This window comes from Ambystoma mexicanum, chromosome 9 (genome assembly GCF_040938575.1).
Source record: "Ambystoma mexicanum isolate Mex_15411 chromosome 9, UKY_AmexF1_1, whole genome shotgun sequence".
In the NCBI taxonomy this organism is placed as follows: Eukaryota; Metazoa; Chordata; class Amphibia; order Caudata; family Ambystomatidae; genus Ambystoma; species Ambystoma mexicanum.
This window is the reverse complement of record NC_090931.1, coordinates 1,494,030,467-1,494,607,182: the sequence shown is the minus strand read 5'-3', so window position 1 is coordinate 1,494,607,182 and position 576,716 is coordinate 1,494,030,467. Positions and strand designations below refer to the sequence as shown.

Here is a 576,716-nt window from a genome sequence, read left to right as displayed (position 1 = left end):
GGTTTTCCTATATGTAATTTAGTGTAATGGGTTATTTATAACGCGCTTAATTCCAAGAGGTTTCTAAGCGCGTCCCCGGAGGATCGCACCTGTGTTGCTCAGCGTCGTCTTGCTTCCAAGATGAGCACGTTGCCCCAGAGCTATCCTCCCGAGACAATACATGCCAACTGTTTCCAAGACCCATCTGCCTGCCTTTGTCAAGATGTCTTTGCTCAGTATTTCTTCAAAATATTTTACAAACGAAGCGCTCTATTTTGTCCCTAGTTTTTCCAACAATTTTAGAAATTCTTCACTTTTGCAGTCCAAGAGCCGTAGAACATTATTGGTGTACATTTTTCTGTCTGCTTTTCCTCCCTCATGACCTGAAAACCAGAATTCAACGTCACATACGGGATAATAGTCTGTTACTATAGTAATGGAACTCTGGTTAATTTGAGTCATATGCTTTGCTACAAAAGAAACACGTATTTCACTAGCAATTGTTGTGCGTTTATCATGAATCAGTACAAAGGCTGGGATTGCAGGATTTTCCTCAAACAATGAACATTGACATATTAGTGGAGAGAGGTAAAAATCACCTAATTGAAATGTTGTGTCTTATGAAATTAAGATTGTTGAGTTCATCTTCATCAGTTCCTCAAAAATATTGATAATGTCTGGAAGAGCCAAAGTAACAATAAGTTTGGGAACCAGAGCGTAATGGCATACAAACCCTTCCAGTGCATAGTGAAGCTCGTAGATGTTATAGAAATCATCATGACTGATACTACATTTCTGTTTCCCATACTTAAGTTTATTTTTTATTTGCTCTGCAGTTTACGGCACTGTAACTCTCATGTGGGTAGGGGAAGCATGGAATTCTTTTATTTTTATGCTAAATTGAAGTTGGACCTAAATCTTTATTTTCAGCAATTTATATCAGCACAGGTGGCATTGTGCTGACATGAGCTCTTAAGGGGTATTCTCTCGTATTTCCATGAGGTATGCATGGCTCAGGTGTTTTGTCTTCACCTAGATATAATGGACAATCCCTTTTTCAACACTTCCATCATGAACCTTAGCCATATCTGTAAAATTGTACTTCCTCTCTACCAATGAATCTTTGGAAGTATGTCTTCCACTCCAGGGGACTGGCCCTCGGCAGAGCAGGCCTTCCTTTTTTAATCCATTTGTATAGGTCACATCTCCAACCATCTTGTCTATGCTTTTCTCCTTCATAACTGTATAGGAACACCTGCCCACTTTCTGGATTAGATGCTGGAAGTATGGACATATTGCCTTTTACATGATGCCTTAAAATGTTGAATACTTCTTGTCGTGAAAGCGGCATTTGTTCATATAAACTATACTGCACAGTCTGGAGAAAAAAAGTTAAAATATCAATTAAATTCACAATGAACACTGTTTCCATCACACCCTACGATCATTACAAATATGCAGGCAGTGGGTTTGTTGCTCAAGAATGGGGACAGTGATAAGGGATGATGTTGGGACATAGTATTATAATCAGTATGGGTATCAGAAACCTGGATCCTTGCTTGACTTGAATAATGCAGTGCAGGACAGCTCATGACTCTGCTGAATGGAACAGCGTGGCAACGAAACTAAGCCCAAAAATATCAGTCCTTCCAGAAGGAAAGAAATGGAAGGATGTGTGCTCTCTGGGCCAAGCCCAGGGTGTATCAAGGTAAGTTGGGGGTTGCTGCAAAGGTAATACTCTGTTGAAAATGCAGGATGCTTGTAGCAGTGGTATCTTCCAACTTAGAACAACAACAACTTCACAGGGTTTAGCTAGCATCAAACCTTTAACTATTTTCGGGGAAACAAGGAATCACATTAGTGTTCTTTAGGATTCCTCTGCAGCTATGCTTGTCTCCTTCTGGATAATATTCTTCATAAGGGTAGCCCGGTCGCCCCATTTCTTTCCCCTCTACACTGTGAGATTGGCATGGTGCGAAGAGGTAGACACAGACACAAGGATTCTGTTTCAAAACCTTTATTTAAGACCAGGGGTTGGGATAAACACCATACTTGCCCTATTCTATATGGGAGTAGTCTCAACCATAAAAGAAAAAGAATAACAGTCCAAAGTCTGTCCGTCAAATCAATAGAAGGTCTGTGTCTAACCTACTCTTGCCCTCACTTTCTGGAAAGACACTGTGTAGGGGTTTGGACAACATAAAAAGGGTGTAGCAAAATAATATCAGGATAGCCCTGCAGTTGTTCTGCAGTTTTCTTCTCAGTGTTCATTGAACGATAATGGAGCTATGCCACAGCTCCCTTCCCAAGCTTGAACTACTCCAGATCACTAAAGTTCCATAGATTCAAACAATTCTCAAAACTTCCTTTCAGGTTTCTCCAGGCTTTCCTGTTCCGCAGATTCAACAGCCCTCTTGATTTTACGGTTCACACTTTTAACTCCTTTCAGCTGCTTTTTGCCTTGAGTCACAATTTCACAAAGTTAGCTTTAAAGGTTTAACACAAGAATATCTCACTCTTGATTCAACAGGGGTTCCCTTCACCAAAAATTCCACAACTTATCACAGTTTGTCAATTCTTCGTATCAGAGACTTTCGAAAGCGCACAATTCACTTTGCTCTATGCGTGACCACTCCGACACCTTGGCTTTCATGGGATCGTGCCCCCGGCACTATCCAACATTTCCTCACAGTTCATCATCATGGTCTTCCCCCAGGCGCTCTTCAATACTTCATCATAGTTCATTCAGGGTTTCAGCTCGCTCTTCCTGTCTCGTGCAGCTCCCCTCTCATGCTTTGCTTTAATGCAAAAATTCAAGCTACGCGTAGCTCCCCTGTACTTTCGGAGAGTTACTTATAATTCTAACAGAGTCTTTCGACAACTTCATTACTTTGTTTCCTTCATATTCCTTTCATGATCACATATTACAGTTCACAACGGACAATTGAAGTTTTCTCTTCAGCGTGTCTTTCATCCTACGCTTGTCCTTCTCTTGCTACGAATTATCTCTTGCACTTCGCATCTTTCACCAACCGGGTTCCCTTCAGACTTTGAACTCAGCAGTTGTGATCAGCGTAGCTGTTGTGGTTTCTTCGTGTCGAGGTCAGGGATACTCGCTCGCCCCTCCGAAACTCTGAAACTCCTGGGCGGCCACTCTGGCCCAGGATAATGAGTACCTTTCAAGGACTCTTTCTTTAGAGATCAGCTTTCTATGCCACCGCCTTCTGGCTATTGGAGACACAGGTCCCTTGCCACGCTTTCTCTGGCCCTCTTAAGCCATGGCCTCTCAGTGTCTCAGTGCTCCATTCTCCGGCAGACTCTTTCGGGGTGCTCAGGCTTTCTCAGTTGCCTGCTAGCTCAGTCTCTGACTCTGGTTACTTTTCCGGCTCCAACTCGCTCTCCGACTCTTGTGGTTACTCCTTTCATACACCTGAGGAATATTAACAGGCTTCTGGTGGCTACAATGCTCATTCAGTGCCTGACCTTGCCTGACCTTGTTAACGGAACATTCATGAAAATAGTAGAGTCCCTCTGAATGTAGCTGCTCTGTCTTGATGGTATCGTGATGGTTTAAACAAGGAGAGTTCAGGGAAGAATGGGATCTGGCTGACAATATGTCATGTATGCTAATGGAATATCAGGTAGATGGGTGTTCGGGAAGGGGGGATACCATGTCTCGCTCTTGGATAATCCCTCCCCAATACCAAAGGTACCACTACCCAGGTGATCCTCCCTCGCTAGTCAGCCCCCAGGGTCTGGATCCAAAAGCGATGGCCCTCCCCATGCCACCTGTTTAGAGGATCCCTCAGGGGTCGGAAGGGAAAAACCCTAAGGTTTTTCACAAAAAAAAATAACCAAATAGTGACCAGGAAGTGGTTTGACACTATTTCTGTCTTGGCTTTGGCAATGTGTGTTTATATCATCTGATCATCTTCATTTCACAACACATGGAGAGCAAGTCTGATAGGGTCTTACTTTGTTTCTGGCTTGGCTTTGGCAATGTGTGTTTATATCACCTGTTGATCTGTATTTCACAACACATAAACAGAAATTCTTACAACTCTTGAGGTTCACAATATTCCCCTCTCGCCTTGAGCAATGTTTGTTGTATTGGTATTGCTGGGTGTTAGGGAGAATTCTCTCTTTAGGCTAAATTTCCTAACCTAGTGAGTCCCCCAGCAGCTTTGCTGTATTTCTGGAGTTGTTTTTTTCCTCCTGCCAAGAGTGAGACTCTTTTTCTCTCACTCGTGGACATGATTTATGGTATTCCTTTAACTGGTAATGTGTTTTATGGGCTATGGGGTCCTTTACTCCATAGGGTCTCATGTGTTTTTCCTATGTGTGTTACACAGCACCCTCCGTGCAGTAACACAGGGGTGTCATAGTGACACCCCACCATAGACTCCATACCCTGGGACTGACTACTGTCTCCCAAGGCATGTAAGGTCACCATTGGCTTTACTAGTCCCAAATTATTAACAGAAACCAGTACAAACCATCATATTGTGGACGTACTGGTCGGGGCAATTCGATTGCCCCGGGGTCTGTTAGTCGAGCGGGCACGTCTCCATCCCCCCTGATCGAGTTTTGGCTGGTGGCAGTGGAAACTACTTTTTATATTCGACCGCAAATATTTTCCTATGGGATTTTCCCATTGTTCGAGGCTACCAACTTTAATTATTTAATTCTCATAGCCTCGAACAGACCGCCAGTTTATTTAATTAATATTAATTCGCCGGTTGGTATTTTTTGCCAAGACTCGATTCTAAAATGGCGTTTGTGTTCTCTTCTGTGACTCCAACCCAAGTCGAGCCCTTTGTTCCACTTTTTGGCGGGCTTCTCCACAGAAGCCTCCAAAAGTGGTGCCACTCTGTCTGGGTACCACAGGGGGTGTGGGAGGGGGTTTAGGCACCCTGGACTGAGTTACCTTGGTAACTCAAGTCGCACTCTTGTGTGATTGGCCCAAGTGGTGAGCCGGCCGGCTCACCACTTAGCATGTTTGAGTGACAGCTAGGCTGAGTGAATGGGGGTTTTCTGCATAAAAGCAGGGCTTTGGGGACTGGAACTTCAGAAGTCGCCACAGGACCTGAGAATCCTACGAGGGAGAAGCTGAGCCGAACTACCACGACGACACCACTGGTGGAGCCCTGCAGAACCGACTCACCACTTCCCGACGACAGAGAAGATCTCCTGGCTGGAGAGGCTTCTTCCCCTGACTGGTGGGCACAACCAGTTTACCTTCCTTTCTTCGCACCCCAGCCTGGTTTGTGGTCGAACTGCCCGTGCCAAGCACCCCGGCGGCCGGATAGCCACTCACCACTGAACAGCGAATCACCGGACCGCTCCTTGTACCTGAGAAACTCTGTGGCTGGTTTCTTCCCTGGCAGTGCAACGGACTCCTGTCTTCCTCCACGACGAGATCCACTCTTCCCCCGGACGAAGCACCAACTTGCATCCACTGCCAGGAACAACAGCCCCCGCTGGAGTGTTCTCACCACTTTAAGGTACCGTGTCCGCCAGGCCTCCCTTTCTAAAGATTGCTACAAGGTAATAATAACCCCTTGTTACGGAGAATTCTCTGTTTAGGCTGAATTTCCTAACCTAGTGAGTCCCCCAGCAACTTTGCTGGATTTCTGGAGTTGGCTTTTTTCATCCTGCCAAGAGTGAGACTCTTTTCTCCCACTCTTGGACATGATTTGTGGTAAATTTCTTTGAATGTCAATGTGTTCGATGGGCTATGGGGTCTTTTACTCCATAGGGCCTCATGTGTTTTGCTATGTGTGTTACCCAGCACCCTCTGTGCCATAACACTGGGGTGTCCTAGGTGACCCCCACCATAGACTCCATACCCTGGGACTGACTACTGTCTCCCAGGGCATGTAAAGTCACCATTGGCTTTACTAGACCTAAATTTACTAACAGAACCCGTACAAACCATCCTATTGTGGACGTACTGGTAGGGGTAATTCGATTACCCCTGGGTCTGTTGTTCGAGGGGGCACTGTCCCGTCCCCCCTCGTCAAGTTTTGGCTGGTGGCAGTGGAAACTACTTTTTATATTCGACCCCGAATATATTCCTATGGGATTCCTCCCATTGTTGGAGGCTAATACCTTTTCACGTTAGTCTCTAACACACCGCCGGTTTATTTATCTTAAATAAATCCACCGGTTGGTATTTTCTGCCAGAACTCGGTTTTTAAAATGGCGTATGTGTTCGCCTCTGTAACTCCGAACCAAAGGTTGAGCCCTTTGTTCCACTTTTGGCGGGCTTCTGCACAGAAGCCCTCCAAAGTGGTGCCATTCTGTCTGGGTACCACAGGGTGTGTGGGAGGGGGTTTAGGCACCCTGGACTGAGTTGCCTTGCCAACTCAAGTCGCACTCTGGTGTGATTGGCCCAAGTGGTGAGCCACCCCGCTCACCACTTAGCGTGGTTTGATCGACAGCTGGGCTGAATGAATGGGGGTTTTCTGCATAAAAGCAGGGCTTTTGGGACTGGATCTTCAGAAGTCGCCACAGGACTTAAGAATCCGACGAGGGTAAAGCTGAGCCAACCGGCAACGACGACACCTCCGGTGGAGCCCTGCTGAACCGACTCACCACTTCCCAATGACAGAGGAGATCTCCCTGCTGAACAGTATTCTTCCCCTGACTGGTGGGAACAACCAGTGCCTTTGCTTTTTCTTCGCTTCCAGGGCGTAGTGGTCGAATTGCCCGTGCTGAGCACCCCGGCAACCGGATAGCCACTAGCCCGTACTGCGACCAAAAGGTGGTGCCTTGTGACGAGCACTCCGCGGCTGGTCTCTTCCCTGGTGGTGCAACGATCTTCAACTTTCCTTCGACGACGAGAGCATCTCATCTCTTGGCAAAGCCCCGACTTGCACCCACCACCAGGAACAACTGCCCCCGCCGGAGCTGTCTCTTCACTTACAAGGTACTGTGTCCGCCTGGCTTCCCTTGTGACGGTTAGCGTGAGGTGTCTTAAATCCTTACCTTTCCATTGGGTCGCCTCCAGACCTTCTTAACTTTTTGTTCTAAACTGGTCCAAACTTTCTGTGACAATTTGCTACAAAGACTCGAAGTGCGTTTCCACTGTGATACTTTTTGGGACATATCGCCTTGCTTCTCTCCGAGTGGGCCTGGCCTCTGAACTTTGTGGTCTACAGTAGACCCTGCCTTACTTGCCTTGCATTTGCTTAGTAAAAGTGTTGGTACCGAGTTGGTTTCATACCCGGCCTTTTCTCTCCCGTTCTAACGAATATTAGAGTGCCATCTAGGTTAAAGCATTCACCTCTGTCTGCAAATAAGTGGTGCCGTTGAACCTAGACTTGTCGAAATATTGTTAGGGGATTGATATACTTATAGTAATTGTAATTGAAGTTGTTTGCCGTATTAGTGCCAGTGTGTTCTTCATAGATGTGTTCTTAAAATAAATAATTATATATCTTTGCACCAAAGCTCTGTTCCGTGTCTGCTTGTTCTACTGTGTAAATTGCCCTATCTTGTATACTCCACATACTGGCTTACTTTTCCTGAGGGAAGTCTGACTGCTCAGCCACAGCTACCAAGTGAATCTGTGTGGTACAGACTGCTACCAAGTGGGTTTACTGCCAAACACCTGTAGTCCTAAATCTTTTGCAGTGGTCCCACAGGGAACTGCACAGGTTTCTGCCTAACACTGGTGTACAGCGGTGGGATTTGTATCGAGTATACAGTTTAGAGTGCTTTTCAACACTTTAGGATAACTAACCACAAAGCTTAGCACTAACAAGCAACTTTCAAAAACATGTCTACTGTGGAAGTTTACAGCCAAGAGTCCTTGTCATGCGAAAATACTGAGAGTTTCATAGCTCTCTGTAGACAAAAGAATCTTTCTGTAAGAGGCAAGAAAGTAGAACTGATAGCGAGGTTGCTGGAAAACCAAAGTCTGGGTACTGGTTCAGAGGAACCAACTTCTCCAGCAAATGTAGAAAACAGTGATGGTATTGATCTGAATCAAAGTCTTGATAATGAGTCAGAAGAGGAAAGTGAACCTAATGAAGTTAGCCACTCTGAGCCTCTGTCTGCCTTACCTACTGTACCTATGGGGCCCATACCAGGTCCCACATGTAACCCTGCTTATTTTGAACTTGAAAAAATGAAGCTCGAATTAGAGTACAAACGTTTTTTAGCCCAATCTGAAAGAAACCAAGAGCTAGAGTTACGAAGAATGAATGCCCAAGCTGAGCAGAAACAAGCTGAGTTAAGACTCAGAGAAATAGAACTTAATCATGAGTTGGAAATGAAAAAGTTGTCTGTAGAAAATGCTTCTCTCTCCTCTGGTTCTTCTAGGAGTTCCAGTCCCAAAAGACCCCGGATGCCTAAAGAATTAGTGGGTATGTATGAACCAAGATTGGATGTGTTGGATTGGTTGAAAATGTTTGAGTATAATCTGTTTGAGTATAATCATGGGCTCCAGGACATCACAGGGAATGAGTTATTTCCCTGGTTGTTCTCTAGGCTTCCCCCTGTTGCAACTGATGTGGTAATGGAGTTGGGGGAGGTGGATAAGAAGGATTATGAATGTGTGAAGCTAGCTTTGATAGCTAGATTTGGGAAGACCCCTTCCCAGTACCTTAAGAGGTTTAGGACCCTCAAAAAGCATGATGGTACCCCTTGTGCTACCTGGGTGAATGAAAGTTTGAAAAACGTAGAGGGATGGATTAAGGGTTACAGAGTTAATACTTATGAAGGAATGAATAATCTTGTAATGTTGGAGTCAATTTACAATTTATGTACCGTGTGACCTTGGACACATTTCGTTTGGATCCTTTGAAAGTGGGTCTGGCCTCTTGAACTCTAACTTCACGGTTTTACTTTGCCTTCCTCTCTTGTTATGTTCTGATAAAAGTGTTGGGATCTGTTTCAACTTGTTCTCTGCTCTTCTCTCCCGTTTTAAAAACAAACTATTAGAGTGCCATCTACGTTAAGCGCTCACCGCTGTCTGAAAATAAGTGGGGCTTTACTTAAGACTTGTCTAATATTCTTTTAAGGGAGTGTATATCTTTTAGTGACCGTGTTTTTGAATTGCTTACTATTAGTGCTTGTGTGTTTTTCTAGATGTGGTTTTAAATAAATAATTATATCTCTTTTACACCAAGCCCTGGTCAGCGTTTACTTGTCCTACTGTGTTCTCTTGACCTATTGTGAATACTCTGTATACTGCCTAACTCTTCTTGAGGGAAGTCTGAGTGCTCAGCCACAGCTACCAAGTGAATCTGCGTGGTACAGACTGCTACCAAGTGGGTTTACTGCCAAACACCTGTAGTCCTAAATCTTTTGCAGTGGTCCCAGAGGGAACTGCACAGGTTTCTGCCTAACACTGGGTTTTTTAATACTCTTGGCTTGGTATTGCTTGTACCCTTTTGTTTGGACTAAAAGCTTCCCCACAGGGTTTTTAGGCCTTTCACCAACTCACATGCTTGCTTGCACAGTCTCTTTGGTTTAATAAATAAAACATTTGTTGGTTTTGTACAGTTTGGTATTCAGGATTGTTATCACTGATTCTCTCACTCACACGCAAGTGAAACTGCCTGCCCTGAACAAGCAGATAGCGCCGGAGTGCTCCGGAGTCACTTGCAACCTGGAAACTCACCGGGTAAATTGCTCGCTCCTGCTACACTTGGTGTTCACAGGTCTCTGTCATTGTGGCTTCTCATGGTCAGGCGAACAGCCTCCTTTGGTTCACGTCCGCTCGCACCACTCGAAATTGGAGATTCCTCCACTCTGGAGTGGTTCAAGTGCAACCCAGGCACCTGAAGCCTTTAATGAGCGTACACTTCCCTTGCTACTTACACTTCCCGCTGCGCAACATCTGCAACATAAATAACTCGAGGCAAAGGCCATCTCAGGACCCAACACTGCTCTTGGCTGCACAGTGGTCCTGGTGTCTTCTTCCACACCAGCTTCACTTTCCTCTGCATACACAGCCTGCACTGCTTTCCCCTCTCCTGCTACTCCTGCTGTTCATGATCTCCCTCTTCCTGCACCTGAGGGGGCTTTGTAAGCCTCTCATTCTCCCTCAGGTGTAGGTCATTCACACTAATTAGCTGCCCACTCCCACAGCAGTATTCCTCTTCATCCCTCTTCCTCACCCCAGTACTGAGGGAATTATGGGACTTGAAGTCCCTGTCAACCAAGTTAGTTTTCCTAACTTCTTCTACCTTACAATAAGCCATTAAAATATTGGGATTTTTTGGGGGAAATTAAACAAGGGGGCTTCCCTTTCCTTCTGGCTGGTGGAATTCTCCAGCAGAACACCATCCCCAGGGTCGGGATCAGAAAGCGTTTGCCTTCCCCTGGCTACACGAGATGGGTCCCAGGCCAAGATTCTAGGGGGGAATCACTTCTGATTCATCACACTATATGCACATCCATCTTTGCTGCTAATGTAAAAATTATTCCCAGGTTCTTCTTGTCTCCTACAAGGAATCACTCCCCACCCTCGGTTATATCATGCACTCTGCCACATCACACTGCTACACCATCCTTTTCTCTTCTCTGCATTTTCACTGCCACAATCTATCCAGGACCCATCAGTTTATGCCCTTCGCCCCCTGACCCCTCTTCATTCTTTCGTCTCTCAGTGCAAAGGCTTGAAAATCCCTGATCTCACTATCCTCCTTTCCCTCCCACCCCTCAGTACCTCCTCTCCACTATCCCGCATTTTCATCCCCCATTTTACTCAGATTCCTTCCACACTTCCCATCCTCTGGTCTGCCAACCCTTCCTGTGCTCCTGCAGACCCCTTCGTACCCCAGACTGTTAAAGGACTGACATTGCTAAACTACACCTCCCTATCCCCTTTTTTTATCCTGTTCCTTTTATTCGATGGTGACTGTCATACCCCTCTTAAACTCCCATATGGCTCAGCCCAACAACCCAAAACCATACCAACCACTGAGACAATCTTGGTATACTCTCCTGCCAAGTGCTATCACACATAGGCATTATCTTGAGGTTGGTATTTGACTGAGTATCATCTCTTTTATCCCTTTGAAATCTTTGGGGTGACTTCCCTGCTTTACCACATTTTCATTGTTCTGTGTAATGCTCTTTCACTGCTTTGTACTCTCCAGGATGTATTTGCACGGTTTATCAAATCTGTATCATGTATAATGCCACTGGTATCCCATTGTGTTCTTAGGAATATGTTTGCGTGATTTACAAAGTTTGTATCAAATATAGTACCACTTGCATCCCTGTGTGCTCTTTGGGATATGCCTGCATGGGTTTTCAGATGTTACAGCTCCCTTAATGCCCTCGCCACCTGCCCAATGCTTTCCATACCTTTAGGAAGCGCCTGGGGAGTCTCCGGTCTTGTCACATGCATTTGGGATTCGCTTTCCTGTGGTTCCACAGCTCTGGATTTTTACTTGCGTCTCCGGCTGCCTGTGTCTTTGTTCTCTGTCTGCTTTTGGTGGTTTGACTTCCTTTCGTCCTGCCACTGGGAGGTCCGCCTTGCTTGGACCTCTCTCCTTGCTACACGCCTCTGTATCTCAGCTCTCAGCTTTTGGGACCTTGCTCCTCCAGGGCGGATTCCCTGGACCATTGAGTCCTTCTTCCCTTTTTATGATTGGGATTGCTTCTTGACAGCTGTACAGCGTGTGTTGGTTCCGCGGTGGGCTTTTGCCTCCCTGTCCTCTCAGTGATCCTTTGCATTAAGATATGGTGAGTATCCCACTTCCTCATCTCATTCTTGTCAATTATACCTGCCACTGCACTACAACAAACAAAAGTACGGGGGACCAGAAAGTTCTGAATAGAAGATAAGGAAAGTGGGGACTGAGTGGGGCAAAGGGAAGGAGAGGACAGAAGACAAGGAGGGGAATACAGCGGTCTCCCAAGTGGCTCATCACTGGTCCCATGAGAGGTTTCCCTCCCCATGCAATCCACCCGCTGAGTACCATCTCCAGGGGGACTATCGAGTAGCGGCCTCACCTCCCTGGCCCATGGTAAATACCTTGGGATTTGTCACAACATGCGTAGACGAACTCTGCACTGTTACCACTGTTGTAGTATTTGATAGAAGAGGTGAAATGTTTCACTTCTTGTGCATTATGTTAAGTGGGTACTTCAGTAATGACACCGGGAGGCCAGGCAGGGGTAAGTATCTTCTTGACTTAGATACATGTTTCCAGGACAATAGGTAGCAGGAAAGTACAAAAGGATCTTCAAGTACAGAAAGACATAGGAGACATCCACTGGCGCCCCCCCAGCCCAGCAGCCCACTTCCAACTGCCTCCCAAGCAACACCCACACACAAACACTCTCTCAACATTCCACAGGCAGGCATTCCACAGCATCCTGGGTCACAGCACAAGAACAGAGGAGAAAGAAAGACATAGCATATCTCCCTCCTTAAAGCCACCAAAAGTAAGGGAACGGAACAGAGATACAAAAGAACAATTCCAAAAAACCAACATCTCCAAGTGACCCATGGTAGGTCCCATATTCAGTCACTGTAAAACATGCTCAGAACACAGAAACCTGCCACTCAAACCATCCCCTCGCCGACCTAAAATGCTAGAAAAACATCACAACACAAAAAAACATCACCATCCACACTGTTGACCAAACAGCAGGAACTCACACAGGACCCCAGCCCCACACCACTCGGAACGACTGCCGACTACCCACGTCAACCAAACAAAACCACTTTATCACCTAACCAAACCAACACTGAGGCTGCTTGGCAGACAAGGAATACTACACCGCCACAAATAGATGGCACAAGAAAATGCACCACCAGTGCCCCCACAAGAGGCACCCCAACCACAAGAACAACACATGGATTGAGAGTACCACATCCAAGGTGTGGGAGCGACACCCCCACTAAGCGTACTGGGGTCCTCCCAATATACAATGGCAAAGCACACTTGAACAAATGGCAAAAATAAATGTGAGTGCGGGGTCCTCCCCCACAGAAACAAACTAATGAGGTGAACGACACTCAACAACATATCTCCAACCACAACCATGAACCCAAATGGCAAGGGCACTGAACACCTCCCCAAAGTGCTGGGTGTCCAACACCCCTGAGGCAGTAAGCAGTTAGGCTGGGCCAAGGCAGCTGGCACTACCCTTCCACCCAAAACACAAATATAACTGTATAACCCCACCAGGTGGTTTGCTAGGCTCAGTGAGCACAATGCACACCACACACACAAGTAACCGCCCCCGTAAATCCATGCCCTCCTCTCAAGTCCATATTCTGACAGACCTGTGGAGGCAAAACTTAAATCAACATGCGAGAACAAACACAATTTCAACTTTCTTCAACTAACAGAGGCCATGTCATTACCACCAGAGAATTCCCAGATCCACCACAATCCACAAAGTACCAATGGACAACTTACATCCAAACAAGCCTCACATAACACTGTTGATCAATATACACAGCTCCCTGGTAAATGACTTAAAATCTTGATCTAGCTTGTGGAAAACCGCCATATATTGACTTCGTGGATCACCCAGGGCAGCCCCACAACCATGGCAAAAACACCAGAGCCTTCCCAGCGAACAGCCATTCCTGCTTCCCAGCGATGCAGTCCGGACACAGCAAAGTTGCATACACACCATACCTGGAGCAGCTGTCAAGTTGGTATCTGAGACCCAGACCCCAAAACCGCTGGAACCAACCTCCATCACTGCCAACTTGACTGGTTCAGGTACCAGCTGTTCACTGAGCTGACTGTGCCCACACGGCTCTACAGACACAGCGCCCAGCTGTTCACTATGCTGACAGTGCACATACAGCTCTCCTGAAACAACTACAAGCTCCGACTCAGATAGCATTCCATGCTGGGCACCCGCACTACATGTTACCTACTGTTTTCTTTTCAGTGGCAGTACCATCAGGACACACCTCCTCCTCTGAGATTCTCTTCAAACCCTTAGAGGCGTGCACCGGCAAACCGTTGTACAGTGCGTTACGCTGTCCGTGCCCCTCAATGGCACAACAACTGACGTCCTCAGCCATTGCCCATGTCACAACATCCTCTCTGATTGGCCGCTGCATCCTCAATGCCATCATTCGAGCCCCGGCCTACAAGCTGCACAGTGCTCGGCCATTACCAACTGTCACAGCTGAGGGCTCTGCAGCGAGGGCCTGCAGCTTGTGTCTAATGATTAGGTGGGACCCCCTCCTAGCCGTGCCGGTACGTATGGTCCTGTCCCCTCCTGTGGGGTAGTTGGTTCCTGCTGTGGGAAGGGGTTCCCCTTTATGCCTTGTTGGGGGTCGTGGTTGGTTGCCCTTCGGTGACTGTCGTTTCCCCAGATGTCCGGCCAAGTCTGCTCCGGGGTAGGAGGCCTCCTCTCAATTGGCCTCAGGCCATGGTTGCTGCTGGGGGTGGGGGGTGCTCCCTGTTCAGCGGCAGTATTCCCAGCCAGTGGCAGGTGGTGGAGGGCTCGCCCTGCTGGGGAGAATGAGGCTTCTGGTTCCTCCCGGTGAACTTAGGGAGTGGGCCCAGTACTCAGAGGCTGGGAGCCTCACGGTATCATCCTCTCCCCCTACCTTGCCAAGCTGCAGGGCCTCCTGGTGTATTTCGTGTCCGAAGGCAGGTAGAGGGTCCGCCCTGCTTCCCGGGAATATTGTAAGCTTCTGGATCCTCCCTCTGGTCCTGGGCGTCTGGCCAGGGTACTCTGGGACCAGGAGCCCCGTGGCGTCTTCCTCTCCCCCCTCCTCACCAAGCTTCCAGGCCTTCCTCCCAGGGGCACTCAGTCCCGTCTGGTGGTAATACAGTGTACTTTGTTAGGGGGATGGAGGGCCCCCAGACCTGGCTCTCCCTCCAGCTCATATCGCTCCCTGTGCGCGCTTTGGGCAACCGTGCACCTTCCATAGGGTAAATATGGAAGGAATAAGTATACATGACTGAAGAGGCACTCAGTCAGGAAAAGGATAATCATAACATGTCATCATAAATAGCAGTGGCAGGTTGCATAGGATAAATATATAAGAAGGTCAGACAAGGTAGTAATTACACGTAGTTAGCAAAATAGGAAGTCAAGCAGGAATCGTATGTGTGAGATCTGAAAGTTACATCTAGGACATCTATGTGGTAAGGTAGTGGATCTAGTGGTCTAATGTCTTAAGCCAATTGATGTAATTAGATCTAAAGTTACGGTATGATTGATCTGCTCGAAGTGGGGGTGGCAAGGAATTCCAAAGCTGGTCCGCTTTGACTGGACAACTGCAGCCCCCAACCTTTGAGAGTTTGAACCTAGGGATAGTAAGGCAATTAGAGTTGATGAGTCTTGAGGGTCTAGTTACTAGTAGAAGTCCTTCTATGGAATCTCTCGGATAGATAGCTGGGTGCAGCATTATTCAGTAATTTGTGAAGGAGCGAGGCAGTTTTCAGCTGTATTTTGTCATTGGTAGATAGCCAGTTATTTTGTCGCCTTGAAAGGGGCCCCTAGGGGTCCCTAACATCTATGGAAACAAGGCGAGTCTGATTCCTAACACATGTACTTTTATGATCGCACCAAGCAGCCGCGAGTCTTGAATTGTCCGACTTGCACAATTCTCACGCTTCTCTCCTTTACACCTCTAGTTCCATCTCCGTCCATGAGCTGTACCAGAGGTTGACATAAACACCAAAAAAGAACTGCGGATCACCTTGTCTTTCGAGGCCGCAAGTTGTATCGCCTTACTCCTGGTATCGTGTGATCCGTGAACAGTGCCAGTGCACTTCCAGATTCAGCCTCAAAGTCAGCCTGTGGCGCTACTGCAGGTGCTGGTGTGCGCTGCGCCAATGATGCAGATCCGTCCTTTGGCGTGCTGGCAAGTGCTGGTGGGTGCCAAAGGGGTACACGATTTGTTTCTGTGGGAATTTGCAAGGCAGATTTCGTGTCGGCCAGCAGTGATGTCGATTCTGCTGGGCAAGGTTGGGGCACTCTTTGCCCTTCCGCCTCTTTGGCAATCGCCTCAGGCCTTGTTTCAAGTTTCACTTCTCATTTTGGCAGATTTGGTGGCTGCTTACTGGCAATAGTTTCTTCCGTTTCTGGGACCGCTGTCTCTTTCCGGTCATCTGGGTCAGGCAAGTCTTTCAGTGAAGTTGGAATCTTCTTGGCATGGGTGGCATGGATCCACGACTTCCATCCACCCGTATTGCCGTCTGCGTTGCCAAGAGTACTTGATAGGGCCCGCGCCACCTGGGTGCTAACGATGACTTTCTATCAAAATTCTTTAGCAGCACCCAGTCTCCTGGCTCCAGCGCGTGCCTCGGACCGGTGTATCTCACTGGTAATGCCTCCTGCACCTGCTGATGAATCAAACGCAATTTCTGCATTAAAAGGCCACAATAAGTACTAAGCACAGGATGTTCTACCTCACTAAGTCGTTTTGGCTGTGGTGCGCACCATACATTTGCCAGCCTCCCCATTACGATCTCTTATGGGGAGAGCCCAGTTTTAGCCTGTACAGACATATGCATGCATAATAGTGCTATTGGGAATGCATTCACCCAACTCAACTTGCTTCCTGTACAAATCTTGCTAGTCTTTGATTTAAGAATCCCGTTGTGCCTCTCCACAAGACCGGCAGAACTTGGATGCCTTGAACTATGGAACGTCTTATCAATCTGAAGACCAGCACATATCTGTAACACCACTGCGCCCACAAAATGTGGTCCATTATCGGACCATAGGACACGGGGCAAGCCAAATCTGGAAAAGTATTCCTTAAGCATTACTTTTGCCGTGCTCAATGCTGTGCAGTCCTTCAAGGGATATGCCTCCACCCACTTACTGAATGCACAGATCACCACTAAGACATATTTTAAGTTTTGGCATCTCTCCATCTCTATGAAAACAAAATGGATCACCTCAAATGGAATAGAGGGCGGGCCAAAACTGCCTATTGGAGTCACTGTTCCCTTTCCTACATTGTGTTGCAAACACGTGATACAGTTCTGCACCAACCTCTCAGCATTCTTTTTTATGTTTACATTCTGCCATACTGTAGAAAGGTGCTGTATTATCTTTTTCGCACAGGTGTGAGTAGGGCTGTGGGCACTGTAACCATTGCAGTCACATACAAATTTGGCAACATCCAGTTTCTAGTTCCCTTGTCCACCCAACAACCTTCCAGATCTAACTCAGCAGAGTCCTCTGCCCATCCTTGTATTTCATCGGCCGTAGCTTCGGCCTGCATTTCTTTGACAGTGGCAACTCCATTTTCTATCATACAAGGTACATCCTCAGTCTGGACCGTCATCATTTTGGTATTTAAATCAGTGGCAGTTTGTTTCGCAATTCTGTCTGCAAACGCGTTTCCCTCTCCTACTTTGTATGTTACCTTTTTGTGTGCCTCGCATTTCACTATTGCTAGGCGCTTTGGAAGCGTGAGTGCAGACAACAATCGTACAATCAAAGGGCCATGTTGAATTCTGGCGCCATGTGATGTCAAAAACCCTCTCTCTCAGCCCAGAGTCGACCAAAGTTATGAACCACCCCAAAAGCATACTGGCTATCAGTATATATATTCACATTCAAATTTTCAGAAATCTCGCAGGCTCTGGTTAATGCTATTATCTCTGCGGCTTGTGCCGAATTGTAGGGAATTCTTTTGCTCTCTACAACGCTCTCTAGGGTAGTGATAGCATATGCAGCAGTTGTTGTGCCATCTGGTAATTTAAAACATGAGCCGTCACAAAATAACTCTCCATCTGGCTCTTTCTGTGGGGTATCACTTAAATCAACTCTCCCCTTGGTTTCTTCCTCAGTGACCATTAAGCAATCATGGGAGGGGGTGATTCATCCTCCCCAATTTCTTTTATGGGTAGTGCCATTAATTCTGCAGGATTCAAAGCGCTACACCTCATAATTTGGATATGGGGCGCGAACAAGATAATCTCATATCTTGTCAATCTAGCAGAGGTGAGGTGTTGCGTCTGTGTCCTATTTAATAGAAGGTCTATGGCATGTGGCACCATCAGAATGAAAGTGTGCCCCAATACCATCCCTTCCGTTTGTTTCACTGACGCAGCAGCCGCCGCGACAGATCGCAAACATCGTGGTAGTGCGCGCGCTACAGGCTCCAGCGCAGAAGAAAAATAGCCGCATGGCCTATTTCTTCCACCTTGTTCCTGTGTCAAAACCGCCAATGCACATCCTTCACTTTCACACACAAGCAGTCTAAAAACCTTCTCATAATTCGGCGTATCCAAAACTGGAGCCGAGCATAATGCAGTTTTCAATTCATCAAATGCTTTCTGACATTCCTCATCCCACTGTAACGGCATAACCGCATCTTTTTAGTCAAATTCACCATCGGTTTTACAATTAACGCAAAATTACCAATCCATTGTCGGAAATATGAAGCCATGCCTATTATGGCTCTGACTCCTTTTTGTGTCTTTGGAATAGACATACAAGAAATACTTTCTATGCGTTCTGGCGTTAGCCTTGTCCCTTCTTTCGAAAGTAGGTAGCCTAAATAGGCCACCTCCTTTCGATTATATTGAAATTTCTTCAAACTAGGTTTATTGCCATGTGCCGCTAGGTGTGACAGTAGTAATACAGTGCTTTCTTTACAAATCTCCTCTGTGTCTGCAGCTAGCAGTAGATTGTCTATGTATTGCAAGAGTAAACAACCCACTGGTAATTCTAGCATGTCTAGCTGCTCTTTTAATGCTCTACTGTAAATACTTGGACTTTCCGTGTAACCTTGCGGAATCAGCGTAAATGTAAATGATCGTCCTCCTAATGTGAACGCAAACAAATATCTGCTGTCCTTGTCCACTGGAATGCTGAAGAACACGTTTTTCAAATCCACTACACTAAAATATTCTGCTGAAACAGGTATCATTGTCAATATTGTAGTGACATCTGGCACTAGAGGAAATTGTGGATCTACTACCTTGTTTAATGCACGCAAATCAATTATAAAACAGTATGGTACTTCATTGCCTCCTTTTTTATAATCTGGAAGAATCGGGCTGTTGCATGTACTGCCCGTAATTTCCTCGATTACCCCTAGTTCCACCAAATCTGTAACAATACTCTTCAATCCTTTCTCACCTTCAGCCGAAATTCTGTATTGGGGAATTCGCGGTAGGGTAACACCTTCTTTCAAAATGATCCTTACTGGCTCTATCTTTAAGCATCCTACATCATTGTCATGCATTGCCCATATACAGGTTGGCACTTTACTTAGTTCTCCTGGTAAAGTTTCGTACATGAATTCTGACACAGGGGCATCGTGTGGCCAAATCGTTAGGAACACTCGGTCTGCCGTGCAATGTATAACGGAACCTAATTTTTTCAACAAATTTAATCCCAACAAGTTCTCCCCACAATTTTCTGTTAAAAGGAAAGGACAATGTTCAATAAATGGTCCTATTGTAACTGGGACTGGTTTGGACACTGGGTTTATGACGGGTGTACCTGCGAATCTTAGGGAAACATTCTTTTGTCCTGATTGTGGTATATTGAACACTTCTGCACTCCTGTATCTACAAGAAAGCGGCGTTCCTCATTCCCGACTCTCATTTCTACATAGGGTCCTCTCTGATTCATGGGAATAGACACTGGTTCCGACTCCCGTCCTGGGCTGTCCTATTGGGGAAATAACACATCGTCCGATGTGTAATCATTGCTATTACTGTAATACGTGTTTGGCTGTGTATCGAAAACGTTCCCACTCTTTCCTCTATTTCCCCCACTCTGGTTTCCATACTGTTGGTTTGGCTGTCCCTGACTGGTTTGGGGCTTTTTGGTTTTGGCCTTGGTTTTGATTACCTCTGTTATTGTGATGCTGTTGCATACTATTCCTATTTGGTCCATTCGCTCCTTGGTGTCCTCTATGCTGTCTCCTCTGACCAGACCCATTTCTATTCTGCAGATGCGGACATTGCGCTCGCCAATGTCCTTCCTCCTTACAATACGCACACTGATTTGGTCCCACTGTACCCCCATGCATATTCAAATTACTCCTTCCTTGTGCATTCCCTCTCCCTCTATTGTGTCCTACTACTTGCTGCAGTAGCACCTGTGTTCTCAATAGACATTCTTTCAAGTCTGCCCCCATCTGTTTTAGCAACAATAATTCGTCCACCATCTCCTCCTGCCCCGGTGATGGTAACTGCTGTCGTTTAGTATGTGACCCCTTTTTCCCCTTCCGATGTCCCCCGATATCCCTACTCCTGTACCCAGGTGTAGTAAACATTTCGGCATAATCATTATCTAATTCATCTTTAAGTTCAAAAAGTCCATATACATGTTCTCTCACTTCTTCATCCCTCTCCCTACAGTGTGCTAATGCATTCAAATCTAACAATCGCTGCGGTGGTAATTTCCCAATTAACTGTTTCCATTTCTCCACCAAATATTCACCCATGCATTCCAGCACTACCTGTCTTTCATTGCTTCTTCGGAAGTCATACATCGAAGCCAATGCTGCCGTCCCATCATTCCCGTCTATATACATCTCTGCCTGTTGCTGCAATTCCACCTTCCTTTCTTTGCTGATCGCACTGCGAGTTACCCTTGTGCATCCCCGTTGGTCAGTCCCGCCTCTTGCCCCCGTGGTTTCAACTTCAACCCCGGGAGGAACGGACTGTACCGAGTCGGTGTCTGAGGCGGGAGGTGCGGATGGGACAATGGGAACAGGGAGTGCCTGTTGTGGGCCTGGTTGGCTAATAGGAAGTGCTACGTGCGCGGTCTGTGGCTGTGGGAGGGCTTGAGCTACTGGAGGGAGAGCTTGGGCTACGGGCGGGGTTTGGGCAATAGCTACTGACGTGTCTGGCCTCACTTCTGATCTTGGGCCTTGTTTTGTATGAGTCAATATGTTTTCTATCAATTCATCTGCTATGTGTAATTCTCGTTGTGGATATATTTTTTCTATATTCAACTGGTCACCCCTCTTCTTTCTCTTCCGCTACTTCACCTTTCGATTTATGCCTGCGCGCATGCTTCGCTCTGCTTTTAAATCAGAGCATTGCTTCCCTTCTCCAGTCTTTAAAAGTCTCAAATGCTGCAGGACGCGCTTTCTTTCTTATCAACACCCTTTCCAAGTTATCTATTCTCGCTATCTCAAAACTACCATTAATCAGCCACTGATGGTCTTGTTGCTTTCTGGTTTGCCTATGCCAAGTCTCACAGAATATTATCGCACCCACTCCATACTTCACATACATCTCATACGCTGGCGTTCCCCCAGGTGGTACAGTTTGGCCATCTTCCAAAGATTGTCTACCACAGCGGAAAAAACCTGCTAAGGTGGATAATACCCAAGGCATGTTTCAACCTTCCCCCTGGTTAATCAACCTTACCTAGGGCGTTTGATTTTGCAAAGTCAACTCTCAACCAATATCAGGATTACTTTGAATCGGGGAATGACTCACCTGATAGATCAAGTCGTCTGTATACTGACACACCAAATGACGTTGTGTCTGCGTTTCTTGGCTTCCGCCTCGTTTCGGGACCCTCGCCTCCTTGTTCTCTAGCCAGGCACGTCGATCAGGGATCAGATGTGTGCAGATCTGCAAAGGAGTCTCTCATCACTTCTACAGGGCGCCCCGAACACCTCTTGATCCTGGCTCGATCGTCCCGTCCTCGCTGTTCTCCGCCTTACTCAATTACAACGTTATGCGATGGAACAAGTGGGGGAGGGTCCCTATTCAGGTGCCATCTTGAAAGGGGCCCCTAGGGGTCCCTAATGTCTATGGAAACAAGGCGAGTCACCACACACAATAGATACGCCAGACACAAGGTCGTATTCCCAAAGCTAGGGTTTATTGCAAAGCAAAAGTCTCAGTTGGCCAACTCAGTCTCACGCCCCGCGACGTGTATCTCTAGACCTCGAGGGACGCCAGAGAGTGAATTACGTACATCAGTTATATATATATACAAAATGCATATCAAACAATCAGCTATGACATGTTTAACACCCTCCTTTATTGGGTTTCTTTGAACTTGGTGTGATGATGGACATCCTCGACAACTATGACACCTTCAAACATCTATTTTAGTAACAATTTGCAATTTGTGAGTGCGGAGGCAACTTTCAGTTGTTGAATAGAACACAACGCTTCTGTTCTTGGAAACAAGCTACATACGGGAGGAGAGTTGCATTCCAGACCTTGCTATCTATGAGGTGCTATTTGTGTCCTGGGAGCCGACACGCTCTAACAGGGCTCAGCAAAGGGGGGCCGTAAGAAAAGCATAATTCAAGCCTTTAGCTGTATTATTCTAACATATTCTACCATATTACGAGACTGGCTGGCAGCTGCGAAATGATTAAATGCCCTGCAGCTCTGCTTCAAGGCTACATTTGGGAGGGAGCCAGGCATTCTTCCTGGCGCTGCCTACGTTGTGTTTCAACAAACTCTTGTTATCCTCACGGCCCTGCAGCCTTATCCTTTTTACATGCAGACAACAATGTTTTACAGTCGAGCAGTGTAAGCAGAAAATATACTGCGAAGCAATAGGAACAGAAAGCAATGAGCAATGGTTAGAAAACAAAATGGCGATTCTTGTTACATCAAAATGGCCGTTCATTGTAGACTAGAAAACCTATATTCTGTCATCGTGCATGAGACGGTTGGCCCAGGGCCACCAAAATACGTTTGCGGTCACAAAGTAGAGGTATCCATTTTTCTAGACTGACAGCCTGTTCTCAGAGATATGTTCTTGTCTGGCTATGCCCAGTGCCGCTCTAAGGGCATTGTTTTGGAGGGTTTGTATTCTCCTGATGATATGTTTGTCAGAGCCGATGTAGAGGGCGTTACAATATTCCAGCCTGGACAGGATGAGGGCTCTGCCAGGATAATGCAACTATTGTTGGAGAGAAATGGTTTGCCAGTTCTGATAGGTTTACAGTATAAGGGGTGGCAGAGGTCATGGAGTTAACTTGTTTAGTAAAGGTGAGAGTGAAGTCGAGGAAAAAGCCTAGAGTTTTTACCTCGTTGGCAACTTTGATGAGGTTGCCATCAATTATGAATGCTGTGTATTCATGGCCTAGTTTTTTTAGGTTGGTGGGGGTATCCAGGATGATGAGCTCTGTTTTGTCATCATTCAGGCATAGACCATGAGTAGCCATCCATACCTGGATGATGAGGTAAACTCTATTTACCAAGGCCCAATCCTTGCCGTAATCCCCAGAAAGTGGGAGGAGAATCTGAGTATCATCTGCATAGTTAGTGTAGGTGATACCAAGATGATTAAGATTATCGAAAAGGGGCTTAGTGAATATGTTGTACAGGATGGGGGAGATGCAAGAACCATGGGGCACTCCACAGGTAATAGGAATAGGGTCAGCCGCTGCAAAAGAAGAGAAGACTCTCATGGTCCTATTGCTTAAGAATGACTCAATCCAAGCTATGGCCTCATTGGAGAAGTATGCGGCTGAGTCTAGATGGCTACATAAGACCTTATGGTCCACAAAGTCAAATGCCGCAGAGAGGTCGAGGAGGAGAAGGAGGGCAGATGTCCCCTTGTCTCTTAACTCATCAACTTGTGCCTTAAGGTCAATGAGGGCAGTTTCTGTTACATGTTGGGGCCAGAAGCCTGATTGGCGAGCACCTAGAAGGTGATGTAATTCCCAATATTTCTGTATTTGTAAATACGCGACCTTATCTAAAATGTTTGAAAGAAAGGGAACTGTCGTGATAGGCCGGTAATTAGTTGGTATAGATGGGTCAAGGGTTTGTTTTTTTCACAGTGGGAGCACCCACTATTCTTTGAGGTAGTTAGGTATGGTGCCCAATGTAAATGAGGCGTTGATGAGCTTGGATATGAATGGAGCTAGATCCCTCGCTGCATCGTTGATAAGCTAGGCTGGGCAGAGGTCACCCTGAAAATTAGAAGGTTTGAGTGATAATATGACTTTTTCCACCTCAAGAATCGAGGTTTTAGCAAAATTAAAGCAAGTGGATGGAGCGTCAGGAGTCAAAGGGATATTGTTAGGGGCAGTTAAGGTAGTTAAGAAGGCTTTTTTTGGGCTATTTTATTTTGTAAGGTAGTTACTTTATTGGTGAGCACATGCTGGATGTCTGCGCACCAGATTTTGTCTTTAGTGCAAGTGTCTGGCGTAGGGGTAGGTGTCTCTAATTCTTTTAAAATCGTAAATAGTTCCTTCATGCTGGAGTTGGCTTGTGAGATACGGTTATTGTAAGATTCTCGTTTGGCCAGGCAAATTTCTTTTTTGTAAAGGGAGGAGATCTTGGTAAGTTTGATTCTATTTTCCTCTGAGGGAAGTAATCTCCAAGAGGCTTCAAAGCTGCTTTTTTTTTGTTCGTAAGTCTTTTAGGTGAGGTGTAAACCACTTGTTCAGGTGAGCTTTGGGCTTACTTCGTCTCAGTTTGAGTGGCGCAATCGTATCTAGGGTAGTAGACATAATCTTGTTGTACTCATTGACAAGCCTATCAGGATCGGTGTTGTCTGGTAGAGAGTTGAGGGTGGGTAAAATGAGAGGCATAAGTCTATCTGCTGTAATGTTCTTTTTGTTCCTGGTTAAGGTAGGTGGCGCAGAAGGGGTGAGTATGGGGAGGAGTTTGGTGGTGATAAGGATAAATGCCAGAAGGGAGTGGTTGGTCCATATTTGAGGGGAGTTGGAGGTGATATTGGCAGTGCAATTGTGGTCTGCCACCCAATCAAGGATTCTCCCTTTATTGTGTGTGGGAGTGTTGGTTCTTTGGGAGAAGCCTACTTCAGATAGGATATTGGCAATTGTGGTGGCATGTTTATCTAGAGGGTTGTTAAAACCCAGGTTAAGGTCACCTAATAGGAGTACTTGTGACATATTTTTAAGGATGTTTGAGAGAATGGTGGAAATATCCTCCTCAAAGGTCCCAATGGGGCCAGGGGGTATTGATTTCAAGTAGAAGGTGAAAAGGATAAGCCTTTGTTAAGTACCGATTTTTCATGCAAGGTTAAGGTATATGTAGATAAATTCATGACCAAGTTATTGTTCTGCCCTGCCTCTGCTGTTTCTGATAACATGATCCTGTCACTTACTTTCGCCCATGTGCATGCTTTCTATGTTTCAGTTGCCCTCCTCTCCTGCCTCTTGGTGTAATTAAGGTATCTTCTAGCACTGGTTCTTGGAAACTTACTTGTTTCATATTTGATTGTCGAGTGCACCTTTGATATCTCTTTATTTGTTCTAAAAAAGATGACTTGGTAGGTCTTGCTACAGTAGTTGTTACCTCTAGCGATGATGTGGATGGTACAGTATTATTGATGTCGTTATCACTGTATACTTCTGAGGTGGCTGGAGATGCAGCGGGACTACTCTCCCTAGAGATTTGCCTAGGATTATCATCATATTTTGGTTGAAACATGAAAACGCTATCATCTCTGTAATCTTTAGCATCATGCGAGAATATTCTAGTTTTACAAAGTTTATCTTCATCTTTATGTTGTTTCAAAATAGAATATGTACGGGGGGGGAGATGGAGCAAAAACATGGAGTGGCTGTCAAGCAGGTAGTGCCAGGCAGCAAGAGTAGACACGAGAGGCAGAGAAGTGATGCTGGTAGAGTGAGGGACTTGATTTATGATGTAACGAGCTTGCATCTGTAACAGGGGTTAGTATCCAAATATAAAGAAGATGAAGCGGAGAAGTACACATCAATAACTTCTCTGTCACTAATATTTTTGAACAGTTTTAATTTTACACACAAATTGGATAGTTGTCAGACACTATTTTACTCTCTTGCGAAGGAGGAAACACATTATTACTCTTCTAAAAACTGGGAGTAAACTATTCTCATAGCAAAATCCTACCTGGAGCACTGCCTGTCAGTAAGAATGGGTGAGAGAGTGGATGAAAGGAGTCCTCAGTCCTGCCTCTAACAATGGCTGAGAGAGAGCGGACACCATGGATCTTCAGTCCTGCCTGTAAGAATGCCCAAGAGAGTGGACACCAGGGAACCTCAGTCCTGCCTGTAAGAATGCCCAAGAGAGTGGACACCAGGGAACCTCAGTCCTGCCTGTAAGAATGCCCAAGAGAGTGGACACCAGGGAACCTCAGTCCTGCCTGTAAGAATGGCTGAGAATGTGGATAACAGGGAACTTCAGTCCACCTGTAAGAATGGAAGAGAGAGTGGACAACAGGAATCCTTAGTACTGCCTGTAAGAATGGCTGAGAGAGTGGACACCAGAATCCTTAGTCCTGCTTCTGAGAATGGCTGAGAAAGTGGACACCAGGAATCCTCAGTCCAGCCACTGAGAATGGTAGAGAGACTGGACATCAGGCAGGAATCCTCAGTTCTGCCTGTAAGAATGGCTGAGAGACTGGCCACCAGGAATCCTTACTCCTGCTTCTGAGAATGGCCAAGAGAGTGGACACCAGTAATTCTTAGTCCTAAAGCTAAGATTAGCTGTGAGACTCGACACCAGAATCCTTAATCCTGCCTCCGAGAATGGCTGAGAGGGTGGGCACTAGGAAAACTATCTTTCCCCAACCAATACATGATTTCCCTACCTAACACACTAAGGGGGTCATTCATAGAATTCGGCGCACAAGTGGCGCACGTGGCTGGCGCACAGAGTGTGCGTGCGGCAGTCTGCTCCAGCCGCGTGCACCAAAACCCATTTAGGCGCACAGCGTATTCATGGATAAATACTTCCATAAGCAGCCGTGGCGCAGAGTGCCGCAGCGACCCTGCATCAGCACCAGTTACGCCCCCAAACCCGCCCCATGCGCCAAAAACATTGCACAAATCGAGTACATGGCGCAAAGGCCAGTGGACCAGCTTACAGCCCCCCAACCATGAAAATGCGTGTAAAACTCCCCGCGCACGCCCCAGAATACACGTACCCCGTTCGCGCCAGGTCCATCGCATGTAAAACTCCCTGCGCACCCCTCGGAATACACGTATCCCACTCGCGCCAGCGAAAATGCGTGTAAAGCTCCTCACGCACCCCTCAGAATACATGTACCCTGCTCGCGCCAGGCCTATCGCGTGTAAAACTCCCCGCGCACGTCTCAGAATACACGTACCCTGCTCGCGCTGGGTAAATTGCGTGGAAAAAGTCCCCCTTGTGGTGTGGGCTGCCTCTGGGGCATGCCCAGGGTGGATGGGCTGCCTGCGGGGCATGGGGAGGGTGAATGGGCTGCCTGCGGGGCATGGGGAGGATGGATGGGCTGCCTGCGCGTATTGCAGGGGTGTGCGTGGAGTTTAACACGCAATAGGCCTGGTGCGAGCAGAGTACGTGTATTTTGGGGTTACACAGGGAGTTTCACACGCGATAGGCCTGGCACGAGCGCGGTATGTGTATTTCGGAGGTACGCGGGTAGTTTCACACGCGATAGGCCTTGGTCGAGCGGGGTACGTGTATTTCTGGGGTACGCAGGGAGTTTCACATGCGATAGGCCTGGTGCGTGCGGGGTACCTGTATTTCGGGGGTACACAGGGAGTTTCACACGCGATAGGCCTGGCACGAGCGGGGTATGTGTATTTCGGGGGTACGCGGGTAGTTTCACACGAGATAGGCCTTGGTCGAGCGGGGTACGTGTATTTCTGGGGTACGCGGGGAGTTTCACACACGATAGGCCTTGGGCGAGCGTGGTACGTGTATTTCGGGGGTGCGCTGGAAGTTTTACACACAATTTGGCATTGTGGCCCCTCCTGGGTGTGCCCCTTCCCCCCTTCCCATGCTCTGCAGGCAGCCCACACCACAGGGGACTACCCTACACCCCTGACCATGCCCTGTAGGCAGCCCACATGGCACCATGCACCTGTGAGCCCGACTCATGTCCCCCACCCACCCATCCACCCACCATTGATGGGCACCTGCCTGCAGGCCCCGACTCATGTCCCCCGAACCAACCACCCACCATTGACGGGCACCTGCCAGCAGGCCCCGACTCATGTCCCCCACCCACCCACCATTGACGGGCACCTGCCAGCAGGCCCCGACTCATGTCCCCCACCCACCCACCATTGACGGGCACCTGCCAGCAGGCCCGACTCATGTCCCCTCACCCGACACGTCATCACACGCCAGAACCATGGCCCTTATGGCTACCCAAATCCCACCCCATGCCACCCCAGTCCAAACACCCAACCAAGCATTCCATCCACTCCACATCGAATTCCCAATGTCATGATAGAAAATAAATAACCAGCATGCCCATGAATACATGTCCCTCAGACCCACACAATGGCGACACATGACTGTGAAAAACCACATTGTGACATGCACAAAACAAATGAGAGAAGACCACACAAGTAAAGTATAGAAAAAAAGTGTATTGAAGAACAAACCAAATCAATAAAACAAACGCACACAACAACAAAAAAATAATTCCAAGTCCGGAAGTTCAAAAAAGAAAAAGAAATTAATGCTATAACCAATAAAATCCAAAGTAAAATGGCTCCAATGGGTCCGTCCATCAAACAAAAATCAGAGTTTAAAAAAGCAAAGTATTCCACCATGGGTCCAAGAAAATGAAATCCAGGTCCAAAACTATTTACAAATGAGCATCCAAGGGTCCATGAGCCCAACAATCCAAAGGAAACCTAACCTAAATCCTACCTAATGAATAACTATATACAAAAAGGCGGGGCATAGTCCATGCGCCCCAAAGGAAAAAAAATAGAAAGGAAACTTACACCTAGAGAACTATTTACAAAGGCGGCGGGCAAGTCCAACGGCTCACTTGTTGATTTCCCGGGCCAGGGCATCATCGAACTCCTCTTCAACGTCCTGGAGGCGGGCCTCTTCCCTGGCCCCGAGGTCTCGCAGGGATAAAGCCATGTCCACCTCCAACTCCCTGTAAATTGCCTCTAGGTACTCAGCCCGCCTCAACGACCCTGCGCATGGAGTTCTCCACCCTTACCATAGTGAGCCATGCCTCTTCCGCCCGCCGCTGCTCCGCATCTATTTGCCGGCCCAACCGCTGCCACACGGAAGTCACTCCCAATCCAGGGTCCTCCTGCCCTCTGGCCGATGCCTGCCCCTGTGATGTTGATGTCCCCGAGCCATCATTGCTCCCACCTTGAGCCTGCTCCTGCCGTGCATGTGCCCTGCCTGTCGATGCATGCATGTCCTCCTCCTGCTGGGGTCCAGTTGTTGGGGTGGCCACCCCTGCTGGAACTCCGACTTCCGACTGTGGCAGGGATGGATGTGTCCTCCACCAGCCTGGCCGCTGGGTCAGGGGCAGCTCCACAGGGTGGCTAGGTGATACATAGCCAGGAAGATGGCACAGAGGATGACTGGCGCATAGGGGGTTCAGTTGAGGAGGGGGTCGGTAGAAGGTCCAGCACACGGAGGAACCCAGCACTGGTGACCCATCCTAGTAGGTCAACACGGTCAATGAGGCATCCGAAAAAACATGCATTGTCCACACGGGAACCCTGCACGTCTTCCCAAATGCCACGTTGATGCAACGCCACCACAGCCAGGACAGGCTCAACATGGTCCCAGATTGCCACGTCCACAGGGAGAGGAAGGCCAGTTGTTGTTCGCGCATCCCCTCCCTGAAAACGGGTCTGGACGAAGGCATCCCTGCTGGTGCTGGATGATGCATTCACAGGATCGGGGACAGGATTACACACAGGCACCTCCGCGGCTGCCTGTGCTGCCTCCTGTCCCTGGACTGCACCACTACCAACAGTGCAATCCCCCCCTCCAGGCCCTGTGCGTGGTCCTTCCATGGCCTCCTCCTCAACCAAACCCCCCAACAACCTGGATGACTCTGTGCCCTCTTCCTCCATAGGCCCCTGTGGGGTCTCAGCTGCCCACCTCTGACCTCCGCCTCTTGGACTTACCCTTGGCAGCTGTGGCCGCGGGCGCGGAACCAGACTCCTCACTCCCCGAAGAGATGACATCATGGGAGGGGAGCTGGGTCTTGAGTCTCTGGCTGGCGGTGGGATCCCTGCCACTGTGCTCCACAGCACCGTCTACGCCCTCTTCATCAGTTGACGCTGCAGACAGGGAGAGACAGAACACAGGCATCAGGGCACTGTACAATGGTCTGATACACATATGACAGTTGCACATGAGTGGCAGTCTCAAACTTCACAGATGGCATCACACTCTGCAGCACTCATATCATTTGAACCCACACACATGCGCAAATTAACAGGAATGATGCAACAAGCAGCACCATCCATACACATACAATAGCATGAGCATCCAAAGGTCAGCCTGGCGTCACATGCAACACGGGGAGTGCCGAACACATGCACACACGGCACCAGACATACATGCATCAGTACATCTCCATCACCTGTCACAGTGAAATCATCGGCAACTATGTCACATCTGCCAATCAGCCTCCTACATGTCGGTGTCACATGCATCCATGGTGTATCACAGTGGCACACATGTTAATATACACACGCACATGTACACCGTGCACGTACATGAAGGTGGAACCAGCATCCATGTGTAACACCCCAACCATGCCATAGTACATACACAGAAATGTAAACATGTGTGCACCCACACATGCATTTGGCCATCATGCATTTGAACACATACACCATTGATGTGACTCACACATGACTGGACTCACATGCGGCAGGCTCATGTCCCTGTACATATACATCCATGCATGGCCCTTTCAAGACATATGTCCAACCTGCACACTCCGGGCACACCCCAACATGCACTGCCTCCAATCAGTACGCATGGACACTTACTGGTCGACTCTGGAAGAGTCGGCATCTGAAGGACCTGTAGGTGGAGCGCTGGGTGTATGCATTCCAGGGACCTCATCTGGATGTTGGTAAGGCGGACCCGGCACCCCTCTGCATGCTTTGCCTTCAAGAGGCACCGGGCCTTGCTGAGGGTCCTGGACCTGAAGTCCTCCCAGCGCTTCCGGACATGTGCCATGTCGCGGGCTGCCACCCCCTCCACGTAGATGGCAGCCATGATGTCCTTCCATATCGTCTTCTGTCCTTCATTGTCGGCGCATGAACTTCCAAAGAGGGCATCATAATTCACCAGGTCTTGCTCCACCAGGATACCAACTTCTGCGGCACTGAAGCTGGTAGCCCTCTACCTCTCTGGCTGGGGGTTGCCAGTGGTCTCCGATGGTGTTTCCCCCGACATGGCAACCCCCGAGGCAGGTGTGGGTGGGCAGCTGGTCCTGGTGCTGGGCTGTGGAGCGATGGAACTTCAGTCGGGAGTCTTCTGTTCCAGCAGGGGTGGTCACAGCAACTGGACCCCTGCAGATGGCTGACGTGCAGACACCAAATAGCAGGGCACATGGCCAGCAGGTAGGCAGGCAGCAGCAGATGGCAGGTGGGAGCGGGCTCAGGGCTCTGGGCGTCAGGAAAATGGCCTTCTGGGCAGGAGCGTGGTCTTCCGTGTGGTGTCACGTGGCCAGCTTGATACGGAGTGAATTGGCACGTGAGAAAATAGCACGTCAGTGTGTAATTCGAGGAAAGGCCAATAGCTCGTAAGCGTGTCTGTGACGTGACATGTGCGGCGTTCCCCTGGCACGGGTTGAAGGTCCCACGTGGGTTTCCATCGCTCTGTACGTGCTTTTCGTGGAAAGCGGTACGTGTGTTTTCCAGGTGTTGGGGTTCACATGCGATTACTTCACAGCAGGTGGGTGTTGGCTACGTGTTCTTCTTCTACACGCAAGGCAGACGGTGAGTCGCACATGCTATTTTTCCCACTGCAGGTGTCCCTGTTTGTCGCGTACCCCTTTTCTAACGGGCATACTAGCCTGCGTGTTGATCACGTACGTATTTTTTGGGCTCCTGGCTGCCACAGCGTACTGCATTTGTTTTTTTACACTTACGTGGGCAACAGGGGTCGCTTATCTCTTTTTCATGCTTTTATGGGATGCCTGTGCGTTGTGTGACATGTCATTTCTCGTAGGGGGCCACAGAATGGGACATTCATCGTAGCTGTATATATGTGTTTTTTGTTTGCGCACACTTTTGTAATGAGCAGGGATGCTACCACCTGCCTTTGTGTGGCAGACGTGTTTAGGCCTGTGCGTGTCTTTGGCCGTGCGTGGGTTTCCCCTATTCGATTCCATGAATACGTGTGGTTTGCGTGCGTGTGGGCGTTCTGTGTACTTCCCAGCAGTGCATCCCCAGTTACGCCCTTATTTTCACACGTTGTTCCCCATTCCGCGCATTACGCCCCGTGTTCTGCCCCCTTTTTGGTGTGTGCGCTAACGTTGTGTGCTTTCGCTGTGTGCCTCACGCACAGCGTTCTGGATGTTGCAATGAGGTGTGCGCCACGCACGGATTTTGCGCACTTCCCGGGGGAAACATGCACAGGCCCTTCCATGAATCGCACGCGTGCGCTTGCTTTTCACGCTTGCGCCGGCTTGCCCCACGATTTTCGGCGCACATTTGTTCCATGAATCAGCCCCTAAGTCTAAAGGAATGTGACCTAATGTCCAAATGTATCTGTGCCTCACACTAATAAATACACAACAAAACATACAGGAAATATCTGGAAATGTGAGCTTCACATGTACATTCCGAAACACAAAAAACAAGGATTCTTGTGATCAGGATTCGATCCCCTGCCCCTGGATCAATATAGGATGTTGCAAACCAAAGGCCAATTTCAGAAAAAGTTTCTTTAATTAGCCAAGTAAAACGCACAGTTCCAAAATGTCATTATCTTGGCTAAATTTGCTAATTCAGTTCCAACATGGATTTGTTAACTCAAAGACAATTTATCATAGTTTCACAATGTTTGCTAGGTAAAACAAAAAGGATTCTCTCCTCATATGTCAAAACCAAAAGTCAATGTAAATAGTCTCCACTCTGAAGGCAAATCACTTTTTATCATATCTGATGTCTTCTTCAAGAACAACTTTGTGTTGTCAGGATGGGTTATATAACAGTTCATCAAGACACATTACTTCCTTTCAACCACAACCTTCTATCACTTTACAGTACTTTAAATCCCAGTCTTCCTGGTCCACTTTCTTGCCACGACTAACCTCTAGTAGTCCCTTCCTGGTGTAGTCGCCTGCCAGGATAAAAACTCATAACACTACTATTTTTTCTCTGTGTTGAGGCTTGTTTCGATCTTTCCACACTTAAATTCTCAATGGGCAAAGAGAAATCAACAACTGTTTCTTGAATCAATCTCTTGATGTTCAACACAATTGGAGCACAACTTCTTTCACATGTATATTGTACAAAGGGACAATGTTTCTCATATGGGTCTGTTTGCCTTAGCCAATGCAGGTTATACTTCTCTCCTCCTTGATCCTTTCTATAAAGAGGACCTTGATCCTGCAATTTCAGATTTCTTTTTATGTCGCCATGTTGTACTGCATTGTCGTGCTCTTGGTACAAATTTGAATTTAGGTGTGCTTCAGATCTGTGCACCCCCCATTTTATACTGCATTGTTGTGCTCTTCGAACAATTTGAATTTAGGTGTGCTTCACATCTGTGCATCACCCATTGTGTACTGCACTGGTGTGCTCTTGCAACAGTTTGAATTTAGGTGTGCTTCACATCTGTGCATCCTCCTGCCTCCCTCGGCTGCTAGGTTACTTGGTGAGTTCACTCAAGCATTGTGAAACCTCTCCATCTGTCCCTTTTTCTTCCACCCCTCTGGCACTCTCCATCTTCCCCATCTATTCTAGCTGTTATTCTACCACCTATCTCTTTTCTCTCACGACGTCTGGAAGAAAAGAGTTAAAAACAGATCTCTTGGCCTCAAATCCCCGCCTACCTATTTCTGACACCTATGTCAGTTCTTCCAGATAGACTATCACTGATATCCTCTTAAGTGTTTTACATTTTGTTGCTCACCCCTTTGGCACAGATTGCAAAGATCTTCCACCACATTCGCTTTGTTCCTAATGCGCTGTACGTTTTGAGTATTGAATAAATTCAAGCAGAACCTCAGAAAATTCACCCTCCATTTTGAATGTGGAAATTTCCCCAAATAGGGCCATACATAACCAAGGGTTTTGCCATTTACAGGGAAGTTCTTATGAAAGGTCATCCCAACAAATGAGGTTGTTGTTAGGATCAAATTATTCAATACCATTTTTTTTTAATCTTTTATGTTTGCAGGAGAGGTTAGAAAGTAAGGTGAGGAGGGAAATGAGGGAATAGACACCAAGCACTAATATGGGGGGCAGGTAGACCGGGAAAGATATTGTGCGTGTGTTACTTCTAAGGTAGTAGACAGTGTTTCTCATGCTCCTTGATTGCAGCTTCAAATGCACGTCAAAATTGCTTCCCCTTGCTGAGTGGTGGGTTGCCGTATATACAGAGGATTGTTGTTTTACAAATACATGGATCAACAGCCTCTTTTGTTGCTTGCAAGTTAGCTGGTGGGATTTTGTTTACCACAGAAGTAGGCTGTGTCGTTACAGTATTGGTTGAGGAAGATGAGGAGAAGCAAGACAGCCTACGACTTGCTGAGAAAGGAAAACCTTTCTGAGAGCATTGCAATGGTTGGATTGGGTGTGGCGGCACATGGAGGTGGTCCCGCAGGAGTACTGTCCAGGTAGTCCACAACTGAGTACAAAGTTGCACTCAGTGATTTTACTTTGGTAGGTTTAGCCTTTGGTACAATCCCAACAGTGGAAAAGAATTGCCACACTCATGATCCTCTCTGGGTGCTAGAGGTAGGCACTTCCTCTACCTCATCTTCTTGGTCCTCGTCATTGTCTTTGTAAGTACTGTCCTTTATTTGTTGTGTAGGTCCTCCAGCTGGTGGAGGTCGTGGTGGCTATTGGGGAGGAGGGATGGCAATAGCTGGTGCCATTTTTAAGAGAAATAGCAGTTTTGCTAATATTCTTCCAAGTATGTGCTTTGTAGTAGATTGTTAATGGATAATGAGTAGGTATAGGAGCTGTTCAAGGGTTCATTTTGAGCTTGAAAGGTCCTAGATTAGTCAAAAAATGCAGTTCCAAACAGTCCTCAAAGCAGGGACCCGATTGAGAAGTGTGGACACCTTCGCAGACACATCAACAGGTCTGTGATGACATCAGACGTTTGTGGACGTTGATGGATGCAAACACAGTGGAAAAAGTTGCAAAAACAGTGTAAAACATTGCAAAAAGTGTATATAAGTTTTAAAAATGATGCTAGAAGGTGGGAAATGGCTGAGCCTTATGGTGAAACATTGTAAATTGGACAGTAGTGTTGCTATATTGGGGTAAGTATGATATTAGTAAGTTGTAGGAAAATAGCATACACTGGTAAAAGCCCATGAAATTCAGTGAAGAAACTTTGTTAAAGGGGCGTTATGGTTAAGTTGCACTGATAAAAAGCCTATGAAATTCAATGAAAAAACGTTGTTAAAGAGACGTTATGTTTAAGTTGCACTAATAAAAACCTATGAAATTCAATGAAAAAACTTTGTTAAAGGGACATTATAGTTACTTTGCACTAATAACAACCCATCCATATTATGGCTACAAGTAAAACCAAAAAAAAACAGAAATGTGCTAGTTATGATAAGCTAAGCAATTGTAACTTGCACCACCACCGTGCACTGCTAAGGCTAACATCAAACATCACAAAGAATCTCCATAGTAGCAATATGTGTACAGTAATTGTAGGTAATGTAGTGGGAGTACAAAGTGCTTGTAATATTGAGAATGATGTAATTGAACTGTATATGGTACTTATGATTGTAGTACAATTGAGGATAGTGCTCACAGAATATGTAGTTGATTATAACTGCTGTGGTCACTTAGTGTTGTAGCATTATGAAGCAGCAATCTCTGTGGAAAAAACAATACAATCGGTTAAGCATGATAGTTCAAAAGGTGTAGTAGTATACAGTTTTAAATATACATTTTTTTTAGACCCTCATAAACAGTACCTTTTAAGTTCTAAGTTTGGTACAACATTAGCGTATGACACACTGCTGTTGTTTTGACATTACATTAATCATTGAATCATTGGGGGAAAAAATATGTACTGGATAAAAAAAAAACTAGTTGCAGTCAAGTGAGTGTAAGGGTGATAGTATGTGTGATTGAAGTATGTTGTAATTCAGGGAATGCTTGAAATAGTTAGATACCTGTTGGCGTATTCTAATTACATTAGAGGTTAGAAGATGTTTTATCATATAAGAATTAAGATGGCGTATTTGAAGTGCTTTGCAATGAAGGGTGTTTTTCAAGTAGTTAGAAACCTGTTGGTGTATTCTAAGTAGATTGACTTTCAAAAGTGCTATTGTAGTATTGTGAATGTAGCTAACTGTTAATTGTGCTATCGTTTAGTGACTAAATTTGGGTTGAAGGAAGATTAATTAGGCATTTGTTAAAATTTGCAGGTAACCTATGTTGTGGAGTAACTGAGGTATTGTTACATTTAAACCAACCACTTCTTTTTTTGACATATGCAGTATAGTGCCCTGAAGTGGTTGCGGCACCAGCATGGTATATAATACCTACTGTTGTGAAGGTTTTCTTTCCTAGAGATGTGTGAGCCTGTAAACTTACAGTTATTTTTGGTACCATCTGCATTGTGCCTTAGAAGCATTTGTATGACATAGTGGCCATGTGAATTTGTTTGTATAGTATAGTGGAACAATTGTCTGAATTACAAAAAGGGCATAATATGCCATGATTTGCATTCTGCAGAAGCTGGTGAAATGGAATGGATTCAAATGTGTGTATGTATACATATACAAATAGTTCATTAGGGATGTTGTTTTTTGAAACATGGTTAAAGAGAGTGCAATGTTTCCACTTGTATGAAATTTGGAAGATATCATTTATAGGTATGTTTTTGGTTCCCAGTACTTGCAGTAAGTACATTAGGAATTCTTGTGGATATTCCTGTGTTTATGGTAAATTGTACCATTCCTGCACAGTAGTCCAATTCTTGTCTTATATCTGAGATACTGTAAGTGTGTCAGGATTAGTTGTGGCATTTCTGTTAAGGATGACCATTTACAAACACAACTGGTCCGAGATGTTTAAGTAAATGTTGAGAACTATTGATGGCAAATGAAAGAGAAGATTAACTGTCATATTAGCATAACAATTTACTCCAGTTAGATTTCTAAATTTTAAATCGACCAGAGAGTTATGTTTGTGGCTCATTTGATGTGCCTGCAGATGTTTTTGGAGAAGAGAGGTTTGTGTGTTTTGTTGTGATGGATGTGCAGTGCATTTTGTACTAGACAGTTGTGTGGTTGTATTGTTTGATACAGGGGTTGGTCATTGTCTTTTTAGTGTATTGTTGCGAAATCTGCTATAGCTTCTGTTTCAATTGTAAAAGGTTTCTTTTTTTTTAGGTACAGGGTACATATCTAGATGGGGATGTATAGTGCCCATATCCTGTTGTATTCCAGGATGCAAGGAATGTCAGCATTGACTTTGTTTGCATCAAAGTTAACTAGGAATAGACCATTGAGTGTACAGAGATGTGAATGTCCTAGGTAACTCATTCCTTCTTTGAAGACTGTGCTGCCAATGTCAATCAATGCTTGATCTAGGGTTAGACCTTGTAATTTGTGAATAATGACAGCATATGCAAAAGACAGAGAAAATTGATCTCTGCATACGTACATGTCTTTGAAAAGAAGGAAACGTCTGACTATGCGGCCAATTTTTTAATTTCTGCAAGTTTGTCAAAGGGGATATATACAAACTGAATGTTGTTGTCATGCTGATATGTTTGGAAGCCAACAACTGTACCAATTGCTCTATTGACTAAGCCTTGTTCTACATCATGGTTGCATTTCAGAATTGCTCTGCAGTTCAGACACAAAGTCAATATTTTCTCCAATCCAGCTATGTTGGAGATACATTTTTCTAAGCTAGTTAGTCGTGTTTTTGCTTGTTGACACATAGGAAGTGTCATGCCATGCACTTCTCATTGAATTGTGTACAGCATTAAGGACATACATTTTAGATTTGGTTGAGTTAATTGTTCCATAACATCAGGAGCAGATGTGTTTCACCCATAGCTCATGGATTAGTCTAATATTTAAGATGGATTTTGCATCTTTAGTAAGCAGCCCAGTTCTAGTGCTTTTTAAAATGTTAGACTATGTGAGGTCCGGAGACTGGTGCATGTTTTGAGTTAGTTCTCTGAAGTGAAAATGTTGCCAGAGATTTACAATTCCAATGCTGCTGCGAGTTTCGTGGCATTCTTTGTGTCCTAATGCTGTGATAATAGGTTGCCCTTTCACTGGTGTTAACTGTAGGTGGTCTCCGAAAACAATAACATGTTTTCCTCCAAACAGTTCTTTGTAGTTGGTTTTTAGGACCTGTTGCATTCTTAGATGAATTAAAGCCAACATGCGGTTGGACACCATGCTTACTTCATCTATCAGGAGCACTTTCATTTGTTTTAGAATTCTGTGTACCTCAGTAGCAGCTTCAGCTGACAATTTGTAGTATTCTAATTTGTTTGGGTGTTCTAAGGGGAGTAGCAGTATTTGGTGTAAAAGTACACTACCTATGTGGTAGTCAGCTAAACCTGTGGGGGCTATTACTACGGCCAAAAGGTTATTTGTTAGGTTTTGTAGAAACTGTGTTTGAACACCACCCCATCCGTGCCCCCTTGTGACTGTCTTTTTTTAATATAATGGTTTTGTAGCTGATTATTTTAATTAAGAATGTTTTGCCCAAACCAGTTACACCACTTACATAAAGGAGCTGTCATGATCTCTGCTTCCAAAAGGTCAGGGTTTTCCCAACTCCCTTGGAAGCAGATCCATAACCCAGGTTCCGAGTGCCAACCAGTCCCAATTGGGACCTTTTGGACCCAGTCCTGGCGCCAGTGGCACCAGGCTCATAAATATGCCCAGTCCCAGCGCTGGAAGCGCCGGGCTCATAATGCTTGGGTGGACTTACCTGCAGCAGACCATGCTGCTTACTTGCCTGCCCGTTGAGCCTCTAATCCTCTTCTGTTTGGAACTACTTTTCCTGTTGGGTGGGGCTGGAGCCACTCCCTAGATTTAGAACACTGGAACTCTTCTGGAAGGCAGGAACTCTTTTCTTACCAGGAACTCTTTTCTTACTTAGGCGTGGCTGTGGAAGGAGAGACCTAAGCACTACAGGAGGCTATTTAAACCACACCCGGTGGATGAATCTTGCTTTGCGTTATTCTGCACCCTCTGCAGCAGGACGCTCATCGTGTCTTCTGCATCCAGTCCTGGGCCTAAGGAAAAAGGCTTACCATCCTGAATCCAGTCTTCAGCAACACCTATAAAGACAAGAAAGAACAGGTTAGCATTCCGGCATCTGAAAGGCAAAGGCTTACCTACTCTTCGTGCGCTCCGGAGGTCTTCATACTGCATTCCGGCATCTGAAAGACAAAAGCTTACCAACTCTTTGCACGCTCCGGAGGCCTTCGGCGCTGCATCCGCATCTGAAAGACAAAACAAGGTGCGTTTAAAGACATTGGGGAACTTTAATACTCACGTGCCATTACTCCTTTCCACATCTAATCCAGTGGGTATTCCGGCACCCTGCAGCCGCTCCGAACTCGTACCTGCAAAATAAAAAGACAGTTAGAGCGCATCGTGAAACAGGCAACAAGCGCTTACTCACGTGCTTCCAGGCGCTTCTATTCATCACACGGGCTCCATCTTCAACTCACTTCAGCCCGTCATCCGCCATCGCCGGAACCCTGCAAAACAAGAGACATCATTACTAAAGACTTTAAAAAGACATTTGAATGACTCGAAACTTACCGTTCGTGCAGTAAACGACGGACAGCAGTCCTCTGAAGTCAAGAGGCCTGTGCTACCTATCCAGTGAAGAAACTGGCTACAGCACCCTGCCCCGAGGCAGATGGAGAGCTCGGCATTCACTTACCTAAGGTGAGAGCGTTAACCTTTGGGGGTCTACAGGAGAGGAGCAGAGGAAAGAGATAGGGACACCCCAATAACCCCAGTTCATTAACCCCATATTTTCTATCTGCAGACATATTACTCTACACGTCAGGCATACAGTGCACAGAGGTCCAGCCCAAAGAGCCAACCGGGTGCTACACATCACCTTTGAAGATACGGTAGTCGCCCAGTCAAGACCGGCGCCTCTGCGAGAATCAGGTGAGCGTTACAGAACGCAAAGCCTACCGCAAAACTCTCGCCCAGGCGCTATGGAAACCTCGGATAATGACCCCCTAGCCCGGTTACTTGGGGAACTAAGGGCAGAAGTGCATGCAACTCGTCAGGAAACGAATGCCCTAAGAAGGGAACTAATTATTTCCAAGGAGAGAACAGACAATCTTGCTAGACAAGTGCTACAGTCACAAGCCGGACAGACCCCGTTACCCGCATCAGGGGCAAATCTTCCTTCAAAATCCTCTATGAATCCAGTGCAGATCAACCTACCTGGGAATGTACCTCTGGCCCCGCCCGAGCGATTTTCTGGTGACCCAAAGAGGTTTGCAGTATTTATCAATCAGTGCCGGTTGCACTTCTTATGCCGGCCAGCAGCCTTTCCAACTGATCAAGCTAAAGTAGCTTTTGTACTTTCGTACCTTAGTGGCAATGCGGCAGACTGGTCGATCCCTCTAGTTCATCAAGATGATCCGGTTCTCCATGATTTTCAAGCCTTTCAGCTTAGTATGGAAAAACTGTTTGCAAGACATTCACAGGGGCAGGCCTTGGACAATGAGCTTCTTTCGTTGCGACAGGGTAATCAAGACCTTTTGGCTTATATTGCATCTTTCAATAGACTAATAGTGGAAACTCAATGGCCTGAGGACAAAAGGATTACGCTGTTTTATAGAGGTCTACGTGGAGAGCTCAAAGACATTTTAGCCCAAGTAGTGAATCCCCCACAAGACTGTTCGGATTACATAGACTTGGTCGTTCAAATAGATCACAGGCTGCAGAACAGGAAGGCCGATCGTTCCAAGTTTGATGCTCGAGTATTTTCCAAACCGCCAACTCCTTCCAAAGGAGTAGACTCCGGGGAACCCATGCAAATAGGGGGTCTGAAAGGTCCTCTAACACAACGGGAGCGGGAAAGGAGGAAACAGTTGCAATTATGCCTATATTGCGGAAACTCAGGGCACTTTCTTCGAGACTGTCCGGTGAAACCTGCCAAGAAGGCAGTAGGAGCTGCAGTTACCAAAGTTACAAACTCTGAGCAGGGAAACGACCTCGCCCGACAAGAATAGAGGTCCTCTTGCCGAGCGTAAAAACCAGTTCCGTGACCTCGCATTTCGTGATACCTATGGTCCTCATTAGCCCTGATAATCCGGATCGATTACATGCAATTGAAGCTTACGTCGACAGCGGTGCCATCGGCAATTATGTGGATCATGAAATGGTTTTGAGGATGAATCTAACTCTTTGTCCCAAGGCTGTAAAGGACGTCATTACTACGGTGGATGGTACGGAGATAGCCTTCGGGCCAGTAACGCATACCACTCAAGAAGTGACGCTAGTAAGTCAAGATGGACACCATGAGAAGATCGTTTTCGATGTGATCAAGGCCCCTCAGTTTCAGATTATTCTAGGAATACCTTGGTTAGAGAAACACAATCCTCTGATCGATTGGCGAGCAAGAACGGTCCAGTTTCCAGAATGTGTCTCTACTTGTCACCCTCCACCTGGTGTTGCACTGGCCGCAATTTCTTCAGAGACTCCCCAGTTACCTCCCGAATACCTAGAATACCAAGATGTTTTCCGGAAGGATCAGGCTAACTCTCTACCTCCTCATAGGTCTTATGACTGCCAGATAGACCTGATACCTGGATCTACTCCTCCTTGTAGTAGAATTTATGCCCTCACCGAGCCTGAGAACCTTCACCTTCGACAATACCTGGATCAATACCTGGCAAATGGGTTTATTCGTCCTTCCAAGTCCCCTGCTTCTTCAGCTTTGTTCTTCATTCCAAAAAAGGAAGGAGACCTTAGAACTTGTATCGATTATCGCTCCCTGAACCAGATCACCGTTAAGAATAGATATCCGTTACCTTTGATCCCTGAACTCCTGGACCAAGTCAGAAAAGCATGCATATATACAAAGCTGGATCTTAGAGGAGCTTACCACTTGGTACGAGTAAAAGAGGGCGATGAATGGAAGACGGCCTTCCGCACCAAGTATGGGCTATTTGAATATCAGGTCATGCCCTTCGGACTTTGCAATGCCCCGGCCGCCTTTCAATATTTTATGAACGATGTCCTCAGAGAGCTCATAGATGTATGTGTTGTTGTTTACATTGACGACATCCTCGTTTATTCTTCATCGGAATCTGAACATCGGAAACACGTGAAAATGGTCCTCGAAAAATTGCGTCAACACAAATTTTTCGCTAAGTTGGAAAAATGTGTTTTCAACGTGACTGAAGTTGAATTCTTGGGATTCATATTATCACCTGGCGGAGTGCGTATGGATTCAAAGAAGGTCGATGCAGTTCTCAAATGGCCATCACCATCCTCCGTAAAAGGTGTGCAAAGCATGTTAGGCTTCGCTAACTTTTACCGCAGGTTTATCCCCGAGTTCTCTCGAATAGTCCAGCCCATCACTGCCTTGTTAAAGAAAAACAAACGTTTTGAATGGTCTACCGAGGCGGAACAAGCTTTCCAGGATTTGAAGACTAAATTTATCTCTGCACCAATCTTAAAACACCCTCGCCCCGAACTCCCCTACATCGTGGAAACTGATGCTTCAAGCCTTGCCATGGGGGCAGTTCTATCACCAATCAGTTGCATCCCGTGGCATTTTGGTCCCGCAAATTCTCGCCTCCTGAAGTCAATTACACGATTACTGACAAGGAACTTCTGGCTATCAAGTCTGCTTTTAAAGCTTGGCGGCATTATCTGCTGGGGGCCCGACACACCGTTACTGTGATTACGGATCACCGAAACCTGCAATATTTGAAAACCGCAAAAGCCCAATCCTCTAGACAACTCCGTTGGGCATTATTCTTTGCCGAGTTTGACTTCATAATTACCTATCGACCTGGTACAAAGAACGGTAAAGCCGATGCCCTTTCTCGGATGGGAGTGGAAGAACACTTGATCAACCCTAAACCTGTACCAATCATTCCCGAACAAAGAATTCTGGGTGTAATCGCCACAGAATCCATAGAGGAAGTTAAGGATAAAGCCAGGCAACTTGTAACTCCAGCAGATATACAGAATTGGCATCTGCAGGGAAAGGACTTTGCAGTAAAGGACAACTTATTGTATTTCCAAGAACGATTATACCTACCCAGCACAGATTTACAGAAAAAAGTAATCTCTTGTTATCACGACTCTTTAATGGAAGGTCATCCCGGTATAGCCAAGACCTCAGAAAAGATCAAGCGCTACTTCTGGTGGCCGTCTTGGAAAAAAGATATCAGAGACTTTATAATGTCCTGTGGAGTATGCCTACAATAACTCTGTCCATTCGGGAACTGGGAAAACCCCGTTTTTTCTTTTGTACGGCAGTCACCCTCGAACCTCGGAGTTGGATCCCCTCCAAGATCTTGAAACACCAGCAGTAGACTACCTTCATTCTACAATCACCCAAGCCTTTAAGGAAGCTGTTTCTCACCTTCAAAGGGCTAAAGAACAATACAAGAAAGGAGCAGATCAACATCGGAAGGAAGCCCCTCACTATCAAGTAGGGGATCAAGTCTGGTTATCCACCAAATATCTATCTCTAAAAGGGCCACGCACATTCAACCCAAGATACCTTGGTCCCTATTCCATCACTACCATAGTAAACCCAGTAGCGGTCAAGTTGGACTTGCCCCCGCACATGAAGATACATCCGGTCTTCCACGTCTCTCTATTAAAACCCGTGCAACCTCAAACCCGACTTACCAAATCTCCAAAACCTATCCTAGTGGATGGAGAACTCGAGTTTGAAGTCAAAAGCATTCTGGACTCCAAGATCTCCAAATCTAAACTATTCTACCTAATTGACTGGAAAGGCTACGGCCCCCAAGAGAGATCCTGGGAACCTGCTGAATATGTCCACGCTCCTCGCCTAATCAAAAGATTTCACCGAACATTTCCTGACGAGCCAAAACCCCCGGAGAAGCCCGGTTTGGGAGGGGCCTTGAGGGGGGGTACTGTCATGATCTCTGCTTCCAAAAGGTCAGGGTTTTCCCAACTCCCTTGGAAGCAGATCCATAATCCAGGTTCCGAGTGCCAACCAGTCCCAATTGGGACCTTTTGGACCCAGTCCTGGCGCCAGTGGCACCAGGCTCATAAATATGCCCAGTCCCAGCGCTGGAAGCACCGGGCTCATAATGCTTGGGTGGACTTACCTGCAGCAGACCATGCTGCTTACTTGCCTGCCAGTTGAGCCTCTGATCCTCTTCTGTTTGGAACTACTTTTCCTGTTGGGTGGGGCTGGAGCCACTCCCTAGATTTAGAACACTGGAACTCTTCTGGAAGGCAGGAACTCTTTTCTTACCAGGAACTCTTTTCTTACTTAGGCGTGGCTGTGGAAGGAGACACCTAAGCACTACAGGAGGCTATTTAAACCACACCCGGTGGATGAATCTTGCTTTGCGTTATTCTGCACCCTCTGCAGCAGGACGCTCATCGTGTCTTCTGCATCCAGTCCTGGGCCTAAGGAAAAAGGCTTACCATCCTGAATCCAGTCTTCAGCAACACCTATAAAGACAAGAAAGAACAGGTTAGCATTCCGGCATCTGAAAGGCAAAGGCTTACCTACTCTTCGTGCGCTCCGGAGGTCTTCATACTGCATTCCGGCATCTGAAAGACAAAAGCTTACCAACTCTTTGCACGCTCCGGAGGCCTTCGGCGCTGCATCCGCATCTGAAAGACAAAACAAGGTGCGTTTAAAGACATTGAGGAACTTTAATACTCACGTGCCATTACTCCTTTCCACATCTAATCCAGTGGGTATTCCGGCACCCTGCAGCCGCTCCGAACTCGTACCTGCAAAATAAAAAGACAGTTAGAGCGCATCGTGAAACAGGCAACAAGCGCTTACTCACGTGCTTCCAGGCGCTTCTATTCATCACACGGGCTCCATCTTCAAGTCACTTCAGCCCGTCATCCGCCATCGCCGGAACCCTGCAAAACAAGAGACATCATTACTAAAGACTTTAAAAAGACATTTGAATGACTCGAAACTTACCGTTCGTGCAGTAAACGACGGACAGCAGTCCTCTGAAGTCAAGAGGCCTGTGCTACCTATCCAGTGAAGAAACTGGCTACAGCACCCTGCCCCGAGGCAGATGGAGAGCTCGGCATTCACTTACCTAAGGTGAGAGCGTTAACCTTTGGGGGTCTACAGGAGAGGAGAAGAGGAAAGAGATAGGGACACCCCAATAACCCAAGTTCATTAACCCCATATTTTCTATCTGCAGACATATTACTCTACACGTCAGGCATACAGTGCACAGAGGTCCAGCCCAAAGAGCCAACCGGGTGCTACACATCACCTTTGAAGATACGGTAGTCGCCCAGTCAAGACCGGCGCCTCTGCGAGAATCAGGTGAGCGTTACAGGAGCAGAGGTTTATAATGGTTGCAGCTACAGAGTTTAGTTTCATGTTTAAAACCATGTTCAATTTCTTGAGTGACTTCTAGATGAATGGTGAGTCGTTCATCATTTAGCTGAGATTCTAGAACTGACAAGTCTTCCTAAGATTGTTTATATTGATACATGGTATTTTCTACCTCAGTCATGGCTATTTCTGCTTCATTTCGAATTGGTGGTTCTCCAAGTGGGTCTTGGCTTCCTGTAATGGAAGGTTGACTGCCCTCAGGAGTGTCTTTGTCTAGTTGAGCTTCAATTTCTTCCTCTTGTTGGCGTTCATTGTCCAACATTTGTTTGTATTGTTTGAAATTGTCATTTGGTATACTCCTTTAATTTGCTTTGAATGCATCTGCAAATGAGTCATATTCATCTAATCATTCTTTTTCTTTTCTCCAAGGTTTAAAAAGTTGGAGTAGAGCAATTTAATACAGTTCTCTATGTTGTGGAAATTTAATTGATAACTTTAAATGATTAATTTGATTGGGTTTGGTTGAAACTGAATATTTTCCAGTTGTCTCATTTGGTGTGACATTGTTTTTGTAGGTGTAGTTTTGGGCAATGTCATACAGACAAATGTTTTCCAAAGCAATACTACTTTGTGGGTAGTATGTGTCAAGACAATTCTTTTGAAAATGCCCTGGCTGTTGGGATCATTTGTGGCTATGTTTTCTATCTCTTGGTAGGATTTTAGTACTCTTTTTCAGGATGAAGCTGGTCCAAGGTACAGCCAGACTATGTGCTCAGATTTGCATATAAGGCTGTACCTGTTAAACTGTCTGCAGCTTCATAGGACCCACATTCTCTATGGGAGAGTATTTTTATCTCAAAGCTGTACAATTTCTGTGATAGTGTTTTGTCAGATGATATGTCATCCAGAGGTCTGCTCTGTTTTCTCAGCTTTGGTGAGATAGGTTGTGACATATGTTGCAACTGCAGTGGAATTGTCTGCAATGTATTGTATGTCTATGTTTGCATTCCACAAGAGGGCAATGATTGCACTGTAATCATTGATGTACTTGGATGATTCGTCCCTTGTAATGTTGTATGTATTTTTAGGGGATTTGCCTTTTACACTGTGTTAACAGAAGACATCCAGCTAATTACTTGTCCCATTTTGCAAACTGGTCTCGGGAAGTCACAGCGACATTTGGTATAGTATTTCCCTTTGTTTTATATCTACGTCAGCAGTATTTGCCACAATTATGTTTTTGGAAGTGTAACACTTGTGTATGTAAGTCACTATCTGTGGTTTCTGAAGGGATGTCACAGGTAATATATTTTACAATAAACTGTAAAACAGTGGCAACAATATCATGGCCATATTTTGGAGCATCATTTATCCACAAAAGCATGTGGATGACTGGTGCTCTTCTGGTTTATATTATTTTCACCAAAGGAAGTGTTTCACTTCTCTGAGCGGAGGGGTAGTTTTATTGCAGATAAAATGCAGCATGGCAATGAAGCGATGGTGAAAGTACCTGGATACATTTACAGGGTCAAGAGAACAGAGTTATCCTGGTGTTTCTATGTCTATTCCTTCTTTATTTTGGTTTGCAGTGTGTAAGAAGTTGTGCAAGTCATCCCATGTGTACTCTGCACAACTTAAAGTAACAAACCATGTGAGTGGGCCTAGGTTCCTTAGCATACAGCGTGCATCAGTGTGACGTTGGGAACAGTATTCTTTTGTACCACGCAAAGAGATTTGTGATACTGGACTGCAAAACTTCATCTTTGTCTGTTATTTTTTTAAGCAGTTGGGTAGCGGATTGTCAGAATACTCCTTCCAAAACTTGACCCCGTCGTGAAGAAGAAGAATTCTTCCCACTAATGTAACCTTCTGAATCTAAGATAAACATGCAGAAGGATCAATTAATTGAAAGACTGGATACCCCGAGACACAGTGGCTGCAAAGGAAACATGTAAGGTTAGTGTTAAACAGTACCAATACGTATTCCAAGAAGAAAACAAAGTAACCCCACTAACCTGTGCTAAGGTAGCAGAAAACTTCAATGGGTTCTAAGGTTCAATACTAACACAGCAATAATTATTAGGGTCTGCAAGGAAATACACAAAAAATCAGTAAGGGAATAGTGTAAAAAGAGGTAAGAAGGATCAAAGAAAATGAGTCTTACCAACAGGGTTCCTTGAATCTTGAAATGTCCAAAAACGAGGCAAATGTCGTGGTAAACAAAGAAGTTCCAAAACAGACTATTCCCGTAGGCACGCGGATGCCTAATGAGTCCAAAACCTATCCCGACGAAACGAGGACGCCTGAAGCACACACAAAAGAAAGTCACTAGTCCGTGTGTGTAGCAGCAGCACAATGGACGGGATGTTGCAGGACAAAAGTCACTAGGTGAAGAAATCCAAGAAAACGTTCTGAATCGTGGAGCCAAAAAGGTAACAAATCCGTGCGTAAGGCAGAAGCAAGGTCAGAAGAGCAATCCGGATCGTGGTCTTGACGGGCAGCAAACAAAGCCAGGGTTTAAGCGAATGCGAGGTCTACAAGGCAGTCCGAGTCTTGCAATCCGATGAGCTAAAAAACAAAGCCAGGCGTAAGCAGAGGCAAGGTCTGTAATGCAGTCCGTGTCGTAGGATTAAGGCAAACACAGAATGTTGACAAAAACAAAAGCAAATCGTAGCCACTGAATTGAAAACCAAGATATTCAGGCAAAATGAACAGGAGCCAAGGAAAACAGAACTTGGGCACTCCAAAAGGCAAGGGTGAGAAGCAAAAAGCAAAGAAAGCACGTAACTTCAGATACGAGCAAATCAGTGTAATCAGAAGCAACGAAATGTCAGTAGGGGCGGGACTAAGAAGGATTAATCACGTGAGCCTGCCGTCAATGTTCTGGACGCCGGCTCCTTCCTCTTAGCAATGGTGTTCCAAGCTTCCATGGCAACCTCAAGTTACCAGGAAAACAGACCCGCCGAAATTTCCGAGTCTGCTGACCATGTTTACGTGCAGGTAGCACATATTTGGAAACCTGTTTATAACGTGACTTTAAAAGTGATTTGTTTAGGGCAGGAACAGGTCTGAATGTACGGGCAGAATGTTCTGAGTGCCTAATCATGGCAGTACCCTCCCTCAAAGATGGCCCCCCTTCCTAGAGGCCCAGAAATCGGCAATCAACCGGGATGCGTGTATATTATCAACCGCTTCCCATGTCCGATCCTCCGGACCATAACCTTTCCAGTCCACAAAATACATACGCACCCCTCTGGACACCTTGATATTGAGAATTTTATTAACCACATACTCATCCTCACCCTGGACTTGAATAGAAGGTGGTTGCAAAGGCATCCTAGTGTCAGGATGAAAAGATTTGAGCAGTGATATGTGAAAAACAGGATGCAACCTCCATTTCACCGGAAGCCGCAAACGCACTACCACTGGATTAATTAGGGCAGTAATCACATAAGGACCAACAAATCTAGGCAATAACGCCTTCCGTCCAGGAATGTGCATATTTTTTGTAGATAGCTAGACCCTCACGCCCACAGCGTAATCAGGAGAAGGAGAACGACGGACGTCTGCATAATGTTTAGCGCGTTCCTGTGCCCGTTCCAAATGTATCCTAACCCCTTTCTGGATGGACACTAAATGTGTGACACAGGAAGCAGCAGCCGGGCTCTTTGCTGGTAATGCAGGAGATAACGGCAAAGACCTGGGATGGCGCCCATATAGGGCAAAAAACGGGGAGAACCTAGTGGAAGAATGAAGAGAATTGTTGTATGCGAATTCCGCCATACAAAGGACAGAAAGCCAATTTTCTTGATACTGAAGAGTCAGATATCTAAGGTATTGTAGAATTTAAATGTTCAGTCTGCCCATCAGTCTGAGGATGATAGGAACTAGAGTACCTAGCGTCAATACAAATGAGGATGTGAGAGATCTCCAGAAACGGGAGGTGAATTGTGAACCTCTATCTGAAATGATAACTGAAGGGAGCCCAAAAAAGCAGAACACATTTTTGGAGAACATGTCGGCCAGCATAGGAGCAGAGGGCAAGCCTTGACATGGCACAAACGAAGCCATTTTGGTCAGATAATCAATGACGACCCATATTGTATCATAACCAGAAACCGCAGGTAACTCCACTACAAAATCCATGGATATCATATCCCAAGGGCAATCAGGGATCGGCATAGCTTGCTGTAACCCAACGGGTTTAGTGAGATTATTTTTGCATTGGGCACAAACAAAGCAAGCCACGACATAGTCAGTAATATCCTTTTGCACAGATAGCCACCAACACCAACAATGTAAGAGATCCATGGTTTTCTTTATGCCAGGATTAGCTGCTATCCTGGAGTCGTGGCACCATTGTATGGCTTTGTATCGTTAGACGTTATCTGGGATATATAATAACCCATGAGCATACGGTAGAGAATGTACGACCTACAACTTGAGGCATTCAACTTCTGTTGGATTATGTACTACCCAATCTTGTATAGTGGCACGTAAAGTAGGCTGCAGAGTACAACTACAAAGCACTTGATGAGGTAACAAAAGAGGACCCCCATTGTCTTTGGGGGAAGATGCCTTATGAATTTGGGATAAAGCATCAGCTTTGGTGTGAAGGGATCCAGGTCTGTAAGTGATGACAAAATTAAACATTGAGAAAAACTTGTGCCACCTTGCATGACGTTCAGTGGTACATTTCACTGATTGTAATGCTAACAAATTTCTGTGGGTGGTGAATACCTGGACCGGAAGAGCAGTACCCAGAAAATGATGTTGCCAGGTCTTAAAAGGAGCCTGTACCACTAAAAGCTCCTTTTCTGTGATCGTAGAGTTCTTCTCATAAGAGGATAGCTTTATGGAATGGTAAGCGACAGGGTACAAAGTGCTACCTTCCGGGCATTCTTGTGACAAAATGGCTCCCAGAGCAATGTTAGAGGCATCGGCTTCAACAACAAAAGGAAGAGAATGGTTGGGATGTTGAAGAATGGGAGCTGTGATAAAAGTGGTCTTGAGGGTGCTAAATGCTTGACTGGCCTCCTCGTCCCACCGAAAGAGTTTTTTGCTACTCGTGAGGGTAGTAAGAGGTGCAACCACAGTGGAGAAGTCCTTAATGAACCTTCTATAAAAGATCGCAAAGCCCAGAAATAATTGGAGGGATTTCAAAGAGGTAGGCATGGGCCATTCCAGAACTTCCTTAACCTTGGATTTACTCATTTGGACTCCTCTGTTCGTAATCTCATAACCAAGGAATTCCACTTCGCTGGTATGAAAAACACATTTTTCCAAATTGGCAAAGAGATTGTTATTTCGTAACCTTTGTAGCACCTTGGCAACATGGATCACATGTGACTCATAGGAAGGGGAATAAACCAAAATGTCATCTAAATAAACTACTAGGAACTGTTCCATCATGTCATGAAAAATGTAGTTTATGAAATATTGAAAAGTTGCAGATGCATTACATAACCCGAATGGCATTACCAGGTATTCAAATAAACCATACTTGGTTTTGAATGCGGTTTTCCATTCGTCACCAATACGTATTCGAAACAGATTATATGCTCCCCTAAGGTCCAATTTGGTAAATATGACTGAACTGGTCCAATAGGACTGAAATAAGGGGTATAGGATATTGGTTCTGAATAGTGACGGCATTGAGAGCCCTATAATCAATACAGGGACGAAGATCCCCCTCCTTTCTAGGAACAAAAAATAATGGAGAGGCTGCAGGAGAACGTGGTGAGTGAATGAACCCAGATTCTACAGCCTTGTCAATGTATTCCTTAAGAATAACATCTTCCTTTTGTGTAAGGGAGAATACCCTTCCAGAGGGAATTTTAGCTCCCGGACCAGATCTATAAGGCAATCGTAAGGACGATGAGGGGGTAAGATCTCCCCTCCACCCTTATCAGAGACATCATAATAAGCAAGGTATTCCTTGGGTAGAACTCCAGTGACCACTGCCCAATGGTAAAGGCCTAATCCAATAATGGACGACAAGGGTTTTTAATCAGAATGTCCGTACTCCAACAATTCCTTTCACAGTACTCAGACAAGAATTCAATACTGCCAGTGTGCCAATCGATGATTGGATTATGCACTCTGAGCCAAGGGATTCCAAGTATGAGTTTGAATTGAGGAGCTGAAATGATATCAAAAGACATTCTCTCACTGTGACCATGTGGGGTTTCCATGAGTAATTCTGCTATCTGTTCAGTCACCAAACCTGATAACAGGGTAGTACCATCTACAGCATTGACAACCACCAGTTATTTTTTCTCAATTATGGACAAAGCCAATTCCTTAGCATATAGGGCATCAATGTAATTCCCAGTAGCCCCAGAATCCAATACCGCCTTAGCGGAAGTGGAACTACCTGATGGCTCAATAAATGCAACATTAATAGTGAAAGGTATCACAATATGTGAGTCCATTGTGGTAGTATAGCCCGGCAAGTGGACTTCTCTTATTGCCGAGCTTTCCAGTTTCCCTGTCTCTTGGTAGGTTTCTTCGGGCATAATTTTAATCAATGTTCAGAGGAACTGCAATAAAAACACAAATTATTCTTCTTTCTGTGTTCTCTTTCTTCTGTAGACAGAGGACCCCGTGTAGCGGCTCCTATCTGCATTGGTTCAGGTGTACCCAAAGCTGGGCCTGGGACTACTGGCGTGGCAGGAAAAACTCCTCTTTTTCCGCCCTTCCCGGCAGCTTTCCGAGCGTCTATTTATAGTACTAAATCCAATAGTTCTGGAAATGTAACCGGAACAACAGGGACCATAAAAAGGGTTTCCTTCAAAGAATCAGATAATCCTTTATAGAATATTGAGGCCTTTTTGTCATCTGGCCACTCGGTTTCAGCGACCAATTGACTAAATATGGCCAAATAAGCCAGAAGTGTTAGGGCACCTTGTTGTATACTTAACTATTCCAGCTCCATAGACTGGGTCTTGTAATGGGTGTCAAACACCATACTCATGGCCTCTATTAAGGCATCACAATCGAACAATAGAGGACTACCACCTTCCAGGAGAGGGTTGGCCCAAGCTGCTGCAGTGCCTCCGAGGTGGGACAACAAGAAGGCCGCCTTAGTAGTAGAATCCGGAAAGGAACCTAGTCGGCACAAAAAGTGTAGACGACATTGATTCAAAAAAGTCCTAAAATGTTTAGGATCCCCGTGAAATCTCTCTGGAGGGGCTAACGGAAACTGAGATGCAACATAAATGGGTCCAGCCTCTGCTTGGGAAGGTTCAGGAGCTGATTCCGCAGAAGCTGAAGGCATCGGAGCAGGTTATACTGCTGTCTGTAAGGCCAATATTTGTTGTTGAATGGCAGCATGAGCTGTAGCCATATCAGAATGAAGATCTGCCACTAACTGAAGTACGCTAGCCAATGTCTCATTGGGATCCATTGTGTAAGGCTTCTGATTTTGTCAGAATACTCCTTCCAAAACTTGACCCCGTCGTGAAGTAGAAGAATTCTTCCACTAATGTAACCTTCTGAATGTAAAATAAACATGCAGAAGGATCAATTAATTGAAAGAGTGGATACCCCCGAGAGGTGTCCAGACATTTGGTCGACCTAAAACTGGTCGAATGACATTTGGTCGACGCAATTTGGTCTAAAACCAAATGGTCACATTTTTTTTTTTAATTATATATTTATTTTTCGGGTTTTCGTTTTTTACAAAAATGTTTTTTTTAAAAAAAGGGGGGTTGGGGGGACCCCCCCAAAAAAAAAAAAAAAAGGGGTGAAAATAAAAAATAAAAAATTCGACCATTTGGTTTTCGACCAAATTGGTTCGACCATTTGTCTGGTTGACCAATTTTTTTCGACCAAATGTCTGGTAACCCCCCCGAGACACAGTGGCTGCAAAGGAAACACGTAAGGTTAGTATTAAACAGTACCAATATGTATTCCAAGAAGAAAATAAAAGTAACCCCACTAACCTGTGCTAAGGTAGCAGAAACCTTCAATGGGTTCTAAGGTTCAATACTAGCATAACAGTAGTTAATAGGGTCTGCAAGCAAATAGAGAAAAAATCAGTAAGGGAATAGTGTAAAAAGAGGTAAGAAGGATCAAAGAAAATGAGTCTTACCAACAGGGTTCCTTGAGTCTTGAAATGTCCAAAAAAGCGGCAAAGTTCGTGGTAAACAAAGAAGTTCCAAAACAGACTACTCCCATAGCACGCGGATGCCTAATGAATCCAAAACCTATCCCGACAAAACGAGGACGCCTGAAGCACACACAAAAGGAATTCACTGGTCCATGTGTGAAGCAGAAGCACAATGGACGGGATATTGCAGGACAAAAGTCACTGGGCGAAGAAATCCAAGAAAACATTCCGAGTCGTGGAGCCAAAAAGGTAACAGATCCATGGGTAAGGCAGAAGCAAGCTCAGAAGAGCAATCCGGATCATGGTCTTGGAGGGCAGCAAACAAAGCCAGGGTTTAAGCGAATGCGAGGTCTAGAAGGCAGTCTGAGTCTTGGAATCCGATGAGCCAAAAAACAAAGCAAGGGGTAAGCAGAGGCAAGGTCTGTAATGCAGTCTGGGTCGTAGGATTAGGCAATCAAAGAATGTTGACAAAAACAAAAGCAAAGCGTAGCCACTGAATTGAAAACCAAGGTATTCAGAAGAAATGAACAGGAGCCAAGGAAAACAGAACTAGGGCACTCCAAAAGGCAAGGTCGAGAAGCAAAAAGCAAGGAAGACACGTAACATCAGATACGAGGAAATCAGCATAATCAGAAGCAACAAAATGTCAGTAGGGGTGGGACTAAGAAGGGTTAGTCACGTGAACCTGCGGTTGACGTTCTGGATGCCGGCTCCTTCCTCTTAGCAACGGTGTTCCAAGCTTCCATGGCAACCTCCAGTTACCAGGAAAACAGACCTGCCGAACTTTCTGAGTCTGCTGATCATGTTTAGTGCAGGTAGCACATATTTGGAAACTCGTTTATAACATGACTTTAAAAATGATTTGTTTAGAGCAGGAACAGGTCTGAATGTACGGCCAGAATGTCCTGAGTGCCTAACCATGACACGGATATGTTTAAAAAAGTTAGAGCCTGTTTTTAATGTGTGTGCAACTCCGTATCATAGAGTTGCTAGTTCACTTTCAAAGAGGAGGTAGAACATGTATTCAACATTTTGTCTGAATCTGGGGTCTTCAGAACACATTTGTAAAGAGCAATATTCTGATGCACTAATTTGTGTGGACCTTTCATCATTTCTTCCTCCTTTTCCTGTAGGAAAGAGTAGAGGAAAATAATGTGCTTCAATACTTTTTCCCAATAGGGTCATTGGGGATCCTTTGGCTTAATGCATTTGCTATGTTTCTAATGCATCATTAATTGTGTCTTTGGAGTGCAGTGGATGAATGGTATACTGGTCTAAAATGTTGGCCTCTGGAACATGATCTATACATTCAAATTAGCCATTTTCTGTTGACTCTTGAATAATGTGGATGGTTTCTCTTACGTTTTCTCTATGTTTATATCTTTGTAGTATTCATTGTTTTCTTTTAGTTATTGTAGGGCTTGTCTAACTTTGTGTAAGTCGACTAGTTGTTGTTGCCTTTTGTTGGCACACCATTAACTAGTACAATCAAAGACTGATCTATTGGCCGTTGCCGTCCTAGAGTTTGAACATTTTCCTTTAGATCCAAATATACTACTTTGCCACAGATGCCCTTTAGTAGCTCGGATGGAGGTCATTTGGCTGATTTTGGTTGAAGGCGTATTATAGTTTGAAATGGGTGCACTGTTTGTATATAATGCTCTCGTGCAAGTTAAGCAGTTGCCGAGCTTTTGGAAGTTTCTAAGACTTCTAAGTTGGAAGTTTCGAAGGCTTCTAAGTTATTAGTGATAGCACGTGATGGAATTTGGTTACTGTAAAGCTTTGCATTGCAGTATGTGCACATTCTTGAGGGGTTAGTTATTTTGTATTTGACTTCTGCTGATATATAGCTAATTGAAACCCTTGGGATTCTTCATTGTCTTATATTTTGTAGGCTAGATCTACTATTTGTGTGCTTTTTTTATAACACGTTCTGCGGCAACAGATGCATATTTGTTCTAGTATTTCAGCAGATGTGTTTTGAAACTTAGCCATTTCTTTCTGTATGTCTATTTTAGGACATTAGTGTTCATGAGGTTTCCAGTAACATTTGGATGTGGTGGAAAGTGCTTTTGCAAGCAGTTACTAAAATGCAGTGCTAATGAATGTCCTTGCGGAACAGTGCAGCTGTGCACTGGACAGGGGTCTATGGTTTGTAAAGTTTTCACTTTACTTTTGTCTTTTAATTTCACATAGTGATTGAGGAATTGTTGTAAAGATTTAAAGGACTGTTGGTGTACATTACACATTGAGCTGAATGTCCATTTGTACACTGGATGGTTTGTTTGGGCGAAAGGAGCATTTGGTTGAAAGTGTGTTGAGGACTTTTTATCCATAAGGGTTTCCCTTGCCATAAAACTTTGTTCCAACATTTCATACCCTCAACCACTATTGTCTATGACAATTGTTTGTTTTTTGTTGTTCTTGTTTATAAACTTCTTCATTGAAGTATAGTTCTGTGCTAGTTGTGTGAATCCATTCACCATCACAGAAGTTTAAAAAGGTCTCTATATTGACGTTGCGCATGTAAGAAATACTTGCCATGCATTGATTCGTTTAGTTAGTGGTTTCAATCTGTTTAAAATCAATATACACCATTTTCTCTTGAGTTGAAAAACACTGTCAATTAGAGCTTGCAGAATTACTGTGCTGCGGTAGTTTTTCAGGGAGGTTCGTGACTTTTCAGATGTTTTTATAAGGTTGTGAAGTACTCTATGGGGGAAAAATGTTTGTAACATCATTTCTTTGGATTGCTTTACTGTGACCACGTTAACACTAGTTGATAGAGAATTGGGTTCATTAATAGGTCTGGTTTTTTTGTACATGATTTTTTACTTTTTGTTTTTGCAAGAGGGGCATTACTTTGTTTAGGTGTGGCTAGTAGTTTTGTTTAGTGAGTTTACTAACTCTTTTGTTTGAATGTTTTCTATAAATTGCTTTAGAGGTAGATATGATATGATAGGTTATTTATAATGTGCTTAATACCCAGAGGTTTTTAAGCGTGGACCCGGGAATCAAACCTGTGCTGCTCCGTGTCGTTCTGCTTCCAAGGCAAGCACGTTGCCACTGAGCTATCCTCCCATGCTCTAAGACTTCGAGTGTACATCTGAAGCGTTGAAGTGAGATGACAGGGTTGGGTGTTGAGGTTTTCGATGTGATTGGTAGATGAATGTGTGCCTTTTTTAAAGGAGCCAATGAGGGAGTGTTGGGAACATGAAAGTAGAAAGGGTAGGACGGCTGCCCCAGTGCTACGGGGGTCTGCTGATACCATGGTAGTCCGTGGACAGCACATGCCAAATCTGGGTCTTTTGAGGATGCCTTGCATGGAAAGGGGACTGTGGGCATCAGTCAATTGGGTTTGCTGGGTGTGGTGTATAGGAAGATACACCACATGGGGCTCAAATGGGAATGGGGAATAATGGGTACCGGCACCTGGCGATGGGTAATTACTGGTCCGCCTACCCCGGTAATTGCTCATTGCCGGGTGCCGGTAATATTACGAGTTTGGCAGATGGCATGGCTACCACCAAACTCGTAATGAGGCCCATTGTGATTGACCATTGTTGAGGGGACAGTTTGGGGTTTGTGAGTATTTATTTTATTTATTTAGTGCATTTAGGGTGCATTTCATTAAGCATCCTTTCACACTACCTTTAACATACATACAAAATAGAGAAATACACATAAAATGCGATATTACAATATATGTATATAAAACAATTCTTTCAATCTAAAATGAGATACATAATTTCATATATCAACAATTTGCATTAAAATCCAATTGAACATATCACTTAAAAATTGGGTACAGTAAATGTATCTTTGACCAAACATGGAATGCTGCTGCAATAGTCACATAGGACTCTGCACGAAACATTATACTCCAAAACTGATCAGAGCCATAATTAACAAATTTGACATATCCCCTTTCATATAGTTCGAAATGAGAAGGACAATTGGTCAGAACATGAAATGTGGTTACAATTTCAATCCCATACAGGCGACATTTGCGCTCCTCTCTCTCAATTCTCCTCCAAGTTCCTATGTTAGAGAAAACCGGTAGCAAATCAAATCGCACCTGTAGGATAAAACGTACCAGAGCTGGGATACAGAGCGCAATCAAGTATCTACTCAGAGCATCACCAAATAGCCCCTGATGCATATAGACTGCATATTTGTGTAGCTCTGACAACCTGCCCAGAGATGACATCCGATCCCACAGTCTCGATTTACGCCCCAAGTTCGCCAGGAATAAGGGAACATCCTGGGCCCCATGACAAAAACCAGGGATTCTAAATCTCTAAAACATCTACTACTCATTAGACGATTACTATGTGCCTGGGTGTTGCATAAAAGAGAGTCAGTACCTTTCCAATTGTATCTTATGTCCACCCACAATTTACAAGCAGCAATTTACCATAGAGACATAAGTGATTGAAGCCCTAGCTGAAGCCTCAAGGCCTCCACAGGTACTACACTGGGTAGGTTCAGCAAAGAGCAAAGGATTTTTGCCTCTAATTTTGGTAGCCAATGAGCCGCCTTATGGTGGAAAACATCCACACCCCATAAACAACATACATCCTCTCAATTGATTTACCTCCATTTTGAGAAATTACCTTTCCTTTCTTAACACCAGCCTTTTGCACCAAGACCTGGTCAAAACATTTTCCTCCAAAAGGGCAAAAGAAGACGTTGTTTGTATAAAAATATAAAAGCAGAAACCCCCAAAAAACGGTTCTTTTAAGAGCCACCCTTTACTTAACGCAAAACAATTACAATGATTCAAATTGTCCCATGCCCAAAATGTGTGGATGTCCACAGACTTTGCAGGGTGCACAGGGGCCAGAAACTTCTTTTCACACTTCTATTTTTTAACTGTGAAATGTGGCTCCTAAAGTAACCCTTTTTTGTATTTTTTCAATTTTGTATTTTGTTGGCGTTCTTTCTCAGGAGAGGCAAGGTAGGGGAGGGAAGGGGCACTAACCACAGGGGCGAAGGGGCAGGTGAAGATAGGGAGATGTTAAGCGGGCCTTAATCAGGTAGGTGGCAGTGTTTCTCATGCTCCTTGACTGCAGCCTTGAAAGCACTCTGAAACTCTGAAACTGCTTCCCCCTACAGATTGGTGCTTCACAGTAAATGCATAGCACTGTGACCCTCAAAAGGTAAGGGTCAAAAGTATTCTGTATGGCCTATGAAGCTTCCGATGTATCCTCTGCACCAAAGGAGTATCCTTTGTGGTGACAGGAGCAGATGAAGATGATGAGGTGGAGGAAGTCAACCTGCTCTTACCTGAGAAAAGTATCGCCTTCCTCATAGCACTCCGGTGCGCCGATTTGGTGTGGCGTCTCATGGAAGTAGTCCTGTTGGAATACAACCCATGTTTCCAGTGACTTAGTACAACTGTGCACACAGTGCATCAAACCTTGCTTGCATGAGCCTTTGAGGCATTTCCAACGGTCGTGAAAAATTGCCACACCCAGGACTCACTCTGAGTACTGGTGATAGGAACTTCCTCTTTCCTCTTGATCCTCCTCTGTATCACCTCTGTAAAGTGGCAGGTGCATTCTTTAACCCAAATGGCACTACCCTGAAATGGTAAAGGCCTTCTGGAGTTGAGAATGCTGTCTTCTCCGTGGCATGCTCTGCTAGGGCTATTTGCCAATACCATGCAGTAAGGTCAAATGTGCTGAGGTACTTGGAGGCACCCAAGGTATCCACCAGATCATTGGTTCTAGGCAAGGGGTGTGCATCTGTCTTGGTGACAGCATTCAGAGACCGTAATCCACACAGAACCTCAACTCAGAGGAACCTGCTTTTGGAACTAGAACCACAGGACAGGACCAAGGACTACTGGAGGGTTCAATCAACCCAAGAGCTAACATCTTGTTAACCTCTGCCTTGGTGTAAGATCTCACCTTATCTGACATTCTGTATCCCCTGCGTTTGGAAGGTAAACTATCTTTTGTGTCAATATCATGTTTGCACCAAGGTGTCAAACCAGGAGCTAGAGAAAGCAAGGGGGAGAATTGCCTCAACAAACTTTTCACATCATCTTGCTGACCAGAAGTCAGGTGAGGATCCACTTTGACACACTCAATGAAGCTGTCTGAAGGAATGCCCTGGAACAGATCAGGAAGGGGTTCTGACTCTTCCTCCCCTACATCTGAAGACAAAAGCAGTGCAGCTATTTCAACGCTAGGGATGAAAGCCTTCAGCTTATTCACATGTAACACATGTGGAGCCTTTACAGCCCTTCCAAGGTCCACTAAATAGTTAACCTCACCCAGTGGCTCCACTACTGAGAAAGGGCCTTACCATTTATCCTGTATAGCTCTAGGCCTTGTAGGGTTAATGGTTAGGACTTGCTGGCCTGGTGTAAAGTTGACAAGGGAAGCTTTCTGGTCATAGCAGTGTTTCACCAGAGCTTGCCCAGCCTTCAACTTCTCATTAGCCTGAGCCATCAGGAGGACCATCCTCCTCCTTAAGCTTAGCACATAGTCCCCTACATTGGTATTGATAGGGGGCATAGGCATCTCCCACCCCTTCTTTACTATAGCCAAGGGTCCCCTAACAGGGTATCCAAAAAGAAGCTCAATGGGGCTGAAGCCAACGCCCTCTTGATGTATCTCTCTGTAGGCAACAATAAGAATGGTAGAAGGAGATCCCATTTTCTCCTCTGGGGCTCTTCCAGAGCATGAATCATGCTTTTGAGGGTTCTAAGCCATTGGTTTGGGGTGACATGCTGAGGAAAACATGTAAGTAACCCCACACTCCTTCCACATGGCTTGCATGTCCCTGGACATGAAGTTGCTGCCCCTATCAGACACAACCTCTTTAGGGAAGCCAATCCTAGTTAATATGCCAAGCAAAGCTTTTGCAACTGACTTGGCAGTTACAGTCTTTAATGGGATGGCGTCAGGATACCTGGTGGCATGGTCGACCGGCACCAGGATAAACCTATTGCCTGAGGATGTTTTAGGGTCAAGGGGAGCAACAATGTCAATCCCTACCCTTTCAAATGGAACCCCCACAACTGGGAGTGGTACCAATGGAGCTTGGATTGTTCTGCCACTTTTTCCAGATAACTGGCAGGTGGCACAAATCCTGAAGTGACTTTCTACCTGGGCCCCCATCTTGGGCCAGTAGAAGTGTATGGCTAACATTTTTTTGGTTCCCTTGATGCCAATGTGACCGGCAAGGGGGGGCTTCATGCATCAGCTGCAAGAGGTAGGGTCTTACATGAAGGGGAACCACCAACTCTGTGGGCTCACTGCAGAGGAGCCCACCTTCCCAATAAATCATGTGCTTCCCAGGAGGTTCACCCTCAAGCTGGGAGCAGGCCTATCTCCTTAGGCCTTCCAAAGATGGGCACTCACATTGGCCCTCACTAAACTCAACCCTATCAGGACCACCTTCAACCAATAAACCTCTTCCTCGTCCGGTTCAGGTGTTTGGCCAACTAGCTCCACCTCAGTGGCAGGTGAGTTAGTGGGAATGTTTTCTTTCCCTCTCTTGTCTTCCTTGACTACTTTATCTTTGGGTTTCCCCTTTGGCTTGGGCTTTGCCTTGGTCTTGGCTAAGGCAGCCGTTGGTTGTGACATTGCGCACGGTCTCTCTCCTGTGTCACCCACAAGACCTAAGTCTCTGAGATCATTCCCCAGCAGGACCTTTCCTGGGACTTGCCTCTGTATGCCCGCTGGAATTCTGACCATTGTACCATTGATAGTAAGATTTACAGGCATTACTGGAAACTTGAGGGCGGGACCATCAGTTTTGGAGAGGCTGATGAGACATCAAAACTAGCCATGATGACAAACCAACTGTCCTTCCGGATTTGGCTTTTGCTCAGAGGAATGATCCATTATTAAATGATAAAGGAGGCCCCTTCATCTTTTTAAAACGGGGACTGTTATATCGAAGGGAATCCTCGGGGGAAGGAACATGTAAAACCCAGTTGTAATACCCAAAACCCATCGTAAAATAGTCCTGGAAATTGCCCACTTAACAGGGGGACATCTAGGACAGGTTAAAACCCAGTCCATATCAGTGAAAAGTTTTATTTTATTGGCCAGGAATATATGCCAACATTAATAACTTTGTGCAGATATGTGAAATATATCAAAAGACCAACACAAATATTTGTTCACCTGCCCCTTTAAATCCAGTACCTTTAATAGAGGTCCCATTCTCCCAAATTGGGATGGACTTCATTGGACCCCTCGAAACCTCTAAACTGGGCAATAGATTTGTCTTAGTGATTGTTGACTATGCTACCAGGTATCCTGAGGCCTTCCCCATGAGAAATAGTACGACCCAGCAAACATTAAAATATCTGCTACCATTTCTTTCTCAGGTCGGGTTCCCAAAAGAAATTCTAACAGATCAAGGAACAAATTTTATGAGTAAGCTCATGGGTGAAGTTAAAGAGTTACTTCATATCACTACGTTAAGAACCTCAGTTTATCATCCTCAAACTAATGGATTGGTAGAATGATTTAATAAGAACCTGAAAACCATTCTAAGAAAACTAGTTGATAAATGCAGGAAAGATTGGGATTGCATGAGTCAATGGGCCATATTTGCTGTGAGAAAAACCCCTCAAGCATCTACCGGATTTTCACCCTTTGAGATATTGTATGGCAGAGAGCCAAGGGATATCTTGGACATGTGCAGGGAAACATGGGAAGAGAGGGAGGCTGCTCCAATACCACTGTCTCAAACTGCAAATCGGTGACGAGAACACATTAACATAGTCAGGTCTGTAGTTCATACCCACATGAGGAAAGCTCAATACCCACAGAAGCTTTTAAATGATAAAAAAAGTTAATTTAAGAACGTTTTCAGTGGGTCAAAAAGTTCAGGTTCTCTTTGCAATTTAGGAGAATCAATTAATCATGAATTGGCGCAGGCCTTATGAGGTGTTGGAACAGGTGGGAACATGCAACTACAAAGTAGCCCAACCTGACAGATGCCAAAAGACTCATATCTACCACGTCAACCTTCTAAAGGGGCGGAAAGAAAATCCAGAGTCCTCCAGCACTCCTATATGTTACGCTCACCTGGTCTCTGCACAGGCGTTGAGGCATGGTTGCAGCCCTCACTGAACTTGAATCATCCCCTTCAGACCTCTCCCCTAGTAGAAAAGCTGTGAGCGGTGGTACGTGGTGATACTGCTCCTGCGTGGAGATAAGAGTGTGTGAGAGTGCCAATCTGTGATTGTTGTACCTCTGGAACCCTTCACCCCAAAGTACGGTTTCTGTGAGCATACACCAGCCCATAAAGCTCACCTGTGAATTATGGAAGATAAGCTCTCCGTCCTGCTACTTCTGGCAGGGGTGTGTCGAATGGGATCTATTTCCTTCACTGATCCCTGATAAGGATTAGTCTAGTCTAGCTGCAACATGCTTCTCCTTATGATTGGTAAGTCTTTCTTGAGTTCTTGTGATGCTGTTCATTCTCTTTAATGTCTGTATATTTTGCTCCTATTTATGCCCGCAATAATGTCTCTCTTCTGTTTCCTTCCATTAGATGGAAATGCGGCCTCAATGCAGCTGTGAAACGTGAGACGCGGCCGGATGGAAGATGGATGCAACTGCAATGCTCCACAGCAGGTAAGTGATGGTTTAAGGGAAAGCGCGAAGTATGGCGAAGCGCAACCTTAAACTGACTGTTTTTTCGATGTCTAACCTTGTCTTCTGTTTTTCCTTGCAGGCGCTGCTGTCGACGTTGGCGAGTGTCATGCTGCCGTGTCTAGATGAAGATTTCTGCCTTCCGGAAAGTGTAAAGATGAATACTTGGTTCCACGAAGAGATGTACAGGTAAAAACAGTTTCCCCCAGTTGGTAAGTATGCTGGCAGGAAGCAGAATGTCCAGGAAGCAGGATCTTCAAAGGTAAGTCTGACCCCAGGCGACGGTGAGCGTTACGCTGCTTGCAAGTGCAGAATAACACGAAACATCTGTCTTGAGGATAGGGGCAGCTTATATAGCTGAGATCGTGGGCACACCCATTAGGGCCGGCTTACCAGCCACACCCTGCCACTCCTAGAGAGTGAGCATGTGCAAAGGCAAACCATTAGCAGCCACACCCAAGAATACACTTGGGGCTGCTTCATGGATGGAATGTTCAAGGTTAATGCATCCTGCTTAATGGATGGAATGTTCAAGGTTAATGCATCTGAAGTGCTATGTCCATAATAAAAGTCTTTTGGTGTTAAATGGATGTTCTTGTTTACTTTTGTTCATGAGCCTGGCGTAAAAGGCGCCAGGAGAGTGTCCACCCAGGTCTCCTGTGCATGCGACACCTGCATGCCTGTGCCCCTGATTTCATGACCATGACACTATATTGTCTTGTTTGGCACCCCAAGCAAGTGATGATGTAGAACTAATATCCCAATGATAAGAAGGAAAGTTTGAATGATCGTGTTTCTGCATTTCCTGATGTATTTTACGAGACACCAGGGAGGGTACACAGAACTTACCACGCTATACGAACACCACCAGGGAAAGTAGTTCACTTAAAATCCTATAGACTCTGTAAGGAAGGCATGGTATCAAACAGTAAGACAGACACAAGTGATCACAGTTCAAGGGTGTTTATTGAACTTCAATTGGGTTTGAAAAATGCCTATCTAATCCTAAATCTAAAGATGGAAGCAAGCTACGACCATCAAATAATAATAACTCAGCTCTAGTTGAGTCTGTCAAAATAAAAGGGCTTATACTAATAAACCTATTGGCAATCCTTACTTCTAAATACAGATTGTGTGTGAAACAATGTTATGCAAAAGAAAAGTGTTCAAGAAATGATATGTCAGAATATTCAAGCCGTTGGCTTCCCTTCCCCACGTTTTCAGCACGGGACAAAGCGGCACACTCAAGCTCAGCACAGTCTGTGGCTTCTCTAGCACGAGGATGCACTTCAAAACTTCAACATCCGGGCCGTCTGTGCCAAAGTGCCATTCAAAGTCTCTTATTTCAAAGGGCCTGATGCAACACGACAAACATCAAAGTTCCTTCCTTTTTAGGATTTCACATTTACAAATTCTCTGGTGATTTTCTGTTCCTCCCGGGTCCCACTCTGCTGGGCTCAGACCCACTTTAACACAAAACCTTTTCCGGTGATTTTCGCTTTACCCCGGGTCCACCTCTGCCTGCTCAGACCCACTTAAACACAAAGCTTTCAATTGATCTCCGTCTGCCGGGCTCGGACCAACTTTGTCTACTTTGACAAGCTTTCTATACTTCAAAAATCGAAGACTTTCGACTGTGCGCAGGAGTTTGTTCAAACCGTCGTAGTATCACTTCGATTTACAATTACTCAGTCTCTTCTTGATATAACCTCTTTCTCACTTTCACTTTTTCCACTTCTCAGCTGAATACCTTACGCATACCTTCGATTGAGCATCTGCGCAATGCCGGACCACTCTGTCAAAGGTATTGTATCTTGCTTTGAAAGTTCAATCACTCATCAGCAGTTCAACTTTACTTGCATCTTTTATCACACATGTTTTAACAATGTTACTGGTCTTCTATTGGTCTCCCCCAACTCACCGGCTGTGTTGATTCCACTGATGCTGCTTTGTTCTTGGAGCCAAGCTCTGTACCACAGCGGTTCATGCTTCTCCCCGCTTTGATAATTGATGCAGGAGGGCTCCGGGTATCTCCCACACACAATGCAGGATTCTTCAGCCTAGTTTCCTGATCTTACACTTTCTATTCTCGAGGTTTCCAGAAAGTAAGGGATCCTTATTGCAAAAGTCAAGGGAACTTACCTCCTTGCAATCCCCTTCAGTTTTGCTGTTTTTCTTCTCCTGTTCAGCTGCTGTTTCCTTGTGTGCTTTGCCTCGCTCAGAGTGTGCTCTCGTGCACTGCCTTTTATTCGTCTGGGGAAGCTTAATGGAAGTCAGGTGATGGTCAACATCTGCCTGACCTCACCTGACAATTGTATTGGGACACGTCATGTATACGGCTCAGGTGTTAGTCTGTTTTCTCTCATAGCGGGCTGTCCATGAGAAAGTGTTTGTGTTGTAAAAGGGGAAACAGGGGTAGAGTTCCTAAATATCCTACCTGGTAGTATGGGGTAAAGGTATTGTAGGGAAGGGGATACCGAGTCTCACCACCCGGTTTCCCATTCCCACTCCCCGAAGACCCCTCACCCAGGTGATCCTCACACACTGGCCACCCCCCAGGAACTGGATCCAAAAGTGAAGGCCATGTCCCTGGGGACTAGTGGCTGAGACGCATTCTGGTTTCTCACAATTCCCAGAGACATAGTAAAAGATCATTATTCACAAAGTGGAAAGTATGCTCAGGGCAAACGTTATCGAGCCTTCTTCAAGTCCTTGGTCATCTCCCATTGTACTGGTGACCAGACCAAGATTTTGGATAGATTTTAGGCAAGTTAACGCTATCTCAGCCCTTGATGCATGTCCCATGCCTCGTATACACGAGATGACAGACAAATTGGGGAATGCCGTTTCCTTGTCAACATTAGACTTAACTAAGGGATACTGGCAGGTTCCCTTACATGACCCAGACAAATAAAAATCAGCCTTTTCAACACTGATAGGACTTTTCCAATTCAAGGTCTTGCCCTTTGGTTTACAGGGTGCACCAGTGACTTTCCAAAGACTAATTGATGGGATTTTACAGCCCTATTCTGATTTCTGTGTGGTGTACATTGATGATATTATTATTTATATCCAAACATGGGAAGACCATCTTTATCATCTGTACACCATTATGAGAGCCCTACAAAAAGCTGTGCTGAGAGCCAATGCTAGAAAATGTAAGCTAGCTCAATCAGCTGTAAAATATCTAGGCTTTTTAAATTCACCAACATCCAAGATCAAGCAAGACCTAACGGCTTTTTTGGGTCTAATTGGGTACTATCGCATATTTGTCGCTAATTTCTCTGAAAAAACATCCCGACTGACTGACAAGCTAAAAAACACTGAACATCAAAAGATTTGTTGGACTGATGAGGATGAAGTCTGTTATAATAGTTTAAAACAAGCTATATGTCAAAATCCCATATTGAAATTGGCAGACGTCTGAAAAGAATGTATACTTCAGACTGACGCCTCTCTGACTCGACTGGGGCTGTATTGTCACAAATACACAACAGCTTAGAACATCCTATATTATTTGCCAGTCGCAAGTTATTTCCCAGAGAGAAGAACTATTCAGTGTTAAAATTAGAAGCATTAGCCATCAAACGGGCCATCCTTTACCTCAAATATTACCTCATGGGAAGAAAAATCATCCTAGTTACTGACCATTCTCCCCTTGTCTGGATAGGTCAACGACAGGAATCCAATGCACGTGATATGCAATGGTTTCTGGACTTATAACCATAATGTTTCACAGTAGAATATTGGAAAGGTAAAGATCAGAGCATTGTGGATTTCCTTTCATGGTTCCCCTGTGAAACAGATTCGTCCACATTGCATAGGGGAAGGGTATGTGAAAAACCAGAGGATGTTTCACAACCCAGTCCCCGGGGATCCCGTACTCAGGTGGCCAGGGAAAGGCCATCACTTCGGGATCCCAGCCCTGGGAGTGGACAAGCGAGGGAGGATCACCTGGGTAGGGAGTCCTCGAGGGATGGGGAGAAGCACCGAATGGTGAGACATGGTATTCCCCTTTTTCCACAACCCATCTAACCGCTAATCCTGCTTATTCTATGGAAAACTACTGCTCCCACAATTCCTCCCCACTTTACATTGACAACACAACTACAATGGTGTTGCAAGATGAAGATTGTGCGTTTTTAGAATTGTTTAAGGAGAGCTCAAAGTGGTCAAGCAGAGGTCTACATAAAATCCTTGCTGTTTTGAAAGTCTTCGACAGTGAAAAGACACCTAAGACAAAACGTGGGGAAGGGATCCTCCACAAGGTGATAGACAGGTAAGAGCCTGGCAGAGGGACGCCTGTGCAGAACTGTGTGATAAAGTGAAAACGTGAAGAAACAGGCTCAAGCCCAGCAGAGGGAAGCCTGTGCAGAACTGTGAGAAATTGTGAAAGTGGAGAGGCAGGCTCGAGCCTGGTGGAGATAAGCCTGTGTTGAACTGTGCGAAAGTAAAGGTCAAAAGTGGAACTGTAAACCTGACTGCAGACTTACATGGAGATCGTACCAATGTTGAGAATGCATGGTCAGAATTTCGTGCTACACATGTCACGTGAAAAGGATGTGTGCAAAACATTGCCGAATTTCATGTCAATTTAGTCAGTTGCTGTTGGAGTCTGTTATGCCTGGGTCTTGGATTATGCTGTGCACACTTGCCTTATGTCATAAGTATATTAGCAGTTCTTTGGTAATGTTTAAATTTGTTTTCAATCCCCGGACGGTGACATGTGCAGGGGGAGGGAGGCAGGGTAAAGAAAGTGGGTTTTGTTGACGTTATTGGTTGATTATCTGATTCCAAGAGACTTTACACGCTCCATATGAAAATGTTATTTGCTGTGAAGAATCTTTTTCTTTCGACTCAGTGATGGAATTTGAATGTAATTGACTGTTGAACTTTTACAAAACCAATAAAATTGAAATTAAAAAAAAAAAAAGTGGAACTGTGTATTAATGACAAGGCGGACAAAGCCTAGGAAGTGATTGAACTACCAGAAGATGGAAGCCCAAGCCTGAACTGTTGAACTGTACCAGTAAGTCAAAGTGTGCAAGACTGATAGAACTGTGCCATCCACCTATACTTTTAAATAAACTCTCTAGACCTGTGGTGCTGAACATGGGGAAGGGAGTTGATATTTATGCCATTCTTTTGAGACACTGTTTTTCTTTTGTATTCCGTTATCACATTTGTCATTTTGAGAAGGAGGGCATGGTTATTTTTTTTTTAGTATAGGCCTTTTTATTTTGACCAGACTGACTTGGACTTGTTTGTTATTTGTTTAATGGTCATGACTATTCCCATTTTAGAGTTAGGGCCAGTTAGGAATTCTACCAACCCAACCAAAATACCAAATAAAGGTTTTCAAAACATGTATCCATTGTGTCTGTGTCTACTACTTGATACCATGCCTTCCTTACACGTGTTGCAATACTAATTTGCAAAGCCACCAAAATACAGAGTGCATCGGGAGTAATCCCCTCATCACAGTGGTGACATCAAGAGTGATAAAATACAACAGTGCCTCTGGAGTAAACTCCTTTGTCACAGTGGAGTACTTAATACTCAAGTACCGCTTTCCCGCTGCTTTTCCGCTGCTACGCTGTTGGATTCTCTCGTGGACCCGCACTCATCAAAAGAAAGGTGAATTTTATGGCTTCGCCCACCCAGCGTTTGGCACGGATCCAGTGACTCATACTGACGCTGACCCTTTCTTTTATTTCTGCACACTTTCAAGTACTTTCAGCGTTCTTTCAGCGGTTGTTATTGCATTCTTAGTGATTGACCCTGCCACTAGTAAACCCGCCCTCGTTTTGCAGGGATTGGCTCTTGTTCTCAGCCTATGGTAGCCTGTTAGCTACATATTGCTCACGCACAGCGCGCGCACACTGGCAAGTACCGGCTCAAGTACCGCTTGCCCACGTTAGCTGCGGTCTGCGATTGCGGTTTGTTTGGTGTATTTATTTCACTGTCTACTGCTCATTGTTTATGACTTGCTTGTTTACACTTGACATTAACTGCTTTTTCGATTTTGAGTTTCTGGTTTATTTTTCCATTATTTTTCATTTTCATTATTAATTACGTTTGTCACTTGTCACTTGTCTAATATGCAAAATGTGTTGCTGCTTTTTTAACGGTATTGTCCAAATTTTACTATTGTAAGTATTGTTTCTCTCTGTGTTAATTGTTCAATGGTGTTTCACACCTACAAACTTACCACAAGCATGCCTAATAATGCTTGTGTTCTCCTCAACCTCACTGCCTGTGGCCAAGCGCAGTTCAATCTCCAAGATTCTTTTCAGCCATCGCGCTGACTCCCTTTTTAGCACCTCGCAACATTGCCCCAATAATGCTTGCTAAATTTCCCTTCCCGCCAGTACTCAATGAAGCATCTCAAATGCCGAACTCGAATCACCCTTCAATCTCACATACCCCTAAGGCCAACGCCCTTTCTTCCACCGCTAGCAAATCTCCTGCTGCTTATCAATCTCCGCAGGCTCACATGAATACTCATCCATTGTCTGACATTACAATGCTCAATTCAGTTAACCCCCACCCCTTGCTCCCACACAAAGGTTCTGTTCTTTCACCAATCAAATTTCCCTCCCTGCACCCTGATGTCTCAGATATCTCCATCCATGCCTCTTCAAGTCCTGTATCCATTTCTTCAAAGTCCGAAGAAACTCACAAAGAAATTCCTGATGAGATTTTCATCCACTCCTCAGCCATTTGCTCATCCTTGCTTATTGATTAATTTGCCATGCCTACTCCCAGAGCTCCACAAACACCATCTTCTGCTGCTTTGCCCCACCAACTTGCATTTATTCAAGCTGCCCTTACCTCCATTAACCTTGCAATCTCAACTATGAGTAAACTCTATCACACCATAGATCACAAACTTTCGAACCAATCTGCCTTGTTTGGAGATCTTGCCAAATGGCTACATGCTCATGGTTCTTCACCCACTACCAATTCCCCCTCTATCCACTCACAAACACGGTCTACCAATCAACCTGCTGCTATTGTCGAGCATGTGCAAGCACCCAATCAACCATCTTTGGATTGCTTCATTGTTCCCTTGACGAGTCATCTTCCTTCCATCCCAGGCATAATCAGACCTATTGCTGCTCCCCTCCAGCCATCAGTACCAACTCAACAGGACGCCACTGATGACCCCGCTCTCTTACTACCAATTCATCCTGCTGTTGCTCCTGAGTCTCCCTCCTTTGCCCCGTCTTTACCCGCTCTTCACTTTCCCATTTCTGTGCCTACACCTGCTCCCCTCTTGCCATCTGAACCAGTTCTCATCCCCACGTCTGCATCAATTCCAGATATCCCTTCTCAAATGCCCACTCTGTCTCTTTTCTCCAAACAACCTGCTTCAGATTACTCCTCTGCAGACACCACAGGACCAAATGTGATCCCCATTGTCAAGCCTTCAACCCGAAGGACTCGTCCGGCAATCAAGAAAACCAAAAACCCGACTGCCATAAAACATTCAAAACACACCCTCACAGCCTTCTTCAAAGCTCTAGGTCAGTCTTCCACATCTGCTGTGCCCTCCATCATTCCTTCTGTGGCTCCTCAACTGCAACCCTCTCCTACTCCCATTATTATGGAGCCTCCTGTCTCTACCTCAACATCAGTTTCTTCGCTCTTGGTCACCCATCCTGTGCCTCTTTCCCCACTTAGCCAGCTGGTTCAATCCATGGAACATCATGAGCCACCACAGCAGTCAGTTGCTATGACACTATTGCCACAATCACAAACCAGCCCATCACAGATACCCCCATTCCACCAATTGCTCCCACTTCTCACCCTACCATAGATGCTTGTTTTGATTACAAAGCAAGTATTGATGCTTACTTAGCCTCACGCTTCTGCTATCTGCAGATGCTGACAGATCTCTCACTTTCATCATCTTCCAGGATGCATGATTCAGCTCCTGTCATGCAAACACAAATGAAAAGCGTGCAAATTGCTCCTCCGATCAAAAAGCATGTCACTTTTTGGTCTTCTCCTGTTTCAACCTTTCCCCAGCCACCCACTTCTGCCGCTTCTGCACTATCTGACTTAGAAGCCGGTGTTGATGCTTACCTAGCTTCGCGATTAGGCTCAACGCAGAGGTGTCTTATGGATTCTGTGCTATCCACACCACGCTCGGCAGTGCTACAATGCAAGATGAAGAACATTCCTTACGTTCTTGTCTTAGAATGATCCCAGTGGCTACGTCCTCAAAATGGTCTACCCCAAGTTCGACCCCTAAGACCTTCTCTAAATCATCATCATCATCACGTTCTCTCTCCCACTCTTTTATTCTCAAATGTCGAGATGGTAACTTTCCCAAATATGATCTAAATCGTTCATGTGTCTTGAACATATTTGGAGACATCGAGGACCTGAAGGATATTACCACCCACGATATAGATCAGATAGAATTTGTCTCTGATACTTGCTCTTCTGTGGTCAGACTTCGCATTCCTTCGGCTGTAGTTTGGAACTCAATCTGGCGTTCCAAAATGCAACTGTTCAAATTGGGTTTTCTCCTAGCTCTAGATCCAGAATCTTCCTCACATTTGACATCAACCTCAAAGCCCAAAGTCAACATCTATCAAGGCTTGGGGAACAACTTTCCCAGCTGTCCGACGACTTCCTTGACCTGCTCATCGTAACCACCAACTGACTTATCTTCAGCATCTTTGAACCTTGCAAGTTGGAATACTCGGGGCCATGCTCACTTACACACCTCTATGTCTACTCTTTCTCTTAACCATCATATCATAGCCCTACAGGATACTTGGTTGCTAACTCCTCCTGTATGGGATGGATTTGATCTCACTCTGCTTCCGGCTTTAACCAGTAAGGGCAGACCCTCTTCTGGCCTGCTAATCGCAGTCAAGTCACAAATGGGCCTTTCTGTTTTACCACAGGCATCAGTGCAAGCCCACATCCAATTGGTGAAGATTATCCATCGTGTCTTCACCATTGCACTAGTCAATATTTACCGTAATCCCCTTGGACAAACTGATGAATCTTTTTATGATGGCCTGACCTCCATCCTTGACATGGTTTTACAAACCCCACATATCTCGCACACAATTGTCCTGGGAGACATTAATCTTGATTGCTGGAACCAAGCCCGATCCAATCAATCTACTTCTATGTGGTCCTCGTTCATGATGCAACGCAACTCCCACATGGTAAACGGTGCTGTTCCAGGCGACCTCCCTCCTCAAAGCACCTGGCATCGTGGATCTAGCTCAAGCATTATTGATTACATTTACGTGAATGTTAAACTGTTTCAACATATAGACAGCCTCACCATCACCAACCAAATTCATAGTGACCATAACTTACTTTCTTTAAAGATTCAGTGGTCTATCTTTGTGGAAGAAACACACTATCTTTCCACTGAACTACTCGTCAATTCGGCTGGATCTCGAGTACGCTGGAATCTTTCATCCCTGTTATCATTTGGCAATAGTGTTGAATATTATGCTCAGTTGAACCACCCTATACATTATTCTGATCTATTGCGTCCTTTTGCTAATACCCTGAGCACTTCGAGAAGGCTGACTGGTCGACACAAACATGATTTCGATCCGGAAATTCAGACTGCCAAAGCTGACTATGGGAGAGCACGAAGAGCTATTTTACGATCAAATTCCACTGCCCTCAGGTCCAACCTGTCCATGCTCAAATGTAGACACAAGAATTAGATTAGAAGTAGAAAAGCTCTCCTGTACCAACAGGACAGCGAAACAATGTTCAGGGCTATGAGGAACAAAAACTCAAGCTTTATGTGGCAGTTACTTCATGCCCAGACATCTAATTCACAAGGATCTCTGCAGATCAATGGGGTCTCAGACTCAGCTTTGCTGACTCACTTCTCGTCTCTTTACACTGACTCAGAATTCTCCAATAACAATTTTCAACTTCTCACTTCTGGCCCATGGAAAGTTGCATTCACAGTCTCTGATATCCAAGAGCAAATTATGAGAGCCAGTTCTTCTCGGGCCACTGGCCCAGACGGCCTGTCTAATATGATCTTCAAGACCTATCCGCTTGAATGGGCAAATATTCTATACAACATCTTCCTTAATATTCTAAAACATAAATCAATCCCTCCCTCCTGGAAGACTTCACTAATCATTCCGATCAGTCGCAGTTTACCATCCAATTATTGCCCCATAGCACTTCTGGATGCCCCGGGCAAACTTTTCTGTAAATTTATTTTACGAGACTTCAATTCATGGACTAAAAATGTTCATCTGCGTGACCTCCAGCAATCAGGCTTTGTTGCTGGCTTAGGCACTTCCATCAACTTAATCTGCTTAAATGCACTCAAAGCACAGTGCCATGCCACAAAACAGCAAATCTTTTTTTGCTTTTGTGGATCTTCACACTGCGTTTGATTCTGTCAGCAGACCCCTCTTATTCGCTAAATTACTCCATGAAAATTGCCCGCCCACACTCTATGATATAATTTCATCTCTACACACCAACACCTCAATACAAATCCGCCTTTCATTAGATGGACGCTTGTCCTCAAGCATCCCCACAGCTGTCTCTTAGCCTCGGCTGTTTTCAATTACTTTAACCAAGACGTGAAACTTGCCTTCGAAAACATCATTCACCCAAATTCAATAATCACCAAATCAAAGCATTAATGCACGCTGATGATCTGGTTCTCATTTCCAAAACCCATTCCGGCTTACAGAATCTTCTAAATGCATTTCATGATTACATTCATTGTAATGAATTAAAGAGTAAACACCAACAAAACTCAAATTGTATCATTCTGTCCATGAAACCACAAGCCTCTATCACACCTTTGGCACATTAATCAGATCCCTTTATCTGTGGTTTCTTAATATACTTATCTTGGGATGATCTTCGAGGGCAAGTCTCACGCTTCTAGCCATATCTCACACATAGGTGCTTTAGCTGCTACAGCTGCAAACTTGTTTCAAAACGAACGTACGTGTGTTCGCATTGCTAACTCCTCATCTGCACAGCACTGCGAGTCAGGAGACTCTTGCTGTACTACGCCCGTGCCCCGGAGGGGGCGTAGACTGCTGCCGGTCACGTGGTCATCACGTGACTCTAAACCACCTCAAAAGCCAGACACAGTCACCCTCGCGGCGTTAAGCCCGGTGGTGACAAGGCCGCTTGCTGTGCTGTTTTGCTGCTGTTTGGCTCCGGAAGGCTTGCTCCAGGAACCAGTGAGCGGAAGTCACTGAACTCAGCTCACCGACATTTCTACTCCACAACAGGATCCACAAGTAAGTGCTCTATTGTACTAATCTGCAACCAACCGAGAGCATAGGCACAGGAACATCCAGACAAAATTTCAGTGTTTGGTAGTACGAACACACTAATAATATCAGCACACACAACTCTAATTTCCAAAAACTTACGTGTAGAGAAATGGCATTTCAGGTTGTGAGACTACAAGGATGACGACAAAACAAGGTCCACAGACAAGGACAAAAACTATACAACAGCGACGACAAACAAATCCTTGGTCGCTAGCAAAGGCAGGCGCAGAAATCCAAAAAGCCATCACTCATGTAGTCGGGGAAACGGCTGTAGACCTCGAAATAGACTCCATGGTGAGTGGCAGTGACAACATAGGACGTGGTGAGCAACTCCCCTTACCCTTACCTTTTCAAATAGACTCTGCTCCGTCGAATGATGAGAGAAATATTGAAGCCACTCCACCAAATGGCCACTTACAACAGAGCGAAATGCATGTAAAAGACAGAGACACGAATCAGCAAAAAACGCTTGAAACAATTCCACATTTGGAGAGTGTCACTGACTTACTTACATCAAAAGATTTACCTAAGGAAAGCGGGAATAAATTTAAGGCACCATTGTCCTTGTCCGACCTAGTGCCGTTCCCGCACGACATCAGCGAGGCTGATAAAACTCACAGTGCTGAATGCATAGAAGATTTTGTCACCCCCTTTGAAATTCCTGACGTAGACTTATTAGAAATATTACACCCTGAGTCAATAACGGAGATCTCTCAAAACACACAAACAATGAACACAAAGCAAATAACTCAACCATTTGAGACTCAATCTCAAAACTCTAAGGAGCACAATAATCAAATGGAATGTGGAAAAATCTCTAACAATGCTAATAGTAAACTAGTGTCAAATGTCAACACCATCTCCACACAAGATAAAACTAATCTGAAAAGTGCCCTGATAAATGGATCTGAACAGGGATTCGAAATGTTAACCGAAGCAACAGTGGACGCTATCTCACAACTTGCTGTACGCCTAGGGAAAACAAACTCTCAAAGGTCGACCCCTCTGGGATCAAAAAACATAACAAACAAGGAACCTTCTAAATCAAATGGAACATCTAACAAAACTCATCAATCCCTAAACACCAATGAAAATAGCGACAAACAAGGAAACAAAGCAAGCACCCCAAGATGGCACGCAAGGACACCTGTCCTGGAAAAGTCGAAACAACGACAACCCATGGAATTGAACACTCTCTTGACCCACACGAATGTAGATTCATTTAATCTACAAACAACGCCGAGGAGGGACTCTTGCAAGGCAGCCACGAAATCAAGCCTTTCATCAGCGGCTGCCATGCAAATACATAACAATGTACTAGCAGTATCATCTCTAGCTATGATCCCCTTCGTAAAACTATATGAATCCCTAAATGAAACCATTAAAAACCAAGGCGCAATGCTAACTATCCTAATGGAAAAAATAGAAAAATTGTCTGGTTTTACATCTTTTATCCAGAGCAAAATGGAGAAAGAGGCAGACGTATCTGCTAATTTGCAAATGCGCCTTGGCGATCTAGCAGCAAGATATCACTGTGACAATGACAACTTGTCTACAGGACTGCTAGAAGCGGTGAAATGGATGAGACACGAACGACATCAGTCTACTTCAGTAACTCCACTAGAAGCACAAGGAAAGTTTCAGGAAACAAGAGTCAAAAACGATAAGTCACAACTAAATGTACGTGCACCTAGTTGCGACCAACCGACCTTAGAGTCATTACAGAACAGGTCAAATAGCCGGCAAAAGAAAAAACAACAAGAGTTGATGACAGAAACACTTCCAGATCTCTCTCAGATCTCTCTTGGTGAAGTCGCCAAACAATCAGCCTTCAAAATCTTCACTGGCGTACATGATGAAACAACAAAAGCCTCAAAAAATCAATCCAAAGATAACACAACAAATGATGTCCCCAAGATCCCACTCTTTTCCGCAAGCACCCTAGTTAGAAACAAGTGGAAAAGATCTGCAAACACAAAAAAATTTATAAGGAATATGCCATTACCAACTCGAACAGCAATATTCGCACGAGCGGAGAAGGAAATTCGAAAACTAACAACATCAGAAAATCAAGCCATCGCCAAAAACGCCGAAAAGAGGAGCCCATGTAGGAAACGTATGCGGGGAGATACTTCAGGAACAAGCACAGCACAAATCATCTCAACCTCGTCAATAGAGCTTTGTAACCTGTCAACATATTCACACAATAGCGATAGAAATGATGACGGAGCCGTGTTTGAAAACGCATGGCAAGACGAGGATCAACAAAAACAAAATTTCCCAAAAAGTGTTCCAATTCGAAGAACCAATGAAAATAATACCAAGCCTCAAATGATGGGAAAATCAAATTTAGAGAAAGAAGGAATATCAGCACAAGCTGTAAACAAATTAAATCCAAAACTAACAATAAACCAAAGGAAACAAATTGTGCATTATAAATCAAAAACACAACAGTATCAGAAAAAGACAAATGGCAACCAAATCATGAAGCTTCGACTTCAAAACATTCATACAGACGAACACGAGATGAATTTAAATCGGACAAATGTGCTGAAACTATTCCAATGCATACCCTCCTTACGGACCATACATACGGATGACATTAAAATAGTGGAATATGCTTCTGAAAACTCCACCGATCAGGTGCTACTGCATATTATTTCAAATGCAGTGCGATCCACAATTCTACATGCCTCAGACGAACTTCTGGCATTTGGCTTTGACTTGATGGTAGAACCTCCAGAAAGCACTGAGCAGGAAAGAAGCCAAAATGACGAGCAGGACACCCTAACAATGGAATCCAAAATCAACGCGCTACGTCATTCATTAGCCAATATTCAAACAAAGCAAGGATTACAAAGACAGCCAAATTAGCAATGATTGAAAAGACAAGAGGGACAAGGAAACCTCTTATCGTGGAATACACGAGGCTTTACACATTTGTTTGAAGAATTTCCTGTCTCGTCCGAAAAAACAATATTCATTTGCTTGCAGGAAACTTGGCTACGTAATAAACCATCAAAAGATGGTTTTAGCATATTCCTTAATCCTGCTGGAAAAAACAGAACTGGTCGTCCCTTCTCGGGACTTTTGACGATGATTCGAATTAACGAAAGATGGACACCAGTACAATCCCATAATCCAAATCCCTTTGTCCAAGGTACACTAATAAAATACCATCTGCCAACCAAAGAGCAATGTGAATACATGTTAATAATTAACTGCTACTGGAATCCAGCTAAAATTGCAACTGACAAATTCATAAAGTCAGTGCTGGAGCTCATAGATAACGTTATCCTAAACCACAGGAAAGTATGGATCATCTGCTGTGGAGACTTGAATTGTGCATGGTTTAAATGGGATCAAACATCAGAAACTAATCTAAGAATTCCAAAAAACCAATTATGTAAAAGAGCAAATGCTTGGCAAAATATGATGTCAAATCGAGATTTGGGTATGATTAATGGAAACATCAAAGGAGACATTCCGGCAAAATGCACTTGGAGAGGTATCTTCAAAGGTGCAGCCAAAACCCTAGATTATATCTGGACGTCGGCAGAGATGTACGGAAAACTAATTGACATAGAAGTGATCACAACAAGAAAGAGTGATCACGAGATGATACGTCTAAATTGGCACGTTTTTTGGAATATGAGCGAGCCAAAAATAGCCCAGTTAACTGTAAACTCGACTGGCAACAGACTGAGAATAACTGGCCCGCAGATACGACAAGTTACTGAAACATTTTGTAGAAAAGAGGACCAAGGTACATGTGAATATGCTCCATTATTATCAAACCTTGTAAAAAACCAGCTAAGCACGACTAGCAAAACACATAAACATAATTTCAGTAAAGTGATCCAAGAAGCTAAAAAAGTACTAAGAAGTGATGTGAGGAAACTGAAAAAAAATCACAAAACGGGTGATGCTCGAGTAAGCATAAAAGCTCGGCGCAAACAATATAAGAATTGGGTTAGATCACAGAAAGCAATTATTGACCAAGATCGTGCGGAAAATATAATGAAACTTATGTTAAAGAAAAACTCCAGAGACATATGGTCAATATTAAATGCTGGATCCCTGAAATTCCAACCAACAATTGTAAACGGTCTAGCAGGAAGCATTTGGGTTGACCATTTTACAAAGGTATACAAAAGATCTTATTGGGAACCAGCAATAGAACTCAACACAAGAACGGAGGACTGGGACTTAAAAATAGACGCACATGAAATTGCATATGCAATATCCAAATTAAAAAATTCCCGGGCGCCAGGTCCGGACCTGATCACAAACATAATGTTAAAACAAAACGTTGTGGAATGGTCAGTCTTTATCGAAATTCTCTTTACTCGACTCGCTACAACCAAACAAATACCCAAGTCTTGGTTAAAACCCATAGTGGTGCCAATCCATAAAAAGGGCGACCGGGACAATCCAAATAACTATCGTCCAATCGCTCTCTTAGACACCATAGGCAAGGTCTGTGGATCATTCTTGAGAAAGAAACTTGCAAAATGGGCAAATGATGAAATGATTGTAGACCCAAGACAAACGGAATTCACTGCTGGCGTCAGAGTGGACGTAAATCTTTGCATCTTAAGCATATTAAAAATGGAAACCATCAAAGCAGGTCAACGGATGTTTCTGGCTTTTATCGATATGAAACAGGCCTTCGACGGAATAAATCGTAGAAGGCTATGGCAAAAACTTATCTCATGGGGATGTCCGTCCAACCTACTTGAACCAATTATAGCACTCCATACTAATACATCAATACGTGTGCGATTAAGCAATAATGGAGAAATGTCAGAAATTATCGAAACTGAGAAGGGGGTAAAACAAGGGTGTCCTCTGGCATCAGAACTATTTAAATTGTTTATAGCAGACCTACCAACTCATTTGAGAGACGTCAACTCATTTCCTCCAAAACTGAATAATACACCAATTTCCTGCATAACATATGCAGATGATGTAGTACTACTGGATCGTACACAAGTCGGACTGCAACGATTGTTAAGCAAATTGTACAACTATCTGACAATGAATGATCTCGAAATAAACACGGCCAAAACCAAGATTCTAGAAATTGGCTCTAAAGGTAACAGAAAAGATCGAGACTTTTCATGGTCCATAAACGGTGAAAAAATAGAAAAAGTAACTTCCATAAAATATCTAGGAATACGCTTCAATAACTCCATCAGTGAAGGACCATGGATTGAAGATCTAAAAAACCGCATGAAAAGGCTGGCGCTGCAAGGAGCAAAACTAGAGAGAGAATATGGTAAATTCTCGTTAGCTCCTGTTATATTGTTCTATACACAAAAAGTAGTACCAACAATAACCTTCGGAACGGAAGCTGGGTGGAACATCTCAGAAACTACATGGCACCTGCTGGAAAGCATATTTTGGCGTAGAGTGTTGAATCTACCCAAAAATGTCCATGCTGCCGCAGTAAGGCACGAATTATCACTGAATTCGTTACACTCGAATGTTATATGGAAATCGCTTACAACATGGAGGAAAATGAATCTGAACCCCCCAATTCCAGCATATGAGATCTTCAAAATGGAAACCGGAACTCAGATAAATCAAATAAATCAAACAAATCTGATAACTAAATGGAACTCCAAACTAATGGAAATCTTAACCGCAGCTGATATTAAAGATACAGAACTGTTGAACACACCTCGAATTGCAAAAAAAAAGTTTGAACGATGGTCCTGGATAATTAACAAAGAAATGCGAGATTCACTCAAATCAATGGCAAGTTTAGGGCCAATCGAAAATAAACTAAACATGCCAGCTCGATTCCTGACACGATGCCCTTCAAAGCATCATCGTATGCAGTTTCTAAGATTGAAACTAAACATATTAAGAACAAAAGAAACACTAAAGAGACAAAAAAACACAAAAATAAAGGACAGTTCCTGTAGATTCTGTAAAGATGGGATTGAAACCACCAAACACCTCATAACAGAGTGCACAGGAACAATCTCTCAGCGCAAAATACATCTGGAAAAGTTCACTCCGTTGAGGAATGATATTGACAGATGGTGGAAAAATTTGTTATCAGGCGAAAATATACAGCTAGTCTGTGCTGTAATAAATTACATGGACATGCTATTGCCAAATCAGGAATTCCGGGACACAGACCAGAGAGTCGCCAAACCATAATCATAACCAAAGGCAAACAGCACTCACAAGGAATAATGATGAAGCGTGGAAGAATGTAACAAAAGCCTTATCATAAAACATGTATTAGGCTGTAGTTTTACAAAAAAAAAAAAAAATAGGTAGCAAATTGAAAACTGCCATCTCGCAGGCCTCTCTTATAATGTTTAAATATGGCAAATTTTCTATTACTCCTGCTTTGCAATTTTGGAACATGAAAGTTACCCCGAACCTAATTTATGGCTTGGAAACCCTCAATGAAGATTTATCATTGATTTTTGCACTTTGGGAGGCTAAATTTTGGAGAAATGTGCTACACTTACCACAATGCATTCCTTGCTCATGGATCAGGTTTGAGTTAGATCTTGTTTCATTGCAGGCACTTCATAATTGGCGAATCTGTGCACTTTTTAGGAAATGCTTACTCTCCACCCCTCACATTTCAATCTTGAAACTGCTATCTGATTATATGTTTTCTGTAACACATGTCATGGCTAACAAAAGCTTATCAGATTTTGGCAAATGCAGTAGTCTCAATCGAAACCTTAATAACGAACCCAGACAGAGCCAAATTCAAAATGTATCAATCTGATTGGCTTCTGAATAAAGATCTCTGCTTACAATACAAAGATGGATATGGTTTAAGATTCCCTCATTTGCACATCAGCACCATATCTGCTGTTATCGCCTACCCCGAAATACCGTTCAGGTATTTTAGGCTTGAGTTTTAATTTATGGCTCACAAGAGACATACAAGCCAGACGCAAGCTCCTACTTACCTCAAGCAATATTTTCCGATATTTTATGGTGCCTGACACTCATGAAACACTCATTCACTTGATCACTGAATGTGTACCGCTTTCCCGCTGCTTTCTCGCTGCTACGCTGTTGGATTCTCTCGTGGACCCGCACTCATCAAAAGAAAGCGCACTTTCAGTACTTTCAGCGTTCTTTCAGCAGTTGGTATTGCATTCTTAGTAATTGACACTGCCACTAGTAAACCCGCCCTCGTTTTGCAGGGATTGGCTCTTGTTCTCAGCCTATGGTAGCCTGTTAGCTACATATTGCTTGTGGCCATCACTATTGGATCCAATTCCTTGGGGTGTACTAGTGTGGGAGGATCACCTGGGCAATGGGTCTTCAGGCAGTGAAAGTGCGACACCAAGGATTGAGACGCTTTATCCCCTTCCCTATACCACCTTTTCCCATCCTACCCTGTAGAATATTTAGAAGCTCTAACCCCTCTTGTCCGGCATGAACACTTTCATGCACTGTAACAGACAACAGACTGACACCAGATCCATTTACCTGACATGTCCCAATACATAGGTCAGGCAGAGTCAGGCAATAGACAATAATCATGCACACCTGACAGCCCTTTCTCTTCCCCACAGGGATAAAAGGCAGAGCACGAAAGCACACTTTGACCAAGGCCGAATGCACAAGGAGACCGCTCTGGCAGTACAAAGGGCAAAGAAACGTGGTGAGAAGGAAAACAAAGGGGCAATTGCCTTGCCCTTTTCAACTCAGACCTGGAAAGCCTCCAGAAGGGAAATCCTAAGACTGGGAGTTACAGCTGGCGCGCAGAGCAACAGAGGTCAATGGTACACAGGGGCCTCCCGCTTTGATAACGCAGGCGGCGAGGCAAGCTGGCTACCGTGGTACTATCCTTCACTCCAGAGAACAAAGAACCAAACGGGTTCAGCACAGTCGATTAGTCGGAGGAAGCTGATATCAAACCTAACTGTGTTAAACCCAAGATTGCGGGAAGCAACATTTTTGAACGCAAGAAGAAAGAACCTGTGTGTATGTTTGAACTTTAAAGAAAGCCCAGTTGAAGTCGAGGTGCAGAGGGGTCTGGCGCCATGTGGGCACACATTCGAAAGGCTCTGACTGGGACCTGTTTTGTTTGAAGACTACAGCAACCAGAAGGCCCTAGGAAAGGGTGGCATGTGGCGTCAGAGTGGTGCTATAAGGGTCACTTCAAAACCCTTATACAATCGAAAGTCTCTGACCTGTTGCCAGAGGAAAGCTAGGGGAAGGGAACCCTGCTTTCTATTACGATTGTGAAATGTGTTAATTAACAAGTGTGAACACGACATAGGGATGCCGAAAGAAAGCTAAAAAAAATGAAACCCTGCTTTCTGATAAAAACAGAATAATACATGAACTGTGTTGAAAAAAGGCTGTAGTGAACTCGACGGAGGGAGGCCAATTTTTGTAAGGAGGATCCAAGCCTGGCAGAGGGAGATCCCAGGGGCAAAGAGCAATCATCCAAATAACTTTTGTTTGTTTGTCATCGTGAAGCACCACAGGCCTTCTGAGGAAAGAGACTTTTTCAGGAAAGAGACTTGGCCTAAGAAGGTTTTTGATATCGTTGAACTGAACTGTGAACCTCGTGCTGGCAAGGCCATAAGTGTGCTCTGCTCGAGAGTCCCTCCTTGTCCCGTGCTTCAAACGTGAGGAAGGGAGACCCAGCCTTACCATCCTGACTTTCATTTTGTGAACACTTCTTTCTTCTCTGGTGAACATTATCCCACACTCTTTTTGTAATTTAGTAGTAAGGATTGGCAATAGTTTCTTTTAGTATAGGCCCTATTTTATTTGACAAAATGCCACTAGGAATGCCTAATTATTATTTGATGTTGTATCTTGCGCCATTCTTAGATTTAGGTTTAGACTAGGTGTTTATCTCACCCATTATAAAGTTCAATAAACCCCCTTGAACTGTGATCACTTGTGTCTGTCTTTACTGTTGCCACCATGAGTTCCTTACACAACATTTACGTAAAGGACAAAAGATTATAGACACCGGTCTTTTGAGAACAACCGAGGTATTAGGGTTAGCGTGGGCCGGCACTGTGTGGGTGCTCATTCGGAAGACTCTAACGAATACCTTGCTTCTGAACAAGGAGGATATGTTGAACTGAGAAAACAAGAACCAAGAGCCCAAGAGGAGGCCAGCGAGAGAAGTCAAAGTGGTCATAAAAGGGTTGAGTCAAAACCCCTTGTACAGTCGAACGTCTTTGACACGTGGCGAATTGAAAACTAAATGAACTGCATTGTGGTGACAAGCATGAACCCGAATGAGGGATGTCCACAGTGGGTTGTTGGTCTCAGCCCGATTGAGGGAGACTGACATTGTGAAAGGGATCAGAGCCCAGCTAAGAGGGATCCTCGAGTGAGGAGGAATCTCCCTACGTGAAGGAACAGAAGGAACTTTTGTTTGTTGTTTGTGATGTACCAGGCCCTCTGAAGCAAGAGACCTTGCATAAAGAGACTCCACTAAGACTGTCACAGCTTGCTCCCATCTTAGATTTAGGTTTAGATTAGGCGTTTATCTTACCCATTTTTACACTTTAATAAACACCCTTGAACTGTGATCACTTGTGTCTGTCTTGCTTTGATACCATGCCTTCCTTACAGCAGAGGACAACATTTTTGGTTTTGATACATACTGGCGATGAGCACCCGAGTTGTTATTTGTTTTGGAAGGCACAACCCTGTAGAAAAAGGGAAATAGAGGCTCTTCTTTTGTTGAAAATAAAAGTCTATAGCCAAAAAGCTATCCCCTTGTTAGCCTCCTTAGTCCACCATGCCAAATATGGTGTCAGGAATGGAATTTTTGATCATCTGATATAAGCTGGGGGGACCCCGAAGAAAAGAAATCGTATGGTCAGACCCTGTGACAAACTACCCCCTATATGTTCACTTGGCACCACTCCAAGTCTGAAGAAAACTTTTAGTAGGACCCCTCCACAATAGAAGCATCTAGTGAGCTCGATAGTGGTGACATCTTTGTAGAGGCATTCCCCATAGAGTCTGGTAAAACCCAACCCATAGTATCCACCATGAATCTCATAGAGACCATGTTGGAAAGCTTGGTGAAACACCAGATACAAGCAGACCAAAGGTTTCATGAATAGATGGAAAGAATAAGATCCAGTCAACATAGACCCATGCCCCCGCATGGCATTCTGTAGTCCTATCGGGAGAAAGAAGACCTGGGAACTTATTTTATTTACCTAAAAAGATTAGGCTGACAGTTTGGTTGGTGCGAAGAAATAAAGACCTGCCCCCCCTCCTACTAAGAGGTGAACTACAAACCTCATTCCAAACCCTAAATCCATTGGGTACCACTTCTTTCGATGAGATAAAACCAGGATTCTTGAAGAGAGTAGGAAAAACTGCAAACTTCTATAAGTAGAGGTTCCTGGGAAATCTGTTTGTGCCCTAATGAAACCCCATTGGAATTGGGGGTCTGGGTACAAAACACCTTGTCCCAATGGCTAGGAAGGAAAATGCTGCCGGAGGTAATGGAGGCTCTGGCTCTCAAATAATTCACTAATGGTCTTCCCCCATGTTTGCAAAAAGCTGCCTTACAGCAAAGTAAACCAATCCTTAACACAGCCAAAAGAAGCTACACAGGCTTGCGCCGAAGCATCCAACAGTTAAGAGTCTTACACAGAGGGGAGGAGAACCAGAAATAATTAAAACCCAATCCCAGAAACACCCTGCTGGAAAAACGCCTTAAATTTAATAAAGCGGGTTTTAAGGAAGGCGGGCAAAAGGGAAGAGATAAAACCTCTGTCTCCTAAGGAGAATGTTATAATAAAAACCAAAGGAGTTAAGATGACTCCCATCCTATCCCGTTTCTACTGTGGGGAAAAGGGCCACCTAGCAAGTCATTGGGATCATTACAAGTGTGATGGTCCAGAAACAAGGGTGCCGGTAAGCTCACTGGCACCCTTGTTTCTGGACCACCGCACTACGTGTCTGCCTGCCGGGGCCAATGTGCCCGACAGGTCTGACCCTGGTGGGCGCAGCGGCCCTGGTAGGCAGGGTCATCATGGAAGCAAAGGCACCATTAGCAACGGTGTCAGTGCTTCTGTCTCCCCACTCCCATAGAGTCCTAGGGGACTCTACTCCGCACTAATCGGGCTTTCCAGTGGGGACCACTGGCAGAGTCAGCATTCCAAAGGATTAAGAAGGCCTTCATGTCTGCACCCATATTACGTCATCCTGATGATTCAGCCCCATTTGTCATCGAAGCTGATGCCTCTGATGGAGCCATTGGAGCTGTACTGCTACGGACTGATGTGCAGACCTCTGTGGAACACCCCATTGGTTTCTACTCTTGGAAATTAACATCTAGCGAGGTCAACTATTCTGTGATCGAAAAGGAACTAAAAGCCATTAAGGAAGATTTTGAATGTTGGAGACCTCAAAAACAGGGAGCCTTACACACCATAACTGTCCATACCGATCACTGCAACCTGCAACACTTGCAATCCTTGCCATGCCGGAACAGCCGCCAGGCCAGATGGGCATTCTTTTTCTCCCAGTATGATTTCCTTCTCACCCATATTCCTGGTTCTTCCAACGTACGTGCTGATGCCCTGTCCAGATCTTTGCATTCCAATGCTGATCACAAAGACTAACTCGCAACCATACTCCAGCAAAAACAACTCATAAGTACCATTCAGTCCTGTTTTGAACTTGTTCGATTTGCCACTACTACAGATCCTGCAGTCATCTATCTCTCAACCCAAAAAGACTTCCATACCAAGATCTTCTATCACAACCGGTTATACGTACCCACCCATGAGCTCCGTAAACAGATCCTGTTTGGGTTCCATGATACTCCCCAGGCTGGGCATAGACGTCAGAAGACCACCCTGAAACCGGTTTCCCAAATCTTTTGGTGGCACGGAATATACAAACAGGTGGCGTCTTACGTAAAATCATGTCCCATATGTGCACAGTCCAAAAAATCTCATCAGAGGGATATCGGCCTTTTGCAACCCACTGAACAACCACTCAGACCTTGGCATACCATTGCTGTCGACTTCATCGTGGAGCTTCTGATATCCGAAGGCTACACCTGCATAATGGTGGTGGTAAACTGCTTTTCTAACATGGCTCACTTCATACCCTTAAAGGGCCTGCCTACCGCTGTACAAATGGCCAATGTATTCCACCAAGAAATCTACTTCCTACACAGTCTACCCACTAAGATCACTTTGGACTGTGGTTCCCAGTTTATTGCTCATTTTTGGTCACAGCTCTGTAACCATTTAAAGATACAAAGGGGACTCAGTTCTGGCTATCGTCCCCAAACCATTGGCCAGACCGAAAGGACCAACCTCTGGCGTCTTGCCATCTTCTCGCTCCCCGGTCTAGTCGGAACTGTGTGACCTCACTGCCTTCACATTCAGGGAGCATTTGAGCCCTTGGTGTGGGGGAACCGGTCCTCAACCTCATCCTGGTTCACATCTACCTGGATTGGAAGGGGACTGGGTCTCCTGCCTGCACTGACCCCGATCCATTCTGGAAACCCTGCGAGTCAGTGGGCCTCATTAGGAGTTTGGGAGGTAACCATGGCGCTATTAGCGTCATGGCTGCCTCCAAATCCTTACCGACTCCGCCCTGGTGAATGGAGCTATTACCGCCCCATTCCAAGGTTGGCGGGGGGGTAGTTCTCCATTCACCAGGGCCCTTCCCCATTCACATTTGAGCCCCCATAGGGGGGAAATTTGCAGTACCGTTATTAGCACCAAAGTCCCTTTGCGGGTCCTGTCCTTAATGCCTGGTAAAACCAGGCGTTAAGGGAGGACCCGCAAAGGGAACTTGTAATAGGGCGGTAAGGGATTATCGGTACCGGTAATCCCTTACCGCCCACTTCGTAATGAGGCCCAGTGCCTCCAAGAAGAAAAAGAAGGGAATCACACAGTCAGGAACCGCTAAGCAACACCCTAGTGATATGGTCCTTGACAGGTGTAACGTAAATGACATGCACAAAAGTCTAACACATGAATTTTGTGCATTACATTTATGTAATACCTTTTGAAAAATTAGCGCCATAGTATTTAAGGAGAGAAAGCAAACAACGATACCCAATGAGAGCTGACCAACGACAGACCTGTAAAAGGTCCCTTAAATGACCCATATACAGTATATGGCTTTAAAACAATGTCCGTGTACGTCATGCTGTTCACAATATAAAAGGAGACTCACGTGATGTGTGCCACTGAGGGCACGAGCGGACGCTAATACCAAAACATACCTGCTTCCAGTGTCTTTGTTGACCCCCTGTATTATTGCACAGTGAAAGGTGGCGGGGGCTGTGAACCACGACCCCCATGTTTATGCAACATTGGCAATGAGGGGGAAGACTTCTGTCACCTGCTAAAGTACTGACTGAGACCGAAGAACCCTGCTATGCACACCCCGACGGAGTGGGGTGACACCCACATAATGTGCCCAAAGCTAAGCGATCCACCCTTTGTATTCAGCAGGTCCTGCTGTGCACAGGATCTTCAAGACATTGAACCCCGCGACAACTCATATCAAGCTGTGAAAGTGGGGCGGAGTAACTAATTCAGTCGAATGGTTAATGTGGACTATGAATGTTTTCTCTTGCGAGATGCCAAGCAGAAAATAGAAGAGATGTTGGATGTGTTTTATGCGCACTTGAGATAACTTGCCTTCACTTGTGTTCCTCAGGAAGAAGAGGATGAAATACGTGCGCAAGTAATTCAAGGCTGCTTCTCAATAACATTACGCAAACAAATCTTACCTGAACCAGGCATCAGTCTAATACGAATTCTTGAGATTGGCAGATTCCATGAATTGGCGGAGGTGTGAGCATCCTTATTGCAGCTATACCCTGCCTCATACTGAGGAGTGCCCAGGGGAAAGAACACACAAAGCGGGCAGAGCTCAGCTGCCAACACCTCCCTCACGAGGGAAGGGTAAACAATGACAGCCTTTCCCAAGAAGGAAGCAAAAGGTGGAACCGCTGCAATCATCATTACAAGAAGGTGACACGAAATGTATGGATGAAGATGGCACTTTTTTCATCCAAGACAGGAGTACTCCTGTTTAGATTAATACTGGTGTATCTGTCAATGATATGGCGGTCTCACATTACAAAAAACAGTGAGAGTCATCTTCATTATCTTGCTCTGTCCTTCACTGAGTGTCAAGGGTGTGGGCTCTTGATTTACTTCACTCTCTGTACTGTTGTGCTGTTGCTTTTCTTCTGCTCCGTCTGCGATGTCATGGCTTCATCCGGGATAGGATCTTTCTTCTGGATAAATCCCATTCTAATTCCATTGGTTCTGCTACGTAATAGAATCATGTCTCCTATGGCAATCTCCAAAACTGCATTTTACCACCAGTTCCCTGAGATTCCCAGAAATTCGTCTGTCACCTCTCCCACAGCGTCCCTCCTAGTGGTGCTGGGTTATGACTGACTAGGGCGGTTATCAAGCACTCTACTTGCCACTGGTTCATGATCCACTCCCAAGGGCTCTAAGTACACCTTAAATTACCCCATTGGATCACTGGAAAGCCTGGACTGGGCTTCTTGCTCTGCATGGAATTGAAGTCTTCTGCTTCCGCCTCTGCCTCATTCTCCCTGACCTGCCGGGCAAGAGACACACAGGGATGGAGAGATCCCTGGTCAAAATGAAATAACTTTCTTAAGCATTGGCTGAGCAAGCAAACTGATTACACAATGTCTAATTGTGCATTTGGTAATCCCTACACAGACATGCCTAGGGCACAAAATAAAGTAACGTAGATAATGTTTATGATGATTTAAAAATGTTAAGTAAATACTTGAAGCTGTTAATCAACTGCCTATTAGCAAACCCTATGCAAGGAAGCATTAATAAGACCATATGATTTTAGAATTTAATAAACATTTTGTAACTGTTCAATACTGTTAAATAGTAAATATAGCCCGGGTCGCCTCCGTAGTTATGCCCATCCAGCCCGGTACCTGGAAAAACACACAGACACACGTCTGGTCACTACAGAGTCTCGGCCGCAACTGCCGGGCACGGCTCACTTTATTACAATGCACATGCACGTCCTCGTTACGGGTCGCGCATGCATACATCACTGCGTAACATCCCTCCTTTTTCATAATAAACAAACAGTTAACCAAACAGAGAAATGTTAACGTGACACACACAGTAATAATCATCAAACAACTGGGACCAATGTGGGCATTTATCATCCCTTCTGGCCCTTAGAAACTTGGGTCAAGAATGAAGTCCTTGAAGCGGGTCTGGTATCATCGAGCCTCCCGGCGGAGATATCATCCGTCCTCTCTGCTCACCTCACAGGGAGGCTCATGGGGAGGCTCTACCGGCATTGGGTCCCTGGGGTCTTCTTCTAGCCCAGGTGCCGCACTGGAGGCATAGGTGGACACACCACCCTCACAAGGTTCGTCAGAGTTGTCCCGGACGTCGACCTTCTTGAAAAAGCCTCCTTGAAAAAGCAAGAGTTTCTCGTAACTGTTCCTCTTCGGTCAGACGCCATCACCATCGAGACTTTGACATGAGTCACCCCCATGGGGGTGAGCTCGTAGTTGAGGGTCAGCTTCCCTTCCGGCTGCCAGTTGCATACAAGGACGGTGTCCCCTACCTTGATGTTCGCCGGCCTCAGATTCCTCTGGATGTTTTCACGTTCATTGGGCACTCTCCTTACTTCTTGGGTCTCTTGGTGTTCGATGACCCCAGTGGCCCGTCCTCCAAGTTCTGGTATGAGGCCATGGGGGCACCGGTTAAACAGGGCTTCCACTGGAGCCACTCCTGTAGACTGGTGAGGTGTGGATCGATACTCGCAGAGGAATTGGTATAGATTCCTTTGCAATTCCCCCCCTTGTCCCTGAGTGATCCAGAACACCTTATTGACGGTCCACATGAAATGTTCCACCTCTCCGTTGGCACGCGGCCACCCTGGGGTAACCTTCCAGTGTGTGACACCACATTTGTCCACGAAAGCTGCAAACTCGCTGCCCTCGAATGGGGGACCATTGTCCGAGCACATCTCTGTCGGAAACCCATGGGTGGCAAATATTTTCTCCAGCGCCTGGATAGTGTGCTCGCTGGATGTGGACTCGACCAGTTCCACCTCTGGGTTACGGGATCACAGATCCATGAGGACTAGGAAGTACATGCCCCTGCCGGTGGACCCAAATTCTGCATGCATGGTACCCCATGGCTGGTCGCTCATGTCCATCGACTTGATGCAGGGTTCTTTGGATACTGGGGCAGCTGCTTGACACCAGACACACCGTTGTATGTGTTCATCGACCCTCCTTTCCAGATCTGGGAACCAGACCTTACTTCTCAGGAACGCTTTGGTCTTGGCCGTACCCTGGTGGCCGCTGTTAGTGAGTTTCAATACTCGGTCCACCAGCACCCCCGGAACCACAATCTACCTTCCCCTCAATAACAGCCCTTCATCGGTTGCAGATAGTTTGTGACGCACCCTCCACAGCGCCTGCAGGTCTTGCTGCAGAGCAGTTCCTTTCTGGGGCAGGTCCGCAAGGACCACTTGCCAGTCCCCACTGCCCATGGCGGTCTGAAACAGCCGGAAACACTTGTCGGCTCCCGAGGCTTCGGCCCCCTCCTCCAGTGTCAAGGCAATAGGCATGGCTGCCTCAACCACTTGCCGAATGACCCTGGCACAGTCCTCTCCTGACTGTCCAGTCTGTGCGCCACCACTCCTTGGATGGCGGGACAGGTAGTCCGCTGGGTTGTTCATGCCTGGCTTGTACTGCAGCTTTACCCTGTACTCCATGAGGGTAAGCATCCACCTCTCAATCCTCGGGGGCGGTTTGGAGGATTCCCCTGTCATGATGAGAATCAGGGGCTTGTGGTCCGTGACAACTGAGACGGGTTTTCCTAGGATGTATAACCGAAAATGTTTGCAGCCCCACAAAACGGCCAGCGCTTCCCTCTCAATCTGAAAATACCATTGCTCGGTATCTGTAAGGGCTTTGCTGGCGTAGGCTATGGGCCGCATCTGCCCTTGAGGGTCCGGCTGGAGCAGCACTACCCGAAGTCCCACCAGGCTGGCATCCACGAACAGCTCTGATACCTTCTCGGGGTCAAAGAACGCCATTGTTTCCTCACCGGTGAGCACCGCCTTGATGGTGTCGAACGCATTCTGCTCCTCCGCTGACCATGTCCAGGCAGCGTCCTTCTTGATGAGGGCCCTTAGTGGTTCTGAGAGGGAGGCAAACTTATTGATAAACCTTCCGCATTAGTTCACCATCCCCAGGAAGCTGCGCACCTCAGAGGGAGTGTCTGTGACCCTGGCCTCCGGAATGTCCTTAACCTTTTGTGGGTCTGGTGATATCCCATCAACGTGAAAAATGAACCCAAAGAACTCAATGTTCTTCTTCAAGAACTCACATTTCTCCCGATGTAAGGTTAGTCTCAGGTCACAAACCCTCTCCAGCGCCTTCTCCAGTCTGGCCAGGTGTGCCCTCTCCATGGAGGCGTATACTAAGATGTCATTGCTCAGGTTGGTCACCCTTTCCAGTCCAGCAAGTGCACCCCTGATCACATTTTGAAACACCTCTGCGGCCGAGGATATTCCAAAACTCAGCCTCTTGTATTGATATAGGCCTTTGTGGGTGGTGAAGGTGGTGATATAACGGGAGTCTGGATGTAGCTCAAGCTGGCGGTAACCTGAGCGCATGTCTAGTTTTGAGAATGCCTTGGCACCCTGCAACTCACCCACCACATCATCCAGCATTGGCGTCAGGTGTCGTTCCCTCTTGATGGCCAGGTTGGGCAGCCTCATGTCCACGCAAATGCGTGATGCCCCCGGCGGTTTGGGTTTTGTCGCCACAACTATGGGAGACACCCACGGAGTAGGGCCCTCCACCCTCTCAATGATGTCTAGGTCTATGAGATTCTGAAGCTCTTGCTCCACCTGCGCCCTTCGATGAAAAGAAATGTGTCAGTGTTTCAGCGCTGTTGGCCTCACCGGTTCATCGATATGTAGGCGTATCGGTTCCCCATTTAGATTGCCTATGCCTTCAAAAAGTCCTGCAAACCTCTCAGTGAGGCCATGTATGTCCGATTGGTATACTGATAGCGCAAAGTGCACCATATCCAGGGCCTCTGACGCTGCGCAACTCAGCAGAGAGTGTGGGCTTACGTCAGTCACAAAGAATTTGGGCTTGTTGAATCGGTTGGCGTGCTTGACAGACATTGTAAAAATCAGTCAGGGAAGTGGATGGTCTCCCCCAAACGAGTATATGTTGGCCTTGGTCTCGGCCAATGCTGGTGGTCCAGGCAGTGCCTCATAGTGTCGCGAGTCCATCCCGCACACTGCCGCACCCGTGTCTATGAGGACCGAGGTGGGAGTCTCACAGATGTCGACCACACACGTGAGCTGTCGATGCTTCTTCGAGATGGCATCAATGTTCAAGATGAAGAAGACCTCTTTCTCCGCCTCCTCCTCAGCGATGTCCACCTCTTTGAGATCCTGTTACACGGTGGCCACGCTCTTCTGTTTGCGCGGGCCACCACTGTTTGATCTGCTTTGGCCTCTCGAGACAGCCACTGCGTTTGCCACCCGGCACATTTGGGCGAAATGGCCAGTGGTGCTGCAATGCCCACACACCCTTGCCTTTGCAGGGCAGTCGCTGGAATGTGGGAGATCATACCCACACTTCTGACACTGTTGTGGCACGTCAACTTTCTGCAGTGGCTCAACTTTCTTTTGAGTCCATCTTGGGCGCTGGGGCCCAGAGTTCGCAGTACACCCGATGGCGTAGGCCTCTTCACTCCTCCCGGGCTTAACTGCTGCATCCATTCTAGAGGCATGACTGTCAGCCAGTTCATACGCTCTATCCATGTCCAGGATTTGCATCAGAGTGAGCCCTGGTTCACGGAGCACTTGGCGTCGTAGTTCGCCTGAACTGCAACCCTGAATGAGCTGATTTCTAACCATCCCCTCTTCAGACTCATCCTCACCCTGCTTCTCCCCACACATCACAAATCGGTCGAAATCCTGGTTGGCCAGGGGGATAAAATATTCTTTAAGGGCATCTTTGACAGCCTGGAACGTGCCACCCAGAGCGTTCAGTGATTCATACATCTGATGGTCTTCGGAACTGGCAGCATACAGTAGGGTTACTACCTTTGCATCATCCTCCGTCTCTCCAGTGGCCCTGAAGTACATCTCCAACATTTTGACCCACAGGAGCCACTTTGGGCCCAGTTTCGATGGAGGGCGCCAGCATGCCCCGTTGTCTGGGAACAGGCCTGACGGGGTTGCGGCCCGAGAACTGGTGGAGCTGCCCCTCCTTGAGCATCATCATTGTCAGCCATGGCTGCGGACCGCACAGGCACCTCTCACGTATCCAGAGTCCGCAAGTCAGCACCAGCAGGCAGGAGAAGAAGATCGTCCCAATGTAGTTGTCCACACAGGCCCAGTGCGAGGCGTGCTCACCCTTTGACAGGATGCTCCAGGGCGATGCTGCAATAAAAATGACCTACGGAGAGGTCAATGAATGGTTGCAGGCTTCCAGGCAAATCACGCACAGAGGTGGGCAAGGATGAGAGCACTGTCCATACCTAGACCTTGCAACAGAAAGACAGTAGAAGTACAGTCTTCCACATGCCTGTCCAGGCACCAAACTTCCAGAAATGTCTACCCAACAGCAGGATTGCCCACCAAATACAGGCCTTCCCCTGAAGATGGCTATCAAAAATGGAATACGGTCTTCCAACCACTTCTCCAGGTGGCAAATATCAAGAATATCCAAAAACATGCAAAACTGTACACAGAAACCCAGCCATTAGCACAAAATAGCTGTGATGGTCAAAAAATGTACTGTGACTGCGCACAAGCACCCCGTGAGGGGCCGCTACCGTTTAGGCATACAAAATGGCAGCCACACGTGCACCTCACGGGTGACGCATCTAGTGGGCGCTGGGAAGAGAAAATGCTCTGAAATCGAATGTTCAATCTCGATATTATCTCCCCACTCAGCAGCGTCCTCGTCGCCAGTGTTAAATAGTAACCTCCGTAGTTATGCCCGCCCAGCCCGGAATCTGGAACAACACACGGACACAGGTCTGGTCACTACGGAGTCCCGGCCGTAACTGCCGGACACAGGCTCTCTTTATTCCAATGCGCATGCGCGTCCTCGTTACGGGTCGCGCATGCGTACATCACTCCATAACAAATACATGCTAATGAATAAACAGTCAATGAACATTTTATGGGCAGCTTACTCATGCTTAAAGAATAAATTTACACTTGCAGGAGGGAACTGCTTGGGAACTGTTATTGAAACATTCCAACTGCCCGAGGAGTTCTTGGTAAGAGTTTAGCAGCATGTCTCTTTGTCCAGGAGAGAGAGATTGAGAGAAAGACACAAAGAGAAAGAGAGAAAGAGGAAGGGAGAGAAAGAGAGAGAGAGGAGTGAGAGATGGCAGAGAGAGCGATAAAGGGAGAATAAGAGCGAGATCGATTGGGTTATTCTAAGTCTGTTCGCAGATGCCATTTAAAGAGGTTCCATGTGATAAAATCGCAGCAAAAATTGCTGTGGTAACAAAATATCGCAGCAAAAATGCTGTGGTTTTTGCGTCGCAATCCATGTAAAACATGCGGGGGACTTCCCCGCAACCCCCGGACCCATTATACCATTTAAGGGGAATGGGGGACACCCCTGCAACCCCCGCTCCCCTTAAATGGTATAACGGGGCACAGTTTGACCGGGTCAAACTACGGCATTTTTGCCGCGATTTTTTTTACCGCGACATTTTTGCCGCGATTTAATTACTTGATACCTTTAAAGAGCAGACACGTGTGCCCAGGTGGATGAGCTGACTAACAGCCGGCATGCAAAAGCGGCATTTAACTGATATCTGGCCCCGCATCTGGCCAATGAGATTACTCTCACTCTTTCTCAGAGTGGTTCCTGAGATGCCACAGGACCGTGGGGTGCTCTAGACCGCAGCCTCAGTGCAGTCCTAGGACCCTCCACATCACCCAGTCTCCTAGGACGTTCCTCTCCTCCTTATTGGGTTTGCTCTGAATACTGCAAGAGGTCACTGCAGAATAATCCATTCAGGATCTCTAGGGGAGATCCACCCAAGATCTCTGCAGAAAACCCCATCCAGGATCACTAGAGAGAAATCCACTCAAGATCACTGGAGAGGAGGCCATCCCAGATCACTGGAGAGAAATGGCTGGGCAAGAGCCAGATGGGGTGAGGTGCTTCCTGGGTTATTTATTTGGGGACAGGAGTCATTGCTGCCAACTGAACCCAGGTGTGCTGCTCGTATAATTGTATTTATAAAACAGAAAGCTGAGTGCTTCTGTCAACAACACTGTACATAAGTTAAAAATGTGGTGAGTGGACCAATGGCCTAACAGGACTTTACAAGGGCAGTGAATAGTGAGCAGGAAGTGATGGAGGTGGCAGACGTGGAAAATACAAGTAGAGAACCTGGGCAAAGGACATTGTAGATTGCCAGTGCAAGATATATATTATGTGTATTTATAATCCCCTGTAAAGGAAGGTGACGTTGGGTATTAATAGGGAGGGATGATGGTACTGAAGCAGACCTACAAGTCTCCTGCAACTCAGGCGAATCTCCAGAAACAAAACGCTGTATCCCAGCCTCTGCTATTGCCTTTAATAATGGCTTGAATAATGCCAATAAATGCACTGTCTGGAAACCACTCCCTCTGTCCTTCTGCAGGGCAGCACCAAGGAGATGGGCGGGGTGTTGTGCTGAGCACCGCACATGCCACGTTTCTCTGCTGGCTGTGACACTGATATTTGTCGCTCCAGGAGCCCTTTTGTGCCTTGTACTCGTCCAGGGGTGTACACAAGTAGGTTTAATGTTCCCTGCAGAACCCACATCTAAGCATTAATTGTCCAGTAGCTTTGTAACGCATTCACTGTTTGTGCATTCTCTATCTTCTTAAGTATATAATTCTCTGAGGATTTGTGTGCATGTACAGACCCCAAAATGCACAGACATCAATAGCCTGAGACCTAGCCTATCCTTTTCAAAAATTCTGTGGGTCTCCCAATAATAGTGAGGCACTCTTCATATGGTAGAAGAAACATGAGGAGAATGATAGCTACCCCTACAGATGCCACAGCCAGCTATCATCAAAGCCAATTCTGAAGCTGTCTGAATGAGAGTATATGGCTCAGGGCTACAAACACCTAAATGTATGGGTGAGCGTCCTGAAAAATTAAATGCGCACCAAGACCATTGTGTGTTATGTGCCTAGCGTTTCAAGCATACAACCCTTATATCACACAGATACTTGCCAAAGATAAAGCTCTGTAGTCATTCATATGTTCTCAAAATGCTCTTTATTTTTATTTAAAGCAACGAGGAGCCCTCATTAGTGCGATTTGTCCCATTAACCATTCTAAGATGAGTATTTACAGTACAATGGGAGTATACAGGACCGTGCATCTTACAGTGACATTCTCATATCAGAAAATATTTTGTGTTTGTTTCGGTTTGCAGCAAAACTTGCAAAATATATATACATAATTCATTGCAATCCATTCAAAGCATATATATTTACGATTGATTTAGAATGGGAAATCATCTATATATTATTAAAATACATCAAATAGCTATCATTATTAAGAACCATCAGAATATATGATATGATATAGCATTTATAACACGCCTATACACAAGTGTTTCAAGGCGCAACGAGGCAAGGGAGGGGGAACAGAGGGAAGACAAAGACAACGATCTAACAAGGCCAGGTGACATTGAGATCGCGCAAGTGCAGGGGAGAGGGTAAGTGTGGGGGGGGGGAGAGTGGGCAGTGCAATACATATGATCAACAGTAAAGAATAAATAAAATAAATAAAACAGTAGGTACAAGTGCGGCCAGCTAGTGGCATGTGCAGTTCTAAGTGCAGACATCAAGTGTCAAGAGCTGGTGGGAACTGTAGGGATACAGAAACAGCCCCCAAGTGCAGGGGTTGCCCGGGAGGCAGTGCAGGTGTGCAGCTGTCGGGGGAGGGGACCTGGGCCCGAGATCAGAGGGTAGCCAGATGATCAGTGCAGTTTCAGTCAGGAGTTCAGCAGGGGAGAGGAGGAGAGAAAGCAGAAGCAAAGAGGAAGGTCGTGAGGTGCTTCTGGGATCAGAGATGGTTCTCCTCAAGTTTCAGGGAGGCTGTACCAGAGGGAGGCCCCAGCCGAAGAAAGAGATCTACTGCCAACTCGTTGCTTGGAGAAGTGACTGACCCTGAAGGAGTTGGAGGCGGATGATCGAAGAGCTTGAGAAGGAAGATATTTAGAAAGAGAGAGTTCAAGGTATCGAGGCCCCAGGCCCCAAAAGGCCTTGTGGACAATGCAGAGGGTTTTGAACTTAATCTTTGCCGCCACAGGGACCCAGTGCAGAGATTTCAGTCCTGGAGAGATTCGATCCCTGGGCTTGAGGCGGTGTTCCTAATGGGAGAAAAGGGGAGTAGATACAGTATAGGTGGTGTAAATGGACACAGTGCCCTTTGTCAGGGGGTTGAACAATTGGAATGGGGTAGGAACAATGGGAGGGACGATGTAGGGCTGTTTATGTAATGCCCAACTCAGCAGTAGTGAGAGACTGATGAGGAGAAGGGGGAAGATCTGAAGGCGCATTGAAGTTCAGTAGCTAGCGCATGGTCCAGTCAGGTTGTGACTAGCAGAGCAATGCTGGTGCCCGGCCACAGCCTTAAGAATTGAATAGCAAGCAGGTACTGAGTAAAGATGAAATAGCAAGCTCATAGCAACCAGCAGTGGATTTCTATCATGGTGACAAAAAATGTAAACCAGTCACTAGCAACTAAAATATACCATAAACAGGCCAGTTGTGACCTGATACGTTAGTATGGTAGGACAGTAGTAATTAGGTAATGAAATAATAGGATGATAGCCTGATTGGTTTATGGGTCAATGGTGATGAAACTTTGTAATATGTCAGAAAGAGAAGGGTGTTCAAGGATTGTTGCAGTGGTTGTGCAATTTACAGTACATGTGGAGGTATGAGGAGAGTGAGTAAGGCGAATAGGCTAACAAGTGAGACCATTTGCCAAATGCCCTTCGCCTGGATCTGCCTACATGGTAGATGCCCTTATGGTGAGTTGAGGAAAGGCCCATGTCAGAGGGTAAAGCCGGGACCCAACGAGGCCTTTCCAACTCTGCCATTGTATCTTCTGTATCACGCAGTGCCAGTGGCTGTTGGTGGGCATGCAAGAGGAGTGGGCACTGATATAGTTGAATATTTTCAGAGCATGTGTTTCTAGGTACTGGCTAGTCAGGGGGTTAGTTCCAAACCAAGTCTGCCTTCCTAGTACTGTCCTGATGGCTTTAGTGGCATGCTTTAACCTTTGATGACCATTGTTTTTGCTGAGTACATTCCTGTTTCTGTGTCCATATGAAGCACAATTGTGATATCACAAATATTGTAACCCTACAACGGCATAATCTGGAACTGGCTGTCTCTTGAATATTTATTTTAAAAGGTATAGAGTTTTCTGCCCAGGCACTGTCAGCACTTAGAGCTGATCGATGTGAAGCTCGAGGCGGTGGACTAGCCATCATTGCCAAACGTAATCTCTCTATGAGAATATCACCCTCGCCTAATTTCAAATCATGTGAAGTTATGTCAATTAAAATACCCACAGCCAACTCGCAAACATTGAATATCCACCTTATATACAGAGCCCCTGGCCCTATCAATACCTCCATTGAAGACCTTTCCACGATTCTATCAGAAAGCTTAAAGGACACCTCCCAAACCTTATTGTTAGGAGAGCTCAACATAGGCTTTAACGACTCTAACGACCAACACGCCACTGCAACATCCAACATCCTGACAGAACTCGGTTTCACCCAGAGAGTGAACCAACCAAATCATAATAAAGCGAGAACTCTCGATTGGGTTGCAGATCACATTTGTAATGTCTCCATCACCTCCATCTCACCCCAAATCTGGACGGACCATTACCTGATATCTTTTACACTAGCAACTAAAAGACCCACCCCACAGCCACCTTTTGCCCCTCCCACACTTACTAGAAATAAGAAAAATATTACAGCATACAAACTACTACCTTGCATCTTGCCTACCCTCAATTCCTTACCCGACAACATGGATCCTAGCCTCCTAGTTGAAGAATACAAAAAAGTTATGAACAAAAATCTTGATACTATCGCCCCTCAAAAACTCAGAAATAGTAAACCTAAAAGCCACCTGAACAACTGGTTTACTCCTCATTTTAAAAAACCTAAGACTAGACAAATTGAAATGCGAAACTGCCTGGAAACTTCATCCCACCACGGAAAACAAATTGAAGCTAATTAATATTTCATGCCAATACAAGAAGGACATCCTCTAGGCTGAACAAGAAACTTTTTTTTTGTTGAAATTTCTATATTGGCATTTTCTAACAAAACAAATCGTAAGACCGGGCATCGGTCGTATTGTAAGAACTGCACCCCTCTCATCCCTTTTCCCTCCTTTTTCCCCCTTCCCCCTGCCCGTTGTGATGAAAGGAGTCATTATGTCATTGGTATTCATCGGTGTGGTGGCGCTGTTAAAGTTTTATCGCTGGTGGCTGAATCTTGCGTTAGATCTGATTGATGTGCATCGACATCGTCGGTCGTTGAAAGCAAATATGCGACGTACGGTCCCCATATGCCCGGAGGGCGTGCGTGTAATGGCATAGTCCTGATGAAATCTGTTTCTACATCTTGACAGAATGTTACGTCTTTCAGCCAGTGCTGCAGGGTTGGAGGGGGGCCTCTGCCCCATGTGTAGGCGATTCTTCTTCGCGCTAGGACCAGCAATAGATTTGCTAGTCTTTGAACTGTGCTCAGTAGTGATTGGGTTAGGCTTAGCAATACTGCCTTTGGTTCGAAGACGAGATCCGTTCCTTTTATTGCTGAGGTTTTTTCGAGCACTGCTCTCCAGAAGGTGGCCACTGGAGGACGGGACCATGCCAGGTGAAGGAAGTCTGCTTTGGGCACTCCACATCTACAACATTCCGCCGAAATAGAGTCCCTTTGAGAGTGAAGTTTTGCCGGTGTGTGGTATGTTTGATGGAGGTAGTTGAAATGAATCAGCTTGAACCTGGCATTGATCGCCACTCTGTGTGTGAGTTTTAGGGTATAGGCCCATTCCTCGTCTGGGATTGTGCTGCCTAGTGTTTTTTCCCATCTCTTTTTGGCGCTCGTACAGGGTGGATTCATCTCGTGGAATAGACCCTTGTAGATGCTTGTTACGAGGTGCCCGTCTCCTTGGGCTTGGATTGCGTAATGGAGCAGTGGCCAGATTGGCGGTTGTTGTGGGAAGTCTGGAAAAGCCTCCTGAAGCGAGTGACGCAGTCTGTGATATATGAACGTGTCTAGGGCATTATTGGTTCCTCTTTCTCGGGCTTGTTGCATTGTTAGGAAGGTCCCTGCTGGAAAGAGGTCGTCCATGGAGTGTAAATGTAGCTTTTCTGCCCAAAGTAGGAAGACTTTTTCAGTCGTGATGGTTATTCCGGGAATGTGTTTGATCGGCAAAAGTGGAGAATATCTGGACACGACGTCATCTTCTTTGGCAATTTTCTTCCAGACTGAATATGTGGTGGCAACTGGGTTCATTACTGATTGGGTGATTGGGAAGCGCCCAAAGATAATGGATCGAAGGAGGTGTGGTGTTGCCAGTGCTCTTTCTATCTCAACGTGTGGTCTTACGAATTGCGTTGCGTACCAGTGGCTGAGGTATTGCGCTTGGGCCATCCAGTAGTAGCGTTCTAGGTCTGGGAGGGCTAGTTCACCCTGCCGTGTTGGTAGGGTTAACGTGGCGTACGCGACCCTTGCCACTTTACCGGCCCATATGAGGTCGAGGACCATACTCTTCATGCGTTGGAGAAGTTTTTGCGTGAGGAGCAAGGGAATGTTTGAGAAGAGGTATAGTAGTTTTGGTAAGACAATCATCTTAACTATCGAGACCCTGCCCCAGAGGTTGAGTGATAGAGATTTCCACCTCTCGATCTTGGTTTGGATGGTGGCCATGGCGGTTTCGTAATTGTTGTGAATGATTTCTTCTTTCAAGCGGGACATGTAGATGCCGAGGTATCTCACGTGCGTGTGTTGCCACTGGAAGCCAAAGTCGTCGGTAAATTCAGTAGTGGCGTGGGTAAGCGGGAAGATTACGGATTTGTTGTTATTAATTTTCAGCCCCGAGAAGCGTCCAAACTGTATTACTGCCCTTATTACCGGGTTTAGGTTCTCATCTGCGTTCTGTAGGAACAAGGCTATGTCATCTGCGTAGAGTGAGATGATCATCTTGTGTGGGCCAAAGGGGAGACCTCTGTGGAGGTGGTGCATGCGAATGTACGAGGCCAGGGGTTCCATTATCAGAGCGAACAGAAGTGCAGAGAGTGGACAGCCTTGTCTTGTTCCTCTTCGCAGGTGAATATCAGCAGAGCAGTGACCGCCTAGCAGGATGTTGGAGATGGGGTTTTTGTAGAGTAGAGAAATCATGTGCAGAAACCGTTTGCCCAGACCCACCCTCTCCAGGACTGTGAACATAAAGGGCCATTCAACCGAGTCGAAAGCCTTCTCGGCATCTAGCAGCACTGCCACTGCCTGACTGTCTGGTTCTAGGGCTTCCATTGCTCTGAACATCCTTCTTATACCATATGATGTGTTCCTCCCAGGGACGAAACCCGCCTGATCAGCCAACACCATGGCGGGCATGAGAGGCAGTAGCCTTTTAGTTAGGATTTTGTTGTCCAGGTTTATTAATGAAATTGGCCTGTATGAGCCACATTCCGTTGGATCTTTGCCGTTCTTGTGTAAAAGGATTATGTTGGCTCGATATAATGTTGGTGGTAGCTGGTCCCTAGTAAGGGCCTCGTCGTAGACCTGGAGGAGCAGTGGGGCGAGGATGTTTGCAAAGTGTTTATAGAACTCGCCGGATAGGCCATCTGGTCCAGGTGCTTTGGAGTTAGGTAGTTCCTTGATGGCCTCGAGGATCTCCTCAACGGTGATGGGGGCATTCAGTGGTTCTCTGAACTCAGGGGTGACCCAATATAGTTTGATTTCATCTAGGTATCGTGTCAGCTCAGCTGGGTCAGCGGAGTAGCTCGAGTTGTACAAGTATTGGTAGAATTTGCGGAAGCTTTCGACGATGTCGACTGTCGAGTGGACAGTATTGCCTGTGGGATCTCTCACTGAGTCGATCGCTGTGGGACGTCTATCAGTGGCTATAAGCCTCGCGAGAAGGGCCCCGGGCTGTTGACCTTCGCCATATTGCCGGATCGTGTGGTGTCTGTCTAGGAATTTTATTTCCCTTTCGGCTGTGCTTCGGAACACCTCCAACTCTTTCTTGATAGCCGCTAGTGCTTGTGGAGAGTTGTCCGTTCGGAGGGCTCCCCCAAGGTCTTTGAGCCTTGATTCGCTAGTATTCAACTCTCTCCGCAGTAGTTTTAAAATTCCACATTCTTTCGTCATGCTGACCCCTCTGGTAAAACATTTAAAGTTTCCCACCGAGTCTCGGCTGAGTGTACTGAGCCAAGGTTAGAGTCAAGAAAGAGTTGTAGTTTGTTTCTGAGTTCTTCTGCAAAGACTGTGTTTTGCAGTGCTCGTGGCTTGAATCTCCAATGAGGACGTGGTTTAGTTGCTTGTGTGTTATTGCAAACTAGGGACACCATGGAATGATCCGACAGGGATCTTGGCAGAATGTGGCATTCATCCCATTGTAAGCGGCTGTGGCTGGATACGAGGAGATAGTCTATTCTCGAGCTGGTCTTGTGGACCCAGGAGTGAAAGGTAAAGTCGTGGGTGCTTGGATTCTTGTGCCTCCAGATATCGACCAGGTCGTAGGCTCTGCAGATTTCAGAAATCTGTAAAGACGCCTTGGATGGATTCGACGTTGTGTTGTGAGATTTGTCTTTGACCGGGTTCAGCGTCGTGTTGAGGTCACCACCCCAGATGATCGTGGATTGCTTGATCGTGCTCAGCTGCTCCATCACCCATTCGAAGTTGTTAGGACCATTAGTGTTGGGGCCGTATGAGTTCACTAGGGTGACGTCTTCCCCGTCTATCGTTCACTGTATCAGGAGCAATCTGCCTTCTGTGTCCTTTTTTTGGGCGATAAGTCTGAAATTGATCACTTTATTGATAATTATGGCTACTCCTCTAGCATAAGAGGAGAAGGAGGTGAAGTAGCAGTGGCATCCCAATTCCTTTGCCCAGGGATGCTCAGAGTTCAGGCGTAGGTGCGTTTCCTGGATGAGGGCAATGTCGATTTTGCGCCGGCGCAGGTATTGGGTCATTTTCCTAACCTTCGCTGGCTGGTTCCCACCTTTAATATTCCATGTGGCTACCGTGAAGGCGCTGTGTCTTTAACTCTTTGTGCATGCAATTCTTGGCGTTTGGGCGGTGAATGGCGGGGGGGTTGGAGCTTGTCGTGATGAGTTTGTTCGCAACGTGTTCCTCTCCTAAGTGGAGCACGTGGGGTGTCCGGGGTGCCATAAAACTTGTTAACTCCCAACTTGTGCGTGTATCCCTCCCAATTTCCGCAAGCAACCCCCAACTGGCTCGGCGTGGTTCCCACCCCGTTAATGTGTAACTTGTAAACTTGAACATTGCTGTGCTAGGGGCGCTTGGATCCTCCCGAGTCGCACAGCCTTGAGGGTATCGTACCCTCTATTTCGTGTTCCGGCAGCCTTGATGATCGCAGTGAGCTGTAGGCTATTGTGTCTTTTTATCTATGGTGGATTCCTCTGGGCTCTTTCTCTTTGTGCTCGTGCTTGGTTGTTCTCCGGTGGCCGACAGCCCGCCCGATCGAGGTACACATTTGCCTCTTCGGGGGATTTGGAAAAACTGGGCTCTGCCCTGGTGTTGTATCCTCAGACGGGCCGGGAACAGCATCGAGTAGGGGATTTGGTTTGTGCAGAGTCTCTGTTTGACGTTTGTGAAGGACTTCCTTTGTGCATGGACAGCTGGAGAAAAATCGGGATAGAAGTGGAAAGTGTCGCCGTCGTACTGTAGCTCGCCCTTCTCCCTGGCTAACCGGAGTATCGCGTCTCTGTCTTTGTAATTGAGTAATTTTGCAATTATTGGTCACGATGGTGCTCCGGGGGCAGGTCTTGATGTCGGTATTCTATGGGCTCTTTCGATGACGAATAGGGGTGAGAGAGCGTCGGGACCAAAAAGTGTTTTACACATTTCTTCGATGTGGTCTTCCATCTTGCCTTGTAGTTGTTTCTCTCTTGCCCCTACTATCCGAATATTATTTCTTCTGGAGCGCCTTTCGAGGTCTTCGTTTTTTGCGTTGGTTATCTTGATTTGGGCTTCAAGGGATGACACTCTAGTGTTTAGGGATGATACCCCGTCGTCCAGATTAGAGATCCGTTGCTCTGCCTCTTCCAGGCGCTCATTGTGAGTGTCCAGACGATGCTGAATTTGATCAACTTTGGATGAAAGGTAATCTAGCTTGCTGTCTAAGTTATTGATTCGGGATTTCAGTTCTAAAAGGAGTGCTCCGATGTCGAGTGGTTGGGGTTCAGTGTTGTCTTGATGCGGCGTGGGAGGCGAGGATTCTGGTTCACTGTTGTGCCTCAGAGGTTTTGCAGAAGTGCCTGCGTCAAAGTTCAGTTTACGCTGCTGTTTGTCGGTTTTCCCCATTGCGAGTGCGGATGGGTGGTGTCGCTGGTCACCTAATAATGGAATTTGGGTGACAGCCCAGGCGGGGTGCCCGACCACCTAGTGTCTGTAATGCCCATGAGGATTCTCGTGACTCTGTGGGCACTTCGCCTGATGTTATTATCTGTTGACGGCGTTCTACAGGGCTAGGCTTTTAGCCCGCCATGCGTGCTTTGGGGCCAGTGGGGTATATGCGACCTGCTAGGCGCGAATGTCGTGCACCACGCCTGTGGAGTCCCAGTTGGAATGCACTGCAGTGCTATGGCCAGCGCAGGCTGACCACGGTGGTCACGCTGAATTGTAGGTGTTGGGGCCCTTTGCTGAGTGGTGGTGGATTGTTAGGTGGGAGCAGCCCTAAGGGGCACAGTCATTCAGCCCTGGGGGGGGGGGGGCAGTGAGTATGGGCCTGTGTCAAGCGCTGCAAGGCTGAAGCTCTTCTCACTGAGCGCGCACTCTCCAAGCCGCCCCGCCGGCACGCCCCGTACCTGCTGGGCTCCAGCCCTCCATCCGCTCCTCCGTGGGTGTTCTTCGGACGCAGCCTCCCGGGTGGTGAACGGCTATGGGGCCACAGGGCTCCGTCGGAGCGTGGCCCGGCCGCTGCACCCTCCCTTCGCCCGGCGCCACGCGCACCCAGCCGGGCCCGCAGTAAGCAACCGCAGGACAGCCGCCGGGTCGTCTCGAGTCTCGGCCCGAGTCCCCGGAGTTGGCAGCACCTCCCGTGGAGGGGGCTCGCGCGGCCGGGCCAAGGCGTCTGCCTCCCGCGGAGACCAGCTGGCTGCTGCTGTTGCCGGGGAGGGGGCGGGAGCGAGGTCGGGGTTGATTTCAATCGTCTTCGGGAGGGGGTAGGGCTGCCCGCTTCTTCGCCTTCTCCACATGCTCAGCTGAGCCGCTCCGGGGACAGCCGTTGGTTGCTGGTGGGCCCTCGAGGATCTTCAGTTGCCTGGGGACGCTGTAGTGCCCAGGTGGTGTCCAGGCGGCCAGGGGCTTCGGATCTGATTTCTGCTCGGCTGCTTTTCCTCACTGCGATCTAGTGGGAGCGTTAGTGTGCGTTTTAAGCAGTTGTACTGCCGGAATGTGCAGGATTGATAAGGATTTTGAGAGGCCGTGCGGGAGCTCACAGAGAAGCGGCCATCTTGTTCGGGTCTCTAGCGCCCTCTGCGGCTAAACAAGAAACTTACAACAACAGAATTACGCAAGGGAATTCTAGTATGAAGGAGCTCTTCACTGTTTTAAAAGAATTAGAAACTCCTATCATATCCAAAGACAACTGTGTCAAAGACAAAACATGGAGCGCTGATATCCAGCATGCGCTAGCCAACAAAGATTCTAACCTTCAAAATAAAATAGCACTGAAGAAAGCGTCACTAACTTCTACGATACCATCTAATAAAACGGCACCACCTAAAATAAAAAATGCGACCCAATTTCCCTTCTCCAAAGTCTCTATTATAGAGGTCGAGAAAGTTATATTGGGTCTCAAACCATCCAACTGTAAGGGTGACCAATGCCCAGCACAACTTATCAAGGACGCTGCTAGGGATCTAGCACCCTTCATTACCAAGCTTATCAATGCCTCCTTTACATCCGGCACGATACCTAGCAACCTTAAGGAATCATGGGTACTCCGACTCCTTAAGAAGCAAATGTTAGACCCCTCCATTCCGACTAACTTATAGGCCCATCACCACTGTGCCATTCCTGTTGAAAATCTTAGACAAGGTGGCATAGATCCAAATCCAGAACTTCCTAGAACTTAACCAACTATTAGGCTCGCGTCAATCTGGTTTCCGGCCATTACATGGCACTGAAACAGCACTCATCGATCTTAAAGCCCAAATAGACAAATTAAGAGACAATGATAAACTTGCATTACTCCTCCTCCTTGACCTGTCGGCGGCTTTTGACTTAGTGGATCATAATGTCTTATGTAGCCACTTGGACTCAGCTGCCTATTTCTCTAGCAATGTAATAGCATGGATACAATCATCCCTCAGCGACCGAACCATGAGGGTTTTCTCGCCATCTGCAGCTGTAGACCCCATCGATAACACTTACGGGGTGCCCCAGGGTTCTTGTGTCTCTCCAACCCTGTATAATATTTTCACCGAGCCCCTGTTTGATGATTTGGACCATCTGGGTATCACCTACACTAATTATGCAGACGATACCCAGATCCTCTTACCACTTACTGGGGACTATAGCATGGATTTAGCATTGGTGAATAGAATTTACAGTATTGTTCAGGCATGGATGGCCACGCATGGCCTCTGTCTGAACGATGACAAAACAGAGCTTCTCATCCTGGGATCCGCACCCCTTCTCACTAGACTTGGCATGGAATACTCATCTTTCATCATCGATGGGAATCTTATTAAGGTTGCCAAAGAAGTAAAAACTTTAGGTTTTTACTTAGATTCCACCCTAACATTCACCTAACAGATAAACACTCTAGCCTCCTCTACAGCATATACATGCAAATGAATTAGAGCCGGTAAACAATTCCTATCATCCAACAGCTGTATGATCTTAACCAGAGCCCTCATTATATCCAAACTAGATTACTGTAACTCACTATACATTGGAGCTATCAAATACATGATTAACAAAATACAGATACTCCAAAATAATGCCCTTAGAGCCGCACTCAGTATCTCTAGGAAAGAACATATTTCTGATACTAGAAGGAAGTACAAGTGGCTATCCACTCATGAGGAAATGAGACTAAAAACAGCATCCCTCATCCACAAATGCCTAAACAATAAAACACCACGACACCTAATAGAAAGATTTTCTAGAAAATCATCTACCAGACCCACTTTAAACTATCCACCATTGGGGGCACCAGTTTCCCAGTCAAAGCAGCTCAACTATAGAACTCACTACCTACCACACTTAGAATGGACCAAACCTTTACTAAATTTAGGCAAAATCTGATTACATCGCTCCTAGAGAATGAGGTTAAATAAACCTGCAGAACTTGACCATACCTGTAAATAACTGTACATCTTCCTATACATAGATTGTCTGTATTTCTTTACCACTGTTTACTGTATGTACATATAATGAATAACTGCTAGATTAGATGCTTTTCTGATATTTTTGTAACCAATGTAACCTGTGTACCAAGCTGTATGACTTCTTACTGCCTGCGCCCTGATACCTTCGGGTCTGGCGAGCATAATAAATATTAAACAAACAAACAAAGCCCTCAGTAGCATGCAGGCTCTAAACTACCCACTGTCCCCCTGCCGCACACCGTCAATACTCAGTACTCCACATTCAATACATTATACCTGGTTACCATGCATTGCCACCGTTCAATAACAAACAACTAGCCACACTGCCCAGGCACCACCACTTCTCACACCTCTGCAGTCTAAACAACTCTCTAGGCACTACAACACAACAGTGGTGAACTGTGCCTACGGGATGTAGCTTGAAGATGTGTTAGGTCTGCTGGACCGGTACAAAACCCACTCCCAAGGAGACAGGTGTCTAAAAGGAACACCCATGCCGCTACACATAGATGACATGTTCACTTTGAGGTCCAAAGACAACATAAAGTCAGTGCCAATTAGTCTCTGCAGGGATCTGGGGCCCTGGCCAAAACCACACATTCATCTGCGTACAATAAAACCGGGACTCCCTTACCCTCAAATATCAGAACATCTGCATTCAAGCTCTGGAGTTCGAGTGCCAACCATTGATATATATATATATATATATATATATATATATGTTAAAAAGAATACCCTTGCCTCCAGTACTCCTCGCGTAACCAAAAATGAAGAGGTGGTGTTACCTAAATCATCAGTAAAGATGAGATAAACCAGTGGTGCAATTTTTAAATTTGCCTGTTATTATAATGCCCAACCAATTGATTGATGTAATTCTTAGAAATTATAGATCAAAACCTAAAGCAGTTGTGCTATATGGTAGTGGTGTTTTGGGTTTGGCAACAGGAAATAACCTCAAGGAACAGTGACCCCATTTTGCAGAAGCCTTTTAGGTCTCCCTGAGTCTGCTCCTAATTATGCTGCACACAGGGAATTGAAATTGCCATTCATTGAAGATGCCTTGGTTTGTAATTATCCAGAAGCACTACTGTCACATCTCTCCAGCCCTAAAATCTCTTCACTGGCTCCCGGTTGCTGGGAGAATCAAGTTCAAGACCCTCTGCATCATCCACAAGGCTTTCTGGGGCCTGCGACCCTCCTACATCCAACTCTCTCTGTCTAAATACCTCCCTGCTAGAGCCCTTCAATCTTCTAGCTCCAACTCTTTGCAGGTCAGACGCTTTTCCAAGCAGAGAGTGGGGGGTAGATCTCTCTCTTCCGCAGGTGCCTCCCTCTGGAAATACCTCTTTGCCCCGCTCAGAGATCTCCTTAGGTTCCTGAAGATTCTCAAGACCTTCCTTTTCTCTTCCTCCTTCCTTCTCCCCCCCTAATGTCCCCATCTGCCTCTTTTTGACTGACTGCCTGGCTCCTTCTGATTCATACAGAGCACCAGGCCCTCCTCAACCAGTCTACCCCAGCACTTGGTCTCCCCTGACCCCTTCCACTACCTGCACTTGTCCTACCGTGCTCCCCCCCACCAGCCCCTGCACTAGCCTGGCTGGGCCTGCACCCCTAATGAGCCCATCCAGCCCCTTCCCTTGCACTTAGCAGGTGGACCTTCTTTCCCCTGCATTCTCTGCATTCCTCTGGCACTTATCCACCTGGCTTCCCCGTGTGCTTGCCTAGCCCAGGGACCCTCTTGCCCCCTCTTCCCCTTCCCCCCAAGCATTTGCGCTCTTGCCACTCTGACCTGCATTTCCTTTCCCTTAGCATTAGCGCATTCCACTCTGACTGGTACTTCCCCTCCTCCCCACTCCTCTGCACTTCTTCTTACTGCACTTGCACGATCCAAATGTCACAAGGCCTAGCAGGACCTGTTTTATCCTCCCTGTCCCCCCACCCCTCTTTTGTCGTATTGCGCCTTGAAACAGCAATTGCTGTAAAGGCACATTATAAATGCCCAATAAATATAATAAATTAAATAAATATCAAAAGCAATGTTTGAACCAGGCCTGGGCTCTAGCAAAAATGAGTAGTATCTCCAACAATCTTGTGTCTCCTTGTGGGAAAGGTACAATGATGGCCCTGAAAAGTGTATTACTTAATCTACATTCAACCAATAGACTACAACTACATACACATGACAAAACATACCAGCAGACATATTGAAATGTTAAATGTCTTGTCTGCCGTGGTCCCTTATTTAACATTTTCCCCATAAGTAAATCAAGGTATTTTAATAACCAGAGCATGTTTTAATGGTCTAAATTACAATACAACTTACGGAATCTGGCGTTCAAGTAGTATTGAGGAGAGGCGTTGCCCATTTTGCCATCCCTAGCCGCGTGCTCTCCCTCACATCGTAGGTCCCTGCATCCTGTTCCGTTTCCCTCTCCTGCATTTCCCTTCCTTCCTTTCGCATCTCAGCCCTTCCATCGTCGATCTATTTTGTACTATTCTGACACTGTCCCGTGCTTCACTGTTTTTCTGGCATTACTTTGCATTGCCTACATTCTTCTTTAAGGTTCCTGTTGTGTTTTGTGCCTTGTTGACTGTATCGACTTTGTGTTTGCTCCCTGCAGTTCTTGATATTGTGTTGCTATCCACGGTTTATGGCATCACATTGCAATTGCCTGCATTCTTCACTTCTAGGTTCCCTGCTGACCTCTGTGTTATCCTGTTGGTCATGTATTGCATCTGCATTGTTTACTTCCAGCTTCCCTGTTGTGCTTTGTGCTTTGCCTTGCGTCTGTACTACATTTGCATTCTCTACTTCAAGGTTCCCTGTTGTGCTCTTTTCTTTGCTGATGGTTCTGTACTGCATCTGATTTGTAGGTCTGTTGTCCTTGTTCTTTGTTGTCCCCCCTCCCTTTCGTGTCCCTCCCTGTGCCTCCCCCTGTCTGCCACCCCCCACATGACCTCCCCTCCCCTGCCTGGGCTCCCTTCTCCCTACCCCCCTCTTTTCTCCCCGCACACCCCATGTCTCACCTCTCTTTTCTAACTGCTTTTCTATCAACTATCCTATCCCTCTCACTAAGACTGGCAGGAAGAAGCTCAAAAGGGACATTCTCGTCTCCAACCCAGGCCTCCCTTTCACTGTTACCTATACCAGTCCTTCCTCCAGACAGACCCTTACCGATAAACTCTTTGTCGTTCCCTCTCCAGGTCTATGGACCTCCCATATAGTCTCTGTTCTCTCTACTTTTTCCTCTTCTCCCATTAATGTTGGCACCTGGTGGGAGGTCCTCCTGGCCCCCTTCCACTCCTCTAAGACAATCATTAATGTCTACTTAAATCGTTCTGTTTTGGTCCAGGGCCCTCAGGCCAATCTCATCCTCTTTGATAGACGCTTCCCACGCCTAGTCAACTTCCTTTCCTCTCTTGCTATCCCTTCTTACCCCTCTCTGGCTCCTCTGCTGCCTCCTTTCTCTGCCACATCTTCGGCACCCCATTCTGGTTCTCTGGCCACCCCTCTGGCACTCTCTTCTCCCTCTCTGACTACTCTGCCTTCTCTTCCTTCCTCTTCTGCCCATCCTCGGGCCCCTCCAATACTTATGCAGGATGTACCCCACCCCGGAAGTCCTTCAAATGTGGCAACCTGTTCCATATCGCTACGCTCAACTCTCGTTCAGCTGTCAAACACTCCTCTTGCATCTGCCATCTCCTGGAAGAGCTTGATTTGAATGTACACGGTTTCACCGAGACTTGGTTCACGGCCAGCTCTGTCACAAGTTTCGACACTCTCCTTCCCGATGGCTACAAGATCCTCTCCAAACCCAGAACCAACCGTCCCGGTGGGGGTGTAGCCTTGATTTTCCCAGAATGGATCCCTGCTTCTGTCATTGCAATGCAGCACTACTCCTCCTTTGAATGCCTGATCTGCAGGACCTTTATCGCTCCTGGCCTCTCACTGTGGCCACTACAGGCTGCCTGGCCAGGTCACCTTCTTCCTCTCTGAGTGGGCTGACCTCTCCTCCTCGCTCCTTGCCTCTACCTCTCAACTTCTCCTCCTCGGAGACTTGAAAATCCACCTGGATGCTACCAGCCCTTCTTCAGGGCACTTTCGCAACCTCTGCGGTTCTGTCTCTCTATCTGTTCTTCCCTCTGGCCCGACTCACTCTGCAGGGCACACCCTGGATGTTCCGATCTCCTCAGACCTCCCCTTCTGTAACCCTATTTCTCTCTCTTGGAGTGATCACTTTCTCCTTTCTTCCCACCTCTCTCTTTTCCCTGCAGGTCAAGCTGGCACCAGCACTGCCACCTATTTTCTCGGTCATCTGACCCATGAAACGTGTGTCAGTTGAGGCTTTTGACGCTACTTTCTCTTCTCCTCCTGCACCTTTGGTCGACTTACACCCTGACACAGCCCTCTCTAACCTTCATATCTCTATCTCCAACACTCTGAATGTCCTTGCCCCTGTAATGAGGATCTGCTGGAAGCCCAAATCCAAGTGCAACTTTTGGTACGATTCCGACCTTGCTGCCCTTAAACGCAAGTATAGTGCGGCGGAGAGGAAGTGGAGGGCATCGGGCGTACCCACTGACAAACTGGCCTGCCGCCTGCTCCAAAGGCAGTACAGACTCTCTGTCCTCTCTAAGAAGAGAGCCTACATCCAAGCCTGCATCTCTGCAACATGTAACAACTCAGTCAAACTTTTCGAAATCTGCAAGGAGCTGGCCAATCCTGCTGCAGTCTCTACCTCTCCTGTTCCTTCCCAGGCCCTCTGCACAGCCTCGGCCTCTCATTTCACTACTAAAACTCAGGACATCCTATCCAACCTCTCTTCCTCCTCCAGTACCACTCCTGGCCCGTCTGAGACTGTCTCTCCTTCTCCTTTCTCCTCCTTTCCCCTGTTCACCCCTGACAATGTTTCTAGACAAGTCTGATCTGTGAAAGTCTCTTCAAAGCAGGTTCTCCCCTGCTCATCCAGAAGCATCAAGGACCACATCCAAACCCTTGCTCCAGTCTTTGTTGAATCCTGCAATCACTCCTTTGCCACTGGAACTTTCCCTCCCCCCCTTAAGCACACTCTTGTGCACCCCCTTCTATAGAAGCCCTTGGCCGATCCTTCCTCTCCGGCTAACTATCGCCCGATCTCCATCACTCCTTTCCTGGGCAAACTCTTGGAAAAGCTGGCCATCTCCCAGCTTAATCTACATACAGAATCTGTTGGTTGCCTCCATGACCACCGGTCTGATTTCAGCACTGCTAGAAGCACTGAAACTGCTCTCCTAAACACCTGTGAAGACTTGCTCTCCAATCTTGACTCTAATCTCCCTTCTGTCCTCCTCCTCGATCTAGCCTCTGCTTTTGACACGGTCAACCATGCCATCATGCTCAATCGCCTCAGCGACAACCTTGGTATTACTTATCAGGCCCTGGCCTGGTGGACCTCCTTTCTCACCGACCAACCCACTGAGGTCCAACTGGGGTCTTTCCATTCTTCTATCTCTCTCACTCCACTTGTGGTGTTCCCCAGGAGTCTAAACTCTCCCTCTGGCTCTGCAACCACTACCTGGCACCTCTTTCCCACCTCATTGCTACTTTCTGCGCCAATTTTTAATGTTATGCGGATGACATTCTGCTCTCTTTCAGGCTCCCCTCAGCCACCTTTGCTTCTTCTCTCATACCATACTGTCTGGCCGCAATTCAGGAATGATGTATGTTACTCACCGACTTGCCTTAAGATGGAGAGGTGCGGTAAGCTGATTCTCTGGAGTGTCAGCCTGGTCAATGGAGCCTGGGTTTTCCTAAACCCAGGCCTCCTCAACTTGAGGGAGCTCTTTTCTATGATACGTCCCTCTGCTGTGTATACTTCAACAGACAGAGCAGTAAATCAAATAAAAGAGCGAAGCACACACACCGCTATGGCTCCAGGCTGAAAGGAAAAAGAGAGACAGGTCAATTGATGGTAAGGTTCATTTTTGGGATTCCTGAGTCCCCTCTCAGATGTAGCTGTAATTGATGATTTGATGCACACTGGTTTTTTATAGACAGAGAAAATGACACTAGATTATTCTAATCTATGCTGCTAGGGTAGTTGAACTATCTAAGACAAGAAGAACTAAAGGCTTACCAGTTCAATTAGTGGGAGAATTTAAGGCTTGACAAGTGGAGAATGAAGGGGAGTAGTCAATGAACCAAAACGAAGAGGAGAGAATAATAAAAAAGGGAAGTTAGTAGGGCAATTTAACCCGGGCAGCACGAGGGACGCACTAGAGCCGGGATGGTGCATGGTTCAGCAGAGCATCTCTTGGTGCACAAGGATCGAGAACGGAGATCAAAACAACTGAGGATCCGTATTGATGTATGTAGTAGTTCAAGCAGGTGTTTGTAAGATCCAGAACAGGAGGTGCAACGAAAACAGATCCACCAGCAGAATTAAGCAGGAGACTATGCAGTGGTAGAAGGAAGGTAGTCCTTCACCTAAATGCAGAGTTTAACATTGTTAACGGTGCATGCTGTGTTGTAACTAGTGTTGGAAAAAAGCTCTGGTAAAGTGGTTGTCCACACTATAGTATTCTTGACTGTTCTCCCCCGACAAGAGGATGCCGGTGATCTGAACAGATGATCGGATTTGCAACACAGTAAACAATTTGGTACCTTGGAAGAGACGGCAATGGCCGTTAAGGCAGGCGGAGGTTGGCAACAGGCGATAAGAACAGGTACCGTGGTAGAGGCTGGGGAGTCCGTTAAGGCAGGCAGAAGTCTGCAACAGGCGTTTAAAACAGGTACGATGGAAGAGACTGCAGAGTCTGATAAAACAGGTGGAAGTTGGCAACAGGCGATCAGAACAGGTACCGTGGAAGAGGCTGAGGAGTCTGTTAAGTTAAGCAGAGGTCGGCAACAGCAGATCAAAGTAGTACCAAAATGACATGCAGTGGGAGTCAGGAGAGAGTAGACAGGATCACATGCAGACACAGAATAACACGGGTGAATAGCTACAAACAGAAGCAGCGTTTCCTGGTTTGGTGCAGCTTTTACAACTTCCCTGAAGGTGGAGTCTGCGACGGCCACCAGCCGCCGTGATCACATGACTTGCTTTCCATGCAGGAGCCATGGCAACAGGTCTGTTTGCACGGAAGGACGCCGTGGCTGATCTCCACGGCAATTCCCAGAGCTTAAAGAAAGGGGCAGCCACGTGGTGAATGCCATGAAAATACTATGAGGTAACATGGGGTTTGGGAGTCCAACCTCGAGAGTGGGGACCCTGAACCGTAACAGTGTGCCCTCAATGAACTCTGCCTTAAGGCCAGTAAGAATGAGATCCTCCTCATTAAAACACCCACCTACTCCCTCCTTTCCTCTCTCTCGCTGGCCGCCCACTCTTGGCCCTCGTCCTGCTCCTTTCCGTGAGGCTAATAACCTTGGTGTCATCTTTGTCTCCACCCTGTCCTTCTCTCCTCACATCTCTGACATCTCTAAGAAGTCAAACTATCAGCTGCACCTCCTCAGAGGTATTCTTCCTTTTCTCACTTTCCCCCAGAAGCTCACTGTCTCCAGAACTCTGGTCCTTTCTAGGCTGGACTATTGCAACAGCCTCTTTCTAAATCTTCCTGCCTCTACTCTTTGACCTTTTACAACTTATCCAGAACAGGACTACAAGACTTGTCCTTGACCCTCAAGCCTAGGGACCGTATCACTCCAGCTCTGAAATCTCTTCACTGGCTTCCTGTGGCAGCAAGGATCAAGTTCAAGACCCTCTGCATCATCCACAAAGCTTTCTGGGGCCTGGGACTGCTCTACCTCCAACTTTCTCTTCCAAAACATCTTCCTTCTCAAGCTCTCCGCTCATCCACCTCCAACTCTCTGAGGGTCAGACGCTTCTCCAAGCAGAGAGTTTGGGGTAGATCTATCTCCTCGGCTGCGCCCTCCCTCTCATACAGCCTCCCTGCCTCTCTCAACTGCACTTCCCCCTTCCCCTGGAACTTTGCCCCTTCCCTCTTCCCTGCACTTGCATGATCTGAATGACACAAGGCCTAGTAAGATTGTTATTTTGTCATCCCTTTGTTTTCCACTCCTTGTCCTGCGCGCCTAGAAACTCTTGTGTACAGGCGTATTATAAATGCCACATATATCATATCTCCCTGGATACTGTATGTCATTTTCTGTTATGTCCTGTTTATTTAACACCTAGGAAACGTTACATAGTCCCAATTTTAAAGTGTGAAGGATTTCTCATATGTTGCCTGGTCCTCATCTTCCTTTTATGGGCCAACACTGAGAAAACAGCAGGGCCTCACAACATTTTTTCAATGTACATCTAACCTCAGGAATAAAATGCTGAAATGCCTGTTTTAAAGTTTATTTATCTGCCTATTTTGATTTAAATTCTGCAGATCTATTGATGTGGTTTATTTAATGATGTGTAACGTCAAATCAAATAGTGACTAGTGATTTAATGTATTGTTTGATATTGTATAATGATGATTTAATTGCTGTCTAAGATTATAATGGAGAGTCTTGTTGTTTGTATTTTTATGGGATATAATGTATTGTTTGAAATTGTATAATGATGATTTAATTTCTGTGTAAGATTATAATTGGGAGTCGTGTTGTATGTACTTTTATGGGATATACTTCCCGAAATAAACTTTGTTGTTGTTGAACATAGACAACACTGTTCAACCAATGGCCCTTAAAGGCAGGTGATTGCCATTCCCCATCAGGGACAAAGTGGGGAAAAAAGTAAAGAAACTGGTTGAGGCAGTCATAATTGAGAAGGTGACTGGCCCAGCGTGTTTGGTGTCCCCATTTGTAATTGCGGCAAGTCAAACACGCTGGATCGGTGCAGATCTGTGGGGGCATGCTTTTTCCTAATAAGGTAGTTGAACGCGAGTGATGTTTGACCCCCAACGTTTGATGATGATGTTGCAGGCGTCCAAGGGGCCTCAATTAGATCCCAATGCAGGATATTATATACTGGTTTTGTACTCGTAGTCTCTATACATAAAAACTGTTGGTGCCCATAAGGTGAGGCCTATGGGGGAATGGCGCCATACAAGAATATAATAGATAGATAGATAGATAGATAGATAGATAGATAGATAGATAGATAGATAGATAGATTAGATAGATAAGGTTACGTTTTGGGATATCATCCATTGTAGAAGATTGGTGGTCAGTTTTTCTCCAAGGAGATCAAATTTCACTAATATTGGCTTTATTATATATTAGCATTCTTGGAGGAACATTCTCGATATTGGATAAAGAGTAATCTATTAACCACCTCACTTATTGCTCTTTTTTACTATTTAAAATCTGTTTCCTTATTGTTACTGTTTGTATATACAACATTTGACTGGGGGGGCTTGTGACCCCCTCTGAAGCTGTAAAGTCATATATTTTCTTTTATTGGAATTATGTTTTATTGCTATATTGCTTTTAATGTACATTTTATGGTTGAGTGTATATATTGGTTTGATAAAATAGCTGTATGGTTTGAAAATGTTAAACCAAATGCAAATACAAAAATAAGAAATTAAAAAGATATCCACTGCACAGGTTTTCCAACACACCATTCAAAGTGTGTTGGCTGATCTTCCAGGTGTACTGAATATCAGTGACAATATTTTGCTTTATGCGTCTACAGAAGCTGCGCACAATACTACACAAACACGGTTTGACTCTCAATAGGGACAAACGTGAGTTCCTAAAAGTCAGATTGGAATTTGTGTATACGTATTCCAAGCTGAAGACCTGTCTACAGACCCATACTTAGTAGATGACATTCATGCTGGACCAGCCTCGCAAAATCCATCTGAGGTGAGGAGCTTCTTGGGATGGTTACATAATGCGGGAGAATAACAAAGAACCTAGCGACTCTGTCTGAGCCTTTACAGAAACTTATGAAAGAGGACTTAGCTTGGGAATGGACTACATTTGAAGAAAGTACTTTAATTTACAGACACTGTGGCATTTTGTGACCCGTTTTGACACTCAGAACGTTTTTTTTTTTGATGCAAGCCCGTTTGGGTTACGAGCGGCACTCACACAAAGAAATAACCAGGGGCAGGTTGTACCGATTGCTTATGCGAGCAGGGTGTTGGCAGAAATGGCTCAACAATGCTCCAAGATAGACCGAGAAGCAGTTTCAGTGTTGTGATTATGGATCATAGACCATTAATCCCAGTTACGTCAGGGCTGGTGCTACATCCACCAGCTAGAATAGAAAGATGACTCTGGCAAATGCAAGAGTATACATGCAAGCCCGGATGTGAAAACCCTGGCGGTCTATTATCACCAAGAATGGTGGTATTTGCATCATGTGTGTCTAATGTCCAATGCCGCTGTACCCACATTCATGACACTCCAACTACTGAGAGAAGCATTGGTCACTGGTGAATGTTTCCAGCTGGCCTTTGAAACCATACACATGGGAAAGCTGAAGGAGATAACAGAATGCCTCGACAACCTCAACAAAGGGAGTTTTACAAGGACTGTGCAGGATCCGACATGAACTATCAATATCGCAAGAAGGGCTGCTACTGGATGTAAGAACCATTGTTCCCACTGGATATACAACATCCCTGGATCTGATTCCAAGCCTAGAGAACATGTTCGCCACACGTGGCCTAATTAAAGTGACAACAGATCTCCATTTCAAGGGAGTGAGCTTCATACATTTCTGTTGGGAATTGAACACTGTCACATCATGCTTCATGTGCACATTAAAACAAAGTATTTATAATAGCACAGCCTCAAGGTGAGGGCTTTTAGACTGCATTTTACCCTTTGCTGAGGGCATACAGCGCCACACTACTTATCTCTTTTTGAGCCGCTGTCACTTAGGCTCTCATGTGACACTGTATAAAGAGTGTAATTCCTTCCCATCCTACAAGATCATGTCCCACCATAGATAACAAGCAAGTGGCTGGAAAGCATCAGACAGTAAACATCAAGGAAAGTACCTTCAGGAGACTGACGCTCACAGACATCCAGGAAGGAGGTTTTTGTTCTTATCAAAAAACAGAAACCTATAGGGAAACTGTTTTCTGACCTTGACCTAATTGGTGTTGCTTTATAATTACTTTCCTTTTTAGAGTTTTCCTCTTTTCTGATTGGTTCTTTGTCGCATGAGTGTAGGTCACTACGGAGACACTGAGTTCCTCTACTCCGTTTGTAAACTATAGGAGAAGTTGCAACTGTGCCTGCACTTAATTGCGCCAAGATAGATTGTTGGTGTATTTCCTTTGACTATGAATAACACTTCCAAATTCCGTTGTATTTGATAATTTTTTTTTATTTTGTTTGGTATTTTCAGCCCCTCTTGGATGACACGTGTTTCGGCGTCTAACCTGCGCCTTTTTCAAATCCGGGCTAATTTAATTCATCAAGAAAAAGGAAAAAATGAAAAAAATAAAAACACAATATTCAGGAACTCATAAGTGAAAACCATGTCAATTTTGAAAGAAAAAATCTGACCTTATTAGTGTTTTAAACCTCATGCCCTACATTATACAAAAAACACATTACACCTCGTGCATTCTAAAGAACCAGACTTGTAAAAAATATATATGTGCCATTGTGTCGGAACAATGATATGTATGATATGATATGGTATTTATAACACGCCTATACACAAGTGTTTCAAGGCGCGACGAGGCAAGGGAGGGGGAACAAGGGAAAACAGACAGCGATCTTACTAGGCCAGGTATCATTCAGAACGCGCAAGTGCATGGGAAGGGGAAAAGGGAAAAGTGCGAATGGTAAAGGAGAGGGGAAAAGTGCAGTACATGGGATCGTAGAATAAATAATAAAAACGGCCAGCAGGTGGCAAGTGCAAGGTAAGTGCAGAGATAGGTGCTGGTAGGACGACTGCAGGGATACAGAACACAGTCCACAAGTGCAGGGGTTGCCAGGGAGGCAGTGCAGATGGGCATCTGGCGGGGCCACGGCCTGGGATGGAAATGGTGCCCAGGTGACCAGTGCAGTTACTGTCAAGAACTCAGCAACGGAGCGGGGGAGAGAAAGCAGAAGCAAAGAGGAAGGTCTTGAGGTACTTCCGGAACCGGAGATGGTTCTCTTCAAGTTTCAGGGGGGCAGGAAGGCTGTTCCAGAGGGAGGCTCCTGCCGAGGAGAGAGATCTACCACCAACTCGTTGCTTGGAGAAGCGACTTACCCCGAGGGAGTTAGAGGCGGATGAGCGAAGCGCTCGAGAGGGAAGATAGTTAGGAAGAGAGAGTTGAAGGTATTGCGGCCCCAGGCCCCAGAAGGCCTTGTGGACAATGCAGAGGGTTTTGAACTTAATCCTCGCAGCCACTGGGAGCCAGTGCAGAGATTTCAGTCCTGGAGAGATATGATCCCTGGGCTTGAGGCCAAGGATAAGTCTTGCAGTTCTGTTCTGGATAAGTTGCAGAGGGCGGAGAGTAGAGGCAGGCAGATTTAGATAGAGACTGTTACAATAGTCCAGCCTATTGAGAACCAGGGCTCTGGAGACAGTGAGCTTCTGGGGGAAAGAGAGGAAAGGAAGAATACCTTTCAGGAGGTGCAGCTTGTAGTGTGACTTCTTAGAGACGTCAGAGATGTGAGGAGAGAAGGAGAGTGTGGAGTCGAAAATGACCCCAAGGTTTTTGGCTTTGCAGGTGGGAGTAGGAAGAGTGCCAAGAGAGGCTGGCCAGAGAGATGCAGGGAAGGAGGGGGTAGGTGTGCCGATGAGTAGAATCTCAGTCTGTCTGGCATTAAGGCAGAGGTCATTGGCGGCACACCAATCCTGGATGGCAGACAGACAGTCAGAGATGAGGGAAGGAGAGGAGGAGGCAGAGGGCAGCCTGAAAATTAGCTGGGTATCATCCGCATAGCACTGAAAGTTAGAGCAGAGAGAGGCGATGCGGTGGGCAAGGAGTGCCAGGTATTAGTTGAACAGCCAGGGAGAGAGGTTAGACCCCTGGGGACACCACAGGTAGAGAAAAAGATAGGACCCAAGTTGGACCTGGAAGGGTCGGTCGGAGAGGAAAGAAGTCAGCCATGCCAGAGCCTGACCAGTGATACCCAGGTTATCACGGAGACGGTTGAGCAGGATGGCATGGTTGACAGTGTCAAAGGCAGAAGAGAGATCAAGTAAGATGAGAACGCAAGGGGTGTTGGAATCAAGGTTGGGGAGCAGGTCTTCACGGATGTTCAGGAGAGCGGTTTCCGTGCTTCTGGCAGCTCTGAAGCCAGACTGATGGTCATGAAGACAGCCAACAGATTCAGTGTGGAGATTAAGCTGGGAGATGGCAAGATTCTCCAGGAGCTTACCAAGGAAGGGAGTGATGGAGATAGGGCGATAGTTAACCGGGCAGGAGGGGTGGGCAGAGGGTTTCTTAAGAAGAGGGTGCACAAGGGAGTACTTCAGGGGGGATGGGAAGACTCCAGTGGCGAAGGAGTGATTGCAGAAATCAGCCAAGGCAGGAGCCAGGGAGTGGATGTGGTCCTTGATAGTTTTGGAGGAACAGGGGTGAACCTGTTTCGACGAGACTTTCATAGATCGGACTTGTCTAGAAACCTCATCAGCAGAGAAATGGGGAAAGGAAGAGAAGATAGGAGGGGGGTTTGCTGCAGAAGGGCCAGTGGAAGAGCAAGAAATGAAAGGAGGGGGGCGATAGGAGGAGAGTGAGGACAGAATGTCCTGAGTTTTAGAAATGAAGTGAGAAGCCAGTGCCGTGCAGAGGGCCTGGGAAGGGACAGGAGAGGTAGAGAGTGCGGCCGGATTGGCAAGTTCCTTGCAGATTTTAATGAGTTCATCCGAGTTGTTGGATGCCGCAGAGATGCGGGCTTAGATATGGGCTCTCTTCTTGGTTAGGACAGAGAGCCGGTATTGCCTTTGGAGCAGGTGGCAGGCCAGTTTGTCAGAGGGTGTACATGAAGCGAGCCATTTCCTCTCGGCCACCCTGCACTTGCGTTTTAGGGTGGCGAGGTCTGAGTCGTACCAGGAGTTGCACTTGGCCTTGGGCTTCAGGCAGATTCTCAGGACAGGGGCAAGGATATCAAGGGTATCAGATATAGCAGAGTGGAGCGTACAGAGGGCTGTGTCAGGGTGAGAGCCAGTCAAAGGTGGAGGAGGGGGAGAGAAAGTGGCGGCGAAAGCCTCAATTGACACACACTTCATGGGTCGGATGACCGAGAAGGTGGGTGGCAGTGATGGAAGTGGCTTGGCCTGAGGGGTAGGGAGGGCGAGGTGGGAGGCGAGGAGAAAGTGATCACTCCAGGAGAGAGGAGTGGAGAGAGGGACAGAGAGGGGAAGGTCCGATGAAACCAGAACATCCAGAGTGTTCCCTGCAGAGTGAGTTGGGCCAGAGGGGAGAATGGTGAGTGAGAGAGAGTCGCAAAGGTCACGAAAAAGTACCGAGGGAGGACAGGAGGCATCCAGGTGGATGTTGAAATCTCCAAGAAGGAGGAGATGAGTGGTTGAGGCCAGGAGTGAGGAGGAGAGGTACGCCCACTCAGAGAGGAAGGAGGAGAATTGAGCAGGTGGCCGATAGATAGTCGCCACAGTAAGGGAATGGCTGGGGGAGAGAGAGAGCCTGCAGACGAGGCATTCAAAAGAGGAGTAGGACTGCATAGGAATGACAGAGGTGGGAATCCACTATGGGAAGATCAGGGCTACACCTCCTCCAGAACGTTGGACTTGGGTGCAGAGAGGATCTTGTAGCCGTCTGTAGGAGCGTGTCAAAGCAGGTGGCAGAGCTGGCAGTGAACCATGTCTCGGTCAGACCAAGGACATCGAGGTCGAGTTCCTCCAGGAGCCGGCAGATATCAGAGGAATGTTTGACAGCAGAGCGAGAGCTAAGAGTGGCAATATGGAGGAGATTGTCAGCCTTGAAGGACTTCCGGGGAGGGGTACAGGTCAGAGTTACGCCTTTCGGAGGTGTAGAAGGAGGCCGAGATGGAGCAGAGAGGGAAGGAGAAGGCAAGGTAGCGGAGGAGGAGATAGAGTGGGGGGCGAGGTTGCCGAGGAAACAGGAGAGGGGACTGCAGGAGAGGAAAGGAAATTGATGAGACGCGGGAAGCATCTATCAAAGAGGTGAAGGTGAGCCTGAGGGCCTTGGACCAAGACTGTCCCATTTCAGTAAACATTAATGATGACCTTGGAGGAACGGAAGGAGGCCGGAAGGGCGTCCCAACGGGTGCCACCATTAATGGGAGAGGAGGTGAAAAGAGAGAGCACAGAGACCATATGAAGGGTCCATAGGTCTGGCGAAGGAACGACAAAGAGGATATCGGTGAGAGTTCCTTAGCGGAGGCACTGGTGTAGGTGTCAGCGATAGGGAGGCCTAGGTTGGAGACCAGGATGTGCTTTTTAAACTTCTTCCTACCAGATTTCGTGAGGAGGGCAGGATAGTCAATAGAGAAGCAATTAGAGAAGATAGGGGAGACACAGAGCACCATGGAGTAGGTGGGAGAGGAGAGAGGTAAAGGTACTAGAGCAGGACTCTAGAGTAGACAGACGTGACAGTGAGAGGCACGCAGGTTGCGCAATAGGACAAGATGTCGACAATCAGGATTAAGGAGCTTACGTAATGCCCATTAAAGAACAGGAGAGAAAACACAGCAAGATTTGAGCATCCTGAATAGAGGGAGGAAGGCCTAGGTTTCACAAAGCTATTTTAAATACAGAACAGTGCATATTATAACATGAGAAAAGCACAGTTAGATTTGAGAATACTGAATAGGTGGAGGGAGGGGAGGTTAGGAAACTCCTACTAATTATATCTCATCTGATTCAATGTTCTGTTTACAGGTATCACTACTTTTACTTAGTGTGATTTGCTTCTTTATTTCTGCCAGGGGATTACATATATGTCATCTCTTACCCTTTAATGTATTCTTGCGGTTCAGACAATGAAAAATGTTCTTGTTGTATACAAAGCACTTTTATTCTTGGGCTCAATCCCACCTGTTCAAACAAGCATGTGCGAAAGTACAAAATAGTTATTTTAATTTTAATTGTGCAGCATGTAGCGTGCATGTAGCGTGCATACTACTATAATACATGACAGCAGTTACTTGTTTTGTTAAACCAGGTGCTGCCCTGGGTGCTGGCATGACAATTTGCGATTACATAAAAACGGTAATGAAATGCTGAATGCGTTGTTTTTGGGACACAGTCCCATCGGTTGCAAAGCGCATTTTTGTTTACTGATAAGAGGTTATTTTCAGCATGATCTAAAGCGTGCGGGTCTCTTGAAAGGTGGGCTTCCCTCCCACTATCAGGGCTTACCTGAACATTCTGATGCTCGCACTATAAGCGTCGGGTTTCTTCTCACTCGAGGTTTACTGAGTGTTGCTAAAACCCCTGGGTACCTAAGTCCTTCTTCACTTTCCGTTCTTTTGGAACGTGGCGGCCATATTTTGGGATGGCTTGCAATGTTCCTCTGTATGTTGGGTTACAATTGCCCCTTACCAGCCCCAAAGATGGTTCACCAGTTGGTTTTAGTTGATTGAAAGACTTTATTATTGGCTATTATTCCCAAATCAATTTAGATGTGGGTAAATGTTTACCACAATGGATAGTTGCCAAAACCACGTATTGTTACAATAATGTGTAATTAGCCAAATGTTTTGAAAATCGAGTGCAATGCCTAAAATGTAAGTGATTGTCACTGTTTATACCAAGGTGTGAAGGATTATGGTTAGGGTAGTCATTTTACCTTTTATTTCTATTTCAATATCCTCGCCTGATTTCATCCTAGTTCTAAATAGACTAGAGGCCACTTAGAAAATAGGTTCAAACATGATGTTTTATAGTTAGTGTAGTTTGAACACCTTATTGCTCTACCTATGTAAGTATGAGTGGTCCATATCCCCGAATTACCAAGGTGTAATGCATAGGGAAACTTGGTTTACCTTTTGCGCCAATACCTTGGATAGTGTAAGGAACTCATGGTGGCAACAGTAAAGACAGACACAATTGATCACAGTTCAAGGGTGTTTATTAAACTGTATAGGTAGGTTGGAAAAACACCTAATCTAAACCTAATTCTAAGATGGGAGCAAGCTACGACCATCAAATAATAATACGGCAGTCCTACTGGCATCTGGTCAAACAAAAGGGGCTATGCTAAAAAAAACAATTGCCAATCCTTACAAATAAATACAAAAAGAGTGTGGGATTGTGGTCACAAGAAAGAAAGAAGTGTACACAAATGATAAGTCAGGATGTTATAGCCAGGAGTTTCCCTTCCCCACGTTTTGAGTACGGGACAAGGCGGGACTCCTGAGTGTGGCACAATCTTGAGCTTTCCCAGCAACAGCACAAGACTACAGTTCTGTTCTCAAGTATCAGGATCTACGGTGTTTAAGTCCCTTTTATACAAAAAGTCTCTTTCCTCTGAGGTTCTGATGGGTTAAAAATACCAAAAACAGTTAATTCTGTATTCACGGTGGGTGATGACATTTCATCCCTGGATCGCCCTCTTCTGGGCTCAGATCCCTCTTGAATAGCAGCCTCCCTCGGTCAGGTTCACTACAGCTTTTATTCACAGGATTTCTCTTTCTGCATTCATAAATCTTAATGTCTTTTTAAACAATCCACTGTGGATATCCCTCCGTCATGTTCACTCTTGTCAACACAATGTTCATTGGGGCATCATGCTTCTCCCCGCTCGGTTAGCATCCCTCCGTCGGGTTCATGCTTGCCAAACACACAGTTCCTTCTCCTTTCTCACTATGTTGGATTTGTCTCCCTTAGCTTTCCAATTACATGCCGGTCAAAGAATTTCAACTGTACAGAGGGTTTTACTAGACCCCTGTATGACCACTTTGATCTTTTCCTTCCGGCTCTCCTAAGGCCTTCTGGTATCAGTAGTTTCAACAATAGGGGAATCACTCACAGTCTATCGAGTGAGCACCCAGGTTGTGCCAGACCTCTCTGCAGATGGTTTTCCCCTTAATTTGCCATTTGCAACTTTCATTCACCACAGTTCGGTTTCTTATCGGTCCTCCCTTTGACTCACTGGCTGTGATGAACTGCTTGACTTTTCTTCTCTCTGGTGTCAAGGACGGTACCACAGTTGTAAGCGTCTCTCCCTTCCCTGATTGTCAGTCTAGGAGGGCTCTGAGTACAGTTGACATCTGCTGGAACACACGCTGACTATTGTTCATGGTCTTATGATTCCTTTAATGGAGGGTTTGTGGGTCGGGGTCGAAAAGGGCAAGGTCGGTTCCCTCCTTGTCGCCCCTTCGGTTCTTTACGCTTTTCTCCTCCTCTTGAACAGCCGCCCTGGGATAGCTGTCTTGTCGTGCGATCTCCCTTGCTCGTAGTGTGCTCTCATGCTCCACCTTCTATCACTGTGGGGAAGGGAAAGGGCCGTTGGGTGTGTGTGGTTCTGGTCAGTTGCCTGACTTTGCCTGACCCTTGCTGGGACATGTCAGGTAAACAGCTTGAGTGTTAGTCCATTGTCTTTCGTGGAGTAAGAATGTGTTTGTGTCAGAAATGTGGGTGTGGGGGGGTAGAGTATCTGAGTATCCTACATGGTAGGATGGGGAAAAGGTGTTATAAGAAAGGGGATACCGCGTCTCATCTGTCAGTGTCCACCTCCACTCCCGAGGACCCCCATCCAGGTGAAGGTGATCCTCCCTCACTGGTCCATCCCCAGGAACTGGATCCAATAGCGATGGCTGTGTCGTGGCCACCTGGATGACAGATCCCTAGGGACTAACTAGCTAGGGAGACACCTTCAGGTTTCTCACATACCCTTCCGCCATGCGATGTAGCCACATTTGTTTCACAGGGCAACAGGGAAAGAAAATCTACATTTCCCTGGTCTTTTCCTTTTCAGTGTTCCACAGTGAAACAATAGGGTTGTGGGTCTAGAAACCATTGCATGACCCTAGGGTTGGATTCTTTGCGTTGGCTGATCAAAACGAGGGGTGAGTGGTCTGCAACGAGTGTGAGCTTTTGTCCTAAAAGGTAATACCTAAAATGGATAATGGCCCACTTGATGCCAGCGCCTCTAGTTCCAAAACATAGTAATTATTTTCATGTGGGAACAACTTGCAGCTGGAAAACAAGATGGGGTGTTCTAAACCAATGCAAACCTCTGATAGGATGGCTCTAATCTTGTAAGGGAGGCATCTGTCTGTAAGACAAGCTCCTTAGAGAAGTTGACTACCTTTAGGATTGGGTTATGACACAGCGTTTGCTTTAAGGTGTTATAACATATGAAGTTTCTCGGGTTCGGCATTCTTAAATGTATCTGTAGGCCGGGCTGTTCTATCTGAAAAGTTAGGGATAAATCTTCGGTAGTACCCTATTAACCCGAGAAAATCTCTAAGATCTATTTTAGTTTTGGGAGTTGGTGTATCTAAGACAGCTTTTACCTTCTCATGTTGTGGTTTTACATTTTGGTTCCCTGCAAAAAAGCCAAGATATTTTATGGTTGATTGGGCCAATCTGCATTTAGCTGGATTAGCAGTAAAACCAGTGTTTCTGAGGACTTTAATGGTGGTATAAAGATGGAAGAGCTGGTCCTCACAAGTCTTACTATAAATGACGATATCATCAATTTAAGCTCCACAGAAATCAGAGGAGGGTTGAAGGATTTTATCCATGAGGCGTTGGAAAGTGGCCGGCGTACCGTGTAGATTGAAAGGTAAAATTTAAAATTGCAATAATCCTAACAGCATTGAAAATATAGTCTTTTCTATATCTGGTCCACAGACGGGAACTTGCCAGTATCCATTTGTTAAATCTAGTGTAGATAGAAAGGTAGCTGCTCCGAGTTTATCAATTAGGTTGTCAATGCGCGGCATGGGATAGGCATCGGAGTCTGATATGGCGTTAACTTGACGGAATTCAATACAGAATCTCCAGGAACGGTCAGGTTTAGTAACCAGCACGATAGGAGAGGACCATGGGCTTGAAGATGGCTCAATAATGTTGGCTTTCAACATTTTGTCAACTTCCTTGATCACTACCTGCTTACGAGCTTCTGGGAGTGGATATGGTTTTAAGTGTACCACTTTACCCTTGGGTGTTCTGATGTAGTAGTAGGTATTCTTTACTCTCCCTGGTTTTTCCGATAAAACAACAGGAAATTAAATTACTACATCCTTTAAATCATAGATAACTTGCTAGGAATTAAATCGAAGTTATCTATGTCTTTGGGAACCAGACAGGCTATTACTTTGGCATGGGTGGCTGACGGTTCTCTTTCCACTCTTTCAAGAGATTTACGTGATATAATTGGATTTTCTGTTTCCTATCCGGTTGGGCTTCTCTATACATACAGGTTCCCATCCTTTCTACTATTTCATAAGGTTCGTGCCATTTGGAGACCAGTTTGTTCTCTGAGGTTTGTAAGTGTCATGATCTCTGCTTCCAAAAGGTCAGGGTTTTCCCAACTCCCTTGGAAGCAGATCCATAACCCAGGTTCCGAGTGCCAACCAGTCCCAATTGGGACCTTTTGGACCCAGTCCTGGCGCCAGTGGCACCAGGCTCATAAATATGCCCAGTCCCAGCGCTGGAAGCGCCGGGCTCATAATGCTTGGGTGGACTTACCTGCAGCAGACCATGCTGCTTACTTGCCTGCCAGTTGAGTCTCTGATCCTCTTCTGTTTGGAACTACTTTTCCTGTTGGGTGGGGCAGGAGCCACTCCCTAGATTCAGAACACTGGAACTCTTCTGGAAAGCAGGAACTCTTTTCTTAGGCGTGGCTGTGGAAGGAGACACCTAAGCACTACAGGAGGCTATTTAAACCACACCCGATGGATAATTCTTGCTTTGCGTTATTCTGCATCCTCAGCAGCAGAACGCTCATCGTGTCTTCTGCATCTGATCCTGGGCCTAAGGAAAAAGGCTTACCATTCTGAATCCAGTCTTCAGCAACACCTATAAAGACAAGAAAGAACAGGTTAGCATTACGGTCTTCAGTGACAGCTCTTCACTTACCTGGTCCATCGGCTGTCACCAACGCCTCGCGCTGCATTCCGGCATCTGAAAGACAAAGGCTTACCTACTCTTCGTGCGCTCCGGAGGTCTTCACACTGCATTCCGGCATCTGAAAGACAAAAGCTTACCAACTCTTCGCACGCTCCGGAGGCCTTCGGCGCTGCATCCCGCATCTGAAAGACAAAACAAGGTGCGTTTAAAGACATTGGGGAACTTTAATACTCACGTGCCATTACTCCTTTCCACATCTAACCCAGTGGGTATTCCGGCACCCTGCAGCCGCCCCGAACTTGTACCTGCAAAATAAAAAGACAGTTAGAGCGCATCGTGAAGCAGGCAACAAGCGCTTACTTACGTGCTTCCAGGCGCTTCTATTCATCACACGGGCTCCATCTTCAACTCACTTCAGCCCGCCATCCGCCATCGCCGGAACCCTGCAAAACAAGAGACATCATTACTAAAGACTTTAAAGACATTAGAATGACTTGAAACTTACCGTTCGTGCAGTAAACGACGGACAGCAGTCCTCTGAAGTCAAGAGGCCTGCTCCCCTTATCCAGTAAAGAAACTGGTTACAGCACCCTGCCTCGAGGCAGATGGAGAGCACGGCGTTCACTTACCTAAGACATCTTACCCTTCGAGCCAGACATACAGTGCACAGAGGTCCAGCCCAAAGAGCCAGCCGTGTGTTACACATCACCTTTGAAGATACGGTATACACCCAGTCAAGACCAGCGCCTCTACGGGAATCAGGTGAGCGTTACAGAACGCAAAGCCTACCACAAAACTCCCGTCCAGGCGCTATGGAAACCTCGGATACCGACCAGCTAGCCCAGTTACTTGGGGAACTAAGGGCAGAAGTGCATGCAGCCCGTCAGGAAACAAACGCTCTAAGAAGGGAACTGATTATTTCCAAGGAGCGAACAGATGATCTCGCTAGACAATTGCTACAGTCACAAGCCGGACAGACCCCGTTACCCGCATCTGGGGGAAATCTTCCTTCTACATCCTCTATGAATCCAGTGCAGATCAACCTATCTGGGAATGTACCTCTGGCTCCGCCCGAACGATTTTCTGGTGACCCAAAGAGGTTTGCAGTATTTATCAATCAGTGCCGGTTGCATTTCTTATGCCGGCCAGCAGCCTTTCCAACTGATCAAGCTAAAGTAGCTTTCGTGCTTTCGTACCTTAGTGGCAATGCGGCAGACTGGTCGATCCCTCTAGTAAATCAAGATGATCCGGTCCTCCATGATTTTCAAGCTTTTCAGCTCAGTATGGAAAAACTGTTCGCAAGACATTCACAGGGGCAGGCCTTGGACAATGAGCTTCTTTCTTTGCGACAAGGTAATCAAGACCTTTTGGCTTATATTGCGTCTTTCAACAGACTGATAGTGGAATCTCACTGGCCTGAGGACAAAAGGATTACGCTGTTTTATAGAGGTCTACGCGGAGAGCTCAAAGATGTGTTAGCCCAAGTAGTGAATTCCCCACAAGATTGTTCGGACTATATAGACTTAGTCGTTCAAATAGATCACAGACTGCAGAACAGGAAGGCCGATCGTTCCAAGTTTGATGCTCGAGTATTTTCCAAACCGCCAACTCCTTCCAAAGGAGAAGACTCCGGGGAACCCATGCAAAAAGGGGGTCTGAAAGGTCCTCTAACACAAAAGGAGCGGGAAAGGAGAAAACAGTTGCAATTATGCCTCTATTGCGGAAACTCAGGGCACTTTCTTCGAGACTGTCCGGTGAAACCTGCCAAGAAGGCAGTAGGAGCTGCAGTTACCAAAGTTACAAACTCTGAGCAGGGAAACGACCTCGCCCGACAAGAATAGAGGTCCTCTTGCAGAGCGTGAAAACCAGTTCCGTGACCTCGCATTTCGTGATACCTATGGTCCTCATTAGCCCTGATAATCCGGATCGATTACATGCAATTGAAGCTTACGTCGACAGCGGTGCCATCGGCAATTATGTGGATCATGAAATGGTTTTGAGGATGAATCTAACTCTTTGTCCCAAGGCTGTAAAGGACGTCATTACTACGGTGGATGGTACGGAGATAGCCTCCGGGCCAGTAACGCATACCACTCAAGAAGTGACGCTAGTAAGTCAAGATGGACACCATGAGAAGATCGTGTTCGATGTGATCAAGGCCCCTCAGTTTCAGATTATTCTAGGAATACCTTGGTTAGAGAAACACAATCCTCTGATCGATTGGCGAGCAAGAACGGTCCAGTTTCCAGAATGTGTCTCTACTTGTCACCCTCCACCTGGTGTTGCACTAGCAGCAATTTCTTCAGAGACTCCCCAGTTACCTCCCGAATACCTAGAATACCAAGATGTTTTCCGGAAGGATCAGGCTAACTCTCTACCTCCTCATAGGTCTTATGACTGCCAGATCGACCTGATACCTGGATCTACTCCTCTTTGTAGTAGAATTTATGCCCTCACCGAGCCTGAGAACCTTCACCTTCGACAATACCTGGATCAATACCTGGCAAATGGGTTTATTCGTCCTTCCAAGTCCCCTGCTTCTTCAGCTTTGTTCTTCGTTCCAAAAAAGGAAGGAGACCTTAGAACTTGTATAGATTATCGCTCCCTGAACCAGATCACCGTTAAGAATAGATATCCGTTACCTTTGATCCCTGAACTCCTGGACCAAGTCAGAAAAGCATGCATATATACAAAGCTGGATCTTAGAGGAGCTTACCACTTGGTACGAGTAAAAGAGGGCGATGAATGGAAGACGGCCTTCCGCACCAAGTATGGGCTATTTGAATATCAGGTCATGCCCTTCGGACTTTGTAATGCCCCGGCCGCCTTTCAATATTTTATGAACGATGTCCTCAGAGAGCTCATAGATGTGTGTGTTGTTGTTTACATTGACGACATCCTCGTTTATTCTTCATCGGAATCTGAACATGGGAAACACGTGAAAATGGTCCTCGAAAGATTGCGTCAACACAAACTTTTCGCTAAGTTGGAAAAATGTGTTTTCAACGTGACTGAAGTTGAATTCTTGGGATTCATATTATCACCTGGCGAAGTGCGTATGGATTCAAAGAAGGTCGATGCAGTTCTCAAATGGCCATCACCATCCTCCGTAAAAGGTGTGCAAAGCATGTTAGGCTTCGCTAACTTTTACCGCAGGTTTATCCCCGAATTCTCTCGAATAGTCCAGCCCATCACTGCCTTGTTAAAGAAAAACAAACGTTTTGAATGGTCTACCGAGACGGAACAAGCTTTCCAGGATTTGAAGACTAAATTTATCTCTGCACCAATCTTAAAACACCCTCGCCCCGAACTCCCCTACATCGTGGAAACTGATGCTTCAAGCCTTGCCGTGGGGGCAGTTCTTTCACAAAAGGACCCGGTAACCAATCAGTTGCATCCCGTGGCATTTTGGTCCCGCAAATTCTCGCCTCCTGAAATCATTTACACGATTACTGACAAGGAACTTCTGGCTATCAAGTCTGCCTTTAAGGCTTGGCGGCATTATCTGCTGGGGGCCCGACACACCGTTACTGTGATTACGGATCACCGAAACCTGCAATATTTGAAAACCGCAAAAGCCCAATCCTCTAGACAACTCCGTTGGGCATTATTCTTTGCCGAGTTTGACTTCATAATTACCTATCGACCTGGTACAAAAAACGGTAAAGCTGATGCCCTTTCTCGGATGGGAGTGGAAGAACACTTGATCAACCCTAAACCTGTACCAATCATTCCCGAACAAAGAATTCTGGGTGTAATCGCCACAGAATCCATAGAGGAAGTTAAGAATAAAGCCAGGCAACTTGTAACTCCAGCAGACATACAGAATTGGCATCTGCAGGGAAAGGACTTTGCAGTAAAGGACAACTTATTGTATTTCCAAGAACGATTATACCTACCCAGCACAGATTTACAGAAAAAAGTAATCTCTTGTTATCACGATTCTTTAATGGAAGGACATCCCGGTATAGCCAAGACCTCAGAAAAGATCAAGCGCTACTTCTGGTGGCCGTCTTGGAAAAAAGATATCAGAGACTTTATAATGTCCTGTGGAGTATGCGCCCAAAACAAGAGTCAAAAGGAAAGACCAGCAGGCCTCTTACGCCCTATTGACATCCCACCTCGCCCTTGGCATACGCTTTCTATGGACTTCATCACCGATCTACCTCCATGCTCCGGATACAATACGATTCTAGTAATCGTGGACTTATTCTCCAAGATGGCACATTTCATTCCGCTCAAAGGCTTGCCAACAGCAGCAACTCTCGTCCGACTGCACGGTTTTCCTTCAGTTCTAATTTCGGATCGAGGTAGTCAATTTATTTCTCATTTTTGGCGAAGTTGCTGTCGGTCGGCTCAAATTGATGTGAGACTATCGACCAGTCACCACCCTCAGACCGACGGACAAACCGAGAGGACCAATCAAACTCTGGAACAGTATTTACGCTGCATGCTGCAACAAACTGAAAAAACTTGGAAAGACATCCTTTGGATAGCCGAATATGCCTACAATAACTCTGTCCATTCGGGAACTGGGAAAACCCCGTTTTTTCTTTTGTACGGCAGTCACCCTCGAACCTCGGAGTTGGATCCCCTCCAAGATCTTGAAACACCAGCAGTAGACTACCTGCATTCTACAATCACCCAAGCCTTTAAGGAAGCTGTTTCTCACCTTCAAAGGGCTAAAGAACAATACAAGAAAGGAGCAGATCAACATCGGAAGGAAGCCCCTCAATATCAAGTAGGGGAACAAGTCTGGTTATCCACCAAATATCTACCTCTAAAAGGGCCACGCACATTCAACCCAAGATACCTTGGTCCCTATTCCATCACTACCATAGTAAACCCAGTAGCGGTCAAGTTGGACTTGCCCCCGCACATGAAGATACATCCGGTCTTCCACGTCTCTCTATTAAAACCCGTGCAACCTCAAACCCGACTAACCAAATCTCCAAAACCTATCCTAGTTGATGGAGAACTCGAGTTTGAAGTCAAAAGCATTCTGGACTCCAAGATCTCCAAATCTAAACTATTCTACCTAATTGACTGGAAAGGCTACGGCCCCAAAGAGAGATCCTGGGAACCTGCTGAATATGTCCACGCTCCTCGCCTAATCAAAAGATTTCACCGAACATTTCCTGACAAGCCAAAACCCCCGGAGAAGCCCGGTTTGGGAGGGGCCTTGAGGGGGGTACTGTCATGATCTCTGCTTCCAAAAGGTCAGGGTTTTCCCAACTCCCTTGGAAGCAGATCCATAACCCAGGTTCCGAGTGCCAACCAGTCCCAATTGGGACCTTTTGGACCCAGTCCTGGCGCCAGTGGCACCAGGCTCATAAATATGCCCAGTCCCAGCGCTGGAAGCGCCGGGCTCATAATGCTTGGGTGGACTTAGCTGCAGCAGACCATGCTGCTTACTTGCCTGCCAGTTGAGTCTCTGATCCTCTTCTGTTTGGAACTACTTTTCCTCTTGGGTGGGGCAGGAGCCACTCCCTAGATTCAGAACACTGGAACTCTTCTGGAAAGCAGGAACTCTTTTCTTAGGCGTGGCTGTGGAAGGAGACACCTAAGCACTACAGGAGGCTATTTAAACCACACCCGATGGATAATTCTTGCTTTGCGTTATTCTGCATCCTAAGCAGCAGAACGCTCATCGTGTCTTCTGCATCTGATCCTGGGCCTAAGGAAAAAGGCTTACCATTCTGAATCCAGTCTTCAGCAACACCTATAAAGACAAGAAAGAACAGGTTAGCATTACGGTCTTCAGTGACAGCTCTTCACTTACCTGGTCCATCGGCTGTCACCAACGCCTCGCGCTGCATTCCGGCATCTGAAAGACAAAGGCTTACCTACTCTTCGTGCGCTCCGGAGGTCTTCACACTGCATTCCGGCATCTGAAAGACAAAAGCTTACCAACTCTTCGCACGCTCCGGAGGCCTTTGGCGCTGCATCCCGCATCTGAAAGACAAAACAAGGTGCGTTTAAAGACATTGGGGAACTTTAATACTCACGTGCCATTACTCCTTTCCACATCTAACCCAGTGGGTATTCCGGCACCCTGCAGCCGCCCCGAACTTGTACCTGCAAAATAAAAAGACAGTTAGAGCGCATCGTGAAGCAGGCAACAAGCGCTTACTTACGTGCTTCCAGGCGCTTCTATTCATCACACGGGCTCCATCTTCAACTCACTTCAGCCCGCCATCCGCCATCGCCGGAACCCTGCAAAACAAGAGACATCATTACTAAAGACTTTAAAGACATTAGAATTACTTGAAACTTACCGTTCGTGCAGTAAACGACGGACAGCAGTCCTCTGAAGTCAAGAGGCCTGCTCCCCTTATCCAGTGAAGAAACTGGTTACAGCACCCTGCCTCGAGGCAGATGGAGAGCACGGCGTTCACTTACCTAAGACATCTTACCCTTCGAGCCAGACATACAGTGCACAGAGGTCCAGCCCAAAGAGCCAGCCGTGTGTTACACATCACCTTTGAAGATACGGTATACGCCCAGTCAAGACCGGCGCCTCTACGGGAATCAGGTGAGCGTTACAGTAAGATGACTAGTGCTTTCTTTCTGTCCTACAGAGAATGATCTTAAACTCACTTAGTTATCTTAAGTGGCCTTTTGTCGGCTTTGAGTCTTTGCCATGTGAGTGCAAACTAAGTCTCTGACCAACTTCATATGTTCTCGCATTCAGGTGGCAGCTTGCGAGATGGGAAGAGGGGCCTCCTCTCTTTCTTCCCAGGTTTCCCAGAGCATGTCGAGTAGATCCCTCGGTTCTTTTCCATAGAGCAATTCAAAGGGAGAGAAACCTATGGAGGCTTGGGGGGTTTTCGGTAGAAGATGTTTAAGGATCTGCTGGGTGGTATTATTTCGCATTGGGGAGGCCTCTTGGTATCGGGTTGCATAATCCATGATCACAAGGACTTATTTATTGCACAATCCGGAGGTTTCTAGTGGTCCAAATATGTCCATACCTGTTCTGGAAAAGGGGACTTCTATAATCGGCAACGGATTCAGAGGTGCAGGTGATGGAATGTGCCTGCTGGTCTTTTGACACATTTGCCACATTTTGATGAAAGGTTTTACATTGGCACAGATGACTGGCCAGTAAAACTTTCCACTAATGTGTGCCTGGATTTTAGAGTGTCCTAAATGTCCTGGTATGGTGGGAATGTGCAATTTCCATTACAACCTTTCAATGGCTTTTGGGTATTACGAATGGTATTTTTACCATACCCTCTGGGGAGGTTTCTTTTGGATAAAGCAGTCCTTGTTTTATAAAGAAAAAAGGACTCCCTTTCTCTAAATTTGTCTTCAGGTATTGCTTGTAAAAATGCTTCAGCGAAAACTGGATCATTTTGCTAGGCGAAGGCCCAGTCTGGAAAGATGCTGTGTTCCAAACCCCTACTTTCTTTGACATCAACGGGTTCATCGGCTTCCTCGAAGCCTAAGTTACCCGTTTCTGCCTTATCTGGTTGACTTATTTTAAACTGTGGAAATAGAGCTCTTTCTAAAATCTCCTGAGCAATTTGATCTCCCTTACATACCTCAAAGGGATCTCAACATGGTTTTGTAAGAGAACCTTCACATCTCCCCTAAAGTCGGGATCAATAACGTCAGCTAAGATGTCTATCCCGAACTTCAACGCTAGGCCAGATTTTGGGGCTAGCTAAATGTAACACCCTGGAGGGGTTTTCAAAACCAACAGGGTAATTCATAGAATTTCGCAGAAAAGTGTCGCAAGCGGCTGGCGCAGAGTGTCCGCGTGCGATTGTCTGCGCCAGGCACGTGCGCTAAAACCGATTTCCGCGCACAGCGTATTCATGGATTCCATGCTCTCAAACCAGCCGTGGCGCAGAGAATCGCAGCGACCCTGCAGCAGCGCCAGTAACGCCCCCAAGAACGCCCTCGCGCAAGGAAAAGCCATCAACATCGCTAAATCATTGCAAAGGGCTGCGCTAACCCTGGACCAGTTTACAGGGCTGCCAAACAAGGAACGCAAAGCGGGCAACCTTCATATCAGGAGTACGCGGGAAGTTTTACACGCGATTAGCCAGGGTACGTGTATTACAGGGGTACGCGGGAAGTTCAACACGCGATAGTCCAGGGAACGTGTATTACAGGGGTACGCGGGAAGTTCAACACGCGATTGTCCAGGGAACGTGTATTACAGGGGTACGCGGGAAGTCTTACATGCGATTAGCCAGGGCACGTGTAATACAGGGGTACGCGGGAATTATCACACGCGATTTGGCAGGGTACGTGAATTACAGGGGTGCGTGGGAATTAACACACACCATTTTGCTGGGTACGTGTATTACAGGGGTGAGTGGGAATTATCACACGCGATTAGGCTGGGTGGGTCCTCACAGGTGTTCCCTGTACACCCTCCACGGCCCCTGCAGGCAGCCCACAAAACAGGGGACTACCCTGCACACCTGCTCATGTCCCCCTGCACCACCACCCCCCAGCAGTGCAGGGGCATCCTCCACTAGGCCCCCACCCATGTCTCCCACCACCCCCACCCCCCAGCAGTGCAGGGGCACCCACCACCAGGCCCCCACCCATGTCTCCTACCACCCCCACCCCCCAGCAGTGCAGGGGCAGCCTCCACCAGGCCCCCACCCATGTCACCCACCACCCCCACCCCCCAGCAGTGCAGGGGCATCCTCCACCAGGCCCACACTCATGTCCCCTATCACCCCCACCCCCCCGCCACCAGGGGCACCCTCCACCAGGCCCCCACTCATGTCTCCCAGCGTGCTACGTGTATTTCAGGGGTGCGCGGGAAGTTCCACTCGCGAATAGCCTGGGCGCGTGTATTTCAGGGGTGCGCGGGAAGTTCCACACGCGAATAGCCTGGGCGCATGCATTTCAGGGGTGCGTGGGAAGTTTTACACGCGATTTCAGCAGGGTACGTGTATTTCAGGGGTGCGCGGGAATTCTCACATGCGATTAGGCTGGGTGGGTCCTCACAGGTGTTCCCTGTACACCCTCCACGGCCTCTGCAGGCAGCCCACAAAACAGGGGACTACCCTGCACACCTGCTCATGTCCCCCTGCACCCCCACCCCCCAGCAGTGCAGGGGCATCCTCCACCAGGCCCCCACCCATGTCTCCCACCACCCCCACCCCCCAGCAGTGCAGGGGCACCCACCACCAGGCCCCCACCCATGTCTCCTACCACCCCCACCCCCCAGCAGTGCAGGGGCAGCCTCCACCATGCCCCCACCCATGTCTCCCACCACCCCCACCCCCAAGCACTGTGGGGCACCTGCCAGCAGGCCTCCACCCATGTCACCCACCACCCCCACCCCCCAGCAGTGCAGGGGCAGCCTCCACCAGGCCCCCACTCATGTCTCCCACCACCCCCACCCCCCAGCCACCAGGGGCACCCTCCATCAGGCCCCCACTCATGTCCGACTCATGTCTCCCACCACCCCCACCCCCCAGCAGTGCAGGGGCATCCTCCACCAGGCCCACACTCATGTCCCCTATCACCCCCACCCCCCCGCCACCAGGGGCACCCTCCACCAGGCCCCCACTCATGTCTCCCAGCGTGCTACGTGTATTTCAGGGGTGCGCGGGAAGTTCCACTCGCGAATAGCCTGGGCGCGTGTATTTCAGGGGTGCGCGGGAAGTTCCACACGCGAATAGCCTGGGCGCATGCATTTCAGGGGTGCGCGGGAAGTTTTACACGCGATTTCAGCAGGGTACGTGTATTTCAGGGGTGCGCGGGAATTCTCACACGCGATTAGGCTGGGTGGGTCCTCACAGGTGTTCCCTGTACACCCTCCACGGCCCCTGCAGGCAGCCCACAAAACAGGGGACTACCCTGCACACCTGCTCATGTCCCCCTGCACCCCCACCCCCCAGCAGTGCAGGGGCATCCTCCACCAGGCCCCCACCCATGTCTCCCACCACCCCCACCCCCCAGCAGTGCAGGGGCACCCACCACCAGGCCCCCACCCATGTCTCCTACCACCCCCACCCCCCAGCAGTGCAGGGGCAGCCTCCACCAGGCCCCCACCCATGTCACCCACCACCCCCACCCCCCAGCAGTGCAGGGGCAGCAGGCAGTCAGGCAGCAGCAGGTGGGAGCGTGCTCGGGGCTCTGGGGGGCAGTAGTTCGGCCTTCCGGGCAGGAGCGTGGTATTCCGTGTGCGTACGCGTGGCCAGCTTGGTATGGAGTGATTTTGCACGTGAAAATCCTGCACGTCAGCGTGAAAACTGAGGAAAGGCCCTCAGCGCGTAAGCGCGTCTGTGACGTGACCCGCACAGGTGTATCCCACACAGCACGTGATGACAGAGCACACGTGGAAAGACTGCACGTCAGAGTGTAATCGCGTGTGATTGGTGGAAATGGCCCTACACACAGAAGTGACAAAGCATGTAATTGGTGGAAATGGCCCTACACGCAGAAGTGACAAAGCGTGTAATTGGTGGAAATGGCCCTACACGCAGAAGTGACAAAGCATGTAATTGGTGGAAATGGCCCTAGCGCGTACACGCCGCGTAAGTGACGCTGGACGTGTGGGCCTGTATAAAAGGTACGTGTAGAACACGTTTTCCTTGTACGTGCTTTTCGTGGAGAGCGAGTGGGTGAATTCTGTACTTCTTGTCATTTCACACGCGATTTACTTCACAGCGTTTCAAGTTCGTATTCCCTGTTACCTCTGACAGCTTTTTCTCTTTTTTCTCTTTTACTGGTTTACCTGGGCCTGTTCCCTCAAACAGTGTTCCCTTCTACTGTTGTCCTGTCTCCTCAGACAGCGTACAAATCTTCTTTTGGCGGGGGTGTTGCCAACCAAACGTGCTCCTTTTACACGCTCGTTTACGAGGCAGACGGTGAGTCACGCACGTATCTAACATCTGTGCTTGCCCCGTGTGTAGCCTACCCCTTCAGAGGTCATTCTAGGCTGCGTGTGACACGCATACGTTCATTCTTGTGTTACTGGGTGCCACAGCGTAGTGCAGGTTTTTCTTTCTGCACACGTGGTCTAGGAGGGGTTGCGTGCACGTCATCTCCCTTTTTTGGGCCTCCTGTGCGTTGCGTGACCCGTCATCTTTCCCCAGGGGTTACATTCAGCCTTGCTAGAGCACTAGGGTACAATTACCATCTGGTACCCAACCCCTTTGACCCCCAATTGCCCAGGACAATAGTCTACATCCACTCCCATACGCACATTAACATCAGTGCCATGGCTGGGAGGCGAGGATTCCGTAAGGGTGGCAAAGGTGGAAGAGCCACAAGTGGTGGCCGTGGTGGATCCGGTAGGGGACGTGGTCGTAACTTGCAGGGTGAGCCTGTCCCCCCATGTGTGGAGGACCAGTCACGGGCACCCATAATCCTCCCCCCTTCCCCCCCTCCCCCCCTCCCGTTGAGGCTGATGTGGCTGACACCATCCATGCTCAGCCCTTGTTGGACCAGCCCATTGTGGCACCAGACCTGGCTGACTCCATGGCTGACTTCCAGGTCAGCAGGGCTACGACACGTGCGCTGGTGCACGTTGATGCCATCATGCCACGTGCATCTGGGGCAGCAAGGTCATCTGCTGCACCAAGGAGGCAGGGCGGAGAGGCTGCAGGGGCAGCTGCGGCTCCATCCACCCCAGCCCTCACACACCCAGCCAGGACAGTGTCGGTCCTAGTCCATGCTGCTGACATTCCCCCTGACACCATCACACTAGAGCCAATGCATGCACCAACTCCCATGCTGAGTGTGCAATCCCACACTCCTGATACAGAGTCCACCAGGGCTCCTGCCGCTAGTGTCCAGAGCGGCGCAGGACACTCAGGATCACCACCACCTTCCAAGCGGAAGAGGAAGAGTGCTCGTCCGGCACAGGCTGATGCCCCAGACACGGCTACACAGTCCGGCCCGTCCAGGAAGCCCAGCTTCACGGATGACGAACTGAATGCACTTGTCGAGTATGTGTCCGGACATGACAACGAGATGGTCATTGTTGCAGGATCCAAGACCACACCTGCACAACGCCAGGCACACTGGCAGACCGTTGCGGACATCGTAAGTGCCCTTGGAATCGTGAGGCGCACAGCCAATGATTGCTATAAGCGCTGGAATGACCTAAAGCGCAGGGCAAAGAGTAAGCTGGCCTCAAGTCATGCCGCAACTCTAGTGACTGGAGGTGGGTATCCAGAAGTAGACATGGAACTCACTCCACATGAGTCAGTCGCTGGGACCTACGTCACGGAGGAACAGATCCAAGGCGTGGGAGATCTGGCTGATTACGAGGCATTGTCCGGTGAGTGCACATGCATGTGTGTGTCATCCATGTGCATGGTGTGTGTGTGAGGGCTTCTGTTTGTGTGCCAGGTAAGAGTGTGTGCGCCTGAGTCGTATGGGTCAGCCATGTGCTTCATGCAATACTTCCTGCGCAGCTGCATTTGGCCATAGCAGTATCCCTTCTGCCAACAGTAGACATCTAGCCCAACTGCACGCCAGTTGCCCTTGAAGTGTCACCTTGCCACAAGATAGTTGCTTATTATTCACTGTTCATTCAGTCAGATTGTTTGCATTCCCCCACTTTTACTAGCCATGTCGCTGTCCACTAGTCACATGTCTGACATGGCTATGGTGAAGTGGAGTGACTTTGTTACCTGGATATCATTTGTACACACATGTCCCTGTGCAATTGGACCATTTCAGACTGGCAGCTCCAGGTGAAAAATCTGACCTGTTCGAATTAGAAAAGCAATTACATGCGGGAACTGGACTGAATGAATAGGTGCTGCCCTCCTCTCCATCTTCACTCAATAGCAATGGTACATGCCATCTGTGTGATGGCATGTGTGTTTCACCTGGCAATCACAGGCCAATGTCTGATGCCACTGCCAGGTAGCATGCAGAAAATGTGTTCATTTTCCATCTTGGTGTCATCAGTGTGTGCCATTTGCCTGCACTTCATACGCAGTGAGGGTGCATGCATGGGAGGGTTTTAGTCATGTGGGACATGTGTCAATCAAGTACTGGTTCTCTTGCTTCTCAGCCCTCATTGTGTGCCATGGTGCTAATGCCTGTTTCCATTTCTTTGTTTTCATGTCTTTGCAGGGGAAGACGCACCTGATACTGCTGGGGTTGTGGAGATGGTGCAGACCCAGGAGGGGTCCGAGGGCCGACCAACCACCAGTGAGGGACGTGGTGTGGTGGTGGGGGAGAACCCACAAGTGCTGCAGGTCGTGCTCTCAAGGGGTGTCTCTGGCTGCACCTCCCCCGAGCTGTACTCAGGTGTTGATTCGGATGAGACATACGTGCCGTCGCAGGTGAGTGTTCCAGGGAGGGATTCTGTTCTGTCTCACCCACCTGCACCAGGGTCAGAACCCTCCATGGGGATGTCAGTGTTGGCAGCTACGTCTTTGGTGGTTACGGATGCAGGGTCACACTCCGCGACATCTGATCCTGTTCCTGGGCCAGCAGATCAGAGGGGGAATGCAGTCCTGCAGCCTCAGGCAGTGCCGGCACAGCAAGGCGCAGTTCGCCTTGCCCCAGACAGGTGTGGTGCCCGCCGACGTGGTGGCCGTACGCCACCTGGCAATACCGCATGGGAGCAATCCATTTACGGTATGGCAACCCAACAGGCTGCATCATCCGAGATGATGGCTCAGGCCATGGATAGGGTGGCCACTTCCATTGTCCCCCCAGAAAGGCTGATGGAGCGACTAGAGCAGGCAACCGACTCCATCTGCCAGTCACACAGGGAGGACATGTTGGGGTCCAACAGGGACAGGCGGGCGGCACTGGCGACTCTGCAGGAGGCCATCTCCATTGAGTCCCAGGGCCACAGGGAAGCCCTGAGGCAGGAGCTCCTTCACCTCAGGACCACTTTTGTTGAGCTTGAGGCTTCAACACACCAAAGGACAGAACAGCAGCTGGAGCGTCTCACCCGTACGCTCTCAGCTGAGATGCAGGCAACGAGGGCGGAGGTCCGGGCATCCCGTGAGTTGTTGCATGGGGACCTCCGCACACTCATCCTCCAGAACCAGACCTACCACACCCGCATGCTTGCAGCCATGGAGGAGCAGACTAGGGCCTTGCGTGGGCTGCCTCCCATAGTGCAACCACCTCCGGATGCAGCTGCACAGGGTGATAATAGCGACAGCAGTGATACTCCCACAACAGGGTAGCCGTGTGGGCCATGAGCCCATGGAGGTGTTTTATTTTCCCAGGATCCACGCAGGTGGGTTCTGGTGTGCATCCTGTCCTCGGACCTCCTGGGTGGGCTCCCCAACCCCCCCGGGCCCATCAATGGCCATTTTTGATTGTTTCTTATTTTTATTTTTAATGTTATTTATTTTATTCCCTATTTTTTTGGGACGATTTGTTGGCTTCTGTGGTTCCTGTGGGCATACGCTGCATTGTGGCTGGGCACATGCAGGCTTGTAATGTATTTGGTTCAGATGCTTGGGTTTGAGTCACACACACCCCTCCTGCTTCCCGTTTCCATGGGCTTGCAAAGGGTGTGCCCAAGTGACAGTGAATTACACAGTGACGTTGGACTCCCATGAGCTGTGTGGGCAGTCTGTAGTCAATACTGTGTATACATTCCTAGTGCATATTGCTGTTGTGTTGTACACTGCATGTTGCATTGATGTGTAACTCATCTTCTGTGTCTACCTCCCAATTTGCAGGTCCCTTCCTCATGTCTACACAAGGACCTCTAGTCTGGAGATGGGGTCCATGTTGGCAGCAGTGCACCTACAACTCTACATGGCGCCAACACTGCACAGTTGGTGGTGGTGGGAGTGCAGGCATTTCCAGGTGGTGAGACTACTAATATGTAAAATTTGTGATGTCATGTTAATGGTAGTACGTGCTCAAGTATGTTGTTGGTCCGGCATTGCTGTGAGCATTTGGGTGTTGCAGGTTTCTAATAGGGACACTGTACATAGTGACACTAGTGTCATGTTGTGGGGATTACTTTGTTTACCTGCAAATAGCATGACATGGCACGGTGTGTCGTGTGGCGGTGCTGGGGTTGGGTTGGCTGACATGGCACTGTCCTCTTGTTGCATTTTGCAAGTGGGTATTCTTTTTAGCTGCTTGAATGTGTAACTCCACAAAACTGCATTGGTGGTGTCTGTGTGGGTAGGGATGCACACATTGTGACACTTCCAGGTGAACAATCTCAGGCTGATATGGTATTCACGGTTCATTCTCCAGACATTCAGGATCAGTGTCAGGTTGAGTCATCATTGATTGTCAGATGGAATGTGCCAGGGCAGTGTGCACTCCACAGGGGTGTGATTTCTATGTGAAGTAATTAGCCACTAGCTGTGTACGGGCTGCCTCCCCACGTGCCCTTTCCCCTCCCATGCGCAGCGGCTGTGCATGTGGTTGGGGATGTGGGGCCACCACCATGTCCACGGCCAGGCCCCGGCGTGTTGCAACGTTGTGCAGGACACATGCTGCCACTATGATCCTGCACACTACTGGGGGAGCGTATAACAGCTGCCCGCCAGAACGGTCAAGGGAGCGAAAGCGTGACTTTAGCACTCCGAATGTGCGCTCCACTATGCCCCGGGTTGTAATGTGGGCTGTGTTATATCTTACCTCGGGTGGCGTGGTGGGGTTCCAAATTGGCGTCATCATGTGGGGGCTGAGAGGATAGGCACTGTCCCCTGTGGAGGTGGTGATTGGTATCATTGGTGGGGTTGTGACCTTGCTCAGTATCCAACATGCATGCATGTGCAGTGGCATACATACTCACCAAGCAGCCATGTATCGCCATGCCCCCCAGCATCTAGGTCCCAGCATAGGGTGGACATTCGGTAAATGAAGCTGTCGTGGGTGGAGCCGGGATAGTTGGCATATACTGAGGTGATGATTCCCTTGGCATTACATACTACCTGCACGTTGATGGAATGCCAGTGCTTGCGGTTCCTATAGATGTGCTCAGATGCCCTGGGGGGACGTAGAGCCACATGGGTGCAGTCGATGGCACCTAGCACTTTGGGGAATCGTGCCACACCGTAAAAATCCAGGGCGGCAGCATGCCTTTCTGCAGGTGTTCTGGGCAGGTATATGTGCCTGCGGACTGATGGGCGTGCAGTGATGATGTTCAAGACCTGGTGTAGGCAGCGTGACTGGGTGGCCTGTGACACCCCACCCACTATGGCACTTGTCCGCTGAAATGATCCAGTGGCTAAGAAGTGCAGTACATTGAGGACCTTCTCCAGGGGGCTGAGTGCTTGGGAGCACAGGGTGGGTGATGTGAGGTCATCCTCCCACTCACTCACCAGGTCCAGTATTATGTGTGGTGGAAACCTGTACCTTCCATACACCTGGTCATCAGGCATCCCGAAAAGGCTGGTTCTGGGTGTGAATATTCTGGCCCTGACTATCCTCCTCCTCCTCCTTTGGTAGCCCACTGCCACTGCTGCTAGGAACGGTATGTTCATCCTGGCGTCTGGCTTGTTATTGTTTAAGTGCGCAAATTCATGCTTTGCGCGTGTTCTAGGCGAGCGTGTGACCCGCGCACCCCTGGAATCCAGTTCCCAGTCCAATAGCGTGTAGAAATTCACACGCACAACGGGATACAGGTGCGCTGACGTACTTGCGTGTGTAAGTGCCCGCGCACCCCTGAAATACACGTACATAGGCCAATCGCGTGTACGCGCACTTTTGTCCAATTACACGCGATGACACTCTGTCGTGCAGTATTTACACGTGTGCTCCGTCATCACGTGCTGGGTGGGGAACACCTGTGCGGGTCACGTCACATACGCGCTTACGCGCTGAGGGACTCTGGACCAATGGAATCGCGTATGCGTGCTTACGCGCTTACGCGCTAAGGGCCTTTCCTCGGATTTCACTCTGACGTGCCGAATTTTCACGTGCCAAATCACTCCGTATCAAGCTGGCCACGCGAAAACACACGGAAGACCACGCTCCTGCCCAGAAGGCCGAGTTACTGCCCCCCGTGCCCCGAGCAGCCTCCCACGTGCCATCTGCTGCTGCCTGCCTGCCTGCCTGCTGCCACTGTGCCCTGCCATTTGGTGCCTGCACATCAGCCATCTGCAGGGGTCCAGTTGCTGTGTCCACCCCTGCTGGAACTGAAGACTCCCGACTGGGATTACATCGCTCCACAGCCCAGCCCCAGGACCCAGTTGCCCACCCACACCTGCCTCTGGGGTTGCCATGTCGGGCACTTCCACATCTGGCACCAGTGGCAACCCCAGGCCAGAGGGGCAGAGGGGCACCAGCTTCACTGCCACCGAAGTTGGTGTCCTGGTGGAGCATGTCCTGGGGCAGTATGATGCCCTCTTTGGATCGTCCCGCGCCAGCAAGGATGGACGGGAGAGGATCTGGGCCGACTGTGTGGTTGCCATCAACGCGGAGGGGGTGGCAACCCGCAACGTCCAGAAGATCAGGAAGCGCTGGGAGGACTTGAGGTCCAGGACCCTTGTGAAGGCCCGGCGCCTCGTGGAGGGGGGCCGGGGCCGCATGAGTTCCATCCAGATGAGGGTCCTGGAATGCGTACGCCCAGCGCTCCATGCCCAGATCCTTGAGAGGGAGGCCCGTCTGGAGTTGAGCGGTAAGTGTCCAAGCATTACTGTGTGACACAGGGCATGTTGCTGTGTGCTGGGTCTATGATACTTGCCTGTATGTGTGCCATAGGCCATGTATGCATGTATGTGTGCATGGACATCATGGTAATGCATGTGCAACCAGTGATGTGTGACCCACATGGTTGTTGCATGTGTTCAAATGCCGCATGGGGACCCCTATGCAGATTTTGAACATGAGAGCATGCCAGTCTCTTTACCGGGACATGGGTGGGGGTGAGGGATGGGTGCCGATGCCAGGTACATATGTGGTAGCCATGTCTGTGTGGCTGACCTGCGTGTCTGTGACTTGTGCATGCCATGGATGCATGACACATGTGTGTGACAATGCACAGATTCAGTGAAGCAGCCAAATTGCCCTTGTATCCGCTGTGTTTGTTGTGTTTGGGGCCAGACGGATGTGACTGAGGTGAAGTGTGTGCATGTGAAATGCATGAGCCATGATGCATGTGAGTTCCATATCATTGAATGTTTCAAGAGTCCATTGGACATGCATGGAAATGTCCATGGCATGCAGCATGCCTGTTACTGTGTGTGTTTTGCCTGGACTGACCCATGTGTTGTGGAGGGACATGATGGAAGTGTACTTTGACAGTGGTGGTCATCTGCTATTGCTTCCTGTCTAGGGGACCATTGTACAGTACCCTGATGCTTGTGTTCTTTGTCTCCCTCTACGCAGCGGCTAGTGAAGAAGAGGGCGGCGACGGCGCTGTGGAGCAAGGCGGCGGGGATGCCCCCACGGCTGCAGCGGAAGGGGTGGGTGAGCCCCCACAGGGGCCTGCTACGGTGGGAGACGGTGAGGAGCCATCCAGGTTGGTGGTTTGCACAGAGGAGGAGGAGGCCGCCACTGGGGCACACATGGGGCCTGGTGGGGGCATCCCTGCTGGTGCAAGTGGTGCAGTCCAGGGCCAGGGGCAGGAGGCAGCACAGGTCACCGTGGAGGGGCCTGTGCATGTCGCTGTCCCTGACCCTGTGAGTGCACCACCATGCACCAGCAGGGATGCCCCGTCCCAGGCCCGTCCGCAGGTAGAGGGGATGTCCATGTCACCTGACTCCCCTCCACCTGCGGACGTGGGAACCCCTGGCCGTGCGGAGAAGGTCCTGATTGGGGTCGCGATGCGCACGGCTGTGATTCGTGATGCCGTGCGTGCTTCCCGGGAGGAGCACGCACGTCATCACGAAGTGCACCGTGCCGACGTGGCCCAATTGGGATCAGCCATGTTCGGGGGTTTCCTGCATGTGTTGGCCAATGTGGCGGCCCTCTCCTCCTCTGTGCAGGCTATACACCAGTCGTTCTCCTTGCCGTCTTCCAGCCCAGATGCCACCAGGGCCCCCTGTGGACCTGCCCCGACCAATGCAGCCAGCTCGGTGGGGATCCCATCCCTGCCACAGTTGGGAGTCGGAGGTCCAGCAGGGGTGGACAACACAACAACTGGACCCCAGCAGATGGAAGATGTGACAGCATCATCAGGCAGGGCACGTGCACGACGGCGTCAGTGGTTTCCATCAGCCTGGATGCCGTCGTGCTGGCAGAGGCAGTGGCATCGGAGGCAGCAGCGGGCTCGACGTGGGAGGCATCATGGCTCGGGGCCATCAAGATCAGAGGGGCAGGCATCGGCCGGAGGGCAGGGCAACCCTGGGATGGTGGTGTCTTCCGTGTGGGAGCATTTGGTCCAGCGGATAGGTGCGGAGCGGCAGCGGGCGGAAGAGGAGCGGCTCGCCATGGTCAGGGCGGAGTTCTCCATGCGTCGGGTGTTGAGGCGGGCTGAGTGCCTCGAGGAAGCTCGCAGGGAGTTTGAGCTGGACATGGGGTTATCCCTGCGAGACCTCGGGGCCAGGACAGAGTCCCGCCTCCAGGACATCGACATGGAGTTCGATGATGCCCTGGCCAGCAACATCACCGAGTGAGCCGCAGGACTTGCCCGCTGCCTTTGTATATAGTTATTTAGTTAGTTAGTGTTAGGTTTCCTTTATTCATTTTTATTTATTTGGACCGCTCGGACAATGGCCACTTTTTTGTATATATTTTTTCATTAGGTAGTAGTAGGTTTCATTTATGGTGTTGGGCTCATGGACCCTTGAATTTTCGTGTATATAGTTTGCTTTTTGAATGGACATTTCTTTTATTTATTATTGTGTTCACCATGAGGAAATGGTTTTTCATTATTTTCCTTCCACATGATTTTGCTTTGGACTACATTTGTTTTTGGATTCCTAAATTTTTATATTTTTTTACATTTGTTCTCGGACATGGACCTTTTATTTTGTTATCCCCATTGTTGTGTGTTTGATTTGTTTACTTATTTCACATCTTTAATACAATCTTTTTTTACTTTCACTTGTGGTATTTTCTCATTGGTTTCATACATGTCATGACATGGGTTTTGACATTCACTTGCACCCATTGTGTATGTGTGTGTGACGGACATGTGTTCATTTACATACTTGCCATTGGGGTTGTATCATGTAATTGCATTCACTATGTGGGTGGATGCAATCCTTGCCTGGGTGTTTGTGCTGGGTATGCTGCCCATTACTGCCATGATTGGTTATCGTCAGGACCTGGGGGCAGGGGGACATATGTGGGTGCCTGGTGGAGGGTGCCCCTGGATGCTGGGGGGTGGGGGTGGTGGGAGACATGGGTGGGGGCCTGGTGGAGGGTGCCCCTGGTGACTGGGGGGGTGGGGGTGGTGGGAGACATGAGTGGGGGCCTGGTGGAGGGTGCCCATGGTGGCGGGGGGGTGGGGGTGGTGGGAGACATGAGTGGGGGCCTGGTGGAGGCTGCACCTGGTTACTGGGGGGGTGGGGGTGGTGGGAGACATGAGTGGGGGCCTGGTGGAGGCTGCCCCTGGTGACTGGGGGGGTGGGGGTGGTGGGAGACATGAGTGGGGGCCTGGTGGAGGGTGCCCCTGGTGGCGGGGGGGTGGGGGTGGTGGGAGACATGAGTGGGGGCCTGGTGGAGGCTGCCCCTGGTTACTGGGGGGGGTGGGGGTGGTGGGAGACATGAGTGGGGGCCTGGTGGAGGCTGCCCCTGGTGACTGGGGGGTGGGGGTGGTGGGAGACATGAGTGGGGGCCTGGTGGAGGCTGCCCCTGGATGGTGGGGGGTGGGGGTGGTGGGAGACATGAGCAGGTGTGCAGGGTAGTCCCCTGTTTTGTGGGCTGCCTGCAGGGGCCGTGGAGGGTGTACAGGGAACACCTGTGAGGACCCACCCAGCCTAATCGCGTGTGTAACTTCCCACGCACCCCTGTAATACACGTACCAAGCCAAATCGCGTGTGATAATTCCCGCGCACCCCTGAAATACACGCGCCCAGGCTATTCGCGTGTGGAACTTCCCGCGCACCCCTGAAATACACGCGCCCAGGCTATTCGCTTGTGGAAATTCCTGCGCACCCCTGAAATACACATACCCTGCTGTAATCGCGTGTGGGACTTCCTGCGCACCCCTGAAATACACGCGCCCAGGCTATTCGCGTGTGGATATTCCCGCGCACCCCTGAAATACACGTACCCTGCTGTAATCGCGTGTGGGACTTCCCGCGCACCCCTGAAATACACGCGCCCAGGCTATTCGCGTGTGGAACTTCCCGCGCACCCCTGAAATACACGTACCCTGCTGTAATCGCGTGTGGGACTTCCCGCGCACCCCTGAAATACACGTACCCTGCTGTAATCGCGTGTGGGACTTCCCGCGCACCCCTGAAATACACGCGCCCAGGCTATTCACGTGTGGAACTTCCCGCGCACCCCTGAAATACACGTACCCTGCTGTAATCGCGTGTGGGACTTCCCGCGCACCCCTGAAATACACGCGCCCAGGCTATTCGCGTGTGGAACTTCCCGCGCACCCCTGAAATACACGCGCCCAGGCTATTCGCGTGTGGTACTTCCTGCGCACCCCTGAAATACACGTACCCTGCTGTAATCGCGTGTGGGACTTCCCGCGCACCCCTGAAATACACGTACCCTGCTGTAATCGCGTGTGGGACTTCCCGCGCACCCCTGAAATACACGTACCCTGATGGAATCGCGTGTGGAACTTCCCGCGCACCCCTGAAATACACCTACCCTGATGGAATCGCGTGTGGAACTTCCCGCGCACCCCGGTATACACGCACACGTATTTTTTGTCAGCGTGTCCGTGTTTGTGGGTACCCCTTTGCACGTCATTTGTCCAGGAGGGCCACAGTATAGGACATTCATCATGGCAGTATATGGGTGCTATTTGTTGGCGCTCCTTTTGGCGCACATTTCTTACAGCCGCAGAGACGCTACCGCCTGCTTTCTTGTGGCGGTCGTGTTTGTGCCTGTGCGCTGGTTTGAGGGTGCGCTTTTTTGCCCTATTCTATTCCATGAATACGTGTTGTAGGCGAGCGTGTGGGCGTTCCGCGCACTTGTGCCCTGTACTTCCCCCGTGACGCCCACGTTTTTGCAAGATGTTCCCCATTCCGAGTGTTACGCCCATGTTCCGCCTACTTTTGTTGCGTGCGCCGGGCTATGTGCGAATTTCGCTGTGGCCTGTGCGATTTTCGCTGTGACCTGGCGCACGCTGTTAGATGGCCTGTGCGCCAACGTGCGCGGCGCACTTTTTATCGCACATCCGCTGGTTTTCTCGCGCACGGACTTCCATGAATCGACGTGCGCTGCTTTTCGTGCGATTTTCGCACTTTCACTGCGATTTTCGCTATTCTACTGTGATTCGCACGTTTTTGCCCACTTGCGCCGCGCTAATTATTCCATGAATCGGCCTGCAAGTCTATAGGAATCATTCCTCTCTTCCCAGGGGGAATGGTAGCTTCCCTACTACTACAGATGTCAAACCCTATTGACTCCTTGGTGGTGATGGAAGGGCTAGAGGCTCTCTGACTAAGTTTCTGAAATTGTAGGGTTCCCCAATTAGTTTCAATTGAGTCACATCCCACTTCTAACACCATATGTAAGGAACTCATGGTGGCAACAGTTAAGACAGATACAAGTGATCACAGTTCAAGTGTGTTTATTGAACAATAAATGCAGGGTGGAAAGACGCCTAAACTAAACCAAAATCTAAGATGGGAGCAAGTGTCGACCATTCAAAGAGAAATAAGGCAGTCCTTGTGGTGTCGTGTCAACATAAAAGGGCCTGTGCTAAGAAAAAACCTATTGCTAATTCCTTACAACTAATTACACAAAGGGTGTGGGATAAGGGTTCAATAAAGAAAGAAGTGTTCACAAATAATAAGTCAGAATGTGATTGCCTCGAGTTTTCCCTTCCCCACGTTTTTAGCACGGGACAAGGTGGGACTTTGGAGCATGAATCGACAGTTCCGTTCCAGCTATCATCTTCTTTGATAGTAAAGTCTCTTTGGATTAGAAAGTCTCTTGCCTTCCACAACAAACAAACACAAAGTTCTGCTTCACATATTCTTTGGGTGACGGGTTTTACCCGTGGGTCCCCCTTTTCTGGGCGCTAACCCCTCAATAATTGTATTCAACAAATTTATAAGCAAGTTCCCTTGTCAGTGATAGCTTTCCACCCCTGGATCTCCCTCGAACGGGCTCGGATCCCAAATGACAAGGGGGACACTTTCCTTCCTCTTGCCTCAAAATACTTCTTGCTTTTGCCAATCTTAATGTTCTTTTAAAGTGTTCTTGTAATCAACTTTTGGGGGGTGACTTTTCACCCCTGGATCTCCCTCCTTCGGGGTCGGACCCCTTTAAAAACACTGGGCCTCATTACAAGTTTGAAGGTAGCCATGCCCTTAATGAGGGCATGGCTACCCCCAAACTCGAGTCCAGCTCTGTGTCCCGCGATAGGGGATTTACCGTGCCATTCCGACCTCGACTGGCCCTGTAATACCTCTTTCGCGGAACTGGAGCTGGTACGTCCCCATTTAAGCCCCCATAGGGCTCAATGGGAATGGGGAGGATGGTAGCAGCTGACCGTTCATAACGGTACCGTTGCTACCATCCTGTTGTGCTCGCGAGTGCACCCCTGAGCAGAACTCGTAATGTGGCAGTACAGTGATAACGGCGCCGGCATCACTGTACTGCCACTGTTATTAGGGCCACTGTTTCTTGGGACTTTTTGACTTTACCCTTCTCTGGGATCCCTCTTCCCGGTTCACTCTTGCCTACTTCACATTCACATTTGCTTTCAATGTTTGTGGGCTTGACTTCCCTTATTTTCTCTACAGTTCTTAGGTCAAGGGCTTTCGACTGCACAGGGATTTTGCTTGACCTCCAGTATGACCACTTTGACCTGTCTTGGCGGCTCTCCTACGGCCTTCTGGTATCTGTAGTTTCACTCAGATGGGGATCGACCAGAGTTTCTCGGAGCAGCACCCATGTGGTGCCGGTCCCCTTCTGCAGCTGGTCTCCCCTTTACAAGTTTACAGTTCTTTGAGCTTCTCTCACTTTGCCACTTTGCCACTTTCATTCATCACAGCCTGGTTCTTATCAGTTTCCCCTTTGACTCACCAGCTGTGATGAGCTGCTTGGCTTTCCTCTTAACTGCAGTCAACGCCTGTACCACGGAAGCAGGAGTCTCCCTTATCAGCGTCGATACACTCTGTGTACCGTTGACATGTCTTGCAGGACACTTGGGCTATTGTCGTCAGTCTTATGATTCCTTCTGCGGAGGGTTCTCAGGGTTTTGTCGATAAGGGCAAGGTTGTGTCTCTCCTCGTCGGCCTTTCGATATTTGCTGCATTGCTCCTCCTCTTGAGCTGCCGGGTCTGGATAGCTGTCTCGTTGTGCAGTCTGACTTGCTCGTCCTGTGCTCTTGTGCTCCATCATTTATCCATGCCGGGAAGGGAAAGGGCTGTCAGTCCTCTGTAAGTCTGGTCTGTTGTCTGACTTTGCCTGACCCTGGTATTGGGACACGCCAGGTAAACGGCCCTGCCTCATATCTTCTTTCAAAGCCCCTAAGTGATGCTGTTACAAGGTTTAACTTACTTTCAATGCCAAGATAATTAAATTGAACAAGTGCCTATTGCTGTTTTTCTAGTTTGCCAATTAACATGTATCCTTACTGTTCTCTTTGTAAACCCCATCATTTTAGAAATTGAAAAATGTACTTCCAAATGATTTTAGTCTGAGAATTACACCATATCTTTAACACGTCTCTGGATATCGCTCTACATATGATCAAAAAGAATGACCTTGTCGCCATGGGCAACCAATGGATATATCTGGAACCGATTTTCTGTGGAAAGATTTCCTGCCTTTCTATTTCCCTTCCCAAATCAGCCGTGTACCGATTTAACAATAAAGGTGCTGGTATGAAGCCATCTTAAGGTCATGCTCGACCTCTGTACAGTCTCATTCTCACCTTTGTATTCTCACAAACTTGAAAATGCTGGTGTCTATATTCCAATTTCTCAATTTATTCAAAAATGCGCCCCTTTATACATGATCAAATGCTAAGGAATAATTTAAACACACTACATAAAGAGGCATATTTCATGGTCTTAAAGCAGATCTCGCATACATTTTTTATATAAATAGAAAGTGCTGCATGAAAACCTGTTTGCAAGGGTGACAGGATATTAACTTTATCCAGCCAATCTTTATTCTATTTAATAGGGCTATGGAGAAGATTTTACCAGCAAATTGTGGCCTCCGAAATATTTTTATTTTGTATAAGGTTTTACACAATAAGGCATTTGCTGAAGAGTCAGTATGATACATTTAGTTCAGGGTTCTATATTAAGATTCAATGAGCAGGAGCTAAAATCAGCTCCTGGGCGTCGGACATCACCCAGTAGCAGGAGCTACCGCTGCAAAGCCAGGGGTGAGTACCCAGTGCACCACAAATCTCACTGCCACATGAGCTGCACACTTTAACCATTCTGTAGGATTCATTATGTATAAATGTGGACTAGATGTGCCCCAATTCTTCTTTATAAGCATTCTCAAATACTGAAAGGTAATGTCATATATGCAAGTTTGTAAGACACCAACTGGTCAGGGGAGCCATAGGTAGCTACTGGTAGCTGTTGGTTTTCAGCTAACCAGGCTCTCCTACGCTAAGAGCAGGAGCTCAATCGCTCCCGGCACCCCTCGATTTCGAACCCTGTTAGTTGGTTACATTAACAATTGACTTTCTAACTGAGCATCCTCCATTAGCAAAGATGGCTTTACAGCACCATTAGAAACATGCACAGTTTTGCTTGACCTGCCCACGTGATATAGACCACCACCTCTCATGGATCTTTAACGTACACGTAATAAGTCTTGATAATATCCCTAGTGCCGACGTAACCCCTATTCAAGTTCTCGAGTGGTTAATCATGTGAAGAAATGGGTTGGGCTTTTGCGCATACCTGTGCCTCGGAAAGAGGCTTACATCGCACCTGCACTGCTTCATGGGCTCTTATGTGCATGCCACTGTGACGGGGATGAGAACCACACACACACCCGCACTCACCTACACACCTTCCAGTCTCCCTCCGTCCATGGTAATGAGGTCAGGGGGTTCTCAACTGATGTTCATACCGTGCCACTGCCCTTCAAAACTGTATCACCCACCCATCATCCCTTCAGTCCCTTGCCACCCGCACAGATCAGCGGTGGCCTCAGAGCAGCACCACAGGAAGATGCTGTCATATTATTCCTTCCAAATACACCCAACACACAGGAGCCTGCTCCCTGCTTCCACCCACACAGACCAAGGGTTCCAGCAGAGCAGCACCACGGGAAGATGCTGTAATATTATACCTTCCAAATACTCCCAACACACAGGAGCCTGCTCCCTGCTTCCACCCACGCAGATCAGGGGTGCCAGCAGAGCATCACCACGGGAAGATGCTGTAATATCTTTCTAAATACTCCCAACACACAGGGGCCTGCTCCCTGCAGCCACCCACACATACCAGGGGTACCAGCAGAGCAGCACCACAGGACGATGCTGTAATATGATTCCTTCCAAATAAACCCAACACACAGGAGCCTGCTTCCATCCACACAGACCAAGGGGTACCAGCAGAGCAGCACCACAGGAAGATGCTGTCATATTATTCCTTCCAAATACTCCCAACACACAGAGGCCTCTTCCCTGCTTTCACCCACACAGATCAGCGGTGGCCTCAGAGCAGCACCACAGGAAGATGCTGTAATATTATTCCTTCCAAATATTCCCAACACAAAGGAGCCTGCTCCCTGCTTCCACCCACACAGACCAGGATAACCAGCAGAGCAGCACCACAGGAAGATGCTGTCATATTATTCCTTCCAAATACACCCAACACACAGGAGCCTGTTCCCTGCGTCCTCCCACACAGATCAGGGGTAACAGCAGAGCAGCACCGCAAGAAGGAAGCTGTAATATTATTCCCTCCAAATACTCCCAACACACAGGGGCCTCCTCCCTGCTTCCACCCACACAGATCAGGGTAACAGCAGAGCAGCAACACGGGAGGATGCTGTAATATTGTTCCTTTCAAATCCAAAGACAAACATGAATGTAAAAATATATCTTTTAGCTTCCATGAGTTACGAGGTACAATCAAGAAACAATTACAATACATTGGGCCTCATTCCGAGGTTCGCGTTAAATCACTGACTTTACCGGCATGGCGGAAATACCGTATCCGCGTTGGTAGCAGGGCGTAAATAGCACCATATTCCGACCTTGCGGGTACGAGCTTTCCGCCATGCCGGTAAACCCCCTAGCGCCATACCGGTAATGTGCGCGTCAAACCCCTTACCGACAACAACCGAGATGTAACTAACACCATCGCCCTCCACGTAGTGCGTAAATAGCGGTGCCCGTAAATTACGGGCACTGGTAAAAACCGCAAACGGAAATTACGTCATCGAACAGGAACGGGAAGCATCATGGCGGCCATCTTTAAAATCACAATCCATTGCAATCCTCCCCATACAGGACTCGTGGGCATATTGTGATAGGCAAAATAGACTCCAGAGACCAGCATCATGCCAAAAGCATTAAAAAAGGGTGCTGCGCGCATCAGGAAGGAGAAATTCTCCCAGGATGAGCTCCAGGTACTTGTCGATACTCTGCATGAACATGCAGAGATTGTTTTCAGCAGCGACATGCGCAGGCCCACCATCCTCAGGAAGAAGGAGATATGGGAGCTGGTCTCGCAGAGGGTGAGCGCTGTCGGAAACACCCCCCGCAGCACGACGCATTGCCGCAAACGCTGGGATGACCTCCGTCTGAGGGTGCGGGCCATCCTCACAGCAAACCGCAATCTGGCCCTAGAGACAGGAGGAGGCCCAGGCTCACCCATAAAAATGATGCCCTGGCAGGAAACATGTGCAGAGATGATGGGCACAGAAGCCATCAAAGGCGTTGGCGATATGGATTGCGGTGATCCTTCATCAGCTGACGCAGGTGAGTGCCATGAGTGTAAACAGTACATGCATCCCTAATGCAAGTCCTCGCCAAGGGCAGGTCAAGCAGTCACATCATGTATGGGTAAACCCCCCCCCCAATGATGCCGTAACAACTGGGACCCAGGATGATGTCAGGTGCAAGGCTGACACCCATATTGGGCATGCCACACAAAAAGCTGGTCAATGTCAGTCACCACAGTACTCCGCCAACATGAGTGACCCTGCCGACAGTATGCACTTCCCATCCAAGCAAAGCTCACAGTCCCACTCAGCACCCAAATGTCACCAAAACGCTGCTATCCAATCGTAATACCATTGTCTGGAAGTAATTCTGACCCCCAGATCATTGCTCATGCTGTCTCTCTCTTGCCCCCCACAGGCACCGGTCATGAAAGTGAGGACCAGGAAGGCCCCCGGGCAAGTACCTCCCGGGGCACAGGCAGGGGACAGCACACACCTGCAAGCAGGAAGAAGGCACATGCCACACCACCTGCCCCAGCAACCCCCATGGAGGGTACACAACCCACATCCACGGCCCTGGACATGCCTGCAGTTCTGCGGGACGCATGCCCCACGTTGCACCATGAGGAATCGAGTGCGTCAGGGGAGAATGCTGCCATGTGCATCCTCGATGTGCCAGGCAGCACATCACCAAACACCATCGACAACGTGGAGGAGCCCAATGTCTATGTACAGAGCCCAGACACTCCCTCGTACAGCCAGGTTGCCCATAGCGACCCTGGGTCGAGTGACGGGCCAGGGCTCACAGGCGAAGCGGATACACCTGTCTGTCATGTGCCCACTTCCCCTGCAGGAAGTCCTGTAAGTCCTGCAGGCACGACAACACGGAGCCTGCCAACCACATCGCCCACATCGGCTGCAGAAACAGTGCGCTGCCAGCACCTCACGGGCATGATAGAGTAGTTCCTCCGAGACAACCGGGAATCAGGGTCGGTGCTACATAATGACCTTCAGGCCCTGGGCGAGGTCATCAGTACGAGCACAAACCGCATCTGTGAGATGCTTGGCAGGATTGCTGATGCCCTGGAGGCAGCACCCCCCAGACCACAGCCCCATCAGGAGGAGCCACCCTCCCAGAGCTCCTCCACGCAGACCAGCCCGGTCCATAGGTCACTGCGCACGATGCGCCGGAATGGAAGGGATGCCCCAGGCTCTGGCAGTGCCCATTGACCGTGCAGCCACACACATGTGGCCAATGCTGCACTGATGGGAACATTGTGGGGTTGTTGTGGGGGGAGGGTGGGGGGTTGAGGGTGTGTGTGGGAGTTGGGGGGGAGGGGGAGGAGGTTGAGGGTGTGTGTGGGAGTTGGGGGGGAGGGGGTTGAGGGTGTGTGTGGGAGTTGGGGGGGAGGGTGAGGGGGTTGAGGGTGAAGGATCTGTTGTACACGTTTGGACATCATCATGCAATACACAGTTTGGTCTATACTACAATACAGAGTGGACATTCATTATTGTGCATGTGTCTTTTAATGTCTCACAGTGCATGTAGTACATGTATCCCCACACCCACTGCCCAATGCCCTGTCATCCTCACCCCCTTAGCTGACTTGTGATTCAGAAATATTGCTCGATCAATGCGTGTCGCACGGTACGTCCCTCCCGTGCATCGGCACCATGTTGCTGTTCTGCCATTCCTTCCTCCACCTCCTCCTCCTCCTCCTCATCTGGTGGTAGCAGTCCCACGTCAGGGGGCAGTGGCACGTTCCGACGGATGCACATGTTGTGCAGCATTACACATTTCATGGTGATCTTGGACACCTTCTCATGGCTGTAGATGAGGGCCCCACCTGACCGGCTGAGGCAACGGAATCGTGCCTTCAGAAGGCCGAAAGCCTTCTCTATGACCACCCGTGTACGGGTATGAGATCTATTATAGTCCTCCTCGTGCCTGTTTTGGGGGTTGCGGACCGGGGTCATGAGCCACGGTTTCAAAGGGTAGCCAGCATCACCTGCATGAGAGTGGAATGAAGGTAAGTGTTGGTACATTCATGGTGGAGAACTGTGCTAGTCTTACATTGCAGCAGGTGATGACTGGCCATGCACACATGTCCCTGGATGCAATCAACCCATTACTGGTCCGGCCATGTGTGCTGGCCAATGGAATGATGGAGGGGGTAGCTTCTCCCTGATGGGTCATGGTGCGCACTCATGTCTTGTTGCATGTGCATCGTTTATGCATGCAGCAGTGTTGGACTGCATTAATTGATGACTTGCATGAGACCTGCTGTAAGGGTGTGTTGGTAGTAGTTGGTAGCATAGCCTTCATTCAGCACTGATCCCTATCATGGTGATTGGCAGCTATCCTATGGAGGTGCCAAACCAGTCACACGCAGTAGGATCCCTGTCAGACTAACCTCTATGCACTCCCATGGATGACTGTCCTTTGTGTTGAGATGCAGGAGTCAGCGACATGGTGCTATTGCACTGCATGGTGCACGATGGCCTTACGGTGTGTAAGGTCCACCAATGTGTGGTGCATGTGTCGTGGTCTTAGGCCAGGGTAACTGTTTGTCAGGTATCATTAGGTGTTGGCTCGTATTCACAACTGTGTGGTTAGGTTGTAATGTGGCGTGCCACTTGTCATGGGGCACAGTGTTCTGTGAGGTGCACAACGTACAATAGCGTTGTCATTCCCTCCCGGGTGGAGTATGCATCCCCCCCCTTTCCCTCCCGGGTGGAGTATGCATCCCCCCCCTTTCCCTCCCGGTGGAGTATGCATCCCCCCCCCTTTCCCTCCCGGGTGGAGTATGCATCCCCCCCTTTCCCCCTTTCCCTCCCGGGTGGAGTATGCATCCCCCCCCCTTTCCCTCCCGGGTGGAGTATGCATCCCCCCCTTTCCCTCCCGGGTGGAGTATGCATCCCCCCCCTTTCCCTCCTGGGTGGAGTATGCATCCCCCCCCTTTCCCTCCCGGGTGGAGTATGCATCCCCCCCCTTTCGCAATGGGGTATGCTGGCAACGTACTCAGAGACCCAATGCACTGCCATGGCCCATTATGGTTACTCACCAAGCAGCCAGGTACGTTGTCCGGCATGTCGGCCCATGTAGCGTTGTAGTGTTGAGTTCCGCAGGACCAAGGAGTCATGAGTTGATCCGGGGTACCGGGCATTACATTGTGTGATGGCTTTACTGGCATTGCACACCATCTGGACATTGATGGAGTGGTATTGCTTGCGGTTGCGATACGGCACCTCCATGGCATGGGGAACCACCAATTCTACATGGGTGCAGTCGAGGGCACCTATGCAATTTGGCATGCCTGCAAGTGCATGTAAGGCAGCTTTGGTATCATATATCTCCTGTGGAGTCCGGGGGAGGCATATGTAGTCCCTTCTGTGCTTGAGGAGGGCATCCAGCACTTGGTTGAGTATCCGGGAAAATATTGGCTGTGAAATGCCATGCATGTGCCCCACTGTATGCTGGTAGGTGCCTGTGGCAAGGAAGTGGAGCACGGACACTACCTTTAGTAGAGGGGGGATGGCAGTGCTGATTTCTATGAGGCTCACTATGTCGGTATGTATCAGGGCTACTATGGTGGTTATGGTGTCCCAGTCAAGCCGGTACAGGGTGTGGATCTGCTCTGGTGTGAGGTTGAGGGGGGTGGCTCTGATGCGGGATATTGGGGGCTGCCGGCGTGGTAATGGTGGCTGCACTGGTAGGGCATGCTGGCCCTGTCTCACCCTCCTTCTCCTCCTGTGTATCCTCTGTGGTGGTTGCTGTAGTTGCTGTTGTTGCTGTTGTCGTAGTTGCTGCCTTGCAAGCAGGGCCTCCAGCTCCAGGAATGCTGCTACAATTGGTATCATCTTGGTGTGGGTGGGGGTGTGGTGTGTGGGTGTGCTCCTTTTGTGCTGTGCCAGACTCTATTGCCTCCACCTGTGCTGATTGGGTGCACCTGTTCCTCTTCCAAACACTGATCAGGGTTGTTAACACCTTCCCCGCGATGCCGGTATTAACGCCATGGCGGTAAGGTACTTTGCGCCCATGTGGAGGTCGTTATTTCCGTGTTCGCTTTGCTTGGAATCGGAGATGGTTTACGCCTTCCCGTTATTTACGGGATGGTGTGTCGGGCGCGCGACACTGGTCCGCTATTTACGCAATCGTAGTTTACGTTGGCGTAAATAACGGTGTGGCAGGTCAGAATAGACCGTAACGGTAAAGGAAGTCGTTATTCCTTTACTGGCCTCGTTTTTCCCTTAACGCCGGACTCGGAATGACCCCCATTATCTTTTCTAATGTTGAAATATGTGTTCTTGTCTGCAGAAAAAGAATCCTTCTGGAATGGGAATTCTCATTTCACTCCCAATTTTACAAAAAATTACTAATCTACACCAACTTCTGAATCTTTTCTGGTGCCCTCATTAAAGCTATTCTCCATGTGTTGGTATGTTTGTCTGCAGCCGTGTTGGATAAATCTCTTTGCATTGGATTACCAATAATACCCACTTCACAGCAGTATGTTGTTTGCCCAGGTCAGAGTTCATCTACACTTCTCTGATAGAATATGTGGATATGCAGTGAGTTCAAAGCATCTTCTCATAATTAATTCAGTATTTTGTCATTTCCTTTTTGTTCCTTATGCGTTGCTGTCTGTTCCATTTGCTCTTCTCTGGCCTTGGGAACTCATGTTATAAATCAAAGACCACTGTCCGAAACATGCATTGGTCTTAGTTGTCTTTGTTCTAGTGTGTAGCTGCTGGAGCAGGATTTGGTGAATCATACTAATTGTAACATGTTCTAGTTATATATAATGTATAACATTATATACTCTAAGATTCAAACATCAGAGCGAGCCTCTGAGTACTAGGCTGAAGAGAAATTCTCAAGAATTAAATGTTACTGTACTCTTATTAAACATGACTGGCTAGTGCGTTTTCTATATTGCGATCCTTCATTGGACTAAATATAGTACATTAAACGTTCCAAAGATGTATTGGATATATTTTGAGAGAGACGAGGCAATGAGCTCTAATTAGCGGTAGCTAGTATTGGACTACCGCGGAATGATTTTGGTGAGTTTGGAGGAAAGGTATTCCCCAACTGATGTTGACAGAAACTTGGGGGGCGGGATATATAATACCCCAAATGATTTTGTATAACGCATGGAACATGCACAGCCATGAAATCTGGAGCCAAGAGGACTTTTGTCTGTAATGTTACACGAGCTTTTGTATGTTACTGCAATACCGCAATTTAGCTTATTATAAAGTAATAAATGAGTCTTCATCAGCTGACGCTAGTCCCATCTTCTATGCACTGCACCTGCCTCACCTTAGAGGCACACATTGCCCTGTAGCTGCACTCCTACTTGGTCCGCACCGTGTACTCATTTATGCCCTCTGCCATAACACATGAGCCAGCACTTGCGTAACATCTAATTGTGGTTTAATGAATTTAGCAGGATGTACACAGTTTAACATGGGTAGTAGCAGAGGGGCGAGAACACGCCTTCAGCACACCATCTACCCAAGACATCATTATAAATAGCGTTGTGGTGTATAGCAATGGTAATTGTTCACTTTTACCAATTCCATATTGTCCTGCTGTAATATCACAGCAGAGGATTATGGAATTCATAATCAATAGCTGTGATATCCTGGACAATGGTTCCAGCATTCTCTCTACCTACCCATGTCATGTAAGAACTGAGGGAAGCAGGAAAAGCCCAGCCCTTGGCCACATATAACAATAGCTTCCCTGACAGTGCAGGAGCCGTGAGTCTGGCTTTGGCTCTGGTGCCGCCACCTGCCACACTGCATTTGACCACACAGGAGCTGTGATTTTGCCTGTTTCTGAAATCTTTGGCTCTGACGCTGCCACGGGCCAGACTGTATTTGACTGCATAGGAGCTGTTATTCTGGCTGTTTGTGAAAGCTTTGGCTCTGGTGCTGCCACCTGCCACACTGCATGTGACTGCACAGGAGCTGCGATTCTGGCTGTTTGTGAAAGCTTAGGCTCTGGTGCTGCCACAGGTCACACTGCATTTGACTGCACAGGAGCTTTGATTATGGCTGTTTGTGAAAGCTTTGGCTCTGGTGCTGCCACGGCCACACTGCATTTGACCACACAGGAGCTGTGATTCTGGCTGTTTGTGAAAGCTTTGGCTCTGGTGCCGCCACCTGCCACACTGCATTTGACCGCACAGGAGCTGTGATTCTGGCTGTTTGTGAAAGCTTTGGCTCTGGTGCTGCCACGGCCACACTGCATTTGATTGCACAGGAGCTGTGATTCTGGCTGTTTGTGAAAGCTTTGGCTCTGGTGCTGCCACAGGCCTCACTGCATTTGACCGCATAGGAGCTGTTATTCTGGCTGTTTGTGAAAGCTTTGGCTCTGGTGCCGCCACCTGCCACACTGCATGTGACCACACAGGAGCTGTGATTCTGGCTGTTTGTGAAAGCTTTGGCTCTGGTGCTGCCACAGGTCACACTGCATTTGACTGCACAGGAGCTTTGATTATGGCTGTTTGTGAAAGCTTTGGCTCTGGTGCTGCCACGGCCACACTGCATTTGACTGCACAGGAGCTGTGATTATGGCTGTTTGTGAAAGCTTTGGCTCTGGTGCTGCCACGGCCACACTGCATTTGACCACACAGGAGCTGTGATTCTGGCTGTTTGTGAAAGCTTTGGCTCTGGTGCCGCCACCTGCCACACTGCATTTGACCGCACAGGAGCTGTGATTCTGGCTGTTTGTGAAAGCTTTGGCTCTGGTGCTGCCACGGCCACACTGCATTTGATTGCACAGGAGCTGTGATTCTGGCTGTTTGTGAAAGCTTTGCCTCTGGTGCTGCCACAGGCCTCACTGCATTTGACCGCATAGGAGCTGTTATTCTGGCTGTTTGTGAAAGCTTTGGCTCTGGTGCCGCCACCTGCCACACTGCATGTGACCACACAGGAGCTGTGATTCTGGCTGTTTGTGAAAGCTTTGGCTCTGGTGCTGCCACAGGTCACACTGCATTTGACTGCACAGGAGCTTTGATTATGGCTGTTTGTGAAAGCTTTGGCTCTGGTGCTGCCACGGCCACACTGCATTTGACTGCACAGGAGCTGTGATTCTGGCTGTTTGTGAAAGCTTTGGCTCTGGTGCTGCCACAGCCACACTGCATTTGACTGCACAGGAGCTGTGATTCTGGCTGTTGTGAAAGCTTTGGCTCTGGTGCTGCCACAGGCCACACTGCATTTGACTGCACAGGAGCTGTGATTCTGGCTGTTTGTGAAAGCTTTGGCTCTGGTGCTGCCACAGGCCACACTGCATTTGACTGCACAGGTGCTGTGATTCTGGCTGTTTGTTTGTGAAAGCTTTGGCTCTGGTGCTGCCACAGGTCACACTGCATGTGACCGCACAGGAGCTATGATTCTGGCTGTTTGTGAAAGTTTTGGCTCTGGTGCTGCCACGGCCACACTGCATTTGACCACACAGGAGCTGTGATTCTGGCTGTTTGTGAAAGCTTTGGCTCTGGTGCCGCCACCTGCCACACTGCATTTGACCGCACAGGAGCTGTGATTCTGGCTGTTTGTGAAAGCTTTGGCTCTGGTGCTGCCACGGCCACACTGCATTTGATTGCACAGGAGCTGTGATTCTGGCTGTTTGTGAAAGCTTTGGCTCTGGTGCTGCCACAGGCCACACTGCATTTGACCGCATAGGAGCTGTTATTCTGGCTGTTTGTGAAAGCTTTGGCTCTGGTGCCGCCACCTGCCACACTGCATGTGACCACACAGGAGCTGTGATTCTGGCTGTTTGTGAAAGCTTTGGCTCTGGTGCCGCCACAGGTCACACTGCATTTGACCGCACAGGAGCTTTGATTATGGCTGTTTGTGAAAGCTTTGGCTCTGGTGCTGCCACGGCCACACTGCATTTGACTGCACAGGAGCTGTGATTCTGGCTGTTTGTGAAAGCTTTGGCTCTGGTGCTGCCACAGCCACACTGCATTTGACTGCACAGGAGCTGTGATTCTGGCTGTTGTGAAAGCTTTGGCGCTGGTGCTGCCATAGGCCACACTGCATTTGACTGCACAGGAGCTGTGATTCTGGCTGTTTGTGAAAGCTTTGGCTCTGGTGCTGCCACAGGCCACACTGCATTTGACTGCACAGGAGCTGTGATTCTGGCTGTTTGTGAAAGCTTTGGCTCTGGTGCTGCCATGGCCACACTGCATTTGACTGCACAGGAGCTATGGTTCTGTTAAGGAACTTTCATGGCGATGGTCAGGGGGTATTGGTTGCTGGTGCACTTGTTTATCCTTGGGGTGTGGTTAACCTTATTTTTTCTCTTGTAAATATTTCCCTTATGCCGTCCCCACCACCCCTACCCTTTGCACTGCTGGTGCCGTGGCACAGCTCATTGAGTCTGAAAATGACATGGGGGCCATAGAAAGAGTGACCTGTTTACAATAAGGTCGATTAGGCCCCGGCCAAGAGCAGCAAATTATTAGAAGGGGGCAATATTTTTATGTGCATTCAGTATTTATTTAATTTTGGTGGATACAAAAAGTAAATAAATTCTGAATGCACAATTATGCTTCACATTTTAAAATTGGATGTTTTAAAACACGATGGACATGGATTTCGGGAAGCTTACCTGAACGGGGATGCAGCCACATGACGTCCCGTGAACGCGGCAGGACGCTTTTGAAATACACGCGTCAGAAGGCAACGGCTATCGTCATTGTCTCCCGTGCCCAGGAGTGAGATAAGTAGCTGCTGCGCCCGCGTTACCTGGTAGCTTTCAAGTTGAGATATTTGTGGTGACTGCAGCCTGGCATGTATTAACAAGGGGACACGAAACGGGTCATTGAACTGGAAAGAGTTGTGTGCTGTTTTTGAAGGCAGAGCACAGACCGGTGTTGGCCTGGTGGCTGCCATTACTTTCATTTCGTGTGATGTATTGAAGTCTGAGGCCGAGCCCGGAGAAGCCATTGCATATATGATCAGCTACACACACACACATTTCCAACGTGTGTGTGCTGTGCACAGGGAGGGTCCTGTTTGATACCGAAGTGGTCGCCTCACAAAGCCACTTAAAAATTAGTAATAGGATTGTCGATATGAGATAGAACCGGTCATGAAGAAATACAGGACAGATGGACACAGCAGTGTTCTTTGAGTACCAGCCAGAGGAGGACGTTCTCCAGGCTTGCACGAGCCAGAGGGGGAAGTTATCCAGGCTTGTACCAGCCAGAGGGGAAGTTATCCAGGCTTGTACCAGCCAGAGGGGACGTTCTCCAGGCTTGCACGAGCCAGAGGGGAAGTTCTCTAGGCTTGTACCAGCCAGAGGAGGATGTTCTCCAGGTTTGTGAAGGTATTGATGAAATAAAGGACAGATGGACACAGCAGTGTTCTTTGAGTACCAGCCAGAGGAGGACGTTCTCCAGGCTTGCACGAGCCAGAGGGGAAGTTCTCTAGGCTTGTACCAGCCAGAGGAGGATGTTCTCCAGGTTTGTGAAGGTATTGATGAAATAAAGAACAGATGGACACAGCAGCAGAGCTGTGTTCTTTGAGTACCAGCCAGAGGAGGACGTTCTTCAGGCTTGTACCAGCCAGAGGAGGATGTTCTCCAGGCTTGTGAAGGTATTGATGAAATAAAGAACAGATGGACACAGCAGCAGAGCTGTGTTCTTTGAGTACCAGCCAGAGGAGGACGTTCTCCAGGCTTGTACCAGCCAGAGGTGGAAGTTCTCCAGGCTTGCACCAGCCAGAGGTGGAAGTTCTCCAGGCTTGTACCAGACAGAGGGGAAGTTCTCCAGGCTTGTACCAGCCAGAGGTGGAAGTTATCCAGGCTTGCACCAGCCAGAGGGGAAGTTCTCCAGGCTTGGACCAGCCAGAGGGGAAGTTCTCCAGGCTTGCACTAGCCAGAGGTGGAAGTTATCCAGGCTTGTACCAGACAGAGGGGAAGTTCTCCAGGCTTGTGAAGGCATTGATGCTCCATTCAATGGCTGAAACATGCTCATGGGACCATTCTCAGGGTGTGAAGGCGGCGGTCATCGGCCAGAAGGATCATAGAGTTGAATAGTTTATGTTCATTTCCTTGCAGGTCTTTTTGCAAAAGAGGGAAATATTGATGTGCTTGCTGGCCATCTATCAATTATTCAGCTTTTGTGGCTTAGCCTATCAGATCACACTACTGTTAAGAAGTCTTTATTGCCGCCATAGCGACGCCAATTATTCTATCTCGTCTGTAGTGCTTTATGCAGGATAGTGCTTTTAAGAGCTGCATTCATGTGTGCTACCCGATATAATGTCACTCAATTTAACAACCTCAGAAGGATAAAGGTATGCGTCGGTGCGCACAAAATTCATCTTGGTGAACTGCAGTTTGCGGTCACCCCATATATGATGCTAGTAATTAACCCACTGAGCTATCAAACCCTGCCTATACTTGCTGACTCTTGCACATGTCCCTTAGTGACAGTTTTTCTGCCAACAACGCTCAGTCGCAGCAAGCCCTCAGGATTTATATGCGCGCCAGACACCCTCAAAACCAGTAACCACACCGGATTTGAGGTCGCCATCATCAAATTGAAATGGAACCGCTCGGTACAGGCAGAGCTTGTGGGAATCGGGTTTCAGTGCCTTGTTCCTGCTGCATCAGGCGAGGTTCCCTCACTGCTGGCTGCTCAGAGAAGCTCGCTTGAGGGATCCTCGCTGCTCTGGAGTAGACGTGCATGATTTTAAGGGTCCCGAGGAGGCGCAAAGGACCCACTACACTCACTGTCAAATGGCTGCTGGAGGCCTCCGTATACTCGCTGCCAAAGTAATGGTGCTGCCACTGTGCTCTGCCAGGCAGTGTGGGCCATCAGTGTCTGGCCAGCAAATGGACTGATGTTTAATGCTTAGACTGGAGTGCCGATGTTTGCCAACTTAGGTCGCGTTCTACATGATAAGATTTTCAAGCCCAGCCTGGCAATAGTGTCCATCAAACATTCACCAAAATAACAACAAACAAAATAACTGCTAATTGAGGCCACATACTCTGCTTCTGAATGACCCTTAGCAAGGGATTAAACCCATACAGAGACATACAGGCAAAGCATGTCCCATGTCCTACATAAACATTGACATATGATAGATACTGCTGCATGCAATGCTTCCCACACATTAGATCACAGATTGTGGTGTCCTCAATACGCATGGGTGGACAGAGTAGGTTTCAACATGAGGGTCCTGTTTTTCTGTGAACATGCAAAATAGAATGCATTCCATCCACCTGTGTTGCAAAGGCACAGGACATTCACTGGTCCTGTACTTGCTATTTGCTGCAGAAATGTTGGATTTGCATTGACCAATATCTGCACAGGTTGTAGGCAGTGCCAGTACTTAATGGGTCTTGTGGAGCAGCACCACCTATTATGCACAGGCCATCACTTCTGCTGCCATGCACAGCACTCCATTTCAGAAATGATTACCTTGTGCCTGAAAGGACAGAAATCCTGAATCCCCTCATACTGCAGGGGGCTCATATTACGCCCTATAGGAATCTGTGTGCTCTTGAATTCTAGGTAACGAATGTCAGAACTTGGGCACTGCGGGCAATGTCATACTTGACTTGCCCAGGATCACACAATGAAATGGTTGCTGAAGAAGTGGCAACCTAGGGTTAAAGACTCCCGAGGCGAAGCAACAATTTAGTCACAGTGGCCTGCTTTTCTTCGGCACCGATCAGCCTTCTACAGGCCAGTCTGACTCCACACAACCAGGTCCAATATTAGGCTCGGGCATCGGCAGGGACTCTCGCTCCCACGTGGACGGCAGCGTTGTGTGTCTGTGAACTCTTAAAAGAACCTTTTCTGCACAGCCATGCACAGCACTCCATTTCAGAAATGATTACCTTGTGCCTGGAAGGACAGAAATCCTGAATACCCTCATACTGCAGGGGGCTCATATTACGCTCTATAGGAATCAGCCTTCTACAGGCCAGTCTGACTCCACACAACCAGGTCCAATATTAGGCTCGGGCATCGACAGGGACTCTCGCTCCCACGTGGACGGCAGCGTTGTGTGTCTGTGAACTCTTAAAAGAACCTTTTCTGCACAGCCATGCACAGCACTCCATTTCAGAAATGATTACCTTGTGCCTGGAAGGACAGAAATCCTGAATACCCTCATACTGCAGGGGGCTCATATTACGCCCTATAGGAATCAGCCTTCTACAGGCCAGTCTGACTCCACACAACCAGGTCCAGCATTAGGCTCGGGCATCGGCAGGGACTCTCGCTCCCACGTGGACCGCAGCGTTGTGTGTCTGTGAACTCTTAAAAGAACCTTTTCTTTTAACAGTGTTTGAAAAACATCAGTTTCTCCAAGCAGGAGAGTAGTGTTTCAGAAAGGAAGGTCAAAGCACTTGGCGGGTTTCACTTGCTAATACCACTGATAAATGTAGATAGAAACATGTTATCTTAATTATTGACAATGATAAGGCCTGAATAAACAAAATATTTATTTTAAAAAGCTACGAGGATTTGCATCATCTCTACTCCATGGTTTAAATGTCCAACAAGGCAGATGGAGCTTTGGGTGAGGTGGCAGACAGGGAGTTCTGCATTAGGCCATGTTTGGGGTTGAGTCTTAAGTTTCATCATGTTTCTTTTTCAAAATGTCCAATTGGTTTATTATGTGATTTGTCTACTTATGTATCATGTGAAAGTCAGTCAGGTCTACAGAACAGAGTTTTATTTTAAGCTGGGGGAAACATTTCCAGTGGCATCCTACTACCCAACCATAATAATTCACTTGCCACCTCAATTCTATACACACACCGAGAGTACACCATTGCTTACTCGGCAAGAGTCCATTTTCAGAAGCCAGTGGGCTAGTGTCGTGTGACATTGATGCGGTGCGTGCAAATTCTGAGCACTGATTTTACATATTGGAAGTCAAACATTCAGAACTAAGTGCATCTTCCTGCAAGTGCAGGGCAATAAGGTGAATGTGGTTTATTCCAAGTGCTGAAACCAAGCTGAAATCCCAGCTGTATACCACTTAATAGAAATACCTAAAAAGCAAAGTGAGTAACATGTTCAATTGTATTCATTCTTCTATATCTTTTAAGGTAATCCAGGCCGACGGGGGAGGAGTCTTGTGAAGGGGCGGACTCTGGTAAATGGGGCGGAGTAAAGCAGGGGTGCAAGCACTTTGTTGGGCCTAGGTCAGCTGAAATCCTAAATACGCCACTGCATAGACGACCTTACATTATGTTTGGGCAGCTATCAGTCATGGGGTATATTCCATTTCCAGGTACCTAATGGCATCATAAACTCGAGCTCCGCTTTCATTGTCTATCAGATTTCCCTTAGAACCTCTGGATGGAATATAGTCCCATAGTCGATAGCTACTCATTGATAATTCTATTGTTCCCCAGTGAATGTCTTCTTTTAGAAAAATTCTGCATCAAACAGTGAAAGTGAAATTCATGCCCAGGTCTCATCTATTCATGTATGGGGGCAAATACGACTAGATTTGCACTGAATATTGTACTTGTAAGTCTGTGTAGGATTCTCTCAACAAGTACATTTTGTGCATGCCTCTCTCCTGATTGGTGTAGGCTCACAAGCGTGGCTTCTCACAGTATCACCCAGTGAGTTTGTGAGCGCAGGGGGGAGGCGGAACGAAGAGTATCAGCTAGAGCTATTGTTTTTTAGGCTGTACGATGACATCAAATAATAAAGTGTACCTCTGCTTCTTTCAATAGAGAATGAGTAGCCATCAGAGGAGGCATGCTGGGGAGAAGTCCTACGAGTGCACGGAATGTGATGAGCACTTTAATCACACATCAAAGCTGAGAAGATATCAGAGATCCCACACAGGGACAAAACCTTTCCAGTGCTCAGAGTGTGAGAAAAGCTTCACTCAGAGCTTACATCTGCACCTGCATCAGAGGATCCATACTGGGGAGCGACCCTACCAGTGCTCAGAGTGTGTGAAAAGCTTCACTCGCGGATCACATCTGCACCTGCATCAGAGGATCCATACTGGGGTGCGGCCTTACCAGTGCTCAGAGTGTGTGAAAAGCTTCATTCGCAGATCAAATCTGCACCTGCATCAGAGGATCCATACTGGAGTACGACCATACCAGTGCTCAGAGTGTCTGAAAAGCTTCTCTCAGACACCAAATCTGCAGAAGCATCAGAGGATCCATACTGGGGAGCGGCCGTTCCAGTGCACAGAGTGTGAGAAAAGCTTTACTCAGAGAACGAATCTGCTGAAGCATCAGAAGATCCATACTGGGGAGCGACCCTACCAGTGCTCAGAGTGTGAGAAAAGCTTCACTCAGAGCTCAACTCTGCAGCAGCATCAGAGGATCCATACTGGGCACCGGCCGTTCCAGTGCACAGAGTGTGAGAAAAGCTTTACTCAGAGATCGAATCTGCTGAAGCATCAGAAGATCCATACTGTAGTGCAACCATACCAGTGCTCAGAGTGTGAGAAAATATTCACTCAGAGCTCATATCTGGTCAAGCATCGTAGGATCCATACTGGAGAGCGGCCCTACCAGTGCTCAGTGTGTGTGAAAAGCTTCACTTTTAGCTCAGATCTGGCAAAGCATCAGAGGATCCATACAGGAGAGAAGCCCTATGGGTGTACAGAATGTGGTAAGCACTTTAATTGTGCATCAAGCCTGATGATTCATCAGAGATCCCACACTGCAGAGAAACCCTACAAGTGTACAGAGTGTCGGAAAAGCTTCACTCAGAGTTCAAATCTGCACATGCATCAGAAGATCCATACAGTGGTGAAGCCCTTTGGGTCTACAGAATGTGGTAAGCACTTTAATTGTGCATCAAGCCTGATGATTCATCAGATATCCCACCCCGGAGAGAAACCATACCAGTGCACAGAATGCAAGAAAAGCTTCAGTGACCGCTCAGCCCTGAGCAAACATCAAACAATCCATACAGTGGGGAACCCCTATGAATGCACGGAATGTAAGACAAGATTCACTGTCCCGTCAGCCCTAAACAAGCATCAAAGGATCCATACTGGGGAGCAACCATACCAGTGCTCTGAGTGTGTGAAAGGCTTCACTTGTAGCTCATATCTGGTCAAGCATCGGAGGATCCATACAGGAGAGAAGCCCTATGGGTGTACAGAATGTGGTAAGCACTTTAATTGTGCATCAAGCCTGATGATTCATCAGAGATCCCACACTGCAGAGAAACCCTACAAGTGTACAGAGTGTCGGAAAAGCTTCACTCAGAGTTCAAATCTGCACGTGCATCTGAAGATCCATACAGCGGTGAAGCCCTATGGGTGTACAGAATGTGGTAAGCACTTTAATCGTGCATCAAACCTGATTACTCATAAGAGATCTCACACCGGAGAGAAACCCTTCCAGTGTACAGAGTGTGAGAAAAGCTTCATTACGAGTTCAAATCTGCACCTGCATCAGAAGATCCAAACAGGTGAGAAGCCCTATCAATGCACAGAATGTAAGAAAAGCTTCAGTGTCCCGTCAGCCCTGAGTAACCATCAAAAGGTCCATACTGGGGAGAAGCCCTATGTGTGCTCAGAATGCAATAAAAGCTTCAGTCACAAATCAGCTCTGAGGCGCCATCAACAAATCCATACAGGGCAGAAGCCCTATGGGTGTCCAGAATGTGAGAAGAGCTTCACTCAGAGAACACGTCTTTGCAGGAATCATAGGTAACATACTAGATACTGACCATACTAGTGCACAGAGCGAGAGAATCTTCATTCATATAGTTAAAAGCCATGTGCATGTTGGAAAAGGACTTACATCACAACGGTGCATTATTTATTGTAAAGAAAATCAAGAGATATTTTGCACAGATAAACGTGTATATTCCTAACAGTTCCACAGGTGTTTCATCTGAAGGCTAGAGGTGATATAGGGGCTAAAAATTGGAATTCCATTCCAACCACTGTTCCATTTCCTGATGATAATCAGATCTTTTGGGAATCTTGGAAGTCCTGCATAAACAGCTGTGCTGCACTCTCTTGTGGTCCAAGCACTCAGTGCTAGCATACCTTTTGGGTGAATGTTGCATGTTGTAAATGTTAAATAGAAGCAGTTCATGGGTTAAGCACCCACAGCGAATATCTACTTATGACCTCCATGGCAATTCCCAGTATAATAGTTCAGCAGGTTGTCTAACTGCAGCAGAAATTTAGAGGCTGGATATCAAGCCCTCGGCGAAGCCCGAGGACAAGGGAAAGGGAGTCTGCATCACCCCGCCACCTCAACAGCATCCTGTCCTGCCGCTTTGCTGTTCTGTTGGCCCTGCCAACCCTGCTTCAAAAGACGCCAGATATCAAGCACTCACTGACGCCCAAGGACAAGGGGTGAGGCAGTCCGCCGCCTCCACACGACCCTGTCCTGCCGCTTTGCTGTTCTGTTGGCCTGACCAACCCTGCTCCAAAAGACACCGGATATCAAGCATTCAGCAAAGCCTGAGGACAAGGACGAGGGATTCGATGTCACTCTGCGAAGGAGTGTGAGCCTGCGGGTTTCTATGTTTTTTATACAGCCCCTGCTATGCTGCTTTTCTTCATTTGATACAGATCTTTGGACAATTGACAGTAAAAGTACTCAGAAGTCCATTTATTTTTTAAAGATTGTTTTCCTGCTGTTTTGACCCAGCTACAGATTTATAGTGTGATCTGAGACCTGGTCGACCAATCACCACTTATTTTTAACTTGTACATCTGTGAATTTGCATTCAATTACTTTCTCATATATTTCCCATCTTGAGTCGGAGTGGCCTATGGTGCGCTTCTGCTTTTACTTAAAAAATTAACATTGTTTGGGGTGGCACTGGGAAGACAGATTAAAGCTGCCCCTTGAGCCAGTTGGGCGGACCCCACTGGCTTCGTATCATATGTTATGATACTCTTTATTTTTTTACTTCAAAGCTACGCCACACATTTCACCTGTCAATGGCTCAAAGAAAGTGACCCGCCTGGTGCTTCCCTTCCTTAATAAACAAGGTTGTGTGCCTCTTAGACAATATTAATTGTCCAGCCTGGAGCACCTGTATCCGACCTCCCTGTTTCAGATAAACAGAAGCACCAAAGGGGAAGCATGCAAGAACTCTGTGAAAACCCACCAAACAGTTACCTTTTTCTAAATCTAAAACACATAAAGATACCACCAAATGACTTCATTCTTCGACTGCAATTCCATTTTTGACCCTGAGACTGGCTATCCAAATGGCCAGATGTAATTATGTCCTTCCAGTTGAGATGCATTGCACCAGGCAGGGTCCAGAGATTCCATTAAGTGACCAACTGTCCAATAATCGACCATTGGAGGCGGAAGACTCCTTGCAAGTCCCTTTTGCTATCTATGAAGGAATCAAAATGTCCATTTGTTTTGATCCACTAACTAATTTGGTCAATCAGGACTCCTTGGTCAAGGAGGGTGAACTGGTATAGCGAACCCCTAACCCAGATAATACTGTTGCCACCCAGATGTTGAACCATAATGAGCAAAATGGAAATCAAGTCCCAGATCCCTCGCGTTGAGCACACAATGGTGGGCTTGTTCCAATTGCTTTATGTTGCTGGCTGTAATTAGAAGTTTGCAACAATCTATTGGTTATTTATAAAAGGAATTTGGCTGAGTCAAGCAAGTTATGGAAAACCCTAACTACTCTGATGAATCCACCAGTGTGTAGGCCACCACCTAGGATCGCTGTAAGTACCCATTTACCGCTAACTAATCAAATGCCTGCTAACCAAATCTCATTTTCCAGGTGATTTGAAAATCATAGCAAAAGCCATCCATCCCCAAACATGGGGCAAATTCCACCTAGAAATTATGTGGCAAAAGACCCCAAAGCCTCAGATGATGCACCATACTGTCGTGGGGAATGGTTATCGGCCTTGGGGAGATTAGGTACCACGTTTAGAAATGACATACACTCATAATAATACCTCCCTTTTTTTGGGTTCGCTCTGTGAATACCATTGTCTCTCCTCGGTGTGCGGTAGGCGCTGCAAAGCTCCCCAGTGTCCCAATTCCCATCTATGGGCTCACCAGTCTCTTGTGGCTGCTTCAGCATTCTTTGCAGTCTTTGGTTTCTCCAGCAGGACACATCCTGCTTCTGCTGGCGTCCCGTCTGCTCTCTGGTACCTGCTTTGCCTTGGCATACTCTCCATAGCCTCTGCTACAGTAGGCCTCTGTGTGATGTACCTTCCGTTCCATGTCATTTCATCGCGGGATTTTTTTTTCGCTGGGTTTTTTACCGCGATTCTTTTTTACTAAAAAAACCATTGAATTTTTTTTTCATTATTTTTGGAGGGATCCCCTTCCAACCTCCCCCACCCCCCCCCGTTTTTCAAAAAAATCAGATGGGTTTTTTCGAAAAAAAATCTGTGGTAAAAAACGCTGCAATAAAACATCCCGTGATGAAAGGACGTCGTACCGTACCTTCAACATCTGAGCTTCTTGTGACAGCGCTAGTTGGATCGCTCCTGCTTCCTGCTGCAGCTGGCTTTTTCCACGCTTCCAGACCAATGTCGGGTATAGTGGTTCCCCCTCTTCCTCAAAGTGTCAGGGTTTTAAATGTCCCCGGGACCTATCGGATCCATCCAACCAATAGAACATGCCTCTTGTTCTGCATTGCTCACTTGTTCTTCCTCATCCCAGTCCTTTAAAAAAAATTATAGGAAAGAGCCATACTGTCAGTGCAAAGTGGATGGACTGAATCTATATCACAATATGCCATACAGGTTTGGGAATTCAAGGGGTTGGTGTCATACCCTGAGTGGAAAGGGGGATACTATGTTCCTGCTAGTGAGTCTCCTTCCCTCCCACAAGGGTTCTCTCCCCCTATGGTCCTCCCTCAGGCAGCCACCTCCAAGTTTGGGATCAGGTACCACCTGCCCTTCCCTGGCCATATGGGAAAAGAGTTCCCCAGAAAGGGAGTGATGACATCTCTAGATTCATCACACTAACTACAGCTTCTCTTTGGCTGGCGGAAAAATGTCTTTCTTTCCCCAGCCTTCCTCAGCTTGCAAATCAGTTATTTGGGGTTCCAGAGCCTGGTTGGTAGCTTTAGCTTACCCTCGCCAGCTACTGCACTGAAGAGGAACAGCCTGGATACTCTTTCCAAGCTGTCATGGGTCCTCGATCCTTGGTGCAGACCTGGTTCCCTCTCACCAAGTGCTGTGCTACAAAAGCGTCGCCTGGATGCTCTATCTCCAAGCTATATGGGTTTCTGACCCTTGGATGCAGACCTGGTTCCATGTCACCAAGTGTTTCACTGAAGAAGCGTTGCTTGTATGCCCTCTCCAAGCTGTAGACTTGGTTCACTCTCCTGCCAAGCCTTAGTACAAGTCCATGTACGATTTGGCTGTGAGTCCAAGACTCGCCTTCCCAGATTCTTTCTCTCTTTCTGTAGACTTGGTTCACTCTCCTGTCAAGCCTTAGTCCAAGTCCATGTACGATTTGGATGCGAGTCACAGACTCACCTTTCCGGCTTTATTCTCTATTTCTGTAGACTTGGTTCACTCTCCTGCCAACCCTTAGTACAAGTCCATGTACGATTTGAATACAAATCTTAGACTCGCCTTTCTGGCTTTATTCTCTCTTTCTGTAGACTTGGTTCACTTCTTGAGGAGAACCATCTCTGGTTCCGGAAGCACCTCAAAACCTTTCTCTGTGCTTCTGCTTTTTCTCCTCCTCTCCCCTGCTGACCTCCTGGCTGAAACTGAAACTGAACTGGCTACTTGGCCACCCTCTGATCTCGGGCCCAGGTCCCTCCCCTGCCAGTCACTCACCCCTGCACTGCCTGCCTGGCAACCCCCGCACTTGGGGACTGTTTTTCTGTATCCCTACAGTCCCACTACCAGCACTTGATACCTGATGTCTGCACTTACATTTGCACTTGCCACCTGCTGGCTGTTACCTTTCTTATTGCTATTACTCTAGTCCCATGTACTGGACTTCCCCTTCCCTTTCCCCCTGCAGTTTCCCCCTTGCCCCCATCCCATGCACTTGCACAATCTGAATGACACCTGGTCTAGTAGGATTGCTGTCTGTCCTCCTTTTGTTCCCCGTCCCTTGCCTCGTCGCGCCTTGAAACACTTGTGTACAGGCGCGTTATAAATGCCATATCCTATCATGCCAAGCCTTAGAACAAGCCCATATATACAATTTGAGTTTGAGTTCCAGGTTTGCCTTTCCAGCTTTTGCAACAACCACCTTGAGGTTTCTGAGCCCATGTGGCTACCCGCATACCTTGTGTTATGGCGTATGCGAGTGCTGGCTCCCTCAAGGCCGCTGGGTTCACTCACAGTACTCCGATAACTTTCCAGAACTTCCTTCCCCCTGCAGTGGCACCGCAGGTTTATTCTGCTAGGGGATGGCTTGCTGGTGTGGTTTAACTGTCCCCTGGTCTCTGGGGTGCCTGGAGTCATCTGCTTCTAGGCCACGTGGTCCTCCCATCCTCTCATCTTCTGCACGGCATCCCAGTCAGCGTCCGTCTGCACGGCTGGCTTGTCTCGGCTCTTGCGGCTCCTCCTGGGAGGACTTGACAAATTGTTAAGTCCTTCATTGGTTTTTATCTTACTTCTGCCATTCACTGTTCGTGAACCACTAGACTGGTGAAAGTGGTTCCAATGCGTACTCGCAATTGTTCCACATTCCCTCTGCGTCTCAGTAGTAGGTGAGTATTGGGATGGCAACTCACTAGTCTTCTTCCTCATGTCAGTACTAAGTGAGCATTGAGATGGCATCTCATTACTACTCCCCCTCGTCTCGGTACTCTTTATTTGAGTTGCCTTAGCAAATTAGATAGGGTGTGAGCGTGAGTGTGAAGAGGAAGGAAAGGTGGGGTAACTCTGGAAAGGGGTACCAGGATTATGTGCTGGATGGGAAAACCGTGTTCTCCCAATATGGTAATCGCTGGTTCCAAAGGCGGTCTCTCCTTCCATGAGATCCACCCGCTGAGTACCACCCCCAAGAGGGACTATCGGGTAGCAGCCTGACCACCCTGGCTTCATGGGAAATGGTTCCGCTTTCAGAAGCATTGATGACATCATGGGATTCATCACACATTGTTTGAAAGTCCGTGGGATGAACTATAGAGACTTTTCAGAACCTGTGACCAGAACTCTCAGGTGTCAATCTATGTCACTTTTCCAGATGGACCAGGAGAAGGGTGTCATTCTCCTGGTCTAGCTGGTAAATCAGACCCTAGTTCAAGAAACAGCTATAGAAGCAGCCTGACAGGGGAATAATTCACCAGGGGAAGGAAGTCATTCTCCTGATCTAAGTCAGGCTGGTAAACCAGACACTATTTCCATAGGCAGATGTTGAAGCAGCCTGAGAGTGGAATAATTCACCAGGAGAAGGGAGTCATTGCTTTTGGTTTACTTTCTTAGTGGGGGATAGAGTAGTTGGTTTGGACAGAGGACAGTATGTATGTTTAGTTGCACTTTCATCCTGATGAGTAACCTAGTTATATTAGGTTGAGCTTGGGAAACCCTGCCTTTTAGAGGTAGGGTGAAATAGGTTTCTTCCTTCACTTAATAAAAGTCTCTACCTCAAAATGATATCACTTTGTCAGCCTCCTTCCTCCATCAAGCCACACAACCCAGAACCAATACCCTTCAAAATCGCATGAATCAGTGTTTGACATTCCCCTTTCCCCGCTTACCAAGTTTTTGAATACTATTGAATTAACACAAGACAGGGACCTTATGCAAGAGCTGAATCTAGGTGTCTTCGAACACAGCTGGCCTGCACAAACATCTGGACATCCTCGATAGGTTTGATTTCATAGATCTTTAGACTTAATATGTTTCCAGGAAACATGGCCCAGTAGTCCTCTATATTTGGAGGGTTATATGTGTTTCACGGTTCTGCAGTCTGTCCCTCTCATAAGATAGGACGGCCAAGCGGGGGGCTATGTATGTGGGTTAGTGTAAAATTGAATTCCCACATAAAATGTAGCAATACAGTTTCACCAGATATACATGGCATATTTATTGAAATCCCATGAGCTAATACTTTTTTTGCTATTAAACTTCTAGAACAGTAACACACCCTTTGGGTTCAATGGTATGAGGACATTTGGCAGCCAATTGGGTTGGTGATAACTTAAACAAAATCATTTAGGTAATTGTGGGAGATCTAAACCTTCTGTATGAACCCTTAAATGAAATGTTTGTTTCGATTGAGGAGGACTTGATTCGGGGCTCTCCTCCCTTAACTCCACCAAAGCTAAGGAAATCCTATACATGTGCCTTACAGACTGCCCGGCTTGTTATTATTTGGGTATTAGGGTGTGTAATGGGTGACTAAACGGTGATGTACCACCTGAGCCTACATATCATAACGCCCAGACCTTTAGAGATGTTTATTTTATACCAATTGGTGTAAGAAACTGGAATCATGCAAAGTCATTAGAAGTTGCGCAAGGAGGTGGAAGTGTTCACTATGTCCTGACTATAATCCTAGCTACAGACCTGGCAAATTTGTATTGTTTGATATGGCCCACGTGTTACGTCCTTCATTAAATAATAGGTGTTACAGATGGGAAGACTGTGACTTCAAGAATATTATTCTGTTGTATCCTGAATTGATTCCCATTTCTTAAATTATTTCTAACACTCAACATCCTGATCTTAGTGTTATATGGTGTTCATATGAAGGGGTCACTTCTAGTCTTGCTCCATTTTTTACCAAACATCATTAAGCAGTGTCTGCAATCCAATTGAAGAAGGAGTCCTGGTTTGCATGAAGAAAAACATGAAAATTAGTTGCAGCACTTGAAATCCGAAATCGCATGGATAATGACACAGTGAATCAGTAAACACTTTTCTGTTGCTAAGGATGTAAGTCAAGGGTGTATTCTAGCCTCCACCTTGTTTAATGTATTCTAACCTCCACCTTGTTCAATGTGTTCTTCATTGGGGTGCCTAATAATGTACCGTCCCACACACATCTGTCGTTCCAAGCACAGGCTGAAAAGATTTCATTGCTCATTTTTGAAGATGATGGTGTCCTCATTTCCTGTACCTCCAGCCCAAGGGCCTAATGAATTTAAAGTGCATGTTGTCAACTAACACAGATGAGACCAAATTGCTGAGGTGTGGGGAAAAGTATAAATCTCGTTCACGCAAGGAACTACGTATAGAGGAAAGGAGAATCTATGATGTTCCTTTCTTTGCTAACCTCAGAATCAGGTTTGGGTGAAACATGAATTAGTTAAACCATATTGATAAAGCCAACCTGATCCTAAGGAAAGGGAGCAGTGAAATTGTGACCTATTCCAAATCTTTTGGAGCGTTTTCAGCTTGAATTTTGAGCGAGAGATTGGCTAATACCAGAGGCTATCCCGATATACCTTGAAATATTTGGTGAGAAATCACCGCAGGTGGAAATGGTGGGGTGAATTTGGGATCCACGTGCCCTGGAAGCACAAAACACAACCAAAGAGCACAATATATCTGCCATATATTGTTTAACACAAAGGTCACAGGCAGCTATATTGCAGGTAGGATCCACCTATCACATGTGTGCATAGACTGTGCAATCACACATGTGTGACTGTCTGGAAGAGAGGGGTTGCACATGAGCAGAACAGCAACATGTGGACGCCACAAGTGGCACAAACCGATATAATGTGGCCATCTCACAATGACCATGCCAAGTGTTGTGGTTTGCTTTTGGGTGAATGTTGCATGCTATAAATGTTAAATAGGTTAAGCATCCACAGCGAATGTCTACTTATAACCTGCATGACTCAGACACCATTCCCAGTGTGATAGCTAAGCCGGTTGGCCAACTGCTGCAGAAATTTAGAGGCCGTATATCGAGCCCTCAGCGAAGACTGACGACAAGAACAAGGCAGTCTGCAGGAGTTCGCCACCTCAACAGCATCCTGTATTGCTGCTTTCCTGCCCACCCTGCTCCACTAGCAGCTGCATATCGAGCCCTTGGTGAAGCCGGAGACATGGTTAAGGCAGTCCACCGCCTCCACAGGTCCCTGTCCTGCGGTTTTGCTGATCTGTTGGCCTGGCCCGCCCTGGTCAAAAGGACACTGGATATCAAGCCCTCAGCAAAACCAGAGGACAAGGGGAGGCAGTTCATGGCACTATGCGAATGGCTGTGAGCCTGTATGTTTTATACACAGCCCCTGCTTTCCTGCCTTACTTCGCTTGCTACAGGCTCTTCGGACAATTAACTTTAAAAGTACTCAGAAGTCCATTTGTTTTTTTTATTAAAGCTATTTTTCTTGCCGTCTTGACCCAGCTACAGATTTATAGTGTGATCTAAGTCCTGGTCCATCAATCACAACTGATTCTTAACTTGGGATCCATCTGTGTATTTGCAGTACAGTCACTTTATCATATCTTTCCCATTTCTACTTGAGTAGGACCGGCCTATGGTGTGCATCTGCTTTTATTTTATCAAAGAATGAATGTCGTTTGGGGCGGCATGGGGGAAGACTAAAGCTGCCCCTTGAGCCAGTCAGGCATGTCCCGCTGACTTGGTTCCATATTTTATGATACATACATTTTACTTCAAAGAGGATGTTGAAGCATCAAGCTATGCCACACATTTCACCTGTCAATGGATCAAAGAATGTGGCCTGCCTGGTTGCACCCTTAACAGCGGTAAACTCGTTAATAAATGAGATTGAGGACAATATTAATGGTCCAGCTGGAGCACCTATATCAGGCCTCCCTGTTTCAGATAAGTAGTCGGAAGCATCGAATGGGACAACATGCAAGAACTCTGTGAAAACACACCAAACAATGGAAACAGACAATTCTTACTTAAATATCGCACAAGCACATCTGTGCTTTGTTAACAATCTATTCAAAAGGTCTTTATACATAAAATATTGATTGGGCACTTTGCTAAAGGCCTTGTTTAAGTCTTTTTGAAATAAGGACCAGTCGGATCATTGTCCATCTTCTTCTGAAGCAGTTGGAAGCTTACAACATTTTCTTCATCTGTGCCGTAGTCATAAAGGGGCGCGCAACAAACATTTACATTTCTATTTAAGTAATAGAGGAATACTTAAAACCAAAATAAAGTTTAAAGAAGAAGATCTATGTTTTCCATCAGGAGAAACGGTCTGTAGCCCACCAGAGGCGCTATCTAACATCTCTTATATCACTTGCCCATGTGATATTTTGTTTACTACATTTAAAATATTACTGGCGGTTTCCATCTCGTCACTGAATGGTCATCACACACCCTGCATAGTCACAAAACCCTTGATCAGCCCAAAAAATGCACCAATCCCCTCTTAGGAAAATAGTTTGATAAAGGGCTTCATTTTAATTGGCCCATATTACCTCAGACAATTGGGGCTGTAACGTCCCACCAAACATTCCCAGACCCCCCTTTGTTTGCATACATTACCTTTGGGTTTCACCCTAAGTTAACAGGGCAATCCAGACGTGGACCCCTTGCTCACTGTTCTTAGAGAGGCAACAGTTTCACCTCACTGATGATGCCCAACAAGGCTGAAACACGTGTATGGGGTTACTGATGGTACTCTTGTTCAGAGGAGAATTGCCTAGCATTTCGGCGCTGGACTGCCCCTGGGCAGGACAAAGGCTGATATGCAGGGAAATGTCTTCTCTGTGAAAAGGACAGTGAGCTAAAGACTTGGTAGAGTCTCTCCCAGGGGTTATTCACCCAAGAACAGGTCATTGGGCTGTGTTCGTGCTGGTAGAGAGATTCCCAGACCCCCTTTGTTTGCATACATTAACTTTGGGTTTCACCCTAAGTTAACAGGGCAATCCAGACGTGGACCCCTTGCTCACTGTTCTTAGAGAGGCAACAGTTTCACCTCACTGATGATGCCCAACAAGGCTGAAACACGTGTATGGGATTACTGATGGTACTCTTGTTCAGAGGAGAATTGCATAGCATTTCGGCGCTGGACTGCCCCTGGGCAGGACAAAGGCTGATATGCAGGGAAATGTCTTCTCTGTGAAAAGGACAGTGAGCTAAAGACTTGGTAGAGTCTCTCCCAGGGGTTATTCACCCAAGAACAGGTCATTGGGTTGTGTTCGTGCTGGTAGAGAGATTCCCAGACCCCCCTTTGTTTGCATACATTAACTTTGGGTTTCACCCTAAGTTAACAGGGCAATCCAGACGTGGACCCCTTGCTCACTGTTCTTAGAGAGGCAACAGTTTCACCTCACTGATGATGCCCAACAAGGCTGAAACACGTGTATGGGGTTACTGATGGTACTCTTGTTCAAAGGAGAATTGCCTAGCATTTCGGCGCTGGACTGCCCCTGGGCAGGACAAAGGCTGATATGCAGGGAAATTTCTTCTCTGTGAAAAGGACAGTGAGCTAAACACTTGGTAGAGTCTCTCCCAGGGGTTATTCACCCAAGAACAGGTCATTGGGCTGTGTTCGTGCTGGTAGAGAGATTCCCAGACCCCCCTTTGTTTGCATACATTAACTTTGGGTTTCACCCTAAGTTAACAGGGCAATCCAGACGTGGACCCCTTGCTCACTGTTCTTAGAGAGGCAACAGTTTCACCTCACTGATGATGCCCAACAAGGCTGAAACACGTGTATGGGGTTACTGATGGTACTCTTGTTCAGAGGAGAATTGCCTAGCATTTCGGCGCTGGACTGCCCCTGGGCAGGACAAAGGCTGATATGCAGGGAAATGTCTTCTCTGTGAAAAGGACAGTGAGCTAAAGACTTGGTAGAGTCTCTCCCAGGGGTTATTCGCCCAAGAACAGGTCATTGGGCTGTGTTCGTGCTGGTAGAGAGATTCCCAGACCCCCCTTTGTTTGCATACATTAACTTTGGGTTTCACCCTAAGTTAACAGGGCAATCCAGACGTGGACCCCTTGCTCACTGTTCTTAGAGAGGCAACAGTTTCACCTCACTGATGATGCCCAACAAGGCTGAAACACGTGTATGGGGTTACTGATGGTACTCTTGTTCAGAGGAGAATTGCATAGCATTTCAGCGCTGGACTGCCCCTGGGCAGGACAAAGGCTGATATGCAGGGAAATTTCTTCTCTGTGAAAAGGACAGTGAGCTAAAGACTTGGTAGAGTCTCTCCCAGGGGTTATTCACCCAAGAACAGGTCATTGGGCTGTGTTCGTGCTGGTAGAGAGATTCCCAGACCCCCCTTTGTTTGCATACATTAACTTTGGGTTTCACCCTAAGTTAACAGGGCAATCCAGACGTGGACCCCTTGCTCACTGTTCTTAGAGAGGCAACAGTTTCACCTCACTGATGATGCCCAACAAGGCTGAAACACGTGTATGGGGTTACTGATGGTACTCTTGTTCAGAGGAGAATTGCATAGCATTTCAGCGCTGGACTGCCCCTGGGCAGGACAAAGGCTGATATGCAGGGAAATGTCTTCTCTGTGAAAAGGACAGTGAGCTAAAGACTTGGTAGAGTCTCTCCCAGGGTTTATTCACCCAAGAACAGGTCATTGGGCTGTGTTCGTGCTGGTAGAGCGATTCCCAGACCCCCCTTTGTTTGCATACATTAACTTTGGGTTTCACCCTAAGTTAACAGGGCAATCCAGACGTGGACCCCTTGCTCACTGTTCTTAGAGAGGCAACAGTTTCACCTCACTGATGATGCCCAACAAGGCTGAAACACGTGTATGGGGTTACTGATGGTACTCTTGTTCAGAGGAGAATTGCCTAGCATTTCGGCGCTGGACTGCCCCTGTGCAGGACAAAGGCTGATATGCAGGGAAATTTCTTCTCTGTGAAAAGGACAGTGAGCTAAACACTTGGTAGAGTCTCTCCCAGGGGTTATTCACCCAAGAACAGGTCATTGGGCTTTGTTCGTGCTGGTAGAGAGATTCCCAGACCCCCCTTTGTTTGCATACATTAACTTTGGGTTTCACCCTAAGTTAACAGGGCAATCCAGACGTGGACCCCTTGCTCACTGTTCTTAGAGAGGCAACAGTTTCACCTCACTGATGATGCCCAACAAGGCTGAAACACGTGTATGGGGTTACTGATGATACTCTTGTTCAGAGGAGAATTGCCTAGCATTTCAGCGCTGGACTGCCCCTGGGCAGGACAAAGGCTGATATGCAGGGAAATTTCTTCTCTGTGAAAAGGACAGTGAGCTAAAGACTTGGTAGAGTCTCTCCCAGGGGTTATTCACCCAAGAACAGGTCATTGGGCTGTGTTCGTGCTGGTAGAGAGATTCCCAGACCCCCCTTTGTTTCCCACCAAACAGGGCCAATAGGCAAGGAAACAAAATGGCACACTAAGGATGTAATGGTCTAACAGTATACCGTTAAAGATACCGTGAACAGCTTAATTGAACAATAATAACCGTCACGTTGTATATACCAGTATACCGTTTATACCGTTAAGTGTGCTCTTCAATCTGATTTGGAAAGGATGCAGTAAGCAAGTGCTGCGCAGTCTTGGACTTGCACTGCTGGATGTGCCGTCTGCCAAGAGAGCCTTGTTTGGCAGACAAGAGCATAGGGAAAGTGAGGCCACATTAGTAAATGCAGCTTTGCTGCTGTGACCGCTCTTTCGCTGTGATCAGTAGAGTCGGGTCAAATTGTGTTGAAAGCTACCAAGTGCCTGAACCTTTGTGTTCCACATGCAAAGCTGGTAACGATGAACTGACTGACTGGCTCTATAAGCATACCGGAGACTCTAGTTCATAGACTCCGCCAGACCTCGATTTCATGGGCAAACTAGAACAAAGTTATTTTGTTTCAGGTATTATTTATTTGAAAGGCAGCATACAGAATTTAAACGTTTTCACACAGTCATGTTGCTCCGCGCTACAGGTCAGATCTTCTATGGTGATTGTCCCGATTTTAAATTTGCAATTTGCAAGACCACAGGGACATCACGAGGATGAGCTGAGGGCCTGAAATGAAAGTGAGCATTTTATTTTTCCAGTTGTTCGTATGTAAACAAATGTAATAAAATGTTCAGTGGCTTGCAAAACAGTGGAGCCAGGAGCACTTTGCTTAGCAACCACTCAGCCACACAAGCAGAAATGTATCGATTCAGCTTGGCCCTGCATCATGTGCCATTAGTTCAGTAAGTTAAGGTCCTTCTGCACTGAGCAAACACACATTGGAACAGCTCTTGCTCAGGCTGTGCAAACTGTAAAAAAAAAAAAAAAGGCCGGCCAGTGAAGTCATGCATATCGAATTACTCTCCCCAAGGTTTAGATTCAAGGAACTTCAGGTTCGAGGGGATTGGGTCCTCCGACGTATTCCATATCTATGACAGTAATCGGTGATTACTGTCATAGATATGGAATACGTCAGAGGACCAATTCCATATCTATGACAGTAATCACCGCAGCTGTGCTGCGGTGATTACTGTCATAGATATGGAATACGTCGGAGGACCATCCCATCGAAAGAACGTTACCAGGTAAGAGAGTAACTTGTTCTTCTCATGGTCATGGATCGGATAGCCATCCACTTCTGTTTTAGCTTAGAATTATGGGATTTGTAGTTTTCCCACCAATTTGAAAGGTGGGGAACTACACATCCCAGAATTGAAAGGGGGGAATTAACTCGATGCCCTTCTGATGCGTGCCCACAAACAACTTTAGCTCTGTAGACAAGGCATGTACTGGCCTTTAGGGCAAAAGGCCCATGGCCGAACCAAAAACGCGAAATGCTTGTGTGGGGCAGTTTTTTAGGTCAAAGTGGGGCACTTTTTTGGCAAATGTGGGCCAGTTTGATGAGTGACTTCACTAGGCAGCTAATAGTTTTGACCACTGTTGCTGAATAGATAGTCTTTTAAATGTACAATTTGCATCACATTTTATCAAAAATCTCCCCTTTGGGTACTATTCAAACAGTGTTCCAAAAGGAATTAATTCCCATTTGCAACTGTGGACCTTTTTTGTTGGTGCCAGAGACAATTGTATGCCCCAGTCCGACCCGGCTGTAGGCTGTGTGAACACTGGGCCTATCAGTGCTTTCTGCTAGTAAATAAACTGCCCCCCCCCCACTGTCCTCTGTGTAGATTTGCACATTGGCACTAGAGTTGTTGCTTCGCTTGATCCTTCACCTACCTGCCTTCTGCATATGGCACTGGACTCAAGCAGGCAGGACAGCTTCTACATTCAATTTGAAGTTTCCAGAGCAATGTGGGTGAAATATTTCTTAGGTCTATTCTCAATTTGTGACACCACCCATGACAGCATTCCTCCCTCTGAACTCGCATCACAAGGGTCCTAATGCACTCAGGCCTTGGGAAAATGGTTTTCATGGGGCTGTGGGGAGGTAGTGGTCTAGGCCATATTTTTGCCGATATTTATTTTAACTTTGTCATTTTCAACTTTCTTTTTTTTGCCACTATCTTTAAGAAGGTAAATGAACATGTATTGCAAGAATCAAGAAAGAAATCAACAGCATCCACTGAACGCTGTCCCTTTAGGAATACATGGTCAGTGGTGACTCCGACATCAGACATTCATAATACACCAGGCAGATGGTAAACAAGTTATAGTGATTAGATCAATATGCAACCTTTCGGTGTGTCTGTGTTGGCTATGACATTGTGACAAAAGAAACACAATGACATGGGCTTTCAGACCGCACATGAGTGACTTTTCCCCCTTTAATGGGATGAAGAGTTGTCAAAACAAACTTTTTGGCGCAGTGAGGGGTCATGATGCCCATGCCATGTGGTTCCAAAAACATGCAAGTCGAGGCCAATTTTCAAAGCAATGACCTGTGACTGAGCAGCAAGCTCATTGCTCAAAATGTGCATTATAACACTTCTACTAGTCACTCTTTCATTCAAGGCAATCAACGAGTGAGCGCCATGAAAGACCAATTCTGCAGCCGCCTTAGATTCCTGGAGGATCAGCTAAATATGTGCAGAGACAAGTTTCTAAATGCTACCTTGCTACAGCTGGAAAATCCTGCCTGCGTATTCGTAAGTTAACTAAAAAGCATTGACTTAATGGTAAGTTAAAGAACGTCAAATGCAAACAGGCAATGTAAAAAAAAAAAGTTTTTTTTTTGGTACAAGTAGTTTCAGTTGGAGCAGTTTTTAATGCCATTCCGTAACAACATGTGCCTGACACAAAATCAATATGTTAGCAATAGGAAGCAAAAATACAGTGACCAGAAGGAAAATGATTTACTTTGCGGTGGCGGCTTTGGGGTTTATAGATTTATAATGGATAATGTTTTCTAAACATAAGACAATGGTGGATTTTCCTGGTTCTATCATTGAATTTACATATAATAAGTCACAAAGTGAAATTCACTCATCTCTTCTGGTATTCCCTGCTGCCATACCAAAGGGTAACATGTCCGTGATTATTGAACATGTTTTGGCCTGCAAGTAAACTAAAGGCTGTAACGTAAAGAGAGTGAGAGAGCGTGTGTGCGTGTGTGTGTATGCAAACAAACGCATACTACCATCAGCCTCCATTGATCTGTGGCATGCAGATTATCAAGATGGCAACATGTTCATCTTCACCAGTAGCCAGTGGAAGAGCTAAAAGCTTAAATTACCACTTAAGAAAAGCTATTAAGTTTGCTTTTCCATTTGCAGCAAGGGCCCGCCTCCTCCTGTCCACACGTGTGTTTGTGTTGTTTGGTGGAAGCAAAGGGTGGCATTTCAGTGGAAAGTATGTTGAAAAGCCTAATTCTGGCGCTGGGTGCCTGGTCTGTTTGTGATGAGAAATTTGACAATTCATGACCTTTTAAGAACATTTTTGTTAAGATCGGTTAACTCCACCTGCTATACCGCGATAAGCATGATATACCGTCAATTGGCAAGAAGGTTATTGTACCACCATAAAACTAATACTGTGACATCCCCATGTAGCACCCTATCTTGTAACATGTTGCCATCCATGATGGACTTCAAGAAAAGCGTGACTGGTCCACTGCTGATCACTGCTTCTGGACCATCATTTCTGCAAATATTTCCATATTATTCAATCCTTTTCTCATTGTGGCTACTTGAAAATGCTCACTATAGCATTCACGAACACTATGAGCCTCATTACAAGTTTGGCGGTGTCCCGAATCCCATCAGTGAATTCGGTGGGGTATCACCAAACGGAACTACTGTTACTGGCACCTGCTCTGCCCGAATTACTGGCAGATTGCAGGGGCCAGAAAGGGTCGGCCAATCCCCATCCCATGGAGTTCCATAGGACTCCATGGGGGGATTGCCGGTATTAACTCTTGGCTGGAGGTAAATCAGTCTACCCCACCGGCAAACATGAAGTATGCGGGTCCAGAAACATGCCAGTAAACGGATTTCCGTCATGTTAATTCTGGACGGCCATACTTATAATAAGGCACTATGTATTCTTTTCCCAATTTGATGAGGCAGTCCTTGATGCCTGGGACCAGGCATTCGTCCCTTGAGAAACGCTTCCTTTGTAATAAAGAGCTGGCCATTACCTCACAACCCTCCTCGCCTGCCCCTGGATTCTCTGTCTGTTTGCAGGGGGCAAGACAAAATTCAATCCTGTGCTTCCTTCTGACAACTGTGGCCTAATGCACTACAATGGCAGTGTTACGCTCACCTAGTCTCTGCGGAGGCGTTGGGGGCACGGTTGTAGCCCTCCCGGGGGTGAGGTCGCTCAGGTCCAACTTCACCTTCTGCACTTATGTGATGATTGGTGGGAATAGGTGATGCTGCTTGGGACTGCTACTGCATGGAGAATAGGCGGCGTGAGTATGCCAGCTTGTGAGCCTGATCCTCTCCCAGACCCCTTCTCCCAAACCATGGTACCCGTGGGATGCGCTGCCCCTGGAAAGCTCACCTGTTGATTAGCTTTGGCGAGCACTCCGTCCTGCTGCTTCTGTCAGGGGCGCTTGTATGATCTGGACCGAGTTCTTTCACTGGTCCCTTGCACATGGTAGTCCAGCTGCGACTAAGCCACTATACTTCAGGTAAGTGTTCCTGTTTGCCTTTGTCTTTCCTCGTCTGTTTTTGTTTAATTGTAAAGTTTGTTGTCTTGTATTGCTGTCCGTTCCACTTTTGATGTTTGCTCTTTTGCTTTCTTCCCTTGCAGGTGATGTTGCCGGTCCGGCAGCAGCTGCGGAGCTTGAGGCGGAAGCTGGAGGGAACAAGGAAAGAAGCTGCAGTGGTACAGTAGCTGGTAAGTTGTTAACTAGGGGGTGCGCGGGTTCAAATGCGGCGCGATCCTACAATGGATGTTCTAACCTTGTCTTTCTTCTTCACAGGGTCTGAGTTCGTGGATGCGGAGCACGGTGCTGCGGCGTCGGGATCAAGACCAATGGATGTCAGGAGATAAGTCTGCAGATGAAGCGATGAAGCACCAGTTTCCTGGAGGTGAGTATGCTGGAAAATGCCTGATTTCAAAGGTAAGTAAACTGATCCAAGCGGCGGTGAACGTCACGTTGCACGAGAGTGCACAGTAACGCGAAGCACCGGCCTTAAGGATGGAGCATCTTATATAGCTGAGCTTCTGAAGCCCCGCCCACCAGGTTCAGCCTGCCTGCCACACCTGATTAGTCAGCACCTGAAGACCAGGCCTAGGGAGCCACACCCGATGAGTCAGCACATGAGGATGTATCTGCTCCTGGAAAGTTCTTGTAAAATAAAAGCACTCCTGCACTGAAGTAAAATAAAAGCACTCCTGCACTGAAATAAAGTAAAAGCACTCCTGCACTGAAATAAAGTGTTCCTGCTCACATCTCTATATGAGCCTGCCACCAAAGGCGCCAGGACTGAGTCCAGCCAGGGCCCCTGTGTTTATGAGTCCCAAAGGGACATAAGTGAGTCAAGTGACCCATTGGCCTCATCACTAGATGGTGTGGTTTCTGTGTTCTGCGGCCTTTGGCCATCACAGGAAGCTTATTGCCTCTACTTGAGGTCTATTCAAAAAATGGCAGAGCTTTTGCTCATAACATCTAGCATCCCTAAAAACACAAGACCTTATAATCTTGTGTCATATTCTTCACACTATGGGCCTCATCATGAGTCTGGCGGTAACCCTTAAATGCGGCGGTAGTGCTATTACTGCCACATTTAAGGGTCCGCCAGATCATGGCTTTGGCGGATTTCCCCCCAGCTCTTAGCTGGGGGGAATTCTGTGGCAAAATTGCCGATTTTCGGCATGATTACCGCCGACGGGAAATCCACCGGCGGTAATAGCGCGAATTTTCCCCATTGGGCCCAATGGGGAATGAGGAATTCCTGAATGGGACCAATGGGGAATGGGCAATAACCCTTCCGTCAAACCTGTGATCCGGCGCTAATAGCGCCGGGGGGTTTGGCGGTAGGACTATTAGCGCTGGCGCTAATAGCGCCGGCGTTACCTCCCAACTCGTGATGAGGCCCTATGTGTTCTAAACCTATAAAAAATGCACACGCTCATCATGTGTGAAACATAAAACATAGCAAGTTGTGATGTTGTACAAAAAGGTAAAAGTGGTGAGTCGTGTGCATACGTGGGTGCATGTGCTTTGCCACATAGTGAAACAGTATTTGTTGCCTTGCGCAGCTCTTTATCTAGCTGCCATGCGAAAAAATAGTGTGGTCCCATGCGTTGGAGACTCAAGCTGCTTTGTGTTCCTTACGACATGTGATGCATGTGAGGTTTGTGGTGTACTGCTCCAGGTCTTTTCAGCCATCTTGTCTGCAAACGAGGGGTGAAGAATATGGTGTCATGCTTTGTGATGTGGGTCATGTTTGAGCATGAAGCAAAGTGTTATATAAAAATAATGTGTTACATGAAAATAATGTGCTGCACCATCCCTATGGAGTGCAGTTTGCATGGGCAGTGCTATGTGTGGTGCCCCAGGACTTGACAAAAAGCAAAATACTATCTCTGCCTACGTCATATAAAAAATAAAAGCAAAACCGATACTCATGAGCCATGCTACTGTTCCTGTAAATCTGCCAGGATATCGCCAAACTGTATTTCGTTACTGCCACTTGGTCTGGCGGGATTACCGAGGTGGTGGTGGAGTAAATCCCATTTCTTCAGAATCCATTAGACTCTATGGGGCTTTTTCGGCAGAATTATCGCAGAGGAATTTCCTGTTTTGCAGGGTCATCAACCGTACTGCTCCAAGCTCCTCTCGTATCGCATTCAGCCCTCTTTCAGTTGCATTTGCCAGCTCAAAATGCTCCCACCTCGTAATATGGAGCAATTTTGCATTAGCAGCAGCCCGAGAACCTGGTGCTAAAAGAGATGCAAAAAAGGAAGCAATCGAAGAGAACAGTCTAACTCTGTTGGCATCTCAAGCAACGATTCTGACGACTTCTGGAATATGCATTGTTCTCCCTCTTCATCTTTTACTTCCATTCTGCACTACTCCAACTTCTTCTAACATGCTAGTACCAGTGAAGTTATAATTTTGCACATCAGTGAAACATTCCCTACGATGTGAGTGTCTGTAGCTAACTTTTGACACTCCTTCAATTGTTCTCCTAGGGCGCGAGTGCCCGACCCCCTTACCAGAAAGCATTTAACTAGTCCCTGAATGTTCATTTAACAGATGTTCAAAATAGAAAGCTCATCAGCAGAAAGTTTGCCAACAACATGGACACTGAGAGAGGCAACGTCTGAATGAGGCACTACTAACGCTGGTGTATTCAGTGTTCCATGGGAGCATGAACCGGCCCATCGTGGTGGTAGCTGACGGTGGGCGTTGGGCCCACAGTCCCACCAAATGTCCATAATGGTGGAGGTCCTGTCCCGTATGCCAGGTAGCTCAATCTTCCTGGCGCAATCCTCCTTTTCTCCCAGGTGGGGAGTGCCCCATGCACTGAAACACAAAGAAGGACGTGTGAGTGGTTCTTTTGTGGCAGTTGATTTGTTGTTTGTTACCCAAGTAAGAGCATGCACATTCTCTTTCCATGTTTTCAGACAGGATGCATTAATGACAATTGCCTCCCCCAACCCAAACCCCACCAGACCCTTTGCCCTACAGGTCATTATCCCCTCCACCCATTCGTCTTTATAGAAAACCGCTCCTTCATTGTGAATCAATGGACAAGCCCTGCACCAGGGAATAGGATGCCACATCTCATTGAGGCACATGTTTGTGTTGTGAACGTGACCTCTCCCCTTTGTAGTCCTTCCCTCTCGAAATGCAATACCATGTCTTTCATGTCAGGGTTCTCTGCCATTTTTCTCATTTTGTTGTAGTTGTCATCATGCATTACCTTTCCTTCTTCCAGCCCACTGTACAGTGATTTCCCAAACCCAGAAAAGACCTGTAACTTTACACAGTGCCATATGTTATGTTATGCTAAAGGTACTATGCATGGTTCGTTGGCGCTCTGACGGCTCTGGAAATCAAGAGGATAAAGGGTAAATGAGTGATACTCAGTGGGCTGTAATGTGCTGTTCACTAAGCGTAGGTTTTTTTTGCCGGTTGGTAGCCGTCATGTACTGTTGTGGGAGGCTATGGGCCTCATTACAACCCAGGCGGTAAGTTCCCTACTTAACACCATGGTGTAAACTCTGTTTACACCATGGTGGATGGCGGATTTATCCCATCCCCATTCCCCATTTACCCTTCCCCATTCCCATTTTTGCCCCATAGGGCATAATGGGAGTGGGGAAGGCGCTAATTACGGCACTGTAAATTACGGTGCCGTAATTAGCACCAAGGCGGGTTAGCGCCTTGCATTTTAACGCCTGCTAAAAGCAGGGTTAAGGGTTTAACGGCCGACGGCGCCGTTAAACCCTTAACGCCTGGGTTGTAATGAGGCCCTATGTGTGGTTTGTTTCGTTGTTGTCGTGTAGTGAAGTGCATGTGGTTTGTTGTACTGTAAAGGTATGGTTGTGTTTAGTTAGGGCATTGAGTGGTGTATGCAGAAAGTATGGGTTTTTTAGTAGGGATGGTTAGTGGAAGTGCCCTATCATACATATCTGTTCTGACTGACTGTTACATGCATTCCTTCCTCTGTCGTGTATTCCAGTGTGATTCACTTGCCCTTCCCTTATGATGTGTGCAGAATGTTGAGTCCTCATAGGCTGCATCTTGCCCTCCAGTATATTTTCACTGTGCCGCAATTACCACCGCCACGGGCTGCACGAGGTTGGGATGTGTTCCCTGTGTCCTGTGGTCAATCAGCTCTGATATGGGCACCTCTCTCACCCCTCCTCAACTCAGGTTCTCCATCAAGGGTCCAACCAGGTCCGAACCATCTCTGACCCCCACTTCCCGCTTGAGCCCCCATAGGGAAGGGTACACCAAGGTCTCCCTCGCATTCGGACTGCTATCCTCTTCCCCATGCTCCATTCTGGTCTTGCATACTCTCAAGTCTTACTCCGATGTGTGTTCATTTCTTCAAGGTGAGGTGATGTTGTTCATTTGTTTTTGTCCTGTTCAGAGTTGAAGAGACAGGTTTTTAGATGTTTTCAGAATTGTAGGTAGTCCTTCATAGTTCTTATTTCTTTGGGGAGGGAGTTTGAAAGTTTTACAGCTGAACAGGAGAATGCTGACCCACCAAGTTTTTTTTATTGTGTACGGTTTAGATTCTAGGTAGATGTAATTGCTGGATCCAAGTGTTCTAGTCGACTTGTAGATGGTGATGTGCTTTTGTATGAATTACACTACTAGACCGTGGATTGCTATGTGTGTTATGCACATAGTTCGGAAGGGGATTTGTTTTTAGGTTGAAAGCCAATGTAGCATCCTTAGCGTTGGAGTGATGTTGCCCCTTTCTGAGAGTTTTAGGGGAAGTCTGGCAGCTGAGCTCTGTATATGTTGCAGTTTCGTCAGTAAATAGTCTGGCATTCCTAGGTATAAACTGTTGGCCTAATCTATCCTGGACGTGATGAGGGAGATGATGGCCAGTGTTTTGTGCATGAAGGAGAGGAATGGTAGAATCTTTTTGATTGTGTGTAGATGGAAAGAGCATTTCTTAATTATCGCGTTTACTTTGTGGTTCTAAGGTTAGCTTGTTGCCCATTAGGGTTCCAAGATTTTTGATAATTTTGGATGCTGTGGGTGTTGTGCCCTGTTCTGTGGGCCTTGTTCCCAGTTCCATGGTCCATGGGATGTACTGGTTGCATCGTTGGTTGTTGGATGTAATCCTGATTTCCGTCTTGTCTGGGTAGAGTTTGAGGGTGTTAGTGTTCATCCAGTGGTAGAGTTCTTTGAGACAATCTATTAGCATTGTGTTCTCCTCTTGTTCATTGGCGAGTTTGTAAATGATTTGGGTATCGTTTGTGTAGTTGTAGCAGTTGCAGTCGTGTCTTTTCATGAGGTTGATTAGTGGCGTCATATAGAGGTGGAAGAGGAACGGGAATTATGAGGATCATTGTCGTACTCCACAGGTGGTGTCCCGCTGTGCAGATTTGAATGGTTTTATCCCAATTGTTTCTGTTTTTCAGACAAGAAATATTTAATCCATACCAGAGCCATGTCAGTGATCCCTATTTCTTCTAGTCTATTTATGAGGATGTTATGGTCAACTGTGTCAAATGCTGCAGAGAGGTTGAGTAGTATCACTGCCGAGTTTGTGTTGGAGTCTGCACTGTTTTTTAGATCATCCCACATAGAGAGAAGTGCCATCTATGTACCTCTCATGGTTTTGAAGCCGACTTGTGCCTGGTCCAGTAGTTGGTTATTTTCTATGTATTCTGCTATTTGTTGGTAGTGTGGCTTCGTCCCAGAATCAGTAAACAGAAATGGAAGCCCCATGCCTAGACCCAGAAAATGTAAGCAAAATCCCAACACAGCTTATCTGTCGGATTCAAATATACCATATGGGTACATGTATTACTACAAAGTGAAAGCCCCATCTAAAAACACTGAGACAAGGAGGCTGCATCTGGAAGGAAAAGGAGTGAGAACTACCAGGCAGAATCACAGTCCTCCTTTTGTTTTGCTAACCCTGACCGATAACAAAAGGAAGGATGGACTAAGGTGGTTGCTGAAGGAGGAGGCAACAATAGTAGTTGAAAATTACCAGCAGAGAGTAAAGTGAAGGAGAAGTCGTGGGAGAGTGATGGCAGTGGTTGTGTGAGGGGTGAAGTGTTCCACCCTGAGAGAATCAGTAGGTGAACGTTCGCCACCAAACAGAAGAGGGGTGCGTCCACTGAAGGATTTGCACCAGATCCAAAAGAACTGCAGGATTTGGCAAAGGCTGGAGAATCCCATGTTCCCCTTGGCAGGGGGAGCACGAACGCCAAACGGATCGTAGTGTTCACCATGCGACGCAGCAGCAACTTTGCCAAAGTAGGGACCCGTCCTCTTCGGAGCCGGTAAACGCACCACAAAGAGCGGGACTGCCATCTCTACAATTAAAGCGGTGGAGCGACAGCAGATAAACAGTGCTGCAAGAAGGCTTCACGATATGGTGTGAGGGGCGGCGAGCTGCAGAAGATAAGCAGCATAACAGGCTCAGGAAGTATCCATCTTAGAAAATTCAACAGCTTCAGTTAGGAGGGCAGAAGGAACGCTGCGTGGCTGCGTCCAGCAGTCGATCCCTTCTTGTTCCTAATCAAGTTTTTTCTACAGAAAGAGAATGCGTTGTGAATGCTGCGTGAGCCGTGGAAGCCAGAGAACAGGAAGCTGCAGCTGGAGGTCCCAGAAATATCCAAAGGAGAACAAGACAACAAGATGCTGACCCGGTACTGTTTGAGGGTTGCAGCGTGGCAAGGGAGCCCTGTTTCAAAGGAGTCAGATTTGGATGAGCTGATGCCTCTTGGCCGTGGCCAAGCAGATGCTCATTCCCCTGGGAGGAGTCCAGGTACCAGGGGTATCTGAGAGGCAGGGGTGAGACCCTGACCTCAATGCCCAAGCTGGCGAGCCTTCCCCACTGCAACGTGTCAATTGGTGAGTTTATGAATGCCAAGAAACCCGGTGCACGTGTGAGGCTAAAAGGGAAATTTGAAGGTGTGCAAGCAGCATGAAAGAAAAGGAGTAAAACTGAAACATGCGAGCGGCACGAATGGAAGGAAAGAGAAGGGCATGAAGTATCAGAGTAGTCGCACACAGGGGAAAGTAAAGCTGTGCATTCTCGAAAGTCTCTGATACTGACCCAGTGTTAAAAGGAAGATACAAACAGCACTACTTGAGAGAAGGTGAAAAAAGGGGGAGCTACACCAAAAGGGAAATGGGAGCAAAATCCCCAAAATATTGGGAAAGGCTGTTTGAACTAAAGAGGAAGAATTGTGTTTTGGAAGTGAATCTTGAAAAGCAGAACTTTTGTGTTTTTTTAACTTTGTGGTGAATTGTGGAAACGTTAAAGGCCTAAGCTTCAGGAAACAGGTCCTGAGAGGCCTAAAGGAAATGTGAATTTTGAGAAGCTTCGGGAAAGGAGTCCAAGCGAACCTAGGAACTTTTGTGAACTGATTTCTTTTGAAGCTACAAGAACCTTTCCTGGGAGATTCCAAGGGAACTTTAAAGTTTAACTATTTTGAACTGGCAAAGCTGAACCTGACGAGAAGGCCACATATCCAGTCTTGTTTTACATTTCTTTTTGGAGCACTATTTTCCTTTTAGAGAAACCCTGCACAACATGTGTTTGGAGAGTGAGGGCAAGCTCAGGTTTGACACAGACAGACTTTGTATTGGGTCGTACAGACCTCGACCATCCTTAGAAACATCAGCTAAGGGAAACCCCAAACTAGAGATAGGGCAAGATAGGCATTACACCAACCCTGAATAATTTAAATAAAGGTTTTCATACTGTATAACCTGTGTCTGCATCTCTCTTTTCACCATGCCTACTTCATAGTAACATAGGTTTCTAGTAGTTGCGTTGGATAGGGGATGTTAGAGATCGGTCTGTAATGTGAGAGGTCTTCCGCATCGCCCGTGGTGTCCTTGAGGTGTGGTTTGATGTGGACAGATTTGAATGCCTGCAGAATTCTCCCCATTGAGAGTAATGCGTTGAAGAAGATTAGGTAGCATTCCGATGGTGTAAGGATTGATTTATAGATGTCTGGCAGGCAGGGGTCCATCAGGGATCCTGCCTTGTTGCTTTTTTTCACCAGTTTGAGGAGTTTTTCTCTTGACATTTTTGTGAAACTGTTCAGCCTCTTTTTTGGTCCCGGCATACGGAGGGCATGGTGCATGGTCTGGTTGATTGGTCTACTTTGTATAATCTGGTGTATGGTGTTACTTTTATTCTTAAAGTGATCTGGGAGATCATCGAATAGTTTTTGTGAAGGCAGCCTGGTGTTATTGCATTCAAGGGGGTTTCTTATCTTGTTTATGATGTTGAATAGTTCTTTCTGAGTGTTGGGGGCTTTTTTTGCGATCCGGTCATCATCGTATTTCTTTTTAGCTTTGAGGATTTCCTTTTTATATGTTCACATTTGTTTTGGATAAATTATTCATTTGGTTTGCTTGTAGATTTCCTTCATTCTTGTTCTAGTTTCCGTGAACCATCTCCCCACTGCTTTCTTTTGTGAAGGGGTGAGGGGTTTTTCCAGGGGTGATGCTGGCGATTGTTTCAGCGATCCATTTCTGGATTAGGTCCGCTTTTTCGTATAGGTTCCAAGGTTGCGTCCAATGAATTTGAGGATTCTTGTTGTTCTTTCACGTTGCTGTCTTTCAGTGTTCCAATTTCTTATCCAGATCAGGGGGTACGTTATGGGCTGTATGGATGGTTCTGAAGGTAGTTGGATCACGAACACTATAATGAGGTGGTCGCTCCATAGTATTTGCATTGGTGGCACAGTTTAGATCATTTTTTGTTGGTGAAGTTTGCGTCAAGAGTGCGTCCTGCCAAGTGTGTCGCTCCTTTCACTATCTCTTTCAGTCTCATTGTCTCAAGCTGCTTAGTTAGTGATTTCTGGGAGTTTGCCTTTTCTTCTGCTCGGGGTATAAGGGAACACACATAAGATGTTCCATTAACTCTCTCCCTTCCTAATGCTGCCATGTGCTCATACCACATATTCCCAGAGACTGTTTGAGGTTGGCCCCCGTCTTACTCGAAAACAACTCAGATTGTAATACTTCCCTCTTTGTTCGTGCCATGATATGGATAGAGTCTAGGGGTGCATTGGCTGTTACCCCTTATCACCTTTCCCCCTGTGAGCCAATATCAAAATATATTGATACACACCTGCAGCCTTTAGTACTTGGTCTAACCTCCTTCATAAGAGATACTAAACATGTTATCCAGAAAATTGAAGAAATAAATTGGGAACAAACATTTGTATTGGTCACATTGGACGTCTCCTCTCTCTATACAAGTATACCCCATGAAAAAGGTTTAGAGACAACAAACTACTTTCTAAAAACGAGATCGGTCACATATTTTAGACAAAATTAAATGCTTTTTGAAATGCTCAACCTCACATTAAACAATAATGTTTTCCTGTACAACAATCAAGTCTATAGACAGAAACAGGGAACGGCCATGGGAGTGAAATTTGCAATGAAGCCTTTACCAAATTCAACAATATCATATATTGGGGCCGATATATCGACGATATACTTCTGATCTGGAATGGAGTTTCAGAAGCTCTAAACAAATACGTCAATTACCTTAATATTAACAAATACAATCTGTAATGTACAATCAACCAAAGTCCCAATTCAATACAATTTCTAGATTTGAAAATTTATATAAAAAATGGAAGAATACTGACCCCACTATACGTCAAACCAACTGCTGGAAACACAATCTTACATGCAGAATGCCATCACTCCCAACATGAAATAAGGAACATACCCTATGGTGAGATGTTGAGAATAAAAAGGAACTGCTCAGAACCACAAGAATATGAAAAACATGCAAAAAAGGCAATGGACAAATTTAAAGAAAGAGGATACAAGAACAAACACCTAAAAAAGACTTACAACAAAACAAAAATAAAACCAAGAACAGAACTATTAACAAACAAACATGTCAGGAATGGTGATAATCAACAGCAAAAACTCAGATTTATTACTTCATACAGTTCAAATGCAAAACAAACCCAAAGTATTTTAAAGAAAAATTGACACATCTTAAAAATGGACAAAGATATTGCAAGATATATTGAAGATGAAGTCCACATTACTTTCAAAAAAGCAAAAAGCCTAAAGGACATATTGAGGCACTTGCATTTCATATTAAAAAGTCAAAAAGAAGGATTACCACAACTATGGGATAGAATATCCCTCAAGGGAAACTACAAATGTGCATTAGTTGCCCACACTCTGAAAATGGGAAACAAAGCATTTCCCTGCCAAATGGAAAACAACATAAAATTGAGGACTTCATAAACTGCAACACCAAAACAGTGGTTTATGCTATCATATGTATTTGCAACAAAATGTATGTAGGAAGTACAATGAGGAAACTCAAAAAAAGAATTCAAGAACACTTCAGAGCAATCAACAGAAATTACATAAGATACCCATTAGGATACCACCATCTGACAGAACACGCAAACCAATCAAAAAACGAAATTAAGTTCTTCGGAATAGCAAAAATAACCAAGCCACAGAGAGGTGGTAATCCGGAACAAAATTCTCAGATTCAGAGAAGCCTATTGGATTTGCACACTTGACAGTTGCCACACGGTTTGGAATGCGGATGCTGAATTAATCCATCTTCTTTAATGAAAGTATTTTTAATATTGTTCAGCCAGAGAGAAATGTTCAATATCAGAGACAAAAATAACAAAAATGTATTCAATGTTGGAAAATGTACATGTTTATATGTTCAGTAAAAATGAAATGTAAAGATGTTAAAAACATTTTTTTTCTTTTTTTAAAAAAAGTGTTTCTATTTTGTTAGCACCTCTTACAAAAATTATTTGCCAAACCAATATTGAGTTCACAAAAATCTTTAAATGAAAAAAACATCAATGCACGATAACACTATAGGGAAACAAATTAGTTCCCAATCCAAAATGGCGCACTCGCACATAAAAACAGGCAAACGATGCAACTATGAAATATATCTAAAAATATAAATAAGAAACACCAATATAATATGATTTAATCATGTAGCTTGACTGGATTGAAACCCTGAACAATGCATCTAAAGCTAAATCAGTCAGCCATTTGCCGCCCCATGAGAGCAAATTAAACACTGTTCCGAATTACCTGAGTAAATTCCCTAACAAAGCCGCCAGAAACTTGTTTTTGAGAGTGCGTCTAAATTTACTGCCGACACACGAGATACTAAAACTCAGAGGACAAAGTAATTCGAACAAATGTCGTTTTTGCAAAAATGAGACACACGTAGAAACTATACGCCATCTCCTTTTAAATTGCCCAGGAACCAGAGCCGTAGGCGAGAAATTTCTGTTACCACACCTTTCTGCATGGTATATCAGGGAAGAAGAAACGTGGTGGACGCGCCTGATGAGCGGAGAAAGAAATACCTGGACTATAGCCACCACACAGACTTTGAAGTTTATTCTATCTCTCTGAAAATCTAGCCCAATTTTTTTTTTTTTTTTTTTTTTTTTTCCCCACTTTGGCTTCACCTCGCTTCAGTTTCTTTTTCTTTCTCCCTCTCATTCCTTAATTTCGAGCTTCATCCTTTGTTCTTCACTTCGTTTTGATTCCAATTTCGTTTGTAAAAATCATTAATTTGATTAAATCAACTAAATAAAAAAAAAAAAAAATTTAATCATGTAGACTGATACCTGTAGAAAACGAACCAAAAAACAAAAAAAACTATGAAATCTAAATGGTCCCGATTCAAAATGCAGGACTAGCGGTCACGTGGTAATGAATATCACGTGACCGCGACCCAAAACGAAACATAATATGGAAGAGAAATCACTAGCTCATAGGTTATCGCTGCCGCCTTTGATCCCGCATCTGAAAGGATCTCTAAGAAAACGTGCAGGTAAGCGCAGCGACTTATCCGTTTTCACTCGCGCAAACGTATCAGCGTACAAGCTAATCTTAATAAATTACGCTACTTGTAGGAGAAATGAAGAGAACAGAGAACTGTTAAACTCAGAGTCTTCTGTTCACCCTCCCCTAGTTTATCAACCTGGAAACAGAGGGAAAGAGTGGGCAGGAAACGCATTATCAGGCAACTTTCTCACATGAATACAGCAGCAAATTTAAAAAGAACTGCTAAAGAGTGCTTTTAAAAAAGTGAGTGCCCATTCAAATATTGGTTTCCTATTTCCACATAGTCACCTTTCTTTATATCCTTTATTCATACAAATGTTATCTATAATGTTACTTTACAAAAATAAGATAAATTGGTTTTGGCTAAAGCTTTTGGGAATAAAAATGTGTAAGTGCTTATAATACAATAGAAGGCACAAGAGTGAAACTTTAAACTTTTTATTTTCAGACAAATGTTTCTTTTCTCTCCTGAAGAACTGTCTAACAAAAAAAGACAGTGAAACACATGTCAAGGGCATATGGTTGTTTATTTAACTTGAAAATTGTTGCGAAGACAATTGAGGAGGCGAGATTGTCTTCGTAGTATATATTTTATTACGATATATATATATATAAAGAAAGCCCTCAGCTTGACAGAGGCTCCCTTGGTAAACAGATAAGCTCAACTGACAAATACAGAACCCTGGAGGGCTAGCAATGCATAACAACTGTGACCTCATCAGAACATAGCGGGGTCAGTATTCCGAAGACTTAATATTATGTACACAGTAACTTCACAACACATCTTCCCCCTTTTTTTTTTAACATCTTTATAATCTGCATCTCTCTACTGAAGCAACTCTATCTTTATTCCAGACCTGTCCTCCAGCCACACGCACGGCTCCCTTCATAACAGCAACCACCTTGACAGGCTCTGAATAAAGAGAATCACCCTTCCTCTTTACCACAGCTTTTCTTATCCTCACCCAATCTCCACATTCCACATGCAATTCTTTTCTTCCTCTTCTCATATTCTCTCGCATAACCCATTCACTCTTCTTTGCTATCATGACTTTCCTCGCTTCATCAACCACCACATCACTTTCCCTGCTCCTCAGTAGCCATGGGGGACGTGCCATGGAATAAGGCTTCCGACCCCTCATGAGTTCGAATGGACATAGACCTGAGGTGGCATGGGGCGCCATTCGCAACGCCCACATACTATTTTGAATCGCTGCCAACTTGTTAATTCCGCACTCCTCCCCCATGCAAACACTTTCCATCACACACCTATTCATTCTCTCAACTACTCCATTTGTTTCAGGATGATAAAGAGCCGCCCTCTTATGCTCCACTCCACACTTCTTGAAGTACGCAGGGAAACACCCCCCAGTGAACTGAGTGCCGTCAGGAAGACCCTCACTTGCGAAAATCTCTTGTAACACCTTTACCATATTTTCACTAGATATCTCTCTCACAATTCTGTCCATCTGGAGAACAAATCCACCACCAGCACTATGAATCTTCCTCGACCATATCCCAGATCGACAGGTCCTAAAATATCCATTGAAACATCACTCCATATCTTATGTGGGACCCCTACATCGACCAATGGCTGTTTTTTTACCACACTCCCTTTTCCACTCCTGATACAAAATTGACATTCACCCAACTGACTTTCAATCTCTCTGTCGAATCCCGGCCACCAATAATCTGATCTCAGCACGCTTTTCGTCTTAGTCACACCTATATGTCTACCATGCGCCAAGTCAATGATTTTTCTCTGAATACTTGACGGGGCAATTGCTCTCTCCCATCTATACAGCACGTCATCCACAACTGCCAATTCATCTCTTACTTCCCAATAAGGTTTTTCCAATTCAGTCAAATCAGCCTTGTTTGGCCACACAGCACTAATTACATAAGACATAACTTTTCTGATGGTCACGTCCTTCTTCATTTCATCCATCCATTCTTGCTTGGATACGATTCCCTCATTGTTTACAAACACCAGCTCCATGTTCTCATCTTCCAACGTATCTTGTGACACAACTCTCACTCTTGATAAGTTATCCGCAAGTACATTATCTTTTCCCGGAATTACCTCCATTCTGAATTTATGAAATTGCATTCTCGTAACCCATCCAGCTACTCTTCGAGACACTTTGTCCAATCCCTTCGATTCAAAAATAACTTTCAATGGCTTGTGATCCGTTCGGATCACAAACTCAACACCCCAAACAAAAGTTTTGAACTTCTCTACAGCCCAATAGCACGCCAATGCCTCCTTTTCTATTACCGAATATCTCAGCTCGTCACCTTTCAACACACGGGATGCATGCGCTATCACTTCTTCAGTTCCATCTCCCTGTTTCTGTGACAAAACAGCACCAAGGCCTCCCTCACTAGCATCTACTGTGATGATGCTCACTTTATCCGTATCAAAACATCCTGGTGGGCGAGCCATGTCTATCTCTTCTTTTTTTCTAGTAAATTCTCCATCACATTTGTGGTTCCACCTGAAATCAACACCTTTTTTAACAACTTTCTCATCTCCTGTATCTTATCAATATAATTTACTACAAACTTTTGGTAGAATTCAATCATTCCCAGAAATGAACGTAGTTCACTTTTGTTAACTGGCTTTTCAATCTCATTTATAGAATTCACAATACTTTCCTTAGGCTTCACACCATTGCTTGACACTTCGTGACCAAGATAATCCACCTTGGATACAGCAAACTTGCATTTTTCCTCCCTCAGGGTAATGCCCCTTTCTTTAAAAACCTTCAACACTCTGTCCAGATTCCTGTCATGTTCTTCCATAGTTTTGCCACATATCAGTACATCATCTTGAAAACAAAATACTCCTTCCACTCCTCTAAGCAACCGGACCATAATCTTTTGAAAAACTGACGATGCCGACACCAATCCAAATGGCATCCTTCTAAACTGAAACACTCCCTCATGTGTGATAAAGGCTGTGGTTTTTCTGCACCCCTCCTCCAATTGAACTTGGTGATATGCAGAGACCATATCAAGTTTTGAGAAAAACGTACCCCGCCCTACCATGGTCAACATCTCAGCCATGTTTGGTAGGGGATGCCTATCCACCATCACGCATTTATTCAGCTCACGCATATCTATGCACAGCGTAAAATCACCTGAGCTTTTCTTTACGACTACGACACGGGACACCCATTCTACTCCTCCAGCTCTCTCTATGACACCCATGCGCAGAAGCTTTTCAATCTCTTTCTTGACCCCTTCTCGTAACGCAAAAGGCACAGGTCTCAACTTTGCCACCACAGGCACACTGCCTTTTTTTTAACAAAATCTGATGCTGAAATCCTTTCACTTTACCTAATGTCTCGTCAAACACCTTGCCATATTTGCTCACGTATTTATTGCTGGAGACAGAACATGACGATACCACCTGCAACACCTGCTCACTTTGATTTGGATCCAATTTGATCCCAAGATTCTTCTGTTCTCTCCAACCCAGTAGAGATTGACCTTTCTTTGTAACATACAACTTGCCATTGCAACTACGACCTTTAAATTCGAAGTTACTCCACTTATAACCCAAAAGCTCAATCTTGTCTTGATTGTAACCTCCTGGGTTTATATCGGGCTTCATCAAATCAGACACCACACCTTTGGTCTCTTTCTCAAACACCTCCCTAGACATTAATGTTATCTTTGATCCTGAATCAGCCATCATAGACACCTCTTGGCCATTCACTTTCAATACAACATATGGACGCTCACAATCATCCACACAACCATCCTCCATAACCACATTGACTGTATTGACTACAATATTCTGCATCGGCATTGTTATTTCCTCATCCGACGATCTGCAATCTTCTTCCTCGTTGATGTATAACACCTTCTTCTGACCAGTCTGCCCAGTTTGATAATTTTTACAACAGTTTGCGAAGTGTCCTCTCCTTTTACACTTTGTACACACAGCTTTGCGGCCAGGACAAATGACAGAGGATGCAAAATGAGTGCTGCTGGCACATCGGAAACACAATCTTTCCTCTCTTTTCTCGTATTTGGGTGGAGTATCTTGGTTCTTCTTTTCTTCTCCCGCCGTTCGACTCGCTTGCTTAGACTTCCCCCTTCTCTTGCCTTTGCTGTCACCCACACTCAACACCTCATTTTTGTTCTCTTTGAGTTCTCCCGCCTCAGACTTTGACAGCTTGGCAACACAAGCCAGGGAATGTTCCCCGCGTCTGGCTACATCTAGCACCTCATCCAAATTGGGCTCATCCCTTAACCATAGTTCCTCACACATTTTATTGGATCTGCAATGCGTCATGAACTGATCACGAATGTGTTCATCAAATGCGTTCTGAAATGTACATGAAATTGCCAGATGTCTCAATGCGGTGACTTACTCCTCCACAGATTCACCCTGACTCTGTGTCCTCATGCGGAAATTGTATCACTCCAATATGGTGCTTGTCTTGGGATTAAAATGCTTATCCAATTTCACCAAGGCCAAATCAAAGTCATTAGCCTCATCACCCACGCCCTCGCTAGACGGTTGAGGGAGGGTCTCGTAGATTCTTTGACCCTCATACCCCAAAAAATGTAGTAACAGCACAAACTTTCTTTCACTGGAATATGATGTCCCTCCAGCTGCTTTTAAATAATGCGCAAAACCTTTGCGCCATTGAGCCCATGCAATTTTTGCAGAACCCGGTATGGGCATGAATGTAGGTGGACCCGCTATTCCTGGTAGGCCTGCCATTTACGGTCCTTGTTACAGGAAATATTTTGCACGTGGACTGTCCTCTTTATAAACGTCCTGCTAAACGCCTTCACCTTTAATCTTGCTGCCTCCCCCCTCTCAATCCAGACACAATGAGAGTGGTGCGTCTTGATTTCAATATCTTGCTTAATTTCGTCTTCCTGCTTCTCCTTCCTGACCATGAACACAATAACTTTTCAAGGTTACTTGCAACACATAGGCGGGCGGTGGTCACTAGTATGCCCTAATTTCACCGCGCAACCGAGCTCTTGTTGTGACACAGAAATCTCATATGAAGGGTAATGTGCCTCTATATAGTTTAATACAGTAATCTTCCTTCCCAGTTGGATGCGCCACTATTGTATCACATACGATGCTTCTCCTGTTTCTTCATGCATTTCGTCCATACAAGTTCGTCGCAGCGCGGCCCCCTCTCAGCACAGAAGTGTGACCGCCATTGCTGGTCAGCTGAGAGATTCTGATACGACTGCGCTTTCTGGGCGAGAGACGCACACATGGAGATATTTCACAATGCCGGCTTAAACAAAAACAGCCTACACGATCGCAACGTCGAGCGGCGCTGGCACTTACTTGGTGATGGCCTGCCCGGCAGCGGGGCTTCGCTTCCTCTTCTTGGCGGCCGCTCGACGTTTGGGCCAAACGGAGCGGCCAGCCGAATCACGATACGCGGACAGCAGGCACAGGCACTTGCTGATAGGTAGGGTTCAGCGGCAGGACTTTGCTTCTTCTTCTTGGCGGCTGCTCAACGTTAGGATAAAACGGAGCAACCAGCCAAATATAATTATGGAGGACAGAGGCTTCTCTCTGGACCACGGCAAACAGACTAGCTAGGGCGAAGCAGCAGGCGGGCTGAGGGCTTTCAGCTTACAATGGGATCATCAGAAATCCCACCTTCATCGCCATTGTTGCGAAGACAATTGAGGAGGCGAGATTGTCTTCGTAGTATATATTTTATTAAGATATATATATATATATATAAAGAAAGCCCTCAGCTTGACAGAGGCTCCCTTGGTAAACAGATAAGCTCAACTGATAAATCTAGAACCCTGGAGGGCTAGCAATGCATAACAACTGTGACCTCATCAGAACATAGCGGGGTCAGTATTCCGAAGACTTAATATTATGTACACAGTAACTTCACAACAAAAACAAAAAATAAAAACCACGGACAAATTAAGCAAAATTGATTTTCTCTCTTTATGTACTAAAAAAAGAAATGTGCTGAGGACGCAATTTAATAGGTTTCCGTCTTTCTAAAGGACTACATATGGACCCCTATTATATACAAAACCCTCAAATGGGTTCTTTCAGAAGAGTGGAAACAAGCGAAGAACAAGAAGTTACAAAAGGACAAAATAGAAAAACACCTATATGACAGTAACTACCCTTTTTGTCCCTCCCCTTCTTCTCCTGCAAGGGGGTTTGCCTTTGTCCCATCGAACATCAGAGATGTGGACCAATTTCTTCCTTCCTTTGAACCTAAAGGCAGTGGGGTGGAGAGAGTCACTACGTTGGGGCCCAAAAAACATGGCTCTCTCCACTTGTTGTGAAGTTTCGCACCAGCACTCTGTCTGCCGTGTTTAGTTGGAGTGGGAGCGGAATGTCCTGTTCTTGATATGATATGATATGATATGATATGATATGGCATTCATAATGCGCCTATACACAAGTGTTTCGAGGCGCGATGAGGCAATAGAGGGTGAACAGAGGGAAGACAGACAACGATTTGACTAGGACAGGTGTCATTCAGATCGTGCAAGTGCATGGGAAGGGGAAATGTGCGAGGGGGAAGGGAGAGGGGAAAGTGCAGTACATGGGAGAGGGGAAAGTGCAGTACAAGGAAATAGTAGAATAAATAGATAAATAACGACCGAAGGTGGCAAGTGCAAGGTAAGAGCAGACATAAGTGCTGGTGGGGGACTGTAGGGATACTGGGCCTCATTACACGGAAGGCGGTAAGGGTTAACGGTCACCGGTAATGGTACCGGTGACCGTTAACCCTTACCGCCTTACTACGAGGTCCCTTTGCGGGTAGGTACTTTAACGCCTGCTGTTTAGCAATTATAAGTAACTCTACTGGCATCACTGGCTTCCCAGACATTTTTTGACACCAAAGTATATTTGTGGGGGACAAAGAACACTGCTGCTTCTTTTATAACTCCTGTTCCTTTATAGGTGCTCTGTCCTGTAGCTCTGTTACCAGTGTAATTGGCAGGGTGTTGCCTGCTAATTGCGCCTGCTGCTGTGTCATGCAGGTGAATATGGACAGCTGATCTGTAATGTGTGCCAGATAAGCTGCTCATTTAGCTGCCATGTGTGCTGCTTCATTGCCATGCGACACAAGGTTTGCACCCCTGTGTGGGCGGGATACTTGTCCACCGCTATAACTGATGGTAACTGTAATACTTATGTCAATCGGGACAGCAAATATGCCTGCTGCACTGGTGCCCTGTCATTTTTCCTGAAAAACCTTCTCTTCCACCTAGACAATCCAGAATGTACAGTGGAGGTAACATACACTGAGTCACTATAAATGGTGGTGCAGCAGCCCTTACACATCTCTACTGCAGATATCAATGCCACCAATTAAGATACTTGTGCAGCCACCTCAAAATACTCCCCCCTCAAAGCACACCACTGCTGACCCCCTGTGATAACATCCTGTGTTCTGGTCTATCGTCGACAAACCATCAAAGAAATATATCTTTACCACTTCAAGTGCCTCTTCTCTCACTGTGGGCTGGCCTTTTAGTCCTTCTTTGTATGTGTTGCAATCATGAACTTAACCTTCTGTACTGACTCGTTGACAAAGTCGCAGGGTTGACAAAATGATAACTCACAACGCAACTGCTGGGTTTGTAAGTATAACTTTGTACCCTGATGCTCATTGGGTGGTGAGCGTAAATTTGGATTTTTCCAAAATTGTGAATACTACATGCTATACACAGACAGTCACCGGACACCCCATTGTGATGGTAGCTGACTTTTCAATGCAAAAGCAGATGCTGCAAGCACTTGCAAGCACTTGCTCACAAGGAAAGTGGCCATGCATCATTTCGTACAAAATACCACTGTAGGAAGCCAATGGTTTGTGCCCTTAGGGCTTTTTCTAAGTAAGGTCAGCTGTCATCACTTTTCCATTTGAATGGTAAAATAGGAACACTTCTTAATTATAATCTGGAGTGGTTAGTACTGGTGCACACGTTAATGCATTTTTCAGTTCTTTGAACAAATCTATAATTTCTGCCATCGAGGTAATGGGGTTGTACACCTTCTGGGCTCACTTGAGCCCCAGCAGCAATGGTTTGTTGTAACCAGAGAAATCGAAAATCCAGGACCGGCAGTAATTACACAGGTCTAGGAACTGCTGCATTTCTTTCACTGTGTTTGGCTGGGGTGTACTGCGCCCTGCTGATGGCCTTTCAGGTGTTAGTCTCCTCCCTTAGTAAACCAACTCCTTCTGACAATATCAGAGCTTGTCTTTATCCACCTTGTGCCCTTCCTCAGCCAATAATATCAACAGTGTTAATGTATCCTCCCTGCATTGTTCTTCTGTTGTGCTACACACCAGATCATCCACATATTGTATGATTGTGCTCTGTGTCTGTACATTTCCCAAGTCTGTCTTCAATACTCTGTTACAGATGCTTGGGCACTCGCAGTACCCCTGTGGAAGTGTAGTGTACTGAAATCACTGACCACGGTAAGTAAATGCATTGAGGTACTGACAATCTGTGCGTAATGTTATGGAAAAGAAGGCATTTTTGAGGTAATTGACTGTAAAGCATGCCGTCCCTGTGGGACTGTTGAACAAAATGGTGACAGGGTTGGGTACCACCGTAAACTCCACCTCCACGATGTTACTCAGTGGGTGGAGATCCTGCACCATCCTCCAAGAGCCTCCTTTCACTTTTTTCACAGGGTACACAGCCGTGTAACACAGGGAATTGGAATCCCCTATTATGCCCTGTTGCATGAGTGCTACAGTGGTGCCATATATCTCTTCTCATCTGCCTCTCTGGATAAGGGGTACTGCATGACCTGGCGCAAAACGGTCCCTTGCACAGCCAGCATTTGCATTCAAAAGGAGACAAAACCTCAGAAACCGCTTGCTTCACACCCTGAAAGAAACAGACGTGCAGGTTTTGGAACCAACAATCTGGGGGACTAGCAGACCAACTGGCCACACCCCCTGTGGCAGATGCACGATGTGCACCCAGTCAGCTCAACGCACAAGCATTGACACAGGGTGGAAAACCCCATGAGAGCAAAGGAAACTGACAACTTGCAACAGTAAAGGAGTGGTTTATTTCATTACTTGCCCCTGTGGGGTCAGCATGACAGCAAGGGAAGTCAAAAAGAGACTCATAGAGCATAAGTCCTGCATCAGAGCAAAAAGACTTACTGCTCCCCTAGTGGCTCATTTTCAAGCTTGTGGACACACTCATGACCAGTTCAAATGCACCATATTGCAGGAGGTCAGATCTTCACGAAGAGGAGGCAATTTCGCTCACCTCCTCTTAAAACGTGATCAACACTGGATATTCCGTCTTAATACAGTCAAAAACGGCTTAAACAAAGAAATCCAATGGCATGAACTAGCCCTTATGAAAAAATGCACCAAATTAGCTGAACAATATCACATCCTTCGCTTTCTCTCTACATGAAGCCAAATCATCTACATTGGAAGAGTGCATATCTAACAAACTCAAAAGACATGACAACCTAGAATCATAAATCACACCCAGCAAGACATAGAGTGCCCCAGGGCCAACTCTAGGGGTATAACCAAGAAACTCTGCCCCGATGGTCACACATTAAATACCGGGATGATTTATGACAGAAGGAAACGATAGTCATGTGATCATCAAAAACGAATAACTATTGATTCACTAAATAGGATGTCTGTTCACCACATCTGAAAAACTGTGCAGGACCCACCAGTACACTCTCTGAGGCAAAGAACGAGAGAGTTTGGGTTACACTACCGTGATTAAACTCCCTGGACATGCCCGGAATATGATATATAACACTTTTAAACCCTGGTACCCTTATGTCATGCAGGAAACTGCGAGAGACACGCAACAATCTACATTATGGTTCCCAACTCTAACAAGGAAATCGATACTGGTGATTTACACAAACTACACTGGTGGCTCATAAAAGCATACATTAATATCTCATCCTGCTCTATGATTATGTTTATGTGCGACCAACAAGCGAAGCGCTATTTGGTTCAGTTTGGCACAAATTGTCCCGAATTGTCGCGAATTGGTTTCATTTGCAATCGACCATGTACATTTAAAAATGGCCGATTATACAGGCAGGCACCTGTAACCAAAATAGAAGATGTCTTATACATGGCATTAGCGTGTCTCCTAGCAACGGCATTGTTATACGGGAGCACGGTTCGACCGCTGCAGCTCTACATGCTGGCAGGAGTCACCCACACTTAAGGTAAGCAAAAATGACACATCTGCTCCCCAGTATGCCAACAAGATTAATACGGCGACGTGGCCCACGTAACCGTTCTGCGACCCTTTTTGAGAACCTTGCTGTTCACTGAATGACGATGAAAAAAGTATGATGTTGAAATGTTCACACTAAAAGTAATGCTGCAGCTGCGCATGCAGTACAGCCCGCGGAATTGTCTCCGACACCGGCAGGCGCATTTTTACAGAATCTGTGGTGATCTTTGATAAAGTATATGTAATTGTCACCATCTGGAGCCAAACTCCAAAAATAGACACTGCACGGGATCCTGAGACACTGAACACAATTTTAAGGTTCAGCACATACTATTGGCATATCGGTGTGAAATATGATCTAATGCAGTAATTCGACAACTCCAACTAAAAAGCGATTACAAGACCGCAATAATGCACTAAAGAATCATTGGCCATTTCACCTTCTTTTAGGGGATCCGGCCGTGGATCACTACATCCGGAACATGTCTCATTGAAAACAGAGATACGGAATGTACCAGTAAACAACATCCAAATGGATTCCTATCACATCTGGGCTTAAGGTAACTTCCAAAATATAGAACACTGTTATCGCCATTAATTGTGTTATACTGTGGGAATTATTCAAGAGATACCAAAAGGATGAGAAAACTAGTGGGGGTATGGGCGCCCATGGGGTTCCCCGACAGAGCATCATTAGATCTAGAAGATTTTGCCCAGACTTTAGCGCAACTTGCATGTGAAAGAAATATATGCTCACCGTACCAAGGCCAAAAAAGTATTTTTGAAATGTTTCCCCTAGGTTGGATGTGGTAAGCACCGCCATATCTGATGGACAAGGCGATCTCACCAGATGCACTGAAACTATAGGTCCTGATGAAGATGACAGCACATCATTGAAACTGGTTGACCACCTGGAAGGACGATACCCCTAAAGAAATACGGGTTACGGGACTTAATTGACTAAATTGTAGTGGAGAACATACTTTCTCCTCCCTCTTTAATTTTACCTTCCATTGGTTTACCTCGCTACTCCCCATTTGGTGTCTAAAAAGAAAAAAGGAAAAAAACATTTAGAAATAGGGTACCTAGCCTATATGTAATAGGAGGTCCCATGATACACAACGTTTTGGTAACGTTTTGTACTTTTTACATTCTAAATGACAGAAATTGGGTCATATATATAGATTTGTTATCGCTGGGCTGAACCATGCATTGCCACTCTGCGTACCATGTACACACTTCTTGGAAGGTGAATAAAATAATTATATGGCCACAGTGCCTTAAGGAAATACTTCCTCCATGAAATGTCCATGGAAGCAAAGCAGACTTGGTTCAACTCCTCTTTTTAGCTAATGAGAAGTACTCTAACTGTATACATTGTAGATGCAGGGACAGCTACCTTCTCTCCTTTCCTATTAGATAGGCGGCTCACCACCTCTGACCTAGGGACAGGGACTCTGTACAGGGAAAGGGTGTTCTTCCGCCAAGGGACTCTGTAGCATACACATTAATTGTAAAGAGAAGTAGCATTACAAGGAATTGTTTTTCTCCTTTAATAGTTTTTATTGTGATATAACGGATACTTTAGCTAACACTTAAGGCCATTCCTTATCCTCAATCAGGTGCCCTGATTGTCTTTGTGCAAAACAGTCCCCTCCTTCAGTTTCATACATACTGCCCATATTCTCTTTAGTAGTCCTACGTCGTGTGGCCTACTAGTTCATTTCTCTGTTGGAACCTTCTGAAAATCTTCCTACAGATGCGTCGATATATCTCTCGGAGGGAAAGCCAGTTGTGGGACCCCCCTATGCAGTATGCACACGTGTCAGGGTATGCTAATCTAAAAACACCAACTCCCCTATGTCCTTGTCATTAAAAAGGTGTTTATCGGTCAAATCAGTAAATCATTGGGTGGGTCAACACATGAAACAGTGCTCCATCTAATACAGTCCTCATTTATCCCTTGTAGGATCACCTCGTCTGTTTGTGTTATTACTACATCTAGCTGTATTGTCATGCCAGTTCCTGGTGCCACTTCCTTGTGCACTGCAGGTCTGAACAGAAATTCAGTAGGCAATCGAAATGTGTGGTTTTTAATCCTGGCCACTCATCCTAACAACACCTGCACCCCAAAGAGGAACAACTGGGGGTCTATTGGGATCCCTCGCTGTGCGCTAGGTGTCAGTCTGAAAAACCCAAACCCCTAACCGTCGTGTTGCCCCCCCTTTTCTGGCAAGCACGCTCTCCGGTCTTTACACAAACTTTGACAATCTCCTAGGGGGTTATGGATCACTATAACCCCCCTTGACTGCATTCGTATCAGGCCCCATGTGCACTGTGGTTACTTACTAGATTACGCCAAATAACATACACCTATCTTACTACCGTGGGCAATAAAAAACAACACTAAGACATAAAGAAAACACAAAGGCCCTCATTACGACCCTGGCGGAAAGCAACTGACCTGACCGCCATAGCGTAAATAGCGTTTCCGCCATGGCACGACAGAGTAAAGTGCGGCTAATTCTGACCCATCGGGCACGAGCACTACGCCTTGGCGGAAGTGCAAAGTCCGCAATGGCGGAAATGTCCCCAAAACGCCCCTCACCGCCGTCGTACGGCGACCTAGGTGCAATTCCGCCACCGGACATAGCGGTCACCGTAGAGAGCGGCAATCGGAAAATACGGTGACCGTAAATATACGGAAACGGAAGCAAAAACATGGTCCCGGAACGGGAAACAGCACGCCGTACACCTATAAAATCAGAACATTCACACAACCATTAAAAACACTACCCTGAGAGACATCCCAACCCGTCATCCACCCTAGTGAAACCAAAACAATGGGAAAAGTAGCGAAAAAAGCGTGCGACCGCAAGCGGCAGGTCCACTTCTCACGTGAGGAACTCACGGTGCTCACAGAGACCCTCCAGGAGAATGCTGCCGTCGTCTTCTCGACGCAAATGACCAGGACGGCACTTGCGAACAAGAAGGCCCTATGGGCCCTGGTGGCACAGCGGGTAAGTGCGGTGGGGACCGCACCCCGCAACCCACAGCAATGCAGAAAGCGATGGGACGACTTGCGGATACGCGTACGGAGCATACTATCCGCCAACCGTAACATTGCCACAGCTACCGGGGGAGGATCGGAATCACCCATCAAGCTGACCCCCTGGGAAGAAATCTGTGCCTCCACCATTGGAATGGAGACCATAGAGGGAGTCGGAGGGATGGAGAAAGGAGTGCAGACATCCGAAGAATCAGGTAGGTGGCCCAAATAAAACCATGCTAAAACCACAATGTCCAATCATGTGAAGTACCATGTGTCCACATAGTGCAACAGAAACACATGTCCAGGAGAACGTCCACTCACATTGGCCTGATAGCCGACATTAAAAGTCAAATTAAATAAATAAATAATTAAAATTCCTAAAAACACCCTCTACACGTGCAGCAGGCACCCCCTAACTGCAGGCTGCAATACAACTGCACCCTCAATCCACACAAAAATGAAACCACCTCCAAGGCCCTGACCCAAATCACCCTCAGGTACCACCCCAATGCATGTGATACATTGCCATTCCAATTTCCACAGACCCATTAATAACGCTCGCCCTCCTTTACTCCACCACAGGGTCCGATTCAAACGACGAGCTCCAGGACACCCCTACCAGCACACCTGCAAAGAGGGCCAAGACCAACGGCCAAAGACCCTCCACCTCAGCTGCACGCATCAAGACACGGCAGCAGCACAAATCAAGTGGCAGCACACAGGAGGGGACTTCAACAGGCACCCCAGCAGCCAGCATGGCCACAACACCACCACCACCACAAGCCCCCCCAATGGATGCCACAGAAGGCACTGCTTCTGGTGGCAGCAGCACCATAGGTGACACTGCATTAATGGCAGCATGCTCCGACACAGAAAACAGTGATGTCGATGTACGATCCATCCATGACCTGTCTCAATCCCCCTGTTTGTTTCATCCCGTACAACATGAGGATACCACGCAGGGGCACTCACAAGACGACGACTGGCCATCCCCCACAAGCCCTGTGTCAAGGCAACATGAGGTGATCAGCCCCTCTGTGACACCACCGCAAATGTCCATGGCCCAGCAGAGGCAACAGTCCCTCGACCAGGTGATCGTGCAACAGCAGCAACTGGCCACGCTCCTCAAGGACCATGCTGATGAATGTGGGGGTACCAAGGCAGCCATAGAAACATGTACAGAGACACTAAGGGCAGAAATGGAGAGAAGCACCGAGAGCCTGAGAGAACAAATGGAGAGAAGCACCGAGAGCCTGAGAGTACAAATGGAGAGAAGCACCGAGAGCCTGAGGGGGGAACTGCATGCGACGTCCAAAGACCTATGTGCTGAACTTGCCGCTGTGCGCCGTGTGCTCACTGAGCTCTCACAAACCCTTAGGGACATGCATGGACGGGAGCAGGCAGAGACATCATCCATTGCAAGTTCCGTCCAGGGCAGCCCCCAACGTAGATCTGGGAGGAACCTGCGCTCCACAGGCAGGGGTGCCCCTGATACCCGGAGAGGGGGCTTGCAATAGCGTCTGCCCACTGACAATGAGCATCCTTGGACACTGGTGTTCGGGGGGGAGGTAGGAGGGTGGAGGGGGTGTGTTGGGCTTACTTGGGTGGCGGGTCGATGGGGTGTGTAACACAATTTCACATTTGCTATAAACATTTCACAATCATCCAATGAGATGTGTGGACATTGATCTTTGTGTACGAGGCCATCATAGGCGTACAGTTCATATTGTGCATGTTCCAGACACACACAGTGCCACAACTCCCGTGTCCATGTATCAACCACCAGGCGTGAGTGCTAGAAGCATGAATCTATGATAATCTGACGAATTTCACGGCCCTCCTGTGCCTCGCGGACTCCTTCAGGTTCTGCCACATCCCCACCCACATCATGACCATATTCTGGTGCTTGCAGTTCTGCGTCAGGGGGCATGGGCACATTTCTACGTATGCACATGTTGTGTAGCATGACACATGCCATGACCATCTTAGCAACCTTCTCATGGCGGTACAGGAGTGCCCCGCCAGACCTGCTGAGGCAGCGGAAACGACCCTTCAGTAGGCCGAATGCCTGTTCTATGACTACACGGGTACGTGAGTGGGCATGGTTGTAGTCCTCCTCATGCTGGTCCTGTGGGTTCCGGAGTGGTGTAAGGAGCCATCTCTTCAGTGGATACCCGGCATCACCTGTATGTGGACAATAAAGGATGTTTGAGGAATGACATTGCTACGTAAGCACCCCCCCCCCCTTCCTGGCAGGTCATTGCCGCATCACATACCCCACATTATCATGCATGAAATGAGACTCACCGAGTAGCCAGGATCTGTTCCCTGCATGTTGCTCCATGTAGCGTGGTATTGTAGAGTTCCGTAAGACCATGGAATCATGGGTTGATCCAGGAAATCGGGCACAACAATGTGTGATGATCCGGTTTGAGTCACACACCATTTGTACATTAAGAGAATGATATTGTTTTCGGTTGCGGTACTGGGCCTCCATGGCATGTGGGACAACCAATTCCACATGGGTGCAGTCGATGGCACCAATGCAACCCGGTATGCCGGCAAGTGCATGGAATCCCACTTTTGTGTTCGTAATTTCCTGCTCCGAGCGTGGTAGAGAGATGTAGTCGTCTGCGTGCTTCAGGAGGGCATCGAGCACTTGCAATAGTGTCCGTGACAACAGTGGCTGTGAAATGCCATGCAACTGTCCGACTGTGTGCTGGTAGGTGCCTGTGGCCAGGAAGTGGAGTACAGACACCACCTTCAGTAGGGGTGGGATGGCGGTTGGGCTATCTATCATGCTGACAAGGTCAGCGTGTGTCATGTCCACAATGGCGGTTATGGTGTCCCGGTCCAAACGGTAGAGGGTGTGGATCTGCTCATCAGTGAGGTTGAACGGATGTGCTCGGAGGCGTGGGATTGCGGGCTGCCTGCGTGGTGGTAGTGGCTGTGCTGGTGGGCCTTGCTGGCCCTGCCTTGCCTCCTCCTCCTCCTGCGTCTCCTCTGTGCGGCCGGTTGTTGTAGTAGTTGGTGTTCGTCTTCTTCTTGAAGTGGGAGTACTTGCAGTGCTATCAGGTCCCCCAGGGCCAACATCGCAAGTCCTGCCGGTAGCATTTTGGAGTGGGTGTGGTTGTGGGAGGGGGTTGGGTGTGCAATTTATGTGTTTCCAAGCTGTATAGCCTCCACCTGTGGTGATTCATTCCACCTGTGCAAGCTGCAATCCCCTTTGGGCGAGCACGTCCCGCACACAACGCTGCAAATCGACGCATGGCATCTTGCTATTAATATCATGTATTTCATCCCGATGGCAGTGAGATCTTGCTTCATATGTTAAATCTGCTATGCTCCCATTGTTTCACATACTATCTTTGCAGTCGGGAACATACTTGTGAAGGGTCCCTGGAATGTAGTACTCGATTAACGGTGGACCCTCATGCAGCGCTGTACCGCGGTTCACCGATGGGCGGGGCGTCCCATTTGTGAGTGTAGCCAGTTGCCATTTTCACACACTGCCGCACTAAATGGATGGATTTGTGATTTCAAGCGGTCACAGATGCCTTTCCGACGTGATGTTGCAAATGAGGAATTCGAAGGACAGCGCTTTCGGTTTCCAGCTAGCGGCGAGGAGACGCCCACAGGTCTGACTGCAGATAGAAAGTTCTATTGTTTAATGTCCTTGGGACAGGGGCCATGCCGAGAATGCAATGATTGATATGAATAGTATGGGATGCGCAATAGCGTAGTGGAGGATAAGGCAGGACGTTCCCAAATACATGTTACTTCACAACACTAGAATTCCGGCCTGGAGCACAGTGGATTTTGCAGACTGCATTTAGCACAGATTCAATGGAAATTTCTAATGTGATGTGAGTAAATAATCAGGCGTTTTTATACCGGGATGAGGGAATGATGTATGGATGCATGGACAGATGATTTAATAGAGAGTCTGCCATGTACATGGCTTTTTGGAATCTATCAACTTCCTCTGCGCTATGTGATGCAGGGCTGCCATAGTGGGACCATCGTCTATCTGCCCTTGTTGAACCCTCCCTGTCTCTACGCGCCTTCAAACACTTGTGTCTATGCACGTTACTAATCCCATCTAATGGATTCTGTTTTAACAGACGCATGCACACAAACACTCGTTTGTAATAGTGTTTTCACCTCGATTTATATGGTTATGATTCGCAAGTGATTATTGGGTGCGAATAATCCTTTTGAGTGGGCTAGCATGCATATGGCTGTGGATTTAGTGTGATCTTTGAAGTGAGTAATTCAAATGGAGTTCAGATGCCCATACTTTTTCGTTTCATTTGGGTGACAGGTATCTCCTCCCCTTTTGCCGCTGCCATCTGTATGCCACTCCTGCAGATGGCTTTTACTCCCGACACCTGCTGCTTCGTGTTAATCAGTGGAGCACCATTACGATCTTATGGGACGATCGCCAATGGCCCACATGCCCTTACGCAGTACTAGTGGCTAGGAGCAACATTTCGAGCTTTCAGCTGGACTAGTGCCTACCTAATGGGACGGCCCTGCGGTTCTAGGCGCTTCCATGTTGCCTTTTTGAACGTGGATGTAGCCCCTGTGTACCATGGAGGAACAGGGCGTCACACAAGAAGAAGCTGGTCATTTATTGCGGATGCAGCCCACAATTATGAGATATGATTTGGAGTTCATGACCTAATAGCTGTATGGCCCGGGTTATTTTGTTGTGCATTAAATTTTGATTATGATATTGACCTTGTAGCGTTATTCTTTGCAAGTTATGTAGCATATTCCTATTTGTGGAGCGATGTATTGTGAGGAGATCTGTTTTGGGTTCGGCCTTCTGAGCATAGTCGCGTGGTACTGTACTGGGCGCGTTTGCCTACGAAGGCCAGTAAGGTCAGGGATAGGGGCTGCCATTATGACTGTTTTAATGATGTCATGCTCATGGGAGGGGGATTGGCTTTTGTGTAACAGATGCCGGTCAGCCAGGTGGATTGGTGGAATGATGTGATTTTCAGAATATGGCTGGTCACAGGTGCCTGTGTTTGCGTGCGTTTCTTTGAGGGAGAGTGAGGTCATGTCCATTGGAATGGCTTCTGTATTCGTGCCATCTGTGCCCTGCTGCTCCCATTGGCCCCTCTTGAGATGTGCCTGGCTGCTCAGTCACTCTGCCAACTTGTGTGGTACATGCTTATGCTGCTGGTTGGTTTGTTTACTGGCAGGAGTACAGGGCTGGTGCAGTCTCACTCAGGATACTGCTTTGTATGTTGCCTTGCACTGGTGTCAAGCGATGGGGGGCCTGTTTTTGTTTGTCTCAGTTTTCAGTTCATGTTGCTGTACTTGGAGCTTCACATGCCTGTGCTGCATCAGTACGGCAATGGTGCCATGACTAATATGGATGGCCACTCACAAGGCACTTGGAGCCCCTACATTCATTTGTTCGTTGGTATGCATGGGTGACTTGTACATTTCACTGGTTGCATTGTTTGACTTCATTGCACCTACGAGGAGTTGTGCAATGTGGCCAGGGAGTGGTGTACAGGCACTCAGTAAGGCCTTTTACGGTTGGTTTGCGATGCCGTACTTCTCGCCATGGCGGAATGGTACTTTCCGCCATGCTTGATGGCGTTAGGTACATGTCCGCTAGGGTCAGAATTCCCGTACCGTTGCGCCATGGTGGTAATTACGGTTTCGCAGTGCGCGCGTGCGCGTACTTGGTGCAGTTAGCATTGGCGTTCACTACGGTGTTGCTAATGGCATCGTACTTTACGGTGACGGGTCATAATCGCAACGGGCGGTATTCGATGGTGGTATTGCATTTCCGCCATCGTTTTTCGATTTCCGCCAGGGTCGTAATGAGGGCCAAAGAATCGATTCAATTTATAACAATGGGATACATTTATTTATATACACACAGCTAAGCATAATACATGACAATGCAGGCAGTTCTAATGCTATGTCTAATTTGCACCTTTTATACTTCTGGTGCAAAGCTACCATGCAGTAACTATGTAAGCCTCTCAGGTTTCTAATGTAAGCCTGTGCTGCAAGTGTGTGGTTCTAATGCAATCTAATGCAAGCGCTAGCACCCATCACCTTCATCGGTAAATCCACACCATCAAATCCACACCATCAATCTAAACAATCCCTGTCTGGTTTTCTCCTTCTCCCCTTATGTGAGTGTCTATTCTGATCAATCAGTCAGTCCAGGTCAAACCCATACTTCCCATTTGCATGTGTTCCCAGCTCTGTCTTTGCCATCTCTGCACGACCCTGCAATCAGCCAGTCAGTGGGAGGCCTCAATGCTGGTAACTGCCAACTGCCAAGCTCTCTCAAGCTCTCTCTCTGCCTCATCGAGCTCATCAAGGCCCATCAGTCTGCTGCACCAAGCACCATCTCCAGCCAACTCTCTCTCTGTGGCTCTCCCGATCTCTCTGGCCAACAATCGATCTCTCGTGCAGTCCCACAACTCTTCCGTCTCTCACAACTCTCTGTCTGCCTTTTCTCTCCAGCCCTCCTGGTTATAGTCTCCAATGACTCACAGAATGTCTAAGAATGTCTCTCCCTCAGCATTTAGCAAAATGCCTGCCTGTCTCCTTGCGTGTTACTTGTCTCGGCATGTCCTGTCACTTCGTGTGCTGTCAGCGTGACCTCACATCTCTCCCTCTTGGCCTTCCGAGTATGTTGCGAAATACATCATCTATTCCCTGTTTCTCCATTATCTCCACTGTATGCTTCACTCTGCATTACAAAATGCTCTTAGGCCCCGTCCCTCTCATACAAAAGCACCTTCTCCCATCTCTCCATCGTCACTCCCTTCATGGCCCCAACCCTTGGGGTTCTCTCCGCGAAGCACACCAGCCAAGATGATAAGCTTCCCTCTCGGACAAGGGTTCATGTTATCTGTGTACGTCTGCCAATGTTTACGAACAGTGTACCATAACATTTCTCCGCACTGAGCAACTTCTGTCTTTCTCCATCAAAAAATGGCTCATAGGCCTCGTGTCTCATTCTGAATGCTTCCTAGTGTTTACCGCAAATCTCTTGCAATGCAAGCACTAACTAAATGCAAAACTCATTCTAAGTGACTCAACATACATACATGACATACCAAACATATCTCTAAATGTGTCTCTACAAAGCATAACAATGTGTGAATAGCTTTTCATGCATTTCAAATATGAAATACATAGCATATCATATCGTGTCTCTAAAACACTACATGGCACTTCTAATATGTGCAAGTGCAAGTGGAGGCAATCTCATTCTAAAAGCATATTTCAATTGCATACAAAGGGTCGACCTGGGTAAGGTGAAGGGGCAAGATGGCCAAAGGACAGGACAAAGAACCTCGTGGCATAGCCATTTTGGAGCCAGGCCACCTATTTGTGCCAAACACGGTTAACACGGTTAACATGGCAGGAAAGGGTTAAAAATAATGCGAAAAGATAGCTGCCACCAGTCCTAGCCATGACACATCTGCACAGTTCATAAAAAGTCCAGCAAGAGTATCTAGGGCCTTTGGAAAATGATTATAGACCCAAGTGTGCTATATGGTAAGATACATTGCACACTTGTTACATGTTGCACAAAAGTTGCAACATGAGGAAAGGACTAAGGGAAACAAAGTCTCCCAGTACTGACTGTCTTAAGGGCATGTCAGTTTCCCCATTAAAAGTGAGCAAAAGCCCAGAGGAGTGCAGCTGAAGGCTGTGTTTCTATGGCAAAGTCAGTCAATGGTGTATAAACAGCAGCAAAAAGTTTGGGGTTGACACATGGAGGGAAAATTACATACAATTATGAAATCTTTCCTAACAAGGAGGGAGGCCGATAAAAAGGGGCAAAGTCTGACGCCTCAATGAACATTTGTGCTGACAAGAGGAAACCTGAAAAAGGGAGGTTCTCCATGAACTGTGTAAAAGACATTAAGAATCATAAACATAACGGAGAATATTGTTTAAGATCCTTTGAAATATAAGTCATAGTGAACCCTGGAGAGGAAGGCTAACTTCCGAGAGGAGTCTGAACCCGTAAGAGGGGGGTGCAGGGGTAAAAACCACCAGAATAGGCCATAGTGAACTGAACGGAGGAAGGCAAACATTCGAGAAGTGTCTGAGCCCACAAGAGAAGGATCCAAGGGTGAAAACGTATCACCCCACCAAGAATTGAAGAAGGGTCTGAACCCAGAAGAGGGGGACCCAGGGGTGAAGAAGCAGCACCCCGAATATAATTAAGAAAGGACTTTTTGTTTTGTTGTATCAGACCCTCTGAAACACAGGATACATAAACTCCAAAGGTCCTGGTACTGTTAGAAACTCTTTGAAAGGATCTGAGCCCAGAAGAGGGTGATCCAGGGGTGAAAGGTCATCACCCAACGTACAGGAAAAAAGGAACTTTGTTTATTATTTTTGAAACATGTCAGGTCCTCGGAGGCAAGAGACTTTTTGTAGAAAAGAGCCTTAACCACGAAAGGCCCCGATTGCTGAGAGCGGAACTGTTGGCTTGTGCTGAGAAAGCTCGAGAGTGTGCTGTGCTCCAGAATCCTACCTTGTCCTGTGCTCAAAACGTAGGGAAGGGAGACCCTGACTACTGTATCCTGACTTATTATTTGTGAAACTTCCTTCTTTCTTCTGAACATTATCCCAGACTTCTTTTGTATTTAGCGTAAGGATTGGCAATAGGTTTTTCTTAGTATAGGCGCCTTTTATTTGACACGACACCACTAAGACTGCCTTATTATTGTTTGATGGTCAAAGCTTGCTCCCATCTTAGATTTAAGTTTAGATTAGGCGTTTTTCCAACTTACCTATATTGTTCAATAAACACCCTTGAACTGTGATCACTTGTGTCTGTCTTTACTGTTGCCACCATTAGTCCCTTACAGTGCCAAGTGGGAATGTGCCAACTCTAGTACAATCCGTCAATGGCTCTAGGGAATGTGAGAAACCTGAGGGCATCCTCACACCTACTCCCCTTGGATCCTCTTTTCGGGTGACCAGGGAATGGCCATTGCTTTTGGATCCTGCCCAGGGAGTGGAGATGCAAGGGAGCATCACCTGGGTGGAGGGTCCTTGGGGATTGGGGAGAGGATGTCTGCAAGTGAGACATGGTATCCCCCTTTTCCTGAACCTAATCAACCTTACCCTCCCCCTGCCTTTATAGGCTATTGCCACTGCCAGTCTATCATTTATGCACAATCACACCACTATAGTACTGGGACAAGGAAGAGTTGACTAGTAGCAGTCCACACTTACATGTCATTTCACCACTCGGGTACTGATACGAGGAAGAAGACTGTGAAACATCAGTATACTAGTTAGGCAAGTCTGACTACTTGGGGTCAGGCAAAGGACTTACACCTGCAGCCAGTTGACAGGCTACAGGTGTATATAAGGATAAAGAAGTCAGAAACACAGGGAATCCAGCTGGGAGCGAGAACCCAGGTTGCAGGAGTCCGGCTCCCGTGTGGAGAAAGGAGCCTGTTCATGGCAAAGGACACTGAACATTGCAGAGCAAGCAGAGAGACACTGCAGCCTGACCGGACTGTGAGAGGGGCAGGAGTCCTGCAAAGTCTGTGGGCACGTGTCCTACGCTGGAGCTGAGGGACATTGACGACTCCAGCGAGCCGCAGCGTGAAGGTTCGGACGAGGTGAGCTGGGCTTGCTGGGGCTCCCGACAAGGTCAAAGAGAGTGAGTGAATGCCAAGGAAAGAACCAGAGGAGTTGCCAGATACCCGTAAGTGACGGTGAGGGAAAGTCACACTGAGGCACTCCAGGGGCTTGGGTTCAGGCATGCGAGAATGACGATTAGAGAAAAGCTAATGTTTATTGGGTCAGGAGACCAAAGGAAAGTGCTATGAAACCCGAACAAACTGTATAATATTTCCTGCAATTTTGAATACCGAACTAAAGCATAGTTATGTGAAACACATGTAAATGTCCGTACAAATGAAATTAAAGTGAAATGCAACTTTGAGAATAGTGAAAGCCAATCCAAGAAGTCAATGGACAATTTGAGAATATGAATAAAAGAAAACCAGTAATAAGGGCTTTTGAAAGCCAGTGAAAATCAAAAGGGATAAAGCACTATTGTAAAGCATGAAAGAGAGTTGGGGGACTAGAAAGTATGCCCCGAAGTGAACAGTGTTAAAGTCATGTTGTGGCAGAGTTAAGAAAACTGGCAAAGAGAAATAGGGCTGCACACGGACGATTGATGCAGGTTCAAGGAGGGAGCCTATGTCTGCAAGGACGTCTAAAGAGAACAAGTGACTGTAACAAAGTGCCAAGGGTTGTCAGTTGTGTGACCTGTAGTGGGTGGACCATGTTGTCCGACAACTGCGTCTCGACCGAGTAACCCTACGTGGAGTGCAAAGTTGATTTGGAAAACTTACTGAAAGGCAAGAGAACTGACTATCACTTTGAAGTTGAAAGTGTTGAACTTGGGGAAGAGTACCCCAAGGCCTTTCTTTGAAATTGTGTTGAACTTGGGGAAGGGAGCCCCAAGGTCTTGCTTTGGAACTGTATTGAACTTGGGGAAGGGATCCCCAAGACCCTTGTTGAGACTGTGTTCTCCTTGGGGAAAGGAACCCTGAGGACCTATTTTGAGGAATTGCTTTGAACTTAAGGAAGAGGCTGTAATTCAAATCAAGGAGCTGGAAAAGGCTTAGAACTTCATTTTGAACACTATTTCTGTGGTTATTGACATCCTTACACATTACGTATCTTTAGATGTGAGGGCAAGCATAGGTTTTGGACACAGACAGACTTTTAAGTTGAACTCAAGGACACAGACGATCATTAGTTTCTTTACGTTGGGAACTCCCACCTTAATATAGGGCAAGTTAGGCCTTGCACCATCCTGACATTTAAGTTAATAAATTATTTAATTTAAACTTTGAATCAGTTGTTTGTGTCTTGCTTCATGTTGCCTTCACTGAAACCACCAACTGGTTTCTGGGTAGACCATCCCTCCCGATGTCTCCCCTATACAACAACCCTTTCTTCAGCAAGAAAAAAAGACTAGCCTGGCTACGATCACCCTCCCAAAGGCCTCCTGATCGTTTCTTTGGGCAAACGTTAGATCGGGAAGGGGTGAATTTTTTTCTGCCTCCTCTCTGGGAACCTCTTCTCTAGGGACGTCTGCCTCCAAAACTCCTTGAGCCTCTTTTTCGTCCCTCTTGGTTGCGCTACTGCTGGGAAGAGGGAACAATGCCTGTTCCAGAATTCCTTGTGATATTTTCTCCACCTCTTTAGCAGTATATGGACTACTCCCACGGTTGTGTAATGTGAGAAACCCAAAGGTGTCTCACCCACTGTTACGCTCACCTGGTCTCTGCAGAGGCGTTGGGGCACGGTTGTAGCCCTCCCGGGGGTGAGGTCGCTCGGGTCTGACTTTGGCCTCTGCACTTATTGGTGGTAATAGGTGATGCTGCTCGGGACTGCTCCTGTATGGAGAATAGGGGGTGTGAGTATGCCAGCTTGTGCGCCTGATCCCCTTCCAGACCCCTTCTCCCAAACCCTGGTCCCTGTGGGATGCGCTGTCCCTGGAAAGCTCACCTGTTGATTAGTTTTGGCGAGCTCTGTTTCCTGCTGCTTCTGGCAGGGGCGCTTGTATGATCTGGACCGAGTACCTTCACTGGTCCCTTGCACGTGGTAGTCCAGTCTTGCTGCGACTAAGCCACTATACTTCAGGTAAGTGTTCCTGTTTACCTTTGTCTTTCCTTGTCTGTTTTTGTTGTATTGTAAAGTTTGTTGTCTTGTATTGCTGTTCGTTCCACTTTTAGTGTTTGCTTTTTTGCTTTCTTCCCTTGCAGGTGATGTTGCCGGCCCGGCAGAAGCTGTGGAGCTCGAGGCAGCAGCCGGAGGGAATGAGCTGGTAAGTTGTTAACTAGGGAGCACGCAGGGTTCAAATGCAGCGCGGCCCTAGGCGGATGTTCTAACCTTGTCTTTCTTTCCTTCTTCTTCACAGGGTCCGAGTTCGTGGATGCGGAGTGTGGTGCTTTGGCGTCGGGATCAAGATCACTGGATGTCAGGAGATGAGTCTGCAGATGAAGCGAAGAAGCACCGGTTTCCTGGAGGTGAGTATGCAGGAGAACGCCTGGTTTCAAAGGTAAGTAAAGTGGTCCAAGCGGCGGTGAGCGTCACGTTGCACGCGAGTGCACAGTAATGCGAAGCACCGGCCTTAAGGATGGAGCAGCTTGTATAGCTGAGCTTCTGAAGCCACGCCCACCAGGTTCAGCCTGCCTGCCACACCTGATGAGTCAGCACATGAAGACCAGGCCTAGGGAGCCACACCTGATGAGTCAGCACATGAGGATGTTCTCTGGAATAAAGGCTTTCTGCTCCTGGAAATTTCTTGTAAAATAAAAGGACTACTGCACTGAAATAAAGTAAAAACACTCCTGCACTGAAATAAAGTATTCCTGCTCACATCTCTATATGAGCCTGGCGCCAAAGCCGATGCGACTGATTCCAGCCAGGGCCCCTGTGTTTATGGGTCCCAAAGGGACATAAGTGAGTTAAGTGACCTAATGCCCCCATCACTAGATGGTGTGGTTTTTGTGTTCTGGGGCCTGTGGCCATGACACCCACTAGTCTCTGGAGATCTGCCCTCCAGGTGGCCAAGACATGGCCATCGCTATGGATCCGGTTCTTGGGGGTGGACCAGTGGGGGAGGATCACCTGGGTGAGGGGTCTTTGCGGAGTGGAAGTGGGACATAGAGGGTTGAGATGCGGTATGCCCTTTCCTGTATCACCTTTTCCCCATCCTACCCGGTGGATATTTAGAAGCTCTATCCCCCACCCTTTCCTGCACGAAAACTTTCTCACACTATAACAGACAACGAACTAACACCAGAGCCATTTACCTGACATGTCCCAGCACATGGGTCAGGCAGAGTCAGGCAATTGAAAATAACCACGCACACCTGACAGCCCTTTACATTCCACACAGGGATAAAAGGTGGAGCACGGAAGCACACTTCGAGCAAGGCCGAACACACGAGGAGACAGCTACACCAAACCCACAGTTCGAATGGTGAAGAAAGGCGGTGAGACTTGGAAGGACGACGAAGGGAGAGTTGCCCTGGCCCTTTTCAACTCAAACCCGCAAAGCCTCTGAAAAGGAACTTAAAGGTCAAAGAGCTACTCCATATGACCACCTTATGAACTTCTGTGTACCACCCCCAAACCGATGGCTTGCTAGAAAGATTCAATAAAACCTTAAAATTAATCCTACAGCAAATAGTAGATTAAGACGGGAAGGACTGGGACCAAATGATCCCGTGGGCACTATTTGCAGTGAAGAAAACCTCACAAGCCTCTACAGGATTTTCCCCTTTCGAATTACTTTATGGCAGAGAGCCCAGAGATATCCTGGACATGCTCTGGGAAACCTGGGAGGAATGAGAAAAGGCACCCATTCCCATCTCGCAAACCGCTACCCGAATGCAAGAATATATAAGGCTTGTCCAAGACCTAGTCAGCACTCATATGCAAAAGACCCAAAGTCAACACAAATCTAACTACAATAAGAAATTAAGCTTAAGATCATTTTCTATTGCACGAAAAGTATTGGTCCTAGTACCCACCTCAGAAAACAAGCTTGTTTCTAAGTGGCATGGGCCATATGAAATAGTGGAACGAAGAGGAATCTGCACTTATAAAGTAGCCCAACTGGACCGAAAACAGAAGGTTCATTTATATCATGTGAATCTCTTAAAGGAATGAAAAGAGAACCCATCAGCCACCCATGCCAAAGTACTATCTTGTTTGGTTCCAGAAGAGATAGACAGCTTTGAATTAATTCCTCCTGAGTTTTCTGCCCAAAAACAAGACGATCTAAAATATGTAATAACATCCGTTCCCCAATGCATTTTCAGACAAACCAGGAAAAGTCAAAGGCACGTACCACTATATTAGAATCCCTAGGGGAAAAGTGGTCCAGTTAAAACTCTATAGACTCCTGGAGACCTGTAAACAGATAGTGGTCGAGGAAGTAAATAAACTGTTGCAAGCTAATATCATCAAACCCTCGACAAGCCCATGGTCCTCTACTATCATGTTGGTCAATAAACCTGACCGTTCATGGAGGTTCTGTATAGACTTCCGTCAACAAGTCAACGCGATATCCGATTTCGATACCTATCCCATGCCACGCATCAATTACCTAATTGATAAACTCAGAGCAGCCACCTTTCTATCCACTCTAGACTTAAAAAAAGGGTACTGGCAGCTACCAGTATATGGGCCAGATAGAGAACAGACAGCGTTTCAGCCCCCTTAGGACTGTTCCAATTCAAAGTCCTCCCTTTTGGCTTACATGGCGCATCAGCCCCGTTCCAACGCCGAATGGATAAAGTCTTACACCCTTATTACGACTTCTGTGGAGCTTACATTGACAATATCGTCATTTATAGTAAAACCTGGGAAGACCACCTTTTCCACCTTTATGCTATTATCAGAATCCTCAGACAAGCCAGCCTAACTGTTAACCCATTTAAATTCAGATTGGCCCAATCAGCCATAATGTATCTGTTTTTTTGTTTGTAGGGAATGGGAACATACAAACCGAACATGAGAAAGTGAGAGCCGTCCTAGATACACCTATACCCAAAACTAAAATGGATTTCAGAGACTTTTTAGGGTTAATAGGATATTACCAAAGGTTTATCCCTAGTTTTTATGATAAAATGGCGAGGCTGACCGATAAACATAAGAACGCTGAACCCCAGAAACTTCATTGGTCTGAAGAGGATGATAAATGTTGTAACACCTCTGTGTCAAAATCCAATCCTGAAGGTAGTACACTTCTCCAAAGACTTTATATTGCAAACAGACGCCTCCGTTACTGGGTTGAGAGCAGTCCTATATCAGGTTTGCGATGGATTAGAAAATCCCTTTCTCTTTACGAGCCGCAAACTCTTCCCACATGAAATAAATTACTCTGTGTATTGGAATTAGAGGCCCTGGCCATCAAGTGGGCCATTATCCACTTGAGATACTACCTCTTAGGAAGAAAGTTTACATTAGACACGGATCATTCTCCCCTAGTTTGGATTAGCCAACCCAAAGATTCAAACCCACATGTCATGCGATGTTTCCTTGACCTGCAGCCCTACTGTTCACAGTGGAACATCGGAAAGGAAAAGACCAGGGGAATGCAGATTTCCTCTCCTGGTTCTCCTGTGAAGCAGATGCAGCTACATCGCATGGAGGAAGGGCATGTGAGAAACCCAAAGGCCTCTCACCCCCTAGTCCCCGGAGATCTGTTATCCAGGTCGCCAGGACACGGCCATCGCTATTGGATCCAGTTCCTGGCGGTGGACCAGTGGGTTAGAATCACCTGAGCGAGGGGTCTTCACGGAGTGGAAGTTGGACACAGAGGGTTGAGACGCAGGATCTCCTTTCCTGTAACACTTTTTCCCCATCTACCCAGTGGATATTTAGAAGCTCTACCACCCTTTCCAACCCAAACACTTTCTCACTCTATAACAGACAATGGACTAACACTAGAGCCGTTTACCTGACATGTCCCAGCACACGGGTCAGGCAGAGTCAGGTAATTGAAAATAACCACGCTCACCTGATGGCCCTTACCTTCCCCACAGGGATAAAAGGTGGAGCACGGAAAGACACTTCGAGTAAGGCCGAAAGCACAAGGAGATAGCTACACCAAAGCTGCAGTTCAAACCGAGAAGAAAGGAGGTGAGACCTGGAAGGATGACGAAGGGGGAGTTGCCCTTGTCCTTTTCTACTCAACCCACAAAGCCTCCGAAAAGGAACTTATAAGACCAGGATCTACAGCAAGTGTGCAAAGCAGCAGATGAAAATTGTACACAGGGGCCTCCCGCATTGATAACTACAAGAACCAGTAGGCCCTAAGAAAGGGTGGCAAGAGGTGTGAGAGTGGTCCTACAAGGGTCCCATCAAATACTTTGTAAATCGGAAGTCTCTGACCTGTTTCCAGAGGAAAGCTAGGGGAAGAGGACCCCGCTTTCTGATAAGTTTGTGATCTATGGAATAAGGTAAGGGTGAACCCGATGGAGGGATGCCAAAAGAAAGCTAGAAGACGGAAAACCCTGCTTTCTGATGGAAGAGCAATACATGAACTGTTTCAAATACATGAACTGTGTTAGAGAAAGCAGTAGTAAACCCGGCGAAGGGAGGCCCATTTTTGCAAGGAGGATCTGAGCCCAGCAGAGGGATATCCAAGGGGCATAGAGAGTCATCCAAGATGCAAGATCACAGAGAGAACTTTTGTTTGTTTGTTTACTTTGAATCAATACTCCTTCTAAGGCAAGAGACCTTTGCAGGATAGAGACTTGGCCTCTGAAGCTTTTTGATTTGGTGGAACTGGGACCGTGAACCTCGTGCTGACGAGGCCAAGGAGTGTGCTGTGCTCGAGAGTCCCGCCTTGTCCCGTGCTTCAAATGTGGGGAAGGGAGACCCAGCCATACCATCCTGACTTATCATTTTGTGAACACTTCTTTCTTTTCTGGTGAACATTATCCCACACTCTTTTTGTAATTTAGAAGTAAGGAGTGGCAATAGAGTTTTTTAGTATAGGCCATTTTTATTTTGACAAGACGCCACTAAGACTGCCTTATTATTTGATGGTCATAGCTTGCTCCCATCTTAGATTTAGGTTTAGATTAGGCATTTATCTCACCCATTATAAAGTTCAATAAACACCCTTGAACTTTGATCACTTGTGCCTGTCTTTACTGTTGCCACCATGAGTTCCTTACAGTAAAAAGACCCTGATTTTGCTTCTGAAGTCAGGATCTACCACCCCTGCCATGGCGGCCAGGCCACGTTTCCATGCATATCCTGATTTGGAGGCAGGTCTAATATAGGTACATGGGGGTGGTAAAAGACTAAGCCCTGTGGGTTTTAATCGCCTCCTGTTCAGTGGGACTAGTATGTCTTCTTTTTATATTTTTATTTGTTTGGTGCATTTAGGAGCCACTTAGCATCCTTTCGCACACAATATAAAACTTTTCAAAACACATACATTAAAATCGTAAACATACCAAGGTTAACATATCATTAAGTATTCATTTTAAAATTCCCTCATACCAGAGTCCCTTAATAAAGCATAAACAGAATTCATTTTGAGCCAAACACAGTTACATACGTTTCAGCGCTGAAAATTGCACCCCAAAACTGGTCGGAGTCATAGCCGCCAAATCTAGAGTATCCCCTCATGTAGAGATCCTGAAGGGTCGCACAGCTAGCCAGAATGTGCTGTGCTGTTTCATCTTGTAGGGTACAGGCACGACAAATGCGCTCCTCTCTGTTGATCCCTCTATAGGAACCAGTGTTTGCTATTACTGGGAGGAGATCAAAGCACAAACACAATATAAAGCGTATAAGAGCAGGTGGGCGGAGTACAGTCAAATATTTCCATGGGGAGTACAGAAACAAACCCTGATGTGTATAGGTCTCATATTTACGCCGCTCCGCCAGCCTGCGGGATTCGATCAAATGTGCGTGTTTCCCTATTAATGCTGTTCAGAAACAGGGGAATATCAGGTAACCTGGGGCAGAATAGATTGATGTCCTGACAGTGAGTTCCTGCCATGAACTTAAGGTCCCGAAACCAAACACTTTTGGATCGGCGGTCACTATGAGCTTGAGTGCTGTAAAATAATGAAGCCGTTGAGCTCTAATTACATTTCATATCAGACAGAGCTTACAAGCGGCCGTTTTACACGCAGATATGAGGGACTGGAGGCCTAGTTCCAATCGTAAAGCCTCAGCCGGAAGGGCACTCAGGAGATTCAGGAGTGAGCGTAAAATTTTCGTAACAATACTGCCTTCAGGGGGAAAACTTCCAGGGCATATAGGATAGTTGGACTTATGGACACCATATATGCCATTACGAGGGCTTTGATGGATCGCCACAATTCTTTTATATAACCCTCCTTATGGCCAACCTCTTGCCCCATACTCTATGCACTATCTGTTCCTCTAGATGGGCTAAGGACTGGGAGGCTTGCAAATAGACACCAAGGTACTTATAAGTTTGGACTCATTCCAGGCGCACACTGTCTAAAGTCCAATCAAAGGTGCCCCTCCCCTTTATCTTCCGACCATAAGTTAGGATTTTCCTCTCTCGGTTGTACCATATCCTAATGGCACATCTCTAGTACAGACTGACAAATGGCTTCTGTTGACTGCTTTGTTAAAGGCACCCATGTTGGCGGCTGACCATGTTAACCTATTCCCCTGCAGATTTACCTGGGGACTATCCCTCAGGAAATGTGTAGGTTTAACTATCTCCACATTACAAAAAGTCTCATTATGACATGGTCACTCATGCTCACACATTGGGCCTCATTACACGGTAGGCGGTGAGCCATGGCGCTATTAGCGCCATGGCTCATGCCGGTAAAATACCGGCACCGCCTTGGCGGAAAGGGGATTTACCGCCCCATTCCAAGGTTGGAGGGGCGGTAAATCCCCTTTCCGCCATTGCCCTTCCCCATTCCCATTTCTGCCCCATAGGGCTCTATGGAAATGGGGAAGGCGCTAATTACACCACCGCAATTTTGCGGTGCCGTAATTAGCTCCGAGGTCCCTTAGCGGGTTGGATTTTAACGCCTGCAAGAAGCAGGCGTTAAATCCTCCAACCCGCAAAGGGACCTCGTAGTACGGCGGTAAGGGTTAACTGTCACCGTTGCCATTAACGGTGACCGTTAACCCTTACCACCGTCTGTGTAATGAGGCCCATTGGGTGCTTAATGGCTGCATTCACAAATATAAAATCAATTCTGGTACAATGGGCCCCATTAAACCAATAAACTTTACATCGGAGGCTCTTGGAGGCATAGGGGTCAGATCAAAAGTCGCCATTAGTTCATGCCACTCCCTTGCGCGCTCTAATAACGATACACCCACTTGAGTCCTCGGTGGGTTGATCACTTCAGCTAGGCAATCTACGTTAAAGTCTCCAGCCAGGATAATGCTCCCATGCTTCGCTTTTGACATAAGGCCTGCAGTGTGTCGTGTACAATATTGATAAGCTTATTCGTCTCTTTCCCCCCTGGCGAGTCATATAGAGTTAACACTATGGTGCCCCCATTCTTCTTCAACAGGTCTGGAAGGACAGCTGTCAATAAACATTTGTCCTCTCTCATCCCTCCAAGGGGGATAGGAGAATACTCACATCTGGCCCTGATGCAGAGCCCACCCCCTAGGTCGGCCAGCAATGGTAGGGGAAGAGAGACGAAAGAACATTGAGTATCCTTTCCAATAGGTAAGCCAGGTTTCCTGGAGGCACAAGATGTGGAAAGAGAGTAGGTCCTTTAAGCCTGAGGAGTTGGCCAAGAAGGAATGATGGCCATGTGTGTTCCAGGAAAGCAGGGAGAACTGGGCTGCTTGCACTTCTGGGATTCAGTCCGGCCTTACCAAAGCCTGTGACCAAGTACCGGGCATTCTCTTTGTGGAATCCGGAGCCCAGCAATCCTCATCCACACCATAGGCCTGCTCGTTTCCTCATCCCTGCCAATGGCTCTTCTGATAGAAGCAGTCATATGGGTGGAAGGCAAGTATCTCAAAGCCCAAGTCAAAACGTGATTTAGCATTCTAACAGATTCTCTCCGAAAGCATAGAAAAAACCAAGGTGATTACCACCCAATTATTGGGGCCACCATATACTGGCTCTAAATTTAATATATAATCAGAGATAATCCCAGCTAAATCTGGGATGAGCTGTAGTAGATGCAGTAGCCAGGTGTGATTCAGGAAGGGGCTGGTGTCAGAGGGCTCAACTTCAACTATCTTGACACACTTGAAAAATGCAGGACTCCCAGTGGTCCCATATGGCCTCCTCTCCTTTGCAGTCGCCCTGCTTATTATCTCCACCCATAATTGCCAGACTCGTTGACTTGGATTTACCTCTCTGTGGCCTTGCCCCCCCGCAAATACAGAGATGAAGGACGGCTTGTTCACTGATCCAAGAACCCCTCGATTGTGCTCAGCTGGCAGGCTGGCCATAGGGGGCTCGTCCCAGTCACCCCATGTTTGTTTTTCCTCACCTACTGTTGGCAGGCAGAATTTTCCTGTCGGAGGATCTGCCTGGGATGGCCATGTTGCCAGGGAGCCATGCAATATCATTTGCCTTGTACCTCCATCGGGGAGAGTATATGTGCTTATGCATTTGCCTGCAGTCAATGGGTCACCTTGAGGGGCCAAGAGATTATGAGCTATTGGCAGCGCAGCCAGGTTTGCAGAGTACATAGCCTTGCTTGGTGGGGGCACACATGCTGCTTTCATGCCGCATCGCTTTTTCCTTATGGGTGAGAGCCCAGCGTGTTTAAGGAGGGATTGTTCAATCTCTATTGCCTCCATGGCTTCCTCTCCTGACTCCGCTGTGACCCTTAAGTAAGGAAGGTCCTTGCAGAACAACTGAATGTATATCCCTTTTGCTCTTTGCAATTTGGTAGGGCGGAGCCTGAGTGCAAATATGTAGCGCCTCTTTACTATCCTGGGGCGGATGCCCTCGGGCGCATTTGGTGTGAGGTGATTCCCATTGAGTCACCAACTGTTTTATCTGGTGGTGGATAGACCCTGGTGGCCTCAAGAATTTTGCCCATAGCATATTCAATGGCCGAATGGTCCTCTGCCAATTTTTAACATAGTACAAATAGGGCATCCCGTTTGTAAACTACCATGTCCAGTGTAGATTTCCGAATGTCCGGGACCCCTCTGCCCTCCGTAGGGCACTTGGTGTTCACTTCCTGTGCAAATTCGGAATCCCCCCACAGTGTCAGAAAAAAAGAGTATTCCGGTGAGGCCAATTGGTCGAGGTTAGGAGTCACGGATAGGTTTGTATCTGCTATGTTTATGAGGTTGAAATTGCTGGGGCCAGAGAATTGCACTTCAGGTTGAAGCAGTGATTCAGGAGTGCCCCATTATTGTCAATCCGGAAAGAACTTTGCAGAAGACTCGCTGGTTGCATGTCACACTTGTCCAAACTTGGTTTGCCATTTAGCCCACTCCCCAAATTATCCACAGGGATCTTTTTATCAAAATATGATGTCAATTTCTTTTGGGGAGGGTGGACTGGTTGAGTAATTTGGTTTTCGAAGAAAGCGAGGGAATACGTCCCCATTTGTTAGCACGAGTTGCCGCCCTGCGCAGTATTGGCTCATGTGTATTAGTCTTCCCTCTGGGTAAACTTTAAGAGACAAGCTCTGTGTCTTGGTGGGGTTAAGGTAACCACGTAAACAGTTATGGCTTTGCAGCCGGGATATGTAGAGTCAGTGTTCAGAACGGTGGGCGGAGGAACATGCGATCATCACAATCCAAACAAACGTATGCAGGGACTTGCGGCAGAGCTCAACATATTTTTTCCAAACAGAGCCTTAGTGCTGATGCAGTCCATAGTCTCTCGGTGTCAGGAGCACCACAGCACCTGTCAGTAACTGCCAAGAACTGCAGTCACTCTGTAGTGACTCCACAGCGCTATGTGCTGTAGATGGGTCTTTGTAGGGTTGCTCCGTCTCCAGCCAACAGCAAGCAAGGAAAGACTAGGCACTCACAGATAGATCCTCTTCAGCCAAGAACTGCAGTCACTCTGCAGTGACTCCATGGCGCTCCGCGCTGTAGATGGGTCTTTGTAGGGTTGCTCCGTCTCCAGCCAACAGCAAGCAAGGAAAGACTAGGCACTCACAGATAGATCCTCTTCAGCCAAGAACTGCAGTCACTCTGCAGTGACTCCACGGCGCTCCGCGCTGTAGATGGGTCTTTGAGGGTTGCTCCACCTCCAGCCAACAGCAAGGAAGGAAAGACTAGGCACTCACAGATAGATCCTCCTCAGCCAAGAACTGCAGTCAACCTATTGACTGTTCAGTGGCCACAGTAGAGGTATTAGCTGTTAGAATTAATTTAGTGAATAGCACGGGTCACAACCTTCTAGCAGGCGGTCATCATTCCACTTCTAACATCATATGACACCATATGTGGTGGGTCAGAAGGAGGAGTCAAACACAACACATTTTGCATAATAGGAAAGGCCTATCTTGCACTATTCCCTTCATAACTAAATTAAACTAAAGTGCTCGTCTGTTGTTAGGAAGTCGAAAATCCAAAATGTTCTCAGTCTGAACCTAAAGATACCTGACCCTGCTACTAATAATACTAACTAAACTGGGCCCAAAAGAATATCTCTCTTCTGGTGGCCTCCCCTTTACATTTTTGTTTTGCAGCTTTCTCCAGAATGTTCTGGTTTCACCAAGTCTGTAATATGTAAATGTCTCTTGTAACACAAAACCACGTCTTAGGATGATCTCCTTTCTTAATGTACTGTCTCATTCATGAGCTCTTCCCAACTGTTGGTGGGCCTTGTTTTCCTGATCAAGTGGCCCTTAATATTGGTCTTTTGAGTATAGTCTCTTAAACACCTTCCTTTCGTTCTGAGTTGCTCCTATGACTTATTTGTTTTGAACATTCCCCAGCTCTGAGATGGCTGTATCAAGTTCCTTCTTTCTTGGTATACTTCACGGTGCGCTCCCAACTCCCAATACATTTAACAACTTTTCTTAAAAGGGTCTACCCACTCTTTAACAATTGTCTCTCTTGAAATTACTTCTTGGGGGTTTCTCACTTTTCCCCACAATAGTTGTTTCCACTCTCTCAATGATTCACAACCTTTTCCTTATTTTAGGCTTTTGAATATTTCCTCAGATATCAGTTTCTGCTAATTCGTTATTCTTCCCCTACATGTATCACAATAGTCTCTTTGCTTATTTATTTGCTCACCTGGTGGCCCCCCACACCTCCAGCATACACATGTGCCTGCATCAGCCACCGTTACTTCATGGCACTTGGCTCATGCTTGAGTAGGTCAATTTGCTCTCTTCGCATTCGTTTATCGTTTTCTTGGTTGCTCTGGTCTCGGCTTCTCTACAACTCCCTGAATGGTGGCTGGTGGAAGCTTTCCTCGTTTCCTATTATCCAGGTTTTGGTGTAGTTGGGCCCACCACGGTTCTCCCACTGTCAGCTATGCCGGTACTCCGGCGTCTCCGAATTGCCTTCTCCGCTTCTCTGAGTGCAATGGGCTCCATAGCTGCACTCAACTCCACCCCTCCTTGGCATTCTGACATCAGGGGGCGTCCTCTGTGTACCGTTCTCTCTCCATTTTTGGGGCCTCTTTGTCCTGTTTTCATACTCATTTCTTCTTAAAGTTTATTTTCAGATAACGTGTTGGTTTCTACATTTCCTACAGCCAAACAGAAGGAGGCCACTGTCATATGTATGCAGATAAAGTGACCTGCTTAGTGAGATCCCTTTGGGAATGGGAGTCATTGTCCCCTAAAGGAGAGTCACTCCCAGTGAGGTCTCACGTGTCCAGACCCCTAGGGAGGGACTTGCGAAGCAGGCTCACCTCTCTAGCCTCAAAGGGAGTAGCTTGCGCTTGGTGGGAAGGGACGAATACTCCAATTCATCAATACCCCCACCACCGACCTTATGGTTTCTTAAGATTCTTACCAACGTCAGCCCATAGAATGTTCCACTTCTTGCCTTCTTTGTCTGGTCTGGAACACGTTTTTATCAAGTAAGGACTATGAGGAGACAGGTGGATATTAAAATACTTTCCTGAATTATATGCCTCTATTCTATATTTAGTAGCTGGTACAGAGACCAGGCCAGCTTAATGAGAGAGGCAGAAACACACAAATATAGCGTTCTAGTGTTAAATGTGTGTAGGCACTTTCACTGTTCAGGACCGACTGTACAGGAAACACGCAGCAAGCATTTCCAATGGTTCGCAAGTGCGATAGAATAAAGGAAGACGTGTTACCAGTTGGCTCTGTGTCCGACTGAATCATTGTGAGTCCTGACTCCTGATGACCGCGAGTTACATGAACCCGGCATCAGGACCACAACATTGGTGACGAAGAACGTGGGTCTGTGCCTGAACATGCACACCCCACTGCTTTCAATACGCGGCTTCAGGGACCCGACACGTGACGACCACAACCTATTGATGAGGCGCTCCAATCCACGTACGGCATAGCCCCCGCTCCATGAGAACACATGCCACCTGCTCCATGAGAGCATCATGCTGCGGCAGCTTCAGTCAGCATGTACTCCACACCACAAGAGTGTGCCCTGGATGCGAGGCCTAGGAGCCTCATGCTGGTCAAGCAGGGCAGGAGAGACTCCAAGTACAACCAGAAAAGGTGCCTCCGAAATTCCTGACTGCACACTGCATACGGCAGTGGCCGCCAAAGAGTATGGCAGACACACGCTGCAGGCAGGTGAGGACTCACTCATGCCATGTCATCGGAAGAGCCCACGATGTCCACGCCCGTCACTCCCTCCCCATTCTCGCCCATCACGCCCATCCACCATGAGCCGCAGAAGGTGAATGTGCAGCTGCAAGGGGTGACACCATTCGATATAACAGACAATAGCAGTCTAGGGCCTAGATGTGCTTGATGGCTCATGGAATTTTACATCTACATTGTGGGCATGGGAGCCCAGACGTCTGAGGGGCATATTGATGCACACGTTGGAGCCCGCAGTGCGACACATGGTTTATGAGATGCTGCATCAAACCACAGCCTCCTACCCTAATATCATTGACTCTCTCAATGCCTACTTCGCTCCACATCAAAATATTGACTATGAGAGGCATGTTTTCTACACCACCACTCAGGACAAAGGTGAAATCCTGGATATGTTTGTGATGAGACTGAGAGAAAGGATGAAATATTGTCACTTTGATAATTACTCCACTGAAGAAGCCCTCAGATTCCAGCAGAATCCCCGGAATTCCGCAAGAAACTACTCCAGAGGAGGAGATCCCTGAAGGACTATCTAATGCTGGCGAGGACCGGCATGGCCATCGACAGGCAAGCTGAGTCCATGGGAAAGATCACCATCTCTCATGCCACTCCTGCCCCTCTTTGCCAAATACAGCACTCTGATAAGACACACAAGAAAGAACCAATTAAATGTTACAGGTGTGGCTATGACTAACCTCATGAAGGGACGTATGCAGCCATGTGCCACAGGTGTGATGGTTGCGGCAACAAAAACCACGTTAGGTTACACTTTGTATAAAGCATCAAAATATGGTTCACAAAAAGCGGAGAGAAGATACTCGGGCCCATCGTCCGATGTGCAGATGTCTACGCCCTGTGAAGGCATCATGAAGCAAGACACAGACAAGAAATTCAAAGTTCAAAACAGACTGTTTTATTAAAATAAATATCAGGATGGCAGTAGGCCTAACTTGTGCTATGCTAAGGTGGCATTTCCCTACCTGAATGAAACTAAAGTAAGTCTGAGTCCAAGAGTTCAACGTAAGTATCTGTCTGTGTCCAAAACTTATCCTTGCCCTCACAACTAAAGCCTCATAGTCATCTTTCTCAGATCCAAGATGATACAGTTTTAAACAATCATCTGGGTTCCCTTCCCCAGTTACCAAGCAAAACAGTTCAAAACACAAATAGGGCCTTGAGGCCCCGTCCTCAAGACAACAAGGGTAGTTCCTCAAGTCTCACGGTTCCCTTCCCCAAGACCTGTATTTCATCATCACAAACAGGTGGGCATCTTGGCTGTTCTATTTGTTCCCTCAGCCCATACAGTTTTACTTCCCTTCTTCACATGTGTGGTAAATTTCATGATATTATTTGATCTCTTTTCCTATGTATGTTCATACCATTTGTAATTTTCAATTAATTTAGAATACAATGGCTTGGTTTAACTTGAAAATGCCATTCACTTTGAAATTCAACCTGCAGTGATTTTGCTTATTTACCCAATTCCATTCACTACTGGATTCAACGTGTAATAGCTTTATTTAATTATGAAGTTCCATTCACTGCTAAATTCAACATGCAATAGTTTTGTTTAATTATAAAGTTCATATTCAATTCTGTATTCAGTGGGCATTGGGTTGTCTTAAGGTTTAGTTTTCATTCAGCCCACTACGTAATAAGTATGTGTTTTACTTTAAATGTACTTTCCAGTACTCAGCGACTTTCAAAAACATTCTTCTTTAATACACGCAACCACTTGGATACAAAATATCCTTGTGCTTTAGTATTCAACAATGAAAATTATCTGAGACCAGAGACCTTCGAAAACATTCTCTTCTGAGACACGACAGCACTCTGATACAAAGTATTTGTCACATATACTGGAGAGCAGGCAGGGGCAAGATGGGTTAGAGCCTGGCAAACTAAACACGCCTTGCAGGCATCCAGCACTTCTTTTCCACCCTCTCACAATCAGGTACACATCACAGTTGGCCCCGGCCCCCTTGGGGAAATCTGATTGGTTCAGCCACACTTCCTATACACTCAAGATGGCCCCTGGCAGCCTTCCTGTGAATACAGTAGCACGTTCTAACCTCTGGGCGTGGTTGGCTATATAAGCCACGCCCAAAGGCAGACCCGTGCTTCGTGTTCCATCTGTGGCTTCGAGCAACACGCTCACCGTGATCCTCCACCTGCACCTACCTTGGCTTCCTCCGCGCGCACGTTTCTGAACTCAGCATCTGGGAGAAAAAGAAAACACAAGAAAGTCAGTACCTGTAAGCGCGTGTGCTGCAAACCAACTTCTTGCAAGCGCGCACGCAATCTGTAGCATCACTTAACCGATCTTCTTGGAAACTTCAAAGCAGCATTCAGAGTTCTCGTGCACGTCTTCTTTCAGCTGACTCTTCTGAAAACAACCTGTGGAGAAAGAACAGGATTAGAATTAGTATCCACAATTTCCTTCCGCGCGCAGGACTCGCTGCATTGTAAGAATTTGCAGCGAACACGCAGAATAACCAGAATTTACCTGCCAATGCACCAGATACAGTGAATCAACTGGAATCAGAATTTACCTGCAAAGGCACCGGATCCAGTGAAGCAACTGGAATCAGAATTTACCTGCAAATGTACCAGATTCAGTGAAGCAACTGGAAATCAGAACTTATCTGCTATATCATCACTGGGTGAAGGAACACAGTGAGTGGCAGAACAGAGACTTACCCAGGGTCTAACGAAGTACCGATCCGAGGGTCCCAGAGACACAGCGCCCCTGCCTAGTTCAGGATGGAGAATTTGCCTAATCAATCGTAAAGGTGAGCCATACTCCTACACTTCACCATGACAGTACACACAAGGGGAGGAGGGAGAAAGAGGGCTTGGGGTCCAAATCCAGGTAGACTAAGCATCTCACCTCTCTCTTGACAGGTACCTGTAGTACCACCCTACTAACCCCGGGAAAGTAGGGAATGGGTCCAGAAGGCTTCATCGCTTCCGCAGACACCCAGGTGAGTGTAACAGTATTTCATCACAATGGAAATGTTCAGCCATTTGCACACCAGGTTTCTCATCTAATAGACACTCACTGGCTTCTTTAGTAGTTTTCCTTGTATCTCGAAGCACACAAACTGCAGCTTCTGCTGCCAGGGATCCAACTCCTGCCCCTTAGACACTCCTGTGCCAACTTCTTGACACAAGGGAACAATCACTTTGAATAAAAGGGAACGGGGCAGCCTCTCCACACGGCTTCCTTCTCTGCCGCCAATCCACTCCATGATGCCCATGCTCCCATGCCACGCTTTCTAATACCACTTCTCCTTGCAGTCCCCGGCATCTCAGCGTGCTGCACACAATGGACCGTCTCACAGCAGTTTCATCCAGCGGCTCGCCTCTCTTCCAACAAGGTTCCCTGCTGATCACACAGCCCTCCCTGCTGCTCCCCTGCATGTTGCTTTTCCCTCCTCATTTTATACACCTGAAACCTGCAAACAGGTTGCAGATGTGTTTTCTCAACCACGATGAAAGGGACATTCCTAACCTTTACAACACATTGCAAGCATCTTCTTCATCCCAGTACCAAAGTGGGGAAATGGTATAGTGTTCATTACTCTCAGTTGCCTCTTCCTCGTCTTAGTTCTGTCAAGTGTCACCAAATGGGAAATGAGGGGAGCTGACTTACAATAACCCATAGATGTCTGGGGAGTGTTAGGTTGGTCATCAATAGGGAAAGGGGGATCACATGTCTTGCCTTAGGGCACTCCACTCCCAATCCTCAAGGACCCTCCACCCAGGTAATCCTCCCTCGCTTCTCCACCCCCAGGGTCAGGATCCAAAAGCGATGGCTTTTCCCTGACCATCTGTGCAGAGGATCCAAGGGGAGTAGTAGTGAGAATACCCTCAGGTTTCTCACAGCCCTTCCATGGACAAAAGAGAGAGGTTACAGATATACGTAGGTAAAGGTGACGTACCTGGAGGAAGCATACTAAGCTTCAAGTCAGCCATAAAGATGGGCCTGGAACACATGATGTATCATATAATGTAGATCTACACCTCAAGCCCCAAGGACATGGTGGTACAACTGTTCCCATCACTCTTTCAAGGTTTGGGCAAACTAAAGAACAAACAAATCAAGCTACAAATCAACAAGCAAGTTAGGCCGATGGCCCAGCATTACAGAGGTATTCCCCTAAATATCCAGTCGCAAGTGAAGGAGGAGCTGCAATCCCTACTCGCACACAACATCATAGAACATGTGAAAGGCCCAACACCCTGGGTTTCCCCCATCGTGCCTGTACCCAAGAGAGATAAGAGCTTTAAAATACCTCTCTGCATAGATATGCGGATGCCGAATCAAGCAAAAGAACGGGAAAGGCATCGCTCTCCCAGAATGACTGACATGATGCACTTTTTGCACAGAGCCAAAGGGTTTTCAAAACTGGACCTCAATAAAGGTTATCAACAGCTGGAATTACACCCTGACAGCGATACATCTCCACCTTCACAACGCATATAGGACTATTTCGATACAAGAGTTTAAGCTTTGGAGTGTCTTCCACCGCAGACGTTTTTCAAAACCAGATTCATCAAGTCATCAAGCATATACCCCAGAATTTGAACGGTATTAGCATAATTGACCTAAAACATTTGACCTAAAACATTTGATGGAATTTTTTTACCTTTTTTTCGGTCAAAGCGATACATCTCCACTTTCACAACGCATATAGGACTATTTCGATACAAGAGTTTAAGCTTTGGAGTGTCTTCCATCGCAGACGTTTTTCAAAACCAGATTCATCAAGTCATCAAGCACATACCCCAGAATTTGAACGGTATTAGCATAATTGACCTAAAACATTTGATGGAATTTTTTTACCTTTTTTTCGGTCAAATGTAATTAAATATATGGGGGTGGGTAAGGTATAGATTAGGTTGAGGGGAACTGGGAGGGCTGCAGGGGGTCTCCACCTGCATTTCAGACTGAAAAAAGGTCAAACAAATTAGATCAAATGTGATTATGTCAAATGTTGTAGGTCAAATAGAACTATAGCAATGACATTTTAATATTTGGGGCCAAACAAGAAGCTCATGATGACACACTATTCCGGGTCTGCATGGCATTGCAACGGACCAACCTGACCCTCAAAATCAACTTGTGCAAGTTCAGCAAGTCCACTTAAAAAATGTTCAGCCACATCTTCTCAAGTGAAGGGCTGCAACCTGATCCAACAAAGGTGCAGGCACTGGTCGACACACCCATTCTGTGCTCTATCTCAGCAGTGAGATCATTTCTAGGAATGACCAGTTACTGTACAGGGTATATAAGAGACTTTGCGTCTGTCAGCACGCCACTGCAGCTCCTAACGGGAAAGGGGCAGGAGTTCTTCTAGTCTCAGGAGTGTGAGGCTGTGTTCCAAGAGAAAAGTCCTGCTTCTCATCAGCCATGTGCATGGCTTACTATGACCCTGAACTGGAGACTGAGGTGACGGTCAACTCAAGTCCAATAGGTGTCAAGGAGTTCCCCCCTTCTCACCTGAATCCGTTCTTTAGCGGTGTTCTTGGAGGCTGCCTTCTTTCGGATGGATCGGGTTTTGAAGAAGGCGGCCCGAGTCTCTGCCGAATCCAGAATGCGTTCAGTTTTCCGGGAGGTCGAATCCAAGGGTGGATGAGGTGGAACCTTCTGAGCAGCCGTGGGGCCTTGATGTTTGAGAGAGGTTCCCAGGTTCTTTCGCTAGGAGGATATCCTTTCCATTCAACCAGGTATTGAAGCTGGCCCCTTCTATACCTGGAGTCACAAATCCGGGATACCTCATATTCCAATTGGTCATCGACCAGTACAGGAGGAGGTCTGGAGGATGGATAGTAGGGTTTCAACAAGGATGTGTGAAACACTGGGTGCATCTTCTTCCAGGATTCAGGCAACTCTATCCGATAAGAAACAGGATTTATAATTTCTCTTTATGGAAAATGGACCATAGTACCGAGGGGCCAGTTTACTAGGCCGTAGATGTCGGGGTAGTAATTTGCAGGACAACCAGATCTGATCACCGACTGCATAAGAAGGGCCAGGTCTTCTTCTGGAATCTGCATATTTCCTGGTCTGTTTCCTGGCCTTCTCCAAAAATTCCTTGGCTTCTTTATGTATGTTGACAAGGGTTTCGATCCAGGAGTCAACTGTAGGTACTGGTGTAGATTGGGGAAGAACAGAAGGTAGGACCGACGGATGAAATCCTTGACTGCAATAAAAAGGGCTGATCTTAAGTGCCGAATGGTCAGAATTATTGTAAGCGAATTCAGCCACAGGTATCAGGAGCGACCAGTCATCCTGGACCTTGGTGGCGAAGCATCGAAGATACTGTTCCAGGGTTTGGTTGACAAGTTCTGTGATTCCGTTGGTTTGAGGGTGCTAACCTGACGAAAGGGCACGTTGGATCCTTAAGCATTGACAGAGATGTTTCCAGAATTGAGAGATGTATTGAGGTCCACGATCCGAAATGATCTTGGAAGGGAGTCCATGTAAACGGAATATGTGTTCCAGGAAGATTCCTGCTAGTTCAGAAGAGGATGGTAATTTACACAGGGGCGTAAAATGAGCCATATGAGTGAACAGGTCTATGGTAACCATGATGGTGGTATACCAACGGGATGGTGGCAGTTCCACAATGAAGTGCGTAGCGATAGTCTCCCAAGGCCTAGTTGGCAATGTAGGTTGTAGTAGAAGGCCCGCTGGTTTCTTGTTATTGTGTTTATTTTGATTGCAGACAACACAGGATTGAATGTACTGCCGTACGTCGGGTCCAATCCTAGGCCACCAGAATTGCCTTTGTATTAGACGGAGGGTATTGGTAACACCACAATGTCCGGAGTGTAGGGTATCGTGGCAGAGATTCATTATTCTTTGTTGTAGTCTTTTTGTAGGGATGACCAACAGATTGTCTTTGAACAAATAACCTTCCCGGACTTTTACATTCCAAGGATTTCTTTTGGATGTGTCCTTCCACAGATCAGAGGATTGGGTTTGGGCTTGGATTTCTTCGAGGAGGTTGACTGCCTGGGCCACAAAGATCTTGGGGAAAAACATCTGAGGATATGCCTTGTCTTCAGTGGGCTCGTAGTCAGGTCTTTGAGATAAGGCGTCGGTTATCAGGTTTTGTGATCCAGGAACGTGAGTGATATGGAACTAGTACTGGGCAAAGAAGTATGCCCAACATGCCTGACGACTGTTCCTACACTCCAAAGACTGTTGAATCTGTAGGTTTCGGTGGTCAGTACAGACCTGAACTCGATGTTTAGCTCCCAAAAGTAAATGTCGCCATTCAGTGAAGGCTTGGCGGATGGCTAACAATTCTTTTTCCAGGATTGAATAATGTGTTTCACTAGGAGTCAGAGTTCGTGAGAGGTAAGCAATTGGGGGTTCCAGTTTATCTCCTAATTCTTGTTTCAGGACTGCGCCAATGGCATAATTTGAAGCGTCTGTTTCTACCAGAAAAGGACGGCTAGTATCGGGTTGAGCCAAGATAGGAGCTTGCGTAAACTCTGTCTTTAAACGCTGGAACGCCATATCTTGTGGTGTTGACCAGAGGAAAGGAGTGTCTTTCTTCAGGAGAGTAACAATCGGTTGCACTATCTCGGAGAAATTAGATATGAATTTCCGGTAGAAATTGGCGAGTCCCATGAAAGATTGAATTTGTTTCACGGAAGTAGGAGCGGGCCAGGTCAATATGGCTTTTACTTTTGAAGGGTCCGTACCGATTCCTTCTGGGGTAAGAATAAACCCTAGGTAGTGGACGGAGGTCACATGAAACAAACATTTTTCAGGTTTGGCTAGGAGTTTATGATCTCGGAGTCTCTGCAACACTGCCTTTACATGCTCTTCATGTTGTTTAGGATCCTTGGAAAAGATCAATATGTCATCCAGATATACAATAACAAAGAGAAACAGCATGTCAGAGAACACCCTATCCATAAAGCGTTGGAAAATTGCTGGGGCGTGAGCCAATCCAAAGGGCATGACTAGGTACACAAAATGGCCAAAGGGTGTTCTGAAGGCAGTCTTCCATTCGTCTCCTTCCCTGACACGGATCAAATGATAGGCACCCCTGAGATCCAACTTGGTGAATATCACTGCGCCTCTCACGGCTTCCATGATATCCGAAATCAGGGGTAACGGGTACCGATCCTTGAGGGTACATTGATTTAGCCCGCGATAATCAAGGCAGGGTCTGAGTTCCTTGGTATCCTTCTTGGGAACAAAGAATAGAGAAGCACCAGCAGGAGATTTCGAAGGTCTTATGGTGCCATTTTGAAGGTTGGTATCCAGGTATTCTCTTAGGGCCTTCTTCTCAGGTTTGAAAAGAATAAACATCCTGCCGAAGGGAATCACTGCAGAGGGTTCCGTCTCTATGGTGCAGTCTTCAGGTCTGTGTGGGGGTAAGGCCTGGACAATGGCAGTCGAAAACACATCAGAATAAGCTTGGTAGACTTCAGGAACTTGCATGACATTGGATACCATTAGTGGTGTATGTTGTTCCTTTGTTGGTTCCTTTGGGTGTGTTAATGGAGGTTCTAGGGATAGACAATGAGACATGCAAAACTCTGAGCCTAGGAATAGGGAACCAGCAGACCAATTGATATATGGATTGTGTTTCTGTAGCCAGGGCATGCCCAATACCAAGGGGTAATGAGCTGACTTAATAATGTCAAACCTGATCAGTTCTCGATGGTGATTTATTGAAAGCTGGATCTCCTTGGTCTGAAAGCTTATGGGTCCTGATGTGAGGGGTCTTCCGTCGATAGCTTCCAACATTTCTCTCCAGAAGCTCTGCTCCATCTAGGATCGGGAGCTGGTGTTTCCCGAACGCTGAGGGGGTGCTAAAGGACACTCTCTAACCAAATGCTTATCTGAGGCGCAGTACATGCACAAGCCCGTATGAATTCTCCTCATTCTCTCTTGTGGGGATATGGGTCGACGAAAGGCCCCAATCTGCATGGGCTCGGATTCTGAAACTGGGCTTGGGTTGATTTCAGGTCTGGGGGTACCCTCAAATGATACCTTGGAAGGAGTTCCCCTGGATTTCTTCTTTTCTGACTTCCTTTCCTGGATACGGAAGTCAATCTGCATGGCAAGATCCATTAATGCCTGGAATGAGCTTGGTCGTGCCTCTCTGGCCAGCTCATCCTTAATTTCTTCGTTCAATCCTCTCCTGAACAGGGTAAAACTTGCCTCAGTGGACCAGTCGGCTTCTTTTGCCAGTTGTTTAAATCGGGTCACATACGTGAGCATATCCTGGGTGCCTTGCTGAAAATCTAACAAGCGTTCTTGTGCACTATAGACCTGCTCAGGGCGGTCAAACATGTCTTTTAGGGCACGTATAAACCCATCATAATCGTCTAGGAGGGCATCGCTAGAGTTAACGAGGGGAGTGGCCCAAGTTAATGCATTCCCGGAAAGGTGAGAGATTATAAAACCCACCTTGGCCATGGGGGTCGCAAAATAGTAAGGCTTGAAGGTAAAATGAACCAAGCACGAATCCAGGAATGCACAAAGGGTCTTTGCGGAGCCGTCGTATTTATCCACGACTCCGCCCAGTATAACACTCTCTTTTGTAGCAGAATCCCGGGATAGAACCAATTGTTTGAGAGCGGCGTTCTCCGCTTTCAGATTCTGTACATCGGTTAACAGTTCCTGCATACTATGCATCAAGTCCTGCATGGCAGCCTCCATGTCGATATCGCTTTCGATTAGGTGGAGTCTCAAACTGTCAAGGAGTTCACCCCTTCTCACCTGAATCCGTTCTTTACCGGTGTTCTTGGAGGCTGCCTTCTTTCGGATGGATCGGGTTTTGAAGAAGGCGGCCCGAGTCTCTGCCGAATACAGAATGCGTTCAGTTTTCCGGGAGGTCGAATCCAGGAATCCAGGAGGCAAGGTAAGTTCGCTAGAACTAGAATCCAGGAGGAAGAAGAAGGGGGGGGGGTTTCGAGGAAGGGATAGCGGAGTAGAAAGGAGAAGAACCACGAGCTACGGAGCACACGTCTGGTCGCTAATCGCTATAGCATTGAGACGCGCGGAGCCGCGGAAGGCATGGTCTACAAATAGAGAAGGGTTATGTCCAACGCATGGAGCGAGAAGGGAATGCGTTGGACGGCCATATTGGAGGTATTAGTTGTTTAAGTCCGTTGTGACAAGGACCATGAGGCCCAAAAGGGGCGAACCCAGCGATTCATGACAATAGGATTAGAGGCCATTTTGGCACAATGCAAACAGGGATCCAACTTGCCCAAGCGCATTGTCTCCTATGCCAGCAGAAGCCTTTCCAGTGCCAAACACGCCTACTCACAGCTTGAAAAGGAACATCTGGCGGTGGTGTGGGCCTGTCAACACTATCATCTGTTCCTGTATGGGAAAAGTACAACATTGTGATGGATCATTAGGCCCTCACCACTATCTAAGGCAAACCCAACACGAAGATGCCTCCTTGCATAGCCCAGTTGGGTATTTGCCTGCAAGAGTATCCCATCAATATTGTCCACAAGCCAGACAAGGAAAACAACCCAGCCAATTTTCTCTCCAGGTTCCCACGTCTGATCAAGGTGGAGGCGCAGAGCTCCACAGCTACTAAATACTTCAACTAACTCGTCAACAGGGTGTTCCCCGCAGCTCTAACAATACTGTCGGGATCACATCTTACCTTTGTACCAGAGGACGTGGTCTTGTGTTGAACATGGCGTCCGGTCCGCTGGGTAGCCACACCGACTCAGAGGGTGAAAACTGGTTCTCAGCCCTTCCCAGGGGGTACAGAGACATAATGCGGGGAAAAAACCCTTACACGGGAACAAACCCGCTTGCCAATGTAGCACTGCAATCCTGGTGGTAGAGGAACAAGGCAGGACTATCTGGAGCAGCAGGCAGAGGCACCGGTAAGTATAGGAACAAGGCTCCAGGGCATAAGCACAACAATGGAGCAGAACGAATAGCAGGAGCGAGGAAACAGGGAAAATAGAAGGCAGGAACAAGGAGGAGCAAGGACCAAGTAAGGGAAAGAAGAATAGGACAGCGTGGAGGCAATAAGGAGGCTATTGTGACGCGTAACCTACTGGAGCACAATGCAGATATAGTTCTGAGGTCTCTTCCGGCAGCATGATGACCGCAACGTGGACCGCCGTGATGGAGCAGAAAGCGTTGCCAGCATCTCCATAGAGACCAAGCGGCAAGCCCAGGACTGTGGCGGTGCACCATAACAAATATAGGACATACTGCAAGAAAAAAGGAAAGATGTACTCTTGTCACTGGTGAAAGAGAATATCCTCATGGGAAGGTGGCATACCAAGGTGAGTGGTGAATCAAAGTTGTTGGAGGACCAGCGCAGAAGATGATGCAAAAATTTGCTTCATGAAAGACGTGTTGTCCACATCTGCGCAAGGGTTAATATTAAAGGAGAATAGAATCGTGATTCTGATCTCTTTACAGGACCGCATAAATGACCTGGCATCTGTGGGCCACAGAGGCATTGTGTGCACGAAAACATCAAATGAGAACCAACTTGAGATTTTCAAAGATGGATGTCAAAATACAGGTGGCACTGGAAGACTGCATGGTTTGTAAGGCCGTGGCACCACGCTCTTTCCCACAACCCCTGCAAATGACTCCCAATGCCGCTAAACGTTTGGGACGAGGGGGCTGTTGACTTGTTTGGGCCCCTGGAGAACGCTCGTGTGTACTAGTATAGCAGTGGACAAGATGTCAACACATCCTGAAGTGCACCTGGTATCATCTACAAGTGCATACACCATCATCCCCGCACTAGATAACATATTTGCGGACTATGCTCTCCAACGCATTGTGAAATCTGACAATGCTCCATCTTTCAGTGGACAGGAGTTGCCATGTTTGCCGAACATTATGGGTTTCAGCATAGAAATATCACCCCGCTTTGGCCACAGGTCAACGGTACCATAGAACGTGTCATGGCCAACATCAAGCACACCTACAAGTATGTACTATTACCAATGGATCATTTATGCAAGCCAAATGTGCCCTACGGAACTCATGTTTAATCACAAGATCCAAACATGCTTACCTCAAGCGCCTGGCACGGACACAGAGGATGCCATGACACAACCTGCCCGAGAAATGGATGAAACCTACAAGCAGAAGATGCAAGAGTATGCTGGCACAAGACGGAGAGCGAGGGAGCATGATATCCACACAGGCGACACAGTTCTTGTGTGGCAAAAGCAGTCTCAGAAAGATGTGCCAGCTTTCCATCCCAGGCCACTACGAGTAACGGACATCAAGGGCTCCATGGTGTCAGCAGAAAATGAAGCTCATTTGATCACTCGAAACTCCTCGTCTTTCAGAAGATTGGACAGTTCATCGCCAATGCTGTCTTGTCTTGTCTGGAGAAGGCTCTGATGAATGTGATCCATCCGACAGCTGCTCTGATTACAAGTATGCTGAGGTGGACACTGCAGGCAGTAGTGACAGCGAGGTAACTGAGTGGCCCCTTGGCTGAAGTCTGTCTAAAAAGGTTGTGCGTCGACACACAAGATGGATCAAAGAGATGGAGCAATTAAAGTATGTATTGTTTTTATGTGGTGGGGTGTAGCCTTCTAGTGTTAAATGTGTGTAGTTCACTTTCACTGTCCAGGACCACCTGGACAGGAAACACATGCAGCAAACATTTCCGGCGGTTTATTTATTTATTTTGCATGCTTATAAAGCGCCAAAAGCCTGTAGACATCGGGGCGTATTTAAAAACCATGAAATAAACAGACAAAACTAAAACGATCTATCTGAATTAGTATTGCAGATGCAATACAATAAAGGAAGGTGTGTTACCAGTTGGCTCTGTTTCCACCTGAATTATTGTGAATCCTGACTCCTGACGACCACAGGTTGCATGAGCACAGCATCAGGAACACAACAACGAACACAGGTATGTAGTCTCACATATTTGCTCTGGGATCCTGCAATTCAACTCCACAGCTTTCTTGGAGCCAAAGGCTTTTTCTACTGTTTACCGATAGTGGCCACATTTTCACAAACACAAGTCACTGCTCAGATAACCAGAGGTTTTATCCATAACCAGAAAAATCAGGAATACTTACCGTCTGCCCCAAATGAACTTATTTTGTGAACCAACATAACTGTACATTAAAATCTGCCTGCCCCAGGATTGAATTGATATTTGCATTAACAAACCCCTTTTATGGCCGCCAGATGACTCCTTGTCAACCGGACACCATGGGCCTCATTACAAGTATGGCAGAGCAGAAAAGAATTGGCGGTAACGGAATTACCATCACTTTTCCTGCTATGCCATATTACAGGTATGGTCCTGGAGTTGAGGGTTTGACTTGGTTGAACGGACAAGACCCACACATCAAATTCACTATGGTCTATGACCAGAATAAGATGGCTTTTCTAGACTTATTAATAAGCAAATCATCTGATGGGAAGTTTAGAAAACCCAATGATAGAAATACCTTTCTTAAATATGACAGTTTCCATCCCTTAAGTTTAAGGAATAACTTAACAGTGGGCCAGTTTCTTCGGGTACGCAGAAACTGTAGCTCTACTGTTGGATTTGAGAAACACAGTAAAGACTTAAGTAGTAATTTCCAACAAAAGAGGTTATCCCTCTAAAATCATTTGAAACACCCGGAAACGGGGACAGCATACTCAAAGAGATGAGTGATGAGTGCTTAGTTCCACGAGAGAAGATTAACCTTGATAAATGAACGTGCATCACTGCATTTAGTTCCATAAGTAATAAACTTATGAGGACTATTCTGAAGAACTGGAATATGATTTTACTCCTGATTTTACTCCTGATTTTACTCCTGCTAAAACCTAAGTTTAAAAACCTAGGTTTAGCACAAAAGACAGTAAAATCTGAAGGACATGTTGGTACATACCTATCGGAATCCTGGACCCACACGTGATAAACAATGGACAATATGGGACTTACCACCCGTAGAAAGTCATTACAGATGTGGAAGGTGCTCTGTGTCATTTGACACAAAATATGAAAGAAGTGGACCACTATGGCCCGAAATGGCATTTAAAATCATTCACCAATTGTAAATCACAACGGTTGATATATGGCATCAAATGTCCATGTGACCAAATTTATATCGGCAAACCGAAGCGGGAGGTGAGACAACATATTTGCAAGCACCGCTCATGTCTTAAGAATCAAGTGGATGACAAACCTATGGTAGCCCCCTACATTCGCCATAAACATAAACCGACAGACATGCTGTGGTTTGTCATTCAGACTGTAGAGCAAACCCCCCCAAGAGGAGGTGACCGTGATTTGAGACTGAGGAACAATAATAGATTTTTAAGTTAAACACTGTTAACAATGGACTGAATACCAGCATAGAGTGGGGGATTTTTATGCATGGCCGATGAATTTTGACAGCTTGAGCTTGTTCATCGCCAAACTAGTTCTATGAGTTAGAGTAACAAATTGTTATCGAAAGGTTCTCCAGATTTTATTTTAAATATGATTAGCACATGTAGTACAACAGCACTATATTTTTTCCATCTGGGCTATGAATAAATTGACTATCTATAATACACCGGGGTTTAATTCGAGAAACGTAAAATGCACTACCTTTTCTCCATAGTTCTTTGGAGATTGAGTACGTAGTACAGCCACTAAACATAGTCTGTCTCTTTATTACATTTCTGATCCATTAATGCAAGTTAAGGATATTGAATAGTTGGTGCAAGGTGGCTTGTTTCCCCAAGACACCATTGGGAGGTGTTGGCCTTTAATGGTTGGTTGAGATAATTGAGGTTTAATGCATGCCTAAGTAGGGAGCACCTTGGATATAACGATACTGCACATGGAGGTACTACAACAGATAGTAGTTCAAAAATAATGTTTTAATATGCGTTGTGAATTAAATAAGAAACAGAATTAAATAGAAAAACAATGTTTTTGGCACGTGATTGTACTTGTCTGAGTGGTAGCAGTGGCCTTGTACCTTTCTACAACCCAAGATGGCCGCAAAAGTAACACTTCAAACCTTGCTTTGACAATGAGGCTTAGGCGGAAATTGTAATGAGTGTGCTGGCTCTCGTACATTCAAGCCAGTGTTTTTTCTCTCCGAATTTGTTGATGAGAGAAGAATATTGAGTCCTAAAGGTGATAATCTGGTGAATAATGACTTACGCATCTAGACATGGGCATATGTAAGACTCTGTGACATTTAATATATGTATTCTGTGCATTTTATATGAAATTGCAGCCGGCTGTGAATAATACTACACCTTGTGGTTAAAATAACCATCACATACATTTTTTTAAAAGGGGGTTATTCTGAGTTGAGTTTCCTTTCTCATGTTTTGAGACCAATGTTGTTTCAAGCATTCAGTAAGATAAGAATGTTTGGACATGTTCTCTGGTTATAACACGCAATATTTTGGTGAAGCGTTTAGTGTCATCAATAGTTACAGGGGCTGCTCCCTCTCCCATTGGTTGCTTTGTTAACCAATTGCAGCAATTGGGAGACGGAAGCTGGCCCATACTCCCAAGGCCCACAACAAAGGCCCCTGTCTGCTCCCTGTCTGCTACCGTAAAGCTACCCGCTTCACCTGCCCCCCGGTTGGTTGTGATGTTGTGTGCCCTCCCCTGCACCCCCCTGGTTGCCTGTGATATCGTGTGCCATTTCCCTGCCCCCCTGGTTGTCGGTTGTCTGTATGCCGTTCCCTTGCCCTACCCTCCATCTTGAATGCATGTGTTTCCTGACTTGGCTTACTCCTGTCTATCCTGCCTTCCCATCCCTCTTAGCCCTCTGCCTCTGCCCCCCCTACATCATACCATTGTAGGAGTTTTTTCTTGATACACTATTGCTGTAGCATCACTGCGTTGTTGCAAATGCTTGTTTTGGACTTTGCTGACTCATTTGACTCATGTATCATGTTGTGCCCATTTTCATCCTGAACTCTGTCTTGTGTTTGCTGTTTCCTGCAACATTCTGTGTTATTAACTACGTTTGCAACTGTATTAGTCTCTACCCACTTGCTACTCCACTCTTTTTCACTGCTCACTCTGTTTTCTAGTCTTATCCCCTTCTTTCTTTTCCCTCTCTCCTCTCCCCCTTCCCTTTCTTTCTATCAGAATTGTCCTCAGACATAGTATGATAGCTACATTGTTTGTCTCCCCTCTCCGTCTTGTTTCTCTTCCTCCCCCTCCCTCTTCAGCACTATCTGAAATGTCGTCAGGCCTAGTAGGAAAGTCGCTTGTTTTGTTCCTCTCCTTCCTTCCTCCTCCCCCTCACCCACTCCTCTTGTAATCCTCCGGCTCGATCAGAAATGTTGTCAGGCCTAGTGCATTAGTCTGTTCCCTTTCCCTTCCCACCCACCTCCTCCCTCCCTTATCTGTGGCTTAGCTCTTGCACTATCTGAAATGTCCCCAGGCCGAGTACAATAGTACATTTCACATCCTTACTGTTCAAGGCCTTGTAAGAATGTTCACTGTTGTATTTTTCTCTTGTTCCCTCCCTTGCCTTGAAGCGCTTTGAAACACATTGTGGATAGGCGCTCTACAAATAAACATATCATATCATATCATGTAACAGGAACCATATAACCACAATTGATGGTTTCTTGATATGGTTCTGTTGTTGCAGAGCATGTAAAAGAAACATTGCCTTGGTAAAACGAAGGATATACTTTTCACCTGCTGGTACATTGAACAAGACTTGACTGCAGGTTGGTAATATAAGGAGATTTGTGTAGCATAATTGAAAATCTTCTATATGAAATATTATGAAAAAGCATACATTGCATAGGTATCGACTGTTTAGGGTGAAGCAGAATCCCCCCAGAAGAAAAATCATTTGAACAAGTCCCTAGTGAGGACATCATGAATCCCTGCACATGCTGCTCAACATGTCCAGATTAGCACATACTCTTACCTGTTAGCAAAGTGCCTTAGATGTTAATAAGTGACCCCAGTGAGGTATTTTTATTTATTTGTATGTGTTTTTATCATTATAGAAATTGTGGTCCGTGGGTTTCTGCAATGAATCAACTTCATGTCCTAATGATGGCCCAGTAAATGAACTACGTAAGCATGTGGGAGAAGGTGCATCGTGAGAAAAGGGCCGAAATACGCGTCGACGTTTAGAACAAGATCTTTTTGTTTGGGTTCTTATCTGTCCCACATATAAACAATAGCATGTGAAATGACAAGTCACTCAGTACTAACTCCCAGGCACATATTACAGATTTTTTAGATGGGTATTGCTATGGTTTTTATGAAAGAGAAAATAATAGAGGAATTATGTTGTATTATTCTCTTTCTATTGTGCTGTGCTTATAGTTTAGTAAGCTGTGTCTAGTGCTAAGAGAGGGGGTAACCAGTTTCATGATGTTGTTTCATGTTGAGGATTTACCTCCAGCAAAGTGCTAGAGGTAAATCTCCAACTCTGCGCCAAATAATCAGCAAAATCAGCGGAATTACTGCAGCGTAATTATTGCTGCTAAAATCAGCGGAATTACTGCAGCGTAATTATTGCTGCTGTAATTCTGCAAAAAGCCCCACAGAGTCCTATGGTCTCCAAAAAAATTAGGATTTACACTACCACTGCCACAGGTAATCCGGCGGTAATTCCGCCAGACCAAGTGGCGGTAACAGTAATTCAGTTTAGTGGTATCTGGTTGGATTTCCTGCCCAGATATAACCAGACTCGTGATGAGGCCCCATGTTTCCAGCCATGGGGTTCCTTCTAACAATAACAGTTAATTAGATGTATTCAGCCCATTGATTCAATAACAGCAAACCAAGACTATGTGCCTCACCACAAGGTGGGCGGTATCCCAGCGGTAATGGTGCCGGGATACCACACAATGCTATACATTTTGCGCCCAGGTCCCGGGTTGCGGTGGGGCGGTAAAACCCCATTCCCATTGGGTCCATTGGATAATGCCTTTCTCCTGCTTCCGCTGGGCCTGATTTGCCCCATTTAGCACATCCTCCTTGATCTGCTGGGCCATCCTCATCTCTGCTGGTCAGAAAGTCTCCCTGAGTTATGAATTAAATACTGTTTGCTAACACATTTTGAATTTGACTACTCATGGTCAATTCTTTGCAAACATGGTGGTGGCTCTGATCTCACCTTCCTCTTTTCACTCAGCGCAGGCGACCTCGTCAACTTTCGAAAGAAACTGGAGTTCCCTGTGACAGTAGCTTGGCCGTCCAAAACAGTGATCGTGGACCCTTTTGCATCCACCACGCTGAATGGGTGTGTTTCATGTGGGAGGGACATCTTCCCTTCCAGGTGTCTGGAATGGATCAAATCCTCATCTCCCACATCCAGAGGTTGGCCTTGTAGCCTTCTCCTTTTGTTTTCCCTTTCATTCGCTCTCCTCCTCCTGCTGAACACTTCTTCGTCATCGATCACCCCTGGGCTGCACAACACGTGATCCGGTATCAACCCTCTCAGACACTGTCAGAGACTGTCGGAACATTGCCTCTGCTGGCGGCACGATGGTTGAGCATTGTGCGGTGGTGCGAAATTCTGACAGGAATTGGTACAATGCTCTCTTTTAACATTCACCTTGTCCATGCGCGATCCGAAACACTTTGTTGAGTGTGCGCATCAAACTTTCCACCTCTCTGTTGCCCTTGGCCAGACTGGTGTCACATTCCGGTGTCGCACTCCGTTGGCATGCAGATACTCAGAGAACCCCCCACAAAGTGTGTTTTTGTCAGTTCAGAGTTCGGTAGGGAGCCCATGAGGGGCAAAGATTTTCCCCAGCATCTGTGCCACGTCTTCCAAAGATGCGGACTCCACAAACTCTACTTCAGGGTAACGTGACCATTGATCCACGAGTACTAGGAAGTGTGTGTCACAGCAAGTGGATCCAGAGTCCATGTGCACCACCTCCCACGGCAGGCAGCTCTGGTCCATGGTCTCAATGCGTGGTTCCTTCTGGTCGGGCATCACTGCTTGGCACCACTTGCAACTGGAAATTAATTCCTCCACTTTCTCCTATGAGTCCTAGAAACCAGACCTTTAGGCGAAGACACACCTTGTTTTTCCCCACCCTTTGGTGACCTTTGTGGGCTAGCTCCAGCACATGTGGTACTAACCTCGCCGGATGACCATCTTTCTCAAAAGTGACAATAGTTTCCACACCATAGTTGTGTAGAGTGAGACTGTGCCCATCTCTCTTCTTATCACCTATACCGGGAGAGAATTGGGCATGTTCAAAACTCGTCCCCAGAAACTTCCCTCCACTTGAGACCAAACCGACCCTGGCAGTTGCAGTTGAGCTTCAGAGCCATAACTTACTATAGGCATCACCTTTAATTTATAAAAGTTGATAACCGATACTAAGGAGAATTTGATTTCACAATAGCTTCTCCATGGGAGTCGACCATGCTGGTATTTAAAGTTAGTCCTAGGTACTGCACTGACGATACCTCTGGGATTTTCTCCCCCTGCAGATGCCAGCTTCTCTTTAAGCGTCTAGGGCCCTTAGATCCTCAATAGTCAGGATTTTTGATTTCTTGGGGTTTACTGTTAACGCATTTGAATCCACGTACGTGGACAGTGCGTTCAGTTGTCGCTGTAGCCCTATCTCAGTTTGATCAAGGAGAATGAGATTGTCCGTGTAGAGAAGTCATCCCACTGGTGTTCCAGCAATACTTGGTGGGAAGCATCTTATGTCCTTAAATGCCTCCTCCAGATCAGATATATATAAATTGAAAATAGCTGGTGCCAATCTGAATCCTTCGTTAATCCCTTTAATGGTCTTGATTTCTCTTGTCAGTGTTTCTGCCCTGTCCAACCATACTCTTATCGATGTTCCATAGTGTAGTAGTTCCAGAGCTTCTCTCAGATCTATCCGGCAGCCCCAGGTTGTCAACTTCTTCCAGAGTAAATTTCTCTCAATGGAGTCAAATGCACAGTCCAAATCTATTGATGCGATATAGATCTTGTTGTGCCTGGTCGCTTTAGCCCTGCATTTGAAAAAGTGTATTAGGAACACATTCAGTGCTGTTCCTGTCCCCTTTTTGAAACCTGACTGCCATCGATCTTGATAGTTGTTTAACAATGACCATTTATTAAGATGTTTCAGGAGGATTGCCGAAAACAGTTTGCCCACTACATCCAAAAGGGTGATAGGTCTGTAGTTGGTAGGGTCAGACCTATCGCCCTTTTTATAGACTGGCACCACTATTGACTTAGTCCCAGATTTTGGAATTTTTTTGGTCTTGTTAATTTCCTCAAATAATTGGACCATGAAATCTGCCCAGTGCTCCGGATCCTTTTTTAGTATGGCGTTTGTTAGGCCATCGGGGCCTGCCGCCCTCGAGGAACTTGCTTTATTTATGAGTGACAAAATCTCCTCCTTGTCAAAGTCAAAAGGCCAAATTGCATTAGAGGGTGTTACGATGTCATGTTCTTCAATTATCAAACTGGAAAACAAGCCTACAAAATGTTTCTCCCATGTAGTGGATGGGACAGAATTCTCTAGGATAACGTCTTGTTATCACATTTCTCAATCGTCCATGTGATTTTGATGTTGTCATTCACTTTTGTTACTTGCCTCCATCCAGGTTTTTGGACCACTTCATTCCTTGTCTTAACACCTTTTATTTTCTGGTGCCATATTTTATATTCTTCAATTACCATGAGCTCCGGGTCAGGATTATCCTTTTCCGTTACGGGAGAGTTTCCTGTGTATGGTGGAGATCTCAATTCTCGTTCTCTTATTGGATCTTTTCATTCCACAGGACTTTCATTGTCCATAAATCTTACTGTTACTGTTTTTTTTAATAGTAGGATCTTGTGGATTGTCAGACTCAAACACCCATTCTGATTCGGTGAACTGGCCGTCTTTCTCCTCACTCTGATGGTTTCTTTCCCAGTTTCCATTTCGATGATTTGACTCAGGAGTATTTGAGCTAACCACTTCTATGTCGTCAGAGTAAATTGACATGTTTAGTAGTGCCTCATCAATTTTACTCTCTTGAACGATTCCGTAATCTTGAGTTTGGGGTTTTGTGGTGTGTTGCTCTACCCCACATTTAGTTCCTTCAGCACTTGTATTGTCCATGATCTTATTTGATGATCTATCAAAGATCTCAAGTTCTTCCGGCGTAGTGATAGTGTGAACTGTAGGCCCAGGTTTCATTTTTGTCCCTTTCTTGCTGGGGACTACTTTTGCTCTTGTTTTGGTCCCTCCCTTTTGTTGTTAAGCAGGTGGTTCTTTTCCCACAACTTATTTTGCTTGGTCCAATTTCTACCTAAATGCCAATCTTTTTGTCTGCAGAAAATCTGAGTTCTTAGTTATGTCTTTGTCCCCCTCACCTAGTTTACTAACAATCTGAAAGTTCTTGGGTGACAGCACGGGCGTAGGTAACTTGTCTTGGTTCTTGTCCACTTGAGGCAAAGTTGTGTAAATTTCTTGGTTTTCTTCCGACGTGGGACCATTGGAGGAAGGTTTATTACTCTCCTCCCTAGTTCCATCAATGTCTACCACTTTTGTATTGCCCTGTTTGTCAAAATTTGAGCCAATCTTTTGCACTTCTCCTGACTTCTTGTGGCATAAATTGTCCCCCATCAATGGCCCCGACTGAGTGGATCTATCCATACTTTTATTCTCCCAAACTAGGGGATTTTGTGAGTGTGTATTCAAAAAGAATCTTTCAGATCGTCTTCTCTCTTTATCCAAGATAATGGGCTCCAGTATGCTTTTTAAAATGTTAGTGGTTTGTTCTTTGTTTTTATCCAAATTATTTTGGATGGGGGTGATAAATCCCTCCACATAAATCATCTTGCTGTGCAACATTGCAATTACCGTAGTTTGATCTCTAATTTGTTAATGTTGGGTCTCTATCAACTTCATGAAGGGGGCCATTGTTAGGGAGAAGGATGTAATTAATTTAGGGTCGATCATACTGGAGCTATTTAGGGTGTTCCACCTGGGAAGCTATTAGGTACATTAATAAGTCCTCAGCCAATGAATATGGTGAGGCTTCTTCTGTAATAGTCCTTTGACGGTTAATGGAATGTATCTTCCTCTTCGATGGAATAAAGTCAATTCGATGCTGCTCAGAGTCCACAGAGTTACTGCTGGTAAAGCTTGTTGGCCTGGTAGCCGTTCCCCAAGTGCAGCCCCTGTTGACATTTCTCCTGAGGTTGTCGTCTGACCCAAGTTTACTGTTGCAGCCGCCCCCATTAGGCCAAGGCCACTTCCCTTTGGACAAGGCCGTTTGTCTAAACCTTTCAGCGTGGAGTCTATGCTGTAAACAATACCCGTGTTCCTTTTCTGCTTTTCACCTCAGTTTTTTTGGGGGGATTTTTGGTCTTTGTACTATTGTCTAACAACTTGGGAGTAGTATTCTGAATATTTACCCCTCCCTTTGGTGTTTCCCATTCCCACCCTTGGGGTACATCTTTTCTGTTATGATGGAAACATTGGTTCCCTTTCAGCAACACAGGAGTTATTCCCCTAGCTTTCCATGCACTCGATGAAGTGTTATTAGCAGGGGGGTGTACACGTTTTTTTTGCGTTAGATCCAAATGTGTACATACAGTTAGAGTTGTCTCCCCGCTCTGCCTCCTGAGCACCTTGTACGTCCACCACGGCTCCCCGTGAATTATTGAGTAGTGTTCCTATTGGTAACAAGGGCAGTGTTTTGCTGTTAGAGATCTTTGAATTGAGGTGACCCCTCCGTTTTTCCTGTAATGCCCGTAAAGGTGTTACTCTTTATTTTACTCAATGCCGTTGTAAGGTCAACCCTTTCATTAGGTAGTGTTGCGGCCACTGTCGTGTTTTTATCTACTGGACCCAGATCTTTCTGAACAGTATTTTTGTGTGAGGCCGTTTTGTTTACAATTTCCACTATGGAAATCAGTGGACATCCTTTTAATGAGGGGACGTTTGACTGTACCTGATTAACGTCGGATGAAGAGTCTACAGTTTCTATACTAGTTTTACCCTCATCCTCCGGGTCGTCCATAACATTCAGAGTCCCATTTAGAAGACTTTTTTTCTGTGTCAAGCTCCAATTCCAGCTCCTCAACTGCCATTTCTTGTTGATGTTGTTAATTGTTTACTTGTTTTATTTCTGCAATTTAGAAGTGATTTCAGAAGCAGAAAGAGAGTGTGTTGATCGGCCCCGCAAGGTTTGCAAGGCTGCTGTAATTGCACAGCAGATCAATGGGACTAAGCCCAACAGTCTCTGCTTTACTTCCTCTTTTTCCTGTGTATTCCGTGACGGGGCGTTTACTTTCAATATACGCCCACGTTCAGTCAGGGCAGGCGAGACCAAAAAGACTTCACTTGTGAGCACAGCACGCAGTCACGAACAGTCAGTAAATGCACTATTAGCATCAAACCCTTAGCATCCGGTGTACAACTGCGTGCTGCTGTGCACTATTCACTCTGATCCTTAGGTGCTTATTGGCCTGCTAGCTGCTGGGATATCCAATGAGTGTGAAATTAAACTTAGCCACTTAGTTGTTTAGCGGCTATCTGACTTCTAAATTCACGTTGTCCTTTCCATGGGTGCAGTTTCGTTCATACCAACTGCCACCCTCCTATAGCCGGATTTCTTACTTTTTTATGTCTTTTCACCACCAGCTCCTTTGCTGTTGGCTAGTACCACGACACTCTCCTAGACTTCACAGACCTTGCCGGGCACAGACACGGGCACTGCACTGCTGTGTCCCACCATGGAATACTGGTGAAACACTTGTCCGTGCACTTCTCCTGCTTCGGTTCCGCCATTATCAGAGTTTTTATAGGAAGCCAGGGGCACACTGGGAGACGCTGCTTAAAGGCACAATGTCTCCTTCTCAAAACAACACTGGTGAAACCCTTGTCCTCGCACTTTTCCCCTTGCGCACATTCTTTCACTTGGACACCTGAAAACATGCCACAGAACTCCATACAACGAAGGTCATACGACACTCAAAGGAACTGTGCACTCAGAGCTATCCTAGCGACAGAGCACTCCCTCGACGATCATCTTTCAAAAATGTCTTCATGAAACATTTGTAAATAAAAATGCCAACAGTTCCTTTATCTCTCTACGGCAGCAGAGAGCACTCAGATGTCTCTCAATTATGCCAGGTCAGGAGAGATCCCTCCGTCCTGAATACAAAGCCAAAAAACTCTACTTTCTTCTGTAGGAAAGCACACTTGTCCTTGTGCAGCATCAATCCCAGCTGCTGGATCAGCTTCAGGACGTCCTCTAGTCTGTCCAAGTGCTCATGTTCAGACTTGGCAAACACCAGGATATCGTTGCTGATGTTGATAGCACTGCAAAGTCCTGCCTTGGCCCCTCTGATGGTGCTTTGGAATGCTTCTACGGCCAGCTATATACCAAAGTTTAGGCACTTGTACCTGTATAGACCTTTGTGCATGGTGAATGTTGTGATATAGTAGGACGCTGGATCTTACATTAGTTGGTTGAAGCAGGACCCGAGGTTGAGTTTCAAGAAGTACTTGGCGCCCTGCAGATCCGCCAGGATGTCGTCTAGCGTCGGCATGATGTGCCTCTCCCTTCTGATGGCACGATTTGGGAGCCGCATGTCCACACAAATGCGGATTGACTCTGGCTGCTTGTGCTTCCCTGCAATGACTGTGGGATATACCCACAGAGTTGGCCCTTCCATTTCTTCTATTATGTCAATTTTTACTAGATTGTCAAACTCTCTTTCTACTTTCTCCCACAGGTGGAAGGGAACACGCCTGTGTTTCAGTGCTATTAGCTGGATGGGGGAGTCAATGTGAAGGCAAATAGCGTTTCTGGTCAACTTCCCTATACCTGTGTATATGCTCGAGAAGCGGGCCATTAGGGACTGGATGTCTTCCAGGTAGACACTGAAGATGAAGTTGACGATATGGAGTGCCTCCACAGCGGCACAGCCTAGTAGTGTTACGGTACTCACTTTGGTGACGAAGAACCTGGCCTTTATGCTCACATCGTCATGCTGAACAGGGGCCATGAAAACACCCTCCAGTGGTAGTGGGTCCATCCCACCAAATGCTCTCTAAGGTTCCGGTAGTCATCATCTGCCATGACGCTCACTGACGTCCTTGTGTCAATCAGCATGAGGATCGATGAATCACAACTTTGAACCATGAATTTGGGCGGGCGCTTCTTGGATACCTGCAGTTCTCTCATGCTGGAGATGAAGAATACGTCTTTTCTTTCTTCTGGTTGTTCTGCTTCCAGAGGAGGTGGTTTGACTTGGGCAACCATTCCTGCCGGTCTTTGGAATGTCTATCTTGGGGAGGCCTGGTCTTTCAAATGTGTGGATGGCGCAAGTGCACGACAGACACGCGCAAAGTGATTCCAGATGCTGCAGCTGCCACAGACATGGCCTTTCGCTGGGCAGTCTTTAGAGTGGGGGACATCATAGCCGCGCTGGGTTCATGGGGTGGCATCATTTCCTCTGACCTCTATCTTGTTCCAGAACGGTTTTCTATGCTTCCTTCGGGTCTGTTATCTCTCCAGGGCACAGGCATCTTCTAGCTTGACCGACTTCAGAGCAGCGCACATCTTGGTTCATGCAAGCGTCCTAGCTCCAGGATGTGGGCCATCGTAATGCTGGGATCGTGCAGTATCTGTCTCCTCATCTTTATTGACAAACAACCTAGAATGAGCTGCTGGTGCACTTAGTGCTCCTCATCGGGCCAGGAACACGTTAGTGCCATGCATCGTAGTCTGCCATGCAAGGCATTGAGGGAGTCCGGAGTCCGCCTCCTCCTGTGTTGCAGACCTCATGAGGAATCTTTCATAGTCTAGGTTCGCATTGGCATGAAGTACTCTTGTAGCAAGTTTTTGCAGAATCAAATATGCTGTCAACAGGTCGTAGGGTCTCGAAGACGTGCACAGCAGGGCCAGCCGAATATAGCATGATTTACTTTTTGTCAATGTCATTGTCTTCACCCTTGGCTGCCAGGAACATCTCGAGAAGCTTCTCCCATGCGGACCATCTGGGACCCATGGATGATGGGGCCAATGTAACATCACATTCTTGCAGCCGGACAAGGGAAGCTTGTGGACGTAGCACCCTGTCGCCATCAGGGGCGCCTACAGCATAATTCTCCATTTTGCATGTCCAAGGGGGTGCTGCGCTGATAGATCCGCCAAGGAAGACAAAGCAATGGGAACGCGCAGCCTGAACTTTGGCCCGAGCCAGCAGTCCATTGCCACCCCTGTCGAAGACAGGGAAACCAAGTTGGGGCGCACAAGCACTCCAGGCAGGAGCTGCAACCCCTCCTTGGCAGTATATGACAGTGTTCCTTTTCTATTGTTTATCTTGTAAATGTTCAAGATTTTTTTTTTCCTTTAGTTTTTCCTGGCACGTAACTTGCCCTTGTGTTGCATTCAGGGTGGGGCCAGCAGGCATCCATCAGTGTGCTACCCTTCACCTTGCGCCCCGCTCCAGCCTGGAAACGTGTCTCTGTTGGCGACAGGCCAATTGGAGCGCAGCTGTCAGCATCCGATGTGCAGCGCGGGCATCCGTGCAGCTTCTCCTCTATGTCCGATGGCACCGACACCGCAATAGCTGGTCTGAATGGCAGGCAGCGGGCAGGGACTGTCGTGGGTCACGCAATGATTGCTGCCGGTGACAGAGCAGGGTGTTAGCTGCAGGTGCAACACACCAATGCGGCAACCCCCTCATCATCAGTGTTATGTCGGGAAGGGCCACGTCCAAGTGCGGCCCTCAATTTTGCAGTGGTCATGCATGAGAGGGCATCCATTCCCCTTTCTCCCTTTGGATTCTTTTCTCCCTTTGGATTCTGTAACTTGTTTTTTTCCCCATTAGTAATTTCGGAAAACTACAATTTCCATTAGTCCTAGCAAGAACAAGACTGATGTCTTTTTCACACTGCCTGTGCTATGGGAAACTTGAGAGCTCTGTATTATCTGTTTCATTATACTTCCTAACGTTTAACATGTTCCTTGGTGGATCGCGGGTCTCCTAGATCAATTGTTAATCTACTAATCATCAAACACATGCCATGAATCATAGCCAGAACTTGATAAAGATATCAGTAACCCACAGCTATCTACTGCACATGCGTAAAGCAGAGACACTTCCCTAGAGCATGCGCAGAGTCAGCACTTGTGTCCGCGTCGTGCGACGTCACTGGTGAGCGCATGCGCCGGATCTTTGACGTCTGCCCGGTCCTGGAGGCGGGATTCAGCTTCGTGATTATCCCTAAAATTCAGCCAACGGTGAGAGATTATTTATCCTCCAGATTAGAGCTCCTGGTATCAGCAAAACGATGTCCTGTTCATAAGTGCCCAGAGGTCAAAGGTGACCGACAAAGTTAACCAGACGTCTTGGAAGGGCGACCACTGTCAGAATCACAGTTGGGACTATGTACATCTTAGCATCGTGCTCATTCCCATGCAGTTATAGCAACAGATTCACCGCCGCGGGGTGTCTCTAGAAATCGATATTCTGGGGGCAACGCAGTGGTGCACACACAGAACCAGTGGCGTGGGGTGCTTGCACATCAAATAAGGGTCAATTGACCAAACTGGTTGCAGTAAACACCAAGGTGGTTAAAAAAGGGTCACATACAAGCTCACAGTAGTTTAAGACAATGCACGTTTTGAATCAAGTTAATATACTCCTTAGACGTGTTCAACTGTTGAAAAATGGCCCTACAAAACATCCAAAGTCTTGTCTAACAAGTGTTTTACTGTGTGTTTCTTCATTGAACACATTTCTTGCTCTAGCTTTGAAACAAGGAAAAAATAAATAACATAAGAAATTAAGTCTGCAATGCCCTAACCCCAAACTCTTCCCTTTCATCAGGTACCTTCAAGGTCCAAACAAGAGCATCCGAGCCAAATGTGCATATTACAGTTCAGGTTCCATAAGGTGCCCCCTCAATTCTTCAAACAGAATCAAAAATAATGTTCAATCTTACCATGGCCCATTATTTCAAGTTTACCTACAGTAATATCACAATCTGATCTAGTGCTTTTTTACTGCTTTCTCTCTCCCAATTGCAAGTGTCCATCCGACGCGCTGACATCGTGTACCTCTGCTGTTGATAACTCCCAGCAGCCAAATGCCCCAGCAGAGCCTCTCCCTACCGACTACCAGCTACAGTTCATAAGCCGTAACATCTACTATTGATCTTCGCCGTGGGCTTCCACGTGAATCGGCCTTAAAATGGCTGCCGCCTGCTTTGTTTACTCTTCCTAGGTCAGCAGTCTCATGTGGAAGGCGCAAGCCGCATGAAGGTGTGAAGTGCTTGGGATAAGAAGGCAGGAGACCTTGACATCATAGAAGGAAACTGTTAAAATTGGAGCTATTTTTCTTTTAATGTGAGTACAATGCTTTTTGCTCAGGCTGTATTTAGACTGGCCATGGAGTGCAGGAGGAATATGCATTTTCCATGCATTTAATACTAGAATACTTTTTCGTTGTTTTCACCCAAAATGACTGTACCTTATGTAACCTGTTTACTGTTAGGATTGATGACTTGTTATGATCACTGTTTGCTGCTTGCCTAATAAATGTATACGCTTTTAAGAGATATTGATCCTCATTACGAGTTTGGAGGTAGCCATGCCGCATTTAGCGGCATGGCTACCCCCAAACCGGGTACCGGCTGCGGGTCCCAGAAATAGTGAATTACCAGGCCATTCTGACCTTGGAGGGCCCGGTAATTCCCCTTTGCGGGACCCAGTACATCCCCATTCCAATTTGAGCCCCCATAGGGCTCAGTGGGAATGAGGAGGATGCTAACAACGAGCCTGTTAATGATGGGCCTGTTGTTAGCACCCTGGTCTGCTAGCGGGTCCCGCTCTCCACGTCTGGTCTGACCAGGCGTGCAGATCGGGGCCCGCTGCATACCTCGTAATGTGGCGGCCCGGTATGAATGGTGCAGGTCCCTTACCGACACCATTCATACCGCGGCCGCCCTCGTTGTAATGAGACCCAATGGGCTTCATTATGAGTTTTCCGGTCCGGCACCCTTGTTTCCGGATTGACAAACTCTGAGTCTGCCTGCCGTGGCCGCTGTGCCCAACAGGTCTGACCCTGCCAGGCGCTGCGGCCACGGTAGGCAGACTGTTCATGGAAGCACCGGCACCGTTGCTAACGGAGCCGCTGCTTCCGTGCCCCCACTCCCACCGAGTCCCATAGGACTCTATGGGAATGGGGACTTACAATTTGCCGGCGCCTGACTTCCCGGGTGGCCGGACTCCTAATGAGCTGGTGGTGTGGGAAGTCGGGCGCTGGTAAAATATTACGGGGCTGGCGGCAACCCGCCGGTAGCACCAGCAGGGTTACCGCCGGACCCGTAATGAGGCCCAATGTGTTACATTAAACTAAATTTACATTAAACTAAATTATATATATTCTCATATCAGGTGTCTTTCAAGTCAGAGCTGTCATCTAAGACAAAATGGCATTCAAACTCAATATCATTTCCTTGCTGTTTGTGTTTAGTTATGCTTAAGTCACAATGAGCCAGGCCCGAAGCACTAGCATTGTGCTTAATTTGCTTAAGTCATGAATGATGGCTGACGGCTAGGAGCTATTAATCCCAGCCTTGCTGCCAGAAGTGGAGACCAATGCCTTCTGCTTGCTCCTATATAAATAGGAAATCAAGACACCAGGACTGGTCAGGGGGTGTGCCCTCCCTGTAGGACAGCAGGAATTCACATAGCAGAAAGGGGGCCACTAAAGAACTGTATTGTAATTGGTTGTGGTCAGGGAAAACGTCCAGAGACACTAAATAAAAATAGAGATATGAAAGTAACATATTCAAACCTAAGAAAAGTTATCTGCACCCCTGTCTAATATGAGCATCAACTAGCCTAAAATGCTTGCCCTCTTCTCCCCAGCTGACCTAATTTCTTTTAAGCACAAGCAACCCAAATAAATATAAAGTTTGGCTTTTTTTCATTGGTCCCGGTAACTGAATACTACAGCAAGAAGTTATTGCCTGTTAAAAGATATGGCACTGAAACCCTGTTCTTTGATTTAGAGGACAAATGGATACAACTTGAGGGCCTCTTTTAGAGGGGAGTACTAAAGCTCCCACAGGGAGGTCCAGCCTAAGTGATGAGATACGGCTTGGGTCAACACTCAATGGCAGCGGGTGTGATAGGGACAAATCTATGGATGTTGGGAAAGATTGTTTCCGCAGACGAGGATTCTATCTGGTGGCACTTGAGGCAACTACTGGATAATCGACTCAGTAAACCTCTGAATAAGTGGCTGTCAAAGTGCCAGGAATACACGACCAATACAATTTAACCATTGAATTCATACAGTTGTCAACGGTTAAGGTGAAGAAAAAATTGTGGGAGATGAATTGGGCCAACACGATGGTGGAGGTCTGCGGGTACCGACTATTTACTGGAATACTGTTAGAAGTTATGTCTCCTGGGGTTCTTCCACATTATCTACAAATGTTTCCAGGCCAATATTGGTTTACACAAGTTTTTGGGCTGTGCTTTAATCTCTTCCCCACTAAAGAAATCATGGAAGGCAGGGAGAAAATTGAGCACAGACTAAGGATTTGTAAGTACTGTAAAGAAGAGGGAATCACCGAAACGATTTACCATCTTCTCTTGGAATGTCATGTTTTACCTCCTCGAAGTGCATTATATTTTAACCGTGTAGCACAGGACCATAAAATGCTATCTGGTGGTTTAGTCTGGCAAAACATTTTTTTCCTAAAATCGAATAAATGGATATTGGCTGTGCTGCATTTTTTAAAAGAGCTGTTTCCATAAGGCTGTAAACCTTTTGATGAAAGGGCATACATTCAGTGTTACAAAGAGATTTCGTGTTTAGATGAATGCCACGGTTTAGATTTCAAATATTTTAAAGACATGTGATCCTCTTGATAGGACTATATATATTGTATGGACATGCTTAAAGGAGTAGTACGCTCAAAAATATTATTGTCCCGACCGTTCGGGCATGTGTTTTAAAGCATACGTTGATCGATCGTAAAAACATTTCCTATGCACCTTACCGTGGTTTTCCTCACTGTTACACATGCGAAATCAGGCAGCAGGACGCGGCCATCTTGTTCTAATCTTACCCGGTGCTGCATCACCCTAAACTCAAGTGCCCTACCGGCACTAAATCATATGCCCCGCCCCTGAAGCTGACATCACCATTCCTAGCGACATTCTTCGCCTATCTCCATGACGCCACTCTGCAGCGTAGCCTAATGCGCCCAATCATCACCTACGTCCTGACGTCAGTTGACGCAGAACCTGCAATATCCACACACACATCCACGCACAGCACAGCACAAGTCCCAATTCTGATTACAAAACATAATTTTTAAAAGAAACCGCAATACTCTGCAATTTATAATGTGCTTTTATTTCACAATAAATGCTCCGAGAACATCCGCCGAATTCAATAATCAACGATTTTGTTTTTTCTTTCTTTGTTCTGGATACACAAATGTGTATCATGAGTCACAAGTTGACGCACCGTCATTCGCAAGGGTTCAGCATCAGCTTGTTAGTAGACCACTGTAAACAATGTCAATTTACTCCTTATAGCCGGTACCGTGAAAGGTCATATGGGCCTGGGGTGATCGTCCCAAAACAGCGTCATAGTCATCCAGCCATTCAGGTGTATCAGCAACTGGCGACTGAAGAAGCCATCAGTTGGTATCTGGAAACGATGACATTCGCAGAACTGCAGGATGTAGCTGTGTACAAAACTTAACAGAAATGTGTCTCAGTAGCCGTTCTTTATTCTAATCGATCCATTACTTATGCAATGTGTGAATAATAATGATCAACACAAACGTGAAACAATGCAAACAGAGAAGACAACGTGCAATGTTTGAGTCTACGATCTGCTTTGGAGGTTAGTGCTACGAAGTATGTTTTGCTTGCAATGGGATGCCGATGCGGAAGTTGACGGAAGAATTCGAATAACACATAGACGGCATTTTAACGTAACATTAGCCTACTATTCAGCGTTGGTGGAACCTATGCGAACCCAGATGTGGACTACATGCAATTCAGTGCTGGACTGCCCATGTACCTGGGACAAACAACAACCCATTGCAATGTTAGCTAGCCAGCCATACCGGTCATAAAACTAAACCTTGACTGCTTTGTCTACAAGTTAGTCTACAGTAAAACTTACATGATATTCGCCATTTCCATTCTCTCAGCGTAACGCAGAGTGTCCGTTCACATCAACAAATTTTCATAAAATTACATTACAGGTTCCTTTGTCCAGTTTTGGAATGCTCAACCTTCATATTTGACGGTTTTGCATACCTCCCCCGGCCCCATTATTTTTGTTTCCTTATGAATCCTCCCTTTATGCCAAGGTCGAAAAACAATACAAGGTTTTATGCCTAGCTTCCTTTTGGAAAATGAAAGCCACAAAGTTACTCGTTATCAAGCATGGGAGTAGAGAACTCAAGGCAGTGACCTTGATTCACACGGCATAAATTCCCCCGTGCAGACCACTGTGGAATTTGGAATATTTATGAAAAACAAACTAAATGTTAGCTGGCATACACCAATGCCGCTCAAAATTTCTAGAGATTTACTCAGTTTATGCAAACACTCGCCACTGAACAACCACCTGTCAGATGTGCACGTCTGTTCTTATCTGCAAGCCCCGAGCGCAGGGAGCTCCAAAAGCCCCCCTTTGCAAATGCCGCCCTCAGCTCAGCGAACACTGACAACCCCCACCTTTTTCCTACAGCTCCTGTGGCAGACAAGCCAATTTCTCATGGCTGGTTTACCGACCCATACAGTCGCTTCTTGCAAAACTAATTGACAAACATGATACATTTGAAATAACATTTTTTGAATGCTTTATTTTCACAATTTGTACTATCGATATCTCTGAAATTCAAGTTACATATGTTCTCCATTGGTCATGTACAATGTATAAAAATTGTTAACATACAAATAGCAGCTAATCATTTGAAGCGGGAAGTGCCCTGTTCCACGAGGTGGACAGGGCACGTTTACAATGTTTTTGGACAATGTATGTGTCCTAGGCACGAAACCACTAATGATTCCATGAGTATTTATGTCCAACACAGTCAAAGTCAGATCTTTCACGAAATCGAATTGCATTTCCTGGTATATTGGCTTGACCACCCACTTTTTGCTTCTTTTTCCAAAGGCCATTTTGTAATGAAGCTTCCCAAATTTTCCAGCAGTTCGAGATTGCTGTCTGCCTATGTTGTCGTTATGCGCTAATAAGGCCAAAAGTGTGAGAAATTCCATGCCCTCTATACCGAAATGCAATATCTTGGGCCGGTTCTTTAGGCACATATTGTGGAACACCTCCAAATCTCCTGTGTGTGAGTCCCTTCAGATCTCTTGATAGAGTTTTAGCAAACACAATCTTTTGAAGAGCTTTGTGTACAGGTGAAGATGGAACCAACCACTTCTTCTTTCATTCCTGCTCCTCCGATAAAGGTCCATGTTTACATTGGTGAAAATGTTGTTTTTCTGTCCATGAGTGAACGTTTGAGCAGTGGTGCATCAATGAGCGCCATTTTTTAAGTAGAATTTCCATAGACCCATCACAAGTTTTGGAGCTCCACCAAAGATGGTTGCTGAAAGACTGGACCCACTGTAAAATATGTTCAGACCCTTTTTTTTACCAGCAGCTGCGATTTATTTTATTCATTGATTTAGCTACGTGGCAGACATCAAATTGATGGCGAATGTTTGGAAATTGCTCGCGCATGACCTTGGCAATTGAAACATGTCTGTCAGTGGCTCTGATGTCTATTTGCATTCCCCTCGATTGGAGTTCTTGCAGGGATGTTATAAAACCATGTTTCTCCATGGCCACTGAGGAGTTACATTCGGACACCTGCACGGCCACAGAACTCACGCTTTTTGGGTGTCCATGTCCTGAAAGTGGTATGTGCAGTACTTTGCAGAAAAACTGGGGCCCTGTCACACTGTCCATCGCCAGCTAGCCTGAACCGTTTGCCAGAGAATGTCCATTCAATTGACATTCGTTCAATTTTCCAGGCATCACTGATAGGGGGGTATAAAAATTCACGTTGATATTTGAAATACTGTGTTTTAGAGCGGAACTGAAGTCCCACAAATTTACAGAAACTGGACAGCTCACTAAAGGTCGAACCACTGAAAAGCAAAGCGGGTGCACACAGTGGATTTCCAGCTGGCACTTTGCCCAGCATCGGTTGAAAATGATGCATGGCACAGGGCACAGGTGGCTTTGATTTTCAGGTTTGTGCCTTGTGCTACGCAAGTAACATTCACCAATGGCTTCCCGCAGTTTTCCCCCCTCACTGGATGGACACATTTCAGCATTAGTGTAATCTGTGCTAGGCAGCTGTTGAATACAATGTATTTGTGCTCCTTTATTAGACTATCGTCCTGTGTGAATGTGGTTTCAGAATCAACTGTGGTGGACATATCCGCCAAACTGCCCACACTGAAGTCGAGATCTTTGTCAAGTTTCTCGGTCAATTCCGCTGAGGCTTCAGTCTCTGTTATTTCATCTTCTGTTAATTGCTCACAAATTGGAGAAAGCATCAATGTCGATGGTTTATTGGGTGACCCTTTTTTTGCAGGTGTAGATTCTGTGATGGGGTCAGTGAGTAATTCAAAAGCATCTTCCCTATATTCAGTTTCATCTTGTCCAGTTCTCGCATTGTAACAATGGTCCAAAAACACTTTGCTTGCTTCGCCAGTCACATTCCATTCATTTTCTGGCCATTGGGCATAAGCACCTCGAGTCTGCTTATTGACCATGGTGAGATCTGTTTAGCAAGCAGCATCCTTGGTCTTATTTGTTGTCTGTGTGCTCATAGTTCTTATGCTCCTGGGGCCCTAGGAGATGGGTTGTAAAAATAGGTTCAATGTAAATCCAACATACAGTATATAGCACTGTAGATAAAAAATACATGTTATGAAGACAACACCGCCACAAAACACTTTTCACAAATGAAGTCATGTCCAAGTTACCCTTGTTGTCTTGTATTTCTATGCTAGCGTCTTCCTCATCTGTTTCAGCGTCTTCTTCGTATGTGCAAGCGTCTTCTTCGGTGTGACGACTGCACCAGCAAGCTGGTCCACCACCTCTTCTTCTAATTCACCTCCTTCTATACATCTCTTGAATCAAATATTTGTATTAGAAATCAAATTCCTTCAACGCACATGTCGCTTACATACCGTCGTAAACGGTGTACTTCATTTAGTCAAAATAGACATTTCGAATTTCAACTGATTGATGGAAAGTGTACTGGATCAGAGATCACCAGGCAAAACAAACTGATTCTAATGTTGCACTCAAGCATTTTGAATTACATTCTACATTAGGGTAGGAATCCTAATGTTACAACTGTAAAGATAAAAGTATCAGTCAATGCATGTTTATATGAATGTCAAGGTCCAACAGTATCCGGTGCAGGATTTACTTTATTTCATTCAATCGAACTGTCAGTACGCATACCTCATACTCTTCAACAGCTCCAAAGGATGATGTAATTGTGGTCAAGGTACCATCATCACCCTATAAGACAGTACTTGTTTTATTATGGATGAAAACAGTGAAATTGAACAGAGACTATCAGATGGAGACACCGGTACCTATAAATAAAAACACATAAATGAAACATTATGTAAACAAACGGCCAGATATTTAAACTATTTCATATCATTTAGAATTGCATGTATAATACATTTGTGTAATCATAGAACTACGTGATAGGCGCTCGAAGTGGCTGTGGACTCTGGGAAAGAAAAGGATGCAGAATCTTGATCCTTCATTTTCAGTGCATTGCCACGATGTGATAAAGGGAAAATTAGATTTGCATTAGATATGTGGGAAGTTCCAACTGTCAATAATATGAACTTCTGCAAGTCTGTATGGCCCACCATTTGTATAATGGACGTGTCGGTGACGTCACTTGTGAGGGTCTGTGCTTCAGTCAAAATGCTCACCTAAAAGAATTGAAAAGTGAAACAACCAATTACCATAAGGTTATGCTTATTTCAAAGTGCACTATTGCATAGTAATCTCTTGTGCTGATAAAACCAGGGACAGATGTCTATCAAAATGTGGTATAGTTATAAAGTAATATAATCTGGTAAATATGCAAAGTCATTTACACCGAAAGCACCGATCCATTAATGTTACCTGTTCGGTACCCCAAGGCCAACAGCTAATTCATCATCTACAGCTAATTCTTCATCGTAAACTCACCTGGTCCTGTATGTGCATTAATAGAGTTGGAATTTCATTCGGGAGCAGTGTACAAGAGGTTCTGGGTCGATGCTTTTTTGTGTACTCCGACAGGTTGTACATATCCTGGGTAAAGTGCCAGCTGCAGATGCAGTATTTATCGCCATTCGAGTCAGCCAAGACTTCCAGGGCTCTAGTTTCAAGTTTGTCCATTGCAAATCCACAATATCTGACTCATTCTCTTATTAGATCTATATTCTTCGTGAATGTATGAAATATTGTGCCCTCAGGTTTTGCAGGATACAAGCAGGCATTCATGAAAAATCAAAAAAAAAAAAAAGGACAGATAGTTTTGTCTTAGACGAATGCATGATGGGGAAGGAATTATATCATAATGTTTCTATGCAATGTTTGTTTTGGTCACAGAAACAAAACCTGTGTAGCATAGGCGAATATACACTAGGGTACATTTTCAATGATCACCGAAGTTCTCAGGATAAATATCAAGGGGTTTATAAAGAATTAGAAAAGCGGGTGTGTATGTGAAAGAGTTTATGTCATGGTCTTATATGGTTTGCAGGGGCGCGGTCTGCATAAAGGCAACAGGCCTGCAGACACTGGGTCTGGGAGGCCCTGTGTACAATTGCCACTTTGCGGAAGATATCTTTGAAGTGTATATGGTGTAAGGCATCTTGGCTCTTCACATCCTGTCGGAATCGTACAAAAATGTCAGCCTGACAATTGCGACGGACGAAAATGCCGAAATTGTTTTTGTTTTTTGTTGAGGGGGACCCCCCCCTTAAACCTCATATATAATCACATAGATCCAGCCTGTCAGCCCACTTGGGAGGGCAGGGTTTGAACTGAAGTGGGGCAGATGGCCAAGAGGCATGGAGAAGAGGGGAGGAACACTGCTGGATGGAGACGGCACACTTATGTGGATATCCCAGCAGTGTAAAGAAGGAGGGGTTGTTTTGCCTCATCACTGGTGCCAGAGGGGAAATCCTGGCAACAATAGAAGAGGGCCTACTGCAGGACCCGTCGGAATCCATTTTGTATAAACCTCTGACTCCATTTTGGATTAGGCCGCGTTCCGATTAATGTGAAGACTCCTATTCCCTTATGCAGTGCCGCGAACACAGGCATAGGGTTGTAACGGTAAACCGGTATACCGGTATAAACACTGTGGGCAATTTAATTTTGCTTCAATAACCGTTACCTTGTTTGGAACGGTAAACCGAGTGTACAGTGCACTTCAATTAATACATTGCAAATAGGGCTGGGCTGTGTTGTTCACTGAACATGGTGGAATGGAGGAGGTGGAGAGGAGGTGGAGTTTCCCCGGGCCCAGGCTCAGCTGGCATCAGGAAGCCGGTTTTTGTTTTCCACGAAACCTGCAGTGCACTTCAATTAATACATTGCAAATAGGGCTGGGCTCTGTTGTTCACTGAACCTGGGGGACTGGAGGAGGTGGAGAGGAGGTGGAGTTTGCCTGGGCCCAGGCTCGGCTGGCGTCAGGAAGCCTGTTTTTGTTTTCCACGTGCAGTGCACTTCAATGCATGCATTGCAATAGGGCAGGGCTGGCTTTGTTATTCACTGAAACTGGGGGACTGGAGGAGGTGGAGTTTGCCCGGGCCCAGACTGGGCTGGGCTGGCCTTAGCAGCCTGGGAGTGAAGGAGGAGGAGTTTGCCCGGGCCCAGACTGGGCTGGGCTGGCCTTAGCAGCCTGGGAGTGAAGGAGGAGGAGTTTGCCCGGGCCCAGGCTAGAACATTCCTGAATCACGCACGTGTCACTGTAGGAGACAGTTGAGGCTCTGTTTGGCCTCCATAACCTGCTGCCATACTTCCAAACACTACGTGCTTTGACTGCCTGCCACGGATTTTAAAGGTTCCAGGAGGTGAGCAGCCCCCACACAAGGACCGCTATCCTCTTTTTCTTCCCTCCCTTCTCATGACCTTCTTTCCCTCTGTCCCGCTTCTCCCCCTTTGTTCAAACCTAGTGCCATATGATTAATGCGCCCTTAATACGTGCGATTGCTATTGCTACTTAAATGTGTTTGAAGTTCTATATTTTTAAACAATTATTGAACCCATGTGGGTGCATCAAGTAAGGAAATCTGCGCTGTCACGCTAAGTTGTCAGCACCAGCTCGTAACAATTTAACTGCCCCCTGAGCCACGTGCTCCATAGACTGGTGGTGCACCTGCGTCTCGAGAGTGACGCTGCTGAGGGCAGCAGGGGAGGCAGGGTTAGTTATCCACCACCATCCCCTGATGTGGTGTCCTGCCACGATGAGAAGCCTTTCATGATGCAGCAGCCTTCGGCCCCTAATGCAGTATCCTCAGTGTCCAGCAGCATGGCTCAGAGCTCGTCCCCCACCAGCCCAGAGCCCAGGCTTTCACAGCGGAACCATAGCCCGGTGCAGGGCCGAGCAGTGAGCGAAGCCCCTGTACCAGCACCCCCCGTACCAGCACCTCAAGTATCAGTAGCAGCCAACCCAGCACCCCGGCCCCTCACCTGCCGGTGCAGGACCCCCAGCTCCTGCACCACTGCCAGCACTGTGACATGTACTTTGCAGATAACATCCTCTATACTATTCACATGGGCTGCCACGCCTACGAAAATCCTTTTCAATGCAACATTTGTGGCTGCAAATGTAAAAACAAGTACGACTTTGCCTGTCACTTTGCCAGAGGCCAGCACAGCCACCAATGACCTCTGGCCCTACAAGCACTTTTGCAAATGCATCTTTTTGTATGTTGTTAATGTTCTGCACTTTGTAAATGACACTGTGGGACTGGGTCCTGTGCCTTCCTAAAGCTACGGGGTGCAAAGTGGAATCAATCCTCCTGCAACACACAGAATGTGAGACGTCTGAGGTCTGAGAGAGTTCCCAGGCCAGGACGGGACTGGGTGAAAGGTGTCAGTCTGTCACCCATCTGCTTTGTCGTGTTCCTGCCCATCATATATTGTTATGCTTGTGACGTGACTCTTGCTTCTCACTCAGCATTGACCAGTCTGTGGTGAAGGTCATGAAATGCTGCGATTGGAGTGTTCTCGTTCATCTCATGGTCGCCCGCTCTATCATCCACATTACAATAACACATGTGTTTTTTTAATCTTGTGTCCTCACTCCTCATTACCTCTATTTAAGGGTCCAAGTAGGTTCCACTGTCCGTCCTCCTCTAAGAACGTTATATGGCACTGCAGACTGTACACCATGCAGTGGTCGAAGTGTGCAGAACAGAGCTCCCATGCTTTTCCTTTTTGCATTTCACCGTTCCCATACTTTTATTTTAGAAAGAAACCGCTCCGGAATGGTTTCTTTTTTAGCTAAGAGTATAGGAAGTATTAGAAAGTCTGCGTCTGCCATCTAAGGGTTGTGATGTCTCTGCAGCTGTGCCTGTGCTTTTCTACATTAAATGCATGCGACCGACCACTAAGGGCGCAGGCCCAGCCAGAGCACGTCTCAGCACTCCGCAGGCAGTTTCACCCGGCCTAGTCACAATGAGTAAAACACTCACTTTATGTGCCCGAGTTTCCCTTCATTCTGCAGAGTGCAGAGTGACATAGAAAGCTCTAGAATTCTGCTGCTAGAACACGATTTCAGCACACCCCAGGGCACCTCACACTTAAAGGTAAGCCTGCCTTATAATTAACCAGTCGTTTCATCCCTGGGCCTGGCATGGCAATCTGTCAGCAAACGCACAAATGTACATTTTTATTTTTGCATTTCATGACCGTTGGGTACCACATGGCATATGAACAGAGATCTTTGCATTGCCAATACAACGGTCATGAAATACAAAAGTTAAAAGCTCAGTTTACTTGTGGTTTTTTCCATTCCTTGAAAATCCGTGTTTTAATTCAGTTGTGTTGCTGTGGTGGGCGGGAGCAGTGCTCCTATACTTTATTTGAAACGTTTTACTTTTCCTATACTTTTATTTTAAAAAGAAACCATTCCGGAATGGTTTAGTCTTAAAATAAAAGTGTAGGAAGAAGTTGAAATTTGCACCTCAATGCACTGCGTGCACTCAACATTCCCTTAAACAGCAGGTGTCTTGTTTGGGGTTTTGAATTGCGCGTGGGAGGGAGCGGGATGATGGGGTTTGGGGGAGCATGGCCAAGTCAGCAGGAAGCATAGCTCCACTACTTCTTTTCACACACTTCGACCACTGATCTATCCTCCCTTGCTTGTGTCTTGGGAATGCTTTTCGTTTAGAGACCTGTATTTATATAAGTGATTTGGTTTTGGATGAGCATCGTGGTCACTTTTGGTGGTTAAGTGATTGCGGTGTGTGGCCTTGCAAGGCAGTAACCAGCCTATGCAATAAATGTGGTACATTCTAATTTCAATTATGTTGTATGACAAAAAGTGTTGTCATCCAGTGTGTGGCCAGGCACTGCTCCTCGTCTCTAATGGCAGAATGCAGTTGCTGATGCTAGGCAGACGTACTTTGCACCCGTGGGGACTAGTGCAGTGTAGGATTCCCTGTGGTCTGGTGCCTGGGACTCAGTCCCTGGTGCCTTTCCCCTGATGACAGGGAAAACTCGAAAACGTGATTCTCGTATCAGGTAAAGCTCCCTCTCTTTGCCCATACTATGTTATTTGTTAGTCCCTTTTGCAGCTTGTGGGGGGCTGTACCAGTACCACTATACTCGGGCAAACACAATATTGCACTTGTCTTTAAATGGTAGGATTCTTTGCTAATTATTCTCCTGTTTGATTCCCGAATTCCTTGCAAAACTGTTGGTGTCCACGCTTTTTAGGACCATATATTTCAAGCTGTACTTTTCTATAACAATAGGGTTTAATAAAACTTGTATTTCTGTTTGCAGCCTTAGATCAACAGGTATACTCAAGTTAGTGTCACCTTTACAAAACTCAATGGTTCTTGGTTAAGTGGAAATGTATTTATTTATTATAGGAGTTAATTGTAATGCATAATGCACCGCATATGATGTTGTAAGAAAAAGTCATCATTTGCACAGGTGATTAGAATCTTACTTGATGCTGGACTGGTCCTCCATCCCCTATCCTTCAGTTGCTATCCTGGGTGTGGTGGGAGGCTTTAATTGAAGGCTAGTTTTTAGAGGTTTTCTGCTACAGATAGTTTGGATCGTTGACGTTTCATACACTTGTCCCTTGAAGCAGGCAGCAACCTTGTTTGAGTAGCTTGAGGCATCTGATTGCTCAGGCGTGCGTTTGCTGATCAGTTTCTGGCTGAGGGGGGTGAAAGGGATACATTCTGTAGGGGGTGAAGGGGATAGATTCTGTTGCTATTGCTGTCCTTTTCTCCTGTAGGCCTCGTCCACAGTTCAGTATGTCTTGAATTTGATTCTTCACTGACTGCACTGGGAGCCAGATGAGGGCTTTGAGGGATGGGTTCAATTGGTCCCGTTTTCCGATACTCTGGCACATTTCATCAGCCTGATTTTTCAACTTACTGACGAGTTTCTTTGGGAGTCCTGTAGAGAATGTTCAAGTAGTCTGTTTGTGCCATCACCAAGGCTCTCATCAATTAGTGGTTTGAAGGGTTTTCCTGAGTAGACACAGTTGGTAGTTGGTTAGTCTGAGAAAAGTGTTAAAAATGAGTCCTAGGTTTATCTCTGGCTTATATGGGTCTGTGGCGTGCACATTCGTTGTTCACACGTTTGTGTGATGCATGCTTGCATCTGAGGGTGCACACTACACACATATGCGTGTGTGACTGTATAGTGATGGGCCCAGCCAGTATTTTAAAAAAGGGTCCTCCACATGTGCAGTGAGGGAAGGGAACATGTTTGGGAGGGGAAGATTATAAGGACCAGGACACACTCACTCAATGGGCAAGGTCTCACATGTATTCTGCCTATTTGTTCTTTTCTAGCCTTGGTGAAACATTTTTATTTTCCTCTTGCAGTTGTAGTACATCAGAGGGGAGAGTGCAATTTGGCTGTGAGCCTCGAGGAAAGCAGAGCGCCTTCCGCAAATGCGCACTATACTGCAATAACCGCGGTATACCGTCATTTCAAATGAAGGTTATCATACCGTCAAAAAATCAATATCGTGACACCCCTACACAGGCAGCCTCCACCTTTTACTCCCCCTGAGCCTGTGCAGGCAAACTCATTTCACACGGATGTACTGGCTTGAATTTTTGCTGGCAAACTATGTTTTTATCCTTTGACTGAGCTCATCTGCCTTGTGTGTGACCTGGCCAAATGCTGCCCTGCAACCCATCTGTCTCCACAAACCTGCTTTTGCTCCTTTCAACCCCTCCTGTTGAAGTTATCGCATGGTTGACCCCTGTGCCCATACATTCTCACTTTGATGTAGCAGAAGCCTGATCCTTATCCACAGACCACCCTAGAGTGCCCCTAATATAACCTATCTAGAAGTCCTCATTTATTTTGTAAAGACCAACAGTTGTCACTTCACTCATTCTTGCCTGATGGCACCAGGACAAATAAATATTTAATGTAATCCTCTAATCACGCACAAGGAGAGTAAAACCATTGCACCCCTTACGCCCACAAAGGCATCGAACTGAAACGTGTTTATATGTAGTTACAATTTATAGGTATCCCCACATCATAGGGGTTGTACACGACTTGCATGATTCATTGTGTGTCAGAAAATGTTATGAGTCGGAAGCTCTAAATAGTCCACTATCATAGTCAGGAGTAACTCCCACCCGCAGAATTGATCTGACCATCACATCGCGCAGATGAGCACGGCCGACCCACGTGTAGCAGAGTTCCCTGTGTGCTGACTTTACATAAAGCCTTTATACTTCTCTCAACCACTCTCCTAGTCTCATTGCCTTCTGGATGTGTCCATTTACTAAAGCTTATATTTGTATTTTGGGGACTCTAACTTCACCAGCCCTGCTTGGACAAGTGTGTGTGTCCTTTATTCATTGAAAAGTTGAAACAACTATTCATAAAAGTTCAATTTTATTTTATTTGGTTGCTGATGTGGATGTCACAAATGTACTAAACATTATACACTTCGGGTTGCTGCACAGTGTGGGAAAATCCCCTGTACTGTCTGCTGTCGCTGGGGAATTGGGCACGAATGGCTCCAACGACACAGGCCGGTATTACTCGTCAAACTCCTCGAAATAAAGAATAATCCTTCCAAAAGAGCCACCATGTAAAGGAACGATAGGTCACCAGCCTGTACCACCTGTGGAAGAGAAACATACAAGCGGTACCTTTAAATGAACATGATAAGTGTACAAACCTTAGTTGAAAATGCAAACTTGTATTCTATGACATAGTTGCCAGTACAAATGTTACTTCATGGAACTTGGGGTTTGAAGTCTAGACACATCACAAAAGTGAACGCCCATGCAATCCATAACGTTTGGGGGACAGAGAAATATTGTTTCTTGGTTGTACGTGAAAGACACATAAGATGACCACTATGATTTGAACAGAGCGCGAGAGATGTATTGAATTGCCAGACTACATTCATTTGGCAGTGATAGATCAAAGTTACGACAATATAGGAGACTAACATGAAATGTTAGTGGCCTAAGTGACATCACATCTAGAGTACTTACTCATCACTTAGATTGCGAGGGTGAACTGTTCCGCGAAGTTCATGTATAAGCACCATCATAATCCTCAACATGGACCTTGTGAGGCAGGCTGCCCTGAAGTCATGCAGCTCGGTAACGCATAGCGATGGTGTGTCTTCTTCCAATATGTAGGCCATGCATCCAGAGTTTTCTCGGCAGCAGCAAGTCTCCACCTCGGTTGGTATGACCTTCACCAATTTCAGGTATACCAGATGGAGACGTCGTCCATGTGACTAGGCTCAGGCTCTTGATCCGGTGTTTCGTCTTCCCAACTGTCGTCTGAAGCACCATAGCTTTTGCATCTTTCTCTTTCCTCTATTTCCAACTCGGAAAATTCCGGCCCGTACTGGTAGGGCATTATTGATGCCATTATACGACAAAATTAAAATCGATAGTAATGTTGGCACTAGTATCTGTTCGCACGGGCTACGAGCAACGAGGATAGCTGAATAGAGCAGAAACAAGTCACAATATATTCGAAAAAAGACAGTGAAACGACTGAAAAAGCAACTCTGGTGTGGTCTGATGAGAAGCGCTCTGTTTATACGTATTGAGGATCAAGGCGTCCTGCCATTTCCATGGAGACACGCCATTAGCAGTGAACGTTGACATGAGACGTGCATTCGCATTGTGAAATGGGCCGTACGCGTCTAGTGATGTCAGCTTTAGGGGTGTGGCATATGATTTAGTGCCACTAGGGCACTTGAGCTTAGGGCGATGCGGCAAAGGATAAGATTAGGACAAGATGGCCACGACCTGCTGCCTGATTTCGCGTGTGTAAAAGTGAGGAAAACCACAGTAAGGTGCCCAGGAAATGTTTTTACGATCGATCAACATATGCTTTAAAACACATGCACGAACGGTCGGGACAATAATATTTTTGAGCGCACTATTCCTTTAATAAAGCTTTTTAAATGTTTAGCTTAATAATTGATTGTAATGATGAATTTGTGTGTATATTTGTACGTTTCTCTTATAGTTTGTGCCAGGATTTGTGGCAGAGCGTTGTTCCTTATACAATTCCACACAGTTTCACCAGTCTGCACCAAATTGTGAATATCTGGCCATTAGGACCCTTCAGACATTACTGGCTACATGACATTTGGACACCCCACCCCTTTCGCTTGATTTCAGCAAAAGTCAAAATGTGTTTGTGGGTTTGTGGAAAAGCGTTGTTCCTTATACAATTCCAAACCATTTCACCAATCTGCACCAAATTGTGCATAGTTACTTGTTAGGACCATCCATACATTACTGGCTACGTGACATTTAGATACCCCACCCAGTTCCCCGGATTGAAGTCAAGTCAAAATATGTATGTGGCTTGGCGTAGCATTGCTCCTTATACAATTCCACATTGTTTCACAATTCTGCACCAAATTTTGCATAGTTAACTGTTTGGACTTTCTAGACATTACTGGCTACATGACATTTGGACACCCCACCCCTTTCCCCAGATTTCAGCGCCTTCACACATGAACCGGTTGCCTGAAATTAGCAAAACATCAATGTGGTTGTAGAAGGACAGGTCCCGACACAAGGAACAAAACCCAAGGTCTAGACCCTAGTATGCATGGGGTCCAAAATATTTGCACCACAATGAACTGCAACAAACTGCACTACACCAGGGAGAGGCGACAGGTGGGGAGAGAGCACAGAAGGTCCAAATATGCAGCAGCAAACCAACTCTCGCCACCCCCCCCAACGTCTTCTCTGGGGTATGTCATCCAGCCACATGTGCCATTCTCAGTGCAAAGTACATCAATCGAAAAGCGAATCGGAACAGCGACCTACAGGATCAGTGTTATCCTGTCTGTCTACAGGACCCATTCAGAGAACAGGTACTTCTGCTAATGTATTATGTTTCTGCTATTAACATAACCACAGATATGTCATAGTGGGAATATCAGTTTACAGAGCAACACTGGATCCATTTTGTGATAGGTCATAAGGAGGAAACAGCACAGTTTTTGACATTTCAATAGTGTTTAAATAATAAATGAAAAATGTCCTGCTATCCCTAATCTAAGGGGTACTCTACCTAACCAAACTAATTAAGATGCTCGTCGTCTTAAGTGAAGTCCAAATTAAACAGTCTGCCCTCAATCCAACTCTAAGCCACTTTGTGCCTGCCACTATAAGAAAACAACAAAAGGCCAGGAGAATGACTCCCTTCTCCTAGATATGTGACTTTAATATGAAAGATTGAGATATTGTCGAGTGATCTTGCGAAGTAACTGCTTCAATTCTTGTAGGGACTTTTCCCAGTCCGGCTTTCACCTGTTTGTACTTCTGACTGGCTTTTACTCTTTAGCCTTGTGGACTTTGAAACTCCCAGAGTATGGCTCCCTCTTTGAACAGTTCTTATTCTCTGCATTGTTCTTGTTGTTCTTCAATTCTTTATGCTCGGAACAGTGGGTATCCAATTTCCCCTTTTCTGATTCACTGTCTCCCACTGACCTTTCTTACAGGACATCTTTCAATGGTTCTGTTTTTATACTGCTGATATATGTAGCATATGTTCCCCGCAGGCCTTTCTCTTCTAAGCCATCACTGTGACAAGTAGGCTTAATTGTAAAGTATTCATTACTCTGCTCCACTTTGGGCCGCTTTACTGGGATGAATGGCTGAGTCCCAAAGTGTTGGTTATTCTTCTTGACTGAAGGCCGACTACATGGACGAGTAGGTCGATTCTCAGAATATTGGTTACTCTTATTAACTTCAGGCCAACTACTGGGATGAGTTGGGCGGCCCCAATCTTTGTTGCTGTGTTCCCTCCCGGCTCTCCTGCCTTCCCCGTTACCCTTCTTTCACAAAGGCTGGCGTCACCGGGCCTCCCAGGTGCGGGACCTTGTCAGATTCAGGATAGCTTGCTTTCTCATTTCTAGCCTCTTTTGGACTTGGCTCCGTGGCTTCAAGACTCTGGCATTCTCTGCGCAATTGTCGGACCTGCTGGCCCACCTCTCTAGGGTCACGCCACCATTCTCTCCTATTCCTTATTCTTGGGGTTTTCTTCCCCGCGGTCTTGGGCTTACACCAGGTCCCTGGTAAACATCACCTTCTGTCTCCTTCCTGATGGAAGACTGCTCGTTCTCGCATTCCAGTCATGACTTGACTGGTTTGAAACTCATGATCTTCGCCTCTCTCTCACTGTAAGGAAGGCATGGTATCAAACACTGAAGACAGACACAAGTGATCACAGTTCAAGGGTGTTTATTGAACTTCAATGGGTTGATCAAAAACCTATATAAGCCTAAATCTAAGGATGGGAGCAAGTTACGACCATCACATAATAATAACGCAGTCCTAGTGGAGTCTGTCAAAATAAAAGGGCTTATACTAATAAACCTATTGCCAACCCTTACTTCTAAATACATAATGGTGTGGGATAATAATGTATGTAAAATTAAAGTGTTCAAGAAATTATATGTCAGGATACTTGAGCAGTTAGCTTCCCTTCCCCATGTTTTCAGCACGGGACAAGGTGGCATGTGCAGACTTTGCAAACACACTCTAGCTTCATGGCCACAAGGTAACAGTTAGGCATCAGGGCCTTCTGCCTAAAGTCTCTCTCACAATGACAGCCTCTTAATGCAGAGGGCATGATGCAGCAAACAAAACACAAAAGTTCCTTTCCTTTGCCAAGGTTTCACTTTGACAAGTTCAAGACTGGTCTCCCTCCTTCAGGCTTGGACCATGGGTCCCCCTCGTCTGGGCTCAGACCCCTTTTCTACAATGTTCACAGTTTGGTCTCCCTCGTTCGAGCTCAGACCATGGATCTCCCTCATGCGGGCTCAGATCCCTTTTCTTCAAGATTCACAACTTGGCCTCCCTCATTCAGGCTCAGACCATGGATCCCCCACATTCGGGCTCAGACCCGTTGTGATACCAGAATCGAAGACTTTCGAATGTGCAATGGGTTTTGCTGAAACCATTGCAGGACCACTTTGATTCACTTCACAAAAGTACACTTTACATGTATCGTATGCTTTTGTTTCCTTTTGCCAAGATACCATACACAGACCTTTGATTGAGCACATTCACAGTGCCGGACCACTATGTCAACTGTATCGTATCTCTTCTTCTAATGTTCAAATATTCACCAGCAATTTAGCTTCACCCTTTATCTTTCATCACACACGCTTAGCAATGTTTCTTCTTGCACTCACTTTACAATGTTGCCGCCTCAACCTTGACTTCAACATAGACCGGTCTCCCCAACTCACCGGCTGTGTTGTTTTCTATCACTTCTTTGTTCTTGGAGCCAAGGACGATACCACAGCGTCTGCTGCTCCTCCCCGCCTTGATCTGTTCCATGGGAGGACCCTCAATATCTCTGGCACACAATGCAGGATTCTTTAGCCTTGTTTCCTGGCCTTACATTTTCTGCTTTGAAGGTTTCTTGAAAGTAACAGCTTTCTGTCAATGAGGTCAAGGGTGTTGCCCCTCTCACAAACCTCTTGTGCCTGGCCGTCTTTCTCTCCTCATTGAACTGCCAACTCAAAACTGCTGTATTTTTGTGTGTTTTGTCCTGCTCAGAGGGTGCTCTCGTGCTCCGCCTTTTATCCGTGTGGGGAAGTCTAATGGAAGTCAGATGTGAGTGATTGTCGATAATTGACTGACGTTGCCTGACCATAGTATTGGGACATGTCATGTACACGGCTTGGGTGTGAAACTGTTTTCTTCCAGAACGGGCTGTCGGTGAGAAAGTGTTTGTGCCGGAAATGGGGGGGAGGAGGTTTGTGTTTCTAAATATCCCATCAAGTAAGATGGGATAATGGTGTTACAGGGAAGAGAGGGATACCACGCCTCGCCATCCACCCAGGTGATCCTCTCGCACTGGTCCACCCCCAGGAACTGGATCCAAAAGCGATGGCCGTGTTCTGGCCACCCGGATGGCAAGTCCCCGGGGACTAGCTGGTGAGACACCTTCTGGTTTTTCACACTCACTAAGAGAAATCCTTCTTACCTTTTTTATTATGAACTACTGGGTTCTCCCCAGCGGAGGATTGTAGTCCATCCTCTGTCTGTGGAATACGCTGTATTCTCAGTTTCTTCTTCCTCATCGCAGTACTATTGGTCTTAGAGCAGGGAGTACTCATTATTACTCTTTAATTCTTCTTCTCTACTTAGTATTGTTAAGATCTTGTTAAAGGGGAATCTGGAATTCTGTATTACAGTAACTGGTTTGGCTTGGTGTTTTTACCATGGTGTCAATTGGAAAGCTTTTTGGGAGTTCATCTGTGGAACAGGAGTCCCTGTCACTCAAGGGGGAGCCTCTCCCTGTGAGGTGACGCTTATCCCCACCCATAGGGGGACTATTGTGTAGCAGGCACACCTCCCTAGCCTCACAATGAAAGCTACCCCCGGGAGAAGTGGCAGAATCCCACAATTCTTCACAGTAGGTACCTGATGGCTTTCACATAATGATAATTAATGCCATTATGTAGCGGGTGCCTGAAGGAGATGAAGAAGCAACACGTGCCCTGGGTAGTTTTAATGTTAAGTTTATGTATTGCATAATATCACCAAACCCTATTGCCAGTGTTTGTGATATAATGTTCTTGTTATTTGTGTCCTTGTGTGACCACCCTATGATTCGGGAACACCTGAACACACAGGCTTCCAGATGAGTGTCGTACAGTGCCTTTTACACATAAAAACCTTCCAAATACGGCATCTTTTAACTTGCCATGCATATCATTTACGCATCAGTTGAATGCAGTCAAAGGGCAGGTAACTTGACAGAAATCAGAACACATCTACTAATTTTAAAACATTTTTTTATCTGCATGGACAAAGTTGCGGTAATGGGGAAGCCCATCTGTAGACATGCATTTGTTCTCTGTGCTGTGTGCACTTAGCTTATCAAAATGAAACGGCACGCAGTGAGATAATGAACGGTGCCTTGCTGTTCAACTAATGCTGTGTTTTCTCTTTGATGATGCTCATGGAGTGTAGTTGTATTCATTCTTAGTTATTTTGTTAGAATTTTAATAGCATCTCAGTAATTGTTATGGAGGATACTTCCCTATTGTAACTAATTATGCTTCCTCAGTGAATGCTTGAATTGCACAAAGGTATTTTTAGGAGTACCTGGCTTGGATGCATCACCAAGATGCATCCATGTGGTGTGTTCATACACATTGATGTGTGGAAGAAGCTTTTCCGACAAATGTAATACGTTGTTTGACGCCAGAAGTCTTTGCTACACAACTGTATTTAGTTTCTATTGTGCTATGTTCATTTACAAGTTTAGTCATGTTTTGGTTGCCTGAAACATACTTTTTACACTCTCTCAGTGTCAAATCATGTTTATTCTTTCAATTCAATGTACACTTTATTTATAAAAACATTGGACCTAATAACAAGTTTGGCAGCGCCTTAAAAAAGTAGTTGTAATTCCACTGCTGCCACTTTTTTGGCAGTAACATAATTACTGCCACTGTTACAGCACCACCAAATTCCGAGTTAGAAGGTAAAGTGTAAGATTCACCGTTAGCAAAAAGCTGGAGGTGAATCCTCCACTTAACCCCCCAAAATATCAGCATATTTATTGCAGTAATATTGCTTGTGGTAAATCCCCATGGAGGCCTATGAACTCCAAAAATGTGGATTTATACTGCTGTACCACCACTTGTAATAGCGTGGTAATAGCTCAGGACAAAGTGACTGTAATACTAAATCGGCAGATTCACCAACAATGTACTGGCAAATTCGCAATGAAGCCCAATGTGTTAAAAAAAAGTCCACCTCAAAACCTTATCTGCGGCACAGACGAGTATGCAATACCTTGCTTACACATCCATTAAACCTTAACTTTAACTTGGAACTTGGAGTCAATGCAGTAAATGGTATTAAAAGTGGTCAGCAGCAGCAGGAGCCTTGCTCAAAGTTGACTGGTTGTTAAACGAATCAGAGGGGTCACAACCTCTTTCAAATCTTCAAGACTACAATTAAAGCATTCAAAGCCTGACTTCCCAGTCAGTCAAAGTGCAGTCAAAACAAAAATGAAATGGTTACATTTGTAGATAAAAGAAAAACTCAGCAAAAACTGTCCATGCAGTGGCAATCCAGAAAGGAATAACGCTTTATTATGTAGCACTTCATGCAGGGTTCTTCCATCTTCTAAGCACTCTGATTATTAACTCACGCAAAATTCACTTTACCTTCTTCTTAAGAAGGTAAGGCTATCTCGGTCCAGCCAACTTTTGACCATGAGATTAGCTATAGATTTTAGCATTAAGCACTTACCTCTCTGCACTAATGCAACAAACCCTCACATTCCATGAAGTAGTTCTGGCAATGAGGACTTTCATGAATCCTTAAAAGACAAGATTGCAATCACACCTCCAATCACATAAGACACGTCTTGTTTGCTTTTCTTTGTGATCAGCCTGGTTTAATTGTGTCTTAAAAATGTAAATATATACAGAAGAGATGAAATGTGCAGACCTTTGTAGAGGGATAATGAAAGGCAACGTGAGGGACTTGGCATCCTGTATAATAATAACATGCATGATCTGGGAAAGGGGATATTAGGAGACGAGTGTGCTCTCCCGCAGCCAATGCTATACCTGTTCTATGTAAGGAGAGCTTCCACAGCGGAGAACCATTTCTTATCTGTTCTTTGTGTGTGAATCTCCTATCCTTTCTTCTACTCATACTTATTTACTTCATCTGAAGTACATGAGGAAAGCATACATTGCTGTTTTCCTTATTCGCCTTTCCTGTGTTTCCGAGGGAAGTCTGCACTGCTCCTAGTTAAGCTGACTTGTTCTGTTTCACCCTGTGCTTTATCTACTAATTGTGAGAGAAACCTGCTTTTTTTCACAATATGGACTACTGACGATGTATGACTTTCATCTAGTTTTAACTTGTTCCACACGTCTGCCGGATGACACATACTATTTACACTCTTGTGAAGTAGAAAACTATTTTTGTACTCCCTTGAAATCACATTTACTCTCAAAGTTTAAAAATAGGGAGTAAAATACTCACACCTCAAAATCTTATCTGGAGCACTGTGTACACAGGTTAGTGGAGTAGTTGTATTTGAGTCAGGAAGTAGGGGTGAGCGGGATCAGGAAAGCCACTGTATCCTAATAAGGCTTCCCAAAATCATTGTTTTAACAAAAGACAGAACTGTGTGTCCCTAGACTTTCCTGTGAGAGGATTTCTTTGATGCACTGTGGTGGCTGTATTCTTCCTATCTTCTTTTCTACAATATTACGGAGAAAGTGTGACCGATTTCAATCCGCTTTACATATTGCAGACCTTTGGCGCTCCCTACTGTGCTCTAAGTACCTTCCACATGGACAGAATGGAAACTTTAAAATTGCCACTGCCTTGTATTTTCTAATGTTGTTTCTAGCTACAATTTCACATGTAGAAAGGTGGTAACCTTTCACTTTCAATCTACAGGTGACAGTTGGAGGCCACAAAAGACAGAATGATGACTTATTAACACGTGTTAAAACTAACACCCTAACAACAATTATTTGGAAGAAAATGGAGATGTTCAAGATCTATGAAAAGGAAACAAGAAGCCTGATGTGTTAAGGAAGGAATCCAAAGTGTCAAGATCCCAACTGCTTGAAAAAGTGATCTCCATCCCACATATTTCAAATGTGCATCATAAAGCACTAAACATTGAGTAATCTGAGAGAGGAGTGTCCAGATAATAGCAGGAATTAAATGCTTCCTAAAAATAAGTAAATTACACTGGTAAACATAAGCCCATGCCCCTGCTGATTTTAAGAAGAAATGCAGTCCAACAGCACAGCTAATTAGTTGCATGAACTGAAAGAGGGTATGGAATATATATGAAGCACATTGGAGAAACCTCATTGCTAAATAAATTATGATCCCCCTGGACATAAGACTGATCGGGGGAGAACATCACTGCTATGTGTTGTCAGCATCAAGGCTTACCATGAGAGGTCACACAAGGGAGGATATTATAACCCAGTCATCATTGATACAGCCAGATTCATCAAGTAATGTATATGGGACAACCTATAGAGGTGACAACATATGCAATCTGGAGTGAACCTATCTTTAGTAAACTGCAAATATTCGCTAGAGAACCTTCTACTATTTAGCCTAATTAAATCTAAGCATTATCTGTGTATGTATTCACTCTGGAATGAGTTTTGTTCTAGCATATATTTGGTCTTGTCAAGAGGATACCTAGCTGCCAGACCACAGAGCATTGCACAGCAAGGCATTACAGTATTATGGATGAAGATAGTATATGAATGGTACAGTTAAAAGAATATTGAAATACATGACACAGTTGGTTACTTGCAGGAGATATTGGTAAGGGGGAATACATCTGCTCCCATTGAAACTACATTTCTGTGAGTTCTGACCATAATTGCATTATTAAGTCCCTAGGCCTGCATCATCGACTCTTTCCCTTGCCTTCTGCTGTCTTGCCCTTTTATGTGTATCCATAACAAAGCCAGCCATGGAGATGCTCACAAAAGAGAAACAATATCAGTGCTCTGAATGTCAGAAAATATTCAGTCATAAATCTAGTCTTAGTTTGCATATGAGAATGCACACAATTGATAAACCTTATCAGTGCACTGAATGTCAAAAATTCTTCAGTCGTAAACATGGTCTTGTTAATCATAAGAAAACACACACAGGAGAACAACCCTATCAGTGCAGCGAATGTCAGAAATGCTTCAGTCAGAAAAACAATCTTGTCCGCCATGAGAGAACACACACAGGAGAAAAACCTTATCAGTGCACTGAATGTCCGAAATGCTTCAGTCAGAAAACCCGTCTTATGTATCATGAGAGAGCACACACAGGAGAAAAGCCTTATCAGTGCAGCGAATGTCAAAAATGCTTCTTTAATGAAAACGCTCTGATTAATCATCAAAGGACACACACTGGAGAAAAACCTTATCAGTGCACTGAATGTCAGAAATGCTTCAGTCAGAAAATCAATCTTGTTTGTCATGAGAGAACACACACAGGAGAAAAACCTTATCAGTGCACTGAATGTCATAAAGGCTTTATTCAGAAAAACACTCTTATTAATCATCAGAGGACACACACTGGAGAAAAACCTTATCAGTGCACTGAATGTCAGAAATGCTTCAGTCAGAAAATCAATCTTGTTTGGCATGAGAGAACACACACAGGAGAAAAACCTTATCAGTGCACTGAATGTCATAAAGGATTCACTCAGAAAAACACTCTTATTAATCATCAAAGGACACACTGGAGAAAAACCTCATCTGTGCACTGAATGTCAGAAATGTCCCCCACATCTGAAAAGACGCACACGTTCATGGACCGTAACACATGAGCTGACTCATTAAATCTGTACTTACTCGTGAGTGTTTTTAATAACATATTCTTGGATTGTAATTGGATTATTTCAATTAACAATACGTTGAATCCTTTTGAAATCTTTCAATATGTATCAGCGGAAATCTTTGTAGTATTCTACGAAATTGCGAGGCCACATATCCATGCCTGTAATAATTGAAAAACAATATCCCTGATTAATGCTAGAATTTGAAGAGCTGAAACTAGATGGGTTTGGGTTCCATAAAAGAAATGGACATGCTTTTACAAAGAGTTTTGTCATTGTCGCTAAAAACATGGTGTGATGGTGGAAACCTTTTTTGTATGCTGCAAGGATATGTTGGTAAGACATTTATGTGAACCAAAAATGTGCGTATACACAAAAGAAATAAATGAACTATAGTAAAGAATACTCTTTTTGATAGATCTCAAAACCCAATTTTGCTAGTTAAGAGATTTTTGTTTGTTTTTGGATTACATCTCACCAAATCATAACGTATTGCTTCCTCTAGTAACTCCCATTCAGTATTCAAATGGTATGACTACCCCAATCTAGCATGCACTGAAATAGATGTAAGCAGGATGTACATGAAGAATCAATAACAGAAATGGAAAGGACCGCCAATAAAGAAAGCCTTACTGAACCAATAACTAGTTAAAAGTCAGTAAAGCCGTCATAGGCCTGTGCATGAAACTCTGCCATCTTAGATTCTAAAAGGCCGATATAATAGAAAATTGTCACGTCTCCCAGTGTGCCCACTACCAGGCAACCCACGATCAGCCCGCATTTACCTGGCACATCACATCGGGGCACAAGAACACGACCTTCTGCTCGACACTGGAGAAAGATGACTGGTTTTCCAGGTGTTTTCCGACCTTCATTGTCCTGGCAACTCCCGTGGAAACTCTCGTATGCCTTGCAGCACCGCCGAGGAACACGGCGATTCACGCGTCACGTGAGGTGAACTGCTGCCAATCACGTTCATCCTCTGCCATCACGTGATTTTCCCACGCTGCTGCGTTTTTGCATCATGTGACTACAACTAACAGTTAAAAGCGCCGGAAACCACGGTGGCAGCGCTTCTCAGCTGCTTCTCGGAAAGACTGTTTGGCGTTATTGTTTTCATCAAGGATTCATTGGCTCTACGACCACGGACTGTTTTTTGGATACTCTACTTCTTCTTGGCTTCATCTGCTACCTTGCTTGCTTCCAAAGATATTCGACCCTGCACCTCCTCAACGGATTGCTTAAATGGATTATCCCTTTGCTTGGACCTTGTGCTTTGAACTGGTTTTGACCCCATTACGTGTTTTTGGACTCCTCTTGTGCCAACTTGCCCAGGTGTGGAACTTCTACCCTAGCCTCTCTGAAAACCTGGCTCACTGTCCGTGCTGGTTGCCCCTAGTGCATTATGACCTAACCCACAGCTCATCTAGGTAAGCCTTGCTACAATCAGTTCCTTATTGCTGTGTCCATATTGCATTAGTTGATAACCGTCTATTGACTTACAGCGGTCAAAGGGGTACTTCCGGCGTTTCCTGGTTCCAGTTGACGGCTCACCACACCTGTGGCCTCAAAGATTGCACAGACAGTATTTGGTTATTCTGTCTGTGTGGTACTTGGGGACGGAGGTATTCAATAATCGGCACGACCATCAAGATCAGAACAAAAATCAAATATCTAGGCTTGATGGAGTTTAATAAAATTGCAATGAGATTTCGGCAAACCATCCTTCACCGGAACTAGCAGAAGGACCTGCCTATCATTCCCAGTTTAAGAATCCAGGAAATGTACCAGGTAGATCCTTTGTCGCCACTTCTGTTTTGGCGAGGACTTAATCCACTGAGTTCTTTCCTCTGTGACTTTGTCCAAGGATGTAAACGACCCCCATAGGCCTGACACCCCCCCCCCCCTTGAGAGTAGTACATCTGCTGTTTATACAGGACTGAAAGTTAGGAATCTGTAGCCGGGACTAGTCTTTTATTCATTATTTATAGTTTTTTCTTTTTTGTGGGTCTTTTTTTCATATCGTATGTTAAATGTTATGTTATTGTGACTTGTACTGCTCACCGCTGACATTTTTCATGGTGTGCAGGCGCTCTGGCGGATCTGAAAAGGAATGGGGTTGGGATGGTTAGTAGGGTTGAGAGGGAAAAGTTCAACAGAGCTTTGATGTGCTGTTGGTAGCGTCAGTTTGGAATAGACAGTCACTGTGCTGGTATGATTTGATTGGCGGTTGTGTGATGTTTTGTGGGTGGATGTATGCCTGCGTTTCATGTGCATGTTGGGTGTTGTGGAGAGTTGGTAGGAGTGCCTGTAGTTTGGGTGTTTTGTGTTGAGGGTCTGTGTCATGATACTTCTGTGTTGTGTGGCAGATATTGCAGAGTGTTAGAGAGTTTTTAGTAGGGTTAGTCAGGTGTTGTCTGGGTTGTTTTACAATGGATTACCCTTTGGCTTAGTCATATGCCTATTGGGTTTGGGTTTTATTTTTCTTTGGGTGGTACAATCTCGTAGAGTTTTCTTTGTGTCACGGCAGGGTTTTGTTGCTCCAATGTTTTCTTCAGCTTGGTGCATTAAAGAGGCATGTTTTTACTAGTTTCCTAGTTTCCTGAATTTTAGGTGATCTTCAGTTGTTAGTATTTCCTTTTGGAGCGAGTTCCAGAGTTTGAGCACTATGCAGGAGAATGCTGATGATTTGTTTTTGTTTTGTGTATTGTTTTGATTCGAGGCAAATGACGTTGCTGGATCTTAGTGTTCGTTTGTAGATGGAGATTTGATTGCTTTATGTATTATATAGAGAGATTTGAAGAAGATTTATTTTTTGACTGGTAGCCAATGCAGTGTTCTTAGCGCTCATGTGATGCATTCTCCTCTAGTGATTCTAAGGAGTAATCTTGCTGCTGCATTCTGTATTCGCTGTAGCTTCCTCATAAGGTAGTGTGATTAATCCAGTCATATGATAGGTCATTTATAACACGCTTAATACCCAGGGGTTTCTAAGCACGGACCAGGGGAACAAACCTGTGTTGCTTCGTGTCGTTTTGCTTCCAAGGCGAGCATGTTGCCTCTGAGCTATACTTCTGGGACAATGGGGTCATCACGGATCCCCTAGCAGTAACCTCTTCCCCATTTGGCCAGAGGGCGGCAGCCGCTACCTTATCCTGACCCTGGGGCTGTCTATATGAGGGAGGATCACATGGGAGGAGACAGCCTCCAGGGAGATGTCATGGCTTCATTATGTGAAAAATCAAAAGGTGTTTCACAACCTAGTCCCCGGGGATCCCATACTTGGATGGCCAGGGAAAGGCCATTGCTTTTGGATCCCGACCCTAGGGGTGGACAAGCGAGGGAGGATCACCTAGGTAGTGGTTCCTCAGGGAGTGGGGGAGAAGCACCCGATGGTTAGACATGGTATACCCCTTTTTCCGCAACCCATCTTGCCACTATCCCTGCTTATTTTATGGGAAACTACAGCTCCAATAATTCCTCCCCAAGTTACATTGACAACACTACTGAGCTGAGGAAGATGAGGAATGAGGCCAGAAAGGTTACATCTACTAACTTGCAATGGCTCTGTCCCTGTAGTGAGGCCAGCCAGAGTCCGGCAAGTAATCCTAACTACACACACCTGCCACTTGTTAACACTCCCTGTCAAGCGTATGAAAGGTGGCATGCACGGACACACTCTGACCAAAGCTGGGTACGAGAAGAAACAGCTCTTTGGGGCCTGATGCGAACCAGGCGATAGAAGTTGGAAGGCCAAGGGGCTGATCAGCAGTTGCGAAGATCGAGAGAGAGCCAAGCGAGAATTCCACACTTTTGGGAAGCCCATAAGCATTCTAAGACTGAAACCACATGAGCAAAAGAACGAAACCTTCAAGGTGCTTGAAAGCGGCCTGTGCCCCTCCTGCGTGAACGACTGGATTGGGGAGGAGCAGAGGAGACGTTGGTAACGGCCCTGACTCATGCATGAAGAGCATTGATGAAAGAAGACTAATTAACACGACCAGTGAGTTATCGAAGGCAACGAAAGCCTGGTTTGTGTTAAAAGCAAAAGTAACTGTAACTTCAAAGCTGGAGGTTGCTTGTGTGTCGATATAACGCGTGATGGAAAGGACAATCGCTGAAATGTGAAAGGAATGGATACAAAGTAACAGAGTAGTTTTACGACGCGAAATCGCACATTCAAAAGTCTCTGTGAAATGTTCTGAGTGTAACGGGAACCAAAGCAAAGAAAGTTGAATGAATGAAAAGCAAAGTATGTGAACGTTGAATATGCCAAGAGGGCGTATATGAACTTTGAAAGAGGCCAAGAGGGCAAACTAAAGAGAATAACAAACTGCAAGTACCAAGAGGCATTGGTGCTACTAGATAAGGAAGGTTGTGGATTGTATAACGGTTGAAAGAGAGGTTGAAGTGGTCATGCAGAGGTCTACATAAAATCCTTGCAGTTTTGAAAGTCTTTGACAGCGAAAAGACACCTAATACAAAACGTGGCAAAGGGAACCACCCCATGAAGTGAAAGACAGGCTTGAGCCTGGCAGAGGGAAGCCTGTACAGAACTGTGTGATAAAGTGAATAGACAGGCTCGAGCCCGGCAGAGGGAAGCCTGTGTCGAATTGTGGAAAAGTAAAAAGCCCAAAAGTGGAACTGTGCATTTATGTCAAGGTGGACAAAGCCTAAGGAAGTGATTGAACTACCAGAAACCTGAAGCCTGAACTGTTGAATTGTACCAGTAAGCCAAAGTGTGCAAGACTTCTAAAACTGTGCCATCCACCTATACTTTTTAGGAAACTCTAGATCCTGTGATGCTGAACGTGGGGAGGGGAGTTGTTATTTAAGCCATTCTGACATTTCTTTTGAGACACTATTTTTGTTTTGTATTCCCTTGACACATGTGTCATTTTGAGAAGAAGGGCCAGGTTAGGTTTTCTTAGTATAGGCCATTTTGTTTTGACTAGACTGATTTGGACTTGTTTGTTATTTATTCAATGGTCGTGACTACTCCCATTCTAGAGTTAGGGCCAGTTAGGAATTCTACCAACCCAACCAAAATACAAAATAAAGGTTTTCGAAGATTGTATCGATTAAGTCTGTACCTACTATTGATACCATGCCTTCCTTACAATTGGATGAGACATGGTATCCCCCATTTGCCCATAAACAAAGCCCCTTGATCGCGACTGACCCTAAGAGAGAGGTGGATGAGCGAAGATCTCGAGAAGGAAGATATTTAGGAAGAGAGAGTTGAAGGTATTGAGGCCCCAGATGGCCTTGTGGACAATGCAGAGGGTTTTGAACTTAATACTCGCAGCCACAGGGAGCCAGTGCAGAGACTTCAGTCCTGGAGAGATACGATCCCTGGTCTTGAAGCCAAGGACAAGTCTTGCAGTCCTGTTTTGGATGAGTTGCAGAGGGCGGAGTGTAGAGGCAGGCAGATTTAGAAAGAGGCTGTGGCAGTAATCCAACCTAGAGAGAACCAGAGCTCTGGAGACAGTGAGCTTCTGGGGGAAGGAGAGGAAAGGAAGACTACCTCTGAGGAGGTGCAGCTGGTAGTGTGAATTCTTAGAGATGTCTGAGATGTGAGGAGAGAAGAGTGTGGAGTCGAAGATGGCCCCCGAGGTTTTTACCCTCATAAGTGGGAGCAGGAAGAGGGCCAAGAGAGGCCGGCTATAGAGTGACAGGAAAGGAGGGAGCGGGTGTGCTGATGAGGAGAATCTCAGTTTTACTGGCGTAAAGGCAGAGATCATTGATGGCAGACCACTCCTGGATTGCAGAGAGTCAGATCTGAGAGAAGGAGAAGAGGTGGCTGAAGGGAGCCTGAAAATGAGCTGAGTGTCATCCGCATAACACTGAAACATGGGGCAGAGAGCGGCAATGCAGTGGGCAAGAAGTGCCAGGTATTGGTTGAACAGCCAGGGAGAGAGGTTAGACCCCTGGGGAACACCACAGGTAGAGATAGAGGAGAGGAGGGGCCCAAGTTGGACCTGCGAGGGTCGAACAGAGAGGAAAGAAGTCAGCCAAGCCAGGGCCTGATCAGTGATTCCCAGGTTATCACAGAGACGGTTGAGCAGGATTGCATGTTTGACATGTCAAAGGCAGAATAGAGATCAAGTAAGATGAGGACACGGGGGTATTGGAATCAAGGTTTGAGATCAGGTCTTCATAGATGTTAAGGAGAGCAGTTTCCTACTTCTGCCAGCTCTGAAGCCATGGAGACAACCAACAGATTCAGTGTGACGATTAAGTTGGGAGATGGCCAGCTTTTCCAGGAGTTTGGCCAGGAAAGGAGTGATGGAGATTGGACGATAGTTAGCCGGACAGGACGGGTCGGTAGAGGTTTTCTTAAGAAGAGGGTGTACAAGGGAGTGCTTCAGGGGGAAAGGGAAGACTCCAGTGGCAAAGGAGTGGTTGTAGAAGTCAGCCAGAGCAGGAGCCAGGGTGTCAATGAGGTCCTTGATGGTTTTGGAGGAACATGGGTGAACCTGTTTTGACAAGACTTTCATAGATTTTCGCCGAGTTGTTAGATGCTGCAGGGACGCAGGCTTGAATGTGAGCTCTCTTGGTGTGGACAGAGAGCCAGTATTTCCTTTGGAGCAGGTGGCAGGCCAGTTTGTCAGAGGATGTACCGGAGCATGCCATTTCCTCTCATCCACCCTGCACTTGCATTTGAGGATCCTCATGACAGGGGCAAGAACATCAAGAGTATTGGTTATAGCAGAGTGGAGCATGGAAAGGGCTGTGTCAGGGCGGGAGTCAGTCAAAGAGGGATGGGATGGGCATGGTTCGGATAACCGAGATGGTAGGTGGCAGTGCTGGAGGTGGCTTGGCCTGAGGGGTAGAGAGGGTGAGCTAGGAGGAAAGGAGAAAGTGATCACTCCAGGAGAGAGGAGTCGTGAGAGGGATAGAAAGGGGAAGGTCTGAAGAGATCAGAACATCCAGAGTGTGCCCTGCAGAGTGAGTCGGCCAGAGGGGAGAATAGAGAGTGAGAGAGAGTCACAGAGGTCGCAAAAGAGTCCAGAGGGACGGACGGGAAGCATCCAGTGGATGTTGAAGTCTCCAAGAAAGAGGAGTGAGTGGACGAGACCAGGAGGGAAGAGGAGAGGTCGCCCACTCAGAGAGGAAGGAGGAGTTCTGACCAGGTGGCCGATAGATGGTAGCCACAGTAAGGGAATGGGCAGCAGAGAGAGAGAGCCTGCAGATGATGCATTCGAAAGAGGAGAAGGCCTGCGTAGGAATGACAGAGGCAGGGATCCACTCTGGGAAGATCAGGTCTATACCCCTTGCAGAACGGTTGGATCTAGGCACAGAGATGATCTTGTAGCCGTTAGGGGGGAGAGTGTCAAAGCTCGTGCCAGAGCTGGCCATGAACCATGTCTTGGTGAGACTGAGAACATCAAGGTCAAGTTCTTCCAGGAGACGGCACATGTCAGAGGAGTGTTTGACAGCAGAGCAAGCATTGAGAGTGGCAATATGGAGAAGGTTCAAACAAAAACGAGAGACTGTTGCCACAAGTTGATACCAAAATGGTTAACTTGTTCAAAACCTTATTGGATCAACCTATAATTCAAAGAATGCTTCACTCAAATCAAAATATTTGGGTGCCAGAAGGAAAACACAGACCAATAGCAAATATGCATAGAACATATAAAAAAAATGTTGTTTTACTAATAATTTATGCCATAGAGTGAAAAGAATAATAGTAATAGATAACATTTCAAAAAGTATAGGCCAAATTACAAACTTCAGTACTCAACATATCATAACTGGTGTTTTTGATATGCGTCCACAGTAGACAGAGTTTCCTCAGTCTTGTAATTATATGCTGGGGAGGTTCTGCTGAGGCGACGGGGGACAGACACGTGAGGGAAGAGAGGAGCTGTCCACTGATTGCAAAGTTGGTCCAACAAACCGGACCACACATGAGCCCCTGTGGAAGTCGCGTTTCGGCAGCAATATGGTAGTGAGGGCTGCCTTCGTCAGGGTGTGATTTGAAAACCCAAGAGAGTCTGTAATCCCTGTTCCTCACAAATGGATCACAACGGGCACAAGGGTCGCCATAGCTCCCTGCCTCAGGTAAAATGGTAGCAGAGAGGAGTGCAGTGCTCCTATGGATGTTCCTTCATGTTTCCAAACGAAGGGGGTCTCTGAACTAGTGTTAGGCTTTGTGCTGAGCATACCCCCCACCCAATGCTGGAGTGGGGGAGAGGAGAGATGGAAAACCGGCTTCTGGCGATCAAAAGATGCACTTGACTGTCTGCATTATCACTGTTCGTCATATGCGCTGCTTCGATATGATTCTAAAAGTTCATCATGAGCGCTGTTTGGATCACAGAGTCGCGCAATATTTATGTGTAGTCAAACAGTGCAGGTCTCATTCCGGGCAGAAGTCCCGGGAACTCTGAGTGTGCCGTGCGGTGGTGGCTCTGGAAAATAAAGAGCCTGTGCCGTGAATGGAGAAGGTTGCCGTCCTGCGGAGGTGTAGAAGAAGCCCGAGGGGGGCAGAAGAGGAAGGAGGAGAGGGCAAGAAAGCCAGGAAGGAGACAGTAGGGGAGGCAAGGAAGCCGTGGGGGGAAGAAAGGGAACAGCAAGAGAGGAAAGGAAATTGATGAGGGGCGGGAAGCGTCTATCAACGAGGAGAAGGTTGGCCTGAGGGCCTTGGACCAAGCCAGTACCATTCAGATAAACATTAATGATGACCTTAGAGGAGAGGAAGAAGGCCAGGAGCGCCTCCCACTGGGTGCCACCATTAATGGGAGAAGAAGAGAAAGGAGAAAGCACAGAGACCATATGAAGAGTCCATAGGTCTGGCGAGGGAACGACAAAAAGGATGTTGGTGAGGGTTTGCCTGGAGGAGGCACTGGTATAGGTGTCAGCGATAGGGAGGCCTCTGTTGGAGACCAGGATGTACTTTTTAAACTTCCTACCAGATTTAGTGAGGAGAGCAGGATAATCGATAGAGAAGCATTTAGAAAAGATAGGAGAAATAGAGAGCACCATAGAGTAGGTAGGGAGAGGAGAGAAGAAGAAGCGGCGGGGAGAACACTAGGGAAGGGCACAGGGAGGGGCACAAGCGGAAGAGCTAGAGAGAGACGAGACAATAGTAGACTATTGGACAAGACGACATGAGCTCATATAATGGTAGAAAGGTTTGCTAGATTAATGCTTTGCTAAGAAGGCAGAAACCACAGAACGGCACTACTTTCACAATGCAATTTTAAATACTGGAGAAAAACACACCTAAGTTTGAGAGTCTGCTAAGTGGCAGGGTTTTCAGGGTAGAGTGAATGCTCAATTCCTAACCTGGGCCACTCCTACCTTACTTAGTAGCTCCTGGTTGAAGGCTGGCCACTGGCTTCCCCTGCTGACACCTGCAGACACTGCTGGAGCCACCTCAGTGGGAGCCACCATTTGCCTCAGGGCCCTTAGAGGCAGTGGCTGACGGGCAGAGGGCTGCCCTGGGAGGGCTGCCCTGGAAGGGTCATTTTAGACTCGTGGAAGACCAATGAGGGGAGGTGGGCGGGCTGGGAGGCGGGAGGTAAGCTATAGCAACTAGGAAGTTGATGCAAGGACAGGCAGGCACACAGAAGCGCAGATGGCGCTGAGAATCAAAAACAAATCTAAATTAAGGATGCAGCCAAGGGATGGCCTCACAGAGGTCAGGGAAGGCTGGGGCCAGTGGTCTCTTAACTTCGGTCGCTGGAAACAAAGTGGCGAGCGGCTGTGAATGCCGCGTGTAGGCCTAATGTAATTATATGTAATGCAGTTATGGGGGAAACCAAGAGTGAATGTTGAAACAGCCAGATATACAAAACCAAAGGAGATGTATGCAATTGTGGAAGTAAAAGAGAACTGTTACCTACGAATATAAGAAGTCCTGGCAGGTTATTAAACCAGGCAGCTACTAGTGCATGAGAGGTCCTGGCAAGGGAGTATACCAGGCACTCACAAGTGCATAGGAAATCCTGGCAAGGGAGTATACCAAGCAGTTGCAAATCTACAGGAAGTCCCAAGAAAGGACTGTGTTTGTTGAAGAGAAGGACATTTTGAAAGAAGGAACTACAAGGCTAAGAAGCTTTGTAACAAACAGGATTGTTGTGGGCCAAGAAATACACAAAGTTAGACCAGGAATCGTTGGCATAGTGTTGAAGAATCTAGTGGAAGGGAATCACCCTCTAGAACCAAAGTCTTTCTACCTTGGAGAACTTTAATGTTGGAGCTGTTTTATTTTATTTTATGAACTTTTTGCAATCACCAGGTTAAAGACATTTCCCTTTTCACCTAATAATTGGGTTTGTAGAGTGAGGGTTAGAATAGAACGTTTTGGACCCAGGGACAGTTTTGATTTTGACGTCCTGACATGGGGAGATCCTTAGTTTTTGGTTTTAGGTAGGGAATTCTACTTAGAGCAGGGTCAGAGAGGCATTTTCCCAACCCGTTTTATGTTAATAAAAGTCTTTAACCAAAAACATGGCAACTTTGTGTCCGACTTTCATTTCGGACTCCTCATAGTATTCTGGCATTCCGAGGTAAATGTTGTTGGTGTAGTCTATTCTTGACATAACGAGAGAGATGACGGCAAGTGTTGTGTGTGAAGGAGAAGAAGGGAAGTATCTTCTTGATCATGTGTAGGTGGAAGAAGCATTTCATAACTACTGCATTGACTCATGGCTCTAGTTTTAGTTCATTGTCCATTAGGATTCCCACATTTTTTATCACTTTGGACATTTCCAACAGGTTTCCTAGCTCGGTGGGCTATGGGATGTGATGGTTAATCCGTAATCACTGTCATTAATTTTATAGATGATTTGAGTGTCATGTGTGTAATTTTAGCAGGTGAGGCCATGTTTTTTGTTGAGGCTATTCAGCGGGTGGTGGGGTCATGTAGATGTTGAAGACTAACAGAGACAGCAATGAGCCCTCTGGGAGTCAACATGTTGTTTTCCGAGGTGCTGACTTGAAAGGCGATAGCCAGGTTTTTATTCTTTCTTATTTGTGTGTCCTTTTTCATATTGCATGTTAAATTGAAGTCAAACCAAAGCAACTTAAAACCCACACACAAAAACTAATTGGAACAGAAGTAGAACATGGGAGCAGGGGAAGCAGAAAGTGGCAGCAGGCAGCAGGGGAAGTAGAAAATGTGAACGGGCAGCAGTGGAAGCAGAAAATGGGCACGTGAACTTGAAAATGGAACAAACATTTGGATACAAGCCATTCCCTCACATTTTATGACCACTTAACAGTAAAAACGATAAAGAAAGAAAACATTGAACCTGTACAATTATAAAGAGCACCAAGAAAGAAAATGTGGACCGCTGTAGCAATATTGCACAAATTGTGAATATGAGTTCTAAATGAAAATCCAGATGGATCAATGCAAAGCTGTAGATGTTTCTTACTAAGGAAACAATCGCTTGCATGTCCAGGAAAAATAATGTAATTGTTTTGTGTCCCAGAAAAGGTAAAGTGATCAATTTAGAATTACTGCAATGATTTTGTGGAGGAAAGACTTGCTTTCAGTGAGGGTTAGTACTTACTCAGTATTTACCCAGAGCTAAAAACAAGGATTATATTGTTCTGAGACACGTGCAGGAATGGAAATGGCTAGAGCATCATTTCCTATAAAGGCTCCGATCGGGCCCTTTGCGGCTTAAAAACCAATTAATTGATCAATACTTAGATCATTTTGCAATGCCACTGCTTGCCAAAATTGTTATTAGATGCCGTCATACGGTTTAGAATTGCTTCCATTTATTTGTCAGTGTACTTTGGAATGGTTTCACATTTGTCTTTTTTTTCTTTGACTGATTTCATTTGGTTACTGTGTCGAGGTTTATTCTCCTGCCAGATACTGCCACGAAGAAGATGACTTGTATTTCTCTTCTCTTGTCGGTGCAGGTCCCACTTTGGGAAATACTTCCCTCGGGTATCCCCTCCTTCTTGTCTCTCCTTAGGTGTTCTTGTCTCACCTCTGTTACTTGTATAGGGTATTAGGTTACTGCTTCCTGCGTCCCAAGACCCTCTTGCGTCCCCACCAGCCGGGCCATATATACATGTACCGTTCGGGATCTTGTGAACGGGCTCTGGTCTGCTCTGGGGTGTTTGTTCTCCTTGTTCGCTTCCAAGTTTGGTTTTCTCTCTTCTGCGGCTTCGCAGCTTCAGACACTCTTCCCTTGTGTCTGTCTCGTACTCTGTGGTCTCTGTCTGTTAAAATGGATGTCTAAATTCTGGCCTGGTGGACACATGTTTAGTAGGCCACCCTTATTAGATGAACAGGGGAACACTTCTGGGAAGATAGCCAGACCAATACAGATTAGCTTGGAGAGCAGTCAAGGCTAAATCTCGGGAAGGGTGAGAGTAGTGATCAAGGGTCTCCAATGAGCACACACAGTGAAACACCAAGAATTACAATTAGAAAGTCATAAACTAGAAAATATACTAATTATTATAGGCCCAATAACAAAATAAATGAATCATGAAATGCACTAGCAAAATATCGCACAGACAACACTTTGCAGCATATGTACAATCGCTGGAGTCAGTGAGAGAAAGTTAGTAATTCCCCTAATACCTGTAAAGGAAAAATGGTGAACAACTTGTATAGCAAAGGCAACCTTACAAGATGACAACGCTAACTTTCTAAGTACAGCTCTAAGATGAATGGAGCCTTGTGCTCAATGTTCGATGCACGCGTACAAGCGCTCGGTCATGCGTAAACTTCGCAATGTACTTCTTAGAATGCAGGGAAAGGTTAGGGGAAGAATTCTGCATGTGTGAAACGGATTCCAAAAGGTAGAAGCGATTCTGCTATGGTGAACAAAGCTGTTCCCGACTTTAGGAGGGCATAAGGAAGCAGATACTAGCCAAGCCAAAAGGAAGACCAAAGTAGCCTTTGGTGCGCAAATGCGTTTACATGAACAAAGTGCCACCGGTAAGTGACTGCACTACTCACCGCCCTAAGCTTGGTTTTGGTCCAGGCTTGGTAGGTCTGGATGTGGTCGTCGGAGGTTCGATTTTCCGCCTTCAGTTCGCTTCTCAGATGCACAGGCACTGTAGGTGCTTACACAGGTCCGATATGTGACAGGAGCTGCTGCTCTCAGTTTGGTTGAAGAATTAAGAAAACTGGGATGCAGCAGACCTCGGGGTACTGGAAGGAACGCAGGAAGACCACAGTCAGTGGCCGTCGCACAGCAAAGCAGGGGAACCCAACTCTCGCGGTACGACGCACCCGCCTAACTCGCGACCCAAAGGTGTTGGGATAGCGAAATTCGGTAGAAAGGTGCTTTGCAGGATAAACTAGGATTCCCCAAAGTCTCTGGTCAAAAATTCAATCGGCGACCCTCTTGCACGCTACCCGAGATTTGGCTGGTCAGCCCACTGGATGGCCCAGGGACACTTCCGAGAAGGCTTACTTGCAGGGTTATCAGGAGATGTTGCGAGTGATTGGTCCCACCACTCTAAAGGTTCGAAGCACCTTCACAGGTCTTCTGAGATCAAGTGCAAAGCAGGGCTCGACCGGGACAACAATGGGATTCAGGTGCCAGCCCTCTTCAGTGCGTCTCAGGATCGCCCTTTGTTCTACTTGGCTCTTCAGGATTCATGGTTCCTTCTACATACTTGTTCATATCTGTTGCTGATCTGCTGGAATGGACACAGGACCCATCCTCATATTCAAAGTAAGGCGAGTGCTTGTGAGAATATCTGCCCCATGCATGCACGCCAACAGGGGTCCAGTCAGGGGCTGCTGCAGTCTTCATGCTCTCATGCACCCTGTCACCAGTAGTGTGGATTGGTACCAGACAGTCACAGCCCACTTCCTGGATGCCTACACACGTGACCTGCAGAGACCCGCGAAAGAAGCACCTTTGTCAGGAATCTGCATGCCCAAAAAAGGAAGTCCTGCACCTGGGAAGGGAGGGGGAAGGTCAGAGGACAAAATGGCCAAAGGAACAAACAAAAGATCTCGTGGCACAGCCATCTTGGACACCAGCCAAAGTCTTTGGTCAAACGCGATAAATGCGGTATGGCATATTCATAAATTACACAAATATATGCTGCCCCCAGTCTGTCCTAAGGCACATTGTACAACCACCAGAAATTCCTTAGAGAGTGTCTAGGGCCCGAAAACACTTGGCCTCATTGCTCGGTACTGTAAGGTACTTTGCGCAATTATCAAATGTTACCAACAAGTTGCAACAAAAAGTCATTACACTAAGAGAAACACAGTTTCTGAGTACTGACAGCCCCATAACAATGAGCTAAGGCCCAGTGGAGTGCAGCTGAGGGCTGTGCTCCACTGTAAAAAAGTCAAGTCAGGATGCAAAAACAAATGCAAAGGTTTGGGGGGTCCATAGACTATGGAGGAAAAGTTGCTTCTAGAGAAATGTTTTCTAATTGTCTCCACTCTGCTGCTGGTCACTCTGCTGCGTCGCCTGCCTTTGTTAAGGTCCCTCAGCATTGGACCTTCTAGCGATGCCCTTGTCGTCCTGACAACGTCCCAGTCTACTGCCTCTTTCCAGTCCCGCGCCAACTTGCTGCACCGCTCTCAGCTCTTTGGGAAAGAGCTGGTACTCTGGCTCCTCTGGAGGTGGCTTGACGCCGTACTAAGTCCCTCTTCCCTTTATGTGAAACCTGGTCATACTTGGTCCACATTGACTAGAACGCTCACCTTTGTTCCACAGGGCGTTCTTCATTGCTCTGCACCTCTGCATCCTCTCAGTCATGACTATACAAGGTCACCTACAGTAGTCCTTGTTCTTCTTAGTCCTAGCAGGTTTTAAAGTCCAAACCCTACACATGTACATGGGTTGGTCAAGTATGGTACTGGAATGTACATGGTAGTGGTTGCTAGGAGGGGTTGGGTTGAAGGAAACCTACTGCGTTCTCCCTGCATAGTCATCCATATTCCTAGATTACTATTATTACATCAGGGGGAGAAAAGAAATCCAGCAGGGAGGGACAAAACCATATCCTGAATACATTAATTCTCTCAAAAACAATATAGTGGACATTTGGTCTGCTTTCATCTCATTAAAGCCAAACTACAGGAGTTGCAGTAAGATCTGAGGCTGAGTCATCTAAGCTTTGACTTAATTTAAGAGCGCATTGACTTGTTGATCCTCTCATGGACACCCCCCCCCAACTGCATATGTTATAAGATTGTGAACCCTGTGTGTTATACTCTTTTCCTTTATGAATCTACTGTCACTTTTCTTCCTCTTGCTGTCCTAATGTGGTAGATTTGCAGAACCATAATGACAGTCACCCTAAAGGGCTCCTGAGCAGCTGGATAGGCTCACCAGTATAACAGCTTAAGGGAAAGATTGGTATTTCATTATTTGTACTGCTATGGTATTGCATCATAGTCCATCAATGTGAGATTTCAGGTTGGTTTATACTGTTGCTATGCACATACGTATTATGGTCATTGATTAGATATTGACTTTTTCCATCATTCTGTGCTCTGTGACAGGGTCTGGGTCATTACCCTGTTGGACGACAGTGGTTTCTTTGACCTAACCTAGAGATGAAGAGAGAGAATTGAGAGGAACCCAGTCCCTGACGCTCCTCAATAAAAAATATTGTCTGTTGGCATTTGTACCACTGTCCCTTGCACAATGCTAAGGGGTCTGTTTTCTGGCCAGTATTCTCATATTTTGCAAGACTGCATGTCCCAGAACCTCAGAGGTGGTGACAGGAACACTCCACGCCGGAATCAGGAGTAAGCAACATGGGGTCCCATCTCACCAGAGACACGCAGTGCACCTGCAATGAAATCCAAATCTTTGTGGCTGGAGCAGAAAGGTGACCAGCCAGAGCGTATCTGTTTTGCGCCACAGATGCAGAGCTGACACTGATGAAAGAAAAGGGAGTGGGGCACTTCAAACACTCTGTGTCCGTCACCCAACCCCCAAAGATAAGCGTGGGTCAAGATTGTCCTGGGAGAGCAGACGATGATAGAAACCAATGTGAAACAGAGCAGACTAAAATGATAGAAGGAGGCGTATAAATACCCCTATTTCATACAAGAATAAAAGGTATTCTTGTGAGGTCAGGAGGAGAGTTGGAGGGCCGAGAAACAAGGTGGTGGAGAGTGGAAGGTGTAGAGGGGTCCTGAGGAGTTCCTGGTGGTGCTGAATGACACTGCAAGTAAAGTATTGTGTGTGCCGTGTATAATGAGCATGTGTTAGTGTGTGGCTGGAGGGAGGAGAGAAAAAGGGGGGAGAGAGTGTACCAGTAGAAGGTAGGAAGTTAGAAAGTGGAGGGAGTCAATATTGGGGAGGTATGGTGAGAGTGAAAGCAAGAGTGAGAAGGGCAGTAAGAGAGGAGGTAGGAGTAAGGGAGAGGGATTGGGTAAGAAGTATGAAAAGATCTACAGGTGTAGGGGAGAGCAAGGAGGGAGGATGTAGGGAGAAGAAAATGACATAGGAGGGAGGTGAGACAGGGTAGAGACAGACATCCAAGTTCACTTGGGGAAGGAAGATAAGATTGAGTGAGAAGGATAAGATGAGAAGGGGCAGGTTGATAAGAGGAGAGAGGCAGGAGAGTGGAGACATCTAAACCTACTCATGCAATGATTGGGAACCTCGGGAACCTCAGTAGAGCTAGGAACCCTTAGGACCTACTGGAAGGGGTCAGATAGACAAGACTATGGCCTTTTGAACTTCCCTTAGAGGCAGGGTACTGCAGACAGGAGTTGTTACCTGGCAGAGGTTCCAGATCTATGGAGAGTGTGGGTGTTTATGGACGCCTGGCCTAGAGTGGAGGGAGACCATGTGGAGGCTGAGGGAAATACTATGGACCCCCGTAGTCTGACCTCTGCAAGCCTTCCCAGTTCATCCGTTCTGAAGAGATTAATACAAATCACTAATGCATACGCTTGTCATGGTATCTGTAAAGCCATCTTTGATAAATCATGAGGAGATGGTGTTACAGGCTTGTCCTGCTCCCCCCACAACACACTCCAGGCACTCGGACACAAATAATACACAGGAGATCAGAAGTAGAGAGAAATGGACTGTAATGCAATACACACCAGTGCATGTTAGGGCTGCTGACTGACCCCACACCCCCCAGGCCTGACTCATCCTTATATACAAACGGACTGACTGTCTTAATCCATTCTCCACCCATAAATCAGCACGTATAATGCATGTCAGGTCCTTTTCGGAGAAAATGGGGACGCTGAATCCTGCAGTTGTGAAGTGCACTGACATATCTGCGAGGCAGCCTCTAGCCTTGGGAATAGAGCCAGCAGTGTCGTCACCTGTGTACTTCTCAGGAGGGGCTCATGAATTGGCCCAAGGCAGCCTGAGGCATTACACATTACACAGCTCAGCTCTGCGGCCTCGCTTGGCATGGATGTTCAGCTGTAGGCAGGTCTGTGGGCCAGTCTCATTGCATCCAATGTGCCTCAAAGAAACCAAAGGAAAATGCAGTATCAGAGTTGGTAACAGATGGGTTGGGCCTGTTGGATTTCTCCTTATAGATCTAGTGCGCCAATATGAAACTATTCTAAATCTGCAGTTGAGGACATTAGCCAAAATAGATATGCATACTTGTAACCTGCTGAGAGAATTACAAATGTTGTGTTATCATAATATACACACAGAATATTGAAAGAAGTGGGATTGACACAGGTACAAAAAAGGGTAAACTAGAACCTGTTTGTGACCTAATACTCGATACATCAGGAGGTCCAAACATGGGAGCTTTCAGTTACAAGGACATATTAAAGGCTATTAGCATCATGGTCTACTTGAAACCTGGAGTGCTTTAAACCCACCATGAAGACACTATACGCGTATGTCTTCAGTGCACTTTACTATTTATACTCTGTCATATTTATTTATAAAAATCAGAGGGAAATCAATGCATTTTTGACACAAAAATACTTGCAAAATTTAACATTGCTAACAGAGTGGAGGACATGGGTCCTTTGCAGTGGGGTGAGAGAATGTGACTTGAAGACCAAACGTTGCAGGACGAGGACAGGACAGAATGACATAGGAATGGGATGGTGGAGGGAGTGCTAAATTAAGGATGCAGCGATGACAGAAAAGTACTCAATGGTTCTGCCTTAAAGGTCAGGGGGAGAGGAAAACAGGATAATGCAGTGCGTAGAGCGGTAGGAAACAGGCTATTCAGAAATGAGGGCTTTGAGGTTGGATTTAAATTTTGGTAGTAGTATGGGTTGGGAGAGGAAGAACATTCCAGAGTAGGGGAGCGAGGAGAGAGAACGAGAGTGAGCGCACAGGGGGCTCAGTAGATTGTTGGGTCCTGCATGCTGGAGTTTTAGAACATTCTCCTGTTATGTTAAATTGTGTCATAGTCAGGCAGACAATACCTCTCTGGCTGGAGAAAGAACATGGGGGTATTCTGCCCCCCAGCAGATTATGAGGCACTCAGGAACTCTCTGGTGGACTTTTTAAAGCTGAATATGCATGTACGTTCTTCAGCACAAATATTATGGGCATCGATTTAAGCATTTGTTTGTGGTCATAGGTGTCATTCTAAGTAATGTTTTGAAAGTTAAAACGGGACACACAAAGGAACTGGAACACTTGGAAGGTGAAGTAAAACCCACTATGTTTCCATACTTCTCGACTCTATGCTCTTTTTCCCCCCAGGCCCCACCTTCAGGTTTAGCTAAAGAAAGTACAATGTAAACACAACATGGCTCCTGTGGTTTCCATGAAAGTAATGGGGAGAAATGTCTCTGGGTAAAAGGTTCTCTTGGTGCAAACTAATGTCTCTTCATTCAGGGTCCATTTGGTTAGTAGTTAGCAACTCTCAGTCCTTCACAGACTGGGGAGGTTTATTACGTCCTACGTTCCTTTAGAGGTTGTGGGTTTCCTCAATTATATGTCTTCTTCACGTCCTTGTTCCTTTTTTCATAGGCAACTTCTCCGTCGCAGTCTCCAGATCTTAGTGCTCTTGCTTTTTAGGCCAAGGCAGCCAAGCAATGGGAAGCACAGGGTTTCCAGGCCAGGTGCCAGTGTTTCCACCAAGACATAGGCCAATTAAGCTGGGCTCTTGGCTGGCTTTGATACTCCACCTCTTCTCCTGGCTTGGGGAACCAAACTGTTTCCCATCCCCCCACCACATGGCTGTGCATAGGGTTGCCAGGCCAGTCCCCTAGTTGCTACAAATATCTGGGCCTTGTAAGCAGCTTTGCGGGCTGGGCTTGAGACTGTAACTCTCCTTGGCAGGTAGAACCTAGCTCTGTGTGCCATACCACACCCAGCCTCTGCCCCTCAATGAAGCTGGGTCAATCTAGTTCCTAATGCAAGCTGCTTTTCTTCACCTCTTATAATTTCACGATTGTAATGTTCTAACACATTCTTAATGTTATGCCATGCAATAGTTCCTCACCAGCGTCTCCTGTTCCCTCACCCTTGTAGCATGCCTGTTTCGCCTCTCATTTACTTTAGCCCTTTCAGGTCAATGTGTATCTGTCTCTTATTCGGAGGTCGTCCTCAACTCCCTTCTCTCCTACTGCTCTCCATCGCACGTCTGGATTATCCTCTGCCTTTTGATTCCCCTCTGCCCCTTGCTCTTCGCCTCCTGGACTTTCTTCTCCTGGAGATTTTCATCTTTAGGTGTCTCCTCTTTATTCATGCTTTTCATAATTTTCCAGAATATTCCATCTGATTCCCTCGTTCTTTTTCTCACTGACCTTATTTTATGGTATGTTAGGATCACTTTTAGAGCACTCCTACTCCACAGAGGTCTTTTTTTGGTGGTATGCGCCTGCAGGACAGGTGGGAAGAGGGACGTTATGAGAGGTAGGAGAAGATCCAGGTTTTGAGATGACTGCAGAGAAAAGGGTGTGAGCAATGGTACAGCAAGAGATTGGGAGCTTGTTCTAGGTTGAGGCAACAAAAAGTGAGAAAGAGTGGCCACGTTAGCGACAGAGATGTAAGCACGGAATGTTAAGAGGAAACTGGTTAGAAGACTAAATGTTACATAAAAGGGTGTGAGAAGATTGTTTGAGGAAGCGAGGTCCATGTGAATAAAACAGCTCAATGAGTAATAAAGGGGGATTTGAAAAGTATGAGATAGGCTAAGCAAGACTGGACCAGAGTGGTGACTGAAGACATCTTTGCTGAGAAAGAGAGAAAGGGAAGGAGTTAAAGAAGACTGAGAACTTGTAACACATAAGCAGAAACATGTCTAATCTGAGGGAGAAGCATGAGTTGAGAATCACATTTTACACCATGTTTTTTAACTACAGTGACTGCAGGCAGACAAGAGGACAAATAAATTGGCAAAGACTGGGGGTCCAAAGAGAGGGGGTTATGGCCTATGATCAAAACCTGTTTAATAAGAACTGAGATTCAAATAGTTGTTGCTCAGCCAATTAGAGATCGCAAGCGTGCAGTCAGGAAAGCTAGAGAGTAAATCTAGGTTGTGGACCAGTGAGATGAATATGTTCAGTATCATTAGCATATGTATAAAACGAAAAGCCAAAGGACTGGATCCAGGAAGCAAGGTGCAGCCTGAAGCCCTCTAGGCAACCCTGCTTTGTTCTCCTTGCCTGCATCCTGTGATCCTCCTTCAGCAACAAAAGAGAAACGATTTCCAGTTTACTTCTGTTTCCTGATGAAGTACTGGGTTACTTTCGATATCTAAGCATTATATGCCTCATACAAAGCACACAAACAATAGTCAAATAAAATTACAACACTCCACTAAAACAATTAATTGCGTACACCTGCATTTTTTTCAAGTGCCTCTATACCTGTTCACACATAGGAAATCAATCAACCCATTAGCACACACTGCTGACAGAAACATGGTTCAAACCCCACCATACACCTATTATCCATGACAGGCTTCCCCCACACTATTTCATCCACCATAGAGACCGTTTATAAAAACTCACTCACGCTTAGCACCAGCCATACACATAATTGGAAACACTGTATTTCACTTGCTCTCCTCCATCACACGCACACCCCACCTTCATCTACCTCATTTATCCACCCACCCCACAAACACACAATCGTAACTTCCACACCAACTGGACTGACTTCAAAACGAACAACATCAGCCACCCCTGCAACAACATCTACCTTGGTGACTTTAACCCTGGTAGTTCCCATCCAGACACCAATTCTATTCTAAAGAGTATCCTCACTCCACACACCCCCTCTGACCTTACACAACCTATCACGTACCCCATACACACCCCTAGACCTTTTGATCTCAAGCGAAAATCATGTCTCTGTGTAAAACTGAATCTGGGTGTTGTGGTCTGACCATTTTGCTATCCCCTTAATGCTCACTCAACAGCACAATATCCCCCTCCACTGGCTCACAGCACCCTTGCCCTCCAGCCCTTCAGCCAGACAAACCAAACGCATTAGAAAAATAGCCTTAGCACCAATCATACCATCCCCTCCTTCCCACATGCACATCCCTCCATTCTACGCAACCAATACAACGCCATCATCACACATGCACTCAACAAAATTGCAAACTTCAAATTACAAAAAACCCACAACAACCACCAATAACTCTCTTCTCTATCAAGCAGGAAGCCAGACACCCAAAAAGAGCCCAGCAAAAGAACCCAGGCCCCCCGCAGACACTGCTGCAACAAGTACAAACAGCCATGTGCAATGCTAAAACCACCCATTATCTCCAAGAACTGCAATCTACCATGAGTTGTGCACAGAAATACATGGTCAAGTCCCTCTCAAAACCACCATACACACCCTCCCATCCACTCCAGGATGCAACTCCCTTATGGACTACTTCAAATGCAAATTACACATCAGGACAACCCTCCCCTTTGCCCTCACACCCCTGCCCCAAAACGTCCAACACATGGAACACCTTCCACCCCGTCGACACAGGCATTCCATTCCCTTCACTGCCAAAGCAAAACCTGCACACTTTCTGGTGATGCCTGTCCACCTCAAACTGCATCACCATCTACGCTCCAGTCTGGCTCAAAATCATCAACTCCTGTCTCTCACATGGTACTATGCCCTCTGCACTCAAACGTGGACAAATCACACCCCTCCTAAAAAAAATTAAAAAAAACTCTTGGCCCCACGATCCCAGAAAAATACCTTCCAATCACTATCCTACCATCCTACCACACCTCGCCAGAATCATGTGATGCTTTGTCACTATCCAACTGCAACAACAGATCACCACAAACCACCTACTCAGCCCCTTCCAATCTGACTTCTGACCTGGACTCAGCACTTAGCCCGCTACTCTTTACATCCTCAAGAACTTCTACAGCATCAAAGACAAAGACAGACATCACTGATTGATCTCTCTGTAGCCTTCTACATCATCGACCACACCATTCTTTCTCGAACTCACATGGGACAATCCACGCGTATCCCTCTCCACAAATATCAAATCCCCACCATCGCACAGTCCATAGCTGTGGTCACCAAAACATGCACTCTTCAACTACACCTACTATGCAAAATCGGACACAGCCTTCCTCTTGACTTGCAGATAGCAGTCCAAGCACTGGTTCTTTCCAAGGTGTATTAAAGCAGTGTTCTCCCCACTGGACTTCCCAACATTGCCCATGTGAAAGCCACACAAAATGCAGCAGCCAGACTCATCCTCGCCTACCCAAACATTCAGACATTAGCCAAGTTCTCACCCAGCTCCACTGGCTCCCCATATCACAGAGAATTGCCTTCAAAGGACTCTGTATAATATTCAAAGCCATCCACCTCAAACCTCTGCCTTACCAACATGATAATCCCATCACCCACACAAACGGCAGACAAGCTAGCCAACACCTTCTACGCATTCCACTCTACAAACTCGTATGCACACAAAACCAAACATGCACCCACTGGGCTCCCAGGGCATAGAACAACCTACCTCTTCACATCAACATTGCACCCTCCATCACCACTTTCAGAAAAAGCCTCACCATACATGTTTCCCCTCACTTAACCCTGCCCTCCTCCACTGCTGTCACTTGTCTATCCTAATTGTCCTACCCTTTCCTGGAAACATTGTGTAACTTCTTTTTTTTCAACCCCCACCTTTCCAAACTTTGAACCATGTAAAGTGCTCCAAGACCCTCTGGGCAGGGCCAGAGCTAAACAGAAATTCAAATAAAATAAATTGTTGAACATAAATGTTAAGAAGAAAGGAAGAGAGAGAAAGAACACCGCAAGTGAGAGGGGTGGAAAACAGAAGTGAAAGGGGGTGAAATGGATGAAAGGGGTAGTGGGAATCAAGGTAGTATTGCAGTTGAGCAGTGATGTGTGGTCCCAGGATTTTGGCCGGACTGGGAGAAGAAAGATTTGACGGAAATTGGTGTGGATGTGGTGGGGTCAAGGGAAGGTATTTTTCAATAGGAGAGAACCAGTAGCAGCTTTAAAAGCTGTTGGCACAAAGCCAGTTGGGGAGAAGAGGTAAGAATAGTTAAGAGAGGCTCAGTGTTGTGGATTTAGTTGGCGAAAAAGAAGTTAAGCTGGCCACAGAAAGCTCGAGGAGGGGTGGTGAGAGAAGCCAGGGCAGGTGGATTGGTGGGTTCATTAAGTATTTTGAAGATTTCATGTGTTTATTCAGTGCTGATTCGATATATGAGGAGCTGTAGGCTTTTTTTAAATTGAGAATGTCTGTTTTATACGAGTTGTGGCCGGTAGGAATGTTTGTTGCTCACTGACCATGACAAGTCTTGAGGCCCCTAGGAAGCTCTGGAGGGAGACCACAGCCTTTTAGTCTTCTGCCCACCAGTGACAGGGGTAGCTGAAGATAACAGGGGTTACCTGTCAATAGGGGGGTAGGAACACCTGTGGAGCCCTGGAGGTTGAGGGAAAGCTGCAGGGTACACATTAGCCTGACTGCCCTAAGTGACACCTATTTCCTTGCTTACTAATAAAACCTGAACCTTTATTCTTACCTTTTAATTCTGGTTCCATGTTATAATGTCCCCGTAAAAATGTCTCCTGACAAGAAAGTAGCTGTTTTTTGATTGAACATGTAATAATGTTTTTTACAAGGGGAGCAGGGGACATCCCCGCAACCCGTCACCATATATAATGTTGCCAATGTCTTTTCCCAGCAACATTATGTATGGGAAAATAATATATGGGGACATTATTACCTAATACCTTAATTCTTATGGCTATCTGTGGCATAATGTAGTGACTCGTCCAGGGTAAGGTAGGAGGATAATGGAAGCAAAGTCAAAAAAGCCGAAAACAAGGCTGTGCAAATGTCAGGCAGAGTGAATAGGCTTGAAATTGGCTTGTAATGATTGAAAAGCAGTAAGAGACGGGGATCTGCCCAAATGTTAAAATATCCTAGAAATATGGTCTGAGGGCAAGAGGGGCTTGTGCTTTAGTGAAATGCTCACTGATAGGGGAGAGTTTGAGGAGAGTGTTAGTCGATAACCAAGAGAGGGAGGAAAGGAGAATTCCAGCAAATGGATGGGGCAATAATATCACAGAGGGAGATGAGGGGGAAATTAGATGTGTTTGAAGGTCTATATGTTGCAAGAGGTAGCCTGACGAAATGGCAGGGGTTTATATTGAGGATGTCAAAAATGCCATCTTGAGGATTAATTAAAGAGCATATGTTCAACAGATAAGCCTTGCTAAGTGTTGAACAAGAAGGGGATAGGATGAAGAGGAAATGATACTGAGGGTTGTGGTAAATTATTTTCAAAGATAGTGGACAGAGTGGTGTCAGTAATTGCTGAAGTGAGGCTTGTCAAGGTTTGTGCTGCAAGGCATAACATAAGCAGTGTGGCTTAGCAATTTGCTATGCATTTCTGTAGGTTTGCTAATTAAATTGACACATGTGTAACAAAGATGCCTGTTTACCCTGTTCAGTGACAGAAAAGCTCACACTGCATTCTTCTCTTACCATCGTGGCTCTGCCCTCCCTCTTTTTTCTTTTCAATGCAAGTTCAAGTGAGCTAATGGAGAGAATGCAGCAGTGCCAAAGGCCAGCGTGTGAGTGCGTGGCAAGATTTGTTTTTTGCTCTTTTTTAAATATTTGCAAACTAGAAGTATCAGGATGATACTTTTATTAAGCTAACTATATCCTGTGAGGGGTCAGAAATGCAGAACTAGGATGTGAGCACCGCTCCCACACAGAAAGATAGGGCACTCAGTCCAGTGGTAAAGTACCTTGGTAAAACAAATTAATAGGAGAAATTAATTTCCAGGAGTGGGTCCTCAGCCATGTTTTTTCATGCAGATGTTTATTGTGAGAAGATAACTAGGAGGTTGCGTTCCAGGGGTTGCAATGTGTATAGAGATGAGATTCAAGTGTATAGAGATGTTGAGATGGAGTCATAGAATGGCTCTAGTCTAATAGTCTCTGAATGTCATCTTGATACACATTGCAAACTCTGGAACCCAACCTCCTAGTTATCTTCTCACAATAAATATCTATATGAAAAATTTGACTGAGGACCCACACCTGGAAATTAATTTCTCCTATTAATTTGTTTTACCAAGGTACTTTACCGCTGGACTGATTGCCCTATCTTTCGGTTCGGGTGCTGTGCTCACATCCTAGTTCTGCATTTTGGGAATGCTGCTGCCTGGGCCTTCTTGCATATCTCACGGCTCCCGTCACAACCATTATGTATTCATTTGTTTATCGTCTGGAAATGCACCTGCTGTCTCGAGTCTCAAATGAGGCCCCTGAGAACTGCTTCTCTTCCAACACTGAACTGGCAACTATTCAGCACCCCTTTCCTTCCTGACCTTGGCCACTTGAAGCGTCTGTCCAGTAACAAGAATAAAATCCAACAAATTAAGCAAAATAGCCATGGCTCAAAAATGCAATAACAAAACCTATAACTGCTTGGATAGGTTTTGTTCTAACATGGCAGGCCTCTTGCTTGTTATGGCCAATGAAATTTACACTAATAAAACACAATCTGTATAATAGGAATAGCTTCCAATTACATAACGCTATCTAACAATATAAGTGTGTTAAAAAATGAATAATGCAATATTTTGTTGGTGGTCTCCTCCCCGAAATATTAATGATGTAGAAAAGGCATTAAGTGTCTCAAAATGTAAAAATGTGCAAGAAATCATGCGAACAGTGTTACTTCAGTATAGTTTATATTTAGAAAAGAAAGATCAGAAAACAGAAACTGCTTACCCAGTAGTTGGCTCAATTTGACCGACTGCAGAGACTGGCCTCTGCGGGAGTACCCAACTCATAAGGGGCAAGGAGCAGGGGGCCTAGCAGTCCCCAGAGAAACGTTACTGTGTTCAGGCCCCCATATCAGCCCCCACAGGGCTCCTAATGCCTTTATTGTGAAGGATTTGGCCACTAGAAGGCAGAATGCCCCAATAGGTTTACACCACATATACCAAACGTCCCTCTCAATGCATATGAGTTTACTAGCCAGACCCAACAGACACCCTGGTAACCTAAGCCACCACTGCATCAAGGCCCTGCCCCCCTAATAATATGCAATGGCAGCCACAACACCAGACAAGTCAATTGAACCCGCAGGCGAACCCATATCACACAGGACATTCAGTACATTCAGATTTCTCATACTGACATGAGGACTCTCAAGAGGGCTTTGCCTCCAACTCTTCGTCTCTCTGGATTATATTCTTAACATCTTGACTGAGACGAGTAGGAATAGTTTCATAACGATATCCCTTTTCGTCTCCTGTTCTCACTGTTTTATTCTAGTTATCTCGACAGGGACGAGTAGGAGTACTCAGATAACAATCTTCTTTTCCTTCTCTTATTCTTCACTCTACTTTACGGTTATCTTGACTGGTTATTTTGACTGGTTTAAGCGTAAATCTCCTTAGCCTGATTTCTCAGTCATTTCTCTTACATGTATATTCCCATTGGAGTCACTGGGACAACTATGAATGTTCATAAAGTGACTTTCATTTACTTCTCTCCTTCTCAATGATATCTTTGCATTAAATTGACTGCAACAAATAGGAATGTTCATATAATGATTTAGTGCCTCCTCCCCGGGTCTCCCGCTTTCCCAGTTACCTGTGTACCACAGGGATATTGTCACTGGGCTCTCGTTTTGTTTGGGGGTTTTTTTTGCCTTCATTCGTCCACATCTTTTTCTATTCCTCCTTCACGCTCTTGTTGTCGTCCCTTATTGCCTGTTCTTGTTTGGTTTGCGGTTGTAAAGTACCTAAGATATTTAACGGCCGGTTGTGCCAGGTGACATTTTCTGGGGTTAGCTGTTAAACCAGCTTTCCGCAGAGCCCGAGCAATCGAATAAAGATGTTGTAGATGTTCCAGCCAGCTGTCACTGTGGACAATATTGTTTGGATGGGCCCGATAAAAGGCAGAATATGGCTTTAAAATGTTGTCCATGAGCTGTTGCAGGAACTCCATGCAGGCCAAAGTGGAGAACTTTATATTGAAATAGGCGTTGAGGCATAAAGAAGACTGTTTTCTCTCTATCTGAGGATTGTTAGGTCCAACGTGGAAATATGCTTAGCTGTTCCTAGATTCTCAATCAACACATATCTCCATGGCATGGGATAGTTCTCCAATAGGGAAATAGAGTTTTGCTTTAGGGAAATAGAGTTTAGCTTCCTAAAGTCGATACAGAAATACCAGGATTGGTCAGGTTTGATGACCAAAAAGATCAGTGAGGACCAGGGACTCTCAGAGGGCTCGATGATATTAGCCTTGAGCATCTCCTCCATTTCTCTTTTGTTCATTTTTCTCCTTGCTTCAGGAATTCAATAAGGCTTTCGGTTGATGGTTTTCCCTGCAGGGATTTGAATGTAAAAATGTGTGACTCTAGCTGATTTTTCCAAAAATACTTCTGGAAACTATGATAGTAAGTCACTAAGATCTTCTTGTTGAGATGTGGGTAAGGATGAAGGAATCAACCAATGTTCTATTTCAGAGTCAGTGAGGAGGGCGACCATAGTATCCATGGTTGTCTCACTATGATGTACCTACCATTCATTCAGTAGGTTTACATGATATACTTAGGATTTCTGACATCTGTCAGGTTGTGAGACCAAGGGCCTCATTACGAGTTGGGCCGTATTCTGGTGGTAAATCCACTAAAATACAGCCCAACGGAATTACTGTTGCTGCCACTTGATCCAGTGGAATTACCGCCGGATTGCATGTGACGTGGCAGAGTTAATCCCCATTTTTTTAGTGCATTTGATTCTATGTGGCATATTTGGCAGAATAATTGCTGCAGTAATTCCATCGATTTTTCCGGATTTTCAGAAAAAAGTGGGAGGAGTTGCCTCCAGTATGATGCTCGAGGTAAATCCCCCACTCAAGGGCCATGCACGTAGTACAAGTTCACTTTTTGGCGCCATATGAGCTCTCAATTTTTGGGCTGTCTGGGAAATTGGGAAAATGGCTTCCTCTCTCTCTTCGTTATGTGGGTTCCAACTTCTGGCTTTCGGATTTGTGCTCTCAAGCAGAGATAGGTGACAACAAAAGTCCTGTGTATGTGATATTTCTTTTGGGGTTCAGTGACTCCAGCAGTATATTCTACCCCCAAACCTCCCCCCAGTGGCAGTTGCTTGATTATAGGTGATGAGACGTGAAGTAATCCAGTTGTAACAACACACATTATCATGACGTCCTACTTTCCTGATGGATAATAGATGTAGTCGGTGAATGGAGAAACTTGTATTGTGGTGTCCATACATTAGATAAATAAGGTATTGTGAATTATACATGGACTCACCTTGTGGAAGAAATATACATATTATCCCTGAAGAATGTTGGGCAGTCTAGCAATGCCGATAGAAACATATTGGGTATCTATGTATAATTGGTTTAGGTTGATGGTACAACTTTGCAATTCGTCCAGTGTTTGTCATCGAGGTTGATGGCACAACTATGCAGGTTCTCTAGTGTATGTTGTGTGAATAACTGTTTTGGACACTTCTTTTTTCTTTTTCAAGCATTTTGTATTGTTCTCAATTATGTTCTCATGTAAATTGCCATAAACATAATTGAACAATGTTTCAATACATTTCATTTTTTCAACCACTGGCGGGTTTACAATTGAAACAGCCTTTGTATGTAATAACTTCCTCTCTCTCTCCCCATATTTCTTTCAGCATGTCTAAAAAGTCTCAAGGTTCCCCTACATAGAGAAACTCGAAAGGGGCATATCCCAGGGGGGCTTGAGGGGTCTTACAAACTGTGAATAAAGACAGGGGAATCATTAAGTCCCAATTATTTCCATCGGGTTGCCAACAATTTATGTAGGATTCTTTTCCGTGTCTGTTTTCGACCAACTCGTCTGTTTGGGTATATCATCCCCAAACAACCACAGGACGACTGCAGGGTTTTAATGTGGAGTAACTCCTTTATCTCCTACATCAACAGGACATGAATGTGGTGCCTTGGTCAGTAAGAATCTCTTTTGGGAATCCTACTCTAGAAAGAAAGGGCAGTAGATGTTTTAAAATCTGCTGGCTGTTGTTATTCCAAAGGGGTAACGCCTCACAATGTCAGATGGCATATTCCATGATCATTAGAATTAATGTAATCCCCAGTTTAGATAATTCAAGCGGGTCACCTATCTCCATGGCTATTCTAGAGAAAGAGACCTTGCTAATCGGCAAAGGTTGCAGGGGGGCTGGGAGAACCGGAGTGGTTGCACTCTTATGGCAGAAGTCACAAGCCAAGACATCATTCTGAACCTCATCAAAGACACTGAGCCAGTAGAATTTAGGGACTACCTGATTCTGATGTTCCCAACCCCTTGATGAGCGGCTGTCAAGTGATAATGTGTCAACTCCAGTACAATCCTTCCATGGCTCTGGGGAACCACCAACTGTGTTTGGTGTAGACCATCCCTTCCGACATCTCCCTTATACAACAAGCCTTTCTTCAGCAAGACAAAAGGACTAGTCTGGCTATGTTCATTCTCGTCTGTGATCATCCTCCCAAAGGCAAAGGCTGGATTGGGAAGGGGTGCAATTTTATAAGCCTTCTCTCTGGGAGCTTCTTCTCTAGGGACCTCTTACTCTCCAAAACCCCCTGAGGCTTTTTCGTCCCTCCTGGTTGAGCTACCGCTTGGGAAGAGAAAACAATGCCTGTTCTTGTCAACACTTTCAGACTTGTCGGTAATATCTAAGTCACTCTCCACTTCAGTCTCCTCCCCCTCCTCCTCACCTGATGAGAGATCCTTAGCCACCTTCTTCTTTCTTTCCTTAATGAAGGATTTCTTTTTAAGTAGATATGGTCTACCGCAGAAAGACGCCACAATGGTTGTCGGAAAGTTTCCGGAAACCAGTGGCCCCGGATCTGTAATAGCCAATGGGGGAAAAAAAGCCAAGTAGGCAAAAAACCCCGGAATGTATTGTTGAAGAGTGGGACTCCTGATGTAGCTGAAAAGACAGTCCGTGTCCTTGGTGCTCCAGGAAACCCAGGTAAGTGACCGTGTATGCAAGGTATCCGGACAAGAAAGGAGAGCTCCACAGAACGCCCGGTGCCACTGGAAGGAAAGATGACAGCGCCACTGAAAGGGTAAGCGATACCAGCAGGATAATGGACTGGGAAAGAAACTGAGCCAAGGAGAGGGGAGACAGAGCAGGGAAAAAAAACAGGAGGAGTAAGGATTAGCCACCACGGGAGAAGGGAGAGAAGAGAGAACGAAGCCAGGGAAAGCGAAGCGGAAGTCCGTCGGAAGTACGGAACAGAAAACAGAGGAAACAGAGAGGAATGCAAAGGAGGGCAAGAAGGCCCCGTAGAGAAAAGAGTGGGCTCTGCAGAGCCAAGGGAAATTACGAAGAGCGCAACAACCAGCAGGGTAGCGAACACAGTTGCAACGCGAAAGCCGTCTGCAACGAAACCCTGATATGCAGCCTAAACGTGGCGGGGCTATCTATGTCGGCCCAGCTTCCATTGGCCCCAATACTTCACAAAGAAAGGGCGCATGACAGTTCTACAATTCATTGTGATATTTTCTCCCCCTCCTTAACAGTATATGGACTACTACCATGGTTGTGTAATGAGACCCTGACTTTACTTCTGAAGTCAGGATATACCATCCCTCCCATGACAGCCAGGCCATGTTTCGATGCATTTCCTGATTTTGAGGCATATCTAATGTAAGTACCTGGGGGTGGTACAAGACAAAGCCCTGTGTGTATTAATCGCCTCTCGTTCGGAGGGACTAGTATGTCTTACACACTTTTTGTAAATCAAAACCTATTGACTGTTCAGTGGCCACAGTAGGAGTTTTAGCTTTGAGATTTAATTTAGTGAATAACACATTCCCTCATATCAGTTGGTCAATATTCCAATTCTGACACCAAATGTGGTGGGTCGGAAGGAGGAGTCGGACAAAAAACAAACATTTATAAGTGCTTTTATTTTAAATAATAGAAAAGGCCTATCTTTCCCTATCACTATAGGGAGATTCCCTACATTACTAAATTAAACTAAAGTGCTTGTCTGCCATCAGGAAGTCGAAAATCAAAAATATCCTCAGTCTGAACATAAAGCTTTCTGACCCTTCTACTAATAATACTAACTAAACTTGGCCCAAAAGAATTTCTCTCTTCTGGTGGCCTCCCCTATGCCTTTTTTTCTTGCAGCTTCTTCCAGGATTTTCTGGTTTCACACAAGTATGTAATATGTAAATGTCTCTTGTAACCCAAAACCACGCTTTATGATGATCTTCTTTCTTAATGTACTGTTTCTTTCATGAGCTCCTGCAGCTCTTCCCAACTCTTGGTGGGCCTTGTTTTCCTGATGAAGTGACCCTTATATTGTTATTTTGAGTATAGTCTCTTAAACACCTTCCTTCCTTTTGCTCTTCTGACTTATTCCTTTTGAAATTTCCCCACCTCTGAGATGGCTTTATCAAGTTCCTCCTTTCTTGGTGTACTTCACGGTGTGCTCCCAACTCCCAATACATTTCTCAACTTTTCTTAAAGGGGTCTCCCCCCTCTTTAACAATTCTCTCTCTTGAAATCACTTCTTGGCTGTTTCTCTCTTTTCCCCTCAGCAGTTGTTTCCACTCTCTCAATGATTCCCACCCTTTTCCTTGTTTTATGCTTTTGAATACTTCTTCAAATATCAGTTTCTGCTCATTCGTTATTCTGCTCCTACATGTATCACAATCATATGCTCTTTGCTTATTTATTCACTACTCCAGCGGCTGCCTGCACCTCCAGCACACCCTTCTACCTGCTCACACTTGAGTAGGTCAATTTCCTCTCTTCGCATTCTTCTATGGTTTCTCAGTTGTTCCGGTCTGGGCTTCTCTGCTACTCGGTGCGTTTGCCAAACTGTGGTTGATGGAAGCTTTCCTCACTTCCTACCATCCAGGTTTCTGTGTCACCTCTGTGGTCATTCCACCTCTTCGGACGGTTCCTCTGCTTCCGTCCTGACAATGGTGCTCCCACTGTTGGCTACGTCGGTACTACAGCGTCTCAGAATTGCCTTCTCTGTTTTAGGGAGTGCCACAGGCTCCGTAGCTGCACTCAACTCCGCCCCTCCTTGGCCTTCTGACGTCAAGGGGCTTTCTCCGCGTACCGTTCTGTCTCCATTTTTGGGGCCTTCTCGTCCTGTTTGCACACTCATTTCTTCTTACAGTGATCTCTCCTTTATTTTCAGATAAATATGTTGGTTTCTACATTACCCATAGCCAAATAGAAGAAGGATGCAGTACCATGTATGCAGATAAAGGGCCTCATCACAAATTCAGCTGTAAATCGGCGCAAATACCGCTGGGTGCAAATAGCGTTACTGCCGGGTCGGGCAGCGCAATTAGCACTGTATCACAAACTGGCCTACACGTATCCCCAACGGTAACGCTATCAGCGCCCGGCAGTAATTGTGCTGGAATAAGACCTACTGCCAAGGTAAACAGTGCTAATATTGCTCGCAAGCAAAAATTGCATCATCGCCAGAACAGGAAGCATCAGGGCGGCCATTTTGAAAAACACAGTCCATTGACTATCTCCACAACCTGAAGCCATCCGGTCCTGTAAACCTGCAAATATGTCACAGGAGAAGCTACGAGGCAAGGGGGCTGAACATCACCTGAGAAAGCCAAAATGTAGTGAGGTGGGAGCTTGTGGTTCTCACTAATGAGGCGGTGGCCCACTGTGAGGAGCTGTACGGAAGCAGGCAGAGGAAGACCAGTGGCCAGCGGTGGACAGTAATCTGGTACACAATTACCTAAAAGGTGTCAGCAGTTGCCAGTGCACCCCGTGATGGTGAGGACTGCCACAACAGGTGGAATGATCTGAGGTGCTCGGACTGCTTTCCAAACACTGCTGTGAGTCCCTGGCGACCAGAGGAGGTATGGTCGAGACACTGGCCCTCACCGCCTGGGAGGAGAAATGCAGCACGGTGCTGAACCTCAAGGGGATAGAGGGAGCCGGCAGTGTGGAGGCAGGAGCCAGCAGCCAGGAGGCAGGTGGTGAGTGCCCCTCCCCCCGAACAAATGCATGTACAAATGTCAACCCAGCATAAGAAGCCCCAGTGGACAGGGACACAAGTCAGCATACCCTGAAGCTGAGCATGCCGACAGGACAGAGGGATGGGGTGGCACATCAGCCATGGGCATGGCACCAAGGGCACCCCTGAGCATCACAGCAGCGGAAAGGGCAGGCAAGTGAACCAAACAAATGCCATGCGCACCACACCCCTAATGGCGCACCCTGTGCCAGCGGGATTGAGGTACGGCAATGACCATGACACCGTGCAACAGTCACCCTTGCAAGAAGCTGGCCCACTAGGCCTGCCCCATGAAGTCATGGCAGACAAGCCACAGGGAAGCACATGTCCTACACACAGACATGTGCCCAGCCTGCCAATCACTGTGCAAAAAGAACGTCACCCTGGCCTGTGCGTCGAGGACATGGTTGTGCTACTAACTAAGTCGACTAGGTTCTCCAAACTCGATCTCAGACAAGGTTATCAGACAAGGTTATCATCAGTTGGAACTTCACCCGGACTTACGAGGCATCACCACATTCGCCACCCACGAAGGTCTGTTCTGCTATCGGAGGCTACATTTCGGCATCTCTCATCTTCTCAGCCGCTGAGATTTTTCAGGAGGCCATATGACAAATTATTCAGCCCATTAAAGGCACTCTAAATTACAGCTACAACATCCTTGTGTTTGGCACGTCACAGAAAGACCATGACATGGCACGGCTAGAGACGTGCAAAGCACTACACGAATCCGGCTTGACACTTAACCTGGAGAAGTGCAGATTCAGCAAACAGAAACTAAAGTTCTTCTCCGATGAGGGAATGATACTGGACCCCGATAAGGTCAACACCATCACCGACCTACAGCAGCCAACGCAAGTAGCTGACATGCAATCATTCCTCGGCATGGCCGGTTACTGCGCATGATACCCCACACTATGCATCCCTAACGGAACCACTGCGCAGGCTACTACAAAAAGATGCACCGTTCCAGTGGACATAGAACTGCCAGGCTGTGTTTGAAAGCCATCAAAACAGCTCTGGCCAAGGCACGCCGACTCACATACATCAATCCAAATTGGCACACAGAGATCACTGGCACAAACAAGTGGGGCAGACATATACCCCAGACATACAGTTGCCTATTGCCTATGCAAGCAGAGGCCTGTCAGCCACAGAGACAGCATACTCTCAAGCTGAGAAGGAAAGCCTGGTGGCAGTGTGGGCATGCAAACATTTCCACAACTTTATTATCGGAAAGAGGTGACGCTGGTCACCGACCACCAAGCACTCTGTCGCTCTTTGGAAACCCATGCACGAAGATACCGCCCAGGATCGATTGATGGGGCATCAGGTTACAGGAATATGATTACACGATCATCCACAGGCCTGGAGGAGACCAGAAGCTGGCAGACTATCTTTCCACCATTCGTTGGGAGGCACTTGAAAAGGGGACGCTGAATACATCAATTATGTGGCTGCCAATGCCCTACCACCCGCACTGTCCCTGGAAGCAGTAGCCACCGCATTGGCTGCTGACCCATCTATGGCATTGGCCATCAGCCTCACATCTCACAACAAATGGAAAGACTACTGTTGTGCTGTCCAAAATCATCCGGGGGTGTGCAAAGAGGAACTGGAAAGACTATTAAGAATACACACAGAACTAGCTGTCAAAGGCCACTCCGTCCTGATAAGAGGCCGCCGTCTGATCATCCCACAACACTTGAGCTGAAGTCATCAGAACGGCACACGAAGGTTATCGAGGGGTGGACAATAAGAAGAAACAGCTGAGGTTCCATGTATGGTTCCCATGGATTAACTCACTAGCAGACAGCTGGGTCAAGAACTGTCTGCCATGCTAATGCACGGCACGAGCCAAAGCACCCATCCCGCTACAACCGACACACATTACAGACCCACCCTGGGACAGGATAGCCGTTGATTTTTTACGGCCACATGGAGTCCAGAGAATATCTCCTAGTATTTATTGATGAACTCTCAAAGTTCCACATTGTGAAGAGATTGCCAACGACAGCATATCCCCAGGTGGCTGCTACATTCGACGAAGTTCTCAGTGAGTGTGGCATCCCACGATCCATCAAATCTGATAATGGACCTCCTTCAGTGGTCATGAATTTTCCGCCTTTGCAAGACACATGGGCTTCACACACTAAAAGATCACCCCCCCCTCCCGCCTGCCACAAGCCAACAGCATGGCAGAATGATTCATGGCCTCCATTAAGAAGACAGTACAAAGAGAAGGCATAGAAGCCACGAACATTCATCAAGCCCTGTGCAGGCTGTTGCGAGATTACCGCAACACACCGCATGAAGCCACCAACAAGACACTTGCTGAGCTAATGATGAGATATGCAGTACACACCAGGCTGGTGAGGGACACCAGCGAGCAAGGAACAGAGGATGAAGAAATCATAAGGATACAGCGAGTAAGGAACGAAGAAACAGGAACTGACATGAGACTAAAGGCGGTGGCCAAAGACTTCCAAGTGAGAAACAAAGTACTAGTCCAACAAGCCATGATCAGGAAGACAGATGCCAGATATTCCCAAAGACCACTAACCGCGGTTGCTGTCAAAGGATCCATGGTAACAGCCCAGAACTCAGCCCACGAGATAACGAGGATCAGTTTGCAGTTCACACACCTTATCAAATGAGAAGAGCCTGAACTGCTCCCGCCGGAACCAGACCCAGGACCCAGGGAACCACAAGATGACACTGGGTTTCCCCTGAGGAGAGTCACCGGGAGACACAAGACCGGTTTGGACCGACAGAAGAGGCCAGTGACAACGAAGTGCGGATGCGCCCCCAGCACACGATCAGGAGACCAACCCACTTGGTATTAGAGTGCTGAACCCTACGTCAGAACATTTGTCCGGGGGTGATGTTGGAGGTCTCTGCACCTTTAAGGGAGAGACCTCGACTTTAGGCGGGAAGCAGGAGCGGGGAAAGGAAATGGAGGAGGAACGTACTGAACGGCAGTTCCAGTGAGACATCTGAATAAAGCAGGCGCTGTCCCTCACATCTCTGGTGTTGTGTCCTCATTTATGCACGTGTGTCATGTAACAACCTCCGCCCTGATACTCTATGTACAACGTGTGAGAGAGATGACGGAGGGTGTCTCTGCCCTAGCGGAAGCCATCCAGCAGGGCAATGAGTTGCAGCAGCAGCAGAACCTGGTCACAGGCTCTGTCCCATCCACCTCCACAACACCCACAGAGGGGTCACAGCAGGGGACGCTGCAACGACAGTCCCATCGCCTTCTTGGTGCAAAGTCACCAGAGGCAGGCAGGGGGGAAGAAGCCTGACTGTGAATGACTTTGGGACACTGTGGCCACAGAGCCAGTGTCACGGCCCTCGCCCAAAACCCCCTCTGGCAAACCCATTGGCTAGGTGGAGTCAGGACTCGGGCCTCTAAAGCCTGGCATCCTCTTCAAAAGCCCTTATGGGGCCAGTCCTGGCGCCTATGGCGCCAGGCTCATACACCATGAACAACAATGTGCTTTGGAACTACTTTATTGTATTGTCAGCCAACATGGAGGCATCCACATAGCTTGGTTCCCTAAGAACCAAGCTATGCGGTCTAGTGTTTTGGGGGTGGCAGGCCTGGAACTACTTTCCCTGGTACTACTTTACCTGGGTTATATAAACCACACCCTGACTGCAGAACATGCTTCGTGTTACTTTGCAGCTTGCAACGTGACGCTCACCGTGTCCAGCTATTCCCTCGAACCGCGGAGAAGCAGAACGTGCAAGGAGACAAAAGGAACACCATTAGCAGCAGCAGCAGCTTACCTGCAGTCTTCATCTTTAAACACTTGCAGCTACTGAGAACATCTTCCTCGAATCTGCACGCCACATGGACAGAACGACCTGAAAGAGGAAGATAGATGCAACATTAAAGAAAGCTGTAGAGACATTTACAAATTACGAACTGCTGAAAAGGCTTACCTGGCTAGTCGCATCTCGGCTGACACCACGCCGGACATTCCACTCGTGCTGAAGAACACCGCGACCTACAAGGAAGGAAAAAACAGGTTAGCAAAGGCAAGACTTTGCAGCGCTGCACATAGCGCTTACTTACCGCATCATAGCGCTCTTAATGCGCCATCATTTACCAGTGGGGCTCAACCAAGCCAGTTCGCCGCGCTGAAGCTCCGCATACCTAAGGGAGAAAAAATAGACATTTTAAACAAAGAAAGGCATGCAGGATAGCAACAAAACTAAAGAACAGCAATAAGACCTACCTGAACAATATCAAATGGGCCGGCGTCAGTGAAGTAACTGGACCGCACTCGCCCATGAAAGACAACGCGCCCCTGCAAAGAAGGCAAGACGGAGAGCACGCCTAATTCTACCACAAGGTGAGGAGAGGGCGCCAGAGGGACTGAAAGCATACGGGGGTGGAGGGAGGATACTTACCCCAGTCGGTCAGTCTTGAACACAGTCCTCCTGTATTTTCAGGCAGAACCTTCCCCACAGACCACATCAGGGCAAAGCTGAGAAGCATACCAGCGAGTAACCCGGCTGGGTGGCGTCCCTGCGGATTCCAGGTGAGCGTAACAGAACACGAAGCCTACCATAACAAATCCACCTGGGCGCCATGGAGACATCAGAAATGGACGACGAATTGGCCCAATTACTAGGGGAGCTTCGTGCTGAGGTTCATTCTGCCCAACAAGAGACTAATGCCCTCCGGAGAGACCTAATAGTGACCAAAGAACGCGCTGAAGAGATTAGCAGGCAATACTTGCCATCACAGGCAGGACAGACGCCTCTACCTGAAAGCAATCCAACAATGCAAAACCCCACCATACCGCCCACTTCGGTACAGATCACGTTACCTGGAACAGTGCCCCTAGCACCACCAGAAAGGTTCTCAGGCGACCCACGGAAGTATGTGGCATTCATCAATCAGTGCCGCCTTCATTTTCTTTGTAGGCCTGGAGCATTTCCAAACGACCAAGCTCGAGTAGCTTTTGTCTTATCATACCTGAGTGGTAGTGCAGCAGATTGGTCGGTGCCGTTGGTAACCCATGACGATCCTCTATTACATGACTTTGGGGGGTTCCAGAGAGAAATGGAAAAACGTTTTGCTCGCCATACCCAGGAACAAGCAGTAGACAATGAACTCTTGTCCCTCCGACAGGGGAATCGGGAATTGTTAACGTACATTGCTACCTTCGACAGACTGGTTGCCGAAGCTAGGTGGCCAGAAAACAAAGGAACCACATTATTCCATCGAGGCTTACGAGGTGAATTAAAGGACGTCTTAGCCCAGGTGGTTGATCCACCCATAGACTGTGCATAATTCATAAAACTGGTCGTGCAGCTAGACCACCGGTTGCAGGACCGAAAGGCAGACCGGTTTAAGACGGACCCTCGGACCGTGTATGTTCGACCAAGAGAAAACACACCCCGTGTACCTGAAAATGCTGTAGAACCCATGCAGATTGGAGGGATATGGCCTCCATTAACAAAACAAGGGCGGGACAAAAGAAGGCAACAACAGCTTTGTTTGTATTGTGGGAAACCAGGACATTTCCTGAAGGACTGTCCAGTAAAACCCTCAAGAAGAACAGTCGGGCCACAGAGAAGGATGAAGCTAAGGAATCGGGAAACTACCAAGCTCGACAAACGTGGAGGTCAGTTTGTCGAGTGAGAAGAAAGAGTTGCTGACCTCGCACTTTGCAATACCAGTGATCTTAATTAACCACCAACAGTCGTCAAGAATGCATGCCGTTGAAGCATACATCGATAGCAGAGCAGTTGGAAATTATATTGATCAAGTACTGGCAGCAGAGATGGGCTTCCTTTGTGTTCTAACTATGGACAAGGTAACCACCGTGGATGGGACAGATATCGCTTCCGGACCAGTAACCCAGTGCACAGCCAGGGTCACCTTGCTGTGCCAGTACGGACATCGGGAGTCTATTTCATTCGATCTCATCAAGGCACCTCATTCAGGCTAATACTAGGAATGCCATGGTTGGTTGCTCACAACCCTTTGATAGACTGGCGGGCACGAAAATTAACCTTCCCTGGTGACTGCCCCCCTGCCTGCTATTACCAAGAGGAGAAACCTGACGTCTGTATCCCCATGACTCCCGGAGCGACAGTATCAACCCTGGGAGCAACTAATACCTTGCCAAGTGAATACCATGATTTACAGGATTTTTTCCGAAAGGACCAAGCCAATACATTGCTGCTGCACAGGCCCTATGACTTCAGATCGACCTTGTTCCTGGTGCACAAATCCCTTGCGGCAGGATCTATGCTCTCACAGAACCAGAAAACCGTCATTTGAAATCCTATTTAGACCAGTACCTTGCAAACGGATTTATCCGTCCTTTGAAGTCCCCCGCAGCCAGTCCTTTGTTCTTCGTACCGAAAAAGGAAGGAGACTTGAGAACCTGTATTGACTACCGTGCATTGAACCAGATCACCGTGAAGAACCGCTACCCCTTGCCACTTATCCCTGAGATGCTAGACCAAGTTAAAGATGCCCAGATTTATACCAAAATGGACCTACGAGGAGTGTACCACCTGGTCCGAGTCAGAAAAGGAGATGAATGGAAAACCGCCTTCCGTACTAAGTACAGCTTGTTTGAATATCAAGTCATGCCCTTCGGGTTATGCAACGCTGCTGCAGCATTCCAATATTTCATGAATGACGTCTTAAGGGAGTTAATTGATGTGTGCGCCTTAGTGTACATAGACAACCTTTTAGTATACTCAGCCTCGGAACAAGATCATGTCAGGCATGTTCATTCAGTCCTCACCAAGCTCCGTCAACATCGCTTGTTTGCAAAGCTTGAAAAATGCGTTTTTTTACCGCCCCCGAAGTAGAATTTCTTGGTTTTCTCCTTACTCCAGGAGGCATCAGAATGGACATGCACAAGGTAGATGCCATTCTGAAATGGCCTTCACCGACGTCTCTGAAAGGGGTACAAAGCATGCTGGGCTACCTATTATACCTGAAGACAAACTCTTGGGTATCACGACAGCCTCAACACAAGCAGAACTATGAAAAGAAATCCAACGGACAATGAATCCTGATGCCTACCTTGCATGGCAAACTCAAGGAGAACAATATACCATCAAGGACCACATACCCTTTTTTAGGGATCGCCTATATGTACCCAAGAAGGAATTACAACAGCATATTATTTCAAACTATCACGATTCACTGATCGAAGGGCATCCTGGGATCGCCAAAACCCTAGCTAAGATGAAAGAGAACTTTTGGTGGCCTACCTGGCGTAAGGACATCATTCAGTATATTCAGTCCTGCGGTGTCTGTTCACAAAATAAATCACAGAAACAAAAACCATCTGGTCTCCTACAACCATTGGACATTCCTCAAGTTCCATGGCACACTCCTTCCCTTGACTTCAACACTGATCTACCTCCAAGCCAAGGGTTCAACACCATCCTTGTAGTTGTCGACTTATTCTCGAAGATGGCCCATTTTATTCCTCTCAAAGGCCTCCCAGACGCAGCCACTTTAGCAAAAGTGTTCCTGGAGGGCGTGGTTAAGGTACATGGCTTCCCTTCGGTTCTGGTCTCTGATCGAGGCAGCCAGTTTGTTTCAAACTTCTGGAAAAAATGCTGCGTAATGGCGCAGATCGACGGTCGGCTATCTGCCAGTCGCCATCCCCAAACGGACGGCCAAACCGAGAGAACCAATCAGACACTCGAGCAATATTTACGGTGCATGCTGAACCACGAACAAAGGAATTGGAAAGACCTACTATGGATAGCCGAATATGCATATAACAATTCTTTGCATTCAAGCACGGGACAAACGCCCTTCTATACCCTTCATGGCAGACATCCACCTACCTCTGAACTAGATCTTCCAGCCAGCTTGGAAATGCCAGCGGTAAAGACTCTACACACAACCATTACTCAGGCTTTCAAAAGGGCAAAGGAACACCTTATTCATGCCAAAGAAAAACAAAAGAGATTCGCTGACCAACACTGGAAAAAGGCCCCCGATTATCAAGTAGGAGACAAAGTTTGGTTAGCCGCTAAATTCGTACCCATCCACGGAACCAGGACCTTTCATCCCAGATTCTTAGGACCCGGACCCTATACCATTAAGGCAATTATCAATCCAGGAGCCGTGAAACTGGATTTAACACCTAATCTACACATCCACCTGGTATTCCATGAGTCCCTCCTGAAACCAAGGCAACCCGGCACACGGATTGGGACACCACCTAAGCCCATACTTGTTGACGGAGAACCAGAATTCGAAGTCAAAGATATCTTGGACTCTAAATACTCTAGGACCAAGCTATATTATCTCGTCGATTGGAAAGGATTTGTACCACAAGATAGATCCTGGGAGCCCAGTGAGAATATCCACGCACCACGTCTAATCAGGAAATTCCATCGGAACTTCCCAACCAAACATGGGCCAGACAGAAGGTACACCATGGGAGGGGCCTAAGGGGGGAGTATTGTCATGACCCTCGCCCCAAAACCCCCTCTGGCAAATCCATTGGCCAGTTGGAGTCAGGACTCGGGCCTCTAGAGCCTGGCATCCTCTTCAAAAGCCCTCATGGGGCCAGTCCTGGCGCCTATGGCGCCAGGCTCATACGCCATGAACAACAATGTGCTTGGGAACTACTTTATTGTATTGTCAGCCAACATGGAGGCATCCACATAGCTTGGTTCCCTAAGAACCAAGCTATGCGGTCTAGTGTTTTGGGTGTGGCAGGCCTGGAACTACTTTCCCTTGTACTACTTTACCTGGGCTATATAAACCACACCCTGACTGCAGAACATGCTTTGTGTTACTTTGCAGCTTGCAACGTGACGCTCACTGTGTCCAGCTATTCCCTCAAACCTCGGAGAAGCAGAACCTGCAAGGAAACAAAAGGAACATCATTAGCAGCAGCATCTTAACTGCAGTCTTCATCTTTAAACACTTGCAGCTACTGAGAACAGCTTCCTCGAATCTGCATGCCTCCCGGACAGAACGACCTGAAAGAGGAAGATAGAGGCAACATTAAAGAAAGCTGTAGAGACATTTACAAATTACGAACTGCTCAAAAGGCTTACCTGGCTGGTCGCCTCTCGGCTGGCACCACTCCGGACATTCCACTCGCGCTGAAGAACATTGCGACCTACAAGGAAGGAAAACACAGGTTAGCAAAGGCAAGACTTCGCAGCGCTGCGCATAGCGCTTACTTACTGCATCATAGCACTCTTAATGCGCCATCATTTACCAGCGGGGCTCAACCGAGCCAGTTTGCCGTGCTGAAGCTACGCATACCTAAGGGAGAAAAAAAGAGACATTTTAAACAAAGAAAGGCATGCAGGATAGCAACAAAACTAAAGAACAGCAATAAGACCTACCTGAACAATATCAAACGGGCCGGCGTCAGTGAAGTAACTGGACCGCACTCGCCCATGAAAGACAACGCGCCCCTGCAAAGAAGGCAGGACGGAGAGCATGCCTAATTCTACCACGAGGTGAGGAGAGGGCGCCAGAGGGACTGAAAGCATACGGGGGTGGAGGGAGGATACTTACCCCAGTCAGTCAGTCTTGAACACAGTCTTCCTGTATTTTCAGGCAGAACCTTCCCCGCAGACCACATCAGGGCAAAGGTGAGAAGCATACCAGCGAGTAACCCGGCTGGGTGGCATCCCTGTGGATACCAGGTGAGCGTAACAGCCACGGACTGTTGTGCATGGTGGCCCCAGCCCATTGGCCTGGCCAGGTGATCCCGATCCAAACAGGGTGTCTTCCCTGTCACCTGGAGGCTGCGTAACCGTGGCATGAACTGTCTAGTTGGGTGCCCCCCAGCAACTGGGTGCCTGACCCGGGTGCCCTCTGAGCCAGACACAGTAAGGTGAAAGAAGGATGGGGAAGGTGATTGAGCCTAAATTGATAAGTGGGGCAGTCAGAGATTGGTTGTTCTAGTGTATGCCTTGGAAGGTAGGTTACAAAGCCATATGGGTGCCCTTGTGGTTTCTGTGAATCGTTGCAACCGATTCAGTGCAGGGGTGTGTTGCTGTTGGCCTGTTGAATAGTCAGTTTTGTGTATTTATAATAGTTTCTCCACTTTATAGGTATGAGTATTATAAATATTGGTAGCGATCGTTAGAGTGTCTGATTATTGAATGTGAACACTTTATTACATGGCTGTCTCCTCTTGATTTAGGGCCTGTTGGAGATGCATGCGGCCAATTTCAAATGTGTGTGGGCCCCCTTGATGTAAGCTGGGAAAACCTGTCTAAATGTGAATATTGTTGTATGTCACCCTTCCTGGGAGCATGGTAGCTCCCGGGACTTGTGTAATGGTCACCCCCCCCCCCGGCCTGGGTGCCTCCAGAGCCAGGGCTGCTATAGGCTGGGCGTCCCCAGCCATGAGGTCCCGCTCCGGTGATCTGAAGCCAGCAGGATGCCTCTTGCTGTGTGTCAGCTGCGTGAACGCAGCTCCATGCATCATGTCGGGTGAATTCTCCTACAATAATTAAACACATTCCTCTACCAAACTAAGCCCTTTCTACTGCACCTATGGCTTACATCCTCGCATTCTACCCACCTCTGTGTATCCCCCATCCAAGATTGCTTCTATAGACTCTTTACATTTAGATATCGCTGATGCCCACATGTGCTGTGGCCCTCTCTCATGATCCGGGGGCGAGCGGCCAACAATGGCGACGAAGGTGGGATGGTTGGTCCAGGGCCCCTCACCTTCTTAAAGTGCAGGCTGCCTGGTGCCCACAAACCCAAGAAGAGGCATTGGCTGCTGTTCCTGCGGGTGGCCCAGGGCCCCGTGCTTGATCATAGCACATATCGCCTGGTGCCTGTGAATATGAGGCGGCGGCGGTGGCCACGAAACAAAGAACAGCTGAGGAGGGGGGCGTGGCTTGTGGACGCCGGGCCGCAGTGGTGAAGCGGCATGGTGGTGCTGCCGGCCGCCTGGTGGAGCTGCAGGTCCGTGAGCGCGACCGCAACGTCAATGAGGGATGCCACCAACAACTCTGATGATTAGCCCAGCAAGAGAAGGCCTGCGGTGGCCATGGAAAAAGGGGCTGCCAGTCATCACGCGCCCGCAATTCGAGAAAGGTGCAGATGCACCCCCAACATCCCGAAGTGCATCGGCAGTGAGTTTTTTTCTTCTTTCTCTCAGTGTCGTTTTCATAAATGCTTCGGATCAGAACTTGCTAAAGGAGAAGAAGGGGCGGTGGTGGGGAAAGCGTAAGGAGATATTGAGGCCTGCAGCAGCCTGTAAAGGGGGGCATGGCCCACCAAGACCCGGGCCGGCTGTGGTGAAATGAAAATGAAAAGGGACGTTGCGGCCCATGGCGGCCTGAAAAGAAGGGGCACCCGGTCCGGAAGCAATAACAAAATGAAAAACGGATAGAAAATGCTCCGCACCTGAGCACTAAAAGAATTTAAAAAAATAAAAAAGAAACAATGACGGAAAGGCTGAGCCTTTCATGTGAATCAAGGGGTTCCCCTCCCCCACCCCTGACCCCGCACCTTCCCCCTAACCCCTTCCAATGCACTTGAACGATCGATCTGAATGACACTGGCCTGGTAGGATCGTTGTCTGTCTTCCCTATGTTTCCCCCTCCCTTGCCTAGTCGCGCCTTGAAACACTTGTGTATAGGCGCGTTATAAAAGCCATATCATATCATATATTGAGGAGGCCTGCAGCAGCCCTGAGAGGTGGAGGTATGGCCAGTAAATTCCCTGGGCTTGTGCAGTGTGGCGCTGAGGCCTCCTGCAGACTCCTGTGGTCTCAGAAGGAGGGAGGAGCAGCAGTTCCTCACATGCCACTGCAACCTGAACAAGGGGCAGCGTGGGGGCACATCTACCCCAGAGGTTTGTGCGCCAAGCCCCGCGAGTGGGGCAATCACCATGATCTGCTCTGAAATCAGAAAGCGTGTCAACAAAGGTTAACTTCATGTCAGGAAGGGCAGCACCAACAGCCCTTGGTTGCCCCAACAGGACAAGGTATAGGAAAAGGAACGGCGTGGGGGTCCCATTGCCCACTGGTGACACGCCAGCAGGTGTGCCCACACCAAAGAGACGTGTGCTTTGCCGGCAGTCCCCCGGAATAAAAGAAAACTGCATCAACCGCGCTGGGGTGAGTGCACAGCCTGCAAGAGTCTGAGCATCGATCCGGAGCTAAGCGGAGGTGCAATGCACACAGTCCAGATTGGAGTGGCCGATAGAAAAGGGCCAGTGACAGTGGTGCAAAGACAAAAGGAGCAGAGGAGGGTTGCAGCTCTCGCAAGCGCTTGTACCTACTCTGCCTTTAGCAGCAGTACCGAAGTGGAGGGAGTGGCCTGTCACCCTGCCACTGACACAACACCTTGCCATGGCCCTCCCGCAATGTCCATGGACCAGGCCGATGTGGCCACTGGTGCTCCCAGGTGCGGCTTTGCAGGCCCTTGAGTTTTGAACTGTCCTGAAAAGATCCCACTGAGTTTTGAACTGTCCTGAAAAGATCCCACTGGAGGTCGGACTGGTATGCTGCAGACCAATAAGGGCTGAAAGTGGACCCAGTAGCCATCCACATCAAGGCTCGGTATCCCGAAGACCCTGGATATCTTTGAAGTGGCCCAGCCAAAATAATGTGTGAAGCTGTGCTCCTGTGTTTGTGGGTTTTGTAGCGAGGGGTGCCAGGTGTGGGCGATGGTGGTGGGTTGGTGGTGCAAGATCCACTCACCCAGGTTAATAAAGGGTGTGCTTGCATATGGAGTGTCCAACGTATCACCAGTAGCTCACCCACCCTGACTGTGACCCCGAGGTGACCTGTGCCCCTAAGTGTGCGAAAATGAGTTGCTGGTATACTCCTAGTACTATTGTGTGTATTGGGGTGTGATGATATCTTGTTGTTCGTTATGAAAAAGGAGGAGTGTTGTATGTCACCCCTCCTGGGAGCATGGTAGCTCCCAGGACTTGTGTAATGGTCACATGGTGATAACCATGTGACCAAGCTAATAAAATGGGCGAGCCGTTTCCGCATACATGCCAACTCTCCCGATTTAGGCGGGAGACTCACGATTTTTCTGTGAAAAATACTTCTATTTTTCACGTTCAACCGCCTAAAATAATTCTTTCCCCAATGCATTCCTATGGGAAATTGCTGTCTCCCGATTTTTCTGAAGAAATCTCCCTCCTTGGTGCGTCGGAATGTTGACATGTATGTTTCCGGCTCGTCAGTGTAACAAAGAACTGACTCCGGCGTGTTTACTGTGCGCACCATGCTGACAGACATGCCAATATTCTGAAGCCCCAGAGAGGGAGACTTCAGCACTGAAATCGGTAGAATGCATTTTCCCAATAGGAATGCATTGGGGATATTGTTATTTTAGGCGGGAGACAGTAAAAAATAGGACTGTTTTTAATGAAAAAATCAGGTGGGTTGGCATGTATGTGCTGGTGCCACGCCGCGTGCAGGAGGCCTATGGGATGGGCCCTGCACTTGGACAGTGCCCCTGCCGGGCAACACCATCCAACTGTTCTTGGGGCGCAGTGTGAACACTGTGATGGTCGCCGCCCCGGCCTGGGTGCCTCCAGAGCCGGGGCTGTTAGAGGCTGGGTGTCCCCAGCCACGAGGTCCCGCTGCGGTGATCCGGAGCCAGCAGGATACCTCCTGCTGTGTGTCAGCTGCGTGAGCGCAGCTCCATGGATGATGTCTGGTGACCCCGACATGTGCTGCGGCCCAGTCTGGTGATCCGGAGGCGGGCCACCAACAAATATGTCAGCAAAAATATACATTGGTGCAGTTAAACTACTTCAGAACGGCCCATATATATATGTTAACTGGTGCACTTTGTATCTCGGGCAAATTTATCCGATGTATAATCAATACATTAGGAGTAGGAAGAACTGTTCCAACATTGCATAGCCCTCAAGTTTCCCGTTCCCATGCACGAGAGACCATCCATTCCCCCTTCCCCCTTTGGATTCTGGTTTTTTTTTTTTTCCCCATTTGAAATTTAGGAAAACTACAAGTCCAGGAAGCCCAAGCAAAAACAGGACTGCATTATCTGTTTTGTTTATTATACCTCATATCGTTTAACATGTTACTTGGTGGATCACGGATCTCGTAGATCAATTGTTAATCTACTAATCATGCCATGAATCATAAAACCACGCGGCCTTACAGGAGCCAACAGCTATCAACTGCACATGCGCAATGCAGAGACACGCACACCCGGAACATGCGCAGACTCAGCACGAGGTTCGGCGTGACGTCACTGGTGAGCGCATGCGCCGGATCTTTGTTGTTTTACCGGTCCTGGAGGCGGGTTTCAGCTCTGTGATTATCCCTAAAATTCAGCCAACGGTGAGAGATTATATATCCTCCAGATTAGAGCTCCTGGTATCAGCAAACGTTGTCCTGTTCTTAAATCCCCACAGGTCAAAGGTGACCGACAACGTTGGCATCCCAGACGTCTTGGAAGGGCGACCACTGACAGAATCACAGCTGTGACTGTGGACATCTTAACATCGTGCTCATTCCCCATGCAATTATAAACCAAATGAAGATTGGTACATGTTTGCAATACCCTAACTGCAAACTCTTCCCTTTCATCAGGGACCTTCAATGTCCAAACAAGAGCACCCCAGCCAAATGTGCATATTACAGTTCAGGTTCCTTAAGGTGCCCCTCAATGCTACAGAATCAATAAGTTCATTCCAACCCTAGCCCATTATTTCAAGTGCAACTATAATAATGTCACAATCTTATCTGATGCTTTATTGCTACTTTCAAACCAGACATCCTTGGTTTGAAAAAATCTGCCGACACTACCCCAACTCTGCAATCCGTAGACTGGCACCTGAGTAAAGTATAATATTTAAAAATGTGGATGTGTGTAACTCACGGGTAACACTGGGTCAAGGCTCCAAATACCCTGGGAAACTGCAACCTGCTTCAGAATCTGAGGCCCCGGTTGGACGAGAAAATTACTGTGCCATCATTTAAGTATAAACATTTAGACGGATATGTCCTGGGTGAGTTGGGTGCATGGGAAAAATGCAGACAAATATTGAAAAAAAAATAGAGGTGAGTGAAGTCAGCAGTGAGTAAAGGTATAGAGAGGATGAAAAGGGGAATCCGTAGGTTTGGGTGTAGCTTACAATTTCTATCCCTATTCTGAATGAGAGTAGCTTTTGTTTCTTTGCCCATGCACTCGTGCTGCTTTTTTTTATTGTATTGCGGCATTGATGGGTGCATTTGTAATCCTCCCTATGCATCAAGGAATATTGGGGCTTATTGCAAGTTTGCCGGTATTCCGGCAGTTAATCTGCCAGTATACCGGCAAATGGAATTACTGATAACGCCACTTGGTCAGGCAAATCGCCAGCATTACCATTTCATACCATTGGAGGTAATACCGGCAAACTTGTAGTTTGGCAGTGTGGAAAAAATTGAGGTAAACAGAATGACCTCCCATTTTTTCCCCATACCGTCAAACTTGTAATGAGTATCTTTTGTCAGCTGGACGCTTCTACTCTCAGACTACCAGGGGTCGAAATTCAGATTCAAGAAGCAGGAGCTGAAAGTAGCCCCTGGGTGTCAAAGGATTTCACTCTGACCAGGAGTTATTCATCTGATCCAGGAGCTTCTAAAGTCTCAAAGGTTTTGTTAGGATAGTGAACGCATACAAAATTAGTTGAAAAAGTTCTGCAGAAGATCAAAAGATTCTCAGACACTTAGGATGCCACTTTTTGTTCACTCTGGAATGCCTGAAAAATGGTTGAACTTGCTTTTATTTCTAATCTTTGATAAGCACCCGGAAATGCTCGCTCTTGCACTTCGTTACCGACTGTATCTTTTTATTATGATCTTGTGCAATGCAGCTTCATGTGTATTTCCCTTTTATTTACGCTTATACCAGCCTCCGTATTTGGTCTTTTTATTGCTGCTTTACACAGTCATTATTCATGTCTGTTGCTGCACCCATGACTGTCACTAGAACACTGTTTCTGTTGCTTCATCTATTGCTTTTGCTATCCCTTCACTGACACCTTTCTTTCTGTGCTACCGCCTTGTTCTCTCTCCTGATATGGCACCCTATATCTACCCTACGCCTTTGCTTTTTAGGTAAAGAAATAGGGTAAGGTTTTAAAAGTAACTCTGGTTGTGCTTTTGTTAAGACTGAAAAATGGGTTTATGCTGCAGGTGTCGAATATACTAGATGCCAAGATGTTTGCTACAGGCGCTACATGATTCAAGCTGCAGTGTATTGCAGGGGTTATTCAACCATATCTTAAAGGACCTCAGGAGGATGAATGGTTGTTATACCCGCTATGGGTCCAACCTGAGATAGATTTTACAGATTTAAGACCTCTGCATCGGGTGCATTAACCCTCTTCACCTCCCCAGGAACTCTGAGCGCCCTCCTATTTTGTGCTCTCCCGGAGCATTGCTGCAAGCGGCTCCACGGCTAGGCTGAGGAGAAAAGGGACAGCCCTGTCTCGTTCCCCGCCCAGGAGAAATTTCCTGGAGCGGAACCTGTTAACCCATACTTCAGCCACTGGCGACTTGTATAGTAGGCGCACCCATCCCAGAAAGTCTTCCCCAAAACCCATAATTTCCATTTTTTCCCACAACGAATCCCAGTGTACTGAGTCAAATGCCTTTTCAAAATCCACTGACAGGAGAGTCAGCAGACCCAATTTACTGGAGGCCTGCCCCAAAGCTAATTGTACCCTGCATAGGTTCATGCGTGTAGACTTAGATGGCATAAACCCAAGTTGATCCGGGTCGATTAGGCACTCGGTGACCCCTGCAGGCAATTTGCCAGGATTCTTGAAGAAACCCATTCTTTACTCGGCTCTTGCTAATTGTCGTCCCATCTCTCTTATTCCTTTTCTCTTTAAGCTTATCAAACGTGTTCACACTCAAGTCTGTGGCGCACCAGGAGGAGGACTCTGACCAGAAGGTTTTGTGTAAAGACTTGTTTTAATTCAACATGAAAAGTGAAACCGCCTTTCTATCAATTTTGCTAAAAGGGGGATTCCCTTCCCTGTGTGCATGCTTTGGTTGTCCCTGGGTTCTTATTTGTTTATTTGTTTATTATTTATAAAGTGCTCCACACCCTAAGGTATCTGGGCGCATTTACAAGACATTGATAGTGAAGGGGCATGTAGATACATACATACATACATACATACATCATGTTGAAAAGGCAAGGAAGTGAATACAGTATATACAATTTATAAGCGTATGCAGATGCATGATAGTTTACAGCAATTCAGAGTTAGCAGAGGAGAAATAATAAGTGCAAGTTAGTGGAGCGAGGGATTGCTGTGTTAAGGTACTGAAGCAGTCAAGATGGTGGTGTCATTCGTGAGGAGCAATTTTTTAGTGTTGGACCTAAAGCTGTAGAAGGTTTGGTCGGTACGTAGATTGAGCGGGAGCGCATTCCAGGATAGGGCCGCTTGAACAGGGAAGCTGATAACCTGAAGCTCTTTTCCGGTTAAAGCGTGGGGTAACAATGCAGAAGGAATTGGCTGAAATCGTGGGTGTTAGCGAAGTTTTTAAGATAATTCTATCTTTCAGGTACTTCGGTGCAGCATTGTTGAGACATTTATGGGAGATGGAGACTAGTTTAAAGTAGATTCTGTCCTGACTTGAGAGCCATTTATGGGTCCTTCTAGTTTCGGAAATGTGGTCTCTCCTTCGAATACTCAAGGCTGTTCTCAAGGCATTATTTTGTAGGGTTTGAAGTTTGTTTAGTACTTGTTTATTTGCTCCTGCATATAGTGCGTTGCAATAATCAAGTTTAGAGAAGATTAGAGCTCTCAGTAGTATGATACAGCTGTCTGTGGAAAGGTGTGCTTGGCAGGCATGAATGAGCTTGCATGTATAGGCAGTAGCCGATGCAGATGCATTAACTTGTTTCCTACTGTTCAAGGTGGAGTCAAGGTAAAATCCTAAAGTTTTTGTTTCCTTGGCGGTTTTGATAATGTTGCCATCTCTGTTGAAGGATATGTATTTTGGGTTCAGTTTGTTGATGGTAGCGGGAGCCCCTAGAATGAGAATTTCAGTCTTCTCGTCATTCAGGCAAAGGCTATGGGTTGCCATCCAGGCCTGAATGACGAGGTAGATTTTGTTTAGTAGGGCAGTGGCCGAGTCATAGTTACCAGATAACAGTATAAGTATCTGGGTGTCATCTGCGTAATTTGTGTAGCTGACACCCAGGTGGTCCAGTTTGTCAAATAGAGGTTTGGTAAATACATTTTACAATGGAGAGACGCAAGAGCCTTGCAGCACTCCACATGTAATGGGGGTAGGGTCTGCGGCATCAGAAGGAGAGAAAACTCTCATCTTTCTATTGCCTAAAAAGGACTTGATCCAGTTTGCAGCCTCTTGTGAAATGTTAGCCGCTAGAGAGAGATGTTCACAAAGTATGTTGTGGTCCACCAGGTCAAAGGCGGCAGACAGGTCTAACAAAAGAAGTAGTGCGCATTGTCGATTGTCTTTCAATTGGTCTAGTTGTGTTTTCAAATCAATTAGGGCCTTTCCTGTTCCGTGGAGGGGCCTAAAGCCAGATTGTCTGAGCCTTAGGAGGTTATTGGTCTCGAGGTAGGTCTAGATTTGGATGTATTAATTTAGTAATAAATGGGGCAAGGTCTCTGGCTGCCTCTTTAATAATTTGTGCTGGGCAGATGTCACCTTGGCATCGCAAAGGTTTCAGGGAGGCTATAATTTTTTCGATCTCAGGTATAGTCACTTGGACAAATTTGAATTCTTGGAGAGTATTTAAGGCGAGGAGTTTTTGAAGTTTCTGGGATGTCTCTGTACTATTGATATTAAGTCGTTTAGTTGCAATTTTATTTTGTAGGGTGACAATTTTGTTGGCCAGAGCATTTTAGATGCCCATGCGCCAATCTTTGTTTTTAGGGTGTGAGTCGTCAGGGGCTATAAGTGATTCTTATTCCCTCAGGATTCCAAATAGTTCCTTGATACTAGAACTAGCGTTCTGAATTCTGTCCTTGTAAGTTTCATGTTTGGTTCTGATGATCTCAGCTTTGTAGAAAGTGGAGATTTCGGTTACTTTATCTTTATTTTCTTTGGAGGGCAGATTCTTCCATATGGGTTCCAATTTCTTTTTTTCAAGCCTGAGAGCCTTCAAATGTGGGGTGAAGCAAGTGTTGAGGTGAGCTTTTAGGCTTGCTCTTGCGAAGTTTCAGTGGGGCAATAGTGTCTAAGGCCTTGGTCATAGTGTTGTTGAATAAGTCAATCAAGTCTTCAGGGTCTTCAGAGCTGGCGGAGTTCAGTATTGGAATGAGGATAGGTGTCAGCTTCTCAGCTGTGATGTTTCGTTTATTTCTGGTGAGGAGGGGTGGCATGATAATTTTAGTTTTAGTGGCTCGTCAATTAGCAGCAATAGTAAAGGAAATAAGGGAGTGATTTGTCCATGACTGAGGTTCGATGGCAATAATTGCTGTGACACAGTTATGGTCAGCCAACCAGTCTAGCGTTCTTCCTTTCACATGGGTGGGTTGGTTAATTCTTTGCGTGAAGTCAAGTTCAGTTAAGGATTCCGTCAGTGATTTAGCTACATGGTCATTAGGGTCTGAGAAGCCTAGGTTAAGGTCGTCTAGTACTAGAATTTAGACGGTTTAGTGTTGTCTGAAAGTAGCGTAATGATATCCTCCTCAAAGTCCCCGGCAGGGCCAGGAGGTCTATATATGAGGTGGATGGTTAGAGTGCTTGAATAAGAGGTTGCTAGTTTAACTATGAGAAGTTCACAGGACTTAAGCATAGGGGTAGTTGAAGCTCTAAATGCCAAACTAGCCCGAGCTATGAAGGCAACCCCTCCGCCTTTAGAAGTTTCCCTATCCGCTTGAATAATAGTGTAGGAGTCAGGAATGGCCAATAGTAGAGATGGCCCTGCAGCAGCATGGAGCCAAGTTTCTGATATCGCTAGGAAGACAAGTTTGTTGTTATTGATTATGTCTGCTATGTCTGTTGCATGTGCAATGATGGACCTTGCATTTATTAATGCACCTTTGATGAGAGGGGTCTTGGACTGTGGTGGGGGGTGGGTGGGCTTGGCCTTTGATGCTGAAGGAAGGTGTCCGTCTAGCTTTTGCTTAGGTGTTTTAGGTAGTGAGCTGATGGTGGTAGGGCTCTGTAGGCTCTGAGTTGTAGGATAAGGAGTAATAGGATAGGAAGTTGAAGATGTTATCTCATGGTGAATGCATCATTGGTAAGCCTTGAGCCTAATCTTTTATTTCTAAGGTCACTGCAGCATGGTTGATTGGGGGTAGGTTTGGCGGTGAAACGCTTGATCCATTGAGTAGGAGTGAGGTCGCATGGCGGTTAGAGTTGATTTGGCTAACATGGCAATTATTCTGGTTTAGCATTCGTTTAGGTAACAATGGGGTAGGTTTAATGGTGGGCATATGAGGCATTTCTTTTAGTGATGGGAGAAAACTTGTAGGTTTAAACTCCTGGAAGGGAAGCATTGTCTTCTCAAGTTGGAGATAATTCAGTGCTGCAGTAAGGCGTAGGCATAAGATTAGAGGGCCCAAGAGAACAGCAATATGGAGCTTAGTGGCGCACATGCTATCTGCAAAGGGATAGTGATTAATTCTAATTAGTAGTACCACAGTAGTGCACACACGTGCCCGGTGGTATATTAAGGCAATGGTTTGGAGGTGCTAGACAGAGCAAAGCTGCATTGCCTCAGATGAGAATAGGGGTTCTCTACAGATGCGCTAAGCTAAGCACGCTAGGCATGAGGTGTGGCTGAATTATTGATGTGCTGGATGCCACAAGTGCGTTGGCTCTGGCCACTTAAGAAGGTTCGCATAAGTAAGTAGCAGTTATCTGGTGAGTGCAAGAAATAGCAAGTACAATCAAAAGACAAGAAGCAGCACAGCACTAATATGGTTACGGCATAGGATCTCGTGACATTTCACACAAGTAATCAGCAGATATCAAGTGAGCCTCTTGGTAATCGGAAATCGGATATCTTATGCAAGATCTTGGAGAGGGCATGAACACAGCATTACAACACCTGATAGGCTGGATTCCCAATTCAAATGCAGGTCCCTGAAAAGGGTGGCAATTGCAAGGAGTGTTTCATGTAAAATAGCGGCTGCAGATCTAAGTGTAACAAAGATATGGCAGTTACAGCCTGTAATGAAGCTCAAACGTCGGATGGAGTCAGCCAGTTGAACATGAATTGGAGGCATGACATTAGGGCGGTAACATAGAGCGGTAGTAGACCTAATGTGGCAGGTCTCCAGCAGTGAGACGGTGCAGTGACTCCTGATAGGGTAGAGGTAGTATATGGTCAGTCAGTGTCAAGATCTTTAACGGTGCAAGACACGCTGAAGGACTATTTGCATATAAGGATATGAGAAAGCTTGAACGAGAACTTACCCTGCAGAGAGGGTTGCCGCTGCTCGCATCAGTGTACAGGAGGCAAACCCGGCCTTTATCCTGGCCTTCCTCCGCAGCCGGCTTCGCCGGAAGTGGAGGCTCGAACAGGAACTGGGCTGTGGGAGGGGAAGGGCGGGGCGCACGCAGTTCGTGGCGCTTCGAGGCCTTGAGTTTCGGAGGCGGCAGACGGAGTGCGGGCCCCCGGGGGTTTGGGGTTTGAACGTTGGAGTGTGGTCAGCGTGTTTCGGGTCGGTGGTCGGGCTGTTGCGCGGGTGGCGGATACGGTTAGTAGTGGCGGGAGTAGCAGTGCTGGGGTCGGGGTGTGAGTTGGTGGGGGGCGTTTGTTTGTGGTAGGGTGGCTGTTGGTGCGTGTGGTAGTGTGGCTGTCGCTCGGGTTGGTCGCGGTGGGTTGGCGGCTGCGCGCGGTGCCTCGCCTGAAGCGCATGTGTAGGCGTACGGGCTGGGGTCTCGCGGGTCTGCGCGCCGGTCTCCGGGCTCCCTGGGTGGTGTGAGTTTGGGGTGTAGTGTCTGTTGGTGTGGATTGGTGGGGTGTGGTTGTTTGCGGTAGGATTGCGGGTGGCTGGTGTTGGATTGGTGGGGTGTGGTAGTTTGCGGTAGGATTGCGGGTGGCTAGTGTTGGATTGGTGGGGTGTGGTGTGGTAGTTTGCGGTAGGGCTGCAGGTGGCAGGTGTTGTTTTGGGGTAGTAGTTGTTAGTGGCTGGAGGTTCGTGTGTGGGTGTCGCTTGGGTTAGTCGCGGTGGGTTGGCGGCAGCGCGCGGTGCCTCACCTGAAGCGCATGTGTAGGCGTACGGGCTGGGGTCTCGCGGGTCTGCGCGCCGGTCTCCGGGCTCCCTGGGTGGTGTGAGTTTGGGGTGTAGTGTCTGTTGGTGTGGATTGGTGGGGTGTGGTTGTTTGCGGTGGGTTTGCGGGTGGCTGGTGTTGGGTTGGTGGGGTGTGGTAGTTTGCGGTGGGGTTGCGGGTGGCTGGTGTTGGATTGGTGGGGTGTGGTTGTTTGCGGTGGGGTTGCGGGTGGTTTGTGTGGAAGTGTGGCCTGTGTGTTGATTGGTGTAGGTGGTGCACATCATCCTTTAGGATGGGGAAGCGCCTGCGTGGGTCCGCCTACGCGTTCGTTAATTAAGAAGAAGAAGAAGCCGGCTTCGCCTGCCGGTGATGCGGATTGGCCCAAGGAGTGTGGAGGTTGCCTAGCAACCTGAAACAGCCTCGCTTTGGGCCCGAGCAGCGCTGGCCATTTTGATTTGGGAAACGCTGATAAAATAGCAAAGTGGACATCGGGTGGATTAATTCACAATCCAAATATGAAATAATGCTGTGGTCTCACTGAAGCAGGTGAACCAAGGCCACAGGTATGGATGTAGAAGCTTATGGCTCTGCACCTCAGGATCTAGCTGTTGTAGCGGTCGTGTGGAGGCAGGCCTTCCGCCTGAATCCGATCAGCTTGGTGGCAGGGCAGGGAGATGGAGGGAGATGGGCTCCAGCCCACTCGACCTCGCGGGGTAACGAAGAATGAAGATGCAGGAGGCAAACGGGGCCTTTCTCCTGGACTTCCTCCGCAGCCGGCATCCGCCTGCCGATGATGCGTATTGGCCCAAGGAGCGTGGTAGTTGCCTAGCAACCTGAAATATACTTCATTCTATATTGATTTCGTTGTGCACTTATGCCACCGGTGGCTTTCTCAGTCTTATTTATTCCCCAGGGTTGCTGGTAACCCGTTATCATATACTCTTCCCTTGGTTTTGCATAATATCTGTATGCCGTTTGGATCATTATTATACTGTGCTCTACGGCCGGCTCATAATCCTTAGGCTTAAGGTATTCTTTCTCTTCCTCTGGGCTTTTGTGCCCTTGTTCTGAGACTGGGACAAATCCTCCTGTTTCCCAATGCTCTCTCTGGCTTCTCTGTCCTCCTCCACCGCAACTACCCATTTACCTTCCCTGATATGGGGCTTGCTGTGGTTAGGTGACTTCGACTCGTTTGCTGTGTTGCTCTCTTTTACTCTCTTGAAACCTCCGAAGTGTTGTACCTCACTCATCTCGACTTCTATTTGCTCGTCGATTTTGTTGCGATGAGTGGAGGTCTAGTTCCTCCCTCGCCATCTAGAATCAGCATCGTTTCTTGGGCTCTGGGCCCACCACGTCCTTTGCATGGTCATGACTCCAGTAGGGGTATAACGGTACACTGGTATACCAGTATGAATACCGTGAGCTCTGTCGATATGAGACAATAACGTTTAATTACCTCATACAGGTTTACGAGTTTGGCCCTTTTTCAGTTAGTTCTGCAATGCACTGAGGTTGCAATGGGCAGCAGGTGGTGTCTGCCCGAGCAGATTTGTTTGACAGATAAGCATGTATAAAGAGTAGCAACAAGTGGCTCGACATAAAAGATAAGCCGACTTTTTTTTTGCTGTGTTTTGCGAATTTTATTTTCCACCAGTTGCACAGTCAGCTAGCATTTTCCAGTTAGCGCCCCACATAGCACAGGAAACTATAAACAGACAAAGCTTGTGACGGCAGGTAAAAGAGCTCTAAGACTTCAGTGACGATGAGACTCAGAGGAGTGTTCACAGTGACATTGCCTGGTGAACTAGTACGAAGGTATTTGTAAACAACACTCCTTTTATTTGTATAAAGTTTCACATGGTTGGCTCCCAAACTTCACAGGACCTTAGCACACCTCAGCTCTACCCCGCAGTTTCACTTTGTTTTCAAGGTTGCAGGGCCGTCAGGTGGAGAGGGTGTGCGACGGGGGAGGATGGGGTGGGGAGGTGGTTGTTGTAGTCAGCGATTGTTCCAGGCCCTCGTGATTGTTCATGGCAGGCACTCCTCCACAGAATCGCATCCTTAAAGCAGGCTGGTTGCTGCCTCATCGCACCTGGACACCCTCTATAACCATGCTTCCACCTGACTCCACAGGGACCTCTGGTAATCCGCATGCGGTTCTGCACCATTACACATGCTTGCACGGGATTTACGTTCACAGGGACCTCTAGTAATCAGCTTGTAGTGCACAGGATGGCACTTGCCAATAGGCATGCCCTTCCATTTGTAGGTTAAGGTGGTGAATTTGTGCAAGACTCAAGATACAAATCAGAATATCTCTTGCATGATAGAGTAGCGTGATTGCAGTGCCCACGCCAGTGGCTTTGTGCGTCTCTGTCATTCCATTTCAACCTCGCTCCAAAACAATTCATGAGCATTCTACTTAACAGGCAATATACAATGCGTGTGACCTATTCTAAACCTTTCATCCAGATTTGGAGAGAATTGCTAGCTGTCCCTTTGCCCACGTTTGCACAATGCACCTCCCTGCTCTTTGCCTTTTCAAATTGCAATTTTACTGTTGATTACAGGAGAAAGCAAGGGCTGGGGTCTGATATGGAATCATACTCCAAATAAAGCTATTAGCGTGTGCCTTAATTGGTCTGGTTGCCTCTGCAAAACAGTAAGTCAAAGAGAATAGATGTGGACGGTAACATCATCAATTGGTGAATACAGCCTGCGTGTGTTGGTTTAGTGTCTCCACCCAAAGGACAGTGTTGGATACATTTGTTCATATGTGGATCCCATGTCCAGGATCAATAGGGTGTTAAAGGGCTTGTGATATGAAGACTCTCTATAACAGATGGCTCCTTTTAAAGAACATTTGAAGGAAGGAAGGCATAGTCAATGCACAAACACCCTGAGAATGCCCCATACAGTGCACATTATGAAATACAGAATTCTTAGAAAATACTTAATTGATTTCATATTGTACACAAAGACACTTAAGTTTACAAATCTTGTGTTGAAAAAAACGAGACTGCACAAGCAACTGACATAGCAGGGCACAAAAGGAACGTGTACCAGTAATATGTGACCAGTTATCTGCATTGCACTCATGAGTGAAACAAGGGAGTTGGATTTCCTCAAATTCAAAGGTTGTAGTCCAAATTTCTTGTTCTTTGACTTCTAATAGTTGTATGACAGCATGCAAAATGTTATTTTAATTATAATAAATTCAGGAGGACTCAAAATGTGCACTAGCAATTGGTTAGTGACAAGGGACTCTCTGCGAGTACGAAAAGGTGTGCTGTATGTTGAGAATTGAGAGGCAGAGTTACTTTTTATGCATGGCTAGTAGTTTGCTTGAATGTTTTACCCCCAAATACAGTCAAATTACTGGACCACAAGACCAGCACCAGACTACGTTCAGATTCAGATTTGGCTAAGTTTAATAGTTTAACTAAAATGAATGTATATAAAAAGATAACTTCTTGGTGCTGTTTATGGTTTGTCTTCGTGTCAATCAAAAGAAAGAATTATTTAAAGTAGCAGTGAAACATGTGATCTCTACCGCTATAACCATGATATACCATCAATTGGCAAGAAGGTTATCATACCGTCAAATAACCCATACCTGACACCACTCGACTCCAGCTGGGACCGGGTTTGCTCGGTCCTGGTCTCGTCCCGGTTGCCCAGCTTCTTTCCATTCAAATCAGCGTCTCTCTCCTTCTCCACTCCACTGCTCCATCTCCAGCTGACATACACACATTGGAGGCTCGCTGCTGTATAGTCCTTCTCTTTTCTTCAAGGCTGGATACGCTCTTTTTCTGGTTCTGTGACCAAAAAGGGGTGTGTTGGGTATGATCAGCTGTCAAGTCTTCGTAGTAACTAGCATTGCCTTGAGCCAAATGTTCGTAGATACTTTCAAGATTGTTTTGAGTTCCATCGAAATGAAACATCTTCCAGAATTCCTATGTATGCAGATATTGTTTCCTTTACAGGGAGTACCAGGCGGGAATGGGAGGCCTTGTCACTTGAGGGGGTGAGGTGGGAGGAGTCACTCCCAGTGAGGACCTGCTATTCCAAACCCCTAGGGAGGGTTTTGCTTAGCGGGCTCAACCTACCTGGCTGCAAAGGGTAGGCTCCCCCCTGGGAAGAAGAAACAAATTCTCCAGATTTGTCACATACCCAACCCGTTAGGCTAGAGGCTCCCCTTCCAAAGCTGTTTTTCCTTTGGTGTTACCATTTTCTCAGACCCACACAGATGGTTCTTTCTTATCTACAAAGGTTGCTCGAGGTGACAAAGGAGAATATTTCTTTAAAGGATTGTCCTGAGAAAGCTGGGTTATGGTAGGCCTGGTGCCACTGCAGCTCTTAACCTGGTGGGGCAACCTCTGACCTCCTAGTGTAAGGGGAATTTTGGGATTGGTCTCTACATCCCCATGCATGCATGTAATTCTTATGGCTCCCTCCCTTTTTAGATCCTCAATGTAGACTACGTCTGAGCATACAGCAGTTTTTTTGCTTCCTGAGTCAATTAGGCCTTTAGCCCAGATGTCGTCGACTCAGACGATTTCTTGAGTTTGGAAGGGCTAAGGAATACAGTACCAAATCTCAGCCTCTTCCAGACCTTTTCTTTCTTCGCCCTCTCCTGACCATTCTTCTGGCCCTACTCATCCTATGTCCATGGGTTCCTTGATGAATTGTTTGGGACGGGCTAGAGTAAAATTACCATTTTCTCCACAGGAGAAACACGTGGACATGGTGGAGACAAGTGGTTTCCCCTTTCCAATGTCTTCTCCTGGGATTACCCTTTGTTTTACCACTGGGAGCGACAAATGTCTCCAGATAACCTCTTCCTTCAGGTTAGGTCTAATAGGAGAGGGGTTTTGAGTCGATTATAGGCCTTGATGGAAGGGAATCTACTGGTTGGTTTAAGGTCCCTTCTGGGTTCTGGCAGCTTCCCTGTATTTCTAAAATATTTAAATGCCTCTGAGTGGGTCTGGGCTTTTTGAATAGCCGTATCTAGGGAAAGTTAGGGTTGCTGGAGTAACACTCTCTGCAAAGCTGGAGGTAGAGTGTTAATAAACTACTCCAGCGACACTGCCCCTAATACCTCAAATAAGGTTTTCTTTTCGAACTAATGGCTTAGCGTATTTTGTATCCATACAGCTAATTCTATCGGAATCTCAATGGGAAGTAATTGGATATTTCGGAACTTCAACCTGAAGAAGCCTTCTGTTTGTCCCACCCTTTCTAAGAGGGCAATTTTTATCTCTTGTAAGGAGGTGGTCCCGAGGGGATCGATATTCTGATAGGTTAGCTGTAATTCTCCCCTCACTGGAGCGCCTACATGGCGAACTGTAAGGGTCTCATCCCATTGGCATTGGGTGGCTAGCCTTTCAAAATTTGTAAAAATGATGCATAGGTCTTCTCCCTCATGGTAGGGTTGTTAAACTCTGTGTAGGAGAGACCAATGACTTTGGCCTACTGCTATTCGGTCAAGGTTCTCCTGGTGAAGTTGGTCGGCCCTGGCTTGATTTTCAATAATCCTCTCCAGGAGAGTCTCGAGTGATGCTATGGTGATTCTGGGGTCTGTATTTTTTACAAAAATGTTTTAGCGGGAGGGACTTAAGCTCTTCCTTGGGCTCTGAATCAGTTGGGAGTTTGGAAGAGAGGGTTGTAAGCCCCTGTTTCTCTAATGTAGGCTGTTTGGTTTTCACCTCCAAGGATGTTTATATACCCCAGCAGTGGAAGATGGATGATGGGGTCGGCCATACGACCTGTGCGAGGGTCTGACTCTGTCGGGTCACTCAGATCCCACTTCTAACACCAAATGTGGTGAGCCAGAAGGAGGACACGACCCAGAAGTTTTCTATTAAGACTTTTAAATTAAAAATGAAAACGAAAAATGCCTTTCTGTACCTACTGCTAAACAGGGATTTCCTTCCTACAAAACTATACTGAGGGTGCACATCAATAGTATAAAAAATAAACAAACTCCTCTGTCCAAACCTATCCGCTAGCTGCCCCTACCAGTGAAGAAAACATAACTTAAACTAAGCAGAGTATTCTGCCTTCAGAGTTATGTAATTCGACCTCTGCTGAGTATGCAGGGCATCTTCTTCAGTGCCCTTTTCTGTCCATGTCAATAAGCTCACGAAAAGGTTCTCCAAAATCAAACGCAAAAGTCTCAAGTTCTTGAAAATATTGACGATCTGAATTAGTGTAGAGGGAGGTATATCTCCTTAATCCCTTTCCACCACGTCGCTGGGCCTCTCTTCCCTGTATTCACCTTTTGTCCCCGGGTTCTCCTATACTTCCATATTTATATCCTTGTGCTCTTCTGGTGCTGGTGGCTCTCTGTTTCACAGCCTTACTTATTCCCAAGGGTTGTTGATAACCCTTTATCAGATCCTCGTTCCTTGGTTCTGGATAGTGTCTGAGCGCTGTTTGGCTGGTTATAATAATTGGGTCTTCTGATCATTAATTCTATATTTATCTCTTTCAGCCCATCTGATGCTGGTGGCTCTCTTATCTTACAATCTCACTTATTCCCCAGGGTTCTTGGTAACACCTTATCAGATACCCTTCCCTGGGTTCTGTGTAGTGTTTGTACATTGTTTGGTTGGTTATGATACTTGGGTCTTCTGAAATCTTTTATACGTCCTATATTTATCTCTTTCAGCCCTCCTCGTGCTGGTGGATCTCACAGTCTTATAGTCTTACTTGTTGGTAACCACTTCTCAGATACTCTTCCCTGGTTTTGCGCAATGTCTGTATGCCATTTGACTTGTTATTATACTGGGGTTTCTGGCCCTCTCACAATCCTTAAACTTAAGGTATTCTTTCTCTTCCTCTGGGCCTTTGTGCCCTTGATCTGAGACTGGGGTAATTCTTCCTGTTTCTGTTGCTCCCTCTTGCTTCTCTGTCCCCCTTCACTGCAAGCAATCCATGTAGCTTCTCTGACATGGGGCTTAATCCGGTGAGGAGACTTTGACATGTTCGCAGTGTCACTCTCTGGCGTTCTCTGGAGTGTTGTACCTCACTCGTCTCGACTTCTCTTTGCTCTTTGATTTTGATGCGGCGAGCGAAGGTCTCATTCCTCCCTCCCTATCTCGGTTTGGTGTCATTTCTTGGGCCCCGGGCCCACCGCATCCTCTGTGTGGTCACGCCTCTAGCTGGAACAGGGTTTTCTTGGCCCTCAGCAGTGTCTCTCTCCTTCTCCACTCATGGGCCGGCACCACAGCCGGCGCTGCTGTGAAGCGCAGCACCCCCTCCAACTGACATGCACATGTGGGAGGCTCACCTCCATGTATTTCTTCTCCATTCATGGCTGATTAAGCTCTTATTCCGGTCCCGTGACCAAGAATAGGGGTGTTGGGAATGGTCAGCTGTCAATTCCTCAGATTAACCATCATTGCCTTGAGCCAAATGTTCCTAGATCCTTTCAAGATTGTTTTGAGTCCCATGGTTAAATGAAACATCATCTTCTGGAATTCCCATGTATGCAGATGTTGTTTTCTGTACAGGGAGTTCCACACGAGAATGGAAGTCCTTGGCCCCTGGAGAATCACTACCAGAGTTTTGCTTAGCAGGCTCTTCTCCCTAGCCTCAAAGGGTGTGGCTCCATCCTGGGAAGAAAGGACAAATTCTCCCGATTTGTCACACTACCGTAACCTACACCCTCTTTTTCCTCCCCTACAGTCTGGCTTTCGTCCCTCCAATTCCACTGAGACGGCCCTTCTTCATGTTTCCAATTCCCTAATCTCTGCCTGTCTTCTTAAACACTCCTCCATTCATGTTTTCCTGGAGCTGTCAGCAGCTTTTGGCACTGGGGACCATCCTACTTGCCTCTCTGCTCTTGCTTCCTTAGATATTTCTAGTTCTAGTCTCCATTGGTTTCAGTCCTATCTCTCTGATCGTTCCTTCTCTGTTTCTTGGGCTGGCTAAACTTTCTCTGCCCATCTCTTTACCATTGTGTTCCGCATGGTCCTGTGCTTGGCCCTCCATTCCTCTATCTCACCTTGTTTCTTTCTTTAATCTATTTTGTCACTTTTACGCAGACAAATTTCAAAGATTTCTTTCTAATCTTTCATTGCCTCTCTTCACTCACTATCTCTGCCTTGTCTTTCTGTTATCCAAACATAGATGCATCATCACTTTCTTCACCTGAACCCATCTAAAACGGAAGTACTTTTCTTCCCACTCTCTCTGACTTCTCCCTACCCACCCCAGGCCTTTTCTTGCCCCGCCTCTCCTTCTCCTAAACTGCCGGTAACGTAAGCATTACCTTTGATTCCTCCCTCTCCCACAGTTTTCAGTTTCTAGCTGTGCATCTTAAATGAGACTATGCACGGTGTCAGTGGCTAGAGCTGAAACGCCATTGGCTTTAAAATCATATGCAATAACCGTACAAAAAAAGGTAGCAGGCGCCCCTCTCTAGAAAGAACATGGCATGAAAAACCTGTTCTGTGTTTTTTTCCCACTTTGAGAGTCCGCAGCCATCGCTTTTAGCTCACTGTACTTTTCACAAAGGAGGAATATCCATTTGCATATCAGTCTTTGTCCCATCCATAAGGGCAGTCCCGCACCAAAATCCCCAGCAAACCTTCTTTGAACAAGAGTACCAACAGCAACCCCATACAGGTGTTTCAGCCTTACTGGGCCTCATCAGTGAGGTGGAGCTGAGCCTCTCTGACCACAGTGAGCAAGGGGTCCACGTCTGAGTTCCCCCAGGTTACTTAGGGTGACCAACCCCAAGATCCTTGCAAAAATACAAAACGGTAGCAGGCACCCCTCTCTAGAAAGAACATGGCATGATAACCTGTTCTGCGGAATTGACGTATCAATTCACAGCAAATGCTACCTCTGAGTTGAATAATACAGGGCATATTGCTCACTATGAAGGTAATTTAAATATTCCACAAGAAGATTTTTTGACTTATTAGTAAGCTAAAATCCTTGCACGCTCTGGGCCGGGATGGGATTTCTAACATAGTGATCAAAAAGAATCTTGAATATTGGTCGCCACTATTATAATTGATTTTCCAGGCAGTTACTATAGGTGATAAGATCCCTGACTCTTGGAAAAAAGCAATTGTAATTCTAGAGTACAAAACGGGCGATAGGCGGAACTGGGTAATTATAGACTTCTTGCCCCTTTGGATATTAGTTCTAAAATGTTTTCAACTTTCTTATTAAAAGATATGGTGACGTGGCAGAGAAGAATAATGTTTGAAGTCCATATCAAATAGGGTTTATAGCTGGCTGTACAACTTTGCACAACATTTTAGCCCTAAACGTCTTGATTACAAACGTGTTGCAGAAGGATCAGCCTCCGCTGTATGCCGTTTTATTTTAGCACGGCATTCGGTACTGTCAACTGGGTCAAGTTATGGAACAAGTTAATAGATAAAGGTCTCCCTGATCTTCTTCTTTGGTTTGTAATCCAACTGCACTCATACACCAAAATCCAATGAAAGTGAAATAAATAAATACATATAGTGGCCCCACATGCTCTTTAATCTCTATTTGGCTGATTTTACTGACTCCCTTAAATCGGTTAAGTTCCCCCCCACCAAAATAGGTCATTTACATATCCCTTGGCTGGCCTATGCAGACGATAATTTATAAGTAGATGACAACTTTAAAGGCATGTCACGTAGTGTAACTAAGGTACGTGAATGCGTAAAATAAGACAATCTGAATATACATTTAGGTAAAACAAAATAAATTAAAATTGGTCAAATCAAGAATTGTAAATCTAGTATTGATGCTCCAATAGGCAGTATCAAGAGACTATTTACATATACCTATTTAGGATGTGAGACATCGGAAAAAGGGGATTGCAAGGAATTGATGAACAATAAAAGATTGAAAGCATTAGCGATGAGTGGGTAGTCAAAATATTTGCTATGAATATTGCCGGCTTCAGTCTGGTTCCATGCTAACTTATGGCCTTGAGGCAGATCTACAGCAACATAGCCGGTGGGTGAAACAATTATAAGGTCAGATTTGGAGAAGGGTCCTAGGGCTGGCCCCTGCCTTTCCCATTGAGGCCATAATTTGGAATTAGGCAGTTAAGGGCAGTTGGCTGGGCATACCCAAGTCTAAGCAGTTCTGTGCGGGAGGACACCTTTTGAGCAAGGTGTCTGAAATGTTCTAGTCTTTCACCGATGCTCGCATTATCGAGCTTATGGATATGTATAGGCAATTACACCTCCAATATTTTTTAATCTTTTAGGTAAAGACAATTTAAGTAATATAATGCATTCGCTGTGATTCAGAATATACTGCTTCGCTCTCTACAGGTATCTGTCATTAATTGCTCAATAGGATTTTTGATGATATCATGTCATTTAGATACTAATATGAAATGTATTCATTGTTAAAATGTGTATGTTTTATAAGAATTTTGATGTTACTGATTATTACATGTGTATAGTGTGAAGTTGAAAAGAACTTGAACACACTTTACATTCACACACACGCGCACGCGCGCGTGTTCAAATTCTGCGGAAAGAGCAACGCACTCTTCGAAGTTCCATGTTTTCCAAGTAAGAGTCGGAGTCCGGGTGATAGCAAAATACCTTTTATTGGTGTCTCTAAAACATATTACAAGGCATCAGCATATGACGTTCCTATCAAAAATACTAAATATATAAAAACCAAAAGTTTGGCAGCATAACGTGTGTATGTATGTATGTGTGTGTGTTTATATATAATATTCTTTGTTGCTTCTTCCAATGTGTCCTACAGGGATTCTATTAGTCATGTGGCCTTTTTCTCTAGGTAAATTAGAATACAACTTGCTTTGCCCTGTTGGCATATTTAGTTGGCTCTCTGGTATATTGTCTAATTCACAATGTCAATTTATTTTACCATCCTCTTCTAACATGAAATATCTTATGTGTCTCGTCTTCTCCCAGGATATTGTTATTCTTGTCTTTAACACTTTATTATTAAACTTTTATTTTATTTGACTTGACAGCCCAACAGAGAGCAGAGGGAGCCACACGGCACTAGCAGTAAAAGACAAGCAACACAGATATTAATCAGTACATACTGAGTAGAATGAAGCGTATTGAGAAAAGGCAATATACAAAGTTTTAATAGCTGCACCAGAAGGGTCAACATCTATGGGGAGCCTCCCGGGGAGGTAGGGGGGGGGGGAGTTGATGGTGAGGCCATGGCAGACATATAGTCTCAGAATCTCGGCCAGATGTCCCTTGGCCTTGAATGTGAGTGCTGCATTGCGTTCCAGGACTGCTCCGTGTCATGAGCCCATGTGACTGACCTGAGCCATTGTTTATAGGTAGGCGCTCTAGGGCGGAGCCAGCATAGTCATATGCAGCGGACTGCCAACAGCATGCAGAGACCTGCTAGTTTCTTAGAATCGCGGGACAACTGAGGAAGGTCATGGAACAAGCAGTGCAGTGGGGTGGGGGTAATCGTGTGTTCCAGAATGTCAGACACTGTGGAGCAGATGTCCAGCCAAAATTGGGTCAGACGGGGACAGTACCATAGCTTGTGTATATAGGAAGCTTGATCCACGCCACATCTGGGGCAAGTAGGAGGGATGGCACAGAACCTGCGATGAAGTCTCATAGGTGTATGATGGTACCTGTGTAGGATTTTGAACTGGATGAGTTTAAATTTGGTGTTGTAGGACACATTGTGGGTGCGAGCACACATACACATCCAGGACATCTCTCGTCGGTGACCTCAGCACCGAGGTTCTCCTCCCACCTGCGCCTTAGATCGGCGAAGGGGGGGGGGCAGCTCTAGTCTGTAACAAGGGGTAAAGTCTCAACACCTTGCCTCTGAAGGAGAGAAAGGAGCAAAGCTCCGCCACTATGGGTTCGTCGGGCGGCAAGGCGGGGAAATCGGGATATCTGGACTTGAGATTTTCACGGAGTGAAGAGTATTGTAGCCACACCGAGGGTCGGCGTCTGAGTGAGAGAGGGAGATCAGACCATTCGATAAAGTTTCCTTGTTCGAAGGCATCACAGAGTGTCAGAAAGCCGGCATCCGCCCAGCGAGTAACCGCTGTGTGTGGAATGTGCGGGACATCAGGGAAGAAGTTCCATACTGGTAGATCCCCATGAAATGGGTGGAGTGCGTCAACCATTGTCCAGAGTTTGGTCAAAGCCAAGGATGTACTAGCTACAGGGTTTGCAGAGTTTGAGTCAGGGGGGATTGGCTTGAGGACCAGGGATCCGATCACTCGGTCACAGACCGTTAGCTTCTCAAGGCGAACATGTAGGGGGGGGATCGATGGTGTTGAACCAGTATGCAGCAAACTGAGATTCGGCCACCACCCAGTACCTGATGAAATCTGGTGCACTGAATCCGCCCAATACCTTAGGGGCGGTCAGTGTAGATAATTTGAGGCGGACTGCCCCTGAGTGCCAGAGGAAGGTGTTACATATACAGCGCAGTGTTTGGAAAAAAGCATCCCCAGGCCACAGAGGCAGATTGGTGAATCGGTACAGTAATTGAGGTAATACAACCATTTTAAGTATTCCAATTCTGCCTGCTAGTGAGAGAAGGAGTTTAGTCCAGCTGGAGGTTTTTGCCACCAGGTTAGTTAGGTAGCTCTGGTAGTTGTTGTCACGTAGCTGTGCCGTGTGCCGGGAGACCCCCACCCCCAGGTAAGTGAAGCTAGACGGAGACCAATTGAACCCATGTAAATCGGGGGGGCGTTGTGTTGAGTCTGTGAGTGGGAATAAGGTAGACTTGGAGCAGTTTACTTTCAAGCCGGATATGTCTCCGAAATGGGCCACATCCGCCAGTATGGGGGCAAGGTTGGTTTCAGGGGAACGGACATACAGCAGGGCATCGTCAGCATAGAGGGAGACTATATCGGCTTGGCCGGCTGTGCGCAAACCCCTGTGCGAGTGTGATTGCCGAATCATGTCAGCGAAGGGCTCCATAGCTATGGCAAAAATGAGGGGGGAGAAGGGGCATCCTTGCCGAGTGCCTCTGGATATCTGGAAGGGGGCAGAGCATCTGTCTTCCGTGCGGACTTTGGCCGATGGAGCGGTGTAAAGCAGCTTTATCCAGGTTCGGAAGTTGGGGCCAAATTTGCATTTCTCGAGAACTCGCCATAGGTATTTCCACGAGACTGATTCAAATGCCTTCTGCATGTCCAACGTAGCTGCAACCGCCTGTGTGGCCAGGCCAATTCTGCTGATTACATTAAAGAGCCTCCTTAAATTTAAGGAAGTGGACCTACCAGGGACAAAACCAGCCTGGTCTGGGTGGATAATGTGGGGCATGTACGGGGCTAAGCGGTTGGCTAGCAGTTTGGCGAATATTTTAATATCGCTGTTAATCAACGAGAGTGGTCGGTATGAGCTGCACTGAGTAGGGGGCTTAGCAGGTTTGAGGAGCACTGTAATCAGTGCCTACCGGAGGGACGGGGGAAGTATGCCCTTGTGGCACGATTCTTCCCATAGGGCCAGTAGGTGCGGCGCTAGTTGAGACTTGTATTGTTTATAGAAGTGCATTGGGAGCCCATCCGGGCCAGGGGCTTTCCCGGATGCCAGTGACTCGATGGCCTCGACAAGTTCCTCAAGGGTGAAGGGCCTCTCAAGGAAGCCGCTAGCATCGGCTGACAGGACTGATAGGGGAAGATTCTCTAAGTAGGAGTCGATTTCGGGAACCTGGGCCCCGTCAGCCTCCGAATATAGGGAGGTGTAGAACGAGAGGAACTCAGAATTGATGTCTTGGGGGGAGGTGGCGAGTGTGTCATCCGGTCTAGTAATGGCCGGAATATTGGGGGCACCGAGTTCACGGCGCAGCAGTCCAGCTAGCATCCGGCTGGGCCGCTCACCTTCGCCGTATTTCCTCGCCGACCGAGGGGAGTCCAGGAACTTAACCTCGCGCTCGGCAAGTCCACGGAACCTGTCCAGCTCAGATCCCAGCGCTGCTAGGGTGGCCAGGGAGTGATCTACAGCGTATTGGGATTCATGGATGGCCAGGGCTGATTCGCTAGTAGTAATATCGGCACGGATGCCCTTCAGGATGCCACAGCTTTTGGAGATGGCGATCCCTCTTGTGTGTGCTTTGAAGGATTCCCAGAGTACAGCCTGTGTTGACACAGAATTTGTGTTGATGTCAAAGCATTCCTCGATGGAGGATTCGAGCTCAGAAGTGAAAACCTGGTCAAGAAGCGCATGGGGACTCATCCTCCACTGTCTGGTTTTATTGGCATCCAATCCCCAGTTTAAGGAGATAAGTACCGGTGAATGGTCTGATAGTGTCCTGGGGAGAATGGCCAGGTGAGATAGGCATCTGATCAGTATGTCTGTGATAAGCCATCTGTCTATTCTAGAGTGGGAATCCTGCACTGAGGAGTAAAAGGAGTATGTACAGACTTCAGGGTTCATTAGACGCCAGGCATCCACCAGTGCCAGACGGGGCAGCGTGGTGAGGATAGTATATGCTGCTTTAGACAGTTGGCGAGGCCTAGATCCCGATCTATCAAGGGTGGCATCCAGTATTGTATTGAAATCCCCGCCCCATGAGATAGGAATCAGGGGGTAACCCTCAAGTAGAGTGGCCAGGTGGAGGTAGAAATCAGGGTCGTCAACGTTGGGACCATATATATTCAGGATGACTACCTCCTGATGCTGTAATATACCAGTGATTAATACATACCTTCCAAGTGGATCTATGTGGGAGTGGTGACACGTGAACTTCAGGCTTTTGTGTATTAAGGTGAGGGTGTCACGACTCTGAGTGGAATAGTTGGTATAATACCTCTGGGGCCCCCATTGCTTGGCGAATCGTTCACATTGTTCCGACCGAGCATGGGTTTCCTGTAAACATAAAATCTTTACCCCTTGGCGTTCAGCGTGAAGCTGAATCTGTCGCATCTTTTTGTAATTGCCTAATCCCCTGATGTTCCAGCTCATAAAGGTCAGGTTGGTATTAGCCATATTTCAGGAAGTAATGGTTGAATGACTACAAGGGGATTTCCAGTAAACGAAAGATGCACAATCTGGATGTATGCGGTCGCATATCTACATTTACAAAGTGTTTTGGTGTGGCGCATGCGGCGCCTCCGGTGGCTATCAAGACTTTTTTGTAACCATAACGTCTCCTCCCCACCCACATCCCTCCCCCAATCAGAGGGACGAAACCCAAACAGGGCCAAAACAAACACGAGCTTTTAGGCATCAACGCCTGGGGGTCTGCTAGCAGCCGGGCGATGGCGCGCCGGACAGGGGAGAGCGTTAGGAGAGTTATGCTATGCAATTGGATTAATCAAAGTATTTAGAGTGGGTGCGGGGTACAGTGGGGCCCAGGTCTTAGATAGAGGACCAATGGGAGCATAGGGGTGTAGCCATGGGCCCCAACACACCAACGCGAGAGCAGGGTGCATTCCCAGCATGAGCAAGTCAGGGTCCTGGGGTATAACCACTGGAGGGGCCCGGCCATAGCGGCAGGGTAGTCACCAACCTGGGAGCCCAACAGGAAGCGGATATTACCGCAAACAGTGCAACAGTGTGGCGTGGAGGGCCACTTACGCAAAGGAGTAATGGAGCAACATTGACAAAACTAGCAACCAGTGAACTACGGTTAACGAATGGCCATCGTGGAGGGGCAATGCTGTGGCGGTCCCACACGTGGCTTAGGTACAGCAACAACCATTGAGAACATGAATCTTGTATTAATGATGTTCAGATCGACCGGGAAAGTGTTTGTCTATAAATGTTTGGTTGGAGTGTTTGATCCTCATTTTAGCGGGAAAGAGCATGGAGTACTTGACTCCTAAGTCCCGAAGTCTCTTTTTGACCGCAAGGAAGGTCTTACGCTCTTGTTGCACAGCCACAGTGAAGTCCGGGTACAGGTGTATCCTCGCCGCCCCAAGACGTAGCTCCCCCTTGGCCCTGGCTGCACGGAGCAGGGCGTCACGGTTACGGAAATTTAGGATTCTGGCTATGATGGGGCGAGGCGGCGCACCAGGCCTGGGCCTCGTGGTCAGGGAGCAATGAGCTCTTTCCACTGCAAATTGTGCCGAAAGCTTGGGGTTATCAAGGAGTGTTAGAAGGGTGCGCTCCACGTAATCCTCCATGGGCTCCCTGATGTTGTCCTCTGGTACGCCGACGATACAGAGGTTGTTCCGCCTGGAACGGGATTCTAGGTCGTCATTTTTCTTTTCGACCACCGAGACCTGGTTGGCCAGAGTGGTCACAGCGGCACGTAGGGAACCCACGTCGTCCTCCGCGGCGCCAACCCATGTTTCGATCTCGGAAACCCTACTGTCCATTCTTTCGATGTGGGCCTTTATGTTATGTTATTTTGCATTTATATAGCGCCTTATATACCATTGGTATGGTCTGAAGGCGCTGGTAGGTTGTACGCCCTTGGGAACCGAAGTTCGGGTCACTAGAGAGAGTAGAGAGTCCAAAGGTGCGTGTGCACACCAGGTATGTGTGCAGCTGGTGCAGAATTTGTGTAGTGGCTGCTTCATAGCGGTAGGTGTGGTGGTTGAGGTCAGGAGTATGTGTTTGTTCTGGCAGGATTTATCCAGACCGAGTGTGGCTGTGTTAGGCCTGAGGAGAACGCCTGGCTGGGGGTGTGTAACCAGCAGTGTTTACATAGAGTGATGGGGAGTGAACAGGAGATGTTGATATGAGAACAGTTATACCGAATGGTGTCATAGTATCACTGTGTTCTAGTTGAGTGGTGGTGTAAGGAAGAGAGTAAGCGTGGGGTTTGGTATGATGGGACGTGTGCTCTTTCAAATGTTCTCTGCATTCCAAGGCATATTATGTACGTCACGCAATTCTATGCGATCAAGTCCGTTCTATGCACTTTTATTAGTTTCAGGCGTTCAAGATCAGACGTTTCACTCATCCGCACTGTACACTCGTCCGCTCTGTACACTCATCCAATCTACACGCTGATCCACTCTACACACTCATCCAATCTGCACGCTCATCCAATCTTCGCGCTCATCCAATCTACGCTATTATGGATGAGATGGTCCCATTCATATCGTCCAGTTTAGAGTGCAGCGTGGTGAAGCCCTCGCGCATATACTCCAGCATTTTCTGCGAGTCATCAGGAGTTGAGGATGCTGTGGCAATCGGTGATTCCTCTGGAGGGTCGATCAGCGGCTTGGAGGGTGTCTTGGCGAACATATTTAATGAGCTTTGCTTCTTGCTAGCCCCCGCTCCCTTGGTCATGGTGACAGGCCGCGTCCGGCGCCCAGGGCCCTATTAGGAGGCAGCGGTCAGGACTTCCAACTACCACCCCACCGAGTGCCCCGAGGAGGGGGGGGGTCAAGCAAGGACAGCAGTTAGGGACGCTGGAGGCAGTGTTAGAGAGGTTCCCCTAAGTCACGCAGGGTCAGAGGCGAGCCCACAGCCCAGACGTGAGGATGACAACAGGATCGCTGGTCCAGTGACGTAGTGCAGGGAGATGTAGCACGGATTGCTGGCAGCAAGGGGGTTCGTGGATCAGTTCAGTGAAGCACAAGGTGAAGTGGCTCAGCCTCTGCGGGGGAGCTATGAGCAAGGCAATCCAGGCGCCAACACGGGCCCCCACCCCTAGGCCGTAGGGCGCATGCACAGCTGGCGCAGGCGCGGGGTAGTGAGTGGGACCACAGATTGTAGCTCAGTTCAGTGAGGGTGGCAGGAGTCCTACGGATCCAGCCCTGCACATTATGATGAACATGTACTTAAGTCAATGAGGGCACACAGGACAGTCTCTTAATATAGTTGCACCACTGTAGGGAGGCGGAGAGCCAACGTTCACGAGGCAGGGGGATAGAGGCGTTCAGCAGGGTATTCCTGGTGGGCTGCCAGTGCGGGCCTGAGTGCACTGGGATGCGTGCCTGGATGGTGATTAGCACAGTGGCTGGCGAGGCTCCCTAAGTTAGCACAGATGCGCATCTGCACAGCCGCAAGGGGAAGGAAAGCCAAATGTCTGTGGCACAGGAGTGGAGACGTAAACAGGGTGTTTTACAATGGCTCGCCCAGCACAGGGTCAAGATCCACAGTTATTATAGTTGGGGTCCACCAGTCAGTGTACAGGGGGGAGCGTGGTGCCAGCAGGAGAGAACAATGGTGCTGTGTGGGTTAGGCACGATCCCGTTAGGCGCACCCAAGGGCCACGGGCGGGGGAGCAGCCCCAGTGTAGATCCCCGCAACAGTGCCAGCCCGCGCACCACCGAGCAGCCGAGGCGCCGCAGCAGCAGCAGGAGTGGAGGATGGCGGGCTGCAAGGCCCGCGGGCGGCAGAAGGGGGCGGCCGCAGGGACCGCCGGAGCCGGGCACACCCGCCCCACACGCCTCCTACCTTGCCGTGGTCTGGTTCTGCATTCGTGAGGAGGGGCAGTAGGAGGGAAGAGCAGGCGAAGCGGAGGCCGGGGAGACAGTCGCAGTCCAAAGGTAAGCGGTGCGGGGATTCCCAAGCTTCCAGATGTCCCCGATGCAGGGGGCCGCGGGCCCGTGCGGAACGGTCGGGAGCCCAGGCAGTCTTCAGTAGGGTGGCGAGATGTGCAGGGGAGCAACACCGTCAGCCGCAGCAGCCCGGCGCGCCTCGTGGGCTTGGCGCCCCTCCCCCACAGCGGCCCCCAGCACCGCGCTCTCAGGTGGTTGAGCGAGCCGCGGTCTCAGGAGCCGCGGGGCGGGGAGAGCGGGCAGCAGCAGCCCCAGTTCAATCGGGAGGTGCAGTCAGGTGCCCAGGGCGCGTTTAGCATCCAAACTTTGCAGGGATGCGGCGGAGAGGTTCCTGGAGAGTCGCCAGCAATGCTATAGGGTTTAGGCAGAGTTGTAGAGGTAAAAACGAGGATTATTCGCTCTCCCAGTCCGGAGCGTTACGCTTAGGCGGCCATCTTGCTTCGGCGCAACAGCGCCCCCCTAACTGTGACCTGTCTTTAACACTTTGACATTTAGATTTTCCGTGTTTGTTTTCATGATCATTTAAGTTCAGGGATTTCAGAGTTTGTTCCGTCTTTTTCTCTCTTTTCCAACAATGTAGGTTGAGCTGGTTCAAGGAGATGTCTCTCTTATAAGTTATACTGGGAAGAGAGCTCTGCACGATATAATCTCCCTTTGCCCTTCTGTTATCCTCATTCTCCTGCAGGGGAATGACTTCAGGAGCCTTGTTCCTTGGCAACCTCTTCTCATGCCCCGGAACATGTTTGCTTTGCCTTTTTTGGCATTACTGGGGTTACGTGTCGGCGCTAGTGTCCCAGTTTCTTGTCTCAGCCTTCTGCCCTGTGGATTTCTCATGTCAGGGCTGCACCGTGACTTTAGCATCTCAGCCTCTCATATCAGGCTCATGCCCTGATCCTCTCTCGTGCCGGAGCCGTGCCATGGCGTTGGCATCTCAGCCTCTAGTATCGGGCTCCTGTGTTGATGCTTCTCGTGTTGGGGCTGCGCTGTGGCTTTGGTGTCTCAGCCTCGTATCTGGCTCCTGCCCTGATGACTCCACGTGACGGGGAAGGCCATGGCTTTGGCGTACATGCTTCTCATTTTGAGTGGGTCTCAAACTCGCGGTTCTCCTCTCCATTGCATACACCACTGTTAAGAAGGATTTCTGAACTCTGTCCTGGAGGCCAGAGGTTCAGAAGGCCCACCTAGTTTCTTGGAACAGGGTAACCTCTGGACAAGCCAGACCAATCAGAGTAGCTATGGCAGGCGGTCTAGACTAAGTCTCAGGAGGGGTGAGGGTGACTGAAAGACCTCAATGAGCACACAAAGCAAGGACACTTACACATTACTCCAGACAGGTGTTATATCAAAAATAGACACATTTATTACAAGGCCATTGTAACAGACCATAGCAAAGAATCACAGTAACAGTAAGTAAACCAATACATCACACTCAATACAATATATATACAAGACCATTGGGGTCTAAAGGGTTAAACGCACGAAATATGTTGACAACCTAGAGGGGAAGAAAACAGGCAGTGCAGGTAATCTTTAGACCCAATCCCACATCAATAATACACCTAACTAAGAGGCAGTCCAAGCCCTATGAAGAGAGGAGCCTTGTGCTCAATAGTACATGCACGTACTTGTGCCAATGGGCAAGATAGGGTCTCTTCAAGGGTCACTAGCCGCTCAGGAAGGTGGATGAGGCGATGCAGAGCAAGTTCCTATTATTCAAGATGGACCTCCACTTGAGGGCATAGGCAGTTTGAGAGAGCGGGATAGAGTCACTATTTCACAATAGCTGTGGAAAGGAAAGGAGTCCTCAGGGGCCACTCGTGCGTAAAAATGGGCTCCTGCGATAGGGGCCACCGGTTGGGGTTAGGACTACTCACCGGTCCCCGACGCAGGCAGACCCAAACTTCGCCAGTACAGTCCACTGAGCTGGCAGGTTCGTATGCGGCAAAAAGTACGTCTCGGCACCTTGTAGTTTCCATGATACAGTGATGATTCCCAAACAGGACAGTGGCAATTTCTCTGCTCCGAGTGGAGGAATTGGCCCGGTTTCACTGCAGCAGGCTTCAGGGGCAAGAGGGTCACAAATGCAGCAAACTTGCACAGGTCGTTGCCCCGGCAGGGCAACACGTCAACCGCGTTTACTCCAGTCCTGGCACACTCGTCTCACTTCAGACCTGGGAACACCAAGTGTACGAAATTCGGTGTGAGGGTGCCGTGGACACAGAGCTAGCAGTATATCAAGTTTCGAGGGCCTCCTCGAAACAACGGCGGAGACAGAGCAAAGGTCCTGCGTAAGCTGGTCAGCCCACTGGTTGGCCCAGGGACACTTCCGAAGAGGCTTACTTGCAGGGTTTGATGAAGGTGCTGAGAATAGTTGGTCCCACTATTCTAATGGGTCGAAGCATCTTCGCAGACCTTCTAGGACGATCAGATGCAGAGGGGTCCCACGGGACGACAGCGGCCTCAGGGTGCCAAACCTTCCAGCGGGTCACCAGCGGTTCCTCGACTCGGCTTCTTGTTGCAGGATACTTGGCTCCTATCCTTTGTTTGGTGTGAACTCAGGAGATCGACGTGGTAGTGGTGTTTTCAGCCTCCTCTTATCCAAAGTTCCCTTCGCGCCAAAACGGAGAGGACCCAATAGGAGATCTGCTCACAAACATTCCATACGTGGACCAATCACGGACCACAGTGGTCCCATGCATTCAGGGCATTCCAGACTCTCTGGCACCCTGGATGTGTATTGGGATCAGACATCCCAGCCCACATCCTGGAGGCACACACACAAGACATGCAGAAGCCAGCGAAAGCATTGGGATTTGCGGGAAAGTGCATGACCAAATAAGGACTGACCCGGGTCGACTCGATCTGGGGAATGTGAAGGGGCAAGATGGCCAAAGGACAGGATAAAGAACCTTGTGGCATGGCCATTTTGTAGCCAGGCCACCTATTTATGCCAAACGCAGTTAACACGGTTAACATGGCAGGAAAGGGTTAAAAATAATGCGAAAAGATAGCTGCCCCCAGTCCTGTCCCTGACACATCTGCACAGTTCATAAAAAGTCCAGCGAGAGTATCTAGGACCTTGGGAAATGACTAAAGACCCAAGTGTGCTGTATGGTAAGATACATTGCACACTTGTTACATGTTGCACAAAAGCTGCAACATGAGGAAAGGACTAAAGGAAACAAAGTCTCCCAGTACTGACTGTCTTAAGGGCATGCCAGTTTCCCCATAAAAAGTGAGCGAAAGCCCATAGGAGTGCAGCGGAAGGCTGTGCTTCTCTGGCAAAGTAAGTCAATGGTGTCTAAACATCAGTAAAATGTTTGGGGGGTGACACATGGAGGGAAATTACATACCTTATGAAATCTCTCCTAACACTCGCCCCCTCCCAGACTAAGGACAGGGGGAACTAATCCACCCCTGGATGAGTTTCTTGTTCAGGTCGGTTAAACATTCTGGACAGCCCATCAGCATTGCTATGTTGGACACCTGGCCTATGCTCAATAGTGAAGTCAAAGCCTTGCAGACTTATGGACCACCTAAGCAACTTTGGATTCTCTCCCTTCATGTTCATTAGCCACTTTAAGGGCTTATGGTCAGTTTGCACAGTGAAGTGGATCCCATAGAGGTAGGGCCTCAGCTTCCTTAGGGCCCACACAACAGAGAAACATTCTTTCTCTACTGTGGACCATCTGAGCTCTCTGTCCTTAAGCTGGTGACTAATGAAGCCAAAGGGTGTTCCTTACCCTTCTCATCTACTTGTGATAGTACAGCTCCTATCCCAGTGTCAGAGGCATCTGTCTGCACAATAAAAGGTCTTTGGTAATCGGGGGCCGTGAGAACAGGGGCCTGGCACAATGAGTCTTTTAAGCCACTGAAGGCCTTCTCACACTCTGCAGTCTAAGTTACCTTCTTGCGTTTCTTTGGAGTAGTCAGAGCAGTCAGAGGGGCAGCTATGGTACCATAGTCTGCCATGAAATTTCTGTAGTACCCAGTGAGTCCTAAAAAAGCTCTCACTTGGGTCTGTGTAGTGGGGTAGGCCAGTCTTGTACTGCTTGTACTTTACTGGGTAGAGGCTGTATCTTCCCTCCACCTACTTCATGTCCAAGGTAGACCACTGATCCTTGTCCAATCTGGCACTTACTGGCCTTTATGGTCAAGTGGGCCTTCTGAAGAGCCTGTAACACAATCCCCAGGTGTTTCACATGGTCCTCCCAGGTGGCACTGAAAACTGCTATATCATATAGATATGCAAGACAGAATTCATCCAACCCATTCAACACATGATTCACAAGCCTCTGGAAAGTGGCAGGTGCATTCTTCAACCCAAAAGGCATTACCCTGAATTGGTAAAGACCCTGTGGAGTTGAGAAAGCTGTCTTCTCCTTGGCATGTTTTGCAAGGGCTATTTGCCAATAGCCTGCAGTGAGGTCAAACGTGCTGAGGTACTTGGAGGCACCCAAAGTATCCACCAGCTCATCTGTTCTAGGCAAGGGGTGTGCATCTGTCTTGGTGACAGTATTCAGAGCCCTGTAATCCATACAGAACCTCAATTCAGAAGTACCTGTCTTTGGAACCAAAACCATAGGGCTGGACCAAGGACTACTGGAGGGTTCAATCACCCCAAGATCCAACATTTTGTTGTGCTCTGTCTTAATGTAAGACCTTATTTTGTCTGTCATTCTGTATCCCCTACTTTAGGTAGGTACACTGTCCCCTGTGTCTATGTTATGTTTGCACCAAGGTGTCAAAACAGGAGACTGTGAAAACAAGGGGGAAAATTGCCTAAGCAAACCTTTCACCTCAGCCTGTTGAGCAGAAGTCAGGTGAGGGGCCACTCGGACACCCTCAATGGAGCTGTCTGAAGGACTGCCTTGGAACAGGTCGGGGAGAGGTTCTGATTCCTCCTCAACATCTGAAGCCAGTAGCAGTGCAGCAATTTCAACTCTTGGGATGAAAGCCTTCAGTCTATTTACATGGAACACTTTTGGAGCCTGTCCAGGCCTTCCAAGGTCCACCAAATAGTTGACCTCACCCAGTGACTCCACCACTGTGTAAGGGCCTGACCATTTGTCCTGTAAAGCCCTAGGCCTTATAGGATTCATGATCAGCGCTTGCTGTCCAGGTGTGAAATTGATGAGGGAAGCTTTCTGGTCATACCAATGTTTCACCAGAGCTTGCCCTGCCTTCAACTTTTCACCAGCCAGAGCCATCAGGAGTACCATCCTCTTTCTGAGCCCTAGCACATAGTCCCCTACGTTGGTAATAATGGGGGGAGTGGGCATCTCCCATCCCTCCTTGACTATGGCTAAGGGTCCCCTCACAGGGTGACCAAACAGAAGTTCAAAGGGGCTGAAGCCAACACCCTCTTGTGGTATCTGTCTCTAGGCAAACAGTAAGCATAGTAACAGAAGATCCCATTTTCTTCTTTGAGGTTCTTCCAGAGCCCCAATCATGCTTTTCAAGGTCCTGTTAAACCTTTCAACCAGACACTTGGTCTGTGGGTGGTATGCGGATGAAAACTTATAGGTGACACCACATTGCTTCCACATGGCCTGCAAATACTTCGACATAAATTTGCTGCCTCTGTCAGACACAACTTCTTTAGGGAAGCCAACCCTAGTAAATATGCCAAACAAAGCTTTTGCAACTGACTTGGCAGTCACAGTTTTCAATGGAATGGCCTCAGGATACCTGGTGGCATGGTTGACCAGCACCAGGATAAACCTATTGCATGAGGATGTTTGGAGGTCAAGGGGACCAACAATGTCAATCCCTACCCTCTCAAATGGTACCCCCACAACTGGGAGTGGTACCATTGGAGCCTGGATTGTTGAGCCACTCTTAACAGATAACTGGCAGGAGGCACAACTCCTGCAGTGATTTTCTACTTGCACCCCCATCTTGGGCCAGTAGAAGTGCATGGATAACCTTTGCTTGGTTCTCTTGCTTCCAAGGTGACCAGCAAGGGGCACTTCATGCGCCAGCTGCAGGGGAGGGTCTTACAGCAAGGGGAACCACCAACCTTCTATGGTCTCCTTCTGTAAACTCTAGGCTCACTATACAGGAGCCCACCTTCCCAATAAATCCTGTGCTTCCCAGGAGGTTCACCCTCAAGCTGGGGGCAGGCATGTCTCCTTAGGCCTTCCAGAGATGGGCACTCACGTTGGCCCTTACTAAATTCTTCCCTGTCAGGACCACCTTCTACTAAAAAATCTTTTAGTTCAGGATGGTCATTGGGGTCAAATACTTCAGGCATCTTCACCTCCCCGTCAGGTCCTGGTGATTGACCAACTACCTTCACTGCAGTGGTAGGTGAGTTAGGGGCAATATTCCTTTTCCCTCTTTTAGATTTTCTTACTCATTTAGCCTTGGGTTTCCCCTTTGGCTGTGGCAGGGCATTGGTCTTGGCCAGTGCTGCCCTTGTTTGAGACCTTGTGCAGGGTCTGTCAGCTGTATCTCCCACAAGCCCTAAAGCTCTGAGATCATTTCCCAGCAAGACCTTTCCTGGGACACTTCTCTGTATGCTCACTGGAATCCTGACTGCTGTACCATTTATAGTAAGATTTACAGGTATTACTGGGAACATGAGAGGTGGGCCATCAGCCAACTTAGTGGGCATCAGAGTAGCTCTGGCAACTTCCTCTGGGTCTACCGAGGTAGAATCCACTACAGTTCGACTACACCCACTATCCCTAAGAGCTGGAGTATCTACTCCATTGATCTACTCCATTGATCAGCACACTGTCTTGAAAGTAGTGCTTGGTATTATCTGGAATCCTAGCAGACGCCTCTGAGACTTTAGGCTCCCAGGAACCCAGGGAAACTAAAACTACCTCAGCTTCTATCCCACTGGGGAAGGAGTTTGAGGAGAAGGATGCTCCTGTAATCTCATCTTCCTCATAGGAGGAGAAGGCAGAGTGGACCCCCAAGGTTTTGACCTTACATCTGGGATCCCCCTCCACATGGTCAGTTGTTCCAAAAGCAAAACAGGATCCACTGGGTCTGTTTACATAGGGAGGCTTACTATAACCAGTTTTGTTTTGAAGGCTGACCTCCACTACCCTGTGAGTTCTCTTGTGTCTTACCCTTATTTTTCCTTTTGTGGCCCTTCTGGGAGGAATCTTTATCAGATTCTCCACCCTCCTTATCTTTGGACTTTTTTCCCTTCCTCCTGCTTACCAGGATGAGTCTTGTCCTTATGGGACACTCTATGTGATACCCACACATCTGCTGCTATGGCAAGCTTCTTAGGATCTATCTCCTTTGAATCTGCAAATTGCTGCTTAAACTCAGGGGAAGAAGATGCAAAAATATGTTCCAGCATGACAAGACATATCATACCTTCAAAAGTAGAGACCTTATAACTTTCAACCCAGCCAGTCAAGTTCTTTAAGGATTCAGTTACATAAGATACCCAAGTACCACCTTCTTTCTTTTTGTACTCTCTGAATCTTTTTAAGTATTGGGCAGGAGTCTTTCCAAACTTTAAGATGAGACTTTGTTTCAACATTGCAAAATCTGTTCACTCAGCTTTTGACATTTCCATAATGGCACTGCAGCCAGAATGAGGCAGTCTGCTAAGTAACTAGGTAATTTTATCAGCATTGCCAACTTGTTGAAGTTCACATGCATGCTCAAATGTATTCAGCCAGTCCATAATGTCATTCTTCTCCTCATACACACTGAGCAGATCCTTAGGAAACCTTGGATGAGAGGAGGCCCCAGACCCATGTCCAGGACCCTTGGATCCATTGGCAACTTGAAGCTTGGCCAGTTCCAACTGGTGATCCCTGTCTTTCTGTTTTTCTGCCTGCTCTATCTTCAGTTTAGCCATGTTGAACTCAAGCTCCTTCTGCCTAAACAGCAGTTCTTGTTTCTTGAATTCAAGTATGGCCTCACCTTCAGCACTGGCAGAGGAAACATTAGACATTACATCCTCCAAATCCTCATGGTCTCTGGAGACTAGTGCAGTGACAGAACTAGTAGTTCTGCCAATGGGAGCAGCCCCACCTGCTTCTGCACTGTCCTCAGAAGCTATAGCACTAAACTGAGCTTCTTGCCAGTCCATGATTCGTTGGATCATTTCCACCTTTGTGCCCTGAGAAGAGACACCTCTCTCAGCACACATCTTTTTCAATGTTTCGGATTTAGAAGCATTCAAAGTTAACAAGGTACTTGTTTCCATACTGTTAGATAAGACTATGACCTTTTTCAGTTTTACTACAACAATTCACTATGTGTCCTGGTAGAAATAACTTGAAATGCCTTCACAAGTATGCAACACTGGATACCTTCAGTCCTATCCCATCGCTGTACACCAATTTGTTAAGAAGGATTTCTGAGCTCTGTCCTGGAGGGGCAGAGTTTCAGAAGGCCAACCTAGTTTCTTGGAACAGGGTAACCTCTGGACAAGCCAGACCAATCAGGGTAGCTATGGCAGGCGGTCAAGACTAAGTCTCAGGAGGGGTGAGGGTGACTGAAAGACCTCAATGAGCACACAAAGCAAGGACACTTACAAATTACTCCAGACAGGTGTTATATAAAAAATATAGACACATTTATTACAAGGCCTTTGTAACATAGACCATAGCAAAGAATCACATTAACACTAAGTAAACCAATACATCACACTCAATACAATATATATATATAAGACCAATGGGGTCTAAAGGGTTAAAAACACGAAATGTGTTGACAACCTAGAGGGGAAGAAAACGGGCAGTGCAGGTAATCTTTAGACCCAGTCCCACATCAATAAAACACCTAACTAGGAGGCAGTCCAAGCACTACGAAGATAGGAGCCTTGTGCTCAATAGTACATGCACGTGCTTGTGCGAATGGGCGAGATAGGGCCTCTTCAAGGGTCTCTAGCAGCTCAGGAAGGTGGCCGAGGCGATGCAGAACAAGTTCCCATTATTCAAGATGGACCTCCACTTGAGGGCAGAGGCAGTTTGAGAGTGCGGGATAGAGTCGCTATTTCACAATAGCTGTGGAAAGGAAAGGGGCCCTCAGGGGCCACTTGTGTGTAAAAATGGGCTCCTGCGCTAGGGGCCAACGGTTGGAGTAAGGACTACTCACTGGTCCCCTACGCAGGCAGACCCAAACTTCGCCAGTACAGTCTACTTCGCTGGCAGCTTCGAATGCGGCAAAAAGGACGTCTCGGCACCTTGTAGTTTCCACGATACAGCGATGATTCCCAAACAGGACAGTGGCGATTTCTCCGCTCCGGGTGGAGGAATCGGCCCAGTTTCACTGCAGCAGGCTTCAGGGGCAAGAGGGTTACAAATGCAGCGAACTTGCACAGGTCGTTGCCCCGGCAGGGCAACACGGTAACCGCGTTTACTCTGGTCCTGGCGCGCTCGTCTCACTTCAGACCTGGGAACACCAAGTGTACGAAATTCGATGTGAGAGTGCCGTGGACACATAGCTAGCAGTATAGCGAGTTTCGAGGGCCTCCTCAAAACGATGGCGGAGACAGAGCAAAGGTCCTGCGTAATCCGGTCAGCCCACTGGTTGGCCCAGGGACACTTCCGAAAAGGCTTACTTGCAGGATTTGATGAAGGTGCCGAGAATAGTTGGTCCCACTATTCTGGGTCGAAGCGTCTTCGCAGACCTTCTAGGATGATCAGATGCAGAGGGGTCCCACGGGACGACAGCGGGCTCAGGGTGCCAAAAATTCCATCGGGTCACCAGTGGTTCCTCGACTCGGCTTCTTGTTGCAGGATACTTGGCTCCTATCCTTTGTTCGGTGTGAACTCAGGAGATCGACGTGGTAGTGGTGTTTTCAGCATCCTCTTTTCCAAAGTTCCCTTCGTGCCAAAAACGGAGAGGACCCAATGGGAGATCTGCTCAAAAACACACACTCCATACGTGGACCAATCACGAACCACAGTGGTCCCAGGCATTCAGGGTATTTCAGACTCTCTGGCACCCAGGATGTGTATTGGGATTAGACATTCCAGCCCACATCCTGGAGGCACACACACAAGGCATGCAGAAGCCCGCAAAACATTGGGATTCGCGGTAATGTGCATGACCAAATAAGGACTGACCCGGGTCGACTCGACCTGGGGAAGGTGAAGGGGCAAGATGGCCAAAGGACAGGACAAAGAACCTCGTGGCATGGCCATTTTGGCGCCAGGCCACCTATTCGTGCCAAACGCGGTTAACGTGGTTAACATGGCAGGCAAGGGTTAAAAATAATGCGAAAAGATAGCTGCCACCAATCCTGTCCCTGTCACATCTGCACAGTTCATAAAAATTCCAGCGAGAGTTTCCAGGGCCTTTGGAAATGTCTAGAGACCCAAGTGTGCTGTATGGTAAGATACATTGCACACTTGTTACATGTTGCACAAAAGCTGCAACATGAGGAAAGGAGTAAGGGGAACAAAGTCTCCCAGTACTGACTGTTTTAAGGGCATGTCAGTTTCCCCATAAAAAGTGAGCGAAAGGCCAGAGGAGTGCAGCAGAAGGCTGTGCTTCTCTGGCAAAGTAAGTCAGTGGTGTCTAAACAGCAGCAAAAAGTTTGGGGGTTGACACATGGAGGGAAAATTACATACAATACCTTATGAAATCTTTCCTAACAACCACTTCCTTCCACTCTTACGCAGTGCAGGCCCTTTCTAGGCCACATATGTGTGCCTCTATCCCTGTCTGTCCCCGTCCATTTCTTTCTCTTTATCTCTTTTCTTCCATTATTTAATGTACTCCTCTCAGTTCAGTGCGTTGCATATTTAGATTTAAAGGTACATGTTTATTTCCAATTAGATGATAGCATCGCTGAGGAGTTTCTGCATCCCAGTTTTGATTTTCAAAGGGCTGTGTTACTGTAGAGCTTGTCATGTAGGCCCTAGGGAATTGAATGGAAATCTCATATATAAAATACAGAATCTTTATTTTCTAATTTTGCAACTAGTAAAAAATCGAATGGCTATTATGTTGAATACGGACAAATTAATAATTAAACATACCCTTTCTCGTTCGTTACTCCTTTTTTCGATTTCATGTAGTTTCTGTTTATACTGCCATCTACTGACCAGTAATATTCATGCACCTTCAATTACAATTGCAAAGGCTAAATTAATTAAAACTTGTATTCAATACAATAAAATAAAAGTACTTCAATTTTCTGCACAATATAATAACCTAAAAAATATTGTATTTAACATCTTTTTGGTCAATATAAAAAATAATTAACAACCAACTTTTTAAATGCTTAATTTCTCAATTAATTTCCAGGTTTTACCCCATTCTTATCCTCTTTTTTTTATAGGACAATTAACGGAACGTTGAAGGAAAGGCTTGCCAATAATTCTTTTGTATAATAGCTGTTTCTTGCACTCCTTGCTCCAAAATAATTACATGCAAAAATGTTCAAATTGTTGCTTTCTGTTTTCCCATGGCTACATTTAGGGCATGATAAAAACCAATATATTTAAACGCTTTGGTTCGGATCTCAGTGGCAACATGTTTGTTTTCTCTCACAAACAACAATCTACGCATTTGCCTGCATTACCTCCGGGTTTGCGTAATTTCGGCATTTCTTGAACCAGATCTTGCACGATTTCGCATTATCATTGTATTACAGCTTCCTGATTGATTTACTGTTACGGGTTGTGACCAGTAAGTGTATCCTTGTTAAAACTAATATTTTCTTTGTATACACATGGATATATAATTTATTGTGAATTTGTTCGATTTTCTCTAATGCATCCTTTTATAATGCGCTCTGCTCTTCTACGATATTTTCATTTACGAGCATTCAACTTACATCCAGCCATAGTGCATGCAACTGCTGTAGGGAGTTTCTCACAGGAACAGGAGTCCTTGTCCCTTAAGGGGGGAGTCCCTCTCGTTAAGGTTCCACTTGCCTCCTCCCCTAGGGAAGGTGTTGCGGAGCGGGGTCACCTCTCTAGCCTCACGGTAAGGGGTCCCCTTTGGGGAGAAGTGACACATTTCCTCGATTTGTGTCACAACACATTCCCCAGTACTCTCTCCAGACAATTACCCTGCTGAGGGACTCCCTCCAGGTGGAGGCTGCCAAGGCCACTCCTGACGCGACCCTCAACGCGAGATATTGGCTCCATGAAAAGACTCTATTTGACCCTTCTAACAGACCGGCAGTGCATGTAATCCTAGTGAAGGGTTCCAGAACCGCTGCCTTCTGGCAATACCACCCATGAGAGGAATCAGCCAGTGTCTGTGGATCACCTGAAACCTGCTCCAAATGGTTACCATGATGTATTTCCATGCAATCAACCTTTTCCAGTTGAGGAGCATGAACAAGAGGAGATGGAGATTCAACAGATTATGATGATTGGCATCCAGGATGAGGCAAAATATGCCACACTTGACTACAAATCCTCAGTTCAGGAAAGTACTGGGGCCCTCCCTGGTTTCTAAAGCTATGAAGAAATGATTTTGGGCAGACTTTCTAAAATTAGTTTACATAATGTTGACAGTGTACTTTATTCTGTTTTGGTAGAGTTTCACTATATTTTTCATATCACTGGCTTCTGGACCTTTTTTGAGCATGGTTTCCACTCCACTTGTAAGAAAATAAGTTTTTCTAAAACTTTTAGTTTTTCACGCACATTGGATAAAAGAAGGCTTCAGGAGCTAGGATCTCCAGCTTCGATACAGATGAATCCTCTAACCATGGGTCATGTGTGGATGTCATTGTTTAAAACCTTCAATGGCCCAGCCAAGCAGCTGCAAGTTCACACTTTTTCTGTGATTGATGAATCCAGACTGTTTGCACCCAGTAAGCCTGTGTCCAGAACATAAAGCACATTTTTAAGAGCTAGACTCCAGACGTTTGCACAGAATCCTTTGTTTGATCCTTTTGTTGATGTTGAAGACCTTCGTGATATGGGGCCTGTGACGAATCATGGGATAACTACACTTCTACCAAGAGGAGAGCCCTTCCCTGTGGGGCTAGGGAGGTGAGTCCGCTAACCAATATTCCCCCTAGGGGTGGTAAAATGCGGGAGGGACCTCACAGGGAGAGGCTCCCCTCATGGGGATGAGGACTCCCAATCCATCATGAAACCCCTTAACTCCCTCCCGCTCCGAAGTCCTATAAGACTGGGGCTAGAACCCTCTAATAACCCTGAAAGTACTAATGTCCTATATTGTAATGTTCTTAATTACAAACCAGAAGAGGGTAATGAAAGTACTGGGAAGAGGTGGTCATCAGGAAGCATTAAGATTACCCCATTGACAATACGAAAAGACTTAAATAGATTCTCTTGGGTTTACCCCAAAATACTGAAATAAAAGGTTGAATGAATGTTTACTGTGCATTCGACCTGGTATTAAAAATCGAAGACCATAATACCAAACTAGGGGACTGGCCTCTGAAGCCCAACCGAGTGCGGGCGTATCGTGCAGAAGTGCAGTTGATGGTCGCCTAACCTCCAGGGAGGAGGTTGGCCTTTTGGTCTGACAACCGCACCAACACTGTGAAGAGCAGTGGACAGTGGAACAGCAGGAGCTGAACGGTGAAAGCCAGAAGAGCTGGCGACCCGCATCCAGTGTCAGGAAGACCTGGTGACATGCCAAAGCCTACAAAAAGGTAACGGGCGGCACGGGTGACCTGGTGGGGACAAAGGGCTGCCAGAGATGTGCATCCACATTGATATCCTTTGAACGAGTGGCAGGAGTAAAGCTACTAATAAAAATAACTGTGAGTTGTGCATTAGAAGTAATCTCCTTCGTCCCAGTGGCAGTCATGAGACTACTGGGGTAAAGAACTGTGAGTTGTGCATCAGGAGTTATCGCCTTTGTCCCAGTAGCAGGCATGAGACTACTGGGGTAAAGAAGTGTGAGTTGTGTATCAGGAGCGATTTCCTTCATGCCAGTGGCAGGTGTGAGACTACTGGGGTAAAGAAGTGTGAGTTGTGCATCCGGAGTGATTTCCTTCGGCCCAGTGGCAGTAGTGACACTACCCAATAGTGCCCACTCACTTGAAAGGTAACACTTTAGATTGTCTGCTGACTATTGATTAGCTTAGTGTATCATCTTGTCTGTGGTCTGACCATAGCTTTGTATCTTTCAATCTGCTGGCCCCTCATCGGGAGAAAAAGAGAACATTGCTGAGAGACTCCATTGTGACCAGTAACATTTGCAGTCCTACTCCAGACACAATGGCCCCTTTTCTTCTCACTTTGAATCGGGATTTGTCTAATCTAGAGTCAGCAGATGTTTTGGCTCAGAGTTATCGGAAGTTTTTGTCGGATGCTGCTGACTCTCTTGCCTCTTTGAAGACTCGCTTATTACCATACAAGAAAGAGAATACCTGGAGAATCCACAAATTGAAATGTATTAAAAGGAAATGTTTTAGAAGATGGCTGAAATCTAAAACAGAGGGAGGTAGGCCTCTATGCTGTAGCAGCAACAAAAACCATAAGATGTCAATCATGGATGCAAAAAAAATGAATACCGGTATTCTTAATTCTGGCTCCAGTTTTCAGTAGCTATTTAAAATTATTAAAGAGCTTGAAAACTCGTCTCGCGAATCCACTATATTTGTTAATGATTGTGTGTGGTACACTTTAGACCAAAATGCTATATTTAATAAATCACGTGGTATCAGAGAAAGTATTGAGGTAAAAAAGAAATTGATCAGAGCTTGCATTCAGACTGAGAATTCTGATCCATTTAATATATCTGATTTGGCGGAACTGGCTGTGGGTCAGACTCCTTGAGTTTAAAACTATGTTGGAGGTTGAATTGATGGACATCATTGCCAAGTTAAAACCAACGAGTTGTAAGAGTGATGATGCCTGTCCAGCAACTTTAATTAAGGCTTGTTCACCTGCACTTATTTATTGAGATTCATGTCCCGGACTGCATTAAGCACTCCTGGATATTGCCATTGTTAAAATAGCCAACATTGGATCCTTCTGTGCCGGCTAATTACAGACCGATTACGAATGTACCATTCCTCCTCAAGATCTTCGATCAGGTTGCTTATTTGCAGGGTCAGGAATACCTGACTTCTAATATACTAGGCAAAAGGCAATCTGGGTTTCGCACAGCGCAAGGGACTGAATTGCACTTGTTGGCTTAAAGTCAAATATACTGCAAGGCATGAATAGGGGTCAAGCTGTCATGTTGATATTGCTTGATCGCTCCGCTGCGTTGGACCTGATCGAACATGCTTACCTATTGATAGGCTCTCTCAGGTAGCAGCCTTCTCACCATCTACATCCTTGTGGATTAACTATTTTCTTGTAAATCATTCTGCTAGGGTATATAGTGGGGATGCTGTTGTTGATCCGATTAAGATCCATTACGGTGTGCCTCAAGGGTCCTGTTTATCGCCAACACTTTACAGCATCTTCACCATGCCTCTATTCCAGCTGTTAGATGACAGAGGGATTGGTTATAATAACTACGCTGATGATACACAGCGCCTAATCCCTCTGTTGGGAGACTATTCTAAAGATCTGGAGACTCTTAATGTTGTGTATTCTTTAACAGAACAGTGGATGGTGTTAAATGGGCTTGCATTAAATGATTCAAAGACTGAGCTCGTCATTGAACATCTGACAAGATTAGAAAGCTGGGACCGGAATATCAGCATTTTGTTATTGCACAGTGTAACTTGAGTACACTTTCTAAAGTAAAAACCTTGGGGTTGTACTTGGATGAGCACATGACCATGAAAGCCTATGTTCATATTTTTATTTCATCTACAGTCTATTTTATTAAACTGATAACTCACACCGTTTGTCGCCATGGAAAACTGAGCGACTATCGCTAAGCAGTAATCGGCACTGAGCTGGATTACTGGGGCAGCTTGTTACAAGGCATTAGCATTGGCGATCTGACTAGGTTGCAGGTACTGCAGAACACTGCAGTACGGGAAGTAACAGCCCTCGGCAGGAAAGCTCATGTGTCTCAAACTAGAAGAGAACTTCATTGGCTACCTGTGCCCACTAACATTACTTTTCAAGTACTGACCATAACGCACAAATGTTTATTTGGCACCAGTCCAGCATATCGTTCTGAAAATCTTCTCAGACTTCCAAATCGTAGAACTTTTAGATCACTAATAGTAATCTTTTTCTGCTTCCTAGGACCAAGTTAGTTCTGGTCTCTAAAAGCACTTTCTATGCTGCTGCGCTCACTTTGTGGAAGTTATTGCCACCTTACCCTAGGAATATAGCATCATTAGACACATTTAAACAAACCCGTAAAATGTATGTCTTCTCATGGGTAGCCTAATTTGAATTTATGAATATCTTAGTTTACCTCGTTTATTGACCCTGCATTTGTTTCTTCTTTTATTTTATTTTTGTGTTCCTTCTGTGCCCTTACACTTACGGCCTTATTTGGAGCATTACAAAAAAAAAAATAAGCTACTGGTGTAAAGGACTGTGAGCTTTGCGTTATGAGTGATCTCCTTCATCCCAGTGGTAGTAGTGAGAATACTGGAGTAAAGAACCGTGAGCTGGGCATCAGGAGTGAGCTCCTTCCTCCCATTGGTAGTAGTGAGACTACTGGAGTAATGAACCGTGAGCTGGGCATCAGGAGTGAGCCCCTTCATCCCAGTGGTAGTAGTGAGACTACTGGAGAAAGAACCGTGAGCTGGGCATCAAGAGTGAGCTCCTTCATCCCAGTGGTAGTAGTGAGACTATTGGAGTAAAGAACCGTGAGCTGGGCATCAGGAGTGAGCTCCTTCATCCAAGTGGTAGTAGTGAAAGAACCGTGAGCTGGGCATCAGGAGTGAGCTCCTTCATCCCAGTGGTAGTAGTGAGACAACTGGAGTAAAGAACCGTGAGCTGGGCCTCAGGAGTGAGCTCCTTCATCCCAGTGGTAGTAGTGAGACTATTGGAGTAAAGAACCGTGAGCTGGGCATCAGGAGTGAGCTCCTTCATCCAAGTGGTAGTAGTGAAAGAACCGTGAGCTGGGCCTCAGGAGTGAGCTCCTTCATCCCAGTGGTAGTAGTGAGACAACTGGAGTAAAGAACCGTGAGCTGGGCCTCAGGAGTGAGCTCCTTCATCCCAGTGGTAGTAGTGAGACAACTGGAGTAAAGAACCGTGAGCTGGGCCTCAGGAGTGAGCTCCTTCATCCCAGTGGTAGTAGTGAGACTACTGGAGTAAAGAACCGTGAGCTGGGCCTCAGGAGTGAGCACCTTCATCCCAGTGGTAGTAGTGAGACTACTGGAGTAAAGAACCGTGAGCTGGGCCTCAGAAGTGAGCTCCTTCATCCCAGTGGTAGTAGTGAGACAACTGGAGTAAAGAACCATGAGCTGGGCCTCAGGAGTGAGCTCCTTCATCCCAGTGGTAGTAGTGAGACTACTGGAGTAAAGAACCGTGAGCTGGGCATCAGGAGCAAGCTCCATTGTCCGAGTGCCTGTAGCAAGGCTACTGGTGGAAAGGACTATAACCTGTGCATTGGGAGTGATCTACTGCGTTCCTGTGGCGGAAGTTAAGCTTCTAGAGGAAAGAGCGATAACCTGTGCATCAGGAGGATCTCCCTCGTCCCCATGGTTGAGGGAACCCACTGGTGGCAAGAACTGTACATCAGGAGTAGTCTCCCTTCTCCCAGTGGCTGCAGTATAGCTATTGGGGAAAAGAACGGTGAGCTGTGCATCAGGAGTAGACTCCCTCGTCCTTGTGGCCCTGCCTCTTTGAAAATTGAGGAGAACCATCTCCGGTTCCAGAAGCACCTCAAGACCTTCCTCTTTTCTTCTGCTTTCTCTCCTCCTCTCCCCTGCTGAACTCCTGGCTGAAATTGAAACTGCACTGGTCACCTGGCTACCCTCTGTTCTTGGGCTCATGTCCCCTCCCCGCCAGTTACACAACTGCACTGCCCCTGTGACAACCCTTGCACTCTGGGGCTGTTTCTGTATCCCTACACCCCCCTACCAGCACTTGACACCTGATGTGTGCAGTTACCCTTGCACCTGCCACCAGCAGGCCACACTTCTTATTTATTGTTCTTATTGTTTTTATTTATTTACTGTTTATCCGATGTACTGCACTTCCCCTCCCCCTTTCCCTCGCACTTTTCCGCTTCCCCACCTCCCCTGAACTTGCGCGATCTCATTGTCACCTGGCCTAGTAAGATCGTTGTCTGTCTTCCCTCTGATCCCCTCCCTTGCCTCATCGCGCCTTGAAACACTTGTGTATAGGTGCGTTATAAATGCCATATCATATATCATATCATAACAAAGTCAGTAGGCGGACAAGCACCTACACGACATGGTGTAGGAAAGGCAGTAAACTGCTGGTGGGAAAAGCTGCCAAGATGACCAAAAGAGGCTCGCATTCTCTCTGAAAAGCGTCTGGTGGGAGCTATAAGGAATTGTCAAGAGGGTAGACACTGTCGAACGAGGAGGAGGAAGACCTCCTCCTTGTCTCGGTTGGAACTGAACTAACTCTTTTCTTTTTTTCCTTTTCTTCGAGACCAAGAAGGTGTTTAAGGCATCCTCCTGATCTACATTTGAAACAGTGACATTTCCTTTTCTTTTGAAACTGAGAAGGTTCTCTTGTTTGTCAGGAAGAGGGGGGCATCCTCCTGACCTATCTTGGACCTGGAACTATCCTTCTTAAACCCAAGACTGTCTGTTTTGGCTTTCTGGCATCAGGGGGAGGGATTCATCCTTAAATTGTTTAGTGGTTGTATTAGTCAAGGGACAGAATAGTAGTGGGGCAGAGAACAGACTTTTCATCCTGACTGCCAATTCCCTAGTTTCTGTAAACAGGTGGGGCTGCCCCTTTAGAGTTGGGGGTCAGTTAGGCTGGTTTTCTGAAACTCTGAATACGAATTCTTCAGTTAATACCTCTGTGTCCGACTCCTGCTTCTGATACCCCCTCACAAGGCCCCATGTTTTTGTGTGAGATATTAAAATGCCTTTTTGTTTGCCAAGTGTGAGCCCATCCTGTGGCTCAAATACCCTTTCTGGGAACAATATGCGGTGCCATTCCAAACTGATGGTTCTTAATTCCAAGGCCAGTTCCCATATATTTCACTAAGCCATACCAAGCAGGGGATTACAAGCTTGAAAATCAGTACAAGTTCCCACCAGAGACAGTGCACAGCACAGGCATGTTGCAGATTCGGTTAAAATTAACAGAGAATTCTTTTCAAACATGACTGAACAAATATGGAGGGGAACTGTCCCTCTTTGGTCTACATGGGGTCAGCAAATATGACAAATCAAGAGTGTTTTCACATTGGACATTGCATGTAGATTTCCACATTTAATGCATTTCTTAAACTACACACAGTTCCAGTTAACATGCATTAATGCTAACCTTAGTTTATACCCTGAGTGGATGAAGGTAAAAGTTGAGTTCTGGAGTGCATCAGACAGAGAAGAAAAGGAACGCAATAGCACCAAGCATATTACCTGTGTCTCAGGGGGACCTGTATTGTGGTTCAAGTGAACTAATGCAATAAAAAGAAAGCAGGGACCGGATTGGGCCCATATTGTACTTGGAACTCCCACAACACTTGAATGACTCAAGCGATATCCATAGGTAACCTGTGTGAAAAATGAATGCTTTCACAATGTCACCTGAAAGCCTGGATAGATTTATAAAAGAAAGGAATGGGACATCTATCATGCAGGCTTTTGCTGTTCTGTGGTACACACAGAGTGAGATTGTCAGGTCGTCAGCGACCTGCACCACTCTGACCCTAGAATACCTTGCGAGGAGGGGCCTGCGTCCATGGTATGTAAAAGATATACTTGGTCGCCAGCAATAATGTAAATCCTGCAGACTGAGGGTGAGGCGGTGCAGCAGGGAATCCATCCGACAGATTCTAATGATCAAGCGCTAGAACAGGGCTTCTATGCGCTAAGTGATGTCATTACAGATGTAGTGGGATTGGTTCAGAATGGACTGTCTCTTATTAGAAGTTGCCAAGCAGCAGCAGTAAATCCCTCTGTTGTAACAGACTTTCTTGACACTCTGAACAGAGGAGTTCCAGATTGGAATGTTAATTTTTCCTGGCCTGAACACATAGATGTACTTAAATTGTCCATGGTTGTAATATTCAAGGCAATATCAGGTTCTACATTCCTTTTGCTCAGTGTGCTTAAAAGAGGTTTTGTGGCATTATCTGTCTGGGTACCTGAAGTGTACACTTGGATTTTGCATGGTGTTTTAAATATACCCCTTCAAACCACACCTTCTATGGTTTGTCAGGAACTACATTCCTGGGGAAATGTGCACTTAACACGCGGGTTAAGGAACACTATGTTGTGTCATACTCGCATAAATATATTTCACCTTCAAGTCCTGAGCTAACACTGTACTTGTTACATGATAGCTGTACAAGTGAATTCCTGTGAGAACAGCACTGAATGTGTGTTCTATCTTACACCTATTGCAACATTCCACAGTCGGGTACACAGCTTATCAAATGGGTCCCATCGTATGCATTTCAATACCTCATGCTTGAAGTTGTGATACCAACCCTTATCACTGCGAGCCCACAAGTTAAATGCTGTGGGTTTATTCTCAATCCATCTGTGCAATCCCAATAAAAATTCCTGCCCTAGCCAAGTCTTAATTTAAAGCATTTACAGTTTCCAAAACTGAGCCTGTGTTTGGCACGTTTCTAGAAGATTTGCAAAAAGGTGTGTAGCAGCGAGGAGTCTTACCTCGAAACACACTCCAAAGCGGTTATGCAGGTTGCATCACTATTACCTTCTCAGGGTACAACGGAAGGGGCTATTCAGGCATTGGCTGGCACTTCCTAGTTTAGAGGCATGAATTCAGCTTTCTCTGCTGTAAGGAACTAATGGTGGCAACAGTAAAGACAGACACAAGCGATCACAGTTCAAGGGTGTTTATGAAGTTGTATTATGGGTGCGAAAAACACCTACTCTAAACCTAAATCTAAGATGGAAGCAAGTTACGACCATCAAAAATAATAAGGCAGTCCTAGTGACGTCTTGACAAATAAAAAGGGCCTATACTAAAAAATAACTATTGCCTATCCTTGCCACTAACTTACAAAAATAGTGTGGGATAATGTTCATCAGAAAAGAAAATGATAAGTCAGGATGGTATAGATGGGTCTCCCTTCCCACATTTTAAGCACAGGACAAGGTAGGACTTCTGAGCACAGCACACTCCTGGGCCTCTCCAGCACAAGGTTCACAATTCCGTTCAACGATATCAGAACCTTCAGGTGCCAAGTCTTTTTTCTACAAAGTCTCTTGCCTTAGTAGGCTGGCTCGATCAAAAACAACAAACAAACAAAAAGGTCCTTCGGTGATCTTGCACATCGGGCGATAGTTTTTTGCCCCTTAGACCTCCCTACACTGGGCCCAGAACCTTCTTGCAACGTGCGCTTCCCTCTGCCGGGTTCACTTTGGCCTTTCACTCTAAATATCAATACTATCAAGATGCAGGATTTACTTCTCTTAGCTTTTACCTTGGCATCCTTCCGTTCACATAGCCATCTTTTAGCACAGTTCATGAATTTCTAACATAGTTCATGATTTGCTTCATCTCAACAGAAAGCGTGGTTTCCCTTCTCCTAGCTTTCTCTTGGCAATGGGTCAGAGACTTTCGGTTTTAGAAGGGATTTGACGTGACCCATGTAGGACCACTGTGACAACTCATGCCGGCACTTCCTAAGGCCTTCTGTTACTTGCAGTTTCAACACCAAAACAAAAGGGGCCAGCGAGAATCCTGACCACTCAGCAGCTGGCCCTTCTCTGGACTTTCCCAAAAGTTCAAACATACACAAGTTCTTTGTTCACAAGTTTCTTGTATTCACATAATGTTGCTGATAGCAAACCGACTATGTTGAGCCCAAGGTTGCAATCGGCTTTCTCTGACGCACTAGCTGTGCTGAACCCGTTGGCTTGTCTTGCTTCTGGAGTCAAGGACGGTATCACGGTAGCCAGCATGCCTCCCCGTCTGTGCTATCAATACGGGAGGCCCCCGTGCATCGGTGACATCTGTTACTCCACACATCAGCTGCACATCCCGGTCTTATGTTCCCTTTGCCGGAGGCTTTGCGGGTCTGGGTTGAAAAGGGCAAAGGCAGTTCCCTCCTTGTCGTTCTTTCAGCGCCTTTCGTCTCCATTTGAACTGCCGTCCTGTAATAGCTGCTTCCTCGTGCGGTTGGCCTTGATCGTCGTGTGCTCTCGTGCTGCGCCTTTTTTCTCTGTGGGGAAGGTAAAGGGCTGTCAGGTGTGTGTGATTGTCAGTTTCCTGACTCTGTCAATTGCCTGACTCTGCCTGACCCTTGTGTTGGGACATGTCAGGTAAACGGCTCTGGCGTTAGTCCGCTGTCTGTCACTTTGTAAGAAAGTGTTCATGTCAGAAGGCGGGCGGGGTTAGAGCTTCTAAATATCCTACAGAGTAGGATGGGGAAAGCGTGTTACAAGGAAGGCGGTACCGCGTCTCAACCTTCGGTTTCCAACTTCCACTCCCTGAAAAACCCCTCATCCAGGTGATCCTGCCCCCACTGATCCACCCCGAGGAACTGGATCCAATAGCGATGGCCATGTCCTGGCCACCTGGATGACAGATCTCTGGGGACTTATGGGTGAGACACCTCACACTGCTGTCACTGTGTTTGCAACTAAAGCACTCATAACGGGTCTGGAAACATTAAACACATTTATTAGAACATTGGCATTCTCGCTGACCAGTTAGCTGCTTGTGATACTTGCAACACTTTGGAATTTCACTCCTGTGCTGTGCTAAACACTGAATCCTTTCAGAGCTGAACAATGCAGACGTCTTGGCTTTGTGCAGTATTCTCAATTTGAACAACATTTTATTTTTTCCTTGATTAGCAAGAAATCTACAGTCAAAGCCACGACCGGATGTGCAGTTCGTTCCAAGGAGTTCAGTCTCCCCTGGAACATAGAGGTCAGAGTTGCACACAAAACAGTTGCATCTTGGCAAGATCGACTCCCTAAAGCTCTGCCCGAGCACAGAGACGTGTGTGGAATCCAGAGGTGTTTCTCTCTAGTGTTTTACTGTGACTTTATAGACATCCCGCCAACCGCTGAGGTTCACCATGCAAACTTGACTGTGACCAAAGGGCCCACAGGAGGAAAATAAAGAATATGTCTGATTGCTACAGCAGCACAGTTGCAGAACAATGTGGAACAGATGCCCAGTTAACAAAGCCTGATTCAAGCCGAATACAGGATGGCACCTGATTCCTCCTTAACTTATCCCTTAGGCCTCTGGCAGCGACAATTTTTCTCGAGACAATGGTTTTGCCTAGTTGCAGGAGTATATGGGTGACCCACTAAGGCTCCCCATCAAATGCAGAACAGGATGGGGCGATCCCATTAGTTTGCAAAAATCTGGAACTCAAATTCTGTTTGCATCACCACTGTGTGTTTTTGGCACACTTCAAGGGAAGATTGACAGCTGATACTGATTTCAAAGAGCCTGCGTTATTGCTGAATCCTCCTATAGTTGAACCACAATCTGCTTCCAATTCACTGAAATTGTACCGTATTTTACCTCAAGGGCCAAGTGTAAGCACATGTCACACTTACACACTAGAGAATCTGACTCTACACATTACGGTATGCGTAATGGGACCTTATATATTGGTGTACCTTAAAGACCACCAGTTTAAACTTCGGACAATCTACAGCTTAATAATAATAAGCTTAAGATGTTAATGTTAAAGGATATTTGTACCTCGCACTATCACCACTGGAGTGGTCCCCTGACGCTCTGGCGGCTCTGAAAAAAAAAGGGAAGGAGGAGGGCGAGTTAGCGGGAATAAGCTGGAAAAGTGCAAGAGAGCAGTGATGTGCTGTTGGCGGCCTCAGCCCGGTGGGTCCGTTGGCTGGGCTTGGGGTGCTTTCCGTTTGGTAGCCGTTGTGTACTGTTGTGCAAGTCTATGTGTGTTTTGTTTTGTTGTTGCAATGTAGTGAAGTTTGTGCGGTTTGTTGTGCTATAAAGTTGTGGTTGTGTTTGTTTAGAGTTTGAGAGGTGTATGCAGAGGGGTGAGATTGTTAGTCAGTTGGTTATTGATTCATGATTGTACGCTTGGTCCAGGGTCGGTGAATCGCATGACAATCATTGACTCACATTTATATCTAGATGTTGTGCAGACTAAACTTAAGAATTCCATCTGAATGTGGCATATGCTAACATTTACTGTTCTAGCTAGATGTGGCGGAGGCCAAACTTAAGAATTCCATCTAAGTGTGGCATATGCCAACAATCATATTTCTAACTAGATGTGACGCAGGCTAGGTTGAGGAATCCGTCCAAGTGTGGCACATGCTAACATTCACAGTTCTATCTAGATGTGGCGGAGGCCAAACTTAAGAATTCCATCCAAGTGTGGCATATGCCAACACTCACAATTCTATCCAGATGCGACGCAGGCTAGGTTGAGGGTTCCGTCCAAGTGTGGCACATGCTGATATTTACTGTTCTATCTAGATGTGGCGCAGGCCAAATTTAAGAATTCCATCTAGGTGTGGCATATGCTAACAATCACATTTCTATCTATATGCAACACAGGCTAGGTTGAGGATTCTGACCAAGTGTGGCACATGCCAACATTTACAGTTCTATCTAGAGGTGGCAAATGCTAAACTTAAAAACTCCATCTAAGTGTGGCACATGCTAACAATCACATTTTATCTAGCTGCGACGCAGGCCAATCTTAAGAATTCCATCCAGCTGTTACATATGCCAACAATCACATTTTTATCTAGATGCGACGCAGGCTAGTTTGGGGATTCCGTCCGAGTGTGCGCATGCTAACATCCACAGTTCTATCTAGACGTGACACAGGCCAATCTTCAGTTCTCTCTAGGTATGGTTCTAGTTAACATTGTAATGCATTCACATTTCTATCCAGATGTGACACAGGTTAAGAATTCCATCTAAGCGTGGTGTATGCTAACATTCACATTTCTATCTAGTTGCGACGCAAGCTGAGTTTAAGACTTCTCTCTAAGTGTGGCACATACTAACAATCATGATCTCATTCAGATGAGATGCAGGCTAATCTTCACAGTTCCTTCCAGGTGTGGCACTAGTTAACATTTGGCAAGAAAGTTAGTATGTGTTGCAAGGCAACATTTACATTCCATTTACAGTGGTCACAAGTCTTCTGAGTATGCATTGTGTAAATCTATGGCAGTCTATGCTATGGAAAGGTAAGGTAGAGTGGCAGGGGCTTTCTGGAGTAGAGTAATTGCTCTACACCCCACCCATGCCACACTTACAGTTTTTGTTGGTGTCTGCTGACTTCCTTGGCTTTCGCTGTAGACACTCTTTAGAGCCGCCCCTTGCCTGGGGCCTTTAGGCGAAGGGCTGCCGGGCAGAGAGCTGCCCTGGGGAGGTGGGTTATGAACAGTGAGCCAGCCAATCGGGGAGGGGAAAAGGGGTGGTCTGGGAGGGACGCGGGGGAAGCAAGGGAAGCGCAGGTGGCGATCCGAGGCATGGGGGCAGCCACAAAGGGCAAGATGTTGCTCCCCAGGGCCCAGGAGGGTCCTGGGGGGAAGGCACTCACCTGCACCTCTAGATGTAAAGGAGGGAAGCAGGGTGCTGAGCGGCCGCTAGGCCAACAAGCACAGAGGCTCCACCAATCAGGGAAGGGGGAGGGGCGGGAGGAGGGAGAAAGGAACGCGGGAAAGCAAGGGAAGCGCGGGTGGCAATCCGGGGCATGGGGGCAGCCTCAAAGGGCAAGATGTTGCTCCCCAGGGCCCAGGAAGGTCCGGGGGGAAGGCACTCACCTGCACCTCTAGATGTAAAGGAGGTAAGCAGGGTGCAGAGCGGCCGCTAGGCCCAAAGAGCACAGAGGCTCCACCCATCAGAGGAGGGGGTGGGGCGGGAGGAGGGAGAAAGGAACGTGGGAGAGCAAGGGAAGCGCGGGTGGCGATCCGGGGCATGGGGGCAGCCACAAAGGGCAAGATGTCGCTCCCCAGGGCCCAGGAGGGTCCTGGGAGGAAGGCACTCACCTGCACCTCTAGATGTAAAGGAGGTAAGTAGGGTGCAGTGCGGCCGCTAGGCCCAACAAGCACAGAGGCTCCACCAATCAGGGGAGGGGGTGAGGAGGGAGAAAGGAACGCGGGAAAGCAAGGGAAGCGTGGGTGGCGATCCGGGGCATGGGGGCAGCCTCAAAGGGCAAGATGTTGCTCCCCAGGAACCCAGGAGGACCCTGGGGGAAGGCACTCACCTGCACCTCTAGATGTAAAGGAGGTAAGCAGGGTGCAGTGCGGCCTCTAGGCCCAACGAGCACAGAGGTTCCACCCATCAGGGGCGGGGGTGAGGCAGGAGGAGGGAGAAAGGAACGTGGGAGAGCAAGGGAAGCGCGGGTGGCGATCCGGGGCATGGGGCAGCCTCAAAGGGCAAGATGTTGCTCCCCAGGAACCCAGGAGGCCCCTGGGGGAAGGCACTCACCTGCACCTCTAGATATAAAGGAGGTAAGCAGGGTGCAGTGCGGCCTCTAGGTCCAACGAGCACAGAGGTTCCACCCATCAGGGGAGGGGGTGAGGCAGGAGGAGGGAGAAAGGAACGTGGGAGAGCAAGGGAAGCGCGGGTGGCGATCCGTGGCATGGGGGCAGCCTCAAAGGGCAAGATGTTGCTCCCCAGGAACCCAGGAGGACCCTGGGGGAAGGCACTCACCTGCACCTCTAGATGTAAAGGAGGTAAGCAGGGTGCAGTGCGGCCTCTAGGCCCAACGAGCACAAAGGTTCCACCCATCAGGGGAGGGGGTGAGGCAGGAGGAGGGAGAAAGGAACGTGGGAGAGCAAGGGAAGCGCGGGTGGCGATCCGGGGCATGGGGGCAGCCTCAAAGGGCAAGATGTTGCTCCCCAGGAACCCAGGAGGACCCTGGGGGAAGGCACTCACCTGCACCTCTAGATGTAAAGGAGGTAAGCAGGGTGCAGTGCGGCCTCTAGGCCCAACGCGCACAGAGGTTCCACCCATCAGGGGAGGGGGTGGGGCGGGAGGAGGGAGAAAGGAACGTGGGAGAGCAAGGGAAGCGCGGGTGGCGATCCGGGGCATGAGGGCAGCCTCAAAGGGCAAGATGTTGCTCCCCAGGAACCCAGGAGGACCCTGGGGGAAGGCACTCACCTGCACCTCTAGATGTAAAGGAGGTAAGCAGGGTGCAGTGCGGCCTCTAGGCCCAACGCGCACAGAGGTTCCACCCATCAGGGGAGGGGGTGGGGCGGGAGGAGGGAGAAAGGAACGTGGGAGAGCAAGGGAAGCGCGGGTGGCGATCCGGGGCATGGGGGCAGCCTCAAAGGGCAAGATGTTGCTCCCCAGGAACCCAGGAGGACCCTGGGGGAAGGCACTCACCTGCACCTCTAGATGTAAAGGAGGTAAGCAGGGTGCAGTGCGGCCTCTAGGCCCAACGAGCACAGAGGTTCCACCCATCAGGGGAGGGGGTGGGGCGGGAGGAGGGAGAAAGGAACGTGGGAGAGCAAGGGAAGCGCGGGTGGCGATCCGGGGCATGGGGGCAGCCACAAAGGGCAAGATGTTGCTCCCCAGGGCCCAGGGATCACAGATCACGAATTCCATATACCATATTCGTTTTGGCAGAAAGTCCAGGCCCACTTTGTGGTAAATAATGATTAGAAATGGGCTTTACAAAAATCTGCATTTATATATTTAGGCCATGACCAGAGGTAGTAAATAATCTGACTAGTTCCTATTAAATGTATTTATTAATTTGCTTTTCTTAGCACTTTCATTTATATTTCTACACTCTATGGTGAGTTGGAAGGAGAAGGACATGCTAAGGACATTCTAGAATATCTTTAATGAAATTTATAAAAATAAGGCCGATCTTTCACTTTTGATTAAAGGAATACCATACTATCTAAAGGAATTAAAGGTGCTTGCCACTTGTTGGGGTATCCAAAGTAAAAATATCCTCTGTCCAAACTAACTCTACCTGATCCTACCACAATATATAACTAAATAATAGGGCAAGCGAATGTCTTTTCTTACCCTTGTCTTTTCTTCTCTTCTGATGGTCTTTCAATATACAGGTTTCTCTTTGATACAGATATGTCTTAATGTAATCTTCTTGGATAGTCTCTTTGATCAACTGTTGTAGGTCTTGAAGGCGAGCGTCCCCCAGATAGCACGATCCTCCCCACAATGAGAGACAATAATGGACTCTACCAGGATGGGAATAAGGCCAAGACAAAGTGCGGGTGAGCGTAAATGGGAGTTTATCGATCAGGATAGGGCATGCAAAGAACTCTGCAAACTCCGAGAGCGCTCTGTCTGACAATAGCAAAGACAGGCGTATATATTTACAAAAAACGTCATAAGAATTTGCATACTATAGGGGGCACAAGTTTGTGGGGATTGGGTGGCGACGACTAGCTATAGGTGCTGCTGCGATGTGGTTTGCCGCGGCTGGAGGACGTCACTGGTTACCCTCGTGGGTTGGGGTGGGCCTGGCAGGTCAGCTGGGCTCATCCGGACGGTGTTGTTGTGCCAACTGTGACCAGTGTCAGAGATGAATGTCTTTCCTGACTTTCTGCCCTAGGGCCACGCACACCGCAGTCATTCAACCTTGCAATATTATCTTCCCTGGTAAATCTTCTAATAGGTTATTCTACAGGTTAATGCAACACAGGAGGAATGCACCTAGAGTGGGGTCTGTTGGCGGTTCATCAATACATGGTTACCATCGTCCTGTTGACCGGGTATCATAGTTCGTGGGGTTGGGTCTCGGGGCATGGGACAGGCGGTCCGTGTTATCATGCCTTGTTAGAAGTCATTATGGATGTGTTCCTGTAATGTTGCCATAATATTGGGTGTCCTAATTTTACAGGGGCCATTAACCTAAGGTGAGCCAGTGGGTCGTGGAGCCTAAGAAAGGGCGCCTTTGGATCTGTGTTTTAAGGCCGGGGTTTACTGCTGGGTTGTAAATAATTCAGGTGGCAGGTCGTGGCCTTGGGTACTGCGGGGGCAATGTGAAAGCTTGAAGCGGCTCCAGCCGAGTTGGGGGAGGTGGAGCAGCGCGGCACAGGCCTCTGCTTTTTCGTCTGGCAGGCTTCACTGGGAGGAAGGGGGAATGGCCTTGCATGTGCTCACAAAGGTATTTTCCTCGTGTTTTGCAGATTTTAGGTGGACGAGACATAAACATTCATATAATATACAATACTCATTGAGTCTTTCCAAAGCTCACGTTTTGACATTGCTAGTGCCATCCATATGGCCAATTTGAGCACATTACTTGTACACTACGTTTTTAACGACTACAATATTTTGTTATATGCTTATACATGCGCGGTAAGTGAGGTAGTAGTAAGGTTGGTGGAGCACGCAGGAACAACCCGCCAATGAGACTGACGGCAGTGGCACATAGTGGGCTTGGACACACATATGGTGCATTTTCGTGCACCCCTTACATGAGCCCTCAATATGGTTGCATTTGTCTTCCTTTGCACTCTAGCAGCATTAGTTCAGTTTTGGCGCGGGACCGTGGGGTGCAGTCTTCTCGATAACACACATAACATGAAAAACCCCCGGGATGCTTGTACCATTTGCGCATAGCTACAGGGATGTGGGTGCTTCATCCCTAATGTCATATGAGCACCCATTCTGCCATTTTTATACTTTTTACAGGTTTTTTAGTCAGAGAGGTTGTGGAGAGAACGCTTCCATCACAGGTGGTTTGCTCATTAGTATTTGGGGACTCTGCTTTTGTCAGGGGACCTTTGTACAGTTCTTTTCCACCCAGGCCCTGCTGGCCGGGTCATGCTGGAAACAGCAATACACTGCGGAAGGTGAAATGTTACAGTGTTGGTATCTAACACTAGCTCATGTCCGTCTGTTCGTGGGAACGGGCTCTCAGCGGATCTGCCAGAGAGCTGTGGCCACAGGGATAATTGAAACTCTCCAAGGGTGGGGGCCACGCTGCGGTGCACAGGGCTCAAACCATCTATATTAGACAAAATGGTTTCCGAAGCCTAGCTAAATTCATCAGGTTTGGTCAATGTCTTCAGCCAGTGGCCCATCCACCACCTGGGCCCTGGTGGTAGGGGGGACCCCTGACGAGCCATGGACCTCACCGGGGGAGAGGATGCAGGGGACGGGGGGGGGGGGGGGTCTTTTGGACCAATCCTCCCTTACAGTCTTCAAAAATACTCTTGGGTTTTGTGCTTTTTGTGGTACTATACCTAGAATATCTTTACTTCAGATTGTTCCTCACACTCTTGTCATAACTTGCAGACTCTTCCCAGTCTTTTAATTCAGGCTTTCCTGATTTGGGTTCATCTTGATGCGTTTTTAGGCATTCCTTGTCATGGATTCTCTTTCTTAGGCTCTTTCGTCTTTTATCTTGCTCACAGGACAGTTTTATTTCCTGTCTCTCATTACGTGATTCAAAGTTGGACTTTTTTTGAGTATGAAGGCCGTAGGGTACCTTCCCTTCCTCCCAGGGCATTTGTTTCTAATCTCTGTTTGTTCCCCACTTGGGTTGGTTAAATCCCTCTTTTATAGGTTTTTCACATCTGTGGTTAATTGGTCTTTCTAGTGCAATCTCATTCTCCGGACTGGGATGTGTTTCTCCCTTCATATAATACCCGTCTTCCACGACCGGCTTATTCGTTAGTTGCAATCTTGGGTCTTCACAATTTCAATTAGACAGGCTTATGTTGAAGCTCTCGTTCTTGGGACTGTGACAGGTTTCTTCATACATCGAATGGTGCCCCGTAGGCCTCCCGCTTCTTCTGGTTCCTCACTTTATGCAGGGGAAGGTTGTAGGGCCCAGCTCTCGCTCATCCAATGCTCTCCGGTATCTGGTTCCTCGCTCTTCCAGCTCGTCGGCTTCCCGCTCTCGGTTCTTGTGGGTTACTGCTGTACGCAGTTGGTGGCGATAGAAAGCTATTCACGCTTCCAGCAACGGTGATCTCTGTGTCGTTCTACGGGCATCCTGCCCAACATGCTGCAAGTGTGGTCACGCCACCACTGGGTACATCGTTGCTCTCTTCCTCCTACCAAAGCTCTTCTTCGCAGTTGCACACGCTGGGCCTCCGGCATCTTGCACTGGCATTCTGCATCTCATTGAAAGCAGCTGGCTCCGCAACCTGCCTCGGCTCCAACTTTACGAGGCATGATGATATCAGGGGGCTTTCCGGCTCACACTACTCCCCTAACCTCCTTCGCTGACTCGTCCCAATCTAAATGCAGCCTGAGCAAGTGCCATTGTACTTGCGTTGAAAGATAAATTGCTCCAACATTAACGGTTTCCTTTCTATGAGCTCCCGGTCTCCTGCCTTCTTATCTACTTATCCCGTGCCCTTCAGGCGTTCATGTGGCGTGTGACTTCTGCATACGACTGCTGACCTTGTGTGTGTTTGTCTCTGGCTCTTGACCTGGTCTATATGTTTACATGGTAGCAAAAATTGGCGGCTAGCAAGTTGGAATATTTCAACGTCCTTTCTTAGAAGTCAGCAGAGTAATCTCCTTTTCCTTCTCCATATTGGGTTCTTTTAGCATTGCCTTCAGCCAAATTAAAAGATGACTCACTATTCCTTATAGCAGACAGTCCCATGTATGCGGCTATGTTAGCTTTTCTAGGGAGTTCCTTACAGAAACAGCAGTCCTTGTCCCCAAACGGGCAGTCTCTCACAGGGAGATCCCACTTGTCTCGAACCCTAGGAAGGGTCTCGCACAGCTGGCTCAGCTCCCTAGCCTCACAGGGGGAGTCTCCCCCCTTGGGTAGAAGGGACGAATACCTGGGCTTTGTCAGAGCGATTATGTGCGTACTCTGCAAAATATTTCCAGAATTGTATTGCATTTTATAATTGATTAATTATGAAACAATTGATCAAAGTGTTCATGCTTTTTTTTGTGCCAGCAATATAGACATCTTACATGAAAAACATAGCTCCTAAAGGGCTAATGGGGGTCTCTGGGTGCTACAGCACAAACCTTGTTTTTACACATAGCCAAATGATTTTTTTATTTTGCCACATGCACACTTCCTGGTCTATTCTAGCTGTCTAGTATGTCCTTATGATTACGACCTCATCCATAATGACGTCATCAACTCAAATCAGTGGGTTGAAGATGGCTGTAACAGACTGCAAAATGTGAATAAGACATAAGCATGTCATATGGTGTATAAAAATGTACTTCAGCACAATGCTTTAGAATGTACATGGCCCCTGTGACTTAGAAAATTTCTGTAATTACAGCGTACATCTACACATGATTGAGATGGAAACTAACGGCACAGGACTTAATACAATATATTACCTTGTTTTCTGTCCACTTGCAAGAATAGACTGAGGAAAGCTGTTCCTCTGAGCCAAGCAGAAGACCATGTCTAAACCTTTCTGTTTAATGGATTTTTCTCAAAACGCAGACCTTGCAGTTAAAACAAAAAATATTAGTCAAAGAATTCCCAACTACTGCTTTTAGCTACAGAGTTCAAAAGGTGAAGGCACAGGAATCTAATATAGAGGAAGTCTCTGAAGACGTGATCAGAAAGATAAATTACGTAACAAACTTTTTAAAGAACTGCATGAGCTAATGATATGATATTTTATCTATATAGTGTTTCAGGGCGCGACGAGGCAAGGGAGGGGTACAAGGGAGGACAAAACAACGATCTTACGAGCCCCAGTGGCATTGAGAATGCGCAAGTGCAGTGGAGAGGGAAGTGGGAAAGTACTAGGGGCACGGGAGGAGTGGAAAGTGCTGAACACCTGATCGAAACAACAACAGGTAGGGCGGCCAGCAGGTGGCAGGTGCAAGAATAAGGTGCAGACAGCGGGTGTCAATAAGTGCAGGAAGGCGACTGTAGGGTTGCAGATGCAGACCTACGTGCAATGGTTGCCAGGAGGTAGTCCGGGTCTGCGGCTGGGTGGGCAGGAATCTGGGCCCGAAATCAGAGGGTAGCTAGGTGCCCAGTGGCGAAACAGACAAGAGATCAGCAGGGGAGAGGAAGAGAGAAGGCAGAAGCGAAGAGAAAGGTCTTGAGGTGCTTACGGAACCGAAGATGGTTCTTCTCAAGTTTCAGAGAGGCAGGGAGGCTGTTCCAGAGGGAGGCCCCAGCCAAAGAAAGAGACCTACCCCAAACTCGTTGCTCGGAGAAGCGACTGACCCTAAAGGAGTTGGAGGTGGAGGAGCGAAGAGCTGGAGCAGGATGGTATTTCCGAAGGGAGAGTTGGAAATATTGCAGACACAGGGCCCAGAAGGCCTTGTGGACAATGCAGAGGGTCTTGAACTTAATCCTTGCAGCCACTGGGAGGTGAGTTGACAGAAACTGCTGATTTTGTCTGCATGGACGAAGTTGCGGGACATGCAGGAGCCTATCTGAAGACATGCATTTGTTCTCTGTGCTGTCAAAAGTAAATGGCACACAATATTATTAATGGTTTCTTGCTGTTCAACTAATGTTGGGTTTTGTGTCTGAAGATGCTCATGGAGTGTAGCTATATGCATGTATATTTATTTTCTTAGCATTTTAGGAGCTTATCAGTACTAGGAGGTAAACTCTGTTATGAAGGATACTTCCCTATTGTAACTAATTGTGCTTCTTTAGTGAATGCTTGCATTGCACCAAGGTCTTTTATTTTTATAAGTACCTGTCGGGTGTGCATTTATCACCAAGGTGCATCCAAATGGTGTGTTCATACACATTGATTTGTGGAAGAAGCTTTTTCGACAAATGTTTGACACAGATGTCTTTGGTATACAACAGTATTTAGTTTCTATTGTGCGTCACTTTACCCCAAACAAATCAGCATATATATTGCATTAAGACTGGTGTTGCCAAATCTCCACAGAGTCCTATGAAATTCAAGAATGGGGATTTACACTGCTGTACCACCGCTTTAATCGCCTGTTAATACCACGGGACCACATGGCTGTAATAGTAATCAGCGGATTTACCACCAAACTCGCAGTGAAGCCCATTATGTAAAATTCTTCCACCTCAAAACCTTATCTGGGGCACAGAGGAGTATGCAATGACTAGCTTACACATCCCCAAAACCTTAACTTGGAGTCAATGCTGTAAATGGTACTATAGGTGTCCAGTGGCAGCAGGACCCTTGCTCTACACTTTTTTATGTAGCATTTCATGTAGGGTTCCTCCAACTTCTAAGCACTGTGATCATTATTAACTCACTCAATATTCACTTTACCATCTTCTGAAGAAGGTTAGGCTAACTCGGTCCAGCCAAAGTCTGACCCCGAGATTGGATATAGATTTTGGTATTAAGCACTTACCTCTCTGCACAATTGCAACAAACCCTGGAATTCCATTAAGTAGTACAAGATCTAGGAAATGAGGACTTTCATGAATGATCAAAAGACAACACTGCAATCAAACCTCCAAACACATAAGACAAGTCCTGCTTGGTTTTCTTTCTGATCAGCCTGGTTCGGTTATGTCTTAAAAATTAAAACATATACAGAAGTGACTAAATGTACAGACGTTTGTAGAGGAATAATGAAAGGCACATTGAGTGACAGCATCCTGCATAATATTAGCATGCATGATCTGCTGAGGTCCATTGCATACCTTTTCTGTATTAGGAGGGGAGTGTGCATCCCTCTAGCCGATGCTGTACCTGTTCTATGCGAGGAGACCTTACCCAGCAGAGAACCATTCCTTATCTGTTGGGAATCTTCTATCCTTGCTTTACCTCACACTGATGTACTTCTTCTGATATACATTATGAAAGCAAACATTGCTGCTGTCCTCACTCGCCTTTTCAGTTTGTCTAAGGGAAGTTTTCACTGCTCCTACTTAAGCTGACTTGTCCTGTGTAAGAGGAGTGCTCAGCTGTAAGAGGGTGCTTGTGCTACAGCACCCCATGCTCTATCTGTTAATTGTTAGATAAACCTGTTTTTCTGTCACGATGTGGACCGCCGCCACATGATAATTATTTCCATCTAGTTTTTACTTTTTCCACGCGTCTGCTGGATGTCACATACTTGTTATTCCCTTGCGAAGTAGAAAACTCATTTTACTCCCTTGAAACCACATTTACTGTCAAAGTTTAAAAATAGGGAGTAAATTACTTACACCTCAAAATCCTATCTGGAGCACTGTGTACACAGGTTAGTGGAGTAGGTGTATTTGAGTTAAGAAGTAGTGGTGAAGAGGGTCCGTAATGTCACTGTATCCTAATATTTCTCAAATTAATTGTTTTAGCTAAAGATAGAAATGTGATTGTGGCCCTAGACTTTCCTGTACGAGGATTCAATTGATGTAGTGTGGTGGCTTCTTTTTCACAGTATTACAGAGAAAGTGTGACCAATTTTAAATCTTCTTTATATTTTACAAACATTTGGCACTCCATACTGTGCTCTAACTACCTCCCACGTGGACAGAATGGATACTTTGAAATTGGCACTGCCTTGTATTTGTTTAATACTGTTTCTAGCTACAATGTCACATGTAGAAAGTTAACCTTTCACTTTTAATCTACAGGTGACAGTCGGAGGCCACAAAAGACAAACCAGTGACTTATGAAGATGTGCTAAAACTAACACCCTAACAACAATTATTTGGAAGAAAATATGAGATGTTCCAGATCTCTGAAAATGAAACAAGAAGCCTGATGTGTTAAGGAAGGAATCATAAGAGCCAGGAACCCAACTGCTTGAAAAGGTGATCTCCTCCGTCCCACATATTTCAAATGTACATCATGAAGCACCAAGAGTTGAGTAATCTGACAGATGAGTGTCCAGATAATTACAGGAATTGAATGCTTTCTAAAAATAAGTCAAGTACACTGGTAAACAGCAGTCCTTGTCCCTGCCGATCTTAAGAAGAAATGCAGTCCAACAGCAGAGCTCATTAGCTGCATAAACTGAAAGAGGATATGGACTACATCGATGTGAAGCACAATGGAGAAACCTCATTTATAAATGAAAACTGATTTCCCTGGACAAAATACTGATGGGAGAGAAACATCACTGCTATGTGTTGTCAGGATGCAAGGCTTACCATGAGAGAGCACACAAGGGTGGATAATATAACCCATCATTGAAACATCAAGTTATGTATATGGAACTACCTATAGAGGTGACGCACACAGGAGAAAAACCGTATCAGTGCACTGAATGTCAGAAATGCTTCAGTCGTAAAAAAAATCTTGTGCTGCATGAAAGAACCCACACAGGAGAAAAACTGCATCGATGCAAAAAATGTCAAAAAGGATTCCTTAATAAAAGCCATCTTATGATCCATGAAAGAACACACACAGGAGAAAAGCCTTATCAGTGCACTGAATGTCAGAAAGGCTTCATTCGGAAAGACAGTCTTGTTTATCATGAGAGAACACACACAGGAGAAAAACCTTATCAGTGCACTGAATGTCAGAAAAGCTTCAGTCTTAAAAACATTCTTATTCGTCATGAGAGAACACACACCGGAGAAAAACCTTATCAGTGCACTGAATGTCAGAAATGCTTCAGTCTTAAAAACATTCTTATTCGTCATAAGAGAACACATGCAGGAGAAAAACCTTTTCAGTGCACCGAATGTCACAAGTGCTTCAGTCGTAAAAACCAGCTTGTGCTGCATGAAAGAACCCACACAGGAGAAAAACCGTATCAATGCAAAAACTGTCAAAAACGCTTCATTAGTAAACGCATTCTTATTACACATGAGAGAACACACACAGGAGAAAAACCTTATCAATGCTCTGAATGTCAGAAATGCTTCATTCGGAAAGACAGTCTTGTTGATCATGGGAGAACACACACCGGAGAAAAACCTTATCAGTGTGCTGAATGCTGGAAATGTTTCAGTCATAAAAACATTTGTATTCGTCATGAGAGAACACACACAGGAGAAAAACCTTATCGGTGCAGGGAATGCCAGAAATTCTTCAGCCATAAAATCAGTCTTACTCGTCATGAGAGAACACACACAGGAGAAAAACCTTATCAATGCACTGCATGCCAGAAATGCTTCAGTCGCAAAAACAGTCTTACTCATCATGAGAGCACACACAAGTGAAACCCCTTATCAGTGCACTGAATGTTAGAATTCTTCAGCCATGAAAAGTCTTATAGTGTGAGAACACACACAGGAGAACATCCTTATCAGCTCAGTGAAAGTTATAAAGTCCTCTTCCAGAATAACAGTCTTATTCATCATGAGAGAAGCCATACTGGAGGAAAAACATCATCAATGCAAAAAATGCCAAAAGGCTTATTTCATACGAGTAATTTAATGAACACATGAGAGATCACATACAGGAGAAAGAAAATACCACTGCACTGAATCCCAAAAAATATTTATTTGTATAACAAATCTCATGCGTCATGATAGAAAACACAGGATTAAAACCATACAGTTGCGCTGAATGTCAGAAAACATTCATTAGGAAAACCTCATATTAATCATGAGGAAATGCTCATTGGCCACAGCATGTATCCGTGCACTGAATGCCAGAAATGCTTCACTCCTACAACTGGTCTTCTCCATCATGAGCAAATGCACACTGGAGAAAAAAACATTTAATTGTGCTTAAAGTTAGAAAACATGAATTGGGAAAATCTCTTAATCGTCAGAAGAGAATGCACATTGGAGAAAAACAATGTATCGGTACCCTAGATGCCAGAAATGTTTCGATTGGAAAACCACTCTTATCCAGCGTGCGCAAATGCTCACTGGAAAAAATCCATATCTGTGTGGTGAATGCCAGACAAAGATTAGTCAGAAAATAAAGCTGACTGTCCTTGAGAGATCACATACGAAAGAACAAACCACAGTGAAGCAAATGTCAGAAGTGTTTTCTGTGGCGGATCAGAAGGCGGCGGGAACGTGTTAGACATTTTCACTGTATAGTTTATTTACAGTATAATAATGCCCATCTTTCCCTTTGACTAGGCAGTGTTCCCTACCTATTTTGCTAGCTAAGATGCTCATCAGTCAGTGTGAATGCCCAGAAGAAGTCCATCCGCTGTCCACATTTAACCTATTTGACTCTACCACTACTATAACTAACTAAGGCCAGGGGAATGACTCCCTTCCCCTAGTTGCTGTATTCTGTCACAGTTTTCTGGGTTCAATTGATCCACTCAAAAGATCATCTGCAAATCGTCATCGTTATCATCTTTAAGTTCTAAAATTCTCTTAGAGGGCCGGTAGTTTCCATTTCCTCACTTTTAGCGATTCTCTTAGTTCTGTGCAGGTTTCTTCTCTCTCAGTTATGAGGTTCGATCCTGCTCTCCTCTTGGATGTTTTGGTTGCTCAGTTTATACTTTTAGTTCACCTCTTCCCACGGTGCTCTTTCATGTATGAGTCTTAGTTTCCTGACTTCACGTGTGTCTACTCCCCTAGTGTCTCTCTCTGTTTTACTCGCTTCCTTATCGTTGGGATATGGGTTGACTTTTCCCAGAGTAATACGTTTCAAAGTTTATTTCTCTCCCACTTTGTGGCTTTTGTATTTTTCCTGCTCTCAATAACAAAGTTCTGTTTTATCAACTTATTTCCACTTGTTTTCACATTAGTACTGGGATGAGTTTTGCTTGACTGGTAATGTGTCACTCTTGACCTTCCTGTATCCCTGTTTCCCTCGTCCCCTTATTGCCATCTGTTGTCAGGGTGAATGTCGCCGGTGCCTGTAGGACGTTGGACTCTCTCTTGGTATCTTCATAGCTTTGCAGCTTACTTTCCGCTGCGTCTTTCTCCTCCGTGTCACGCTCTCGCCTTGATATGATTGATGCCTTGACTCTGATCGGGAGTTGCTTTCTCCCATTGGTGGTGTCGGCATTGTTGTGCTGGTGGGCTGCCCACCAGGATTGCTTCATGGTCACGCCACCGCCGACCTCTCCTTTCGACCTTGTTCGGATCTCTTCTGTTTCTCACTGCTTTGGTTTACGTGGGCTCTGCTTTCTGCGTTGACTCCGCTTCCTTCTGCTCTGTTACGTACAGGGGCCTTCCCTTGATTGTCTTGGAATTCTGCTCACTCTCGGCTTTCCACCCTTTTCAATCTCCTTGGCACAGTTCATTGGAAGTTCTCACTCAAAGGGATAGTGGCCCTCATTACGACCCTGGCGGAAATCGCGGTGCAAAATGCACCTTGGAGCACGGCGGAAAGCTGCCGATAGCGCCATGGGGGTTGGCGGATTTTCCGCCCCATTCCGACCTTGGCGGGGCGGTAAATCCCCATCCCCCATTTTACCCTTCCCCATTCCCATTTTTGCCCCATAGGGTATAATGGGAGTGGGGAAGGCGTTAATTACGCCACCTCAAAATACGGTGGCGTAATTAACGACAAGGTCCCGTAGCGCCATGGATTTCTCCGCCCGGAAAAACCAGGCGGAAAACGCTCCATGGCGCTACGGAATATCGTAGTAGGGCGGACGGGTCCGCCGCGAATAACGCTGGCGTAAACCCACTCCGCCAGGGTCGTAATGAGGCCCAGTGTCATTTTCTTGTCGTTGATAATACAGGCTCAATGTATCTTCATGTAAGTGATACACTTTGGTGTATTATATAAGCCATCACTTGGTGGGCATCAGGAAGCTCTTCATGGAACTCCTTGTCCCCAAAGGGGGATTCTGTCCCAGTGCGGTCCCACTTGCCTCAACCCCTAGCGATGGCTCACCTCTCTAGCCTCACAGAGGGGGCTCCCTCTTGGGGAGAAGGGCGAATTCCCCCTATTCTTCACATTTGTTCCAAAGAAAGTTGCTTCACATTAAAACACACATTAAAATTCAAAACTTGAGAACCTATAACTAAGAAACCCTTATACTGATGAAGAGAAAATGGCAGTGCACTAAACACGTTTCAGTCGTAAAACCATTTAAAATTAATATGAGAGAACCGACACTGGAGAAAATGCATATCAATGCATTGGATGTCACAAAATATGCAGTCGTAAAACAAGACTAAAATTACTTGAAAGAATGCATACTGAAGAGTAAAACAGCGGTGTAAAATGTGTTGAATATGTACAACATAATGAGCAAGATAGCTTAGACCTAGTAAAAAAGGTACTATCAAATCAAGATAATGTGTGATGTTCAATTAGAACAGGAAAAGTGAAAGAACATCTTAAAATGCCCCAGAACTGGAATAGGATATGTACTGGTGATGTGCCCGACCTGTTCCTGAAACAGGGATCAACTGTGCAATGGGACCAGTCTTTGTGGAAAGTGTATCCATTCCAGCCGCCTCAATGAACATCAGCCTGTCTCACGGGAATGACATTACATCTCGCCACTATGCACTCAAACCCATCTGGGGGATTATGCCCGGTGCATTCTAAGCCAAAACCAAACAAAAATCCCCTCTCAATATACCTATCAACAGTGGCTTTTGAGATTTCAGCAGTGTATTAGTGGAGACCTTCGCAGTATCATGTAAAATTGCGAGGGCACATATCCATGCCTGTAATCATTGCAAAACAATACCCTTGATGAAGGCTCGAATGTGAAGAGCTGAAACTAGTTGGTTTTGGATTCCTTAAAAGAAAATGGGCATAGGAATGGTGTGCATTTATTTTGTTGTTGCTTTTTTATAACTTTTTTTGTCATTGTCACTAAACACATGCTGTGATGGTGGAAACGTATTATCACCAATCGGGCACTAGACCTTTTTTTGGATGCTGCAAGGATATGTTGATAAAACATTTATTTTGAAAAAAAACTTGTGTATTTACAAAATTAAAAAATGAACTAATAAAGAATATTCATTTTTGTATACATTTCAAAACCCAGTAAGGATTTTTGTTTGTTATTGGATTACATCTCGCCAAGTCATAATATATTGCTTCCTCTAGTAACTCTGTCTACCCCAATCTATTATACACTGAAATAGATGTGAGCAGGATGTACATGGAGAATCAAAAACATAACAGAAATGGAAAGAGCGGCCAATAAAGAAAGCCTTACTGAACCAATAACTAGTTAGACCTCAACAAAGCTGTGATGGGCCTGTGTGTGAAAATCTGCCATCTCGGCCAGAACAGGCTCTAGAAGGCCTATATTGGAAAAGCATGCATCCAGGCTTGATGGAGTTTAATAAAAGTGCAATGAGATGTCGGCAAACAATCCTTCCACAGAACTATGAGAAGGTCCTTCCTATCATTCCCAATCAAATAATCCAGGAAATGTATTGGATAGATTCTTTGTCGTCACTTCTGTTTTGGCGAGGACTTAATACACTGAGTAATCCCCCCTGTGACTTTGTGCAAGGTTTTAAACAGTCCCCCATAGGCCTGACAACCCCCTGGAGAGTAGTACATCTGCTGTTTATACAATGTTAGGAATGTGTAGCAGGGACCGGTCTTTTATTCATCATTCAGATTATTTTTCTTTGTTTTCACATTGCAAGTTAAATGGAGGTCAAACCAAAGCAGTTTAAAAAAAACACACGCACGCACGCACGCACGCACACACACACACACAGCAACGGGCAGCAGGGGAGAGTAGAAAATTGTAAAAGGCAGGAGGGGAAGTCGAACATGGAAACAGGCAGCAGGGGAGAGTAGAAAATGGTAAAAGGCAGCAGGGGAAGTAGAAAATGGGAACAGGCAGCAGGGGAAGTAGAAAATGGGAACAGGCAGCAGGGGAAGTAGAAAGTGGGACAGGCAGCAGGGGAGGTAGACAAGGGGAACAGGCAGCAAGGGAAGTAGAAAATGGGGACAGGCAGCAGGGGAAGTAGAAAATTGGGAACAGGCAGCAGGGGAAGTAGAAAATGGGAACAGGCAGCAGGGGAAGTAGGAAATGGGAACAGGCAGCAGGGGAAGTAGGAAATGGGAACATAATGCGGGGGAAGTAGAACATGGATACAGGTCGCAGAGGAAATAGAAAATGGAAAGAAAAATGTTGATGCAAGCTGTTCCTCACATATGATGACAACTAAATAAAAAAGAAAGATAAAGAGAGAAAAAGTTTAAACTTTACCATTATAAGGAGCACCAAGAAGCAAAACTTGAAACCCTTTAGAAATAGAGTACAATTGTTTTCACCATTATACCGAATGTGAGTTCTAAATGAAAATCCAGATGGATCAATGCAAAGCTGCAGCTGTTTCTTATTAAGGAGACAATCGTTTGCATGTCCAGGGAAATTAATGAATTATAACTTTTCAATTTAGAATTTCTGCAAGGAGTTAGTGGATGAAAGACTTACTTTCAGAGAGTGTAAGTACTTGCCCAGAGCTAAACACAAGGTTTATACTATTTATTTGCACCCTTTGTGGGTGTGGCAGCCAATCAGGGTGCCCCGAACCCGGGCTGAATCTAACAATGCAACGCCTGGTTCGGAGCGACCCAAGTGGTCGCTACACCCGGCGCTGCCTCCCTGCCTTCCAAACCGAGCCCCTCAACAACGCACACTCCACCCTCCCCCCAACTCGTTACCTGAAACAGGCTCCTCTACATGGGCCGCATCGTCCACCTAACTTCCAAGCAGAGATGCGCCTTCCATATCCATGGCAATCCTGACTCTCCCCGGCTGCTGCTGCGAACGACGGACCGCAGCTGTGTTTTTTCTTTGTAGATTGCTATTAGCACATCAAGGGTTTGCCTTGGGGTGCTAATAGCAATAATGTTGCATTCTGCGGGCATTACCTGCCCAGTAATGGCACCGGGGTCCAGCGTTAAGGCCCTCGCTTCAACCGGGCCTTTAACTTGGACAGCGGACCATTGCCAGCCGGGGAAGCCTGCAGAACGTGATATTACTGCTTAAATGAGACACATAAGACCTCATTCCGGTTTGCCCGTGACACCGGATCCGCCGCCTGGCTTCCCAGTGCCACATTATAAGTCCCAGCGTAGCCGGAAGTCAGGCGGAAGATCTTGTAAGTCCCCATTCCTGAACCTGATTGGTTCCTTATTTGTCTTTTCTTTCAATGATGTCTGTGCCTGCCTGGAGCAGAGGTGGACCCATTTATGGACATTTAAAGAAAATCTGCTACAACACTGTTGTGTGGTAAGTCAGAAGAAGGATGCGGACACTCTGAGGACATTTTTACCAACAGGGTAATTCATAGAATTTCGCAGAAAAGTGTCGCAAGCGGCTGGCGCAGAGTGTCCGCGTGCGATTGTCTGCGCCAGGCGCGTGCGCCAAAACCGATTTACGTGCACAGCGTATTCATGGATTTCGGGCTCCCAAACCAGCCGTGGCGCAGAGTATCGCAGCGACCCTGCAGCAGCGCCAGTAACGCCCCCAAGAACGCCCTCGCGCAAGGAAAAGCCATCAAAATCGCTAAATCATCGCAAAGGGCTGCGCCAACCCTGGACCAGTTTACAGGGCTGCCAAACAAGGAACACAAAGCGGGTAACTTTCATATCAGGGATACGCGGGAAGTATTACATGCGATTAGCCAGGGTACGTGTATGACAGGGGTACGCGTGAAGTTTTACACGCGATTAGCCAGGGTACGTGTATTACAGGGGTACGCGGGAATTATCACACGCGATTTGGCTGGGTACGTGTATGACAGGGGTACGCGTGAAGTTTTACACGCGATTAGCCAGGGTACATGTATTACAGGGGTACGCGGGAATTGTCACACGCGATTTGGCTTGGTACATGTATTACAGGGGTGCGCGGGAATAATCACATGTGATTTGGCTGGGTACGTGTATTACAGGGGTGCGCGGGAAGTTACACACGCGATTAGGCTGGGTGGGTCCTCACAGGTGTTTGCTGTACACCCTCCACGGCCCCTGCAGGCAGCCCACAAAACAGGGGACTACCCTGCACACCTGCTCAGGTCTCCCACCCCTCACCCCCCCCCAGCAGTGTGGGGCACCCTCCACCAGGCCCCCACCCATGTCTCCTACCCACCCCCACTCCGCAGCAGTGCAGGGGCAGCCCCCACCAGGCTCCCACCCATGTCTACCACCCCCCCAACCCCCAGCCACCATGGGCAGGCCCCCACTCCTGTCCCCCTGCACCCCCACCCCCCAGCATCCAGGGGCACCCTCCACCAGGCTCCCACTCATGACTCCCACCACCCCCACCCCCCAGCATCCAGGGGCACCCTCCACCAGGCCCCCACTCATGTCTCCCACCCACCCCCACCCCCCAGCATCCAGGGGCACCCACCACCAGGCCCCCACTCATGTCTCCCGCCCCCCAGCATCCAGGGGCACCCTCCACCAGGCCCCCAATCATGTCACCCACCACCCCCACCCCCCAGCAGTGTGGGGCACCCTCCACCAGGCCCCCACCCATGTCTCCCACCCACCCCCACCCCCCAGCAGTGCAGGGGCAGCCCCCACCAGGCTCCCACCCATGTCTACCACCCCCCACCCCCCAGCCACCATGGGCAGCCCCCGCCAGGCCCCCACTCATGTCTCCCACCACCCCACCCCCCCCAGCAGTGTGGGGCACCCTCCACCAGGCCCCCACCCATGTCTCCCACCCACCCCCACCCCCCAGCAGTGCAGGGGCACCCTCCACCAGGCTCCCACCCGTGTCTACCACCCCCCGCCCCCCAGCCACCATGGGCAGCCCCCACCAGGCCCCCACTCATGTCTCCCACCCCCCCAGCAGTGTGGGGCACCCTCCACCAGGCCCCCACCCATGTCTCCCACCACCCCACCCCCCACCCACCATGGGCAGCCTCCGCCAGGCCCCCACTCATGTCCCCCTGCACCCCCACCCCCCAGCAGTGTGGGGCACCCTCCAACAGACCCCCACCCATGTCTCCCACCACCCCCACCCCCCAGCCACCATGGGCAGCCTCGGCCAGGCCCCCACTCATGTCTCCCACCCACCCCCACCCCCCCAGCAGTGTGGGGCACCCTCCACCAGGCCCCCACCCATGTCTCCCACCCACCCCCACCCCCCTGCAGTGCAGGGGCACCCTCCACCAGGCCCCCACTCATGTCTCCCACCACCCCCACCCCCCAGCCACCAGGGGCAGCCTCCACCAGGCCCCCACTCATGTCCCCCTGCCCACAGGCCCTGACAATCCTCAAGCATGTGCCTCATGGCCAGCCACCACAGCCCAAAGACACAACCAAGTATTACATGTGCCCATGATACTACTCCAATGGAAACAATGTAAATCAACACATGTGTCTCACACACACACAATGGTTGCAAGTGAACCTGAAAACCCATATCATGACATGCATGAAAACAATGAGATGAAACCACACATTGAAGAATGAAAAAATCCAAATAATGTATTAAAAACAACAGCAATGGCAATCAAAATTAACCAAAATACACAAGTAAAATAATAACAAAATTAAGCTGGCTGTCCCTTTTCAAAATAAAATCAATAAATGATAATCCAAAAAAATATCTTCCAAAGTTCAAGTCCATGAAAAGGAAATGAAGGGAAAAAAGAAATAGAAAACCATTGCTCCATGGGAAAAAATATTCATAGTAAAAAAAATATCCAAATCCAAAGTCCAACTATGTACAAAGTATTCAGGGTCCATTATCCCAAGAGAAGAAATGAAACCTACCAAAAAACCTATCTAAAATGGAACTATATACAAAAGGTGGAGCAGTGTCCGTCGACTCCAAATAAAAATAAACTACCTATAAAAACCTATCACTAAATAACTATATACAATGGCGGCGGGCCAGTCCAGCGGCTCACTTAGTGGTGTTCCGGGCCAGGGCATCATCGAACTCCTCGTCTATGTCCCGGAGGCGGTCCTGTTCCATGGCCCCGAGTGTCCGCAGGGACGCCGACATGTTCACCTCCAACTCCCTGCGGATTGCCTCGAGGCACTCGGCCCGCCTCAGGGCCCTCCGCATGGAGTCCTCCGCCCTGACCATCGTGAGCCACGCCTCCTTCGCCCGCCGCCGCTCCGCATCTATGGCGTGGCCCAACCGCTGCCACACGGAAGACACTTCCCGTCCAGGGTCCTCCTGCCCTCCGGCCGATGCCTGCCACTCCGATGTTGAAGGGCCCGAGCTATCGTGGCTCCCACCTACAGCCTCCTGCTGCTGCAGCTGCTGCTGTCCATGTGCCCTGTCCGATGGTGCCTGCACATCCTCCTCCAGCTGGGGTGCAGTTGTTGATGTGGCCACCCCTGCTGGACGTCCGACTCCCGACTGTGGCAGGGATCTGTTGTCCACCAGCCTGGCCGCACGGTCGGAGGCAGCTCCACAGGGCACCCAGGTGACACATGGGTGGGAATATGGCATGGAGGACGACTGGGGAATAGGGGGTTCTGTGGAGAAGGGGGTCGGAACAAGGTCCAGGAAACAGAGGAATCCAGCCCTGGTGAGCTGTCCCAGTGGGTAAACGCGGTCAACGAGCCATGCGAGAAGACGTGCAGACTCAACATGAAAAGACGCAGGTCAGCTCGCATGGCCCGTCGACGCAACGCCACCCCACCCTGGACAGGCTCAACCTGGTGCAGGATAGCCACATCCGCAGGGAGAGGAAGGCCAGGTGTTGTAAGCCAATCCTCTCCCGGAGAACGGGTCTGGAGGTAGGCATCCCCGCTGGTGCAAGATGATGCAGTGACAGGAGCAGGGACAGGATTGCACACAGGCACCTCCGCGGCGGCCTGTGCTGCCTCCTGTCCCTGATCGTGCACTGCACCACTAGCACCAGTGGAATCCCCACCTCCAGACCCCGCCACTGTCGCTTGCACGGCCTCCTCCTCCACCAAACCCCCCACCAACCTGGATGACTCTGTGCCATCTTCCTCCGTTGGGCCCTGTGGGGTCCCAGCTGCCCCTTCTGCTGCCGAGGAGTCCAACTCCAACCTCCGCCTCTTGGACCTCCCCTCGGCAGCTGCGGCCTGGGACGCGGCACCGGACTCCTCACTCCCCGACGAGATCACAACCTGGGAGGGGATCCGGGCCTTGCGTCTCCGGCTGGTGGTGCGACCCCTGCCGCTGTGCTCCACAGCACCTTCTCCGCCCTCTACATCAGTTGACGCTGCAGACAGGGAGAAAGAAAACACAGGCATCAGGGCACTGTAAAATGGACTCATACACACATGACAGTTATACATGAGTGGCATTGGTAAACCTCAGACATGGCATCACAATCCCCAACACACATGTCATTTCAACTTGCACACATGAGCCATACCACAGCATTATTGCAACAGCCAGCACCATCCATTCACATACAACAGCATGAGCAGCCAAAGGTCATCCACACATCACATGCAACATAGGGAGTACACTACACATGCACACACAACACCAAACTTGCATGCATGTGTACACCTCCGCCAACTGTCGCAGTGTTTTGATCGACATGCATGTCACACCTGACAATCATTCCTCCACATCCTGTGCCATGCAAGCCCACACACACAAGCACCATCCATGTGTCACACATGAGACCCCTCGCATGTGTCACCCACACGGCCCTGTACACCCACCCTACTTGGCCACATAAAAAGACATGTTCAACCTGCACACTCCTGGCACACCACCACACGCACAGCTTACAATCAGTATGCATGTACACTTACCGCTCGACTCCAGACGGGTCTGCTTCTCAAGGACCTGGATTTGGAGCGCTGGGGATATGCGTTCCAGGACCCTCATCTGATCTTCTGACAAGTGGCCCCGGCTCCCCTTAGCATCCGCTGCCTTCAGGAGGCGCCGGGCCTTGTTGAGGGTCCTGGACCTGAAGTCCTCCCAGCGCTTCCTGACACGTTTGTAGTCGCGGACTGCCACCTCCTCCGCGTTGATGGCAGTCACGATGTCCATCCAGATCCGAGTCCGTCCTTCCTTGTCGGCGCGCAACCTTCCGAAGAGGGCATCATACTGCCCCAGGACATGCTCCACCAGGACACCAACTTCGGTGGCAGTGAAGCTGGTGCCCCTCTGCCTCCTTGGCCGGGGGTTGCCACTGGTGCCAGATGTTGCAGTGCCCAACATGGCAACCCCAGAGGCAGGAGTGGGTGGGCAACTGGGTCCTGGGGCTGGGCTGTGGGGCGATGGAAAAGCAGTCGGGAGTCTTCGGTTCCAGCAGGGGTGGTCACAGCAACAGCACCCCTGGCTGATGTGCAGGCAGCAAATGGCAGGGCACGTGGGCAGCAGGCAGTCAGGCAGCAGCAGATGGCAGGTGGGAGCGTGCTCAGGGCTCTGGGGGGGCAGTAATTTGGCCTTCTGGGCAGGAGCGTGGTCTTCCGTGTGTGAACGCGTGGCCAGCTTGATACGGAGTGATTTTGCACGTGAAAATCCAACACGTCTGCGTGTAATTCGAGGAAAGGCACTTAGCGCGTAAACGCGTCAGCACACTGTACATTCATTGGCCCAAAGGCCACCACCGTATGCGCGTCTATGAAGTCACGTGCACGTTGAATAGGGCACACGTTGGAAATGTTGCGTGTTAAAAAAATGAAAGACACGTCCGAGTGTCAAAGCGTGTAATTGGTGGAAATGGCCTTAGTGCATACACGCGGAAGTGACAAAGCGTGTAATTGGTGGAAATGGCCCTACACGCAGAAGTGACAAAGCGTGTAATTGGTGGAAATGGCCTTAGCGCGTACACGCGGAAGTGACAAAGCGTGTAATTGGTGGAAATGGCCCTACACGCAGAAGTGACAAAGCGTGTAATTGGTGGAAATGGCCTTAGCGCGTACACGCGGAAGTGATAAAGCGTGTAATTGGTGGAAATGGCCTTAGCGCGTACACGCGGAAGTGACAAAGCGTGTAATTGGTGGAAATGGCCCTACACGCAGAAGTGACAAAGCGTGTGATTGGTGGAAAAGGCCCTACCCGCAGAAGTGACAAAGTGTGTAATTGGTGGAAATGGCCTTAGCGCGTACACGCGGAAGTGACAAAGCGTGTAATTGGTGGAAATGGCCCTACACGCAGAAGTGACAAAGCGTGTAATTGGTGGAAATGGCCCTAGCGCGTACACGCCGCGTAAGTGACGCTGGACGTGTGGGCCTGCATAAAAGGTACGTGTAGAACACCATTTCCTTGTACGTGCTTTTCGTGGAGAGCGAGTGGGTGAATTCTGTACTTCTTGTCGTTTCACACGCAATTTACTTCACGGCGTTTCAAGTTCGTACTCCCTGTTACCTCTGACAGCTTTTTCTCTTTTTTCTCTTTTTCTGGTTTTCCTGGGCCTGTTCCCTCAAACAGTGTTCCCTTCTACTGTTGTCCTGTCTCCTCAGAGAGCGTACAAATCTTCTTTTGGCGGGGGTGTTGCCAACCAAACGCGCTTCTTTTTCACGCTCTTTTTCCTGGCAGACGGTGAGTCACGCACGTATCTAACATCTGTGCTTGCCCCGTGTGTAGCCTACCCCTTCAGAGGTAATTCTAGGCTGCGTGTGACACGCATACGTTCATTCTTGTGTTACTGGGTGCCACAGCGTAGTGCAGGTTTTTTTTCCGCACACGTGGTCTAGGAGGGGTTGCGTGCACGTCATCTCCCTTTTTTGGGCTTCCTGTGCGTTGCGTGACCCGTCATCTTTCCCCAGGGGTCACATTCAGCCTTGCTAGAGCACTAGGGTACAATTACCATCTGGTACCCAACCCCTTTGACCCCCAATTGCCCAGGACAATAGTTTACAGCCACTCCCATACGCACATTAACATCAGTGCCATGGTTGGGAGGCGAGGATTCTGTAAGGGTGGCAAAGGTGGACGAGCCACAAGTGGTGGCTGTGGTGGATCCGGTAGGGGACGTGGTCGTTACTTGCAGGGTGACCCTGTCCCCCCATGTGTGGAGGACCAGTCAAGGGCACCCATAATACCCCCCTCCCCCTGGTTGAGGCTGATGTGGCTGACACCATCCATGCTCAGCCCTTGTTGGACCAGCCCATTGTGGCACCAGACCTGGCTGACTCCATGGCTGACTTCCAGGTCAGCAGGCCTATGACACGTGCGCTGGTGCACGTTGATGTCATCAGGCCACGTGGATCTGGGGCAGCAAGGTCATCTGCTGCCCCAAGTAGGCAGGGTGGAGAGGCTGCAGGGGCAGCTGCGGCTCCATCCACCCCAGCTCTCACACACCCAGCCAGGACAGTGTCGGTCCTAGTCCATCCTGCTGACATTCCCCCTGACACCATTACACTTGAGCCAATGCCTGCACCAACTCCCATGCTGAGTGTGCAATCCCACACTCCTGATACAGAGTCCACCAGGGCTCCTGCCCCTAGTGTACAGAGCGGCGCAGGACACTCAGGATCACCACCACCTTCCAAGCGGAAGAGGAAGAGTGCTCGTCCGGCACAGGCTGATGCCCCAGACACGGCTACACAGTCCAGCCCGTCGAGGAAGCCCAGCTTCACGGATGCCGAACTGAATGCACTTTTCGAGTATGTGTCCGGACATGATAACGAGATGGTCATTGTTGCAGGATCCAAGACCACACCTGCACAACGCCAGGCACACTGGCAGACCGTTGCGGACATCGTAAGTGCCCTTGGAATCGTGAGGCGCACAGCCAATGATCGCTATAAGCGCTGGAATGACCTAAAGCGCAGGGCAAAGAATAAGCTGGCCTTAAGTCATGCCGCAACTCTAGTGACTGGAGGTGGGTCTCCAGTAGAAGACATGGAACTCACTCCACATGAGTCAGTCGCTGGGACCTACGTCACGGAGGAACAGATCCAAGGCGTGGGAGATCTGCCTGATTATGAGGCATTGTCCGGTGAGTGCACATGCATGTGTGTGTCATCCATGTGCATGGTGTGTGTGTGAGGGCTTCTGTTTGTGTGCCTGGTGAGGGTGTGTGCGCCTGAGTCGTTTGGGTCACCCATGTACTTCATGCAATACATTATGCGCAGCAGCATTTGGCCATAGCAGTATCCCTTCTGCCAACAGTAGACATCTAGGCCAACAGCACGCCAGTTGCCCTTGAAGTGTCACCTTGCCACAACATTGTTGCTTATTTTTCTCTGTTCATTCAGGCAGATTGTTTGCATTCCACCACTTTTACTAGGCATTTCTCAGTCCTGTAGTCACATGTCTGACATGGCTATGGTAAAGTGGAGTGACTTTGTTACCTGGATATCATTTGTTCACACATGTCCCTGTGCAATCGGACCATTTTGGACTGGCAGCTCCAGGTGAAAAATCAGACCTGTTTGAATTAGAAAAGCTATTACATGCAGGAACTGGACTGAATGAATAAGTGCTGCCCTCCTCTCCATCTTCACTCAATAGCAATGGTACATGCCATCTGTGTGATGGCATGTGTATTTCACCTGGCAATCACAGGCCAATGTGTGATGCCACTGCCAGGCAGCATGCAGCAAATGTGTTCATCTTCCATCTTGGTGTCATCAGTGTGTGCCATTTGCCTGCCCTTCATACGCAGTGAGGGTGCATGCATGGGAGGGTTTTAGTCATGTGGGACATGTGTCAATCAAGTACTGGTTCTATTGCTTCTCAGCCCTCATTGTGTGCCATGGTGCTAATGCCTGTTTCCATTTGTTTTCTTTTATGTCTTTGCGGGGGAAGACGCACCTGATACTGCTGGGGTTGTGGAGATGGTGCAGACCCAGGAGGGGTCCGAGGGCCGACCGACCACCAGTGAGGGACGTGGTGTGGTGGTGGGTGAGAACCTACAACTGCTGCAGGTCGTGCTCTCAAGGGGTGTCTCTGGCTGCACCTCCCCCGAGCTGTACTCAGGTGTTGATTCGGATGATGAGACCTACGTGCCGTCGCAGGTGAGTGTTACTGGGAGGGATTCTGTTCTGTCCCACCCACCTGCACCAGGGTCAGAACCCTCAATGGGGATGTCAGTGTTGGCAGCTACGCCTTTGGTGGTTACGGATGCAGGGTCACACTCCGCGACATCTGATCCTGTTCCTGGGCCAGCAGATCAGAGGGGGAATGCAGTCCTGCAGCCTCAGGCAGTGCCGGCACAGCAAGGCGCAGTTCGCCTTGCCCCAGACAGGTGTGGTGCCCGCCGACGTGGTGGCCGTACGCCACCTGGCAATACCGCATGGGAGCAATCCATTTACGGTATGGCAACCCAACAGGCAGCATCATCAGAGATGATGGCTCAGGCCATGGATAGGGTGGCCACTTCCATTGTCCCCCCCGAAAGGGTGATGGAGCGACTACAGCAGGCAACCGACTCCATCTGCCAGTCACACAGGGAGGACATGTTGGCGTCCAACAGGGACAGGCGGGCGGCACTGGCGACTCTGCAGGAAGCCATCTCAATAGAGTCCCAGGGCCACAGGGAAGCCATGAGGCAGGAGCTCCTTCACCTCAGGACGACTCTTGTTGAGCTTGAGGCTTCAACAAACCGAAGGACAGAACAGCAGCTGGAGCGTCTCACCCGTACGCTCTCAGCTGAGATGCAGGCAACTAGGGCGGAGGTCCGGGCATCCCGTGAGTTGTTGCATGGGGACCTCCGCACACTCATCCTCCAGAACGAGACCTACCACACCCGCATGCTTGCAGCCATGGAGGAACAGACTAGGGCCTTGCGTGGGCTGCCTCCCATAGTGCAACCACCTCCGGATGCAGCTGCACAGGGTGATAATAGCGACAGCAGTGATACTCCCACAATAGGGTAGCCGTGTGGGCCATGAGCCCATGGAGGTGTTTTTTTTTCCCCAAGATCCACACAGGTGGGTTTTGGTGTGCACCCTGTCCTCGGACCTCTTGGGTGGCCTCCCCAACCCCCCCCCGGGCCCATTAATGGCCATTTTTGATTTTTTTCTTTTTTTTTTGTTCTTTATTTTTTTTTTTTTGGGACAATGTGTTGCCTTCCGTGGCTCCTGTGGGCATACGCTGCATTGTGGCTGGGCACATGCAGGCTTGTCATGTATTTGGTTCAGATGCTTGGGTTTTTGTCACACACACCCCTCCTGCTTCCCGTTTCCATGGGCTTGCAAAGGGTGTGCCCAAGTGACATTGACGTACATGGTGACATTGGACTCTACATGTGTGGGTAGTCTAGTCAATACTGTGTATACTGTGTATACATTCCTAGTGCATATTGCTGTTGTGTTGTACACTGCATGTTGCATTGAAGTGTAACTCATCATCCGTGTCTACCTCCTAATTTGCAGGTCCTTTCCTCATGTCTACACAAGGCCCTCTAGTTTGGAGATGGGGTCCATGTTGGCAGCAGTGCACCTACAACTCTACATGGTGGCAACACTGTACAGTTGGGAGTGGTGGGAGTGCAGGCATTTCCAGGTGGTGAGACTACTAATTCCTTACATTCGTAATGTCATGTCAATGGTAGTTTTGAGGGTCAGTGGCTGATAAGTGTTATTGCTAAATACCTGCTCAAGTGTGTTGTTGGTCCTGCATTACTGTGAGCATTTCAGGTGTCGCGAGTTTCAATTAGGGACACTGTACATTGTGACACTTGTGTCATGTTGTGGGGATTACTTTGTTTACCTGCACATAGCATGACATGGCAGGGTGTGTCGTGTGGCGGTGCTGGGGATGGGTTGGGTGACATGGCACTGTCCTCATGTTGCATTTTGCAAGTGGGTATTCATTTTAGCTGCTTGAATGTGTTTTTTCACAAAACTGCATTGGTGGTGTCTGTGTAGGTAGGGATGCACACATTGTAACACTTCCAGGTGAACAATCTCAGGCTGATATGGTTTTGACGGTTGATTTTCCAGACATTCAGGATCAGTGTCAGGCTGAGTCATCATTGATTGTCAGATGGTATGTGCCAGGGCAGTGTGCACTCCACAGGGGTGTGATTTCTAGGTGAAGTAATTAGCCACTAGCTGTGTATGGGCTGCCACCCCCCGTGCCCTTTCCCCTCCCATGCGCAGCGGCCGTGCATGTGGTTGGGGATGTGGGGCCACCACCATGTCCACGGCCAGGCCCCAGCGTGTTGCAACGTTGTGCAGGACACATGCTGCCACTATGATCCTGCACACTACTGGGGGAGCGTATAACAGCTGCCCGCCAGAACGGTCAAGGGAGCGAAAGCGTGACTTAAGCACTCCGAATGTGCGCTCCACTATGCCCCGGGTTGCAATGTGGGCTGTGTTATATCTTACCTCAGGTGGCGTGGTGGGGTTCCGAATTGGCGTCATCATGTGGGGGCTGAGAGGGTAGGCACTGTCCCCTGTGGAGGTGGTGATTGGTATCATTGGTGGGGTTGTGACCTTGCTCAGTATCTGACATGCATGCATGTGCAGTGGCATTCATACTCACCAATCAGCCATGTATCGCCATGCCGCCCATCTTCTAGGTCCCGGCTTAGGGTGGACATTCGGTAAATGAAGCTGTCGTGGGTGGACCCGGGATAGTTGGCATATACTGAGGTGATGATTCCCTTGGCATTACATACTACCTGCACGTTGATGGAATGCCAGTGCTTGCGGTTCCTATAGATGTGCTCAGATGCCCTGGAGGGACGTAGAGCCACATGGGTGCAGTCGATGGCACCTAGCACTTTGGGGAATCGTGCCACACCGTAAAAATCCAGGGCGGCAGCATGCCTTTCTGCAGGTGTTCTGGGTAGGTATATGTGCCTGCGGACTTATGGGGGTGCAGTGATGATGTTCAAGACCTGGTGTAGGCAGCGTGACTGCGTGGCCTGTGACACCCCACCCACTATGGCACTTGTCCGCTGAAATGATCTAGTGGCTAAGAAGTGCAGTACATTGAGGACCTTCTCTAGGGGGCTGAGTGCTTGGGAGCACAGGGTGGGTGATGTGAGGTCATCCTCCCACTCACTCACCAGGTCCAGTATTATGTGTGGTGGAAACCTGTACCTCCCATACACCTGGTCATCAGGCATCCCGAAAAGGCTGGTTCTGGGTGTGAATATTCTCGCCCTGACTATCCTCCTCCTCCTCCTTTGGTAGCCCACGGCCACTGCTGCTAGGAACGGTATATTCATCCTGGCGTCTGAGCTTGTTATTTTGTTTGCGCGCAAATTCATGCGTCGCGGGTCGATGTATGCCTGCTTCCTACTGGCGTACGTGTTTCTTTTTCGCGTGTTGTAGGCGAGCGTGTGAAACTTCCCGCGCACCCCTGGAATCCAGTACCCAGGCCAATAGCGTGTGGAAATTCCCGCGCACCCCGGTATACACGTGCGCTGATGTACTCGCGTGTGAAACTTCCAGCGCACCCCTGAAATCCAGTACCCAGGCCAATAGCGTGTGGAAACTCCCGCGCACCCCGGTATACACGTGTGCTGATGTACTCGGGTGTGTAAGTGCCCGCGCACTCCAGAAATACACGTACATAGGCCAATCGCGTGTACGCGCACTTTTGTCCAATTACACGCGATGACACTCTGACGTGCAGCCTTTCCACGTGTGCTCCGTCATCACGTGCTATGAGGGAAACACCCGTGCGGGTCACGTCACAGACGCGCTTACGCGCTGAGGGCCTTTGGTCCAATAGAATCGCGTATGCGTGCTGACGCGCTTACGCGCTAAGGGCCTTTCCTCGAATTTCACGCTGACGTGCAGGATTTTCACGTGCTAAATCACTCCGTATCAAGCTTGCCACGCGAAAACACACGGAAGACCACGCTCCTGCCCAGAAGGCCGAATTACTGCCCCCCAGTGCCCGAGCAGCCTCCCACGTGCCATCTGCTGCTGCCTGCCTGCCTGCCTGCCTGCTGCCACCGTGCCCTGCCATTTGGTGCCTGCACATCAGCCATCTGCAGGGGTCCAGTTGCTGTGTCCACCCCTGCTGGAACTGAAGACTCCCGACTGGGATAACATCGCTCCACAGCCCAGCCCAGGACCCAGTTGCCCACCCACTCCTGCCTCTGGGGTTGCCATGTCGGGCACTTCCACATCTGGCACCAGTGGCAACCCCAGGCCAGAGGGGCAGAGGGGCACCAGCTTCACTGCCACCGAAGTTGGTGTCCTGGTGGAGCATGTCCTGGGGCAGTATGATGCCCTCTTTGGATTGTACCGCGCCAGCAACGAAGGACGGGAGAGGATCTGGGCCGAATGTGTGGTTGCCATCAACGCGGCGGGGGTGGCAACCCGCAACGTCCAGAAAATCAAGAAGCGCTGTGAGGACTTGAGGTCCAGGACCCTCGTGAAGGCCCGGCGCCTCGTGGAGGGGGGCCGGGGCCGCATGAGTTCCATCCAGATGAGGGTCCTGGAACGCGTACGCCCAGCGCTCCACGCCCAGATCCTTGAGAGGGAGACCCGTCTGGAGTTGAGCGGTAAGTGTCCAAGCATTGCTGTGTGAGACAGGGCATGTTGCTGGTTGTCTGATACTTGCCTGTATGTGTGACATAGGCCATGTATGCATGTATGTGTGCAGGGACATCATGGTAATGCATGTGCGACCAGTGATGTGTGAACCACATGGTTGTTGCATGTGTTTAAATGCCACATGGGGAGCCCTATGCAGATTTTACACATGAGAGCATGCCAGTCTCTGTTCCTGGACATGGGTGGGGGTGAGGGATGGGTGCTGATGCCAGGTACATATATGGTAGCCATGTCTGTGTGCCTGACCTGCATGTCTGTAACTTGTGAATGCCATGGATGCATGACACATGTGTGTGACAATGCACAGATTCACTGATGCAGCCTAGTTACCCTTGTATCCGCTGTGTTTGGGGTGTATGAGGCCAGATGGATGTGACTGAGGTGAAGTGTGTGCATGTGATGGGCATGACCCATGATGCATGTGAGTTCCATATCATTGTATGTTTCAAGAGTCCATTGGACATGTATGGAAATGTCCATGGCATGCACCATGCCTGTTACTGTGTGATTTTTGCCTGAACTGACCCATGTGTTGTGGAGGGACATGATGGAAGTGTACTTCGACAGTGGTACTCATCTGCTATTGCTTCCTGTCTAGGGGACCATTGAACAGTACCCTGATGCTTGTGTTCTATGTCTCCCTCTACGCAGCGGCTAGTGAAGAAGAGGGCGGAGACGGCACTGTGGAGCAAGGCGGCGGGGATGCCCCCACGGCTGCAGCGGAAGGGGTGGGTGAGCCCCCACAGGGGCCTGCTACGGCGGAAGACGGTGAGGAGCCATCCAGGTTGGTGGTTTCCACAGAGGAGGAGGAGGCCGCCACTGAGGCACACATGGGGCCTGGTGGGGGCATCCCTGCTGGTGCAAGTGGTGCAGTCCAGGGGCAGGGGCAGGAGGCAGCACAGGTCACCGTGGAGGGGCCTGTGCATGTCGCTGTCCCTGACCCTGTGAGTGCACCACCATGCACCAGCAGGGATGCCCCGTCCCAGGCCCGTCCGCAGGTGGAGGGGATGTCCATGTCACCTGACTCCCCTCCACCTGCGGACGAGGGGACCCGTGTCCGTATGGAGAAGGTCCTGATTGGGGTTGCGATGCGCGGGGGTGCAATTCGTGATGACGTGAGTGCTTCCCGGGAGGAGCACGCACATCATCACGAAGAGCACCGTGCCGACGTGGCCCAATTGGGATCTTCCATGTTCGGGGGTTTCCTGCATGTGTCGGCCAATCTGGCGGCCCTCTCCTCCTCTGTGGAGGCTATACGCCGGTCGTTCTCCTTGCCGTCTTCCGGCCCAGATGCCACCAGGGCCCCCTGTGGACCTGCCCTGACCAATGCAGCCAGCTCGGTGGGGATCCCATGCCTGCCACAGTCGGGAGTCGGAGGTCCAGCAGGGGTGGACACCACAGCAACTGTACCCAAGCAGATGGAGGATGTGCCGGCATCATCAGGCAGGGCACGTGCACGACGGCGTCGGTGGATTCCATCAGCCTGGATGCCGTCGTGTTGGCAGAGGCAGTTGTGTCGGAGGCAGCAGCAGAGTCAACGTGGGAGGCATCATGGCTCGGGGCCATCAACATCGGAGGGGCAGGCATCGGCCGGAGGGCAGGAGGACCCAGGACAGGAAGTGTCTTCCGTGTGGCTGCGGTTGGGCCAGCAGATAGGTGCGGAGCGGCGGCGGGCGGAAGAGGCGCGGCTCACGATGGTCAGGGTGGAGAACTCCATGCGGAGGGCCCTGAGGCGGGCCGAGTGCCTCGAGGCAATCCGCAGGGGGTTGGAGGAGCAAATGGCATCGTCCCTGCGGAACCCCGGGGCCATGGAACAGGACCGCCTCCGGGACATAGACGAGGAGTTTGATGATGCCCTGCCCCGGAACACCACGGAGTGAGCCGCTGGACTTGCCCGCCGCCTTTGTATATAGTTATTTAGTTTTAGGTTTCATTTGTTTCTTCTTATGATTTGGAGTCGACAGACACTGCTCCACTTATTGTATATAGTTGCATTTTAGTTAGGGTTTTTTGTAGGTTTCCTTTGTTCAGTTGGGCTCATGGACCCTTGGATGTTTTGTACATAGTTCTTCATTGGATTGTTTTATTTTTTTATTTTTGATTTATTCTCCATGGAGCAATGGTCTTTGCATTTATTTTTATCTCTCGGATTGATTTAATTTTTAATGTGACTTTGAACAACATTTTTTTGGATTTGGATTTGTAGTTTTGATTTTTTTGGACGGACATGCAGCTTATCTTTTTTTCATTGCCATTGTAGTTTGTTTCATTTCATTTGCATTCAATTTTTTTTAATACAATTTTGTTTTCATACTTCACTGTGTGGTATCATCTCATTGGTTTCATGCATGTCATGTTGGGTGTTTTCCCATTCATTTGCAACCATTGTGTGTGACGGACATGGGTTCATTTGCTTTATGAACATTGCAGGTGTAACATGTAATTTCCATTTCCATGTGGGTGAATGGGTTACTTGGTAGGGCCTTTTGGCTGTGGAGGCTGACCATAACGCACATGATTGGGGATTGTGAGGACCTGGGTGCAGGGGGACATGAGTGGGGGCCTGGTGGAGGGTGCCCCTGGTGGCTGGGGGGTGGGGGTGCAAGGGGACATGAGTGGGGGCCTGGCGGAGGCTGCCCCTGGTGGCTGGGGCTGGTGGGAGACATGAGTGGGGGCCTGGTGGAGGGTGCCCCTGCACTGCTGGGGGGTGGGGGTGCAGGGGGACATGAGTGGGGGCCTGGTGGAGGGTGCCCCTGGATGCTGGGGGGTGGGGGTGGTGGGAGACATGAGTGGGGGCCTGGTGGAGGGTGCCCCTGCACTGCTGGAGGGTGGGGGTGCAGGGGGACATGAGCGGGGGCCTGGTGGAGGCTGCCCCTGGATGCTGGGGGGTGGTGGTGGTGGGAGACATGAGTGGGGGCCTGGTGGAGGGTGCCCCTGCACTGCTGGGGGGTGGGGGTGCAGGAGGACATGAGTGGGGGCCTGGTGGAGGCTGCCCCTGGATGCTGGGGGGTGGGGGTGGTGGGAGACATGAGTGGGGGCCTGGTGGAGGGTGCCCCTGCACTGCTGGGGGGTGGGGGTGGTGGGAGACATGGGTGGGAGCCTGGTGGAGGGTGCCCCACACTGCTGGGGGGGGTGGGGGTGGGTGGGAGACATGAGTGGGGGCCTGGTGGAGGGTGCCCCTGGATGCTGGGGGGTGGGGGTGGTGGGAGACATGAGTGGGGGCCTGGTGGAGGGTGCCCCTACACTGCTGGGGGGTGGGGGTGCAGGGGGACATGAGTGGGGGCCTGGTGGAGGCTGCCCCTGGATGCTGGGGGGTGGGGGTGGTGGGAGACATGAGTGGGGGCCTGGTGGAGGCTGCCCATGCACTGCTGGGGGGTGGGGGTGGTGGGAGACATAAGTGGGGGCCTGGTGGAGGCTGCCCCTGGTGGCTGGGGGGTGGGGGTGGTGGGAGACATGAGTGGGGGCCTGGTGGGGGCTGCCCATGGTGGCTGGGGGGTGGGGGTGGTGGTAGACATGGGTGGGAGCCTTTTGGAGGGTGCCCCTGGATGCTGGGGGTGGTGGGAGACATGAGTGAGGGCCTGGTGGAGGGTGCCCCTGGATGCTGGGGGGTGGGGGTGGTGGGAGACATGCGTGGGGGCCTGGTGGAGGGTGCCCCTGCACTGCTGGGGGGTGGGGGTGCAGGGGGACATGAGTGGGGGCCTGGTGGAGGTTGCCCCTGGATGCTGGGGGGTGGGAGTGGTGGGAGACATGAGTGGGGGCCTGGTGGAGGCTGCCCCTGGTCGCTGGGGGGTGGGGGTGGTGGGAGACATGAGCGGGGGCCTGGTGGAGGGTGCCCCTGCACTGCTGGGGGGTGGGGGTGCAGGGGGACATGAGTGGGGGCCTGGTGGAGGCTGCCCCTGGATGCTGGGGGGTGGGGGTGGTGGGAGACATGAGTGGGGGCCTGGTGGAGGCTGCCCCTGGATGCTGGGGGGTGGGGGTGGTGGGAGACATGAGTGGGGGCCTGGTGGAGGCTGCCCCTGCACTGCTGGGGGGGTGGGGGTGCTGGGTGACATGAGCAGGTGTGCAGGGTAGTCCCCTGTGGTGTCGGCTGCCTGCAGGGGCCGTGGAGGGTGTACAGGGAATACCTGGGAGCACACAGCCAAATCGCGTGTAGAATTGCCCGCGTACCCCTGTCATACACGTACCCAGCCAAATCGCGTGTGGAAATTCACGCGCACGTACCCTGCCAAATCGCGTGTGGGACTTCCCGCGCACCCCTGAGATCCACGTACCCAGCCAAGTCGCGTGTGGAAATTACCGCGCACGTACCCGGCCAAATCGCGTGTGGTACTTCCCGCGCACCCCTGATATCCACGTACCCTGCCAAATCGCGTGTGAGACTTCCCGTGCACCTCTGAGATCCACGTACCCAGACAAATCGCGTGTGGAAATTCCCACGCACGTACCCGGCCAAATAGCGTGTGGAACTTCCCGCGCACCCCTGAAATCCACGTACCCTGCCAAATCGCGTGTGAGACTTCCCGCGCACCCCTGAGATCCACGTACCCAGACAAATCGCGTGTGGAAATTCCCGCGCACGTACCCGGCCAAATCGCGTGTGGAACTTCCCGCGCACCCCTGAAATCCACCTACCCTGCCAAATCGCGTGTGAGACTTCCCGCGCACCCCTGAGATCCACGTACCCAGACAAATCGCGTGTGGAAAGTACCCGGCCAAATCGCGTGTGGAACTTCCCGCGCACCCCTGAAATCCACGTACCCTGCCAAATCACGTGTGTGACTTCCCGCGCACCCCTGAGATCCACGTACCCAGCCAAATCGCGTGTGGAAATTCCTGCGCACGTACCCGGACAAATCGCGTGTGGAACTTCCCGCGCACCCCTGAAATCCACGTACCCTGCCAAATCGCGTGTTAGACTTCCCGCGCACCCCGGAATACACGCACACGTTATTTTTCAGTCAGCGGGTGTCCATGTTTGTGGGTACCCCTTTGCACGTCATTCGTCCTGGAGGGCCACAGTATAGGACATTCATCATAGCTGTATATAGGTGCTATTTGTTGGCGCACCTTTTGGCGCACATTTATTACAGGCGCAGAGACGCTACCGCCTGCTTTCTTGTGGCGGTCGTGTTTGTGCCTGTGCGCTGGTTTGACCGTGCGCTTTTTTGCCCTATTCGATTCCATGAATACGGGTTGTAGGCGAGCGTGTGGGCGTTCCGCGCACTTGCACCCTATACTTCCCCCGTGACGCCCACATTTTGGCAAGTTGTTCCCCATTCCGAGTGTTACGCCCCGTGTTCCGCCTACTTTTGTTGTGTGCGCTGCGCTATGTGCGATTTTCGCTGTGGCCTGTGCGATTTTCGCTGTGACCTGGCGCACGCCGTTAGATGGCCTGTGCGCCAATGTGCGCCGCGCACTTTTTTAGCGCACATCCGATGGTTTTCTCGCGCACGGCCTTCCATGAATCGATGTGCGCTGCTTTTCGTGCGAGTTTCGCACTTGCACTGCGATTTTCGCTATTCCACTGCGAATCGCAAGTTTTTGGCCACTTGCGCCGCGCTAATTATTCCATGAATCGGCCTACAAATCTTTAATAAAAAATAGGAATCAGGCCCATCTTTCCCTACAGCTATGGGGTGCTCCCTACTTTACTAACTATAGTGCTGGTCATTTGTTGGTGAATGTCCAAAAAGAATAAGTCTTCTGTTCAAAACTTATCCTAACTGACCCTACCACTACTTTAATCAACTAAGGCAAGAGAATGACTCCCATTTCCTGATGGTTGTGCTTTTGAACTTGTCTTCCCTTCTTTTATAATTCTTGTTAATATGGAATTTTTAACTAGTCACTCCTTATGCTTTGTAGCAGTTCCTGTAACTCCCTTATGGGACTGGTAGTCTTTCTCTCCTCTTTAGTATGGGGTTTCCTTGCCCCTATCTGAATCATTAACAATAACAAAGTCTTTAAAGACTAGAATGGACGACAAGGCTTCCAGGTGTCATGTGGTAGGACCCATTCTGTCCCACAGGGGGTAAAAGTAGTGCATGAAAGACCATTTCATATCAGAATTCCCCTCATAGTAATACACTACCATTGGACTGACAAGCCTAGTAGAAGGCCTACTAGACTGAAGCGCCTTGAAGCAAGTAAGCAGGTGATGTGCTATACGCTTAAAAGGCAGTGTATACTGCAACACGACCTATTTAGAAATGGCAATGCAGTGCTTTATGCCATAAAACACCACAGGTGTAGCTCTTTACTGCTTAGAGATGTGCCTAGAGGCTTGTATTAGCCTACGATTGCAAAGCAGCCACATTTATGTGCTACCTTTCATGTAGCCATTTTCATTATAACAAAGCGCTTAGCAGCAGCTTCAAACAACTGGACCATTAAAACATGCATGCATGCGAACATGTTCATAAATATATTAAGAGTGTGTGGGGTGACCAGGGTGCGGCACGCTGAGGCTTTGGTTGAGGAGAGTATACGCTATTGAAGTGGTGACTGCAGCGGTTAATATGGAGCTTAAGGTTACCCCAACCTAAATTAGAACAAGAATACACACTGTTGTTCCATAAACATGCGCTGTCACCAAATAGATTCCACAGAATCAAAACAGGTTGGATATTTATCCTTGATATTTTAATCTGGAATTGATACGATATTTGTCGTGAATAGCACAGTATTGTCCACAGTATTTGCCATACAATATTAGCTAGCCACAAGGTTTGCTATTAGCTAGTCACAGAGTTTGCTGACACGTGTTGTGACAATTTTTTGTCTTTTTCAAGGCAAAGTTGTAAATCTATATTGTGCACATTTCAGTAGAAAACAAGTGTTAACATTCATTCATGTCATAACTATGTAACAAAACAATAAGGTTGAAAAAATGTGTGTAGCCAATGGTATACACACAGACTCCATTATATTAAAAAAATGTCTAGCAACAATAATAATGATGTCAGTGGTCATGTGGTCAGTGGTCATGAAAAAATAATAATGAGAGACATCGATTTATTTATTTGAATTTATAAAGAGCACAACAGCCCAGGGGCTTCAAAACAGTCATATAACAAGCATGATTTAGACAAGTCCTGGGGTTACAGGTAGACAGTGAGATCTTTGTCAGCGTGGCTAGTTAAAGAGCTTGGTTTTGAGTGCTTTCCTGAAGGCTGTGAGGGATGTCTCATTCCTGAGCGAGGTGGGCAGCTTGTTCCAGCATTTAGGTGCTAGGAATGGAACCCACCCCCGGCTTTAGCTCTTTTACCAGCCGGGACGAGGAGGTGGTTGGAATGTTGGGCTCTCTTGGGTCTGGTGGAAGTGGCTCTGTGCATTTATTCAGACAGGTAAGGAGGAACTGAGAAGGAGAGGCATCTGTGAGTGATGGTCAAGGTTTTGAAGCGTATACACTCTCTGACAGGAACCCAGTGGGCCTGTGAGATGTGTTCCCTTTTTGGGATACTTGATGCCGCTCTAAATGCATTGTTTTAGGTGATCTGTAGTGTGGTAAGGTTTTTAGTGGAAGTACCTAAGACTAGGGCGTTACAGTAATCCAGCTTGGACCCAATAGTTGCTCTAGCTATGGTGAGGCAGTTTTTGGACGAGAGGTATGGTTTGACTGCATTTATTATGTTGGTGGTGAGTGCTGCCAAGGAGGCGATGGCGCTGACCTGGCATGTCATTGAGAGGGTGGAGTCCAGGAAGACTCACAATGTTTTAACTGCCTCTGAAGCCTTGATGACGGTGTTCTCAATGTTAAAAGATTTGTATTGGCTATCCAGTTTGTTGAGAGTTTCCTTTGGACCGACTAGGAGGATTTCACTTTTCTCACTATTTAAGCAGACTCCATTTATCGCCATCCAGGCTTGAACAAGGGCATAGGTTTTGCTGAGTGTGGCTAAGTCCAGATCATAGGAGCCAGTGAGGGGGATGAGAACTTTGGTATCATCGGCATAGTTTGTATATGCTATGCTGTGATTGTCCAAGTCAAAGAAAACTGGTAGGGTAAATATGTTGTATAGTGTGGGGGCGGTGCAGGAGCATAGTGGAACTCCACAGTGGATGGTGTTCAGGGGAGCGCAGGCTTGATCTGAGAACACTCTTCCTTCCAAGAAGGAGTTGATCCAGCACATGGCTTTTTTGGAGAAATGGACAGCGCCCTTGAGATGCCTGCATAAGGTCTTGTGAACAACAAGATCTAATGCTGCAGACAGGTCAAGGAGCAGGAGCAGCGCTGGCTTGCCTTTATCCATAATTTCTCCTAACTGGTTTTTAAGGTCGCGTAGGGCGGACTCTCTTCCGTGGCGTGGGCGGAAGCCTGATTGTCTCCTGCCAAGGATGTTGTTAGTTGGTTTCCAGGAAGTGTTGTATCTGGACATAGGCAGCTTTGCCCAGGATTTTAAGCAGAATTGGAACTGTAGTTATGGGCCTATAGTTGTTTGGCAAATCTCGATCCAGGGATGGTTTTTTGAGCAAGGGGCAAACCCATGATTCTTTGAGAGTGGGGGGTATAATCCCAGATTGAAAGGAGGCGTTGATGAAGGCTGTGAGGAATGGTGCTAGTGAGTCTGCGCAGTCTCTTACGATGTTAGCAGGGAAGGCATCCCCCTTACACAGTGATGGTTTGATTTGTTTCATGATGGCTAAAACTTCGGGCTCAGTGACTTCTCGGAAGGAGAAGCATTTTTTATTGTTGTTCTTAGGCTTCTTTAGAGGAGTGTTGGGTGAGCTAGCTTTGACTAGTTCTTCGTAGTGCGAGTACATTTTCTGGAGGAAGTTGATTTTACTTAGCATGGCAGAGTGGATGTTGGTGCACCAGGCTTCGTCTTTAACGGTCTCATGGGAGTTAGTAGGAGGGGCTGCTAGTTCCTTGAAGATAGGAAATAGCTCCTTAGATTCGGATTTGCATTTGAGATTGTAGTGTTGTGGGCTGCTGCTTTAGCTATCTTAATGGATGTTTTTTTTTGTATTGTATTGTATTGTTTATTCATTTATAGAGCGCACTGGTTCCGTGGGCATCTGGGCGCATTACAGGTTTCAGAGTCACAAAGACAAGGGTAAAAATAAATATACATACATTTTGTAGCAGACATGTACATATTTACATTAGATACATTAGTTACAGTTTCTTACTTTGGTATAATATACAAGATTTGGCGCGATGATACATACATGCGCATTGAGTGGCCAGTGTGTGGTAGGCTTGCGACTTGGTGTGGGCAGAGTGCTTGAGAGATAGAAGTGCTAGTAGTTCTGGAGTGTTTATTTGTTTTAGCTTTTTTCTCTCTAGTGGGGCAATGGTGTGAACCGCTTCTTTGATTGTAGAGTTGTAGAGTTCTACCAGTGCCAATAAGTCTTTGGAGAACAGGGGTTTCAGCGCTGAGGCCTCTAAGAGGGGGAGGATCCTGTCTTTAGTCGGGAGCCGTGCAGACCTGGCTAGAGCAGGGGGGGCGGTCGGGTGGGTTTAGTAGTGTTAGAGGTAGGGATGAAGAAATGTATGAGGTTGTGGTCGGTCCAGGGGCAGGGAGTGTTGGAACTGATATCTACTGCGTAGTTGTGGTCGGCTATCCAATCTAGGATGCAACCTTTAGTGTGTGTGGGGTCAGTGACTCTTTGGAGGAAACTCATTTCCTGGAAAGCTTTGGCGAGAGGCTTGCTTTGTTTGTCTTTCGGATCATTGAAGCCGAGGTTGAAGACCCCTGGAAGGATTGTTTTGGTGGAGTTTTTTAAGTTATCACCTAGCAAGTGTAGGAGATTCCGTTGGAAGTCGAGAAGTGGGCCTGGGGGACGGTAGATGATATGAAAGGTGATGGTGTTGTTAGGAAAGAGGGAGAGTTTAGCAGAGAGAGTAGCTGAATTCTCACCTACTGAGGAGTTGATTTGTCTAATGGCCAGTGGGTCTTTGGCAATTAGGGCAACACCTCCCCCTTTGCTAGTTGTCCTGTCCAGACAGACGATGGAGTAGCCTGGTGGTAGGGCTAGGCATGTGGCTGGTCCTGACGCGCTATTAAGCCATGTTTACGTGGACGGCGAGAATGTCCAAATCCACGTCAGTGAGGAGGTTGTGAATTTCAGTGGCATGAGCCGGGAGGGAATAAGTGTTGATAAGAGTGCATTGGAGTGAAGTGGTTGAAGGTGCTACTGCATTCCTCCTGTTGGGGCCGGATGATGGTCTTGCATACTTGTGGTTGCTGGGTGGGGCCGAAGGCCTCTATTTAGGGGGGTTAGTTGAGCTACTTCTTTCCTAGTGGTGTTAGTAGTAGACGGTGGGAGGCGTGTTCTTAGTAGCTGGTTTCTTATTATGGTGGGTCTAAGGAGGCAAGGAGTAGGTTGGGATGCCCTGGGCGTTATTGTGAGTCCCTAAACCCCCAGCTGGTGGGTGGGAAGGATGAGGAGTGTGGTTGGGCTTCAGGTTGTGTTGGGTAGGGGGGCAGGAAAGGTGTGGGGGGTATGTGGTCCTGGTTGGGCTGTTTGTCCACCCTGCTGCGGGTAGGCAGTAGTTGGGTTGGCATAGTGGTTATGCAAATCCAGTCAGGATGTCAACTAGGCAGGCAAAGGCTCACAGGCACAATAGAAAACTGGTATGGGCATCAGTTGGGCACAGGCAAAGTAAAACGCTGGTATTGCTATCAATTAGGCAGGCAGGGATGAACAGGCACAATAGAGAAATGGTGTGGGCATCAGTCAGGCACAGGCAAAGTACAAGTCTGGTAGTATTGCTAATAATTAGGCATGCGGGGGTGAACAGGCACAGTACAAACTAGTCTGGGCATCAGTTTGGCATAGGCAAAGTAAATCTCTGGTATTGCTAACAATTAGGCAGGCAAAGGTGAACAGGCACAATAGAGAAATGGTGTGGGCATGGCAAAGTACAAGTCTGGTATTGCTAATAATTAGGCAGTCAGGCAGGGGTGAACAGGCACAGTACAAACTAGTCTGGGCATCAGTTGGGCACAGGCAAAGTACAACTCTGGTATTGCTAAGAATTAGACAGGCAAGGGTGAACAGGCACAATAGAGAACTTGTCTGGGCATCAGTTGGGCAGGCAAGGGCACTACATTTCTAATTTAAATGTAAAAGTACAATACAGCTGGTTTAGGCATAAATTGAGCAGGCAAGGGGCACACAGGCAAGTACAACTCTGGTAATGCTAATAGTTAGGCAGCTAATGGTAGTTGGAGTAGCCAACGCAGCAGGTAATACAAGTGTGCAGGCAGGTAGAACATTAACAGTGCATGCCCCTACTGTAGGGTAGGGTATAGCATGCTTATGTTATTATTAGAGCGAGGTGCAGGGAAAACACATTCAGTTCATATGCAATGCTGTGCAGTGTAGCTGCTGTGAGGAAACATAGGAGGAGGTGAGATAGTGCGCAGATTGGTTACCTCTGTTGTTGTAGCGCATCAGTTGCTGAGGCGTGAGGAATGCTTGCAGTAGGGGTGGCCGGCAGTGGCGACAGTGGCGCAAATTCAGGGTAGCGCCTTGCACAGTGTGCAAGCAGTGCAGCACTAGCGACGGAGGTCGATGCGGGAGCGACAAAGATTATGGCATAGGCGAGGGATAAGAGGGGAAAGTAGAGCAGGGCATGTAGAGTGTCTGGCCGATGGCCCGGGCCGGCCCGGACAGGCACAGACATGCCCTTAATTAGTGGCCTCTTTGTCTGCATGGCCGGCTTCCGCCTGCCGGCAAGCCCAATCGGTTAGGGGCAAATGTGGCAGCCAATCAGGTTGAGGCTGCTGGAGGACCAGGAAGCCTGAGGGCGAGGGCTGAAAATGAAGCGGCCATTTTGGAAAATGCCATCTCGTATTTTGTAGAAACGATGCTGAAGCTAAAGCTGTTTTTCCAGTGATTTTCAAATGATGCTTCTGACGTGATTCACTCAGTGAGCGGCATACAGTTGTGCCAGAATTCTTATGAGGCTTAGATGCCTACCTTGCTGGAACATGGAGGCGCATGATCAGCTGTTGACAATGCTGTGGAGAGGTGGGCTGTTGCGTAGTGCTCCTGGGCGGCGAGGTCCAGATGGGAGAGGGCTCCTGCCCTCTCTCATGCAGGCGAACAGGAAGCAGAGTGTGCACAACAAGGCACAGACACGCCCTTAATCAGTGGCCCTTTGTCTGTGTGGCCGACTTGCGCCTGCCGGCTGGCCAAATCAGTTAAGGGCAAATGTGGCAGCCAATCAGGTTGAGGCTACTGGAGGACCAGGAAGCCTGGGTGTGAGGGTCAAAAATGAAGCGGCCATTTTGGAAAATGCTCTCATATTTTGTAGAAACGATGCTGAAGCTAAAGCTGTTTTTATGGCGAAGGAAGAATGGTAGAGAAGGGAAAGGAAATGATAGAAAAGAGGCAGAAATTATCATCATCAAACTGGTTATAAACTGTCTATCAACTTTTGAACATCCATTTGGTGATATGTTCCAAATAGCCCCAGTGATTATATGCAGTGTTACTAAAGAATACGTCATCTACCATTTTGCAAACCATGTGTTATCACGGGCTATTACATTCCTGAATCAACGTAAATCTGATTCGTAAGTTTCCAAATATCATGAGACCATCTTGACATTGAACATTAATTCATAGTACTCATTAGTAGTGGTATTAGGACCAAACATTAATCAAACATTAATTGTCTCCATTTCAATACTTAGCCAAGTATAAAAATTCCTGCTTATAGACCTGTACAGGACAATTTTAGAGCACCTTGCTAAGAACAGATAATTCAGCCACTTACCAAAGGAGACATGCCTCTCAAATAGTTTACATACATCATATAGATGGGGAGGGAACTAACGTACATGCTACACAGCTTATAATTAGAATCTGGGGTCCTGCCTACCAGACAATACTGATTTGATGGTAAGGATTTTTCCAATGTGAGGGAGGCATGTTATCAAAGTAGACACTGACACAAGAGCTGCACGTTTCAAAACCTTTATTGCCCTATAACTAAAATGGGAGTATTCTCGATCATCAAATGAAAAAGAATACTGTCCTAGTCAGTCCATAGCCAAATTAAAATCCCTAGCCAAAATAAAATGGCCTATAATAATAAACCTAATGCCTGCCCTCTTTGTAATACAATACATGCGTAATGCAAAAAGGAAAATAATTTTTTTAAAGAAATGTCAAAAATCACTAGTTTATCCACTGGATCTCTCGTCTTTCTCTCTAGCTCAGGTCACCTTTTAGCGTATCATCCAGTTCAACAAAGTTTTTTTTCCTTTTGGTTACCACAATTCAGTACAGGTTTCCCTCCGCCGGGCTCAAACCTTTCAATCACAATTTATGGAGGTTCCCTTCCCTAAGTCTCAATCACACCTTCATAGGCTTTTCTCCGTTGTGTTCGGGCCTCCTTTCACTTTCCTTCCACTGTTGAAGACTTTTGAAACTGCAAGGCTTTTTCTCTTACCTCAACATGACCACTTCGACCTTCTTTCCACAAATGTTACTTTATTCTCTGCTACGCCGATGCCTCTTGGTAAATGTAGTTTCGAGCACAGTACAAAGTTCAAAGGTATCTCTCACATCCAGGTTTCCCTCTGCTGGGATTAAACCTAAAAACAGTTTAAATCTTGCTTCTCAGTTTCTTTCTCTTCCCGGCGCTTCTACGGCATCAGACATTTCAGAGATTTTCGATTGGGCAATTTTCTCTAGCCGAACTACTCTGTTACTTTGTATCTTTCATTTACAGTTATTTAAAATGCTTTGCTTTCTCTCGCGTCTTATCGGCACACGCGCAACCTTCATTCATCTAATACTGTTGCCATCAAGTTTCATGTAATACAGACTGGACTTTCATTGCTCTCATCAACTCACTGGCTGTTTTAATTTATTTTTGTCTTTCACGGTTTTGATCCTGAAGTCAAGGCTGATACCACAACTGCCACTGCACCTCCACAACTCTGCCGTTCACCCGGGAGCGTGACTGGTACCCTTGAAACACCAAAGTGGTTTCTCTCTTCTATCCAGCTGGGCTTCCTTGCACAACCTTCAAGGCTCTTCGGAGGTAACAATCTCTCGCTGGGATGTCCAAGGTTTCACCGTACCTCGGCATGTCACCCTGCGCCGTATGGTTTGCCGCTGCACTGGAAGAACTGCTCCTTCAAGTGCGTCTTGCTCAGAGTGTGTCTCAGTGTTCCACCTTTTAACCATGTCGGGAGAGCCAATAGGTACCGGGTGTTTGTAATTAGGATCAAGTGCCTGACCCTGCCTGATCTTATTAGTTGGACATATCCAATGTATTGCATGGGTGGTACTCCTTCCAGCCTCAGATCTCCTCTTCCTCGGCTCAGTGTTTGTGATGAAAAGGGGGGAATCTGTGAAGTTGGAATGTCCTATAAAATAGGACGGGACAGCAGTATTTGGAAAAGGGGGATACCATGTCTCGCCATCGGGTGTTCCACCCCCACTCCCCTCAGACCAGGTGATCCTCCTGCACTTGCCCAATCACAGGGTCTGGGTCCAAAGCCTATGGCTGTGCCATGGCCACCTGAGAAGGGGATCCCCGGGGTCTTGGCAGTGAAACACCCTCTGGTTTTTTACACCACCAATAACTTATAAATGCCAGAGCAGCCCCCATATGATGGCTGGTTAGTGGTCCTACTGAGACCCTGATGTTGTGTGGTCCTTTTACAGGGGGAGTATGTGTGATGTTGGAAATGCATAGGAGGGACAGAGCCTCCATGTCCTTGTCCTGTTCTCATTTTATCATGTGTGTTCTGTGTTCTTTTCTGCACAGGAATCTAGTGCTTTTTGGTTTGGTGTACAGACCCTTGGGATACCCTTATGGCACCCACGGGTGGGGGTACAACCCTGTGCCCCTAGTGTATGTTTTTGGGCACCTGTCTGTGGCCCACAGAGCAGGGTATGGGCTGGGGCAGCTCAATGCTGAATTTGACAGGTGCTCGGAGTCTCCTCCATTTTCGGGATATTCAGGCCCTGCCATTGGAATCAGTGATTCCTGATAGGAAACAAGATGGCCCCTGTGGCAGCTTGCTTTCTATTGCCTGTTAACTTGTTTTCCCAAAGTCCTGGGAAGCCCTGACTGTGTCCCTTCCCCTGACTGGCTGTTGGGTGGAAGTTCCATATATGGTATTGTGGGGAAGTCCAGGCCAGACTGGCTGGAGCGTTCCCAGTGACTGTATGTTGTGGGTACACCCTTGGGGTGGGACCTGGGTGAATGGAGTGTGTGACCAATATGCACTTCTTGTTGTGGATGTCTAGTTTCTGGTATGTGACACAAAGACTCAGACAGCCCTGCCCGAAACTGGTATGAATGCAGTGTGTAGTGCTGAATGGCTGCGTACTTGTCCCAATACACATTCCTTGTTGTGAGTGCCTGAGAGGGAGGAGAATGGCTGAAATGCACTGTATGCCTGATTGGCTGCCTGAATGCCCTTCTGAGTGATTGGTTGCCTGAGTGTGACCCGGCAGAATGAATGGGAGACCAACTAGTATATCTGGGGTCCTCCCACTGCTAGAGTTCGTTCAGAAGCTGAAGTCGAAACTGATGCTTGATCTTGACCACCGAGCCCGAAGAAGAAGGTTAACCGTTGTTACCTTCACCCACATCTGAAAGCCACCATGATGCAGAGACTGATCCAAGATAGGACCTGGCTAGGAGAACTCTTCCTGAGCTACGAGGAACCATCGATCACTGCTAACCTTCGCTGAAGCACCCTGGATGCCAGCCTTTGAGAGACTGTCGAACGGAGATGGGGACCGCCGAGGAGAACAAAGAGAAGCACCCGACAGCCGTCCACCGTCGTCGACCAGGGTTTGCAGGTTTGCTATAACCGCTGGAAGCCCGTCGAAGCTGTGTTGCCCAGAAGCAGGAAGCGGTTGACGCAGTGCTGCCGACGACCGGAGGCCCAATGCTACACCTAATAAAGACACTTTGAATTCAAGGATGCTCTCGCCAGCACCGCCAACCTCTTTGTCCCACCGGAGAAAGACAAGGACGCCGGCGCGCCGAAGAGCATCCGCAAGTGGGTTTCCCACCACCCAAATACCGCAGAGACGCCGAAGACCCAATGCCCTTGCGGGGCCAAGATCTTCATAGACTCTTTGCGGTCCCGAACTAACGATGCCGAGGTACCCCACACGCCTTCTCTTCGCAGGACGCCTCGATGCCATGTTCCCCATTTCTTCGAGCAATCTTGATGATCCTTGGCTCCTGCCTTAAAGGGAGCCGCTCAAGAAGGATCCGTTGACGACCCGATGTCGAAATCTACTATTCCAGGTACATTTGGGGTGGTAGAACCTTTTTAGAGGGAAATAAGACTCACAGAAACAATATATGAACTGGGCTTGTATTACATCTTTATTTACAGGTTGCTCAGGTGGGGGGGATCCTCATACAGAACTGTGCCTAGTGTTAGGGGCCCAATATTCTGCCTATTGTTTCAACCAACCTGCTTTCCTCCTATGTCTATTGTTGGTTCCCTTTATTAATTGATTTGTGTAGCATTTGACCACAGTACTGTTGATGCACTTTAATGAAATCTGATAGTAATTGTGGTACCACGTAGAACTGTATATATTTGCCATTGTAGATTAACTGAGCACAAAGTGAGTTATTGTGATTGTGTATTTAACCTTGAACCTTAATAATATCAAGACTGTGTTTTCACTAATACAGGGTGTGGACATTCCTTTGTTGGGGCTTGGCGACTACACTGTACTTAAGAACAAGCCTGCATCACCTCCTGAGAAGCTCGACCATAGCTACCGAATAGAGAATCTTGGCTGGGGTCCTCTGTGCCTCTCCTCTGCCATGTAGAGAGCAGGAGTACAGAAACCCCCCTCCAGTCTTTACACTGTTGGCAGCAGTGGGATGCTTATGGTTTTAAGAATCAGTGTGTAACCTTGCCACTTACAAAATATCTACACTTTGTTAAATTGAGGTTTAGTTGTGTACAAGATAACTGCATTACAAGCAATGGAATCTATTGTGAATGGTAAATTGACTCGGATGAGCATAGAGGCTCTCCAGAGTGCTTGTGAAGCCAGGGAATTAGACTTTAAGAATATGTCTATGGCTGAGCAGATAGCTGCCCTGGTGGACTACCAGACAGATTGTGAAACTCTTGAAGGGTAGGATGTAACATTGAGGCCCCCCTACCCCTGGGGTTGTTGTTGAATCTGGTTCTGGGAATGCCACCATTCCTGCTACCTCTGTTTCGAAAACCCCATCACTGCTCTTCAGGGGGAAGCCCTGAAGATTAAACTTTTACAATTGGAGCTACAACGGGAACAGTTAGACTTTCAATACAAAAAGTTGGAAACAGAAGCTGAATTGAAGAAAGAGGAGTTGGCACAGCATGTGATACTCAAAGATAGGCACATTGAGCACCAGAGAATCCAGCTAGAGAAAGCTAGAGTGGAGACTTCAGCAAAACCAGTTGAGAGTGTCAGGTCCCCAGCCACCAAGATTATGAAAGATTTGGTGGGTGTGTATGTGGAGGGTTCGGATATCCTCCAGTGGATTGAAGCGTTTGCAATGGCTTGTGCAATTCATGATATTGATAAAAGTGATTGGGCTAAGTGTTTGTTAAGCAGAGTGCCTCAGACTGAATATGACTGTATTCTGAAACTGAGTGTGGAAGAAAGGGGTCAGTATGAGTGCATGAAGTCTGCTTTGATTACCAAGTTTGGCAAGACACCGACGCAATACCTTAAAAGGTTCAGGGATTTTAAGAAAAGAGAGAATGTGTCTTGGGTTGACTGGGTGAGTGCTGCGCACATGAACATGATGGGGTGGATTGATGGGTACAAGGTGAAAACTTTTGCTGAATTATCCCACCTGTTGTTTTTTGAGCATTTTTCTGAAGCCTGTTCACCAGAGCTTCATCAGTATGTGGCTGACCAGAACATTTTGGACCCCTTTAAGCTGGCTAGGTTGGCTGACAAGTGGGTCTCCCACCGGGTGTCCCCTAAGGACTCCAGTGGGAAGGACCAGGACAAAGAAAAGGGGACCTATCAGAAGGCTGAGGAGTCCCAAAAGCCATCACAGTCGGGTAAACCAAAACCTTCCTTTCCTAAGACCCAGAAATCATGTGGGGATAAGTACTATGTGGGTGGGAGTAAGAGTAGGGTCCACCTGCTGCAAAGCAGGCTCCCAGCGGTTCCAGAACCGTACACCGCATTCCTGGCACTTGTTGGAACTGTTGGGCTCTGAATGACAAGAAGGGTGACTGACCCCAAGGGTAAAGGTAAGGCACTTGGAGTCCAGGCTGTCAGCCTGACCTACACTTACCCCATGCCTGAGCTGGAGGCCACTGTCCTCCCCTCCTCTACAGGAATCACATTTGGTGCTCCTGTAGAGATTTCCCTAGTATCCCTTGGGGCCTGGGGCCAGTACGCAGAAGTATTGGCGACAATCCCACAGAACACTCGTAGGTTTTTGAGAAGTGTCCTTTTGAATGGCCAGCCATGTACTGGCTTGAGAGACACTGGGGTAAGCATGACAGTGGTGGACAGGACCCTGCTCAAGCCAGAGGACTATGCAGTTGCTCCTCTGAGAACCACCAGGTTAGCTGGTGGGCATCCCAAATTATAGCTTGTAGCCTTAGTCACACTCATGATTGGAGACAAGACAGCAAAGCTTCCTGTCCTGGTTCAGGACAATGTCCCTGCTAACATTTTGTTAGGAAATTACCTAGTAGAGTTGGGGTTCATCTCGGATGGTCTCCCCTTGACTGCTGCTGCAGTCACTAGGTCACAGGTGACACAGGGTCTGACTGAGAGGCAGGTGCCCAAGCCAAAGGGGCAACCCAAGTCAAGAAGACAGAAGAGTAAGAAGGCTGCCTCTGCATAGGGGACTCCTTCTCTTCCTGCTGCTTCAGGAGCACCCACTGGGATTCATGCTCCGGACGGGTTGGATCCACTGGTAAACCCAGACTCAAATCCTGAGGGTGAAGAGCCAGAAGACTCTCCTGCAAGAGAGGCGCTGAACCCAGAGGACCACCCCGACATTCAATGCCTGTTGGCTGAAGGGGGACCCTCCCGGGCAGACTTCTGTAAGGGACAGAGAGAGTGCCACTCTCTCGAGGGTCTGAGGAAACAGGCCCTGTCCCAGGCACAGGGAAAAGTGCCTAGGACATTCCGGATATATTGGGAGGGTGTGCTCAATGTTAGTGATCCCACTAAGCCTGAACTTGGTGCCCTCAAGAGGTTAGTGGTACCCCAGGTTTACAGGCCCTCCCTACTGCAGTTGGCGCATGAGGTGACCTTGGCTGGTCATCTTGGCACCAAGAAGACAAAGCAAAGGCTCTCTGCCCATTTCTACTGGCCACGGATGGGAGTAGAAGTGGAATCCCACTGCAAGACCTGCCCAACTTGTCAGTTGTCTGGCAAGCCTGGAGGCAGTGTTATTGCCCCACTGCAGCCGTTGCCAGTGGTTGGCGCACCATTTTAGAGGGTTGGCATCGACATTCTCGGTCCCCTTGACCCTCTCACTTCAGGTGGACATCGGTTCATCCTGGTCTTGGTAGATCATGCCACCAGGTACCCTGAGGCTATACCTCTTCGGACTGTTACTGCCAAGGTTGTTGCCAGGGCTCTCCTGGGCATTTTTACCCGTGTTGGATTCCCTAAAGAGGTTTTCTCTGACAGAGGATCCAACTTCGTCGAGTTACATGAAAACCATGTGGAAAGAGTCTGGGGTAACGTACAAGTTCTCCACCTCTTACCATCCCCAGACCAATGGTCTGGTCGAGAGATTTAATAAAACTCTCAAGGGCATGCTTGGCGCTTTGGAAGAGCTCCTAAGGAGAAAATGGGATCTCCTCCTGCCATGCCTTCTGTCCGCTTACAGAGAGTTACCAGGAGGGTGTTGGTTTCAGCCCCTTTCAGTTACTCTTTGGACATCCCGTGAGGGGGCCCCTTTCCTTGATCAGAGAAGGTTTGGAAGCCACCCCTCCAGGTCCTGCCAAGCAAGTGGGGAACTATGTGTTAGGCCTCAGACGGAGGATGACACAGATGATGGGTCAGGTGACAGCGAATCTCAAGGCCAGCCAGGAATTGGATGAATACTGGCATGACCTTAAAGCCTCGCAAGTGGATTGGACTCCGGGAAAGGAAATCCTTGTGATGGAGCCTACCAAGCCTCGAGCTTTGACAGAAAAATGTACTGGACCCTTCAGGATAATCTACAAGATGGGCAAAGTCAGTTATCTGGTTGACATGGGAGTCTCTGGGGAATACCCTCAAGTATTCCACCTCAACAGGCTCAAGCCTTTCCATAGGCGAGCAGAAGTCTCATGTCTCTTGCTAGCTTCAGAGCAAGAAGAGGATGAAAGTGAGCCACTTCCTGATTTGTTGCATAGAAGCCCTCAGGAGGGCTTAGTGGAGGGAGTGCATCTCTCTCCAGATCTGACTCCAGAGCAGCAGAGGGCCTGCAGGGCTTTGCTCCAGCAGTATGTGCCTCTGTTCTCTCTGACACCAGGCCTCACCCCATGGTGCAGGCATGAAATTGACACTGGTGACAGCGTACCTGTCAAAAGCAGATGATATAGGATGTCGGACAATGTTAAGAGCCACATCCAGGCTGAGGTCGCCAAGATGTTGGATCTGGGTGTTATTGCAAAGATCACGTATAGTCCTCACACAAGAGTGCCTGTGCCACACATTATACTCGACATCAAGTTGTCTATTTATTGGTTCCGAATTTGACATTATTTAATTGACTTTTGCCCTATAAGATGACACGTGTTTCAGCACTACATGTGTCCGTTTCAAATCAGAGCCGATATAGTACTAGAACCCATTATATCACAAAGCACATATCATAGTGAGTCAGTTTAAAACATGTCAGTTCAATCAAATAATTATGTCATCCAACAAAAATGCCAAATAAAAAAGGAGTGGTGAAGGGAGAAGGAGTGAGCAAGGAAGGTTGTGGATATTGGGTATTATATTTTGTCCTTACCTATTGCAGATTAGCTTGCGTGGTCAGTTCAGTAGGCTTGTTAGTCATATGGGATGAATCCCTTCTGTAAAAGGAAAGGATTTTTATTTAGGTCCTTGGTGCCGTCTGAATAAGGTGGACACGGTTTGATTTAATTAGACGCTTATTGGTACACGATCCTTCATATATAGTGCTGGTACAGTGCCAGTTACAGGTTGTGTGCTGCCCATTCAAAAAGAATTTCTCCCTATTAGTTTCCGAGTAGAGCCGTTTACAAATTTTAATGCTGGCTCGTACCGTGTTTTAAATGGATTGTTATCATTGCGGTTTCCCCTTGGCTACGGACATTGCAAATCTTTACGAACAGCTCATAATGGCTATTTTATCCCAATTGACAGTATTCCATCGGAAAATCCCCTCGCTAAGGGCTTACCTCAAAAGGACATGTTCAGTCTCTCCGCGCCGACTTCTGAAAACACAAGGTCCACAGTGTGTGTTGTTCGTAGCTAAAGTAACGAATGTAGTCCTATTGCTATGTTCATGGACCCGCACAGCTCCCTTGCCATGAGCGCCATCTTTTGGGTTAACATTGCATTTGTATTAGAATATAGTATGCAATGTCACCCAAAATGAAATGGAGACTGCAGTCCTAACATATTTCGAAATTATATAATTACCCATTCGTGTATGTTTGCAAAATTTGAGAAATTATGTAAAAATGAAAGTAGATTCTTTGAGAAAATACATTTTCTGTGTGAAATTTTCCCCGTGTTGGGAATTCAAATTACATTTCCATTATAGAGTGTGCATTAATCCTTGCTATTTTTGATCAATTGCATGATACTAAATGAAAGAAAAAGCGCTGCTATCTGCGTCTGCACTAATGACCATAGTATGTCAAATACTGTAACTGTATCCTCACTATCGAAAAAGTATAAAAGGTAATGACATGGAAAATTTTGCATGGTTATAGCGACTAGTCCATTTTGTGTGTATTTATAGGGTTCTCCAAAGGACTTGTCAATTTTGCTGGAGATATTGTCAATGTGGTGAGAACCACGGCTCCACATATCATAAATCTACATACTGTATTAGAAATTAGACAATAATAAAGAAAATAATTTCATTTTCTCCTGCTGTTTGGTCAAGTTCATATATAATATTTAAATGCCTCCAAATATACCCATCAATGGCTGGAAGTATTGGCAGGTGTGGTGAAGGCCCTAGCTCTACATATCTTGATTATTGCTAAATGTACAGACATCCAAAATCTGTTCAGGGTTAAACAACGTTAGAGAAAGTGTATCATTTCATTATCTTTATTAAGTCCAAAGTCAATTGAGCGGAATTGACAAATTAGTCGTGCTTCTGCTTGTCAGAGCAACATTTCTTTATTGCCCCCCTCTTCTTCCCAATGTGATTTTCTTCAAACCAATGAATTGAAGGTTGCATTTCTCTTCAAGTTGATGGTGAGTTTGCCAATGTTGGGCAAGAGGCAAGGATACATCCTGGCTGCCAATACCTGAAAAATGTTCTTAATATTCGTGTTCTCATTTCTCTTATGGTGCTGCCAATGTAAATGCGTTGGCATGTACACATAATCGCATAAACAACGTACTTGGTTCTACAGTTGATGTAACTGGTGATTTTCAATGATGTGCCACGTGCATCCGTGAATGCTTGTGTATTAGAATGTGCAAACTTGCACATACCACATGTTCCACATTTTCTAAAGCCTGTTGGCATTGATGTGAGCCATGTTTGTGTATTGTCTGTTCCCGTTTGTGGGAGCAGGAATGGGCTCAGTGTAATTTTCAAAGTTTTTGCTTTCCTATAGATAATTTTCGGTTTGTCGTCTATGAAGGATTCAAGGTGTTGATCCAATTTGAGCAAATGCCATTTTTTAGACAGAATTTTATAAATTTCATAATTGTTATCGCAAAATGTAGGGATAAATCGTACCATTTGCAATTCTTCTTTCGATTGTCCTTTGTTGGTCATCAATGTTTGTTCCCTCGGTATTTGTTGAGCTTCTCGTATACATGTCATATTGTACCCTCTTTGTCTGAATCTGCTTGTGAGCAAGTCACATTCCTGATGAAAGGTTTCGGGATTGCCACAGTTTCTCCTCACCCGTATAAATTCTCCTTTGGATATGCTCTTTTTGACTATGTTTTGATAGCAACTAGATGTATGTAGCGTGGAGTTAGCTTCTGTTGGTTTACAAAAAGTCCTGGTCATAAAATGGTCTCCTTCAACATATATCGTGAGGTCCAGAAAGTCAATAGAAGTGTCGTTCGTATACCCTGTAAATTTGATGCCTTGGTCTTTGGAGTTAATTTTTTCTTTGAAGGTCTGAAGGTCTTGGTCAGTTTCATCCCAAATAAAGAGCACATCATCAATACATTTGACCCATAGTGCAACATGTTCTTGGTAGAGTTCATCCTTGTAAATTCTTGTTTCCTCAAACATGTCCATAAACAGGTTTGCCAGAGCAGGGACATATTTCACCCCCATTGCAACACCCCTTTTTAGTTGGTAGTAGGTATTATCGAATAGAAAAATGTTATATTCCAGACTGGGTGTTATTGAACCCTCAACCAGTCCCTGGTCCAGTCCAGTGGTCCTTGTCCCCAAGGCAAGTTCCCAGGCAGGTACCAAGGATTGGTGTTTCCGTGTGGAATACAGAGGGGCCAAAACTGACACACACCCATTGCCAAAGACTGAAGAGCTTGTGGACACTATAGGTGCTGCCAAATTTGTGAGCACCTTTGACCTTACCTCAGGCTATTGGCAAATAGCTCTGACGGACCATGCCAAGGAAAAGAATGCATTCTCAACACCTGAGGGGCTCTACCAGTTTAGAGTCATGCCTTTTGGGTTATGGAATGCACCTTCCACCTTCCAGCGATTGGTCAATCATGCGCTCAGTGGGCTGCAGGCCTTTTGTGTGGCCTACCTAGACGACATTGCTGTCTACAGTTCCACCTGGCAAGAGCATTTGACACATCTGAATAAGGTGTTGCAGGCCTTGAAAAGGGCTAACCTCACTATCAAGGCCACCAAGTGCCAGATAGCTCAGGGGAAAGTCACATATCTTGGTCATGAGGTAGGAGCGGGTCAAATTCAACCTCTCCCCAGTAAAGTACAGGATGTACATGACTGGGAGACTCCCACTACTTAAACCCAGGTGAGAGCCTTTTTGGGCCTCACTGGGTATTATCGAAACTTCATGGCAGACTATGGAACCATAGCTGCACCTCTGACAGCTCTGACTTCGCCCAAACAACCAAGGAAGGTTAATTGGACAGAAGACTGTCAGAGGGCCTTTGTTGGCTGGAAAGAAAGTCTGTGTAGGTCACCTGTGTTGTGTACGCCTGATTACTGCAAAACCTTTATCGTCCAGACGGATGCCTGTGACACCAGAATTGGAGCTGTCTTGTCCCAGTTAGATGACAAAGGGAGGGAACATCCGATCATATTCATCAGTAGACAACTCAAGGGTAGAGAACTTAGGTTGGCTACTGTTGAAAAGGAATGTTTTAGCTTAGGTTGGAGCTTTAGGCATTTTAGGCCCTACCTTACGGGGTCTACCTTCAAGGTCCAAACAAACCATAAGCCGCTGAAGTGGCTTATGCAGATGAAGGGTGAAAACCCAAAACTGCTCAGGTGGTCCATTAGACTGCAAGGGCTAGACTTCACCATTGAGCATAGACCAGGAAAGAGTCATGATAATGCGGATGGCCTTTCCAGAAGGTATGTTGTCTGTCTGGATAAGGGTGTCAATCTCATGGGAGATTAGACGCCCTAACCTCAGTCTGGGGACGGGGGGCGACTGTGATGCTGGAAATGCATTGGAGGGACAGGGCCTCCATGTCCTTGTCCTGTTCTCCTTTTATCATGTGTGTTCTGTGTTCTTTTCTGCACAGGAATCCAGTGCTTTTTGGTTTGGTGTACAGACCCTTGAGATACCCTTATGGCACCCACGGATGGGGGTACAACCCTGTGCCCCAAGTGTATGTTTTTGGGCACCGGTGTGTGGCCCACAGAGCAGGGTATGGGCTGGTGGCAGCTCCATGCTGAATTTGACAGGTGCTCTGAGTATCCTCCATTTTGGGGATACCCAGGCCCTGCCATTGGAATCAGTGATTCCTGATGGGAAACGAGATGGCCCCTCTGGCCTCTTGCCTTCTATTGCCTGTTACCTTGTTTTCCTAAAGTCCTGTGAAGCCCTGACTCTGTCCCTTCCCCTGACTGGCTGTTGGGTGGTAGTTCCATATATGCTATTGTGGGGGAAGTCCAGGCCAGACTGGCTGGAGCCTTCCCAGTGACTGTACGTTGTGGGTACACCCTTGGTGTGGGACGTGGATGAACGGAGTGTGTGACCAATATGCACTTCTTGTTGTGAATGTCTAGTTTCTGGTATGTGACCCAAAGACTGAGACAGCCCTGCCCGAAACTGGCATGAATGCAGTGTGTAGTGCTGAATGGCTGGGTACATGTCCCAATACACATTCCTTGTTGTGAGTGCCTGAGAGGGAGGAGAATGGCCTGACTGCATAAATGCCTTTCTGAGTGATTGGTTGCCTAAGTGTGACCCAGCAGAATGAATGGGAGACCAAATAGTATATCTGGGGGCCTCTCACTGCTAGAATTTGTTCAGAAGCTAAAGTCAAAACTGATGCTTGATCTCGACCACCGACCCCGAAGAAGAAAATTAACTGCTGTTACCTTAACCGCAATCTGAAATCCACCGTGACGCCGAGACTGATCCGAGAGAGGACCTGGCTAGGAGACCTCTTCCCGAGCTACGAGGGACCATCGTGCACCGCTAACCTTGGCCAAAGCGAAGGGGTAAGAGAGGGAGAGATGAGAGGAGGGGAGGGAGTGATCGCTCCAGGAGAGAGGAATGGTCGGAGAGATGGAGAGGGGGAGGTCAGGGGAGATCAAGACATCGAGTTTGTGCCCTGCAGAGTGAGTCGGGCCAGAGGGGAGAATGGACAGGGAGAGAGAGTCACAGAGGTCACAGAAGAGTACAGAGGAGGAACAAGGAGAGGCTAAATGGATATTGAGGTCACCGAGGAGGAGGGGTTGAGTGGTAGAGGCCAGGAGGGAGGAGGAGAGGACCGCCCACTCAGAGAGAAATGAGGTGATTTGACCAGGAGGCCAGTAGATGGTAGCCACAGTAAGAGAATGGGTAGGAGAGAGAGAGAGCCTACAGACAAGGCATTCAAAAGAGGAGTAGATCTGAGTGGGAATGATAGAGGCAGGAATCCACTCATGAAGGATCAGGGCTACCCACCCACCGGACCGGGAGCATCTGGGTGCGGAGAGGATTTTGTAGCCATCAGGGAGGAGAGTGTCAAAGCTTATGACAGGGCTGGCTGTGAACCATGTCTCTGTAAGACCAAAGCCATCAAGGTCTAGTTCAAGGAGGTGGCAGATATCAGAGGAGTGTTTGACAGCAGAGTGAGAGTTGAGAGTAGCAATATGAAGAAGGTTGCCAGCCTTAAAGATTTTCCGGGGAGGGGTACAGATCAGAGGTATGTCCTGTAGAGGAGAAAGAGCCCTAGAAGGAGGAGAGAGAGGGCAAGGTAGCCAAGGGGGGAGAGGAGGGAACAGCAGGAGATGAGAGGCAATTGATGAGGTGATGGAAGCGCCTATCAAAGAGGAGGAGATTGGCCTGAGGGCCTTGGACAATGACAGTGCCATTAAGGTAGACATTAATTATTACTTTAGAGGAGTCAAAGGAAGCCATGAGAACTTCCCAGTGAGTGCCACCATTTATGGGAGAGGAGGAGATATGACAGAGCACGGAGATCATGTGAAGAGTCCATATATCTGGCGAAGGAACGACAAAGAGGATGTCGGTAAGGGTCTGTCTGGAGGAGGTATTGGAGTAGGTGTCGGCGATAGGAAGACCAGGGTTAGAGGCCAAGATATCCTTTTTGAACTTCTTCCTACCAGACTTAGTGAGAAGGGAAGAATAGTCAATGGAGAAGCAGTTGGAAAAGATAGGAGAAACAGAAAGCGCCATGGGGTGGACGCGAGGAGAGGATGGAGAAACTGGGTGGAGGGGCTAAGGCAGGTAGGTGTGGGACAAAAGAGAGTGGTGAGGTCACTGGGTTGGCAGGTAACAGAGAAGCAACAGTATATAAGCAAAATACAGAGAATTTAGCAAAAACAGCAAGATTTGACTTTCTAGCAAAAAGCAAAAACAGCAAGATTTGACTTTCTACCAAAAACAGCAAGGCTTTTAGTATACGTGTAATGTAAGGCTGCTATTAGACTGAAAGCATACACCATGGTCAACCTTGATCACATACTTTGAATCAAGACCCCAGAACTGGAACCCAGGTTCAGTGTGCGATCCAGAACGCTACATAGACTATAGACGGAAATGGGCTCACACTGACCAGCACTCTCCAGTGCTTTCCAGTACTGCCCGCAGCACATGTTGAATGTTTTTTTTTTAACTTTATGTAATACTGGCATGTTAGCAATGCAGGAAGGGCATGGTTCACATACATGCGTACAGCATATATGTATGACATAGGTATATAATTAAGCTGTTAGAGCAACATTTGGATTATGGGAGGGGGAGGGAGGGGACAGGACACCTAGGGTCATACTGGAGATATTCCAGTTCATGTAGGCTTTGTCTTGTCTTTTGGTCTTGAGGTAGACTTGACCCCTCGGACATAAGTTTGTTTACTTACTTGTGTGTTAATTCCCGTAACCAGCCTTGGTGTGTCGGTGGATCTTTTGACTTCCATTTCTTGAGGATATTCCTTTTGGCTACTGCTCCACCCACTGCAAACAGTCTGCAGGTTTTGACTGGTGCCTTCCCTATGTCTCCCAGTAGGTATTTCAGTGGTGTGACCGTGATGTTTGTATTTAATATATTGTTCATCGTCTTTGCCACTTCGTTCCAGAATCGCTTTATTGGTGGGCAGTCCCAGTATTTGTGTATGGCTGTTGCGTTGAGGCTGCCGCATTTGGGGCATGATTGTGGTTTAGAGGGGTCAAATTTGGAGATTTGTTTGGGTGTAATATGTAGCTGGTTCAGGATTTTGAATTGGTTAAGTCTAAAGTGTGCGCATAGGGAGATGGTCTTCGTATATCTGCAATAGTTTGTCCATTGTTGTTCGTCTATATGGGTGTTCAGGTCTTTTTCCCGTTTGGTTTTACTGTTGTTCTTGAATGGCGTGTTGGACTGAGTTATTCTGTATAGCATTGAGACACTGCCCACAAAACCATCTTCTGTAAGGATTTCAGTTAGCAATTTGTGGGTTGGGGGAGCACTCGGAAAAGTTGGCCACTTTTTCTTGCAGGAAGCTTTTAGCCTTTGGTAATGTAGTATTGTGGATAAACCCTTTCCTGCTCTGTTTTGGATCTCTGATGCCTTGAGGAACCGACCTTCTGGAAACAGGGCTCCGACCTTGGCCTGTTTTTCAGGGTCTCATGATGTTTGTATTGTACGATCCATTGTGGGTTGTAGGCCTGGGTAGTGCCATAGAGGTAGGTGTGGCCAGTATGCTATTTCACATCCCACTCTTTTGAGGATCTGTGACCATGCTCGCACTGTCGATTCCATCGGGTCAGCCAGTGTTTTTCTCTTGGTACCTTGGTGAATATCATGCTTTTGAGTTCCAGAGGGGACGCTGCAAATTTTTATGCATGTATGTGTGCAAACTGTTCCAAGGTGTTGGACCAGTACTTTGCGAAGTAAGCCTGTGCTGCATAGTAGTATAGCTGGAAGTCCGGGGCAGCCAGGCCGCCTGTGTCGTAATTCTCGCATAGTTTAGACCAGCTTAACCTGGGCGTTTGACCTCCCCAGACGAATCATGTGGCGAGTTTTTGTAGTGTATCAAAGAATTTCCTGCCCGGCCAGATCGGAATGCCATTGAATAGGTATAGTAGCTTTGGTACTACCAACATTTTCAGCAGGGAGATGCGACCATACAGGGACAGTGGCAGCTTGATCCATGCGTTCAGTTTGCATTCCATTTGTGTCAAGTATGGGGTATAGTTATTGGCAAGCAAAGTTTGTTTGTCTGGTGCCATTGTAATGCCCAGATATCTTGCGGTGGTAGGGGACCAACGTAATTCGTCCATACTCGCCGTCTGGATAGTGTACTCAGTCAGCGGGATTATTTCTGACTTGGTTCGGTTAATTTTGTATCTGGAGTGCCTGGTGAAGTTGGCTATGTCACGTAGAACTGGTGCATGATGAATGTCGGGGTTCCTGATGGATAGCATTGTATCGTCTGCATATAGGGAGATGAATTGTGGGGATCCCATTATGTAGATCCCCCTCCAGGCGTGATTGTGGCGTAGACTTGGAGCCATTCCCTCAATAGTTAGTGAAAATATTAACAGAGAGAGTGGGCAGCCTTGCCTGGTGCCTGTCTGTAAAGTAAAGGTGGATGATAATGTTTTGTTGGTGTGCACCCTGACCATGGGGGCGCGCTATAGTATGTTTATGAATCTTTGGATTCTGGCACAGAACCCCATTTTACCCAGGATTCCATACATGAATTTCCAGGAAATTGAGCTTTTTCTGCGTCTAGTGTAATTGCCACATCTGTGCCCAGTGGTCTAGTTGGGATGTGATGGTGAAGAAGCATCTGAGGTTCAGGGCAGTGGAATGCCCCGGAATGAACCCTGATTGGTCCGGGTGTACTAGTTTGGACATGTATGGGTTTAGTTTGTTGGTTATGACTTGGCGAAGATTTTTGTGTCGACATTAATGAGGGACAGCAGTCTGTACGATGACGGAGAATGTGCTGGCTCATGTAGTTTTAGTAGAACCGTAATGATGGCTTCACTCCAGGGACTCTTCCCACACTTCTAGGAGTGGCGGGCCAGTTCATCTCCAAATATCTTGTACAGGTCCGCATGTAGGCCATCCAACCATGGTGCTCTGTCCGCCTTGAGGTCTTTGATTGCTTGTAGTAGGTCTTCTAGGGTTAAATGTAGGTCAATAGTGGCGCTTTGTTCTCGGGTGAGTTTGGGGAGTGGGAAGGAGTCCAGGTACTCCGGTAGTTCTTCCGCTGATACTTGGTCCACGTTCGTGTATAGCTTGCTGTAGAAGTCTCGGAACACCTTAGTTACCTTCAGATGGTCTACATGTATCGAACCCTGATCGTCTGTGATGCTGGTGGTTTGTCTGTGTACCTGTTCTGTCTTGATGAGGTTGGACAACAGCTTGCCAGATTTATTGCCCTCTCTGTAACTCCTGGCTCTTATTGGTTGAGATGTATACCACACCTCTTATTCTGCTAATGTCATGAATTTAGCGTGAGCTTCTTGAAGCCTGGTGAGTGTTGCAGGTTCTGGTTCTCTTGTGTATGCTGTCTCAGATTCTTTGATGTGGTCTTTGGCAAGGGTTAGCTGGGTGTGTATACCTTTCAGTATGCCGTGGACCTTGGAGATCAAATGTCCCCTTATCCATACTTTGAAGGATTCCCAGATTGTGTGGGGTGATTTCACCGAGCCTTGGTTCCTGTCGAAGAATTCCTGTATCTCGATCCGGAGTGATTCGTGGAGTGAGACATCACATAGTAGATCTGGGGGCATTCTCCATTGGTGACGTTCTTGGCTGTGCGTCCCGATCTGGATTTCTAGTGTCACTGGTGAGTGGTCTGAGATTGTTCTAGGCAGTATAGTGCGTTCCCTCAGGCCAGAGGTGCTGTTTGCAGAGCAGAGCCAATAGTCAATTCTAGAGCTTGATCCGTGGACATATGAGTGGAATGTGTAGTCTCTAGTATTGGGGTGTAGTTCTCTCCAGGCGTCTGCTAGCGGTATAGTGGACATGGCCTGTTTAATGGTCAGTGCTGCTTTGGAGATCGGACGTTGTGTCGTGGATGTTCTGTCTAGTTGGGGGTCCAGTATGGTGTTGAAATCTTCGCCCCATAACACTTTTGAATCTTCTGTTGGGGATATTAGGGTCACTATATGCTGATAGAACTTTGGTGGGTTGACATTTGGGCCATAGGTGTTTATGATTATTAGTTCCTGGCCTTGTACTAGGCCCCATATTATTACAAATCTTTCATTTGTATCTAGTTTGTTTTTTTGCACCTGGAAACCAAGTCTGCGATGGATTAATGTCAGGACTCCCCGTGACTGTGACAAATAATTTGTTGTGAACTCCTGTGGGCCCCATGCTCGGCCTAATGATTTAGCCATTTCCTCTGTGGTGTGTGTTTCTTGCAGCAGGAGGATATTGATTCTGTGTCTATTAGCATATGCAACTATTTTCCTTGCCTTGATTGGGTTTATGAGACCCCTCACGTTCCAGGATAGGAGTCTGGTGCTACGTGTTATTTGGTGAGTAGCCATCCGCGGGCATTCAGTGATATGTGCATTAATACCTTGATGTTGTGATAGTCTTCTTCCCTTTGCAACCATGCCAGTTTTTTCTTGTTTTTGTCCCAACCATGTTTACATGTGCTAACTTTTTGGCAAAGAGCCATTTTCCTGTACTGGCAACTGGCCAGTTTCCCTGTTTTCCCCCCTCCCTCACCATCCCCCCAATCGGGCGGTGTAACCCACGTAACAGTGTGCAACATTGCAAGTGAAAACTTTAACTGGGGTACGGGTGTGGGGGGGAACGAGTGGCCCCAACCTGTTGGAGAGCTGTGGCTTTCATTGAATTGTGCTGCTTCTTTGTGTTTTGGGTATGTTTCAGGTCTCCTTGGGTGTTTCCGGAATGTGGCGCTCAACATATGCCATGGCATCTTCTGGTGTTTCAAAGAACTGAGTCTTGCCCGCATGTTGGATACGTAGTTTGGCAGGGAACAGCATTGCATATATTATTTTTCGGTCTCTGAGTGTTCTTTTAACGGGGTCAAAGGATCTTCGCACAGTTTGTACTCGGTGTCCGGTAAAAGGGTCGACTACAAAGGGTTGAATGGTCAAAGGATGGACACCAAAGGACCGAAAACAAAAGGATCGAATTTATTTTTTAAATTACATTTTTTTTAGGGGTTTTCGTTTATAGAAAAAAAGTGTTTTTTACCACAAAAAACAGGGGTTGGGTGGGGACCCCCCCAAAAAAAATAAAAATGTGAAAAAAAAAATTTTTTCGATCCTTTTGTTTTCGGTCCTTTGGTGTCGACCCTTTGACCATTCGATCCTTTGGTTGTCGATCCTTTGACCTACAACCTTTGTACTCCCATCAAGAAATCCGGGTATATGTGGATGCGGTTAGAATCAAAGGTCAGGGGACTCTGTTCTTTTGCCAGGCGGAGGATGACGTCGCAATCTCTATAGCTGAGCAGCCTGGCTATGATTGTTCTGGGCAGTGCTCTGGGTTTGGGAGGGGGAATTGGTGCCTGATGTGCTCTTTCTATCAGGAATTGCTTTGAGAACTGTGCTTCTTGAAATAGCGAGTGGAGTAGGTCTTCCAGGAATTGTTCCATGGGTACATTGGTCTTGTTTTCTACCACCCCAACCATTCGTATGCTGTTCCGCCTAGATCTGGATTCTAAGTCATTGCATTTATTTTGGAGGGCTTTGATTTCTTTCTGAATCCTGTCCGTAGTTTTATTTTGGGTGGTAGCCGTGTCTTCTAGGCTAGAAACCCTGTCTTCCGCTTCCGAGACCCTGGTATTGAGTTTTTTGATATCTGGGCGGATAGAGGCGATATTGTCTCCAATGTCGTCTAGTTTGGCGTTGATGGCTGCAAATCCTTTTTCCAAGGCTGCCATGTATGGGGCCATGTTTTGTGTTGAGGGGTCGGGGGTAGAGTTGTCGGGTGATTCAACGGTTTCTGTATTGTAATCTTGATTGGGGGGGTTGGCAAATGCATCCATTGGGCCCTTCTTCTTTTCCTTGTTCTTGGCGCTCCCTGCCATGCTCATATGTTGGTGAGCGTAGCTGGGAATCGTAGGGAGAGGGTGTGTACCGGTCCCCCTATTCAGGTGTTAGTGCCTTTGGACTGGGGACTGTGGGGGTTCTTGTCCAGCGGAGATGAGGGTCGTTTGGCATCCTTCCTGTTGGTGCACCTACGGGTTCGCGAGGGTTGGGCGGTTAAAGGCGACTGCACGTTTGTTGCAGCAGGATATTGGTGGCTGGTGCCCCGTTCTGTTTTGCTGCCCCAAGAGGTAGGCTGTGGGTCGTGGTAGCTGCCCATTTCAGCAGGTTCGTGTGTTCCTAGTAACACAGCTGGTTCATGTATGTTTGGTATGTCCTGGCCGTTGGTTGGCAGGGGGGGACGGGGATCCACGGTCCGGGCTCACTGTGGGGCCCGCAGAGTTGGTCTCTCACCCCCACCTACCTTATTGGCGGTCACCCGCACCTGGATCAAGGTTTCGGTTCTGGTGAGGGGCTAGTCCGCAGCCGGGGAGCGGTATGGCATGGGCGTGAGTAACGCGCCCAGTCCTGCCCTAGAGGCCCACTTCGACCCGCTGCAGCGGTCTATGTGGTGACGCTGCAGTGGTCCTCTCCAGCCGCAGGGGTTGCAGTGCCTAGTCCCTCGGGGCAGCAGACTATGTGGATCCCGCTCTCCACTTGGCCCCTCTAGGGGGTTACTGCAGCGTTTGTGTTGCTCGCTGGGGAGCGGTCGGGCCACAGTGGGAGGAGGGAGAATCCGAGTACGGCTGCTGGGCTTCCCGCGGTGTTCCGGGTTCAGTGCATTTTCAGCACGAAGACCCGCAGCCATTAGGCAGACTTCTCGGAGTTTGTAGACTGTGTAACTCGGGTACTGAGGGTCGGACCGGTCACAGAGTTGCTCAGCATATGCTAGGGATGTTCATCTGTTTTCCAGCTTGCATGTACATGTCAGCAGCGATGCCGTTCCACAGGGTTTTTAGGACAGGATATTTATAGCCGCGGAGCTCTGCAGTCAGGTGGCCATCTTGCTCGGCGCGTCACAGCGCCCTCACATGTTGAATGTTAATTTACACAAGCAGAACAATGCTTTTAATGGATGCCATAAAAACATAGCAGACTCACACCAAAGCAAGACGCATGCATGTAATCACAGCCATTACACAGCATACCATGATGACACGTAACATAGCAGAGCAAAGCAATGCTAAATTCAAATCCTGCCTGCACATGCCTACATTCAGTGATGCAAGTGGGCATCCCACATGTACATCCCACACAGAAGCAACTCTGCAGATCCATGTCACAGTACTGAGAGGAAACTGATAGGCAGAACAGCCTACGTAGGATCCATAGCAGAACCTATTCGACAAGGCAAACGGCCAACACCCATCAGGGTAACTCAGGCGGTTGAGTAAAAGCAGCAGACACCGCTGGAATGCTACAGCCAAGTAGATTCCTACAAATCGTGTAGGGCGTACTACGCTTACTCACCCGAAATTAGCAAGTGCAAAAAGACACTGCTTTGGGTCAGGACGGCTCTAAAGCAGAGCGCCCCATATGCTACATGCACCCCTGCATGAGGGGGAGTTAGTTGCTGTAGAATTAATGCGAGGGGGAATGTTTGGAAGGGTGCAAACCCATCCCATCCCCCCAGGCACTTTAGGGTGAGGTGAGCCCCATTGTAAGGCAATTTACAGGTTCCCCCACAGTCATAATATTGTACAATGTAGATATTCAGACATAGTGCTCCTGTATAAGTATACGCCATTTTGCAGATATTAATTAGCCATAGTCAAAGCATAGGGCCTGCATGTCCATGCAGAATTTAATGTGCTGGACACAGGCCGCGAGCCTGAAGGGGAAATCTGAATAGGCCCAAGCGCTAACGAGAGAGGCACACGCCGCTAACTTTCACAGAAACTCCTCTTTGTTCTAAAGGTGTTGCCGATATGTTTGTTCTAGAAAGAATGTGCCCTGCAAGGCCATGTGACAGTACTGGGCGCCGTGGTGTACATGTTATCACAACAGGCCAGAGCAGGCCTCTGGCCCCCATCCAGGCAACTTCAAGTTATAGCTCCTAAAACCGCCCTAGTCCCAAGACCCCTGAATTCCGAAATACTGGTTGACCCCAGCCCACTAACCATAAACCAATCACCCATAAAAGATCTAAGAGCATGGTCGTCCTACCCTTATTTCATAATGACATGATTTGTAATGCGAGGTATAGGGAGGGATACATTATAGTTCAAAAGCGAGGGTGGAAGCCTTGCAGGCTGAGGGACGCGAGTGAAATATGTGTGGGTTAGTGTGACCTTGAGAATCCGCCGGTGCCAGTCTTTGAGCTTGCCAGGTGCACTGTATAATGATAGAGTAGCACTGTTCACAAAACGTAGCTAATTGCTTGTTTGGCCTTGGTTCCCTGGAGACGATGAGCCCAGCAGACCCCACATGATGGAAGACGGATGGACTGGGCTGGGACCAATGACCTGGCATCCCCTATGGATTAGGTTGATTATGTATAGGGTAGCACCTGTAGACTCTTGCTGGCAATTACATTCATGCAGCATGCAGACTATAATGACGGTTGGACACATGAGCGTTTGTGCACGTCTTATCTTTATTCAAAATACAAACGGAACTGCCCCAACGTCCCCTGGCCCCTCCCTAACCCAACGTCTCTTCCGTGTCCCATTGACCCCAACAGCGGGCCTCCCACATAATGCTGAGGATGGGTTGAATGTCCCTCAGGATGTTACGGCACATCCTGACATCTCCCCCCTTTTTAGGCTCTAACCTCGGAGGGGACCTTTACCCCATTTCTTCAATGAGTCTCTGGGGTTTTATTCGACTTCTCTGTGGCCTTCCTTGTCTGCAAGGTGTGACAGGTATTGATCTTGGTGGTACTTTCACTTGTTCCACTTCAGATGCCTCACTGTCTCCCAGATAGGGTTCGTCTCGCCATCTTTCTTCCCTTTCTTCCTCGGCTCTCGTCCAAGCCGACTCTAGAGGGGTCATCACTTTCCTGAAGTAAGACGCATTGCCCGTCGTGGAGGTGTGACTGTCTCCTTCTGCCGTGATCATGCTGCCTTTTTTTGAGTTACGGTGAGCAGTTCGGGCGCGAAGGTGGCATCTTCCTTTCGCCCTTTGTGTTGTTTCACGATCACTGTGTCCCCCAGTGTTATGGTTGATTGTTGGGCTCTTCTTTTTGTGTCCGCCGTGTCTTTCATTTTCCTTTTTTCTTCCATGTCTTTTATCCTGGGGCCTGTTGTTCGAGGGGTGTTCTAGGGTCTGGTCTGGGATCCTCTAAGAGTCTTGTTTTCACGGGCCTTCTGAACATTAGGTCTGCGGGACACACCCCTGTGGTGCTATGAGGCGTGTGCCTATATTCTCTTAGGAATTGGTATAAGGCCTGTTTGAACGGTTTGTTCATTATGTTGGCTATCTGCAATGTCCGCTTGATGCTGGCCATAAATCTTTCAACGATTCTGTTAGCTTGCGGCCATCAGGGAGTGATCCTCCTGTGTTGGAAGCCCATGTACTTGGTGAAGTTTTGAAAATCAGTGCTAACAAATGGTGGGCCGTTGTCTGATTTGATTATCCCCGGGACCCAGTATGCTGATAGCATCTGATCTAGCGCCGGGATGACGCAAATAGCCGATGTGCTATTTATCAGCTGTGCTTCTGGGAATCGCGAATGCTCGTCGATCAAAACTAGCACGTATGTGCCGTCTCGGAGTGGGCCGAACATGTCCACTGCTAGCTCGTCCCAGACCTGTTCTGGGAGGGGATGATGATTGTATGGGGTTTGGATGCGGCGGTGGAGCCACTTGTGCGCAGACGGTGCAGCTGCCTACCAGTCGTTCCACGAGTGTGTCTAGTCTAGGGACCAGACCTTCTGTCTGAGTAGTCTCTTGGTTGCTGCAACCCCCCGGTGAACTTCATGAGCCACCTGGACTACTTTTTCACAGAGGGTCTCCGGTATGACGACTTTTCACCCTTTTAGGATGATGTGATCCTCCACGATGGAAAGTTCGTCTCTGACTAGGTCCAGCCATTTGACGTCTTCTCTAGTCTTCTCTGGTTCACCTCTGGCTTGTTGTCTCATGTGTGTTCTCCTGTCGAGTTGTATGCAATGTCTGGCTATTCTCAATGCCGGGTCCTGTTCCGATTGAGCAATTAGTTCCGACCATTCGACAGGGAGTGGTTGTAGGTGATTTACGACATAGTTAATGTATACATCCGCTATGGATGGGCAGGCGGACGCTGGTCCCGTCGGATGGCGGGACAAGTAGTCAGCGGGGTTGTTTTCCTTGCCAGGTCAGTGTACAATGTTGAATTTATAGTCTTGCAGGCGCAATCCCCACCTGGCTATTCTCGGGGGCATTCTTGCTTTGGGCTCCCCATATATTATGAGGAGAGCTTGGTGGCCAGTTACAATGGTGAATCGTTTTCCGTACACAAATAAATGAAAGTATTTGCACGCCCATACCATAGCTAAACTCTCCTTCTCCGCTTGGGAGTATGCCTGTTCGGTGGCGGTAAGGGTCCTGCTAGCGTACGCTACTACAAACACCTCCGTCGGCTTGGATGGATCCTTTTGGGTGAGGATGGCACCCAGTCTGACGGGACTGGCGTCAACAATGAGTTCCGTGTGATGTTGGGCGTCAAAATATGCCATGTCCTCTGCGTTGGCGATGGCGTTGCGGATGGCTTCGAATGCTTCTTGGCAGTCTTTTGACAATGCGAAAGGTTGATCCTTGCGGGTGAGTAACCGTAAGGGGTTGCTTATTGTGGCATAGTCCTTCAAGTATCTGGCGCAGTAACTGGCAAGGCTGAGGAAAGAACCGAGTTCTGTTGTGTTAGTTGGGGATGTGGCTGTGTTGAGTGCAGCCACTTTGTCTGGATCTGGGCGCATGCCGTTCTCTGAGAAAATGTGCCCAAAGAAACATAGTGACTTTTTGTTAAATTCACATTTTTCTCTGTTGAGTGTGAGGCCTGCTGACTCCAGTGCGGCACAGACTCGATGTAGGGCCACGTCATGGTCTTCTTTGGTCTTACCAAATACCAACACGTCGTCTGAGTAATTCAGACAGTTCGGCACATGGCGTATAACGCGGTGGATTTCTTCTTGAAAAATCTCTGCAGCCGACGAGATGCTGAAGCTGAGCCGTTTATACTGGAAAAGTCCCATGTGGGTCACGAAAGTTGTTATGTATCGGGATTCCGGACTTATTTCTATTTGGTGGTATCCCTTTGTCAAGTCCAATTTGGAGAGTGTGGTGGCCCCGTGTAGTAGATGGATCATGTCCATGATCCTCAGCGGTTGGTGTCTCTCTCTTTCGATGGCAACATTTGCCCTCCGCTTGTCTACGCACAGGCGAATTGATCCATCTGGGGACTTCTTTGGGACAGGCAATATGGGTGATACCCAAGGGGTTGGTCCGGTGACTGGTTTGATGACTTGGGCCTTGATGAGTTGTCCCAGCTCGTCCTCCACATGTTTTTGAATGTTCACAGGTATACCCCTGTAGTTCTGTGCTACTGGTGGTACGCTTGGGTCGATGTGAAGCTGCACCTTTCTGTTTTTAAGCTTTCCCAGTCACTTGAATAGCTTCGGGAAGGTTTCTTTGATGGTCTCAGGCTTCGCAAAGTATTTGTGTGCCATCAGCTGGTATAGAATATGCACCAGACCCATGTCGACTGCTGTCTTGAAACTCAGGATGCACCCACTGTTGGCCTCCGTCTTGAGTATGTGTAACGGGATTTTCGCGGCATGAGATTTGTGTGTGCACCATGCTGTGATGGTGCCCTTGCAAGGCAGGGGCGTAGTTGCACCATATGGGTATATGTCCACGGTGGCCTTCCGTATCTTTGGAGGGTTGACTAGGGTGTTGTATGCTTGCTCGCTGATGATGTTGACAGTCGCTCCGGTGTCTATGAGAAATTCCAGGGGCGTATTGTTGACTTGTAACGTGAGCATGGGGCTGTGTTGGGTGGCCGCTTTGTTGTCATTCAGAGCCCAGGCATACCCTTTTTTCCTTTGATCGTTCTCGGAGGACGGCGTGTCACTGGATGAGGGAGACCTCATTTCTATGTACCTAACAAACCTTCTCCTTTGACTGCCTCTTGGTGGTTCTATGGATCGCCTCTCGTCTCTCGTTGGCGCGTTTCATCGTTCTTGACCTTCCCTGCGTTGTGCCCTGTAGTCGTCCTCGTGACTCGTGCCTGTGGGGCTGTGGCGGGTGTTTCGTCTGCGTTCCGACGGTCTTTGCCTACTTGACATGGGGGCGGGTGTATTTTTGCATACAGCCCTGAAGTGATCCATGCCGCCACAGGCGGCGCATTGTTGACCGATTGCTGGGCAGTCCCCTGTGTGTGGATATTCGGATACGCACCTATAGCACGTGGCTTCTGATCGTTCGTTATTAGCGTTTGGGAGTGCGGCTAGTTTACTGATGTGGTCCGGCGAGTGTTGTTGTAGTGCTATCTTGCCGAGGCTGTCCAGCTGGGTGTCAACCGCCGCTTCCATTCTTGCTAGGGCCAGTATTTCTTCGAGAGTCCTTTGTTTTTGCAGCAGTTGTTTCCAGAAAGGTTGAGTCACACATCCCGCGATGATTTGCGAGCGCTGAGCCTCCTCGTTCGAGTATCGGTGGAACTCGCAATATTTGAGTTTGATGCGAAGCCGCATCACAAAGTTGTCGAGGGACTCGCCCTTTTCCTGTCTGGTGGTGTGAAATATGTGTCGCTCGTAGTAAATATTGGTATGAGGGGCAAAATACTCTGTGAGTTTGCCGTGCAGCTCTCCATATGTGGCGCTGTCTAGGTTTAATAGTTCACCTGCTATGTCTCTGACTGCTGGCCCTACTGCAACAGACAGGGTGTTCTTTAATCTGTCGTCCTCTGTGAGACCTATGGCCCCGACATGGAACTTAAAGTCTCTCAACCATGTGGCCCAGCGGGGTCCTAGGTTGGTGATGTTGCTCAGATCGAACGGCGGGGGCATGTTTAGTGTTTGCGTGGTCCCTCCTGCCACTGAAGCCTGATTCGCGATGACATTTGCATTTGCGTCTCCATCTGGGCATGATGACGACACTGTGGTGGCTGTGGCGGCCGAGGATGCCATCAGACTGGACATGGTGGTGTCACGGGCGGTCTCTTTGATGTGATATGTCACACACTTGAGGGGTTGAGTGGCATTAACAGGGCCTGATTAGCTCACAGGTCTTAGCCCAGTCTCTTATGTATGTGTGGCCAGTCTATGTGGGCTTGTCTTAGGTGGATTTCCTTTTTACTGTTTACTAGTGGCTGGTGTTATCTTTCACCATGTATATTCATGTGATGGCAGCCGTACCTGCTGTGCGGGCCGTTGAGCGCTCTCCTGCACTGATTGCTGGCTTCTCTCGCTGCAGGCAGTGTGTTCCTCAAGATGCAGGAAGTGCCCTGTGTGTGGGCTGCAGTGGGCTGGGGAGCGTTCTCCTGCGTGATGCGTCGGCAGCCAGTACCCCCCCCCCGCGTGGGTCGCTGCGTGCCTCTGCTGTAAATGGGGCCTCCCGGTGTAACGGAGGTCCCAGACATGACCTGCACCCCTGCCCCTCCTTTTGAGGTACCAGGAAGGTACTCGCCAAGGTATGTGACGTATTGTTAGGCAGAAATCTGTGCAGTTCCCTCTGGGACCACTGCAAAAGATTTAAGACTACAGGTGTTTGGCAGTAAACCCACTTGGTAGCAGTCTGTACCACACAGATTCACTTGGTAGCTGTGGCTGAGCAGTCAGACGTCCCTCAAGAAGAGTTAGGCAGTATACAGAGTATTCACAATAGGTCAAAAGAACATAGTAGAACAAGTAAACACTGACCAGAGCTTGGTGTAAAAGAGATATAATTATTTATTTAAAACCACATCTAGAAAAACACACAGGCACTAATAGTAAGCAATTCAAAAACACGGTCACTAAAAGATATACACTCCCTTAGAAGAATATTAGACAAGTCTTAAGTAAAGCCCCACTTATTTTCAGACAGCGGTGAGCGCTTAACGCAGATGGCACTCTAATAATTTGTTTAAAAAAGGGAGAGAAAAGCAGAGTATAATATGAAACAGATCCCAACACTTTCATAAGATCAAAGCAAGAGAGGAAGGCAACTAAACCCGTGAAGTTAGAGTTCAGAAGGCCGGATCCACTTTAAGAGGATCAGAACGAAATGTGTCCATGGTCACACGGTTGAAGTGCACAAGAGTCTTGCAAAGGTTCAAAAAGAGTTGGACCAAAAGAAAGGGACCAGTTAGAAGATCAAGGCGGCCAGCCCAGTCCAGAAGGTTAAGGGGTTATTATTACCTTGTAGCAATCTTTAGAAAGGGAGGTCTGGCGGACACGGTACCTTAAAGTGGTGAGAATACTCCAGCGGGGGCAGTTGTTTCTGGTAGCGAATGCAAGTCGGCGCTTCGTCAGGGGGAAGAGAGGATCTCGTCGGGGAGGAAGACAGGAGTATGTTGCACTGCCAGGGAAGAAACCAGCCGCGGAGTTCTCAGGTAAAAGGAGCGGTCCTTTTATTCGCGGTCCAGTGGTAAGTGACTATCCGGTTGCCGGGGTGCTTGGCACGGGCAATTCGACCACAAGACGGCCTGGGATGCGAAGAGAAGAAGGTAAACTGGTTGTGCCCACCAGTCAGGGGAAGAAGCCTCTCCAGCCGGGAGATCTTCTCTGTCGTCGGGAAGTGGTGAGTCGGTTCCGCAGGGCTCCACCGGTGGTGTCGTTGTGGTAGGTCGGCTCAGCTTCTCCCTCGTCGGATTTTCAGGTCCTGTGGTGACTTCTGAAGTTCCAGTCCCCAAAGCCCTGCCTTCATGCAGCACACCCCCATTCACTCAGCCTAGCTGTCAATCAAACATGCTAAGTGGTGAGCTGGCCGGCTCACCATTTGGGCCAATCACACAAGAGTGCGACTTGAGTTACCAAGGTAACTCAGTCCAGGGTGCCTAAACCCCCTCCCACACCCCCTGTGGTACCCAGACAGAGTGGCACCACTTTTGGAGGCTTCTGTGGAGAAGCCCGCCAAAAAGTGGAAAAAAGGGCTCGACTTGGGTTGGAGTCACAGAAGAGAACACAAACGCCATTTTAGAATCGAGTCCTGGCAAAAAATACCAACCGTCGAATTAATATTAAATAAATAAACCGGCGGCATGTTCGAGGCTATGAGAATTAAATAATTAAAGTTGGTAGCCTCGAACAATGGGAAAATCCCATAAGGATATATTCGCGGTCGAATATAAAAAGCAGTATCCACTGCCACCAGCCAAAACTCGATCAGGGGGGACAGAGACGTGCCCCCTCGACTAACAGACCCCGGGGCAATCGAATTGCCCCGACCAGTACGTCCACAATATGATGGTTTGTACTGGTTTCTGTTCATAATTTGGGACTAGTAAAGCCAATGGTGACTTTACATGCCCTGGGAGACAGTAGTCAGTCCCATGGTGTGGAGTCTATGGTGGGGTGTCACTATGACACCCTGTGTTACTGCACGGAGGGTGCTGTGTAACACACATAGTAAAAACACATGAGACCCTATGGAGTAAAGGACTCCATAGCCCATAAAACACATTAACAATCAAAGGAACACCATAAATCATGTCCAAGAGTGGGAGAAAAAGAGTCTCACTCTTGGCAGGAGAAAAAAAAACAAACTCCAGAAATCCAGCAAAGCTGCTGGGGGACTCACTAGGTTAGGAAATTCAGCCTAAAGAGAGAATTCTCCCTAACACTCGCTCCCCCACCCCCAGACTAAGGGACAGCAGGATTTAATCCACTCCCGGATGAATCTCATACCTCTAGTCGATGACATACATCCTAGAGAGACCATCAGCATTTTGATGGTGACACCATGAACTGTGCTCATTGGTGAAATCAAACCCTTGCAGGAAGATTGACCATCTCAATAGTTTTGGGTTTTCCCCTTTCATTTGCATTAACCATCTCAAGGGTTGGTGGTCAGTCTGAATGACAAATGTAGAACCATCCAAGTACGGCCTAAACTTCTTCAGAGCCCACACAATCGCAAAACACTCTCGTTCAATGGTTGCCCACCTTGTTTCAGGATCCTTCAGTTTTCTACTGATGAAGCAAATGGGGTGCTCCCTACCTTTCCCATCCAGTTGACTGAGGACTGCACCTATTCCTACATTTGAAGCATCTGTTTGCACAATGAAAGTTTGGTGATAGTCAGGAGCTCTGAGTACTGGGGCTTGGCAAAGAGCCTTTTTCAGGGTTTCAAAGGTCTGATTGCATTCCTCATTCCACCTAACCTTTTTAGGGAATTTCGGAGAGGAGATGACATTCAGTGGAGAAGCTATGGACCCATAGTTCTCAATGAAATTCCTGTAATACCCAGTGAGACCTAAGAAGGCTCTCATCTGGGTCTGAGTAGTAGGTGTTGTCCAATTTTGCACAGCTTCAATCTTACTGGGCAAAGGCCTTATTTCTCCACCTCCTAGCTCATGTCCAAGGTAGACCACGTTACTCTGTCCAATCTGGCATTTACTTGTCTTTATGGTCAGATTGGCCTTTCCAAGAGCATGCAAAACATATCTCAGGTGGTCCACATGTTCTTCCCAGAAATTGCTGAACACTGCTATGTCATCCAAGTATGCCATGCAGAAGTCCTCCATCCCATTCAGAACCTGGTTTACCATCCTTTGAAATGTAGCAGGTGCATTTTTCAATCCAAACGGCATAACCCTAAACTGGTATAAGCCAACCGGGGTAGAAAATGCAGTTTTCTCCTTGGCATGGTCTGTCAGGGCTATTTGCCAATAGCCTGGCGTCAAGTCAAATGTGCTGAGGAACTTGGCTGCACCAAGTCTATCCACCAACTCATCTGTCCTTGGCAAAGGGTGGGTATCAGTCTTAGTGACTGCATTAAGAGCTCTGTAATCCACACAGAATCTAAATTCTTTAGATTCTGCCTTTGGTACTAACACAACTGGGCTATACCATGGACTAGTAGAGGGCTCTATTACCCCGAGATCAAGCATCTTGTTGAACTCACCTTTGATGTGGGTTCTTACATTCTCTGACATTCGGTAACCTCTGCTTTTGACTGGCAGACAGTCACCAGTGAGTATGTCATGCCAAGGGGTCAAGCCTGGTGAAAGTGAGAACAGAGAGGCAAACTGATTTAACATAGATTTGCACTCTTCATGTTGCTCAGGTGTCAGATTTGAAGAGAGATTTACTCCTTCAATCTTTTCGTCTAAAGGTAAGCCTCTGAGGAGATCAGGAAGAGCTTCACTCTCTTCTTCTTCCTCTGTTGATGCTAGAAGCAAAGCTCCTACATCAGGTCTGGAGACATACGCTTTTGGTCTGTTGGTGTGGAAGACTGTTGGAGCCTCCTTGGGATTGCCCAAGTCCACCAGATAGTTGACCTCTCCAAGTTTACCCACAACTTTGAAGGGCCCAATCCATTTGTCTTGCAAGGCCCTCTGCCTTGTTGGAATTGTAACGAGAACTAGCTGGTCCTGAGTAAACTCGACCATGTTAGCCTTTTGGTCATGCCAGTGCTTGACCAATGCTTGTCCAGCTTTCAAGTTATCACTTGCTTCTGCCATCATTTGTGACATTCTCCTTCGGAGACCTACCACATAGTCAGTCACTCTGTCTGGCTTGGGGGAAGGAGCACTCTCCAACCCCTCCTTGATCAGGGCCAATGGAACTCTGACCGGATGACCATAAAGAAGTTCAAAGGGAGAATAACCTACTCCCACCTGAGGGACTTCTCTATAAGCAAAGAGAAGGCATGGCAGTAGAAGGTCCCACTTTCTTTTAAGGGGGTCCTCTAAAGCACCTATCATGCTCTTCATGGTTCTGTTGAACCTTTCAACCAGCCCATTTGTCTGAGGGTGGTATGCGGTTGAGAACTTGTAAGTAACTCCGCAGGTTTTCCACATGGCTTCCATGTAGTGGGACATAACATTCGACCCCCTGTCAGAGATTACTTCCTTAGGAAACCCAACCCTGGTAAAAATACCAAGGAGGGCCTTAGCCACAGCCAGAGCTGTAACAGTCCTCATAGGAATTGCCTCAGGGTATCTAGTAGCATGGTCTACTACAACAAGTATAAACCTGTTGCCTGAGGAAGTTGGAGGATCAAGGGGACCAACAATGTCAAGCCCTACTCTCTCAAATGGGACTCCCACTACAGGGAGAGGCACTTAAGGTGCCACATTCTTGGAGCCAACCTTACCAGAAGTCTGCCAGGTGTTGCAGCTCCTGCAGTATTTATCTACTTCAGCCCCCATCTTTGGCCAATAAAAGTAGAGTGAGAGCCTTTCCTTAGTTTTCTTGAAACTCAAGTGACCAGCCAAAGGAATCTCATGGGCTAACTGCAAGAACTGTGGTCTGTTCTCTTGTGGTACTACAAGTCGTTTGTTGTCCCCAGGTGCAGACTCCGTTGGTTCACTGTATTTGTATTTTGTATTTAGTTTATTTATAAAGCGCAGCCAGGCCCGGGGGCATAAGGGCGCGTAAGGTAGAGCTGGTTACAAGGGAGCAGTTAAACAGAGTTACGTTACAGTTACAGGGAGGTTACAGTTACATAAGTGTGCAGTCAAAACAATACAGTTAGCCAAGTTCCAAAATAGTTACAGGTGGGAACTGGCATAATAAGCAAGTGCATGCGCTGATATATTAATTCCAAGTGAATGGCCAATGGTCAATAGGCTAAGGTTAAGCTGTCAGGAGTCCATGTTATGGAGCCAACACTTTGTGCTATGTTTGAACCGGTTAAATGAAGGTTCTGCACGTAGATGTGGGGGGATAGTCTTCCATAGTTTGGATGCTTGTACCGGGAAGCTAGCTCCACCTGAGTTGTGGAGTTTAAATCTCGGTATGGTCAAGGTGTTAGTTTGGGCTGCTCTAAGAGGTCTCAAGGCGGAGTGTGGTGTGAAATGGTTAGTGAGGTATGCTGGAGCAAGGTTGGCCCTAACTTTGTGTGTGAGGGCAAGCGTTTTCAGGGATATTCTGTGCTTGACAGGGAGCCAGCGTAGGTTACGTCTGGTCTCAGATATGTGTGCTTTTTTGGGGATGTTAAGGGCAGGTCTGATTGCATTGTTTTGGACTACTTGTAATTTATTAATATTTTTGTGGCTGGTGCCCAAGTAAAGGGCGTTGCAGTAGTCTATTTTGGAGAGGACTAGTGCTCTCGCGAGAGTGATACAGTTGGGTGCAGAGATGAATGGTCTACATGCAGTGATAAGCTTGCAAGTGTAAGCAGCTGATGACGCTACTGCGTTAGTTTGTTTAGAGAGGGATAAGGTAGCATCGATGTAAATACCAAGAGTTTTAGTGTTATTAGAGACTGAGATGAGATTGCCATCTATGGTAAAGGCTTTGAATGAAGGGTTGAGATTTTTAAGTTTGGCATGAGTGCCCAAGATGATTAGCTCGGTTTCATCGTCATTGAGACACAAGCCATGGTGTGCCATCCATGCTTGTATAACGGAGTAGATTTCATTGAGGGTCGTGCTGTCTGTTTCGTAGTCACCCGTGATAGGAAAGAGTATCTGGGTGTCGTCCGCATAGTTGGTATACTGTAGAAGAGGCCATCTTCCCAGTGTAACCTATATTTCCCAGGCTCTTGCCCTTCAGCATGAGCATCTGCCTGGTGGCGAAGACCTTCCAGAGTTGGACATTCTCTCTGTCCCTTACTGAAGTCTGCCCTGTTGGGTCCACCTTCTGCCAGTAAAGACTGCAGCTCAGGATGGCCAACAGGATCCAGATATCCAATGAGTTCCTGGCCTTCCACTAGTTCTTCTTCAGAGTCTAGTTCAGCCACACAGGGTTGTACCTCCCTCTCAACCTCAGCTGGAGAGGGAGTTACTGGTGTAACTTTGGACAACCTCAGGGAAGTCCTTGTTGGCTGCACTGGAGTGCTGGCTGTGAGGGTCTTTTTAGATGTTTTAGGTTTCCCTTTTTCTTCTAGTTTCTTAGAGACAGCAGCTGACATCTCCAGTGGAGCAGGAGTAATCTATTTCTTCATCATCTCCTTGGGAGTACCTCTCATGGTTCTCTCCCTTGCAGGTCTGGTGAGCTCCTGTAACCTTTTACTAGGAGGTCAGGGGGTATGTGACACTACTCCAAGAGTTTTCAAGTCATTGCCCAGCAGAACCCTTCCTGGCACCTCACTTTGTATGCTGACAGGTATCTTCACAGTCATGTCATTACACTGGATGAGAACTGGTAATTGGGGATGCATCTGCACAGGCACTCCAGCTAACTTGGTGAGGCGTTTGGGTGCCTTAGCAACATCCTCAGCCTGAATAAACGATTTGTCCACCACAGTTATGCGGGCCCCAGTGTCCCTAATGGCAGGAGTCTCCTGACCATTCACCTGGACACTGTCCTTATAATACTCTTTAGTATTATCTGGGATAGAATTATAGACATCTAAGTTCTGTTGTTCCCACAAACCCAGAGACACTAAAGAAACACTGGCTGAGACTTCAATGGGTTCACCAGCCAGTAATAGAAAGTTTCCACTTGCCATTTGTACTTCCTCCTCTGGAGCGAAGGCTAAGGAGACAAGCTGGACCCCTGAAGGTTTACCCTTACATCTGGGATCTCCTTTCACATGGTCAGTAGAGCCACAAATAAAGCATTGACCAAATGCTTTCTGGAATGGTGGCTTGTTCTGACCTCCTTCTGATTTGGTACCAGGAGGTACACTAGCCTGATTTGGTTTCTCTTGTGGCTTAACCTTTTTGTTTTGTTTGGGGCCCTCTTTGGAATTGGAATTAATAGAATTCTCTTTGGAGTCCTTTTTTGGCTGTTTTCCCTCATCCTTTTTCTGAGTAGCCCTAGAATCCTTGTGAGTGGCCCTGTTGGCAATTGGATTTGATCAGGACTGGATGAAGAGCTACAAGAATTTTTCGGCATGATGAATGGAATGCACCCGAGGATTAAGTTTACAACGGACATCAGTAAAACCTCGATCAATTTCTTGGATGTAGAAGTATATGTGAAAGAGATGAACTTGGAAACACGTATCTTCACCAAAGCTACTGACAGAAATAGCCTTTTACTGGCACAGGTTTTCATCCTCGCAGGACAATTGACAGTGTCCCCTTAAGTCAATTTCTACGGTATCGCAGAAATATCTCAGAAGATACGGAATTTGTGAGACAATCTGCGTCCTTACGTCATAAGTTTATGGAAAGAGGCTATAATCCCACCGCCCTAACTCAGATTGAGGAGAAGGTGGCAACTATAGAGAGAGAGACTCTATTGCAACCTAAATAATGGAACAAAGGTGACTCTATGGTCTATGTCACCACATATTCAGCTCAAAGCAAAAAAATCAGGAACATCATTCAAAGAAATTGGCCCATGCTGCAAATGGACCCCTCTACACAAAAACTCTTTCAACAGCTGCTGATTTTTGCCTACAGAAATAGCAGTGCCTTAAGTAACAGTTTGGTCAGAGAGGACCTACCCTCGCCTCAGGAGGCGCAGGCTCAATATAAGGGAACTCAACCCTGTCATAACTGCCAGCATTGCAGTAACATTCTTTCAGGCAATATATTTTCACACCCATACACAGGGAAACCTATTACATTAAAACATTCATGTACCTGTGATTCTTCAAATGTGGTCTATGCCCTCAAATGTCCTTGTGGCTTTTATTATCTTGGGATTACCATGAGAAAAGTGAAATTACGTTGGACCGTGCATAAGTCCAACATTCGGACAAAAAGTCTTAGATCCCCAGTGTCAATGCACTTCCTAGAAGCAAAACACAGTATTGCTCAGTTTAAGTGTATGATCCTAGAACAAGTCAGGGTGGGACCAAGAGGGGGAGATGTTCATAAGAGATTACTCCACAGGGAGATTTCTTGGATTGATCTTTTGGACTGTTTGAGTCCAAGAGGAATGAACAGTGAATTTGACCTCGTGTGTTTTCTTTAAGGTCTTCTGTTGTGCTTTTAGTCATTTGTGTCAAGTTGCGTATAGACTGTTTACAATAATTGACAGACATGTGTTAACTAACTGATGTGCCTTTATGCATTTTCAGCACTACTCTTGAGGCCAGATCTAAAACATGATTCATGATTATGGATTGATATAAGGAGTTGAGGTGTATTTAAATTAATTTAAAAACTGTTGATTGGTGATATTTGGGGGGGCTTTCCAGATTGTGAACGGCAGAGGCACTGGGAGTTCGATGTCAAGTCTGGTAACAGGGAGTCAGCAGACTGTCAAATCAGAATGTGAGCGGGCTTGAATCCGCAGGATAAATTGCATATGCATGGAGGTTTTTTTCTTTTTTTTTCTTATTTTTTCTTCTCTTTTTCCCTAGATATGTTATTATGTCAAGTATCTTATTGTGAGTCTTGATCATCGTACTGTACTTATGAGTGTCCCTAGTGGTATTGGGAGTGACTGGATTTCCAGGTCACTCCATGTTCTCCCCTGGGTCACCCTAATTATCTTGCGGGAGCTTGGGGCTTGGAGCAGTATATTACTGCTGTTCGCCCCTTCTCCCGCCGTGAAGTAATTTACCCACTGCCAACTCAGCTGTATCAGCAGCGATAGGTGGGGGCACCATAGGGTATTTGCCCAGATGTCCCCCTCCCCCATTCTCTCCCCCCTCCTCTGACACTCTCTATTGTCCCCTATGATCCTTCTGTCTTCCCTACATACTCAATCAATATGGAATAGGTCAGGGTGTATTTCGCCCCCATTTATATATTTTTTCGAATACTGGCACCGTTACTTACCTAGCAGATACTCTCTTGGGTACCAGCTGTACCGTGAGTGAAAGTGTATGGGAACAGTGTACCATGAGTCTTGCACTGCGGTCACCGTGTCCCACACCAAGATGGAAGTCTGGAGCCGAGACACGCATGTGCGTCGCCTCCATGACGACCATATAAACAGAATACTCCCGAGCAGTTCGTTTTGGCGACGAGCTGCGCGGTTGAACGGGGAGTTTCATATTTTGTTATGGTGAGTGTTTTTAATGACACCCAGAGCGACGGCAGTCCCGTGCATAGGTTGACGGGCACCCGATACATTATGGCAGTATAACATTAGAGAGGGCTTTTGCACTCTAAATATGCTCAGGCACATTTATTTAATAAACTAGTGAGCGTGTTGCATTTGCACACGAGCACACGAGAGTCTGTGTGAGTCTTTAAGTTAATGTTAATTGGTAACCCATACGAGCGCCGTATCCCTCTGGGGGTATGGACAGTATTTCAGTTCAACAGTTGGGGAGGATTGCAGTGAGTAATGCCAGACATGAGCTATACTTCGCTGTATGCACATTTTGGCGGTCAGGTGTACAATGAAATATCAGAGAACAATTTTGAAATGAATTATCTTAACAAGCTTTCCTCTGGAAAGTGAGTTTGTGATTACCTCATTTTTACCTAGCTTAAGAGTGTTATAAGCACAAAACATTTGATCACATATTAAAGTACTGATTTGATCTCTTTTTGCCCTCATCCACCACCCACTGGAAAGCCCAGCCCATCACCATTGTTATCACCTAGGGAGAGGCACTGGTCTTCCTTCTGAGTGAGTACACAAAACTCTAACAGTACTAGTCAAAAAGCTGAATCATGTTTGAGAACAAATCTTTACAATCCACTTTTGCACATTTTACCATACAGGCTGATCCCGGTTGTGGCTACATACACAGGAATGAGGTTAGTTTTACTTTTTCCTTGAGAGTTACCTATGAAATCTCTCGTTTGACATAGAAGTCTAATTAGGTTATCCTTCCCTTTTGTAGGAATTAATGAACAACTTTGAAACTTTAACACATCCCGCCCTGAAGAAGGATTGTTGTGTAATCCCAAATGCGTCGGTACACATGGTTGAGTTTAGGAGATTCAGAGCAGAAAGAATTATACTGCCCAGAAGGTACAATTGAGTTCAATTGACTACTTTGTTGTATCTGGCCACATAATAATTCCATGTTTAAATGTGCTACTTCACGAATGATATTCTGAGGACATTTGGGTGCTTTTGAGGACTATGATTCAGCTCAGAATATTGTCATTGTTTGAGATTATGTGAATGTATAACTATTTTTGTTTCTAATGATTTCCACGCTATGAGTTAATAGTGTGGGTGCAATATTTGAATGCCCTTGTTGGTGAAATTGTCTAACTTACATATAAAAATAATTCATCTGTCTATAAACTGTTTTGTCTCAGCTTTGTGGTGCTTCTCTGTAGACAAGCAGATAGACAGATGCTTCATATACCTTGTTCTTCATATGAATAGCTTATGAACACAGTGAAGGCTTGTTGCATTGTAATTTAATCGATAGTGGGGTCTCTCGTGACTTAAGACTTCTCCTGGCTGGAGTTGGATGGGGTTCACGAGATACTTAAAATAACCTAGGGGACTTGTTTTCCCATTAGGAGTGCAGCATAGGGCTATCAGCTGGCAACAGCTGGTGTGTGTCTGGTGTTTCATGTTTTAGGAATCTCGAGTGGCCTCGAGAATCTCCCTGCTGCACCTGAAATTGTGTATGAACTACCTGAATTTGAATAACCATATTCTAGCGAAATTACCTTAATATAAACATCTTGACACCGTTGTGCCTTCCACCATATACTTTGTTCTGGCCCTGTTGGCAACCCACAAGTCAGCAGCCTTAGCTAACTTCCTGGAATCGAATTCCTTTGAATCAGCCAAGTGCTGTCTGAGCTCAGGAGAGCAGGCATCATAAATTGACTCCAACATTACAAGATTCTTCATTCCCTTATAAGTGTTAACTCTGTAACCCTTAATCCACCCCTCTAAGTTTTTCAAACTTTCACTCACCCAGGTAGCCCAAGGTGTACCGTCATGCTTTTTGAGGGTCCTAAACCTCTTAAGGTACTGGGAAGGGGTCTTCCCAAATCTAGCTATCAAAGCTAGTTTTACACATTCATAATCATTCTTATCCATCTCCCCCTACACCATTACCACATCAGTTTCAACAGGGGGAAGCCTAGAGAACCACCAGGGAAGTAACTCATTCCCTGTGATGTCCTGGAGCCCATGATTATACTCAAACATTTTAACCAATCCAACACATCCAACTTTGGTTCATACATACCCACTAATTCCTTAGGCATCCGTGGTCTTTTGGGACTGGAACTCCTAGAGGAACCAGAGGAGAGAGAAGCATTTTCCACAGACAACTTCTTCATTTCTAGTTCATAATTAAGCTCTATTTCTCTGAGTCTTAACTCAGCTTGCTTCTGCTCAGCCTGGGCATTCATTCTTCTGAACTCTAGCTCTTCGTTTCTTTCAGATTGAGCTAAAAAACATTTGTACTCTAATTCAAGCTTCATTTTTTCAGGTTCAAAATAAGCAGGGTTACATGTAGGACCTGGTATAGGCCCAGTAGGTACAGTAGGTAAGGCAGACAGAGGCTCCGAGTGGCTAACTTCATTAGGTTCACTTTCCTCTTCTGACTCATTATCAAGACTTTGATTCAGATCAATACCATCACTGTTTTTTACATTTGCTGGGGGGGGGGGGGGTAGATTCCTCTGTACCACCCAGACTTTGGTTTTCTAACAATCTTTCTATAAGTTCCAAATTTTTTGCCCTTCTCAGAGAGATTCTTATGTCTACACAATACTTTTAAGCAATCAGCAGTTTTGGCAGACAATGATTCTAGGGTATAACTCTCCATAGCAGACATAGTTAGAAAATCAGCTTTTTTAGTGCTAAGCTCTGTGGTCAGTTGTCCTAAAGTGTTCAAAAAGCACTCTATAGTGTATACTCAATACAAATCCAACCGCTGTACACCAGTGTTAGGCAGAAACCTGTGCAGTTCCCTCTGGGACCACTGCAAAAGATTTAAGACTACAGGTTTCTGCCTAACACATATGAAGAGCAAATGAACCAACAGAGAGTTGCACTGGGGCTCTGCCCAGTGTATATTAGAAGATCCGTACCTGTTGAAGTGCCCATAACCAGACAACCCTGGGCTGCATGGTACCCTATCAGACAACCATACCAGCCGATGATACGAAATGAGGGGTACCTACATACAGTCCATGAAGAAACCCCAGGAGCCTTAATGGAGGGCCAATGGAAATGACAATGGCCCGAACCAGCACGCGAGTAAGACACGTTAGATGAAGCTGTTATGCAAACCTATGTAATGAACATAGGAAGGAGACGATGCTAAAAAATAAGGAAACGTGTTATTAGACATGATGGGAACAACTGACCTGTCGAATGTGTGTAAATAAGCTTGGAACGCAAGAAGCTAAGAAAACGATACTGCTTGAAATGCTTAGTAGAACATTAGAAGCGGCATGCGCCAACTATATAGCTACCTTAAGAGGCACGTTATGCGAGTACAACTCCATTTTGTAAAGTAGAAATGGGTCCAGGCTGCCAGAGGCCTGGCAGGTCAAGTTTCACAACTCTGCCAGAACAGAGAGGAAGAACCAAACTTCAGAGCATACCAGCTCGCCCGTGAAGGTCAAGATAAGAGAGGCCCAGGCAGGTGGTAAGGCCAAAGCAGAAATAAATACAATAAAAGCTGAAAACTGAAGCAGATCCATGGTGAACAGACACTTGACCAGCCAGGGGCGAAGAGGTACTATCGCCTGATGTCATCCAGAACCCAAGGCCCGTGGATGCCATAACTTTTCCTGATAAGAGAGTACAGATCCAAGGCCATACCCACCAACTAATTGACACATATCCCTAAGATACTGATGGATGGATGGAAGGGAGGCAGGGTGAAACTTGGGACACTAGGCACCTGGGTGTCCATTCTGTGTGCTGCTAATTAAAAGAGGGATTTATGTCTAGGGGTGCAACCTGACCAATCACAATGGACCAAGTTATCTGGAGTCCAATAGATAGTAGAACCAATGAGACGTAGTACTTGTGATGACGGCCTTCACGTATGATGTAGTGGGATGGGCGTAGACGGCCACCAGATAAGTTATTCAATCCGCGTGCCCTATTATCATATACAGATATAGTACCTATACTTAAGTTACCTTGCCTAACCAATTATATTGCATGTCGAGTTTTGTAGAGCTAGACGTCAATGATGATGAATATTGCCTATTAGAATTACTGTTCAACTGAAGTTCATGCAAGTCAGAGTGTGACAGGTGATCGCACTACAGCTAATTCCCATTTGTTTCCGTTTGATGTACTTGTCATTAAACGGACTACCCTTTGCCAAACTAGTGAGTCCTCGTTATTGAGTCGTGTTGGAGTTAATGAATCCTGCACCCCCCATCCCTCACATGGTGCAGCTATCTTGTCTTGTCTTAAGTTCCGGAGGATGAGCGCTGACCTATGGGCACGTCAGTGAATTCCTCTCCTCCAGAATCCCAGCTCCCTCGATGTGCGCTTTTACAGCCGCCTGACGTGCAGCGAGGGCCTCTGTGAGTCTGCACGTGCCCCACGTAGGTAGGGGCCGTGGGCCTTCTCCGCCGTCGTTCCTGTGAGGTACACCGACGCGCTTGCGCTGTCCAGCGACAGCCCTCCCGGAGTGCGGGGTTCGTGCTCCGCCTCGTCGCCAAGTGTAGACTTTTGCTGGCATTTACATTCAGGCAGCATGCAGCCTATAAAGACGGTCGGACACACGAGCATTTGTGCATGTTTTATCTTTCTTCAAAATACAAACCGAACTGCCCCAACGTCCACTGGAGCCTCCCTAACCCAACATCACTTCCGTGTCCCAATGACCCCAACAGTGGGCCTCCCACATAATGATGTGGATGGGATGAATGTCCCTCAGGATGTTATGGCACATCCTGACAGCACCAACCAGCCATGCAGGTTTTCACTCTATAAAAATGATGCAACCTATGACACTGTGTCACTGTTTAAACTTCTGCTTGCTCCTATGGAATGATAGGGAGCCTTCCCGAGTGAGGGGAGAATGTAGGACCACGTATATTGTATAACGGAAGAAAAAGGAAACAAGTAGGAGCCCTGGGCTCGAGAATGGTGGTAGTTCTTATTTAAGCTTGTTATTTTAGCTTGTTTTGTTCACGTTTTTACTGTGTAGGGTGAAGGCCAGAGGACGGGCATTGTGTGAGTAGTGATGTGTTTTAAGTTTGTGGAGTGTGTGAGTGAGTGTTGTGTGTGTGACAAAAATGGTAAGCGGGAAAGGTTTTTCGATGGGATGAAGGACTGATTTTGTTCACATAGAACAGCAGTTTATTCCTAGTAAGATATAAAGGCACCATATAATGGGAAGAGAAAGGCCCATAGAGTACATGTATAAGCCCCTGCCACTATATCATGACTGAATCGAGAAGTATCACAAGCAATGGGTCATAGAGACGAGAGAAGGGGGGATGCCCCGCTCGTGGCCAGAGGAGGCCTTGCCTAATAAGAGAATTCTAGAACACATGTCCATATTTGTGACAGCCAAATATAAGTGAAAACAGTTGCAAAAGAGAAAAGAAATATTAGAACACCGGTAAATGTTCGAAGAAAAGAAAGATTGTGACGAAGGAAGAGCGCAAAAAGATAGCAAGGGCAACTGTCCTGTGTTGGAAGCCCATGTACTTGGTGAAGTTTTGAAAATCAGTGCTAACAAATGGTGGGCCGTTGTCTGATTTGATTATCCCCGGGACCCAGTATGCTGATAGCATCTGATCTAGCGCCGGGATGACGCAAATAGCCGATGTGCTATTTATCAGCTGTGCTTCTGGGAATCGCGAATGCTCGTCGATCAAAACTAGCACGTATGTGCCGTCTCGGAGTGGGCCGAACATGTCCACTGCTAGCTCGTCCCAGACCTGTTCTGGGAGGGGTGATGATTGTATGGGGTTTGGATGCGGCGGTGGAGCCACTTGTGCGCAGACGGTGCAGCTGCCTACCAGTCGTTCCACGAGTATGTCTAGTCTAGGGAACCAGACCTTCTGTCTGAGTAGTCTCTTGGTTGCTGCAACCCCCCGGTGAACTTCATGAGCCACCTGGACTACTTTTTCACAGAAGGTCTCCGGTATGACGACTTTTCACCCTTTTAGGATGATGTGATCCTCCACGATGGAAAGTTCGTCTCTGACTAGGTCCAGCCATTTGACGTCTTCTCTAGTCTTCTCTGGTTCACCTCTGGCTTGTTGTCTCATGTGTGTTCTCCTGTCGAGTTGTATGCAATGTCTGGCTATTCTCAATGCCGGGTCCTGTTCCGATTGAGCAATTAGTTCCGACCATTCGACAGGGAGTGGTTGTAGGTGATTTACGACATAGTTAATGTATACATCCGCTATGGATGGGCAGGCGGACGCTGGTCCCGTCGGATGGCGGGACAAGTAGTCAGCGGGGTTGTTTTCCTTGCCAGGTCAGTGTACAATGTTGAATTTATAGTCTTGCAGGCGCAATCCCCACCTGGCTATTCTCGGGGGCATTCTTGCTTTGGGCTCCCCATATATTATGAGGAGAGCTTGGTGGCCAGTTACAATGGTGAATCGTTTTCCGTACACAAATAAATGAAAGTATTTGCACGCCCATACCACAGCTAAACTCTCCTTCTCCGCTTGGGAGTATGCCTGTTCGGTGGCGGTAAGGGTCCTGCTAGCGTACGCTACTACAAACACCTCCGTCGGCTTGGATGGATCCTTTTGGGTGAGGATGGCACCCAGTCCGACGGGACTGGCGTCAACAATGAGTTCCGTGTGATGTTGGGCGTCAAAATATGCCATGTCCTCTGCGTTGGCGATGGCGTTGCGGATGGCTTCGAATGCTTCTTGGCAGTCTTTTGACAATGCGAAAGGTTGATCCTTGCGGGTGAGTAACCGTAAGGGGTTGCTTATTGTGGCATAGTCCTTCAAGTATCTGGCGCAGTAACTGGCAAGGCTGAGGAAAGAACCGAGTTCTGTTGTGTTAGTTGGGGATGTGGCTGTGTTGAGTGCAGCCACTTTGTCTGGATCTGGGCGCATGCCGTTCTCTGAGAAAATGTGCCCAAAGAAACATAGTGACTTTTTGTTAAATTCACATTTTTCTCTGTTGAGTGTGAGGCCTGCTGACTCCAGTGCGGCACAGACTCGATGTAGGGCCACGTCATGGTCTTCTTTGGTCTTACCAAATACCAACACGTCGTCTGAGTAATTCAGACAGTTCGGCACATGGCGTATAACGCGGTGGATTTCTTCTTGAAAAATCTCTGCAGCCGACGAGATGCTGAAGCTGAGCCGTTTATACTGGAAAAGTCCCATGTGGGTCACGAAAGGTGTTATGTATCGGGATTCCGGACTTATTTCTATTTGGTGGTATCCCTTTGTCAAGTCCAATTTGGAGAGTGTGGTGGCCCCGTGTAGTAGATGGATCATGTCCATGATCCTCAGCGGTTGGTGTCTCTCTCTTTCGATGGCAACATTTGCCCTCCGCTTGTCTACGCACAGGCGAATTGATCCATCTGGGGACTTCTTTGGGACAGGCAATATGGGTGATACCCAAGGGGTTGGTCCGGTGACGGGTTTGATGACTTGGGCCTTGATGAGTTGTTCCAGCTCGTCCTCCACATGTTTTTGAATGTTCACAGGTATACCCCTGTAGTTCTGTGCTACTGGTGGTACGCTTGGGTCGATGTGAAGGTGCACCTTTCTGTTTTTAAGCTTTCCCAGTCACTTGAATAGCTTCGGGAAGGTTTCTTCGATGGTCTCAGGCTTCGCAAAGTATTTGTGTGCCATCAGCTGGTATAGAATATGCACCAGACCCATGTCGACTGCCGTCTTGAAACTCAGGATGCACCCACTGTTGGCCTCCGTCTTGAGTATGTGTAACGGGATTTTCGCGGCATGAGATTTGTGTGTGCACCATGCTGTGATGTGCCCTTGCAAGGCAGGGGCGTAGTTGCACCATATGGGTATATGTCCACGGTGGCCTTCCGTATCTTTGGAGGGTTGACTAGGGTGTTGTATGCTTGCTCGCTGATGATGTTGACAGTCGCTCCGGTGTCTATGAGAAATTCCAGGGGCGTATTGTTGACTTGTAACGTGAGCATGGGGCTGTGTTGGGTGGCCGCTTTGTTGTCATTCAGAGCCCAGACATACCCTTTTTTCCTTTGATCGTCCTCGGAGGACGGCGTGTCACTGGATGAGGGAGACCTCATTTCTATGTACCTAACAAACCTTCTCCTTTGACTGCGTCTTGGTGGTTCTATGGATCGCCTCTCGTTGGCGCGTTTCATCGTTCTTGACCTTCCCTGCATTGTGCCCTGTAGTCGTCCTCGTGACTCGTGCCTGTGGGGCTGTGGCGGGTGTTTCGTCTACGTTCCGACGGTCTTTGCCTACTTGACATGGGGGCGGGTGTATTTTTGCATACAGCCCTGAAGTGATCCATGCCGCCACAGGCGGCGCATTGTTGACCGATTGCTGGGCAGTCCCCTGTGTGTGGATATTCGGATCCGCACCTATAGCACATGGCTTCTGATAGTTCGTTATTAGCGTTTGGGAGTGCGGCTAGTTTATTGATGTGGTCCGGCGAGTGTTGTTGTAGTGCTATCTTGCCGAGGCGGTCCAGCTGGGTCTCAACCGCCGCTTCCATTCTTGCTAGGGCCAGTATTTCTTCGAGAGTCCTTTGTTTTTGCAGCAGTTGTTTCCGGAAAGGTTGAGTCGCACATCCCGCGATGATTTGCGAGCGCTGAGCCTCCTCGTTCGAGTATCGGTGGAACTCGCAATATTTGAGTTTGATGCGAAGCCGCATCACAAAGTTGTCGAGGGACTCGCCCTTTTCCTGTCTGGTGGTGTGAAATATGTGTCGCTCGTAGTCAATATTGGTATGAGGGGCAAAATACTCTGTGAGTTTGCCGTGCAGCTCTCCATATGTGGCGCTGTCTAGGTTTAATAGTTCACCTGCTATGTCTCTGACTGCTGGCCCTACTGCAACAGACAGGGTGTTCTTTAATCTGTCGTCCTCTGTGAGACCTATGGCCCCGACATGGAACTTAAAGTCTCTCAACCATGTGGCCCAGCGGGGTCCTAGGTTGGTGATGTTGCTCAAATCGAACGGCGGGGGCATGTTTAGTGTTTGCGTGGTCCCTCCTGCCACTGAAGCCTGATTCGCGATGACATTTGCATTTGCGTCTCCATCTGGGCATGATGACGACTGTGGTGGCTGTGGCGGCCGAGGATGCCATCAGACTGGACATGGTGGTGTCACGGGCGGTCTCTTTGATGTGATATGTCACACACTTGAGGGGTTGAGTGGCATTAACAGGGCCTGATTAGCTCACAGGTCTTAGCCCAGTCTCTTTTGTATGTGTGGCCAGTCTATGTGGGCTTGTCTTAGGTGGATTTCCTTTTTACTGTTTACTAGTGGCTGGTGTTATCTTTCACCATGTATATTCATGTGATGGCAGCCGTACCTGCTGTGCGGGCCGTTGAGCGCTCTCCTGCACTGATTGCTGGCTTCTCTCGCTGCAGGCAGTGTGTTCCTCAAGATGCAGGAAGTGCCCTGTGTGTGGGCTGCAGTGGGCTGGGAAGCGTTCTCCTGCGTGATGCGTCGGCAGCCAGTACCCCCCCCCCCCGTGGGTCGCTGCGTGCCTCTGCTGTAAATGGGGCCTCCCGGTGTAACGGAGGTCCCAGACATGACCTGCACCCCTGCCCCTCCTTTTGAGGTACCAGGAAGGTACTCGCCAAGGTATGTGACGTATTGTTAGGCAGAAATCTGTGCAGATCCCTCTGGGACCACTGCAAAAGATTTAAGACTACAGGTGTTTGGCAGTAAACCCACTTGGTAGCAGTCTGTACCACACAGATTCACTTGGTAGCTGTGGCTGAGCAGTCAGACTTCCCTCAAGAAGAGTTAGGCAGTATACAGAGTATTCACAATAGGTCAAAAGAACATAGTAGAACAAGTAAACACTGACCAGAGCTTGGTGTAAAAGAGATATAATTATTTATTTAAAACCACATCTAGAAAAACACACAGGCACTAATAGTAAGCAATTCAAAATCATGGTCACTAAAAGATATACACTCCCTTAGAAGAATATCAGACAAGTCTTAAGTAAAGCCCCACTTATTTTCAGACAGCGGTGAGCGCTTAACGCAGATGGCACTCTAATAATTTGTTTAAAAAAGGGAGAGAAAAGCAGAGTATAATATGAACCAGATCCCAACACTTTCATAAAATCAAAGCAAGAGAGGAAGGCAACTAAACCCGTGAAGTTAGAGTTCAGAAGGCCGGATCCACTTTAAGAGTATCAGAACGAAATGTGTCCATGGTCACACGGTTGAAGTGCACAAGAGTCTTGCAAAGGTTCAAAAAGAGTTGGACCAAAAGAAAGGGACCAGTTAGAAGGTCAAGGCGGCCAGCCCAGTCCAGAAGGTTAAGGGGTTATTATTACCTTGTAGCAATCTTTAGAAAGGGAGGTCTGGCGGACACGGTACCTTAAAGTGGTGAGAATACTCCAGCGGGGGCAGTTGTTTCTGGTAGCGAATGCAAGTCGGCGCTTCGTCAGGGGGAAGAGAGGATCTCGTCGGGGAGGAAGACAGGAGTCTGTTGCACTGCCAGGGAAGAAACCAGCCACGGAGTTCTCAGGTAAAAGGAGCGGTCCTTTTATTCGCGGTCCAGTGGTAAGTGACTATCCGGTTGCCGGGGTGCTTGGCACGGGCAATTCGACCACAAGACGGCCTGGGATGCGAAGAGAAGAAGGTAAACTGGTTGTGCCCACCAGTCAGGGGAAGAAGCCTCTCCAGCCGGGAGATCTTCTCTGTCGTCGGGAAGTGGTGAGTCGGTTCCGCAGGGCTCCACCGGTGGTGTCGTTGTGGTAGGTCGGCTCAGCTTCTCCCTCGTCGGATTTTCAGGTCCTGTGGTGACTTCTGAAGTTCCAGTCCCCAAAGCCCTGCCTTCATGCAGCACACCCCCATTCACTCAGCCTAGCTGTCAATCAAACATGCTAAGTGGTGAGCCGGCCGGCTCACCATTTGGGCCAATCACACAAGAGTGCGACTTGAGTTACCAAGGTAACTCAGTCCAGGGTGCCTAAACCCCCTCCCACACCCCCTGTGGTACCCAGACAGAGTGGCACCACTTTTGGAGGCTTCTGTGGAGAAGCCCGCCAAAAAGTGGAAAAAAGGGCTCGACTTGGGTTGGAGTCACAGAAGAGAACACAAACGCCATTTTAGAATCGAGTCCTGGAAAAAAATACCAACCGTCGAATTAATATTAAATAAATAAACCGGCGGCATGTTCGAGGCTATGAGAATTAAATAATTAAAGTTGGTAGCCTCGAACAATGGGAAATTCCCATAAGGATATATTCGCGGTCGAATATAAAAAGTAGTATCCACTGCCACCAGCCAAAACTCGATCAGGGGTGACAGAGACGTGCCCCCTCGACTAACAGACCCCGGGGCAATCGAATTGCCCCGACCAGTACGTCCACAATATGATGGTTTGTACTGGTTTCTGTTCATAATTTGGGACTAGTAAAGCCAATGGTGACTTTACATGCCCTGGGAGACAGTAGTCAGTCCCATGGTATGGAGTCTATGGTAGGGTGTCACTATGACACCCTGTGTTACTGCACGGAGGGTGCTGTGTAACACACATAGTAAAAACACATGAGACCCTATGGAGTAAAGGACTCCATAGCCCATAAAACACATTAACAATCAAAGGAACACCATAAAGCATGTCCAAGAGTGGGAGAAAAAGAGTCTCACTCTTGGCAGGAGAAAAAAAACAAACTCCAGAAATCCAGCAAAGCTGCTGGGGGACTCACTAGGTTAGGAAATTCAGCCTAAAGAGAGAATTCTCCCTAACACTCGCTCCCCCACCCCCAGACTAAGGAACAGCAGGATTTAATCCACTCCCGGATGAATCTCATACCTCTAGTCGATGACATACATCCTAGAGAGACCATCAGCATTTTGGTGGTGACACCATGACCTGTGCTCATTGGTGAAATCAAATCCTTGCAGGAAGATTGACCATCTCAATAGTTTTGGGTTTTCCCCTTTCATTTGCATTAACCATCTCAAGGGTTGGTGGTCAGTCTGAATGACAAATGTAGAACCATCCAAGTACGGCCTAAACTTCTTCAGAGCCCACACAATCGCAAAACACTCTCGTTCAATGGTTGCCCACCTTGTTTCAGGATCCTTCAGTTTTCTACTGATGAAGCAAATGGGGTGCTCCCTACCTTTCCCATCCAGTTGACTGAGGACTGCACCTATTCCTACATTTGAAGCATCTGTTTGCACAATGAAAGTTTGGTGATAGTCAGGAGCTCTGAGTACTGGGGCTTGGAAAAGAGCCTTTTTCAGGGTTTCAAAGGTCTGATTGCATTCCTCATTCCACCTAACCTTTTTAGGGAATTCCGGAGAGGAGATGACATTCAGTGGAGAAGCTATGGACCCATAGTTCTCAATGAAATTCCTGTAATACCCAGTGAGACCTAAGAAGGCTCTCATCTGGGTCTGAGTAGTAGGTGTTGTCCAATTTTGCACAGCTTCAATCTTACTGGGCAAAGGCCTTATTTCTCCACCTCCTAGCTCATGTCCAAGGTAGACCACTTTACTCTGTCCAATCTGGCATTTACTTGCCTTTATGGTCAGATTGGCCTTTCCAAGAGCATGCAAAACATATCTCAGGTGGTCCACATGTTCTTCCCAGAAATTGCTGAACACTGCTATGTCATCCAAGTATGCCATGCAGAAGTCCTCCATCCCATTCAGAACCTGGTTTACCATCCTTTGAAATGTAGCAGGTGCATTTTTCAATCCAAACGGCATAACCTTAAACTGGTATAAGCCAACCGGGGTAGAAAATGCAGTTTTCTCCTTGGCATGGTCTGTCAGGACTATTTGCCAATAGCCTGGCGTCAAGTCAAATGTGCTGAGGAACTTGGCTGCACCAAGTCTATCCACCAACTCATCTGTCCTTGGCAAAGGGTGGGTATCAGTCTTAGTGACTGCATTAAGAGCTCTGTAATCCACACAGAATCTACATTCTTTAGATTCTGCCTTTGGTACTAACACAACTGGGCTATACCATGGACTAGTAGAGGGCTCTGTTACCCCGAGATCAAGCATCTTGTTGAACTCACCTTTGATGTGGGTTCTTACATTCTCTGACATTCGATAACCTCTGCTTTTGACTGGCAGACAGTCACCAGTGAGTATGTCATGCCAAGGGGTCAAGCCTGGTGAAAGTGAGAACAGAGAGGCAAACTGATTTAACATAGATTTGCACTCTTCATGTTGCTCAGGTGTCGGATTTGAAGAGAGATTTACTCCTTCAATCTTTTCGTCTAAAGGTAAGCCTCTGAGGAGATCAGGAAGAGCTTCACTCTCTTCTTCTTCCTCTGTTGATGCTAGAAGCAAAGCTCCTACATCAGGTCTGGAGACATACGCTTTTGGTCTGTTGGTGTGGAAGACTGTTGGAGCCTCCTTGGGATTGCCCAAGTCCACCAGATAGTTGACCTCTCCAAGTTTACCCACATCTTTGAAGGGCCCAATCCATTTGTCTTGTAAGGCCCTCTGCCTTGTTGGAATTGTAACGAGAACTAGCTGGTCCTGAGTAAACTCGACCATGTTAGCCTTTTGGTCATGCCAGTGCTTGACCAATGCTTGTCCAGCTTTCAAGTTATCACTTGCTTCTGCCATCATTTGTGACATTCTCCTTCGGAGACCTATCACATAGTCAGTCACTCTGTCTGGCTTGGGGGAAGGAGCACTCTCCAACCCCTCCTTGATCAGGGCCAATGGACCTCTGACCGGATGACCATAAAGAAGTTCAAAGGGAGAATAACCTACTCCCACCTGAGGGACTTCTCTATAAGCAAAGAGAAGGCATGGCAGTAGAAGGTCCCACTTTCTTTTAAGGGGGTCCTCTAAAGCACCTATCATGCTCTTCATGGTTCTGTTGAACCTTTCAACCAGCCCATTTGTCTGAGGGTGGTATGCGGTTGAGAACTTGTAAGTAACTCCGCAGGTTTTCCACATGGCTTCCATGTAGTGGGACATAACATTCGACCCCCTGTCAGAGATTACTTCCTTAGGAAACCCAACCCTGGTAAAAATACCAAGGAGGGCCTTAGCCACAGCCAGAGCTGTAACAGTCCTCATAGGAATTGCCTCAGGGTATCTAGTAGCATGGTCTACTACAACAAGTATAAACCTGTTGCCTGAGGAAGTTGGAGGATCAAGGGGACCAACAATGTCAATCCCTACTCTCTCAAATGGGACTCCCACTACAGGGAGAGGCACTTAAGGTGCCACATTCTTGGAGCCAACCTTACCAGAAGTCTGCCAGGTATTGCAGCTCCTGCAGTATTTATCTACTTCAGCCCCCATCTTTGGCCAATAAAAGTAGAGTGAGAGCCTTTCCTTAGTTTCCTTGAAACTCAAGTGACCAGCCAAAGGAATCTCATGGGCTAACTGCAAGAACTGTGGTCTGTTCTCTTGTGGTACTACAAGTCGTTTGTTGTCCCCAGGCGCAGACTCAATTGGTTCACTGTATTTGTATTTTGTATTTAGTTTATTTATAAAGCGCAGCCAGGCCCGGGGGCATAAGGGCGCGTAAGGTAGAGCTGGTTACAAGGGAGCAGTTAAACAGAGTTACGTTACAGTTACAGGGAGGTTACAGTTACATAAGTGTGCAGTCAAAACAATACAGTTAGCCAAGTTCCAAAATAGTTACAGGTGGGAACTGGCATAATAAGCAAGTGCATGCGCTGATATATTAATTCCAAGTGAATGGCCAATGGTTAATAGGCTAAGGTTAAGCTGTCAGGAGTCCATGTTATGGAGCCAACACTTCGTGCTATGTTTGAACCGGTTAAATGAAGGTTCTGCACGTAGATGTGGGGGGATAGTCTTCCATAGTTTGGATGCTTGTACCGGGAAGCTAGCTCCACCTGAGTTGTGGAGTTTAAATCTCGGTATGGTCAAGGTGTTAGTTTGGGCTGCTCTAAGAGGTCTCAAGGCGGAGTGTGGTGTGAAATGGTTAGTGAGGTATGCTGGAGCAAGGTTGGCCCTAACTTTGTGTGTGAGGGCAAGCGTTTTCAGGGATATTCTGTGCTTGACAGGGAGCCAGCGTAGGTTACGTCTGGTCTCAGATATGTGTGCTTTTTTGGGGATGTTAAGGGCAGGTCTGATTGCATTGTTTTGGACTACTTGTAATTTATTAATATTTTTGTGGCTGGTGCCCAAGTAAAGGGCGTTGCAGTAGTCTATTTTGGAGAGGACTAGTGCTCTCGCGAGAGTGATACAGTTGGGTGCAGAGATGAATGGTCTACATGCAGTGATAAGCTTGCAAGTGTAAGCAGCTGATGACGCTACTGCGTTAGTTTGTTTAGAGAGGGATAAGGTAGCATCGATGTAAATACCAAGAGTTTTAGTGTTATTAGAGACTGAGATGAGATTGCCATCTATGGTAAAGGCTTTGAATGAAGGGTTGAGATTTTTAAGTTTGGCATGAGTGCCCAAGATGATCAGCTCGGTTTCATTGTCATTGAGACACAAGCCATGGTGTGCCATCCATGCTTGTATAACGGAGTAGATTTCATTGAGGGTCGTGCTGTCTGTTTCGTAGTCACCCGTGATAGGAAAGAGTATCTGGGTGTCGTCCGCATAGTTGGTATACTGTAGAAGAGGCCATCTTCCCAGTGTAACCTATATTTCCCAGGCTCTTGCCCTTCAGCCTGAGAATCTGCCTGGTGGCGAAGACCTTCCAGAGTTGGACATTCTCTCTGTCCCTTACTGAAGTCTGCCCTGTTGGGTCCACCTTCTGCCAGTAAAGACTGCAGCTCAGGATGGCCAACAGGATCCAGATCTCCAATGAGTTCCTGGCCTTCCACTAGCTCTTCTTCAGAGTCTAGTTCAGCCACACAGGGTTGTACCTCCCTCTCCGCCTCAGCTGGAGAGGGAGTTACTGGTGTAACTTTGGACAACCTCAGGGAAGTCCTTGTTGGCTGCACTGGAGTGCTGGCTGTGAGGGTCTTTTTAGATGTTTTAGGTTTCCCTTTTTCTTCTAGTTTCTTAGAGACAGCAGCTGACATCTCCAGTGGAGCAGGAGTGATCTATTTCTTCATCATCTCCTTGGGAGTACCTCTCATGGTTCTCTCCCTTGCAGGTCTGGTGAGCTCCTGTAACCTTTTACTAGGAGGTCTGGGGGTATGTGACACTACTCCAAGAGTTTTCAAGTCATTACCCAGCAGAACCCTTCCTGGCACCTCACTTTGTATGCTGACAGGTATCTTCACAGTCATGTCATTACACTGGATGAGAACTGGTAATTGGGGAAGCATCTGCACAGGTACTCCAGCTAACTTGGTGAGGCGTTTGGGTGCCTTAGCAACATCCTCAGCCTGAAAAAACGATTTGTCCACCACAGTTATGCGGGCCCCAGTGTCCCTAATGGCAGGAGTCTCCTGACCATTCACCTGGACACTGTCCTTATAATACTCTTTAGTATTATCTGGGATAGAATTATAGACATCTAAGTTCTGTTGTTCCCACAAACCCAGAGACACTAAAGAAACACTGGCTGAGACTTCAATGGGTTCACCAGCCAGTAATAGAAAGTTTCCACTTGCCATTTGTACTTCCTCCTCTGGAGCGAAGGCTAAGGAGAAAAGCTGGACCCCTGAAGGTTTACCCTTACATCTGGGATCTCCTTTCACATGGTCAGTAGAGCCACAAACAAAGCATTGACCAAATGCTTTCTGGAATGGTGGCTTGTTCTGACCTCCTTCTGATTTGGCACCAGGAGGTACACTAGCCTGATTTGGTTTCCCTTGTGGCTTAACCTTTTTGTTTTGTTTGGGGCCCTCTGTGGAATTGGAATTAATAGAATTCTCTTTGGAGTCCTTTTTTGGCTGTTTTCCCTCATCCTTTTTCTGAGTAGCCCCAGAATCCTTGTGAGTGGCCCTGTTGGCAATTGGATTTGATCAGGACTGGATGAAGAGCTACAAGAATTTTTCGGCATGATGAATGGAATGCACCCGAGGATTAAGTTTACAACGGACATCAGTAAAACCTCGATCAATTTCTTGGATGTAGAAGTATATGTGAAAGAGATGAACTTGGAAACACGTATCTTCACCAAAGCTACTGACAGAAATAGCCTTTTACTGGCACAGGTTTTCATCCTCGCAGGACAATTGACAGTGTCCCCTTGAGTCAATTTCTACGGTATCGCAGAAATATCTCAGAAGATACGGAATTTGTGAGACAATCTGCGTCCTTACGTCATAAGTTTATGGAAAGAGGCTATAATCCCACCGCCCTAACTCAGATTGAGGAGAAGGTGGCAACTATAGAGAGAGAGACTCTATTGCAACCTAAAGAATGGAACAAAGGTGACTCTATGGTCTATGTCACCACATATTCAGCTCAAAGCAAAAAAATCAGGAACATCATTCAAAGAAATTGGCCCATGCTGCAAATGGACCCCTCTACACAAAAACTCTTTCAACAGCTGCCGATTTTTGCCTACAGAAATAGCAGGGCCTTAAGTAACAGTTTGGTCAGAGAGGACCTACCCTCGCCTCAGGAGGCGCAGGCTCAATATAAGGGAACTCAACCCTGTCATAACTGCCAGCATTGCAGTAACATTCTTTCAGGCAATATAATTTCACACCCATACACAGGGAAACCTATTACATTAAAACATTCATGTACCTGTGATTCTTCAAATGTGGTCTAGGCCCTCAAATGTCCTTGTGGCTTTTATTATCTTGGGATTACCATGAGAAAAGTGAAATTACGTTGGACTGTGCATAAGTCCAACATTCGGACAAAAAGTCTTAGATCCCCAGTGTCAATGCACTTCCTAGAAGCAAAACACAGTATTGCTCAGTTTAAGTGTATGATCCTAGAACAAGTCAGGGTGGGACCAAGAGGGGGAGATGTTCATAAGAGATTACTCCACAGGGAGATTGCTTGGATTGATCTTTTGGACTGTTGGAGTCCAAGAGGAATGAACAGTGAATTTGACCTCATGTGTTTTCTTTAAGGTCTTCTGTTGTGCTTTTAGTCATTTGTGTCAAGTTGCGTATAGACTGTTTACAATAATTGACAGACATGTGTTTACTAACTGATGTGCCTTTATGCATTTTCAGCACTACTCTTGAGGCCAGATCTAAAACATGATTCATGATTATGGATTGATATAAGGAGTTGAGGTGTATTTAAATTAATTTAAAAACTGTTGATTGGTGATATTTGGGGGGGCTTTCCAGATTGTGAACGGCAGAGGCACCGGGAGTTCGATGTCAAGTCTGGTAACAGGGAGTCAGCAGACTGTCAAATCAGAATGTGAGCGGGCTTGAATCCGCAGGATAAATTGCATATGCATGGAGGTTTTTTTTCTTTTTTTTTTTCTTTTTTTTTCTTCTCTTTTTCCCTAGATATGTTGTTATGTCAAGTATCTTATTGTGAGTCTTGATCATCGTACTGTACTTATGAGTGTCCCTAGTGGTATTGGGAGTGACTGGATTTCCAGGTCACTCCATGTTCTCCCCTGGGTCACCCTAATTATCTTGCGGGAGCTTGGGGCTTGGAGCAGTATATTACTGCTGTTCGCCCCTTCTCCCGCCGTGAAGTAATTTACCCACTGCCAACTCAGCTGTATCAGCAACGATAGGTGGGGGCACCATAGGGTATTTGCCCAGATGTCCCCCTCCCCCATTCTCTCCCCCCTCCTCTGACACTCTCTATTGTCCCCTATGACCCTTCTGTTTCCCTGCATACTCAATCAATATGGAATAGGTCAGGGTGTATTTCGCCCCCATTTATATATTTTTTCGAATACTGGCACCGTTACTTACCTAGCAGATACTCTCTTAGGTACCAGCTGTACCGTGAGTGAAAGTGTATGGGAACAGTGTACCATGAGTCTTGCACTGCGGTCACCGTGTCCCACACCAAGATGGAAGTCTGGAGCCGAGACACGCATGTGCGTCGCCTCCGTGACGACCATATAAACAGAATACTCCCGAGCAGTTCGTCTTGGCGACGAGCTGCGCGGTTGAACCGGGAGTTTCATATTTTGTTATGGTGAGTGTTTTTAATGAGACACCCAGAGCGACGGCAGTCCCGTGCATAGGTTGACGGGCACCTGATACATTATGGCAGTATAACATTAGAGAGGGCTTTTGCACTCTAAATATGCTCAGGCACATTTATTTTCCAACCAGTGAGCGTGTTGCATTTGCACACGAGCACACGAGAGTCTGTGTGAGTCTTTAAGTTAATGTTAATTGGTAACCCATAGCCCTATCCCTCTGGGGGTATGGACAGTATTTCAGTTCAACAGTTGGGGAGGATCGCAGTGAGTAATGCCAGACATGAGCTATACTTCGCTGTATGCACATTTTGGCGGTCAGGTGTACAATGAAATATCAGAGAACAATTTTGAAATGAGTTATCTTAACAAGCTTTCCTCTGGACAGTGAGTTTGTGATTACCTCATTTTTATCTAGCTTAAGAGTGTTATAAGCACAAAACATTTGATCACATATTAAAGTACTCATTTGATCTCTTTTTGCCCTCATCCACCACCCACTGGAAAGCCCAGCCCATCACCATTGTTATCACCTAGGGAGAGGCACTGGTCTTCCTTCCGAGTGAGTACACAAAACTCTAACAGTACTAGTCAAAAAGCTGAATCATGTTTGAGAACAAATCTTTACAATCCACTTTTGCACATTTTACCATACAGGCTGATCCCGGTTGTGGCTACATACACAGGAATGAGGTTAGTTTTACTTTTTCCTTGAGAGTTACCTATGAAATCTCTCATTTGACATAGAAGTCTAATTAGGTTATCCTTCCCTTTTGTAGGAATTAATGAACAACTTTGAAACTTTAACACATCCCGCCCTGAAGAAGGATTGTTGTGTAATCCCAAATGCGTCGGTACACATGGTTGAGTTTAGGAGATTCAGAGCAGAAAGAATTATACTGCCCAGAAGGACAATTGAGTTAAATTGGCTACTTTGTTGTACCTGGCCACATAATAATTCCATGTTTAAATGTGCTACTTCACGAATGATATTCTGAGAACATTTGGGTGCTTTTGAGGACTATGATTCAGCTCAGAATATTGTCATTGTTTGAGATTATGTGAATGTATAACTATTTTTGTTTCTAATGATTTCCACGCTATGAGTTAATAGTGTGGGTGCAATATTTGAATGCCCTTTTTGGTGAAATTGTCTAACTTACATATAAAAATAATTTATCTGTCTATAAACTGTTTTGTCTCAGCTTTGTGGTGCTTCTCTGTAGACAAGCAGATAGACAGATGCTTCATATACCTTGTTCATCATATGAATAGCTTATGAACACAGTGAAGGCTTGTTGCATTGTAATTTAATCGATAGTGGGGTCTCTCGTGACTTAAGACTTCTCCTGGCTGGAGTTGGATGGGGTTCACGAGATACTTAAAATAACCTAGGGGACTTGTTTTCCCATTAGGAGTGCAGCATAGGGCTATCAGCTGGCAACAGCTGGTGTGTGTCTGGTGTTTCATGTTTTAGGAATCTCGAGTGGCCTCGAGAATCTCCCTGCTGCACCTGAAATTGTGTATGAACTACCTGAATTTGAATAACCATATTCTAGCGAAATTACCTTAATATACACATCTTGACACCGTTGTGCCTTCCACCATATACTTTGTTCTGGCCCTGTTGGCAACCCACAAGTCAGCAGCCTTAGCTAACTTCCTGGAATCGAATTCCTTTGAATCAGCCAAGTGCTGTCTGAGCTCAGGAGAGCAGGCATCATAAATTGACTCCAACATTACAAGATTCTTCATTCCTTTATAAGTGTTAACTCTGTAACCCTTAATCCATCCCTCTAAGTTTTTCAAACTTTCACTCACCCAGGTAGCCCAAGGTGTACCGTCATGCTTTTTGAGGGTCCTAAACCTCTTAAGGTACTGGGAAGGGGCTTCCCAAATCTAGCTATCAAAGCTAGTTTCACACATTCATAATCATTCTTATCCACCTCCCCCAACACCATTACCACATCAGTTGCAACAGGGGGAAGCCTAGAGAACCACCAGGGAAGTAACTCATTCCCTGTGATGTCCTGGAGCCCATGATTATACTCAAACAGTTTTAACCAATCCAACACATCCAACTTTGGTTCATACATACCCACTAATTCCTTAGGCATCCGTGGTCTTTTGGGACTGGAACTCCTAGAGGAACCAGAGGAGAGAGACGCATTTTCCACAGACAACTTCTTCATTTCTAGTTCATGATTAAGCTCTATTTCTCTGAGTCTTAACTCAGCTTGCTTCTGCTCAGCCTGGGCATTCATTCTTCTGAACTCTAGCTCTTCGTTTCTTTCAGATTGAGCTAAAAAACATTTGTACTCTAATTCAAGCTTCATTTTTTCAGGTTCAAAATAAACAGGGTTACATGTAGGACCTGGTATAGGCCCAGTAGGTACAGTAGGTAAGGCAGACAGAGGCTCAGAGTGGCTAACTTCATTAGGTTCACTTTCCTCTTCTGACTCATTATCAAGACTTTGATTCAGATCAATACCATCACTGTTTTCTACATTTGCTGGGGGGGGGGTAGATTCCTCTGTACCACCCAGACTTTGGTTTTCTAACAATCTTTCTATAAGTTCCAAATTTTTTGCCCTTCTCAGAGAGATTCTTATGTCTACACAATACTTTTAAGCAATCAGCAGTTTTGGCAGACAATGATTCTAGGGTATAACTCTCCATAGCAGACATAGTTAGAAAATCAGCTTTTTTAGTGCTAAGCTCTGTGGTCAGTTGTCCTAAAGTGTTCAAAAAGCACTCTATAGTGTATACTCAATACAAATCCAACCGCTGTACACCAGTGTTAGGCAGAAACCTGTGCAGTTCCCTCTGGGACCACTGCAAAAGATTTAAGACTACAGGTTTCTGCCTAACACATATGAAGAGCAAATGAACCAACAGAGAGTTGCACTGGGGCTCTGCCCAGTGTACATTAGAAGATCCGTACCTGTTGAAGTGCCCATAACCAGACAACCCTGGGCTGCATGGTACCCTATCAGACAGCCATACCAGCCGATGATACGAAATGAGGGGTACCTACATACAGTCCATGAAGAAACCCCAGGAGTCTTAATGGAGGGCCAATGGAAATGACAATGGCCCGAACCAGCACGCGAGTAAGACACGTTAGAACAAGCTGTTATGCAAACCTATGTAATGAACATAGGAAGGAGACGATGCTAAAAAATAAGGAAACGTGTTATTAGACATGATGGGAACAACTGACCTGTCGGATGTGTGTAAATAAGCTTGGAACGCAAGAAGCTAAGAAAACGATACTGCTTGAAATGCTTAGTAGAACATTAGAAGCGGCATGTGCCAACTACATAGCTACCTCAAGAGGCACGTTATGCGAGTACAACTCCATTTTGTAAAGCAGAAATGGGTCCAGGCTGCCAGAGGCCTGGTAGGCCAAGTTTCACAACTCCGCCAGAACAGAGGGGAAGAGCGGAATCGAAATTCAACAGAGAGCGGCTCATGCCTGGGAAATCGAGGTCACCCAGAGAACGGAGGAGAGCGTCAACTCGCAAAACTAGCTCACCCCTGAAGGTCAAGATAAGAGAGGCCCAGGCAGGTGGTAGGACCGAAGCAGAAATAAATACAATAAAAGCTGGAAACTGAAGCAGATCCATGGTGAACAGACACGTGACCAGCCAGGCGTGAAGAGGTACCATCGCCCGATGTCATCCAGAACCCAAGGATGCCATACCTTTTCCTGATAAGAGGCTACAGATCCGAGGCCATACCCAACCAACTAATTGACTCATAGCCCTAAGATACTGATTGATGGAAGGGAGGCAGCTAATTAAAATGGGGATTTATGTCTAGGGGTGTATCCTGACCAATCACAATGGACCAAGTTATCTGGAGTCCTGTATAGTAGAACCAATGAGACGTTGTACTTGTGATGACGTCAATCACGTGTGATGTAGTGGGATGGGCGTAGATGCCCACCAGATAAAAGTTATCCAATCCGCATGCCCTATTATCATATACAGATATAGTACCTATACTTAAGTTACCTTGCCTAACCAATTATATTGCATGTCGAGTTTTGTAGAGCTAGAAGTCAATGATGACGAATATTGCCTATAAGAATTACTGTTCAACTGAAGTTCGTGGAAGTCAGAGTGAGACAGGTGATCGCACTACAGCTGATTCCCATTTGTTTCCCTGTTTGATGTACTTGTCATTAAACAGACTTCCCTTTGCCAAACTACTGAGTCCTCGTTATTGAGTCGTGTCGGAGTAAGTGAATCCTGCACCCCCATCCTTCACATGGTGCAGCTATCTTGTCTTACAAGTTCCGGAGGATGAGCGCTGACCTATAGGCCCGTCAGTGAATTCCTCTCCTCCAGAACACTTGGTAGCGTGAGGATGGTTATGGCCATTGATTATAGATTATCGATTGATCTAGTTATAAGACACCCTTAGACCGACGGCACAAAGTAACTCTGGGCCTTCGGTAAAATCACGAGTCCTTTCGCCGTTCCAGCTGAGTAGGCTGAGAAGCTCCCCGTGAACAATGATAGAGTAAAAATTTCAAAAAACTGCAAGGGGTCTGAAGGAACCCACCTTTTCAAGCATAACCCTTCTCATTTCCACGGGGAATGGATCGGACGAAAGCCTTAAAAGCAGGAAGAGGAAGGGGCGGGGATCCCGAAGATCCAGAGAGAAAACGATGCGATCTGTGAGTGAAGCAATAAAACTCGTTACTTTGGCAAATGTTGTGTAGGCATTAGAACCAGTAAGGGAAAGGTAACGGTGGGTGGCGGAGAAAAAAAAAAGTAGTTAGGAGTAGAGAAGACTGTATATATCTATATATAAGGGGTTAATGACTCGAGCATAAGAAATAAAGAGTGGAGACCAGGGGGGCACCTGAGAAAAAACGTAAGGATTACCAGGGGGGCACCTGAGAAATAACGTAAGGATTACCAGGGGGGCACCTGAGAAAAAACGTAAGGATTACCAGGGGGGCACCTGAGAAAAAACGTAAGGATTCGCCTTGTTCCTGCGCTTAAGAGTGGTCAGAAGGAACGTGAACCCAGAGCCCACAGTGGGGGGACAATTTAGGCTACGATGACGATTAAAGACGGCATCAAAGGGGTTTGTTCACATCCCATGATGGGGTATTGATTAGAAGGCAGGTATATGTATGACCAGCTGGTGTCTGTCTAGTCTGTAAAACGTATGTCATATGTGTTCTATTGTGTGTCAAATGTAAAATAATTGTATTGGTGATTGTTTGAAATGCATTTTGGCTTTACGCGGTTCTGTAACTAAGAGGGAATCGCCACTGAATTGATGAGTTTTGAGTAAATTGTTGGTATAAAATTTGGTGGGAAAAGATTGGATTGGAGCATGCGTATTTGGTGCTCGCTCATACTGGTGAAGGATTAAAGAACTGTATGAATACTGGTAGTGACGAAATCAGAAATGGAGGAAGTTGCCCCACTTGCACATTTATGCAAGCAGTTGCCCAAGCATGCACCAACGCTGAAGAAAAACAGCCAAGAGTTTGTTAAGGGTACCGCAAATAAAATGTTTATGCCGTGGCCCCAGAACGGGTCACTCTCTAAGGTTGTTTTGTAGCATATCACTACCTTCCTACACGCCACATATACTGGCAAGAAGCTAGAGAAACGTCTTGCCATCCTCGAATTGTGGAAAATGTTTGAAGAAACGAAGGTGGATGAACCACCCGCAGATTGGATATTAAATGTATGTACAGAGGGGGGTGAGACGCATACCGCGCCACCTGCCCCGTCTGAGCCAGTGATCGAAGGGAGTAAGTCAGAGGGTATTTACCCGCTAAGAGAACTTAAGGCAGCCACGGGGTACAGCAACCCGGCATATGAGTCGCCTACATATAGTAGTGCCGACATCAAAGAAAAAGAGCAGGAAAGTAATCTTGCCTCCAAAGTCCCAAGAGACAAGGAGAGACGCAGTGATGAAGGAAAAGATCAGGCACAGAGTAGTTCATCTCTCGAGAAAGAGAGAGAGGGAAAGAAGCGGAAAGGAGGTGATGAGGCAACATTCGCAAAAAGACTAATGGATGGGAGGACAGATAGTGTTGAAATTAGATGGAAAAGGAAGTCATGATGTGAGGCCGAGGAAACGGGCTGACGAGGCACAGAGAAAGGAAAAAGAGAAAGAAAAGGAAATGAGAAACGAGAGGGTAAGAAAGAAGGATAGGTTAAGGCGAGAACAACTATATCACGAAGAGCAAGGAATACCACTCAGTCGCACACAGTGTGCAACCTATGAAAAGTACAGGAAGAACATGCTAAAGTTAGAGGAAGAAAGGAGAGTGCACGAAAGGAAAGTAAAGAAGCGAGAAGACGAGGAAAGTAGAAGGGCAAGGGAACGTAGAAATTAATGGATGAGGGAAGTAGATAAGGCTAGAGAAGCAAAGAAGCGAAAAGAAATAGATTAAGAAAGCAGAACGTAAGCGCAGACAGAGGGCACGAGATCTAGAATATTTGCAACGGAAAGTTAAAAAACCCGATCCTGTTGTAGAATGGGAAGACATAGAAGAATTCTTTCCTGCAAGCGATGCGGTACCAGGTACAAGCGGGACAAAAATTGAGGATAACTTCGACACCAGAAGCATCGGGGAAACGATTGATAAAATCTATGACGAGATGGGGTTGGAACTAATTTACCAAGGGGGGCATTAAATGATATTGTTGAAGCTGAGTTCCCTATAGTCCCGAACCCCTCTACAATTCTATGAAATATACCCACTGAGGCAAAATATTTCACAGTGATCGATTTGAAAAACGCACTTTTCCTCGATTCCATTGCACCGTGACTCACAAGATTTGACGTCATTCACTTTCAGACAAATGCGTCTGAAAAGCAGGAGGTTGCCACAGGGGTATGGCAAGTTCCCATCAATCTTCAACAGAGTCCTACAAATGGACCTAAGCAACATTGCAGTGGACAGTGTTGTTTTGCAGTATGTAGATGACATCCTGATCTGCAGCACCACTGAAGAGCAATGCAGGCATGACTCTGTGCAGCTATTGTCTATACTGGCTGAGAAGGGTTACAAGGTTGATAAGGAGAAGTTGCAGTACTGTCAGCCAGAATTGTTATACATAGGCCAACTGATCTCTCATGAGGGGAAAAAGGTAACCCCAGAAAGGGCTGAAGCCATCATGAACACGGCCAAGCTGTGTACAATAAAACAAATGCAAAGCTTTTTAGGCCTGTGCAATTATGTCAGAGCATGGGTCTTTGACTACAGCTCATACACCAAGCCCTTGCTTCAGGCCCTAAAGAAGGCCCCGGCGACAAGGGAAGATATCGAATGGACTGACGCGATGGAAAAGGGGTTTACAGAGCTCAAGGGGGCAATTTGTAAGGCCCCAGTTTTCGGGATTCCTAATTATGCAGAGGAATTCTACCTCTTCTCACATACCGATGGTAACTTTATGACAGCAGTGCTCGCGCAGCGAACCTCGCTGGGGTACAAGCCCCTAGCATATTACAGCAGGAATCTGGACCCAGTCATGAAGGGCCACTTTCCATGCAAACAAAACCTAGCTGCTGCCGCATTCGCTATCGAAAAGGCATCATCCATTGTGATGGGGTGCTCCATGACATTGTAAGTTGAACATTCGCTGTTCGCCATACTAGAGAAGCCAAAGGGCACACTGACATCTCAGAGAGCATCCGCCTATGAGGTGATTATTTCTAATCCATCGATTAAAATAGTGTGATGTAAAACTGTGAATCCAGCTACGTTCCTAGCAGAGCCAGTCACAGAGGGAGAACCTATACATGACTGTGCAAACTATGAGGAATTCTATGATGAGATCCCCAGGGTAAAAGAAAATGCCCTGGCAAGTGGAGAGATCGTCTTTATTGACGGGTCTTCGAGAATCGACCAAGAAGATGGACAAAGGTATACAGGCGTTGTCGTGGTAAAACACCTAGCAAATGGAGAGTTTCGAGTACTCGTTAGTGCACGAATACCATCTCATTATTCGGCACAAGCTGCAAAACTATTGGTACTGATACTTGCCATTGAGAATCATGCAGACCAGGAAGTAGCTGTGTACAGTGACTCTGCCTATGTGATGTCCACCGTACACGCAGGTCTGGCGCGCTGGAAAAGGAGGGGCTACCTTCGAGCAGACGGCACACCAGTACAACATGCAGCCCTGTTGGACAGGCTGATAAAAGCACTACAGCTCCCAGTGGGCATAGCGGTCGTGAAATGTGCCGCTCATACCAAGGGGACGGATTTCGTGTCACGTGGAAACCATGAAGCGGACACGGAAGCCAAACCTATGGCATCCAGGAATGAAACAATCATGGACGTGGAGGTGGCACGTACCCATGAGCGGATGATGGTGGCGCGAGCCATAACAGAAGCCTATAGCAATATGGGGCAGACTCAGCTAATGGAGCTCCAGGGGGAGGCACCTCAGGAGGAGAAAAATCTGTGAAAACGTCGAGGGTGTTCCTTAAACCCCTCTGACGGGTTATGGAGGCAAGACAGCACTGGTAAACCAGTAATGCCTGTCGCCCTCCTAAAGGTAGCGCTAGAACAACTTCACTACCCCATACACATGTCAAAAGAAACCCTAGCTGCAACGATTGCGGAAGACTGGTTCACACCGAATTTAGCGGAGCACGTAGCATTTTTTATGGTGAACTGCATTATCTGCCAGCAATTCACTGCTGGGCACACATTAAAAGTAGTGAGAGGAATCATTCCCAGACCAAAAGGACCATTGCAGCACTTGCATATTGACTACGTGGACATGATTCAAGTGTGCAACGGGTACAGGTATTTAAGTGTGGTGGTGTGTCCATTCTCTAGATGGATAGAGGCAGGCACCTGTACACACCCCAACGCTACCTGCGCAGTCAAGTTCATGTAAGAGAAGTGTTCCCTAGATGCCCAGCCGGCTAGAGAGGTTCTGGGAACAGAAATGCAAAAGTACATTGACTGTATGACATCCAAAGATTACGCCTCTGTTATTACAGGCCAGTTGCAACGACGGCGAAACTGGGGACGGCACAGCACGAAACACAACAGGAAGTGCTGAAGCAGACACCGAGCAAAGTGTACATGCGCCCCTCGTCTTCTCTGGTGACAGCGTACTGGTGAAGAACTTTACAAGGAAAAGGTGGGACGAGCCGAGATTTAATGGCCCCTTCATCGTAGAGGACTGCACCCCGTCCACTGTCAAGCTCCAGGGCAGAAGGGCATGGATCTTCCTAAATGACATTAAACCCTACATAGGAGAGAGCCCTCCAGCTACATCTAACTGCGAAGAATCTACAGACAACGGGAAAGAACCTCAGCATGTGCAAACGCGATCCATGGTGAGGAAGAAGGACGCATGAGCAGCAAAACAAACGGCAACAAAATCCAGTAAAATTGTAGCTTTCAAAACAAGACATTTCCTCAAACCAAGTGAAGGAAGATAAAATGACAATAATCTGGACATTCTGTGCAGTCAAAGTTACAGAGTAAAGGAAGACAATTGCACATCCAAAGCAGCAGTAACGCTACATATATGAACGTTCAAAGACCCACAAATCATTGAAAAGGCCCTAAGACTCTGGAAAGGAGGAAATAAAACATTTCTGTGAACCAAAACGATATCCTGAAACAACCAGTACCGAGACTTTGTTCACAGAACTTATGGTACATTCCGGCAGAAGTCTCAAGTGGGATGTGCTAACCTATTTCCAACTCATGGTGCTATCCTACCCATCACTCACAGGAAGAGGGGCCAGTGTCACAGACTTTATCCAAGATCCAGCCAACAAGAAAATAATCTGGCAACTACTGACTGTCATCACGGAAGCCTTCATTGTACTGCCCGAGTACGGTGAGAAGGACACAAATGCATCCACCGCCAATAGACATTGATGAACTCATGTTTAATTTGTTCTTTCAAATAGTCAAGAAGTGCCCAGGGCTTGTCGGGGGAACAACTGACACACGCACTTATATCAGAGATCCAAGAAACCTAGCTCAACTGAGTCAGCTGTGGACTAAATTAAATCATTTGGTGGTAATCCACACGACGGGAAGGTGCAAAGACTGTGCGAATCAAAAGAAAAGCTTGTGATCAGGATACAGCCAAACAGGGCAAATGTCCCTATCACCCGAGGACACCTGGCTGGCACAGAACGTCCTGTTTAGATTAGTCACAGACTATTCAGAAATGGTAGGAAGGCCTGCAGATGTTGACATCATCACCTTCCTTAGAGATCCGGCCAACGCCCCACACATGGGCACAATTCCAATAAACTTTCTGCCAGGGACAGATCGAGAAGAGCAGAAACAAAGATTACGACATCTGGTTCCTAGTTCATTTTTATTTTTTCTTCTATTTTTCTTATTTTCCTTTTCGTCACCCTTCCACTGTGGAGCAGGTCAAGGAGAAACACACTGTTCTTCAACTTATCGCCGAGAGACCGAGCGAAAGGAGCAGACACAAGAACTTATTTTCCTTTTTCTTAATTTTTCTCATTTCTTCCTATTTTTTCATATGTTCGCCTTTATTTTTATTTTTACAGCATTTTATTTTTATGTGATTTTTAACAGTTGCGCCTTTTCATTCTTTCACATTGAGCAGGTTCCAGCATGTCCTCAGGACCAAGACAAATTTGAGGCGTGCATTGGGACCTCACCTATTATTGATATGCATAGATGAATGTGATGTACCAAGAGTGCTAGCCTGACCCTTTTCCATAGTCTAGCACAGGAACTGTACCGAGTACCCAAAGACTACCATTGTCACCCGCAAGAGGGGGGACACTCGAGGAGCACTCGACATCTTAGTAATAATAACTTTAGAAGCTACAAGATCGGAGCAAGAAACGGAATAAATAATTGACTATGGACCTGGTCGAAATGGGGGCCCAAAACAGTAACGTAGTTCTACCTCCAGCGGAGGGGCGCCCCCACTTCCCTGGAAGAAAATGCTGAAATGTATCGTTCTGAAAGATTATGTGTATATGTATAGTTATTATTATTGTTTTTCTGTCATTAACAATCAGAACTGCTTTCTTTATTGGTGCACGAAGCGTCCCAATTTCAGTGCACCCACCAGATAATGTACATACAAGTCCCACGAAAGCAACCAGGCCTTATACAGTGATTCCAGTTCCAAGAAAAGCTAATGATGAAGCAAATGATTTAAGATTGAATGTAATTAGCAGTGATACGTATACACATGAGGTGATGAATGAGAGAAAAGGCTGGAGACAGGGTCAGCGCGGAATGAATGATAATGTAGCATTGACCACGTCACGCATCCACACACAGAATGCACACAAACAAGGGCAAGTGTCAATGGCTACAAGGCCTCCAACGAAGGCAGCAGAGAAGGAGAGGTTACCTGCTGAACATTCAATTCTATAGAATAGTGGAAGCGACCAAGAAAAGCCGAGGGGAATACCAAAGAAGGAGGGAATTGCAAAATCCCTCAAAAGAACAGAAGCGGCCACAAGAGAATTCACAGAAAAGACACAAATGCTAATAGACTACTTGTTCCCATTTATATTCAGAGCAAAGAAACTGCACGAGGAGCTGAAAGGCAGGGCTATATAGACTATAACAGCAAGCACACCAGCTCAAAAGCAGGGAACAAGCACCAGACCTGCGACACAGCCACGCATTGAAGAACTGGGGAGCCAATGGCGGTTAGGGGAAGTCTATGACAACATACAAAGAGGAAGGAAAGAAAAAACAAACCCCTCTCCTACCACAGCGATGCAGTCGAGGCAGCCAGCTCCACCGAGATACCCAGAGAGGAAGAGCAGCACAGACGCATTTAGAGACATAGTCATAGCAAACTACAGAAGAACGCTGAGATTCAAGAGAAGCCCATATGAAGATAAAAATGAACTTACCGACTACCTGGACAGCACAGCCCATCTCGGAAACAACATATGGTACCAACACATGAAGGAAGTAGGACAAAGGAAGTCAGAAGGAGAATGCTTTGTCTGTGCGCTCCTACCATACAGTATGGGAACGTCTAAGATCTTTGTGGCTGTGGAAATTGATGTCCAGACAGCACACTGTATGTCACACGTAGCAATGTGCAAGACCAGAGGCCAGTTCATGGGCAATGATGCCTCCTTGAAATGGGCAACAGAAGCAACGGATCCTGATGAGGATGATTATGTTCAAGACATAAAGACAAGAAACAGAGCTCACACCAAGAACCATGTGATCAGGTATGAGAACCCTGACATAAAAGGGGCAAGAATTAGATGGGAGGTGAATCAGAAGCTAAATATCTGAGGAAAAACCCCAGAAGAGGCCCGAAGTTGGAAGAACAGAGGTCAGATGCAGATTTGGGGGACAGTGCTTTCACCAGGCGGATGGGAAAAAGGAGTGATCTGCAGAGCCTGGATGGTCGCCGGACATTACGAACCTTCCATCAACATAGTGCGGAACGGATGCAAGCCATTATGGCCAAAACTTGCAAAACTACTCACATGGGTCGAAGACAGAGGGGGACCCCTGCAGATAGTACCACTGGAGAACCCAAAATTATGCTTCAGAAACAACGGTACGAGGAAGATGAGAGAGAATCAGAACTGTGGACGAGTCTTTGACGCCCCAGGAATGGTACATGGAACCGCAGTGATTATGGATCACTACTGGGCGTGCGGATCCAAGGCATACATAAGACTGCCGAGAAACTGGGGAGGCATCTGCACAATAGTGAATGTCCATGTTCCTGCACTAGTAATCCCCAAGAATTACCTGAATTTGGACAGTTTCCCGAAAGCAGATGCTCATCTAAGGAGATCTGCAGAACTAGTGTCCAGGATGAAAAGAGAAAATTACTTTTCTACCAAATCAGAAGAGGCATTTCATGCAATCCCGTACCAACACAGGCTGTTCAGCCTCACCTCAACAGTATTTACAACATTACTCCTGCCCCACATCCAAGTTGGAGTGAATGCTAAATGGTTGCAGATAACCAGATGGGAGTTATTGCAAACCATCAATACCACTATAAAAGGATTCAACGCGATCAAAGAAGAGCTGAGAGCCATCAGACTGATGACCCTCCAGAACAGATATGTGCTTGACATGATCACAGCAATTGATGGAGGTGTTTGTGCAAAAATCGGAGAATCATGTTGCACATTTGCACCATCACATGATGAAGAAAACGGAACCCTAACAGAGGCCATAAGCATGTTGACAAGCCTGAAAAACCAGATGATCGATGAAAGTGATGAAGTGGACGATGACAGCTGGTTTGGAGACCTATTCTCGTGGGTTCCACAATGGATGGCAGACATATTCAAGTTTCTGGGAGCTCTCCTAGCAATGGTATTGGTAGGATTCTGCGTAAACAAGATAATCATTACACAGTGCCAGAAAACTTTAAAAAAAACAATAGGAATGAAAATAATGGTTGATGTCGAGCCAAGATGGAAGCCTAGAGACCTAACTGATGAAGAAATAAGAGACTTTGTGAAGGCCAGCAAATTTGCGCCAGAAGGAACAACATTCACATACCCTAAAAAGAAAAGAAGGTATGAAGGAAAATTGATCTATTGCAGTCCAAATGGACAATGCCAGCAAATGACCTGGAACAAAGATGAACATGTCAGAATAGCAGGGAGTTTGAAAGGCGTGATAAAAAAATATGGACTCCAAAGACACACATGTTCACGCCATCATGTGCCAACCCTGAAGACGATGAACAAAACACAGAAGAATCAAAAGAAATAGAAATGAAGAATGAAGTGGTCGATGAACCGACCAGAGGGGGGAGTGTAAAGGAGGTCCCAGACATGACCTGCACCCCTGCCCCTCCTTTCGAGGTACCAGGAAGGTACTCACCAAGGTACGTGACGTATGAAGAGCAAATGAACCAACAGAGAGTTGCACTGGGGCTCTGCCCAATGTACATTAGAAGATCTGTACCTGTTGATGCGCCCATAACCAGACAACCCTGGGCAGCACGGTACCCTATCAGACAGCCATACCAGCCGATGATACGAAATGAGGAGTACCTACATACAGTCCACGAAGAAACCCCAGGAGCCTTAATGGAGGGCCAATGGAAATGACAATGGCCCGAACCAGCACGCGAGTAAGACACGTTAGAACAAGCTGTTATGCAAACCTATGTAACGAACATAGGAAGGAGACGATGCTAAAAAATAAGGAAACGTGTTACTAGACATGATGAGAACAACCGACCTGTCGAATGTGTGTAAATAAGCTTGGAACGCAAGAAGCTAAGAAAACGATACTGCTTGAAATGCTTAGTAGAACATTAGAAGTGGCATGCGCCAACTATATAGCTACCTTAAGAGGCACGTTATGCGAGTACAACTCCATTTTGTAAAGTAGAAATGGGTCCAGGCTGCCAGAGGCCTGGCAGGTCAAGTTTCACAACTCTGCCAGAACAGAGAGGAAGAACCAAACTTCAGAGCATACCAGCTCGCCCGTGAAGGTCAAGATAAGAGAGGCCCAGGCAGGTGGTAAGGCCAAAGCAGAAATAAATACAATAAAAGCTGGAAACTGAAGCAGATCCATGGTGAACAGACACTTGACCAGCCAGGGGCGAAGAGGTACTATCGCCTGATGTCATCCAGAACCCAAGGCCCGTGGATGCCATAACTTTTCCTGATAAGAGGCTACAGATCCAAGGCCATACCTACCAACTAATTGACACATAGCCCTAAGATACTGATGGATGGATGGAAGGGAGGCAGGGTGAAACTTGGGACACTAGGCACCTGGGTGTCCATTCTGTGTGCTGCTAATTAAAAGGGGGATTTATGTCTAGGGGTGCAACCTGACCAATCACAATGGACCAAGTTATCTGGAGTCCAATAGATAGTAGAACCAATGAGACGTCGTACTTGTGATGACGTCATTCACGTGTGATGTAGTGGGATGGGCGTAGACGGCCACCAGATAAGAGTTATCCAATCCGCGTGCCCTATTATCATATACAGATATAGTACCTATACTTAAGTTACCTTGCCTAACCAATTATATTGCATGTCGAGTTTTGTAGAGCTAGACGTCAATGATGATGAATATTGCCTATTAGAATTACTGTTCAACTGAAGTTCGTGCAAGTCGGAGTGAGACAGGTGATCGCACTACAGCTGATTCCCATTTGTTTCCGTTTGATGTACTTGTCATTAAACGGACTACCCTTTGCCAAACTACTGAGTCCTCGTTATTGAGTCGTGTCGGAGTTAATGAATCCTGCACCCCCATCCCTCACATGGTGCAGCTATCTTGTCTTACAAGTTCCGGAGGATGAGCGCTGACCTATGGGCCCGTCAGTGAATTCCTCTCCTCCAGAATCCCAGCTCCCTCGATGTGCGCTTTTACAGCCGCCTGACGTGCAGCGAGGGCCTCTGTGAGTCTGCACGTGCCCCACGTAGGTAGGGGCCGTGGGCCTTCTCCGCCGTCGTTCCTGTGAGGTACACCGACGCGCTCGCGCTGTCCAGCGACAGCCCTCCCGGAGTGCGGGTTCGTGCTCCGCCTCGTCGCCAAGTGTAGACTTTTGCTGGCATTTACATTCAGGCAGCATGCAGCCCATAAAGACAGTCGGACACACGAGCATTTGTGCACATTTTATCTTTCTTCAAAATACAAACGGAACTGCCCCAACGTCCACTGGAGCCTCCCTAACCCAACATCACTTCCGTGTCCCAATAACCCCAACAGTGGGCCTCCCACATAATGATGTGGATGGGATGAATGTCCCTCAGGATGTTATGGCACATCCTGACAGCACCAACCAGCCATGCAGGTTTTCACTCTATAAAAATGATGCAACCTATGACACTGTGTCACTGTTTAAACTTCTGCTTGCTCCTATGGAATGATAGGGAGCCTTCCCGAGTGAGGGGAGAATGTAGGACCACGTATATTGTATAACGGAAGAAAAAGGAAACAAGTAGGAGCCCTGGGCTCGAGAATGGTGGTAGTTCTTATTTAAGCTTGTTATTTTAGCTTGTTTTGTTCACGTTTTTACTGTGTAGGGTGAAGGTCAGTGGACGGGCATTGTGTGAGTAGTGATGTGTTTTAAGTTTGTGGAGTGTGTGAGTGAGTGTTGTGTGTGTGACAAAAATGGTAAGCGGGAAAGGTTTTTCGATGGGATGAAGGACTGATTTTGTTCACATAGAGCAGCAGTTTATTCCTAGTAAGATATAAAGGCACCATATAATGGGAAGAGAAAGGCCCATAGAGTACATGTATAACCCCCTGCCACTATATCATGACTGAATCGAGAAGTATCACAAGCAATGGGTCATAGAGACGAGAGGAGGGGGGATGCCCCGCTCGTGGCCAGAGGAGGCCTTGCCTAATAAGAGAATTCTAGAACACATGTCCATATTTGTGACAGCCAAATATAAGTGAAAACAGTTACAAAAGAGAAAAGAAATATTAGAACACCGGTAAATGTTCGAAGAAAAGAAAGATTGTGAGGAAGGAAGAGCGCAAAAAGATAGCAAGGGCAACTGTACAGGAAAGGAGGGCAGGGCATCAGCGGAGCACAGGGCAATATGCCCATTGGCAGCTCGCCCTGCAGTAGGTTATACCAACCCGACTTATGAGTCTACCACAGAGACAGCCTCGCCAAACCCTTATGCATCCCCACCAGATGTCCCAGCACATGCTGATGTCAATAAAAGAGACCTAGAAGTGGCTCTGGCAACATCGTGAACAGAATTGACTAGATTGTGGGCAGCACAGAGTGAAGCATCGTTTAACAAGATTTGGGCACAAGGTTTGGACGTGCTGCGGTGAACGTTCCCTGACACACCTGACCTACAATGGATAATGCAGTGTACTATGGTCGATGACAAAGACCCCTCTCGGTGTATTCTTAAGATTCAGGAAATGTGGAGAGCGGAGATGGGTAGCTTGGGGGACCAGTAATACCCTTTTTCTACTTTATTGTTAAAAAGGGCCCGCCCAAAGAAGGGCAAAAAGTACTAGACAGGATCGTGTGTATTGAGGCGAAAGGGTGGGCCAAATTACAAAGCATTATGATACACCATTGCAAGATAATAAAAAGCGTGCCAAGCAAACGGGCTAGAGACGGCAAGCAGAGGAAGTGAAACTTGTGCAAACCAAATTAGCTAAAATAGCTGTGGAGGCAGTATCAACACTGGTGCAGGCAGAGGTCGCAGTAAATGCCCAAGAGTTTGCAAATGCTAGAATGCAGTTTGGTGGCAAGGAGGGCAAGGTCAGTGGGGAATGAGTCCACAGTACCCGGGCCCACAGTGGCAACAAGGAGGACAGCAGCGTGGAAGAGATCGGTTTTGAGGACCAAGGGGAGGGGTCTTTGGGAGAATGGGGCCCAGAGGTGATGGAATGGAGTCTTCACAATGTTGGACGTGTGGGAAATGGGGTCGTTTTTCATGAGAATGTAAGAGCCGATCAGGGATGGGATATAACTACAGCCCACACGGGCCAACACCCAGAATGACTTCTATACCCTATGAGATGCACCAGGCCTGCACACAGTTACCCCGCAGATACCTGGTCCACCTGCCCAGCAGCAACAAGCAGTCCAACATTACACACCCCTACACACATTCCAAAAGGGAGGTGGCACAACCTCATCTAATGGAACACCAAATGGTACGGTCGCCCTTTTTTGAGGCGCAGCAATGGTGGGAGAAAACCCATTGATGTTTCCCAGGACAAACATATACCCTGACTAGGACAGCCCACAGAGAACTCTTGTGTGCCTTGTTCTGTCAATGACCTTTTACCCAGAAGAGGAGCCCTTGGTGGTGGCAGAGATGGTTAACAAGAAATTCATTTTTATGGTCGATTCAGGAGCTGCGAAATCATGCATCAATGAGGAGGACTTCCCATTATCAGGCAAAACTCTTGACACGCAGGGCTTCTTTGGGGCTATTTCTATCGGTACGTATACAAAATATTTGGATGTAAAGGTGGGGGGGGAGATGGGATGTGCTCCTTTATTGTACTCTGTAAGTTATCCTGTCAACTGCAAGTTGAACATGACAATTTAATTCACAGACCAGGGCATTGTTTGTGCCACACCAGAAATGTGTACAATAAGAGCAATGCTGGTAATTCATGCAATGGCAGGAGAGGTGGTAGGCCGGAGGATACCTGTAGACTCAGACATGTTTATTTATGGAATAACAGTACTTGCAGAGGGGGTGCCACAAATTGCCAAGGGCTGTTGGAGAGTATTTGTATTTGTATTTGTTTATTTATAACGCGCAAAACCATCAGGCCCAGGGGCATCAGGGCGCAATTTGTACAGGGTTGCAAGAATGAAACATACAGGCAGGAGAATACAATATGAAATTAAACAATGCGAATATAATAATAATTTTATTAATTACATATATTACATAGGTTACAATGCATCTGGGAGTAACAGAGGATATAACCTGGGTGAACAAAAAGGTTGGCATAGGTAGCAGACGGGCAGAGAAGTAGGACAGAGAAAGTCGGGCGGGTCTTATTACTGGTCGAAGAGCCAAGATTTGGTTTTAGTCTTGAAGGTGTTGAAGGAATCTTCAGCTCTGATGGTAGCAGGGAGGGTGTTCCATAGTTTAGAGGCTAGGACAGGGAAGCTAGTGCCTCCCGCTTTCTGAAGCTTAAACCTGGGGATAGTTAGGCAATGAGTCTGAGCAGTTCTTAGTGGTCGGCCAGTAGAGTGGCGCCCTGTGGTGTTCCTGGAATTGGTGGCAGGCACAATCCTGTCCTTAGATCCACAATGATTGTTGGTGTCAGCGAAGAGAGTTGTTGTACTAGGAACAGACAGGCACGGGTGTGAGTGGAATACAGTGCTTTGCATTGACCCCATTGTACCCATAAAGGATGTGACAGACGCAGAATTGTTTGAGAATAATGACAGCGACGGAGAAATAATTCTGCCGATTTGCATTCCCTGTGAGATCACGGTGCAGTATCGAAGAGTTCAATGCCCCCTGATGGCTGTTGTGGCCCCACCCCCTTCATTGAAGTGGATTTAGGATATGTACCTGAGCAGTTGTGGACCACCAACCCACATGATGTTGGGCTCTTAAAGGCAAGAACCCCAGTACACATAACACTAAAGGCTGGGGCAATGATAACCTGGGTGAAACAGTACCCACTATCAAGAGAAGCAGAGGAGGGAACTAGAGACACGATACAGGCCCTGCTCAACCAAGGTATAATAGTGTCATCCATGTCACAGTGTAACACAGTGATATGTCCTATCAAAAACAGGGGGCAGTTGGAGAATGATCCAGGATGTACGCCCTCTAAATGATGTGGTACAGAAGCAGTTTCCTGTGGTCCCAAACCCTGCCACCATTCTATGTAGTATCCCCATGGAGGCGACCCACTTTACAGTGGTTGATCTGAAAAACGCCTTCTATTCGATACCCCTGCACTCCGGCTCAAAGTATCTTGCAGCATTTCCCCATGGTGGAAAGCGGTACGAACACACTCATTGGCCCCAGTGTTACTACGAGAGCTCATGCATTTTTAACAAAATATTGCATGCTGACTTAGGAAACATTCAAGTACCCAATATGATCATCCAGTACGTGGACAATTTGCTTATATGTAGTGACAGTGAGCAGCACTGGCGGACAGACTCTATCAGACTTCTACAGCTGCTAGCCCAGAAGGGGCTAATATTTGTATGACATTCTTCAGGCACATGGTCTTCAAATGTTACACAATTTGGCTACACACACTGCTGGGCACTGTCTCGATCCTGTGATCTATCAAGGCTCAACTCTGGCTGATGGAATCCTAACTTTGGTTAGTTGGTCCAATCACTCATTGGTGAGTTTTCTTTTGTGGACCTCATGTCATTCTAAAGTACACAATACTGTCCCGAATGTGCAATCGCATTGCCGGAAAAGGCACCTGGACAACATATCTGATAGAGATCTTGTTCAGAGTCTTCCACCTATACTATCCACTATGGACGGTGTAGATTACTATTCCAACGTGATGTCGGGGCTGCAAAAAAACTGGAATTGCATTTTCCCGCTAAAGGTTATTAAAGAAAATAGGAAGAAGAATAGCACAGCACATTACGAAGTCAACATGGATTGCAGCAATGGAAAAACCAGTGAAAGTGTGCTGGCAAAAAACGTTGCTTTCACAGTGAAGGAACTATTTTTATCGTCTCTAATGAACTATACAACCGGACCCTTCTGATCCCAGACCTGAAGGAGGGCATGGCAGCTCTGATGGATTACTACTGGGTCTGCGTCCAACAAGCGTACTTTCACCTCTCACCATCATGGAGAGGCTACTGTTCGCTGGCACTCAGCACTACTAATAATCCTAGAAGAAAATATGCAAGAGGGGGTTGATACCCGATACAGCCCAGACCGTCTCTCACGCGTTTCACAAACAGAATCCGTTACTACCACCAGAGTGTCACATCATACCCGGAAGAGGACAATATGAGAAGTTGCGGAGCAAGAAGAGATCAAACCATCTTTCTAGAGACTCGTCTGTGTTGTTCGCTGAAATCCCTGACGAGTATAGACTTTTCAGCTCAGCAGAAACCTTGGCCTCTCTACTTTTAGCTGGTGTTCAAGCAGCGGCTAACGCAAAAATGGCTGCAAATTGTACGCTGGGAGCTGGTCTAGTTGGCAAATGATACCAAGCATGGGACAAAAAAAAGGTTGAGCTGCATGCTGTAAGGAAGGCATAGTATGAAAGTGAGACAGACACAAGTGGCCACAGTTCAAGGGTGTTTATTGAAACTTATCAAGGGTCTGAGAAACATCGATCTAAGCCTAAATCTAAGATGGGAGCAAACTACAACCATCAAATAATAATAATGCAGTCCTAGTGGAGTCTCGTCAAAAATAAAAGGGCCTATACTAAAAAAAAATCTATTGCCAATCCTTACCACAGCTAAATTACAAAATAGTGTGGGGAAATGTTCATGGAAAAGAAAGAAGTGTTCACAAAATGATAAGTCAGGATGTTCAGGCTGTTGGACTCCCCAGCCACGTTTTCAGCACGGGACAAGGCTGTTCACTCGAGCATAGCACACTCTTGGGCTTCTTCGGCATGAGGACACAGTTCTATTACAAACATCAGGGCCTTATATGCCCAAGTCTCTTTAGTTATCAAAAGTCGCTTGATCCAGAGGGCCTGATGTATCAAACAAACCAAAATGTTCCTTTCCAATTATTCATGTAGGGCGATTCACTCTTCACTCCGGATCCCCCTCAGCCAGGCTCATATCTGCTTTTGTACCACAATCTTCTCTCAGTTGACTCACGGTTCACCCCCCGGATCCCCCTCAGTTGGGCTCAGATCCCCTTCTCACAATTAGTCTTCCACAGCCGGGCTTGGACCAACTACTATTTGTTTCAATCTTTATCACAAGATGGGATTCTCTTTCCCTTGTTTTTAATTGAAATCCCTCTATCTGGTTTACATCTGCCCATGTAACACAGTTCACTCCACTTTAAACTCACGCAGAATTTAATTTCCCCTGCTCACCTTACGCATCGCTTCATTGGGTTCACTTTTGCCCGTTTTGACTCAATTCCCAACACTTGTCAAAGACCTTTGATTGTTCGAGGGATTTGTCTGGACCACCGTATGACCACTTTGGCTCCTTCTTCTGCCTCCTCACCCGAGGCCTTCTGGTATTTGCAGTTTTAGATATTTAGTTTCGCAATATTTCCTCAGGTTAGCTTCATACCTTGTTTCTCTTTCGTGAAAGACTTTTGACTGTACTAAACTCATGCCTTTTCCCTCATATGACCCCTTTGACTGATCGTCCCCTCTTGTAAGACTTCTCATCACATGCACAGCCCCTGCATCCTTCACCACAGTTCAGATTACAATGGGCCTCATTACAAGTTTGGCAGTAACCTTGCCACTGCTTCCGGCGGGTTGCCGCCAGACTCGTAACATTTTTCCGGCACCTAGTTTCCTAGTGCCACCGGTACATTACAAGTCCCGGTGGACCAGGAAGCTGGGTTCCGGTAAATGTTAGTCCCCACTCCCATGGAGTCCTATATGACTCCATGGGAATGGGTCCACGGAAGCTTCGGCACTGTTCATAACAGTGCCGATGCTGCCGTAATGAGTCTGCCTACTGGGTCCGCTGTGCCCGGCAGGGTCAGACCTGTCGGGCGCAGTGGCCCCGGCAGGCAAACTCGTAGTGTGGCGGTCCGGAAACAATGGTGCAGGTGAGCTTACCTGCACCCTTGTTTCTAGACCGCCACACTCATAATGAGGCCCAAAGTCTCTTACTCGAGGTTCCGCAAAACTCAGCGAGTACTTCAAACGCTTATAGCATCATTCATGCAAGCGGCTTCTCTTCTCACTCACCGGCTGCATCTGATATGCTGTATCACTTGTCTTGCCTTTTTAGGGTCTCCATCCGCCGGGTTCAGACACCTCTCCTCAAGATCTACAGTTCACAGAGAAGACTTCCCTCCGCCGGACTCGAGCCTCCTCTCCTCTTTTCCGGTTTTCAATTAGATGTTTTTGGACTCCCAGTCCCAAAATGCACTGTGATAATGTTGGTCCCACTTCAAAGCTCCCCAAAATGGCATTCCGTGATTTTGGGAGCTGCAGGAACCAAAGGGGGATGTTCAATTGAGGTCAGGGTCTCATCTGAGAACCTGCCCCTCAAAGACCTGGGTTCACCTGCTTGGCCCAGGGGAGGGGTTTTGCTGTGGGTACCATCAGGCAACACCAGCTGCCCCTGGTTTTGCCTTCTGGAGGTACAGTTCCCTCTCCACACTGCAGTCTCCTCTCAAGTAACAGGGCAAGTGTTTAGGCATTTTTTTCCTCCTCCAAGTCTCCCAGAGTGTCGCTGCAGCTTGCTTGGTCTTTCCTTTCTCCTGCTTCTTGGCATCTTCCAACATCCTCGACTCACTCAAAAAGTGTCTTTGGTTTCCGCCTTACATACTTCCTGGGAGAGGTATTTTGGTTCAGGTGTGCATAGTAGTATAAGGAGGGCTGACTTTGCCTTGCCTCATTACTGGGACAGTCTGCTGTCAATAGGAAAGAGTCTGTCTTCCCTCTCTGAGCATGTTTCTCGTCCGTAATCGTTATCCTCCCAATCCCTCTCCTCCTTGTTTCAGTGTTTGAGGGAAAGGGGGGGCAGTTGGAAACTCTGTAATCCTGTATAGTAGGATGGGGAAGAGGTTATAAAGGAAAGGAGATACAGCGTCTCGCCATCGGGCGCCCCTAGCCTACTCCCCGAGGATCCCTCACCCAGGTGATCCTCCCATACTGAGCCACCCCCATGAACTGGATCCAACAGTGATGGCCGTGCCCTGGCCACCTGGATGACAACTCCCCAGGGATTAGCTTGTGAGACACCTTCTGGTTTCTCACAGTACCCTGAGGCTGATGACGATGCAGAACCGTTATGTCCTCGATTTGCTGATGGCGATGGAAGGAGGTGTATGGCGAGAAATTGGGGATTCCTTTCGTACCTCCCAAAGACGTGGAGATTGGGTCATTATCCCACATAATCGTAGCCATGCATGGTCTAGGAGTACGCATGAAGAAAAGAGGAATACAAGGAAATTACTGGTTTGATGTTGCATTCAACGGGACGCCATCCTGGCTAGGAGCCATTGTGAAGATGATGGTACCCGTTATCGTGTTCATCTTGGTCATCTTCTGTACCTACCAAATGGGCTTCTGTTATTGTGCCAAAGCATTACCTAGAAGTGAAAGGATGATGGTGTCAATTGGGGTTTCAAAGGTACCATGCAATACACAAGATAGTGAAATGCAAACCGATCACGCCATCCCTCACATGGACCCCATCCCCTATGGAGACAAAGTATACCATATGTATCACACCACTATTGTCCCACCCCCTGACCCTGAGAACTATGAGGAAGTATACGTAGATCTGGCAGGTGATGGGGGATGCATTTATATGGCATGCACGCCTGAGGAAAATGCGCGATCAGGGCAATGTTTACGGTCCATGTGTAGGGCCTGGATACCAATAAATCGAACCCCACCATATGAAGAGGCGGTAAGAGGGGAGAATGAGTGCATGCATGTAGGGCAGTTTGTTACTGTAGAAGTAACGAAAGGGGGGAATGTTGTGAAGGAAGTGAACCCATCCCACCCCAATAGGCGCATTAGGCTAGGCGAGCCCCATTGAAAAAACTATAATACAGCAGGGGGCATTCTACAGGTCCCCACACAATTATACTATTGTACAATGTAGACATTTAGAAATAGTGCGCTTGTACAAGTAGATGCGATTTTGCAGATATTAAGTAGCCATAGTCAAAGCATAGGGCCTGCACAGCCATGCAGTATTTAGTGTGTTAGACACAGGCCGCAAGCCTGAAGGAGAAATCTTAATAGGCTCAAGCGCCGACAAGAGAGGTATACACTGCTAACTTTCACAGAAACTCCTCTTTGTTCTAAAGATGTTGCCAATAGGTTTGTTCAAGAAAGAGTGTGACCTGCAAGGCCATGAGATGGTAATGGGCGCTGTGATGTATGTGTTATCAGAGCAGACCTCCAGCCCCCACCCAGACAACTATGAGTTATAGACCCTACAACTGCCCTAGTCCCAAGTCCCCTGAATTCCAAAATATCCCTTGACCCCAGACCACCGACCATAAACCAATCCACCATAAAAGATCTAAGAGCATGGTCGTCCTACCTTTAACTCATAATGACATGATTTGTAATGCGAGGTAAAGGGAGGGATACATTATAGTTCAAAAGTGAGGGTGGAAGCCTTGCAGGCAGAGAGAACCAATCAGGATGAGTGAAATATGTGTAGGTAAGTGTGACCTCGAGACACCCCCTGTGCCAGTCCTTGAGCATGCCAGGTGCAATGTATAATGATAGAGTAGCACTGTTCACAAAATGTAGCTAATTGCTTCTTTGGCCTTGGTTCTCTGGAGACGATGAGCCCAGCAGACCCCACATGATGGAAGACAGATGGACTGGGCTGGGACCAATGACCTGGCATCCCCTATGGAGTAGGTTGATCATGTATAGGGTCGCACCAACCAGCCACGCAGGTTTTCACTGTATACAAGTGTTGCAATATATGATGCTGTGTCCCCTTTTAAGCTTCTGCTTGCTCCCCTTTTTGGTAGAATTTTCCATGGCAGCAGAGTTCTTTGCTGATGCACCTATTTTTGTAGAAATAAACAATCGTTATCCTTGCAAGAGTTTCTTGGGCCGTTTTCCCTGGCGGGTTGCAGTTTTTTCTGATGTGAGCATTTAGGGGTGTGCCTTCAATACACAGGGTTGAGTTCATTGTCTAACCACCTGTCCCTCAGACACCTTTGGGACAGGCACATGTCCAAAGGGAACAAGCACTTCTCAGAACGCCACCAGCAGGATGCAGGCTGCCTCGCACTGGCTCCTTGGAGACACGGCTCCTTAGCCACGCTGCAGCCCCTCACAAACAATGGTACAGCGTCGCGGCACGCCATTCTCCTCCAGGCTTCAGGTCCTGCTGCTCTCTGCTCCTTGGATTCTCCGGTCCGGACAGCATCCCCAGCTCGCTCATTCTTCTGTGTAAAACCACACCTTTTATAGGTGAACAAATAGTTAAGTGGAATCAGTGTGTGAGCGTTCATTATTAAATGCCTGAACCTGCCTGACCCTATTATTGGGACAACTTGAGGGGTTTCTATAGTAGGGTTCCCTTACTTTCCCCATGTTGTTTCTAGGGATAATCTTCACTGCTCCCAGTTGCCTCTTCCCCGTCCCAGTAATAGTTGGAAATGGGGAGGGGGAGTTGAAAGGGGATTGGAGAGTAGATTTATTTCCTGTTACTTTATTAGGGAATTGGACATGGATATAGGGAAATCCTCTAGCCTGGTTTTCACTTAAGGAGCTGGTTGCCCCTCCCATATTCCTGATGGTTGATTATACCAACATGGGTCTTGATGGTATTCCCTGTGATTTAGATTAGTAGAGGATAACTGGATATTATTAACAGAATTCTGCCTTTGTTTTATTTGGTGTTTCACTCTTCCCCATCTTGTGCAACTGACTATTTTCTTTCTCCCTCTTGGGTCATGGATAGGGGATTGGAATTCGGGACAATGAGACCTGGTGTAGGGTTACGGTAATTGGCGTATCCCATGAATGCGTCCAGGATTTCCTCCTCTTCCATTGGCCTGTCAGAATACTGCATCTCGCCTGGGGTAGTCCCAGGGAAACAACCCCCGGACTCCCCTACCCAGGTGATCCTCCCTCGCTCGTCCACCCCCAGGGTTGGGATTCAAGAGCGATGGCCATCCCCTGGCCACTTGAAAAGAGGACTCCCGGGTCTGGATGGGAGAATACCCCTGGGCTATGCTGGGAAATAGGAAAATAGGTGGACAACATTGAGCTGTAAAACACAAAAACACGCATGCATTCGTCAGAACAGAAAAGTGGTTAGAGGAAAGTAAGAGGGTGGTGGGGAGTGAGGCATAGATTCTAGAGCAGGCAGGGTACATGTGGAGGAACTAATGAAATGGGGGATATGAGAGAGCACTGAGGTCCAAATAAAAGAGACAGAGGAGGGAGATAGTCGGAAGAAGCTGAGAGTATAATGTAGGGAGAAAGAGAGGGTGAGGGATAAAAATAGAGAAAGAATCTAGAAAGATGAGCAGAGACGTGCCGGGGACATGAGGTGCAAGAGGCGGTGGAAGATACACATTAGGAGAGATAGAAGAGAGATGAGAAGTGAAAGGCAAGAAAAGGAGAGGTACCGAGAGTCGGGGGGCGACAAACACAAAGTCGGACAAAATGTGGAAAAAGGAGTGAGATAAATGGGGAATCAAGCAAAAACGAATGTCATAGTAGCAGTGATAAGAAATGGAGGAGAGAGTGAGAAGGATCAGATCAAAAGGACAGGGAGAATCTATAGAAAGGGGGAGGCAGAAAGCTTAAGGGAAAATGCAGGAAATGTGGTAAACTGTGGAAGAATGGAGAGAATAGGCAGGCAGAGGGGCAAAGTCAGAAATTGAGAGGAGCAAAGTAATTTAATCCTTTAAGAAAAATGATGCTGCAAGGGAGCATGCCTACGTTGTGAGGAGAGAAAATAACCAACTTTTTTCTTACTAACTGGTATTAACTTTTTTTTATGCTGAGCCCCTCATTATGCAATATATTGTTTATGCCCCCAACTGCCATAATTGCTTACCTTTTCTATTAAAACAGTTGCTATGCTCCCTTTTTGAAGTGCCATGCACCCCCTCTTAACATCCTTCTTGTCACACCAAGGGAAGCAGCCCCATAGTTTGAAGACCACTGCAGTCTAACCAAAAATGACAAACCTACTTCTTGTTCTTCAGTTGTCACCTCTTGTACGACATCCTGTCTCCTATATCTATAATTCTCAAATAATGTATGTGCATTGAGGACTGCACATGTGCACAGCTCCACACACACAATTCATTGAGGCTCCCAAAACTACTGAGCCCTTTCATCCTCGCATTCAAATGCTGATGCTGTCCGACTTTAATGTTAGGGTGATTGTTGTGAAACACATTAAATGGTCACCAAACCCAGCGTGCATTTTGTACTTAGTGATTCAAGCATAACATTCTTTTTTTGACAACCAGACCAAACCTTGCCTTTTATAGTGGAAGCTGACGCATCTGAAGGAGCCAAAGGGGCTGTCCTGAAACAGCGCTTCGACAACCAGGAACATCCCATTACGTATCTATCTATGACTTTGAATGTAAGTGAGTTAAGCTACTCCATCACTGAAAAATAACTCTTGGCAATCAAACAGGCCTGTTCGGAGTGGAGACATTTGCTACAAGGCTCAAGACACCCGTTTAAAGTAAGAACAGACTACAAGAACCTCAGGATTCTAAAGCAGATGGACTGTTACAATGCTAGGCAGGCCCGATGGGCTTATTTCTTTGCTCAATTGGACTTTACCATTACTTATATTCCAGGCAAAGAAAACATAATAGCAGTCAGTCTTTCTCGCAGCCCTTGCTGCACTCTGGATTTCAACCCTCATAAAGAACAGATGTTACCGAAAGAGAACATTGTGTATACAATCTCCTCTTTTCTTCAAGAAATTAAGGACACATCTTGTGGAGAGGGGTTCCCTTTCCTGAACAATACCAATGGGAACTATCAGAGAAGGAGGATCTGTTCTTTTTGGCCCGTCTTGCCATCCCTATACCAAAACTTCAGCAAAGGATTCTTGCTTGGGGTCACGATTCCAAACTGACTGGACATAAGGGTGTTGCAGCCATGCTGGAATTACTTTTACTATCCTTTTGGTGGCCTACTTTTCAACAGGATATTAAGAGATATGTAGAATCTTGCACAGTGTGTGCAGAGGGAAAATATAACACCAGTAGACCTGTAGGTTTGCTGGAACAAAGCCTCATTCTGGTCACTCTCTGGACCCACACATCCACTGATTTTGTAGTGGACCTCCCTCCTTCTTGAGGATTCATATCCATAATGGTGACAGTGGATAGCTTCAGTAAGATGGCTCACTTTACTCCTGTGCGAAGGTTCCCCCAGCACCTGATATGACTAATCTCTTTCTTAGGGACATATTCTGTATACATGGCTTACCCTGTTCCATCATTTCTGATCAGAGTGTTATGCTCACCTGGACCCCACAGGGGTGTCGATCGGACCCGGACAGCTGCGGTCTCCTTCAACGTGATGCGTAGCGCAGAGATGACTGTCTGGACTGGCCCACCTAGCCTTGTCTGCTGGACCCGAAGAAGTATTTTCCTGCAAGTGGAGACAGGGATTAACCACCTGTGGGTTTTAGTGATGGCCTCCCAACTGTTCTCGCTCTCCCCCACTAATCACCTCCAATATCCCCTTAGTAACCTCACCTTATGTTTGTAAGAGATGAGCTCTCCATGCTGCGTGTCTTGCAGGGGCGGGTAGATACCACTTACTTCACTGGTTTGAAGGCGTTGGGAGAGTTCCGGTAAGTATTGACTCTGAAGTCTCTGGCGGGATTGGTAAGTATCAAGTTCAAAGAGTTCAATGTGCCCGATGTTCACTCTTGTCCCCTTCCTTCCTTAAATTGCAACTGAGTTCATGAGAAGAAGGTCTCGTAGCTGCTGCTGGCGTTCAGGTAAGAGTCTGTGTTACCCAACACTGTCCGGTAACTATTGCATGCGTTAACGTGTTGTTTTCTCCCTCTTTACAGATGCGGCATATGAAAATGTGGAGAGTTATGGAATAATACCGCCGGTGGTAAATCAAGCAAGTCTATGGTGGTAAGAGGTTGTATTTGTTGATTACCTTGGCTCGCCTTGTTTTTTCTTGTGTCTCCTAGGTGCCGGATTACGGCGAAGAAATGATGGAGACAGTGCCGGATCAAAAGATGCTGTGAGAACTGGTGAGTATGGTGCCGTGCTGGAGCTGGCGAAGCGACGCTTGCAGGACTGATGTACTTTCCAGGTCCGGAGATGAAATGGTTCCGGAATTAGGTGAGGAATTTGAAATAAGTTTGTTTTCTAACCTTGTCCTTTTCTTCTTCTTTATTCTAGGAGCTCCGGATTCGAGGCGGGCGTGGCAGAAGACTGGATGCTGGCTGCAGGCACGGTGAGCGTCACGCTGCTGGATGCAGAATAACACGAAGCATGTGCTGCTGTCCGGGCGTGGTTTAAATAGCCTCCAAAGTAGTTCCAGGTAAGAAGTTCCCTAGAGCCACGCCTGAGTAAAAAATAGTCCCTGTAACAAAATAGTCCCATCCAGGCCTCATGTAGGCTTGGACTCTTTTGAGCATGGTCTGCATCAGGTAAGTAAAGTCTATGAGCCTGGCGCCTATGGCGCCAGGACTGATTTCTATGATGAGCCTGGCGCCTAAGGCACTGGGACTGAACCCAGACAGCCCCTAGCTGGGGCTGCTGAGGTTTAAACAAATATCTGGATGCCTGCTCCCGGAGCTGAGGGCCTTGGTCCTGATGCCCGGGGGTAGGCATCATGACACAGGGTTCCCAGTATACCACAAGGTTTTGGAAGACTCTATACGGACTCCTGGGAATAGATTGTTCATTGTCTTTGGGATACCATCCACAGACAGACAGACGGAACGGCTCAATGGTACCATGGAGCAATACGTATGTTGTTTTTCCAACTTACAGCAAGATAATTGGGCAGATCTACTACCCACTGCCGGGTTTTCATAAAACTATACCACCCATTCCGCCACCAAGATGAGTCCCTTTTTCTGCTCGTATGGTTTTCACCCACAATCCCTACCGGGTGCTCCTTTACCATCCTCCTCCGTACCTTCGGTGGATTCTCTATTGGACAACATTAGCCAAACTCATAAGGCAGTTTATAGTAGTCTGGAAGAGAGGAAGAGGAGGTACAAGAGATTGGCAAATGCACATCGAAAGGAAGTGCAAGCATGGGAAGTAGATTCCAAGGTGTGGCTTTCCACTAAATACTTTGAAATTGTCTCCCAAATATATTGGACCGTACAGGATCCTAAAGAAGATTAATCCTGTGGCATTCCAACTTCAGTTGCCAAGAACCCTCAGCACAATCCATCCCGTCTTCCATGCTTACCTCCTACACTCTTTTGTTCCTAATGAGCATGGTCAAAGAGGGATCCCATGGAGGAAACATGAAATAGAAGAAGCTGAAGAGTATGAAGTGGAAAGGATCTGTGACTCCAGATACCACAGAGGAAGACTACAGTTTCTGATTCAATGGAAGGGCTACTCATCAGGCGAGACTTCTTGGGAACCAAGTGCACATGTCAGGGCCCCTGCTCATATTCATCGGTTTTACCACCAACATCCAGGAAAACCCAGCTCAATCAGGCAAAAGAGAGGGCATACTGTCATACCTCACCTGTTCTGGACGCTTTGGCATCTCTAGAAGCGCTTCCATTGAACAGCACATCACGCTGTTCTTTACGTACAAGCGCCCTCTAGTTGTTTATTTTTCTCAGCATTTCTGGTCATGCTTATCAACAGAAACCACGGAAGCAACCCTCCAGTTTTCTCCTTTGGGTAAGACGCTAGTTTTCTCTTTGTTATTTCTAACTTATGTCTTTGTATCCTCTTTGGCTTCCTGCTGCATCTGTACCATTTGTTTGACACTCACCGACTTGGCTACTTTTTTCCTCCTTGCCTTTCGCCTTCCGACTACTTACTAGCCAGTTACTTCCATTGACCTACTAATCAATCGAAAGGCAAAATCACCCCAAGGGGTTTTTGCAGCCTTTGGCTTTTACTCTTCTCGGGGGTTGCTGGGAGGCGGGTTCCTTGCCTTGACAGTTCTAGGTTTGTCAGGAATAGTGGCTTACTCTCACAACCGACTTTTCCTCTACGAGGGATGCCGGTCATCGAGGAAGAAGTCAACCTCCAAACTGAACGAAGAAGGATGATAAGACTCTGCGCCCAAATCCTCAGGTGAGGAAAGCAAGCCAGTGCATGAGACATACAACACAGGTCCGTTTACTATTGGTTCTCCCTCCGACTCACTGGCTGTGATGAACTGTTTGGTATTTCTTGTCTATGGAGTCAAGGGGGGGTACCACAGTAGCAAGCGACTCTTCCTGGCTTGGTTATCAGTGTAGGAGGACCACTGGCATCTATTACACCACACACTACCTGTTGTTCCTGGGCCTTATAATTCCTTTCACAGAGGATTTACGGGTCTGGGTCGAAAAGGGCAAGGGCACTTCCTTCCTTGTCGTCCTTTCGGTTATCGCCACCTTTCTCCTTCTCTTGAACTGATGTCCTGAAATAGCTGTCTTGTGCAGTATGCTTTGCTCAAAGTATGCTCTTGTGCTCCGCCTTTTATCCCTGAGGGGAAGGGAAAGGGCTGTTGCATGTGCATAGTTATAGTCAAGTGCCTGACTTTGATGACCCTTGTGTTGGGACAAGTCAGGTAAAATGCTCTGGTGTTAGTCCATTGTCTGTCACGGTATAGGAAAGTGTTCTGTTGGAAAAGGGGGGTAGAACTTCTGAATATCCTATGGGGTAGGATGGGGAAAAGATGTTATAGGGAAGGGGGTAACATGTCTCACCCATCAGTGTCCCACTTCCGAGGACCCCTCATCCAGGTGATCCTCCCGCACTGGATCCAATAGCGATGGCCATGTCCTGGCCACCTGGATGAAAGATCCCTGGGGACTAGCGGGTGAGACACCTTCAGGTTTCTCACACCACTCAGGTGTCACTTTTCTCCCTTCTTGAGGGATCAACTATCCTATATACAACACTTCTTCATGGCAATATTGTAATTTCTCTTTATCTACTTTGTATAACTTTCCTGCCAATATCATAATCAACTGAACTGAGTCTTGTCTGCATTTTTCTTCTGTTTCACTGCACACTAATATGTCATCTACATATTGAATTATTGTACTTGCAAGTTGTATGTTACCTAGGTTCATCTCAAGGACACTATTAAAGATTGATGGTAACTCACAGTACCCCTCTGGTGATCTCGTGTGTTTCAGGCGAGAATTTCTATACAAAATGGAAGTCAAATCTTTGGAATACTCACGAAGGGGAGTTGAAAAGAAGGCATTTTTAAAATCTATGACAGTGAAATATTTAGCTGCGACAGGGATACTACATAATATTGTAGCTGGATTCGAAATCAGCGGAAATTCTGCTTCTACAATATTGCTCAGAGGGCGCAGATCCTGTATGAATCTCCACGACCCCCTCCCCCCTTTGATTTCTTGACAGGCTACACAGCCGTGTTACATGGTGAGTCTGATGGTACCAGTATTCCTTGCTTCATTAAAGCGGAAATAGTTTGCCTTCATCTGCCTCTCTGGACTTGGGGTACTGTTTCGCATGTGGTAAAATTGCTACTGGCTTGAACTTTATTTTAACTGCTCCTATTCCACTCAGAAGACCCACGTCACATGGACCATTGCCCATAAAATTCTTGCCACTTTTTCTAAATCTTCCTGAAAAAATTGTGGGTTCTCTTTTACCACTGCCATTCTCTGGGGTAGTTCCCTTTTCTCCATTTTTCTCCAATAAGTAAGGCTTATAAAAAACACTAACATCTGTCATGATGCCTACCCCCGGGGACCCAGACCAAGTCCAGCAACCCCGAAAGCAGGCATCAAGTTATACCAAGCAAGCCCAACAACCCCTGCTAGGGGCTATTTGGGTGCAGTCCTGGCGTCTATGGTGCCAGGCTCATATGAAGAGTCAGTCCTGGTGCCATGGGCGCCAGGCTCATAGATTAAAACTTACCTGATGCAGACCATGCTGCAAGAGGTCCATGCCAAAAGAGGCTGGGAAGGGACTACTTTACCTAGGACTATTTTTTACTCGGGTGGGGCTGGGGAGGAATACTTACCTGGGACTACTTTGGAGGCTATTTAAACCACGCCCGAAGAGCAGCACGCGCTTTGCGTTATTCTGCATCCAGCAGCGTAATGCTCACCGTGCCTGCTAGTCTGCATCCAGTCTTCTGCCACGCCCGCCTCGAGTCTGGAGCTCCTAGAAAAAGAGAGAAAGAAGGAGAAAAGGTTAGAACAAGAGCAATACCTTTGATCCTTACCTGAATTCCCGATCCATCGCGCATTCGAGCTGGAAGAAAGAAGTTATTTTATGCACGTCGCCTCGCCTGCTGCTGCGCCGCGCTGAACTCACCGGCCTTCGCAGCATCTTCACATTCCACTGCATCCTTCTGCATGTTCCCGCCGCACTCCGGCACCTAAGAGGAAGACAAGAACAGCAAGGTGAGCCAAGGGAATACACAGAGGCAATATTAGTTACCCCCCATAGACTTACCTGATTTTACCACCGGGGGTACTATTCCTCTTCACGGGTCAGCGCAGCTTCCACTGCATCCTCGCCGAACCCCAGCCCCTAAGGGGAACAAAAGGACAGCAAGGTGAAACAAAGGGACAAACAAGGGGAAACCTCCTCACCACAATAGACTTACCTGATTTTACCACCGGAGGCATTATTCCCCGAGACGTCATACTTTCTCTCAGCACCTGAATAAGGGAGAAAGCAACAGGTTACAAATTGACATTATTTCATCGACTGTGTTGGATAATACAAATCCTTACCTGAATATTACCGGTTGCCATGAAGAACTCTTCGCTAGGGTCAAGCTGCAACCTGCAAGGGATCGGACAGAGTGAAAGTCAGACATTTGAACTCTTACGAACTCCATACCTACGGCATCTTACCGGGAATCTCAGAGTCAATATTGTTCTGGAACTCACCAATTCCTTCGAGCCAGTGAAGCAACTGGTAATCTACGCGCCCCTGCGCTCAATGCAGGATGGAGAGCTCATCTTTCCAAACCATCAGGTGAGACTATAAGAGGGGACATCAAAGGTGATCAGTGGGTAGAACAGCAGGAGTGGAGGGGTTAACGCTCACCTCCATGGGTGGTTAATTCCCTTTCTCCATTTGCAGAAGAATATTCCTATGGGCCAAGCAAACGAAGCTAGGTGGGTCAGTCCAGTCCGTCATCTCAGCATTACACGCCACATTGGTGGAGGCCACAGCTGTCCAGTTCAGATCGACGCCCCTGTGGGAGCCAGGTGAGCGTAACACATCATCTGAATATTCATCTCTAAACAACTCTTTGTCTGTCAAGTCTGTCAGTCTATACCCTTCGTCAGGAGCTATTACTGTTCTCTATACTATTCCCTCGTCATTTGTCGCACAAATCATCACCTTTTCTTTCCTCTCTTACTATTACTTCTTCCAATCCTATGGGAATAACCTGTCTTTCCTCATTGTCCATAGACACTTCTGCTCTAAACAGAAATTCATCAGGTATTCTCAGTAATTTACCTATTTATCCCAGAAGCCATGTCAATAAAAGATTTACTCCATATAAAGACACTTCCAGTTCTAAGGGAACTCCTCGTAATGCCTTTTATTCTGTATATGCTAATATAAATTCCCTTACATTTATGTAGTATATCCCTGGAGTGGAACACACTATTCCATTGTCAGTGAAAGATATCGTCATGTTGAGTTTTGTCATTAGATCACATCCTAATATGTTAACTGCTGTCTGCTGTGAATACAATAATGGCATAGACATGTCATGCTCTCCTATTGAGATTGGTAACTCATCAGTAAATGGAACTAAGCTCCTCGCCCCAGAGAATCCCTGCGCATTCATGGCAATGCCTGACATTGGGTACTTTCCCTCTCAAACACAAGAGCGAGTTTCTCCCATGTCAACAAGAAACAAAAATGTCTTGCCACCTATCGTCACCTTAACCCTTGGTTGCTGTTGGGGGTCTAGCGTCACAGATAGTAATGAACACATCGGGTCGGCCTGTGGGCTGTCCTATTGTAGATAGGAATTCATCCCCGTGCCGATAAAAGGATTTACCCCTACCACCGTCACACACCCTATCCTGGGTGTAGGTGCCTCTGGCGGTCCTGTATTTGGATTCCATTGTGGTGTCACTGCCTGCTGCATCCAAGCATGCTGTTGTGTATGTGCGTGTTGCATTTGCATTGGCGCTTCCTGTGGCTGGCCTTGTGGTGATTGTGACTGTGGCAGAATCTGCTGTGTCTGCGGCATTTGTGCTGGATACTGTGTGTGATCATGGGCATAATATTCCTGTGGCTCTGTGCCGTATGGTGGAGGATAACATTTCTCAGACCAAGCCACCTCATAGATAACATCCTTTCTAGAAGGGAGGGCCATGAAAGTCTTTTCAAACACATCCAACGCAACACCATCCATAATTCACTGCGGTGTCCCACAAGGCTCTTATACAGCACCTGCACTGTACAACCTCTTTACAAAGCCTCTCTTCGATAAACTGGATGCACTTGGGATCGCCTACACCAACTACGCAGACGACACCCAAGTGCTCCTCCCCCTAACTGGCTCATACCACACAGACGCCCTGGCCCTAAAACACATATACTCAACTATTCAAGCCTTGATGGCCACTAACGGCCTATGTCTTAACGGGGATAAGACTGAAATCCTGATCCTTGGCCAAAAGTCTACACTTGCCAGGCTAGATAGCCTCTATGTCAATTTTAACATTGACAACTGCACTATCCCAGTCCTATCTTCTGTAAAAACGCTAGGGGTCTACATTGATGCAACCCTGTCTATGGACAAACAAGTCAATGCCATTGTCTCTACATCCGCGCTAAGCACCAAATTCATAAACGCCATCAAACCATTCCTTAGCAAAGAAAACTGCCTATCAATAGCAAGAGCTACCATAGGCGCGAAACTTGACTATTGTAACGCACTCCTAGCCGGCACCTCTGATAAAAACCTAAACAAACTTCAAGTCACTCAAAATAACGCTCTGAGAGCAGCCTTAAGCATCTCCAAAAGGGACCACATATCACATGCAAGACAATCCGCTCATTGGCTCCCTGTCAAAGAACGTATCACCTTCAAGGTTCTGACCACTACCCACAAATTCATCCATCACACTGCACCACCTTATCTCTCAGACACTATTCACAGACCGGCCTCATCCAGACCTACAAGACTTTGTTACACCAACCAACTCACGGTACCACACATCAACAAGGTTACAGCGGGAGGTTGGGGTTTCCCCTACATAGCACCTAGACTCTGGAACAATCTCCCTCACGCTCTAAGAGCAGAATGCTCCCTTACAGCTTTTAGAAAAAAACTCAAAACCTCTCTCTTCAACTAAACTTCCTCTACCCACAGCCAAACATGCACACGTTGCTAATGTTTTTCTATTGTCGAAACCTGCATGCGTGTATACCTCTAGGATGTAACTAAGTGGAGGATAACATTGCGGATAACATTGCGATAACAATGCGGCTGTGCTCACAGGAAACGATTGTTGAGCGTGTCCTTTGCCACTTTTGCGCTGAAATATAAGCAAGTGGTTAGGGGCTGGGAAAGACTATCTTCAATCAAGAAACCACGTGATCAGGAGATCACCAGCAAACGGACTACAGTGTTTTTCACAGGAATTTTTCGGGGAAGAGCTGTGAGGAACAATGCCTGTCATTATCTCTACTTGTACGGAGCAATTGATTGACTGTGTGGCTAATAAGGACATTGGACGATCAAATGCATAGACTGATTATTACATAGAATTGATTATTATTATCAAGATGTATACCGCATCCTGTTGTCATTCAACTGTACCCACATGCCAGCCTAAGTTATTACACTGGAACTCCCACATACCACTGCCTGCTTAAACCTGGCTCGGACACCTACACATAGCTTGCCTTATGGTTCACTTACTTGCCGGTACTCTACTGTACGTCCCTGTATCCTGCATGGATTAGCAGCCTTTTGCTAGCCAACTACAGACAAAGTATATTTGTGCCCATAAGCCTGCACCAGCATAGCATACCCTACTCACAGATCTATCAGCCCTCCTTCTGACCTAAGTAATGTGACAACTATACCAGATGCTTGCACTGAGCACAACCTAGCTAGAGTGTTTTTGTAAACCTGCACCAAAATCGAATTTAGCTGCCTTGCCATTTTAGCCTCAGCATGCCAGTTTCCTCAATGTTTAGTGTTTTTGTAAACTTGCACCAAAATCGAATTTAGCTGCCTTGCCATTTTAGCCTCAGCAGGCCAGTTTCCTCAATGTTTAGTGTTTTTGTAAACTTGCACCAAAATCGAATTTAGCTGCCTTGCCATTTTAGCCTCAGCATGCCAGTTTCCTCAATGTTTAGTGTTTTTGTAAACTTGCACCAAAATCGACTTTAGCTGCCTTGCCATTTTAGCCTCAGCAGGCCAGTTTCCTCAATGTTTAGTGTTTTTGTAAACTTGCACCAAAATCGAATTTAGCTGCCTTGCCATTTTAGCCTCAGCAGGCCAGTTTCCTCAATGTTTAGTGTTTTTGTAAACTTGTACCAAAATCGAATTTAGCTGCCTTGCCATTTTAGCCTCAGCAGGCCAGTATTTTAGCCTCAGCAGGCCAGTATCCTCAATGTTTAGAGCTTAGAGTGTCTCTGCCAGCTCATCAACTACCAACTGCTGTGCCTGACCTGATATTGCCCTACAAAAACTGGCACCAGACCACTATTTCGGCTGCCACAGTAACCGCCAGACCCTACCTAATACTAGTCGCTGCACCCCCCACTATCACTGCAGCCAGAACAGCCCTGCCATATTATAGTCGCACCACAACATTGTGATTACCCCCAATCAAAAATTGAACAATGCACCTAGGCAAGAGCCAAATAGCCACCCCACTGTACCTCCTCATACATCTATTACACATAGCCACTTACACTGCTGTCACAACTATGTGCCCTGCTGAAAAAGCACCTTGTCCGACCTCAGAAAGGAACATCAGGCTACGAGCCAGGCTACCCCCTCCCCTTCCCCTTGAACCTTTTCCCTTCCCCTACCCCTGCACTTGCACGGTCTGAATGATACCTGGCCAAGTAGGATCGTTGTCTGTCTTCCTCTTGTTCCCCCCCCGCCTCGTCGCGCCTTGAAACACTTGTGTATAGGCGTGTTACAAATGCCATATCATATCATATCATATCATATATCATACCCCGCCTCTACGAGCCCATCTACCATAACAAGAGACCCACCTCGCAACACCCCAACCAAACCCCAGCCTGCCACAACAGCACCCAACCAAAACCTATACCTATAACAACCCAAAACACCCCCAACACTGCTATTAAATCCAGAGCCTTAATCAACACTAGATCGCTAGTAGCCCATGCCACAGAAATAGCAGACACCTTATCCACAAACAACCTCGACCTCCTAGCAATCACCGAATCATGGCTGCACGAAGCAGCAGGCCCAGCACTTTCAACAGCCATCTCAGAAAACTACCAAATAATCAGAATGGACAGGCCCAACAACAGAGGAGGAGGCCTAGCCATCATAGCCAAAACAAACCTTGAGCTTAGACCACTGCCTCATGCATCTCTAAAATCCTGCGAGCTACTCACAGCCAAACTGCCCATCTCTAAATGCCGCACCCTAACCATTTATCTAATATACAGGCCACCTGGCCTCATTGGCTCATTCGAAGCAGACCTATCCAGCATCCTAGCCAACAACACAAAAGACACCTCCCAAATATTACTGCTAGGTGACCTGAACCTAGGGCTAAATGACCCTGATGACAAATCAGCACAAGCTATAGCCAATATGCTAGAGGAACACGGCCTAATCCAAAGAGTGCTTACCCCTACCCACAACAAAGGCAGGACCTTGGACTGGATCGCCACCCTGAACTGCGACACCCTCATCACCAAAACATCTCCCCAACACTGGACAGACCACCACCTCATTGACTTCACACTATCACTCAACAAAGAAGTCATCAAAGAAAAAATCATGGCACCACCACTACCCACTAGAGCCAAAAAGAACATAACCCCTGACAACCTCCTACCACTTCTACTACCTACCCTCAATGCTCTTCCCGACAACTTAAATCCAGAATGTCTAGTAGAAACCTACACTTATGCCATGAAGAAAGGGCTAGACATCATCGCTCCTCTTAAACTGCAAAAGAGCAAACAGAAAGCCCACCTGAACGCCTGGTTCACCCCCCATCTGAAAGAACTTAGATTGCGCAAAAGGAAACTAGAAACGCAATGGCGCAACTACCCCACAGAAGAGAACAAATCACTACTTAAACTCTTTGCGACCAAATACAAAAAAGAAATCCTTCTCACTAAAAAGAACTTCTTCAACGAAAGAATCGAAAAATCTAGCTCCAACACCAGGGAACTATTTGCCATACTAAGGGAACTAGAATCCCCCATACTCCCACCAGACAACATAATCAAGGACAAAGTATGGTGCACCAGCGTCCAAAACGCCCTTACCAACAAAATCAAAACTCTCCAAACCAAAATTGCACAAAAAAAAGACTCCCTCACCACCAACGAAGCACCTCCCAGCAACCAAGCTAAAGCAACTAACCCACTAGACCCGAATCCCTTCAGATTCACCAAAATATCTATCCCAGAAACAGAAAGAGTTATAGCCTCTCTTAAACCATCAAACTGCAAAGGCGACAAATGCCCCCCTCAGATAATCAAGGATGCGGCCAGGGACCTAGCCCCTTTTATAACTAAACTGATCAACGCATCCTTCTCCTCCAACACCATACCAAGTAACCTCAAAGAATCTTGGGTCCTGCCTCTCCTCAAGAAGCAAACCCTAGACCCTGCTATTCCCACCAATTACAGGCCCATCACCACAGTGCCGTTCCTATTAAAGATAATAGACAGAGTAGCATACCTGCACATTCAGCAATATCTTGAAACTCACAAACTACTAGGCGCTCGTCAATCGGGCTTCAGACCACAGCACGGCACTGAGACAGCCCTAATCGATCTTAAAACCCAGATCAACGAGATCAACGACAAAGGGAACACTGCCATGCTACTCCTCCTCGACCTGTCGGCAGCGTTCGACCTGGTGGATCACGCAGTCCTGTGCAAACACCTGGCCTCAGCTGCCCACTTCTCGAAAGAGGCCATAGCCTGGATCCAATCATTCTTGGACAATCGAACTATGAGGGTCTTCTCCACTCTAGCCTCAGCAGACCCCATCAAAATAACCTGCGGGGTACCCCAGGGCTCCTGCGTCTCCCCCACCCTCTATAACATCTTTACCAAGCCCCTATTTGACAAGTTGGACAGACTGGGTGTTTCCTACACAAACTATGCAGATGACACCCAGATCCTCATACTCCTTTCGGGCAACTTCGACTCAGATACGGCTTATGCCTGAATGATGAGACAACTGGAATCCTGCTCCTCGGATCTAACACCAATATAAAAAAACTCAGCCCCAACTATAAGGCCTTCAACATTGATGGCAATACCATCACAGTGGCCAAAACAAGCCAACTCACTAGCATCCTCTACCGCCTACACATGCAAGCTGATCAGGGCAAGCAGAGCCTTCCTCACCCAAGCTAGCTGCATCATCATCGCCAATGCCCTAATACTATCCAGACTCGACTATTGTAATGCCATGTACCTAGGAGCCAACAAATGCATAATCAACAAACTACAGACACTACAAAACAACGCACTCAGAACAGCCCTTAACCTACCATCCAAGGAACACATAACCAACAAAAGGAGAGAAAACAAATGGCTCAAAATCTCTGACCGCATCTCTCTCAAAACAGCATCACTCACTTTCAAATGTTTAAATAATGCAGCCCCCCCTATCTAGCAGCCAGAATAGCAAAAAAAACCTCCACCCGCCCCACCAGATCGATTAACTCCCACTGCCTGCAGGTACCCAAATTCAAACAAAAGAAAACCGGTGGCAGTAGTTTCCCTGTCTTGGCAGCCCAACACTGGAATGTCCTCCCACTCAACATTAGGACAGACCAATCCTATTACTGCTTCAGGAGAAACACCCTCACCTGGTTACGGTCCAATGATTCCTTTGACTAAGCCTGCCCACATGACTACGCCCCCAATCCAACCTGACCGCCGCTATGCACAGCATCAAATATGTAAATATGTAAGCCATCTATTTTCTATATGTATATATGTACAGTCCACGCAATATAATGTTATGCTTCTTATTCATGTATGCCTTATCCTGTAACCAAGTTTTTATGTAATCTTACCTTCCTGTTCTCTGTTGCGCCCTGTTACCCCTGGGTTTTGGGCGCCATACTAAATAAATAAACAAACAAACAAACAAACAAGTATCGCTTTTTATTGTAACCAGCGCCACGATGCTTCAGGGCTGTTTCTGTGCGCTTAACAAATACGAATAAATAAATAAATAAACCCATCTCCTGCTTGGATTTTGCTAATTCTGTTGTATGCTCCCTCTGCTTCTGCATGTGCGTGCAATATGTCCTACTCTCCCACAATTCCAACATTGCTGTGGCTGTCCTCCTATAAAGCTGCCATTGAATCCTCCACTAAATCCTCTGAGTGTTCTGAAATCCACCCCCTCTTCCACCAGGTCTGTTCACTCTGCCTCGTGGCAAACACTCATACCCAATTTGATATGCAGGGTGTACAAAATTAGCTAGTGGTGCATACAATGGCTCCTGTACAATACTTCCCGCTTCACTTGTCAGTACTGCTCCTTCAATAGCTAATTTCGACAATGTTTTTGGAACTAGCTTTGCTTCCTCAAGCTTTCTATTCTCATCTTTTTTCATGTTCTTCTCCTGCAACAATCCACAATGATGTACAATTGTCAACTGTATTTCTGGCCATGGCTTCACCTGCATCCTTACCTGTTTCTTCATTTGCCTTTGCGCTGGCTCCGGCAGTTCCTGACATAAAAAATGATAAAATAATGCTACCATTTTATCCCATAGTTCATGTGTCTTGAGACGCCAACATTCCTGAATCGCTTGAATAAAAACAACAGGGTCTTTGTTCGCACTCATTTTCTGTGTCATAATCGCGCCCATGTCTCACGTGTCTGGATATTGTACTCTGAGCGCCCTCCATATGTCTGCTCTGTGAGCATTAAATGGTGCTCCATAGTGTCTCCTGTTTTATGCTGTTACACTCCCATAACCTCCTTGTCTCCAAATGTTGCTAGCTCTCTCTCCCAGAATAGCTGCAAATAGGCCTTTTATGTCACCTATTGCTAACGGCATTCCCGCTGTCATTCTTTCTAACTCATAAATCCATGTTCCGCTCTCCCTAAGTCAATCTAAACTTCTCGTCATGAAGGCAGTGCTCGTTTTGCCCATTCGTCTTTGTCCTGGCAATGACCTTAACCTACTTACGTAAGGCAGGGATAATTCCCCTAGGCTACATGAGTGTCCTTGTGATTGGTCGGGATATGATATTGGGTATGATGTCTTCTCTTTAGGTTCTTGCAGTTCTGACCATTTTACCCCTCTGTCTAAGCTCGGATCTATCGAAAAGCTGCACGTGCCATCTCCTTGCGCTCTCTCGTTTTCTTCCCTTTCTCCGTCTGACATCCTTATACACCAACTGTTATAGCTATTATCCCTTTCCTCATCATCAAGGTTTAATTTGTTTAAGGACAGTGTCCTATTCTTGTCCATCATTACATCATCCGTTCTACCTTTTGATTCTCTCTGTGGAGAACCTTTGCTATTCCCTCTAGTCTCGTACCCGTCTTATTCCCTCATCTGTCTATGTAGCTCCCCAATCCTTGTCCCTATATCCTGTGCCTTATTCTCCTTCGCACATGTTGGTATCCTGGGTATCTTGTGCAGCTCCCTACGGGGCTATTGTGACCTTTTCTCGTCCTCCCTTCACTCACAACCTTTGACTGGCATTACGCAGCTATCAACGGGATAATCTTCTTCACTATCTCTTCATTGCCTACCCCTTCTTATTTCTTCTTCTTCTTGTCTTCTCGCTTCTCTCTTCACTTTCTCTTCTTCTTCTCATTTCCTCACTTCTCTTTTCATTACATCTTCTTCCTCCTGTCTTCATACTTCCTTTTTCATTCTATCTTCTTCCTCTTGTCTTCTTCCTCTCTTCAGTTCTTCTTCCCTTCTTCACTGTAACCTTTTCTCCTTCAATCATTGTGCTTCTTCTTGCTCACATCTCTTTTCTTCTCTATCCCTTCTTTCATTCTCTTTCACCTGCTCTACATATCTCTTTCGTTCTTCCGTTTGCTTCCTCTCTCTTTCCTGCTCTTCTTTACGTGCACTATCTTGTTCTTTTTCTTTCCTTCCCTGTTCTATTTCTAGGATGTCATTGACACCTTTCCCATCTAACTTAAGTAATATCTGTCCTCTCATCCATTCGTTCTGTACTAGCATCACTTTGTTGGCTTTATCTTTTCCTTCTTTTTGTCTCCTAATCTCCTCTTCTATCTCTATTAATGTATTATTTCTTTCACTATGCTCCTCGTATTTATTGCGTCCAACCCTATATGTGCATCTTTGGGCCTTGCTGTCTTCCGTACTATCTTCACTACTGTAATTGGGGGGTGCATATATCGGATTACTATAATCCACCTTTGCTTTTAATTCCTTTAGGTGATAAAATCCCTGCTCTTCTTAGGTTGTGCTTTCGTCCTTAGTGGGAGTAAGAGGAGCCGAGGGCTCTGTGCCCTCCCCTTCATGCTGATTAAGCATTCAATCCTTCTCGAGCGGGTCCTCTTTCTCGTCCTGATACATACTTCATAACTCTAAAATGGCTAATCTTTTTTCTAACTTCTTCCCTGTGTATGCAGCGTGCAAATATGTTGTCATATGTTGTAATACTGTTCTTGATAGCGACCCTCCCTGAGGCCACGGCATATACATTTAGTCCGCCATGCCTTTCACCCATTCTGAACTATATTTCTTGATCTTAAGTGTGTGTCTTGGTAATGTTTTGCATAAATGTATAAGGGGAGTGTCCCCAATGATGACAAGTCATTTTTGACTGTGAATACTTTCTAGGTGTTTTACTATGCGGCTTACTTTAATTAATGAATACATTCTCAACCTTATTCTTATCTTCACAGTACTTGGTATACCGCAATAATCGATTTGGGCAACACCATCAATTGCCACCCATTTCTGGAAACTCTATCTTTTCATCAATGTATTTCTTTGCGACTGGCGCCAATCCTCTTGAATAGTCTAATAAACAACCAGATTATTACTAACTTTTTATATTTTTCAATTTACCGCCTATTTTATCGTAACTAATAAAGACATGTGTCAACAACAGAATCCCTGAACAGAAGGTGCACAAATATCTACAATTGTCTTGTCCTATCATCCTGATAGACGTATCTCATCTCCCTATCACTCCATTTTGGAGTTTGCAATGCTTCCTTCCTATCGGCCTTGCCTCAGGTATCTATCTAAAACGTACTCTGTTACAGAGTTTGATGCATTACCGTCTATTTCCTTGAAACAGGTATCAAGGTATCCGTTCCTTAAATAAATCCTGTTACGTATCCCCACTTATATATTTAACACATATAAAATAGACCCTCCCCTCTGATTTGCCACTTTCGCTGGTTTACTTACATCCGTCAATCAACTCGAGGCCTGCGTTATCGACTCTTCCATCAACTGACCATTTTGCCTTTGTCCGCAGAGTGCACGGGGGGACAAGGCAGGAATTTCTTCAAAAAGGTACCTGCTCACCGTCTTGGATTTTTACAAGTGCTCTGTCAGCCGTTCTCCACAGGAAAATATGCGTTCTTCCATCTGATGGTGGAAGATGTCGATCGTACTGAAGCCCTAGATCTGAACTAGTTTGGATCAGAACCATCCTCTGCCACCAAAATGTGCTGGCGCACTTGTGGCGTGTCATAAGCAGGATGGAATTACCATAAAATAACTTCAGGCCCAAATAACTGGACAAACTCAAGGAAGATGGCACAAGTACTGTTTTATTATCAGATCAATAAAACAGAGAAATCTGGTGAACAGCAATTGCAGCTGTGAGAAACCAGAGGGTGTCTCACGTACTAGTCTGTGGGGATTAGTCATCCAGGTGGCCAGAACACAGCCATCGCTGTTGGATCCAGTTCCTGGGGGTGGACCAGTGCGGGAGGATCACCTGGGTGAGAGATCCTCAGGGAGTAGGGTACGGGCACCCGATGGTGAGACGCGGTATCCCCTTGCCTTTTTGACCTCTTCCCCATCCTACTATACAAGATTTACTGATTTCCCAACTCCCCCCCTTTCCACTAAAACACTGTTACGAGGAGGAGAGGGGTTGGGAGGATGAAGATTACTGACGGGAAACATGCTCAGACACAGAAGACAGCCTCTTTCCTTATAACAGCAGACTGTCCCAGTAATGAGGCCAGGCAAAGGCAGGCCTCCCTTTACAACTATGCACACCTGAACCTAATTACCCCTCCCAGAAAGTATAAAAGGTGGAAAACAAAGGAATACTTTCAGCTAGTTGGGAATGCTGGTAGGTACAGGTAAGCCAGAGAAAGCACAGGCGAGCTGCAGAGACCCTGGGAGACCACTGGCCCTGTAAGTTCAGAGGAGAGTGCAGTGTGGAGAGGGAACTGTACCTCCAGAAGGCAAGACCAGGGCAGCTGGGGTTGCTTAGCAGTACCCACAGCAGAACTCCTCCCCTGGGCCATGCAGGCAAGCCCAGGTCTCTGAGGGGCAGGTGATGAGATCCTGACCTCATTTAAACATCCCCCTTTTGGCTCCTGCAGCTCCCAAAAGCATTGAATGCCATTTTAGGGAGCTGTGAAGTGGGAGCAAAATGATCACAGTGCCTTCTGGGACTGAGAGTCCAAAAACAGGCTCTAGCCCGGCAGACGGAAGTCTTCTCTGTGAACTACAAATCTTGAGGAGCAGGGCCGAACCCAGCGGAGGGAGACCCTAAAAGAGCAAGCCAAATAAAAGCAAGCAAGGTGAATGAGACCGGCAGAGCCGACCCCAAGAAGGTGACATTACCCTGGAAGCAGAGCAGCAAGGACCAGGAGACGGATAACAGACCGTGGTCCAGACAGCTGTGGAGTGAAGGTCGTTATGAAATCCTTAGAGCAGCAGCTTCCTGCTAATGCAGAAGGTCACGGCAGCACATCCCTCGCATACAACGATGAAGCTTGAAAGGAGGTTAGCCACGCCTGACTGAAAACCTTGACGAACAAAGAGTATTCCGTACAGAATATCAGATGCTGCTGTTGAGTGAGAGCAGAAGCCGGCTTGCATGAATGTACAATGCGATAAGCTTTTGAAGTACTCACAGAGTTTCGTGGAGCCGGTGAGTGGGAGACATTGTTACCAGAGTGAAGGATGCAGGGGCTGCGCGGGTGATGAGAACCCGCGAGAGGAGCTTAAAGCAATTTGTGATTGATGAGAGAAGTAAAAAAGCCTTGCAAGAGGGGATGATTAGTCAAAGTGGGCATACGAGGGAGAAGGCATGAATTTAAGAATCCCTCGTACAGTCTAAATTTTTGTTTTGGGCAAATGAGAAACAAGGTATAAGCTAACCTGAGGTAATATTGTGAAACTGAATTATCTAAAACTGCAAATACCAGAAGGCCTCGCGAGAGGAGGCAGAAGAAAGAGTCAAAGTGGTCATACGAGGGTCAAGACAAATCCCTTGTACAATCGAAGGTCTTTGACAAGTTGAAGGAATTGTGTTAAAAGAACAAGCTGTATTAAAAGGGCAACAGAGAACCCATTGATTATAGATTAACCTGACAGAGGGATGCCAAATAGGTAAGGGAAAGAGAATCCCGTCTTGTGATAAAGATTGATTGAAACAAACAGTGCTACAAAGACGAGGATAAACCCGATGGAGGGGCCTCAGACAAAAGCAAGAAGAAGAGAATTCACCATTGTGAAGGACATTGGAACAGATTGCTTCCTGGTGTCTACAGACTCATGGGGTGCTCACAGTCATGCCACTGTTCCACCTTATCCCGTGATATAACATGGGGAAGGGAGTGCACTAGCTCAGCAGTCCTGAACTACCAAAACCCTTTTGGACATTTCTGTCTGCATTACACTCTTCTGTTGTACGTATCATTGTCCCACACCCTTTTGTTATATGGTGTAAGGATTTGGCAATAGGTTTACTGGTATAGGCCATTTTGTTTTGACACACCACCACTAGGACAGCGTTTTCTTTATTTTGATGTTTGTAGCTTGCTCCCATCTTAGATTTAGGTTTAGATTAGGTGTTTTTCTCACTCATATACTGTTCAATAAACACCCTTGGATTGTACTCCTTGTGTCTGTTGTACTTCTGATAACAATGCCTTCCTTACACAACCTACACACTCTGGTTACATTTCAGTCCTGCAAAGGGTCTTATACCCCAATGTATGTCAGCTATAACATCATCCTACCTGGAAAATAGTAAAAACCTCTCATGCGGAGGGATTGGTTTAGGGATACGTCTACATATACATTTGCACATGGGTTAGTACTCAATAGGAAGTCTCCTATCTGGTAGGCACGCCTTGAATTACCTCTTAACTGCAAATGGCAGAATAACAGCATTGGATAGGATATGGCGGCAAATTCTGGTCCATCGTCACATAAACCCTTACGATTATGATTGGTTTGGCACGCTTGCACCAACCTTGGACATTGGGCCTGGTAGCAGCACGTAAGCTACGACGCCAGGTGCAGGTGGACCACGTCAGACAACTGCCTGGCTAATTAGCCTACCGTCTCTCATCACCAAGGCCCTAAACCAAGGCTTTCCCTTTTTAGTTAACCTTGCTGAATGTTCTCTTCCCCGGACATTTAACAAGAGTGAACATACATCACTATCTTCGACTGGAGCTCTATCCTATTTCCAGCTCCTAGGTTACGTTTGAAGAGACCACAATGTCATTGCTCAGGTGTCATTGCTCCTCTCGGCCTCTAGATACTTGGTTGCTCCATCTTGCAAGCCTTTTCCATGTCTTTAATTGTACGATACTTGGCACTCACAATGTTCTCTCTTGTACCTAATCTAAGAGAAATGTGTCCTATGTACACGGCTTATCCTCCTCGATCCTTTGAAGCCATGTAGCCATTCTTGCTGTGGTATCCTTGACTCCAAGACAAATAGCCTCCACTGCTCCTTGCACAAATATGTATTCCAATGCTTATCAATTCTGCTGTTTTTAGCCTTTCTCCTCCAGGTTTCCTGCTTACAATTATACAAAACTGACATCCATTTTCTAACAATGGCAGTTTTGCCTGCGTCCTACTTTCTACTTTAGCAAGCCTCTATGTCATCTTATCTACTTGCGTTTCAGCAGATGTACACTTGTTACACTTCTTGTCATTTTTCTCCTCTTGCTTCATATGATTTCTTCACATTCGCATTAATGTTACTTTGTTTTTTGAGGTATTCATAAATCGTCTTACTATGTTATCATGTCTCACCATCAATGCATCCTTGTGTTGTCTTTTTATGGTGTCACTTGGTCTCTGGTCTGACTCTGCTTATAGATCTTCTTTGTTCAGTGGCTCTTGCAGGCCTATGTCTCTTAGATCAATTCGAGGAAACATATGGCATGATTGTTTCAGTAGAAAACACCTCTCAAACATTTGCTACAGTATTGGAAATACAGTGAGTGTTAGACAAGGTATTGCCCTATTCTTATTCCAATACGTTAGAGGTGAGGGTGCTGGGTGTGAGGAAGGCATGGTATCAAAGCAAGACAGACACAAGTGATCACAGTTCAAGGTTGTTTATTAAACTGTAAAAATGGGTGAGATAAGCACCTAATCTAAACCGAAATCTAAGATGGGCAAAAGCTACGACCATCAAATCATAAGAATACTGTCCAAGTGGTGTCTAGTCAAACAAAAGGAGCCTATACAAAAGAAAACTATTGCCAATCCTCAACTCTAAGCTACAAAGTGTGTCTGATAATGTTCACAAGTAAAGAAAGAAGTGTTCACAAAATAATGAGTCAGGATGTTCTGGTCGGGCTTTCCCTTCCCCACGTTTTTAACATGGGACAAGGTGGGACTCTTGAGCACAGCACACTCCTGGGCCTCACTGACACAAGTTTACAGTTCCTTTCCACTATATCAGGACTTTCTGTGTCCAAGTCTCTTTCACACAAAGTCTCTTGCATCAGAGGCACTGATGTATCACAAACAACAAAACAAAAGTTCCTTCTAGTTCTCTTTATGTCAGGCGATTACTCTTCACCCGTGGATCCCCCTCAGCCGGGCTCTGATCCGTCTCTCAATGTTAGCCTCCCTCAGTCAGGCTCAGACTAACCACTAACTGTGGACATCCCTCAGTCGGGTTCACGTTTGTCATCACAATGTTCACGGGTGTATTATTGTGCACCCTGGCTCGCAAGCATACCTCAGCCGGGTTCACCTTAGATAATTATCTCAGTTCACTTTGTTTTAACACCATGCAGGCTTCACTTCCCTTTGCTTAAGTCCGGTTCTCGGCCCCCAGTCAGGCTTTATGTAAAGCCCCCAGTCAGGCTTCACACTGCTCAATCATCATAATGCATGCGCAGGCATCCCTCAGTCAGGTTCATGCCTGCCTCCACAACGTGTAAAAAACTTCTACAACTTGTCAAGGACTTTTGAAGTTTGGCTTGACCCTTGTATGACCACCTTGACACCGCACGCTGGCCTTCCCTACAGCCTCTTGGTACTTGTAGGTTCTCCTGGTTCAGGAGAGAAGGCACCAGCTAGAGACCTTCGAATGAGCACCCACGTAGTGCTGGACCACTTCCTTTAGTGCTAGTTTCAGTCTCAAAGTTCACAAGGGTCTCCCTCTGCCAGGCTCAGAGCCTGCTCCCAAAAGATCTCTCAAACAATTCCACAAGGGGTCTCCCTCTACCGGCCTGAGACACCTCTGCCAAGGTTCACAAGTTTCAAAAATGGCCTCCCACTTCCGGGCTCGGACCCTTCTCAAGACTTCAAAGTTTACAAAGAAGACTTCCCTCTGTCGGGCTCGGGTCTCCTCTCATACCCCTACCTCTTCCAGTCCCAGAATGCATTGTCAGGACTTTTCTCCCATTTCTCAGCTCCCCAAAATGGCATTTGGCATTGGGAGCTGCAGGAGCTAAAAGGGGATAATGTTCTGAGGTCAGGGTCTCTTCTGCTGACCCTCAGAGACCTGGGTTCGCCTGACTTGCCCAGGGGAGGGGTCCTGCTGTGGGAACTGCCAGGCAACCCCAGCTGCCCCTGGTCTTGCCTTCTGGAGATACATCTCCCTCTCCACAGTGCAGTCTCGACTGGACTCACAGGGCCAGTGTCAGGGCTCTTTTCTACAGCTCTTCTGCTCCTCTCCTAGCTTTGTGCACCTTCCAGCATCCCCAACTCGCTCAAAGTGTGCTTTCCTGCCCCGCATGTTATACTTCCTGGGAGTAGTGATTGGATTCAGGTGTAATTGGTTGGAAGGGAATGCCTGACACTGCCTGTGCTCATTAGCGGGACAATATGGCGGTCGTCCATAGGAGTTAATGTCCCAAGGAGTCCTATGGGTCATCTTTATTTCTCCATGTTGCTTCCTCTTCTGGCAGTATTTGAAGGACAGAGTGAATGAAGGGGATTCTGGGAAATGTAGTGAGTTGCAGATTTTGGGAGAAAATCGGCTGAATAATTAAAAAAGGTTTGTTAACAAAAGAACAAAGATTATGGGGTTTGCAGTATTTGACTGAAGAGAAGGGAAGGTTATCGTCAGAAAGGGGGGAACAGATGCGTTGTTGTGGATAAAGATGTTTTCTCCTGCCTTTTCTTAAAGGGAAGTACTGGGGTAGGGTCGGACTCTGGTGACAATATCCCATAAAAGGCAGAGGGGTTGTCGGGTAGGGGTGTATCACAGAAAAGGGGATACCGCATCTCACCTGAGGGCATTCCTTCCGCGGCACCCAAGGGCCCCTTGCCCAGGTGATCCTCCCTTGCTTGTCCGCCCACAGGGTCGGGATCCAAGCGTGATGGCCCTCTACTGGCCACCTGAACAAAGGATCCCCAGGGTCTACCAGTGAGAACACCCTTAGGTTTCTCACAGGGGTCTGTTGCTGATGTAGACGTCTGCTTCTTCACATTGGTATTAATGTTGCCTCCTAATGTGGCAGAACGGTAAAAGTGACGGTAATACTGTTACTGCCACTTTTAATGTATAAAGCCAGACTTATAATGAGCTTCTTTGGCTGATGAGTGGGGCAGGGATTTTAAGTCAGAGCGCAATTTAAGCACTTGACCATACACATTCCAGGCCTTACTTGGTATAAATATGTAAGTTTGGGATTTCAAAGACTACAATAATTATGATTTATAGAGTTTACTTGCAAAATACACAAGTTGCAGCAAACTTTCTAATAATCACACTGAGACAGGTAGTAGGTGTTATTTTGTTACAGAAACAACTTTTATTAAATATATAAATCTCTTTTGTTCTTTCTCGTTCTCTTATAGCAAAGGATACGTTTCTTCTTTGTCAGAATTGGAACTCAAGTTCTTCTCATATAACAGTCTTGAATCATTCTCAGGTAAGTCTTTAACTGTCTTCTCTCAATGTCTTTTACTCTCCTTTCATTAGTTTATCTCAGATTATTGTTAGTGTCTCTTTAAATTTCTTCTTACTCTCTTGTCAAGTATTCTTTGTTTTTATACTTTCATATCTCTTGTTGATTTATTTTCTCCTCTTTTGTCTTTCCCAACACAACTCTCTTTTTTAATGTCATTTCACCTCGTTCTCAGGTATCTGGTCTTTCTTCAAAGGTAAATTAGTTATCGCAGCTTTTTGGTTTGAAATATTTTAAATCTGTCCCCTCAGTTTGTTCACTCTCTGTTCACTTCTTAACTCAGTTTGTCCTTCTGAAACTCTTACTTTCCAGTGTCCCCTTTTCAGTTCCCATCTCCCATCCAACAAGAGCAGTCTTCAACCTTCACATTCCTTCACCACATTAATTTTTCTTCTTCTCGCTCTCTGCCGATTGACAGCTTACCCTTTTCACTTCTTCCGATCAGCTGATTTCATCAACGGTGCTTGGAAAGCCAATGGCTCCGCCCCCCTTCAACTGAAGGCGGCCCGTCAGCTGATAAAGGCAACAGCCTTCGGAGAGCGAGCGGTTCCGCCCTCTTCCACTGGAAGCAGCCCGTCAGTGCCGCTGTACTCTGCCTCTCCCCTCACAGCTGCACTGTCAAGCGAGTCGCGTTACTTGACTCGGTGGTGCTCTCTCCGTGCCCCAAACCTGCATACAGCATAACAGCGATCGAAGAGCCGGTTACCTAACGCTCTTCCTCGCAAGTCATCAGGCGTCGAACGTTCTCCTTCCTCTTCACTTCAACGGCATGGACAGTGCGTAATTTTAGTACACGAGGGAATTGGTATCTCCGTATCTTCTTTTAACGAATGGAACTGACGATCGATTTAACTAACAAATAAAACGAAATCCCATCTCAGTGCAACGGCGCATATTGGTTGCTTTTAACATGGGTAACGTCTCTTAATATATCAATAAGCCCACTCGTAACCGTCGATCTGGGACTCTTCCCCCTCTGTCCCCTAGCAACCCCAAGAAAACAAAGAAAACAGTGTTTGTCAAATGAAGCACATGAAACGATTGGTTAATATTCCTGTCAATCACTTCTTGCTACATGAAAGCTACATTTAACCCTTCAGGTGACTGATTAGCCTGTTATTGACAGAGCCAGAGCTATATTGTAGATTAACTGGTCAACCTGGAAAGGACCATCTGCTGCCCTGTTCGGTGGGGAAAACAAGGTCAGCCATTTATAAAGCGCACACTGCACTGCCTGTTAGTGCTCCAGGTAACAGCTGTTACTATTATCCAGTTCAGCAGTGCCCACTTCCTCTGACCCCGGATGGCTGAAAGGTAATTTTGTGCGTGCTCCAAGTCCAACGCCAGATCTGAGAAAAATCTATGCTAGTTTCAGGCCTTTCTGCCAGAATACCCGGACAGCTGTATGCGCAAGAAGAAGCTCTTGCTGAAAGAAGCGGCGAAACACTGGACTTGTGGACTGCATTTACCAAAATCCTTTGCGCCGCCACGCCCCGCCCTCACTCTACCCAGAAACCCTTATCTTCTCCTATGCATGCGCATCAGCGCGAGCATCAAGTGTGGGCAAGTGTCAGGTGTTGAGGTTGCGCAAAGCCTTTCACCTATTTTGAAGCTGCCTCTTTGTCTCTACATATAGCCTTTCTGCCAGCATACCCGGACGGCTGCATGCGCAAGAAGAAGCTCTTGCTGAAAGAAGCAGCGAAACGCTGGACTTGTGGACTGCATTTACCAAACTCCTTTGCGCCGCCTCGCCCCGCCCTCACTCTACCCAGAAACCCTTATCTTCTCCTGTGCATGCGCATCAGCGCGCGCATCAAGTGTGGACAAGTGTCAGGTGTTGAGGTTGAGCGAAGCCTTTCACCTATTTTGAAGCTGCCTCTTTGTCTCTACATATAGCCTTTCAGCCAGCATACCCGGACGGCTGTATGCGCAAGAAGAAGCTCTTGCTGAAAGAAGCGGCGAAACACTGGACTTGTGGACTGCATTTACCAAAGTAATTACTGTGTTTGCTTGCTACTCGAGTATTGTACGAGTACCTTTTCTGCTGTTAGTAGTGGGCTGTGGGCTGTGCTGTGGGGTGGGTTACTGTTTGGGCGTGTCTCTACGTCCTTGGATCTTGTTAGAGCGCTCATACATCACAGAACGTAATCACAGTGTTTCTTTGTTTTTTCTTTTCACCTAGATCCTTTGCGCCAACTCACCCCGCCCTCACTCTACCCAGAAACCATCATCTTCTCGTGTGCATGCGCATCAGCACGCGCATCAAGTGTGGACAAGTGTCAGGTGTTGAGGTGTTTGGGTGAGCGGGTGAGTGGTGAGTGTGGCTCTGCTCTTTTCGCTTTTTCTTTTGTTTTGTTTTTCGGTGTGCCTCTAAAAAAAAATGACTTAATCGTAGCGTATATATGCTCTAAAATCTCAGGCTAACATTAAACTAGCTGTGCCTTAGCGGTTGCCTTTCTCCTTTATTTTTTGAACTTTGCCTCTTAACCCCACTGTTGATTAACTCCCTTTGCTGAAACTGTGTGGTGCCCATAATCTATTTTCATCTCTGTCCTATAAGCAGCTTATATATTTATAGTCGGCTTCTTATGTTAAGAGTACTAATAGAACAATGGTTTAAGGGGCTGTATGAGGAGTTGAAAAAGGGGAACAAAAATGAAAAAAAAAATGATGAGACTTACGGCTGGCATGCCCTCATGTCATCCATACCGAATGCCAGTTATCGTAAGACCGGGTCTCCATATAGCCGGTCCCATAGAATTTCTATCCCGTGGTCCTTCACATGGTATGCCCTGTATGTGGAAGCAAAGGCTGCCAAATACTCTTTCTTCAGGCCCCCCAAACGTTATTTCTCAAGCTCATTTCCTTTCGGATGTTACAATGCATCAATATACTTCCAACTCATTGCCGGCCCTTTTATATGCTGGTACTTGTCCTACAGAGGCTACTTCTGTATCTACTGCTGAAAAGGAGTCTGCGGCTGTGAATATGGCTTTGAACCGTTATATTCTCAGGTTCTATCTGGGCAAATGTCGGCTCCTTCTTTGGGTCTTAGGTCAGTGGCTCCCGAATCTTTTCACCAAGCTGTTAATGAACCGGTTGCCCACTCGACTCAAAAACCTGGTCCTCCACCTATTTTTTGGGGGGAGGATTCTTGTCTGCCGGTCAATGACCCGAGACTTTCGATCTCACCTGAATTGTATCCTACGGATGGCCCCGATGATATAATCTCTCCTACTGCCTCAAATGGGTCCTCCTCATCCTCATTTGCCAAACCTGTGACCTGGCCCTCTTTTGGTTTTCCTGCTGTTAACAACCTTGCTCTGGATTCGGCTCTTACTGCAATTAATACTTCTATTTTTACTCTTACAAAATTATTTGAAATAATTGAATCGAGAGCTTCATCGCAGGAAAAAACAATTTCTCTATTGACAAACAAAATGGATTGGTTAGCGTTTAATCTTCCACAGATGTTGGACAATGTAAATCCCAGCCCATGCCAGGCGGCTGCGCTAAATATGTCCCCAGTGATCTCTCTTCCTCAGTCCGAGCAGGTTATTATCCTCTAACCCTCCTCAACGGATAAAGAGCCGATTGTAGTTGAGGTAGATGACCGTGAACAGCTTGAAGTGTATCCTAAGACTCTCTCCCTATGAGTTATCTGCCGATTTGCCTGATCCGGAGATCCAATTATATGACGTGTTTTGTCGCCCGTCACAAAATCATAGAAGAAGGAAAAGAAACAGGAAAAGAACTTCCAACAGAGGAGTGGACTCTAATTCTTCTCCGGCATTCTAAACGGAAAAAAACAAAAAAATGTACCAATACCAAAAAAAATAAACAAACGAAATCAAAATCCAAAGCATTTGTTGCTAATCTTTCTGATTTAAACTCTCCTCATGACCTGAGCCAAAACTTTGAGAATTTGTCCTCTACTAGTCATGATGAATTACCCAAGGCCCCGAAACCTCCGCGGTCGGAAGAGAGATCATTGGATAAGGTTGGTGGTTTGTCGGGTAATGAAAACCCTGTAATTGATGTACCTGATTTAGTTGTGGTTTCACCCTCTAGAGAGGAGTTGATGAATTTATATGTCTATTCTCGTAATAACTCTGATTTACATGAGGCTGTTCAAAAAAGTTTACATGATAATACCGATAACCCCCAACTTTCAAGCCCCAAGTTTTGTGTTAACCTGGATTATAATGGGCTGGCCTTCAGAACACTTGAACAAAAGCGTAATGACTTAATCACTAGATTACCATTTATAAAATCTCCTATTGTAAAGGCTGCTGGTTCTGCCCCGTGTGCATCCAGGTCTGATCCTCCTCCTTGCACAGACAAAGGCAAAAGAGTTGGCCCAGAGAATTTACAAGATGAAGTAATTAGAATAACTATGATTGATAGAGTTTATTCCGACCCTTTCCCATGCAGATCTACCCTTCTGGCTGTGTTCCATGTTATTCCAGCTTTACAACAAATCAATGATGATGATATAAGCAGAGTATCTTATCCTAAGCCTGCTTACCAAGACACTGTCGATTTAAATATTCCATCAGTAATAATTAAAAACTATGTATGGCAGCAGCGACATCTTCTCCTAGAGAAAGGATTAGCCTTAGAAATTGTTGAACTCCAAGTTACTCATCCTCCTATAAACCCGCAAAGTGCGAGGGCTGATTGTAATATCCCTTCAAACTCTGGCAGAGAAGAGACCCAGAAATGTACATGCAACTCTGTTCCGCCCATTCCTGCTCAATCGGTACCCTCTAAATGGGCCGGGTTAAACAAGAACGTGGGGGTCGCTCCTTCCAACCATTAGCTTGCTGCACCTGTTTTATTTCGTGAGTGCTCTATGGTCTCTTGGAACATTTGTGGTTTTTCACATCTACTGTCTCCTAATGCTAAGCTACTTAATAAATATGACTTAATATTATTACAAGAAACCTGGTTGATGCACTCTCCAGTTTGGCCTGATTATTTGATTACCCTGGTTCCAGCCTCAAAGGCGGCCAGAGGTAGACCAGGAGCGGGCCTTTTATTAGCTGTTCGAATTGACTCCCAGCTATCTAGCAACCCTCTGGCCTCTCCTGATCATGGGATTCAACCTGTTAACATACGCACGCAAAATAAAAACCATCCTTTCTTTCCAATGGTGACGGTCCTAAATATATATTGGAATCCAATGTCTTCGACAGAACCATTGTTTATAAGTAAAATTGAAGCTCTTTTAGATTAAACTCTGTTAGATTCGAACAATGCGTTTACCATTATTGCTGGGGACTTTAATATGAATCTGTTAAATAGCTCCCCTAAAGCTGGGTCCAGAGCTGACAAGTGGTCTCGGCTAATGAAAATGAGACAATTCATATATCTGAATGGGGTCTCACATAAAAGATATTCCCCCTCACGCAACTTGGTCTAGAGCTAATTCCCAATCTGTCCTAGACTATGTATATATTTCAAATCATGCCAATAACTTAGTTTCTGCATTTGAGGTGATTCCTACTCGGGTTAGTGATCATGAGCTGCTTGAAGTACTTTGGTTTCCTCATTTGGTTGACCCAGTCTCAAATTTTATTGGTCATTTTGAAATAAATAATGCCCAGAACCGAATTAGATGGAACACGCACAAAATCGCTTGTTTACAAAAAAAAGTGGAATTTTTAGCAGGAGACAAACTAAGGAACTCGCATACTTTTTACAATGACTGTATCCAGATCATTGCAGTCATGTAAAGGTATTAAACCTACTTTTGCCCATAAATATAAATGGAATCCAACTATCTACGAATTAAAAAAAGACTTACGTAGGGCTCTTCATAAGATGCCTAAAAACATAACTAGTGCACAAAAAACTGCCCTGAAAATGGGGTATCGAAATAAAATTAAACAAATAATTCTCATTGCTAAAAAGAAAGAAGCTGAATCTATGCTTAAAGCCTTGCTCTTAAAATCTGCTTCTGAGATTTGGAAGAATATTAATTCTGTCTCTGGGAACGAGTTTAAATCTACACAATTAAATGGAATTGATGAAAGAACTTAGAAAGCCCACTTTCAATCGATGTTGTTTGAACAAGATCTAGAGCCCTGATCTATTGACTATGATCTTCTAGACCTCACTCAATTCAAGTTTGATTCCACAGATATTCTACTAATAATTAAAAAGCTTAGCTCGTCTAGAGCTCCGGGTCCTGACATGCTGACGAATTTCATTTTTAAAGCGCATCCGGAAACCCTGGGCGGCGGTTTTAAATCAAATTTTTCAGATTATACTTAAAACAAAGACAATCCCACCATCCTGGCAGACTGCCATTGTATTACCAATTTTTAAACAGGGACACAGAACAAATCCCTGTAACTACTGCCCTATTGCGCTCTTAGATGCCCCTGGCAAGATTTTAGCAAGACTCTTAATCAACAACTTTTCTAAATGGCTGATTAAAGAAAATCTAATGGACCCCCTTCAATCGGGTTTTGTCGCCGGAATAGTTACTGCTTTAAATTTAATTCTAATTGCAGCAATTAAAGAACAAGCAATTAAATCCAGACAACCTGTTTACATAGCTTTTGTGGATTTTAAACAAGCTTTTGATTCAGTACAGAGAAATATTTTATGGAATAAACTTTTAGCTGCTAAGTGTCCGTTATATATTATATTTTTAATCGATCAATTTTACTCTAACACTCTCTACAAAAAGTCTTTTATCAGAATCTATTGAGACAAACATAGGTTTGAAACAATGATGCCCATTTGCTGCGATTTTATTTAATTTTTATATTAGTGACTTTTATGCTGTTCTTAAAAATACTCTGACTTTTTCTCCTAAACTGGACTCCTATCATACTCAATATTTACTTTACGCAGACGATTTAGTTCTTTTTTATCTTTATTTGCCGAACAAAATAAGCTGGTGATAAATGCTAAAAAGTCAAATGTCATAATATTTAATAATTCTAACAAAAAATCCAAAATTAAATTCACTTGGTATCTGGCTAAGCACCAAATGATGCACGTCACTTCGTATAAATATCTGGGAGTAAATGTTAACTCCCATTTGTCTGAGAAACCCTATAAAGAGGAGTTCTATCTCAGAATGAGAATGGTGGCTATTCAAGCTATACTAAGGAAATATGGTAAATTCTTCTTGTTACCTGCTCAAATCTATTACCTACAAAAAGCTATCCCTATTATCACTTATGGTGCCCAGACCAAATTAGTAGACAAAGAAATTCAGTGGGATGTGTTGGAGGGAATTTGCTGGAAAATGATCTTACCTGTTCCGATAAGTACGCTAATTGCTCTTATCTGTTATGAAATAAGACTGATATCTTTAAAGGTTGCTGTGCAGTGGGCTATGCTATCCCTGTATAGGAAAATTCAGCTATCCTCTGACCTTTCTAAAAATCTGTTCCCTGTTCTAAAAAACGTACTAAAATCCACTATGAATAATCCCTTGTCAAATTGGGAAACATACTACGACGCCCTCCTAATAGCAGCTGATATTAAACTCGAGTTTTTAATTCAATTTCCAGTTAAGGCAAAACTAAAACTTTATATGACTGATTGGATCACTACTGGAAATAGATGCTTAGTCTATAAGGCATACAAGGCTGGTTCTTTCTTATGTAAAGCTCTGAATGTGATCCCTGTATATATCCAACAATTTCCAGACAGATCCTATGCAGATACATTCCTACGTTTCCGTTTTAATTTGTTATCCACTAATTCCCAAAAGGCACTCTATGCTAAGAACTCGACCTTGTCGAGAATATGCATATTCTGTAAATTAGATAACTGTCCTGAGACTATGGGTCATTTAATATCGGAATGTATTGGTTTAGTGGATCTGAGAAAGAATTATTTTTTAAAGTTTTTTAAAGAAAGACCTTTGTTAACACAAGAACTGTGGCACAAGATTTTTAATGCTTCCTCGGTCTCTCTAGTAATTGCAATTGTGAATTGTATTATAAAATTGAATGTATAATTAATTAATGTCTTTGTTACTATAATCTAGGAGTTTTAACCCATTGTTATGTCAGATGTTTTATTGTTTTTATGTTATAGATGGTGATCCATATTGATAAATGTGTGTTTATTTATTTTAAGATGTTACCAAGGATGGGATTTGATATTTGAAATTCTTGGGTTAATGTATTATAATACTTCATGTCAATGTAAGAATATATTGAAAAAGTTGATGTATCAACTAACGCAATGGTCAATAAACAAAACAACAACAAAAAATTGTAGATTAACTGGAGTCACTATAGCATATTTGTCACACCCCCCCCCTTCTGGGCCCTTACGCTCGTGTAGGGAAGTATTGCGAGACAAATACTCGGCCTGGGCCAGCAGTCTTCCAGGAAGATGTACCGTCTTGAAGGTGAAAGGTTGCAGAGAAATAAACGATCTGAGGATTCCGGGGTTCGTGTCCTTGTTCCGAGCTAACCAGACCAGAGGAGCATGATCGGTTACTAACTCCCTACCTAACAGATAGTAGCGTAATGCCTCTATAGCCCACTTTACTTTCTCAATGGTGGCATAGTGTAATTCGTGAGGATGAAATTTCCTACTTATGAAGAGAATAGGTCTTTCAGCATTTCCTTGATTTTGGAATAACACAGCTCTAAGACCTGTTCCGGATGCGTCCGTATGTAAAGAAATATGGAGCTGAAAAATCCGGACAATGAAGAACTGCTTTCTCAGTAAGAGCATTCTTTAGGTTGTTGAAAGCATTCTCTGTCTCAGTAGTATACCATTCTTTTTTTGATGACGCAGAGGATTTCAAAAGATCAGTCAATGGAGTGGCTAGCGTTGAAAAGTGTGGTATGAATCTCCTGTAATTTCCTACAAAGCCAAGGAAAGCTCTGACTTGTCTGACATTCGTAGGAAATTGTAATTTTTGTATAGCTTCAAGTTTTTCCATCTGGGGTTTACATATATTATATCCCAGATATTTTGTATGAGAATTGGCCACAAAAGATTTTTTGGGATTTATATGAAGTCCAGATTGTTGTAAACGTTGAAGTAATGCATCCAAATGAACTAAATGATCACTCCAAGACCGACTAAAAACAATAATATCATCTAGGTAGGCCCCCATTTAACCTTCATGGCCTTTAATGATTGAATTCATAAGTCTTTGAAAGGTTACAGGAGCTCCATGTAACCCAAAAGGCAAAACAGTAAATTGAAACAAACCAGTGGGTGTGGCAAAAGCAGTTTTTTCTTTATCTCTTGGATGAAGAGGGATTTGCCAATAGTCTTTTGTTAAATCTATGGTGGTTAAAAATCTTGCTTTACCTAATTTATTGAGTAAATCCTCTATCCTAGGCATGGGATAGGCGTTGAACTTTGATATCTCATTCAGCTTCCTGAAATCCATGCAAAAACGAGCTGAACCATCATGCTTAGGAACCCAGACTATGGGCGATGACCATTCACTATTGGAAGGTTCAATCACACCCATTTCCAATATCTCTTGAATCTCCTTATTAATTGACTGTAACTTGGCTTCCGGTATTCTATAAGGCCTGATCCTAATGACATCTCCAGGTTGGGTATGAATGTGATGGTAAGCCAATTTAGTCCTCCCTGGTAAACTAGAGAAGATCTCAGAATAGCTTTTGACAGGTTTTTGAAGTTCCATCTTCTGAATATTAGACAAATCTGGATTTATATTTAATGTCTCCACTCCTAGTTCTCCTTTTAATTGTGGAAACTGTTCCATTGGAATTTCATTAGTGTTAATCATTGCTACCGTTGAGACAGGGTCTGTCCACTTTTTAAGCAGGTTCACATGATATGTTTGTATTTGCACTCTTCTGTCATTTTGTCTCACTTTATAAGTCAATGGACCAAGGACCTCCTCTATCACATATGGTCCCCTCCAAGCCGCTAGCATTTTATTTTTGGAGGTTGGTAATAGTACCAGTACCTGATCTCCCTTTTTGAAGGTTCTCAACTGAGAATTTCGGTTATAATAATGTTCTTGCTTGACTTGAGCTTGTAACACATTTCTTTGTGCAATTTTCTGTAATTTCTCTATCCTCTCTCCAAGTTGACAGGCATTTTCAGTTAATGAAATTTCTTGTCCAGGGTCTTCTTCCCAACTTTCCTTTAAGATGTCGAGCAATGTTCTCACCGGTCTCCCAAATAATAACTCAAAGGGAGAAAACCCAGTTGATGATTGGGGTGTATTCCGAAGTGTAAGTAGTATCCACGGCAAAATTCTATCCCAGCTTCTACCTCCTGGCTCTATTGCTTTGCGTAACATTTGCTTTATGGTCTGATTGTACCTCTCAACAAGGCCATCAGTTTGTGTGTGATAAACAGCAGTTTTCAGATGTTTTATATTTAAAATCCCACAAACTTGCTCCAGGACTGCAGACATAAAGTTACTCCCAGGATCTGTGACAATTTCTTTTGTTATTCCTACCCGGCTGATGAAAAGTATTAATACGTCACAGATGTGCTGAGCGTTAGTAGATTTAAGAGGAAATGCCTCTGGGTATCTAGTTGCGTAGTCAACGATTACCAAGATGTATTTATGACCTCTGGAGGATGGATCTAATGGACCAACAATATCCAAACCGATCCAATTAAAAGGTTCCAGGACAATTGGCATGGGCTGTAAAGGAGCTTTCTTAATATTAGCCTGATTTTTCTTTTGACACTCTGTACAGGCCTGACAAAATTGCGCACCTTGAGCATATAATCCTGGCCAATAAAACCTAGCCAGTATTTTCTGCGTAGTTTTATCAGTTCCCAGATGTCTTTCACCTATTTGTAGGTGAGTCACTTCCATAACGGTTTGATAATACTTACTGGGTACTAGTAATTGTTTTACAGTAGCTCCAGTTACGTCTCTGTTGACTCGATAGTAGAGGCCTTTCTCCTTAATAAAGTAGGGACCTTTTCCGGGTATATCCTCTTGAACACTTGATCGAGCATTCCCCAATAGTGGGTCTAACTCTTGGGCCATCCGAAAGCTATCTCCACTCTCATCAATCTTCCAATCTACTGCAATGGGAAAAACGTTTCTTTCCCCCCAATCTTTCTTCATCTTTCTTACGGTAGATCTCCTTTTCCTCTCTTTAGTTAAGGTTACAGGAATCTCATGATGGTAAAAAGGGGCACTTTGTAACCAATCCTCTTCTACTTTCTTTACTATCCTTGAAAAATTAGGGACATCTGATCCAATGAGGAGTGGCTCTGGCATTACCGGCATTACAGCTGCCTTGACCTCCATTTGTTCCCCAGCCACCTTTATATTTATTTCTTTGGTAGGATAAGACCTAACATCACTGTGAACACAACGTATTGGAATTTTCTTAAACGAGTCTCCTGTATTACCCACACGTACTGTACTTACTACTGTCTGTAAGCTTCCCGTATCTACCAAGGCTCTGGTAGGTTTTCCGTCCATCTCAGCCTCACAGGTGTAGGTATAAGATGATCTTGGAATTGCTGCAGGCTCTTGAAATTCTCCTTCTTTAGCAACTTCTATGTTGCCTACATCCATGGGTTCTACTTTGACAATTTTAGGACACATCCTTGCCAAGTGTCCCCATTCACCACACTCGAAACACTGTATTCCTTTAGGGACCATGCTTGGCATCCAAATCCCGGCTGGACTCTCACTAGTGGGTCATACTCTAGTGGGTTCCCACTCTGTTTTCGTAGCATCGAGTTAGGCCATCTTGAAACACTTGAGGACCTGGTAGTAGAATTACTTAAGCTTGTGGTTGGTTATGCATTCGTCACATAAGTCACGGTACGTCCCTGACCAGCTTTTTGATAAGCAGATGCAATGTTTACTGCTTCCACAAGGTTGGGCCGATGATGTTGACGGACCCAATGTTGCATAGGCAGAGGGAGTGCTTCAACGAATTGTTCCATAACAATTTTCTCTGCCATTTCTTGGGCCGTAGTGGTTGTTGTCTGTAACCACTTATCGCCTAGTTTGACCCTATAAAAAAGTTGTTGTGGTGTCTCTTCCGATTGCAACTTGATCTCTCTAAACGTTATCCTATAGGCCTCTTCATCATGACCTAAATGTTCCAGCACCACTCTTTCCATATCTCCATAGCTCGTTTCATCAGTTGGATTCACTGCCTGGTATGCACTCTGCATTTCACCAGTCATGAGTGGTGCAATGGTGTCCAGTCATAATATCGAATACAAAATTTCGAATGGCAAAAAAGTCGAATCAAAAATGTCGAAAAGAAAATGTCGAATTATTTTTTTTTCGATATTTTTTTTTGGGCTCTAGTTTATATTAAAAAAATAGGTAAAAAGAAAAAAAAAAAGAAAAAACAGGGGTTGGGGGGGGAACCCCCCCATTTCGAAAAAAAAACGTCATAAAAAATAAATTCGACATTATTTTTTTCGACATTTTTTTTTGACTTTTTGACTTTCGAAATTTTTGATTTCGAAATTATGACTATAAACCTGGTGCAATGTAATGACACCAGCTTTCATTAGGCCATTGTGCATTCGTCGCCACCCTTTCGAAGTTCACAAAGAAGTGAGCAGGATCTTCTCCAACAGAGTATTTTTGCAGTACTGAAGCTGGTACTTGAGAATGTCTGTGTATGTTAGTGGGCTCCAACAACTGTGCTTGCTGTACTTGTATGGCCTGTTGGAAAGCCTGTCTGTCCGCTTGGGCTTGTTGATTTTGTATTTGTAAGGCTTGTTGTAGATGTTGTTGACCTTCACTCAGTGTTTTAATAAGTTCTTCCATGGTGTTCAAATTCTATACCACTTCTGACACCAAATTCTGATGTGGTCACTCTCTTAACTTTCTAATAATCACACTGAGACAGGTAGTAGGTGTTATTTTGTTACAGAAACAACTTTTATTAAATATATAAATCTCTTTTGTTCTTTCTCTTATAGCAAAGGATACGTTTCTTCTTTGGCGGAATTGGAACTCAAGTTCTCATATAACAGTCTTGAATCATTCTCAGGTAAGTCTTTAACTGTCTTCTCTCAATGTCTTTTACTCTCCTTTCATTAGTTTATCTCAGATTATTGTTAGTGTCTCTTTAAATTTCTTCTTACTCTCTTGTCAAGTATTCTTTGTTTTTATACTTTCCTATCTCTTGTTGATTTATTTTCTCCTCTTTTGTCTTTCCCAACACAACTCCCTTATGTAATGTCATTTCACCTCGTTCTCGGGTATCTGGTCTTTCTTCAAAGGTAAATTAGTTAACACAGCTTTTTGGTTTGAAATATTTTAAATCTGTCCCCTCAGTTCGTTCACTCTCTGTTCACTTCTTAACTCAGTTTGTCCTTCTGAAACTCTTACTTTCCAGTGTCCCCTTTTCAGTTCCCATCTCCCATCCAACAAGAGCAGTCTTCAACATTCACAATCCTTCACCACATTAATTTTTCTTCTTCTCGCTCTCTTCCGATTGACAGTTTACCCTTTTCACTTCTTCCGATCAGCTGGTTTCATCAACGGCGCTTGGAAAGCCAGCGGCTCGGCCCCCATCTCAACTGGAGGCGGCCCGTCAGCTGATAAAGCCAACGGCCTTTGGAGAGCGAGCGGTTCCGCCCCCTTCCGCTGGAAGCGGCCCGTCAGTGCCGCTGTACTCCGCCTCTCCCCTCACAGCTGCACTATCAAGCGAGTCGCGTTTCTTGACTCGGTGGTGCTCTCTCCGTGCCCCAAACCTGTATACAGCGTAACAGCGATTGAAGGGCCGGTTACCTAATGCTCTTCCTCGCAAGTCGTCAGGCCTCGAACGTTCTCCTTCCTCTTCAGTTCAATGGCACGGACAGTGCGTAATTTTAGTATACGAGGGAATTGGTATATCTGTATCTTCTTTTAACGAATGGAACTGACGATCGCTTTAACTAACAAATAAAACGAAATCCCATCTCAGCGCAATGGCGCAAATTGGTTGCTTTTAACTTGGGTAACTTCTCTTCATATATCAATAAACCCACTCGTAACCGTCGATCTGGGACTCTTCCCCCTATGTCCTCTAGCAACCCCAAGAAAACAAAGAAAACAGTGTTTGTCAAATGAAGCACATGAAACGATTAGTTAATATTCCTGTCAATCGCTTCTTTCTACATGAAAGCTACATTTAACCCTTCAGGTGGCTGATTAGCCTGGTATTGACAGAGCCAGAGCTATATTGTAGATTAACTGGAGTCACTATAGCAGATTTGTCACAAAGGGAAGTACTGGGGTAGGGTGGGACTATGGTGACAATATCCCATAAAAGACAGAGGGGTTGTCGGGTAGGGGTGTATCACAGAAAAGGGGATACCGCATCTCACCTGAGGGCGTTCCTTCCGCGGCACCCAAGGGCCCCTTGCCCAGGTGATCCTCCCTTGCTTGTCTGCCCCCAGGGTCGGGATCCAAGCATGATGGCCCTCCCCTGGCCACCTGAACAAAGGATCCCCAGGGTCTACCAGTGAGAACACCCTTAGGTTTCTCACAGGGGTCTGTTGATGACGTAGACGTCTGCTTCTTCACATTGGTATTAATGTTGCCTCCTAATGTGGCAGAACGGTAAAAGTGACGGTAATACTGTTACTGACACTTTTAATGTATACAGCCAGACTTATAATGAGCCTCTTTGGCTGAAGAGTGGGGTAGGGATTTTAACTCAGAGCGCAATTTAAGCACTTGACCATACACATTCCAGGCCTTATTTGGTATAAATATGTACGTTTGAGATTTCAAAGCCTACAATAATTATGATTTATAGAGTTTACTTGCAAAATACACAAGTTGCAGCAACCTGAAAACATGTAAATCCTTATAAAACATTATATGCTACAAGAATATCACTGTAGCTTTATTGTAAAGCTCTCCAAACTTCTCGAACGCTTTGTCTATTCTCAACTCTCTTCCTTTATCTCTAACCACTCCCTCCTTCCCCCTACCCAATCCGGCTTCTGCCCTCTACACTCCATGGAAACGGCCCTCATTTCTGTTCTCATATCTCTCCTTTCTGCATGCTCACCTGGCTCTCCTCTTATCTTTCTAACCGCACCTTTTCTGTCTCCTGGGGTGGCTCCACCTCTCCCACATACCCTCTCAACCATGGAGTTCCGCAAGGTTTTGTCCTTGGTCCTTTCCTTTTCTCACTCTACACTTCTTTTTTAGCTCCCATCATTGCCTCATTTGGTATCTCATGTAATTTCTTTCCTTCTCCTCCTTCTGCCCTGACATTCATGATAAACTCTCTTTTTGCCTTTCTGCTATTAAATCCTGGATGTCTTCTCACTTCCTTACTCTTAATGCTGAAAAAACCGGAACTCCTTTTCTTCCCTACTAACACTCTTCCTCCTCCCTCCGCTCCCCCTTTCATTCTCTTTCCCTCCTCCCAACTCTCCTTCTCTCCCCACGCTCGTAACCTTGGTCTTCACATTGACCCTTACCTCTCCCTATCTCACCACATTTCTGTCACTGCCAAATCTTGTCGCTTTCACCTCTGCAACATTTCGTAAAATACAACCCCTCCTAACCTTTCATGCTACTAAACTCTTGATCAGCTACCTCATCTTCTCCAGACTTTTCTACTGTTCCTCCCTTTTCTTCAGACTCCCTTCCTCTCACCTCTCCCCACTAAAATCTATCTAGCACTCTGCCATCCGCTCCCTCTGCCTTCTCTCACCTCTTGATTCCATGTCCTCTTCTCTCACCTCTCTAGGTTGGCTTTCTTTTCACTTCCAGCTTAAATTCAAGTTCCTCTATCTTGTCTTCAAATCCCTTCATGGTCTTGCCCCCCACTTTTCCTCCCTTCTTAATCTCTACTCCCCCTCTCGTTCTCTTCGCTCTGCTGATCTTTTCCTACTCTCCCCTCCTCCGCCTCCTTCCACCTCCTCCCGCTTCCGCTCTTTCCAACTCCTTGCTCAATTCCACTGGAACCACCTCCCCCTACCCATCCGCTCTTCTCCCTCCTACCCTACCTTTCGCTCTTCTCTAAAATCTTATCTCTTCCATTCCCCCCTAACACCTCTCACTTCTTCTACTTCTCTCCGCCCTTGCCTCACCTCCTACTTCTCCACCTCTACACCCTCTCCTTCCCTCTACTTCCCTTTTATCCTACCTCCTGCTCTTACCTAATCTTATTCTTCCTCACACCCTCTTGCCTCCCATCCTACTTCCGCGGACATCTCCTCTCATCCGTCCTATTCCCTCCTATTCTTTTGTCCCTCTACACTCTCTCCTCACCTCAGCAATAAAGTAAATTGTTCCTTATTTCGTTGAGTTGATTCAATCACCATCTTATATTGTTGTATATCACACTCTCTCTTATTCCTTTGTCCCTCTCCAGACCTCCTCACCAATAATGTTAATTGTTCCTTATACCGTTTTCAATTTGTGTTTCAATTATTACCTTTTGTTTATTGTCTCTCCCCTCCCCCTATTCCTTTGTCCCTCTCCACTCCCTCCTCACCTCAGCAATAATGTAAATTGTTCCTTATACTGTTTTCGAGTTGTGATTCAATTACCATTTTATGCTTGTTGTATTTCTTCTAGTTATTATGTAAAGCACTTTGGATTAAAGTGCTATATAAATTCAAGAAAATACAAATACAAAATTGTTCGGTAATGCCCGGAAATGCAGATGTAAAAAAATGAACGCACATTTACTGTACATTTGACTGCAACAAAAATACAGACTCCTATTGTACCGAACATGGGGAGTGGGGGTGTCCCCCGCTCCACTTGTTTGGTATAATGGGAGGCAGGGTTTGCTGGGGTGTCGTCAGCTTCCATTACATGGATAGTGGGGGACAAAAAAGGACCCTGCAGCGCCATTTCCAACCAACGTAAGGAAACTGACGTTGCAGGGTTAGAGGGGAGTCGGCGGCACACACAGAAGTGTGCCGCCGAAAAGGTAAGTAGGGATATAAAGAAATTGTGGTTATGGGGAGGTTCTACGTTAAAAGAACAAAGCCGAGATGCGATCGAGATTTTCGCGATGCAAGGCTTTCCGCTTCACCAATTCAGCCGCATTGTTCTTTCAATGTAGAACCTTATTGTTCACATCTTGAAAGTACTTTTGACCATTGACATAAAGCAAACTTGCTCCTTCCCTCGTGTTAAGCAGGTGGACTTCATGGGTATAAACAAATCTTTGAAAGGGGGCTTTATTCTATTCACTTTAACTGGTTTGGAGATTGGCAGCGCGCGAGGAGGAAGCGTATGCAGGTGAAAGGTTGATGAGCCAAGCAGCAGTGCCTAGCGGTGCTCCTCAGATAAAGAGAAGATCATAGCTCTCAACCATTTGTGTCGAAGGCGGGTGAAAACACGCAATTTTAATTTTGTCGGGTGAGAGGCCCATTGAAACTAATGGGCGTGCAGGAAGCTTGGCGGGTGAGTCAGCTGTTTACAAGGCGGGTGACACCCGCCAAAAGCGTGTGAGTTGAGAGCTATGGAAGATAGCTGGACTTTTGCTTTACACATAAAGACTCAATCTAAGAGACTTACAAAAGCGGCATCAACAGTGATGTAAATGTTCTTTAGTTCCTGAGCACAAACATGCCAAGTCTCCCACAACTAGCGGGAGTCTCTGCAGAGGGAAACAAACTCCAGCACTTGCTCATGCCTTAAATAATTAAAACCCCAATGCAATCCTGGGGAAATTCCTTTCTTCCGCTTTCTGGCACAAAATCTCCGTCCCACCTCATTGGCAGACTTGGCATGTCTGCACAATAAACCTCGGTTTAGCACAGCTACCTGGAGTGCAGTCTTTATTCACAAAAGGGTCCTTCAGTTGGAAATGCCCGGGCCATCACACATAAGAAAATACATGTTTGATGGAAACCTTCCAGTGCCAGAGCTCCGTCAATCCCTGAGCGAGAGCCAATAGGAAAGCTCGCTCGCTCGTTCAGCCAATGGGAGCCGCGTTGAGCACTGTTGCCCTGAGGGCCGGCCTCACTTCCGTGCGGCTGCGAGAGCGATGGCCAATAGCAAGGGTCGCGCACTCACATGATCGGAGCTGCGCAGAGACTGTTGACCTGAAGGGCAAGATTCTCCAAGCAGCACGAGGCTCCGGCTACGTCATCAGCAGTGAGCCGGTGGCGCGCATGCTCGGGTGTTCCTCGTTAGCCAGTTTTTCAATTCAGGACAGGAGTTATCCCAGAGGTTCTGCTGCGACGGTGAGAGATTTTTTTTTTTATTGACCCTCGTAGTAGCAACACGTTGTTCTGTTTACACTTATACAGAAGTCAAGATGCCAAAGAAAGTAGTGATCCTGCGTGGTAAACGGTTGGCTGTATTGAGCGTCCCCTCCGTTGGAGCAAAGTTTTAGCAAGAAAAAGAAATAAGTTAAACCATGTAAACAATTGTTAGGGTTTGCCCGATTTCTCAACGTATCAGCTGGTAATGGCGGTTGGTGGCTTCCTTCCACTGGCGCCTCTCCTCTTTAGGTTTGGCAGCCGTCCGTGTATTTTTAGTTTTAGAATTCTTTTTAATGGCATTTAAAAGGGCTACTGCAAACAAGCACAATTTATTAATTGGTTGCAGTCCATGGTTGTCATCAGTGGTGGAAAGGGAAAAAATCTGGTGGGGGATCCCACAAGGCCCGGGATGGTGGCAGAGTTTTGGGGGTGGGCAGTGTCTGAGGAGGCGGGGTTTAGAGGGGCGAAGCTGGCAGGTGACCTCTGATCAAAGGGAATGTCCAAAATAATAGTTTAAAACAGCACAATCTCTATTGTGCTACTTCTTTTTCAAGCTATATATCAATTCCACTTTAAACCACTTCCATGGTGATGGGGCACTCAAAATATGATATCATTACCACTCCCCACAAACCCTACCGCTACCCCGCACCCTCCCATGCACAATACAAACCCCAAAACACATATGCTTGCTAGGGTGGCCAATTGTCCCAGATTTCGCGGGATTGTCCTGCAATTAGGGACTCTGTCCTGCAGTTTGCAGAGTGGCTGTGCGGGACGCAGTTTCGTTGGGACAACCTGCCTCCAGCACAGCCACTCTGCAAACTGAAGTGGCCATGTACACAGCATGGCGCTGCCGCCTGCTGCTTTCTTTCTCCGGTGGCTCTGCAGCCCTGGCTCATTTTGAGGCTATAGGTCGAGCTGTAACGCTCTGACACCTGGCTTAATGCTAATGCTATGTTCCTGGGGTCGTGATGGTCATGTTTGCAGTTAAAAATGTGACCATCACCTCCCAAGGACAACCCTGGCTTAATTGAAATGCAAATGGAATTAAGAGCCATTATAAATATTTACATTAAAAAAGGGGTGGGTCAAATGAATGTGAATGATGTGATGTCATCACTGCCTTGTGGGCAAGTGTCCCGTGAAAGACTATCAAAGAGTTGACCACCCTAGATTGCCTGCTGTTTAGGGAAACATTCAGCAGTGCACTAAAAGTGCAAGTTTGCATTCAAAGTAATGCCCTGTGCGAGCACTGAGCACAGTTATCTATTCAGTGTGCACTGCCCTCGCACAGTGCAGATTAGATCTGCCGGGCCCACGGCGGTGGGGGCTGTGCTGCTCGGAGCAGACTGCTCTGAGCAGCACAGCCCCCACCTTCGCCTGCATGAAGAACTCGTAGTGAAAGGGCAGGAGAGCCTTCCTTAGGGTGGTCTGTTCCGGTATCCTGCTGTTGTGGATACGTAAGGGGGCAGAGCCAGAAGAGCGCTAATTGCGGCAATGAGCTGCTCCGCCCCCTATGCCATGCCATTGCGCACATTTTTTTTCTCTCTCCTCGAAACCCAGCTGGAGAGCATGGGTTTGGTGTTTGGGCGGCTGACTCTGGCCGGATCCTGAGATCCGGCTTCACATCTGGTGCCAAGAGCCGGCCCAATGACCAGCACTGGTTGTCATATTAGCAATGCTTTTGTATAATGGTGTAAATGTATTACCAATAGCTGTCCCTTGGAGGAATTGAGCGCATTATTCTACAGGTACTAGATTTATAAAGGGTTACATATGAGCCTGCTTGATTGGAGTTTAGACTGGTTAGGCTTGTCATGGGTTTGCCTCTTTAAAATATGTAATCATGGGAGGGATACAAAAAAAGACTATTTTTTTATGTGGCTGGTTCAAGTTATCTGATTTCCAACTCTTTAAAAAAAAAAAATGTTTATACTTTGCGTAGGCTGGGAAATAGGAAAATAGACTGCAACCGTTGAGCTGTAAAACACGTGCATTCGTTGGAATAGAAGGGGGGGAATAGGTGAAGGGAGACATAAAAGGGGGTAGAGGAAAGTAAGGGTGGTGGGGAGCAAGGCATAGATTTTAGTACAGACAGGGGACATGGGCAGGAAACGAATGAAATGAGGATACGGGAGGGTTCAGGGGTCCAAACAACAGTCAGAAGCAGCTGAGATTGTAATGCAGAGGGTGAGAAAGAGAATCTAGAAAGACGAGCAGAGAAGTGCCAGGGAGGTGGGGTGGAAGAGAGAGAAGAGAAATAAGACGTGAAAGGCAAGAAAAGGAGCTGTACGGGTGCAGCGATAAGAAGAGGAGAGTGAGAAGGATGAGATCAAAGACAAGGAGATTATATAGAAAGGGGGAGAGAGATGGCATGAGGGGCAACGCTGGAAATCGGGGAAATGGAGGAAGAATGGAAAGAATAGGCAAAAAGAGGGGCAAAGTCAGAAAATGAGGGGGCAGAAAATGGCGCTGCAAGAGAGCATGCCTGTTATGCGAGGAGTGAAAATCGCCAGCTTTTCTCTTAGCAACTGGTATTAACTTTTTTTATGTCGAGCCCCCTCGATTCCCCCAATTAGGAAATACATTTTTGCTGCCTCCAAATGCCATAATTGCTTATATTTTCTATTAAAACAGTTGCCATGGTCCCTTTTTGAATAGCCTTCACCCCTCTTACGTCCTTCTTTGCCTGGTACCAGCTCGTAGGTAAGGCAAAACTTTATAGCGGAGTCTCGTGCCGCGTTTTTGTGCATTTTCTGTGCATGTAAATTAAAATAAACCGGCGTGCTCTGCACCCTTCTCCATCCAAAGCCCCGATCACTTCCTGAAGCATTGTTCGTACTGACTTGATTCACTCCTAGAATGCCCCACACAGTGATAGTGCTGTGAATGCCGGCTCGCCCCACACTGTTATGGTATTGTTTGCTAGCCTGCGTCGCATCCTAGAGAATTTTTCATGTCACTGTGAATATTAACTTACGCCGCCTCCTACTGTCTGAAGCCTAGGCTGCTCTCCCACTTTAAAGGAGGTTTAATTTGAGGCATCCTAATGCTGCCTGCCACTAACCGAAGCCTAGACCTTCACCCGTTGTCTCGGTGCCTCAGTTTCAGGTATTCAACTACTGCCTGCCACCCTCGAAACCCAGGCCTTCCTCACTTTATCAAGGTGTCTCAAACCCAGCTACTCTAATCTCTTCCTGCAATGGTCTGAAACCTGGGCCTCTGCCTCGCTGCTCAGGTCTCTCCAAGTCGAGGTGCTAAGTACTGTGTGCTATTCTCTTAGAACATCAGTGAAACCTATACCCTGACACCCCATACCTCCTGGCCACTTCATCAGTAAGATACCTTAATTGACTCCTAGATGACCCAGAACACCCAGTACTCGCCCACTTCCTTGGACATTACACACCTAACCAACCGATGGAAGGACAGGCCGCATCCGATAGCACAGAGGCGTAGTAACATAAGAGGAAACATCAAAACTGTCCTAACACAAGACACGACAGACGGACATCTTCCCTGTAAACTCTGCAACAAGACCAACCCTTGCCTCTGAGTATCGAGAATGCCCCGATGCAGAAATGAACGCCCTCAAAGAACGCAGGAAAATGTAACGACTAATATGGATACACAAATCCAACTGCCCCCAGTAGAAGCGGCCTTGAATACAGAACTCACCCTGCCAAATACCGGTATCAACAGAACAAACCTCGTAACAGAAAAATCCTTATATCTTGCAATGTACCTCGCGACAAACAGTGTCAGGATACCTGGTATGGCAAGTAATAGACGAGAGGTCTTGCCCGCGTAGTGTAAGCGAAGAAATCTCCCTACCAATGTAATAATGTGATCTATTATCTGAGAGAGGAACAGACACCAGCCGGAACCAGGTAGCGTTGGTTGCAAGAAGACAGCAGTCAAACTGGGAGACGGTGACAAAAACAAGGATGATCAACCAGACAATACAGGATGGTGAAGGTTTATCAAGACTATTGGAATTTTTTGGCTAACCTGTAATTGGGTGTCAATGCTTCCCAGAGGAGAGCTTAAAGACCCTTCTGTTATTGGCAGAGAGCAGTTTATAGATGCACAGGAGATTCCCTCTATAGGATTAGAAGAACCAGATATAACAACAATGGTAATCCCCGGAATGATAGAGTAGGATTAGGAGGGGACAGGAACACTTACCAACTGTGAATGTGGGGAATGCTCGTCCAGATACTACACCCGGTGTATATATTGCCCCCAGAGTTCTGTCCCGACGGCACAAGGATGCCTGAAATGGCAGTGACCAGCAGTCTCTAGTCCCAGGGGTCCCCTGTCCCAACGAAACGTGGGCACCTAACGGCAGTTGAGCACCAGGGTTGGAAGTCCTTGAGTTCCTGCGCTGACTCAAGGCAATACATGTGAGGGGTGTGTCTGATTTGAGTGTCGGACTGTTCCTGAAGCTTGAGTAGGAATCCCAATGTTCCTGGTGAGTTGGCGGGCTTCGGTAGTCCGAATCCGTTTTAATGGAGCACAGTTAGTAGAGGTAAGACATAGTTTCAACAGTCCGGGTTCGTTTTTGAGATAAGGCAGGCCAATGACCAATTCGGCATGCAGTAGCGAGTCGTGCAGCAGTCCGGGTTTGTTTTCCGAGGTAAGGCAAATCAAAGGGCAAGGACCAGGACACGGTAACAAGGGAAGCAGATCAGGATCAAGGCGAGAACAATGAAAATGCATAGCTACTAGATTTTAGCAAAATCGGAAGCGTAGAGTACTGTAAACCCGGAAGCTAAATAGCCAATCTTGGGGAAACGTGAACCCGCCCCTCAACGCGTCGTCCAGTTTGTGTGTAGGTTGTATCGGGAGTGTGTGGGCGGAGTCATGTCTGGGTGTTTTCGGTGCCGCAGAACAGGTACAATCGCTGTAGTTAGCTGTGATCGTGGATGGGTAGGAACAGGTGTTGCAGTTACTCTTGCAGCCTGAATATCGGCACCCCTGCGGTGTCTACTATAAGCACCGGATGGAACCCTGACTGCTCTTGCTCTCCCGAGAGACGAAATCCTGACACACAGATCCTCAATACCTCAGTGACACTGACATCTCAAGACAAGCAAATTACCCCCCCAAACCGCTGGAAAAAAGACTGGTATATCAAAGAAGAGATTGGGAAAATCTCAATTCCCCTCACTCCATAGATCACAAGAACAGAAGGGCACCATTGATACCCCAATACACCATACAGGGCGACAAAGCTCTAGTAGTCAACAACCCAAACACTAACCTAACAAGACTGCTCAAATGAAGAAGCAGCCTTCGTTGATCAACTTCCTTACAGAAGCGCCCCGATTGAACAACCAGAAACCAAAACAAGGAACAACAAATAAACAAAACCACACCAAAAAGATCCACTGCAATCTTATCAACGCATGGTCAATGTCCAAACATGCCACTGAAATCTTCGACCTCCTATGTGACGGAGGCATTGGCATCCTATTTTTAGCTGAAACGTGGCTAGATGACAATTCCAAGCTCTTGCTCCTGATAACTTCAAATGCGTCCAAGCAAATGGGAAAACCAAAAGATGCGGTGGACTGGCAATCGTCCACAAGGAAGACCTGGTTATCAAACTGGATCGATAAATGCAAATCCTTAATCCTACACCTATCGGTAAACCCGAAAACAAACCTGAAATTCATATTCTTATACAGACCGCCAACCTACGATGCAACTTTCGTAGACACCTTCACAGAAGCAATCGCCAACCTAGCCATCGAGCATAATCGTCTGATCATCCTCGGAGATTTCAACATATGGTTCGATGAAGAAACCACAATGACACATAATTCTCTAACCAGCCAACTAGCAGCAATGAACCTACAATAGCTAGTCAAAAGGAGCAATCCACGTGGCAGGGCATACACTTGACGCAATCTTCGCCAATGAACTCATCACCACAGCACCACCAATTCAAATACTCTAGAGCAACCACATCTTCATTCTCTTCATAATCACATTGAGCATTCCAATAAGCAACAAGACAAACCACCGATCACCATGAAAAGAAATTGGAGAGGCATCAAAAACTCCAACCTAACTGAACTCCTGGAACTCAGCAAACCGCAAACAACTATAGAAAAAGCTGACTTGGACAAAAAAGTAGCTCTACTCCACAACTGGATCACAACCATCAACGAAATAGCCTTTATTTCTTCACGCAAAAGCTAAACGGCAAAATGGTTCACTCCACTACTCGCCGCCATGAAAAGAAAAAAAAACAAACTAGAATGGAGGATCAAAAACGACAGTGGAAATTTCAACAACATATCCGCTTATACAAAAAGGAAATACTTAGACGACCGGATCTTCAACACCCAAAAAGAACTCTTTAAAATCATATATGAATTAAAAAACCCAACTGGCTGCAACAACATGCAAATACCATCGATGAAACTATGCAATGACCTAGCAGACCACTTCAAAAACAAAATCATTACCATCCAAGAAGCCATACAAAACAGACCAATGCTATCAGACCACGGAACCCACCTACCCTTACGTGGAACGCCTGAACAAACTCCGAAGCTTCCCCGAAATATCAGTAGAGACCTTTGTCAAACTGGTAAATCAAAGCAATAAAACGGGTTCTCCTGCTGATCCCTGCCTCCCGGACATATACAAATGAACCCTCAAACAAGGAACACCCATGGAGCACCACGGGAATGTCCTCAACCGTTCAATCTCAACAGGGAAAGTGCCACAATCCTTCAAATCAGCGTACATCAGGCCACTACTCCAAGATACAGCAGGAAATGTAGAGGACCTCTCCAATTACAGACCCATCTCCAACATTCCATACCTAGCTAAACTGATTTAAACGCACATATACAAAACAACTCAAGAATTAGTAGAAAGGCATTGCCTACTAGACCAGGCACAAGTAGGTTTCATACCAATGAGAGGAACGGAATCGGCACTCCTCTCAATATGGGATCACTTAAAAGCAAAAGCAGAGTCGGACAACCGTACTGCCTTGATACTTCTAGAACTCTTTGCGGTTTTTGACAAAGTTAACCGCAACATCCTTATCACGAGATTGGAAGGACTGGGAATAACGCCCTACTGTGGATAAAATCCTTCTTAACAAACAGAACAGAAACCATGTGGATGAAACCTTTCAAATCCAACCCAAGAGAATCCACATGCGGAGTACCACAAGGATCATCCTTCTCCCTGTTATTATTCAATATCTACCTATTTCAACTAATCGAGATCATCAAAAGACATGGTCTCACTTGCTACAACTACGCTGACAATACACAAATAGTCTACAAAATACAAGACACTCAAGAAGAAAACGCAACATTAGAGAACTGCCTTTGTGATATATACAACTGGATGAACTCGAACTACCTCAAACTCAATCCAGGCAAAACAGAAATAATGAACATCACAGAAAACTGAGGAGACAACCACTATATCCCTTGGCCAAGGGAACTCAGTACAACCCTAGCCCCATCGTTGACTGTAAAAAACCTTGGTGTCCTGATAGACAACAGACTTACTCTAGAGCCACAAGTAAATGCTCTACTCAGGAAATGCTTCTTTCTCCTGCGAGCGGTAAAAAGGATCCTATCCTTCTGTCGTCCTCCAACAAAACATTTAACGTTTCGCTCCCGTTATGTCCAGAGTAGATTACGCCAATAGCCTGTACCTGTGACTTAATTGCCCCTTAGGGCGTGATTCCCTGCTCGCCCCCCTCGACCCTAGGTAGGGCTGTGTAGTGGGCGCAGAATCAACAGTCTTAAGATATGATGAGAGGTGCCTCAGAAGTTCGGCCTAGCGCTTTGCCAGTTCCCTGAGTGTTTGCACCCCTAGACATTGACAACAATACAGCCAGAAAATGTTGTGTAGTTCTTTTTGACTCAGAGACCTCATTATGAAGCATTACTCAAAAATATGAAGCTGACGCTTGAAGGTAGCAAGTCAATAAATTTAATATCACTTCTGTCTTCTACCAGTTCTAATCATTAAACCTGCTATGGTAACAGCTAGTATAAAATAACAAATTATATATAGCGTTATTGCATAAGTTAAAAGCATAATTCACATTTCACAAAGATAAAGTACAATTCATCATTTAAAGAAACCAGCTTGAGCAACATGGGATGCATGTTAGGGTGGTCTATACTAAGCTAGGAGTGGAGTGGCATAATAAAACACACCTTCAGTCCCATCTATGCAAACAGTTCAACCTACACATTCAAACTTGTTTGTCATGCCTTGCCATGTTGCATGCAAAGTTACCACAACTGCCTATCGCTGGGGCCTGCTGCTCCGGCACCTGCGATGAAAGGCTCTTCACAACCCCCCCACGATCTCGTGCTCTGCTGCCTGCTGTGCTCCCTGTGCCCTTAGTCTGTTGTGCTTTTTATATTAAAAGCGTGACCCAATCTGAACTATGTGCGTCATTTACCCGGCCTGGAAAAAAGTCTAGAGTCTGAACCTGCTTTTGTGCTTTGGTTTGCATTGCACACATGATTTAACTATGTGAAAACTCAGTCGACAGGTACCGTCTTCGCCTCTTGGATATTTCCCTTACAGTGAATGTGCTTCCTGTAGGGACAAGAGCAAAGCATGTAATTCGTTTGTTGACCCCTTTAAAACCACATTCTAGTGAAGGCCTTTCTTTTGAAAAGGCTACACTTGTCTTCAGCCACTTTAACCTTCTATTTCCTTTTTGGTATTATGCTTCCTGCCCTGGGCTTCTTATCTGATCTGCCTGGTGCGAAACCTAGCCGTTACAGGAAGCTGCTATTCTGTGGTTAGAAAGAGGAATTGATCATGTCGAGTTCATTGCAAGGAACAAGATATGCGTTTGCTCTTTGCTGAACCCACAAGCGTTACTCATCAACGGCAATGTATCATCTACTGCAAATGCATATATCTGTTGACACTAGCCCTCGCCTTGTGTGCAACCGTGTACTTTGTACTCACCGCACAGTAGTGGTCATTTGCTGTTGCCATTACTGATCTGTGGCTTAACTGTCTTAGCTCGTTCGTAACATTCATAAATCATGACACCTGGGCATGCCTGAACGACTCCTAAAAACACTCTACAAAATGCGGCGGCCAGACTACTCCTCAAACTACGCCGAAGAGAACACACCACACCAGCGCTACAAAACACTACATTGTCTACCAATAAAACAGCGATGTGCATCACACACTGAGCAATCCACAACCCAGGTGCAGAGTTCCATGGAGACAAAATTAAGCTTACATCACCCAACAAGGACGCTCCGATCAAGCAACAGCATCCGTTTTGAACCAAAACCCTACAACAAAAGAACTTGGAGGATCTTCTTTCTCTCACCTTGCACCAAAAGCTTGGAACAACTTACCAAAGAACACCCGTAACACAAGAAGTCACCTACTATTCAGAAACTCCTCAAATCTTGGCTCCTCACTGCATAACTAGAAGAAAGCCCACAGGGGCATATACAAAGTTGAAACAATGATGAGGGAAGAAACGCATCCCGGATCCCACTTAGCATTCAACTACAAACCGGGTCTAAGAAAGACATTCTTTGACATACCAAACTTACCAACTGAGAGATAGCTATGACAGGACGAAACTAAATATTGAATACACAGCTAGACCAGGACGATCAGGACGGAAGACAAGGACGACCACCAATAGCACCGTGACCCGAATTACACACAAGCACCAACAGACCACTGACAGAAATAGAAAGCAATACTAGTGTAAGTGCGTAGAACACTGACAGTACTAATGACGCAGTGATCACTGTATCTCCTCAGAAACCGCTTTTTAACCTTCATGTGTAAGTAAATAGACATTTTACACAGTGAACAAAATAAAGTACCAAATGCAAAACAAATGGAATCAAAATCTGTAAAAATGTAATCGCAGTGATGCATAAAATAGTTTCCTCTCTCACTAGGGTTCTATTATCTAAATACCTCATATGCACAAATCCCCAAACATTTTCATACGAAGATCAGACTGGACTGTACATTCAATAACTGCTTCAGAGTTTCAATATCTGAAGCACATTAGCTACAAACTCTTTCAGCATGTAAAATCTTTACTTGCTCCTATAACTTCTCTAGTATGGTATAAAGTCAATCCTAACTGTATCATTTCTGGACGGACCTTTCGATAATTAATAATTCTGTTTTCGATCCAATCTCGCGCAAACAACTTCTTTTAATTTTCAGAGGTATACTAACAACTCTTCCAATAATGAATTAGCATTCAGAAGGATAGTATTGCACAGATGTCTCCAATTCAGCAACATTTTACAGAACGGCCTTTCAGCTTCTAAGTTCAAATTAATAAACAAGCTGTCCGGAGGTGGAAGTAAAATCTTTCTGAAGAGCTGCAGGAGTCTCCATTTAACTCGGGCATACAGGGAGATTAAACCTAATTCATGACATAGCACTGCTACTGGAACATTCTTGTATTTGATTGGATCTTGCCAGTTTTGGTACGTTTCCCCAGACCTGTGACCAGTCAGATTCTTTTATCCGGCTGCCCACTGCATCGTTCCATAAGCTCTTGTATCGAATGGGGGCTGTTTTCTCGTTTTGTTTTATGAACTTGTAGAGGGTCCCCCACATTTCCCATTGAGAGTTTTCAAAAGGCGCGAGGGTCCTCAGTGCTACCCTCTTTGTCTTGTTGGAGTACCCAGTGGGTCAGTTGTGTGTATCGGTATCTTTCTTCCTCCCCTAGTGAGAAGTCCCATTTGCATTGGTTGAGAGACTTGATATCCTCTCCCTCGAACATATCTCTTATCTTGAGGCAGCTCCCCCACCCCCGTTCACATCTGGTAAATCCCCTCCTATCTTCCCCAGGCGTGAATTGTGGGTTATACAAGATCGGGGTGAAGGGAGACTGGGAGGAGGTAAGGCCCGCTCTGGTTATTAGTTATTCCCAGGTGTCGCACACTAGGGTTACTATTGTGCTTTTGTATAGATATTTGGGGGGTCTCCCTTAGGTTTCCACAAGACGGTGTCAAGGTGCCCTCCGGCTAGTGCCTCCACCCCTGGTTTCTGTCGTTTTTCAGCCAGTCTCTGATTACTCTTACTTGGGCAGCCAGGTAATATGCTCTTGTGTCAGGAACCCCCAGACCCCCATCCCCAATTTCTTGTCATTTGCATCAGGCTTCTCGCTACCCTGGGTTCTTTGTTGTTCCGTATGAAGTTCCCTATGAGCCTCTGGATCACTCTAAAGAATGCTTTGGAGACTTCTATTGGTATTGCCATGAAATAGTATAAGATTTTTGGGAGAATGACCATCTTGGTTACATTGATCCTCCCCAGCCAAGAGATCCTAAGTGGGCTCGACCCCTGCAGGAACTGTTTAATGTGGGATTGTAAGGGCGGGTAGTTGTTGGAATACACTGACTTGATGTCTTTGATGATATTAATCCTTGGGTTTTTTATCGCAATTGTCGCCCAGCTATAGTGGAATGCATTTTTGATCCCCCTTTAGCGTTGAGGGCCTCCGATTTGGTGGTGCTGATCTTTAGACCGCACCCTCTCTGAACTTTCCTAGCTCCCTCCAGTGCGCTATGGGACCTTTCCGTGAGGTCATCCGCGAAGGCCGCCATTTTATGGGGTTGCCCTTGGAACGGGATGCCCGCTATGTCATCTGAGGCCCGGGGGGTGGCCAGCAGTGGTTCCAAGTGGATTGCGTAGAGCTGGGGGAGAGGGGACAGCCCTGTTTCGTGCCTCTAGACACTCGGTAAAAGACCTCTGATACCTACTTTCAACACAAAGAGTTGTGAGTTTAGTATCCCTCAATAGGAAAACTCTGAAATCTATTCTATGGGCTCTGTATATTTTCCAGATAAAAACACTTTGAAAAAACTACAACTCCCAGTGTAATAATTGGCTGCTTTACCAATGTAGCCACCTAGAGCAAATGTGTTTGCTGGTATTCATATGGCTCCTAAGTAATCACTATTAAAGCATCAGCAAGGTACAGGAACAGTCTTTTAAAAAACGGTTTCCTAAAATGTAGTCTCTTTCAAAAAAATGCATTTCCCAAGGGTCAGCTTTTATTCAAAGACCTTGGTACTATGGTAATCTTTTCTGACGTTATTTACGAGGTGTGTATGTATGTATGTATGTATATATATATGTGTATATATATATATATATGGTCATGTCACCAACGGTAAATACTGCCCACGCCATCAGATGGTAATGTTACTGAATTGAAATGTACCAATAGGTAGTGTCACGTTCTGCTAATGAGAAGGTTATACTATACATATAAGGTAATACCAGGCTACCTAGACGCTCCAACATGGTGCTGAAAAACGTCAGGAATGTGTATCACCTGAGTTACGTAACTAGCTACACATAATAGTTCTTGCAATAGAAGATCTCCTGGCATTTTACAGCCGCACTACACCATGAAAAATCTGTACGAAGGCGGTACCATGCATTCTCATGATGGGAAAGAAACCCTTTCCTCTCTTGAACAAAGCACAGTATACCGGCGCCGCAATGTATTTCTGTTAATTTAAAAAAAATGGGATCTGGCGTTTTCCATAGAACGCGTTACAAACAGACTAAAACGACACAACCTATGCTTGCCATTCACAACATAGCCGATTAAAATAGGCAGGCACAAACGTGAATGAACACGCGCTAGGTAATCTTTTGTGGGAACGTTCTTGTGCAATAAATCGACTTTCTCTGTATTCACAGGGGAATGACAGCGCCTTGCGTTATTTACTGATCTATAACCCTGCAGCTCCCTACCAGCACTTTACACCTGATGTCTGCACTTGCCACCAGCTGGCCGCTCTTTTATTTACTGTCCTCATTTATTTTACTGTTATCCTATGTACTGCACTGCCCCCTCCGCTGCACTTGTGCAATCTCATTGTCACCTGGCCTGGTAAGATCGTTTTCTCTGTCTCCCTTTGTTCCCCCTCCCTTGCCTCGTCGCGCCTTGAAACACTTGTGTAAAGGCGTGTTATAAATGCCATATCATATATCCTAGAGAGAAACGTCACACAATTGTATTGCGATGTGTATTCCAGAGACGTTTGTAATATAGTGTTAATCTGAAAAGAGTGGGGTTTTATTGATTCCTTTGTATGTATACGAAACACTATTCTGAAGAAAGCCTTTTCAATTCTTGTCAGAAACATTGGAACAAATGTATTCAGAGAAAAGGGCTGAAACCTGTGTAGACAACAAGACGGCTTGAATGACAAGCTGCCTCTGATCCATATTGGTGCACTGTGTATAATACATGGACACCCTGTCTTTTCCACATGGACACCCTGTCTTTCCCAAATGTTTTTTACTTAAATCAAATTCAGTGGAGAAGCTATCATTTTCCTTATCAAAGGCAATCATCTAGTGGATCTTAAAGCTTTGCAAGTTAGAGTGCATTGTTTAGCACTTTCAATAACATTTGGGCATTTTGCCCTTATGCAGTACTGCCCTCAATACCTATCTCGGAGCTTCTGTAAACCCAGTGTAATTAGGCCCACCAAGGCAGCCAACGTCAATCGCCTCACCATTCCCAAGACCATAAGGACTCATGTAGGGGGCTCTAGCTTTCCAGTCTTGGCAGCCACCCACTGGAACTCTCTCCAATCCCTTCTCAGGAAACTTGGATTCACACTTGGCCTTCAGGAAATCGCTACTGTTTATATAGCTATCCTATACTGTTGGCTCCTAATGAAGCTATTGTTCCCACCATTGTAACCAGTGCTCCAGATAAGATTTTGAGGTGGGAGTATTTTACGCATGATTTTTCTAATTAGAGAGTAAATGCAAAAACAAGAGAGTAAAAATGAGTGTTCTCCTCTGCAAGAGAGTAAAACGTATCCAACACATCTACCCAATGCATGCGTAAAATCAGACCTGAACCGTAGACCAAAAAAGTTGTAGATCAAAGTTTTCTGGCTTGCGCAGATCCCTTCACGTCACATGCAAATGGCACATCCCGTCTGAGCACATAGTAACAGCACATCACTCCACTTCATAATGGCATACATCCTCCCTGAACAGGCTAGCTACACATCTCCTCTTGACACATACCAACGAGTATGACACATACTCTGTGCACATGGTAAAGGAACCTCTTCTTTCAGCATTTTCAGAGATGTGCTGTTAGCATTTGAAGGGCAAATTTGTGTCATTTGCATGTGTAAATTGCACCTTTACAACATGCGCATGCTAACAGCACATCTCTATGCATATGCTAATGGCAGACATTGTTTTCACGTATTGATAGAACACGTTCTGTTTAGCAAGCCTGATATTTGCACATGTTGACAGGACATATCTCTACCCATAGTGACCTAAAATCTCTTCTCTGTGCATGCTATTGGCACATCTGCGCACATACTAGTGGGACAGCTCTCTATTCATGCATGCTAATTTGTGCGCATGTGCACGCTAACAACGCGCCTTCTCTATGCACATGCTAATGGGACATACCCTCTCTGCACATGCTAACTGCACATCCCATCCCTGCACGTACTAACTGCACATCCTGTTCAGCGACGGGATGTGCAGTTGGCATGTGCAAACTCCACATCCTATCTCTGCACATGGTAACGGCACATCTCGATTCTGCATGCCAATTGCACTTCTGTTCCATACTAATGGCACATCTATTCTTGGCACATACAAATGACACATCTTTACT

At 46.7% G+C, this 576,716-nt stretch overlaps 1 protein-coding gene across 1 annotated transcript; it reads left to right on the top strand.

Moving 5' to 3' along the window:
• The first annotated feature begins 170,584 nt into the window (after positions 1-170,584).
• Positions 170,585-407,898, top strand: LOC138487523 (zinc finger protein 850-like). The gene is made up of 7 exons (XM_069614022.1): positions 170,585-172,533; positions 188,381-188,456; positions 189,861-189,935; positions 190,033-190,173; positions 292,300-293,172; positions 327,346-327,522; positions 403,201-407,898. Exons 1-7 carry the CDS (start codon positions 170,585-170,587, stop codon positions 404,188-404,190), a joined length of 4,281 nt encoding a protein of 1,426 aa, XP_069470123.1. The 3' UTR covers positions 404,191-407,898.
• The last annotated feature ends 168,818 nt before the right edge of the window (positions 407,899-576,716 follow it).

What these genes read in the sequence shown, in the direction of transcription:
- LOC138487523 (XM_069614022.1), top strand. Translation starts at nt 170,585, where the DNA reads ATGAGTAGCCATCAGAGGAGGCATGCTGGGGAGAAGTCCTACGAGTGC. An exon ending in CAAGGAAAGAAGCTGCAGTG is followed by an intron (nt 189,936 to 190,032) that starts GTACAGTAGCTG and finishes TCTTCTTCACAG; the next exon opens with GGTCTGAGTTCGTGGATGCG. An exon ending in ACCTACAGCAGCCAACGCAA is followed by an intron (nt 327,523 to 403,200) that starts GTAGCTGACATG and finishes AAGGGTGGATAA; the next exon opens with TATAACCCATCATTGAAACA.